Source organism: Lithobates pipiens, unplaced genomic scaffold (assembly GCF_037356315.1).
Source record: "Lithobates pipiens isolate NorthernLeopardFrog02 unplaced genomic scaffold, aLitPip1_a1.2 Scaffold_18, whole genome shotgun sequence".
Taxonomy (NCBI): domain Eukaryota; kingdom Metazoa; phylum Chordata; class Amphibia; order Anura; family Ranidae; genus Lithobates; species Lithobates pipiens.
In genome coordinates, this window is record NW_027507758.1 from 338970829 (window position 1) to 339455943 (window position 485115).

The 485115-nt window shown below is 42.5% G+C and overlaps 2 protein-coding genes and 1 pseudogene across 3 annotated transcripts; all 3 read right to left on the minus strand.

Moving 5' to 3' along the window:
• Nucleotides 1–15405: 15405 nt before the first annotated feature.
• On the minus strand, nt 15406–264596 carry LOC143988096 (CD109 antigen-like). Of its 2 annotated transcripts, XM_077487378.1 has the most exons (34): nt 264389–264596; nt 264055–264211; nt 224255–224415; nt 202408–202436; nt 199508–199738; nt 190936–191061; nt 184264–184303; nt 177575–177659; nt 176356–176449; nt 172929–173070; nt 155780–155889; nt 153347–153583; nt 140303–140404; nt 136353–136415; nt 132194–132370; nt 130678–130830; nt 120632–120703; nt 119228–119288; nt 117806–117926; nt 114900–115017; nt 105876–105989; nt 102798–103010; nt 98291–98435; nt 93194–93367; nt 84507–84588; nt 78329–78557; nt 54399–54564; nt 44164–44354; nt 43637–43789; nt 41667–41732; nt 39834–39973; nt 25261–25420; nt 24086–24188; nt 15406–20956 (listed from the first exon to the last, which is right to left on the minus strand). In XM_077487378.1, exons 2-34 carry the CDS (start codon nt 264120–264122, stop codon nt 20787–20789), a joined length of 4296 nt encoding a protein of 1431 aa, XP_077343504.1. In that variant the 5' UTR covers nt 264123–264211; nt 264389–264596; the 3' UTR covers nt 15406–20786. The 2 variants fall into 2 exon arrangements, with proteins under 2 accessions (XP_077343504.1, XP_077343505.1); XM_077487379.1 differs by lacking the exon at nt 264389–264596 and having other exon boundaries at nt 264055–264311.
• LOC143989953 (14-3-3 protein theta pseudogene) lies at nt 87471–88559 on the minus strand (annotated as a pseudogene).
• Nucleotides 264597–285007: 20411 nt separating the features above from the next.
• LOC143988097 (CD109 antigen-like) lies at nt 285008–454858 on the minus strand. The gene is made up of 33 exons (XM_077487380.1): nt 454708–454858; nt 453928–454094; nt 443556–443584; nt 441408–441650; nt 434362–434487; nt 433943–433982; nt 431840–431927; nt 428944–429040; nt 413919–414021; nt 379983–380092; nt 378146–378355; nt 373960–374055; nt 373814–373879; nt 372174–372356; nt 368396–368548; nt 368200–368229; nt 365879–365939; nt 361515–361617; nt 345909–346026; nt 343188–343301; nt 341874–342089; nt 334537–334687; nt 328769–328945; nt 328451–328532; nt 327216–327447; nt 319966–320137; nt 315067–315257; nt 313860–314015; nt 313160–313225; nt 310036–310169; nt 308467–308617; nt 306762–306864; nt 285008–285441 (listed from the first exon to the last, which is right to left on the minus strand). The coding sequence occupies exons 1-33, from the start codon at nt 454770–454772 to the stop codon at nt 285260–285262; spliced, it is 4215 nt and encodes a 1404-aa protein (XP_077343506.1). The 5' UTR covers nt 454773–454858; the 3' UTR covers nt 285008–285259.
• Nucleotides 454859–485115: the final 30257 nt, after the last annotated feature.

Below are 485115 nucleotides of genomic sequence, written 5' to 3' on the forward strand. Positions count from 1 at the left end.
GCTCCTGCCGAGCCTGTACTTGTACCAGGGCCTGCTGGGCCTCCTGATGGCGGGCCTGCACTTGTATATTAGCCAGTACCAGCTGCTTAACCACGTCCTCCATGGCTTGTTCAGAAGATTTCACTGTCTGTACAGCTTTAACCCAGGACATGGGATTGGACTGGACCCCTCAAACTGCCTAATGCATTCTCCAGCAATTGCAGGGGATCAGAGGGGTGAAAAATAAACATAAGACCAGACAGACTTGTCTTGTCACACGGATGTGCACACAGGTACAACTCACAGTTCAGTCGCACACAGGTTTACAGGTAAAAGTTTATGGCTCCAATCAAAGCTACAGTTTTTATGTGGTTAAGCTCACCCAGCAGGTACACGATCCAGCAATGGACCTTTTCACACAGACTCAGCAATGGACCTTTTCACACAGCGTGCTGCTGTCTCTCTCTCTCCTACTCAAACAGCTCCACACTGCCACTTTCAGCCCAGCTGACAATTAGCAGGTCTGAAGGGGAAATACCTGCCCTCTTCAATTAACCCATTCTTAACCCTGCCTCAGGTGGACCCTCTACACAACATATAAATAAAAGATGCTTAAACTAGCCCTCCTAAAAAATCACTGTTCAGCGCTTAGGATCTGAAAAACATAGATCTCTATGTAGTGAAAGTTGCGCATATGAAAATACAATGTTAATCGTGCAATCAAATACTGTACAGTAGCTGCTAAAGAATCAATACAATGTAAAAGACAATGCTAAAAATACACCCTACTAAAAGAGTTCTTAGTAATATTGTAGCAGCACTCTTGTCAGATCATAAAATGGCAAGCTTCCATATAATGTTCATATGTGGGAAAATGGTGCAGAGGAGATCAATAGTGACTTGTGTTGTAATTGATTATAAATCAGGCTACATCCACCAGACACTTCACCACATGAGGGAATCTGCCCTTTGTGGGTACACTCACCACATAGACAAATGTATCGCACCTTTAATTAAAATTGAATCATCACCGCTCCACCTGAACTTACACCAAGTTTTAGTCACGCTGTGTAAGGCTCCAGTAAATCATGTGAAAAAATGAATTGTCTGCATAGCGTGATACAGTATACAGATTTTAATATAGATAGATAGATGGCAAAATAGATTTCAATGATGGGGTAGAGGATGGGTGACACTCAATGACAGGGTAGAGGATGGGTGACACACAATGATGCGGTGGAGGATGGGTAACATGCTATGACATTGTGGGGGATGGGTGACACACAATGATGGGGTGGAGGATGACTGACACGCTATGACTTTGTGGGAGATAGGTGACACACATAGAGGGGGTGGAGGAAGGGTTACACACAATGACGGGGTGGAGGATGGGTGACACGCTATGACATTGTGGGGGATGGGTGACACACATAGAGGAGGTGAAGGATGGGTGACACACAATGATGGGGTGGAGGATGGGTGACACACAATAATGGGGTGGAGGATAGGTGACACACAATGACAGGGTGGAGGATGGGTGACACACAATGACTGGGTGGCGGATGAGTGACACGCTATGACATTGTGGGAGATGGGTGACACACATAGAGGAGCTGGAGGATGGGTGACACATAATAACAGGATGGAGGATAGGTGACACACAATGATGGGGTGGAGGATGGGTGACACACAATAACGAGGTGGAGAATAGGTGACACACAATGACCGGGAGGAGGATGGGTGACACACAATATCGGGGTGGAGGATGGGAGACACACAGTGATGGGGTGGAGCATGGGTGACACACAATGACTGGGTGGAGGATGGGTGACACATAATATCGGGGTGGAGGATGGGAGACACATAATATCGGGGTGGAGGATGGGAGACACACAGTGATGGGGTGGAGCATGGGTGACACACAATGACAGAGTGGAGGATGGGTGAAACGCTATGACATGGTGGGGGATGACAGGGATGGATGAGTCAGAAACTGGATGGATGGGATGGATGAGCCAGAAATGAGATGCATGAGCCAGAAATGGGATGGAGGAGTCAGAAATGGGATGGAGGAATGGATAAGCCATAAATGGGATGGATGAGCCAGAAATTAGATGGAGGGGTGCATGGCCAGAAATGGGACGGAGGAATGGATGAGCCATAAATGGGATGGATGAGCCAGAAATTGGATTGAGGAATGGATGAGCCATAAATGGGATTAATGAGTCATAAATGGGATGGATGAGCCAGCAATGAGATGGATGACCCCTCATAGGGATGTAGTTCCAGTGCTGGGAGCGCGCATGTACGGGACAACCCTTCACAACGACTTTGCAGACGGGACACCCACCTGGGAGAAGGACAGGAAGTAGGCAATACGGATCCAAAAAACACTTCTAAATGAAAAGAATGGAAAGGTGAGTGAACACATTATACACTACATTAAATGAGTTCTTTGCCTAGCACGTTCTTCGGGAGATAACTTAGTCCAGCCCAACTGCATAGGTTCCTCAGTAGGCAGGGGGTGCTCCTCGGATTGAAGATAAGGGACTGGGGGCTCGGGCTGCCTAAAGAACGGGGAGTGCTGGCGTCTTTTTTCCAGGGCCCTCTCCTGAAAGCGAATATCGATCTGGTTACACAAGGTGATGACACTGTCCACATCAGCAGGAAGGGATCTTCCTGCTAATTCCTCCTTCACTCTATCAGAGAGGCCATGTAAAAAGGTTGCAACTAGGGCCTCATTATTCCAGCTCAATTCAGCTGTGAGGATACGGAACTGAAGAGCATACTGTCCCACAGACGCGGACTCTTGACGGAGACGTAAAAGAGCGCTAGCCGCTGAGGAAACACGACCCGGTTCCTCGAAGATATTCCGAAAAAGTTTCAAGAAATCAGACAGGCTAGAAACCACTGGATCATTCAGTTCCCACAGAGGGGCAGCCCAAGCTAACACCTCGCCGGACAGGAGGGATATGATATATGCAACTTTTGCCCAATCGGACAGGAAGTTTTGGGGCTGAAGTTCAAAATGAATTGTGCACTGGCTAAGGAACCCCCTGCAAGCCTTGGAGTCCCCAGAGAAACGGGACGGAGCTGGTAGTTGTAATGAATGTGTGGCTGCGACTGATGCGATAGGTGCAGCGGCAGATAGCGGTTGAGGTTGTTGAACCAGGGGTCCTAATGAGGCCTGAACCTGTTCAACACGGGATGCCAAATCCTGAAGGAATCGCATCACCTGGGTCTGATGCGATTCTTGGGTCTCAAGTCTGCGAACTAAGCTCTGCAATGGATCATCTGCAGGAAGCGGCACGTCAGCCGGGTCCATGGCTGATCAAACTGTCAGGTCACCTTGAGGCGAGGTGACAGATGCACACCGTAGGGTTCAGGAGTGCACTGCAAGGTTGTGGACCCTACGGCTGACTGCTGTGGATGGGAGACAGGTCCCTCCAGGGTTAGAGCGTAAGATTCCCTGGGGCGCGGAGTCTAAGAGCCAGCAGGTGTTCACCAGAGCCTCGAGTGGTGAGGATGGACTTGGCTGCAACTGGCTCCAGGTCGCGACCTCCAGGGTCCCCCAGCTCACACCCACAGTAGGCAACAGAAGGATAGGGATGGTGAGGGACAAAGCCAAGGTCGCTGCTACAAGCAGACAGGAATAGTCAGGAACACGGCAAAAGGTCAGGATCACAGGCAAACAGGGATAGTCAAAGACACGCCAAAGTCGGTAACGGAACAACAGAAGAGCACACGGCAGGTAACAGGAAGCTAAACACACAAAGGAATACACAATGGTTGATCAGCACTCTTGCCTTGCAGTGCACAGGTTAATATAAGGTTTCCTGATAGGGCCTGGGGTGGAGCCATGCTTACAGGAGAGTTTATAAAAACCACCAGGTGGAAGTGGCTGGCCTCTTAGTCAGAACACATGAGGGAAGGTAAGCAAACAGGAAGATCACTGCATAACCATGACAGTAGCCCTCCAATGTCATTGATTTCTCCTACCACACCCTTCCAGAATTCCTGTATCAGAGGACAAGTCCAGACCACATGGATGAAGGTCCCTACGTCATTTAGACATTTGGGGCAGCGGTCCGAATGTGTAGGGTATATCCTAGCTAGTCTCTAAGGGGTATAGTAAGCTTTATGCAGAAATTTAAGCTGAATATATCTGTCTCTGGCAAAGATCATCAGTGGTATGTACTGTTGGATCCCCTCATCCCAATCTTCTGAGTCCAGGGTAGGAATATGACCCTGCCAGCTGTGAAAGAGTTGTGCATTTTTATCTGTATCCCTGGAGGAGAGTCTAAGGTATAGGGACAAGAGAATCCTATCTGCGCTGTGAGACACCAAGGAGGATTCTACCATGTCGGAGGCAACATTTGGGGTCTGGGGGAATTGTGATTGGAGTGCATGTCAGAGCTGGAGGAATCTAAAGAACATCCAGGAGGGCAGCTGGAACGTGGTATTGAGGGTAGTGTATGGTTGTAAATTACCATACGGCATCACATGCTGTATCTTAGTAATTTCAAATCTAGCCCATACACTGGGATCAGGGATTGTGCGTAGGTGTTGGAAACCTAGAGTTGCCCCAAAGTGGGGCATGGGGGGAGATCATCTGTGAGGGACATATGAACTTGGTCATCTGATCCCATACCTTAACCGTGGTTGTCAGTGTTATAGTCATAGTGTCATGCTCCTTCCCTCTAAACACCAGGTTACTTAGTGCCGCGTAGGACCCCAGTATGGCTGCCTCTAAATTGACTGCGCAACCTGTGCAAACCACCAGCGCACAGTCACCAAGACCGCCACCCAATATTATTGACGGAAGCAGGGTAGGAATAGACCCCCCAGTGTTAATGGAATCTGTAGAGTAGATTTGGCTATTCTAGGACTACAGCCCGCCCAAATGAAATTGCTAATAATTTGGTCTAGTTTGACAAAAAAAAAAAAAGCATTGGGAATAGGGACCAGGGTATTCCTATACACATATAAAAATTTGGGGAGAAAGGTCATCTTTATGAGGTTGATTCTGCCTACAAGGGAGAAGGGTAGTCACTTCCAGGTCTGACACTTAAGAATCAATTGATGTAGCACTGGGTATACATTGTCATCAAGATAGGAGAGAAGGTTAGGCTGCACCTCTATTCCTAAATAGCTGAATTTAGAGACCCAAGAGAGCTCCAACATTCCAACATTAAGGGATTTGTAAAGACAGAAAGTTTTTTTATCTTAATGCATTCTATGCATTAAGATAAAAACCTTCTGTGTGTAGCAGCCTCCCCAGCACCCCCTAATTACTTACCTGAGCCTCACCTCTATCCAGTGATGTCCGCTGGCTCCCACGGCTGTCAATCAAAGTCAGTTAGCCAATCAGGGGAGAGAGGGGAGGGGCCGGGTTGGGGCTCTGTCTCTGAGTGGACACACAGAGCTGTGACTCGGCTCAGGTGCCCCCATAGAAAGCTGCTTGCTTTGGGGTTACTCGACAGGAGGGAGGGGCCCGGAGCAGCGAAACGGGACCAGAGAAGAGGAAGATTCAGGCTGCTCTGTACAAAGTTTTGTGTTGTCGGTTTTTGAATATTCAACTTAAAGTGTAACTAAAGTGAAAACTTTTTGTTTAGTTTTAGACTGGAAGAGGGTTAGAACACCTGTCATGTTTTTATTGCTTTCTGCCCTGGTTATTATCAATCATTAAAAGTAAACGAATATCCCAAATTTTGGGTTGTCGCCAGAATAGAAATAGATGGGAAATCTTCCAATGGGAACACAAGTTCTGGTGACAACAAGAACATCAGCATGTAGGATGGATTTCCTCTTACTTCCTGTTTTGACACTGGGGCAGGAAATGAAGGAACATCTCCCCAATGGAACACAGAAGGCCAAAAAAAAGAAGCTGAAAGGGGTTATAACCCTCCCTTACTCTATTTAAAATGACAAATAAGCTTTGTCTTTAGTTCTGCTTTAAGCTGGAAAGTATATTTTTCCCCACTTCAGAGCCTTCTTTATCTCAACAGCGTTTTATTAGTTTGCTGTGAGGCATTCTTCTAGTTGAAAATGCATGGAACAGCTCCAATGAAAGTCTTCCAGGCAGGATCTATATAATGTGTCAAATTCAAAAAAGCTGCCTCCTCTCAGTATGAAGGAGCAGCCTTTCTACCCTGGGGAGTGAACCAAAATATAAAATCATCCATCATTTAGGCATTTTACGCATCTCAGTAAAATATAGGATTTGCTAAATATGAAAACTAAAGACCTAGCACATTTGTGTTTTGGTTTCCAGGGCATTACATTCTTACAATGTCTAAATTTTAAGCCATTTTCTTTTAAATATATTATCCAAGATATATACAACAATTACGTGTTAATACATACAGATGACTTCATTACCCACTTTCAATTAAACTTCAGCCTATTTATTAAAATAAATAATGTATGGGGAATACATTTCATGTATTACTAATGTTATATTCTTAAGAACATTCCTAGCCAATGGGAAATTTACAAATGGTTTCTCAGTATGTATTTAATATTTGAAGGAAAAAATTATCCACAAAGCAGTCTGCTAGTGTCAAAAAAGTGCAGAACATTTGAGGGTTCCTAATCCTTTGCTGGGGAGATGCCATGTCAATGGAAACCTGTCGTATGCAGAATAATATTAGGCTACAAGTGGGAAATGTATTGTAGATTCACATTTAAAGTAATTGTACAGTAATTGTACAGTACAGCTCTAAGAATTTGGGAATAAATAGGGTCAAATACAAACTATCCACACAAATGCATATCTACAAGTACACATTCAAGGATGTGTAATGAAGATTTGTCAGACAATGATCAACCTATGGACATTATCAAATTCTTCAATGTATCATATGTTAGATGTTGCTTTTTCGCTGTGCCATACTTTCTGAAGTAAACAAGAACAACCTGTATGTTGAGAGTAAAGTTGATCCTGAATATAAGATATTGCTAAATGGGAAGAATAGCTAAAGCTTTTTGGCTGTACTTCTATGGATCACAGGGGTGCAGTGCGTTCTGTACTCCTGTGACCCGTTTTCAGCTTACATAACACATAAAGCCAGTCGAGGCTCTGTAAAGATCCCGACCGTATGGTCAGGATCCGCCCAGATCAGGACCACTCAAAGAGCTGCTGAGAGCCTGAGTCAGCCACTCCCGCTCCTGCCCTCTCCACAGTCCTGCGCTCCATTAAGCACTGGAGGGGCAGAGCAGAGAGAGTCGGTGACTGACAGTCACCAGCTCTATGCAGCCTGAAGACCAGGAGCTGAGTGATCAGTTCTTAGTCTAGAGCTGGTGAGGGGCAAATGCAGAATGAAATTATTGCTGCATCCAAATAGGTGATTTTTTTTTCCACACATCCCATAGTTCTTTTTAAATTTGAACAGCACTTTTTGCATTCAGATGGCCCAATCTGAATCTAGGTGTAATTTTTAGTTTGGATTGCAAAAAGATTTCTGGGTAAAAAGGACCAAATGCTGCTCCAAAGGCTATTTTTGCCTTGCCAGCTCCCACCCATAGTAAAATGTTTAAGGAAAGTGACCCAGACATTTTGTTCTCATCATTATCAGGCAGGGCTGGCAGGAGCCTGATTGAGAATGCCATTGACTTTATTGCACTTCCTGTTCAGTAGTTCCAAATTTCCAAAATGTGGACATTTTTTAAAAGTTCAGCTGAACCATGGCTGATAAGACTTCTTAGAAATGTGCTTATCTCCAGTTAAGAATGAGTTAAAGTCCCATAACCTGTTGGTCAATCATCCACTATGTTATATTAGGATTTTTAATGATATATTGATTTACATATTATCAATACCATTATGAAATCAGGAAACCCAGCTCCCATCATAGGTTAGATGTCTGTCAGGATATTACTCTTGTCTGGGTCTACCTCACTTTAAAAATGTTCCCTTGCTTTCTTTTATTGTGACACTCTTTGCACTTTACAGGAAATAAAGAAAAATTCTTCAACGGCAACACAAACAATGGTGAAAACTCGATAGAGGTAAACTTTTGGCATGGAGGCTCCCTGGGGGTCTTCAGCTGCCCTGGTGCTGTGTTGGGCTTCCAGTGTGCCTCTGCCTCTAGGCATACCTGTTTTTAAAAAAAAGTGTTAAATAGTGTTTTGTTTTTCATTGGCTCACTGGTAAGTGTGCTGGGAACATTTGTGTTGTATTTCCTGTGTAAAGCCCATTGATAAGCACCTTGCTTTAAAAAGCTAATTTTAATGTGAAGCCATTGCCATTTTTGTTTAGCTTGCTGGGTTTGGCGTAAGGACACACTGAAGGGCCTCAGCTGCCAATGTGCTGTGTTAAGCTTCTTGTGTGTCCCTACACCTTTAAGCCCCTGTACACACGGTCAGAGATTTCGACAACCAAATCCTTCGGATTTTCTCCATCGGATCTTGTCCGAAACTGTTGCATACACACGGTCCGACTAAGTTGTCGAAAAATCCAATCTTTCAGAACGTGATGACGTAATTTCGTTACAATGGGACTAGATTCAGGCTAGTAGCCAATAGCTTTGATGTAGGAATTTGATCTCAGCATGCGTGGCACTTGGTCCGATCAAAATACTCTACACATGATCGGATTACGTCCGACCGGCCCAGTTGGTCGGGAAATATTTCCAACATGTTGGAAAATTGGGTCCGACGGAGATTCGGATGGAATCAGTCCGATGCATACCACACACAGTCGGATTATCTGACGACACGGTCCAATAAGACGCATTCCGACGGATTCTGCGACCGTGTCTACGCGGCATAAGAGGTGTTGGGTATCTGCCCTCTATTTCTATATATGTTCCCATTTGGGGGCTCTCATGAAGACACAAAGGGGCCTTGATGAGATATAATGGCTTTCACATATATTTGCAAATGTTGTTCAACTAAAACCCCTCTTTATAAAGCAAACTGTTAAACGGTGTTTGTTCTGGAATTTAGAAATTTTGTGAACAGGCATGTTTTTTTAAAGCCGCAGACATACTATATCTGTGGTATTAACATTTCTTACCTGCCTATCTGTGCTACACACTGAGCTGCGCACATCATTTTGACCCTGGCCAAAGATTGGAACCCATAAGAAGCCATCCAAAGTTGTCAGCATCTGGTAGAGGAGCTCCGGGACACCCCAGGGGCTGGAGTGAAGTTCAGTTTTATGGAGGAATGGTCTACCTCCAGGCATCCCTAGCCTCAAAAATATTCATTGCTATATATGCTTCAAGTTGGAAGCTCTCAAAAATTAGAGTAAGGCCGCGTACACACGGGCGGACTGTTCGCCCAACTTTGTCCGCTGAACAGTGTTTCAGCGGACAGTCCGCTCGTTTGTGGGCTTCAGCGGGCAGTTTCAGCGGACAGTCTGACGAACAAAGTTTTTCGGAAATCCCGTAAAACTGTCCGCTGAAACTTGGTTTGAGCGGACAGTCCGCTCGTGTGTAGGCTTGTTCATCAAACTAAGTTCCACGCATGCTCAGAAAGGATTTACACGCCGAAGGTTGCATTGCAGTGTATAGGACGTCGTTTTTCTAGTCCCGTCGTACGTGCCGTTCACGTCATCGCGCACGGTTTCAGCGGACTGTTCGTTCATCGTGTGTGGTCAAGTCCGCTCATGCTAATTTTGAGCGGACTGTTTGTCAAACTGTTTGACGAACAAGGTTGGGCGAACAGTCCGCGCGTGTGTACGCGGCCTAAGGCTCCTTTCACACATGCAGGCCATTTGTCCGTTTTTCATCCATCAATTGAAAAATGAACATCAATGCATCGTTATGGAAAAATGTATGTAAATGGATAATCATCCATTTAAAACTGCATCCGTCAACATCTGTTTTTTTGGAACCTCTTTTTGTTCCATAAAAAAAACTAAACGGACGAAAAATGGATGTAAACAGACAAACGGTCTGTTTTTGCATTAGTTGTTAGGAGCCAGCACCTTCCGGCATCTTAACCAGTGACTTATTGCTGCTGTCAGTGGGGATTCTAACAGCCCAGGCTGAATACAGTTGGACGCAGTGTGTACAATAGACAAGGGAGGGGGTGGGCAGGGTTTGCAAAGAGGAGCAGGGTTTACAGTGAGGGGGCTATGTCACTTGCTTGCTCTGACTGTCATTGCCTCTGTCTGAATGTAATTACTGGCTCTTTGTTTACTTTATAGTGCTGGAGATGGAGCTGTCATTCTCTGAAGTAGAGAAAGGGGCAGGGGTCCCCCAGTGACCCTGACCCTTTGTTTACTTTAGTGGAGGGCCGGATGACAGCTCCTTCTAAATTCACTTTAACCACTTAACGACCGCCGCATGCCATTGTACGTCATCACAATGGCATGTACAGGCACAAGCACGTACATGTACGTGCTTGCCTTCCAGCGGGTGGGGGGTCAGATCGGACCCCCTCCCGCTGGATGCGGCGGTCCGTTTCGCTTCAGGAGCGATCCGGGATGAGGGAATGGCCATCGGTTTCTGGCCATCCCCTCTCGATCGCTCCTGGCGAATGAGAAGCTTCCTCCCACTGTGTATTGTATACACAGGCGGGAGGAAGTGATGTCATTCTCCTCGGGGCGGTCTTTTTGACCGGACTACGAGGAGAAGACTAAAAGTAAGTGTGCACCAACACTACACTGACATGTAGGTACACATAGGCACACAACCCCCCCCCCCCCCCCCGATCGCCCCCCCCCCTCCCCCTCCCAGTCACAGTGTCACTGATTGCAGTGATCATTTATTTACTGATCACTGCATTCAGTGTCAGTTGTAAAAGTAAAAACTGCCAGGGCAGTTAGTGTTAGGCCCAGGGTAGCCCCCTACCACCCCCCAACAAAGGTTTAACCCCCTGATTGCCCTTAGAGTTAACCCTTTCACCCCCTTTTGCCAGTGTCACTAAGCGATCATTTTTCTGATCGCTGCATTAGTGTCACTAGTGTCGCTAGGTAGCTAGTTATTTTTTTAGGTTCACCGCCAGGTTTTTATAGCGCTAGGTACCCCGATATACTACCCAATAATGGTTTTAACCCCCTGATTGCCCCTAGTTAACCCTTTCACCCCCTTTTGCCAGTGTCACTAAGCGATCGTTTTTCTGATCGCTGCATTAGTGTCACTGGTGCCGCTAAGTAGCTAGTTATTTTTTTAGGTTCACCGCCAGGTTTTTATAGCGCTAGGTACCAGATATACTACCCAATAATGGTTTTAACCCCCTGATTGCCCCTAGTTAACCCTTTCACCCCCTTTTGCCAGTGTCACTAAGCGATCATTTTTCTGATCGCTGCATTAGTGTCACTAGTGTCGCTAGGTAGCTAGTTATTTTTTTAGGTTCACCGCCAGGTTTTTATAGCGCTAGGTACCCCGATATACTACCCAATAATGGTTTTAACCCCCTGATTGCCCCTAGTTAACCCTTTCACCAGCGATCACCGTATAAGTGTCACTGGTGACGCTGGTTAGCCAGTTAGTTATTTAGGTTCCCCGTCAGGTTTTTATATAGTGCCAGGGACCCCCATATACTACCTAATAAAAATGTGAACCCCCTGATTGCCCCTAGTTAACCCTTTCACCAGTGATCACCGTATAAGTGTTACGGGTGACTCTGGTTAGTTAGTTTGCTTTTTATAGCATCAGGGCACCCACCATTTATTACCCAATAAAGGTTTAACCCCCTGATCACCCGGCAGGTGATATCAATTAGGTTTTAGGGTCAGGGTCTGCATCGCCCCAGGCAGCGCTAGGTTAGTGCCAGTACCGCTAACACCCACGCGCAAAGCATACACCTCCCGTAGTGATATAGAATCTGAACAGATCAATATCTGATCTGATCAGATCTATACTAGCGTCCCCAGCAGTTTAGGGTTCCAAAAAAACGCATTGTTAGCGGGATCAGCCCAGATACCTGCTAGCACCTGCGTTTTGCCCCTCCGCCCAGCCCACCCAAGTGCAGGATCGATCGATCACTGTCACTTACAAAACACTAAACACATAACTGCAGTGATCGCAGAGTCAGGCCTGATCCCTGCGATCGCTAACAGTTTTTTTTGGTAGCGTTTTATATTTAAATCCGGAAGGCAGTGCTTGGTTTTCGGGGTCCCGTACATGGCTGGGCTCCCAAAAAGTCCCCCACATGTGGTATCCCCATACTCGGGAGAAGCAGCAGAATTTATTTTGGGGTGTAATTTCACTTATGCCCCTAGCATGTGTGAGCAATATATCATTTAGTGACAACTTTGTGCAAAAATAAATTAATTGTAATATTCCTGCAACTTGTGGCAAAATATAAAATATTTCATGGACTCAACATGCCTCTCAGTAAATAGCTTGGGGTGTCTACTTTCCAAAATGGGGTCATTTGGGGGGGTTTGTGCTATTTTGGCATTTTATGGCCTTCGAAACCGTGATAGGTAGTGAGGAGTGAAATCAAAAATTTGCACCCTTAGAAACCCTGAAGGCAGTGATTGGATTTCGGGGTGCCGTACGCGGCTAGACTCCCAAAAAGTCCCACATATGTGGTATCCCCGTACTCAGGAGAAGCAGCAGAATATATTTTGGGGTGCAATTCCACATATATTTATGGCATGTGAGAGCAATATATCATTTAGTGACAACTTTTTGTAAACTTTTTTTTTTGTGTGTCATTATTCAATCACTTGGGACAAAAAAAAAATATTCAATGGGCTCAACATGCCCCTCAGCAATTTCCTTGGGGTGTCTACTTTCCAAAATTGGGTCATTTGAGGGGGGGGGGGGTTGTACTGCCCTGCCATTTTAGCACCTCAAGAAATGAGATAGGCAGTCATAAATTAAAAGCTGTGTAAATTCCAGAAAATGTACTCTAGTTTGTAGACGCTATAACTTTTGCGCAAACCAATAAATATACGCTTATTGACATTTTTTTTACTAAAGACATGTGGCTGAATAAATTTTGCCCTAAATCTATGACTAAAATCGAGTTCATTCGATTTTTCTTATAACAAAAAGTAGAAAATATCTTTTTTTCTCAAAATTTTCGGTCTTTTTCCATTTATATCGCAAAAAATAAAAATCGCAGAGGCAATCAAATACCATCAAAAGAAAGCTCTATTTGTGGGAAGAAAAGGACGCAAATTTTGTTTGGGTACAACATTGCATGACCGCGCAATTACCAGTTAAAGCAGTGCAGTGCAAAATTGTAAAAAAGACCTCTGGTCCTTAGGCTGAAAATTGGTCCGGGGCTAAAGTGGTTAAAATAAACAAAGGATCTCCAATTACATTCAGAACTGGCATTGACAAATTGGGTAATTTACTGCATTTGAGTGTCCTAAAATTAACTTTAGTGTATCGAATACTGAAATTTTGCATTTCATAAACCATTGAGCAAATATCATGCAACATATTTTTTTTTTAACTACCACAAATTAATTCTCTGTCTGCTTTCAGAAAATATATAATGTTCGGGAGTTTTAAGTAATGTTCAGTCCTAAAGGTATTTTGAATTGAATACAAGAGGGTTAGGAGGGCCCTGCTCCTGTGAGCTTACAGTCTAAAAGGGAGGAGCTGGTGGAACAAAAGGTAATAACTGTGAGGAATGAACTGATTGGAGAAATAGAAGATTCAGCTATTAGCTAAAGGTAGGATAGGGTGCCCTTAGGAGATGAGTTTTCAGGGATCACCTCAAAGTGGACAGAGTAGGAGATAGCCAAACAGATTGGGGTAGTGAGTTCCAGAGGATGGGAGAGGCTCTGGAGAAGTCCTGGAAACAATCATGGGAGGAGGAGACAAGGGAGCTAGAGAGCAGAAGGTCATGGAAGGAGCAGAGAGGACGGTTTGCGTGATATTTAGAGACAACATTGGTGATGTAGCTCGGGGCAGTGTTGTAAATGGCTTTGTATATTATAGGTAGTGTTTTGATTATTTTTTTGTTTGGCAATGGCAAGCCAGTGGAGGGATTGACAGAGAGAGGTGGTGGACACTAAACGGTTGGTAAGGTGGTTCAGTCTGGCAGTGATAGACTGAAGAGGGGATATCCTGCAGAAAGGCCAATGAGGAGTTACAATTTGAGAAATAACATGTGAGTGAATAAGTTGCTTAGTGGTTTCAACAGTTAAAAAGGGGCATATTTTGAAGATGTTACAGAGATGAAGTCTGCAAGATTTGGACAGCGATTGGATTTAGGGCTGAAAGGACTGGTCAGAGTCCAGGAGTACACCTAGCACCCTGGCATGAGGGGAGGGACTGATGGCCGTATTATTGATCTTGATGGAAAAGTCATGGGAGGGGGCACGGGCAGGGGGGAATATTATGAGCTCAGTTTTAAAAAGATTGAGCTTGAGGAAGTGGTGTGACATTCATGCTGATATGTCTGTTAGTATGTTTGTAATGTGAGAGGAGACTGAAGGACTGAGGTGAGGAGTAGGCAGCTAGATGTGTGTGTCATCAGCATAGAGAGGGTCCTGGGAGTATAAAGGTACTATAAGAATATAGGACTGGGGCGTTTGCCCGCTAGATTAGAACTAACAAATATAATTGGGCTGGGGGTCCAGTGTGTAGATACTTCTCCATTCAGACACTGATCAGAGAGGAATCTGCAGTAAGTAACACACGGTAGGCATTATATAGCTATCTGTACGTCATTCTAGCATATGGGCACAGCAGTTGGTAGGGGTAAAGTAGAGTTAGGCTCGGTTCACACAGGGGCGACTTGTCCAGGCGACTTCGCCGCCTGACAAGTCGCCCCCGTTCTGTACTACGGAACTGTTCTAATAGGAGCGACTCGAGTCGCTCCGACTTAGAAAAAAGGTTCCTGTACTACTTTTGCGGCGACTTCGGGCGACTTGCATTGACTTCTATACAGAAGTCGTTTTGCAAGTCGCCGCTGAGGTCGCGGCAGGTCGGGGCGCTGCAAGTCGTGCCGCGTCCTGTGTGAACCAAGCCTTAGTAGAGTAGCAATTGGTGAAGTTGACTTCCTTTTGTAAAGTATCATATAACTAAATGCTGACAGCTGCAAAAGAGACTGATGCTAACCAGTCACTGTGACACCAAGGCACACTTTGCAAGGCACACTTTCTTTATCCCACAGAAATTTGTCCTTACCATGAAAAGGAACATTGATTGTGTTTTCCCTTCAAGGCTAAATGTTTCCAGTCCTCCTATGAAAAATACTGACAAATTAACCATTAACTAAATGCAGGTGCCAGCTCCACTTTACTGTGGTCAAGTGAGAATTTCAAAGTTGAACTCACATAGGGTAGCTATCTCTTGCATGTTACTGTACAAGGCTACAGGTTTTTTTCTGTGCTGGAACAAATGTTTCCACATAGACCTTTTACCCTACTCATAGTAAGAAACCTGCTTAGGAAAAATCAGGCCCCTTAGTTTTATGTGTTTATAGTAAGTAGACATGCTTTACCATGCCTTGAAATGGTAAAAATCATAAATGAATACACAAAAAATAAAACACAGAAACTAGTTAAAAAAATGAATTTTAATGAGGCAAAGCAAGCAGTGCAAAATAACCTTAACTTAAAAGCTCAAATTACTATTTTCAATGTAAAATGATTGTATAAAAAGAATGAAAAGCTCTAATTAATATTTTCAGTGTAAAATGATTGTATAAAAAGAATCAATTTTTTAAATAAAATTGACAAGTACAGTACAGTATTCAACATATTTTAGGCCAATAATATCAACCTCCTTGGCATACCTGTCCCAGATTCATATAGAAGTCTTCTTGTCTTTTTCAAAGAAGCCTTTCCATTTGCCTGGTAACAGGTTTTATATGCTGTACACAGTCATCTACCTATACTATCATGGTCTACTTTGGAACATACTGTAGCTTTCTTTTTATTTTGGCAGAATATTTCAACAGGCTTCAAGCAAGCAGTAGGAACTCTATCTTGCCAACTGATTCTACACTATCCAAACTATTAGTTGTAAACATGTACTCCAGGTAGGTATAAATCAGTATACTCTCCATTATATATGCCAGATTGCCATCTTGTTCTATATTAGTAAACTCAACTGATCTCCAAATCAATTTTACAAGCTAAAGAAGCACCCACTTTTTTAGAAAAAAATCAAGCAAACAATTTCCACATCTAAACATGTTTCATCAGGAGTGTCTAAAATAAAAAGTGGCATGTTCTCAGTCCCCCCCCCCCCCTCAAAAAAAAATGTAATCAAAACAAATAAATAATGTATATATGTATTCATAGGGATTAAATTAAAGTTTATTGAGACTCTACTGGGATATGACATGCATAAAGGGATGTATGTCAGACCTTATATGCTAAAGCCTAAAATATAACCCTAGATAGGGGTTTTCTTTTGTGAAAAACACATCTCCTCTTTAATACACATGGGTCAAGGTGAATGTATTGTGACACTGCTCTAAATGTAACACCTCTACAGGCCACATTTTATATATTTATTTCTCCCTGAAGCTTGTTTTTTTGTGCTTAGGACTACGCAGAAGAGCACCAATCACCCATGTATTCAAGCCAAATTTTTCATTGCAGGGAGCACCTAAACATTTGTTTGCCTAAATTATACCTTTCAACCATGTAGAAAAGCAGTTCTGAAGAACTTCCCCAGAATATCAAGGGATGCAATGTGAAGCACCTCTCAGTAAATTTAGATGATATGTTGCCATGTGGAAGTTACCAAGGGTATCTGAATGGGCCCAGAATGTAAGATCTTCTATGTTACCATGCAGTGATGGTTCAAGTTGCTAGAAACACAACTGCCATGTGGTGGTTCTATTATGTGTATGTTTCGGTCTGTCATCTGTGCTAACAACTTTCACTCACAATCATGCACAGCTTAAACAGACTTAAGTTGGCCATATATGGCTGCTTCAGCAGTGACTGAATTTTGATCCAGGCACCCTGGATTTACAGAAGTCAATTCATCTTCTGTGCAATCTCCCTGTTTTTTCAAATGATATATGGTATAGCTAGCAACACTAATCATTGTGTTCTGAGAGCAGGGGAGGCTCCCCACCATCAATACACAGTAGCACAGTGGCAGGGATTCTCCCATCTACCTTGAAAGTGTGAATGGGGAAGTTGGTACATTTTTATTTTCAGTTTTATCTGCTGGTTGAATGAAATAAAATATATAATGTATGTCCTGCATTAGGCCGGCCATAGACAGAGCAATTTTCTTTCCTGCAACCATGGGTTGCATAAAAGAAAATTGCTTGATTAACCCAGAAAAACAGCCATTGTGTTCTCCCAATGGTAGTTTCATAGTTACATAGTAGGTGAGGTTGAAAAAAGACACAAGTCCATCAAGTCCAACCTATATATGTGATTATATGTCAGTATTACATTGTATGTTGCGGTCATTCAGGTGCTTATCTAATAGTTTTTTGAAACTATCAATGCCCCCTGCTGAGAACACTGCCTGTGGAAGGGAATTCCACATCCTTGCCACTCTTAGAGTAAAGAACCCTCTACGTAGTTTAAGGTTAAACCTCTTTTCTTCTAATTTTTATGAGTGGCCACGTGTCTTGTTAAACTCCCTTCTGCAAAAAAGTGTTATCCCTATTGTGCAGTCATCAGTATGGTATTTATAAATTGAAATCATATCCCCTCTCGAGCGTCTCTTCTCTAGAGAGAAGTTCAGTGCTCGCAACCTTTCCTCACTAATATCCTCCAGACCCTTTATTAGCTTTGTTTCCCTTCTTTGTACTCGCTTCATTTCAAGTACATCCTTCCTGAGGACTGAAGCCCAGAACTGGACAGCATACTCTAGGTGTGGCCGGACCAGAGTCTTTTAGAGAGCGAGAATTATCATTTTATCCCTGGAGTTGATCCCCTTTTTAATGCATGCCAATATACTGTGTCCAAGTTGATCGATCAATTAACTTAAGTGTATTCAGCCTGCCCATACATGGTTTGAATCTCGGCCAGTCCCTGTTAAACTGTCCATGGCTGGCTTTACTGTACCTATTTGCATCTTCCTCAAAATCAGACTTGGCCAATGTGTCATGTTAAAGTGTATGTAAACCCTAACAATGAACCTTCTCTAATTTGCTCCCTTTTGTTTTGCTAACTATACCATTGAAAGCATTTTATTCTATTTGTGCAAAAAAAAAATACATAAAAAATAATAAAAAGATAAAAATAAAAAAACGAATTCTTATCAGAAATTCAGACCCAAATGTCTCCTGTGTAAACTTTCTGTGTTATCTCAAGGAGCTTAATCAGCCCGCTAGTTCTTATTTGAACTACAGCTCAAATAGTGTTCATGATGTGTGTGAATTAGTATTGCATTTATGCTGTGTGGTCAGCACATAATACGAATTAGTAGCTAAAAGCTACTCTGACGAAGTGATGGTGAAACGCGTCATGGCATCACCACGCAGCAACTCACATCGTCGGATCCTCTGTTCACCTTACCCAGGAACACCGCTGTATGAGAGATCAGTCGAGCGGTGAAAGGTAGACAGGAGATAACGACAAGATTCTTTGATGTACATATTACCTGATATATGTCTTTTTACTTTTTAAAAATTGTAAGTGCACATTTGTAAGGGGATTATTTTTAATAAAAATTACAAGTTACTGGATTACGCTATGAGCACTCTTTTCTTTTGCTTGTGATGAGCAACAACTTAGATGGAGAGATGCAGTACTTGCTTACAGTGATTGCCTAAACACAAGCGTATGACCTAGTGCCATCTGGTAAGTTCATTACCTTGGGATAGTGTTGCACACACGGTGCGGTGAAGGTGATCGACTGGAGTTAACCCTGCACGAACTTTCCTTGTTGGATAATTTACTACCCACATTTTATCTATAAAGTGGACTTTTTATCATAATCTTTAAAAAAGTGTGATTGATTAGCATTACTAATGTTTTGGTATTTACAGTAACATATTTCTGTTTCATTGTTTTATCATTATAGTAGCTGCTTATGTTATTTGAAATAGTATTTTTCTATGAGCGCTGAGGGAGAAGTATAATCTGTTTGATTATTTCTCATTTTCTGGATAGTAGCTAAAATCACTTCTGCCTAATCAACTGGTATCTTTCTGCACTTGCTTTAATAGGATAAAACATGAGGAAATGTGCATTTAGTGTAGAAATGTACTACATAAATGTTTTTTCCTGACATAAAATGTAAGTACTGTATATACACACTATGCTATCTCAGAGAAACCTGCCATCTTCCTGTCTCCCTAGAAGAATGATGTCATCTTTGATCAGGCATCATTCAGCATCATCATCTACATCTTGGACTAAGATTCTGATCAGTATACAACATTACATTGTAAGCGGTGGTGTAATTTGTAATCTTTATGCCTTTCATTTTTGTTTGTTTTTACAGATTTTATTACTTCCTGTAATAAAATCTGTACAGATACAAATCTGTACAATACAGATTGAGATTATCTCCTGTTTAAGTGAAAGATGACAGGGTAAACACTTTTCTTTCTGCCTGCAGAAGACCAATTGCATTATTCTTCTAAAAATGCTCTACACAGGCCTTGGCTATATCACTTGGCTGTAATTCAGGGACTGCTTTCATTGAAGGTATAGTTTATTTAAAAAAATTATACTGTATGCTACAATGTATATATCATAGCACAACTCTTATTTTTTCATGTACACTTATACATTTACCCATAGGTTCACTTGTAAGTACCCCCTAACATTTAACATTAGAAAGAAAAATGCTGATGCTAGGCCTGTGACATACATTTACATTTACCTTTTAACATTAAAATAGCTTACAGTTTTAAAAAAGTCCTCATTACAGATGAAATGTCCACTATAAAGAACTATATAGCGTTTTCTGTCAAGATTTTGGAAATATATGCCAATATCATAAACGTATTCTATTTTAATGAGCCAGTCTGTGCAAAACTGGTATTTTAGTTTTTTGGTAGATGCTGAAGACCTAAATCTCATCTCAAAATCTAATTTTGTAAATTCGAGGCATGAGATCTGATCTTTGATGTTAAGTTCCTATACATGCATACCTGCAAGAACAATTACTGTTCGAGTCCCACCTTCCTTGTCAGATTTTATTGTGATTTATTGTAAGCAGTGGAAAGGTATGGTGCAAGAGCTTGAATCTGGAGTTCTAAAAGATTTAAGGAAGCTGAAAGCTTTCTGTGGCTGAAAGCATCAGACCCCAATTGTGGTTAAATTTCACGTTTGGGTGGACTGGCCCTTTAAATGTATTTTATGCTTTTACTGCATTAATTATTCTGAAGCCATCTACAAATTTATTTCATGCAAGTAAAGGAAAAAAAGCACATCGTGCTCTTGAGAATTTTGTAATACTGCTGTTTTTGTTTGCCTTTATTTTTTTTTTATCCTCAGCTTGTGGCACATAGTACCATATGTGGTTCTCAGATGCCTCTTGGCTGCACCTGCTGCATTATATACTTTGTAATAACATAAATCCAATAATAATTTATTCAATCTAAATAATTTAAAATGGTCTAAACTTAAGAAACAACTTCAGAGTGCAATCTTTGTCTAGTTGGTATAGTTTACCTCACCAGTACTTGTAATTTGGCTTCTAAGAAGTAAACACTGAATTGGGAGAAATGTTTTATTCACCTGGATATTTACATGTTGACCTGTTTGGTCTGAAGAGACACATATAATTAATACCAAACATCATGATTGTATAATTGTATGATTTTTCCACAGATTGGACTAAGCTGTGTGCCTATATTCAGATAAATCCAATTATTTGCAGATTTTGACAGTTCCTCAGCTTTACCAATTGATTCACACAAATTACCCTGTAATACAAGGTGAAAAATTCCAAGACTTGCTATAAAGTCAACACCTGTAGATTGCAAAACATAATGCCCTCCAGATTTCTTTAGAGCAGTAAACAATATAAAATCAGCATCAGTGTTGAAAGAAATTTGGCTGTTGATAGATGGAAAGCGTGATTATTATTTTTACATGATTTGCAGTCATCTTTGCAGAATGTACATGGGGATAGATTTTGCATCACCTCTGAATTGTAGCTCTTTACTGCTCTTCTTCCTAGAGAAAATCAAAAAGACAAAAAGCATTAGAATATACAAACAGTAGCACATTTTGTTTCATTGTTTCATTAAAGGCTAACTCCACATTTAGCACCATGTTACATATTTAGTGTGTAATATAGTGCAAAGCCCCCCCCCCCCCCCCCCCATGACAGTGTGCTGGGGGTCTCTCTCCTGTAGGCGTTGTCACTTTTGAACTTGCTGTAATTGTGTGGGGCCCCTTAGTAGCTTTGGTTCTTTGGGCTGAACTACATTAGAGATAATCTGTCGGGGGAAACATCTCTTCCTCAATTAATAAAACTTTTGAGATTCGGATTAATGACAGGATTCCCTCCACCAGAGGTCATGTTATATAGCCAGTGTAAATAATAAAGATATTTTCTCAATAGGGGAGGAGAGGAATGGTCCCAGTAGGACTCTAATACAGTTTAGCCCCTAGACCAAAGCTATTAACTTTCACAAGATCAGAAGTTCATCACCAGGAAGCGGACTGGGCACGCGGCTGAGAAGATTTATACAAGACCCAGCTACCTGCATGTCATTAGAAATACTTATTATGATTGCAGATAAGTTAATTCACTAAAGCTGTAGAAAAAAGAAAATTGCTGAACTTCAGTTTAAGTCTACAGTGACAAGAATAATATGCATTATGTATCTTAGGCTATGGCACTTCTTTCTGATGCTCCAGGTTGTAGCTGAGCCCTAACCTTCTGGTAGAGTGGCCTTCACTAATAGAAGGTGTCTACATCCCACAGGCAGTCATGTGAACACCTGAAGAAGAATCACCCAAAGTAAACAGTAGAAGAGATAAGGATTGTCATGTGAACATGGCTTCAGGTAATTTAAACTGACATTTGGATAGGTTTCTTTTTTTTCCCAGTATTTAGAAAGCAGTGGAAAGAAGGCATCGTAGGAGGGTTGGCTAATATCTTGGAGCTGGTCTTTTAACCACTTCACCTTATTGTGATTAGCAGGTGTCGGTGGATGTCGGGTCCACGGGACCAACTGATCAGCGCCCGCTGTTTAAAATCACAGTGGGAGCAAGCCGCTGGCAGTGCGCAGTCATGCCCCTAACCCGGATGTGCAGAATCATGAATATATACACAGCTGCCTTGTAGCAGTAAATGTGCTATGGGGTGCCAAACTGCCTTTCACTGTAAATAGTACCATGTGTCCATGGTCACAGTGGGAGAGATTTACTAAAACTGGAGCACTCAGAACATGGTGCAGATGCGCATGGTAGCCAATGAGTTTCTAACTTCAGCTTGTTTAATTAAGCTTTGACAATAAAACCTGGAAACTGATGGTTTCTATGCAGAGCTGCACCAAATTATGTAGTTTTAGTAAATATCACTCCCGTGCCTCAAACGCATTACTTTACAATATATATATAAAAATTAAATACATTTTTTTTTATTTTGTCTAGTTTGCTAAAATGTGGCGAAGTTGCACCTTAAAATAATTCTGGCAGTTTTTTCTTTTTACTTTTTAACTGTGCCGCCTCAACCTCCACATCTCTAAAATACACCCCTTTCTAACCAATGACACCATAAAGCTCTTAGTTCACTTCCTGGTCATCTCTCTCCTCAACTACTGCAGATCCCTCCTCATTGGCCTACCTTTCCCTCCCCCTTCAGTGCATTATGAATGCTGCCACCAGAGTCATCCACCTTACCAATCGCTCAGTGTCTTCTACTCCTCTCTGCTGATCCCTTCTCTTTCGCTCCCCCAACGAATTCAATTCAAATTACTAACAACAACTTACAAAGCCATACACATATCTGCCACCAGCCAACCAAACCACTCTCTTCGCTCCCCCCAAGACCTCCTGCTCTCTAGCTCCCTTGTCACCTCTCCTATGCTCACCTCCAGGACTTCTCCAGAGCCTCTCCCATCCTCTGGAACTCCCTACCCCAATCTGTCCAACTATGTCCTACTCTGTCCACCTTTAGATGATCCCTGAAAGCCCTTTCTCTTCAGAAAGGCTTACCCTGCCCCCACCTAACAACTGTACTTTTATTTTCTCCATCAGCTCACCCCCCACAGTTATTACCTTTTGTATCTCTTGGCCTTCCCTCTTAGAGTGTAAGCTTTAATTAGCAAGGTCCTCTGATTCTTACTGTTTTAAACTGTATTGTAACTGTACTGTCTGCCCTTATGTTGTAAATCACTGCATAAACAGTTGGCACTATATAAATCCTGTATAATAATAATACTAATCTACATTTTTTGTCATAATACAATGGGTGAAGCCCTTAAAACAGTGGCATTTTCACAAACATTAAAGAAAAAAATGAAAGAAAGAGTTACCCAGATGATGTTTGTATCACTAGGAAAGGCAAAACAACTTGTAACAGTAAGATATCATATTTTATTGCCTGAGGAGTAAGTTTTGACTTCCAAAGATTCAAGATAATTGCATGCATATTTTTGTACTTTTTTTGGTGAGAAAGTAACAGGGAAAAGTGAAGAGTTTGTCGATTTATGGAAAGAAATATTTTCCCACAAAAAGACAGTTAGGTGAATTTCCTTAATGACCTTATAACTTTCTAAAAGCACCCTCTACTGACTGGGAACAACTTGTTCAAATAAAAGGAGTATGTGAATACAGAGCTGAGAGACTGTAGGCCTGTAGACCTTCATAAATCACTATCCACATACTCAAGGACTGGTATTATGAGGCCATAGTGAAGCCATATTAGTGAGGCCATATTCTTGTGACCATATTGCTGTAGGTTTACAAGCTAATATACCTGTCAAATCATACTAGCTTTCATAAGATGTTGTTTTGTTTAAAGAAAAGTAGAAAACAAAAGGTATATAGAATCTGTCAGGTATTGCTTGTGAATATCAGTTGGCAGAGAATAAGTTAAAACTGCCTTTGATCTTTAACCTGACAAATCAGTTTACTAATTTCTACGCACATTATTTTGCTATTAAATATGTATGAATTTAGTTTTTTTTCTTTTTTCCCTTTGTCCTAGGAAAGAACACTAGTAATATGGGTCGCATTGACAAGGACAAACCTGACTTAATATTACACATATTATTTTAGTAATGCATATAGTTTGTATATACTCACAAATAAACACAGACACATACAAAAATGTACTGTTTTTTTTTTTACCTGGCTCATAATAATCAATAACAGAAACAAAAGCATCCTGAGTGTAGCCAACCTTTGAATTACGGGTAGCAGGTATATCCACGCAAACTTCTGTTTGATTAATCTAAGATCCAAAGACATAATTAATGATGAAATAGTTAATGATGTAAATACTAACACAGTGAAACTAACTAACTCGGAAAAAGCACATAGTAAGTGAATGTAAATAGTAAAGTCAGAGCTCCTCTCTCTCTCTCTCTCTCTCTATCTATCTCTCTCTCTCTCTCTCTCTATCTATCTCTCTATCTATCTATCTCTCTATCTAAATATATATATTTTTTTATAAAACAGAAAATAACTATTACCTGTCATATTAAAAATAGTTTGCAAGGTTTAGGTTAATCTTAGATGTGGATACAAAAAACGTCATGGTTATATTCATTTTTTTGGCTATAGGTACGCAGCATATGACAGTCAACCCCCCCTGGAGAATCTCGTTACTGAAGTTGGTAAAAATTCATCAACTATGGCTATAGCTAATAAATATATTAAACAAAAAATACAGCATACATTGATTGATTAAGAACAATACCCAAAAACTGTTGTTGATGAAGCCAGCTATGGATCCATGGATATTTTATACGCAGTAGAATCATAAAAGTTATTGCAGTCAAACTGTACAGACTGTGTATGGATGGCTCATATCATCAAGGAATATTATCCCAAATTCAGCACAAACAACAAATTACTGGCAATGGTAAAGACTCATGCGGATACGTAAAGATGAAACATGTACTGTATATGCACTCATTTTTAAAAGGATTACCAATAATGTACAACATGGGTACTAGTTTCTCCATACATATATGGATATATATCATAGATTGATATGGTACATGATCCAAGTCCATTGGAAAAAAAATAATAACTGGCAATATACTGTATCTGGTATCTCCTTCAGTTTTGTGTCTATATGGTGTCAGATATAGTTCATACAGTCCACAATGGTGCAGCCCAACCAGAAGAATAGGAACAAGCTTGCCAACATGGTAGATAAATTAGTGTTGTGCCTGAAACAATTGTATCCATTTTTTTTTTCTTGCATAGAATTCTTTTTTCAAAAAAACTTGTGTGTTATACAACTGTTTAAATATCCAATTACACGCTGTATATATAGTAATAGTCATTCCACTTACATTATCAAAATAAATATTGACTTTGCCATCCATAGTTTCTTCTATTTTCTTAATGGGATATCTCAGTGATACACCTTCTGAAGCTAGTTTAAAGCCACTTAGCAAATCCACTTGCATAATAGCCATTCCAGTTTGAGCTGAGGTCTCTGTTTCAAGGTAGCTATTATAGTGGATTAAAAATAAACAAATGAGGTTATTCACATTTGCGGGAACAAATAAGCATCATATTGTACTTCTTAGTTATAATGTAAGCAACATGTATTAAGTTGATACAAAAAAACACTACGGCACAGGTTAACCTCACAATATTTCATACACCACCCCTGCTGCTCTTCCCACTATCCTGTGCAATATACACAATGATGATACATCAAATAAACAAAACATGGATGAGCACTTGGTGTCATTAATTATGCATCACACAAATATCAAAATAAATTAACTACAAAAATAAAATATCTATATCGTGCCACCATATTTTAAGTGCAATGTTATAAAAGTCCATTAGTGTCCAAAATGAAATCATCAGTATGCTTGAATATCCTATAAAGCGTGCTCCGCACACCCTTCATGCAAGTATAAAGTGCTTTCAGAACCCATGCTCCTCTGTCTCCACACCACAGCCCCCTCTCGGGCGATAACTCACCATACCCTTAGACCCAGGTTTCCAATCTAGGATAGTGATGTGGCCAGCTCCCCTTAGGTCCCCTTCAATGTCTCTCCAATAGACCTTTGAACCCAGGTTTTAAGTGTGTCTAACAGCGCTTTTCTAATTTCCAATCAACGTCTCTCCAACTCAGAGCCTCCATGCAGGTATTAAGTGCTTTGTGAACCCATGCTCCTCCATGTCTCCACATCACAGCCCCCTCTCGGGCTATAACTCTTGGATCTTTAGACACAGGTTTTTAAGTGGGTCTAACAACGCTTTTTAATTTCCGGTCTAGAATAGCAATGTGGCCAGCTCCCTTTAGGTCCCCTTCAATGTCTCTCCAACTTACAGATTTCTCTCATTGCTGGAAGGAGCAGGCCAAAGCTGGAAATGTTCACTATACAGTTTTAAAGTGGAGCTTTCAGAAACTCTGCAAATCAAGTTTCATTAGTCACAACTCCCAGCACACTATCCCACAAGACATACCACATAGGACATTGAAGGGCACTTTTGGCAAAGTGGTAAAGCACCCACCCCTAGGTATCCAATCTAAATTATTAATGGTGTGGGTGAGCCGCTGCTATCTATGCTATCCCCTCAGGTAAGCCAATGTAAATGAATAAAAATAGAGACAGCGCTTGCTCCACCTTAAAATAGTGTATGGTACCACTTCTATTATGATATATACTATAGAAATATTACTGCACCAATCTATACAGTAAATTCATCTATAGTAACAATGGCAAAAACATAAACCAAAATATATTGTGTACAAAAAATCAAGCATAAAGTGATTTTTGTGAAAAGCAAAGTCTCTTTTCTGTAAAATCAAGTGCTGTCATGCTCTATTCCCATGATAACTGTGCATCCACCACGTGGAAGACTGTAAACACTCTGCGCTCACCATGTAAAATTGACTCCCCTACCATATAGTAAAGAAAGTCTGCTGTGCTTGTAGGTCTGTTTATGGGAGGCCTATCCCACTGCTGTGTCCTCTGGTGGCTCCCAATGGTACAGATTACCTCCAATGATGGATCCGGAGCTCCAAAACCGGATCATACAGGCGTGCAATGAATGGAGAGAAAGCACCTCATAGTGTAAAATCCTTCTGTGATTTTATTCAATATAAGACAATTTACAAGATAAAAAAACTACTGGAAACAAAACCTCACTATTAAAATTGGCCTCTATAGATTGAGAGTAATGGTCGCTGCCAGTTACCTGGCATGCATTCCACTCTCTAGGCCAGGAGTGACGCACAGGAGAGTTATCAGGGGTCCACCAGAAGCCCCTAGTGGTGGGGATAGATTTAGCTGGTCTGGTCAGGACCCCTAGGGCCTCCCAGCTCATGCTCACGGTAGACTACAGGGAGGTAGAGAGGAAGCAGCAGACTGCGACAACAAAGGATAGTCGGGAGATAGCCAGGAGATAGCCAAAAGTCGGGGCAACAAGCAGGTAAGGGTAGTCAGGGGATAGCCAAAGGCTGGGGCAACAAGCAGGTAAGGATAGTCGAGAACAAGCCAAGATCGGTAACTGGAATCAGACTAGAACACAGAAAGTAGCACATGGAAGACAGACATACAATATTGATCAGCAGGGCTAGCTTGCAGTGCACAAGTTAAGATAAAGTTCCCAGATAGGGGCTGGGGGGAGCCATGCTTTGAGGAGAGATTAATTAAGCAGCCAGGTGAGAGTGGCTGGCCTCTTAAGCTGAACACATGGAGAAGTAAGCTGAAAGACAAACATTACTGCATATCCATGACAGTACCCCCCCCCCTTATGAGGCCTCCCCCACCCCCTGGGCCCAAGCTTAGAGGGAAACTTCAGATGAAACCTCCTCAACAGATGAGGTGCTCAGATGCAGTGATCCAAGACCTCTCCTCAGGACCAAACCCTTTCCAATGCACGAGGTATAGAAGAATGCCTCTACAGAGCCGGGAATCCAGAATTTGACTAATCTCATACTCCTGATTATCCTCAGAGACTGAGGCCATGATAGGGAGAGGACAAGAGAACGTATTGAGGACTAAAGGCTTCAGAAGGTCAACATGGAAGGAGTTTAAGATTTTGAGGCTTTTATGAATCTGGAGTGTGAAGCAAACTGGATTCAGTTTAGAGGTTATAGTGTATGGACCAATGAATCTTGGGGCAAAGAAGGAACTCGGAGCTTGATATTCCTGGTGGAGAGCCAGACTGTGTCCCCTGGCTTTAGAGAAGGTGGTTTATGCCTGTGGCGGTCAGCAAAGCCTTTGAATTTGTCAGCAGCTGCCCGGATGGAATCATGAATTTCACCCCAAATAGAATTGAAAGACTCCTGAGCTGCAGCCAAAGCTAGAATATCTGGAGAACAGGTCATGAGAAGAGGGAGTTGAAGGTGTTTTCCATAAACTGTGAAAAAGAGTGTCTTTTGAAAACTGGTATTTACATGATTGTTGTGAGAGAATTCTGCCCACGGGAGTAGAGAGGACCAATTGTCATGATGAGCAGAGACTAAGGTGCGAAGAAAGACCTCTAACTCCCGATTAACCCTCTAAGTCTGTCCATTGGATTGAGGGTGGTAAAAAGAGAAAAAAATCCAAGAAAATATTGAGGGATTTGCAAAAGGCTCTCCAAAAACGAGCTGTAAAACCCCTGTCGGAAACAATATGAGAAGGGACCACATGGAGGCGGAACATTTCTTGAACAAAACTGGGAACCAAGGCAGAGGAACAAAATGAGCCATCTTGGAGAACCAATCGATTACCACCCAAATTACCATATTATTCTCTCACAGTGGGAGATCGGTGATAAAATCCATGGCAATGTGAGACCAGGGCTCCTTAAGCATGGGCAAAGGCATGAGAAGACCAGCAGGGGCTTGTGTGAAGGCTTTAGACAGAGCACAGACATGATAAACCTTAACATAGTCTTTGATATCTGAGTGGAGATTAGGCCACTAGTAGTGATGACTGATGAGCAGGAAGGATCGAAGGAACCCAGCATGACCTGCCACCTTGGAATCAGTTCCCCAACCAAGGATCTTAGCTCTTACCTCAGTGGGGAGGAAGGTTTTGCCAGGAGGAATTTTTTACTCCAGGGTGGTAGAGTGGGAAACAATGCATGAGTCAGAACAAACTGGCTCAGATTCAGGAGTGGACTACTCGTTCAAAGTGTCAAATGACAGTGCATCAGTCTAACCATTGCAGGGACCAGGTTTGTACGTGATTGTGAAATTAAAATGGGAAAAGAAAAGACTCCACCTGGCCTGGGATTTAGCATTCTGTAGGTACTGTAGATTCTTGCAATCAGTAAAAATCTTTAAGGAGTGAGGGGAACCCTCCAAGAGATGACGCCACTCCTCTAACGCTAATTTAATTTGCAAGAAGTTCCCGATCACCGATAGCATAATTTCTCTCTGGCAAGAACACACATGGTTGACATCTCTTCACAAAGGATTGAAGAAGCACAGCTCCCATACCCATTGAAGAAGCATCCACTTCAATAAAAAATGGGTCCCCAGGATTAGGTCTCCTCAAGAGAGGTCCAGAAACAAAGGCTTGTTTAAGGTCGTGAAATGCAGAGACAGCTTCAGAAGGCCAGTCCTTGGCATTTGCACCCTTCTTGGTCAAAGCAATAATAGACGCAGCAATAGAAGAGTAAATCATTATGAACTGCCTATAATAATGTGTGAACCCAAGAAAGTGCAGTATGCCCTTGAGGCTAGCAGGAAGAGGCCAGTTGGTAATGGCCAAAATCTTTTCAGGATCCATACGAAGACCCAAACTTGAGATAAAGCATCCCAGAAACAGGAACTCAGAACATTCAAAGGAACATTACTCCAGCTTGGAGAACAGATCATTCTCTCTAAGGTGCTGAAGTACAGTGCAGACATGGTTTCTGTGGACAAGAAGATTTTCTGAAAAGATAAGAATGTCATCCAGATAGATGACAACAAACTGGTTCAGCAGATCCCTGAAGATTTAATTGACAAAGTTTTGGAACACAGCTGGGGCATTACAGGAGGGATCGCATCACCCGAGTCTGATTTGATTCCTGAGTCCCAAGTCTGCGGTCTATGCCCTGCGATGGATCATCTGCAGGTAGTGGCACGTCAGCTGGGTCCATGGCTGGTCAAACTGTCAGGTAACCTGAGTCCAAGTGACAGGCGCAGCCAATTTTTAAACAAGGCTGCACTGTAATCTCACAATATCTTGTGAGATCACAGGCAGCCCTTCCCCTTCTGCTCAGATCTCTGCCGTTCTCAGAGGAAAAACATCTCTTTTTTCTCTGAGAACAAATATTCTGGGCATCATAAAAGGTGTCAGATGAGATGTTTTTTCTCTGAAAACTGCCAAGAACTGAAGTGAGGTAAATTATCTAAGTTTAATAAACATACACTTTAGTGTATTAGAGGTAAGCACAATTTCAAATATTATTTAACAAAAGAAAAGGCAAAACAATGCTGAAAAATATTTATAGAAGAACAAATTACATCAGAAAAGAGGAAATAACATAACAATAAAAACAAAAAGGGTTAAGAATGAAAATTACAAAATAATTCCAGGTTTCCTGGTACTTTAACCACTTGACCACTGGGCACTTAAACACCCTTAATAACCAGACCAATTTTCAGCTTTCGGTGCTCTCACATTTTGAATGACAATTACTCAGTCATGCAACACTGGACCTATATGAAATTTTTGTCCTTTTTTTCACACAAATAGAGCTTTCTTTTGGTGGTATTTAATCACTGCTCGTTTTTTTATTTTTTGTGCTATAAAAGAAAAAATACCAAAAATTCTGTAAAAAATGTATTTTTCTTTGTTTCTGTTATAAAATTTAGCAGATTAGTAATTTTTTCTTTTTTTTTTCTTTTTTTTTTTTTTCTTTTGGCCAAAATGTATACTACTACATATCTTTGGTAAAAATAAGTACAAATTGGTGGATATTATTTGGTCTTTGTGAAAGTTATAGAGTTCACAAGCTATGGTGCCAATATCTGAAGATTGATCACACCTGAAGTACTGACGGCCTATTTCAATTCTTGAGACCCGAACATGCCAGAAAAGTAGAAATACCCCCCAAATGACCCCTTTTTGGAAAGAAGACATTCCAATGTATTTATTAAGAGGCATGATGAGTTTTTTGAAGTTGTAATTTTTTCCCACAATTCTTTGCAAAATCAAGATTTTTTTTTACTTTTTTTTTTTCACAAAATTGTCATATTATCAGTTTATTTCTCACACACAGCATATGCATACCACAAATTACACCTCAAAACACATTCTGCTATTACTCTCGAGTATGGCAATACCACATGTGTGAGACTTTTACACAGCGTGGTCACATACAGAGGCCCAACATGCAGGGAGCGCCATCAGGCATTCTGGAGCACCCAGGACAATTCTGACATTTCTCTCCTACATGTAAAAATCATCATTTATTTGCTAGAAAATTACATAGAATCCCAAAACATTATATATGTTTTTTTAGCAAACACCCTGGAGAATACAATGGTGGTCGTTGCAACTTTTTATCTCACACGGTATTTGCGCAGCAATTTTTCGAATGCTTTTTTTGGGAAAAAAAACAGTTTTGTGGTTAAAGAAAAACCACAGTAAAGTTAGCCCAATTTTTGCATAATGTGAAAGATGAAGTTACGCTGAGTAAATAGATACCTAACATGTCACACTTCAAAATTGCACACGCTCGTGGAATGGCGCCAAACATTGCTACTTAAAAATCCCCATAGGCGACGTTTCAATTTTTTTTTACTGGTTATATGTTTTGAGTTACAGAGGAGGTCTAGTGCTAGAATTATTGCTCTCGCTCTAACGTTCGCAGCGATACCTCACATGTGTGGTTTGAACACCGTTTTCATATGTGGGCGGAACTTACGTATGCGTTCGCTTCTGCATGCGAGCAAATGGGGACAGGGGCGCTTTAAAAAAAAAAAAAATTATTGTTCATTTTACTTTACTTTATTTTAGTTTGACATTTTTTTCCCCAAAAATAATTTTTTTGATCACTTTTATTCCTATTACAAGGAATGTAAACATCCCTTGTAATAGGAATATGGCATGACAGGTCCTCTTTACAGTGAGATATGGGGTCAATAAGACCCTACATCTCACCTCTAGACTGGAAAGCCTGAAATAAAAAAAATAAAAAAGATTCTGGCTTTGATCGGATTGGCGAGTCGGTAGAAGCCCTGGAGGGCGGCGGGAGGGGGGGATGTCTATGGCTGGGTATTGCAGAGTATCATCGACTATGGCTGGGTATTGCAGGGTATCTCCAAGTATGGCTGGGTATCTCCGAGTATGGCAATTTATGGCAGGGTATTGCAGAGTATTGGCAGGGTATTGCAGAGTATTGGCTGGAATTTTACTGCAGAGTATTGGCGGGTACTGCAGAGTATTGGAGGGTAGTGCAGAGTATTAGCTGGTATTGCAGAGTATTAGCTGGTATTGCAGAGTATTGGCGGGTGTTGCAGAGTATTGGCGGGTGTTGCAGAGTATTGGCGGGTATTTGCAGAGTATTTGCAGAGTAATTGCAGAGTAATTGCAGAGTATTTGCAGAGTATTTGCAAGGTACTGCAGGGTATTGCAGAGTAATGGCAGGGAATTGGGGGGCTCAATTTCGGTGAGCAGCGATGTGGGCACTGCAGATGCAGCCCACAGCGCTGCTGACACCGATCTCTTCCCCCTCCGCTGTACCGATCGGTACAGAGAGGGGGAGGGAGGAATCGGCATCATAACATGACGCCGGTTTGTTTACAAGTGATCACTCCGTCATTTGACGGAGCTATCACGTGGTAAATGGCCGCGATGAGCGGCCGTTTACCGTGATGCGCCGGGTCCACAGGATGCTCTCGAGTGCGCGCCCCAGGGGGCGCGCGAGAGCGGAATTCTGGGAGGACGTCATATGACGGCCTCCCAGAGTTAAACAACCGCCCTGTAGCCGTCATTCGGCTATGGGCCGGTTATTAAGTGGTTAAATAAATAATTTGGACCAGTCTGGAAAAAAACGATTTGCAAGGCTTCCTCTGATTGGCTGAATTGCATATCACCCACCTCTCTAGCTCAACCAATCAGAGGAAGCCTTGAATTCAATTAAAAAATAAAAGACTTCTCCTAAATTATGGAGACGTGATTCAACTGACTCTATCTATATTCTACAGCAGAGAAGTGTCACATACTGCTACTGGAACCCATTGCCACTTATTACAGCAAAAGCTATTACAGTATATAATAGCCATTAGCAACAGAAAGTCTTCACTGAAATGCAATTAATTAATTGGCTGCAAGCTTGTGGCCAGGGCCCAGTATTGGATATCTAGAAGGGAGGAAAGACACACAGAGATCTCAGATTGCAATGTAGTGTATTAACGTGAGTGTTTCAACAACACAATATAGAGTCTATGAGGAATAAAACAAACTGGTAATAACACACACAATGAGCTATGCACCCCTTACAGAGGGTAACACTCGAATGCCAACAGCACCTGGCAGAGGAGGCAGCTTGCAGGCAGTGAGGCAAGGAGGAGTTGTAGTGGAAAGGCTCCACACTCATGAACTGGCAACCAGTTTATATTCTGTCCCTGGAGCATCTCATGCTAGGCACACTCTCCCTGACCAGCAAGTTCCTGTCCTTGTCCTAACCACACGCAAGATGTGCACCAACTGCAGGCCATGGGGCATCCAATCGGAAAGCTGCCCACTAGTGGAGGCTCATCCACAGGGGCTCCTGGGGCAGCGACCCACCAGTTTGCAGGGAAAAATATAAATAAATAAATAAATAAAAACAATATAATTATTTTTTTCTGTTGAGTTTTTAACATTCTGTAAATCTGTATATTTTAAAATCTCTCTTTCTCTCTCTCTGCTGTTGCTAGGTAGATTAGAAAAAAAAAAGTCTAATCGTGATTTTTTTCTAATCTGCCTAGCAAAAGACAGTCCATCCAAAAAATCATTACAACTGTAATGTAGAAACACTGAGTAACAGTTTCTCCATGCTTACTGGCTGCCTAGCAGTCTCCAATTGTGTTTAAATAGCGCTCATTGAGGCAGGCCGAAATACCGACCTGGTCCACCTATTGAGCTCCATTATTTGCTCCCTGCACTAGGGGGTAGAGAGCTGACAGGTCCAGCCCCCAGGATAGGAGTCACAAGCCTGTGTCATCATCAACCTGGAGTATGGGGAACCCAGCCCCCCAAGTGACAACGGCCCCACCCCTGACCACAGTGCTGAGAAGACAAGGACAAGGCGGTACAGCTCCTCCCCACCATCAATGCATGGCTGGCTCCCCCCAGGGATGAGCTGACTTGTCATCCGGGCTGGCAAACAGAAGCACAAAGTGTGAGAAGTCAGAGCACGCAGCCCATCTGACAGTGGTCACCGGTGACAGGAGGGGGCAAAGACTTGTAGACTCCCCATTCTGTTTGCGGGAACTTGTACATGATGGGGGATGATGATGATGGGGGGAGGGGTGTTGGAGTTAGTTTAGTTTCACTTTAATGTATCTAAGATAGTTATAGAATTATTCAGAGAGTACTCTCTGTTAAATACATGTGCTAGGCTGTAATCCAGTGTTAGCCACAATCCATGAAAATGAGAATGTACAGAAGGAATCAAGGCATTAAACCCAAAATTCTTGCAAACTCTAACACACCCCTCTTAGCTATTCTTTTACATAAATGAGGACTTGTTCCAAAATATTGCTGAGCTACACTCAATTCATATTCTAAGATTACCTTAGATGTCAAAAGAACAGCTAAAAGAACAGAATTTGACCTTACAAGCAAGTGTTAATTTATTATTTTAAAAAGATGTTGTAAATGTTATATTAATCTTGGGATGTAAAAAAAAAAAAAATCCCAAGAAATAGCTTAAAAGAGTTAATGTCTTTCATTGCTATAGCTTTATATTTGTCCTGGAAATAATTTAATACTTAAATGCCAAATGGATTTATGCGGGCTTTTATTCTATAGAGGCTTCCATTGTCTTACAATTTAAAGTAGGAGAGCAATACGTAAGTCTGGAAATAAGGGAAATAAAGTGGTAGACGAGGAATGTTTGGACTAAATATTACAGCTTTCTCTAAAATGATTCCACATTCTATTTAATACAGAGTAGGACTTGTACCAAAGGGTCACAACCACTTTGGTAGCCATAAAAAATATGTAAGCACAGCATTACCTGTTTTCACATGACTTCATTTTTATCCATTCTAAACCTTTGACCATGCTGGTTTCATTTTAAATGCCCAGTGCCAAATTGGATCTCGTCACAAAGTACAACAAAATAAACAGCTATTTTAAAGCATAGCACCATGCTGCTTTTGTAAGACCTGAACAAATCACAGTTGGAAGTTGATATTAATGAATTCTTTACTGTAGCATTCAATGAATTAGATTATCTAATATATATTTTGTTTCTTCAGTTACATTTTTTGTAAGCTATACAACGGATGAAAAGTACACATATCAAGTGTATAAACCTAAAAAAAAATCAAGTATGAACCCAAAATAATTTCTCAAACTCAAACCTTTCTTTTCTGGAAACAAAGAGCAAATTCTGACTTAACTTGGCTTTCAGATTAGAGGTAACTCAAACCATATGTCATACTATGAACTAAGAGAGGAATGAAAAAATATGAAGAGGGAACTAGATACAGTGATTAGTTCCTACTACTTAGTAACACACAGCAGCTTAAAACTTGCCAAAAGCAAGGATCAAAATATGGTTTGGGGCCACTGAAAAGCTAGATAAGTCACCGGAGTAGACAGCAAAACATTAGACACTAAATGTAATTATATGTTGTAGTGTAATGAGAGCTCCTTTAGGAAAAAAAATGTTTTTGTTTAAAAATGTAAGGGCTATAATGTATCTATAAGAGGTCACAGTACATTAGGACAAAGTATAATACTTTTATATATAGGCAGTGTTACCCTGTGATTTTTCTTTAATGACAAACAATCATGTGTATTTCTACAGTGGGTGCTTGGTGGCACACCACTTCTGTCGCCAGATGACCTACAGTTGTGTCACTACTGCCACTTTACCATAAAGGACATAAAGGAATTTAGTTAGGCATAGTATTGATTCTTTTATTCAGTTCTCACCCCAGTGCTTTCCCAGTTCTACAAAATATTATTAATATTAACTTTTTTTTTTTTTGTTAGATAGAGAAAAGAGTGCCTGGCTTGCAAAAAAAAAAAAATGTACATTGGCATTAAATGTTTTTTTAAATGGTTTCCTGACATTTTTTGCATTGAATATGCAGCGAATTAATCATTCAACTTACTGAATAAATTAATGACCTCATTCTCAATTTTTCAGATTAGTAGGTCTAACATTAGTTCCATCATTAGTTCCATGAGGAGTTGTAATTTGTTTCAAAAACTTTTTACCCTCACGCACTGAATATGGTTCTTGTTCCAATGAATTTACATTTTTTTCTAATGGTTCCAAAAGCTAACCTATACTTTTTTGTAATGTTGCTATAGATGTGGTTCTACTTCTAACACAGTTCTTTCCCAAGGGTAAAACAAATAGCTTGCCATCATCATCAGCATTATTATCATCTATGTAATCATTGCTATCATTATCTCAAGGATCACTGGTTAAGTTCAAGTATTTCCGCATGACAAACATCAATGATATATAGATATGGTTCAGGGTTTTAGGAAATAATGAAACACGTGCTTACAGTCACCATAAAGTAACAGGCTGAACAGTTTTCTTTCTAGTTGGCTCTTTGTAAGGAAAACACATTGAAGGCATATTAAGAGGTTGGTAACCATGTGAATGGCACCAATCAATACAAGTAGAGGTGCATTTTTTTTTTTTTTACCTGTATGAGCCCTCCCACCTTTCTATTACACAGACAGACAGAGGTCAGATCCAGCATGTACCAGATTTACAGTACTCATTTCCCCCCAGCAATGTTTACATAAATCTGTGCTTACAATATGCACGTAGGCAGATGCAGTCTATTTTCTCCACTGAGGTGGGCGCTCAACCACAGTGACATCGTAGAGGGATAGGAAGTCAAGAGGAATCTAGTTCCTCTGTGATTTCCCAGTCTTGGCACACATTTCACTTGTGGCTAGTGTAGGGACATACTGCATCTGTGGTCTTATTTTGGGTATAAAAGACAAGGAAGGGGTAGGGGAACCTAAACACCTATTTAAGTACTACCTTTGTTCGAAGTAGAACTGAAGTTAAACCTTTTTTTTTTCCCATTTTGAATAGAGTAAGGAGGGGTAACCCGTCAGGTTTTTTTTTACTGTCTGTGCCCTATTCAGGAGCTTTTCCTTTACTTCACTTCCCATAGCTACAATAGGAAGTGAGTGGAAGTTCCTCTAAAATTAGAGAAATCCCTGGTAGACACCAGGGTCACCAGAATTACTATCTCCATTGAAAGATGTCCCCTCAACTTTTATTCTACTTTAAAATTCAACTTTAGAATTTGAAATGTACTTTTACTTTCAGTTCACCAGGACAAATAGAGGGGATGACACTCCCTAACTGGGACACTGACAGTGATAAGAACCTGACGTGTTCAAATCCCTCTCCACTCTCTAAAACAAAAAAAAAATTTTTGCCTTCAGTTACACTTTATTTGGGAAATTCTGTATTTCTAAGTTTAACAGCCTAGAAAAAATATCTATTTGGATTTTGCAGGGACCACATGGGGATCTTTCATCTAAAATCATGTAATGTGTATTCATTGTCATATTGTCATAAAAAAAAAACTAGTTTATGACAAAGCATAAAAAACAGGTACATTGCCTAACACAATTTTCTAGGTAAGTATTTATTTGAACCCTTTTATCATAGATAAAGTATCAAAACTTAAACTTCATAATATCATAATGGATGCAGAGGCATCAATTTTTCAATGCGTTTCACTGACTTAGTCAACTTATTACTCTGGAATTTCTCTGGAAATTATACAATAAAGCACAATTTTTTTGAATGCATTACTTTAATATATAAATATTACATATGAGTATTGATAAATACATCAATGATTTATTGTGGTGTCTGTCTTGTGTGTGTGCCAGATTACCTTTACAACCACTCAGGACCTCTGCTCCTCAGGGTTTTTGCTGCTGAGCTTGCCCCTGTTGTTCTTGCTCTGCTCCTAGCCATCTTCATCTCCCTGGTCTGCTCTAAGACCCCCAGCCAATCAGGTCTCAGGACCTACTTTCTGATTTGCCGGGACAAGAAACAGGAAGACAATAGCGAATATTAATTCAATATTGTCACACAACTGGGTGGACTCAGGGCACAGTGCTCTGCATCCCAAGCCCACCCTTTTTTTAAGCCAATTAGAGCCTCAGGCTCTAATCATGTTCCTAAAAAAAAAAACAATTGAAATCAATGTATCCAGTGCCCTGCATGTACATTAGGGGCCAGGGCAAGGATTGGGAGGGGCAGCACCCCTGCACCGTGTGTGGACGGGCTGTCACTGGTAAGGTAGCCTCCACAGAAACCCCCATTTCCCAGTGGGAAAGTGTTTTTTTTGTTTTTTCAGTGTTTTAACCATAAACTGATGGTGGATAGAATGCATACAGACAATGGATAAAAAAAGTCCACTAGATAGCAGCCAACCCTCCTGCCGCCCTCAAAAAGCCATATCATTGTTTCTTTAATATTTGCCCATTATTTCTAAGCAGGATTGAAAGCAGACTTCCTGGGGGACAATCAGACCAATCATCTGCAATGCTGAATCAGCAAATATACAGTATATCATACATCATTGATGTATGAATTGATACTCTTTGTTATACATATATTTTGCAAACTCTCTGGGTTGATGTAATGTGTTCTAAAACTTTTGCTTTATTGTATGATTTACAGAGCAATTTCACCATTCTATCCTAAAAGTGGACTGTAAAACATGTTGAGAAATGGATGCCTCTGAATCATGTTATGATGTTACAAAGTTTAAAGTATATTTCATAATGATATTTTATCTATGATGAAAGGGTTCAGATAAATACTTACCTAGAAAATTGGGTCAAGCATGTCATTAGGAACTGGGTCCTGTGTGTAAAACTATGGTTATCCTGTACTTATTTGCAGTTTTTGAATGTTTTGTCTTAAAAGATTTTTTGAAATAGAATAAAAATTACACGATTTTAGATAGGACTTCCTATGTTTGGTACCTGTAAACTCCATGTGAATGTGGATGTTATACTGATTTTGGACCTCACATTGTTTATGCATTTTCTTAAAGTTTAATCAGCTCAAAAATAAGCTCAAAAATGTATATGGCCTGATGTTGTGTATCTTCCACTTACAAATAAAAAAAGTTCTGGTGATTACCCCCACCTATCTGTGAAACCTTATATTACAGCTTCACATCTTTGGCTGACTGACTTATATTTTTGAATTCTTAACTAAACCAGTCTCGGCATTTTGTGCTCATTGGCTTTAGACAAGGATGCTCCAAGACTTGCCCAACACCATTTTATAATATGTTGTACAGCCAAGAAATGTATAATAGAATAATTCTTCTGGACATAAATGGATCAAACATGTGTATTGCATGCAAGAGACAACAAGCTGGAACAAACATCATCAAATTCAATCACCAGAGCAAGTATAATTAAAAATTTGCATTGCACATTTGGTTACCTTGTTTACTAAGAATGTTATTGTATAGTGATCAATCCTTTTCAAATACCGCAGAGAAACCTGGGAGAGTTTTTAAAAACTGACCTAATCACTGAATAATAAAATATCTTCTTGAAACTTTTCTTGAAGGTGGGTTCCTTGGTTTAGGTTTGGATAGAAGTTTTACGTAATTCCTGTTGCTCATGCTTCTAGGTATAACTATTAGTTATTGCATTAGCAGCAACCCTTTGCTATTCTTAATCATTGAACAACAGTAGAAAAGCGTAACTGCAACATTTTTGAAATAGCTACATACCTTGTGCATACATTCAGTGTTACAGTATTAAGGTTTTCTTTGTTATCGTGTACTATGATTCCTAAACTAAAAGGATCTTTAATATCTGCAGATCTACGAGTCCTGGAGGAAACGCGGTGTACGTTATATATGACATGAAGCTAAAATGAAGGAAAATATAATTATGAGTATAAAGCACTTTGTTATGATATTTATACTTTAATCAACAATCTATACTTTAAGCAACAGCAGAAATATAATATACAATAACTAAATTAAACCGAAAATCAAACTGGTCTTTTCTTAGCAATGTTCATTTGTCTTTCCTTTTTAATTTGTGCTGATGACTTATTACTTATCTCAACTTTTATTCTATAATCTTAGCATAGGTGTCCTAATAAATACTAGTGGTTGAATTGATTTTGAGCACCCTTCTATTCCATGGACTTCAGCGTCTACAAGTAGAACTCTTTGGGGATAAGTTGTTTGAGAAAGTAATATGCAGTTGTTAGATAATGACAAGATATGCCTTCCTTAATAGATGAGTTTTCAGAGATCGCCTAACGGCAGACAGAGTAGGAGGCAGCCATATGGGTTGGGGTAGGGAACGGTATTTACAGTTGCTCTAACCCTTGGAAGCAATATGGCATTGAATGACTAGGTGGTTTAGCCTGCAAGCTCTGCTGGCTTTGTTCTTGAACAATAACTCTCATATGATAAAGGGTTCTGCTATGCATTTAATTATTCAATTTGCCTGCTCTTTCTGGCACTGATTTCCCCTTTATCTATAAGCAGCACTAACCCTGATCTCATTGTTGCATTCACCGCCTATTAGCATTTGTACTCTTTTGCTTTGCTGGGTTATATTGACCTTTTTGTGTGTTAATCTTTCCTTTTTTTGTGTGTGTGCAAGTATTACTACAGTATTACTGTTCTGCTGCATTATATATTTTTATTTGTTGCTGCCCTCTGTGGCAGCTCCAAGAATGACAGGTGCTTTGTTCTTTTATGGCATCTGACTATGCTTTTACAACTCAGTTGTGTACTGATAAAGCATCCTATTTAATAATTAATTATGTTTGGACAGATTTTACTGCGGGCTCCAGGAGGAGGATTTCTATGGTGGCCATGATACCGATGGCTCCATGTGGGCCCAGCATTTTCTTATATTTTGTTTTTGTTTTCCTTTGATGCATTAGCTGACTCTAATTCAACTGTAATTGTTGTATTATGTTAGCTTTTTTTCATTGGGCTTCTATGACTCTTTTGCTGTTTAGACAAATATTTGGAACTTTTTATGGTTGCCACCGGTTACCCCCTAATTTCACTGGGGATGGTGCTATGAGAGGTAGGTGGATGGGGTGAAGTTTGTATGTATGTTTGCTCAATTCATGTAGATGTTGCCTTGATAAACATGGGCTGAGACCCATCATAAAATCAGACACAATTAAAACCTGTGTTTTTAAATATCTACTGCTGCAAGACTTGTGAGTGCCTCAACCTCATCCTGTTTAACTAAAATTGTGCATGTAGCATTCTATAGTAATCATATTTTATCCATCATCAAAGCAAATGATATCTGGTTGGCTGCTACTGGTTCCTAACCTTTTATATGTTGATTTTTTATTTTCATAAATAAGCTCGGATGCATTCTATTCATATATAATTCCAAACATTCAACTTAGAAATGAATGATAATTGTTTACATGAAGTTCAGTAATCACCAAACCTATATATAATACTGTATTATTCAAATATATATATTTAAAAAAAATATTGAGACTGCAAGAAATACGTTTCTATCTTAGTTTATCTAAAGAATAGTGCTTAGTAATATTTATGAGAAAAAAGTACCTGCAACAAGGCAAAGCCAATACCCTTTGCATTAATGGCAAGTTTGATATTTTCTCCAGCAGTTATCTGAAAAGAAACATTTGGTGTGAAAACATAATAACAGTTCATACCAGCCATGGCAGTTACTAGGTTATTATGTACTTTAAAGCTCACTCTGTATGACTTCCTGTATCACCAATAAAAAACGATTGTTGTTGGGAGTTCACTTTGGAACTGCGTAACCTCCAAGCTGAGAGCATCACATATTCATAACAATAAACCCTACATCTGTAATATCCTTATTTTACATACACTGCCTCATACCTTTCTGGTACATAAAGCGCCTCTATTAGATGCAAGGTCTGTTACTGCTATATCATACATGTAGTATCTTACAGTTCTTGTTACACATAGGGGTTGATTTATCAAAGGCAATAAAGACTGCACATTGCAAGCGCAGTTGCACTCTGTAAATGCAGTTGCTCCAGAGCTTAGTAAATGAGATTGAATGAGATAAGCTTAACTTTCCAAAGATTACCCAATCGCATGTAAGGAAAATAAAAAACGGTATTTTTGCTTGCACATGATTGGGTGATGGAAAGCAGCAGAGCCCCTCATTTACTAAGGTTTGGTGCAGCTGCACTTGCAAAGTGCACAGTTTATTTGCCTTTAGTAAATCAACCCCAAAGTTTCACCTTCCCCCTTTATTACATGCAGTGCCTCTATTTTCAATATCACCTTCAGTGCCTTGTCGTTCTCTATTATATACACTGCCCTATAATGTTATATTACATTCAATTCCTCATATCTTATATCACATGCAGTACCTTATATGGCATGTTCCCTTTAGAATACATGTAAGCATCCTATTCTTGCACACTGATAAGTTGTGGACTGACTCCTTGGTGTTCTTGTTGGTGTGTGTGTAAGCAATGTGGGACTGATAACCACTTGGATTCTAAGGACATAAACCATACATCCTGACTTTAAAGAGTTAAAACAAGCTCACAGCAGCATCAGAAGATGTGAGATTAGTTCTATATTTTTTCAGGAGGCTCAGAGCTATTTAGTAAAAGGTGATCTGAGCAGCTGTACAGCTATCCAATACCTCTTACAAGACTCACAGGATGGCACCCACACCCTGCCAGACCCACCTCTCCCATGATTCCTAGGCTCTCCTGCTGCTCCTGGGTGCACTGGGCTGTGGAGGGGCGAGAGCAGTTGGCTCAGGCTCTAAGAGGATCTCTGAGAAGCTGAGCAAGATGCCATATGGTTGGGATCCTTTCAGAGTCTGGACCGGCTCTGTGTCACCAGCTGACAGCAGGCTTCAGCCCACTGTCAGCTGAAAATGATCACAGGAGCCCAGAACGAACTGCACTCCTGTGATCCATAGGAGAAGTAATGCCAAAATAGCTTTGACAATACTTCTCCTTTAACACGTAGGTGAAAAATAAAAAAGTGCTTTGGTAAGAAAAGGGTTAAACATTGATTTTATGCTTTTATATTCCATCACACACAAATGCCTGAAAAGGATGAACCAGGGGATAAATGTTCCTATATGCCAGGGATATGCAATTAGCGGACCTCCGGCTGTTGACAGAAATGATTTTACATTTTGTATATGGGACTACCCAGGTGGTGTGTAAAATCTATTCATACATTTTAACAGCAATATATCTTTCTAAAAGATGTGTTTAATATCAACAGTCATCTCTACAAACTATAAGGCCATTTTATCAGTTATCAGTCAAGCCAAGTATCCATGGTATTTAATTTATGCTTTTATTTTCCAGTAACTCAAAACGGCTAATACATCTAAAAGACAAGCATGACCACAACATCAATAACTTATGGTTACATACTGTAGGCTATTAAATGCAGAGATCCATTTGATATTTTTTAAACATGACCCATGGGCCTGCCAACGTGCAGCTTGATCTACCAACAACAATTACCAATAATGAATAAATACCAAGAATATCGAACGTTACCGGTTTTGTTTGAAGCAACATGCGTTTTCCTGAATTGACTGTGAAACTTATAGAAGCCATCTGGTCTCCCTCCACTGATATGAATAAATCTGGTTTACTTACGGAGTACCTAGATGCAAACAGTGACATTGCTTGCAAAGCTACTATGGTATCCTGTTTGAGAATACAATGCAAGAAAAGTAAGCATTAATTGTGTATTTTTCAAAATCTTCCAAACTGCATTTGTAAATATACGTAAAAAACAATCTATTGATATTTGTGCTAGATTTTTTTTCTTAAAAGTACAATAAAAACACAATTGCTTTTAAAATGATAATTTACACTAAAATATGTGCTTCAATTATATGGCTGTTAATAAATATACAGTAGTAAAGTAATTTAAATAAAGGTCAATAAAGATATTTTGACTGCTGTCAAGCATTTATTGCCCCTTCCAGGCAACAAAAATCTGTTTTAAAGTATTTAATCCAATTTAAAAAATAATAAGAAAAAGGAAAGGGCACCGAGTTTAGGTGACAGTAACAAACCTGAGTGGAAGAGAATCCTCCTAGGGAGTTCCTCTGCTGGCTTAACCATTTCATTACTGCTATCCCCTCAGACACACGATTTTGAATCACATGGGACATTAGAATATAAGAGGCTATTTCTATATCTTTAGAGCTTGGCTGCCACCATCCAGAAACTGTTTGGACATCCGATTTCCAAAACCTTGAATCACCTGTAGGTAAACAATATGTTCAATGTTAACATTCAATATAAGGGATATAATACAAAATGTATCATTCTGTAGACTGTCAGCCATAGTCTGAGCGATTGTTCACACCTAAGGGACCTGTAGCATTTTTTAATCAACCTTTTAGCCCATTTAAAAAAAAAACTACAAGGGAACAGCAATGTATTGTGTCTAGCCCAGACCTTTGCTGACATTGTAAGTTTACTTAGAAAGTATGGCCGGATCATCTGCATGGAAACCTAGACAGGAATCTAGGGCCTGGGGAGTATTCAGGTCATGTGTAAGGAGGAAAATGTAGAAGGCCCACTGCAGAGGTAAGTACTAATTCTTTCTGTTACCCAGAGACCAGCTTTAAAATGTAAATCTGAATTCCGCTTTCCTTTTTGTAAAAAAAAATCTCTTATGCCCAAAAAAAATTCCCCATACTTCTAGAATTTTTTCTCTTATGCCGCGTACACATGATCGGAATTCCGGCCAGAAAAAGACCGTTGAGAGCTTTTTATCGGAATATGCGACCGTGTGTATGCTCCATCGGAATTTAGCTGCCCGAATTCCCGCCAGCCAAAAAGTGATAACATGTTCTCAGTTTTCCTGACGGAAAAACTTTCTATCGGTAATTCCGATCGTGTGTATGCAATTTTCGACATTCCAAAAATCACGCATGCTCAGATTCAACTACAAGACAGAATCTATTGGCTACTGGCTATTGAACTTCCTTTTTCTAGTCGCGTCGTAGGTGTTGTACATCACCGCGTTATAAACGATCGGAATTTGGTGTGACCGTGTGTAGGCAAGACAGCTTGAGCTGAATTCTGTCGGAATTAATTCGGGAAAACCATCAGAGCTTTTTCCGACGAGAATTCAGATCGTGTGTACGCGGCATTAGAATGCATACTGCACAGCATGCTGAGAATAGATTTGGGTCCCTGAAATGAAGTAACTCCTGTGTGCATGTTCAAGAGTTACATTGCCAGTGGCTGAATAACAGGGTTTCCTGACAGGCTCCATGGCAGCATACGTGTGGGTTAGCCCCGCCTCCATAATTACCCAATAGGACCTCTACTTCCATAAATCTTTGCTCCAAGCTGCTATCCGTGTTCCTTTTTTGTCCTCCTCCATAGGACAGGTGTTTCCTATCTGAAGAGATCTTCACTAGGATCAAGTCGGCCGACTATCAAGCTATTTTCCTCCGATAGGCCCTGTCTGTTAAGCATGGGTATGGAGTGTATGGCAGAGTAGCGCTGAAGGCTTGGTTTGTCTGAAGATAAGTGCGCACGGCTTAATACCTGCTATGTAAGGTGACCATTATCTGCCCGGTGGATCGGTGGTGTGTGCTTGAACCTGTTTGGCCAGATGATCGTTGGTGGAGTGGTGAGCTGTAAAAATTCAGTTTTTCATGGCAGCAGTGTTTATGTGTTTTTTTTTTCTACCTGTGTCTTTCTCATATGCCAGCTGGTTCTTGTGCATAGGCGCTGATGCTTCCGCGTTCCAGCAGCCTTTCTCCTCCTGTTTTCCGGGTCCAGCGCTGCGTTCTGCGCATGCGCGGACCCAAATTCAAAGCAAATCTTGGTTCCCACGCATGCGCGCGGGCATCTCGCGTCTGACGCCGCTGATGACGTCATGAGCGCCACATTTAAAACACAGTGAGAGATGTCAGAATTTGGGAATGATTGCAGGAAATTCAACTTCCCGGGGCCATTCTCTGGTTGGTGTAAGGTAGGTTATGATCTGCTCTGATGTATTGTTGCTCCTGTGTTTTGTATGGCTGCTTATGAGGGTCTATTGTTGTTACAGCCAGCGATCTTTAGTCATGGATGCCTCACTGCCTACTAGTGACCTGCCCGCTTGTAACAGGTATGTGCATGGCTGGATTGCTGTGTATATGTGGAGTATTCCTTAGCATTTGATACCAGCCTGGTCTGTGTCTCTCTCTCTCTTTTGTATATTTCCTTATAGCCCTTCTAGGTCCGAACCGCATTACAGTGCGCATAGTCACAGTGGATCGTCAAAATCGCACCACCGTAAATCATCATCAAAGTCTGGTTACCATAGGTCTTCCAGATCTGAACAACGCAGTGGTCACTCGCACTCAAGCAGAGGACCAGATAATTCATGTTGGGGCTGTAAGATGCCCATCCCATCAGACAAATCGCTCCGTGATCATTGCTTCTCTAAAGTCGCAGATGAAAGAGATGGTGCGGATCAACGCTTGGAATCTATGGTGAGAAGGGTGGTAAAGGAATCCCTGCAGCAGAGGGAAGCTCATCACTCTATGGAATCCACTTCAGACCCATTATGTCCTTCAGGAGGTGAAGCGCTCTTACAACAGACTGGGGAATCTTTTCAACCAAGCCACCACTCTGTTCTCTTGTCTGACAGCGATTCGGATCCAGAGGATCCAGGAGTAGGATTTGATTACGCTTTAGTACCTGCTCTAGTCAAGGCAGTGAAAGAAGCTTTAAAATGGGAAGAACCCACTACTTCCCCCCTCCCCAAACAAAGAAAGTTTTTCAAACAACTCAAAAAGGAACGGCAATATTTTCCTTTCCTATCTGAATTGGGATAAATCATTACTGAAGAGTGGAGCAAGATTGATAGGAAGAGCTCCATGCAATCAAAAGTGTCTAAACTGTACCCCTTTAAGGAGGATGATGTGAAGCACCTTGAATCAGCTCCTCTGGTAGACGCAGCACTTATGCGTTTAGTCAAATACGTGACTCTCCCTTTGGAAGACACGGTATCTTTCAAAGATCCATTGGAGAGAAGAATTGACTCAGATCTGAAAAGAATTTATCTAACTTCAGGGATGGCTTGTAAACCAACTTTGGCTTTAGCCGCAGTCTCAAAGGCTATTGAAACATGGGCCGACAATGTTGAGGAGTTCTTCAGAGGTATCTCGGTGAATACGGCTAAAGACTCTCCCATTCAGGAGATCAGAATGGCATCAGCCTTTTTGGGGGAGGCATCTATTGACATTACCCGCCTTCTGTCTCGGGCTATGTTGGCAGCAGTCTCGGCATGCCGTGCTTTGTGGCTCCGTCCCTGGTTGGCGGATCCAACATCTAAGCAGGCATGGTGTCGTATACCATTTGAGGGAACCTCCTTATTTGGTAATAAACTAGATAGCGCCATATCCCGGGCCACGGGTGGGAGGTCTGGGTTCCTCCCTCAAGACAGACGTCTTCAAAACCAAAAACGTATTTTTCCAAGAAGGCAGACCTCGGATCGCGCTAGAGAAGCGCGCAGTTATAGACCCGGCAGGGAGTTCTCTAGATCTTGGAGGTCCAGACAATCCTCCCTTAAGAAAACTTCAAAAGGGGCTTCCGCAGGTAACCAAGATTCTACTAAATCTTTTTGAAATTGGGCCCGCTCAAACATGTCAGGTGGGGGCTCGCCTTCTTCACTACCGACATGTTTGGGCGGCATCAATTCAAGATTATTGGACCGTCAAGACGGTTTCCTCAGGTCACAAGTGGACTTTCATCAACACTCCGAGGTTAAGGTTCGTTCCCACAACAATTCCAGGTTCAGAGGAAAAGAAACAGGTCCTATTGACCTACGTAAGTTGTTTACTGGATCAAGGCGCAGCCGTGCCCATGCCGGAAGACGAACGTGGCGACGGCATGTATTCTCCTCTGTTTATGGTTCAGAAAAGAAATGGCGCATGGAGGCCGGTGATAGATTTGACCCACCTCAATTCCTTCATTTGCAAGGAAAAGTTCAAGATGGAATCTCTTCTTACAATCCAACAGTCGGTGCAGCTAGGGGATTGGTTAATCTCAATCGATTTGAAGGACGCATACTTTCACGTGCCAGTAGCAAGGGATTTCCAGCAATTTCTCAGTTTCGCAGTTGGCGAGCAACACCTCCAGTTTACCTGTCCCCCATTCGGGTTGACAACATCTCCTCGGGTCTTCTCCAAGGTACTCCTAGCGATAGTAGCTCTTTTACGAGTCAAAGGAGTTCGTCTCCATCATTATCTGGACGATTTGCTCCTATTATCTCAGGACAGAGATCAAATTCTGGAACACAAGAGTCTAGTCATCTCCACTCTGCAGACGTTTGGTTGGCTCCTGAACCTGGAGAAGAGCCATCTGGTTCCAACTCAAGTTATCGTGTTTCTAGGGGCTCAGTTCGACACATTAAAAGGCACTATCTCCCTACCGGAGGAGAAAATCAGTGTGATCCGAGACAGGATTCACAAGGCTTGGGAATCATCTCATCTTTCGGCTCTACAATGTTTGAAGGTGATTGGCACAATGGCGGCCACCATACCTATGGTGAAGTGGGCCCAGTGGCACACTCGTCCCTTCCAGAAAGGGTTTCTGCAACAGTGGGACTCGTCCAGTCAAACACAACGCATACTCCTTACACCAGCGATGAGGATGTCTCTCCTCTGGTGGCTTCAAGGGAAGAATCTACGCAACCATCATTCGATAGTCCCCATTTCCTGGGTAATAGTATCTTCAGATGCCAGCAACAAAGGTTGGGGCGCTCATTGCCTTACGGAAGTAGCTCAAGGAAGGTGGTCGTTCCCGTCGCTGTGTGTGGTCCCCAACATCCTGGAGTTGAGAGCAGCCTTTCAAGCGCTCATAGCATTTCGCCATCTGGTGGCAGGGTTGTCAGTAATGTTAAGATTGGACAACACAACTGCGGTGGCCTATATAAAGAAACAAGGAGGGACTCGCAGTTGGTCTCTATTACGAGAAGTAGATCCGATAATGAGCTGGGCTCAGAAGAATTTGGTCAACATTTCTGCTGTATACATCCCAGGGGTCCAGAATGTTCAAGCAGATTTTCTGTCACAGGTCAGAATAGACAACGAGTGGTCCCTTCACAGGGATGTCTTCGAGTGGCTTCTGACTCTGGGAGTATCTCCAGAGGTCGATCTGTTCGCTTCGCCGTACAATCGCAAGATGCACAGATACTACTCGAGGTTCAGGGATCCTCAGGCGTTCGGGACAGATGCTCTCACGGATTGTTGGAAGTTCCAGAGAGCCTATGCCTTCCCTCCAGTTCCTGTAATCCTACAGTTTCTTCGGAGGCTCAGAGGGGAGAAGGTGGAGATCATTGCAATAATACCATTCTGGCCCAACAGGCCTTGGTTTCCTCTGCTGTTGCTCCTCAGCTATCAAGATCCAGTTCCCCTGCCTCTCAGGCCAGATCTACTGTCCCAGGGCACACTATTACAACCGTGCCCATCCTGTCTACACCTCAGGGCATGGTTCTTGAGAGGGGAAGGCTAGAAGCTCTGGGTTGCCCAGAAGAAGTGATTCCAACCCTTCTTAGTGCCAGACGGAAGAGTACCAATAAAGTATACGAACGTATATGGGCCAGGTTTATGGTCCACATGTCTTCTAGGTCAAATTCATATAATTCTCCGGCAGTTCAAGATATCTTGTCTTTCCTTCAGTCAGGGTTAGACTTGTCTCTGGCAGTTAGTTCTCTAAGAGTACAAGTTTCAGCCATTTCAGCCTTTACAGGAGTTTCGTGGTCGAATCATACCTTAATACAACAATTCTTTAAAGGAGCCATCAGGCTTAGGCCTCAAAAAAGGCCAAGGTTTCCCAAATGGGACCTTCCGTTAGTACTGGACTTTCTTTCTGATCTTGGAAAAGGTTTGGACGCTCCCCTGTCTTTAGGAGATCTCACTATCAAGACGGTGTTTTTGGTGGCAATAACTTCAGTCAAAAGAGTGTCGGAAATTAGGAATCTTGGGTCTGTGGAACCATTTCTAACCTTCTTTCCGGACAGAGTGGTCCTGATCCCTATGCTTGGGTCAAATCCAAAAGTTACATCAATATTTCATGAAAATCAGGAGATCGTGCTACCTACGTTTAGAATGTCAGACAACCAAGAGATTCACCCCTTGGATGTTGGTCGCACCTTGAAGCAATATTTGGACGCTACAGCCTCGTTCAGACGAACAGACTTTCTTTTTGTCCTTCTCCATGGCAAAAATAAAGGGATGCGAGCATCAGTAAGATCAATCTCATCTTGGGTGGTTCAAACGATTCAAAGGGCATACAAGGCAAAGGGCATGGTTCTTCCTGAGGCAGTGACGGCTCATTCAACTCAAGGCATCTCGACCTCTTGGGCAGCAGTTCGACATGTCGCACCAGAAGTTATCTGTAGAGCAGCTTCCTGGTCTTCAATTAATACTTTTGTTTCCCATTATTGTGTAGAGCCAGCTGCGCTTTCTTCTGTTAATTTTGGTTTACAAGTATTGTCAGTGGACAATGAAAAATAAAATTCTAGTTTCTTTGCTCAACATTTTTAGCCCACTCGGGTGTGTTTGGTGAGTTATTTCCCACACGTATGCTGCCATGGAGCCTGTCAGGAAAATTGAAAATTTATATCAAATACTTACTGTAATTTTCCTTTCCTGATGGGCTCCATGGCAGCAGGAGTTCCCTCCCAAATGTTGGAGTAGGCTAGTTACGGAACACGGATAGCAGCTTGGATCAAAGATTTATGGGAGTAGAGGTCCTATTGGGTAATTATGGAGGCGGGGCTAACCCACACGTATGCTGCCATGGAGCCCATCAGGAAAGGAAAATTACGGTAAGTATTTGATATAAATTTTCCATTTTCTGAACCTAGAAGAAACTGCAGGGAAATGGCAATTGAGATTAAGGCACTGTGTCAGTTAAAGTGGAAGTAAACCCATCGATTTAAACAGTTAAAAAAAAGGCATGCCGGCAATGCTAACTGCACATTGGCTGTGCTCTCAGCCAAACTATCAAACCATCCAATGGCTGGTGTCATAACAAATCACATGTGCAGCACCATAGCAGTTGAAGATTAAACAGAGGCTGAAAACAATAGGGGAGTTTACTTCCACTTTAAGGTTGCCTTAATGTTAATGTAATTATGGTGGGAGCTAACCAAATGAATCTAGTTCTTCTTTACTGTAATACAGCTGGATTTATAATTGCTATTACCCCCTTTGGTCAAAGTGTTTTATTTAACCCTTTCGCTGCCAGGTCCTGTGCTCCATTTTGTGCACTCAGGTGGCCAGACCATTTTTGCAATTTTTCCTTTGCTTTTTTATTTTCCAGAGTTCAAACCATATATTTTCTGAAAGCACATGACCAGTAGAATAAAAAGAAGGTGCTACTGATTTGTAAGGTCCCAAGATATTTGCGCAAATGTTTATCAAAACAATATTTTTGATAAAAATCGACTAAAATCGTTATTCGCAGATAAAAAGAAAGCAAATTTTACAAAATTCCCACTAAATATAAAAGCTTAACTTGTATTGAGTTAATAAATAACAAATATTTGTATCTTTTACATTTTGCCTTTTTGCCAAATGGTGAAAATCGAACAGACGCAAAAGTGTAAATATCCAAATTCCTCTAAAAATCTGAAGGTTTTTCATTGTTTACTTACAACTTTAAGAATTTGTAAAAGACCCCCCAAAGCATATTTTTTCTGAAAGCACATGACTTGTAGAATAAAAATAAGGTGCTACTGATTTTTTAGACCCTGCGGTATATGCGCAAATGTTTATCAAGACAATATATTAAAAAAAATACACTAAAATCATTATTAGCAGATAAAAACACAGTAAATTTGAAAAAAATCCTGCTAAATACCTTCTAAATATAAAAGCTTAACCTGCATGAAGTTAATAAATAACAAACAATTCAATGCGCCTTTTTTTGCAAAATGATGAAAATCAAACATACGCAAAAATGTAAATATCCAAATTTCTCAAAAAATCTGAATGTTTTAATTTTTCCCTTACAGCTTTCAGAATTTGTGAAAGACTCAACTAAATATAAAAGATGAACCTGTATGGAGTTAATAAATAACAAATATTTGTAATTTTTACATTTTTAAATTTTGCCTTTTTGCAAAATAGTAAAATCGAACGTATGTAAAAATGTAAATATTCAAATTTTTCTAAAAATCTGAAGGTTTTCATTTTACCCTTACAGCATCAGAATTTGTGAAATTTCTGGCCGCAGAGGAATGGATGGCGAGGTGTAGGGATAGGTACGACAAGTGGTATAGCATATGGGCTGCATGGATTCAGTATACCATAGCAGGCACTACAGACCCATGTTCAATGGACCGGTCTCCAGCAGGGGGGGAGTGTAGCTAGTATAATGAGTATTGATCAAGAATAATAATAAAATTATGTGATGTGGATATACCTATGAGCACGCCCTCCGACCTGATGATATCATTCCGTAATCACCCTGTATACACAATGGAGTGATTGCGGGCACCTTAACAATGTTTGGACTTGTATGTTTTTTTCTGACCAAGCAATAGACACCTCCGTCTCTTAGATCCTCTTTGTTGGATGGCCAATCGGGCCTAGTATTTTGTACACTATATGGATACCAGGCTGGACGTTTTTTTATGTGTTTGCCAAACCTGTTTGTTTTGTCATAATGAAAACTTTCTATAAATAAAGATTATATAAAAAAAGAAAACGAGGAAAGGAAATACACAGCCCACTGTGCAAGCACAAAAAGTCAAAATGTATTATATCAAAAACACATAAATGGAATAGCCAATGATAAAAACGGAATCATTCACAACGTGTCAATCATACTGTGATAAAAACTCTATGTCCACCATTCCTGCCCCTATCCAGTGACTGTTATATATATATATAGCGAGGAATGTGAAAATACAATATCTTCAATCATGAGCAGCAATAATAAATTGAAACATGGAAAATTGCATACATGTGTATAGGATGTGGATCTACTTTGGCTCCCAATGGGAAATGGATCCTAGGAAGATCAGATCTGGATCCTGGGAAAGAGGCACGCTGGCATATTGTGGTGAGTGTTGTGAATTCCTTGATGTATCCTAAATGGGGGAATTGCTGAGATATTAAAGGGGAAGGGTCAATAGTGGTCTAGAGGAGGTACCGTATTTATCGGTGTATAACATGTACTTTTCCCCCCATAAAATCAGGGGGTGCGTGTTTTAAGCCGATCTCCTGCCGATTGTGAGTCTCTCGGTGGCTTTCAGATGCTTTGGCCACTCTCTGCGGCTTTCGGGTGCTTTTGGCCTCTCTCGACGGCTTTCAGCCACTCTCGCAGGCCCGCGTGAGCCGACGAAAGTCGCCGAGAGCGGCCGACAGCCGCCAAGAATGGCCGAGTGCGGACGAAAGCCGCCGAGAGCTACCGAGCGACGCCGAGATACACAGAACATTTCCGCTCTTTATCTCGGCTGTGCCATTTTTAAACGGCAAGGCTGCAATGCAAGTCTGCAAATGACACTGACAAGGCTGCAATGCAAGGCTGCAAATGACACTGACAAGGCTGCAATACAAGGCTGCAAATGACGCTGACAAGGCTGCAGATGGACACTGACAAAGCTGCAAATGTAAGTTTTTTTCCTTAAACTTCCCTCCTAAAAGTTTTTTCCTTAAAATTCCCTCCTAAACTTGGGGTGCGTGTTATACGCTGATAAGTATGGTATATAGAATTAAAAGATACAGTCACAGTATGTATGTGGCATGAAATTCCAGAGATTTCAATGCAAAAGAATGTCCTGTAACCTCCCTCTCACTGTTGCAAACCATAATTTGATATCCAGAGTATGCATGCAAGTTGACAATCCTGGTCCATGGGAGACCATACATGGATCAAAGCATATAGACCCAAGTAGAAGGAGAGTAAATATATACTTATCAGGTAGTGATGGAATGACAAACTTCAGTGCCAGTGCCATTGTCGAGGCCCATCAAGCATGAGCAAGTGTTGCATGGATAGTTTTGATAGTTATGGTGAGACCACAGAGAGCTGCCTTAGGCCCTTTACCATGGGGCAGACTCCATTTCAGATCAGACATCTATTCATTAACACCTTTGATATTTGGCCCATGTTGTTTAAAAAAAAAACAACATTCCCTAAAATTGTTATTGCAATTATTTATATAACAGTATCAGTTGACAGGGGTCAGATCATCTTTACTGATGCTTCTTAGTTCAAATAATTGCCAGTACAAGGCGACATCAATTCTTGACCAACACTGGCAATGCAACAGTGGGGTTACCTTCACTCTCTGCTCGATTGTTAAGAATGTCTAGTCCTTCTTTAGCTTTGTTCCTTCCAACCAGGGATAATGCATATGTCACAAGACTTAGGGTGTAGTTATCAGAAATGACTTCATTCAGTTGAGACTCCATGTAACTTGTAGCAGCTGTCATTTGAGTAGAATTCTGGGGGGAAAACATTTGTTTTGTATCAAACAATACAAACAAAGTCACATTTCTCTGGAAAAGCATACAGACATTTTATTTATACAAAGACATTTCATATGTTGTGTTTTTACAATGGTACTTCTTAAACTCAGTTCTTGGTATGATATTTATATTTTGTCTAATACACATTCGAAATGGGCATAGAAAATTAATCATTCACAGCACACACATGTAGATAGACCTGTAATGATACAGAGTTTCACTTTTAACATTAGCATATTTAATTTTTAGAAGATCAAAGAAGAAAATATAATAAACACATACATGTTTCTTCTTTGATAAAGCAACCAAATGAATTTACAAGATACATAAAAAATTATTGTGTCCGTTAGTGTGCAAAAAGAAAAAAAAGAAGCCCTGTGAATATCTATTATATAACAAATAATAACAAAAACAAGCAGGAGAAACAAGAGACAGTTGAGTTAATCACTATATATAACAGCCAACAAAAAGAAATTAGGAAAACTAACCAATACATTTTTTTTTTTTTACTAAGAACAGAACCATAAATGAACCATAAATGTCCACATTTGTCAAGGAGTTCCCATAGATTGTATATAGAAGAGCCACGTTTATTAGCGATCAGTTAGTCCACAGTCAGTTTATATGGAATGTTGGTACCCTCTTAAATGGAATAGACAAATCTTCTCTACACATCCATATACTTTTATTATTATAAAAGAAAAATCATATACAGGTGCTGATACATCAAAAAGCCTTCACACGGTTGTGAATTTGTTATATAACTTTCTGAAACTCAGGAAAACAGGAAGTGAAAGGAAATCCCCCCAAAATAAACAAATCCCAGTGTGTCACCAGAGTCACCAGAATTAGTATCCCCATTGGAAGATTTCCCCTGTATAATGCCCTGTACACACGGTCGGAAATTCAGGCGGAAAAGGTCCGATTGGATTATATTGTCGGAAAATCCGATCGTGTGTGGGCTCTATCGGACTTTTTCCGTTGGAATTTCAGAGCAGGATCTAAAATTTTCCGACAAAAAAATCCGATCAGACTTTTTCCAATCATTTGTCATTTTTTTCCCGATCATTTTGGACAAAGTGCCACACATGCTAAAATCAAATTACGAGAACAAAGCTATTGGCTACTAGCCTCTATGTAATCCAGACATATGCAAAGAACGTCACCACATTCCGAACAATTGGATTTTCCAACAACTGACCGTGTGTATGCAACACAAGTTTTGGACAAAATCTGTCAGAAAAAATCCAACGGATTTTGTGGTCGGAATGTTCGACCGTGTGTACAGGGCATTAGTGTTTTGATTTGGGATTTTCTTTCACTTTAAATGATAACAGTAAACTGGACAAATAGAGAGGGTGACTCTCTCTAACGGGGGGGGGGGGGGGGGGCACAGACAGCAATAAAAACTGACAGGTGTACTAATCCCTTTCTATTCCATCCAAAACCAAAAAAGTGTTTGCCTTTAGTTATATTTTAACTGCTTCCCATCTGGCCATAGTACATAAATGGCCTGACAGGAGAAGAGCTGATGCATGTGGATTTACCCATACATCCTTCCACATTACTTGCTCATAGGCGCTCCCCAGAGCATGCAGCAGCAGGATCACCAATCGTTGTACTGGGCCACTGTGTGTGGCCCTGGTACCATGATTACAGCGAGCACATGAACAGTAGTAAATAATGATGTCATTAATTACCACTGTGTGAGCTCTGTTATTGGTCACAGCGATCACATGGTACCAGGGCCAATCACAGTGGCATTTTAACGTGATAGCTGTGACCAATCACAGCATCACATTAATACACAAAATTTCATGAATGAAACTTTAACAAAGCCTTTGAAAAATTTGCAATTACAGTGTAAAAAAAAAAAATCCTGACTCCCCCCCAAGTAGTACAGTATTACTATAGTAACATTGCAGTGTTCTGGTGACAGGATGTTAAAAAAAAAAATTGAAAACAAAAATTGAAATTTTTATAAAAATGTTAATTTGTTTTTTACATACTCTCTCTAGTCAGTGTCCTTAACTGGTTCCCGACCGCCTCACGCAGATATACTGCGGCAGAATGGCTCTCCTGAGCAAAACCCTGTATGAGTATGTCCTCCTTTTCGGCCACCACAGAGGGGGACCCGATGCACATGGCCACCAGTTGCGGTCACCACTGGCCACGCGTGATAGCATGGGGATTTGTGTGTGTAAAAACACAAATCCCTGTGCTGTCAGAGGAGAGGAGACATGTGGTTTGTTCCTAGTAAGTAGGAACAGTGATATGTCTCCTCTCTTACATAGTCCTATCCTCCCACAGTTAGAACACACTTGTGTTAACCCCTAGTGTTAACCCCTTCGCTGACAGTGACATTTACACAGTAATTAGTGCATTTTTATAGCACTGATCGTTGTATAATTGTCAATGGTCCCAAAAATTTGTCAAAAGTATCTGATTTGTGCGTCGCAATACTGCTAAAAATCGCAGCTCACCGCCATTACTAGTAAAAAAAAAGCCATTAAAATGCCATAAATCTTTCACATAGTTTGTAGACACTATAACTTTTGCTAAAACCAATCAATTTACACTTATTGCGATTTTGACCAAAAATATGTAGAAGAATACATATTGGCCTAAACTGATGAAGACATTTCTTAATTTTTTTTTAATTATGGGGATATTTATTATAGCAATAAGTAAAAAATATATATATATTTATTTTTAAATTGTCAATCTTTTTTTGTTTATAGCGCAAAAAATAAAAACCGCAGAGGTGATCAAATACCCCCCTATTTGTGGGGAAAAAAGGGTATACATTTAGTTTGGGTACATGATTGCATGACCGCGCAATTGTTAGTTAAAGCAACGTAGTGCCAAATTGGAAAAAGTCCTCTGGTCAGGAAGGGGTTAAAATCTTCCGGGGCTGAAGTGGTTAATGTCACTAATTACTGCCGCACCAGTCTTGGTGTCCCTGATCAATGCCTCACCAGTTACAGTGTCCCTGATCAATGCCTCACCAGTTACAGTGTCCCTAATCACATCCATACCAGTTTCAGTATCCCTCATCACTGCCAAACCAGTCATATTGTCCTTAATCACCGGCCAGGGGCGGACTGACCATTGGGCCACTCGGGCACTGCCCGAGGGCCCCATGCTACTAGGGGACCCCATGAGGGTTGCCAGCCTCAGTAAAACCAGGGACAGTATGTAAAAATGTGTTTTTTTTTTACATCTGTCTCTGAAATGTCCCTTGCCGACACCCTTTTGGTCTAAAAATCCAGAGATTATAGCTGCTCCACCTCTCCAGTACCTTCTCAGCCAATAGAAACATGACTGTGTGATTGTATATTGTGTGTGTGTGTGTGTTTGTGTATACTGTGTGGCCCCATAATCTCTGATTGCCTGGGGGCCCCATAATCTCCTATTGCCTGGGGGCCCCATGAGTTGTCAGTCCACCCCTGTCACCGCCACACTAGTTACAGCGCGAGGAGAAAAAAAAAAAGCCGATCACCGGCGGCCGTGATTGGGACATTAGTCCCGATCACGGCCATCAATACAAGGGACCACCTGCCACCTGCCAGTGCCCACCTGCCTCCCGCAGTGCCATCCTGAAGTAAAATAAAACGCAAAAGTAAGTGCCCCCGTCAGTGCCCCGCGTCAGTGCCCATAGTGCCCACAGTGCCACCCACAGTGCCACCCACAGTGCCACCCCACAGTGCCACCCACAGTGCCACCCACAGTGCCACCCAATCTGCCTCAAAGGTGCTGCACCCCAGTGCCGCCCATCAGTGCCCAGCAGTGCCGCCCATCAGTGCCCAGCAGTGCCGCCCATCAGTGCCCAGCAGTGCCACCTATCAGAGCCACCTATCAGTGCCACCTATCAGTGCCCATCAGTCCCATCTATCTGTGGTACCTATCAGTGCCCATCCGTGCCACCCATCCGTGCCACCCATCTGTGCCACCCATCCATGCCATCTTATGTGCCCATCTTTGCCCATCAGTGCCGCCTTATCTGTGCCCATCGGTGCCGCCTTATCTGTGCCTATTAGTGCCGCCTTAACTATGCCTATCAGTGCCCACCAGTGCAGCCCATCAGTGCCCACCAATGCAGCCCATCAGTGCCCACCAATGCAGCCCATCAGTGCCCACCAATGCAGCCATCAGTGCCGCCTAATCAGCGCACTTCAATGAAGGAGAAAAATGACCCGTTTGCAAAATTGTATAACAAACTATTAAAACATGATTTTTTTTTTTTTTTTTTTTTTGCATCTTTTTTTGTTTGTTTAGCAAAAAATAAAACTCCGAGCTGTAACTAAATACCACCAAAAGAAAGCTCTATTTGTGGGAAAAAAATGATAAAAATTTCATTTGGGTACAGTGTTGTATGCCCGCGCAATTGTCATTCAAAGTGCATCAGCGCTGAAAGCTGAAAATTGGTCTGGGACTGAGGGGGGTTTAAGTGCCCAGTAAGCAAGTGGTTAATCACCACCACACCAGTTACAGTGTCCTTGATCATTATTAGATTTTTTTGAAGAAAATATTTTGTAATTTTTTTACATTTTTTTTCAATGGATCAAAAGCGTTAAAAAACGTTTATCAGTGTTTACCAGCATTAGAGCGTTTATACAGCTGAAAAACGTCTCTCAGAACCTACTAGTTTTGGGGGTTTTTTTACTGCTCAAAAGCACCACTGCCCAAAACTGCTGATAACAGCCTATGGGGATTATTTACTAAAGGATAATCCACTTTGCACTGCAAGTGCACTTGGGAGTAAAGTTGCTGTAGATCTGAGGGGGATATGCAAGGAAAATTAAAAACAGCATTTTAGCTTGCGCATGATAAAATCAGCAGAGCTTCCCCTCATTTCAGATCTACTCCTTAGATTTAGAGCGCTTGCACTCCCAAGAGCACTTGCAGTGCAAAGTGGATTTGCCTTTCGCCATGATGGAGAGTTTAATGACTGTATAAAAAAAAAACGTCTACAGCCAAAATACAGCTGCTATAAAAAGTGGCCAGTGTGCATGACATTAGATAACATTAAAATGAAAATGAATCTTTACAGCCACTGATTTCATGTATAAACAAAGTGCTATAATATCAGCAGTATCAGGCTCAGTTTACACTGCCATGACTTGGGATCCAACATATGAGACCCCAAGTCGCATGACATATGAAATCCCATGTTAGTCAGTGAGCGTTGTCGGAGGGCCACCCTAATGCCACATACACACGAGCGGACTGTATGGCGTACTTAGTTCGTCATACAATCCGACGGACAGTCCGTCGTACTTTCGACTGAACGGACTTGACCACACACAGATGCACAAACAGTCAGTCGAAAGCTTGCGCGATGACGTGTACAGCACGTATGACGGGACTAGAAATAAGAAGTCCAAGACACAGCAAAGCACCCTTCCGCCGTGTAAATCCTTTCTGGGCATGCGCCATTCTTAGTCCGTCGAACTAGCATACTGACGAGCGGATTGTCTGCTGAAACCAAAGTACGACGGACAGAATTTCGAAAAATCCGAAATTCTTAGTACGCCGGACTGCACGCTGAAAAAGTCCGCTGAAGCCCACACACGAGCGGATTGTCCACTGAAATGTGTTTCGACAGACTAAGTACGCCATACAGTCCGCTCGTGTGTACACGGCATAAGAAAAAAAATTGCATTAAAATGCTCCTAAAAATATAAAAAAAAATTTTTTTTACTTACCAGAAATGGCTGTTGCTAGGCAGATTGTCCTAATCTGCCACTTCCTACACGGCAGTGATCGTCAGTCTTCTCCTCCTCACGTTGTCTTCTGGGGAAGGTGGCGCGGTGTGTTCTGGGAACTGTTTGTCCCAGAACAAAGCCGGCCATTCACAAAGCACTGCGCGACTCGAGCATGTGCAGTAGGAAATGGGCAGTGAAGCTGCAAGGCTCCACTGCCTGCTTCCCTTAGTTTGAATGGCGGCACCGGGACCCGAGCCGAAGGACGGGTCGACCTCAGGCGGCCAACATCGCGGGCACCCTGGACAGGTAAGTGTTCTTATTAAAAGTCAGCAGCTACAGTGTTTGTAGCTACTGACTTTTAAAAACGTTTCAGCTGGCCCACCACTTTAACTAGCACTACTGAAGTCGCTCCGACTTTAGAAAAGGTTCCTGTACTACTTCAAGGTCACTTTTATCCACTTAAATGGAAGTCACCTCCAAGTTGGATCCTCATCTGGAATGCCCGCTCCATCTGTAACAAACTAACATCTGTACATGACCTCTTCGTCTCTCGTGGCTTTAACATACTCGCCATAACTAAATTTGGACTCAGCTTCTCCTGCTGCCCTCTCCCATGGTGGTCTCCATTGGACTCACTCCCCCAGACCCAATGGATAGAAAGGAGGTGGAGTTGGATTCCTTCTATCCCCACAATACACCTTCCAAGTCCTTCCCACCCCTCCCTCTCTTTCCCTCTCTTCTTTCGAGATGCACTGTATTCGTCTGTTTTCTCCTATTTCTCTGAGGATTGCAGCAATTAATCGGCCTCCTGGACCGGTGTCGCGCTTTCTTGATTACTTTGCTGCCTGGCTACCATACTTTCTCTCCTCTGAAATACCCACCATCATTCTTGGTGACTTCAACATTCCTGTCAACGTTAACAACCCAACTACAGCTAAACTTCTTGACTTAACCTCATCTTTTGACCTAACCCAATGGACACATACTTCCACTCACTCTAATGGTAATACCCTTGACCTTGTATTCTCCCATCTCTGCAACCCTGGCAACCTCACAAACACCCCCTTTCCTCTCTCTGATCACAACCTCATTAGTTTCACTGTATCTTTGTATCCAACCACCCATCCTTTCAAGCAGCAAACTATCACTTGTAGAAACATTCGCCACCTTAAGCCTTCTCTTCTCTATTCTGCTACTGACCACCTATATGATATAATCTCTCCCCTGTCCTGACCTTGCCATCTCTGTCTACAACAGTTCACTCTCTTCATCACTAGATGCACTTGCTCCTCTAACCACACGCAGAATCAGGCCCCGACCATTACAACCCTGGTAAACTGACAACACTAGAAATCTCAAGAGACGTTGCCGTGCTCTTGAAAGGCTGTGGCGTAAAACCAAATGCCTCCAAGACTTCACCATATATAAATTTGCCCTTCTAAAATACAATTCCTGCCTCTATGCTGCCAAACAAGCCTACTTTGTATCTCTTATTAATACTTTGTCATCCAATCCCCGTCAACTCTTCTCAACTTTTAACTCTCTGCTTCGTCCCCCACCCCCTCTACCCACTAACTCACTCACTGCCCAAGAGATTGCCAATCACTTCAAAGACAAGATTGATGCAATTCGTGAGGACAACTCTGCTGTGCATACATTCTCCCCACCCAACATACCTGGCCTAATAGCACATTCAACACTCTCCTCTTTTGAAATGGCTACTACTGAAGAAGTTGCAAAACTTTTCTCAGATGCTCACCTAACCAATTGTCCCTTGGACCCTGTTCCCTCACAACTATTAAGGTCACCCTCTAATTCTATCCTATGCTCCCTCACTCACATCTTCAATCTCTCCCTCTCAAGTGGCACCTTCCCCTCCCCTCTAAAACATGCACAGATCACCCCCACACTTAAAAAACCCTCACTGGACCCCACCAACCTGAACAACTTAAGACCTATCTCATTGCTCCCATTCACCTCTAAACTTCTAGAACGCTCAGTCTACAACCGCCTTAGCTCCTACCTCAGTGAAAATAACCTTCTTGACCCATTACAGTCTGGCTTTCACTCTCAGCACTCCACGGAAACTGCCTTACTAAAACTCACTAACGATCTACTAACTGCTAAAACCAACAGCCAGTACTCCATACTCCTACTACTTGACCTCTCTGCTGCCTTTGATACTGTTGACCACCCGCTCCTCCTCAATAAACGACATTCCCTTGGCCTCCGAGATTCTGCGCTTTCCTGGTTCTCTGCCTATCTATCACAGCGCTCCTTCAGTGTCACCTACAACTCTGTATCCTCCTCTCCATTGCCTCTTTCTGTGGGGGTCCCCCAATGCTCTATTCTTGGACCCCTTCTCTTCTCTATTTATACCTCCTCCCTTGGTCACTTGATAACCGCCCATGGCTTCCAATACCACTTATATGCCGATGACACCAAAATCTATCTGTCTACTCCTCACCTCACTCCTTCAGTCTCCTCTCGCATTACTAACCTGCTAACTGACATATCAGCATGGATGTCACACCATTTCCTTAAACTAAACCTCTCTAAAACTGAGCTATTAATAATCCCCCCTGCACATGCCCCCCTCCATGACTTTTCCATCAAAATCAACAATGCAACCATCAGGCCCTCCCCTCACGCCAGGGTACTAGGTGTAACCCTAGACTCTGACTTGTCATTTCAGCCCCAAGTCCAATCGTTGTCAAAAGTTTGTAGATTTCACCTCCGTAACATCTCTAAAATTCGCCCCTTTTTAACAAATGAAACCACCAAGCTCCTCATTCACTCCCTTGTTATCTCTCGCCTTGACTATTGCAACTCCCTTCTCATTGACCTGCCTCTCCATAGGCTATCTCCTCTTCAGTCTATCATGAATGCTGCTGCCAGACTTATCCACCTTACCAACCGCTCAGTGTCTGCCAACCCTCTCCTCCAATCCCTACACTGGCTCCCAATCACCCAGCGAATTAAATTCAAAATACTAAACACCACATACAAAGCCATTCACAACTCCGTCCCGAGCTACATCACCAATCTTGTCTCCAAATATCACCCAAACCGTCCCCTCCGTTCTTCTCAAGACCTCCTACTCTCAAGCTCTCTCGTCTCCTCCTCCCACACTCATCTCCAAGATTTCTCCAGAGCCTCTCCAATCCTCTGGAACTCGCTACCTCCACCGGTCCGGCTATCCCCTACTCTTGCTACCTTCAGGCGATCCCTGAAAACTCATCTATTCAGGGAAGCCTATCACGTCTCAAACTAATCTCCTACCACTTCCATCAACTCATTCCAGACAGTTATAACCTTCTGCACCACCTGCCCCACCCTTTAAGATTGTAAGCTCTTCTGAGCAGGGCCCTCTTAATCCTCTTGTATTTAATTGTATTGTAACTATATTGTCTCCCTTTTATATTGTAAAGCGCTGCGTAAATTGCTGGCGCTATATAAATCCTGAATAATAACAATAATAATAATAATGAGCTTTGGATCCAACGTTACAGGAAGATTACCCAGGCATTCCCTGAAAGGCGCTTCAAAGTCGCATCAAGTTATACTCGAGTCACTAGCAAATTGCCAGGAAGTCGCCTGGCAAAGTCGCACCATAAGTCACACAACTTTCAGGTTGCGGCAGTGTGAACCCAGCCTTAGAGATAACTAAAGGATTCTTCTGTTTATGGCAATAGTAAAGGATTTATACTTATTTCATCTGTAGATTCATAGCAAACATGACAGATCACTGAACTACCTATCTACAATAAGTGGCTCATATAAGGGTATCATATGTGACAAAAAAAAGATTGCAAAACTTTATTAGGACACAGAACAATTGCATTTTAGGTGTGTGTTTATTTTTTGGAATGGCTTATGTTCAGAATAGTACCTGCACATGCTGCTTAAAGGGGTTGTAAAGCTTTGTTTTTTATTTTCTAAATAGGTCCCTTTAAGCTAGTGCATTGTTGGTTCACTTACCTTTTCCTTTGATTTCCCTTCTAAATGTTTTTTTTTCTTAGTCTGAATTTCTGACTTCCTGTTTCTCCTCAGTAAACTTCACACCATCATCCGAGCGGTGTTTAGTCAGCCAGAACAGCTTACTGAACAGCTTACTGAGGAGGAACAGGAAGTGAGAAATTCAGACAAAGAAAACAAAGAGAAAAAATATTTAGAAGGGAAATCGAAGGAAAAGGTAAGTGAACCAACAATGCACTAGCTTAAAGGAATCTATTTAGAAAATAAAAAACAAACCTTTACAACCCCTTTAAGCATGCATTTAAATTACTCCAGTTGAAATAAAAATATGAAATGATCACTTCTGACATATTTTGGAAGGTGCATGACCCAAGGTTACCATCCAATCCTTCTTTAATTATGATAATCCTGTCAGCAAAGTCAGCTTTATATATCTGTCCTGACAGGTTTACATTATTGATTTAGGAAGTCAGGGACATCAAGAGTTCATTATCTTCTCTGTTCAAAAATGATCACATATGTTTCTGTGCAGATGAATGTTAAGAACCTATAGTGGTGGTAGTGCTTTCTAGTCACAATGTATATTTGTAAAATTCCATGTCTTATAAGGCTACATGTTCTAGAGTTATAGATGTATCTTCTGACATGTTTTAACAGTGTTTTGTTTTTTCCAGTAGCAGAACTAACTGCAAAAAATACCATTTACTTAACGTAAAGCTGCTGACAACTCTGATCCTCTTTGCATACTGATGTCATAGCATACCACATTTTTATCTAAACTTGGATAAAATATTTGTTGCTTTGAGCACATTTTGATCATGATGAAATGTTACTAGGAAACATTAGAAAGTCAGCTGAATCGTTAAGCTTGTATGATGTTGTAGTATTGACATTTATTGTTATTTTCCAGCATTTGTATTGGCTTTGTAATGTCTCCAAAAATCACGACTTGTCTAAAACAATGGGAAAGTCTTTCTCAACTCTACTCAGGCAAGACATTACAAAGTGAACTATATTTTCCAAGTCACCATTTTAATAAGCAATGTTTTCAATTTAAATTTCATTTTTTTGTACTGAAACTATTATAAACTTGCATCACATAAATTATGCTATTTTGACCTTTTCGTCATAGTGTGAAGCAGATGATTTCATTACATTTTGATGGTCTTAAGTAGAGGAAGGAATCCCCAGTATCAAAGGAAGAAATATTTTTATAGGACCTAAGAGATAGTCACTGCGAGGCTTTCTAGTCACAATGAACAGAAAGGCTATTAAATCATTTATGAGATACATAAGTGCTGGAAAACTGTGGGGTTTCCTAAGAGCTACTTTTTTCTTCAGCACACACAATTTGGCTCAGAATCTAAAAATGCATTAGTAAAACAGAATGCCTTTTTACAGGTTTTTGAATCAGCCTGAAAATATGTGATGGGAGCAAAGGAAAAAAATAACTTTAGTTTGGAATATATTTGAATCAATTGACCTCCAGAAGATTTAGCCCCCTTTCTGACCAGGCCATTTTTTGTGATAGGACCTTGCGTTACTTTAACTGACAATAGCGTGGGTTTGTGTGGTACTGTAAAAATATATGTCACTTTTTTTACCCACAGATAGGGATTTCTTTTGGTGGTCTACAAACTATGGGATATATTTATAGAATTTTCTTTTTTTTTTATACTAGTAATGGCAGTAATCTGTGACTTATAGCAGGACTGCAATAATAATCGGACAGTTTGTCATTTTACAGGAACGAGTAACGCTAATACAGTGATCAGTGCTAGTGTGTTTGAGTATACAGTGTGCTGCTTTTACTAGGGGAAGAGCCTGATTCTAATCTCTGCTTTGCAAAGACACAGAATCATCCCTGTCAGAACTGATTAAAACAACCAGGATGACTGGAGGTTGGGACTTTGAATGAAGCAAGCAGGTGTAAAACATTTAAATTTATTGGAAAATCAGTGGTAAGTTGCATGAGGGTAATCATGAGTACACCAATAAAACCAATATATTCCATTAAATGGATAAACATACAGCAATAACAATTGACCACTAAAAATACAAAACACATATTACAAGTGATCATTGAGTAAGTAAAACATATAGTTGGCATAAAACATGGTATATAGTATCTCTATGCATTTCGTGGATTCATCCACTCTTCAGGAGCATGCACGTGGAAAACTGAATGCTGTAGTATAGTAGTAACAAGAATATCAGTAAGGTCTGACCATTATCTGTATCTATGAAGTAGCAATATGCCAACATGAATCAGAATAACTCCATAGGGGTATCACTGGTGGGAGCTGAGGTGGTTAAGGCAGACCAGGACTGGACAAAGATGGTTTCCAAGAAAGGAAATTCCAAAAAGTAATAATGGTCAACAATGACCATACATGCTAGAAATAAAAGTGAGAAAATAATAGGTATTTAATGTGGGAAGAGGAGAGGGGAGATATCCCCAATTTACCATGACTATTTACAGGAATGCCAATGAGACAAATTAATTATATGATTCAATACTTATAGACATCTACCCCATACTTTCCCCTGAAGAGTGGCAGTCGCTACGAAATGCGTCGAGCCAATAGATGCCTTTTCGCTCATATTTTGCCACATCATCAATTACCATACTTACCAATTAGATTGTACCAATGAACTAGAGATACAGTTTTTTACCAGGGAGACACGCTTTTATTAAAATGATTCTATATAAAATGTGTACATTATGTTACTAGTATATTATGTCATTATTATCATTGTCATATTTTATATATCCCAGTGAACTTTGTTCTATATGATGTTTACATTATGAACTATGTCAATATTTTATCATGGTATTACTATTATTGTTATATTTTTATATCAATAAACCAATGACTGTCAATTGTTGTATTGCAATGCTGTCATGGAATGTCCATAGTTCTAATATATGTAGTACCGCCCATCTTCATCTATATCGTGACACCTCCAAGGGTGTATGCTTCATATAAAGTCTCACCTTCCTTCCTTTTTATCAAATGAATAGGGATGGAGGCTCTTGGCGGCGTTAGCCTTGCGTTCTCATATAAAGTCCCAACTGCTTGCTTTTGTTTTTTATCAGAATAAGCAGAGAAAATGCTGAGATCGCTTCTCCATCCCCTTCCACATACTAGTCTCCAACTATTAAGTATAGGAGGATGCAGTAAGAATAGATTTGTGTAAATCTGAATTCAAAAGCCATATACACTATCAGTGTAATAACTAAAGATATTTGGAAGCTGAAAGAATATCTGTTGGAGGTAAAAGTGACACAAATGAGTGGAAGGGAATTCAAAATTTTTAGTCCTATTGAATAACATGAAGTGCATTTAAATCCCAGTGATGAACTTTTCTTATATGTTCTATAATATAACATCTGTTAAATATGCGATTGAAAGAGCTTTGTTATATCTGTTTGTTAAGTGCAAATATCTATCTCTGGTTGATCCTCCTATTGTCCTTGGTCCTGTGCACTCTGCTTACTTATCTTAAAAAAATATATCAACCCTGTCTAGCTCAATTCTGTGCATCAACCCCCCCCCCCCTTCCCTTTTTGGTATGGAGAAAAGGAGAGTGGAAGATGGTCTGTAGTTAAAACGTCAACGTGTTCAAACTTGTTAAATATGCAGCTAGTAGATGCATACAGTGCCCAACATCAACTAATTTTGAGAGAGAACTTGTCCCTTTTTAGGACTGTTGTGGCTAGGCAGACTGCTAAGAATTCCTTTGTAAACTCAGATTCATTCAGGGTCATCTTTAATATTGATTGGACCCTGGGCAAATATTTTCTTGCCCCCCCCCCCCCCCCCATTTCACTTTCCACCTGCTCTCAGACATACATACAATGAATAGCAAGTAAACTCAAAATCACTTTACTACAGAAGATCAGGCAATGATTATAATTGGTTGCTAGAAGTTACAGCACACATTACTGCTCACTGGTTGCTAGAAGTTTCTGAACATCCTTACCGCTCACTGATCGGCTGATAGAGGTTACTGCACATAATTAGCACTCAACTCACCCATTGGTTGCTGGGGCTGAGGTGGATGATCATTGGCAGTGCTAGAGGGGGGTGGGGGGGTGGGATATGTGGCAGTGCTAGGGGGGTGGGATGAGTGTCAGTGCTGGTGGGGGGATGGGATGAGTGACAGTGCTGGTGGGCGGGATGGGATCAGTAACAGTGCTTGGGCTGGATGGAAGGCGTGGCAGTGCTGGTAGGGGAATGGGATCAGTGGAAGTGCTCGGGCTGGATGAAAGGCGTGGCAGTGCTGGTAGGGGGATGGGATCAGTGGAAGTGCTCGGGCTGGATGAAAGGAGTGGCAGTGCTGGTAGGGGGATGGGATCAGTGGCAGTGCTTGGGGTGCTTGGGGTGGATGGGAGAAGTGGCAGTGCTTTGGGTGGATGGGAGGAGTGGCAGTGGTGGTGGGGGGATGGGATCAGTGACACTCATTTGCTGACACCTGTCAATCAGTTTCCATTCCGTTCCCACCTCTCAGCTCCCTCCACGTTTCTCCCTCATTCCCCAAGATGGATCTCCTCACACAATGGAGATCTTCTTCAGCTCTCCTTCTTCACTGTACTGGCCCGGGTCATCTGACTCCAGTTTCTGCTCCCTGATGGCATGTCCCATCTGCCTGCAGCTGCAAATTAAATAGTCAGAGAGAATGGGTGGGCAGTCTCCTGTGCAGGTACTATGGTGAGTGTGTACTATCTCCTGAGTCCTGACCCAAGCTAAACTAGTTCTTCTCTTGAGTCAGCAGCACCCCCCCCCCCCTTTCAGTGGCAGGAACACAAGGGCCCAGGTGAAAGTGCTTACTTTGCCACCATGGTAGTCAGTGGTGAAGCTAGACATTCTTTCACATGGGGCAAAGACTCAGTTTGGGGCCCCTCCATCTGAGAGAAAAGTTCTCCATTCAAACACCTCTAGCCCCCTGCCCAGAGAGAGAAGTTCAAGTAAGTAAGTAAGTTCTAATAAATAAATAAACCACATAATTAGGGAATACTGGCTGTGGGGGGTTTTCAAGAAAACTTTTGGAGCTGCAGCTGTGCTCTTGTGATGGCTCTAAAAGCCTGCCTGAAAAACTCCCATAGCCAGAATTGTCCAAGTCTGTTGATAGGACATATGGCGCTCCAGCCATTGATGCTTACCATCACCATCACAAGAACATACTAGGATTCATGCAACACATGTACCGACTAACCAGGTGCCTCAGCGCTAAGCTCCGCTTCATGACAACAGGGAGAAAATTTGCAGTGTTTGAATTTGAGAGTGCCCGCTCTTGCGATGGCAGAGGGTATCAATGCAAGACCAACATCCTAGCAACAGGATGGGGGAACACGTGCTGTGGGAGTTTTTTGGGCAGGCTTATGGAGCTCAGAATGCTGGTGCTTACCTGTGCCATTACAAGAGAACACTCTCCCTGATTCAAACACCCTTAATGCATTCTCTTCAGTTTTTACAGTGGCCAGTTCAATGCCATGACAATAAGGTAGATAGCGCACCGTGATGCCCATCACAAGCTCTTGGATTCAAATGCCACACAAGTGCTGAGCTCCTCACCATGGCAACATCGAAGAAAGTGCATGTGCAGTGTTTAAATCTGAGGGAGCGGACATCATGTGATGAGAGAGGTGAGCAAAAAAGGCTAGTGTTCCATAGCAATGTCCTAGCAACAGGGCAGGCCAGGGAACTCACCAATGGGAGTTTTTTTTGGACAGGCTTCTGGAGGAGTACATGATTCAACATTGTTCATAAGTGCACAGTTCCTTTTTATCTACAGCAGCAGATTTTTGGTAAATTAGACTGACCCTTTTAGTAAACGCACACCCCGTCCCCACTAGTCCTGTGTTTGCAAGGTGAGCTGAGGAGACCTGACAGATAACTGTGCCATGCATACATATTTAGCTGTCTGTTTGGAGTCTGGAGTAAATTCTCTTCCTTCCCCTCACCCTGACCCATCCCGCTCCCGACTAACATGTGCAAGGCTCTCCTCCACATACCAGTGATAGCATATCATCTTGCCAAGTTGTGTATCGCCTCCGAAGAAAGAGTTTCCCAAGTACTGGGGGCATGTCCCCAGCGGGAGTGGCCAGTGTAAGCAGTGATGGCATTGGTGGGTGTGATTAGACGAGCAGAGAAAGTGATACAGTGGAAGAGGCCAGTGTAAGCGGTGATGCCATGGGTGGGTATGGTTAGAAGGGCAGAGGGAGTGATACAGTGTGTTGTGGTGCCCGCCATCTCCTCCACGCTCAATTCCGGAATTGTGCTGTGTGCGGCTCCGCACCCTCCATTGGGGATGACCCTCTAAATGTTCCGGTGGTAGTTGTGCCTCTGGTGTGGGCTCAAGGGGCAGCTGCTTTGGGCCCCACAACAATGACTGGGCCAGTTTGCCTTACGTTAAAGATGGCCCTGGATTTATTAAACCCTTTTGGATGACTTTGGATGAAGTATTCATTCGCATTTCTATCTCCATTTCAAACATAGTAAAATTTATTTTAACCCTCTTCCTGCCAAAGGCCAATTTTCAGCTTTCAGCGCTGTCAAATTTTAAATGACAATTGCACAGTCATGCAACGCTGTACCCAAATTACATTTTTATCATTTTCCCACAAATATAGCTTTTTTATGGTATTTGCAAAAAAAAATACTAAAAGCCCGAAAATGAAAAAAAATAAGTTTTCTTATTTTTTGTAAGTAAATTTTGTAAATAAGTAATTTTTTTCCTTCACTGCTGTGTGCTAATGAGGCGGCACTGATGGACACTAATAGGTTGCACTGATAGGGTGGCACTTATGAGCACTGATTAGGTGGCACTGATGAGGAGGCATTAATATGCCACACTCATGGGTACAGCTAGATAGCACTGATATGCGGCACTGATGAGCACTGATAGGTGGCACTGGTGGGCACTGATAGGGGGCACTGGTGGGTACTGGTAGGCAGCATTTATGGGCAATTATAGTTGGCACAGATAGGCGGCACTGATGAGTACTGTAGGGCAGCATTGATGGGCACTGATAGGTGGCACTGATGAGCAGACACTAATGGGCACTGAAAGGCAGCACTGACTGGCATCGCTGATGGGCATTGATTGGTGTTACTGATGGGCATTGATTGGTGTCACTTTGATGGGCACTGCGAGGCCACATTGATAATCAGGGCACTGATGATCAATGCTCTGATTATCTGTACAGTTTCTGCTGCAAAGAGATGCCCCTGATCGGCTCTCCTCGTCTCACACTCTGTCAGCGTGAGGCGAGGAGATCCGAAAAATGGCACTTCCGTGTTTACATGTGGTTGGCTGTGATTGGAGACAGCCAATCAGATAGACCAAAATTTAGCTTTTTGGTATTAACTCGACTCGCTATGTTTGGTGGAAGAAAAAATTCTGACTATGACTCATAGAATACCATCCCTATAGTCAAACACAAAGGTGGAAACATTATGCTTTAGGGCTGTTTCTCTGCTAAAAGTACAGGCTGACTTTGTCGCATTGAGGGGCCAATGGACAGGGCCATGTATTTTAAAATATTGGATGAGAACCTTCTTCCCTCAGCCAGAACACCGAAGATGGGTCGTGGATGGGTCTTCCAGCATGACAATGACCCAAAATATACCACCAAGGAGTGGCTCAAGAAGAAGCACATTAAAGTCATGGAGTGGCCAGGCCAGTCTCCAACCTTAATCCTATAGAACATTTATGGAGGGAGCTGAAACTTCAAGTTACCAAGATACAGCCAGGAAACCTTATGGATTTAGAGAAGATCTGTGAAAAAAAAAGTGGACCAAAATCCCTCCTGAGATGTGTGCAAACCTGGTCACTAACTACAAGAAACGTCTTACATCTGTGCTTGCCAACAAGGGTTTCTCCACCAAGTACTACGTTTTTTCTTTGGGATCAAATACTTATTTTACTCACTGAACTGCATCCTAATTTATAGCATTTGTTCTATGTGTTTATTTTTCTAGATTTTTGATATTCTGTCTGTATCATTTAAAATACACCTATGATAAAAATGATAGACCTTTCATTTCTTTGTAAGGGAGCAAATCTGCAGGGGATAACATCATTATTTTCCCCACTGTATACACAAACATTTTGCCTTTCCTTTCTATTTTAAACTGAATGGGTTGTTTAACAAGGTACATATACCGTATTTATCGACGTATAACGCGAGCCGGCGTATAACACGCACCCCAATTTAAGAGGGAAGTTTCAGGGAAAAAAATAAACCACTTTGAAGCAAAATAATGGTCAGTGAGCATTAGTGTAGCCTGATCTGTGCCCATCTGCAGCTTCAGTACAGCCTGATCTGTGCCCACCTGCAGTCTAATCATTGCCTATCTGCAGCCTAATAAGTGCCCATGTGCAGTCTAATCAGTGCCCATCTGCAGTCTAATCAGTGCCCATTTTCAGCCTTGCTCCTCACAGCAGCCTGATTAGTGCCAATCTGCAGCATTGCTCCTCACTGCAGCCTGATTAGTGCCCACCTGCAGCGTTGCTCCTCACTGCAGCCTGATCAGTGTCCATCTGCAGCCTTGCCCAAATATAGGCTGCCACCGAGGGGAAGGAGGGGACGAGTACTGCCGATCTCCTGTGTACTCGGCTCGGTGTCACGCCCAGTCCCGCCCCTTTGCCTGGAGCCTATGATGGACATAAGGTCCAATGCTGGGATGTCAATGCTAGGAGATGTCCAGGGGGTGGGACTGAGCGTGACTGCAAACCGAGCCGAGTACACAGGAGATCCGGCTCTATTTCGGCAGTGCTCGTCCCCTCCTTCCCCTCGGTGGCAGCCTATATTGGCATATAACACGCACACACAATTTTCCCCCTATTTTAAGGGGGGAAAAGTGTGTGTTATACGCTGATAAATACGGTACTTTAAGGCCAGAGGTACCTGGATAACAAAACTAGCAGCAAAGAATTTCAAATCCCTTAAAAGCTAAACAGTTCCATTAAGCTAAATAGTGCCTAATGTTCATTATTAGCAAAACACATCATGACACAAGCTTGTGAACCCAGAAAATGTTAAGCAAACTCATTCAATACAGTATGAGAGGCTTTGTATGTATACTGTATATACAAAAGAGTGCTAGCTAGTTGTTATTTTAATACATTCCATCCAATTAGCAAACATGGCTATATATATATATACTGTATATATACATACATACACACACAATGCTGTGAAAAAGAATTAGCCCCTTTCTGATTTTTTATGTTTTGCATATTTGTCACATTTAAATGACTCAGATCATCAAATAAATTTTATTATTACACAAAGATAATCTGAGTAAATACAAAATGCAGTTTTCAAATGATGGTTTAATTTATTAAGGCAAAAAAGCTATCCAAACCTGCCTGGCTTTATGCGAAAAAGTAATTGCCCCTAAACCTAATAACTGGTTGTGCCACCCGGCAACAACTGCAATCAAGCGTTTGTGATAACTGGCAATGAGTCTTTCACATTGCTGTGGAGTAATTTTGGCCCACTCTTCTTTGCAGAATTTTTTAATTCAGCCAAATTGGAGGGTTTTCCAGTTTGAACGGCCTGTGTAAGGTCATTAAACAGCATCCCAATTGGATTTAAGTCTGGGCTTTGACTAGGCCACTCCAAAACCTACATTTTGGTTTGTTTGAACCATTTGGAGGTAGACTTGCTATTGTGTTTCAGATCATTGTCCTGCTGCATAACCCAAGTGCACTTGAGCTTGAGGTCACAAACTGGTGGCCGGACATTCTCCTTTAGGATTTTTCTGGTAGAGCTCAGAATTCATGGTTCCATCAATTATGGTAAGTCGTCTAAGTCCTGCAGCTGGAAAGCAGGCCCAGAACATCACACTACCACCACCATGTCTGACTGTTGATATGATATTCTTGTTATGAAATGCTGTATTCGTTTTATGCCAGATGAAACGGGATGCAACATCTTCCAAAAAGTAAAATTTTTGTCTCATCAATCCACAGAATATTTGTCTAAAAGTCTTTGGGATAATAAAGATGTTTTTTGGTGAATGTGAGATGGGCCTTTGTGTTCTTTTTGGTCAGCAGTGGCTTTGGCCTTGGAACTCTCCCATGGATGCCCTTTTTGCCCAGTCTCTTTCTTATTGTTGAATCATGAACACTGATCTTACCTGAGGCAAGGGAAGCCTGCAGTTCTTTAGATGTTGTTCTGGGTTCTTTTATGACTTCCTGGATGAGTCATTGTCATGCTCTTGGAGTAATTTTTGTGGGCCGGCCACTCCTGGGAAGGTTCACCACTGTTCCAAGTTATCTCCTTTTGTGGATAATGGCTCTCCCCATGGTTCACTGAAGTTCCAAATCCTTAGAAATGGATTTGAAACCTTTTCTAGACCGATACATGTGCATTACTTTGTTTCTAATCTGTTCTTGAATTTTTTTAGATTGTGGCATGATGTGTGGCTTTTTGTGATCTGTTAGCGTGCTTCACTTTGTCAGACATCTTCTATGTATGTGATTTCTTGATTCAACAGGTCTGACAGTAATCAGGCCTGGGTGTGGCAAGTGAAATTTAACTCAGCTTTCAAAAAAATTGTGGTTATTCACAGTTCATTCATGATTCAGCATGGGAGGGGGCAATTACTTTTTCACATAGGGCCAGGCAGGTTTGAACAGTTGTTTTCCCTTAATAATTGAAATAATAATTTAAAAACTGCATCTTGGATTTACTCTGGTTACTTTGTATAATATTAAAATTTGTTTGATGATCTGAATCATTTAAATGTGAGAAATATGCAAACAAATGTAAAATCAGGAAGGGTGCAAATAAATTTTCACAGCACAATATATATATAAAATGGACCTCCAGAGGAACTAAAGTTGCAGATATAAACAACCAAAAGAATGTGTCAATCATTGAATATTTGTAATCAATGTATAGGGTGGGGAATTCTAAAGCACAATACGCATGACTAACTTAAGCATACCTTTATGGTTTGAGGCAAAGTCCCTTATAGAATAATTCAAGGCATGGCTATATTATACAGTTATATTATTATACAGTTACATTGATCCAGCTTGGACCAATGTAACTATGTATATTCTATACCTGGCTCATGCGACTGGAAGCTGAAAATCACTGAAGAAGACACTGATACATTCAGAGGATGGTTTAATTTTTAAACAAATGCAAAATGTTCTTTGATTGGAAAAGGCAGATAACATGAGGTCACTGCCTCACTTCTCTGTCTTGTCCAATCACAGAACGCTTTACATTCATTGCGAAAATGAACGCCTGTGGCCAACCCCCCTGTGTTAAGTAAACAGGAGTACAGCTGCCCAACAGTGGAGTCTAAAACAAGTGGAGATCACTGAAGAAGAAGTGTCCAGCTTCCAAGGGTATCAGCCAGGTATAGGGTAATTATTTACATTGGTCCAAGCTGGACACATGAACAATTGTATGGCATGCATCTTCCTATTTTACCTAATTTACAGTAAGAATGTTTACAATGTTGCTGTAAAAGGAAAAAGTGATGCCCAGAGCCTAGCTACAGTTTCACTTAAAACTTTGCCCACTAATCAGCCCCTCCTCAATCTAAGCCTCTTGACTACTGAAACACAATTGGAAATGCATTTTACCATGCCTCGGAGCTCATGTGGATCAAGTACTATGTTGAGTATTATAAACAAGTATTACATAAACATAAATAATGTAAGTAACATTATAATCAGTTGGGGGATGGTTCAACCCGAGCATGAATTCGGGCTGAACATTGGCTGTTCACCCGTTTGGCGAACATCTGAATTGTCAGGGCATTTGACCAATTGTTTGCACAGTGCATTGGAAGCCCTGATTGGCTGAAGCAATAAAGGATTTGCCCAATCAGGGCACAGAACACTGTCAGAGCCATGATTGGAGAAAGTAATAATGACTGTGCCCAATCATGGCTTATTTCTCATAGACCCACTATAAAAGGCTCCTTCCCAGAGCAGCCATTTGCAGTGTGATATTGAAGTGGAGATAGATAGAACAGGGCTCTGTTCATTGCTACTAGAAAGTTAGTGTGCTATAATGTGCTATTGTGATTCTATTGTATAGAGTGTAGAGTGTAGGTGAAGTGTAAATATAGTGATAGTGCAGCGTGAGTGTAGTGTGACCATTCATATTTACTTTAGAGTCAGTTTAGTGTGAATATAGTGATAGTGCAGTGTGAGTGTAGTGTGACCATTCATTTTTACTTTAGTGTCAGTTTAGTGTTTTGGGCCAGGTTTACTGCAGTATATTGAGGTGCGTTAGTGCACGTTTACTGCAGTACATTGACGTACGTTAGTGTATATTTACTGCAGTATTTTGAACTACATTAGTTCACGTTTACTGCAGTATATTGAGGTGTATCAGTGCACGTTTACTGCAGTATATTGATGTGCATTAGTGCACACTTACTGCAGTATATTGAGGTGTATCAGTGCATGTTTACTGCAGTATATTGATGTGCATTAGTGCACACTTACTGCAGTATATTGACGTGCATTAGTGCACATTTACTGACTGCAGTATATTGAACTGCATTGGTGCATGTTCACTGCAGTATATTGAATTGCGCAGTGCACATTTACTGCAGTACATTGAACTGCATCAGTGGACATTTACTGCCGTACATTGAACTGCATCAGTGCACGTTTACTGCAGTACATTGAACTGCATCAATGCATGTTTACTGTAGTATATTGATGTGTGTTAGTGCGCGTTTACTGCAGTATATTGGACTGCGTTAGCGTTATTTGGCTCCAAACTTTCTCGATGTTTGAGAGTTATGGCTCGAACCCAACAGGGGGCCATTCGGACCATCTCCAATTCCAATGTATTGACAAAATTCAGGGCCTCCCTCTTCTGCCTTAGGAGAAGGAGATTGTGCTGCATCCAGCAGCCCATTATATTGTGGTTTATTGTTATGATTTGTGTCTTGGTACATACCACCCCACCTCCCCATGTCATGCACTAATTAGACTAGCTCTTATTTGCCACTCCTTGCTATGAATCCCCATACAATTAGAAGGCTTATGGTTTGATAGTGCTCTTTCACCTGCAAGACAACAAGTCTGCAATAAACTACACTGGAGTCTTCTAAGCCCTTGTACACACGATCGGACATTCCGACAACAAAATCCGTCGGCTTTTGTCCAACAATTTTGTCCGAAACTGGTGTTGCATACACACGGTCGGACAAAGTTGTCGGAAAATCCGATCGTTCGTAACGTGATGGCGTTTTTTAGTTACGTCAGGACTACGTTCAGGCTAGTAGCCAATAGCTTTGGTCTAGGAATTTGATCTGAGCATGCGTGGCACTTTGTCCGATCGTAATTCTCTACAAACGAGATGGAAAATTTTTATATCCAGCTCTCAAACTTTGTTGGTCGGACATTCCGACAGAAAAAGTCAGATGAAGCCCACACACGGTCAGATTATCCGACAACACGGTTCACACCGTGTGTACAAGGGCTTAGAGAGCTGATGCAGTTTGTGGATTCTACCATCTCAGCAAGATGCCATACTATCTGCAAAGACTGTGTCTCAGGAAGTATGTTCAATTGCATAAAGCAGTTTTTGAAGCAGAACATAGCAAATGCAAAGTTTCTCTCTCTTTCAGTGTAAATCCGTCAACTATTCTGCTCCTTTCTGTGAAGGGAAGTGTACTCTACACAGTATAATACCAAAAGATCTACCGATTATAGAGGATAAATACACAATAGGCAAACATCCTGTATCTGTATCTGTATCTCAACTATTATGGACATGAGAGCTGCTACGTTGGTCCAGTGCTTTCTGCTTTTTGCAGGGGTAGGTTTTTATACATAGTACAAACAGTGGAGCTTTCAAGTGGGTCATAGAGGTCATGTGACCAGCTGCTACTTAGGTTAAGGCCTACTGTTCCCAAAGACAGTGTTTCTATTTGGAGGTCCATGTATACCACATGTTGGTGGATACCTTTATTGGTGGATATAAAGTAAGGTTGAAATATTTCTAAATGGAACATTTTTTTTGTTTGACAGTTATATAGAAATTGATCTCTTACCAGGAGCCCAGGGTATTCAATAAGAGCTGCCATTATATATGCAGTTAAAGTAACTGGACTATATTGACCTCCTTGAAGCTGAGTATTTATTACTCTGCCAGGTTCCCAAAATTCTCCATTTTTTTTCTGATGCTTCAGTAGCCATGTCAGCGTATCATGTAATACTACAGGATCAACCAGTATAAATTGACGAGCTTTTAAAAAGCATCGTAAGACAAATGCAGATAACCTAAAAAAAATAAAAAAAAATAACTTGTCACACACAAAACTTACAAAACCACAGTTAGTACAAAAAAGCTAATCTGGTTCTATACAATTAGTCTCCTAAAAGAACAATACCTAAATAAGTGACTAATTATAGAAAAACCGACATCTGCTGAATCATATAAACAAAAGTTAATTTGTAACTGTGCTATTTTAACACCAAAATACAGACTCTTAAGAATTTATATTCATTTTACTACCCTGTTTCCCCGATAGTAAGACACCCCCGATTGTAAGACGTATCAGGAGTTTCAGAGGGGTTGGCTAATATAAGCCGTACCCCGAAAGTAAGACATATGTCTTACTTTCGGGGAAACACGGGGGTATTGCCGCCTCCCTCTCATCTAGCTGCGCGCCGCCTCCTGCCCACGTCCGCACCGTCCCCCTCTCCATACGTCGCCACGTCTGCCATTTCCCTCTGATCTTAATGAGCGCCGCCTCCTACCCACGCCTGAGCCGCCCCCCTCTCCATACGTCACCGCGCCGTCCCCTGCACTTGTCACTGCCGCCTCCTGCTTAAAATACGGTAATGCACACAGTATTAATCATACATCAGTAAAACATACACACTGGCATACTGGGGTATCATCTGCTGTATGTAACCCAGTGGGTATCAGCAGGTGTTACACTGGATTAAATACAGCAGGTGGTACTGTATCACACATAAATCTGTTTTATCTTCCAGTATTCCACTGTTCGTTCTTACCATTTTTCATTGTTTTACATGTTATGCAATGTTGTAACAAGACATTCTTGGCACTTCCTTTTATAAAACTGTTTTGTGGTGAATACAATACTGTTCAGGTTGTTAATAAATGTTAATTTTATGGTTAAAACAAAAAATTCAACAATTTTTTTCCAATATAAGACATCCCCCGAAAGTAAGACATAGTGGGGCTTTTGGGGATAAAAAGAAAGTAAGACACTGTCTTACTTTCGGGGAAACACGGTATCAACAGTATCTACATATAAATCCAGCTTTCATGAGCGACTTGAACTGTAATGTTAACTAGAAATTGTGCATAAAAAAAATCCACTGGCTGTATTATTTCCAACAAAGGTTGGAAATCACAGATTATTTCAATGGTGATCCCAGTGTAGGAAAGAATTATTCAATCTCAGGGAGTGTAAGAAGACACAAGGCCACACAATGAGATTGGAGGAGAAGCGGTTTAACCTTAAGCTGCATAAGGGGTTTTCACTATCAGAGTGATAAGGATGTGGAACTCTCTTCCATAATTGGTTGTGTCAGCCAGGAGTATTGATATTTCGAACCACCTGCCGAGCGGCTCACGTCGATATACACCAACAGAATGGCACAACTGGGCAAAACAACGTATGGGTACGTTGTTCCCTTTAAGAGCCTAACGGAGGCACGCTTCCGTTGGCCACCTGCCATCGTGGGCACGAGAGATAGCACGGGAATTTGTTTGTGTGAACACACAAATCCCTGTTCTGTCAGGGGTGAGGAGACATATTGTTTGATCATAGTATGTATGAACAGCGATATGTCTCTTTCCCCAAGTCAGTCCTATCCCCATACAGTTATAACACACACTAGGGAACACATTTAAGCCCTTGATTACCTCCTAGTGTTAACCCCTTCCATGCCAGTGACATTTACACAGTAATCAGTGCATTTTTATAGCACTGATCGCTGTATAGATGTTAATGGTCCCAAAAATGTGTGAAAAGTGTCCGATCTGTCTGCCGCAATGTCGCAGTACCACTAAAAATCGCTGATCACCGCCATTACTAGTAAAAGGGAAAAAAATCTATAAATGCTTATTGCGTTTTGTTTTTTTTTACCAAAAATATGTAGAAGAATATATATTGGCCTAAACTGATGAAGAAATTTGTTTTTTAAAAACATTTTTGGGGATATTTATTATGGCAAAAAGTCAAAAATATTGTTGTTTTATTTTTCAAAATTTAAGCTTTTTTTGTTTATAGTGCAAAATATAAGATAACACAGATACCACCAAAAGAAAGCTATATTTTTGTATGCAAATTTAGTTTATGTACAGCATTGCATGACTGCATAATTGTTATACCATGCAGTCTGTACAGCAGAGCTTAGAATGGGATTGAGAGAAGGACCAAATCTGCTCTGTGTCAGTGCAAGACCAGACAGTGCTGTGCTGTAAGGCAGAACTAAGTACCGTATTTTTCGGACGATAAGGCGCACCGGATTATAAGGCGCACTAGCAACGACCGGCTAATATAATGGATATTTCCATATATAAGGCGCATCGGACTATAAGGCGCACTGGATTATAAGGCGCATTTAATGAAACACAACTCGGATGCGGTACTGTAAGTCAAATTTTATTCAACTCTTTAGCAATAACCATAAAATGGTCTATAACAATAACTCTTAACACTGTTCAATTAAATACAAAACCAGACACTCACTTTTTCACTTTATTCTTCAATAACTCTTAACACTGTTCAGTTACCGGTGAATACCGTACAAAACCAGACACTCACTTTTTCACTTTATTCTTCTCCCGCAAATCCATCAAATTCTTCATCTTCAGTGTCTGAGTTTAACAATTGGGCGATTTCGGCATCAAGCACGCCCGTATCCCTCTCATCATTCTCATCAGTATCCGAGTCAGGCTCGTTGCTGTCATCGGTACCGGTACTTAGCTGTTCAGTGATAATTCCGGACTTCTTGAAAGCTCGGATTACACTGGTGACTGATACCTTCGCCCAGGCATCCACGATCCACTGGCAGATAGTGGCGTAACTCGCCCGGCATTGCCTCCCTGTGTTGGTGAATGTGTGTTCGCCTTCTGTCATCCAATGCTCCCACGCAGCTCGCAGTTTAACTTTAAACGACCTGTTGACACCTATATCTAGTGGCTGCAGTTCTTTGGTTAATCCACCCGGAATGATGGCAAGCACCGAATTAGTTTTCTTCACTTGGGCTTTGACAGTATCTGTCAGATGGGCGCGCATGGAGTCACAGACCAATAGGGATGGAGATTCGTGGAAAAAGACACCCGGTCTCTTGACGTAAACCTCTCTCAGCCACTCACTCATCTTCTCCTCGTCCATCCAGCCCTTCGGGTTAGCCTTGATGATGATGCCAACCGGAAACTTTTCTTTTGGCAGAGTCTTCCTCTTGAAAATTACCATGGGTGGTAGTTTCTGGCCATTAGCCTGGCAACCGAGAACTACAGTGAAGGATGACTTTTCGTTTCCTGTAGTGCGTATAGATACCGTACTGGTCCCTGTTCTCTCGACAGTACGGTTTACAGGGATATCAAAGGTAAGGGGGACCTCGTCCATGTTGGTGATGTGCTCTGGTCGGATTTTCTGTTCATTGATCTTGTTCTTGCAGTAGGTATGGAAAATGGCCAGCTTTTCTTCGTAATCCTTTGGCAGTTGCTGTGACATAGTGGTTCTTGTGCGGATAGAGAGATTCCGCCTTTTCATGAAACGGAAGCACCAAGAGGGACCTCCTCAAAAGTCGTTGATCTCCATGTCGCGTGCGATCGCTGTTGCTTTGAGTCGAATAGAGACAGTAGAGACGCTTCTACCTGCGGTTCTCTGTTCAATAACCCACTGTTCAATTTTGTCCTCCAACCGTGGCCATCTTGCTTTGTTTCCTCGGAAACTCAGTTTGGTCTTCTTTACCTGGCGCAGGGCATCTTCTTGCTTCCTCCACTTTCGTACCATTGATTCATTAATGTTGAATTCTCTCCCAGCTACTCTATTTCCATGCTCTACTGCATGACTGATAGCCTTCAGTTTGAAATCCGCTTCGTAAGCATGTCTCTTAACAGGAGCCATTTTTGGGGCAGCGGGTATACCGTAGAAAATGAACGAATGAATGCGCACACCTCCTGACTAAGATGGCCGTAATGCCCAATCCAAGCAGTGCAGCTTCGTGAGCATTACGGCCATCTTAGTCAGGAGGTGTGCGCATTCATTCGTTCATTTTCTACGGTATACCCGCTGCCCCAAAAATGGCTCCTGTTAAGAGACATGCTTACGAAGCGGATTTCAAACTCATCGCTATCAGTCACGCAGTAGAACAACCTGAGAGAGGTTTACGGTACGTCAGTTTACGGTAAGAGACCGGGTGGCTTTTTCCACGAATCTCCATCCCTATTGATCTGTGACTCCATGCGCGCCCATCTGACAGATACTGTTAAAGCCCAAGTGAAGAAAACGAATTCGGTGCTTGCCATCATGTCAACAGGTCATATATAAGGCGCACCGGATTATAAGGCGCACGGTCGATTTTGTGAGAAAATTTAGGCTTTTACGTGCGCCTTATAGTCCGAAAAATACGGTAAATCTCATAACTGGATGGACAGAAATAAGAAATGTTTTGTCATGTTAACCGCTTCAGCCCCGGAAGATTTTACCCCTTTCCTGACCAGATCACTTTTTGCGATTTGGCACTGTGTCTCTTTAACTGACAATTGCGCGGTCGTGCAACGTTGTACCCAAACAAAATTGACATCCAAAATTGACATAGAGTTTTGTTTTGGTGGTATTTGATCATCTCTGCGGTTTTTAGTTTTTTGCACTATAAACAAAAAAAGAGCATCAATTTTGAAAAAAAAAAAAACACAATATTTTGTACTTTTTGCTATAAAAAATATCCCCATTTAAAAAAAAGAAATAAATTTTTTTTCTCAGTTTAGGCGGATATGTATTCTTCTACATATTTTTTGGTAATAAAAACCGCAATACGCGTATATTGATTGGTTTGTGCAAAAGTTATAGTGTCTACAAAATAGGGGATAGATTTATAGCATTTTTATTATAAATTGTTTTACTAGTAATGGCGGCAATGTGCAATTTTTATCGTGACTGAAACATTATGGCGTACACATCGGACAATTTTGACATATTTTTGGGATCATTGGCATTAATACAGCGATCAATGCTATAAAAATTCATTAATTACTCTGAAAATGGCACTGGCAGTGAACGGGTTAACACTAGGGGTGATCAAGGGGTTAATTGTGTTCCCTAGTGTGTGTTCTAACTGAAGGGGGGATGGGACTGACAAGGGGAGATGACAGATCAGATGATCTGTCAATTCTCCCCTCAGAAAACCGGCAGAGATCCTGTTTCTCGCCATGTTAAGAGCGATCACAGGAGTCCGGCGGTCATCAAGACCTCCGGGCACTCGCATTGGCTCCGGGGGCGAGCTGTGGGCACACGCCCCTACTGGCCACCAGAGGGAGCGACGTAACATAACTGCGATTTGCGCAGCTGAGACATGTTGCTGCAGTACAACTGCGGCGGCTGGTTGGCAAGAGCTCCCATGTATGCATGTCTTCCTCTTTATATATTTAGCTGTTTGTCTGCAGTTCAGCATTAAAATAGATTGGCAATAAGAAAAACATTAAGGCAGTCTAAAACTAGTAAAGGTGATCCTGACAACGAAATAACACAAACTAGAATATACAAAGCATTATCTTCCATTCATTGAATTAACTACAAAGATAATAAATACATTGTTCAACAGTGAATAATAATTTTATTATAACAAATAAAATCAGCTAATCATTGTATTCACTGGATGTATTCTACTGCACTTTGACCAATACACTGTTGAAATTTAATAAGCATTTTTTACTGACAATAGTCAGTTATTACCATGAATCTATCTATGTACAGGAGACCTGGAAATGACATTTTTAATATGGTCTGACTGTTCAGATATGAAGCTATATAGAGATTTATCATTAATTTGGACCAATGATGTAAAAAAAAATATATATATATTTTACAGTCTCGTGCTTCTAAATGCATTACATTTAAGGTGATCTTTTGTAACTTGCTGAACTAAGTGCTTAAAAGCTGAAGAAAACACCCCACATCAATTAATCTGTATGATGTTTTTCATCATAGATCATCGATTTTTTATTAACATCCAACATACCATGTGCTTCCAGAAGGGTCGTCATTTCCAAATGCACTAAAAGATCCATCTTCTCTTTGATAGACAAGTTCTCTCTGGTATCCTGAAATAAATTCATTGCTGCATATAGTCAAATTTTATGAGGATCATAATTACAAATATTGAGAAGTATATGAAGTGTTAGAATATAGAATGCTTGAGCAGAAGGAAGTGGTTACCATCAATCAAATCTGAACAGTTTGGGGGCTATTTATTAATCTTGAGGCTGCTGTGGACCTTCTACTATGCAGAGACATTCATCATTGTTTTCCCATTGTGTGTATTGGAGGATTGACATAATAATAAGTAGGAGCAGCATTGTAAATATTTAAAGTATATATTTAAAGTGAAATTGTATTTTTACTAAACACTATGCATTTGTTGTTAGTTATGGGTAAAAGCCCACTATACATTTCATGGTCGGGCTGGGTGGGGGATTTTTGGTTTTGTTTATGTTGTTTTGTTTTTACCAGAGCATACTTATATGCCTATATACATGCTCCGGGTGTCACCCTTATTTTTTACTTTATACTGCCATGGGTGACATTACTCAGGAAGTTTTTGTATAGCCTGGACTTTTCTTTAAATTGTGCGTGTCTACTATGGCTTTCCTGATTGAGAAGAAAATCAGTAGACATATGTTCAAACACTCAGGTTTGTTTACTGTTGTTTCTTTTTCATTGCCAGCCTGATAATTATTGCCAGATGCATGAATATGTACATTTGCCAGTTCATTTCCACAAATGTTGCTGTTGTATTTGCTCTGATTGTTATAACTAGGGATGAGCCTGTGGTTTGAGTCGAACATAAGTTCAACTCGAACACCGAGTGTTCGTTTGCTCACAAACAAACCAAACATATGGGGTGTTTGTAGGAAATTAGAGCGCCGCAGAACGCCCCATAATGTACTGCAAGATCGCAGTGCATTGACGGCTGATGATTGGCCAAAGCATGCACCAGACCTGCATTTTTTTGGCCAATCACAGCGCGTTCTCCTGCGAGAGCCATAATTGACAAAAGGCATGGCTCAGGGGGACTAAGGCCGTGTACACACGGGCGGATTGTCTGTCCAACTTAGTCCGCTGAACCGTGTTTCAGCGGACAATCGGCTCGTGTGTGGGCTTCAGCTGACTTTTTCAGCGGACAGTCTGGCGGACTAAGTCTTTCGGAATTTCCTTAATTTTGTCCGTCCAAACTTGGTTTTGTCCGTCCAAACTTGGTTTCAGCGGACAGTCCGCTCGTGTGTAGGCAAGTTGGACGGACTAAGTATGGCGCATGCTCAGAAAGGATTTACACGGCCGAAGGTTGCATTGCAGTGTATTGGACGTCGTTTTTCTAGTCCCGTCGTACGGGCTGTACACGTCATCGCGCAAGCTTTCAGCAGACTGTCTGTTCATCGTGTGTGGTCAAGTCCGTTCATTCAAAATTTGGACGGACTGTCTGTCGGATTGTCTGACGAACTTAGTTGGCCAGACAATCCGCCCGTGTGTACGCGGCCTAAGTCCCTGCTCCATGCTATATAAAGCTGCTTTACATAGCGGCCGTGTATAGTGTGTGGATGGAGATAGATTGAGCTAGATTAGGCAGGCAGGTTAGTTAATAGCGTGCAAGCAGTGTATTTAAAAAAATCTCTCTCTCTCTCTCTCTCCCCCCCTCTCTCTCTCTCTCTCTGTATATATATATATATATATATATATATATACAGATACATATATATATATATATATATATATATATATATATATATATATACATACTCTGCATTTAGTGTAGACTCTATATTCTCTATATTCAGTCAGTGCAGGCAGTGTAGTATATATAACACAGTGTATTGAAGTGGTTAAGGGGAACTCTGCATCAAACCAGACCCCTATCAGAGCATGCAAACTGGCAGGTCAGGATGGGGGGGATGAGCAAGCACCCCCCCCTCCTGAACCATTCCAGGCCACTTGCCCTCAACATGATTAGGATTCTTTAGGGTCCCCCCAAAGCACCTTGTCCCCATGTTTATGGGGACAAAGGCCTCATCCCCACAACCCTTGCCTGGTGGTTGTGGGGGTCTGTGGGCAGTGGGCTTATCAGAATATGGAAGACCCCTTTAACAAGGGGGGCCCCCCAAATACCACCCCCTATGTGAATGGGTATGGGGTACATTGATGGGAGGCATACTGAAATGATTAAACCACCACCGCACTGTGTGCATAACATGCATATGTTACATGCTATGTGAACACCAGGATAACAAGAGCAGGAGTGTAATGATGGGTTTATTGGAATAGGCACAGGTTTGTCAACTGAACAGCAGCAAGAAGAGAAAAAAGAGAGGAGGGGAATAAAAAAAGTTTTCCACACTTGCTAATAGCAATTGAATTTAAATTAAATAGCCATACCCAATATTTATTAACTACCTTCATTACCCCAGAATGTACAACTTTGGGTTTGTATAGGGTGGGAAAATGGGGGAAAAAGTATTGTGGGCCCAACCAATAAAAGAGGGAGGGTAATCACTGCAACCAGAATTGGTTGCAGCAGTTTTCAACATTGTACATTATAATACACAACATATCAGTTGCACAAACTGGTGGTTCCAATTTTTCTATTTAATTATCAGAATATCAGAAAAATATCAAGTTCTTGACATAAGTGGCCTGTAATTACTTGTGTGCATTATATATATATATATATATATATATATATATATATATATATATATATATATATATATATATATATATAATTATTATTATTTTTTTATTTTAACATGAAATGAAACCGTTAATACTTCTCTACAGCGTGAAGAAACGTAAAACTTTATTTCCGTTACACATGCTATAGAAAATCCATGTGGAGGGATTAGGAATGGAGACGTGTAAAAGGGGTTGTTCAGGAAAGAAGTGTCTGCTGCACCAGTTAGTTGTTCTCTTCTGGTTCCCCGCTCTTGCCACCTTAATCGGTGTCCGATGTCCATAATGTTAAGTTGTCTCTATGTAGCTGCATGATAAGAGTGCTATCTTTGTAGGAGTCTTTATTGAGGGTGTCTAGTTCTGTGATGGCTTCATCTATTGCAGTCTTTGCCAGTGAACAAGCCTTTTCTGGGCTATTATGAATTTCATAATAGAATATGGAAAAATGTAGGGCTAAGCCCAAGAGGATGGGGTGGGTTGGCTGCATTTTTTGCTTGCTGATGTCAAATGCTTCTTGATAAGCTGCTTGTAAGGCCGCGTACACACGCGGGGACTGTTCGCTCAACTTTGTTCATCAAACAGTTTCAGCGGACAGTCCACTCAAAATTAGCATGGACGGACATGGCCACACACGACGAACGAACAGTCCGCTGAAACCGTGCGCGATGACGTGAACGGCACGTACGACGGGACTAGAAAACAACGTCCTATACACTGCAATGCAACCTTCGGCGTATAAATTCTTTCTGAGCATGCGCGGAACTTTGTTTGACGAACAAGCCTACACACGAGCGGACTGTCCGCTCAAACCAAGTTTCAGCGGACAGTTTTTCGGGATTTCCGAAAAACTTTGTTTGTCAAACTGTCCGCTGAAACTGTCCGCTGAAGCCCACACACGAGCGGACTGTCCGCTGAAACACTGTTCAGCGGACAAAGTTGAGCGAACAGTCCCCGCGTGTGTACGCGGCCTCAGTCTTCTATCATCTGGGGTCTCTCAGCATCCTTTGCCGCTTCTGAAAGTTATCGGTAATAGTCCCCTTTCATCTTCATCTAAAATACAGTGTCACAAACACTCTTGAGGCTCGCTCTTTATTTTCTCCAGTTATTCTTTAGTAAATTGCAACTTCTTTTCCGATTCACCTGACTTCTGCTCAGTGCTGGAAATGACCCTCCAAGAAGACCTCTTTGCTACAACCACATTCTTGTAAGCAACAGAACAAAGGTCCCTTTCTTCATTGCACAGCCCCTCTCCGCATCCCGTTACAGCCTTCATGTTGGCTGCCGTATAATTGTATTGTTCTGCCTGCTCTGTCAGCTTGGCCCTCTGGATCAGATGGGTTCTTTCTGCCATGGCTTTTGTATGATTTGGTATACACAGGAGATGGAAATAAAATTAGGAATATCAAAGATTTGAAGGACTCAAGTAATGAGCTGTGGCTGGAAATGGACTACAAGCAGGGAGCCAAACCCGGCGGGCATTCCTCGCTTGTGAGCTGCTGGGCGGCGCAGTGATGAAAAGACAGAATGAGCCCTTCTTATTTTAATGGAAAACAGTAGCATGGAGACATGAACATAAATCATAACTATGTAGCGCTACAAGACAAAACAATACATACACTATCAACTAGAGACAGAACTACAAATCACAATATAATACAATATAATACAAGAATGATTGTTACCCCTGTCTGTATAAATAGCATACCAAGAAGTGGTAGCCCAACAGATAACCACCAAGAAAGCAGTAGAAAAGGACCATATTATCACTTTTTTCCACTTTAGAAATAGACTCCCAGGAATTTTCAGATCATTGTGTGGGCCTGCTCACCAAGAAAAACCTATTTTCTCTCCATAAGACAGTCATGGCCAGTGCTTAGGACCACAAGGTAATAGAAGGCAGCATCTAGACTTTTGAAGGTAAATCCCACAACAGAAATATGATGCAGGGTCTTCTAACAAGGAGGCACTCAACTCTGTAGTTCTGATTACCTACAAATCTATTTTATTTCCCTTAAACAGTATTCTATCCCTATTATCACATATTGATTCCATTACTAATTATTGGCAATCCCATGGACCAAAATATATTTTATTTTAATTTTGAGGTGATCAAGCAAGTTTTTCCCACAGCTTTGGGTTACAAATATCAGCAATAGACACAGCTTTTTTGCATTAGTCAGCAAGCTGAAATTAAATCTTTCTGATTTGTTCTGCATAATTTAGCATTATTTACAAGGTAACACAAGCCTCTTGAATGTGAAACACAACAAATGCTTAAGGAGTGGTTTGTATGGCATGTGAAATTAGAATTAGAATTGAAACCATGCATATTGTAGACTGAAAAAACCTTATTAATGCACTGTATACCAGGGATATGCAATTAGAGGACCTCCAGCTGTTGCAGAACTACAAGTCCCATGAGGCATAGCAAAACTCTCACAGCAACATGCATGAAACCCAGAGGCAGAGGCATCATGAGACTTGTAGTCTTGCAACAGCTGGAGGTCCACTAAATGCATATCCTTGCTGTATACTGTACATCTTCATTCTAGCTAATGTATCTGAAGGGCCAGAATAAGAGGCTGTATTTTCACATGTGTGACTAGCTAAAGGCCTAATATTTGTATCTGAATTCTTGGATTACAGTTCATGCAGCCCCTGTACATTTGATTTTGAATAGTATATAACTAAGTGCTTTAATTTTCTACTACAGCTTTAGCCAATATCAGCTTTTTCTCATGCTTATACTCAGGTCCTGCCTATACTAGATCAAATCATTTTTAGTCTGAGAATGATTTGTAGGTTCATGTCATTTTTGCCTTCCCGAGAGGATATGCCCATAACCCCCTCTTTCTCCAAAGATGAAAATATTTGGCCATGTTTTAGGGAAGCTCTTAGCCCTTGTACACACAGTCGGACATTCCAACAACAAAATCCGTCTGATTTTTTCCGACGGATTTTGTCCGAAACTGGTGTTGCATACACACGGTCGGACAAAGTTGTTGTGAAGTCCGATCGTTCGTAACGTGATGACGTTTGTTCATTGCGATAGGACTACATTGTGGCTAGTAGCCAATAGCTTTGGTCTTGTAGTTTTATCTGAGCATGCGTGGCACTTTGTCCAATCGGAATTCTCTACAAACGATCAGACAAAGTCAGATCGGATCATGTTGTCGGAAAATTTTATATCCAGCTCTCAAACTTTGTTGGCCGGACATTCCGACAGAAAGAGTCAGAAGGAGCCCACACACAGACGGATTATCCGACAACACGGTCCGATCGGACATTTTACGTTGGAATGTGTGTACAAGGGCTTAGAGGTGATAGGCAAAGTAAGAAGCACTGGCACTGGTTAGAGCTTGTATAAATGTTGCATAGTGTTGAATTGTCTTTACATGACCTACCTGCCCTTCCACCATTTCAAGTAGAAGATGTAATGAAAGTTATTAATTGATTGTGCCACTTCAGGCAATACATGTGATTATCAGCAGCAAAAGCCTACTCATCATTCTCAGAGAAGCAGATTCCTGGTAGCTCATATTGTGGTAGTATTGGAAAATAATAGGATTATCTTTAAGGTAGACAGAAAGGCCTTTAATCATCAACATATTTACCCATACCCTTCTCCCTGCTCCCGTTTGCCTCCAAGCTCATTGAACGCCTTGTCCATGACCAAATGAGTCGCTACCTCATGGACAGCAACCTTCTTGACCCCTTACAGTCTGGCTTCCGCCCACAACATTCTACTGAAACTGCCCTACTAAAACTCCCCAATGACCTATTAACTGCTAAAACCAACGGCCACTACTCCATACTCATACTTTTAGACCTCTCTGCTGCCTTTGACACAGTTGACCACCTGCTCCTCCTCAGCAAATTACGCTCCCTTGGCCTCTGCGATTCTGCTTTATCCTGGTTTTCCTCCTACCTATCTCAGTGCACTTTCAGTGTCGCTTACAACTCAATCTCCTCTGCTCCCCTTCCTCTTTCTGTTGGGGTACCCCAAGGTTCTGTCCTTGGGCCCCTCCTATTCTCACTCTCTACCTCTTCCCTGGGCCAGTTGATAACCTCCCATGATTTCCAATACCACCTCTATGCCAACAACACCCAGATCTATCTCTCCACTCCTCAACTCACCCCCTCAATCTCCTCACAGATCTCCAACTTAATGAATGACATATCAGTATGGATGTCACACCACTTCCTTAAACTCAATCTTTCTAAAACTGAGCTTGTTATATTTCCTCCTTCATAATCCCCCCCCCATGACTTCACCATTAATATCAACAACACAACCATTGGTCCCTCCACTCATACCAGAGTCCTGAGTGTAATCCTTGACTCTGACCTCTCCTTCAGCTCCCATATCCAATCACTGGCTAAATCCTGCCACCTTCACCTCCACAACATCTCCAGAATTCGACCCTTCCTGACTAATGACACCACAAAGAAACTCGTTCACTCCTCGATTATTTCCTGCCTTGATTACTGCAACTCTCTCCTTAATGGCCTACCCTTAAGCTGGCTATCCCCCCTTCAGTCTATTATGAATGCCGCTGCTAGACTAATACACCTCCCTAATCGTTCCGTGACTGCTGCCCCTCTCTGCCAATCCCTTCACTGGCTTCCCCTACCCCACCGTGTAAAATTCAAAATGCTAACCATAACATACAAAGCAATCCACAACCTCGCCCCCATCTACATCACCAACCTCATCTGCAGATATTGCCAAAATCGTCCCCTCCACTCCTCCGACGACCTCCTGCTTTCTAGCTCCCTTGTTATCTCCTCTCATGCTCGCCTTCAAGACTTCTCCAGAGCCTCTCCCATCCTCTGGAACTCCCTGCCCCAGTCTGTCTGCTCAGCCCCTACCCTGTCCACCTTTAAGAGTTCCCTGAAAACTCATTTATTCAGGGAAACCTATCCCATACCCACCTAACTGTCCCCGAGCCGCTCCCATCAAATCATTCTCTGAAGCTATTACCTTTTGTACCACCACCCCCTCCCTTTAGAATGTAAGCTCTATGAGCAGGGCCCTCCTGTACCTTTTGTATTGTACTGTAATTGTGTTGTCTCCCCTATACATTGTAAAGCGCTGCGTAAACTGTTGGCACTATATAAATCGTTAATAAAAAATAATATAGAAAGAAGAAAAATGTGCTGTCTATGTATATGTGCCTCCTCCCATTTTTTGCTAATGATAGATGCTATTCATAAATAAGTGCAGTGCTTCAGTAACATGTGCAAAAATTGGTTCATGAGCGATAAACACTCTGTCTGAATAAAGCAAACAGTTTATATGAAAGCCGATTACACCAACAGTATGATCTTTCAGTAAATCAAAAAATGCAAATCTCCAATGAGACCCTCGTAAGAGAAGTCAAACACAGCACTAGTAGAGTTGAATATTCCTCAGCTCAGCAGCCCATTTAATGATTTCTTCTATCTCTCCTATCAGAGCGGTTCCCCCTTATAATACTCTCTTAACACTTCTCATAGTTTAAATCGGGTTAAAAATGTATTAGGCTCGGTTAAAACCACTTATAAAATGCTGCACTTGAAATCATCATTGAAAAACTACATATCCCAGAATATTCTGCGATGAGGGTGCATGCATAGTGACTTCATGGTTTACGGCTCTTTCCAACACATTTCATCAGAAAAGACATCATCAGGGGCACCTGATACCTCTGATGCCATTGTGCCCCTGATGACCCAGCATTAACCAGCATGGGATGACAATACTGTTGCACATGCACAGGAGAGCAGTCATGCTAGCATACAAGATCTGTGCCAAAATGTAAACAGTGTACATTCTGAAGAAGACTGCAAGCAGACAGGTAGGTTTATTTTATGTCAGAAGAGGTATTGCACGTCTCTTCTGCAATAAAGAGCTTGTGTGCTAGTAGTTTTTCTGTTTTAAAGCTTCATATCTCAACGGTGTATTCAAAGTTTTCTCATTTCAAATAACCTGACTTTTCTTACCTTCTTTCATATATGAAATCAGTTTGGGAGCATGGTCATTTGTCTGCTTTGTATTTGTAATATATTCCATTATAAAAATGATAGGGGCAAATCTGATCATGTTCTGTTCGCCACAACCACAGGGAAGTTGAATTAGTGACTGTAGACTGCTGGCTGAAGGTCCTAGAAAATCACCTATGGAACAAGGAGTTGTTCTTATCAACAAGTTAAGATAAAATATGGCTAAAAGCATGCTTTTTTTAAAAATAATTTGTATTGATTTATAATGTTATTGTTACACACATAACAAGAAAAATATTTTTTTCTTTTATAAATAGAAAAAAAAAAGAAAAAAAGAAAGAAGAAGAAAAAAAATATGGAGAATTTTACAGTATTATGTGATACCATGTAATAGCTTATAGTGCATACTATCTTTGTTACCATATCTGCCCACACGCACCCATCCAACCGCCACCCAACCCTCACACCGAATTATACCTATGTTTACCTTTTATTGATAGAAAAAGCCATCAAGGAGCATGGAAGAGTGGGCACGGACATTACAGAAAATCATTAGAATGTGCCAGAGTCGGAGACCGGCAACACATTTCAAGGCGGGGGCTGGGAGCGACAGATAGAAGTTGATTGGTTGCCATGCACAGTTATTCCAGATTCTGTCTGTTCCAGTTTTGATAAATTCTTCTCATGGGGGGGGGGGGGATTTACTAAAACTGGAACAGGCAAAATCTGGAGCTGCTTTGCATATTAATCTATTTGGGTCTGACTTGATTGGTTGATTTGGTTAAGCTTTGAAATTGAAAGCTAGAAGCTGATTGGTTGCCATCCTCATATTCCCGGAATTCATAAAGACTAGTGCAGCATGCACCAAATTCATATACCTGTCTAAAACTTTTACTTGAATTTGGTTAATTCTGCGCCACTTTTAGAATGCACCCAAGACACTTTGACAAAATCTGTCTGTGCCAGTTTATCTCTATATGCCAAAAAAGTTGCTCTTTATTAGCTCCACTTTTGTATGATACGGACTGTCCGTTTTTTTATTTTGAAGTTGTCGCATTGAATGTGCCAAAATAGATTTTGCAACATGGCGCATTTAGGAATTTGATGCATGAGTTGCTGTCAAAGCCAAAAGTTTCTCATATGCTTCATGAATTTGGCTCAATACCTTAACAATAGGGATTAATGCCAGAAAAGTGGAGCAACGGGTTTATTGAGTTCCTCACATTATATTTAAATATGATCAATTATATGATCAGTTAACTGTATGTCTACTGATAGGAAAACAGGTGTGGCAACAAACAGAGAAATGTCACCTCTTTACGCCCACCTGCCTGCCTATAGACATATGCCTACTACTGTGCCTAATGGTAAATTCAGATCTGACCATGCTAACAGAACATGTGTGAACATGTAACATTATTTCAGTAGTTTCCTTTCACAAACAAATTGCCACAGAAATCAGGCAATGTATTTTCACTTTACTTCAACTTTACTTTAACTCCAAAGTAGGCAAGAATCTTTTTACTTTATACAGTGGCATGTCTGTTTTAATCCCCATTACTGTCATCTCCTGTTGTATGCAATGTTTGCAATCACAATTATTCTTGTACTGAAGGCAAAATCAAAAATGGCATATATAATGTCACTAGTCTTTAAGATAACCCCCCTCTTCCCCCTTGTAAAGTTTTTTAAACTGGTAATCATGTTTTTCAACTTTCTTTAACAGATCAAGTTGTGCAGCAAAAGAGGGAGTTAGAGGGTTTAGACAATTTATTTAATAGGGGTGTTTACAATGGTTAGATAGTACTTATCTGATTAAAACCTTTATCCCTAAAGTAAACGGTTTCATTAACTGCTTAAAGAGTATATAAAACCAACAATTCATATCCCTGATATGTGCCTGCTGTACATGTATTAAAATGTATCCTGTTCTCTTTGTATTGCTTCCTTTCTGTGAAATCCCTGGTGTTCCTGCCAGTTCCTCTGCTTTTCTATTAACTCCTTCCCGATCGCCGTGCGACGATATACATCGGCAGAATGGCACAGGTGAGCAAAAGGGTGTACAGGTACGTCCCCTTTAAGATACAGCATTGTGAGTGTGCACGCGTGCTCTGTGACCATAACTGCGGGTCCCGCAGACTCGATGTCGGCCGGGTGCCTGCGATCATGTCATGGAGTGGAAGAACGGGGAGATGCCTTTGTAAACAAGGCATTTCCCCATTCTGCCTAGTGATATGACAGATCACTGCTCCCTGTCATCGGGAGCAGTGATAGCTTTCATGTGTATAGTAGGTCCACCCCCACAGTTAGAATCACTCCCTAGGACACACTTAAAGTGGTTGTAGGGCCGTAGGGCGGCACAGTGGTGTAGTGGGTAGCACTCTCACCTAGCAGTAAAAAGGGTCGCTGGTTTAAATCCCAACCACAACACTACCTGCCTGGAGTTTGCATGTTCTCCCTGTGTCTGCGTGGGTTTCCTCGGTTTCCTCCAGGTACTCCAGTTTCCTCCCACACTCCAAAGACATGCAGGTAGGTTAATTGTCTTCTGTCTCAAATTTGCCCTAGTATATGAATGGGGACCTTGCATTGTGGGCTCCTTGAGGGTAGGGACCAATGTGAGTGTGCAATGTACAGGGATAGGGACAATTGTAGACACTCACTCAGGTTGAATTGGATGGACTGGTGTCTTTATTCAACCTTACTAGCTATGTAACTTTAACCTACAGGTAAACTTAGATTAAGGTTTACCTGTAGGTGCTTGAAATATCTCCCAGACCTGCACAGTCTAGGAGATATTTGCAAATTGCCGTACAGTGATTTCTTCTGCGCATGCGCTGGTGTTAGAAAGGGCATGCTGTGCCGTTTCTAGCACGGGTCATGCCATTAAAGGTGGCTCCCGCACACAAGCGCGGGAGTGACGTAACACGACTCCGGCCAGTCACAGAGTTCTCAGACCCAGAAGGAAGAGGCATGAAGAATGGATGCTCGCTACTAGCGAGGAAGACAGGGACATTGTGTGTTTCTCCTGCAGGTAAGTGTCCTATATTGGGCTACTATATGATGCATAGTAGCCCATTATGCTTTACCTTTGCAGGGGAACAAAGAGGAAGTAACACCCATCAGGGTTTACTTCCTCTTTAACCCCTTGATCGCCCCCCAGTGGTTAACACCTTCCCTGCCAGTGTCATTTACACAGTAATCAGTGTATTTTCTTAGCACTGATCGTTGCATAAATGACAATGATCCCAAAATGGTGTCAAAAGTGTCCAATAATATAATGTTGCAGTCCCGATAAAAATCGCAGATTGCCGCCATTACTAATAAAAAAATGAATAATAAAAATGCCATAAAATTATCCCCATTATAACTTTTGCGCAAACCAATTAATATACGCTTATTGTGATTTTTTTTAACAAAAAATAGGTAGAAGAATACCTATCAGCCTAAACTGAGGAAAACATTTTTTTTTTATAGATTTTTGAGGGATATTTATTATAGCAAAAAGTAAAAAATATTGCTTTTTCAAAATCGTTGCTCTTTTTTGTTTATAGCGCAAAAAATAAAAAACGCAGAGGTGATCAAATACCCCCAAAAGAAATCTCTATTTGTGGGGAAAAAAGGACATGAATTTTGTTTGGATGCAACATCGCACGGCCCTGCAATTGTCAGTTAAAGCGGCACAGTGCCGAATCACAAAAAGTGCTCTGGTCAGGAAGGGGGTAAATCCTACCGGGGCTGAAGGGGTCATAAACTGACCACACTAAGCAGGAGAGACCACAATGTGGTGGGTTCTCTAGCTCTGCTGGTAACTCAGTGTACTCTCCTCCAATGATCAGACTTGTCCTGACACCCCTCCTACTCTGCAAAGCCTTTCACTGGGAAGATCAGAGTTCTCCTCTCCTAGCTATTATGCAGCTGAGAACAGAGGGAATATGACATCTTATAAAAAAGGGAAAACTGAATGGGTTGTTTTACAATGTAAGGGTTAGCTGGAGTTAGGCTTTAAAATGTTAGTCACGGTAAAATCCATCTAATCTGCTAACTAACCCATCTAATGCTGCTTTTTCTAGGCTATGTTGCTGTCCAAGGTTGACTCCAGCACTCCATGGATAGAGAAGTCACCTTAAGACAGTAAATGTGTCCTGACTGGGTCACCTCTAGCCTCTAACGCCTGAAAACCGCCCACCGATTCATTTCAGTGTGGCTTTTCACACTGGGTGGTGCTCATGCGGGATGTTCTTAAACGTCTTGTAAACAGCATCTTTGGGGCTCTTTGGGAACTGTGTATACACCGCTCCCAAAACACCCTGCTCATTAAAATGGATGGGCAGGGCTGCCGAAGCTCCTGCAAAGCGCTTCAGAAACGCTGCAACCCTTTCTTTGTCCGCTAGTGGGGGTTAAATGCATGCCGCTAGCAGTCGAAAAAGCACTGCTAAAATGATGGTAAAGCGCCGCAAAAACTAGCCAATGTCTGGCGCTTTCAGTGTGAAAGTAGCCTCAGTGTAGCCTGTGAATCCAGGAAGTCAGTGGAGCAGTGCTGCAGATGGGGACAGTGCTGCACTGTGGGCAGGGTCAGGTAAATCTTTAGGGTTGGGGGCACCAGACAGTGGAACATTTTTTTTCCTTAATGCAGGGTGTGTGTAAATGTGAAAAATGTTTTGCCTTTAGAACTGCTTTAAGTGTACTGCAATTGCTGTTTTTAAAAGGAGAAGGAGAGTGATGACTTAATCAGTCTATTGCTAATCCATTATCATCCAGTCAGAGGCTGAGGGCAGGCATGTGACCAGGATGCATTGCATAACTGTAGTGGAGTAAATAGGGGGCCCCGGGCCTGGCAGTGCTGTGTAAATTTCAGCACTATATTATTGATAGCAATACAAATGTTTTGGAAGGTACAAGAGCCCTTGTGTTTATTTTAAGCATTGCATTTAGCTGTTGGCTTGGAGTTTATCTTTGAGGTCAAACTGAGGAAAAGTAACTTTGTACATTTAAAAGAGATACATAGAACAGATAAAACATATTCTTTTGAATGAACAAATGAAATGTTTGCTACTGCCTCATTGCAATAGTGTTTAAAAATGTTAATGTTATCCTTACCAACAACAGTGATAAATGCCTTCTCACTGCCACTTACTACATCAGGAGGGAATGTAAAGTTCAAAGCTTTGGAGATATTTTGTGGTTTATTGTTCATCATTTCCAAAAGTAAAGTTTGTGAATACGAGTGTTCTATTCCTTCAGCCTGTCAAAATAAAGCAGTACACAATTAACTCTAACCCCTGCAATTAGCTGAAAGCATCATGCCTGCTAGCATTCCACATTTAGTGATCCAACTATTAAGTTATTCCCAGAGTTATGTCACACAACAATGTACTTCTGATGACCTGTGCTCATTGTCATAGAAAACAACATGTATGTCTGTATTTCTATCTAATTATATAACATACAGTAGTAATATGAAGCTACACTGACAATGTATTAAAGTGTAGTTATAAGCAAAACTTTTTTTTGTTTCAGATGGAGTTGGAAAGGATAAACACCTTTGTCAATTTACATAGTTGTCAGTGTCCATTGTAGTTAGATTCACCCTCTATATGAGTGATTCTCAACCAGGGTTCCGTGGAACCCTAGGGTTCCTCCAGAGGTTGCTAGGGGTTCCTTCAGCATTGGGCAATGTCTGCCTCTCAGATAAGTTCCCACTGTACCCAAGATCCCATTAGCTATCTGTAAGGAGGTAATTATTCCCAATGACCACAAGTGTAAGGACCATTCTTCCCACTGACCATCACACTAATGTATGAATGAATGAATGAAATACTTGTATAGCGCACAATGCGAACTGAATCGCCTCATGTATCATGAATTGTAGATTTCTGATTTTTAGCAGGGGTTCCCCGAGACCGGAGAACTATTTCAAGGGTTCCTCTGTGTTGAAAAGGTTGAGAAAGGCTGCTCTATATTGTCCTGGTGACCTGGGTCACTGAGACAAAAAGTGATGTTATATACAACATTTTTCAGTTGCCATCAAATGAAAAGGTAATAGTAAATCTTCCTATGTGGAAACCCATAACAATAACATTTACTTAAAACAGGAGTTCTTTATCCTCATATACAGTGTTGTATAAAAATATTTTGCAACAGTTTTATTGATACAAAAACATATTAAAATGTAACACATCCTAAAATGTACAGAAGCCCTGGTATGGAAACAATTCCAATATACTACATACTAAAAGCCCTATATATAATGGGCAAACACTTTAAGTAATAGTTTACAATAGAATTTCTCAAATAGTGTATCCTGACAGATGATGTTATCATCAGAATGGTGAATGAAAATCCAGCATACAGGCATATACCAAACTCAGGTTCTCAGAGATTATCAGAGGGACTCTAGTGAACCAAGATTCAACTCAGCCCAAACCTATGTATGTGGTCTCCAGACAGTCCAAGAGTACAAACCCTTGAAAAAAGGTATTGCATCCTCGGACTGGCTAGACACCTTTACATATTTTGGGCTGTGTTTAAAAGTGGTTCACTAAAGTCCTCCTGACTAGGGATAAGCCAGCGATTTAAGTCAAACGTAAGATACAACAAACGAACAGCCGATGTCAGAGTCTAAAACAAACCAAACATATGGGGCATTCATGGGAAATTTGAGCACCGCGGAACACCCCATAAGGCCCCTTTTACACTGGGGTGGTGCGGGCAGCGGCGCTATTTTTAGCACTGCTTTACCGTAGTTTTAGTGGCGATATTCGGACACTAGTGGGTGCTTTGCCGGCGGTATAGCCGTGCTGCCCCATTGATTTCAATGGGTAGGAGCGGTTTAGGAGCAGTGAATACACTGCTCCTTCACCGCTGCAAAGATGCTTCTAGCAGGACTTTTTTCACCGGAGTGAAAGGGGCCGTTTTTTTTCAGGCGCTATACAGGCGCTATTTATAGTGCTGTAGCGCCTGAAAAATGCCTCAGTGTGAAAGGGGCCTAATGCACTGCGAGATCGCAGTGCATTGCTGAATGATGATTGGCCGAAGCATGCACCTGACCTGCATACTTTGGTCAATCACAGCACACTCTGCTGGCTCATGGGGATTAAGTCCACGCCCCACACTATATAAGGCTGCTTGCATAGCGGCCATGTGTAGTGTTGTTGGTGTGGACAGAGAGATAGCTTGAGTTATATTAAGCAGGCAGGTTATTCAGTTAGTGGCAGTTTATTTGATATATATATATATATATATATATATATATATATATATATATATATATATACACACATATATACACACACACTTAAGGACCCCCTCATGTACATATACATGTACTTTGAAGAGGGATATCTCGGTAACGGCAGCAGCTGCTGCCACAACTGAGATATCCCTCTTTACAGGAGGTGGTCCTGTGTGCGATAACGGTGGTCTCCATGGCGGGTTCGCCGCAAGATCACCGTTATCGGCAGCGGGAGAGGTGCCAACCCCCCTCCAGCCGCTTACCGGAGCCGTCTGAGGTGATCGGGGTCCTTTCCACTGCTGGGTATGGAGACGAGTGAGGCTAAGATGGCCCCCACTCGTCTCTATACCATAGGAGGGCGGAAGCAACGTCAAAACGTCACTTCCGCCCATACCTCTTAAAGGTACATTTTTTTCAATGACTTTTTTTTTTATTGCATTTAAGTCCAAATATGAGATCTAAGGACTTTTTGACCCCAGATCTCATATTTAAGAGGACCTGTCATACTTTTTTCTATTACAAGGGATGTTTACATCCCTTGTAATAGGAATAAAAGTGATCCATTTTTTTTAAGTGTAAAAATAAATAAAATCAAGTAAAATAAATAAGATTTTTTTTTTTTTTAAAACACCCCGTCCCGAAGAGCTCGCGCACAGAAGGGAACGCATACGTAAGTAGCACCCGCATATGAAAACGGTAGTCAAACCACACATGTGAGGTATTACCACAATCGGTAGAGCGAGAGCAATAATTCTAGCCCTAGACCTCCTCTGTAATGCAAAGCATGCAACCTGTAGAATTTTTTAAATGTCACTTATGGATATTTTTGAGGCTAAAAGTTTGACACCATTCCATGAGCGATTGCAATTTTGAAGCATGACATGTTGGGTATCAATTTACTCAGCGTAACATTATCTTTCACAATATAAAAAAAATGGGCTAATTTTACCGCTGTCTTATTATTTTATTCAAAAAAAGTGCGCTTGTAAGACCGCTGCGCAAATACGGTGTGAAAAAAAGTATTGCAATGACCACCATTTTATTCTCTAGGGTGTTAGAAAAAAAACAATATATAATATTTGGGGGTTCTAAGTAGTTTTCTAGCAAAAAATATATTACATATATATACACTGCCTGCACTGACTGAATATAGAGTAAACACTGAACATATAGTCTATGCTAAATGCGGACTATATATGTATATATGACTGTAGAAGGATCACATATGGCGTTTGATGAGGATAAGTATTCGTATGGAGTATGCATGTCCTCCCTGTGCTTTTGTGGGCAATCCAGTTTCTTCCCAGGTTAACTGACTCCTGTCTAAATTGTCCCTAATTGGCACTAATATGTATATGCATGGGTGTGATATAGAGACCCTACATTTTAAGCTTCTTGAGGGCAGAAACTACTGTTAATTTATATTATGTAACACACTACATAAATTGTCAGCACTATATAAATGCATCTAATAAATAAATAAAATTCAAGTAGGTACTCAGTCCCAAACATCATTAAGATAACCAAATAGTATATTCAGAAATAAATGCTGACACCTTGTGGTCCTGAGAAGTTAAGATAAAAAATTTTTTTTTATTAACATCAATGTACATTTTTCGCATCCTTTCCTGAACTCTGTTTATGGAGTTCAGGCAAGGAGTTCCTATGGAACCCCACAAGAAAACTGCTGGCAAACAACAAGAATGGAAACATACTAGAAGGCCACAGATGTGTGGTGTTAGGACATGTCTTCTAGCCATCCATTACACTTGCTGTATGAATAATTCATTATTGCCACTCAATGGATAATTGTGATCTTTTCCACATGGAGTTTAGTGTACATCAAGCTGAACTCCATTAACCCTGAGGTGTATGGATCCTGGCTCAGACACAACTTCAGTGCCAACAGATCGGTCACTTGCCATGCACATAAAAGCATTGGCTTGTTCTATGCTAAATTTTAATTTCCTGCTATATATAGGGGGAAATAAGTATCAACAATTTACAATTTCCTCTGTCTAATTTAAACTGGAACAATGTCCAACAGTATCACAATCATTTGGTCTGGGTCTCAGTTCCAAGTTTTGGAGCATTATTAAAAGTTTTTTTTTTTCTCTTGTAAGTTTTGGGTTGTTGTTACTTGCTTACCTCATTGTCACAGCTGTATATACCATATACTTGGTCAAAAACGTTTTTTCAGTCTGACATAATTTCGTTTTTTTTGGTAGTCTGAAATCAATCTAGATGTTATTTAAAAATGACCGTGACAAGGAGCCTTTGAATCATTGCATTCAAGGCAAGCAAGGATGTGACTTTTACCCTTTTTATTCTACTAGGACATCGATCCAAATGTTATTTTAAAAAAAAAATTACCTTGACGAGGAGCCTTTGAATCACTGCATCTGAAGCAAGGGAGGATATGGCTTTCACCATAATTGGAATCTCGCCCAGCTGAATCGGTCTAATTGGAAAGAAAATCATTTTTCCTTCTCGACTTGGGACAGATACGGTTTGTTGGCTTCCAGTTGCATTTATAAATTCTATGTGGATTTCATATGCATCACTTTGTTCAAGGGTCACAGAAACCTATGAAAGGAAATTATGGTTAAAGGCAAATTGAGTTTGATGAAAACTGGCCAGTGGTATGTGTAATACATTGGGGTGTTTTAAGCAACAGCATATGATGTTTGTTTTGTTTATTTCTTATTGCAATGTCTGGTCTTAACAGTATACATCTATATAAAATAACAACTTGGTCTGATCTGCATTTAGCTATATGTACTTATTGGTTGTCATATTGATAAGTTCATGTTGTAATTGTATTAATAATAATAATACCACTACAAAGAAACACTAATAGAATCTTTAGAAGGTTCAGGAGGAGTTGTAGACAATTGTTTGGGAGAACTCCTTTGCCAACATGTAATGGCCTGCGTCCTGACCTCAACCCGATAGAACCTTTGGGATGAATTAGAGCGGAGACTGTGAGCCAGGCCTTCTCGTCCCCATCAGCGCCTGGCCTCACAAATGTGTTCCTGGAACAATGGTCAAATATTCCCATAGACACACTCCGAAACCTTGTGGACAGTCTTTCCAGAAGAGTTGAAGCTGTTATCGCTGCAAATGATGGACCAACACAATAATAAACCCCAAGGACTAAGACTGGGATGCCAATTAAGTTCATGTGCGTGTAAAGGCAGGTTTCCCAATACTTTTGGTAATATAGTGTATGTTTATAATACTCTGTATCGACTAGCACATCTGTTTTTCCCAATAATTCTTTGAAATGTGTATATTTATTCTCAGTATCTTCTAAAAAAATGATTTACTATTTCAACAAAGGTTTTATTTAGTTTATTTTGGCAAGCATAAAAATTAATTGAACCAGTCAGCAGCACACATGGGGGTAAGCATATACATTTGTTACAACTTTGGCTACAGGGATATAATGTGACTCACACTAAGCACAGCATGCTGGAAAATCCCTATGACCAATCATTGAGTCGCTCCCATAACCATGAAGAAGAGCTAGCCCGAAGGAAGCAACTCTTAATTTTTCAGAAACATTGAATAGTAATTTGGTACTAGGCGATTATCACTACAATTATTTATGTCTATGGTTCAAGAAAGGACACTCAGACAAAGGTTTTAATTCAAAGTTAATTCTTTGGGCTTATTTGCAGGACGTTGCAAGTTACATGGTAAAAAAATAATTTCACTAGTGTGTGGTAAGGACGAGTTTTGTCTTCACTATTGGAATTGAATGTGTGTGCATGCACACAAGATCTACCCAGGGCCATCTTTAATATTGATTGGACCCTGGGCGACAATTTTCTTTGGGCATCCCCGCATGAAATTTCGCTCTTCACCTGCTTTGAGACTTACATTAAATAGCAGCTAAACTCAGTTTAGTTTAGCAGATAAGGCAGCAATTGTGATAGATTGCTATAGGTTACAGAATAACATTACCACTCACTGATTAGTTGCTAGATGTTACTGCACATCATCACAGCTCACCCATTGATTACTGGGGCTCGGAGCAGTGAGATCAGTGGCAGATGTGGTGGTGGGAGGGGGGTGGAATGGTATTAAATGAAAGTGCAGGGGGGGAGGTGTGATCATTGGCAGTGCTGGGGGATACCGCCCACATCAGGTTTGCTGCTCCTCACCTCTATGGTGGTCAGGGAGCTCTTCTCCCTCCTGGGCTCTTGCTTCACCCTGCTCCAGCCGCTACTGGTCCAGGGATCCCCATGACAAGGGGCAGCTGCTTTGGGCCCCTTAACAATGACTGGGTCCTGAGCAGCTGCCCCTTTTGCTCTGTGTTAAAGACAGCCCTGGATCTACCTCAAACACCATCTTCTTTAAAACCTAATTTTAGTTCATTTGTTTTTAGTTTTGAATAGAGTGAGAAGAGCTAAAATTACTGTTGGGTTTTTAGCTCTGTTCTCTCACTACCTATTCTGGTAATATCTGTACAACAAACTGGAGATGCAGCCATCACCAGGACTGGAAGTTGTAGATATCAAGAAAAACATTGGCTTCTCCAAAAAATGTTTGTCTGTTTTCTGCTTCCGAAATATGTTTTATGATCTACAAACCTCCTCTTTCTTATGTAATGGAGATGAGGCGGGGGGGGGGGGGACATTTGTAGTCTACATCAGGATAGAAACCCAGGGTGACAATACAACTCCTCCATGGATACAGTACAGTAAGTGTTGTCACTCTAGTAAAATAAATGTGTTTCTGGCAGGATCCCCAGGTAAAAATAAAGAAAAAAGCCAAGGAAAAAAAAACAAACAAATGCTGCCTCCTCACCAAGGGACTGGTAAACTGTAATATTTCCATATTTGGCTTTTGGGTTTAGATATGTTTCCCAAATATTTGTAGTTATAGTGTGAGGTGCCTATGAGAATTTAGTTTTATTTCTCTCACGATATAAAAGAGCTTTGGGACCTGAACTTCTAAAGTGTGAATAGGCACTACAGTGAAGTACAGTGAGCTTTTTTTGCTTTATAGCAGAAAGTAAACTAAAGTGTATGTGTTAATTTCAGACATCCAATCAAGCAAAAAAAAAAAAGTATTTTTTTTTTTTTCTTCAAATTCCCTTGTTCAATGAAAATGTTGGATGTTTGAACACAGATTCACTTCAACTCACTTTCCATTAAAGCAAATAAAGATCACTCAACTTCACTGCAATTCATACTATAAGAAACCTATTCTTCAGAACCAAAGGACAGGTTACTAATGTATTGTATGATATGTTGTCACAATGTGGTTACTAAGAAAAACCGGGGTTGCAGCACTAAATAACTGAGGTAATGATATGCCCCCTGTTACAATATGTTTACATGTATAAATAAAATTTTTAAAAAACAAACTGGCCTGAACACAACTGGTTATTGTTTTCAACTGCATGTCTGCACATGGAACTAAACCATTTCTACTGTTTACCTCGGTATCTTCTTCCAAATAGTTGAAGACAACAACTTCCAAAACAAATTGTTCTCCTCTGGTGACATAACTGGGAAGATTCAGGGAAACAAAAAATGGCTGAAAGGATTCCAGCTGAAAATACAACAATTCAAGTGTAAGTAAAAGTGTGCAGTTGTGCACATGAGTTAATAAAGAAATGTCAAAAACAGTTTTACTGATATGTTTAAAACTGGCTTAATTGGCTTCTCCCTTAACCTAGTTTAATTTGTAGATCTTGCTTCGCGATGTCTGATGTGGAAACAGTGAATTCTGGAATTGACACATGAAAGCAATGTACAAAACACAGACAAATGCTGGACCCATCTAAAACATTTTTGTTGTTAGGTCATCTATGAAAACCGGTAATAAATCCTGAACTGTTAAACGCACTTTAACATGTTTACACTGTCTGAAAACAGTGCTTAACTAGAACATGTACAAATGAGCTTTAAAATAAATAGAATTTAAAGGAGTTTTCTAGAGAAATAAACTTGACCCCTTCTGGAGATTGCTTGACATTGAGACCTTCATCATACTGGATTAAAGATGGTTATACAGAGGAGCAGACTGTCACACAGTGTGGACAATTTTGCAACTATTTTTGTTGAATACATGTTTGTATGAAGAAAGAAACATAGTAGAAAATTCAGAAGGGCTGAACTAATTTAATCCACCATTCTGTCCTACTACAATATAGAATAAAAAACTGTCATGTGTGTAGCACCCTCCCAGAGTAGAATGCTAGGTAAATCTTGTTTTTGGCTCCTTCTGTAATCAAGGGAGTAGAAATTACTTGCTTTGGTCTGCTCATGGTTTCACAGGCTGGGAGTGTGATTGTTCCCCCCTGTTTCTGGAAGAAGTTTCCAGAGTTTAGGGTGAAAAATTCAAATAACTGATCTAAATAGTTATCATGCCTTGGCCAATTCCTGGGGAGGTGTTCTCAGAAGGTGTTCTGGGAGGTGGTAAAGAGTCTGGAGCTCTGGGGAGACTGCTTTTTTCCCCTATCAGGGAAGGTTCAAAGAGCGTCAGGGAACTGCTTACCCCTAAGACATCCTATGAACTGAGTTGGTGTTCTACAGTGTCCCAGCTGTGGCAGGGCTAGAGACATGGGAATAATCTCAAGCTGAATCCAGGATTCTCTACAAGGGTATTGGGTCTGGACAGGGAGCGTCTTAATCAGTGGACCATTTCTGGAGTAAAGACCCTAACTCACCTACTTTTGACTGTGCAGCTCCTTACTTGCCTCATGGTCTTCAGCTGTGAGCCTTATGCCGCGTACACACGATCGAATTGTCTGGCGGACTTGGTCCGGCAAATGCCTAAGAGACTTGCCTCATGGTCTTCAGCTGTGAGCCTTATGCCGCGTACACACGATCGAATTGTCTGGCGGACTTGGTCCGGCAAATAATCCGGCAAACAATCTGACGGACTTTATAATGAACAGACTTGGCCACACACGGACACTCCAAAAGTCCGGCGATTTCTAATGCGATGACATACAGCACGTACGACAGGACTAGAAAAAGGAAGTTCAATAGGCAGTAGCCAATAGCTTCCTTCTCGTACTTGCTTCAGAGCATGCGTCATTCTTAGTCCGCCGGACTAGCACACTGACGAACGGATTGTCAAGTTTTGAGTCAAAACTACTTTCTGAGTTCGCCGGACTTTTACGATGAAAAAGTCCGCTGGAGCTCACACATGATCGAATTGTCCGGTGTACTGTGGTCCGGCGGACCAAGTCCGCCGGACAATTCGATCATGTGTACGCGGCATTAGAGTGTCCCCATATCCACAAAGAGAAGAGTGTCCTCTGATCAATGTTACTGAGCATTCTGGAGTATCCCATACCCCAACCCCTCTCCTGTTACAAGTTCTACAAGCAATTAAATATAAATAATAATATAAAAATGTGTTATAATAATAATAATAATCATAATACATTACAAAAAGCCAACTCTTAGACTGTTTATTGGAACAGGATTGAATGAACTGTTGCTTGGGGGACCTGTGGCTTTTGTACTGTTTGGGGAAAAAAACTGTCAATATCAGCGGCCCATAGCACTACATGTGGTATTCTCCCAAAGACAACAATGCATGATTGCCAGACTGGCATTGAGCAGTGGATGTGAAAGTCAGAAAAATAGGGGCTAATGTTAGGGTTTGATACTCTTTAAACAATTCAATTCTGGCCCAAAAGTTAAAACATAATGACACGTTAAAGCTAATTAAGGTTGAGTAACTGGGGTAAGCCTAGTCACTTTGCTAAGTGAATTCTCACTGTGCCAAGGAATTTTCATACTTTGTAAATGAGGTAATACTGACGTCTATTATCCGATCATGTGCAAGCAAAATTTCTGTTATTCCTTTTTTTTTATGATTGTGTGTTTGTTGCAAAGTGAATTTTTATCACATTTACTAAAGTGAAAATTATCTTACAAAGTAAAAATTCACTTTGTAACGTGAACAGGATCTACTCCTTTAGTAAATCAGCACAATGAAGGAGCCACAATTCAACATTTCACCATGAATGGTTCAAAATACAAGCTTTCATCTGCAGGTGCTTATAGTGAATTGAAAGCTGCAATGACAGCAATAACTTGCTCCATAGTTGAAGGGCCATTCTAGCACACTAAACTGCAATACACAGAGGGCCAAAAGGAAATGTGTGCTAAATCTCAAAGTATTAAGACAGCCATTCCAATCTAACAAATACATAAGTTGCTATTATGCTCCCCCATGTTTATTCTAGCTTCTCTTTACCAGGGTTCCAGGTGTAGACAATGAGCATGCACTAATGATCTGTACATGAAAATAGATGTAGGATTATGATCATCTTTACATATGGATGAATTGGTGCACAGAAAAACTGACTAGGGGTTTTTCGCTATCCAGCTTGCTGATTGCAATATTTAATTCTGCTCCCAAAGTTAGAAGTTGTTTATTTTTGGGCACAGAGCCCTGGTCTTTCCAATACTGTGCTTGTTAATATTGTAAACTCTCAAGTGGGGTCCATCTTAAGTTCACAGTGCATAAGACAGTGCTGTTAAATGTCTGTATTTAGAGGGATGATGAGGCTTGCAGAATAACTTTTACAAACGTGATATTCTGCTGTCATTCACAAATAGGGATAAGCTTCAAGTTGCCAAACATAAGTTTGAAACTCAGCCATGACCATATTTGGCCAATGATATTACCTAGAAGCCAAATTGTTTACATAGAGAAGCTGGTAAAGATCTATCATTTGTGACGGAATTAGTGCCAGAGTCAACATCGCCACACATCACTCATTATGATTGATTTGGAAATATATCACTGAAAGATAAGATCAATGTTGGATTTACCTCACTGTAATTTCATTGAAAAAAAAAAATCACAGTATGATTATTTTTATTTACTTATTTTTTTGTGAATGATTAACAAGGTGTACTATGTTCCCTATGCTCATTTGTGTGGAGTGGGGAGGGGGTATCTGGCATGCCCTTTCTTCTAAAAGGGGCTTTCAGATTTCCATAAGTCCTTTTAGGGGAAAGGATATGGGCATGAGGACCATGTCCTTTCACCATGAGGAAAGGTACTTTCCAAGAGGGGAAAAAGGAAGCTTCACTGCCCCTCCCTTGCACGGTACCCTTCCAGTGTTTAAGCCATGTGGCCTGGTAAGGCTTGAGGGGACCTAAATAGGGATCCTTTATACATTTTTGGGGGGGGACCTAGCCATCAATCGAGATGATTGTTACCCAATTATATTGACCCTCTGAGTAGCCATGTGGCCCCCTGTTACCACTTACAGCGCTAAGGTGCTCTGGTAGATCCGATGTCTTACAGCAATATAAGGGTGCAGGCTGTCTTATGCTTAATCCAGAAATCAGTGGAGAAGGTGGGAATGAGAGATGCCAAAAACCACTAGCTCTACAGGTGAAGAGAAATGTAAATGTCCTCAGCCAAAGGCTCCTCCTGAGCCCAGGCTCTCAAGCATTTTGCCCCACCCAACAGGGCTTAATCATATGATTAAGCCCTGATCGGAGGGGCAAAATGTATCAGGGGCTGGGCTCAGGAGGAGCTTGTGACTGTTTGCATTTCTCTTCACCTGTTGAGCTAATAGTGTGTGATGTCTCTCATTCCCTCATACCCCTGGTATCCCTGTTGCAAAAGACAGATCTCCACCAGCTTCTGTATGTAAACTAGCTGGTGGGGATTCTACGTAACATAACGTGACGTAATTGACTATGTTCACAACCATATTTGATCAATGATGTTACCCAACATCCCCGACAGCTTGCTTACAAATGGAAGCTGGTGAGAATGTCATTTAGCGACAGTAGTGTTATTGATACTAAATGACAGATCCATGGCCGCTGTTTGTAAACAAATAATATATATTGTGCTGCATTTAAAACTTTGTGTACAGATTTAGGCTCGGTTCACACAGGGGGCGACACGACTTGCCGCGCCGCGACCGGACAAGTCGCCCCCGTTCTGTACTACGGAACCGTTCTAAGAGGAGCGACTGGAGTCGCTCCGACTTAGAAAAAAGGTTCCTGTACTACTTTTGGGCGACCTCGGGCGACTTGCATTGACTTCTATACAGAAGTCGTTTGCAAGTCGCCGCTGAGGTCGCGGCAGGTCGCGGCGCGGCAAGTCGTGTCGCCCCCTGTGTGAACCGAGCCTTAGGGATTCCACAGACAGGTTCATTTTTGCATCCATTAAAATGCACATTTTAGGTCTAAAGATTACGGTATTTAAAACCTCCAAACCATTATACATTATTTGAAAGCAGTGAAACTTGAGAATAAAATAGCAGTAGTTGCATTTTCACAATGTCACATAAAAATAGCTCAGCTGTGTATTAAAACCATATTTTTTGTAAAAAAAATACAGTAAAAATGATTTAGTGCACAAAAATACAATATATTACCACATTTTTGGTAAAATATTAAAAAAACAAGGTTGCATCAAGTAGACAGATACCAAGCCTTAACATTTCATGTGACTGATGTGGCAACAATCTACAGTCCCCAAAATGATATATAGGTAACACTTTCAAAGCCTTTACAGCTTTTCAATTACATTTTAACAGAAAATGATGGCTCTGTAATTATTGCTATTAACCTGGCATGAGCAGCGATATCTAATATGTGTATATAGCAATTCTTGTTGCTGCTAGAATCTGTGCTTCATCTTGTGTGTTACAAGGCGCTACAGTCTTTAATATAATGCAGCATATGATGTCAGAACTTTAAGGGCACCATTACACGGGTATTAAATGCTCCATAGCCGAAACGTGTCAACATATAGCCTATACCTGTGTACCCATGTAACAAATAAAGTATTGTTTATTTAAGGGCATCTGAGTTTGCCAGCCTTCCTGATTCAAGAATTTTACATGGGTGTGCATATCTAAGATATTTGTGCCTCCCACACACCAACCTTGACAGCCATCAACATGCATTTGTATATATGTTTGGCCTGTTGATACACAGACCTGAACTGCCATACGATTTGCCCCACAGTAACCTCCTTTCACCATAGTGACAATCATCAGTGAGCGATTGATAATTTGTCAGCCCTGTCACCCACTCAGGTACCAAGATCTGCCAGGTGCTCATGTGAGTCTCTTGAGTTTCCAGAACAGCAGAAAACAGGTATTGTTTAATTCTGGAGGTTCAGAAGGAGAGCCAGAACTTTTGCCTCCACATACCTTGCAATCTTGTGCTTCCCACTTTAAGCTACCCTTATGAGGGAGCTCACCTACTTCACACCCTAACTGTCAGTGAGAGTATACTGTGCACTTTATTTGGACTCTTTTTATAAACACTTGAGCTCCTTTCTGACCAGGGCAATTTTGCTATTTGGCACAGCACTACTTCAACTGGTAATTGCGTGGTCATGCAAAGCTGTACCCAAACAAAATGTATATCTTTTTTTACACAAGCATTCTTTTGGTGGTATTTGATCACCCCTGGGTTTTTTATTTTTTGCCACAAGTTTTTGGAAAATTAAAAAAAATTTTTTTACAGAAAGTTGTCACCTAAATAATATATTTCTCACACGTGCCATGGGTATATGTGGACTAACACCCCAGAACACATCCTGCTACTTCTCCCAAGTATGGGGATACCACATGTGAGAGACCTAGCCATGTACAGGCCCCCAAAATTCAATGACCACCTTCAGGCTTTCAATGGGCGTACAAATACTTCCCCCCCCCCAAAAAAAAATTCTCTTTTTATAAAGTAGACTACCCAATGAATTTGCATTTTTTTGTGACAAGGTTTTGAAAAGGAAAAAAAATATGTTTTTGTTTTCTTTCTTCATTTTCCAAAAACTGGTGGCAAAAAATAAAATCTTCCATGCCTCTCAGCAACTACCTATGGGTGTCTACTTTCCAAAAAGGGTTAATTTTGGGGGTGTTTTAACTGTCCTGGCATTTTATGCCCAACATTAGGAGCTTATGCCACACTCACTCCTCTAACCACTTAAAGACCAAGCCTTTTCTGACACTTTTTGTTTACACGATGGATGCTGCAATTTTTTATGTCACGCAGTATTTGCACAGCGGTTTTCAAATGCACCTACATTTGATAAAATTCGTAGATTATACTAGCATGTCCATGATGCAGCACGTGCAAAACATAGTGGTTTAGTTCTGTTCCTGGACATATTAAAAGCCTTTGACACTGTGAGCTGGCCTTTCCTATGGGAAGCTATAGCACGGATGGGTATCGGCCCATACTTTATTCAATGGGTTTGATTACTATACGCAGACCCGAGGGCCAGAGTCCTCACAAATAATGATATCTCTGCACCCTTTTCTTTTAAGAGGGGTACTCGGCAGGGGTGCCCTCTCTCTCCACTTCTGTTCGCAGTGGACATTGAGCAACTGACTCTGGCGGTGCGGCAGACGTCTGAGATCGGGGCATCCGATCTGGCCCACTGAAATAGAAGATCTCACTACGCGGATGATGCCTGGTATACTTGGATGGTAAGGAGAGCTCTTTTACTAAATTATTACAGGTTGTGGAGGAGTTTGGTGTGGTCTCGGGGCTTCGGTGGGCTGGGACAAATCCCAGGCCTTTGCTATTGGTCCCCCCTCTCCTTATGAATATTTACAGAGGTCAAATATCCAACTAACATCCTCCTTTAAGTACTTCGGTATTCAAATACATACTGACCTCTCTAGATATGAAGAACTCAATGTCGCCCCTATAGCTAATCAGATGACGGATACATTCCGTACCTAGTTGTCATTGCCCGTTAATCTAATTGGTCGCATAAATATATTTTAAATGGTTTTTTAACCAAAATTCCTTTATTGTTTTAGGGCTTCCCCGTTTTTTTTTCACAAATATGGTTGCCAACCTCTTATAGCCAGGTCCTACTCTACCTGCAAGCAGCAAAGGCAGTGGGCGTCCTAGCTTGCCCAAACTTAAGATATTATTTCCTCATCTCCCAGCTCACCTATATCCATGACTGGCTGCACTCTGACCCCCAAATTCCCACCACTGCCTTCCTTTTGACCTTATTTGAACCTCCTACTTCATTGAGGGATGAATTGCATAGATCAAGGAGGTCTGGAGGCTCCAGATTCTCCCCTGTTGATATTTGCTTTATGGCTTGGAGGGAGGGGGTAAAACGCTGACACTGTCCTCACCAGATATCTCGCCACATGCTCCCCTGTGGTGGAATCCAAATATTCCTGAGCTCTTTGGCCACCCGGACTCGACGTGGTGGGCCCTTTCTGGCATTACACACCTTTTTCATATAATTGAGGAGAATACCCTACTATCTTTTGAAACACAGCCCTTGTACACACAGTTGGACATTCCGATGGAAAATGTCCGATCAGACCTTGTTGTCGGATAATCCGACCGTGTGTGGGCTCCATTGGACTGTTTCCGTCGGAATATCCGACCGACAAAGTTTGAGAGCTTGGCTATAAAATTTTCTGACAACATGATCTGATCGGACCTGTGATGTTAGAACCATATGGTACCATCATCATATGGTAGAAACCATAAAATGCCCATAAAATTACCACATTTTAGAAAGAAAACACCCCAAAGTATTTTCTAAGAGCCATGGGGAGTCTTTTGAAGATTTCATTTTTTTTGCCACAAGTTTTTGGATGCAGAATGAAAGTGAAAAAAAAATGTTTACACAATGTTGGCATATTCCTCAAATACAGCTTGGACATAGAATTACAAACTCAAACACATTCTGCTACTTTTTCTGAGTATGGTGATACCACATGTTTGAGACTTTTTTATTGTGTTGAGAATTATAGACATTTTATCTTGTGTACCACACAAATAAACCAATTGTATCAAAACCAATGTACTATATGAGTGCCCTGGGAATATACCTTAGTGTAGCATCACTGTTTCCAAAAGCCAACCAAGCCTAGCCTACTGGTATGTGCCTGCCCCCAGGAATGCCATTTTCAATGAACAGGAAAGACAAGAGTCAAAAGAAAGGACAAGCAAAAGCGTACTTGTTGTTCCAGGAGTGTAGTTGCCCATGGGGGGTGGTTGGGGCTATCAACAAGAAATGTGGTGAATAAACAGGCCAATCAGGAACACTCTTTCTAGCTACACTGTTCTGGTAACACTGTGGTTGGTGCGGTGGTGACTGGTGAACTGTGCCTGGCTGTACTATTAGGACTTATTTACACTTTGTGGTTGAGCTGAAGTTTTACCACCCTTCAATCACTACCCCCTTTAGCTGCAGAGGCAGTGGCTGGGGGTGTACATATGCCATGGCTGTGATATTTTGCCTCGCAACTGTGGCAAAAATGATACCCCCTTTACGCTCGCCGATCATGACCCATTCAAGTGAATAGGGTTGCTTGCACAGGGTTTAAGGGGTTAAAGCAGGTGTTGAGGAGGGCAATCCAATACCATTATGCAGAAATTGTGGTATGAGCTGGCCCTCAATTAAATGCTAAACACCCTGACATATTGTAGTTGCCACACAGACATGACCATTTCCTGTGGAGAAGGAGAATACCTGCACAGGAGACTCTAAAATTCCAAACCCCAAATTCTCAGAAATCACAAATGCATTTGTTATCCAAGTAGTGATGGTATCGGGTAGGACAGTACTTATTTCCAGTTCTGTGTCACTCCTGAAAAAGAAAAATAATGCTACACTGTTCTATCTTTGAAAAAAAGCATGATCATTTTATAACATTCCTATACATTCCTCATGTTGCACCCCTTATTTCAAATGCCATGCTGTATATTCCTTATGACAGCCAGTTTTTTCTGCCATGCTGTACATTCTCTTTTTCTCACTGCCCCATTCCAAATACCATTCTATGCCCTTGAACACACGGTCGGACATTCCGATGGAAATTGTCTGATCGGACCGTGTTGTCGAATAATCCGACCGTGTGTGGGCTGCATCTGACTTTTTCCATCGGAATGTCCGACCAACAAAGTTTGAGAGCTGGATATAAAATATTCCGACAACATGATCCGATCGGACTTTGTCTTATTGTTTGTAGAGAATTCCGATCGGGAAAAGTGCCACGCATGCTCAGATCAAATTACGAGACCAAAGCTATTGGCTACTAGCCGCAAAGTAGTCCCATCGCAACGAATGAACGTCATCACGTTCCAAACGAGCGGATTTTCCGACAACTTTGTCCGACCGTGTGTATGCAACACCAGTTTTGGACAAAATCCGTCGGAAAAAATCTGAGGGATTTTGTTGTCAGAATGTCCGACCGTGTGTTCAAGGGCTAAATCTTAATGCCTCAATCCATATGCCATACTGTACATTCCCTATGCCACAATGCATCATACCATTTTTCATGCACATTCCTTATTCTACAACACATCATTCCATATAGTATGCTGTACTTTTCAGATTTTGCAATGCCTCATTCTGTATAACTTTCTGTACATTCCTTATTCTTCACCACCTCATTCTATTTGCCATGCTTCATGCTCCCCCTTCCTCAATGTCTCATTCAATGTGCTATGCTGTATTGTCCCTATTTCTACTGTATCCACCTATATACCATTAATATGTTCTGCAATGTCTCATTTCATATACCAAGCTGAACATTCCCAATTCCATAAGCTATGTTGTATGTTCTATATACTACAATATCTCACTCTATATGCCATGCTATTCCGCAACACCTCATTCCACAATGGCTCATTTAAAGTGATTGTAAAGTCTAGTTTTTTTGTATGAAAATAACAAACATGTTATACTTACCTGCTCTGTGAAATGGTTTTGCACAGAGCAGCCCAAATCCTCCTCTTCTTGGGTCCCTTTTCAGTGCTCCTGGCTTCTCCTTCCTGTCGAGTGCCCCCACAGCAAGCAGCTTGCTATGGAGGGCACCCGAGCCAAGCTGCAGCTCAGTGTGTCCATTCTGACACAGAGCCACAGTTTAGCCCCGCCCTTCTCCCTCCTGATTGGCTAACTGACTTGGATTGACAGTAGCAGGAGCCAATGGTGCCGCTGCTGTGTCTCAGCCAAACAGAAGATAGTCTGAATGGCCAAGGCACTCGTGCAACATCTGGAAAGAGATGGGATTTAGGTAAGTATTTGGGGGGCTGAGGGGGTCTGCTGCACACATGTTTCTTATCTTAATGCATATAATGCATAAAGATAAAAAAAAAAGACTTTCTGCCTTTACAACCACTTTAAGATTAGTTGTATATTTTATATGTGTGGCATGCTATACATTCCCTGTTTTACAATGTCGTATTCTGTATTCTGTGTTGTACACAATCATATCCTTTTCAATCCTTCATCACCTGCCATGGCAATTAGAGTCTTGTACAATTTTTTGGGGTTTTTTTTTGTTCAGGGGCCCATTCATTTTTTTTGTTTTGGTGTCCTATGATTTCTCGTTACTGAAGCTCAATTTTAACAACAATGCATTCTAACATGTAGGACATGTTCAGTTTTCATTGTATGCCGATTCCTTATATTGTTTCTTTTTCATGTGCTGCTAACATCAAACTCTATAAAGACTATTGAAAATTCCCTCTTTCCCCCAGCACAACTGTAGCATTTACCAATCTTTTGTCATATGCATGGAAATTGCTGAAAGACAAAAATGATTTTGCATATGTACACTTGCCATTGTGTGAGCAGGTTGTGGGTTTAACCGGTTTTAACCAGTTTTCCCGAGTGTGGTTCGGGGTTAAATTTCAGTATCCTTAGCGGTAACCCCCGAGCAACACTCGGGATTGCATCTCAGGATCTTGGTGCAGTGTATTTACCTTGCCCCCAGGATCCTGTGGGCTGTGTCCTCCAGCCTGATGCCTCTGTGTGCCAGGCTCCGTTCCCTGTGAGCGTTGAGATGCCCAGTGGCAATTTAAAAAAATAGAAAAATCATAATACATACAGTACACTGTAATCTTACAGATTACATTACTGTATGAAATAATTTTACCTCTTGTCCCTAGTGGTTTGTCCAGTGCACTGTAGTACATATACTGTTCTTTCTGCCTAGAAACTGGAGATTGTCCATAGCAACTAAAAAGTGTATCTTTATGTCAAAAGTGGTTTTAGACCAGCTAAAAAACAGTGATAGTAAATTAGAACACTTGCAGAATTGTGCAAGAGTGAATTGTGGGGAAATGTATTTTATTATTATTATATTATTATTTTTTATAATTATTTATAGTTATTTATTATATTATAATTTATGATTTTTTGTTTAAAACTTTATCATACCTGGAATATCTACTAGACTCTTATTTGGACAGATTTAAGTGTGTTATTGCTAAGAATTACAGGCCTGCAATATAAAACGCCAAACTTCTGTGCAAAACAATTGTACCGCTTTGAGATGCAAAAATCTGACATAAACATACTGCCAGGGTGGCTACTACATATATAAGTTTGATAATATGTAATATAGCAAGATCAGTGTCACATTATATTACCCCATATTAATATTCTTCCAGATCCATGTCTCAGGAAAATAAGATCTGACACGTGGTCCACCAAAATCAGAATGCCACGCTGGCAGGAAGTCCTCTGTTGGATCATAATTTACTTTAACCACTGCAACAAGAAATGAATGCCTTTTACAGATAAGCAAACCACTTCAAAATGCTAGTGTTAGTGGGAATGGTATTGTGTTTACTACACCTGGAGATGTGTTGCAGAGATTTTCCATTTTTATGCAATAAAGAAACATTCAAATGAAACCATACAAACTGACAACGATTCTTATAATACAATTGGGCATGCGAGCAGTTTTAGAAATACACGTTTTTTTTTTATCTGTGTTGCTTATTTTATTACTTGTGATAATTTTTAGTGTATATGTAATTACTGAAATATCCTGTTTCTCATGAATCTGTAAAGCCTCGTATACACAATGAGAATATCAGACAAATTATAGTCTTTTTTTTTTTGCATGTTAGTCTCATATCGACAATTAAGAGGTTACTTAAGTTATAAAAATTCTCGTATGACAGAGCACAACTTCAGAAGTGATGTAATGTGTTGCAGTGGCGTCGCTAGGGGGTGGCTTTTGGGGCTATAGCCCTGAATCTGGGGCCCAGAGTCTCTGCAGGGGTCCCCAAGGGGAGGGGAGGCTCTTTGGGGACCCTTATGTAAGTGGGGGGCTCTCTGGGGACCCTTATGTAAGTGGGGGGCTCTCTGGGGATATATACACACACACACATGTATATTACTGTATATGCATGTGTATGCCCACCCAAGCGTATGACTTTCTTTACTACGCTGCTATGGGCTCTAGCCCCAGATCTTTTGTAGACCTAGCAACGCCCCTGATGTGCTGTATTGTATTGTAATGTATCATGTAGTTTATGAGCATGCGTGGGCTTGTTCTTCCGATTTTTTTTTTCAGACGAATACTGCACTGATTAAATGAAAATCGTAGGATCTGGTATCGTAAGAGAACAATATTTCTGTCTGTCAGATAATTTTGCATGCACTGTCATGATCGGCTCTCGAAAGCTGTGTACTAATGATCAGATTATCAGAGAATTGCTTTGAAAGTGGTATTTTTCTTCAGAATTTTCTGATCGCATGTACTAGGCTCAGATCTTTTTTTTACCACTACCAGGTTTCTTAAGGTTAGGCAATGGTTATAGTAAATGCATCATCCCCATTGCTTTCGTTGCTCTCATCAGATGCAGGGAACCCAAGGGACCCTTTCTCAAGTTTACTTAACGGAAGAAGGAAGTCAGATGAAGCAGCAATGTCAAAGATATGAATTTGTATAATTGTTAATTATAGTCCTAAAATAAATAATTAGCAAATTGTACATTTCTAAGGAAAAATGTAGAACTACATTTATCAACTGTCAGTATTATTTGAACAAATGTACTTACATATATCATATGCATCTTCCATTTCAAGGATGGCGTCAGTGAGTACACCAATATTGCATCTCTATGATATGAAAAAGTTCTGAAGAGGTTATCTTTAAATCATATATATATATATATATATATATATATATATCTCTTACAAAGCATTAAAGCTTAACTGTAGGTTAGAATGAATGCAAGGACACAAGCAGACAAATTGCACATAACATGTGGTGCTTTTCTCAGTTTTGAATGATATGGAGAAGAATTTACATGGTTGTAAAGGCAGGAGGTTTTTTACTTTAATGCAATCTCTGCATTAGGTTAAAAAAAAAACTTGTGTGTTCAGCCCCCCTCTGCCCATACTTACCTAAGCCCGACCTTAATTCAGCACTCTCTCTTTCCTCAATGGACAAGGAGGAAGCAGCAGAATCCATTGGCCTGTGAGGAGAGAGCGGGGGGTGGGGCCAAACTTTCCCCTGTGTGTGTAAATAGATACACAGAGCCAGCTCAGGATTACACATACATAAGTTTCCCCATAGCTAGTGACTTGCTATGGGGGTACTCAGAAAATGGGAGGAGCCCGGAGCACCAGCTGGGGACCCCAGCAGAAGAGGATTGGGCTGTTATGTGCAAAAGACATTACATGGAGCAGGTAAGTATAACATGTTTGTTATTTGAGGGAAAAAATACCTTTACAATAATTTTACCATTAGCTAGATTTTAACTTGAAAAGAACAAAGAAAAGCTAACTTTTTTCCACATTACTAAAAGTATATTTTTGTTTTGTTTTTGTCAATGCCCCCTATAGAGAGTTTTCCCATAACTTAGGAAAATACCCCCAATAAACACACATACACCAGTAAAAAACTATTCTATTCAAATCGAAGTAAAAAACAAAAAAATTTAGGCTGGAATAGGGTTTTAAATCCTGTTTTTCAGCGTGATTGGTTCCATTCACTATTACTATATATCTATGATCAAACGTTAAATAAACATAAGTAAGCAACAACTGTAGTGCCCATAAAAAGTAGGAGCATGTACTTTCTCAAAGGCTGGTATGGATTTTATTACACAGAAAGGTCTGATATTGCTCCACTTCACAGTTGGGAACCTTCTACAACTGATCATGGGTTTTTGCTATGCTATATGGGTTTCTGTGACCTACAATAGTTACAAATAACTGTTTCAATGTGTGATTATTAGTTTGTTAATTTATTAAATACATGTTTATATAAGCAGTTCATATTTAACCCTGAGTATTAAAGCCACACATGAGGCTACAAACAATATATCTCATTAAAACCGTCACAAAAACATGAGAAATAGTCTCATAGTATAATTTAGATTCTCTGTGATTAATTTGACCTAGGATCTCTCTCCCTCACAGACTATTGAGCAACACCTAAATGATTTAATAATTACCTCAAAGACTTGGTGTGGATTAGTGATACGGCTTGGATGAATGGTGCTGTAATGTCTCAAATCTTCTGATATCTGGGAGAGAATAAAAAGAAGAAATTAACGCATTTAACCACTTGCTTACAGAGGCATTCCAAAGGTCTCCAGCGCCCTTGGCGAGAATCTTCATTAAAGGGGTTGTAAAGGTAAAAGTTTTTTTCACCTTGATGCATTCTATGCATTAAGTTGACAAAACATCTGACAATACCTGCCCCCCCAGCCCCCCCGTTTTACTTACCTGACTCCTCGAAAGTCCCGTGCTTGCCCCCAACATCCTCAGCCTGGCCGTTGATTGGTTACAGTGGATGGATTGAAAGCAGCTCTACTGTCAAATCACATCCAATGCCCGCAAGCACTCCACACCATGCCAGGGAGCTCGCATGAAGGTGAGAAGCCGAGACAGCCGCCGAGGGACCCCAGAAGACCAGATTCAGGGCTACTCTGTGCAAAACGAGCTGCACAATGGAGGTCAGTATAACATGTTTGTTATTTAAAAAAAAAAAAAATAATTACCTTTACAACTAGTTAGAATATCAGTTTGTTTTTTTACATCAATTTACTTTCATTTTTAATTGTCTGGATATCCATTAAAGATTCTTCACCATATTTTTGGTAAAAAAAATCCAAATAAGTGTATTTTTATAGGTTTGCGCAAAAGTTATTGAGTCTACAAACTATGGGAAAGATTTAGGTCATTTTTTTTACTGCAATTTTTAGCGGGACTGCGACATTGCGATGGACAGATCGGACACCTAACTGACATTTTTGACACTTGGGGGGGACCAGTGACATTACTGCAGTAATCAGTGCTAAAAATATGCACTGTTACTGTAATACTGACACTGGCAGGGAAGGGGTTTAACACCAGGGGCGATCAAAGGGTTAAATGTGTGGGGGTGTCAATAGAAAGTTAACTACACCGAGATCAGTTTGCATATCGCAGTGCGATCTGTCAGTTTGGACAGGAATCGGATCGAATAGCCCAGCAGCAAGCAGCAGTGCCTGTGCTGAAGACAGTGACTGAAGATTAAAGAACACTGCCTATTGGCCTGCGCACCTGGCAGGCACTGGTTTTGCCAACCGCTTGATATGCCCCTGCTTGCTTATTGGGCACCTAAACCCCCCTCCTGCCCAGACCAATTTTCAGCTTTTAGTGCTGTCACTATTTGAATGACAATTGCGCGGTCATAAAACACTGTACCCAAATTAAATTTTTATAATTTTTTTCCCACAAATAGAGCTTTCTTTTGGTGGTATTTCATCACCTCTGGGTTTTTTTTTTTTTGTTGAAAAAAATTAAAAAAGATATAAAAAAAAAATACAAAACCATTTTATATTGTGTTAATAAATTTTGCAAACAGGTAATTTTTCTCCTTCATTGATGTATGCCGATGAGGCTGCACAGATGAGCACTGATAGGCGGCACTGATGAGGCGGCACTGGTGGGCACTGAGAGGTGGCACTGATAGGCATTGATAGGTGGCACTAAAGGGCACTAATAGGTGGCACTGATAGGTGGCAGTGATGGGCACTGATCAGCACTGGTAGGTGACACTGGTAAGCAGCACTGCTAGGTGGCACTGATTGGCACCACTGGTGGGCATTGATAGGTGCCACTAATGTACTAGTAGGCACTGATTGGTGGGCACTGATTGGGCACATATGAGGCAGCTTCGCCTCTGCCTCTTTGGGACCAATGTCCCTTCAACAGAAGCCGGTGATCTGCTTTTTTTCTCCTCATGCTGTCAGCGTGAGAAGAAAAAAAAATGATTACCAATCTTCTGTTTACATCACGTGATCAGCTGTCATTGACTGACAGCTAATCATGTTGTAAGGGTCGTGATCTCCGATCCTCCGATCTGTTTTCATCCAAGACTCATTGACTCACAGGGGGTGTGGTCAGCTTGCAAAGAGGAGGACATCTATTAACGCCCTCCTGGCAAAGCAGATCCGCGGTCTAGCCGTCATTGGGCTATAGCGTGAATCTGAAGGAGTTAATGCTATTTAAGTGATATTAACCCCAAAACCAAAAGATTTAATATATTGCAGATTAGCAAGCATTAGATGTGGTGACTGCATTTGCGTTCCTTTTTTCGGCTCCCCCCCCCCTGCTTTCATCTGGAGATCTGGCCAGTAACATCCACCCTGTCTTAGGGTGCCTACACTCTGGATGCAGGAGCAACAGAGACACCTTTGGACAGCAGCATTGTCAGTCTTTGGGGTGGGTAGTGTTAGCTGTACTAGCAAATTTAGATACACTAACACACTCAAGCCAAACTCCAGCTAACACTTTTTAAGCAGTTACAGCAACAGTTTTGTGTTACTCCCTCTCTCTGTAGCTAGGAGATACTCTTTGTAGCTAGTCCCCTCCTCTTTTCAGCGTATCTTTAGTTTCTGAGCATGCATAATTGCTGGAGCTACACATACTATGATTTTCTTTACGTTTATCTGTGTACCCTTTATGAAGAAGAGAGACATCAACATGTTCTGCTGTATATGTAAAGTAAAACTTTATATCTTTTTAATTTGATTTTAAATGGATACTTGATAATAAAGTCCTTAAAAAGGTTTTTTTGCTTATCTAGCACTGTAAAAACCCTGTATACGTTGAAATTTGATTATATAATTAAAGGGATGTGGGTGCCATTTCTTAGCCCTTGTACACACGGTCGGAGATTCCGACAACCAAATCTGTCGGATTTTGTCTGACGGATTTTGTCCGAAACTGTTGCATACACACGGTCGGACAAAGTTGACGGAAAATCCGACGTGATGACGTTATTTCGTTACGACGGGACTACGTTCATGCTAGTAGCCAATAGCTTTGGTGTAGGAATTTGATCTGAGCATGCGTGGCACTTTGTCCAATCGGAATTCTCTACACATGATCGGAGTATGTCTGATCGGAGCATTTTGACGGAAAAGTTTACCAACAAGTTGGAAAACTTGGTCCGTCGGATACTCCGACAGAAACAGTCCGATGTAGACCACACACAGTCGGAAAATATCCGACAAAACGGTCCGATCGGACACATTCTGTCTGAATCTCCGACCATGTGTACAAGGGCTTAGACAGGAAAGAAAGCGGCGCCTTCTAAGCGTAGTAAGTAAAAAGTTCTTTAATGGGTTCAGTGTATAAAAGTGGCAAATACACTCACAAACATATGATGGAACCGAGCATATAACATAGGAATCATCCGCGCTTGTCCGGGAGGAGCAGGCTATGACCGGTGTATGCCATGAGACAATCCTCTCTAGCGACTGCAGAGATGAATGCTGTGGTATCCAGGGAAGAGGATCTGTGGACACCGGAACGTATCGCTGTGATGTCGTCACTTCCGGGTGCAAGGTCATCAGGAGTGTGCGTGCGTTTGAAGCATGCATGCTTCTTCCTCAAGCTCTAATAGGGCCATCTTAGAAAAAGGTATGTATTATACTAGACTGAGTGTCACCTGATTGGCTGGGAGATAACACAGGACTTAGCTAAAAAACGAACCGTGCATTTTGCTGGAAATCAGACCATAAATATCCCAATAAAAACTGACATTAAAGTGGTTGTAAACCCTCCCCCACAACTTTGTCCCATGTAGCTCAGCATATAAAACCCTAATGCACACTGCTTTTAGATATCTCCTTACTTGCTTAGTATTGTTGTAATCCTTGTTGTTCTGTAGAATGAAGTCACTGAGCATGCCCAGATCTCCCCTGATTTAAGGCACACTCTCTATGTCTTATCTATCTGTTATCAGGACTTCCTACAGCACAATGCTGAACTCTGCTAATCACTCAGAGCTTCCTCCTACACACCACGTGACCATGTGACCTCACATACAGTCTAAACTTGGCCATTACTGCAGTCTTATTAGCTGAAGCTGATAAGTCTGACAAAGGGAAACATTAGACATCGGCACAAGTAAATACTATGAAATAAACAAGTAAGCTATGAACAGGGAAGCAGGGTTGCCATAGAAACATTGGATTGAGAAGGAGGCTTGGTTAACAGTACAGGAAGTGCTCAATGTAAGGGCGGAAATACACTCTACTCTTTACTCAGAAAACAATACTTAAGATGGCGCTGCCTAACCCCTGGAAACAAGATTTTTAAAGTTTCTTATAATGGACTAAATAAAAAGAAGCATCAGAGTGGGAGAGTTTACTTCCTCTTTAACACACTGATATGAGTGTTAAAAGGACAATTATTACACACAAGTAACTAAAAATGGATCTAAAATATCATAAAAGAAGGAGGAGAAGATGGGGCTGCTAAAATACTGGGGAGGAAGCAGTAAGTATTCTCACGGGCCACTCTATCCATGGCCATGAACATATACAGGACAGGGAAAAATGTGAAAATAACCAAAAGTTAATATAACTGAACAGAAAATTTAAAAAAATTTGTAAAATGAAGGGATAGTGCATACAGACTGGTACTTACACAAAAATGGGACGGCTAGATCAAATACACAAATCCATTAGATTGGCAATTATGCCTTGGTCAGCTCACACACACGTGCACACACGTGTATATGCACGTGCATGCACACTGTGGTGCATGCGCACCTACGCAGACATGCCAATAGAAAAATTAACCATGCATAAGCTTATTGTTAAGAAAACAATTGAGATGAGTTGATTGACAAAAAAATCAATCTATCATCGATTACTGTATTATAAGGATAGGGGGAGGATATAAAGGTTTAACCATTATATTAAATATATGTGTATACACCTTATGGTTAAGAGCAGTGAACTGGAGTTATAATAAAATATTAATTTCTATGCCTTCCTTCAAGGCCCCCAGGCGAAAGACTGTCCAGAGTGAAAATCCAATAATTTTCCCTTTCGCCTAACCTCTTGCACCATTCTGCTTTAGGGAGCTGCTTGGGGGTGGCCTCTATGACCCATACACGCAGTCCTTCGGAGGACTGTTGGTGAAATTCCTTAAAGTGCCTTGCGACACTATATTTGTCCAACCCTTTTTCTACAAAGTTTCGGTGCTCACCGAACCCTTTGCGGAGGGTCCGAATAGTGCGGCCTACATAGAATAGGCCGCAGGGGTATGTTAGGCAATACATGACGTACTCGGAAGAGCAGGTGCACCCCACCCAGAGTGCGCTTAATTCACCCTATTCGGGTACCATTTCTTGCCTTTGTGCATTATCTCCTGATCCAGTAATAAATCATGTTTTAAACATAGGAGCACTTGCCTAGTAATCCCTGTATGCACTGTATGGTCTGCGTTCAGGAACAACTCTCCCATGAGCAGAACATGTGTCTTAGACTTTCTCCCTTTCTCCTCTTTCCTTCTTCTGGGGTTTTCAACATAACAACCCAGAGACAGGAAGTGCATATGTACTATATTTACAGCATTCACAAATACAGAGAGTAGATGGCAGCAGAGCCATGTTGATAAACTATGTAATTCACATCTCTCATTTTAGTAAAAATCTCAAAATGGCCTTGCCATCTGGCAGGAACTTACTTTCCACTATGGGAATCAGCACCGCCACTTGATTACCCATTTGGAAGTTCTTTACTTTAGCAGACCTATTTTAAACCCAACATTGTGCCTCTCAGACCTTTTCCAGATGTTCTCTGTCCAGTGTCATTAGATTTGCTATTCTGTCTTGCATTTGGGAGACATCTAACACACTCTTGTGCAGGTAGGGTTGCCACTTTTTCTTCAAGCTAAATCCAAACACTTTAGCAGTGCATGGCATTTTTTTTGTAGTATACACTATAGAATTTTAAAAGACCTGGGACAGCTTTTGATGCCCCAAGGAGCATGTGGCATTGAACAGTAGGTGTAGCCAAATTAACAGGGGGAGGGGCTTAAAGGGGCATTGTTAAAAAAACAAAAGCATTATTGTACTCAAAAAAATATGCTTAGATTAACAAAAAAAACTATTTTTTTGCAGATCTCTCACTGTATCTGTGTGCCTGTACTTCCTACGGGCAAGCATATACAACCTGACAAGAAGCATGAATGAACTACCACAGCGCTCCACAGCTCCATTTTTTTATCTGATCCAGTAGCAATATTGTGCACCGACCCTGGGGATAGCCTGAGAAAGGAGCACGCATGCTCCAAAAGCGTTCCACGCCCGATGGTCCTGACAGTGATGTCACCCGTGCTTCTGAGTATCCGTGAGCACCGTTGTGTCCTCTGGGAGCCACCAGTGAGGCCGGATCCAAGGCAGCCCCTAAAACTAGAGATACAAAGTGCTCTACCTGGGACAGAGCGGAAGATCTCATTATACACATGCCGGTTTTAATCACTCTTGTGAGTGTTATTCTAATGTTTCTAATAATAACATTTGTTTCTGCTACACTTGGATGGCACTGCTTTTTGTCTTTCTCCACATTCCAGAATCCCTTCTAGCTGCTCTTCAAGCCAGCAGCCACTAAGGATAGTTTTATGTTTCTCCCCACATGGATTCACTATTTCAGTAGACTAAATATATACATATATATACTAAGTCACAATAATTATTTATCTTTTTTATAATTTATATAAGCCCCATCTGAAGTGCCCCATGTAATTCTGTTAGTCTTTTGGTTCTTACTGCGCTGTATAACATGCTTTAAGGGAACAGGATCCATTTTTTTTTTAGGTTAACAAACACTGGCATGGGTACTCACAAAGGGCAGCTTTTACTCATTTAATTAACCTGTCTGCCAAAAGAGTAAAAAACTGTTTTTGTAACTGCTTAACCACTTCAGCCCCAAAAGGATTTACCCCCTTCCCGACCAGAGCATTTTTTGTGATTCGGCACAGCATCGATTTAGCTGACAATTGCGCAATCGTGCGATGTTGTACCCAAGCGAAATTGATCTCCTTTTTTCCCACAAATAGAGCTTTCTTTTGGTGGTATTTGATCACCTCTGCGGTTTTTATTTTTTTGCGATATAAACAAAAAAGTGCAACAATTTTGGAAAAAGGCAATATCTTTAACTTTTTGCTATAATAAATACCCCCAAAAAATATATTAAAAAAAATTTCTTCCACAGTTTAGGCCAATATGTATTCTTCTACATATTTTGGTAAAAAAAAAAAAAACGCTATAATTCTATATGAATTGGTTTGCGCAAAAGTTATAGTGTTTACAAAATAGGGGATATATTTATGGCATTTTTATTATTATTATTTTTTTTTACTAGTAATGGCGGCGATCTGAAATTTTTATCGTGACTGCCACATTGCTGGACATCGGACACTTTTGACACTATTTTGGGACCAGTGACATTTACCGTATATACTCGAGTATAGGCCGACCCGAATATAAGCCGAGGTCCCCAATTTACCCCCAAAAAACTGGAAAAAATTATTGACTCGTGTATAAGCCGAGGGTGAGACATGCCTGTCCATCCCTGTGTGTCGTCCATCCCTGTGTGTGTCCATGCATCCGTGTGTGTGTGTGTCCATGCATCCGTGTGTGTGTGTGTGTGTCCATGCATCCGTGTGTGTGTCCATGCATCCGTGTGTGTGTGTGTCCATCCATCCCTGTGTGTGTGCATGCATCCGTGTGTGTGTGTGTGTGTGTGTGTGTGTGTCCATGCATCCGTGTGTGTCCATCCATCCCTGTGTGTGCATGCATCCGTGTGTGTGTGTGTGTGTGTGTGTGTGTGTGTGTGTGTGTGTCCGTGCAGCCTACCTGTGTCCAGCCTGCCTGTGTCCGTCCAGCCTGTGTCCGTCCAGCCTGTGTCCGTCCCGGCCTGCGTCCCGTCCCGGCCTGCGTCCCGTCCCGGCCTGCGTCCCGTCCCGGCCTGCGTCCCGGCCTGCGTCCCGTCCCGGCCTGCGTCCCGGCCCGTCCCGCAGCTCTTCGTCGGTGGCCATTCTAGGATTCAAAAGCCGCGCCTCCGTCGGTGATAGGCGGAACACTCAATTTCCCACTGACTGCTGGGAAATTGAGTGTTCCGCCTATCGGATGTCCGTGATAGGCGGAACACTCAATTTCCCAGCAGTCAGTGGTCCGCCTATCATGGACGTCCGCTCATCCTCATACTACGGACGAGGATGAGAGGACGTCCGTGATAGGCGGAACACAGACTGCTGGGAAATTCAGTGTTCCGCCTATCACAGGCGAAGGCGGAGACGGAGGCGCGGCCTTTGAATCCTAGAATGGCCGCTGTCTGTCTGCTCGACACGCTGATCGGGCAGACAGACAGCGATGACTCGAGTATAAGCCGAGGGGGGCACTTTCAGCCTCAAAAAAGAGGCTGAAAATCTCGGCTTATACTCGAGTATATACGGTATACAATGATCAGAGCTAAAAATAGCCACTGATTTCTGTATAAATGACACTGGCAGGGAAGGGGTTAAACACTAGGGGGCGATCAAGAGGTTAAGTGTGTTCCCTCAGTATATTCTATCTGTGGGGGGGGGGGGGGCTCACTACAACATGACAGAGATCACTACTCCCGATGAGAGAGTGCAGTAGATCCCTGTTATGTTGCTAATCAGAACAGGGAAATGCGTAGTTTACATAGGCATCTTCTCATTCTGTCTCTCCTCAGAGATATTGCTGGTTGCCGGCAAACATTGTTTGCGGGACCTGCGCCCGCTAGGTGAAAATCTTAAAGGGACGTGCGGGTACGCCCCTTTTGCCTGCCCGTGCCATTCTGCAGATGTAAATCGGCGTGCGGCAGTTGGCATGTGGTTAAAAAGTGTTATCTGAGTTTGGCTTTTAATTGTTACTCCAGCTAAATTTACTAACGCATCTAACACAACCCTCTCTAGACAGTGCTGCTCCGTTGCTCCTTCACAAATATAGGACAGGATAGGAAGTGTGTTACTGACTGGATCACAAGGTGAAACAAAAGCAATAAAAGCAAAAACCTAAATAAAAAAGGAATGCAGTCATCACAACTATGGATGTGTTAAGGTAAATTTTTGTTTTAGGGTTTATATATATATATATATATATATATACTATATTACAAAAAACTCCACACCATAATCCCCCCCTCCACCAAATGATTTGGATCAGTGCACAAAGCAAGGTCCATATAGATATGGATGATCAAGTTTGGGGTGGAGGAGCTTGACTGGCCTGTATCCGAAAGAATACCATTGGGATTAATTAGAGCGGAGACTGCGAGCCGAGCTTTCTCATCCAACATCAGTGCCTGACCTCACAAATGTGCTTCTGGAAGAATGGTCAAACATTCCCATAACATTTCTAAACCTTGAGGACAGCCTTCCCAGAAGAGTTGAAGTTGTTATAGCTGCAAAGGGTGGGCCAACTCAATATTGAATCCTACAGACTAAGCCCTTGTACACACGGTCGGACATTCCGACCACAAAATCCGTCTGATTTTTTCCAACGGATTTTGTCTGAAACTGGTGTTGCATACACACGTTCGGACAAAGTTGTCGGAAAATCCAGTAGTTCGGAATGTGATGACGTTCGTTTGTTACGACGGGACTACGTTCAGGCTAGTAGCCAATAGCTTTGGTCTGATAATTTGATCTGAGCATGCGTGGCACTTTGTCCGATCAGAATTCTCTACAAAGTCCGATCGGATCATGTTTTCGGAAATTTTATATCTAGCTCTCAAACTTTGTTGGTCGGACATTCTGACGGAAAAAGTCCGATGGAGCCCACACACGGTTGGATTATCCAACAACATGGTCCGATCGGACATTTTCCGTCGGAATTTCCAACCGTGTGTACAAGGGCTAAGACTGGGCGGGATGCCATTAAAGTTCTTGTGCGTGTAAAGGCAGGCAGCCCAATACTTTTGGTAATATAGTGTATATATGTTTTCATTGTTAACGAACAAATGGTGGTAAATTGATGTAAATGTGCAGATCTAAACAGTATGCCTTAATTAAAAACCGCTGGTAGCTGATATTCAAATCAAAAAGTTAAAATGATAGAACCATCTCATGTTCAGTACTTACTGCTTATTTTTCTCTAAGAATGTTCTATAGGCTTGAGCAATGATATCTTTGTAAAAAAAAAAAACAATCTATGTTTTATAAATGAAAACCAATGTGAACTCACACATTTTGTAGTAATTTCTTGTCTGTCCCCAAGTAACTTCACGCTTTTGTCCACAACTGAAAGCCCAACCAATGAATTAGGCTCAGTCACGTTGATCTTTAGTGATACACTGTCTGATGGGCTTGCTTTCTCCTTGTTCCAAGAAACAAAAATCTGAAAGCAATATGGTTATTTTAGAAAAGTTGAAATAGGAGGCATGTAAAGATAGTTTACATAAAGATATTACCATTCATTAAAAAAAAAAAACAGAAACATGGTATTCTAATGTGACATAATGTACTGGTGCATTTCTAACTTTACTAGTGCAAATTTGATCCTTAGCTTGACAGCTATGAAAAATTTGAAATTTTGAGTTTAATTTACTAAAGATAAATGGGCTGTTCATTTTGTTAGGGTATTTTTTTCCTTAGGTTAGTGAATGAGGGGAAGCACTGGTAATGAGGGGAAACACTGGTAATGAGGGGAAACACTGGTAATGAGGGGAAGCAATGCTAATGAGGGGAAGCACTGCTAACTTCGATCTTCCAGTTTTGTGCAAGCAGAAAGATATAGATATATATATATATTTTTCTTTTATATGATTGTATATTCTTTGCAAAGGGCATCTTCATCACATCAGTAAGCTAAGGTAAACTTCATTGCAAATTGAACAGCCTATTTGCCTTTACTAAATCAATCACTTATTTTCCTTTTTCGTCTAGTCTGCTTGTAACTGGGCAAATCATAGCCTCCAATTCACTTTGTAGGTTGCATTATCTGCTCTAGGTCTAACGTAATAAGCAGGCTAGTCAAGGGGTCACTTGGATGTCTATAGTGGCAATGTCAGTGTGAAGGTATTTATGTCAAGAAGCCCAGTCACATCAATAAAGCCATGATTTGCATGACTTTACTAGATAGCAAAAGGGGTACTTGCCAGCTGGCCAATTCCAGAAAGGATCTGCTACTCTGCAAAGAGGAAAGACCCTCTTACCAGTTCACCTTGTGGAATGTTTTACCAAGAATAGTCAATAATCAATCCCCAACAAATGTTTGAAATCTCTCCAAAGTGAGGAAAATACTCTCTTAGGCTGGAGTCACATCTATGCATTTTTAGTGCTTTTTGCATTTTGCTGATTTGCACTACAGAACGTGTTCCATAGGAAACCATGTTAAATGGACTGTAGTGCAAATCTGCAAAATGCAAAAAGCACTAAAAATGCATAGATGTGTATCAGGCCTTAGATAGTTGTCACCAAATCAAGTGAACCATTGGAAGATTCAAACCACATTTCTGTTTCAGTGATAACGCAAAATGTTGGATTTTCTCCATGCTTTCAGTGCCAGCGATAATGGTTACTAGGACATATAGAGAGTGAATTTTCCAAGTGAGGACACAGAGAGCAAAAAAAAAACACGATGGTGATAATACTTACTGGATTCAACATTACAAAAAAACATTTTGGCTGTAGATACACCTTAATGTAATAATAAATAATAAATGGTACACATGGTGACTTACAACAGAAAAAAATATCACCTTATTTTCAAAGTTGGGATGTACAGAGAGAGTGGTAACATCATTAACAACTGCCCCGTCATCCATCGTCGTATAAACAACTAAACATGCCTCCGGAGTCCATGAGCTTTGGGGATTCAATGTTAGTGACATAGCATTCTCCTTACCAACATGTACTATCTGACCCCGGGAAATGACCTGAAACACAGAAACAACTGTAAAAGGAAAGCCTTGCTTAAAGCTTGCCTTGGTCAAGGTCAACATTGCATTACTTTTCTAGTTACACTGGTAAGAAAAAAAAAGGGAAAATCTGCTTAGAGCAGTTAAAAGAAGCAACCTCATACAATTGGAGCTTTCATCTTATTTCTAACATAATAAAAAAGTGAAAACAGAAATATGGCCTTACTGTGGGCATATCACTGCTTTAAAATGTGCCTAGCCCCCCCTTTTTTTTTAAAGCAAGCAGAGTGTAATTAAAAAATAATAATAATAAGAGGAAAGACCAGTCATGTGACCTGTCAAAGCCATGTGACCAGCCTAAACTCCAATCACAGAGTTCTCTCTGAAGCATTAGGCAAAGAAAACTCTGTGACACATTGCAGATTCCTTACTATGACCTGCATTTTCTAAATGCAATAAACATTTCAGTCCAAAATTAGCTGTATCTGCTTTCCCCTTTAACCACGTCAGGCTCAGAAGATTTGGCTGCTCAATGACCAGGCCATTTTTTTTTGTGATTCAACACTGCGTCGATTTAACTGACAATTGCGCAGTCGTGTGACCCTGTACCCAAACAAAATTTACATCCTTTTTTCCCCACAAATAAAGATTTATTTTGGTGGTATTTGATCGCCTCTGCAGTTTTTATTTTGTGCGCTATAAAAAATATAATAAATATCCCACATTTTGTATAAAAAAAATATTTTTTTCCTCAGTTTAGGCCCATATATATATATATATATATATATATATATATATATATATATATATATATATATATATATATATATATATAAAATATAAATAAATATATAAATATATATATATATATATTTTGGTAAAAAGAAACGCAATAAGCGTATATTGATTGGTTTGCACAAAATGTATAGCGTCTACAAAATAGGGGATAGATTTATAGCATTTTTATTATAATTTTTTTTACTAGTAATGGGAGCGATCTGCAATTTTTATCGGGTTTGTGACATTATGGCAGACTCATCGGACACTTTTGACACATTTTTTAAACCATTGACAATTATACAGCGATCAGTGCTACATAAATGCACTGGTTACTGTGTAAATGTCACTGGCAGCGTGCGCACCCCTAGTGGCCAAAAGGCGAAGCGATGTAAGGTAACGTCTTTTCGCCCAGCCGTGCCATTCTGCCGCAGTAAAACTGCGGTGGTTGGCCGGCAAGCCGTTTAGTACAATAAGTAGCTAATGCTCCAACTCATTAAAAGTGGTGCCATGACAGACTTTTAGAACATTACTTTTACTACATTACTATGTAAGTATCAGCCTTGAATATTCCTTTATCACTAGGTCTCCTTTCAGTTTTCAGTTTCTATTGCTGTGGCAGTTTGATGGACAGTTACTCTGTCAATACTGTACCTAAACTTATAGAAACATAGAAAAGTGATGGCAGAAAAAAAAGCCCAAGTGGTCCAATGAATCTGCCTGTTTTTTTTTGTTTTTTATTATTACATGTTTTAGTTTTCTTTTTGTTCACTTTTTTGTATAGATCTATGTTTGTTCCAAGCATGTTTGAAGCCATCTACTGTTAACCTCCACTAGATGTAATTAGAATCTTCAGGGCCCCGATACAAGAAATCACAATGGGCACCCTGACCCCTGGCCAGCCCCCCCCCCCCCCCCCCCCCCCCACAGTGACTTGTTAGTTCCGCCACTATTGACAGTATGACAGTATTTTTTTTTTTGTTCTTTTATTTCTTTTTTAATTTTTGTTACCATTTTATGTATTTTTATTTTTTACCATTTTATTATTATTACCATTATTATTTTTTTAAACATCAGGGGTCGAAACAGACCTCTTATGTTTTACCCTTAATACAGAGAAAGCAGATTAAGGACACAGCTCTCAATCTCCTTCCCTGCAGCCTCAGCAGCCTCAGATAGCCTCAGCAGCACAGAATGAATGGATGGGAATAGCTCTGTACATAGCTTCCAGTTCATTCATAAACCTGAAGCATAGTAAACACAGTTTGCTATGCCTCAGTTATGAATGAACAGAGTCATTGATCAGTAGGAATCATTAAATCAAGGAAGGGACAGGAGCCTGATGACAGTAGGAGGTAATAAAGAGGGATGGCATGTAGAAGAACCAATCCTTTCCATTTAACTTTAATCTAGAGAATTAGTTCCTGTATATGCCACTCCTCGTATCTAAGTGTACAGGGGGCCACACAGGCATCTGTATCATGGGGCTGGGTTGCAATTTTGATCCCTGTATGTATGCCCCTGATTTGAACTTCCCTCCAGTTACGTTGAGGTCATGTCCCATATTCTTAATTTTGGTTTCATATTGAAAATACTGCCCTTTTGAACCTTTTTTGCCTCCTTGGTATATTCATGTCTCCTCTTTCCATTTTTTCTTCTACACTGTACATTTTAAGTTCCTAAAGTCTCTCTTGATATGTTTTATCCCCCAGACCTTTCTCCATTTTTGTTAGCCATCTCTGTACTTGTTCTATTTTAGCAATATCTTTTGTAAATTAGGTCTCCAAAAATGGACACAGTATTCTAAATGAGGTCTCACTGGATATCTCTTTAGTGGAATGAGAATCTTCTTCCTTCTGCTGGTAAATTATTTCATATATAATATATTAACCACTTAAGGATGGGAAGGATTTGCCCCCTTAATGACCAGGCCATTTTTTGCGATACGGCACTGCGTCTCTCTAACTGACAACTGTGCGGTCATGCGAAGCTGTACACAAATGTATGTCCTTTTTTCCCCACAAATAGAGCTTTCTTTTGGTGGTATTTGACCACCTTTGCGTTTTTTTTTTTCTTTTTTTGTGCTATAATCAAAAAAAGCCAACAACTAAAAAAAAAAAAAAAAAAATATTATATATATATATATATATATATATATATATATATATATATATATATATATATATGTATATATTGTACTTTCTGCTATAATAAATATATAAAAAAAATGATTTCTTCATCAGTTTAGGCTGATATGTATTCTTCTACATATTTTTGGTTAAAAAAAAACAGGGGATAGATTTATGCCATTTTTTTTTTTTTTTTTATTACTAGTAATGGCGGTGTTTAGCGATTTATTAGCAGAACTGTGACATTGCAGCGGACAGATCGGACACTTTTGACACATTTTTGGGACCAGTGACATTTATACAGGGATCAGTGCTGTATCTGTATCATTTTGATAAAAAGGGAACTTATCTAGCCTTAATTTTACCATTTGTGTGTTATATTAATACAATGCCATAATCTGCTTCTTTATTTTACGTGTAACTACTAAAATACCTTTAATTGATACATTATACTTGATAACATATGTTGGTCTTTCAATAAAAACCTTTGAACAAGAGGAACTATTGTGTTTGAGTGCTGTCATACATAGTCTGTGTTGAACTAGGAACATGCAGTATATGTTTTTTCTTGTTTTAATACTTAAAAAATTTCAAATGGCACTTTACTATTCTGTGAGAATTCTATGTCTTTACTACATTACATAAACTAGCCTGTAAAATCAAGATAAGCAGAAATAAAGAAGGAGTTGGAATTTCTTGATGTCATGGAGAAATACCATCAGACACATAATTTGGAGGTCGGTAATATATCATAAGTGACATTTTATGAGGTGGTGGCTCTTTGGAAGGGATTTCTTTTAGTGATATCTGTGGTGGTGATTGGGGAAAGAGATAACAATTAATAAACCTATAACACATTCATTTTCATGTATTTACACATAATGTTAAAGTGTTTCCTTGACTTTTTTATGTCTATGCCTGCATATCATATTATATAAGGGAACAGCTGTCTCTCATACACTTTGTTATTTTTTGCTTGCTCTGTGTTTACTTATTTTTCCATTTTAAGTTGTAGTGTCATTTTTTTTTTTTATTACATTTCTCGTGGAATTTGGCTTTAATGAATTCATTTCACGCAGATCATGCTAAATTACCAGATATTTTATTTCATCCAAATGGATGTTGCTCTGTACATCCAGATTAAATGGAATGCCGACCTAGATAAAAAATAAATACATAAAGAATAATTACATTTAAATTGACACATTTAAATACATTTAAAGTAATTGCTAGTCTGAAGAGTAACTGTAACATAGGGCTATATGATAAAGCCTGAATAATACTGTAGGTCCTATACTGTATATAAGGTTAATACATGTTACAAAGATACATTTTCTTTAAACAATTAAAGCGAAGTTCCACTTAAAAAAAAATTAAGTCAGCAGCTACAAATACAGCAGCTGCTGACTTTTAATAATCGAACACTTACCTGTCCCAGGGTCCAGCAATGCGGGGGGGGGGGGGGGGAAGAAAGCCCCCTCCTCTCTGCGATGCCAGCATTGTAACAGCCAAGCACCCACTGCACATGCGTGAGCAGCGCCGCGCGCTGTGACTGGCCAGGCAATCATTTGGGACCTGCGACGTGTCCCAGATGATTGCGAGAGGGAGGGGGGAGAAGTGATCTCCATTCCGGTGCCACGGTGCGGCAGGAGGAGTTGGGAGCTGGATCCCTCTAAGAAGAGGGTATCCGCTCCCCACCCAAAATATGACATGCCAAATGTGGCACGTCAGAGAGTCACCTTTCCTTAAAGCAGAAGTTTCATTTTTGGGTGGAACTCCATTTTTAATTTGCTGTTTGAAATCGGTTAATCTCACAATAAAAATAAATTAAATAAAAAACAAATATCAACATGTTTAAGCTGTGAATAAAAATGTACTACAGTCATAGTATGGGATAGTGTTCGTTTAATGGTGTAGAATGTTTAAAATGAACATTTACTGTTACACTGTAATCTCTTCGTAATTGTCGCGAATGTCACGTCTACCTCAATGCAGGTGGTCAGACACGTTAACTAGCTACTGTGTGCTTCCCCTATATCAGCCCCCCTTCCTTAAGGCAAGCAGGCCTACCGGTACTTATACACAATGCTATAGTGCCTGGCCACCACACTAGGGCAAACGCGAACAGGGCAAACAACAGACTACTTGCAGTTTGGCAGACAGATAGTGTGGTTCAAAGACCAGGTAAGGCAGGCTGAGTTCAGGAAATAGTCCAATATCTGATCCAAAGACAGTCTAGGTGAAAGGCAGGCTGAGTTCAGGGAATAGTCCACTATCCGATCGGGGTCATACACAGGTAAATCCAACAGCAAAGCAAGGCAGACAAACGGGAGACTTGATTGGGAACAATGCAGGTAACTCTGTCTCTATAACAAGCAAGGGATAGAGTGTTCGGTTTGCTTATATCAGGTGACCGATCAGATCAATCACCTTGCAGGTGAACACAGACAGGGGAAAAGCAACAGCCAACACCCAGGTGCTGGAATGAGGAACAGGGGCACAAAGTAATCATGACATTACCCTCCCTCTGATGAGGGGCCCCTGGACCCTCAAAGACTAGTTGGACACAGCGCTCTCAATATTTGTATATGTTGATTGTTGTGTGAACTGCCTTAGGTTTTTTATGGTAGCAGCTTGAGCCATCACTAGGCTATAGGATACCCTCATTAAGGGATATATATTTTTGCTTTTTTGCCTAATCCATAAGCGCTTGCATGAGAGGAATTAGGCATATTTTCCTACTGTTTTTGGGAGTTCAGGGAATAGTCCAATATTCGAAAAGGGTCATACACAGGGAAATTCAACAGCAAACCAAGGCAGATAAACGGGAAGCTTGATCGAGAACAATGCAGGTAACTCTGTCTATATCACAAGCAGGGGATAGAGTGTTCAGTGTGTTTCTATCAGGTGACTGATCAATCACCTTGAAGGTGAACACAGACAGGGGAAAAGCAACAGCCAACACCCGAGTACTGAAATGAGGAACAGGGACACTAAGTGATCATGACCAGTGGTGTCACTAGGGTTGGCGGCACCTGGTTCGGTAAAACATCTTCTCACCCCGCCCCCCCCCATTGTCTAAAGAACTATGGGCAGAGTGCCCCTCACCCCTATATACCCCCTCCTAGCATAATTACTCTTCCTCCTTCCCTCATCCCCTCTCATCACAAATCCCCCCCAATATTCCCTCTCTTAACAAAAATCCTCACCCCCATATACCCTCTTTCCCTTTCAGCACAAATCCCCCCTCTCAACACAAGTCATCACGCTCATATACCCCCTTTCAGCACAAATCCCCCTTCTCAGCATAAAATGCCCCCCATATCCTTCTTCCCAGTATAAATCCTCCAAACCAATCCTTCTTATACACATTTTTTACCCCCCCCCCCCAATCCCCCCTCTCAGCACAAATCACCCCCATCTCCCCCTCCCTACACAGATCTCTCCCCCCTCTCAGCACAGATCTCTCCTTTTAGCATAAATCCCTCCCAAACCCCTCATTTAAACACAAATAATCCTATGAACCCCCCTCCCCAGATCTCCCCTCTGATTACAAATCCCCACCCTAATATACCACTTTCAGTATTAAATCCTTGTTCTTGCATAAATTCTTATTCCCCCACCCAAGCCACCCTTAGCACAAATCCTCTTATTTAATCCCTCCCTTCCAATCCTCCCCTGTAAGCACAACCCCCCAGCCCAATACAAATTCACTCGCCTCCCGATTTTCCCATAAAAAGAAAACTCTTAATCCCTCTCAGCATAAATCCTTCCTCTTATTGCTCAAATCCTCACATCCCTGCCCCCAGCACAGACTTATTGGTTATCAGTTACTGGGACCTCAGCGCCGGGAGATCTCCTTCCCAGGCTCATCCTTCTGTCCTCTCAGAAGACACGCCAAAAGCAGAGGAGGAACCTGCAGGAACTTCCCTCTGCGCTCTGATACTGCTAACATGCAACTGGCTGGGACAGATACCAGCTGCTAAAGTGTCGCCAATCACTGAGCTGGAGACCCGGGACACCGCGCAAGAGATGTCGGCAAATGCTCCGTGCTAGTGATCGTTGATACTGTAGCAGCCCACTGGCACCCCCCTCGATGCTTGCACAATGTGCCTGAGAATGGAGCCCTCCCACCCCCACATAGCCCCAGCCCCTGCTGTCACCCCTCTGGCAGGTGTCACCCATGTGTACCCTGCACCCCCTGCACCCCCATAGCAATGCCACTGATCATGACAGTAATATTCCACATGTGTTAGAATTAATGCAAGTTCCCAAGCACAGCAAGTATTAATTTAATATTTTTAAAGTAGGCCAATGCTATTACTACAAAGACTAGCTTGAAGAGAATTTATACGTTTTTTTCGATAATATCTTTTCTTTATCATTTCAGAACTGAAAAAATATCATTGTAAAAATATTTTACTTTTAAATTGGTTAAGAAATATTACATATGAATTTTTTATATTTATTTTTCCACAAAGCAGGTGGGGCTGTAAGTTAGTTTTCACATTTACCAGGGACTCATCCACCTCCATCTGCTCTATATGGGTCTGTTCAAATTTTCAGTTGGAGAGAAACGCAAATGCAAACTGCTTTTTCTGTACTCTCCCTATAAAAAAAAATCCCTATTTATCTGTGACAACAGGGTACGTCCTGTACTAAATGATTATTTGTAATAGAAATATTTTAAATAACTACAAACATAACCCAGTTTACACACTAATACATGTTTAAGAACTACAAAATCAATCCTAAACCTTTAGAGTTTCCTTTTAAAGATTTACTCATAAGGAATAAGCTAGGACCAGGTGCGGTTGACTTTAGTAATGACAGTTAAGCAGTGTTCACATGATCTAAGCTTGATGGACTTTTATGACTGATTTTGAGACAATCAAGTGGTTCTACCTGAAGAGTGTGCCTCCCCTTTGGTGAAGATTACTGAATAATGCCTCATCATAAATAAAATTATAGATGGGAAAAAGAACTAGAACTCACCAACATGTTCTCATTTTTTTTTTAAATAAACAAGTCCCATATGGCTTACCTTTACATCCTGGTTTTCATTTTGGACCTGCAGATATACTTTATTTGGTGAATTAAATAAATCATCAACATCAATTGAATTCACACTGTCCATAAATACTGCCTGAAAAAAAAATATGCAATATAAACACACACACATTATATATAATTTATTTTTAATCCCTTAATCCCATAATTATGGTACATTATTATAGCATTAAAAAAATTCTAACTTATATCATTTTTTAAACTAACAGTAAAAAGACTGGATGGATCTGGGACACATTTGTACTGCTATCAGCGGCCTTTCACAAGTTACAGTGGTCTTACAGTGGTGCAATGAGGTCGACTTACTAAATGTAGCCAGTCATGTGCTACCAAATAAGATATACATTGATTTCCGATTATTTTAATTATACCGTAAATTCAGTGTGAAAAGGCTGACTTTTTTTTGTTCCAGAAAAGTACTAAGTCTAAGTAGTACTCAGTAACAATTAAAAATCGTAAAAGGGACATACAGTGGTGTGAAAAAGTGTTTGCCCCCTTCCTCATTTCCTGTTCCTTTGCATGTTTGTCACACTAAAGTGTTTCGGAACATCAAACCAATTTAAACAATAGTCAAGGACAACACAAGTAAACACAAAATGCAATTTGTAAATGAAGGTGTTTATTATTAAAGGTGAAAAAAAATCCAAACCATCATGGCCCTGTGTGAAAAAGTGATTGCCCCCCTTGTTAAAACATACTATAACTGTGGTTGTCCACACCTGAGTTCAATTTCTCTAGCCACACCCAGGCCTGATTATTGCCACACCTGTTCACAATCAAGGCATCACTTAAATAGGAGCTGCTTGACACAGTAAGGTCCACCAGAAGATCCTTAAAAGCTACACATCATGCCGAGACCCAAATAAATTCAGGAACAATTGAGAAAGAAAGTAATTGAGATCTATCAGTCTGGAAAGGGTTATAAAGCCATTTCCAAAGCTTTGGGAATCCAGCGAACCACAGTGAGAGCCATTATTCACAAATGGCGAAGACATGGAACAGTGGTGAACCTTCCCAGGAGTGGCCGGCCGCCCAAAATTACCCCAAGAGCGCAGCGACGACTCATCCAAGAGGTCACAAAAGACCCCACAACAACGTCCAAGGAACTGCAGGCCTCACTTGCCTCAGTTAAGGTCAGCGTTCATGCCTCCACCATCAGGAAAAGACTGGGCAAAAATGGCCTGCATGGCAGAGTTCCAAGGAGAAAACCACTGCTGAGCAAAAAGAACATCAAAGCTCGTCTCAATTTCTCTACAACACATCTTGATGATCCCCAAGACTTTTGGAACAACATTCTGTGGACCGATGAGACAAAAGTGGAACTCTTTGGAAGGTGTGTGTCTAAGTATATCTGGCGTAGAAGGAACACTGCATTTCATAAAAAGAACATTATACCAACAGTAAAATATGGTGGTGGTAGTGTGATGGTCTGGGGCTGTTTTGCTGCTTCAGGACCTGGAAGACTTCCTGTGATAAAAGGAACTATGAATTCTGCTGTCTACCAAGAGATCCTGAAGGAGAATGTCCGACCATCTGTTCGTGTACTCAAGCTGAAACGAACTTGGGTTCTGCAGCAGGACAATGATCCTAAACACACCAGCAAGTCCACCACCGAATGGCTGAAGAAAAACAAAATGAAGACTTTGGAGTGGCCTAGCCAAAGTCCTGACCTGAATCCTATTGAGATGTTGTGGTATGACCTTAAAAAGGCCGTTCATGCTCGAAAACCCTCTAATGTAACTGAATTAGGACAATTCTGCAAAGATGAGTGGGCCAAAATTCCTCCAGGACGCTGTAAAAGCCTCATTGCACGTTATCGCAAACGCTTGGTTGCAGTTGTTGCTGCTAAGGGTGGCCCAACCAGTTATTAGGTTTAGGGGGCAATCACTTTTTCACACAGGGCCATGATGGTTTGGATTTTTTTTCACCTTTAATAATAAACACCTTCATTTACAAATTGCATTTTGTGTTTACTTGTGTTGTCCTTGACTATTGTTTAAATTGGTTTGATGTTCCGAAACACTTAAGTGTGACAAACATGCAAAGGAACAGGAAATGAGGAAGGGGGCAAACACTTTTTCACACCACTGTAGAAGGATAAATAGGGAAAAAAAAATGAAAGAAAAGGAGGATATAGAGAATGTGCCTGGAATGATAAAGGCATGTATTTATAGTCATATAGGGCTGAGCTTCAAAGGCAAGCAGGAATTAGTTAAACATATATATATATATATATATCTAGGTTGAGAACAAGGGTAGAAAGGTTCAGTTAGAAGAAGGGTACTATTCCATAACTAGGTCCAAAAATCCTATTTATTGTGGAAAGCTGGCCTTAAGTAAATGCATGGTATAGTAAATGCTCTCCATAAGATTCAGAGATTCCATCTTAGAAAAAACGTATGAACTTGGAGCAACTTGTGACCACCAATTTAAACTAGAGTTCTGCTGTTACAAGCTGTGAACAGGGAGGCTCTTATTACAGAAGAGACATACAATGTCTCTTCTGAAACAAAATACACCTGCCTGTCTGCTTGCATGGCATTGTCCCTGTGTATGGGGATGGCATCACTCCTGTGCATCCCACACTGGCCAAAGCAGACGGCTGCAGACCAGCACCCAGAAGGAGCTCACAGTGCCAGTGAGGGACAGGGACCATTGAAGGAAAGCTTAGCTCCATGTTAAGGCTATAAACCACTGAAAGGCACTAAAAAAAAGTATGTAGACCCCTTCCAAAAGTTGAGCTATCACATTTGGAATAGTATCCAATTATAAACACATTGGCAATGATAAAGAGAAAGTTTAGCCAGATATCTGGGCAGGTTTAGTCACCCCTTTCTGCCAGAGAGCACTGAGAACCGTATAGCTTCAGAATATAAAAAAAGGTTTTATACTTTTAAATTATTTAAAGTGAACACCTTCTATTTCTTTAGTAAATCAAACCTAATTAGTTTGTTCTAAAATGTACTTTAATGACATGATATTGAACTTTTAATAAGAGCATCAAGGGTGAAAGGTGCATACATCTACAAAACATATTAGCTCTTTTAAAGGTTTCATTTTCTAGGGAAAATTACATTGGAAACATCAGTTACATTTAAGACTTTATCACACACAAATGCATCTGTGAAAGCCAGTACAGCCAGTAGATGATAAGAGAGTTCTCCTAAATGTATTTAAAGAATCTTGCTACCGTGTTTCCCTGAAAAATAAGACCGGATCCTATATTAATTTTGGCTACAAAAAACTGTCAGAAACCATGAAATCAGACCGAGACAGAAGTACAGTTAAATCACGCTTGTTTAATTATAAAAGTAAAAAGAACAAACATAGCCAAAGTTCAGTAACCGGAACGAATAGTCAGCCAAGCCAGAAGTCAGGGATCAATGTAGTGGAACAGCGACAGGATCGCAGGAGATAATTTCTGTGATTTTGACCAAGGCGAAGGCAGAGCTCCTCTGGACTGGACGGCTTAAGTAGGCAGGACTGACGACCAGGATATCATTAACAACTGAATTACTATGGAGAGATAGGAGCTGGCAATTAGCCGACATCTGAGTGGCCATCTCAGAGAAGGAAGGGCTGAGGCCCAGCCCTGACAGTACCCCCCCCCCCCCCCCCCCCAATGATCCTTCCCTCTCGGAAGACCACCAGGATTGAGGGGAAAACATCTATGGAAATCACAGAGGAGGACAGGGGCATGTACGTCCAAGGATGAGACCCAAGAACGTTCCTCCGGACCTTACCCTTTCCAATGCACCAGGTACTGTATGCGCCCATGGAACCTATGGGAGTCAACAATGGACTGTACTTAATACTCGTCATGGTTCTCAACCTGTACAAGGTGAGGACGTGGCACGAGGTGGTAAAGCGGTTGCAGACCAAAGGTTTTATTAAGGAGACATGAAATACATACGAAATATCCATATTAGAAAGAAGGTCTAATGCATAAGCCACTGAGTTAATCCTGCAAAAAAAATAAGGAAAGGCCTAATAAACCGAGGTGTGAACTTCAGTGATGGAACACAAAGTCGGAGGTTGTGAGATGACAGCCAGACCCTGTCCACAACCTGATAGGAAGGCGCAGGCAGGCATCTGCGGTCAACATGGAGCCTGTATCTATTATTAGCATGTCGCAAAGCCTCCTGGACTTGTGCCCAAGTGGAACGAAGACCACAGAGATACTCCTCTAACGCAGGAATGTTCTGCAGAACAAACGAGACAGGCAACATAGAAGGTTGGAAACCATAATTCTCCATAAACAGGGACAATCTGGAAGCAGAATTCAAGGCACTATTGTGATCAAACTCTGCCCACGGTAATAGGTCTGACCAGCAACGTAGGAATTGCTCCAAGGACTGATTGGCTCATTCTGCGGCCCCATTAGACTGCGGGTGATAAGCGGAGGAGAAAGCAAGCTGAATTCCCAACTGTGCACAAAAGGCTTGCGAGAACCGGGACACGAACTGACTACTCCCGTTCAAGACAATCACCTTGGGCAAAAATGGAAGCCAGTTCCTTAGAAGTGGGCAACCTCTTAAGTGAAATACAATGACACATTGTTGAGAAGCGGTAAACCACCATAAGGATAACTGTGCTGCCCTGGGAGTTGGGTAACTCCACAATGAAATTCATAGACGGGTGGGTCCAGGGCCTCTCTCCATTGGGTATAGGTTGTAGGAGGCCAACTGGAAGGTATCGTGGAGTCTTACTCTGCGCACACACGGAACAGGCAGCTACGAAGGCAGCAACATCAAAACATAGCCAAAGTTCAGTAACGGAATGGATAGTCAGCCAAGCCATAAGTCAGGATCAATGTAGTCAGCAAGCAGGATCTGGAGCCAGAAGAGATTTCAGCAAATCAAGTCTTCAACAGGATCGCATGAGATAATTTCTGTGATGTTGACCAAGGGCGAAGGTAGAGCTCCTCTGGATTGTATGGCTTAAGTAGGCAGGACTGACGAGCGGGATATCATCAACAGCCGAGAAACTGTGGAGAGATAGGAGCTGGCAATTAGCCGACAGCTGAGCAGTCAGCTCAGGGAAGGAAGGGCTAAGTCCAGTCACTGATGCATGCACTGTCACTGTCATTTAAGGAGGCCATCCTCGTGGCCTTCTTAAATGGTGGCAGGACAGTGCATGCATCCCTGATCACGGCCCACTGGTGTGTGGAAAAAAAAAGAGCTCCCCTGACCCTGTCCTGGTGCCGTAGTCACACAGGTACTCATTGATGGCCCCCTGCTGCGTGTGCAGCCACTGCAGCATGGCTAACGTTGAGTTCCACTTGGTGGGCATGTCACAGATAAGGCGGTTCTTGGGCAGGTTCAAGTCCGAGCACTGGCATTATATGACCGGCGGAAATGAACACAGACTTTCCTGGCCTGCCTCAGGACATCCTGTAAGCCCGGGTACCTGCCCAAGAACCGTCTCTGCAAAGCTGACAGAATATCTGCCCCAGTGTGGCTCCTGTCCCCTGAACACCAGCGCAAGCACGGCGTGGCATCTTTTTGCCTGCGTACTTGCGTAGCCCCTTGAATGCCTACGGAGCACCGCTGGTTCCGAGGACAAAGCACAGGAAAAGGCCAAGGAGGAAGAAGAAGTGGAGGGGGTGGAGGAGAGAGGTGTGTCACAACCAGTAGTAGCATTTTGGAGGCGTGGTGGTGGAACAACCTCCAACACTACTGCACCTTGTCCTGCATCCTTCCCAGCTGCCAGAAGAGTGACCCAATGCGCCGTGAAAGATAGGTAACGTCCCTGTCCATGCCTGCTGGACCATGAGTCAGCGGTAATATGCACCTTACCGCTGACCGCCCTGTCCAGCGAGGCATGGACATTGCCTTCCACATGCCGGTAGAGAGCCGGAATCGCCTTCCGTGAGAAAAAGTGGCGTTTGGGGACCTGCCACTGAGGAACCGCACATTGCACAAAAAGGGGGCCGAGTCTACCAACTGAAAAGGCAGCAGTGCTAGCAATTTAGCCAGCTGCTTTGCCAGTACCTTTAGCCTGAGTGAGAGAGGATGAGGAGGATGAGGAGGGCTTGGTCATCCATTCTACCAAGTCTTCGGCATGTTGCGGCTCAACACGTCCAGCTGCCAAAAATAAGGACAAGCATGTCCCATGGCCACGTGCTGATGATGATGCATCACATCCACGACCAGCACTGTTGCATCTAGAAACAGAGCCTACTTGCCCTCGTTTAATGGCTCGTGACTATCTGCCTCTTCTTGTTGGCCTTCCAGACATACTAATGGCCTGCAGGGAGATGAGAACACCAGCAATTGGGGTAGCTTTAGGTGCACACTGAGCAGATGACACAGTACACCGACTGTAATTTCTGCAGCTGCCTCTGGTATAGGATCTGCAGAACACTGTGCAGGTGGCACAATACACCAACTGTAACTGCTGCAGCTGCCTGTGGTATAGGACTAGAACAACACCAGCAATTGGGGGTAGCTTCAGGTGTAAACTGTGCAGGTGGCACAATACACCGACTGTAACTGCTGCAGCTGTCTGTGGTATAGCACCAGAACAACACCAGTAATAGGAGTAGCTTCAGGTAAACACTGTGCAGGGGGCACACTACACTGACTGTAACTGCTGCAGCTGCCTCTGGTATAGGACCAGAACAACACCAGCAATTGGGGGTAGCTTCAGGTGTAATACTGTGCAGGTGGCACAATACATTGACTGTAACTGCTGCAGCTGCCTGTGGTATAGGACTAGAACAACACCAGCAATTGGGGTAGCTTCAGGTGTACACTGTGCAGGGGGCACAATACACCGACTGTAACTGCTGCAGCTGCCTGTGGTATGGCACCAGAACAACACCAGTAATTGGAGTAGTTTCAGGTAAACACTGTGCAGGGAGCACAATACACCGACTGTATTACTGTAGCTACATGTGGTATAAGACCAGAATAACACCAGCAATTGGGGTAGCTTCAGGTGTACAGTGTGCAGGGGGCACAATACACCGACTGTAATTGTGCTAGGTTCACAAGAAATGAAGACACTGTCCCTGCCTATCTGTCTCTCTATGAACACCGCAACACACTACACAAGGCCGCCATGCAGGTGGCCTTATATAGTGTGGGACATGTACTAAACCCCCTGAGCTATAATTGGCTACAGGCATCCTGCCTGTGGCCAATTATGGATCTCCTCGCTGCCGGCACTGTGATTGGCCAAGCATGTGGGTCACAGTGCATACTTGGCCAAACATCAGCCAGCAATGCACTGCGATGCCGCAGTGCATTGTGGGCCGTGAGCGCCAAACGAATATGGCACAAACGGCCCACAAAGTCCTGGCTTCGCCGAACGGGCGAACACCGGTGTTCGAGTCAAACATGCATTTGACTCGAACACCGAGCTCGCCCTTAACAAGGACCTTGACAATGACTTATTTTCGGGGTAGGGCGTATATTGCAGCCATCTCAGAAATGCATACTAGGTCTTTTCCAGGGTACATCTTATCTTCAAAATTCTGAAAAATAGTTTAAAGTTAAAAATTAAGCCACCTAATTTACTTTATTTAACATCAGTTCATAATTCCTACATGTAATAAGCCCCATTAACCAATCAGAATTTATCTTATGTGACAGTGGGGTGCCCAGTATTAAAAGGCAGTCTGGGTCAGGTTTGTTAGACAACAGGCAGGGCCAGGGTAAGGGGTGGGCAGGAGGGACGGTTGCCCTGGGAAAGGTGGCATCATGTAAAGTGGGGGGACTCTGCAGGGGGGTTGAGGAAGGAGATTTGGGTTGGGAGGCAAAATTTGGGGGGGGCAGAGGGTAAGAATTGTTCTAGGAGGAGAAATTTGGGCTGAAGTGCTGGGAGTGGTGATTTAGGGGGATTTGTGTTGGGATGGGAGTTGAAAGAAGAGGATTGGTGCTAGGAGGGGGGATTTGGGGATTTGTGCTACAAGAAGTGACATGGTAAGGCTGGGATTTTTTTTGGGGGGGGGGATTTGTGCTTGTGAGGATGATTGAAAAGTATTTGTGCTAGGAAGGGAAATGTACTGTATGTGTGTGTGTGTGGGGGGGGGGGATTTGTGCTAAGATGATGTGTTGGGGGGGGATGTGTGCTGGGAGGGGGCTTTTTTTGTTTGGGGGGTTTGGGGAGACTTACACTGGGAGTGGGGATTTTATCAGGGGGGGGCAGATTTGTACTGGAGGATTTTTTTGCTTAGGGGTTAAGCATGCAGTGCTCAATATTTTGGGGACATTTTTACTGACATATAATGCTCATACATCTTGGGGGGTGGGCGCAGTTTAGCATGTTTGCCCTGGGCTCTAGATGACCTTGTCCCTGCACTGACAACAGGCACACTGATGATGGAGGTGTGTGCTGGGATCCTAGGGTTCTTAGGGTAATCAGAACTTGGATTCCACTCTCCCGAGCAGTCTATGCCGTTGCAAGAGAGCAGAGAGAGGTGTACATGTCTGCACAGTGCTGTCTGGGCCAGGACAGAGAAAGGCCCAAGCCTGAGAGTCAGAGCAGCAGGGCTACCAAAGAAAACCAAAAGGTTGAATATTATTATGTTTGTATTGATAGTGGAACCCCCCTGCAAGGGAATCTGTTTGCTGTGAACATTTCTGTTTTAAATAAAAGTGGGCCTACAAACCCTGGAAAGACATATCTGGCATGGACTGAACTCTCTGGTGAGTGCTTCATTTGAGCTAAACAACCCCCAAGTTCTCATTGGGTACTGATCCTGCCTAGCGTGGTCAGTTCTTAATAGGAAAGCAGAGGGACTGGCAGGATGACTGGTTATGTGACACAAAGGAAGCAATCCAAAGACAACAGTATACTTTTTCATACAAATACAGTGCCTTGAAAAATTGTTCATACCCCTTGCAATTTTCCACATTTTTTCATGTTACAACCAAAAAAAAAAAAAAAGTATTTTATTGGGATTTTATGTGATAGACCAACACAATTTGTGAACTCAAAGGAAAATGATAAATGTTTTTCAAAATTTTTTACAAATAAATATCTGAAAAGTGTAGCGTGCATTTGTATTCAGCCCCCTTTACTCTGATACCCCTAACTAAAATTTAGTGGAACCAATTGCCTTCAAAAGTCACCTCATAAGTAAATAGAGTCCATCTGTGTGTAATCACCTGTGTGTAATTTAATCTCAGTATAAATACAGCTGTTCTGTGAAGCCCTCGGAGGTTAGTTAGAGAACTTTAGTAAACAAACAGTATCACGAAGGCCAAGGAGCCCACCAGACAGGCCAGAGATAATGTTGTGGAGAAGTTTAAAGCAGGGTTAGGTTATAAAAAATTATCCCAAGCTTTGAACATCTCTCGGAGCACTGTTCAATCCATCATCCGAAAATGTATGGCACAACTGCAAACCTACCCAGACATGGCTGTTCACCTAAACTGTTGGGCAAGGAGAACATTAATTAGAGAAGCAGCCAAGAGGCCCATGGTAACTCTGGAGGAACTGCAGAGAGGGAAGAAAATCTGTCCACAGGACAACTATTAGCCGTGCACTCCACAAATCTGGCCTTTGTGGAAAAGTGGCAAGAAGAAAGCCATTGTTGAAAGAAATCCAATAGAAGTCAGATTTGCAGTTTGCGAGAAACCATGTGGGGGACAAAGCAAACACGTGGAAGAAGGTGCTCTGGTCAAATGAGACCGGAAATTAACTTTCTGGCCTAAAGGCGGAAAACAAACACTGCACATCACCCTGAACACACCATCCCCACCATGAAACATGGTGGTGGCAGCATCATGTAGTGGGGATCCTTTTTTTCAGCAGGGACAGGGAAGCTGGTCAGAGTTTATAGGAAGATGGATGGAGCCAAATACAGGGCAATCTTAGAAGAAAATCTGTTAGAGTCTGCAAAAGACTTGAGACTGGGGGTGGAGGTTTACCTTCCAGCAGGACAATGACCCTAAACATACAGCCAGAGCTACAATGGAGTGATTTAGATCAAAGCATATTCATGTGTTAAAATGGCCCAGGCAAAGTCCAGACCTAAATCAAATTGAGAATCTGTGGCAAGACTTTAAAATTGCTGTTCACAGATGCTCTCTATCCAATCTGACAGAGCTTGAGCTATTTTGCAAAGGAGAATGGGCAAAAAATTCACCCTCTAGAATAGATGTTCAAAGCTAGTAAAGACATACCCAGAAAGACTTGCAGCTATAATTGCAGTGAACAATGGTTCTACAAAGTATTGACTCAGGGGGGCTAAATAAAAATTCATGCCACACTTTTCAGATATTTATTTTGTAAAAAATGTTGAAATCCATTTATCATTTTCCTTTCACTTCACAATTATATGCCACTTTGTGTTGGTTTATCACATAAAATCCCAATAAAATAAATTTACATTTTTGGTTGTAACATGACAAAATGTGAAAAATTTCAAGGGGTATAAATACTTTTTCAAGGCACTGTACATGGTACTGCAGGCACATATCAGGATATGATATGTTGAGTTTACATACTCTTTGACTGTACCATAGGAAAGCTGACTGGAGAAAAAATACAGAGATTACTTGGGAGAAGCATCAGCCAGCATGGGCGATTTTTTTCACTTTCATGTTGAGAGCCTTCTAAAAGCTTTTTTTTTTTGCAGTTGAATAAGAATTTTGCATGGGAATACTGTACTGAGACTATTAGCCTAGCATTTGCCTTGGGGTTGTGGCATAGCATCATGTACTTGAATGTATGGCATTTGGCATTGGTACTGCCCACTAAATGCAACATAGAGTATAATTGTAACCCGTCTGGCCACCATTACACATTAAGAGAGTCAGTCAGCACAACCCCAGCTCAACCTCCTATGTGAGCGAGCCCCAAAAAAAATTTCTTGAACACAATTTGGAAATTGTATTGTTGTTTTTAATATGCTACCAAATGCTACCCATACTCCCAGGCTCTCTTTTTCTAAAGGAAATTGTATGGATGATGGTATCTACCCCTATCTTAACATTACCCTAATTGAGGCATATCTTTAAACCGTAATCTAAATCTCGAAATATCTGATGAAATTGGTAATATTGGTAAAATTCAGGTGATAAAAAGAATGCTTGTTGTATTACAGCAGGCACCCTTATCAGAGGAAGAGTCTTTTGGAAGTTGTATTTTTAAGTTGATAGTCTATTGTTAGAATATTGGTGTATGTCTGTAAAATCATAGAATTTGTAGGATAAGCACAGTACATTTGTATACAAGTCTGTAAGTTCACACACTGTTATCAATTCTGCACAACCATCCTAACTTTAGCAATGCACCACCTGATTTTCTAAAGTGAAGTGAACAATCCATGCACTAATTGCAATAAATGGTCATATATGATTTAGCATCCAAGAAATCAGGGAACTGGGGTTTGTTCAAAGTGCTTGCTATTATTAACAGAGATTTTCCAATATGTTGAAAAAAATACGTGGTCAACAAAGGATTATTCCTTTTTCCCAATAGAAAAGCGAGATTTACATGTAAAGTAAATCCTATATCATCCACATACAGTATAATGATACTGCAGGACCAGGAATCTGGCATACAGGATCAAAGAAATGCCATACTAATTAGTAGGAATATTAACAGTTGACACAAATATCTACATATTGCACAATTCTACTAACACTCTGCCAATAACTTTGTAATACAGAAACACTTAAGTAAGTTGGCCGCAAACATGCCAGAAGTATTATCCAACTGGCCACATACTACTGTGTGCGTCATCAAAAAGTCTCACTGAATTTAAATGGATCACTATCAGGCATGTTCCTAATGGGGCCTGACCACACCAATGTCTGAATGCAGTCATTTTCTGGCTACATGTACAGTCAGTTATGTATGTTTACTTGTTCTCAACCTCAAGTCTGCTAACTACTTAGTCATCCCTATGGGCAGATATCAAAATGCACATTGTTAAACACATTGCATATACAACTGTTTTGAATAATTGAAAAAAAAAAATAGTAACACTGCACATTGCACTTAAAATGAGCTAAAAAAAAAACGTTTTTCACATTTTATAACATTCATGCATTAATGTATTTCTTCCAATTGCTTTCTTCCTCTGATCATCCAGCTGCTTGAAAATGAAATTATCATAGGGTAGATCGTAAGAGGGATATTATAAAGCTAGCAATAATGCATGCCTTTTCTATTCTACAAATGCAGTTAGTCTGCAAATCTGATCCATGAGCAACGGGAACATTGTATTAAGAAATAGAAATAGCTAGTTGTTAAAAACAGCAAAGTTTCCACAAAGTTCAGTACAGTATACTATCCAGCAGTACTTTGAGGGTTGAATCTCAATTGTGTGTAAAAGTACTCCAAAATTACATGAATGCAATAAAAAACGCTTACCAAAAGCAAAAGACCACTTTTGTACAAAAAAGATCAAACTGTGTTTAAGAGGAAGAGTAGATAAAAACAATGTGCAGAATTGCAATAAATATATCTTTCAGTGTTGATTTTTCTGTGACATCTGCACTTCATATTTCCATTTATTGTTGGGGCGGAATCTCTATGCTATAACATCATAGAACTAATATGGCTGGATACTTCATTTTTATTTTCTGGGCATTTTAAGTAACTTTTATATGTGGTTTCAAATGGAATTAGAGTCTCAGCCATACTACCTTATTTGGAATATTTTCTCTCTATGTTGAATCTGTTGACGGAAATCCACATGGAATTTGTTATCTTATAATAGTAGGTCAGTGTCTGCAAGTGAGTGATGACAATCCAAGAGAAATTCTTCCTCTTTTGAAGGAGATCCTCACTGCCCACCAAAACTTGATAGAAGGTGCGGGTAACTAAGAGAGATTTTACTATTTCACTTACAGTCAATCAACGGATACATGAGTACAGTTTTCACAATTTTAAGGGAAGGGATGTTGGACTGTAGAGGTAGGAGACAGCCATATTGGTTTTATGACTTCCGTATATTTTCTCCCTCCAGGTGAGATATGCAAGTGATAAAGCCAACATCCAACATTTGAAGTTACACAATTCAGAAATTTCACATTAGAACTAAAATAATCCTCACCTTGATCCTTAAATGAACTGTGTCAGCATTTATAGGCACTTCAATGTGAAGTATTCCATTTTCAGGAAGATTGTAAGTTATAACCTGTTGAATTTCAATATTACCTTCTTCCTCTGGGGACATTTTTGTAAAAGTCCCTTCAGTGAAAAACATTTTTGACTGAATTATTGTTACAGAAACATTATTCATTCTATCATCTGCAGTCAGGTTTCTTCCATCGTATCTCTTCATTTTAAGCTGAGGGAAAAATAAATAAATAAAAAGGAAACACTATTTCATATTTGTTTCTAAAAACAAAAAAAAAAATACATAAGTATTCTATTGTTACTAAAATTGTTACAGAAAGTTTTCTGTTCTAGATATTGGACATAATGTAAAAAAAACATAAACTGTCCTAAATTAAGGAAACAACTAATGTCTGTGAAAAAATATTACAATAAAAGTCAATTGTCAACATAAACAGTAATAGATACTTTAAAAGCATGACCATAAACTAGTATATACAGTATCTTCCCAAAAATAAAAATAAACATGATTTAATTTTATAGTTTATTTTTACTCCCTAACCGTTCACAGGGAGAAACATTTTTCAATAAATGTGAAAACTGTTTCTTGCTAATTAGTGCTCTCACACAATCAGTCTACCAACCAACCAAAATTCTGAAAATATTAACAGACTGATAATTACATACACTATATTACCAAAAGTATTGGGAAGCCTGCTTTTACATTCACATGAACTTTAATGGCATCCCATTCTTAGTTCGTAGGGTTCAATATTGAGTTGGCCCACCCTTTGCAGCTATAAAAGCTTCAACTCTTCTGGGAAGGTTGTCCACAAGGTTTAGGAGTGTGTCTATTGGAATGCTTGATCAGTCTTCCACAAGCACATTTATGAGGTCAGGCACTGATGTTGGACAAGAAGGCCTGGCTCTCAGTCTCCGCTCTAATTCATCCCAAACGTGTTCTATTGGGTTGAGGTCAGGATTCTGTGCATGCCAGTCGAGTTCTTCCACCCCAAAGTCACTCATCCAAGTCTTTATGGACCTTTGCTTTGTGCGCTGGTCCAAATCATTTAGTGGAGGGGGGATTATGGTATGGGGTTGGACTTGGCCCCTTAGCTTAGTGAATAGAATGCTTAAGGTGTCAGCATACCAAGACATTTTGGACAATTTCATGCTCCCACATTTGTGGGAACAGTTTGAGGATGGCCCCTTCCCGTTCCAACATGACTGTGCACCAGTGCACAAAGCAAGGTCTATAAAGACATGGATGAGCGAGTAAAGGCAGTTCCAATACTTTTGGTAATAGAGTGTACTACTAAGAATATAATCCCAGATCTGACCAATTTGAGTATGCCTTAATAAATGTTTGAACACAATAGCAGGAAACACATCTGAGAGTATATCATCATAGCAAAGCTAGGCTAAATAACCTACAAAAGCTATGACATGCTATCACTATAATTCTATTCTTGTTTGTAGAACATAGAGTGGTGTGGTTGTCTGAAGGGCCATCATTAACAGGGGTACTGCATGCAGTGATATATTTGGTATTTGCAATTAATAATGGGAGCAGTGCCTAGCAAAGATGGAGGGGGACCTCAGCACCTACACTACCATACTTACATGAGTAAGCAGTAGTACACAGCATAATGTGACTTAGACATTTATCCAAGTAATGTAAGTATTTTTTGTGGCTTTACCATCAGCACAGTGCCTGAAAATTTGCTACTATTGGTATTTTGGTCCTTTGTTTTCTGGTGAAAATATTCCTCCCACTGGCACCAACTATGGGGTTCTATTCCGCCCACTAATATCAACAATGATCAGGGCACAATTTCATCTACTGACACCATTGATGGGACACTAATCCTCTCACTGGCACCAACAATGGGGCAATGTTCCTCCAATTAACACTAATAAGGGGACATTATTCCTCCCTTTGATACCAATAATGGAACACCATTACTTCCACTAACACCAACAATGGTACATTATTCCTTCTCCTTCAGATACTGTTATATTTTTTAAAATCCAACTGACAACCAGCCCTGGTGCATAATATATTACCGCTGACACTGGTGCGTTTCTTTTAGTCCCATTGGCAGCAATCAGCACCCTAAAAGGTCTGAGGGACAGTGAAGTGACCCTTTCTTGAGAAAGTTGAAGGACCATTAGTGTTATATGTGCTGTATTCTAACAGTTCCATGTCTCCATATGAGAAATCTCGGAAGGGAGGTATCTTCCCAGAGCTTCTGCCACCAATCGTCCAAACCTCATGCATTTTATATACACATCAGGCAAGTGAGATAAAGAGGAATCTTGTTATTTCATTCTAATAAATACTTTCATAAAAGTACTTCTAGGTTAAAACGTTGTGTGCAAATGCAGATATTACATAAAAAAAGTGTCACGGGGAATGTTAACTTACATATGTAGTGAAGTTAAGCATTGGTTTGAGAACTGTGGGATAGTTGTAAAATTCACTGTAGTAATCTTTATCAATAACATATATGTTGGAAGTTTGGTTCTGTGAAATACCTAAGGAAACAGAGCATGCAGAATATTATTATTATTATTATTATTAATATTTGTCATGCAGGTACAATGCTAGTCAATTATCACAAGTAGTAAGAGAAATGTCACACAAGAGTCAGTAACTCCCCATGAATGCATTTTAATTCTCACTGCAATTGTACTATTAATTTAAAAATACCAGCCCATCCTAAAGTGTAGTAGTGCTGAGCCCATGTTAGCTTCATGTGCTTATCCACTTACACCTTTTGGGCATAAGTTATTATGTGTAGCTGGCAATAGAAATAGCAGGTTTATAGGATGCCAAATTCTAAAACATAATACCAGCTGGTAGAACAAATGGTATTTTATTATTATTAGTGATTAGTATTAGCTAATCATCCGGAACCTAATACAGTATGTGAAAGCATAGCAATCCCTGGGATGATGTATTCAAACATAACTGAACTTTGAACGTTATGCAGTGAAATCTTGACCACGAACCAGTCCTCTTTTAGGGTATACCTCATGAGAGTTTATATTTTCTGCAGAATCTGAGGACTTTGTTGAACAAATGTGTACAGTCACATGCATCTGCCTATTTTTATTTTATTTTTATCATATAAAAACAATGCTTAAAGTAAACCTGTCATGGTAGAATATTGGGAGTTGCCTTTGCTAACTTTTGTTTTTTAGAGGTTGCTAGCTCCTTGGCTGTCATTCTCTTTCTATAGTTTTAGAGCTTACTGAGTGGTCATGGGCTTTATGCTTGTTCCAGGTGAGTAACTAAATACTGAAGGCATAGATCAATGAGATCTATGAAAATAGCATATTTTATAAGGTGAACAATGGCAGATAATTTTTTTTTCTTTTACTGTAATTTTGAACGGATGATTATTGATTACTTTGGGTTAGTGTGATAAGCACACAAAAACATTTATTTCAATATTTCAAGTAATGCCCCATACACACGGTCGGAAATTCTGATGGAAAAAGTCAGATCGGATTATGTTATCAGAAAATCCGATCATGTGTGGGCTCTATCAGACTTTTTTTAATTTAGAGCTGGATCTAAAATTTTCCAACAATAAAATCCGATCAGACTTTTTCCGATCGTGTGCAGAGAATTCCGATGCACAAAGTGCCACGCATTCTCAGAAAAAAATTGGAGACGAAAGCTATTGGCTACTGGCTTCTACGTAGTCCCGTCATATGTTTTGTACGTCACTTCATTCCAAACTATCGGATTTTCCGACAACTTTGTGCGACCGTGTGTATGCAACACAAGTTGCACACAAAAAATGTTGTGGTCGGAATGTCCGACCGTGTGTATGGGGCATTATTGTAAAGGCAGACGTTTTTTTTATCTTAATGCATTCTACGCATTAATATAAAAAACCTTCTGTGTGCAGCAGCCCCCCTAACACTTACCTGAGTCCCCTCTAGATCCAGCGATGTTGTAGGATTCTCTCAGCTGCCTGGGACTCTTCTCTTCATTTGCTGAGACAGCAGCATGGTGCCATTGGCTCCCACTGCTGTCAATCAAAGTCAGTCAGCCAATGAGGAGAGAAGGGGGCAGGGCAGGGTCACAGCTCAGTTTCTGAATAGACACATGGAGCTGCTGCTCGGATCGGGTGCGCCTATATCAAGCTGCTTGCTATGGGGCCACTCAGCAGGAGGGAGGGTCCAGGAGCACCAAAGGGGGACCCAAAAAGAGGCGGATCGGGCTGCTCTGTGCAAATCCACTACACAAGGCAGGTAAGTATAACATGTTCATTATTTTTAACTAAAAAAAACAAGACTTTACAACCACCAGAATATGTCTTAGGGTCCTTTCACATGGGGCGGATCAGTGGTGATCCTCCCCGTGGATATCCGCTTGCTCAGCGGGGATCGCTCCGCCGATCCCCGCTGAGCAGGAAGATGACAGGTCCGTCTCTGCACACTGTCACAGAGCGCTCTCCCCTATGGGAGATCGGGTAACGACGGACCGATGACGGATGGAAAAATAGCTTTTTCCTCCGTCACACTTTTTCGGATCGGAGCGGGTCGGATGTCAGCAGACATGTCACCGCTGACGTCCGCCTGAAAAACTGGCAGACAGGCCTGAACGGAACGGTAGTGTGAAAGGGGCCTTAAAATAAAAATAAAAAATGATGCTGGTATAAAGTGCAAGTACCTATAGGTCCCAGCACAGACCTGCAGCAATCTCTGCTTTTACAGCAAATATCAGGCCATTCAGACAGACAATGCTAATAAATGTCCCAATGCCAAAGCTTGCCTGCACCTTCCTATCTCCTGTACATTACTCTTGGCCAGTGAGATATCCCATCATATTGATGAGCCAATAGGGAAATGAGAACCCAAAAGTGCCTGAGGTTTGCCTTTAAGAATGGCTTGACATTCATCTGAAAACCACATGTCTGAGCTTTACACCTAGACGATTGTATTTATTTATTTTTATGAGTTGTTTTTTTTTTTTAATGAGCCATGTTGCTACTTAAAAAATGTTATTGTTTTTTCTAAACTAGATAGTGCGTTCATAGACACCTTTCATCTTTTAATGGTAAGGTGACCTTAAAGTATTAAACCCAAAAGCAAACATTTATTCTATTGCAGCTTACTATTTCTTAGTTTGATAACGCTATTCTTTTTATTTTTTTTTAGGCTTTCTTTCTTCTATTTTGTATCTGGTAATCTGGCCAGTAAATCTGTTGTTTTTCAAAAGAACAAGCTCTCTTCCAGAGTTATCACTTTCAGGGATGAGATGAACCATTTAACACTGCCAGGGATGCTTACAATGATCAGCTATGTTTTATTCATGTAAAACCTTTGTCCCAAAAAGACAAAACTATATGCTGTAACTGCAAATAAAGAATTAGCTGGAGTTTTGCTTCAATTTGGTGGTGTATTTAAATCTGCTAGTCCATTTTACTCTTCCCTCCCCTCAGTCTGACAATGCTGCTATCCAAATGTGCCTCCTGTGCTCTTTCATCCAGATTGGGGTCACTCTATTACAGGAGGTGTATTACTAGCCAGATTACTAGGTGAAAACAGGGAAAGAAGGCTAACAAAAGAAAACGAATGCAGCCTAATGATTTGTAAGCTGCAATATATTACATTATTGGTTTTGGGTTTAATAATACTTTAGGATTATAGGGGATCACATTTTTAAGTGTTTTTTTTCTGGACTCAGCAATTTAGGTATATAAATTATCTAAAATGTTGCATCAATTTACGCAATGAACATAAAAAGCCCCCGTTTTCTTATTTTGCTGAGCTGCACTGCACAATAAACAATAAACAATAAACAATAAAAAAAATCACATTATTCTCTATTGTGGCCATTCACATCACATCAATTTGCAGCTGCAGTGTATTTGTTTTGAAAAGGTGTGTGCGCTACTTTGGTGAAGTTGCAGTGTGATTTTAGCCCCATAGGCTTCAATAGAAATGCACTAAAAATGCATGTAAAATGTGTGCATATGTGTGTGTTTTGGCAGAGTTTTGTGTATAAAATGCAGTCTCCTACAAAAAAAATGCATTAAGCACGAATAGCCTGTCAAAGATGCACCAAAGACGCACTACAAAAATACACTGAAAAAAAACAGCTGCACTAGTGTGAACCAAGGCTTGGAAATAGTTTATAAAGTAATAAATCAGTCATATATCTAGTCTGCTGTATTCTTTATAAGAATTTAAATTGAATTCCAAATACTAAATATGGCAAAAATGGAAGGAAAATTCATTTTTCAAATATCTGAGTAATTTATGGCATTACTCTGAGATGAGCTGCTCTGTTATGAAATTACTAGTTAAATAACTCTCTATGACTAAATTAAAATGAGACTTGTGTGACTTTTCCAAGTATATGTCTCAAAGGAACACATTTTGTTTTCTCTCTGAATGTGTAGTAACTTAATAGGGAAATATCAGGTCACCGTTCTAAGTAAATACTTGGCCACTGACTATTTTGACATTTTTGCTGTTCTGCTGTTGCACTTACTGTAGAGGTTAAAGAGTGAAATTCCAGCATTTTAATAATGGCAACAATAAGATATACAGTATATGGTTTAAGGCTATTTTTTAGATTGAGAAATTTGCTTATATAATGTATCCTAACTGCCTAGGAACTAGAGACATGAGTAAGCATAAAAATAATCATTGCTATGCATTGTTATGTGACATTAGTTAAAAGACAGATAGGCTGAATATTGGAAATGTCCATAAAATGAATTGGTTCACGTTGAGTTAATTAAAACTTAGGGACTAAGCAACAGGATGGATATATACATTCACAAACGTGAATATATTTCATAATTTTTTCGAAAAATGACTATTACAACTTTATATAATTGTCTAGTCATGCAGTTAAATATAGTGCATGCTATGACTAGGGGTATACTGCAGGCCAGGATCTAGCTTGAGCAGTAAAAAATGTCAGAGGGGCAGAGAATGGGAGGTTGGCATGGCAGTGTACAGGGGGTCAGCAGGGGAAGACAGAGCTCAGCAGGGGAAAGACAGGGGTCAGCAGAGCTAAGGACAGGGGTCAGCATAATGGAGAAAAGGGGTCAGCAGGGTGGAGAACATGGGCCAGCAGATCTGAGGATAGGGGACAACAGAGCTGAGGACAGGGGTCAGCAGGGTGGAGAAAATGGGTCAGCAGAGATGAGGACAGGGGTCAGCAGAGCTGAGGATAGGGGACAGCAGAACTGAGGACAGGGGTCAGCAGAGCTGAGGATAGGGGACAGCAGAGGGGACAGGGGTCATCAGAGCTGAGGACAGGGGTCAGCAGAGCTGAGGATAGGGGTCAGCAGGGTGGAGAAAAGGAGTCAGCAGAGCTGAGGACAGGGGTCAGCAGAGCTGAGGACAGTGGTCAGCAGGGTGGAGAAAAAGGGTCAGCAGGGCAGAGGACAGGGGTCACTATTGGAAGGGCAGGGGACAGAGGTCAGAGGACAGAGGTCACTGCTGGCAAGGCAGAAGACAAGAATCCCTGCTGGCAAGGCAAAGGACAGGAGTCACTTCTGGCAGAGCAGAGGATAGGGGGTCACTGCTGGCAGGTCAGAGGACCGGGGTCACTATTAACAGGGCACTCAACAGAAATCAGGAGTTACTGCTGGCAGGGCACTCAGCAGAGCTCCTTCTCTCATCCTTGCACTGCACACAGCATGGGCACACAGCCGGGGCATGCAGCCTGGGCACAGGCAGCAGAGCTTCTCCTCCCCACACAATGCATAGCTGGGACACAGTCCTCTGGGACTGTGCCATCATAAGGGGCGTGGTCACCATGTGACATCACCCAGTGACCCCGTCCCTTGTCCCTATATAAGTCGCCACACAACGCATCCCTGCCATTAAGGCTGAAGAGAGCATCAGAAGAAGAAACAAGAAGCAGAAGCGGCGGCCCGGCAAGAAGAACCAAAGAGCGGGACAAGACCACCAAAGAGCGGGACAAGACCACCGAAGAGCGGGATAAGACCCCCAAAGTCGGAAGAAGACCCGCTAACGGCATCGGCGACAAAGGAGAAAGCCGGGCGCAACCGCTAGTAAAAGAGCTAGCAGAAGATAGCGGAGGAGTCCGGCGAGAAGACCCCCGGAGACGGAAGAAGAAAAGACCCCCGGAGCTGTCCAATAAAGTATTTTAAAAACCTGTGTTGTGTTTTTTTATGTACACTTTTTCCCCCAGGTGAATGGGAAGGGGTACAACGTGCAGCAGCCTCTGTAAAAGGAAGTCCCATCTCCTGGGCTGCCATTGGACGACTGTTCTGTCTATCATAGGAGGCGGGACTTTGTATTAAAGAGGCCGCCGAGAAAACAGATTCTGCTGTATGTAATCTGTTGGTGCTCGTCCCGCCCCCCTCCCTGCCCCCTTTGAGGCTACAGAGGGGCATGGATCAGGCTGCACTATTGGCAATGGTGAGTCTGCATTCATGGCAATGGTGAGTCTGCATTCATGGCAATGGGGGTGCTGCATTCATGCCAATGAGGGTGCTGCATTCATGGCAATGGTGGGGCTGCATTCCTGGCAATGGTGGGGCTGCATTCATAGCAATGGTGGGGCTGCATTCATGGCAATTGGGTGCTGCATTCATGCCAATGGGGGTGCTGCATTCATGGCAATGGAGGTGCTGCATTCATGGCAATGGAGGTGCTGCATTCATGGCAATGGTGAGTCTCCATTCATGGCAATGGTGGTGCTGCATTCATGGCAATGAGGGTGCTGAATTCATGGCAATGGGGGTGCTGCATTCACGTCAATGGGAGTGCTGCATTCATGGCAATGGTGGGGCTGCATTCATGGCACTTGTGAGACTGCAGGTGGGCACTGATTGGGCTGCATTATTGGGCACTGACCCTTATTTTGCTTCACAGTTCTTTATTTAATTTTTTTTTTCCTGAAACTTCCTTTTTAAAGTGAAGGTATATGGTATATCCAAATAACACACCCGAGCTCATCCTTAGACTCCTTAGCCCTTGTACACACGATCGGAGATTCCGACGACCAAATCCGTCGGAGTTATTCCGATGGATTAATTCCGGACCAGGTACAGAAGTGATGTTGCATACACACGGTCGGACCAAGTTGTCGGAAATTCCGGTTGCCAAGAACGCGGTGACGTAATCCGTGTACGGCGGGCCTACAAAAGGGAAGTTCAGCACCACGTCTGGCACCCTTTGGGCTCCTTCTGCTGATCTCGTGTCTATCGCGTGTTAGTAGAAGTTTGGTGAGAGGCGATTGGCGCTTTTCAGATTTGTGATTCAGATCGCTACTGCTCTTCAGTTTGTGCTTGTCTTTGCGTACCTGATAATCAGTGCGTGCAGTCAGTAAGTATTTGTTTCTCATTGTGGACTATATCTTGGTATAATACGCTTTGATTTGCATTTCTTATTGTCTGCTTGCTTCTGCTATTCAGTTCGTTCTTTCAGGCATTGCTGTTTTTCGGGGCTTTCTGTTGTCCATTCTGACAAGCCGACCGTTTTGAAACCTTTTTTCGTCTACGTACTCTTCGTAGAGTTTGTGCCGTGCAGGGGCTTCGTGTTGGGGTTGTTACTTTGACACACGCCCGGTCCATGAACAGGGAGGGGAGGCGTTTGTGGACCAAGAATTGGTTGCGCCAGTGTGACCAGTTCTCGCACATGCCTTTGCTCCGTGAGATCCGGGAGAATAATCCTGATGATTTCAGGAATTATCTTCGGATGACAGACCCCGTTTTTCACTGTCTGCTGGCTTTGCTGACCCCTTATATCACCAGGCAGGATACCTGCATGCAGCAAGCCATCACTCCGGAGCAGAGGCTCATCGCCACGTTGCGCTACTTGGCGACAGGGAGAAGCCTTCAGGACCTCAAGTTTTCTACAGGCATCTCCCCCCCAGGGGATCATTATTCCAGAGACCTGTTCTGCCATCATTCAGGTCCTGCAGAAGGACTATATGAAGGTAAGTTTTCCCCTTTAACATCACATTCTATGTATTTAATGATTGCTAATGTCTTGCATTTCTTTCCTCCTTCCCTAATTAACATCATTGCAATATGCTCTAATTCATATACTCTGCCCCTATGACTCCCATAAGGGGACCTTATACTTTAGGCTTTAAATACTCAGTTCCCAAAGTGTTATACTAATCTTCGCCAAAAATGTTGGTGTCTAATCTGCTTGCAATGTTGATTATTTAAATTACTAATTTTGGTTCTTGTTTCACTCCACAGTATCCTTCAACGCCACAGGAATGGCAGACTGTGGCCTCCCACTTTGCCAGTCATTGGGACTTTCCCAATTGTGGAGGAGCAATAGATGGGAAGCACGTCCACATTGTCCCACCACCCAACTCAGGGTCGTACTATTATAATTATAAGGGGTTTCATAGTATCGTGATGTTGGCGGTGGTATCTGCGACATATGAGTTTTTGTATGTGGATGTGGGGCAAAATGGACGGATGTCGGATGGTGGAGTGTTCGCCCGGACGGAGTTCTACTGGTGTCTCCAGAGTGGCAGTCTGGGATTGCCACCCGCAGAGGAGAATCAGGAAGGACTCCCATTCGTCTTCGTTGCGGATGAGGCGTTTGCCCTGGCGAACCATCTGATGCGGCCTTTCCTGATGAGGACCCTCACCCCAGACCAGAGGATTTTTAATTTCCGCCTGTCCAGAGCCCGAAGAGTGGTGGAGAACACCTTTGGTATACTGGCCAGCCGGTTCCGCCTTTTTCTTACGCCTATCCACATGGCGGAATACAAACTGAATCACATAGTGCTGGCGTGTTGTGTTCTTCACAATTTTCTTTAAAAAGTTTCGGTGAACTATGCGGTCTCAGTTGGCGAAAAAGAAGCAGACTTGCTTGAAAATGATGATAACCTTACAGGCCTTGAACCTGCTCATCCTGGCTTGCCCCCCCAAAGCGCCCGTGAGGTTAGAACCCAATACATGGACTACTTTGTGGGTAGGGGGGCCATTGATATGCCAGACAATGTCTGAGAGGCATTTTCAAAATACATTTTTCTTTGAAACTCCTTCATTTACTGCTTGGCTTGCTTTTAGGTATCTCCTAGGTAAATTTAGTTTTTTTCTTGTTGTGCCTTTTTCACCAACAGTGCAAACCCAAGTTCAGAGCAAGATGAGATAAGCTTATTATGTTGTGGGTCTGCTAAACACACACCTTGTTTTTGGTAACTAATATATGTAGTACATTACTGACCAAAATCGTGCTCATTTTCAGCACCATGGCAGGAAAATGGCATGATTGTCTAAATTAACACATCACTGTGGGTGTTTTTTACTAAAGGCACATCCACTATGCACTAAAAGTGCACTACAAAAGTACACCTGAAACTGCACTTGGAGTGCAAAGTGGAGTTTCCTTTAGTAAATAACACCCATTCTCACCGCAATCTAAAATTTAACTCCAAATACATCTTTGGCGCAATGAAAAAGGAAGCCACACATTGATGATAATTTAACTTTTTAATCCAAGCACATTCATATGTGCGTTTAGAAAAGGTTTTTCCAACAAACCAAGAATATGTGTGTATCAAAAACAGTCTTTCAGCTAATTTTTGTGTACTTGTTGTTTTTGTGTAAACAGGCATGTATCAAAGCGTAACATACAGAACACAGGAACTTACAAAGTTCAACTTTGAAAAGTGAAGACAATATCAGACATGAGTATGTACAAACTGGGCTGATATTGCCTTCATCACATGGAGTGTCACCCCTGGAAAATCCAAATTTGGAAGATGCACACAGTGTGTCAACATGTGCTATCTCCCATCATGGGGATCAATGTACATGTTTTGGGGCTGCAACCCCTTCATCTCAGCCACTTTACGCTTACATTGATCCCCCATGTTTACACACTCTGTGCATTTCTTTTAAAAATACAAAAGTTGTGGTTTAAAATACAAAAAATAAAACCCTAGCTAGTTTGGGCTGTTTCACACTCTCCCCAAAACATCAATGATGTTCTTTATTTTTAACATCATTGATGTTTTGCTGTATATTTTCCAAATCCCGATTGCACCCCATTATCTCCCCAATCAGGATCTGGGCACTTTCACTGGTAAAATGGGATTCTTCTTCCACATCACCTACAAAACAAATCAAAAAAACACACCATGTATTAAAAATATGGTGATATACATTGATGAGCTTACCGGAAGCTGTGTTCTCCGACACTCACCTGTTGTGGTGACAAACTGTCCAACTTCAATGATCTCTCCTTCCTCCTCCTCCTCCTGCTCCTCTGCTTCTTGTTTTGGAATTTCGCCTTCTTTGGGAGGGGTGTGGTCCCTGGTGTCCTCATACTTGCCGAGTCTTCTCTCCCCTATGAGAATGTAAAAAAATAATAATTAGCATACAGAGGGCAGAATTAGGAATTTGAAACATTGCTTGGAAGTGTTGTACAATTGTGTTTTTTGGCCGAGTTCAACGGTGAGAACATTATTGTGGACACTTTGTGAAGCTGAAATACTTACCTGCAGAACGATGTTTCTTACAAACGAATGAAACCATGAACTTGAAAGTGGCCATTTTAAACTGCACAACATGAAATCAAAGCACATGGAGCCGTATGCAAGCAAGAATAATGATATGAACACACGACAACTACTTACTTTTTTGAAGAACACGCTTGATCCTTCTGTACTGATGGTGCTCCCTCAGTTTCAGGTCTGACCAGTGTTTTCTCAGTTGATCCTTAGATCGGCGTACCCCAAAATTCTTATGAAGACTCTTCACAACTTTAGTCAAGATCTTGGCCTTTCTGATATTTGGGTTTGGGTAAGGTCCATACTTCCCATCATAGTCGGTCCTGTTCAATATGTCCACCATCTCCAACATCTCTCCAAAAGACATATTTGAGGCCTTAAATCTTCTCTTCCTGGATCGGGACGTTTCAGGCTCCGGGCTTTTCTCACCCTCCTCCTTGTTAGTGGAACTGTGATTGCGCACCTGCGTTCTCTCCGCCATGTGCTCTCCCCACTGCGCCGAAAGCGAAGGGGCAGGGAATAGTCTAGAAAGAACGTCAGGGGCGGGCGGAGTTTCATGCATGCGCACTGTATATAAAACGCAACACGTGTGTGTCGTCCGTACGATCTGGGAACAGAGTGAGGCGCGGACACGACGATCGTGCAAACGAAGGTAACATTTTTTACTTGGTGCATCACTAGACTAGACTGCTTCTATCTAGGCCGATGCTGGGACAAGATTAGGAGGGTTTTTCATGGCATTATTAGTATTTTAGGGTTTGTCTTGTGTTGTGTCTTGCAGACAAGATGGATCCATTCGTCAAGATGTAATACATGCAACCTCGGGGGATGACGTAGAGACGCTCAACGTGGAGGGAGGGGCGATGTGGAGGCCTGGCCGGAGAGGACGTGTCAGTAGTGAAATCCTTAGGGAAAATTAAAGAAAACAAGGCTAAAATAGAAAATATGGAGAATAAAATGAATGAGTTAAATTTTTTGTCCTATAACGTCAAGGGCCTCAATACAGTAAAAAAGAGGCACAAAATTTTGAACTGAAATATCTGGGAATAAAATTGGCGTGTACTTTGGATAAGATCTACCACTTAAATTACATCCCATTACTAAATGAAATCAAAACTGAACTTAGAAGGGCAAACAATAGATCTATATCCTGGTTGGGCCGAATAAACGTGTTTAAAATGTTCATCCTTCCCAAAATTCTATATAAATTCCAGATGTTGCCGATCGGAATACCCTCCAGTTACTTTTTAAAATTAAAATCACTAATGAGTAAATACATATGGAATAATAAAAAACCTAGGATCTCTCACAGCATACTAAAACAAGAGAAAAGGAGGACTGGCAGTCCCAGACTTGCGATATTACTATTATGCCCCGTACACACGAGAGGACTTATGTCCGACAGACCTCCAAAGGAGTTCCGCCGGAGTTCCGCCGGAGTTCTGGCGGACTTTTCGACCGAACGGACTTGGACACACACCATCACACCAAACTCCGACGGAGTCGAACGTGATGACGTACGACTGGATTAGAATAAGGAAGTTCATAGCCAGTAGCCAATAGCTGCCCTAGCGTCGGTTTTAGTCCGTCGGAGTAGCATACACACGAGCGGATTTTTCGAAGGGGACCGGGTCCGGCGGAGTTCCATCAGGAAAATTTGAAGCATGCTTCATTTCTAAAGTCCGTCAGACTTTAGCGAAGCTAAAGTCCGTTGCAGCCCACACACGATCGAATAGTCTGACGGACTCAGTCCGTCGGACTTTGGATGTCGAAAAGTCCGCTCGTGTGTACGGGGCTTTAGGCAGTTGTGCTGTCGAGAATTGTTGAATGGGGGAGGGAGAAAAGAGATGAAAAAAGGTGGGTGAGTTTAGAATATATTTATAGTAAGGCACAACTTAGTAAAATAATGTGGAACCCCCCAAAATATAGAGCGTTAGATATAGACACAAATGAGTTGACACGGATAGTATTTAAGGTTTGGGATAGGGTATATAAAAGATTAAACGGGCACTATAATTCACCGTTGATAGTTTTGAAAGATAACGAGTATTTTCCACCGGGGAGAAGGGAGATAGGAGGGAATTGGATAAAAAAGTTAGGGCTACAAATAAAGGATATAACTAAAAAAGGGAAACTTATTTCACATGAAGATTTAGCACATAGGGGATCTATGGTGATTGATAGGTGGCGCTATCTCCAGCTTGCGCATTTCATAGAGAAGCTGCCCCAACCGATTAGGTCCGGGGAAGAGCTGACCAGGCTGGAGCGGCTCTGTACAGCAGATAATGTTAAAGGTACAATTTCAAGGTTGTATGGGTTGCTGATATCGGTCAGCCAGCTGGAGAAACCGTCATATATAAATAAGTGGGAAAAGGAATTAGGGTCACAAAAAGATAAAGAAACTATAAACAAAATATTGAAAATAACACATTGTTCAGCAATAGACAACAAAACAGCCGAGATACAAACTTATATCCAGATGGTATAATACCCCAGACAAGATTGCTAAATACCAACAGGGAAGGACAGCCGAGTGCTGGCGTGGTTGCAAAGCGATAGGTACCATGACACATTTATGGTGGGGGTGTCCTAAAATTAAGATCTATTGGGATAAGATTTTACAAATGATAAAGGAAATAACTCAAATAACTGAAAACGGATCCATGGTTAGTACTTTTTCATGGTATAGAGGGAGGGGTCAGACAATATCAGGATACAATTATCCCACATCTTTTAAACGCAGCAAAAAGCTGATCCCTAGAAAATGGTTAGTGGCTAAATGCCCAACGATATGGGAGTGGGTGGACGCTGTAGAGGAAATATTTAGTTTGGAAAGCTTAAGTATAGGAGATGAAGATGAAAGGGCTGTATTTTAAAAAAAATGGTGTGGTTGGAAAGAGTTCAAGTGAGAATGGAGCTATACAGCACAATTAAGACCACAAAGACCTTGATAAGAGGAAGATATATAGTAAGGAACACTACTGACATGTCGGGTTTTGGGGGGGGGGGGGGGGTAGGGATTAAAAGTTATTATAATGGGAATTGGAGGAATTAATGTAAAAATTTTGTAATGAAAACGTAAAAAAGTTGTATACATAAAGGGGAAAAAAAAAATGGGAGAAATAAATAAAAGACTTAGCTACAATGATGTGAAGACTAATAACAAGAGACAGTAATGAACGTAAAGTTGATATAAGTCTCTCTTGAAGGTTCGCTGATGTGGCTAGATAAAAAAGAAAACAAAAAAAAAAAAAAAAAAAAAAGATGGATCCATTCGTAAACCCCAATTTTATGGGGCTATTCCTCCAACTGTACAGGGAGATGCCCTGCCTGTGGCAGATCAACAACCAGTTTTATTACGACAGAAGAAAGAGGAAGGCAGCGCTAGAGAAACTTCTTTCTTTGGTGCGGATCATGGTCCCCACGGCAGACATGGCCTATCTGAATAGGAAAATCGGGGCCATGAAGATTACATATCTCAGGGAGAGAAAGAAGCACCTGGAGTCCTTGAGCTCAGGAGATCCAGATGCCGTTTATTACCCCAGGATGGTTTACTTCCCGAGGCTGCATTTTCTGGTAGACCAGGGAGTACCCAGGCCACCACTCAACCGTCTTCCTTCAAGGCATCCTTCACCCCCAGCTGAGGCTTCCAACGTCCAACCTGGGCCTTCCAGGCAGCAACATGTGGTGGGGCCCAGCTTGAGACAGGTATTGCATTGTTGAACATATTTGAACATATGATGTTAACTAGATGTTATTATTGATCAGTAAGTTGTGATTTCACAAAGTGATTTACATCTCAATAGACAGTAGTGACCAAAAATGATTGGGTCGGGAATGAAAAATGTTGGACTCAGAATGATAGTCTGTTCTATTTGGTAACATTCTATTTGCAAAAGTCATGAGCTCCAAATGGTGTGATTGATGAGCAAACTAAAACTATGTCCCATTTTCATACACAGGAAGACCTCAGTCGGGGGGAGGCTGTGGCAAGTGGCAGCCAGGAGGTCGATCAACGCCCTCCTTCTCCTCCTCCTGCCCCAACTACAGGAGCCCAGCCACAGCCTCGAAGGATGCCTGGTGGGAAGTGCCTAAGGAAGATGAGAGAGTGATGGCCTGGGTTCAGTTTGGTCTGCCAGAAGATGCAGCCTCTTAAAGAGCCACATCCTGGGGACATAGATGGCATCTGATTTTCCTGATCTCTAGGACTTCTGGACCAAACTTCTCTCCCTGAGATATGTACTCCTCAGGCCACCAATTTTTCTTATTCTAATTTGTTCATGTCTGCCCTGGGGGGCAAAGGCTGCACCAAAGTAACAAGTTTCTCCAGCGCTGCCTTCCTCTTTTTATTTTATTGCAACCAAAATAAAGGTTTTTTTTGTTTGATAAAATACTTGCGTATGTGTTTTCCTTCCAAAAGGCCAGTTTATTTGTGAGCAGGCAGGTACATTTCCCCCAAAAAAGTGACATGAATAACAAGGGGTACCAACACTAAACAACCTCCTGTAGATTAAAAAAGAAAAAGAAAATATTGTTGTTGTGGTAAGTTTACACACAAAAACACCCCAAAAAATGGAAAAATTAGCAAACTGTCAAAAAAGGAGATGTTTAAAAAAAAAAAAAAAATGTGTAGATGTGACGAAATCAAAAATTGTATTGCCGAAATGGTTAAAAAAGAGTCAGGAAATACGTTCGGGAGAAGTGTGTGTGACTATGAGCATCAAAAGAAGTTGCTTTGTAAAGAACAAGAGAATGCGCTTCATGAAGGAATTTTTAATATTGCAGCGTGACGAATGTGCCATATCGATTACGATCAGTAGTTTTACCTGAACGAGCGCTTCCGTGTCGGAATTTGAATGTGAGCATGCGTGGCACCTTGTCCGTCAGAGTAGGCTACACATGATCGGAGTATGTCCGGTCGGAGGAAGTTTGTCGGAAAATATTTCCGGCAAGTTGGAAAATTTGGTCTGACGGATATTCCGACGGAAACAGTCCGATGCATACCACACACAGTCGGAATATCCGTCAAAACGATCGGACACATTCCGACGGAATCTCCGACCGTGTGTACAAGGGCTTAGACTCTTCACCACACACAGCCACAAAGGCAGGAGAATTCTTGTTGGGCAGTGTATTAGTGCTTGGACGAACACATGTAGACCAAATTTTAATGGTTCAAAGAATGTCAGGCAAAATGCCTCACACATGTTCACTCCATTAAATCTGGCCTTCTTTGAAAAAGTTTGGACACCCCTACCTTAAGGGGACAGAGAGATTTATGCTGGCTCATATATTATATATGTAATGTCTGTGCACAATGTGTTTATTGCATTCGGTTATTAGCTAATAAAAATAATACACTTTTGTTTTTTGGTCTGTTATGGTTGGCAAGCGGTGAGGCATTGGATCTAATGTTAAGGCTGGAGTAAACCCATTAATGAGAAAATACAACCTATTATCCTGGAAGCATTGTGGAGTACTATATAATGCTTATGTGGATCCACTTATTAAATTAAGGGGTCTGCACATTTGGTGAGCATATTCACTTTTGGGGTGCAAGCACTGGTGAAAAGGTTGAAGGTGTATTATAGTTTTTTTTTTAATAAATCACCACAGTGAAGGCACAATTAAAGAAGACACATACAATATCACAAGTTGAGAACTGTTTGAGATCTATAGCAATATTACAGACTTTGATGTTATGTAAATTGTTGTTCTTTTATGTGAAGTGTGTTTTTGGAGATAGAGAAACCCATTATTTTGTTTATATAGTTGTGCAGGAAAATACACTATATTGCCAAACGTATTGGGACTACTGCCTTTACACACACAAGAACTTTAATAGCATCCCAGTCTTAGTCCTTAGGGTGCAATATTGAGTTGGCCCACCCTTTGCAGATATAACATCCTATGCATTAAGGTGAAAAAACTTCTGTCACTGAGCAACCCCCCCCCCCCCCCTTTTTACTCACCTGAGCCCATTCGTTCCCACGGCAGAGGTGCACTTTACCTCTCTACCCAGCGTTCTCGGCTCTTGATTCGATAGATTGATAGCAGCGCAGCCATTGGCTCCCGCTGCTGTGAATTAAATCCAATGATGCAGGCGCTGGGGGGGCAGGGCTGAGTCCAGCATTCTGTGTCTATGGATGCAAATGCTGGGTTCAGGAGCGCCACCAGCACAGTAACCCCCAGGGAGAGTAGTTAACCAATGTGGGGAGGAGCCGCAAGCACTGTTGGGGGGCCCCAGAAGACGATGATCAGGGCCACTCTGTGCAAAATGAACTGCACAGTGGAGGTAAGTATGATATGTATGTTATTTATAAAATAAAAACAAAAAAAAACAAGGGTTTACAACCCCTTTAAGAGTTCCCTTCACTGGAACTAAGAGGCCAAGCCCAACCCCTGAAAAACAACCGCACACCATAATCCCCCTCCACCAAATGATTTGGACCAGTGCACAAATCAAGGTCCATAAAGACATGGATGAATGAGTTTGGGGTGGACTGCACAGAGTCCTAACCTCAACTCGAACCATTGTGTTGAATTAGAGCAGAGACTGAGAGCCAGGCCTTCTCGTCCACATCAGCACAAATAAGCTTCTGGAAGAATGGTCAGATATTCCCATAGACACACTCCTAAATCTTGTGGACAGCATTTTCAGAAGAGTTGAAGCTGTTATAGCTGCAAAGGGTGGGCCAACTCAATATTGGACTAAGACTGGGATGCCATGTGCGTGTAAAGGCAGGTGTGACACTGTCCTTTTGGTTTGTGTACACGGTCGGTGTGTTTAGCGCTTGAGTGTTAATTCATTTCAATGGCCAGAATAAATTATTATTCTGGCCAATGAAATGAATTAAAGCCCAAGTTCTTGACACACCTAAACTCATTTAAACAAGTTAAGCATTTTTTCTGCCAAAACTCAGCTGCCAGGAGGAAAGGAGTCTGGATGGCCAAAACGTCTGTTTGCATGAGGCCTAAGAAGTGCAGAATAAGATGGCGTTTAGCTGCCCATTAAAAAGCATACACTACAGTATATGTCTAATGGCAAACATGTAGCATGTAAGTAAAAAAAGATTTGCCTTACCTGTCAGCTCCTCTGTGACTTTGGCAATCACGTCCAATGGACCGGCAAAAGTTGAAGTTCTGGCATCAGATGGTGTTTCTTCATATCGCAGAAAATTTCTCAGCTCTGTATTACTAAAACTAAATTTCGAATTGCCATTTATCTACAGATGCATTAAAATGGAAAAGTTTAGAAAATATTCTAATGATCATAAAAAAATGAAATGAATCTAAAATTAGTTTAATATCATTTTGTAAAGGTAGCAATTCAGGGGCTTAGTAGTGCAGTTCAATTCCTGGTTTTATTATATATCTCTTTTTATATAGTAATTTACATTATCAAGATGTATAACAATACATTTTAAAGCAATCTGCCTCAATGGGGGCATTACCTCCAACTGAATAAGTCTCATGGCATGCATATCTTATATCTAACACCTTTAACCTGAATTAATCTACAGCTATGGTAACTTATTAAATAATCAGTTAGACCCCTTTCACACTGAGGCATTTTACAGATGTTCATAAGTGCCTGTAGACTGTCCTTTCTGCAGCCCCAGTGTGAAAGCCCAAGTGCTTTCACACTGGAGCGGTGCGCTTGCAGGGCAGGAAAAAAAAGTCCTGCAACCAGCATCTTTGGGTCGGTGTGGGAGCAGCGTATACACCGCTTCTACGCCGCCCCTGCCTATTGAAATGAATGGGTACTGCTGCCAAAGCGCAGTGCTTTTCTGCACTATTAACCCATTCCTTGGCCGCCAGCGGTGGTTAAAAGCACCCCTCTCAAGACCAAATAGCGCTCTATAACAGCGGTAAAGTGACGCTAAAACTTACCGCTAATGCCCCCCCCCCCCCCGCCCCAGTGTGAAAAGGGGTCTTAAGGGAATCTTCAACACTGGAAGCTGCTGCTCTGTGGCCAGCTATTACATCTTTTTTTTTTAATATAACCGCTTTTAATACTTACTACCCAACCTGATCTCAATGCGGTTTATCATTATTATGTGTTATTTGGTACAGTGTATATGTCACCAAAAATGTGTCCGCATTCTATCGAATGATAAGGAAATATGAAGAAAGACAAAAATGGGGTGGCAAAGTATAAAAGAACACAGAATAAGGTTGCCCCAGCAAGAGAGGATGAGTGTCTGATAAAGCCCTTTTCTAAATTCTCATCAAGCTGCTCCTTGAGCACCTTCAATTCAGGCTCTGATAGAGAATAGAGGCGACTGAGGGTATTTCTGCCCCTGGAAGCAATTCAATGGGACAGGCATATGGGCGATGAGGAGGTAACTGATCAGCATTCATTCTTTCACAAACGTTCTAGAACTCATGATACTGTGGAGACAGCTTGTCATATGACAAGTCACCACAACCACTCATGAATCCCCGGTCAGTGGATGACTTGCTTGGTAAGATCCTTTAAAATGCTCTTTTCAATTGTCAGACCTAAGATTTATAGTACATCCTGTCCCCCAGTTGAGGGAGGGATTCTGAACAGAGAAACAATGAATGCCCAGAATGATGGGAAATGTGGGTGTTGTGAAACCTAAAGGTCTCATGATAGTCGGCCTTTAGTGGAGCCTTTTTATGGGTAACAAGTCCCGAGGAGAACAGTGAACCATCATCTGTCTCCATATCAATAGTGGTTTATTTCTCATTTTAATATTATAACTTTGAGAGAATTCTTGTTTATAAAGTCCCCCTCCCCCCAACCCGGAGTACAATATAGCTGAGCATGTAATTTCATGGCCCTCAGTGATAAGTTTAATGTGGTTGACAAAATGTGATAGTAGAGAATTAACTTTATTCTTTTCAATGGGGAGATAGACTTGGTAATGGAATTTATTTGTTCAGGCACTATAACATCAGTCACAGCAATAGCCCTTTTAACTTTGTTGCGACAATCGGGTGCATAATGTCCATAGACCCTACAAGCATAGGTTTTTTTAATGTTTTCTCTCCTTCTTCTGAGAAGAAATAGATTTTCTAGTAGCATAAACTTGCATAGGTTCAGAAGCAATCCAGAAGAACTTTTCAACACTTCTGAACTAACTGACTGGTAGAAAATGCATACTTCCAGTGTTATGCTGCTGGATTATGCTGCTGGATTGGGCTGTCTCTTTACTGGGTTGGGCTGTCTCTTTGCTAGATTGGGATGTCTCTTTGCTATATAGGATGTCTCTTTGCTGGATTGGGATGTCTCTTTGCTACATAAGGCTGTCTCTTTGTTGGATTGTGCTGTCTCTTTGCTGGCATGAATTTCTGATGGCTGTCCTGTGTGTTTCCTCTCCTGTCTCTGCCCCACCAACAATGTCATCCTATCAGCAAAGCAGGGGGTGGGAAGAGCTGGAGATCTGCAGAGTGGGAGTGTTTTCATATTAACAAGCATGTAATCGCCACAGCTCCTCATACCCCCTGCCCTGGAGAGGACACACCAACTCAATCCTGCCTCAACCCTGCCTAAGGTAGGTCTGTGCAAGGGAGGCAGAGAGTAAAAGGGAGCACTGTGATTAGAGAGAAAAGGGGAAAGGAGGGCATGACTGCAAGTGGCGCCGTGATAGGGGGGGGCTGTGATTGCTAGGGGCACTGTAATGTAAAGGGGCACTGTGATATAAAGGGGACTGCACTGTAAAGAGGAACTGTAATTATTTCTCCTTTACCCATTTACCCTCTTGTAATCAGTGGCCCTTTACAGTGCAGTCCCCTTTATATTACAGTGCCCATTTACATTACAGTGTGGAGGACCTACTCTGTGAACATGCCATTACCAGCTGTCCTTTGAATGTCTGCCCCCCTTCCCCCCATGGACCTTGTTTGTGCACTGCTGCACAGTCATGTTGGAACAGAAAGGGGCTATCCACAAACTGTTCCCACAAAGTTGGGAGCATGAAATTGGCCAAAATGTCTTGGTATGCTGACCCATTACTGGAACTAAGGGGTCAAGCTCAACCCCTGAAAAACAATCCCACACCATATTCCCCCCCACCACCAAATGATTTAGACCAGTGCACAAACTCCTTAACACACTCCTTAACCTTGAGGACAGCCTTCCCAGAAGAGTCTAAGCTGTTATAGAGGCAAAGGATGGGCTAATGCAATATTGAACCCTACGGACTAAGACTGGGGTGCCATTAAAATGTGTGCGTTTAAAGACACGTGTGCCAATACTTTTGGTAACATAATGTATCTCTACATTTCAGCTGTAGCTGCACTTCCATTGTCAGACTGATCTGAAATTGTATTGCTGTGCAGTAGATGCTGTAAAATGTAAATGTAGAAAATACATACACAGTATAGTGACTATAAAAATTGGTTTTAGCATCTTCTTTTCACGGCAGAAATGCAAATACATCCTTATTAGTTCCTTGCCTCCTGTACAAAGATTTATGTTTTTGAATAGATTCTCCCCCTGACATCATTTATTATATGTGAAAAGTTTATAGTCTACTTACCTCAAAGGTTTTGGTGACATTTCTTTTATGAGAAATTGTTGCATATGATAAGGTAACATTTAGCTTTCCTTTCACAGACATGCCATAGGTATACCTACAATTAATCATAAATACCATAGTGACAACGAACCCATGTTCAATATTGCAGTAGTTTATAATTGTGTAATTAAAATGTGGGTATGTATTAAATTGTTCATAGCTGGATTGGTGTAATATAACCCTATAACTTCAATAGACCTAGTTCCTATGTTCACTTCACAGTACAACACTATTATCAGAGGAAAATTCAGTTTCATGATTACAGTACTGAATGCAAGTTCTATTATCAGAATAGACTCTAGTCCAGAAAACACAATATTTTATAGTAATATATATTATAATAGAATGCTCATTCAACAAAACAATGTAGTATGGGCTTTACATTTTTAATCAGTATACGGAATATCATACTTCCACACATAATAATCATCAATGTATTGAAAAAAATCATAGCTAATAACACATAACAACAGGGGTCTCCAAACTTTCTAAACAAAAGGGCCAGTTTATTGTCCTTCAGACTTTAGGGGGGCCAGACTGTGGACAGTGGGAGTAGAAACGTTTCTGAAATCAGGGGGGTAAACATTGCCACATTTAGTATAAGGTGAAGGAATAGTGCCCCATCGTTGGTATCATTGCGAGGAATAGTGCCCCATCATTGGTATCATTGCGAGGAATAGTGTCTTATCAATGGTAATATTGCAAGGAATAGTGCCCCATCATTGGTATCGTTGTGAGGAATAGTGGCCTATCGTTGGTATCATTGCGAGGAATAGTGTCCCGTCATTGGTATCATTGCAACGAATAGTGTCTCATTGTTGGTTATCTTCCCAGGAAAAGTGCCCCATCATTGGTGTCATTACGATGAATAGTGCCCCCTTGTTGGTATCATTGTGAGGAATAGTGTCCCATGGTTGGTGTTAATGGAAGAAATGGTGCCCCATTGTTGATGACAGTTGACAGTATAGTGTCTTGTATCATTGGGGAGAATAATGCCCCAAGGCTCGGATAAGGGCAAGCAAAGGGCTGTATCTGGCCCCTGGGCTGCAGTTTGGAGACCACTGCATAATAACATATTGTGAATATTTATTCTTTACAATATACAGTATATTGTGTCAAAATCTGTATTGTTTATTGTTAAATTTTTTTATAGACAGATTTAAAGAAAAAATGCACTTACTTGGCTGTAACTGTTCCTTCTAATGATCCACTTTTTATTGACTGATATGAGGGAATGGACAGGAGAACTTCAAACTTGGGCAAAACTAGAAGATAGGAAATATTTGAATAATACTAATAGGTAATGCAGACATTGAAGAAAAAATGAAAAGTAGCACATAATATGTATTATTCAGCAATGTACAGCCAAAATTACAGTGTGTTCAAGTATTAGAATTGTGCTCATTCCAGTTTGTAAGGTAGCAGAAGAATTAAACAGACCTCAAAATGTTATTTGCCAATAAAACTGCAGGAAGGGAAATACCATTGGTCTGTCATTAATTTATCAATTACAAGTACAATAATCTGCAACGAGTATTACTAAGTATTCTGTGCTACAAAAAAGGACGTTTTAAAGAGGAAGTAAGGCCCAAAAAAATAAAAATATTCCCTGCAAGGCAAAGGCATAATGAGCTAGTATGCATAGCATACTAGCTCATTATGAATAACTTACCTGAGATGAAAGCCACCTCGTTCTCCTCCTCTGACGCCGCCATCTATCCCAGAGTGACTTCTGTGTATCGCGGCTCCAGTGCTGTGACTGCTGTGATCTGCTGTGAACTGCTGTGATCGTCATTAGCAGCGGCATGCTCAGTGCGCCTGTGGGCCGCTGTCTATGGCGCATGTGCCGTAGACAGTGGTGCCTGTCTTTTGCAAATGTACGTTTAGGAGATATTTTTTACAGGTAAGCTTTAATCTGGGCTTACCTGTACGTAAAAGTGGTCTGTAAGGGTTTACAACCACTTTAAGGCTCCATTCAATAAGATTTTACCAGAGACTCATGCAGCCTTCATCCAAGATTCAAACATAGTTCAAATGAATGTGCCACAGAAAATGTATAAATCTTGGGTGAAAGTTGTACCAATCTTTGGTGAAAACACTGATAAACAGAAGGAAAAGAACAGTGATGCTAAGACACTGGTGTCCATAGTCCACCCCTTCCATAGTGGAATTGGAATGGAGGTAGCTTTTCTAAAATAGAGAGATTGGTGGCTGAAGATAATGACAGAAAATATCTTCTTATATCTTCCTTCACCTCTATTTTTATAATTTATATAAAACACATCTTTTTATGTCTCACCTTTTCCCCCTGCCCCCCCCCCTTCCTAAAATGTAACCCAATTTATTGAATAGAATATATACGTTTTCATGCTTTAGAACTACTATGCTATCTATAACTGTATTGTGAAAAATCCAATAAATATAAAAAAAAAAAAAAAACATCTTTCTGTCTCTTCTTTTTGTTCTTTTTTTTTTCTTTCTTCTACTATAATGACACTTGCTGATGTAAACAAGCACATCTGGCACATTTTTGTTTAAAAACTGTGTGGCATATTATTATTCCTTAGGCCTCATTCCCACGAGGCGGATCCGCTTCCACGAAGTCTGCCTCTGTCTGCCAGCTCAGTGGGAGATCTCTCCATTGATCCCCGCTGAGCCGCCGGATGACAGGTCCCTCTCTGCTCACTGAGCGCCGCTGGTTTCTATGGAGAGATCAGATGAAAACAGACAGCATGCATCTCACCCGATCCGCCAGCGATGGATCCGGACGTAGGGTCATCCGTCTGCTTTTGGCATACCAGCATGGAGCGCCCGTTCAGATACGCCATCAAAACTGACAGGCGACCTGAACGGTCCAACAAAAGACAGAATCAGATCCCAGCCACTGCCACAAGTGGTGCTCCTAGGTGCATGCTTAGTGCCATGCAAACAGCTAAAGACTGCAGAGCATATACAGTATGTGAACAAGCCACATAGGAAGGAATGCCATTTCTACTTTACAAGCATTTCTATGTAGCAAAATGCAAGACTTTTGCTGCATCAAAACAGACAAGCGTTAAAATGAATTATGTTGTTAATAAATATATTGCATTTATTGGTGTTTTTTTTTTTTTATCTATCTGGCTTTAATGAGAGTATTGGCATTATTAGCTTTAAATGTGCTATTTATCCAGAAGAATATTTTTTCTTTTTATCAGTTTCCAATTGAATTTGTTAATAAAACTGTAATCCCTGGTTCACATTGGAGCGATTTGCTGACAATGGCACCGTACGTATCGGTGCGACACTGCATTTGCGGGGCTGCACCGATTCCCAAAAGTAGTTTATGTACTACTGTTGGCAACTTAAGGGTGCGATTTCCATAGACATCTGTGCAGCAACCCACACAGATGTCTCTGAAATTCCCCCCAAAGTCAGGACTGACATGCGGGAATTAAATCGTGTGAGTTCAGCTGAACTCGCATAATTTCATTCCCGCTGTCAGTGTGAACCTAGGTTAACAGTTTCAGTTGTTAACAATTAACCACTTCAGCTCCAGAAGGTTTACCCCCCTTTATGAAGAGGCCATCTTTTGTGGCCTCGCTAATTTAACTGACAATTACGCAGTCGTGCGACACGGTACATAAATAAAATGTCTGCCATTTTTTTCCCACAAATAGAGCTTTCTTTTGGTGCCATTTGATCACCACTGTGGTTTAAATTTTTTGTGCAAACAAAAAAAAGAATGACAATTTTGAAGTAAAAAACGATATTTTTACTTTCTATCCAATACAAAAAAAAAAAAGTAAAATGTAAAAAATCTAATTTCTTCATCAGTTTAGGCCAATATGTATTCTGCTACATAGTTTTGGTAAAAAAATCTGAATAAGCGTATATTGATTGGTTTATGCAAAAGTTATAGTGTCTACAAACTATGGGATATTTTTCTTCCTTTCTTTCTCTTTTTACAAGTAATGGTGGGGATCAGCGAATTATAGTGGGACTGCGATATTGTGGTGGACAAATTGGACACTAAGTGAAGCTTTTGACACTTTGTGGGAACCAGTGACACCAATACAGTGATCAGTGCTAAAAATATGCACTGTAATTGTGCTAATGACAATGGCAGGGAAAGGGTTAACATCAGGGGTGATCAAAGGGTTAAATGTGTTCTAGGGAGTGCTTACTGACTGTGGGGGAGGTAAAAATCGTGTTCCTGCTTAGCAGAAACACAGGATCAATACATCCCCCTCTCATTAAATGGTAATCTGTCTTGTTTACATAGGCAGACCACTGTTCTGCCTATCTCCCGAACAATTGGCGTGTCCAATCACAGCGGGAGTGGGTCGCTTGACGGTGCACACGCGCCACAGACCCAGAGATGTCAGGACATGTACTACAATATATGCAAGTAGTTAAAATGGAATTAAACTCTCAAAAAAAGAAAGCATAGTTTTGTAGAGCAACATTATACAATGACAGTTTTCACCTTACCTTCATTGGGTTTCATCTGCATGTGCTGTGCACATCATGTAGACTGTTCATAGGAGATTTTTGTGAATGTTTTTGTGCTCCAGTTGAACCTGAATGTCACAATTTTAGTGTGTTGGCATGGCTGCTTTCAGCCCAAGTCTGGGATGTGCAGGAAAGGGTGATAACACTGCAGCTAAACTGTAGTAAGTGTTACCACCCTAGGACAGGAATTGTCTATGGATACGCCCTGCTTGTATGATTTAATTTAAAACAGGACACAATAAAGTAAAAGAAATACCGTATTTATCTGCGTATAACACTCACAGGTGTATAACATGCACTCCAAATTTAGGAGGGAAGTTTAGGGAAAAAAACTTACATTTTAAATGCCCATCAATGCAACCTTATTAGTGTTCATCTGCAGCCTTGCCCATCATTGCAGCATGATCAGTGTCCATCTGCAGCCTTGCCCATCATTGCAGCATGATCAGTGTCCATCAGCAGCCTTGCACATCATTGGAGCATGATTTGTGCCCATCTGCTTTAATTTGGCCCTGTTTGCAGCATGATTAGTGGCCAGCTGCACATCAGACTTTCCCTTGCTGAGGAGGGAACGAGCGCCACCGAAATAGACAGAGCTGTATGTCCTGTGTACTCGGCTCCTCACGTCTCATCTCACAATCCTGCCCCTTGGCCCGGCTCCTGTGATGGACATAACACTGGTCCAATGGTGGGAGATGGGACTGGGCACGACTGCAAGTGGTGCTGAGAGAAGCCAAGTACATGGGTGATTCGACTGTCTAATTCGGCGGCACTCATTCCCTCCTTCCCCTCCGAAGCAGCCATTCTGCGTATAACACGCACCCACGATTTTCCCACGATTTTAAGGGAAAAAAATTGTGTGTTATGCACCAATAAATACAGTAAACTTTTTGGCATTACAGGAGCATGTGAAACCACATAATGATTTAGACATATTTTAGGTTAATGACTGTTGTGTTTTTATCTGGTTTTTCTAAATATATAATTTTTCACAGATTAGAAATCTGTATGTGCATCAGGGCCTCTTGGGGCCATTTTTAAAGTCTTATCTATGCAACTTAAAAGATTTTACATCCAATGTAAGACAAGTCAGAAGGTATAAAATCTACCCTGACCTGCTCATATACTTACCTCCCTTACAGTCCTCCTCAAACCTGGAACTTACATAGGGCTGAGGATCCTCTTGCTACCCCCATATGACAGTCTTGGCTGCCTAAGGGTCGGTTCACACCGGGGCAACACGATTTTCAACACGACTTTTGGAGGCAACTTGGACACGACTTCAACACAACTTGGGGCGACTTACAACATGACTTTAAGTCGCCCCAGGCCAGGCGACCCCCGAAGACGGAAGAAGACCCCCGGAGCTGTGCAATAAACTATTTTAACCCTTGTGTGTCGTGTTTTTCTTTACATTTTTTTCACAAGTGAATGGGTAGGGGTACATTGTACCCCATACTCATTCACACAGGGTGGGGGGCCGGGATCCGGGGGCCCCCTTATTAAAGGGGGCTCATGGAATCTGATAAGCCCCCCGCCCGCAGACCCCGACAACCAACGGCCAGGGTTGTCAGGAAGAGGCCCTTGTCCTCATCAACATGGGGACAAGGTGCTTTGGGGTGGGGGGGTGCGCGGCCCCCCTTCCCCAAGGCACCCCCCATGTTGAGGGCGCGCGGCCTGGTATGGCTCAGGAGGGGGGGCGCTCGCTCGTCCCCATCCCCTTTCCTGGCCAGCCGGGTAGCTCGGATAAGGGTCTGGTATGGATCTGGGGGGGACCCCCACACCAGTTTTTCGGTGTAGGGGGTTCCCCTTAAAATCAATACCAGACCTAAGGGCCTGGTATGCTCTCGGAGGGGGAACCCATGCCAATTTTTTTTAATAAATGTATAAAAGAGTTCCCTCTTGAGAGCTGATAATTCTGTCAGAGTCGCCTCCATATAGTCGGAGATCCGACTTGGAGGCAACCTCCATTGAAATCAATGGGTACCAGTCGTCTACAAGTCAGATTGAAGTAGTACAGGAACCTTGTTGTCTGACCTGAGGCGACTAGGGGCGACCTGAAGTCGGATCTGAGTCGCCCCTGTGTGAACCGGCTCTAAATGACTAGTCATCAAACGCCAGCACTGTCATGTGGGAAGAAGGGTAGTAAAGTTGACCATACACTGTTTTGTTTTTTTGTGTGTGTTTTTTCGTTCAGCTTGAAGTCCAAACAAAGATAATAAAGCAGATTTCAGCCAGTAGTAACTTTTAGACTATCCACATAGTGGCTGCATCTGATTGCATGGCGCCACCGTTTGAGCAAAATTCCAGCAGGCTCCTTCAACAAAAGTTAATTTAAAAAATATAATTTTGTTGAACAGAGCAGGATCAGTTACTGAGCAAAAATTGTCTGGTTCATCAAAAATTGGCTGACATTTGCTCAGTGTATAGATAGCTTGAGCCATATACTCCCCATAGATGAAAGGGTCGCTAATGAAATGTGAGCTTGGCCCGCTGAAGAGAGTGGCAGTTAAATGAACCTGTTCCTTTAACGTTCATGATTCACTTTAAAGTTCTTAGAAACATTTTCATAACTTTTATACTTCGGATTCTTGAGAGAGACCCCGTTTTAACAGATTAAAGCCAGCTTAGCTACACAGTGTTGTCACACTGTTACATATGCACTATGTTTAGTCTACAAATGGCTGGGCTGACATACATTGTGCAAGTATGGTCCACAATTGTCACTATTATGAAACTTTCTGGCAGAAAAGGTTTGACGTTCTTCCTGACGGAGTTCTGACTGAATGGACTTGCCCACACATGAACTGACCAAAGTCCATTCGTTTGGAACGTGATGACTTATGACAGGACTAGAAAAGGAAGTTCAATAGCCAGTAGCCAATAGCTGCCCTTGCATCATATTTGGTCCATCGGAGTAGCATACAGACGAACGGTTTTCCTGATAGAAATTGATTCAGTCGGACAGATTTGAAACATGTTCTATTTCTAGGTCCGTCTGAATTTTTGAAGAAAAAAGTCTGATGAAGCCCACACACGATCGTAAAATCCGACGGAATGATTCCGTCTGACCTTTTCTGCCGGAAAGTCCGTGTGTACGTGGCATTAGGCATCCTGTGCAATAATGTGCAGCCAATGTTGGAGCGAGTGCATGTAGGCAGAAAGCAGCTGAAGGAGGCTGGAGAAGATCTGAGCACCAAGATTCAAAAAAGGAAGATCAAAATAAGAAAACAGTATTTTATGAAATTTAAAAAAAAAATGGCTATTGTTTATCAAAAAATAATATTTTCACCAAAATTAATAGGGACATACATGAATTACTCGATGTAACTCACTCATATAACACTATATATTTTATATTACAAATATGCTTACCATACTGGGTTACAGTAAATGTTTGATAATAAAGTTGAGTCTGAAAAAACAAAATAAAAACAAGTCAGATTTGTATAACTTACTTGTCAGAGTTTTATACTGTGCTATATCTGATGAAAGTAATTTTTAGTAATAGATCAACTTAAAAAAAAGATTATCAATTTTTCCACCATGTTTTACTGATCGAGCAGTAGTAGGAACATTTGAACTAGAACAAATAGAAAAAGCAATTAAAAGTAAAGCTATTTAGACTTTTTTTCATTCTCTGGTCATTATTCCTTGTTATCTGCTGAAGGGAAGTATTATTAGCTTCTACTTAAAAGCTTTATCCTCATTTTACATGAATGTGGGTAAGAGTAATAAGCTCCACAAAATGCTGCATTTATCAAAAAATGTAGAGTCAAAAAAGAAAGACTCTAGAAATGCAAGATCTCTCGATTAGGGAGAGGAGAATGTAATAGCATGCTTTATTACTACCCCAATGCCATCATGTCAGAGATATTCTGTTGCAAAGTTCAGCACTAAGCACTGTTCCACTCTTTGAGCACCACCACTCTACAGCTATTTAACCAGAAGTTCCCACTGACATATACTGGGCCAGGTACTAATTCTGGACAGCTGCAGAGCAGAAAGCCAGGCCTTGAAATTTGCAACTGATTCCTAAACTGGGGGGGCACAGATGTATGTTTAAAGTATATGATTCTACTAAACTCACTTTTGTCCAGAAAACTAACATTATTCCCTGTAAGGCATTGGCTGGCAGTCAGTCAAGCAATGGTCCATAGTGTAACGCTATATATGAAAAGTATTTTCTTGTTACTCTACGCAGCATAAAAAGTGCATCATGAGATATACTGTTATTTATAAACTAAGCTGAAAGTGTAATAAATACTTAAAAAAATTTAATATATTTAAACTGTCTCTCTGTAAACCTCACATCTGCTACCAATTTTGAACATTTTGGAAAAAGGTGTGCAGGATCACATCTTCTATCCAGCTGTGACTTTTGCCAGTTATTATAACCTAACTTTAACCTTATCCATGAAGCAAAGGCAGATGGACTTGGTTGATTGTTTTGCTCTGGTGTCTTTTGATGTACACTATGAACCATAGCTAAAGAAATGTTCCATATTGTTTCAAAACTATCCATTTCACTCAAAATTCGATCAGCTGTTAAGAATGTTAAATATCTTTTCTACTCACTTCCTTATCGCTACCACATGCATTTGTACCGCCATAGTTGGCTTTTCTCTGAGCTCTACTCATGAAAAAAGAAATGCATCTTCATTTTTTGGTTAGCTTGTTTCACTATTTTTATAGGTTAAAACATTGCACAGAATGTGATATCATAAATGATTAAGGAAGTTCAGTTGCAGCGCTAAATTAAAAAAACATATGCACACAGCTATACTACCCCCTCCCTGCTTTCTATTGAGTTCTAAAATGTAATAGGCTAGAAGAAGCAGACCCTGGACCTTCATATTCACACAGCCTCTGCCAATTCCTGGGGGGAAAAATAGCCAGTAGGGGGCTGAGGTGTGTATAAATAGGTTGGAGCCTGGAACAGCCGGGGGCCTTTTGTTAGAAGAGAAGAACCAGCGTGGAGAAGTTCACAGGAGTTCATCAAGGTCCCAGCTCAGGGAGAGCTTGGAGGCCTATCTCTAAATGTATTGAGAACAGTTTGGAGGAAGTCCACTGAGGATCTGTCCTGGAGGCTCATAATCTAGCTGGTACTGGAGAAAGGCATCCAAAGGCATCCAAATACACAGGGGCACAGTGTGTAGAGGCCAGAAGGAGAGAGAGAGATACTAGTGGCTGCTGTTTAACCCTTGTAGAGAATGTTCCAGAGTTTCTGGCTTAGGACTGCTTCTATAACTAGAGTTTCCTGAGCTGTGTGTACACCAGCACCCAGTACTAATGGGGATTCACCCTGAAGAGTCTAGTGATAGCCAGAGAGTGTCCAGCAGAGCATCATTCCTAGTCGGAGCCTCAATAAACTAGACTATAAAATTGTCTTGTAATAGGTTTATAAATGTTTGCCACTTAACTGTTCCAGCAGCGCCGTTACTCCAGTCAATTTCTGGGTAGCTAAAAACCCCCATTATTATGACTGTCCCAGCCCTTGCAGCCATTTATATTTGTGCACTTAGGTTAGAACAGTTGCTCAGAGTGAGGTCCAACACAAGCTCATAAAAAGATGAACCTCCTAGGTTTTCCAGGCTACAGCAGATTGTACAAAGTAAAGTAGCCCTGGGACTTGGGTACAAGTACCCATATTTGCCCCCCAGCAGTGATGGAAGATTTATCTACTTCTGTATATGCTCCAACTTGGAGAATTTCACAAATTGTAAGTTAGGACCACAGTACACAAATGAGCCTTGACGAAGACACTGTAGCTTCCGCATTCTGTAAATTTGCAAATGTGTGCAACTAAAACCTTTGTTTTTAACGTGAATTATTGCACAGGGTCAATTTGTTATTGTTTTTTTGCAGACTTGCTGGTAAGTGTGCTGAAAATTTTGTCTGTTTTGTGTCAAAGGTAATATCTAGCAAAGACAGAACAGTAAATATAGAATAGAGAAATACAGTATACTGGTACATACAGAGTGGATGAGAGAGAGAGATATGAAATATCAGGTTAGCTGAGATGCTAAAGCTTGTTGCATTGTTAAGCATAATGTTTTTTTTCAGCTGCACTTGATAGTTGTCAAGTTTGCATATATCTTTATCAAGCAAATCAACAGTGGATTTGTTTGTATGGGTTTACCCATTCGTGCGTATTAGCCACAAGATATCATATGCTGCCATCTGGTGGACATTCATGTCTTAACATATACTTCATTGAAATGCTGTATTTAGCTAGTAGAATATAAAAACTCAGTAACCTAAGCTAACAATACATCTCTTTACCCACCTCTGTGAATTAACAAAGGCATAAAATGATAGTAATTTTCCACAAATAAGTTAGATTTGCCTGTTCCTTCGCTCTGCAAATGCATATTTCCTCTGCTCTACATTCAGACAGCAGCTAAAAGCAAACTTCCATCAGATATGGTCTAACCCAATTGACAAATTACAGATTTCACATGGTCTACCTGTTGTTTTCTTCCTTTGGCAATGTTAATTAAAAAAAAAACAAAAAAAAAACTGTCTATTAACAAAATGATGTACTTTGTAGCATGTCATGACTCCTTCAAGTGATTTGTTATTTTTTTTTGTTTGGCCCTGATCCTTGACTTCTAGGGTCCCTTGGCGGCTCCCAAGGCTCCTTCCCGCATCATATAACCCCCTAGGAGAAGCGCTCTCCCGGGGTTATCTTGTGGGTGCGCTCTCGAGTTCAGCATTCGGCGTCCATAGACTCCCCCACCCCCCCTCCCCCCGATACCTGCATCATTGGATTAGATTGACAGCAGTGGAAGTCAATGGCTGCGCTGCTATCACTCTATACAATCAAGAGCCAAGAACTCCAGGCAGAGGAAGAGCGTGTCTCCGCCGTGGGAAATTCCAGGGTTCAGGTGATAAAAATGGGGGGGGGGGGGGGCTGGAGGGCCAGTCACTTCCAGGTGTTTTTTCACCTTAATGTATAGGATGCATTAAGGTAAAAAAACACAAGGGTTTACAACCCCTTTAGCTATATACCCTTTCTTCAAAAATGCTATTGATAATGCATGTCTGTTTACTAGAGGTAGCCTTTTAGGGCACAATTAAGATTTACTGCTGTTTATTTATGTAACACTACGCATTGTTACTGAGAATGCAGAACTTTATTCATCCACAAGTTTGCAGCATTCAGCAATTGTACTTGTCAAAGCCTTAATACAGGTGTTCAGAGACTTCTGGGAATTGTAGGGTGAAAGCAGAACTTTCCTCACAGTAAAGGTGAAGTTAAACCACAGAGCTCGTGAGCAATCACCAAGAGGTGGGAGGATATGAAAGGAAAAGCAGAAACACAGCAAAAGAGTAAGGGGACCTAACAATGTATACCCAAAGAAGTATATTAATTGTAGTCATCCTTGGACCACTCACCACAGTCGGGTGTTTTCAACATAGCCAAGCCAATCTAAGCATATAGAAGGGACCCTGGTAAAAACTGCCCGGGAAGAAAACGGCTACTATGGCAACAAAAGGACTAATTATAAAGATACAACATTTATTGAGTTAAATAATTGACAGCTAAACATATGTGCAGTATGGAAAGAAATATTCTTGCAACTTCATATATAATAGATCAAGAATTAAAACACTACAATGGTGAAGTGTGGGAATAGACAAAAAACAAAATGGACGCACAAAACATGACACAAACAAAAAGTGCGGATGCCAAATACTATTAACATAGAGATTGTCATGAGAAAAATATTGATTGATGGATATGATCAAAACAGATATTTCCTGATAATCGATATGTGTATGGTCCTCAGGGAAATGGAGTCACTCATTGACCTAACCGATGCTGGTTTGGTGTAAGCTGACTGGTACTAGTTAATTTCTGTGGGAGAGTCAGTGATTGTGAAATCATGCAGTAATGGTAATATCCTTATGTGATGACTTGTTTGAGTACTGCATCCAGATTTGAGTCTAATAGGTGAAAATGATGTTCTTATCTTAGGGACTCTTAAAAACCCTGGGTCTAAGATGAAATCACTGCAGGTGTGTGGATCAAAAAAAGGCTTGGCGGTGGTTGGTCGAATATTGGAGAGAGACCAATGTGGACTGACAGAGATTGTCATATATCATAATATCAGCAGTGATCCTACAAAGTTGATAGCCAGTCTACTAACAAAGTGCTTCCCAATGCACAGGCTAAATATCCTCTTCAGCTATGTATTGGTGGCCTGGATACAGGGTAATCAATGCATTGATACACTCACTGACAATATGAACACATCCTTCTGTGGCCAATCAAACAATGACCAAGGCTAGCTGCTGAGTGGGGAGGTGTGCATGTGAAAAATGCTGTTATGTGTGGATTGCAAAACTGGCAGCCCATATAGCACACACAAGGGTGGCTGCTTAAGGGAAGCAGCTCAGCTCGGCTGTTCCTGTGACTAACATTTGAAAATAGAAGTTCGTACGTTGCCACATCCTAGTGTATTCAGATATTCCGTGACCTCTGCTGTGCTAGTGCTAGGCAAGTACTGTATGTCTGTTGCACTCTGGGTCAAGCAGTCTCCAAGGGATGATGGCTGATGGAGCACGGTAATCCACGTGCAACGCTGTTTAGGTCAGCAGGGACACTAACGGATCACATTTTGGACAGCAAATTGAATCCACATATAGCCTGCCACCTTTAGTCATTGATAATTTTCCAAGTATTAAACTAATCTCAAGACAGTGGCTTCCCCTCATATGTGACTCTAGCAACTAGTCCACACCATGCAGTTTTAAGATTCTCTGGTCTGCGTTTGGCAGCATAACTGTTACAGAAGTCACGTCGGCTAAGCACACCAGTGATCCAAATGACTTACAAATTGTTCCAATGAGGCAAACATACACAAATTACTGAAATGTGCATGTGGTTTCAGGAGAAATGGTTTAAAGGAAATGCCAGCCAAAACGTGTTGCCAGCCAAAACTTTGAATTTTGTTTTGGATACAGTGAAGAAAGTTAATTTGTAACCTCTGTCAGATATTTATTGCTGTTCCTGTGCCATTGTGAAGGATATCCCTGACTCCCTACCTGTCCAAGCGGCAGAAAGGTAATCACCTGACAAAGAACAAGACAGTAGTAAAAACTTAGCAGAGGTTTTACTCTTCTCCAATCTATACAGAAAAATAGCAAAAGGCATTTTGTTTTGTATTTGGTCGCTGGCAATGCATTTGGTGACAGTTTGGGGGAAGGCTGGCACACTTCGAATGGCTGGTTTGCACCCTCTAACAGAATTCAAAATCAACAGAGTACTTCTACTTAATAACTTGCATACTAGCTATCAGTCCTCCTTGAAGGGGATCCTGCTAAAGGGCTTAACATACATACATTTTATAGGAAAAATTCAATGCCCCACTGTGATTTGGTCTTTTTCAACATGCATGTTCTCAGCAGTACTCCATTGCTTAACGCAGCTAGGCAGGAAAGACTATGCACCATGGTTTCCAGTCCATGTAACCCAATAAGAGTACACATCTTATCCAAGGCTAGAGAGATGCCTTTCCTTTGGATGGACATTTCCTCAATAATTTCTTAACACTCCACCTGTCACATGGGAGTGTGGTATCATTCATAGTAATTGTAATTAGAGTTCAAAGCTTACAAAAGAAGACAAAAATCTTTGCAGTTGACCAGAGTGGTAGAGGGTGAAAGGAACATAAGCGTATATTACTTAACTTCCATTATACTTTTCCCACTATGTGCAAAATCTAGGATCAATTTAACAGAGGAGTTTAATGGCTCCTTTACACTCGTGTTAACCATAGGGAAGATATCCTGCCTGAAGTGTTGGTTTACATTCTTCAATGCAGCTTAGGTTTGGTTATGTTGTAACCCATCTCCTACTGCTATTGACTATAACAGGGAAACTACAGCCACGTTTCCATACAAATATTATTTATTTTCAGTAGGTACTTTTTTAATGCACTTTTTTAGCAAGTACTTGTTATGTAAATCCCAGCACACAACTCATATTTGCACAGATCAGTTGAAGAAGTATTTTGAATTTATCTGTACTATACTCACTTGTAATTTTACTTTTATTGACCAATCTCCAAGTGGCGGGTTGTCACTTAACTGAAAACTCTTTAATGAAACTCCTAATTCAGCTTCCTCTTCCATCCACTGCTCAAGTAAGTTTCCATGTGGGTCCTTTAAAAGTAATATTATTATTACAATGAGAAATATGATTATCTTCTTTATCCTTTATTATCTAAGTAAACATTTGGCCATAGTAAGATACAGGAAAACTCTTGTTGCAACCCTGAAATGGGTTTAGTATGAGAATTTATTATTTGAAAGTAGAGCAGTATTAATATTTTTTAATGCAAATATAAAAAAAAAAAAAAAAAGAACACACACTAATTTAAATGTAATATACTGCGCATAGTATTAAACAATTAATTAGATGATGCACAATCTTCCTGACTAAGGATGCATTTGTGTAAATACATATTTATGTTCCAATACATTTTAGTGTGTATTTATCCTGTAGCAATATAGATCTGTATGTCTATACTTATATCAGGAGAGTTTTTGCTTAACAATGAACCATAGCTCCCGTTTATTGTTAGTAAGAAATGTAGCACATTTATTTACTCTTCTACTATATTATGGCAGGGAAACAGTCTACTCCTATTAGGCCTCATGTACACAGGGCAGTTGAAAACCTCTGGAAACTGACAGCTGATAAACGACAGTGAAAAACATCCATTTACCAGCTTTTACATACTGCAGTTAAATATCAGCAGTTAAAAGCTTTTTTTAAAGTTAACCTCAGGAGACCCTCCCAAATGTGCACAATGTCGGAAAAACATGTAAATTATTAACAATTTCAGCCATTCTCTGAGAGAAGAGAGTGCAGTGTGCTTTAACTATGTATTCTCTCTCTGCCTGTCTCTCTCTGCCAGTCTCTCTATCTCGCTCTGTGCCTCTCTCTTTCTCTCTCTCTCTACCTCTCTCTCTCTGTGCTTGTCTCTTTCTCTCTCTCTGCCTTCCTTTCTCTCTGTCTCTGTCTGCCTCTCTCTCTGCCTGTCTCTATCTGCCAGTCTCTCTCTCTGTGTCTGTCTCTCTCTCTCTCTACCATCTCTCTTTCTCTCTGCCAGTCTCTCTCTCTCCCTCTCTCTCTCTGCCAGTCTCTCGCTCTCTCTGCCAGTCTCTCTCTCTCTCTCTCTCTCTCTCTCTCTGCCTGTCTCTATCTGCCAGTCTCTCTCTGCCTGTGCCTCTCTCTCTCTCTCTCTCTCTCTCTCTAGCAGTCTCTCTTTCTCGCTCTCTGACAGTCTCTCTCTCTCTCTCTCTCTCTCTCTCTCTCTCTCGCTCTCTGCTAGTCTCTCTGTGTGCCTGTGCCTGTATCTCTCTCTCTTTCTCTGCCTGTCTCTATCTGCCAGTCTCTCTCTCTGTCTGTCCCTGTCTCTCTCACTCTCTCTACCAGTCTCTCTTTCTCTCTCTCTCTGCCAGTCTCTCTCTCTTTCTCTGCCTGTCTCTGCCAGTCTCCCTCTGTCTGTGCCTGTCTCTCTCTCTCTACCAGTCTCTCTTTCTCTCTCTGTGCCAGTCCCTTTATCTCTCTCTGACATTCTCTCTCTCTCTGCTAGTCTCTCTCTGTGTCTGTGCCTGTATCTCTCTCACTCTCTCTCTGCCTGTCTCTATCTGCCAGTCTCTCTCTCTGTCTGTTCCTGTCTCTCTCTCTCTACCAGTCTCTCTGCCAGTCTCTCTCTCTCTGCCTGTCTCTATTTGCCAGTCTCTCTGTGTCTGTGCCTGTCTCTCACTCTCCATCAGTCTCTCTCTCTCTCTCTGACAGTCCCTCTCTCTCTCTGCCAGTGTCTCTCTCTGCTAGTCTCTCTCTATGTCTGTGCGTGTATCTCTCTCTCTCTTTCTCTCTCTCTCTGCCTGTCTCTCTCTGACTCTCTCTCTACCAGTCTCTCTTTCTCTCTCTCTCTCTCTCTTTATCTGCCAGTCTCTCCCTCTGCCAGTCTCTCCCTCTCTCCCTCTCTCTCTCTGCCAGTCTCTCTCGCTCTCTCTCTCTCTCTGCTAGTCTTGAGTCTGTGCCTGTCTCTTTCTCTCTCTATTTGCCTTTCTCTCGCTATCACTCTATTCTTGTCTCTCTCAGCCTGCCTCTCTCTCCCTCTCTCTGCCCCCCCCCTTTGCAGGCAGCAGAATGTGGTGAAAATTCTGTTTCTCCCATATCTTAAATGTTCCTTAGGAATGCTTATAAACGAAAAACGTGCCTAAAATCAGGTTGCAGCTTTTACATTAGTTTACAAGCAGTTACAAGCATTTGGCATTTCAAATGCCTAACATCCATCCTGAACCCATTTTTATGCATTGCAAGGCTTCTAAATTCAACTGCCCAGAAACAACTATAAATGACCCTGTGTACATGTACTGATAAGATAACATAGAAGAGAGTTCAGGGGCAGCGGAAAGAAATGCCCAACTTCTGCTAAATGTCCGTTTACCAGCAGCAGTGTACATCAGGCCTGAGTTAATCAGATTAAAAAGACTGGGATTCATGGGAGTTGTAGTTTGAAATCACAACCATATAATGGGGTTAATAGATACTACAAATCTCAATAGGTACTGTAAAGTAGGAGGATTGGAGAGATTACTTTTATTTAAAGTGATTGTTAAGCCACTCTAACCTGTATACACCATCAACACTGCCTCCTATTTTAGTATCCCCCTCTGTGTATGATTTATAAAAATACATGCTGCAAATATCTAATTTCACTGTCTAGATTGCGATCACATGACTGGCCAGATTTCTCCTTTTCTCCTCTGAGAGATGCAGCGGGTGGGGCTGAGATTTCCCTGCTTATGTCAGTGTGGAGGGCAGGAGGAGGAGGAGAGGAGGCGAGAGCTGACTGGTCATGTGATCGCAATCTCGGCTCTTAAATTAGGTTTTTACAGCATTTATATTTATAAATCATTCTTTTACAAAAACTTTATTGGCAGGTAATTCAACTTACAACAACATATTTCCTCAGAGGGTTACATTGCATAATAGGCAAACAAGGCAAAAAAAAGAAAACAAAATAAAAATGCATTGCAATATGTAGAGGCATGTATCGTACACTCAAACGTATAACAAACCCAATGTCCCCTAAAATTAAATGGAGAAACGGATGACCAAAGCTTGCCCTTCAAAGTGACCCTGGTAGCGCAGGGTGACTATGGTCTGAATGTTCCAGTTATATTGCCTGGATATATTTTAACAAAGTTTCATGGCCAGGGGTTTCCCCACCAGACAAAGTATGTTGTTTAAAGCTAACAAAAATAGAAGGTAACGTGAAAGATATGTTTCAATAATAACCATCTCGGCCTGGTCCATACCTGGAGGCCTAAGAAAAATATGGATTAAATGGGTATATCATAGTAAAAGAAAGAAGAAATGTTGAAAAGGAAAAAAGGGAAAGTCCAGTATAAAGAAGAAAGGTGAGGAGAGAAGATGAGAGAAAGGTGGGAGGGGGGAGAGTCCATGGGGGATTTCAGATCAGAAGAAGTGTGCCGTCAAATCGAGAGGGTTGAGAGTACATGATCCATGGCTGCCAGACTCTTAGAAACTTGTCATGTGTATCCAAGAGGATGGCAGTCAATTTTTTATTTACCATGACCTAATTCATAGGGTTCTTTACTGCTTCAAAACGAAGTGAAGGGAATTTACAGGCCTTTGCGATAGTCAATTTAGTTGCAGTAAAGAGATGTTGGGCCAATTGTCGCTCCGGACGTAACAGTTCTGCAATTGGCTTCCCGAGGAGGGCTTCATAGGGGTCCTTTTAAGGTTTATGTGGAACATGTTATGAAGAATAGTATAGACTCTGACCCATATCCTGCACACCCTCGGGCATTACCACCATATATGTGCCATAGCGCCTTCCTGCAAGCATCCTCAAATGTAAAGTGGAAAATAGGTTGGAATGAATCTGGCCAATCTAGCCGGTGTATAGTACCACCGATATAATACTTTATAGACATTCTTCAATATAAGAACATTTCTAAATCATTCACAGAGGGGGACACTGTAATTTGGGCATTGCTGATGTAGTATACAGGTTAGTGTTATGAAAGCAGCAGGAGGATGGAGGGGCGGCTCACACACAGAAAGAGAGGGGAGAGGGGAAAAGGACACAGGAGCAGAAAGAAGAGCAGATAGTGAGCTGCTGATGACAGAGGCATGTAAACTGACCATCATGTCTCTCAGCAGCCATGATACACCGTAGTCAGTTTATATCAGGGTGGGGAGAAACTGGCAGGATCAGACAGTTTTTTTTAGGAGTTACAGGGGGCCAAATGACACTGGACAAGCACTGTGTCATATAACATGCTTTAAGCACTTCAATAAAGGGCAGTTTCAGCCCCTTCCTGCCCAGGCCAATTTTCAGTTTTTAGTGCTGTAACATTTTGAATGACAATTGCGTAGTCATGCAATTGCCAAATGCCAAAGAAGAGCGACAAGTTTGAAAAAAACACAATATTTTTTACTTTTTTCTATAATAAATATTCCAAATTGAAAAAAAAAAAAAAATGTCTCAGTTTAGGCCCATATGTATTCTTCCACATATTTTTGGTAAAACAAAAATCGCAATAAGCGAATATTGATTGGTTAGTGCAAAAGTTATGGCAAGTATAAAATAGGGGATACATTTATGGCATTTTTATTAGTAATATTTTTTTTTACTAGTAATGATCTTGATTTTTATCATGACTATGACATTGCGGCGGACAAATCGGACAGTTTTGACACTTTTTCGGGACCATTGATAGTTATACAGCGATCAGAGAAAAAAATATGCACTGATTACTGTATAAATGTCACTGGCAGGGAAGGAGTTAACATTAGGGGGCAATCAAGGGGTTAAATGTGTTAACTAGGGAGTGATTCTAACTGTAGGGGTAGGGTAATGACTAGGGGAGGAGACTGATAGGTGTTCATATTTAGTATGATCCCACAATCTTTCTCCTCTCCCCTGACAGCATGTGGATCTGTGTGTCCTGCTCTGTAATGAGCGATCGCGAGTGCCCGAAGGTTCTTTCGGCCACCGGGCACACGAATCGGCTCCTCTGTGACGTGCCAGTGCACCGCATCACCTATCCCGCCGAGGATGTCATATGACGCCCGCCCAGGATGGGAGATCCCATCTGCGGATGTCATATGACAATGGGCGTGGAAGGAAGTGGTTAAAGGAGCAGGATCCATTTAAATTTTTGTTGAGTTAACAAATGCTTTAACTGCCTGGAAAAGTTCTTCCTCTTAGGACCGAGGGAGTGAGATAAAGAGTACCTCTGCCATTGGGAAACCATACCAGCAGAGATCCAAGCCTGAGACTGGGAGTGAAGACATCCGGGGGGCAGCGCAGCACCACCCGCATTACAACACCTGCACCAATGCCTCAGGAAGACTGGAGCATCCACTTACCCTCTGCTTCCCACCGCTGATCACCAAAGGCTCTTGGGGAGAGACTGGGGGCCCCCCTTCTGCAGCAGCATCCCAGGGATTGGTAAGAAGGTTACTCCCCCATTGCTGATACTGCTAGCAGGGCCTGAGCCACTAAAAGCAGGACACCAAATGTACCCAATCCACACCACACCAATATTGCACCTATACCAACCCTATACCACATTATACCAAACCTTTACGGCATCAGAACCACATCTACCCTGCACCTGTGCTGAGATTATACCTTACCTATATTATACCTATACTGCATGCAGGGTGACTGTGACTGTCGTTAAGTGCGCTAATGCTCTTAAATTGCCCCAATGATAGCCAGCAGAAGAAAATCTCAAAGGACTGCCACTCCCATAGTAATTATTCTGCAAGCTTCCTTTGTTCCCCTGTCCCTCCACTAACATCTTCCTTTTCTTTTGGACAGTGCATATCCAGTCGGTCTAATGCCCTATACACATGGTCGGAAATTCCGACAGAAACGGTCTGATTGGATTATGTTTTTGGAAAATCCGATCATGTGGGGTCTCTATCGGACTTTTTCCGTCGGAAATTCCGATGGAAAAAGTTTGAGAGCTGGATCTAAAATTTTCTGACAACAAAATCTGATCTGACTTTTTCCGATTGTTTGTAGAGAATTCTGACGGCCAAAGTGCCACGTATGCTCAGAACAAATTACGAGACGAAAGCTATTGTCTACGGGCCTCTACGTAGTCCCGTCATACGCAAAGATCGTCACCGCGCTCAGAACGATCGGATTTTCCGACAACTTTGTCCGACCGTGTGTATGCAATACAAGTTTTGGGCAAAATCCGTTGGAAAAAAATCAGAAGGATTTTGTGGTCGGAATGTCCAACCGTGTGTACAAGGCATAAGACTAGCTAAATGTGCTCTGGCAGTACAGTTCCATCGCTCGATAGATTAAACGTTACTACTGCTCACCGCTGCACTTGAGGTGGCCTTGCTACTGTTTATGCTGATCTGGATGCCAAATGTGATTTTATGCCTAGTTCCTACTGTTAATCACTTTGTATGTTAAGTTGGGTTATTACCATTGTTAATCCTTTTTAAGCTTACCCAGTTATCAGCCATATTGAGTGACAATATTTTAAGTTTGCCTTTACTACCATGTTTGGTACCTGTTTTCTTTGATATTGAACTATGATTGGATATTAAGTATTCCTTTCAATGAATTCCTGTGATATTGTATGTTTGTACACTCTATTTGGTGTGTCAGAGGGGCTGAGGTTCTTGAGAAGGTTGAGGTAAAAAAACAGAGGGCTTGTTCTATGTACAGGGGTAGCACTGCATACATTAGCAGCAAACATTGCTGGCATTCTGAAAAGCAGCTTATGGTAGATCACTTTTCAGAGATGAGGGTGTGGCAGATAATTTTGTCTGGCATGTGTACAACTCCATTTGGCTGCCTTTGCAGCTTAAGGGGATGGTCAGGGTCAGTAAAAATGCAGCTCAACCACCTGTTACTGCTGCCCAACCGCATGTGTAAACGGGCCCTTACAGTGCTGCAGTGTAATCTCTGGTGGAGAGGAGACTGAGCCAATGATTCCTTCTGCCTAAACTAGACTGATTTCAACATCTACCTATGTTATATTGCTTGCCTAGAGCTCAAGGGCTGCCTTTTAATGATAAAACATATAGTTTTTTTATTATATAGTCTCTTTATATCTTGAATTTATTCAAGCAGACTTTTAAAGTTACTGAAAGGTCCATTTTCATGGGCTGATATGGCATGGCATATAGTATAGCATTAACATATGCAGTGTGCCCACTCCTCATTTTTACTCCCAGCTCCTGTATTTAAATCTCACGCTGATATTTTTAACCACCTGTGTACTGTTCAGTATTTCCCCAAAGAATGTATCTTATACATAGCATATGAACCTAATCCCTATAAGGTACAGAACATTAGGTAGGGCAAAAAAATACATTTAAAGTGTATCAAATCATGAAACGCTCATTAAAATGTGCAACATACACTATATTACCAAAAGTATTGGGAGGCCTGCCTTTACAGGCACATGAACTTTAATGGCTTCCCAATCTTAGTCTGTAGGGTTTAATATTGAGTTGGCCCACCCTTTGCAGCTATAACAGCTTCAACTCCTCTGGGAAGGCTGCCCACAAGGTTTAGGAGTGTGTTTATGGGAATGTTGGATCATTCTTCCAGAAGGGCATTTGTAAGGTCAGCCATTGATAAGAACGAGAAGGCCTGGCTCGCAGTCTGCGCTCTAATTCATCCCAAAGGTGTTCTATCAGATTGAGGTCATGACTCTGTGCAGGCCAGTCAAGTTCCTCCACCCCAAACTCACTTATCCATGTCTTTATGGACCTTGCTTTGTGCACTGGTCCAAATCATTTGGTGGAGGGGGAATTATGGAGTGGGGTTGTTTTTTTAGGGGTTGGGTTCGGCCCCTTAGTTCCAGTAAAGGGAACTCTTAAGGCATCAGCATACTAAGACATTTTGGATAATTTCATTCTCTCAACTTTGTAGAAATGGTTTGAGGATGGGCATTTCCTGTTCCAACATGAGCAAGGTCCATTAATCGTGGATAAGCGTGGTTGGGGCTGAGGAACTTGACTGGCCTGAGCCAGAGTCCTGACCTCAACCTGATACAACAGCTTTGAAATGAATTACAGCAGAGACTGTAAGCCAGGCCTTCTCATCCAACATCAGTGCCTGACCTCACAAATGTGCTTCTGGGACAATGGTCAAACATGAATGGTCAACCATTTCCATAGACACACTCCTAAACCTTGTAGACAGCCTTCCCAGAAGACATAAAGCTGTTATAGCTGCAAAGAGTGCGCCAATTTTGCCATTATAGTTCATGTGCATATAAAGGCAGGTGCAAATAGCAATTATTTTGTGCAAGTCCAACTAAAAGATTAGCATAAGCATTGTGTAGACACTAACTCTACCTGCTGTCTCTACTATGCGCAAACTGGGTGTCCTGTGTGGAGTGACGTCACAAGCCTAGACCCATGCCCTACGCATTTTGTCAATAAACATCATCAGAAGTGGTGGCGTTGAGTAATGAAATGCACAGGGTGGGGTCTAGACTCCAGTTCGCACTAAACTTGTAAGCATGGGGTTATGTTAAGTGATAGTTAGAGAAATCCACATAATTAACTTACCATAATGTGTATGTCAATGGTAGATATGTAAGGCTTCAGATCAGGAGAGAAGGCCAAAATTCGTATTTTTACTTCTTGACCCGGCTTATAAAAGTTGCTGTTTGTTTCAATAAAAACAGAATAGCTTTTGGATCTAAAATCTAATTTAGTTGTATTGAAAAATATTTGTTTATCCTCAGAGAATCCTCTGACATGAAGTTCATATGCCCCATTAAAACTATTTAGTGGAAGCTGAAAAAAAAAAACATGGGTAGAAAGTGAAAAGCAAAGGTGACAAAAAGTCAATATACATAAAGAAATACATATGCAATTATTACTCCAAAAAAAGTACTATTATTGATATTGTATTTGTTTAGCTTCAATAGTCATCTACAAATACTCATTGGCATTATCTACTCACAATGGATTTTATATTCAAATACAGTCATTTATATTGGGCTCCATTCACAAAGCGGTTTCTTATCGCATCGTATGTGATAGGCCGCGTACACACGGGCGGATTGTCTGCCCAACTAAGTTCGTCAGACAATCCGACAGACAGTCCGTTCAACTTTTGAATGAACGGACTTGACCACACACGATGAGCAGACAGTCCGCCGAAAGTTTGTGCGATGACGTGTACGGCACGTACGACGGGACTAGAAATTCGACGTCCAATACACTGCAATGCAACCTTCGGCGTGTAAATCCTTTCTGCGCATGCGCCATACTTAGTCCGTCCAACTTGCCTACACACGAGCGGACTGTCCGCTGAAACCAAGTTTGGACGGACAAAACCAAGTTTGGACGGACAAAATTACGGAAATTCCGAAAGACTTAGTCCGTCAGACTGTCCGCTGAAAAAGTCCGCTGAAGCCCACACACGAGTGGATTGTCCGCTGAAACGCGGTTCAGCGGACTAAGTTGGGCAGACAATCCGCCCGTGTGTACGCGGCCGTAGGATACTGCACAGTGTTTTTTTGGCATTCACTAAAAAACACTACTAAAATACTGCATACACTATTTTATGAAGTCCTGCAATATTTTAGTAGTGAAAGCCTGGAGTTTTTTACCACCGGCGGTAGTCAGTGTCCTTAAAGCCCCGTACACACTATCAGATTGTCTGCTGAGTTTTTCCTTCAGATTTACCAAAACCATGTAGTAGAAGGGCCTGCCTGATTGCATACACATTGAAACTCCTAAGGTTTGACCTCATATTATATGGTTTTGGTAAATCTGAAGGAAAAACTCAGCAGACAATCTGATAGTGTGTACGGGGCTATACAAACACTGTAAATAACTGGTTGTTAACCACTTCCCGACCAGCGCACGACGATGTACGTCGACAGCATGGCACGGGCAGGCATATTGGCGTACATGTACGTCCAATATTCGTTGCCGCCGTGCCATCGGGAGCGCGCCGCCGCGCTGGTCGGGACCCCCGTGAGTCCGGTCGCGGGACCCGCAGACTCGATCACCGCGGGCATCCCCGCGATCGTCTCACGGAACGGCCGAATGGAGGAAATGCTGTATAAACAACATTTTCCCTTTCTGCCTAGCAACTAGTGACGCTGATCTCTGCTCCATGTGATTGGAGCAGAGATCAGTGTACACTAAATGAAAGCCCAACCCCCCCACAGTTAGTAACACACCCCTAGGAACACTTAACCCCTACACTGCCACCCACTGGTTAACCCTTTCACTGCCAGTGTCATTTACACAGGAATCACTGCATTTATATAGCAGTGATTACTGTATAAATGACAATGGTCCCAAAAATGTGTCAAAAATGTCCGATGGGCCCCCGACAATGTCGCAGTCACAATAAAAATCGCAGATCGCCGCCATTACTAGTAAAAAAAAAAATAATAAAAAATTATTAATAAAAATGCTATATAACTATCCCTATTTTGTAAACGCTATAACTTTTGCGCAAACCAATCAATAATCGCTTATTGCGATTTTTTTACCAAAAATATGTAGAAGAATACGTATCGGCCTAAACTGAGGGAAAAAATGTTTTTTTATATATTTTTGGGGGATATTTATTATAACAAAAAGTAAAAAATAATGCGTTTTTTTCTAAATTGTCGCTCTATTTTTGTTTATAGCGCAAAAAATAAAAACCGCAGGGGTGATCAAATACCACCAAAAGAAAGCTCTATTTGTGGGAAAAAAAGTACGTCAATTTTGTTTGGGAGCCACGTCGCACGACCGCGCAATTGTCAGTTAAAGCGACGCAGTGCCGAATCGCAAAAAGTGGTCTGGTCTTTGACCAGCAAATTGGTCCGGTCTGAAAGTGGTTAAAGAACGGGTGGATGCCAGAGTCCTTAACAAGCAGTAGACAATATAGTTGTTAAAAAATGGTGCCCTTAACAACCAATGAATCACAAGCTGTCAGTGGGAATGCCTGCTGGCAGCTGAATGTAAAAAAAAAAAAATATGCTGGTAATAAAAAATTAAGAAAAAAAAACACCTTGGGATGCCCCCAATCCACGGCAGGCCCTTCAGATCTCGTATGGACTTTGAGGGGGACCCCCATGCCATTTTTTTTTTAAATGACATGAGCCGCCCCCCAAATCCATACCAGACACTTATCCAAGCATGCAGCCTGGCAGGTCAGGAAAGGTGGGGATTAGCAAGCACCCCCCCAACCCCGAACCATACCAGGTCACATGCCCTCAATATGGGGGGTGCTTTGGGGTGGGGGGGCTTAAATATTGCATGCAGGGACCAATACTTATTTACCCCATGCACTTATTTATTTATTTTCCTTTTGTGAATTTACTTTAACTCCTGTTTTATCTGGCATATACTGAGCATTTTTGATTTATACAGTAAATACCTCATAAAGCAAAAGTGAATTGACATTTTCATGCTTGCATGCGGTATTTTTTTTTCTTATTTATATATATTCTTACTTTTGGAAGAACCAATGTTCCAATGACTCCTGTTAAAAATGAATGGAATAAATTAAAAAAGGAAGTGAACACAATTCATTAATGCTACATAATTACATTTTAAAACATTTTTGGTAACATACAGTGGTGTGAAAAAGTGTTTGCCCCCTTCCTCATTTCCTGTTCCTTTGCATGTTTGTCACACTTAAGTGTTTCGGAACATCAAACCAATTTAAACAATAGTCAAGGACAACACAAGTAAACACAAAATGCAATTTGTAAATGAAGGTGTTTATTATTAAAGGTGAAAAAAAATCCAAACCATCATGGCCCTGTGTGAAAAAGTGATTGCCCCCCTTGTTAAAACATACTATAACTGTGGTTGTCCACACCTGAGTTCAATTTCTCTAGCCACACCCAGGCCTGATTATTGCCACACCTGTTCACAATCAAGGCATCACTTAAATAGGAGCTGCTTGACACAGTAAGGTCCACCAGAAGATCCTTAAAAGCTACACATCATGCCGAGACCCAAAGAAATTCAGGAACAATTGAGAAAGAAAGTAATTGAGATCTATCAGTCTGGAAAGGGTTATAAAGCCATTTCCAAAGCTTTGGGAATCCAGCGAACCACAGTGAGAGCCATTATCCACAAATGGCGAAGACATGGAACAGTGGTGAACCTTCCCAGGAGTGGCCGGCCGCCCAAAATTACCCCAAGAGCGCAGCGACGACTCATCCAAGAGGTCACAAAAGACCCCACAACAACGTCCAAGGAACTGCAGGCCTCACTTGCCTCAGTTAAGGTCAGCGTTCATGCCTCCACCATCAGGAAAAGACTGGGCAAAAATGGCCTGCATGGCAGAGTTCCAAGGAGAAAACCACTGCTGAGCAAAAAGAACATCAAAGCTCGTCTCAATTTCTCCACAACACATCTTGATGATCCCCAAGACTTTTGGGACAACATTCTGTGGACCGATGAGACAAAAGTGGAACTCTTTGGAAGGTGTGTGTCCAAGTATATCTGGCGTAGAAGGAACACTGCATTTCATAAAAAGAACATTATACCAACAGTAAAATATGGTGGTGGTAGTGTGATGGTCTGGGGCTGTTTTGCTGCTTCAGGACCTGGAAGACTTGCCGTGATAAAAGGAACTATGAATTCTGCTGTCTACCAAGAGCTCCTGAAGGAGAATGTCCGACCATCTGTTCGTGTACTCAAGCTGAAACGAACTTGGGTTCTGCAGCAGGACAATGATCCTAAACACACCAGCAAGTCCACCACCGAATGGCTGAAGAAAAACAAAATGAAGACTTTGGAGTGGCCTAGCCAAAGTCCTGACCTGAATCCTATTGAGATGTTGTGGTATGACCTTAAAAAGGCCGTTCATGCTCGAAAACCCTCTAATGTAACTGAATTAGGACAATTCTGCAAAGATGAGTGGGCCAAAATTCCTCCAGGACGCTGTAAAAGCCTCATTGCACGTTATCGCAAACGCTTGGTTGCAGTTGTTGCTGCTAAGGGTGGCCCAACCAGTTATTAGGTTTAGGGGGCAATCACTTTTTCACACAGGGCCATGATGGTTTGGATTTTTTTTCACCTTTAATAATAAACACCTTCATTTACAAATTGCATTTTGTGTTTACTTGTGTTGTCCTTGACTATTGTTTAAATTGGTTTGATGTTCCGAAACACTTAAGTGTGACAAACATGCAAAGGAACAGGAAATGAGGAAGGGGGCAAACACTTTTTCACACCACTGTATTTTGAAATCAAATTTTAAGCTAAAGAATAATTACAATGAGTCCAATATAAGAACTTAAAAAGGTCTGTGGCTATCTAACCATTCCCCTAGTCGTGTCCACATTTTAGTCAGGCCCATATTTTTCAGCAGCACTCCATGTACTCCAGCAACTCCCTTCCTCCTGGTGCCCTGCAAACCAAATATAACCCTAGTATTATGGATTAATGAATACTTGTCTTATCACCCATCGCCCATAATATATATGATGTAGTACATAAAATTTGTATAATCCAAACCTATATCATATACAATATATATATATATATATATATATATATATATATATATATATATATATATATATATATATATATATATATATATATAGTTCAATGTGAGGCAAGAATAAAACAGGCTGCTTTTTCAGCAAATGTGACAGAAAACAAAATGGGGCGTCCAGCTGCAAAATAAATGCGTGAAACACAAAGCAAAACTTCTGCTCAACTTACTTAGACCATGTGCGTCTCTTATTCCAGGTAATGTTCCATCTTTTGGAACAATGGTATACCAAAACCGGGCTTCTGTCGCAACTACCTAGAATTAGTGCAACAGTCTGAGCTTTACAGCCCAGCATGCCTCACTCTGAATACACATACACTACCTTCACAGCTTGGTCCAGCTTACAGTATCTGATCAATAAACCAGTTGGGGGGGAAAACCAAAACATGGTCCATGGGTTTGGGAATCCATTCCACCCACATCTCTACTAAGGATGGGCCAAATTAACCCTTCGGTTTGCACTAGAACTTTCAACCACTGCGAAAGTTCGGACACAAATAACAAACCCCATTAAAGTCAATTGGACCCGAACATCAAAAATCAAAAGTAGGTTTCAAAAGGGAGAGACACAGGAAGCGCCACCTGTGTGTAGTATATCAAATACAATTTATTGGCAAGGTAAGTAATTCACTTACAGGAGACTTCCTGGTGGCCACAGTATGGATTGTGGCTCTCCTAGATATTAACCATATCCATGGACGCTCGCTTTGGATGCCGGACTACACCTGCAACATCACTCTATACAGATGAGCCTCTTTTTTACTGATCTCCTGTAAGTGCATTATGTCAGGTCACCTGAGACCAGGTGACAGATGAACTCCGTAGGAGTCGGGAGTGCACCGCCAGGTAGTGGACCTAGCTGACTGACTGCTGCGGATAGTACCCAGGTAGATTCAGGACACAGGTCTACTGGATCACTAACACAGATCTCAGTAGGAGCTAGAGCATAGATTCCCCAGGGCGCGGAGTCTAAGAGCCAACAGGTGTTCACCAGAGCCTCCAGTGGTGAGGAAGGACTTGGCTGCAGTCTGGCTCTAGGTCGCGGCCCCTAGGGTCTCACAGCTCACACTCACAGTAGACTACAGGAGAAGGAAGCAGCAGGCTGGAACAACAAGAATAGTAAGGTGATAAGGCAGAGGTCAGGGCAACTAGCAGACATGAACAACAGAGTACACGCCAAAGGTTCAGGGTCACAGGCAGACAGGGATGGTCGGGGACATGACAAAAAGGTCAAGGTCACAAGCAGACTGGAATCGTAGAACACGCCAAGGTCGGTAACAGAGACAAACGAAGAGCACACGGCAAGCAGGAACCAGGAAGCCAAACACATAATGAATACACAATGGTTGATCAGCCTGATGGCTTGCAGTGCACAGGATAATATAGGGTTCCCTGATAGGGCCTGGGGTGTAGCCATGCTTAGAGGAGAGGTTATAAAAACCACCAGGTGGAAGTGGCCTCTTAGTCTGAACACATGAGGGGAGGTAAGCAAACACAGGAAGATCACTGCATAACCATGACACATTACTTACCTTACCAATAAATTGTATTTGATATACTACACTTAGGTGGCGCTTCCCATGTCTCTCCCTTTTCAAATCTATTTACAGAGCTGGATTTTCTCTGAGGACAGCTTCTGCCTGTCATCCTGTCCTAAGAACTATTGCTATAGACTGATGAGCGCTTAGTGCTTACATATTGACTGTTGTATTCTTACATATACACAAGTGTCTGCGCTTACAGTTTTTTTTCTTTATCAAAAGTTCCCATTTTGAATGCTTACAGTATATGCAAGTAATTGGGCATACAATGGTTATAGGGGTCCGGGTCCTGCCCTGGGGGACATGTATCAATAAAAAAAAAAGTTTGTGAAAAAACGTAATTTTGAAATGAGCAATCATTTTTTGATTTTTAAAGTGAAAGCCTAAAAATGAAAAATTCCTTCCAATATAGTGCCTGGGGGGGGGGGGGGTCCCCTTAGTGTACCTGTAAAGTAGCAGATCTGTACCATGTCTAGAATCTGCTGCACCATTAATTGCATTTATAAAGCCAAAAAAAAGATACTTTCCCTCCAAGCTGCCTTTATTTTGCTCAACAATAGCTGGGGAGCGAGTGTGTATGATGAGGCCAAAATGTAGTGCACTGGGATCAAGATTAGAGATTTTTTGGATACATTCTGGTGTCACTTTGACTTTGGATAGAAGTAAAAGGTGCTCAAAAATTGGTATTTGGGTGTTGGTGGCGCCTTCCCACCGTAACCCTATAGAGGTAATCTTGATGAAAGCAAGAATTGACCCTGCTGTAAAAAATTGCAATGATATGCAGCTGTCAAACAGGTGCTGAAAAGTTGGTCTTTGGGTGTCCGTGGCGCCTTCCCACGGTAACCCTATAGAGGTAATCTTGATGAAAGCAAGAATTGGCCTTGCTGTAAAATATGCACCTGTCAAACAAGTGCAGAAAAATGACTCTTTGGGCATTAGGGCACCTTCCAACCGTAACTCTATAGAGGTGTTCTTGATGACGGCAAACAAATTGCAATCATATGCACTTGTCAAACAGGTGCTGAAAAATTGGTCTTTGGGTGGTAATTGTGCCCATGAAACCAATACCAAAAACATTCTTCCAGATGAAATGATTGAACACCCTCAAAGCTAGGCAGCCTCGAAGTCCTGCAGAAATTCCACACCCAAAAAGACCTAATCAGTGACATTGACATCAGGGGCTTCATAGCTAGTAATCCAGAACTGATTCATTTTTATAAAAGCCAAATGGTTCACGGAGTCTGTGGACAGACGTGTTCTATGATCAGTATCCAAACCTCCTGCAGCACTGAATGCCCATTCTGAAAGCACGCTGGATGCAGGGCAGCCCAACAACTCAATAGCATACTGGGAAAGTTCTGGCCAATGGTCTGTTCTCATGACCCAGTAAGTCAGTGGGCAGGCACGGACTGGGACAAAAAATAGGCCTGGCATATAAGACTGAGCAGCCAATTTTTTCAGGAACCGGGGGTGGATTTGTTTTCAGTAGGCATTCACGGGGGTGGCTGGTGTCAGTGTCCTCCACACTGTAATATATAGGGGACACTGTGATATAATGGGAACAGCACTGTAAAGTGGCACTGTAAATATTACAGTGCCCCTTTACAGATAGTGCCCCCTTTTACTCTATGCTCACTGTGCAGTTCTCCAGCTCCTCCTGCCCCCTTACATCAGAGTCCGCACAGACCCCCATTACATCAGAGTATGCACAGACCCCCCCTTACATCAGAGTCCGCACAGACCCCCCTTACATTAGAGTCCGCACAGACCCCCCTTACATCAGAGTTCCACACAGACCCCCCCTTACATCAGAGTCCGCACAGAACCCCCTCTTACATCAGAGTCTGCACAGACCCCCCCCTTACATCAGAGTCCGCACAGACCCCCCCTTACATCAGAGTCTTCACAGACCCCCCCCCTTACATCAGAGTCCGCACAGACCCCACCCTTACATCAGAGTCCGCACAGATCCCCCCCTACATCAGAGTTCGCACAAATCCCCCCCTTACATCAGAGTCCGCACAGACCCCCCCCTTACATCAGAGTTCGCACAGAGCCCCCTAACAGAGTGCAAGCTGAAATGGGGGCGTCGTTAATGTAGTATGACACTCCGCAATCAAGCAATAATACAAAACAGCCAATAAGTTCCTAGAGAATGCCTCTCACATTTTTGCCCACAATAAGGGCCGGTTCACACAGCGAGGCGCGGCGAGGCGTCTCCGACTTACCTCGCCGCGACCTGCGGGGAGCTCAGCGGCGACTTGCAGAGGACTTCTGTATAGAAGTCAATGCAAGTCGCCCCCGAAGTCGCCCCGAAGTAGTACAGGAAGTAGACTCGAGTCGCTCCTCTCAGAACGGTTCCATTGTACAGAACGGGGGCGACTTGCGGGAGCGAGGCGAGGCGAGCCGTGTCGCCTCGCCTCGCCTCGCTGTGTGAACCGGCCCTAAGCCAACTTTCAGCATGACCCAACGACTTCCTAGCAGCTACTGAAAGCTTCTATTTGTGAGTCCTCCTGTCTTTAATAGGCTGGTTTGGAGGAGTACCTGCCCTCCCAAATTAACTCCTTATTAGCCATGTTACAGGCTGACTCTCTGCTGTAAGCATCCAATTCTTTTTGTGACAGTGCCCCACAGAGATCATTTATTAATGTCATTAATATCAGGATGTGATATTAAGCAGACCCAAATCTAACATGTTGGGAGGCATGTCTCATTCTCTAACCAATGAACAATTTTTGTGAGCACTAGAGATAAGCAAACCTGTCAGGATTCACTTTAAGCCAGGTTTAAGTGAACTCAGTGGGAAGTCAGCAAAGCCCGAGCTTAGTGCCAAACCCCAGTGAAGTCTATAGGAAGAGAAAATACCTGTTTTCTTTCTGGCCTGTTTTAAGATGTTGTTGAAAAAAAAAAGACATGGGTAGCCGGGCACTGAAATGAAGCAGATGTACCAATGGAAAGCTGACAAAAAAATTTCTCTCAGCAGAGAGCAGTTTTTTTAATGTGGCACAAATGGCAACATTAGAAATGCACACATTCTTTAAATAACATGCCTTGGGGTATATTAAATTACTACAAAATTCACAGTGGGAGGCAGGATAGAGGGTGATCTTACTCACCCCAGGAATGCAGGCTCAGACACAGGCTGTCTGCTTCCTTCACATCTCCCTGAGTGTGTGGGCGTGGCAGACACAGAACTGGGGCAGGAAGAGGAGGAGCTATCCGAGTGGAGAGCGGAGGCTGAGCTGTGTGTGAGAGATACACAGCTCAGCCCATGCGCCGGAGAAGACACAGGCACGGCCGCCGCATAGCGGCAGGTGAGCGGCAGCCGCAGGCCTGTGTTAACTCTGTCCATGCCACGGTCGCCCCTTACCTCCCACTGTGCAGCCTGGACATCAACAGGCCACGGAGCGGGTGGCCCCAGCCCACATGTTCCCGGCACACCGGGCAAATGCCCTATGGCCAGTACGGGCCTATCAGTGGATCATCAGCTGGAAAGCTCTCCATTTCTGTTTTGGCCCAGAGGTAATCGTCCACCATGTGATGCAGACGCTGCCAATGGCATGTGGAAGCTGACAGCCCTGGGCGGTGGGAACTAAAAAAAAATCTGAAGTGCCTCACTTAGACAGACACCTTTTCCAATGGCCCTCTCTTGACCAGTAGAAGACTCAAAACAACGTTTTCCACGACACTGTAAGCTATTGGAGTCAGGAAAAACGTTCAATAAAATCCTCTTAACGTGTCCTCAAGAGAGTTTAACTTCTGCACTCTCTGTGGGGATGGGATGAGTCCTGAAACCTACCCCCTATAACTGTGGTCAAGGAGGGTTGTCAACCAATAATTATCCTTCTCCTATATGCCACGTATTCTTTGGTCCTTTCGCAGGCTTTGTAATATGAGGTTGCTCATGCGCTTCAAATTTGCCGACTCTTGAGAAGGAGACTCCTCTGGGTCACTCAAGATGACAGTATCTGGAACTTCCTCCTCCCAGCAACGTATTACTCCCAAGGGTCCTGGGTTTGGAAAGCCATCGCTTACAGATTTATGCATGTCTTCCTCTTCTTGGAAGCCTAAGAAAGTGCCAGAATCCCCCTCCTCATCCTCCTCCCCTCTCTCCTCCTATGTGTTCTGTGACATAGGAATGATGGTGTCTGGATAAAGTGGGCCTTGAGTGAAAAGGAAGTCCTCCTCTTCCTCCTGCTGCTCTGCCTCTAGTGCCCTGTCCATAATGCCATGCAGAGTCTGCTCCAGCAGGAACACTACAGGGATTGTTTTAATTTAGGCTCCTGCGCTATGTATGGAATAAGGAGTGGTAATTTTGCCTGATTAGCTGGATGCTGCAAACACTTCCATGAGACACGTACTCATGTAAAGAATAGGTATAGAAAAAACAATGGTGCTGGGCTTCCAAAGTGAAGTTAATCTAAAAAGTAAACACTGTATCGCACACTAAAAGAAACTTATTGCTAAATAAATATGTGTGACCTAATAGTGCGTGATCACCTCAGATACCCTTGGGACCAGCCCAAGAAATACTAAGTTAAAATTAAAAGAAATCCACATATATAAGTGAAATGGACAAACACAACGTGATGTAATCAAGAGGAATAACCCCAACTAAAGTGCTTATATAAATCTAATGTGTATACACATAAAACAAAAACTTCATAAACAATAAAGTGTCATGCACAACAGAGTGTAAATAGTGATCAAAGTTGCATCAAAAGTGCTGAGTGCATATAATAACGTAGAACAGATTAAAACACACCTCGACTACCACTGCAGGTTTCTTTCTATCACTGGATGCGGAGAAGGCGTTTGACAGGATAGCCTGGGATTATATGTCAGCAGTTCTGAGATGTATGGGACTAGGAAACCGTTTCTTAAGCTACATAATGGCCCTATATTCTGGTCCCACTGCGAAGGTAAGGGTTAACGGCTTCCTGTCAGACGCCTTCCCCATCCGTAATGGCACGAGGCAGGGGTGCCCCCTCTCCCCAGTGCTCTTTGTACTCACCCTGGAACCCTTTTTACGCTGCCTAAAAAACAACCCAGATATTAGAGGGGTTCGGACAACCGATAAGGAATATAAACTAGCGGCTTTCGCCGACGATATTCTATTATTCCTCACAGACCCACATATTTCTCTCCCCAACATTTTAAAGGAATTCCACCAATTTAAGTTGATCTCCAATCTTAAGATAAATTTCCCGAAGTCCTACGCCCTAAATGTCTCCCTCCCCGACAGTCTAGTAGTCCAATGCCAGAACAACTTTCCATTCAGATGGAAGGAGGATCACATAACCTATCTAGGAATCCAGCTCCCCCGACATCTGAAAGACTTGTATAGTAAAAATTACCTCCCTATCTTACAAAGCCTTACAGACGACTTCAAGAGATGGAACAAATCCATTTTTCCTTGGTTTGGCAGGGCAGCCATTTTAAAAATGAACGCCTTGCCTCGCCTGCTGTACATAATGCAAGCCGCACCAATCCACATACCGATTGCCTTCTTTAGGAACTATAAAAGCCTATGTACCCGCTTCCTTTGGGGAGATCGTAAATCCAGAGCTAGCTTCCAGCTTCTTTCGTTACCTAAAACTAAGGGAGGGATCGGATTACCCGACTTAAGAAATTACTTCTACGCTTGCCAACTTACCAGAGTAGCAGACTGGAACATCCACTGCAGCACGAAAGAATGGGTTCACCTTGAGGCTTCATTCTCCACACTTCCACTACATTCACTGCCTTGGATAACTCACAAACATGTACCAAGGGACGTTCTGTCCCACCCCCTTATTGGCCCTACCCTCAAAGCTTTCCGAAGTGCATGCAAGACGTCACTCCTTTCATCCACTCCAGGTCCCCTCACGCCAGTTTGCCGAAATCCCGACTTCCCACACGGACTACGCAGTAACTTCTTAAACAATTCCTGGCCACATAAAGATGCGTTAATATATCACTTTTACTCGCAAGGCAAACTCTTACCACGTGACAAGCTACCTTCTAACGATGGACGCCCCCCCATTTCCCAGTGGGACTACTTACTGATGGCCCATTACTTGAACAAGCTCGACAGGGAATACAAAACCTCTAGACACCTATCACCATTTGAATCTATATGTTCTACGGGCACCCCTCAATGCCACCTTCTATCGTCTACACATTCCTTTCTCTTCTCCAATACCCCACCAAACACAGGAAAAGCGTGCCTGGCCTGGGAGAGAGACCTTGACCTCTCACTTTCTCCAGAAGATTGGGTCCGAATCTTTCAGACCATACACAAAGGTTCTGTGAATGTCACAACTCAAGAAAACGGATATAAAATTCTAACACGTTGGTACCGTACCCCTACATTGATCCACAAATATAAACCAGACCTCCCAGATACATGCTGGAGATGTCTAAAAGAGAGAGGCTCGATTCTCCATATTTTTTGGAGCTGTCCAAAAATCCGGCCATTCTGGGCCGAGATCCACCGAATTATTGAGAGAGTTACCACTCTCACCTTGGAATTCTCACCAGCTCAATTCCTTCTCCATCATTCACCTCACGTAAACAGACTCTATTTCAAGTCTCTGGCCATGCATATGGTCAACGCGGCCAAGCAGTGCATCCCAATCCACTGGGGATCCACTCACACCCCCTCATCCAAAGAATGGCTCCTTAGAATAGCTAACATATCGGAAATGGAACGACTTATCTCCCAGACAAATGACACACCCACAAAATTTGCATCAAAATGGGCCTGCTGGACCCACTACATCACAACGACAGAATACCGTAACTTAACAGCCCCTAAGGCGCGACAGCCCAACCCTCTAGAAGAAGCCCCACTCTAAGAGGACAGCCCCTTCCATCTAACCTCTCTGAATTGTAACATGCAACCCAGAATTGATACCTCCTGATCTCCGAACCCTCCAACCCGTGTCTGCCCCAGGCACTTTTTGAGCCTGGGGGGGGGGGAGAGATGGCACCCATTCAATCCCCCCCTGCCCCTATTCGCCCCCATTCCCTTACCCACCCCCTGTCCATTCATTTCTCTATCCCTACCCTTACCGACACCCACAACTCCATTACAGAAGTACGACATCCAATCCAGAACCACCCTAGATAGAATAAAATGCTCCCACGGGTGTTAAATTTAAATTTAAAGAACCTTCTTCTAGTCCGCCCCTCGATACTTTGCAGACATATGAGCATATAGGCAAATGAATATGATACATTAGGCCCAATACAGGAGCTAATCTATTCAGACCGTGAAGGATGATAATTCACATACAAACGACTCTACAGTATACCCTATTTCTTCTGTCATGTTAATATTTCATTACACCTCTGGTTGCGTTCTTCCGCCACAATGATGTTTTATTACACTAAAACGTCCTGTCTTGGATATATGTTATGACTGTATCCTCTGTAAAGCTGCTTACTTCTGTGATGTTACTCATTAAGCTGTTATTTCCCTTTCTTTATTTTCTTCAATAAAATATTCATGAAAAAAAAAAAAAACACACAATAATCAAAGTTGCATCAAAAGTGCTGAGTGCATAAAATAAACATAGAACACATTGAAACACACAATAATCCAGCTAAGTGTAGTCCAGTGAAAATATCAAGTGCAATTGTAAAGTGGCTCAGTGCTTGTAAAGTGCATGAAGACTCTTCCTCCACTCCGGTGATTCCACGTGTTAGTGCGTACACTAGATAATTACCTCACTGCTGTAAAGTATACAGCGTATCTGCAGCCTTCTCAGAGGTACACAGGGAATCAAAGGGGGGGGGGGACTTCCAGTAGTCACTCTTTAATCACCGTCCATGTAACCGCTCCATAGGTAAATTTCAATATGGCTCAAAAAATAAGTGTAAGGGCGACCATAGTGTAGTAAATTTAAAATCACAAAATTTATTACAACTTAAAATTACTCACAAACAGTCGAGGTGAGTCAGGCAGTAACAACAACAAAGCTACGAGCGAACCGCTCGGGTGCAGGCGTCACTTCCGGTCTCTGTATCCTACGCGCTACGTCACTTCCCGTGACTTCAACTGGGATGCAAGAGCCGTAGACGGAAGCGCAGTTAAGAGGACTAGGCGGGAGTTGCCACCACCAGAATTGGATATTTAATATCCCAAAGGGCCAGTTTATGAGACTGAGCAGGAACTGCAGCAAGCAGGATGAATTTTTAGAACAAGCTAGACTTATGGGACAAAGATTTCAGGATAAAGGCTATGAGGCTATGAGAAGGATTTCATTGATGAAAAGATATCAGAAGTTGAGGATATAAACCGCCAAGACCTGATCAAAGATACGACCAGACAAGATAAAAGATGCACAAGAGCCAATGAGGGGGCCATGATTTTTAGATTTTAACGTTCAATATAAAAACGTAGAAAAGATTATTAAAAAACATTGGCATATCCTGTTAAAAGACAAGGATTTACAGAATGTATTGCAAAAAACACCAAAGTTTATATATAGACGTGCCCCAACACTGAGGGATAGGTTAGTTAAAAGTATCCCAGATCCACCCATGAAGAATTACACGTTCTTTACAGGAAAAGTTTTTTTTCCCTGTAAGCGGCATTTCGCTTGCACGAGGACAAGCAAACCCAATAAAGTCTTCCAGTTTACATCTACCAGCACAGACAACACACATGAGGTCAGGGATTTTATTTGTTGCAATACACAAGGAGCCGTATATGTGCTGCAGTGTAGTTGCAGCCTACAGTATGTGGGTCGAACAAAAAGACCTTTGAGTGTAAGAATCAAGGAGCGTGTGCAGAACATTATTAAGGGTTTTGACAAACACAGCGTTTCTAAACATTTCACGTTACATCATAAGAAGGCCCCCGTGACTTAAAATTTTGGGGGATTGTACCGTACACTAAACATTGGAGGGGGGGGGGCACAAGGTGAGGACGCTGAGCCAGATCGAATCTAAATGGATATTTTCTCTGGATACTTTTACTCCTAGGGGACTTAATGTAGAATTCGATCTGAATTGCTTTATCAATAATTTTTAAATGCCCTCCCCTTTGTTCCCCTCTTCCATGGCGTTTTCAGTTCTTACCCTGTTTTTTTCCTTATTTCTTCCCCTCCCCCCTTTTTTCTTCCCCCCCATCCCACTCCTTCCTCTCCTTTGCCTTTTATTCTCCTTCTCCCCCTCTTTATTTCCCTTACTTTTCTATTTTATATTCCAGCCTTGGAAGATGTTGCTTTTACTCTGGGAATCCTGTAATGCATGCGTCACCTCCGAGATCCGAGTTGTAGATCCTACGCATCAAAAACAGATATTTCAAAGAAAGTTATTTTAACCACTTCAATACAGGGCACTTAAACACCTTCCTGCCCAGACCAATTTTGAGCTTTCAGCGCTGTCGCACTTTGAATGACAATTGCGCGGTCATGCTACACTGTACCCAAATGAAATTTTTATCATTTTTTCCCCACAAATAGAGCTTTCTTTTCGTGGTATTTGATCACCTCTATGGTTTTTATTTTTTGCGCTACAAATAAAAAAATACAGAAAATTTTGAAAAAAAAATGTTTTTTTTTTGTTTCAGTTTCAAAACTTTGTAAATAAGTACGTTTTCTCCTTCACTGATGGGCACTGATGGGGCTACACTGATGGGCACTGATAAGGCGGCACTGATGGGCACCAATGTGGCACCAATGAAGTGGCACTGATAGGCGGCACGGATGGGCGACACGGATGGGCGACACGGATGGGCGACACGGACGGACACTGATAGGTGGCACAAATTGGCACTGATAGCTGGCACGGATGGGCGGCACGGATGGGCGGCACAGATGGGCGGCACAGATGGGCATGGATAGGCGGCACAAATGGGCATGGATGGGCATGGATAGGCGGCACAGGTGGGCACTGATAGGCGGCACAGGTGGGCACTGATAGGCAGCACAGGTGGGCACTCATAGGCGGCACAGGTGGGCACTCATAGGCGGCACAGGTGGGCACTCATAGGCGGCATTGGTGTTATACTATAGTAATGGATGCCAATCAGTGCCAAACAATAATGCATGCCAATCAGTGATGCCCATTGTGGGCACTGATTGGCATCCATTATGGGCACTGATTGGCACTCATTGTGCTGACTGGCATCCCTGGTGGTCTAGGGAGGATTACCTTTTCCCTGGTGGTCTGGTGGCATCCTTGGTGGTCCAGTGTGAGCATCCTCGGGGGGGCTGTGCTGATAATCGATCAGCACAGACCCCCCTGTCAGAGAAGCAGCCGATCGGCTCTCCTCTACTCGCGTCTGACAGACGCGAGTGAGGGAAAGCCGATCACCGGCTCTTCCCATTTACACTGTTATCAGCCGTGATTGGACACGGCTGATCACGTGGTAAAGAGTCTCCGTCGGAGACTCTTTACCGAGATCGTAGTTGCCGGGTGTCAGACTGACACCCCGCAACAACGATCGCAGCGGTGCGCGCCCCCGGGGGCGCGCAGGGGCTCATAATCCTGATCACGTCATATGACGTCCGGTCAGGATTATGCAACCACTTTGCAGCCGTCAATTGCCTATAGGGCGGGCGGCAAGTGGTTAAATTAATTTAAAACTTGTTTTAATTTGAGTTTTTAAAATTAACACATTTAATATAGTTTACATGGATAGCGGTTTTTATATTGATTTAGTTTTTTTATATAAAAGAATGCCTTTCCTAGTTCCTCTCCGGTGGTCTAACATACGTTGCGGACACCACCATGGCAGCTGGGTAACCTCCAAAAAAATGGCTGCCATGTGTGGAGGAGACAATAGTATGATCTCTAAAAAAATGGCCGCAGTATGTGCCCTATAACACGGTCAATTAAACATAGGATGATGCCGATTGAATGATATATATGTTTCATAGGGCTCCCTTAATATGCCTTCGGGGTTGTGTTTTTTTCCTGTTAGAGGTTAACTATATCTTTCTGTGACCCATATATAGCATGTCTGGCTTTTTTTTCCCTAGTATTTTGCCCTGGCGCTCTGCTGTGTAGATTAGACAGGGAGTGTGCGCATTTGAATACAGAGCGGAGCCGCTCCCGCCTAGTCCTCTTAACTGCGCTTCCGTCTACGGCTCTCGCATCCCAGTTGAAGTCACGGCAAGTGACGTAACGCGTAGGATACGGAGACCGGAAGTGATGCCTGCACCCGAGCGGTTCGCTCGTAGCTTTGTTGTTGTTACTGCCTGAATCACCTCGACTGTTTGTGAGTAATTTTAAGTTGTAATAAATTTTGTGATTTTAAATTTACTACACTATGGTGGCCCTTACACTTATTTTCTGAGCCATATTGGAATTTACCTATGGAGCGGTTACATGGACGGTGATTAAAGAGTGACTACTGGAAGTCCCCCCCCCCCCTTTGATTCCCTGTGTACCTCTGAGAAGGCTGCAGATACGCTGCATACTTTACAGCGGTGAAGTAATTATCTAGTGAAAAGCACTAACACGTGGAATCACCGGAGTGGAGGAAGAGTCTTCATGCACTTTACAAGCACTGAGCCACTTTACAATTGCATTTGATATTTTCACTGGACTTCGTTCACTTAGCTGGATTATTGTGTGTTTCAATGTGTTCTATGTTTATTTTATGCACTCAACAATTTGATGCAACTTTGATTATTGTGTGTTTTAATCTGTTCTACGTTTATTATATGCACTCAGCACTTTTAATGCAACTTTGATCACTATTTACACTCTGTTGTGCATGACACTTTGTTGTTTATGAAGTTTTTGTTTTATGTATATACACATTAGATTTATATAAGCACTTTAGTTGGGGTTATTCCTCTTGATTACATCACGTTGTGTTTGTCCATTTCACTTATATATGTGGATTTCTTTTCATTTTAACTTAGTATTTCTTGGGCTGGTCCCAAGGGTATCTGAGGTGATCACGCACTATTAGGTCACACATATTTATTTAGCAATACGTTTCTTTTAGTGTGTGATACAGTGTTTACTTTTTAGATTAACTTCACTTTGGAAGCGCAGCACCATAGTTTTTTCTATACTACAGGGATTGTGTCACTGACGCATGCACTGTCACGGCTAACCATCCTTGTGGCCTACTCAAATGGTTACAATACAGTGCATGCATCCTTAATGATCCGCCAATTTGCGCAGGGGAAAAAAGCCAAGGCGGCCTGAGCCTGTCGTTGTGCCATATTCGCACAGGTACTCGTTGATGGCCCGCTGCTGTATGTATAGCCGACCGCTGCAGCATTGACAAAATTGAGTTCCACCTGGTGGGCATGTCACAAATCAGGCGGTTTATAGGCAGGTGGATTTCCCGCTGAATTTCAGCCAACCGAGCACTGGCTGTGCATGACCGTCTGAAATGGCTACAGATTCTTCTGGCCAGCTTTAGCACTTCTTCCAACACTGGGTACGCATTTAGGAAACACTACTCCACCAAATTGAGGACATGTGCCAGGCATGGCACATGTGTCAACTTTCCCTGTCTAAGGGCGGGCAGGAGGTTTGAGCCATTATCACACACCACCATTCCTGGCTCCCGCTGGCGTGGCATGAACCACCTCTGGGCCTGTCCCTGAAAATCTGCAAGAATCACTGCTCTGGTGTGGTTCCTGTCCACAAAACACACTAGCTGAAGCACTGCATGGCACCTTTTAGCCTGACTCTGGGAATAGCCCTTTGAACGGTTAGGGGGTACCTGCAGGGCTCAAGTCCTGCGGGAACTACTTTTTCCACAACAGGAACTCAGTTCCCGTTAGCAGCCGTGTCCTGCAAGACTTTGAAGTATGCGAGCTGTGTGACAGGTGCTACACCAGAAGCTGCCGACACAGCTCGCAATAGTAAGTGCTGCATACCTGACCATTCAGGCATTGCCAGTAGGGGCCCCATGACAGCTTATGCTTCAATCTACCTGTCAATCACAGCTAGCTGACGGGTAGATCAGGTCTAGGTCAAGCTGATGAGTAGATCAGCTATTCTGCTCACAGGACATGCAGGGAGAGAGGTGAGCTGAGGGAGAAACATCAGTTTGGGGTGGTAAGCTGAGCACAATACCTGGCAATGTTTAATGCCAGGAGGGAAGTTTATGTGGAAATATGTGAAGGGTTGGAATAGCAGCGAGTGTGTGTTGGAGCCCTGGAGAGTTTGCAGCCCCCCAAGCTAACATCACTATCTCCCCAAGCATTCTGTCCAGATAATGTGCAGTTAATTTATGACCTTTCCGTTTAACCCTGTGTTATCCACACTCTGTTCAATGAAAAGTGTAAACTCGCCATATAAACACTCTATATACAAAATAACATCCCCCAATAAAGATCAGAACATGATGTTCACAATTGCATGGAAGCACAATTGAATGAATGCTGATTATTCAGAGAATTATCGTATTTATGTTTATTGAGGATTGTTTTTTTTGTATGGACTAACAGTTAAGCTTCATACAGACAATTCGAAAATTGGATGAAAAAAAACACTTTTGAAGCGTTCGTGCATATGAGCGTATCATTTCTTTTTTTTGGTGGGGGAGTGGATCTTGGGTGCGAGTTTCCACACTTTTTTCCCCAGGACTTGACCCCTGGCAAAGTGGATTTGCCTCGTAAATGACCCCCACTCTCTCTACAGAATGGCATGTTCCCCAGGGTCAGCTTTCTGCTAAGAAAGGCCACAAGGTATTCCTTCTCATTTACCACCTGTGACAAAACTGCTTCCAAACTCACTTTTGATGCATTCATTTTTGCTACAAATTTCTGTTTAAAGTTGGTGGTAATCAGTATTGGATGTTTACAAAGGGCTGTTTTATGGTCCTGAAAGGTTCTCTATTGGATCCAGGTGATCATGGTAAAAACAGGTATACTGTAGATCTTCTGCATTAACCAACTATCCCCAGGAAAGCTCTCGTCCATTTGGCGCCTGGGTCAATTTGCATGACACCAACTTTGGTAATTTGAGGCTTTATTACCCCCACCCTCCCAATGATGTACCTCAGACAACAGAATTCCTGTAAGCCAATTGCACACTTTTGGAGATTGACAGTCAGACCAGCATTATGAATGGCATTAGGTCAGCCTGTATCTTGAGTAAGCGACTCTCTCTGTCTGTGGTGAAAATAACCACGTCATTTAAATAGCAGGGGCATAGTTTCTATGGGGCGTAACAATATGGTTCATCATTTGCTGTAAGGAATCTGAAGCCCAATGCAAGCCAGGTGGCAAACTCTTATAATAATAGTTCCATTCTACTATACAAAAAGCAATTATTGTTGGACTGGTCTGTTAGGGGTACTTTCCAATATCCTTCAGTGGGGTATAGTATTGTTTACAGTATATCACAGGACCCAGTCACTGAGTTAAATCATCTACCCTGGGTATAAGTCAAGCATCTAATTTGGAGACGTCATCTAATTCATTAGGGCTCCATTCGCACCAAAAACAAATGCCTGCTTTTAAGCTCCTTTTCATGTGTTCCCGCATGCCATAGTTAGGGCAGTCCATTATTTCAATTGGCTGCCCTATGGCTTGACAAACATGCAAAAAAAAAATAATAGTACCAATGCGCTTTGGACTGGCTTCCTCTGCTTCCCCTGCCAAAACCTCTAGTGGAAAACTCTTTACCTCGCTAGGGATAACCACTTCTATGTCCATCTGAGAATTACCTTTCAAGGGTTCAATGGTGCAGGGATTAGACACAGGTTTAGGACCCATTATCCCTTCCCCATAAGTCTCAAAACAAAAGGTAATCACAACTCTACTTTAGCTTTTTAGATCCAATTACCGACCACTCACACTTCATGGTCTCCCCTTCTTACTGTATGCTGTAATACAACTAATTAAAGGACATCTAAACTCAAGAGCAAAAATTTTATATATTGCAATTTACCAGTCCTTTGATGTGGTGGCTGCATTAGCTCTATTTTTTCAGGATAGGAAGCATTTTCAACACGTTCAGAAAATATCTGTTGATCTTGCCAGAAATATAGTATCCTAATACCCATGCAACTTGAAATAAAATCACAAACAATGTTCCCTTTAGGCTATTTTACGCACTGTACATACAAATCCCCCCATCCCTAAATACTGTAATACATAGGAATAGAGTAAGATGTGTTTGGAGTTCAGATTGAGAGCATCCTAGTGTGACAGCAATGGCTTTCTCCTTAGGTGCAGTGGAAGGAGTGAGCATAGCCACCCTGGCACAGAAAGTGTGTTATTTGCAGGATTACGCAATGAATATAAAGGGGAAAAGTTTGAAAAAATGAAGTGGATGCAGAAATTAACTGCATCTACATCTAACACAGAGGGGATGTTTTTTCAGCATGATTTCTGCGGTATCTTTCCTGTCTCTTCTTGCCTATAACTTCAAGCTAATTTGCTCTTAGTGCCAACAAGCACGCTTCTGTTCATTTTAGAATAAAGTATTGCAGTATGATTGGCAGAGGTGGTAGTAGACAGCTGTAGTATGGAGAGTTTCAAAGCAGCAAGGTAATAGAAAATAATGGTAGTTCAAGCCAATGAAAACAGGATGGAAGGAGCATTGAAGTTAGGAAAGAAAGTTACTTGATTCCCACATCAGCATAATAAGTGTTGATGGGGGAATCCCTCCCACATCGCTATTGTATTATGCCGGTGGGGAGCTTTCCGCTGTAGCCACCGGCAGTGATTGTGCGAAAATAACCCAAATGGCTGGTTGTACTGAAGTCGATTGAGAAACGACTTTACTACAACCAGTCTGCCCATAAACAGATCACAGTTAGTTTGGTTCCTACTAAACAAGGCAAATCTGTATTTAGTCAGCTTAAGTATAATGCATTTTTGCACAGAGATTCACATCTTTTATCTAAGGTTTGCTAGAGAGTTGTGATAGAAGAGAGAACAATTGTGCTTACACTAGTCTTTATGCACAGGTATTGCTAAATAGGATTGCAAGCAGAAAGACTTGGTTTGCTGGAAAGCTGACCATAGATGGGTAGAATTTGAGAAACTTTTGAGTGAAAAATCTTAGGAAAAGCAGTTCTAAGAAAGTTTGTTTGTTTTTTCTAATCATTAGTGGGGACAAATCAACATTCATTTTTGAATGCAGTGACAAGAAAATTCAAAGGAGCGGGATGGAAAATTTTTCTAACAGTGTATGTTGTTTTCATTTGATGAAGTATTCAAATGTTAGAAGCAGACAAAATCTTTTAAATGACAATTGGCTGTCCTGGGAATTTATGTATAAATTTTCCTAAGACTTTTCCTAAGAATTTTCATTAAAAATTCTAGCCATCTATGGTCAGCTTTAGGCTGGGTTCACACTGGTACGATATAGAAAAAATGTAGCAGCGCTGTCACGACAGTCGTACCTCTTTGGATCTGACTTTGCCCTGCGACTTGAAGTCTGACATGCATCCGTCTTCAATGAACAGGGATACGACTTTGATCCCCGACAATACCAGACACTGTCTGGTAAGAATCTTTAGGGGAAACTCCACACACCCCATTGGGTTCCCCCTTGGGGATCATACTAGGCCTGGTATGGATTTTCAGGGGAACCTCACGCCGAAAAAACGATATTGGGCCCCCCCAAAATCCATACCAGACCCTTATCCGAGCACACAGCCTGGCAGGTCAGGAAAGGGGGTAGGGACGAACGAGCACCACCCACCTGAACCGTACCAGGCCACATGCCCTCAACATGGGGGGGTGGGTGCTTTTGGGCAGGGGGTGCTTTGGGGTGTTGTTGAGGACATAGGCCCCCAGATCCTGACCCCCCAACCTGTGTGAATGAGTATGAGGTACATTGTACCCCTACCCATTCACCTAAGAAAAATGTTAAAAATAAAACACATTACACATGTCTCTTCCGATCTCTTCTCCCCTCTCCGGCTCTTCTATCTGCTCTGCTGACGTCTTCTGCCTCTGCTGGTTCTTTACCCCTCTCCAGGTTTTCTCTGCTGCTATCTTCTAGCTCTCTCCAGCTCTTCTCCCTCTGTCTGCTACTTCTGCCTCTGCTGGGTCTTCTCCGCTATCTTCTCGCTCTTTTGCTGGGTCTCCTCTGCTGTCTTCTCCCTCTGTTCTTCTTCCAATGTTGACTCGACGAGCTCTCCCACTCTAATGCTGTGTGCGGGGTGTTCCACTACTTATATTGGCATGGGGCGGGATCACCGGGTGATGTCATCCATAGGCCCCACCCCTTATGACTTCACCACCCGGGGCATGATGGAGTGGTGACGTCATGAGGGAAGGACCTCCGGTGACCCCGCCCCATGACAATATAAGTAAATAATATAAGTAAGCATTAGAGAGGGAGAAAGCGCTGAGTCAACATCGGAAGAAGAATAGAGGGAGAAGACAGCTGAGAAGACCCAGCAAAAGAACAAGAAGATAGAGGAGAAGAACCAGCAGAGGCAGATGACAGTGGACAGAGGGAAAAGAACAGGAGAGGGCTAGAAGACAACAGTGGAGAAGACCCAGAGAGGGGAGAGAGAAGAGATCATAAGAGCTGATGGAGCAGCCTTAATAAATTACCTTAAAAATATGTGTAATGTGTTTTATTTTTGAAATTTTTTTTAGGTTAATGGGTAGGAGTACAATGTACACCATATTTATTCACATAGGGTGAATGCCCCCTTATTAAAGTGGGCTTCTAGATTCTGATAAGCCCCCCTCCCCACAGACCCTGACAACCAATGGCCATGGTTGTCAGAAAGAGGCCCTTGTCTTCATCAACATGGGGACAAGGTGCTTTGGGGTGGGGGCTCAGGGGCCCCCCTGCCCCAAAGCACCCCCCCCAGCCCCAGCATGCGGCCTGGTACGATTCAGGAGGGGGGGTGCTTGCTTGTCCCAAGCCCCTTTCCTGACCTGCCGGGCTGTGTGCTCGGATAAGAGTCTGGTATGGATTTTGGGGGGACCCCAATGCTGTTTTTTTGGCGTGGGAGTTCCCCTGAACATCCCTACCAGATCGAAGGGTCTGGTATGCTCTTGGAGGGGGAACCCGTGCCATTTTTTTTACTTGCCTTGGAGTTCCCGTTCAAGATCCTCAGAGCACATGTTGTATGCCAGTAGGATCAAAGTTGGAACAAAGTAATACAGGGTAGTATTGTAGTACAAGTAGTATTGATTGTCACACGTCATGCGACATGAGCTCCCAATGTCGCAGAGTTTTTCCTAACAGTGTGAACCTGGTCTTAGTGCCAAGATTCTGTTTACCATTAGACCATCCAAACAACAAAGCCCAAAACATTTTCTTTGTCTGTTATTTTTCAATTATTTGGTCACTTACCTCTTTGAAACATTCCTTCTCCTTTAAGAAGAGTAATATTATCTTTTTGAATTTCAGCTTCAACTTTTACTAAAGGTGGGCTATCTTCTAATATATCAATTCCTAAAATAACATTTGATCCAGGACGGATATCTAAAGGAGTGGTAAGCAGGTATGTTGGCCTAATAAAGGAAAAAAATTTGTCAACTTGGATTGAGTCAGCATAACATTAAAATTGTACATTTATTGCAGCCAACAAATTTATATCACAGACTAAAGAAGAACGAACATACATAATACAGTACAAAAATGCTATGTATCTGCAGGCCAGATGGAATCAAGATGACTTGGATATAAATACAGATATAAGATAAATGGCTGTGTACTAAAGATTGGTCAGACAAAAAACAATGTTATGTCTTCTAACACTTTGGAACATTTGAGTTATATCAATAAGTCCTAGCAACACTTTTCTGGAGTTATAGCCAGATTAAAACATCCCTGCTGCCCATTGCAGGAGCTTTACCAACACATACTGCAAATTGAGGTAGTTCTTAATAGCGACATTTTACAAATTGAAGGTACTATTGCACCAAATTCAGAAATAATAACCTCTATGTCATAGATAGCAAAACTGAAGATAATTAGGACCAACTCTAACTTGCCGTACATAGACAGGCAGAGTGCCTGCCTATCCAGATAGCAAGCAATTGTGCTGCAAGTTTGAAAATGACTTGCTAAGCTATTGTTAGACATGCCAGGCTTCACAAGTTTTATGAACAATTGCAGCAAGTCCATATTACATGATTCTTTTTTTTTTTTTAACTCAAAACGGATTTTATTGGTACAAAGATACACAAAGATCATCACGGAATCAGCACAATATACATATTCAAGCAGCATACATATAAAGGCACATTTCACTTAGCAATGTCATACACCACAATCGATATAAGTCATCTCCCTATTCTAACATCACACCACATGTACAAATCAGGACGGTCCATTCGGGCCGCAGCCCCAGTGCCCCCTTGCCTGCCCTCTAAAACACCACATTCCCCATTATAACTTCTCTTATACTCCCTAAATAAACAACCTACCCATAACCAGCTCCAAGGGTGACAGCCCGGGGGTATCAAGCCAGGGACCCCACAGTCGTTCAAATCGTCCCGCCCGGCCCCTGTGTTGGTAAATATACTTTTCATATTACATGATTCCAGATCAACTTTCTTAGCAAAGATTCTGAAGCTAGTTCTGGTTCAGTTATGCTGTGCAATAGTCATTTCACCACAGGGGTCACTGTGGCTGAATTTTCATGCTGTAGACTTGCAGAAATCTTGCTGTAGACTCAAGACTGCAACTTTGCTCTTGCTAGAGACTTGCCATGTAAATTTTCTACAACTTGTAAAAGTGTCAACTAGAACTTGTGCTTCAAGTGCTCTGCAAGTGTCAATGAAAATGTGCAGCAAGTTAACAAGACTTACAATTCAAAACTGCCACAAATGTATGGTATGTAATCCTTGCTATCTGGGTATGTATTGTTGTGGAGCAAGAGGTATATTTGCTGCCTCTACCTCCTCCCCACCTGTCATTGGTGTAATTGAGTACGCCTTCAGTTTTACAAAAACAGCCTCCTAGCAACCAGTGACACTAATGCCGCGTACACACGATCAGACATTCTAACAAACTGTGGATTTTTTTCCGACGGATGCTGACTCAAACTTGTCTTGCATACACACGGTCGCACAAATGTTGTCGGAACTTCCGATTGCCAAGAACACGCTTACGTACAACGCGTACGACAGCACTAGAAAAGGGAAGTTCAGTAGCCAGTGCGCCACCCTTTGGGTTCCTTCTGCTAATCTCGTGTTAGTAGAAGTTTGGTGAGAGACGATTCACGCTTTTCAGCCTCATGCTTTTTAGATCATTACTGCTCTTCTGTTTTTGCTTGTGGGTTTGTATCTGTTCGTATCTGTATGTAGTCAGTTCGTATCTGTTTTTCAGTGCGTTCTTGTCTGCTCGTTTCTGATTTTCAGCTCGCTCTTCTCAGGCCTTTCTGATTTTCAGTGCGTCCTGTTAGTTTGTTCTGACCAGCCGACCATTTTGAAGCCATGTTGCGGTTACGTACTCGCCATAGAGTTTGTGCTATGCAGGGGCTTGGTGTTGGGGTTCTTACTTTGATCCAATCCCAGTCCATGAACAGGGGGAGGAGGAGTTCATGGGCGAAAAATTGGTTGCTCCAGTGTGACCAATTCTTGCATATGCCAGGAGAATATTCCTGATTATTTCAGGAATTATCTCCGGATGATGGACCCCATTTTTCAAGACAGGCAGAGTACTAATGCGCTATCTAGAAAGTGCTTGACAATCAATAAACTAAAAATATATAAAAAATGTGAAAAAATTGTGAAAAAATAGTATCCTCATATAAAGTGCTTGGTATAAAGTGGAAAGCTGCTAAACTTCTATACTGTTACCGACACCAATAGATCTGTGTATAAATAATGAAGTAGCTCTAACAACTCAAGAAAAAAAAAATTGTGCAAATGTGCTTTAAAATATACTGATTCCTCCTGAAATTGTGTCTTGGCACAAAACAGTTATTAGCAAACAATTAAAGTGATAAATAAAACATTCAAAATACAAATAAATCTGATCCAGTGAATAACGTGCAATAAAGTCCAGTGTATAAAGTGCATCACTTCTTCTTATTATTATTCAATTAATTCAATTAAAATAACCATATTTCAATAATTAAAGTGCATCAATAATCAGTCTAGAAAAATGTTCCCATCAAAAAGTGCATCCAAAAAGTAATTTGATGATTCAAGGAAATGTTTAGTCTCTTAATTCTATATAAGCAAGCAGAGATGAGGGATCCTTTGCCCTGGAGCCGTCAAGGAGGAGAATGTGACTGCACGGTTGTCCATTGATGCACCATTTGACCTGTAGGGGTCTTCCTTGAAGGTGAGAGGCTGATACAACTGGGGGAGGATTCTGAATATATTCATAGTAGTATTTTAGATTGGACTCCCTTATCCGTTCCTGCCCTCCTCATCTCTGCTTGCTTATATAGAATTAAGAGACTGAACATATATTTTTTTGATTTGCTAGCATTACTTCAGTATTTATACACAGACCCCATTTTTCACCATCATTTGGCTTGGCTTACCCCTTATATTATGAAGCAGGACACCTGCATGCGGCAAGCCATCACTCCTGAGCAAAGGCTCGTCACCACTTTGCGGTACTTGTCGATGGGGAGAAGTCTGAAGGACATCAAGTTCTCAACAGGCATCCCCCCCCCCCAGGCTCCGGGGATCATTATTCCAGAGACCTGTTCTGCCATCATTCAGGTCCTGCAGAAGGACTATATTAAGGTAAGTTTTATCCTTTAACATCACATTCTATGTATTTAATGTTTGCTAAGGTATTGTATTTATTTCATCATTCCATAATTACCATGATTGTAATATGCTGTGAATGTCCTCTTTGTCCTCATGCATCCTGGAAGCTTTTAATGCTCCTTTTTTTTCCTTCATGCATAGTTGCCTTCACTAACCTCCCCAGCATGGTATCCAGGGCCCATATACACCTAGCCTAGTCACTTAACAATGTATTTTGTCAGCTCTATAGTAGTGTTTTACCCCAAACACCCACTAAAATGTGTACAAATGTTATTGTTGTCCTTAACCACTTTCAGACCGGACCAATTTGCTGGTCAAAGACCAGACCACTTTTTGCGATTCGGCACTGCGTCGCTTTAACTGACAATTGCGCGGTCGTGCGACGTGGCTCCCAAACAAAATTGACGTCCTTTTTTTCCCACAAATAAAGCTTTCTTTTGGTGGTATTTGATCACCCCTCCGGTTTTTATTTTTTGCGCTATAAACAAAAATAGAGCGACAATTTTGAAAAAAACGCATTATTTTTTACTTTTTGTTATAATAAATATCCCCCAAAAATATATAAAAAAACATTTTTTCCCTCAGTTTAGGCCGATACGTATTCTTCTACATATTTTTGGTAAAAAAAATCGCAATAAGCGATTATTGATTGGTTTACGCAAAAGTTATAGCGTTTACAAAATAGGGATAGTTTTATAGCATTTTTATTAATAATTTTTTATTATTTTTTTTTACTAGTAATGGCGGCGATCAGCGATTTTTATTGTGACTGCGACATTGTGGGGGACCCATCGGACATTTTTGACACATTTTTGGGACCATTGTCATTTATATAAATTCAGTGATTCCTGTGTAAATGACACTGGCAGTGAAGGGGTTAACCAGTGGGTGGCAGTGTAGGGGTTAAGTGTTCCTAGGGGTGTGTTACTAACTGTGGGGGGGTTGGGCTTTCATTTAGTGAACACTGATCTCTGCTCCAATCACATGGAGCAGAGATCAGCGTCACTAGTTGCTAGGCAGAATGGAGAAATGTTGTTTACAACGGCACTTCTCCATTCGGCCGCTCCGTGAGACGATCGCGGCGATGCCCGCAGCGATCGAGTCCGCGGGTCCCGCGACCGGACTCACGGGGCTCCCGATGGCAGGGCGGCAAATTTAAAGGGACGTACATGTACGCCCATTTGCCTGCCCGTGCCATTCTGTCGACGTACATCGTCGTGCGCTGGTCGGCAAGTGGTTAAATTCAAGCAGAGTGCAAGAGGCTTTTTTTGGGGGGGCCCAAACTCATTTCGAACCCTCCCTCCCCCCCCAACCGCTAAGTCAACCGGTACCAGTCCTCTATCTGCTGACTTAGCCAAATCCATACACACTACACCTACCTCTTTTGTGGTCATATTTATGGATGAATTCACCAAAGCATGTAGTGCAAGGGCCTGCCTTAATACTTTCAAATGCTACTGTTTAAAGTTTTGTTCCCCTATTATCGTGATAGGTAATTGCAGAATGTAAAAATGTGCTTCAATTTGTACAGTGTGTGTTCATATTCTTGTAGTATGACACTTCTTACCTGCCCAGTGGGCTGCCAATAGTGTAAGTAAGGAGGGGCTGTAAAACACATTATTTATGCTTTCAGCTCTCAATGAAGTGGAGAGGGTTACCTGTCCAAAACATCTCCCCCTCCCCTAAAATTTTTACAATGGGCCATCAGATGGGGTGAGGAATCTAATAAGTGCAGCTTATACTTTTGTCTTTAAATACTCATTTCAATAAATGTTATAATTATGTTGGCCAAGATTGTTTGTCTAATCTGATTGCAATGTTATATGTAAAAGTAATATATTGTTTTATTGTTTGACTCCACAGTTTCCTTCAAATCCAGAGGAATTGCAGACTGTGGCCTCCCAGTTTGCCGTGGGACTTTCCAAACTGTGGAGGGGCAATCGATGGGAAGCACGTCCAAATAGTCCCACACTTAACTCGGGGTCATACTTTTATAATTACAAGGGGTTTAATAGTATTTTGATGTTGGCGGTGGTGTCGGTGACATACGAGTTTTTGTATGTGGATGTGGGGAAGAATGGCTGGATGTCGGATGGTGGAGTCATCACCCAGACGGAGTTCTACAGAGGGCTCCAGAATGGCAGCTTGGTCTTGCCACCTGCGGAAAACAATGTGGCTGGTCTTCCATTTGTTTTCCTTGCTGATGAAGCATTTGGGCTAGGAGAACATCTGATGAGGCCATTTTCCATGAGGACCCTCACCCCGGACCAGAAGGTTTTTAACTGCCGACTGGCCAGAGCTAGAAGAGTGGTGGAGAATGATTTTTGACATAATGGCCAGCCGGTTCCATCTATTTCTAACACCAATCCACATGTGCTTTCTGCACAATTTATGTAAAAATGCTACAAACTATGTGGCCTCAGTTGGGCCTGAGGCTGGATTTCCTGATCAATCAAACCTGACTTGAAGCTGGACATCCTGGCTTGCCCCCCCAAAGCACCCATGAAGTCAGACAAAAATATCTGGAGTACTTTGCGGGTAGGGGGACCATTGATATGCCAGCAAATGTGTGAAATTCTTTTTAAATAAATGTTTATTTTAAAATGAACTAATATTTCATTTTATTTACTGCTTGCGTTTCTTTTATCTGTCTCCTAGTTTCTACAATGGGCTTTTCTTTTTGCCCATTTTCTTCAATAGTGCAAACGTAATTTATTTGATACATGAGGTGATAATCTCTTCTTCAGCTAACTATTATGTTGTGGGTCTGCTACACAGACACCTTGTTTTACTTTTAATGTATGTAATGCTTTAATGATAAAAATATTCATCCTTTTCAGCACCATGAATTAATTGTTTTGAGTCCATAAAATGTCCTGATTAGGGCCAATTTTAGAGCACTGTGGGGGCTATTTACTAAAGGCAAATCCACTTTGCACTACAAGTGCACTGCAATTGCACTTGAAACTGCACTGAAAGTGAAAAAGTGAACTTGTAGTGCAAAGTAGATTTGCCTTTAGTAAATAACCCCCATTGTCACTGTAAACTACAACAACGTACTTGAAAAACTGGTATTGAGCATTGAAATAAGAAGCCACACATTGAGTATAAAACATTTTACTCCGTGCACATTCACATGTGCATTAGAAAAGCGTTTTTGAACAAACCAACATCTTTAGTGTATAGCATTTTTATGGTTGACATTAGAAATTGCATTTTTTAGGTTAAACAGGCATGTTTAAAACCATAATAGCATACACAACTCAGGAACTTACAAAGTTCAACTTTGAAAAATTTAAGGTAATATCAGACATTAGTATGTCCAAACTGTGTTGATCTTGCCTTCATCAGATGGGGTGATGTCACCCTTGTAAAAGGCAAATTTTGAAGAGGCACACAAATTGGGAGACAAAATGTGGATTTTTCTTCCGATCCCATGTTTAATCTCAACATGTGCTAGCTCCCATCATGGGGGAATCAATGGATGTGTTTCGGGGGGTGCTACCCCTTCCTCTCACCTACTTGAGTTGCGAGAAAGGGGTTGCACCCACAAAACACGTACACTGATATCCTGTGATAGCAGATAGCACATGTTGACACACTGTGTGCATCTTCAAAATTTGGCTTTTGTAATACTTTAAAACTTGATTTAGAAGAAAAAATTAAAAAAAGGTACAATGTTTGTGTGTTTCAGATTCTGCCTAAAACATCAATGATGTTTTTCATTTTTTTTTTACATCATTGATGTTTTCCTTTATCTTTTCTCAATCATGATTGCACACCATGATGAGGACGTGTGCACTTGCACTGGTGAAATTCGTTTCTTCTTCCACAACATCCACATCACCTAAAATAAAAAAACACTCCATGTATTATAAATATGCAGACATACATCTATTACCTGAAGCTGTGGTCTCAGACACTCACCTGTTGTGGTCACCATTTCACCCAATTCATGTACCTCGGAATCCACATCCTCAGTTTGTGGTGTGGTGACTTCCCCTTCTTTAGGAGGTTGGGGGTCCCGAGTCTTTTCTCCCCTATGTGAATAATAAAATAGATATACTTAGAACACAGATATTTGAGGCACGAAATAGGAATATGAAATATTGCTTGAAAGTGTCATACAAATGTCTGTTTTGGCAGAGTTCCAAGCTGAATACATGTTTTTTTTCCCTTTCTTCAAGCTGGAATACTTACCTTTTTTGGTAAAGTTTCCCACATGGAGACACCCCTAGTATCCATTGGAGCACCTGTGTGGGACACCCTAAAAAGGGTGTTCTGGTGTCCCACACTAGTGCTCCTGCATCCAGATGTGTAAACAGCTGCTAAGTGTCCTCTCCTTACACTGAATCAAGTTTGCATTTCATTCTAGTTACAAACCCATCTAGACAACAATGTAATAAACGTATTTTACTACAAATAGGCCTGAACAAATGTAGTTAACCTGCATCTGCCAAAAACATTGTATTAGTGGGCGAACTAACGATGTTTACTACAAATTATTACTTACGAACCTGAAACTTGCCATTTTAAACTGTACAGCAGTAAATAAAAGCACATGGAGCAACACAAACTTAATAATAATAATAGGATCACACGACAAAATACTTACTTTTTTGCAACACTCTCTTGATTCTTCCGTACTGATCCTGCTCCCTCTATTTGAGGTCTGACCATCGTTTCCTCAGATGACCCTTGGATTGTTGTACCCCAAAATTCTTCTGCAGACTTTTTACAACTTTAGTCATGATTTTGGCCTTTCTCACATTTGGGTTTCTGTACGGCCCATATTTCCCGTCATAGTCGGCCCTCTTCAAGATGTCCACCATCTCCACCATCTCAACAAAGGACATATTTGAGGCCTTAAATCTCCTGGATCGGGACATTTGTGGCTCCAGGCTTTCCTCGTCGTGGCTGCTATCCTCTGCACACACCTGCTCTGTCTCCGCCATGCGCTCTCCCACTGTGCCCAAAGAGAAGGGGCGGGGACTATACTAGAAAGAAGGTCAGAAGTGGGTGGGGTTTCATGCATGCGCAGTGTATATAAAGTGTAACACATGCATCATACGTACGATCTGTGATCGGAGGATGGAGTAGCGGAAGCACCGATCGTGCTAACGAAGGTACAATTTTAACTTGGGGCATCAGTGGCCTATACTGCTTAGAGATTGAGGCCTATATTGGGACAAGATTAGGAGAGATTAGCCTGACATTAAGGGTTGTCTTTTGTTGTGTTTTTCAGATAAAATGGATAGATTCAATGACCACGACTTCCTCCCTAGCTTCATTGATAAATACAGGGAGCTGCCCTTTCTGTGGCAGGTGAAACACCCATTTTATAATAATAAAATAAAGATAAAGGCAGTGCTGGATCAATTGCTGGAATTGATGAAGCTGGTGATTCCCACAGCAACCATCCCCTATTTGAAGTGCAAAATCGGTGGCCTGAGGAGCACATATAACAGGGAGCACAAAAAGGTCCAGGATTCAATGAGATCAGGAGCAGCAGCAGATGACGTTTATGTCCCCAGGCTGTGGTACTACGACAGACTGCATTTTTTCACATCCTTCCACTCTCCCTTCCAACTCAGATGAGGCTTCTGATGTACAATCTGGGCCTTCCACCCAGGAAGAAGTGAAGGAGTCCAGCTTGAGCCAGGTATAGCATTGTTCAACTTATTTCTTGTCAAAAATTGAATGATGTTAACAAGATGTTATTATTGATCACTAATTTCTGATTTAACAAAGTGGTTTACATATCAATAGATACTAGTAGCCAAAAATGTTTGGGAAAAGAATGAAAAACGCTGGTGTCAGAAGGATAGTCTTTTTGATTTGTTAACATCGAATTTGCAACAGTCATGAGCTCTAAATTGTTTGTGATTGATGACCAAAAAACTAAAACTATGTCCAATTTTCATACAAAGAAAAGTCTCAGCCAGGAGGAAGCCATGGAAAATGGCAGCTAGGAGGTGGCGGGGGAAAGTGCAGCCAGGAGATGGAGGGGAAAGTTGCAGCCAGGAGGTGGCGGAGGAAAGCGGCAGGTTTCTCCCCTTCACATTTCAACAAAAAGGCCCAGGAAGGGGAGTAACGTGGAGGAGTTAGGGCTTTCTTTGATTCGGCAGGCTACTGCGGCCATCAGAACCACCCCCAATCTTCAAGAGGCCTATGCCTGCATGGCAGCCAGAAAAATGCAGGAAATGGAGGTGGGCCAACATCTCATTTGTGAAGAAGATCTCATTGATCAGGCCCTAACTAAGGGGGTGATGGGTGAACTCACACAAAAAGGTCACGTATGTGAGTTGAATCATACTCCACCTCCTGCCACAACTCCAACACCACAGCCATAGTCTGGAAGGAAGCGTGCAAAGAAGTCTTGAGAGTGATGGCCTGGGTTTGGTCTGGTCTGGCAAAAGACGCAGGCTAAGTCCAGAAAATGTAATACGAAAAAAAGAGATCTCACGGCTCCAGGGACACACATGCAGGTAGTGAACACCTCTCTTGGCCCAGAGGCCACAGGTGCAGGCAATTGCCAATAGCAACAAGCGAAGATAGACTCTGGACTGCCGCATGCTTGGGAAAAACTCCTTTCTTTATTTAAAAAAATCACATAAAAAAACACAGCGAACACAGCAGACAAAAAGAGGGCTGACGGTTCGCACTAGCAGTAGTGCTTACTCATAGCTGAGTCCAGAGTCTATCTTCGCTTGTTGTTAAAAGACGCAGGCTGTTGTAAGACCACAGCCTGGGGACATATATGTCATCTGGTATGGAAAAAATATGGAAAAAATAAACCACGCTAGAGAAAATTCGAATTAATTAATTAGCTAATCAATTAATTGAACAGTCAATGGATTAGCCAGAGAATCCCTAAAAGCTCTATAGGCCGCAGCTCTGGTGGGATACACACACAGGCAATAGGAAAGACAATTTGAAGAGCTGCGCCAATCAATTAAAAATATTTAAAAAAATACAAATAAAATATAATAAACATAAAATAATTATCACTTAAGAAATGGTTAAAATATTTGACCATGTTTAATTAGGTTTTTGTCTAGATCTTTGTTCTTCTAGATTACCCTTGTATATGCAAAAGTGGATTTTACTTGCTTATTATAAGGAATGTTCATCTATTTTGCTTTGTTCTGCTGAAAATCTTCAATAAAAATTATTGAAATAAAAATATTTGACCATGTTTAAACACATGGAGAAGTCTCTTTTCTTTTTGAACAACTTATGGAGTATATGCCCTGTGGAGTATTTGAGTACCGATTTCAGTGCAAGGTTCTGATCCAGTATGCTGTATAGTCCATGAATATATGCTTTAGGCTACTGATGGGTCAGTTTATATGCTCACTACGCTTTGCCATCTGGTAAGCGCATTAATATCCTGGTAGTCGTTCATGTTTCTTCACTCTGCAAAGTATATGTGAAGTCACTGTGGTGTTTAAATCAGGACTGTTGTTTCTTCACTCTGCAAAGCATATATGTCATCTGCTGCTGCTCCCAATCTCTCTGAGTCCTGAACCAGATTGTGCTCCCTATTAAATTAACTCCTCCGGCTACCAATTTTGCCTTCCAAATAATTGATGTCTGCCCTGGGGTACAAAGGCTTTGCCAATTTCAACAGTTTATGCAGCATTTCCTTCCTCTTTATTTTGTTATGACCCCTAATAAATGTCAATTTTTTTAAACAAATACTTGGCTATGTGTTTTAGTTTAAAAAGGACAGTTTGTTTGTGAGTAGGCAGGTACATTTCAAAGTACAATGTCAAATTAACAAGGGACAACAGCACCAACCAACCTCCTTGAGGTAAAAAAAATATAAGATAATAATGGTGTTATGGTAATTTGACACAGAAAACGACAACAAATATTATGGAAATCACTAGAAAAAAACATTAAAAAAAAATCGGGAAATCTTAATAAAAAAAAAAGAGATCACTATAAAAAAAATCAAAACATTATTCTGGAGATCTGGCAAAAAAATATATATATATATTATTCAGGAGATCACGAGAAATAATAAAGAAATCAGTTTGTCAGAACTCTGTGTGAACATCAGCAGCAAAACAACTTCATTATTCTAGCATTATAAAGAAGAAGAGAATGCGCTGCATTAAAACAGCTATCTCCTTTACGAACGCTAGTTTTATCAGACCGAGCACTTCCGTATTGTACTTGATTCAGAGAATGCGTGGAATTTGGTGCGTCGGAATTGTCTACACACGCTCGGAATTTACGACAACGGATTTTGTTGTCGGAAAATTTGAGATCCAGCTCTCAAACATCAAATTCCGACAGCAAATGTCCAATGGAGCCTACACACGGTCAGAATTTCCAACAACAAGCTCACATTGAACATTTGTTATCGGAAATCCCAATCGTATGTGCACGGCCTATCAGTGTAAAGAGCCTGATAGAAATGCTGAGACACTAGTTCTCCATAAGGAACACCCTCTTCTTGTGAATCACAGGCGGCAGTAGGCAGATATTATAGCCAAAAGCAGGCTGTCTATTGACTATGGATCTGTCCACTGACCATTGTCAAGAACACAGGGTAGAGCAGACTGTATGGGGAACTAGTGTCTGTGATTCCCTATCAGGTTTTGCCCAACCCAGTGGATGCCCGTCCATAGGGGGCGCCCGGGCGCTGCCCCCCCCATGTAGTAAAAAAAAGTAAATAAATATATATATATATATATATATATATATAAATATATATATATATATATATATATATATATATATATATATATATATATATATATATATATATATATATATATATATATATTTTTTAAACATGTCCCTCCCTATGTGCACTGGCGCCGGGCACAGTGCAATATAGGAAGTGCCACGTCTATGTAATCACAAGATTGCAGACGAGGAGCTTCATTTGCCCAAAAAAACAGCGCTCTGTGGCGCAGCCGATCACGCCACAGCTTCCGGCGCAATCGACTGGCCGAGCAAGTGCATAGACTTGCACTTGAGTGAGCGGTGGGCGGTGCTTCCATCGTCACTCAAGGAAGTGACGTTGGCACGGCACTTCTCTATTCTGCCCGCCTGAGAGGATCAGGTAAGGGGCTGCCGCATGGCAGCTTAACCCCTTCCCGCCGAGCGCACGCAGATGTATGTACTCGGCTTCCGGGGGGTATACCGGGATGATGCCCGCACCTGCAGGCATTATCCCGGTACTGTTTTTTTCAGCAGGCAATTGGCTATCCAGCCATAACAATCGATGCAGCTAAAAGCCGCTCGGCTGTTATGCCGGAGGAGCGGGAGGGGACGTCCCCCCCTCCCGCCGCCTCCCGCCGCTGTTACCGGTGCTCCCGCTCGATCGGGAGCACCGATTCCTGGTGCGATGCCTCCGGCCGCTGGGGAGGAACTGGAACGAAGCTGTAATCGGCTTCGTTTAAGTTTCCTCATAGTAAACACGGAAGCGACGTCATGACGTCACTTCCCGTTTACTCGGCTGCCAATGGCGCCGGTTTAAAAAAAATATCCGGTATTCAGAATCGCCGTTTTCGGCGATCTGAAAACATTGAAGTGTAAAGGAGGGGTGGGGGGTCTTTTAGACCCCCGATCCCTCCATAAAGAGTACCTGTCACCGCCTATTACTGTCACAAGGGATGTTTACATTCCTTGTGACAGCAATAAAAGTGATCAAATTTATTTATTTTTTTTTCAAAACAATTTAGTCATTTTAAAATAAATAAAAAAATAAAAACATTTTTTTAAGGCGCCCGCCGCCCCCGCGAGCTCGCGAAGCAAAGAAAACACATACGGAAGTCGCGCCCGCGTATGTAAACGGTGTTCAAATCACACATGTGAGGTATCGCCGCGATCGTCAGAGCGAAAGCAATAATTCTAGCACTAGACCTCCTCTGTAACACTAACCTGGTAACCGTAAAAAATGTTTAAAGCGTTGCCTATTGAGATTTTTAGGTACTGTACTTTGTCGTCAATCCACAAGTGCGTGCAATTATAAAGTGTGACATGTTTGGTATCTATTTACTCAGCGTAACATTATCTTTCACATTATGCAAAAAAAATAATTTTACTGTTTTGTTTTTTTAATTCATGAAAGTGTCCCTTTTCCCAAAAAGTTGCATTTAAAACACCGCTGCGCAAATACCGTGTGACATAAAATATTGCAACAATCGCCATTTTATTCTCTAGAGTCTCTGTTAAAAAAATATATATAATGTTTGGGGGTTCCAAGTAATTTTCTAGCAAAAATATATGGATTTTAACTTGTAAACACCAAATGTCAAAAATAGGCTTAGTCATGAAAGGGTTAAACAATCTTGATCGTTTATTCCGCCCAGCCACCGGTACCCCCTCCACATCGATCTATCTTATGGTGGTCGCACTCTGCAGCATACCCCAACCACCCCCCACCCCCTGCTAAACAAGATTTAAAGAAATAGTGTTATCAGTGACCGGCAGCATACACCCCCCCAAAGAAGCTTTAAAAAAAGGGTTATTAATAATAAGGGGGGGTATGCTGCCGACCACCGATAATAACCCTTTTTTTAAAATCTTGTTTGGGGGGGTATGCTGCCGACCACCGCAGCATACCCCAAACAAGATTTAAAAAAAAAGGGTTATTATCGGTGGTCGGCAGCATTAACCCCCATACCTGCCCCCCCAAAACAAGATTTACAGGTTGTAGATATGTGCGATTTGCATGTTGTAGATATGTGCAATTTACAGGTTGTAGATATGTGCGATTTGCATGTTGTAGATATGTGCAATTTACAGGTTGTTGATATGTGCAATTTATAGGTTGTAGATATGTGCGATTTGCGGGTTGTAGATATGTGCGATTTGCATGTTGTAGATATGTGCGATTTGCATGTTGTAGATATGTGCAATTTACAGGTTGTAGATATGTGCGATTTGCATGTTGTAGATATGTGCAATTTACAGGTTGTAGATATGTGCGATTTATAGGTTGTAGATATGTGCAATTTACAGGTTGTAGACGTGTGCGATTTATAGGTTGTAGATATGTGCGATTTGCATGTTGTAGATATGTGCAATCTACAGGTTGTAGATATGTGCGATTTGCAGGTTGCAGATATGTGCGATTTGAATGTTGTAGATATGTGCAATTTACAGGTTGTTGATATGTGCGATTTATAGGTTGTAGATATGTGTGATTTATAGGTTGTAGATATGTGCGATTTATAGGTTGTAGATATATGCGATTTGCAGGTTGTAGATATGTGCAATTTACAGGTTGTAGATATGTGCGATTTACATGTTGTAGATATGTACGATTTGCATGTTGTAGATATGTGCGATTTGCATGTTGTAGACATGAGTGATTTACATGTTGTAGATATGTGCGATTTACAGGTTGTAGATATGGGCAATTTACAGGTTGTAGATATGTGCGATTTACAGAATGCGATTTACAGAATGCAGATTTGTGCTATTCACAGGTTGTAGATATGTGTGATTTATAGGTTGTAGATATGTGCGATTTGCAGGTTGTAGATATGTGCGATTTATAGGTTGTAGATATGTGCAATTTACAGGTTGTAGATATGTGCGATTTACATGTTGTAGATATGTGCAATTTACAGGTTGTAGATATGTGCGATTTGCATGTTGTAGATATGTGCGATTTACATGTTGTAGATATGTGCGATTTGCATGTTGTAGATATGTACGATTTACAAGTTGTAGATATGTGCGATTTGCATGTTGTAGATATGTGCAATTTACAGGTGGTAGATATGTGCGATTTACAGAATGTGATTTACTAGACATGTGCAAAAGGAAAAAATGTGCTTAGTTTCGTTTCGTTTTAATTCGTTAATTAATTAATTTCGTTTAGTTATATTAGTTAAATTATTACATTTGTTTTCGGATTTCGTTTCGTTTTCTACTGAATTAAAAAAATCAGTCGCATTCGAAAATATTTCAACCAAATTCGAAAATATTTCTACCGGATTCAAAATGATTTCGACATGATTCGAAATTATTTCAACTGCATTGGAAACTATTTCAACCGGATTCGAAAATATTTTGCGACCCGAATTTAGGGCCATGTATCTCGGGGTCACTTGGTGCTAGAAGATGTTGTAGTGCTAGGTCTACTGTGTTTGCATACCTAATTTGGGGTTTTTAGCTATAAGTGGCCCCGAGATACGTGGCCCCAAAGTTGGGTCACAAAATGTCATTCTCTGCTGCAGAAAAGTGCTTGACATTTTGAGACCTGACTTTGGGGCCCCGTAACTCGGGGTCACTTAGAGCTAGAAACCCCAAATTTGGTATACAAACACAATAGAACTAGTACTACAACATCTCCAAGTTTCTAGCACCAACTGACCCCGAGATACATGGCCCTAAAGTCGGGTCGCAAAATATTTTCAAATCCGGTTGAAATAGTTTCCAATGCAGTTGAAATAATTTCGAATCATGTCGAAATCATTTCGAAAATATTTCAACCAAATTCGAAAATATTTCTACCGGATTTGAAATGATTCCAACATGATTCGAAATTATTTCAACTGCATTGGAAACTATTTCAACCATATTCGAAAATATTTTACGACCTGACTTTAGGGCCATGTATACGATTTGCAGGTTGTAGATATGTGCAATTTATAGGTTGTAGATATGTGCGATTTGCATGTTGTAGATATGTGCAATTTACAGGTTGTAGATATGTATGATTTACAGGTTGTAGATATGTGCAATTTAAAGAATGCGATTTACAGAATGCAGATATGTGCTATTTACAGGTTGTAGATATATGCGATTTGCATGTTGTAGATATGTGCGATTTGCATGTTGTAGATATGTGCAATTTACAGAATGCAGATGTGTGATTTACAGAATGCAGATATGTGCGATTTACATGTTGCAGAATGCAGATATGGGCGATTTACAGGTTGCAGAATGAAGATATGTGTGATTTACAGGATGTAGATATGTGCTATTTACAGGTTGTAGATATATGCTATTTACAGAATGCAGATATGTGCGATTTACAGAATGCGATTTACAGAATGCAGATATGTACTATTTACAGAATGCAGATATGTGCAATTTACAGGTTGCAGAATGCAGTTATGTGTGATTTACAGAATGCAGATATGTGCAATTTACAGGTTGCAGAACGCAGTTATGTGCGATTTACAGAATGCAGTTATGTGTGATTTACAAGTTGCAGAAAAGGTGCCTGATGTGGTTATACACACGATAGGCATGATTCATCTGCTTTAGTAGAGCCCTGTGTATAATGTGCAGCCTGGTATATGATGTTGATTCGATAAGGGGTGTGGCTTGTGAGAAGTGGGATGGGCCACATCGGAGGGGGCGTGGCCTTGCACCCCCCATCCTAAAACTTCACCAGCCACCACTGGCCCAACCCAGCTTCAATGCTCCTCTGCGTTGTGCTTGTCTGAGGGTTAAAGTGGAACTTTAGTCCCCCTTTGAGTAGCTCTGCAGCACATCAGCGCACATGCAGAATCTGGGCAGAGGCACAAACGTCATTCTCACCTAGCCAAGAACTGCTGCTTTAGACAAGAATAACTTTTAAGGGGCATCAAACCTCCTCTTTTCGGGTCCCCTGCCAACAATCTGGGCTCCTCTTCTTCTATGTCTGCCACCATAGTAAAGCCACTTACTATGGGGGCAGACGTGCAAACTCATTCCTGAGCCAGACTGTGTCTCCTTTCTCCTAAGCCAGGCCCTGTCTCCCTTCTCACTCCTCACACGATCTCAGTGAGGACTGTGAGAGCACGTAGAGGGGGCTGCTGCGGATGGGACAGTGCTGGATAGAGAATGGAACCATGGAAGGTTTTAAGGGGAGGCTGGGGGAGCTGCTATTGAAAGTTTTTTTTAGTTTAATGCAGAGAATGCATTAAGGTAAAAAAAAAAAAAAGAAAAGAAAAAAACTTTTTACCTTTATGTTAAACTGTATTAGTTACTGTGGGAAAATGCTCCAGGTTACTCTAACTGTCTTTATTCTAGGGTATGCAAATTAGATTCTGGTTCAGAATACAATGCCACTAAAAGCAGTGAACAGAGAGCACTTCAAGACACAATAATGTAATAATTATTTGTTTAAATATTTTATGCACATACTATGCATTCTGAAAATGATGCTGTTAATTTACAAGCACTTAGAAACAAATGCACAATTACTGGGAAAATCTAACAGTTATTGTGTGCATTCAAACAGCATTACTGATAAGTGTACTGATCCACAGGTTTTAAGCCCGATTCCAGCTTGGACCAAATACAGTAAAAAAGAACCCCCAGCAGCTCTTTAAAATAAACAAGCAGCGCTGGTATACCCAATCTCTAGCACTCTACTTAGCAGACTCAATGACCTAGGGATGCCATACCAGTGTTAAATGACACCCATCATCATTTAATTTAATTTTGTTGAACTCAAGGCATCAAAGCTCCCCCACCCTTGAACTTACAAGAGAATGCCGAAGGGAGTGGCAACAAACCTTTCCTCCCATCAGTGAAGACAAAGAGGACCATCAGAAAACAAAACAGGTATGTATATTTTTTTTCCTTTTTTCTTTCTACAGGCATTCTTCAAGGAAAGGGAGGAAAACAGAAGGTGTAGACTAAGCCCAGAGTTAGGCTTTATTATTAAACCTGTGTTGAGAGTTATATGTAGGCTTCCATTGCGGAACTTTCCTTCTCCTACTGTGCTAGTATCCTCTGTTGGTTCACAGGCTTTAATTACTTTTTGAATATCTGACTAAAAAGCGCACAGACACATTGCTCTGAATGGACTAGCTGCTTACAAGTCATTGATTAGTAGTTCAGAAATTTTTAAACACCAAGGCAGGAACAGAGTTCAGCAATAACTACCTCATATCTCTTACCACATGCTTAAAGAAGAATTCCAGGCATTGATCTTATATACATAATTACATGGATCCAGCTTAGATCCATGTATACTATACCTGGCTGGTGCCCTTGGAAGCTGGCAATCACTGGAGTATACACCACTACTACAGTGATCTCCACTAGCTTCCAGTACTGTGTGGAGCACCTGCACTGCTACATTCTGAATAGAGGAGGTCTGCTGCTGGACACAGGTGCCATTTGTAGAATGCTTTGAATTTCCTGAATGAATGCAAAGCATTTTATGATTGGACAAGGTAGACAAGGTAGACAGTCTGGTAGTGACGTCACACTCTCTACCTTGTCAAGTCAAAGAATGCTTTGCCCATGCCAAGTGGCCAACCTCCTGTGTTCACAATGTTTCAAGCTAACCCAGAAGCAAGTGGATATCTCTTAATTCCAGCTTACATGGGGTATAAGCCAGGTAGAATATATGCATACAAATAAAATAGTGCAGCGCTAATAACACCTAATACAAAAATGTATATACCACAGGCAATATAAGTGACTCACCTCACTGAATGGACCCTCTGAACCAACAGACAGGTCAAACAAGCCTTCCCTAATGGGGTTAAGAAATGATTAGTGTCTCTGCAGGGATTCCACAGCTGCAAGACTCCAAATCGCCAGCCAGATCTCACAATCAGTGGGGGATCGGATAAACTCGTTGTATCATGTAAGATCAATAAAACATGGACAGTGCTCTCTGTATAGTTCAGTGCATTTTATTATATATAAAAGTTTACTCACAAGAAAAGTGCTTTTAGACCAGTGCTAGGCAAAGAAAAATTTCAATGGCATGTTTGTAATAAAAAGTGAGTCCTATTATACCTAATTTCACCACCGACACAGCCATAATAAAAAATCAATATTGCATAAGACAAAACATCAGAGCAACCACCCCCACTCTACATAATTCATATACTAAAAACAATACATATAGACACATTAATACTATAGGCACAGCTACCTTCGTTTCATTCACCCAGTATGATTCACGATGACTAAGTTGTCAAATAAAATTTCCCCCCCCTCCAATGTTTTTTAACTCTCTTAACCCCCAAAAATTTGAGGTGTCTAGGGTCACGGTTGTGGAACAATCTAAAATGTTTGGAAACATTATGGGTTATGAGTCCTTTTTTAATATTGTTAACATGTTCACCAATTCTTTTATGTAATGGTCTAGAGGTCCTCCCTATGTATTGCAAGCCACACCCGCATTCCAACATGTATACAACCCCAGTGGTAGAACATGTAATCAATTAGTTAATTTTGTGGGTTTTATTGGTGCCAGTTGTCACAAATTCCTTCCTTTTCTTAACGTTGCCTCCAGCTTGCCTACAGGCAGGGCATCGACCACACGTGTAAAAAACGGTCAGAAAAGAGAAAAGCCTATTCTCAACTTGAGTTGGAGGATCTATTACTCCCGATGCCAATTTATCTCTAAGCGATGGTGCCTTTCTGTAAATAAATTGTGGCCTTTCAGGAAGTGCTGGACCCAAAACCCTATCCTGCTTCAGTATTGGCCAATGTTTCTGAATCATTTTTTCACATTTTTTATGCTGGACATTAAAATCTAAAATCATCCTCATATTAGTGGAAGTATTCACATTCTTGTTTGGAATATTGGAAACCAATGCGTTCCTATCCATTTTTCTCAGTTTTTTCATCTCCCTGTCTAAAACAGATCTGTCATAGCCCTTCTGCTGAAATCGGGTTGACAAGACCTGAGACTCTATGGTTAATAACGCCAGGAAGAGGATGACTGCATATGTTCTGCTAATGAGGTGGTGTTTAAAAAGGGCTGATGTGTGTATATCCTCTGTATATCACTGAGGAAGTCCCGCCCACTGGGACGATAGGCGTGCGGGAGGACCCAATCATATCAGCCGCTGCCACCTTCCACTCGCTGTCTCACCGAGACGTGCTATTGAAATGCTTCTATGCCTAGCACTGGGCTAAAAGTGCTTTTCTTGTGAGTAAACTTTTATATATAATAAAATGCACTGAACTATACAGAGAGCACTATCCATGTTTTATTGATCTTACATGATATGAGTTTATCCAATACCCCACTGATTGTGATATCTGCCTGGCAATTTGGAGCGGTGGAGTCTTCTACCTGTGGAATCCCTGCAGAGGCACTAATTATCTCTTAACCCCTGTTAGGGGAAGGCTTGTTTGACCTGTCTGTTGGTTCAGAGGGTCCATTCAGTGATGTAAGCAGCTTATATTGCCTGTGGTAGAGGTCTTATCACAAATATGCACAGCTGAGAATCCTTTTCAAGCACAGTAATCACAGCTTAGTATTTTTTCCCTTTATACTCCCTGGTCCTGCTTTTTCATTTCTACATTTGTACATGGATTTCTCTCTCAGAGTTTGGACTATTATCTTTTTTATATATATGAATTTTGGCATTGGGTGTTATTAGCGCTGCACTATTTTATTTGTAAACTTTAATCCAGGATTTGGATTTGGATTTGGACAGCTGCTTTAAAGGTTAGGATTTATGCTTGCGATGATTGATTTTCTGTTTTTATTTTTAAAATATATGCATAGTTACGGAATATGCATATGCATAGTTAGTTATGGAAAGGAAAGTATGGGAAGCCTAGAACTGTAAAGCCGCGTACACACGTAGCCGTCTGTCCGACGGACTTAGTCTGGCGGACTTACCGCCAGACTGTCCGTCGGACTTTCCGAACGGGCTACTTACCCACACACGGCACTTTTTCAGCGGACTAATACGGCGTACTAAGTCCGCCGTACTATCCGCCGTACTTTTGAAATTAACGGACTCGCCCACACACGCGGGGTCACATGGTGACCCCGCCCCCTTACGATGTCACAGTCACGGAGGATGCTGGGACTGTCGCCATGTGACATCAACCCATGGGACATCAACCCATGTGACATCAACCGATGACCCTGCCCCTTGTCACTATATAAGTCGCCGCGCAGCGCGTCCCTGTCATTGCGGCCCGAGAGAGCGTTGAGTCAACATCTCCGGGAGAAGAAGAAGAAGAACGGAAGGCGGCGGCTGCGGTGACAGAAGACCGGGCCACCGCCTGTAAAAGAGCTATAAGAAGGCGCGGTGTCCCGGTAGAAGAACCAAAGAGGGGGACAAGACCCCCGAAGTCTGAAGAAGAGATGGCGGCGAGGAAGAAAGCCGGGCTCCTCCGCTAGCAAAAGAGCTAGAAGAAGATAGCGGAGGAGTCCGGCGAGAAGACCCCCGAAGACGGAAGACCCCCGGTGCTGTGCAATAAATTATTTTATCTTGTGTGTTGTGTTTTTTTTTTGTACTTTATTTTACAGGTGCGGCCCCCCCTTCCCCAAGGCCTCCCCCATGTTGAGGGCACGCGGCCTGGTACGGCTCAGGAGGGTGGGGTCGCTCGCTCGTCCCCCCTTTCCTGGCTGGCCGGGTAGCGTGCTCGGACAAGGGTCTGATGTGGACCTGGGGGCGTTGGGGTTCCCCTTTAAGTCCATACCAGGCGGCGGGGCCAGCGATGTATCCTTCGCGGGCCTAGCCTACCTGGAGACGCTCTCAAAATGAGCGGACTTTTAAAAAAAGTATGCCGGAGGCTACACACGGGGGGATTGTCCGGCGGACTTGAGTTTGCCGGACTTTTCCACCCGCTTGTTTGATCGTGTGTACGCGGCATTACTTAAATGCAAATTAAGGACTTGAAACTACTGAAAATCACAGTGCTATCCTCCCAAAGAATCAGCTCAACTGTAAGCAGACTACTACTGCACCTGGCCTTAGATCCCCAAGCAAGAGATGTAGGTTGGCTTTACAGGCTTGAATTGGCACAAAGCTGTCCCTTTCTAGTGAGCAAGCAGGGTATTGCACCTTGCTGCTTCTCCTTCTGCAAGCAACTGGGCCCAGAACTCTGCTCCCACATGGCCAGGCTCCAGAATATGTATGCCCTTGGAGCTTTGTCAGCCTACAAAGGAGCCCAAATATATTTTCCTACACTTACACAGAGGGTGCTACACTCCATATGCTGATCCATATAAACCCTTTACAAGTTTCATAGTATTATTTATAAACAATGAATATTGTCAGTAGAGACTTCTAGTGGTTATATAATTTACTGTAGCTGAATAAATACAAAAACAAGTTATCGCTAATAAAATCAGACAATTAATACATAAAAAGTTTACATTAATTCCAACATCAACATGCTCTTATAATGGAGACCTGACAGTATTTCAGGGCTCCACCCTTCCTTGGAGTCTGTGTGGTTGCATGGGAGTAGCCAGAGGTGTACATGTCTGCACCAGACAGATGATGTCTGTGAGAGAACAGACACAGGCCCTAAGCCTGTGGGCCAGAGCAAGCTTCAAAAGAGAGTCTACAGAGCTGAGAAAGCTGACAGAGGTACAGTGGCTGTATATGAACATAGGGGTGTGCGTGCTGTGTTAGTTGGTCTGGAGGACCAAGGCGCAAAGCCTGAGCAGCGGTGCTGCTAGAGAGAGACAGGAGGCAGAATATTATTTATTTTGTGTTGATGATGGAAAACCCTTCGAGAAAAGCTGTTTGTATGGTTGGACTTTTTTTCTGTTTCTGAGGGGGCCAACAAGCCCTAAAATAGCATATCTGGCATGGACTGTACTCACTGGTGAGCACTGCACTTGAGCTAAAAATCCTGAATATCACTATATATAAATACAAGTATAGATCCCTAATTTAAACTACAGGCAATTAAAAGTGTCTAAAGAAGCAACGTATATCAATCCCTCTGATTTCAATTGTTGAATAACGCACAGCCGGTAAGCTTATGTGAGTGTTTGTGTTTATTTTCCAGCAAAACTTTAATAAAAAAAATTATAATTATAATGATTAAAAAAAAATAAAAAAAACATAATCAATTCATGAGTGTTCCTTCTTAGATATCTTCCCAGTGAGATCTGAGTCCATCTGTTTCAGAAATACATAATCTATACCCAAGAACCCGAGATCCCTTGGATCCCTATTGTGATGCAGTGTAAAGTGCAAAGATAAGCTGTGTGTTTTCATACTTTTCTTTTATATTATTGAGATATTCCCCTAAGTAAATCTTCAATTGCCTTGTAACATGACCCATGTTCTGGTAGCCAAAGGGCATTCCGGTAGATAAATAGTGTTGGCCAACTCACATGAGAATAATTGTTTAACACAATATCCCTGTCCATGACTGTTAGATTTCTACAAGTAAAAATATTGCCTTGTCTAGGAGAGTGGACAGATTTCTTACTGTATCCAGAATATTAGGTGCAAAGTAGTAAACTACGGTATTAATCTTTCTAAAAATGCATTTCGGTTGTTCTGATAAATTCTTCTCTAATATTAGATCTTTTAATAATATATGCCAGAATTTTGTATAATTCATTGCACTTAAAAAACAAGTTATATAACCAGATATAAACACATTTTCAAAACTAGAGTTGTCCTCAGCATTTTTCTATTTTTTCTATATATATCCATACATGCAAATTCTTAAATCTCCTTATCAATACCCCCCTCAACATACCCTCCTTTAAAATACTGGCCTGTTCAAAAAAGCTCAGCAAGTACGTTACAAGTAAATCGCATTCTAATGTGTTGGCCCCTTTGAACTCCTTTTGGGTGTAGTTCAAAATTGGAAGAACTTGAGTACAGGTGTCCATAATCACAGGGATCCCGATTAGGCAGTGCTTCAATGCTGGACCACAGGTTCCAGCAAGCTTCTGCAAGGTTCCCGTTCTTGTGCCCACTTTCTAGCCCCTCCCCCAGGACCTGAACCCCTTCCCCTTTTATATCACATTAGAGAGAAGACTGGATCTCAGAAAAAGCCCACAAACATGATTAGGGAAGGCGGCAAGAAATATGAACCCCTTCCCCTTGGCAGCCAAGTAACTAACTAAACACATGGTACAGCAGCAACCTGCCTACATGTATATAATTCAGGGTCCATTCACTCCTGGTTCAGTGGGAATGAGTTGGTTGGCTATTCCAGCACAGTCCTACCACAGGACAAGGTAAAATGCCTTGTCTTCCATTTGCCTGGTTCACACTATGCATTGTAGTGAAGTGCGGGAAGTGTGCGCTAATAAAAAGTATGGCACGCTGTACTTTTTTCACTGCAGTGCAATGTGAGCCAATTCACTGGCTCGCACCTTGATTTGGCAAATCAAACTTAATGAAATGTCCGTGAGTGACATTTCAGTAAAAATCATTAAAAAAAAAAGTAAATAGCGTAATGTGTCAGGATCAGTGCGTTATAATGCATTGGCTGGTGTTAATTAGCCCCTAAAAGTGCAACATTAAGTTATTCTTATAATTTTTTGTTACAGTATATAGTATAGTATAGTATAGTATATATATATATATATATATATATATATATATATATATATATATATATATATAGTATATAGTATATACAGTATAGTTTATTTAAATGTAAGCCATGACAACCATTGATTATTTGTATACCTGCGAGCCCAAAGTGGATGAATGGGTTTGCTGTGGTGTAATGAACTTCAATTAATGGTTTGTTACACCTACACCTGATTAAGAGCAGGAATGCTCAAAACTGTTGTTATACTAGATAGATAGATAGATAGATAGATAGATAGATAGATAGATAGATAGATAGATAGATAGATAGATAGATAGATAGATAGATAGATAGATAGATAGATAGATAGAAAGATAGATAGATATAGAGATTATATGTTTGTAATGTTTATGACCTTTATGTATTAATTGTGTGATTTTATTAGCCATAAAAAGTTTTAAATATATATTCACCTGCAATATATCATATGACCACTAGATGTCTCTACTGGCAAAATTGATTGTACTGAAAAGGATATTTTAAAACTTGTAAAAGGTTTTTGCGAATCAACATTTAGAGCGTGCTGAGAATGTTGGTGCCCATGATCCAGATGAAGTTAAAGTGATGAAATATATAGGGCAGAACTAATACATGTCATTATGTTACATCTTTGGTAGTGCTGGGACAAGGTCATCCAGTGCCAATGGAGAAGATGACATTTAAGAAAAAAACAGGGAGGGGAAAGCGCCGACCAGAGTGTAGCATTAACATGATGACTTTAATGGGATAAGATTAAAAATACTTACAAGATGATAGAAGATGCATGCTCTTCAAAGTAAAGTGCAGTCCTGGCATTCCACATGGCTCTGTGGGTCCCACCGCTGTTTTCCGGATAGCTGGAAAGGATTGAGCAGCTGGCTGGAATAGATCACAGTGTTTCTCCAGCAGCAAGGAACCAGGAAGCTCCACACTGACCAGCATGGACCGTGGAACAGGAAGTGATGTCACCAGCATCTGATTGGACCAAAGCAGGGCTGCAGTGGTGAAACGCTCAGAGCTGGCTGTCTTGGTCCAATCAGATGTCGGTGACATCACTTCCTGTTCCACGGTCCATGCTGGTCAGTGTGGAGCTTCCTGGTTCCTTGCTCCTGGAGAAACACTGTGATCCATTCTAGCCAGCTGCCCAATCCTTTCCAGCTATCCCGAACAGCCGTGGGACCCACAGAGCCATGTGGAATGCCAGGACTGCACTTTACTTTGAAGAGCATGCATCATCTATCATCTTTTAAGTGTTTTTAATCTTTTCCTATTAAAGTCATAATGTTAATACTACACTCAGGTCAGCGCCTCCCCCTCCCTGTTTTTTCCTTACATGTCTTGCAGAGTTCTGAACACACTCTAAAGGATAGCTGCCTTCCTTTTTAACCCATAACACCCTTTCTTTTCCAACCCCTCAACCTATGGATACATCACTATCCAGCTATTACAGCCAAAGACTATACTTATAAGGATTACTCCATTTGGAGCGCTAGATAAACACTGACTATATTGCTCAGGAAGAAGATAACAAACTGTTCTCCAACTTTCAGAGTTCAAGCTGATTGGTTACTATGCACAGTTTCTCCAGATTTTGACTGCTCCAGTTTTAGTAGTTGTAGTAGGATTGATTTACTAAAACTGGAGAGTGAAATCTGGTGGAGCTGTGTATGTTAGCCAATCAGCTCCTAACTTCAGTTTGTTCAGTTAAGCTTTGACAAAAAAAAAAAAACTGGAAGCTGATTTCCTGCCTCTACTATAAAAAACAAAAAAAACAAATGATGCACACATATATATTGTATTACCAAGCACATAAGGCGTGGGAGAATTTATATTGTCATTTTTTTTCGTTTTTTTTTTTTTTTGGGGGGGGGGGACTTTTGGTGGTGGGTTGTGGTAATGGCATTAAAATATAAAGCTAATGAAAAAAATTAAATTATTTTTGGACACGTTTTACAGCATAAAGCCCATTCATAAAATGCAGGCCACAATATGGGGCCTATATAGTCTTACAGAGTCTGCTTAACATAGTGGAGAAAATTCTGTAATTAAAGTAAAACCAGCAGGGCATGGCCTGTGTGTTCCTCCAGGCTTTTTTTTTATTAAAATAGTTTAAATTATTTATATTAAAAGTGCAAGCTTTTTAAATTTACTTTTTAACCAGCAGTATCACCATGCTAAGTCATACTCTGCCTTTTTCAAAACAATCCCTAAAATGGAAGGCTGAAGGAGATTATTCAGTAACACCTCTGTATTTATCCACCAGTGATCTTAAAACTGGCAATTATCCCTGTCTAGTATTATATTAGGTGGCCTGGTAGACTATGCCATGGTTACCATATTTCATCTGGAGTCTGCATTACATTACAATGCGAAACCACATGTAGGCACTGAATACTTATTATTATTATTATTATTATTATAATACAACAATTTGCACAGCGCTTTACAATATGGGGCAAACAGTACAGTTACAATACAATTCAATACAGGAGGGATTAGAGGGCCCTGTTCGTTACAGCTTATTATAATTCTTAGTTATGTAAAGGTTAAAAAAATTGGTTTTATAATGTTTATTTTCTTACCGTTTTTTTATTTGTGTAAAGCATGTGACAGAGATCTACTGTACTAATTACCAGGGTCTACCATAGAATCCCGTGTGTGAGCCCATTGCCACATAGAACAGTAGACTTGCCACAGATGTGTTTAGACTGCATTGTCAAAGATGCTGTCATTGCAAGTTATGTGTAGAGCAGCTACAGACTGTCATCCTGAAATAAAACAGAGTGCATCTACCACCGCTGTAATCTGTGCACAGTTGTTGGCACAATCACTTGAGCAGCAAAATGTTTATTGGCGTGTTGTGAATGTTTCAAATGTACTTTGGAGTTATTCAGCATTGTCCTTGTCCTAACTATTAAAGTAACATGTACTACTATTATATACTGTTATATATATCATATATTTACTATTATTATACATTGTTATATATATCATATGTTCACTATTACTATATATTGTTAATGGCTCTCATTGTTTTACAAAAATTGATAGGAGAGGAGTATGATTGTTCCTGCCTTACAGAACCTGATATGACATACAGTACACATTTGGAGAGGTAGGACATGAAGATGCATTGATAGAGCCACTGTGTCAGCAACATTGCGCCAGCTGTCAGGTCGATGCACGTGTGAGATTTCCAGTATTAATTTCGTCAACAAAAACTTTTTCGTCAAAACTTTCCTCAGCGGACTTTGTGCGGTGACAAAAACTAAATGAAAAGTACACCATGTTTTCGTCCACTGACGAAAACTATGACAAAAATCTATTACGTTTTTGTTAACAAAGGAAAGAAAATTTGAGGCAGGGGCGTTTACACTCAAGAACTTCGGATGGGAAAGAAGCCGTGCCAATCTAAGTGCAGCATGTGAAGCAAAAAGGAACATTTATTAGGTATTGCACTTACAGGATAAGACCAAGTGCATGGCATGTAAAGGAGACCAAGCAGTGAAGTCCCTCTGGATGGAGAGCTGGCTTCTGCGGTGTCCTACGTTGTTGGCCACACCGGTGGTTTTCATTTCTCCGGGGCAGTGGGTGGAAGAGCAAGTGAGCATCACCAGGGAGACAGAAAGACTGGGGTCAGCGTTGGCGTGGCATGCTTCCAGAGTATGCATGCTCCTTGCTCAGGCTTTCCGAGCAGGCATTTCAGCTGAGGTTAAAGTGCTAGTGAAGAGCAAGGCTCAGTGCACCGCTTCCAGCTACAACCCCACAGAAACAGCACAGCAAGTGGCAGCCACAAGGATATGCCAGTGGTGTGATATATAAAATAAACTGTGGTTTATTCATGACACAAACAGCAAGAAATATTAGTATAAAAACATAAGATCAAAAAGTGAAAAAAATATAGAAGTAAAAGATAATGTCATAAAATTATCTGTCCAAAATAAAAGGAAGTCAAAAAATAGAATAAAAAAAAAATTATAAAAATAATACAAAATAAAAAACAATGGATGTTTTCTAAAAGTTAGGCTCTCCATCCACAGGGACTTCACTGCTTGGTCTCTTTTATATGCCATTTACTTGGTCTTATCCTGTAAGTGCAATGCCTAATAAATGTTCCTTTTTGCTTCACATAGTGCACTTAACCACTTGACCACTGGGCACTTAAACACCCTTAATAACCAGACCAATTTTCAGCTTTCGGTGCTCTCGCATTTTGAATGACAATTACTCAGTCATGCAACACTGGACCTATATGAAATTTTTGTCCTTTTTTTCACACAAATAGAGCTTTCTTTTGGTGGTATTTAATCACCGCTGGGTTTTTTTTTTTTTGTGCTATAAAAGAAAAAATACCGAAAATTCTGTAAAAAAACGAATTTTTCTTTGTTTCTGTTAGAAAATTTAGCAGATTAGTAATTTTTTCTTCATAAATTTTGGCCAAAATGTATACTACTACATATCTTTGGTAAAAATAAGTACAAATTGGTGGATATTATTTGGTCTTTGTGAAAGTTATAGAGTCCACAAGCTATGGTGCCAATATCTGAAAATTGATCACACCTGAAGGACTGACGGCCTATTTCAATTCTTGAGACCCTAACATGCCAGAAAAGTACAAATACCCCCCAAATGACCCCTTTTTGGAAAGAAGACATTCCAAGGTATTTAGTAAGAGGCATGATGAGTTTTTTGAAGTTGTCATTTTTTCCCACAATTCTTTGCAAAATCAAGATTCTTTTTACTTTTTTTTTTTTTTTTCACAAAATTGTCATATTATCAGGTTATTTCTCACACACAGCATATGCATACCACAAATTACACCCCAAAACACATTCTTCTATTACTCCCGAGTATGGTGATACCACATGTGTGAGACTTTTACACAGCGTGGCCACATACAGAGGCCCAACATGCATGGAGCGCCATCAGGTGTTCTGGAGCACCCAGGACAATTCTGACATTTCTCTCCTACATGTAAAAATCATAATTTATTTGCTAGAAAATTACATAGAACTCCAAAACATTATATATGTTTTTTTAGCAAACACCCTGGAGAATACAATGGTGGTCTTTGCAACTTTTTATCTCGCACAGTATTTGCGCAGTAATTTTTCGAATGCTTTTTTTTGGAAAAAAAACTGTTTTGTGCTTAAAAAAAAAAAAAACACAGTAAAGTTAGCCCAATTTTTGCATAATGTGAAAGATGAAGTTACGCTGAGTAAATAGATACCTAATATGTCACTCTTCAAAATTGCACACGCTCGTGGAATGGCGGCAAACGTCGCTACTTAAAAATCCCCATAGGCGGCGATTTACATTTTTTTTACTGGTTATATGTTTTGAGTTACAGAGGAGGTCTAGGGCTAGAATTATTTCTCTCGCTCTAACGTTCGCAGCGATACCTCACATGTGTGGTTTGAACACCGTTTTCATATGTGGGCGGGACTTACGCATGCGTTCGCTTCTGCATGCGAGCACATGGGGACAGGGGCGCTTTAAAAAAAACATTTTTTTTTATTGTTCATTTTACTTTATTTATTTTAGTTTGACATTTTTTTCCCCAAAAATAATTTTTTTGATCACTTTTATTCCTATTACAAGGAATGTAAACATCCCTTGTAATAGGAATATGGCATGACAGGTCCTCTTTACAGTGAGATGTGGGGTCAATAAGACCCACATCTCACCTCTAAGCTGGGAAGCCTGAAAAAAAAAAAGATTCTGGCTTTGATCGTATTAGCGATTCGGTAGAAGCACCGGAGGGCGGAGGGCGGCGGGAGATGTCTATGGCTGGGTATTGCAGGGTATCACCGACTATGGCTGGGTATCTCAGAGCATGGTGTTGCAGAGTACTGCGTTGCAGAGCATTGCAGGGTATTGGCGGGTGTTGCAGAGCATTGCAGAGTGTTGCAGGGTATTGGCGGGTGTTGCAGAGCATTGCAGAGTGTTGCAGGGTATCGGCGGGGGTTGCAGAGCATTGCAGAGTGTTGCAGGGTATCGGCGGGGGTTGCAGAGCATTGCAGAGTGTTGCAGGGTATCGGCGGGGGTTGCAGAGCATTGCAGAGTGTTGCAGGGTATTGGCGGGTGTTGCAGAGTGTTGCAGGGTATTGCAGAGCGTTGCGGAGTGTTGCAGGGCATTGCGGAGTGTTGCAGGGCATTGCGGAGTGTTGCAGGGCATTGCGGAGTTTTGCAGGGCAATGCAGAGTGTTGCAGGGCAATGCAGAGTGTTGCAGGGCAATGCAGAGTGTTGCAGGGCAATGCAGAGTGTTGCAGGACATTGCAGAGTGTTGCAGGGCATTGCAGAGTATTTGCAGGGAATTGCAGAGTAATGCAGAGTATTTGCAGGGAATTGCAGAGTAATGCAGAGTATTTGCAGGGAATTGCAGAGTAATGCAGAGTATTTGCAGGGAATTGCAGAGTAATGCAGAGTATTTGCAGGGAATTGCAGAGTAATGCAGAGTATTTGCAGGGATTTGAGGGGTTAATTTTCGGTGAGCAGCGATGTGGGCACTGCAGATGCAGCCCACATCGCTGCTGACACCGATCTCTTCCCCCTCCGCTGTACCGATCGGTACAGAGAGGGGGAGGGAGGAACCGGCGTCATAACATGACGCCGGCTTGTTTACAAGTGATCACTCCGTCATTTGACGGAGCGATCACGTGGTAAACGGCCGCGATGAGCGGCCGTTTACCGTGATTCGTGATGCGCCGGGTCCACTGGACCCAGCGGTCACGGATGCTCTCGTGTGCGCGCCCCAGGGGGCGCGCGAGAGCAGAATTCTGGGAGGCCGTTAATTAACGGCCTCTAATGCCCCGTACACACGAGCGGACTTTTCGACATCCAAACTCCGACGGACTGAGTCCGGCGGACTATCCGATCGTGTGTGGGCTGCAACGGACTTTAGCTAAGCTAAAGTCTGACGGACTTTAGAAATGAAGCATGCTTTAAATTTTCCCGACGGAACTCCGCCGGACCCGGTCCCCTTTGAAAAATCCGCTCGTGTGTGTGCTACTCCGACGGACTAAAACCGACGCTAGGGCAGCTATTGGCTACTGTCTAGGAACTTCCTACGTCGAATCCAGTCGTACGTCATCACGTTCGACTCCGTCGGAGTTTGGTGTGATGGTGTGTGGTCAAGTCCGTTCGGTCGAAAAGTCCGCCAGAACTCCGTCGGAACTCCGGCGGAACTCCTTTGGAGGTCTGTCAGACTTAATCCCTCTCGTGTGTACGGGGCATTAGAGTTAAACAACCGCCCTGATGCCGTTAATCGGCAATGGGCGGTTGTTAAGTGGTTAAATTGGCTCTGCTTCTCTCCCATCCTCTTTACGTACAGAGTCACTTCTTACTCTGACGGCTGGCTGCCCACTAAACACATATGATTTTAGTTTTCTGAAATGTACTGGAGATTTTAGTTGACTCAAATATGACTAAAACTAAAACAATTGGCAATGACTAAAATAGAACTAAAACTAAAATGGCAAAAACTAAAATGGGACTAAAACGGCATTGTGCACATGCTTGCACACCAGCATGTGCACATTACAGTGCATGCACAAGCACATACTGGTGCCAGGTAGGGATGAGCCGAACCCCCCCCCCCCCCCGGTTCGCACCACAACTTTTGAACGGACCGAAAATTTGTGCGAACTTTAGAACCCCATTGAAGTCTATGGGGATCGAACGTTCAAAATAAAAAGTGCTCATTTTAATGGCTAATATGCAAGATATTGTCCTAAAAAGGGTTTGGGGACCAGGCTCCTTCCCCAGGGGACATGGGTCAATGCCTTAAATGTTTTTAAAAACGGCTGTTTTTTCAGGAGCACTGATTTTAATGACGATTAACGTGAAAAAAAAGTGAAATATTCCTTTAAATATCGTGCCTGGGGGGTGTCTATAGTATGCATGTGAAGTGGCACATGTCTCCCGTGTTTAGAACAGTCCCTGCACAAAATGACATTTAACAGAAAAAAAGTCATTTAAAACTGCTTGTGGTTTTAATGTAATATCTGGTTCCGGCAATTCGGATGAAAATCATTGAGAAAAATGGCATGGGTAGCCCCCCCCCTGCCCATTACCAGCCCCTTTGTAAGGATATTAGGGGAACGCCATACCCCCAAAAAAAAGGAAAGGTGTGGGGCCCCCAGGCCCTATATACTCGGAACAGCAGTATACAGGCGGTGCAAACAAGACAGGGACTGTGTAGGTTTGTTGTGTTAAGTAGAATCTGTTTGTAATTTTGAACTGGTACATTTTTAAAGTGTAGATCCAGTCAAAAAATCTATTTTTGGCCATCCGTCTTTTTTCATCTCACTTCCTGTTGTCTCCTTCTGTTTGCAAGTAGGAGACGTTTTTAAGTTGGATGTTTGAAAGTAGGAGCCTGCCCTATATGCTCTGCAGAAATGGGGGCCTAAGGTGTTGGTGTTGTCACAACACTGTAAGCCCTCAAAGTGACTCTTGGTGGGCGCTGGAACGCCCTGCTATGAACGATTTTATTTTAAGAATTGTAATTACATGCCATTGTTGAACAGTGGTAGAAAAATTGGGCCTTTGGTGTTACTGGTTGTGGTGGTGGTACTGGTCCTCACAGTTACTCTTGGTGGGCGCAGGAATGGGCCCTGCTGTGAAATATTGTATCAAGAATTGTAATTACATGCCCCTGTTAAACAGGGGCTAAACAATTGGGCCTTAGGCACTGCTTGCTGGTGCCACAACACTGCAACCTCTCCCAGATACTCTAGTTGGAGTGCAGGAATGAGCCCTGCTGCAAAACATTGCATCAAAAATTGTATTACATGCCCCTGTTAAACAGGGGCTGAAAAATTGGGCCTATAAACTGAAACCTCTACCATATACTCTAGTTGTAGTGCAGGAATGAGCCCGGCTGCAAAGCATTGCATCAAAAATTGTATTACATGCCCCTGTTAAACAGGGGCTGAAAAATTCGGCCTTAGGCACTGGTGCTGGTGCCACGACACTGCAACTTCTACCATACACTCTAGGATTGCAGAAATGAGCCCTGCTGCAAAGCATTGCATCAAAAATTGTAATTACATGCCCCTGTTAAACAGGGGCCCAACAATTGGGCTGGTGGCATCACTCAGAACCAAAAATGTTCTTATAAGATATCAGCGGGATCATTGAGGAGGAAGAGGATAGTCAGTCATCATAACAGAACAGTCACTCAGCATCAGCATAGGCAGTCTTGAAGGGATGTGACATTCAAAATAAATTATTCGGTTACATCAGCTTCAGGTGCTTGGTAGCTGGTGGTGATCCAAGACTGAATCATCTTTATGAAGATTAGTCGATCAACCGAGTCGGTGGACAGGCGCACCCTGTGATCGGTTACAAAGCCACCAGCAGCACTGAAGGTGCGTTCTGAAAGAACGCTGGATGAAGGACAGGCCAGTAGCTCAATTGCATACTGTGCAAGCTCTGGCCAGTGATCCATCCTCAAGACCCAGTAAGCAAGAGGATTTTCGGTGGGAAAGGTGTCCAAGTCTGACCTTGCCCCTAGTTATTCCTGCACCATGTAAATCAGACACTGGCAATGGTTGCTGGAACCGATCATACCTTGAGGCTGCGGACTAAAAAAAATTCTGAACGCATTGGTCAGACGGCCACCTTCTCCACTGCTCCTTCTGTGACTGACCGAAGCCTCAGCAACACGTTGTCCAGGACCAGGAGTTTGTAACCTCCCAGTCTCTGGGAACGCGTTGCACAGACCTTTCTGCAAAGCCCCCCGGAGATGTCTCATCCTCTGCTCCCTCTGCGATGGCAAGATAAGGTCCGCAACCTTACCCTTGTACCGTGGATCAAGGAGAGTGGCCAGCCAGTAATGGTCCCTCTCCTTTATCCAAAGAATATGAGGATCCATCCGCAGGCTTTGCAGGATCAGGGAGGCCGTGCAGCGTAGGTTAGCTGAGGCATTCGGTCCGGAGTCCTCTGGGTCACTAAGGACAACATGATCCGCAACCACCTCCTCCCAGCCATGTATAAGTCCACGTGTTTGTTGGGACTGTAAATCATCCCTAAAAGACTGCTGCTGCTGATGCTGAATGCCAGGCTCCACCTCCATGCTGACACAAGCCTCATCCTCCTCCTCCTCCTCTTCCTGTGTGATGGGTGATGGGTGGGACAGCAGGAACACTGTCTGGATAAAGGGGGCCTTGAGAGGCAAGGAAGTCCTGTTCTGTTCTGCCTCAAGTGCCCTGTCCATTATTCCACGCAACGTATGCTCCAACAGGTGGACAAGAGGTACAGTGTCACTGACACATTCACTGTCACTGCTCACCATCCTCGTGGCCTCCTCAAATGGTGACAGGAGAGTGCATGCATCCCTGATCATGCTCCACTGGTGTGTGGAAAAAAAACGAGCTCCCCTGACCCTGTCCTGGTGCCGTAGTCGCACAGGTACTCATTGATGGCCCCCTGCTGCGTGTGCAGCCGCTGCAGCATGGCCAACTTTGAGTTCCACCTGGTGGGCATGTCACAGATAAGGCGGCTCTTGGGCAGGTTCAACTCCTTTTGGAGCTCAGCCAGCCGAGCACTGGCATTATATGACCGGCGGAAATTAACACAGACTTTCCTGGCCTGCCTCAGGACATCTTGTAAGTTCGGGTACCTGCCCAAGAACCACTGCACCACCAAGTTAAGCATGTGAGCCACAAAGGGGACATGGGTCAGTTGTCCTTGTCGGAGGGTGGAGAGGAGGTTGGTGCCATTGTCACAAACCACCATTCCTGGCTTAAGCTGGTGTGGCGTCAACCACATCTCAGCCTGCCCCTGCAGAACTAACAGAATATCTGCCCCAGTTTGGCTCCTGTCCCCCAAGCACACCAGCGCAAGCACAGCATGGCATCTTTTTGCCTGCGTACTTGCCTAGCCCCTTGAACGCCTACGGAGCACTGCTGGTTCCGAGGACAAAGTACTGGAAGAGGCCATGAAGGAAGAAGAAGAGGAGGGGGTGGAGGAGAGAGGTGTGTCACAACCAGTAGTAGCATTTTGGAGGCGTGGTGGCAGATCAACTTTCAACACTACTGCACTTTGTCCTGCATCCTTCCCAGCTGCCAGAAGAGGGACCCAATGGGCCGTGAAAGATAGGTAATGTCCCTGTCCATGCATGCTGGACCATGAGTCAGCAGTAATATGCACCTTACCGCTGACTGCAGTGTCCAGAGAAGCAAGGACATTGCCTTCCACATGCCAGTAGAGAGCCGGAATCACTTTCCGTGAGAAAAAGTGGCGTTTGGGGACCTGCCACTGAGGAACCGCACATTGCACAAACTCACGGAAGGGGGCCGAGTCTACCAACTGAAAAGGCAGCAGTTGAACTGCTAGCAATTTAGCCAAGCTAGCATTGAACAGCTGGGCATGTGGATGGCTGAGAGTGAACTTCTTTCGACGGTCCAGCAGCTGGGGCAGGGACATTTGCCTGCTACAATCAGACATGGGTGTACTGCTAGCAGAGTGCCCGCAAGTACTTGGCTGTGACACACCTAATTCTACACCTTCATTCCTCTCAGTGCAGGTTTCAGAGAGGACTGAAGGTCTAGTGGGGTTGGAGAGCCCAGCTGATGAGGTGCAAGGAGAGGTGCACAGGCGGAGCTCTGCGGTGTGATTCAGTCGGTATACTGCCCCTAAGCTGGCCCCCGGAGGGCATCCTGCCTCGTTGGAGATGTGCCTCCTCCTCCTCTCTCCTATCAGGCACCCATGTGGAGTCAGTGACCTCATCATCATCTCCCTCTTCATCACTGGAGCAAACCTGGAAGTATGCTGCAGCTGGTGGAACATGACTGCCAGATTGCTGTCCTTCTTGAGCATCCCCTCTCTCTGCGCACACGCTACTGCCTTCCTCTAGCTGGGTATCATCATCAGAGCCTTCAAAACGCTGGGCATCCTCCTGGAGCATGTACCCAACACTGTGCTCAAACAGTACAGGGGACTCCTCAGGAGGACATGGTGGATCTGGGGAAGGAGTGGCTGATGATGACATTGAGACGAGGGAAGAGGACGCGCTGGCAGCTGCTTTGCTAGTACCCTGAGCCTAGGTGAGAGAGAATGAGGAGGATGAAGAGGACTTGGTCCAAGCCTTCGGCATGATGCGGCCCAACACGTTCAGCTGAAGAAAATAAGGACAAGCGTGTCCCATGGCCACGTGCTGATGACGATGCACCACGTCCATGACCAGCACTGTTGTCTCTAGACACAGAGCCTGCTTGTCCTCTTTTATTGGCTCGTGACTGCCTCTCCTTGTTGGCCTTCCAGACATAGTAATGGCCTGCAGGGAGATGGGAAAACCAGCAATTGGGTAGTGTATATTGTGCTGGAGGCACACAACACCCACTAACTACTGCAGATGCCTGTATGAGAGAACACCAGCAATAAAGGGTAGATACAGGTGTATACTGTGCTGTGCTGTAGGCACACAACACTCACTAACTCCTGCAGATGCCTGTATGAGAGAACACCAGCAATAAAGGGTAGATACAGGTGTATACTGTGCTGTGCTGTAGGCACACAACACCCACTAACTACTGCAGATGCCTGTATGGGAGAACACCAGCAATAAAGGGTAGATACAGGTGTATACTGTGCTGTGCTGTAGGCACACAACACCCACTAACTCCTGCAGATGCCTGTATGATAGAACACCAGCAATAAAGGGTAGATACAGGTGTATACTGTGCTGTGCTGTAGGCACACAACAGCCACTAACTACTGCAGATGCCTGTATGAGAGAACACCAGCAATAAAGGGTAGATACAGGTATATCCTGTGCTGTGCTGTAGGCACACAACACCCACTAACTCCTGCAGATGTCTGTATGATAGAACACCAGCAATAAAGGGTAGATACAGGTGTATACTGTGCTGGAGGCACACAACACCCACTAACTCCTGCAGATGCCTGTATGAGAGAACACACTGTCCCTGCCTATCTAGCTCTTTCCCTGCATGCCGGAACACACTACACAAGGCCGCCGCGCTGGCGGCCTTATATAGTGTGGGGCATGTACTAACCCCCCTGAGCTATAATTGGCCACAGGAATCTTGCCTGTGGCCAATTATTGCTCTCTCTGCTGCCGGTGCTGTGATTGGCCAAGCATGCGGGGTCACAGTGCATGCTTGGCCAATCATGAGCCAGCAATGCACTGCGATGGTGCAGTGCATTGTGGGCCACGAGCACCACACGAAATTGGCACGAACGGCCCATAATGTTCGGTATTCGCCGAACGTGCGAACAGCCGATGTTCGAGTCGAACATACATTTCACTCGAACACCAAGCTCATCCCTAGTGTCAGGCAGATACTGGTGCCTGAGCTCTGCATACCCTATTTACCCTGCACATGCTTGCACACCAGCATGTGCACATTACAGTGTATGCACAAGCACAGGCAGATACTGGTGCCTGAGCTCTGCATGGGGTTCATGCTGAATGATCTTTTAGTCTGCACTCCCATAATTCTTGATCCTGAAACTTATATTGACTTTGTTATTTACTCTACTTCCACTTGACACACTTTGGATGACCCCATTTTGCCTATGATTGATTGCCACTTCTTGGCCACTTCTTACTCTGAGGCTGGCTGCCTATTCACCAAACACATTTGATTTTAGTTTTCTAAAATGTACTGGAGATTTTAGTCAACTAAAACTAAAACAATTGCAGATGACTAAAATAGGACTAAAACTAAAATGGCAAAAACTAAAATGGGACTAAAACTGTAATGTGCACATGCACACCAGCATGTGCACATTACAGTGTATGCACAAGCACATACTGGTACCAGGCAGATACTGGTGCATAGGATTCATGCTGGATGGTCTTTTAGTCTGTACTCCCATTATTCTTGATCCTGAAACTTATATTGACCTTGTTATTTACCCTATTTCCGCTTGACACACTTTGGATCACCCCATTTGACTATAATTGATTGCTGCTTATATCCATTATTGACCTTGGCCTGAACTTCAAACCAAGATTCTGCCTATAAACTTGGGACCTCACTGCCTGCATGTTGCCAGCCTCTGCCTCTTTCTGACTCTGATCCTGCCCACAATTTGTTGCCCTTTGCTTTGTTGTTACTGGACCTTGTTGCTCAACTCTGCTCATAACTGAACTTAGTTGTACCCCTGCTCATCTGATACCAGCGCTCCCAAGTTCCAGTCTTCAGTGTCTGCACCCTGTACCCTTCCATCGCCCTTGCAGACCCTGTCTTATCTTCCAGGGGTGCTTGGACGTAAACTGTGCAATAGGCCATCCTTGCAATTTCAGAAGCTTTATACAGGTCCATAACACACAGTGAAAATATCACCTGTCTTTCCAAAGAGGTGGAACTTGAGATAACTCTGCAGATAGAGCTGCAGGGAATACATTTCGTACCAACACAATGCTAATGTCATTCAGCAGCTTGGGCCTAGAGTTAAAAAGTAGTAACAATGTGCTCTGAGTTTTAAAAATAATTCCAAATAGTTTTTGCAATTGCAATGAACCTAAAAGAGACATTTTAACGTAATCCTTCTTTGGAAGCAATAACTGTCAATGCAAGGGTTACTTATACATAGCTGACATGCTATGTTTTGGACACACTTATTCCAAAATGATGGTAGGACATCTGCAGCGTTTGTGTCTCCTTTTCAGCCAAACAGATGGACTTCACTATTTTATTTTTGCAAGGCTTGCAAAACTTCTAGAAAGCTTAGGAAAGTTGTTAAATCCTTGTGCAAGCAACGTCGGCCAGATTAGGAAGAAATCACGTTATGCAAAGCAACTTTCACTTCAAGTACAATCGTAAAACAAGGTATAAAAATCTTATAAACATCAAGATAGATTAAGCGATATTCCAGACCTTCCCAAAACCCCTTGCAGTTACCAAGCAGAAACTTTCCTTTTTTAACTAAAGATATAAAACAAACATTGCTCGCTCGTCGTACATGTTCTTGGTGAATTCCCCTGTTGTTAAACCCAATAAAAATAGTTATTACATGGAAAACAAATAATGTGTAAGTTGTGACAGAACCCCCCCCCCCCCCTCCAGTATTCCCTGTTACTGTGTAAGCGACTTATCGGACTGTTCTTCATTAACACAGCAACCGACTTAGAATATGGTTACTTTTTCCATCCATGTAACAGTTCTTATTGTGAGAAAAAAAAATATTAGGATTCCTACCCTGCTGCAGCATATGATGCCAAGAGGCAAAGAATGGGAGGAAAAATGAGAAGGCCCTTCAGCAGCATCTTGTTCAGTCAGTTTCAAGTTCTCCGCAGGCTGCTTTATTCTCTCGTGTCTCCAGAGGCTTTTATTTTTATTTAATCTTCAGGAAGTTCTTATTGGAGCAAAGAAGTAAATCGTGTTAATATGCACAGCAGTCAGTGATTCATGCAGTCAGCCCAGAACCATCCCCACCCCTTTCCCCTTCGCTGCCGACACTGTACATGGCTGCCGAGCTCTTGTAACGAGCACACTGTTTAATTCCCATGCTGACGATGAATACAGTACATACCTGTGCTGATCACAACAGATGAACGAGACACATTTCGAGAAGCGTGTGTGAGTGTGGGAAGAGTCTGTGAAGTGCAAAGTATGTACCACACCCTCATTGATGAGTTTAGACGTGAAGTAAGCTAATGATAATGTGGAAAATATGCCCTAGCCACAAAGTGAGTCAGTAGTAGAAGGGTACACTGTATAAGATTACTTCCCACAGCCTCCCGACAGAATCTCCTTACACTGCTGTTTTCTTTATGAGGTATATGGAAGCTTACTGCTGTGCAGAGAGAACGACAAAATACGCTTTATACTGATGTGTGGGCCGTAATAATGACTTTCACATGAACACAGGAAATCTGTATTAAAGCTGTATTAAACTCAAAAATAGAAAAATGTATTACATTGCAGCTTACCAATTCTTACACGTGATGTCTACGTTATTTTTATTGTTTTTTTTCTTTTTTTTTCATCTGGTAATCCAGCCTATAATGCCTCGTACACAAAATCAGATAATCATATGACTTATCGTTTACATTTTGTTGCATAATGCCCTGTACACACGGTCGGACATTCCGACAACAAAATCCATCGGATTTTTTCAGACGGATTTTGTCCTAAACTGGTGTTGCATACACACGGTCGGACAAAGTTGTCGGAAAATCTGATCATTCGGAACATGATGACGTTCATTCGTTACGACGGGACTACGTTGAGGCTAGTAGCCAATAGCTTTGGTCTCGTAATTTGATCTGAGCAGGCGTGGCACTTTGACTGATCTGAATTCTCTACAAATGATCGGAAGCGTTTTTTGTCGGAAAATTTGAGATCCTGCTCTCAATTTTTTTTCCGTCAGAATTTCCGACGCAAAAAGTCCAATAGAGCCCACACACGATCGGATTTTCTGACAATATAATCCGATCGGACCTTTTCCGTCCGAATTTCCGACCATGTGTACAAGGCATAATACTAAAAATCATATCCAACAGTGCATTTTTCATACGATTCTGGAAAACCTTCCTGTTTGCGTAGCCACGTATCAGAAATTATGTCAAATATGTGTGACCTCTGTGTCTGCCACGCCTTTTGGCTATTTATGTTCGTATTGTTCTCCCATCTCCTTCCAGGTTATTTTCGCGTTTCCGCTCATGCATAGTGCTTGTTTATTGTTTTTTTTAGCTGACGCATACTGTACTGATTAACCACTTCATGCTAATCTCCATACCCGTACGTTGGTACTTTGATGTTAAATATCGTTGTTATGGCAACCGCTTGCTACCAAAACCCCGGTATCTTCAGGAACGTTTCTCTTTAAGATAGAAGTGGTCTCTGTGGCGGATTCACCACAAGATCACTTTTATCGGTGGTGGGAGAGAGTCACCCCCCTCCCGCCATGCTCCGGTCATCTCTCACTGGTAGCGACAAAGACGATCGTGTCCACTCCCCTCACTGCCTGTATGCCAAGTGAGGGAAAGATGTCCCCCACTCAGCTCCATAGAATTGGAGGGCCAAAGCAAGGTCAAACGTCACTTCCGCCCAATTCTCTTAAAGGGGACTTTTTTTAATGACATTTTTTTTTTTTACTGCATCTTAGTGTAAATTTAAGATTTTAGGTCTTTTTGACCCCAGATCTCACATTTAAGAGGTCCTGTCATACTTGTCATCAGATGCATTTTGTCCCTTGCCACGTCACCTGCCACCAGATGATTTTTGTCCCTTGCCACGTCACCTGCCACCAGATGTGGATTGTCACTTGCCATGTTACCTGCCTTCAGATGCAGCTTGTCACTTGCCACGTCGCTTGTCACCAGATGCAATTTGTTCCTTGCCACGTCACCTGCCACCAGATGCGGATTGTGACTTGCCACGTCACCTGCCTTCATATGCAGCTTGTCACTTGCCATGTCGCCTGTCACCAGATGCATTTTGTCCCTTGCCACGTCACCTGCCACCAGATTTGGATTGTCATTTGCCACATCACCTGCCATCAGATGCAGCTTGTCATTTTCCACATCACCTGCCACCAGATATAGATTGTCACCTGCCATCACATGAAGGTTGTTACTGCAGTGGTGGCAGCACAGGTGTGCACATTAGTTCAGAGGCAAGCCTGAAGTAGTGGGTAGTAAGGGAGAACAGCGGTAATGGGGGGGGGGGGGGGGGCGCCAGTATTGAGAGATGATCTTATCTCTCTGCTCCCCTGCCTCACCTCCAGCAGTGTATCAGTGTTCTGCCGCACTGTGTCGGCAGAGAAGCAGCGACGCGGGTGGGCAGTGAGAGATGATCTCATCTCTCTGCTCCCCTGGCTCACCTCCAGCATTATAGCAGCCCCGCTGTGAGCATGGAAGAGTGGCGATGCAGGCGGGCGGTGAGAGATGATCTCATCTCTCTGCTTGCTCGCCTCAGTATAGCGGCCCCGCTGTTAGCACGGAACAGCAGTGATGGGGGCTGGCGGTGAGAGATGTCATCTCTCTGCTCTCTCCGCCACCGCTCATCAGACAGTGCAGCCTTCGTGGCCTGGCTGCAAACAGGCTACGGCCCGGCAGTGGGCCATGGCCCGGGGGTTGATGACCCCTGCTCTAGGTTGTCTGAAAAAAAAAAAATATATATATATATATATATATATATATATATATATGTAAATAACGTTTGGGGATTATGATATAATTTTCTAGCAAAAAAAATAATAATTATTTTAACTTGTAAACAGGTGTCAAAAAGAGGCTCGGTCTTTAAGTGGTTAAACGATTGTCATTTGCTAGCCTATCTTCTGAGCAACGTTTTCGTGTTTGTCCCTTCGGATATTGTTGGATGAACTGTCATGTTTAGCTGTCGAAAGCTGTGTACTAATGATCAGACTATCGTGCGATCAATCCAAAAGTGTTTTTTATCTGTTATTGTTTTATGTTCCTTTAACAGACCAAGCTGTCCTGCAAAAGTAGCAGTTAGAGGGTTGAGATAAACCATTTACCAATGACAAGGGTGCTTACAATGATCAGCTTTTATTATTTATGTGGAACGTTTATCACAAAAGAATAAAACTGTTGTAACTGCTTAACCACTTCCTGACTGCCTACCGTACATATACTGCGGCACGGATGGCTCTATTGAGCACAATCCAGTACCAGTATGTGATTTTATCAATACTGGGGGACTCACACCACCGGAGCTGCGATTACGCACTGATTGGCCACAGGGGATGCCAATCAACGGGCCCGGGTGATGTGATCGCTCCCCGCAGAGTCAGAATAGCGTCATGCCAATTTAAACAAGCAGACAGCTTTGCTGCCAGGCATGGACACTGTGATCCAGTGTTTCTGCTAATCAGGAACACGGATCAGAGTGTCCCTGCAGTGAGCCCATCCCCCCACACAGTTAGAAACACACTGAGGCCTGGTTCACACCTATACATTTTTTCATGTTTTCAGTTTTGCAGAAACACAATACAGTCCATTTAACACGGTTTCCTATGGATGTAGTTCACATCTGTGCATTTTATGGAAAGGGCCAGAGACTTTTTTTCTGGTTTTATAGACTTCAGTGGATCAAAAGCGTGTATTGAAAAACTCAAAATGCACCTGGAATATATAAACTGCAACCTGCATAGGTGTGAATCAGGCCTTAGGGAACACAGTTAACTCTTTGATCAGTGCATATTTTTAGCACTGATCACTGTAATAATGTCACTGGTTCCCAAAAAAAGTGTCAAAAGTGTCAGCTAGGTGTCCGATTTGTCTGCCGCAATGTGTGTTTTTGTTGTGTTTCCCAATGCTTTTCCTGATGCATTCCAGATGATTTTTTTTTTCTTATTTTTCCTGTTTTTTTTTGTTCACTGTACCAGTGTTTGGTGTGTTTGGTGTGTTTTTTAATGCGTGCATTCCGTAGACGTCGCTGGCCCCGCCACCTGTTATGGACTTAAAGGGGAACCCCAACGCCGAAAAAAATCGTCGTGGGCATGGGCGTCCGCAGAACTTTTTCCAAGGGGGGGCATCATTTCAAGGCCACTCATGCTCCACCCCTTTTCGACAATCTCATGAAAATCTTTACACTGGTAATACATATGTGTTATATAACAGATAATTCATCTTCACTTTGTATTGGAAGTTACTCTGGCGGCTGTGTTCTATGCCCATATAGCCTAGAGAATGTACATCTTTTTACATTGCAATACAACTGTTGTGGCCATATTTTGATCTCATACTGTCACTGTATAGGCTGTTTTCATCAAGATAAAAATATGGCCACAACAGATGTATTGCAATGTAAAAAGATGTACATTCTCTAGGCTATATGGGCATGGTACGCAGCCACCTGAGTAACCTTGCGGACGCCCATGCTTTCAAAAACCAGCCCTGGAAAAAATTTCATACCAGCCTCACAGCATTATTATACCAGCCCAACAGCATAACGTCATTATTTTCTTGTTCATGAAAGGGAAAAAACCATGCATTTTAAAGCACATTTGATGAAGAGAGTATTAGATATAGATATGAAATCACATAGGGCTTTATATATATATATATATATATATATATATATATATATATATATATATATATATATATATATATATTCAAATTCCAGTTAATAGTGGTAAGTGATCAATCATCAAGGGGGACCCCAGAAACTCTGAACGTGGGGGGGGGGGGGGGAACCACCTTCTGCAGAAAGAATACTCTAAGGTAAGGGGGGTGGGTTACTAATATAAGGAGGAAACCCTTTATATCAGTGCCCCTTACATTATCGTATTCACTCCCCCCTTACATCAGTGATCCCCGACTGGCCTGGCGGTGCTTTCACTTACCTCCTCTCAGGTGCACTGTGCAGGGCTCAGTCAGTCGGCTCCAGCTTGGAGGTCTTATCCTATAGTCTCCTATCCACAGTCCACACAAATCTGACTTCTCCCATGACCCCCATCCCGGCGGTGCTCCCACTTTCGACTCCTCTCCAGACTCCCTCAGAGACTTCAGACATGCTACAGGAGATGGACAGAGACTGCAGACTTGATGCAAGAGCTCAATGCAGCCTCACCAGTGCCCATCAAATTCAGCCTCACTGTGCCCATCAAATGCAGCCTCACTGTGCCCATCAAATGCAGCCTCACTGTGCCCATCAAATGCAGCCTCACTGTGCCCATCAAATGCAGCCTCACTGTGCCCATCAAATGCAGCCTCACTGTGTCCATCAAATGCAGCCTCACTGTGTCCATCAAATGCAGCCTCACCGTGTCTATAAAATGCAGCTTTACTGTGCCGTGAATGCAGTCTCACTGTGCACATCATTGCAGCCCCTCCTGTGCCCCATGGCCCAGTCTGCAGTCCCTGTCTGTGGGAAGGTGTGTTGTTTATGCTCGGTACAGTACCTTGCATGCCAGCAGGATATCCATGACGGCCAGCAGGGTCTGTTCTCGTTTTGGATGGGGACGGTGCTCCTTCCAGAGGATCTGTCTGCTGTGAGATGGAGTGGTCCCTGGCCACCTGCACCTTCAGCCGTCCTCATTTTCTGGCCCCAGTCTGCCTGCCCTCTGGTCCTGGGGAAGTGGAGTGAAGTGGAGAGCACTGAGTGGGAGTTGGAGAGAAGGGGGAGCAAAGAGTTGGAGAGAAGGGGGAGCAAAGAGTACTGGCAGGGTTGGAGAACACATGGGTGGGGGCAAAGAGTGAGGGGGAGTGGAGATCACAGGGGTGGGGAGCGGAGAGCGCTTGGGGGGGAACTTGAGAGCACTGGGGGGGCCAACAAGAACAGGGGTAGAGAGCACGGTAGGCTGAGAGCACTGGGGGGGCTAAGAGTGTGGGGTGGTGAAGAGCACTGGGGGGGGAACAAAGAGCAGGGGTGAGTGGAGAGCAATGGGGGGGAGCTTGAGAGCACCAGTGGGGGCCAGAAAGAACAGGGGTGGAAGGCACGGGGGACTGGAGAGCACTATGGGGGGTGGAGAGCACATGGGTGGGCGCAAAATGCAGGGGGAGAGGAGAGTACAGGGGTGGGGAGTGGAGGGTGCTAAGGGGGAGCCAAAAAGGACGGGGGACTGGAGAGCACGGAGGGTAGAGAGCACTGGGGGGGGGGCTGGAGAGCACCAGGGGGGCAGATAGAACAGGGGTGGGGAGTAAGGAGGGCTGGAGAGCACTGGGGTGGGGGCTAGAGAGTGATGGAGAGAGCTGAAGAGCACTGGGGGGGGGGAAAGAACAGGGGGGGAGCATTGGGGGGAGGGGAGAGCACTGGAGGGGAAAGAACAGGGGGAGAGAGGAGAGCACTGCGGGAGAGCACTGGGGGGAGTGGAGGGCACGGGGGGGGGAGAGCACTGGGGGGAACAGGGGCGGAGAGCACTGGGGATGGTGGCTAGAGAAGGATGGGGAGAGCTGGAGAGCAGCAAGAACAGGGGAGGAGAAAACTGGGGGGGCAGGAGAGTGTGGTGGTGGTGGAGGAGAGCACTGTGGGGGGGGGGCAGGAGAGTGTGGTGGTGGAGGAGAGCACTGGAGGGGGTGGCAGGAGAGTGTGGTGGTGATGGAGACCACTGGGGGGGGCAGGAGAGCGTGGCGGTGGAGAAGAGCACTGGGGGGAGGCAGGAGAGTGTGGTGGTAGAGGAGAGCACTGGAGGGGGTGGCAGGAGAGTGTGGTGGTGGAGGAGAGCACTGGAGGGGGTGGCAGGAGAGTGTGGTGGTGGAGGAGGTGGCAGGAGAGTGTGGTGGTAGAGGAGACCACGGGGGGGGGGGGAGGAGAGTGCGGTGGTGGAAGAGAGCACAGTGGTGGAAGAGAGCATGGGGGGCAGGAGAGTGCGGTGGTGGAGGAGAGCACTGGGGGGGGGGCAGGAGAGTGCGGTGGTGGAGGAGAGCACTGGGGGGGCAGGAGAGTGCGGTGGTGGAAGAGAAGAGCACTGGGGGGGGCAGGAGAGTGTGGTGGTGGAGGAGAGCATGGGGGGGAGGAGAGTGCAGTGGTGGAGGAGAGCACTGGGGGGGCAGGAGAGTGCAGTGGTGGAAGAGAAGAGCACTGGGGGGGGGCAGGAGAGTGCGGTGGTGGAGGAGAGCACTGGGGGGGCAGGAGATTGCGGTGGTGGAAGAGAGCACTGGGGGGGGCAGAAGAGTGTGGTGGTGGAGGAGAGCACGGGGGGCAGGAGAGTGCGGTGGTGGAGGAGAGCACTGGGGGGGGCAGGAGAGTGTGGTGGTGGAGGAGAGCACGGGGGGCAGGAGAGTGCAGTGGTGGAGGAGAGCACTGGGGGGGTCAGGAGAGTGCGGTGGTGGAGGAGAGCACAGGGGGGCAGGAGAGTGCGGTGGTGGAAGAGAAGAGCACTGGGGGGCAGGAGAGTGTGGTGGTGGAGGAGAGCACTGGGGGGGCAGGAGAGTGCAGTGGTGGAGGAGAGCACTGGGGGGGGGGCAGGAGAGTGCGGTGGTGGAAGAGAAGAGCACTGGGGGGGGGGCAGGAGAGTGCGGTGGTGGAAGAGAGCACTGGGGGGGGGGGGCAGGAGAGTGTAGTGGTGGAGGAGAGCACGGGGGGCAGGAGAGTGCGGTGGTGGAGGAGAGGAGCACTGGGGGGGGCAGGAGAGTGCGGTGGTGGATGAGAGGAGGACTGGGGGGGCAGGAGAGTGCGGTGGTGGAGGAGAGGAGCACTGGGGGGGTCAGGAGAGTGCGGTGGTGGAAGAGAAGAGCGGGGGGGCAGGAGAGTGCGGTGGTGGAAGAGAGCACGGGGGGGCAGGAGAGTGTGGTGGTGGAGGAGAGCACGGGGGGCAGGAGAGTGCGGTGGTGGAGGAGAGGAGCACTGGGGGGGGCAGGAGAGTGCGGTGGTGGAGGAGAGGAGCACTGGGGGGGGGCAGGAGAGTGCGGTGGTGGAGGAGAGGAGCACTTGGGGGGGGCAGGAGAGTGCAGTGGTGGAAGAGAGCACGGGGGGGGTCAGGAGAGTGTGGTGGTGGAGGAGAGCACGGGGGTCAGGAGAGTGCGGTGGTGGAAGAGAAGAGCAGGGGGGGGCAGGAGAGTGCGGTGGTGGAGGAGAGCACTGGGGGGGGGGGTCAGGAGAGTGTGGTGGTGGAGGAGAGCACGGGGGTCAGGAGAGTGCGGTGGTGGAAGAGAAGAGCACTGGGGGGGGGGGCAGGAGAGTGCGGTGGTGGAAGAGAGCACGGGGGGCAGGAGAGTGTGGTGGTGGAGGAGAGCACGGGGGGCAGGAGAGTGCGGTGGTGGAGGAGAGGAGCACTGGGGGGGGGGGGGCAGGAGAGTGCAGTGGTGGAGGAGCGCACTGGGGGGGGTCAGGAGAGTGTGGTGGTGGAGGAGAGCACGGGGGTCAGGAGAGTGCGGTGGTGGAAGAGAAGAGCAGCGGGGGGCAGGAGAGTGCGGTGGTGGAGGAGAGCACTGGGGGGGGTCAGGAGAGTGTGGTGGTGGAGGAGAGCACGGGGTCAGGAGAGTGCGGTGGTGGAAGAGAAGAGCAGGGGGGGGCAGGAGAGTGCGGTGGTGGAGGAGAGCACTGCAGCCCCCCTCCCCCCCTCGATCCTCCTATCCAGGCACTGTAGCACGGATCATGGGCATCTACTCCTGTGTATCACAGCGCTGGATGGCTGTGTTCGGCGGCCGCTCTGTAACACAGTCCCGCCCCCCCCAGACCGGCTCATGTGATAGGTGGAGCGTTGAGTCTCTCTACTATCACACAAGATGGTCTGGGGGGGCGGGACTGTGTTACAGAGCGGCCGCCAAACCCAGCCATCCAGCACTGTGATACACAGGAGAGAGCGGACTCTTGACCCCCCTTGCCCCCTGCTGTGGACGCCCATGGTCGTGGGGGTGCCCCCCAAGTCCACAACAGACCCTTGTCCGAGCACGCTACCCGGCCGGCCAGGAAAGGGGGGCGAGAGAGCGCCCCCCCTCCTGAGCCGTGCCGGGCCACGTGCCCTCAACATGAGGGGTGCCTTGGGGAAGGGGGGGCCTCGCGGCCCCCCCACCTCAAAGCACCTTGTCCCCATGTTGATGAGGACAAGGGCCTCTTCCCGACAACCCTGGCCGTTGGTTGTCGGGGTCTGCGGGCGGGGGGCTTATCGGAATCCGGGAGCCCCCTTTAATAAGGGGGCCCCCGGATACCGGCCACCCACCCTATGTGAATGAGTATGGGGTACAATGTACCCCTACCCATTCACCTGTGAAAAAAAGTACAAAAAAAAACACAACACAGGGTTAAAATATTTTATTGCACAGCTCCAGGGGTCTTCCGTCTTCGGGGTCTTCTCGCCGGACTCCTCCGCTATCTTCTTGTAGCTCTTTTGCTAGCGGAGGAGTCCGGCTTTCTTCCTCCCCGCCGCCGGCCTCTTCTCCCGACTTCGGGGGTCTTGTCCCCCTCTTCGGTTCTTCTGCCGGGCCACCGCGCCTTCTTATAGCTCTTTTACAGGCAGTGGCCCGGTCTTCTGTCGCCGCTGTCGCCGCCGCCTTCCGTTCTTCTTCTTCTTCTTCTTCTTCTCCAGGAGATGTTGCCTCGACGATCTCTCCGGCCGGAATGCCAGAGCCGCGCTGCGCGGCCACTTATATAGTGACAATGGGGCGGTGTCACATGGTATATGTCACATGGGTTGGTCACATGGGTTGATGTCACATGGAGACTATGACATCGTAAGGGGGCGGGGTCACCATGTGACACCAACCCATGTGACATATACCATGTGACACCGCCCCATTGTCACTATATAAGTGGCCGCGCAGCGCGGCTCTGGCATTCCGGCCGGAGAGATCGTCGAGGTAACATCTCCTGGAGAAGAAGAAGAAGAAGAAGAAGAACGGAAGGCGGCGGCGACAGCTGCAACAGAAGACCGGGCCACCGCCTGTAAAAAGAGCTATAAGAAGGCGCGGTGGCCCGGCAGAAGAACCGAAGAGGGGGACAAGACCCCCGAAGTCGGGAGAAGAGGCCGGCGGCGGGGAGGAAGAAAGCCGGACTCCTCCGCTAGCAAAAGAGCTACAAGAAGATAGCGGAGGAGTCCGGCGAGAAGACCCCGAAGACGGGAGACCCCCGGAGCTGTGCAATAAAATATTTTAACCCTGTGTTGTGTTTTTTTTTTGTACTTTTTTTCACAGGTCAATGGGTAGGGGTACATTGTACCCCATACTCATTCACATAGGGTGGGGGGCCGGTATCCGGGGGCCCCCTTATTAAAGGGGGCTCCCGGATTCCGATAAGCCCCCCGCCCGCAGACCCCGACAACCAACGGCCAGGGTTGTCGGGAAGAGGCCCTTGTCCTCATCAACATGGGGACAAGGTGCTTTGGGGAGGGGGGGCCGCGAGGCCCCCCTTCCCCAAGGCACCCCTCATGTTGAGGGCACGCGGCCTGGTACGGCTCAGGAGGGGGGGCGCTCGCTCGCCCCCTTTTCCTGGCCGGCCGGGTAGCGTGCTCGGACAAGGGTCTGTTGTGGACTTGGGGGGCACCCCCACGCCGATTTTTTTCGGCGTTGGGGTTCCCCTTTAAGTCCATACCAGGCGGCGGGCCAGCGACGTCTCATTCGCGGGCCCCGCCTACCTGGAGACGCGCTCGAAATGAGCGGACTTTCCTCCGCGTGTGTGGGCGAGTCCGTTCATTTCAAAAGTAGAGCGGATTGTATGGCGAACTTAGTCCGCCGTATTAGTCCGCTCAAAAAGTGCCGTGTGTGGGCAAGTCCGTTCATTCAAAAGTTTGGACGGACTGTCTGTCGGATTGTCTGACGAACTTAGTTGGGCAGACAATCCGCCCGTGTGTACGCGGCCTAAGGGATCATATAGACACATTTGACCAGCAGCATTGTCAGTCTGAGGGGAGGGGAGTGTTAGATGTACTAGCAGGTTTAGATGCGCTAACACATTGAAGCCAAACTCCAGCTAACATTTTATAATCAGTTACAGCAGTTTTTTCTTTCCTTTTAAAATAAAGGTTTACATAAATAAAAGCTGATCATTGTAATCACCCCTGTCAGTGTTAAATGGTTTGTCTCAGCCCCCTAACTGCTACATATACAGGAGAGCTTGTTCTTTTAAAAAACAACAAACTTACTGGCTGGATCACCAGGTGAAAATACAAGAAAGAAAGCCTAAAAGAGAAATCTAATGCAGCCATCACATCTAAGAATTTGTAATCTGTAATATAATAAATGTTTTATTTTGGGATTAATACAGTTTTAAGATTACAGATTACCGGGATGGAGGCACATACTTGTGCTTTATTTAAAGTCCCAAAATTCCCCTCCTTTTTTGCAATACAGTTTTAACTAACCACACAGAGGTCTTTGCTCTATTATTGAATTGGATCTGCAGCCATAGCCCAGCTGTTTGAAGCATCTGGGTATTATCATCCAAGGCTTGATACCTTCATTGTCTACCCTTCTATTCATCTGGAGTTTCCAGAATCCATTGATGAATTTGATCCACTATCACAGCTCAGCTTGTCGGAGTACGTTGGGAGTATTATCCAGTGCTTGATGTCTTTTACTGTCTGGTAAGATGTGAATTCATGTGGTGATGGCATAATCACGGTTAATGTCATTTGCCATTTGAGGAACATTGAAGTTTTAATTTGGTTCACCATAATTCCCTTTTTTATAAGGGTCTTCTAGTTGGACACTAAGGATGAGCTGAACACCTCCCCGTTCGGTTCGCACCAGAACCTGCGAACAGACCTAAACTTCGTGTGAACTTTAGAACCCTATTAAAGTCTATGGGACTCGAACGTTCAAAATCAAAAGGGCTAATTTTAAAGGCTAATATGCAAGTTATTGTCATAAAAAGTGTTTGGGGGCCTTGGTCCTGCCCCAGGGGACATGTATCAATGCAAAAAACTGTTTTTTCGGGAGCAGTGATTTTAATAATGCTTAACCACTTCCCGACCGGGTACTCGATCGCCGTGGGCATACCCGCGATCGTCTCACGGGGTAGCCGAACGAGGAGATGCCATTGTAAACAGCCTCTCCCCGTTCTGCCTAGCAACAAGTGACACTGATCTCTGCTCCATGTGATTGGAGCAGAGATCAGTGTTCACTAAAACAAAGCCCAGCCCCCCACAGTTAGTAACACACCCCTAGGAACACTTAACCCCTACAATGCCACCCACAGGTTAACCCCTTCACTGCCAGTGTCATTTACACAGGAATCACTGCATTTGTATAGCAGTGATTGCTGTATAAATGACAATGGTCCCAAAAATGTGTCAAAAATGTCTGATGGGTCCCCCACAATGTCGCAGTCACAATAAAAATCGCTGATCGCCTTCATTACTAGTAAAAAAAAGCTATTAATAAAAATGCCATTAAACTATCCCCTATTTTGTAAACGCTATAACTTTTGTGCAAACCAATCAATAATCGCTTATTGTGATTTTTTTTACCAAAAATATGAGGAATACGTATCGACCTAAACTGAGGGAAAAAATATTTTTTTAATATATTTTTGGGGGATATTTATTATAACAAAAAGTAAAAAATAATGCGCTTTTTTCAAAATTGTCAGTCTATTTTTGTTTATAGCGCAAAAAATAAAAAACGCAGGGGTGATCAAATACCACCAAAAAGAAAGCTCTATTTGTGGGGAAAAAAGGACATCAATTTTGTTTGGGAGCCACGTTGCACGACCGCGCAATTGTCAGTTAAAGCGACGCAGTGCCGAATCGCAAAAAGTGGTCTGGTCTTTAGCCAGCAAAATGGTCTGGTCTTTTTTTTTTATCAATGACTGTTCTCTGTATAATGGGGAGCCGATAATTCATCATAGCCGCGAGTGATTTTAAATGACTTTTTTTCCTGCAGAAATGACACTGTGCAGGGACAGTTCTAAGCACGGGAAACATGCGCCCCTTCACAGGCATACTATAGATACCCCCCAGGTACGAAATTTAAAGGAATATTACACTTTTATTGTTTCACTTTAAGCATTATTAAAATCACTGCTCCCGAAAAAACTGCAGTTTTTAAAACTTTATTTGCATTGATACATGTCGCCTGGGGCAGGACCCAAATCGCCAAACACTTTTAATGACAATGACTTGCATATAAGCCTTTTAAAATTAGCACTTCAGATTTCTCCCATAGACTTGTACGAGGTGTTCCGTGGCTTTTCGAATTTTCCGCGAACTCGAAGCTCATCCCTATTGAACACGCACTATTTAGGACTGAATCATTTATATATTTTTTTTTCATTTTATTGGTATACACTTATATATTTTTTTTTTTGACATGTGTATGTCATTTTTATATTCAGTCACTGGTCACTTCACATATTTGTCATTAATTTTCTCATTCATTAATGTTCTGTGGGGACCATGTTTTTTTGCATTGTGAAATTACAGATTAGCGCACATTTTTTCTTATTTCATATGTTTGTGTCAGGGGTTCGAACCTTTTTGGTTGCAGCTTTTCATTATTTATTTATCTAGTTTTACTTCAAATAATCAATAGTTTTAATCATTTGCCTCAACCAGGAGGGTAGGATAAGCACAGGATTTCTACTTTTTTGAACAGACTAACTTGCAGTGTGGAACACAAATATGTGGCTGCTCAGCGCCAAAGCCCACCCGCCGAGAGGCTTCATATTTATGTACTGTCGGTGTGAAGTGGTTGAATTTCTATATACACTGGGAGGCAACTTACTCACCCCAGGATGGAGGGTCAGGCATAGGATGCCATCAGCTTTCCTCTTCTGGCTGGTGGCCTCTGGCTTTAAACTTCCCGCACACACATTCCCGGGGAGTGTGGGCGGGAGAGACACAGGAGGAGAGGGGCGAGAGGAGGAGCAGATTAGTTCTCTATACTCCTGTACATTAGGGTGACCAGATGTCCCCGGTTTCAGGGGACAGTCCCCGGATTCAGGACACTGCCCCCGGACCAATTCTGTCCCCGGTTTTGTCCCTGGATTTGACTTCAATTTTCAAAGACGGTCAGTGCAGAATAAAAAAAATAATCTGAATTACACACCCCCGCTCCTACTAGCTAAGGGGGGTGTATTTTTTCCATTATCTGTGTCCTTTCTGATGATGATGTGCTGGATCGGAGCGGATGGACTATTTCTTCAGTTTCCGGGACATGCCCATTCAGCTCCGCTCACATGTTCTTCTGCCTTGGCTCAAATCCTGGCCAGTCATCTGCCCTATTATCTTCTTGCCTTCCCGGCAGAGTCAATTTCCTCCGCTCCCCACCCAGTAGTAGCCGGGGCCCGGAGAGTGAGACCTGAGAGGCTGTGAGGCCAGTGGAGGTGGCAACGGGCAGAGAGAGGCAGCTGAGCTCAGCTGACGATGTCCAGCAGCAGGAATAGAGGGAAAGCAGATCCAATCATGGGGCTGCCAGTGCCTTCAAGCCTTCAACACGGGTGTGCTTTGGGGGTGTCTGTGAATAGACCACATTGCACTGTGCCTCATAAGTGGTCATAAGTTAACAAAATCAGCACCCAGCAGCCATGTTATGTGGCACACTGTGACAGAGCCATGATAGAGTGCCTGCTGCCTGTGAGTTATCATAATGCTGATGATCTTAACCAGTTTCCAATCGCCTGATAGCAGATTTACTGCTATAGGTTGGTCGTGCTGCGCAGGATCACTTATATACGTGATCCTGCATTTCTGGGTATCAGAGCCAATCAGCAGATCCAGTGGACTCGCCTAGTGGTCTGCCTATGTAAACAAGGCAGTTTGCCAGTCTGTCAGTATGGAAGACATTGATCCTGTGTTCCTGCAAAGCAGGTTCAGGAATCTATGTCTTCTCTTAGTAAAGGCACCCCCCCACAGTGAGAAAATATTTGTTAGGCCCACATTTAACCCATTGATTGCCCTAGTTGTTATCCCCTTCTGAGCCAGTGTCATTAGTACAGTGACGGTACATATTTTTAGCACTGATCACTGTATTAGTGTCACTGGTTCCCACAAAGTGTCAAAAGTGTCACTAATGCCGCGTACACACGAGCGGAATGTCAGACAGAAAAAGTCCGACAGAGTCTTTTCATCGGATATTCCGATCGTGTGTGGCCCTCATCTGACTTTTTTTTTTTTCGAAAATTCTGACGGACCTAGAAATAGAACATGTTCTAAATATTTCCAATGGAATCAGTTCCTATCAGGAGAACTGATCGTCTGTATGCTGTTACAACGGACCAAAAACAACGCATGCTCTGAAGCAAGTATGAGACTGGAGCTATTGGCTACTGGCTATTGAACTTCCTTTTTCTAGTCCTGCCATATGTGTTGTACGTCACCGCATTCTAGACGGTCGGACTTTGGTGTGATCACGTGTAGGCAAGACAGTTTCAGTGGAACTTCATCGGAACTCTGTCGGAAAAACCTTCGGAGTTTATTCCAACGGGAAAACCGGTCGTGTGTATGCAGAACTAGTGTCAGATTTGTCCATAGCAATATCGCAGTCCCGCTATGAGTTGCTGATTGCTGCCATTACTAGTAAAAAAAAAAGTATGTCCCCGGATTTCATTTTAAAAATATGGTCACCTTACTGTACGTGTGGAGGGAGGAAGAGGAACTGTCATCAATGGCTCTGAGGCTGAGCTGTGTGTGAGAGAGACACTTAGCTCAGCCCTGCAGCTAAGACACAGGCACTACTGTATAGTTGGAGGTGAGCATTGGGCATGATCTGTGTTAGTCCTGTCCGGACTGCAATCGCCGCTTACCTCCTTCTGTGTGGCCCAGTGCGCGCAGCCCTGGCCCACCAGGCAAATTCCTGGTCTGCTCTATGGCCAGTCTGGGCCTGCTCGTGTGTTAGCAAACCTAATTTATATGGAATAAAAAAGGCAAGAACATAGTGTTCTTAATTTCTAAAAGGTTTTATTGAGATAAGCAGGTTTTTCACCTGGTTGGTGGAGGTGCACAGGTCATGTGAACAAGTGAAGGTAGTGGAGCACTAATTATGCTTTTTTGGTTCTTCACTGTATTTCTTTAGCTTTTTTGTAATAATTTTTTTAAATAATAATTAAAGTAGGCGTTCACCCTAAAACCAAAATCTCGAAATCTACTTGCATCTTCAATCTAAGACTAACCTACCAAGCCCTGTAAAGAAAAAATATATACATACCTTTTCTGCAGCCGCTCCAGACTGAGCTGTCAGTGGCCGCTTTAGTGTGTGAGAATGTGCAGAGGAGGCAGCCAAATGCAGAAACCCCATAGTAACTCTAGCACCCTCTAGTCTGCTAGAGTAGGTAATTTTAGGATTTTTGTTAGTGTAGGCAAAAAGTTTTGGCTTGGCTGGCAGCCAAGTCTGTGTTTGAATCTGGGTCGGATGTGTGATCCAGAGAGACTAGTATGACTCAGCAGGCAGCATCTCTTGTACCTCCCCCTACTTCTTGAACTTGTGAGAAACTTCCAGAAGAATGGGAGGGAGGTTAGGAGGAGCTGCCTGGAGTATTCATGAGGGCTCTGACCAATCCCCAATGGATGGGTTGGCGGGGGGGGATGATCTCAGGCCTGAAGGGATCCTCTGACTACCCAAAGAAGAATCCTTTCCAGTGGGAAGGGAGCAGGTTTGAGGACAGCAGGAGCCAGTGAGTACATCTGGGAGATCTCCAGGGAGAAGACAACCAGAAGGACTGAGATGACTGGGGAGAGCAGTCTGATATGGTTGCAGAGTCAGTCTGGGTGGACTGTGGAAGATTATCCAGGAGGGCTAGTAAAAGGGGCAGCTGCAGCCAAGTGGGCTGGCAGTGTCTGAAGAGGTGGCTGCTGTGCGGCCCAGTCATCGACAGACCATGGACTGGCCCACCAGGCAAATGCCCAGTCCCTTGAATTTACATTAAAAATGTTTTTGCCATATTTTTATGTATTTTATCCAGTGTACTGAACATATTTTCCTCTTTTCCTGCCATAGCGGCCACTAAAGAGCCACTAAATGCATTGATGGTGTTTTAACCTGTTTTTGTGATCAATAAATACTGACTTTCCTGAAGAAACTTGAAACTTGATTTGGAAGTACCTTTATATTGAATGGGCAAAGGGAAGAGCTTGATAGGCTAATAGAGACCAGTAAATCTGTCAACATCCCAAATACTGTAGCTATTATTAAGAAACTTAACCCCAAGAGGTACTTTAAAGACAGATAGGGGAAGGGTAGGAGAAAAAAGCATAATATTAGTAAAAAAATATAACAAAAGTTTATAGGTTACAATGAATAAAATGTTCCCAAAATGGGGGATGTATGTACTAGAAAAAGATCCCAACATAATTTGACAAATGCAACAAAGCACTCTGATCAAGAGGTATGATGGAGCACCAAACCGGCCTACTGGGAGTGAGAGGCCACCAGGATTGCCAAGGTGTTCACAGCTTGACCCGAACTCAATGCGTTTCGGAAATATTATATAATTTTCCTTCCTCAGGGGAGAGGATGAGGTGCAATTTGTCTACAAAAGTAATCATCATGGGTATGAATAGCAAATGTATTTTAGTAGTGTGTTCCAGTAGCATATCCAGACAGGCTAAACATATCAAAGGTAGGTGCGTCCAAAAGAGACCAGCTCCATGCAACTTACGAGGACCGTAACAAGTAGGATATGAGTATGTTACCTCTACTGCATAGGGAGGGTGGGCAAATTGGGGAGAGATGTCTAATTGCCTGGTCTGGAGCTGATGGGTGCTTTGTTGTATATATGTCAAATTATGTTGTGATATTTTTTGTACATATGTCCCCATTTTGAGTACATTTTATTCATTGGAACCAATAAACTTTTGTTATATTTTTTACTAATATTATGCTTCTTACTCCTACCCTTCCCCTATCTGTCTTTAAAGTCCCTCTTGAGGTTAAATGTCTTTATAGTTTATATTGAATGGGTGCCTCTGCTGTCCTTGGTTGACCTTGACATTGGTTTACAAGGGCTACATCCTTTTTAACATTGTTCATTAGATCTGATTGTAACCTAGCGCAGTGCAAGAATGTCCAGAAAACACTGGAATGCTTCGAGTGCGACCATCCACACTCTGCGTAGAGAAAGTCATAGACTCCTTATGTGCTAGCATATATTTCTTAACTTTAGGATGGGCATCTAGCAATCTTATGAAAATTAGTATTTGCTTACTACACATTTTGCCATCCTGAATTCTGGCCTTAGAAGGATCTCTGACTTTGTATCCCTCTTTTTCTCTTTGTCTCTGCTCATCGTGAGCACCACTGGCTCATCCAGTAATGTTAATTGTGCCTAAACAGTCCCCGGGAAAATATTCTGCCTTGAATTCATCCTTGGAAATAGCAATGTGCTTACTAGAATGTAACTGTGTCCAAAGCCTCATAGCTGTATATCTGCAGTGTGAAATAATTGAATATTATTTTATAATTTAATAAAATGACTGCTAGTCTCACCAGATTTGGTAAGGTCACTACTGTACTACTCACTCTTCTTCCTGGAGAGCAAGTCTTACCAGAAGACCTGCAGTGTAAGGATGTCCCCGCTTTTTCTTCACTCATTCTGTGGATCTGTGCTTTCTGAATCTATCCTGCTGATTCTTAAATATTATACCACCAGTTATCAGATCATCGGTCATGAGCGGGTGGCCAGCTTGTAGCATGGTGCAGTCTATTTCCTCCACTGCAGGAGGAGCTCATCTGCAGCGGCAATGCAGGTGGAGGAGGAAGTAAAGAGGAACCTAGTTGCTCTATGATGTCCTTGGTCACAAAGAGGCAATATCCAATTAAATGCTGATGTCCGATATGACTTTGATGGTCATCTTGGGTCAAGCAGAGTCTATTTAAGACCCTGGCTCCTGGGTTTGGCAAGCATTTCACATGTGGCTAGAGTATGGACAGGTCACCTATCTATCAGAGACAGTGCTTGGTGTTGGGGAGTGGTTCCAAACCAGTAGGGAAAGTTCAGGGACATGGCATCCTTTCTGGAAAACAGATGCTGTCTGCATACCTGATACCTACTGCTACTAATCAACGCTGTGCATCCTGTGAGTATCCTGTGAGTACCCCTGTTTGGGTTGTCTTCCTGTTGGGCTTGTACATTACTGAACTTCAATTTCAGTACAGTTCTGTTTTTTGCAAGCGGAATCTGCGTGTTTACTGCCGCTGCACTATTCTGCACCTACCCACAAGCTTTGAGATAAGTAAGAAAATCACTACTCTATGACCAGGATGACCACCTCCTTACAAAGATACAGCACACAAAAAAAACGCTAGGTAAATCAGTAATAGGGGAAACAATTTTCTGAAGTGAGTATATAGGAAATACTGCTGGATAGGGATAAGATTTGGATTCACCTGAACATATATTTAAAGGATTGGAATTTGATATGACAAAGTGCAATGAGAGAAAAATGTGTTTGCCCATGGGAACATACATTGTACTTCACCCTAGTTGCAATTCTCCTTCTTTTCTCAATATAGAATATGGGATTGATTAAATAGTGTCCACTTAGGAAATATCAAGAACTTGTATTTATTTCAATCAACTAAGCATGTGCTCACAAAAAGCCTGTTTTTTTTTTGTTTTTATAATGCTTGCCCATGATTGGATATTTTGAGTGAACACAGTTTCTCATTATTTATTATCATTTATCATTTATTTTTTCCAAGTGAACAGCTTCTTCTCCTCTAGTAAATCAACCCTTATATGTGCTCTGGTGTATGGTCAAGTGCACAAAATTAAAAGTAATTTAAAGACAACCCTTTCATCAGATTTAGAACCAGAGAAAATGCATAAGAACGCACGTATTTATTAATGAAGTTCAAAAACAATATGCTTCTCTAAGATAAGCCATTATCTATACAAGTGTGCATGTAAACCAAAATAAAAGAGCAGCACACCACAGTAACTAAAGAAGAAAAGATAGTTTGAAGAAGAACTCCAGGCAGTTAAAACATACCCCATTTAGCCAATGTATGCGTTCATTAAAATGTAAAATGCTATATAATCAGATTTTTTTTACAATAATTTTCAACATAGTAGACATCAAACTGAGTCTGGGTGGATATATTTTATGAGCCAATCAGACAGAGTGCATGGCACTGAGAGCTGTAAGGAAATTTAGATATAGGAAAAGTACACAGAGAGGATATTAACAGCGTGATGAAGTTGAGTAATTGTGTGAAGTTTTGGGATAAAAACATTTAGCTGTATGCTTGGAGTTCTGAATTAAAGTAGAACTCCAGCACAGACTGTCTTTTTTAAGTTTTGGCTGAAGTGTGGGTGAGTTCCATCACACTATTGTTGTTGTTTCTGCACTGGGGAGATTTATCCGAATTTCCTGTTCTGGACAACAACACAGCCTAGACACAAATGAGGGGAAACTGCATCAAAAGGACACAGTTATCAAAAAGGACATAACCAAGGTTTTACCCATTCCCCACTCTGTAAAAATTAGTAGCCTGGTAAAAAATAAAAACAGTTTTTGCTGCATTATATACCGTCAATCTAGAGATTTAGCCTACAGTACATTTTTTTTCATTCTAATAAATATCCTCATACTTTATATGAGCCCATGTTGTCCTCGACCCACCACAGCCGGTGACAGTGCAATGAAAGGAGAAGTCGCACAGTTGTAAAGTACAGGCATACCCCACTTTTAAGTACACAATGGTGTTTATTTACTAAAGCTGGAAAGTGCAAAATCATGCTCACTTCTGCATAGAAACCAATGAGCTTCCAGGTTTTATTGCCAAAGCTTACTTGAACAAGCCAAGGTTAGAAGCTCATTGGTTTCTATGCAGAAGTGAGCCTGATTTTGCACTTTTCAGCTTTAGTAAATAAACCCCATTGTGTACTTAAAAGTGGGGTATGCCTGTAATCTCTCTGTCACTCTGCTTTCTCTTCCTACCAACATGCTTCTTGTCAGCACATGAACAGCTTGGCCCCTTGTCCTGATACTTCCTGCAATCTTTTTTTGTCTTTTATACCTGCCTAAAGTTCAGCTTTAGGTTTATTTTAGGGTAACTAACGCATAAATTATACATGAATAAGAACATTTTTGTGGAGCATGTAAACATTACTGTTAAAAAATAACCAACAATAGAACACTGCAAAACCAGAAAAAGGACAATCCAGGTGAAGTGGCACTGTTAAATTCTTCGTGATCATCCCAAGAATCATCAGTCTTACAAAAAACACATTCTGTACCACATACATCGCATATGTCAGCTGACTTCAAATTATATGTTCTTGAGGCAGAGCTACCTAAAAAGAAAAGAAACAATAGCAATACAATGACATTTATAGGGAACAGGATAGTTGCTAATGTTTTTATGTTCTTATAGTATGATTTTCAATTTATATTACGCAAAAAATTAATTGTGTGGTGAAACTTCACAGTTTCCTGCGAATGTTACATTTAACTTTTGTCAAACTGGTCAAATTTGGGGGAAATCCAAGATCGAAACCAAATGTGTGTCACTTCAATTTAAATAAAAATACAGTATTCAATAATAGCTTTATTACTTACCTAATGCTAACCTTTGATAAAAGTTTAATAAATCACAATGCTATACACTTTAGTAAAATCTTAAAATCAAGAAAAACTCAGCCATTTTAGGGCCCAATTTTCACTCCAAAACCTCAATACATTCCAGATTCGTACAAACAAAAGCTGTGCGAGTTCTAACAGTTAAAGAGATACTAAAGTCTCAATTTTTTTTCTTTAAAAATAACAAACATGTTATACTTGCCTGCTCTGTGTAGTTGGTTTTGCACAGGGAAGCCCAGATTCTCCTCTTCTCGGATCTCTTTCTGGAGTTACTTGCTTACTATGGGGGCACCCGAGCTGAGCTGCTGCTCTGTGTGTCCATTTAGACACAGAGCTGCGGTTCAGCCCTGCCCTCCTCTCTCCTTATTGGCTCACTGGCTTTGATTGACAGCAGCTGGAGCCAATAGTGTCGTGCTGCCATCTCAGCCAATGAGGAGGGAGTCCCAGGCAGATGGGCTCAGGTAAGTTTTAGGGGAGCTGAGGGGGGCTGCTGCACACAGAAGGTCTTTTTCATCTTAATGCATAGAATGCACTAGGATAAAAAACCTTCTGACTTTAGAACCGCATTAATTTTCTTAAAATGGAAGTCTGGTCAAAATCAAGTCTTCAATCTGCTTCCGTCCTCAATCTAATCCCTATACTAACTATCCTGTTAAAGGAAAGATGTGTATACTTATCCAATCTAAGGCCGCTCCAGTTACGTGATTTCCTGTAGTGGCCAACTTTAGGGGAGAGGAAAAAGCTGCAGAACCTGGGCGGTGACGTCACCAGAGACTTACTATAGGGCATTTGTTGTCTGTTTTCCCTCGTCTCCCCTGAAGCCTGCTCTGGGACCCGATCACATGACTGCACCGGAGCACCCTAAGATTAGGTAAGCATACACATCTTTCTTTTACAGAGTAGTTAGTAAAAGACTTAGAATGGGGGAGGGGGCCTATTTAAGCTTAGTTAAGCTGCTTGTTTTTTTGCTGGTAGTTGTGAGGACTTTGTAACCGCCTGTTACCCATTAATAAAGCCGTTTTAACATCTGTGAGATTTAAAATGGGGAGTTTTTGAAGGACTCATTCCACTCAGCAGAATGTGTTTTAGGGCTTTTTGCCCACTTTTATTCATCCAAACATCAAAGTTACAGAGTTTTGCCTGCACAGAGGTTGTTTAGCATAACAATAAACATCTGTCATCCTCCTTACAAATTTTTTTGCACAACTATAAAGGATAGAGCTGCCTCACCCTCATCTATTCAGTATATATAAAAAGAGAAAGCACGCACGCACAAGTCCTTGAAAACAGGAAGTCATTCTTACTCATGATAAATACAAAATACAAAAAAATAAATACAAAAATAAATAACTAATAACATATACACTCACTGGCCACTTTATTAGGTACACCTGTTCAATTGCTTGGTAATACTCTTGGGGGAACGGTTCGGCCTGAGCATGAGTTTGGGCCAAATATCTGCCTGTTCAGCAGTTTACTGAACACCCAAATTTGCAGGGTATTCGCTGGATGTTCGTCCCAGAAGCGCAGCAGAGTGCATTCTGTGCCCTGATTGGGCAAAACGTTGCTTAATCAAGGCACAATGTAAGCTGGCTGTTAAGGAGCAGGGATGGGAAGCTGAGCGCTGCATCCTTAACCACATGCCAACCAGCTCCTGTAGGTATACATTGGCAGAATAGCACGGCTGGGCAAAGTGACGTACCCGTACGTTACCTTGAATTTCCCATCGTGCATGCGCACACCAGCCGCAAGTTCCGTCACCGTGCCTGTGGGACCCAATGTCTGCGGAGATACCTGCGATCATGTCACAGAGCTGAAGAATGGGGAGATGCCAATGTAAACAAAGCATCTCCCTGTTCTGCCTAGTGACAGGACACCGATCGTCTGCTCCCTGTCACCGGGAGCAGTGATCAGTGTTGTGTCACTGCTAGCCCATCCCCCAGACAGTTAGAAACATGCCCCAGGACACACTTAATCCCTCCCCGCCCCCTAGTGGTTAACCCCTTCACTGCCAGTGACATATTTACAGTAATCAATGCAATTTTATAGCATTGATCACTGTATTAATGCCAATGGTCCCAAAAATGTGTTAAAAAGTGTGTCCGCCATAATGTCGCCATAATGTCGCAGTCACAATAAAAATCGCTGATCGTCACCATTACTAGTAAAAAAAAAAATTATTAATAAAAATGCCATAAATATATCCCCTATTTTGTAGACGCTATAACTTTTGCGCAAACCAATCAATAAACGCTTATTGCGATTTTTTTTTACCAAAAATATGTCGAAGAATACATATCGGCCTAAACTGAGGGAAAAAATGTTTTTTAATATATTTTTTGGGGATATTTATTATAGCAAAAAAATAAATAAAAATAATAATGAATAATGCATTTTATTTTTTATATTGCTCTTTTTTTGTTTATAGTGCAAAAAATAAAAACTGCAGAGATGATCAAATACCACCAAAAGAAAGCTCTATTTGTGGGAAAAAAAGGATGTCAAATCGCAAAAAGTGCTCTGGTAAGAAAGGGGGTAAATCCTTCCGGGGCTGAAGTGGTTAATAACCAAGTGGGGTTTCCCCACTGACAGCTAAATAAAAAAATTTAAAAAACCGCAGCGAGCCCCCCCCCCCTCGCCAAATGTCTACAACCTGGGGGGTGGGGGGAAATTTTCAGAAACTTGTCTCCTGTCACTTTTTGGTGAATGGGTAGGGGTACAGTGTACCCGACACTCATTCACATAGGGGAGCTGGGATCCTCCTTGTTAAAGGGGACTTCTGGGTTCTAATAAGTCCCCCACCCACAGACCACCATAACCACCAGCCACGGTTGTGGGGATGATGCCCATGTCACTCGTCCCCCCCTTTCCTGACCTGCCAGGCTGCATGCCCGGATATGGGTCTGGTGTCTGGTATGGATTTTGGAGGGGGACCTCACGTCATTTTTTTAAGCCCTCAGTTTAGGGAACAAATACAGCAAAAGATACAGAGAGCAAACTACATTACAAAACTACAAAACTGGCCTAAGCTGGGACAATCAACGCCAAACACTCGGATACCATATCTTGGGTCCTGAAGGTTATCACAATTATTGAATTTCCTCCATTCATTGCTACTGCAACTTAATTTTCTAAACCACTCACACAATTTGAAAAGGAATGTGAACAACAGGAACCACTCAGGCCTACAGCCTCTATTATGTAACTTAATAATCCAACCCACAATTTTATTCCTCCTTACCTCGAAAAGTGTGAAGCAGATCTTCAGCACCAACTGACTTCTGAACAAGATGCTTTATTATGCTCACAAAACATCCATGTGCACAAAATATCAGGAACCGAGTTTCAAGATACTTACCCAGTGATATAGGACACCACAAACGTTACATGCTATGTTTCCAGTAAACTCTGACTTATGTTGGACTTACAACAAGGCGCCAGGCACTTCCTTACATACCTTTTGGACCTGCCCCTCCCTCCAATCCTCCAAAACATACAAGAGATCTGTTCTTCCACACTTAATTAATGCAAAATATGAGTTGTATCCCACAACATTGGAACAATCACCTGTCCATTCAATAGCTGTGCCTCAGGTAAATGAAACTGAGTTTATGGAAAGCCTCACTGCTTTAGAGGTACACCTGGTAAGTTTCAAAGAACGTGGTTCTACTGGAATGAGTTCTCATCCACTCCTGAGAGTCCTGAATATAAATCCTTTCTATGCAATGACTCCAGAAGGGACGCGACAGATCCCTTCCAGGTATTTTTATACTTTTCTTAATGAGAACTAATTGGTGTACTAATGCCATATCAATACTGTGATGTGACCTCTTATTAAAGAGGTTATTCATTGAGGTTTGTTCATTGTCTGTTAGCAGGTATGGTGAATTGTAAGCTGAATGTTTGGGTTTTGACATGTTCCACCACAAAGCAGAGGCAACATAGTCAAGGGTACAAGGCCAGGCTTTGAATAAATTATGAACCAGCTGCTAATAACAGGAAAAGATTCAGGTGACCGAAGATGACCAGGTATCTGTGTGCAGGCAGCAGAGACAAACTAAATATAAAGCCACATGTCGCTAACAGTCAGGAACAGCAGCAGGAATGTGCTCTATCTATGCTAAATGGTAAAAAAGAGAACATGGAGTTGGCCCAAATGCTTCAGGTCTGAAAAGCGACACAATTCTGCTTACAAATCCTTAAATGTGGTGACTACATCAGGTTTTTTTTTTACTTTTTTCTTTATCTTCACCTAGTGATCTGGCTAGTAAACACACTTTCTTTTCTAGCATAACGCCATTTTATTGAGGAGCAATAGCGATATCTTGGACAAGGGCAGTATCAACCTGTGGACAGGGTAGCGTTATGTCCCGTACACACGATTGGACTATCCGGTGGACTTGGTCCGCTCGTGTGTGGGCTCTGGCAGACTTTTTTTCCCCCAAAGGTCCTGCAAACTTAGAAAGAAGTTTTGACTCAAAATTGTCCGCCGGACTCGGCAGTCCGGCGGACAATCCGCCCGTCTGTGTGCTAGTCCGCCGGACTTTTGAAATGAATGGACTTGGACTTGCCCACACACGGAGAAAGTCCGTTCATTTTGAACGCGGCTCCAGGTAGACGGGACTAGTGAAGGAAGTCAATGTCGCCGCCTCCATCGGCGAGATTGACACGTCACCTGGTATGGACTTAAAGGGGAAGCCCTACGCCAAAAAAATGGCGTGGGGGTCCCCCCAAAGTCCATAGCAGACCCTTATCCGAGCATGCAGCTCGGCCAGTCAGGAAAGGGGGCCCCCCTCCTGAGCCATACCAGGCCGCGTGCTCTCAATATGGGGGGTGCTTTGGGGAAGGGTGGCCCTGGGGCCCCCCCACCCCAAAACACCTTGTCCCCATGTTGATGAGGACAAGGGCCTCTTCCTGACAACCCCTGGTTGTCAAGGTCTGCGGGGGGCTTGTCGGAATCCGGGAGCCCCCTTTAATAAGGGGGCCCCCAGATAATGGCCCCCCACCCTATGTGAATGAGTATGGAGTACGATGTGAAAAAAAGTTTAAATAAAAAAACACAACACAAGTTTTTAAATTCATTTATTGGACAGCTCCGGTGGTCTTCTCTTCTTCCATCTTGGGGGGTCTTCTTGCCGGACTCCTCCGTTATCTTCTGCTAGCTCTTTTACTAGCGGAGGAGCCCGGCTTTCTTCTTCATCGCCGCCTTCCGACTTCAGGGTCATGTCCCACTCTTCGGGGGTCTTGTCCCACTCTTCGGGGGTCTTCTGTCGGGCCTCCGCTATCTTCTGTTAGCTCTTTTACTAGCGTTGGCCCGGTCTTCTGTCGCTGTTGCCACCGCCTTCTTCTCTTCTTCCTTGCGATGTTGACACGACTCTCTAGCCACAATGGCATGGACGCGTTGTACAGCGACTTATATAGAGAGAAGGGGCAGGGTCTGTGACATAATAAGGTGGCGGGGTCACCATGTGACATCACCTGGTGATCCCGCCCTTTGTCCCTATATAAGTCGCCGCACAACGTGTCCCTGCCTTTGCGGCCAGAGAGAGCATCGTGCCAACATCGCAAGGAAGAAGAAAAGAAGGTGGCGGCGACAGCGACAGAAGACCGGGCCAATGCTAGTAAAAGAGCTAGCAGAAGATAGAGAGCGGGACAAGACCCCGAAGTGGGAAGAAGAACCCCAGACAGCGGCGACGAGGATGAAGAAGAAAGCCGGGCTCCTCCACTAGTAAAAGAGCTAGCAAAAGATAGCGGAGGAGTCCGGCGAGAAGACCCCCCAAGACAGAAGAAGAGAAGACCACCGGAGCTGTCCAATAAATTAATTAAACGTATTAAAGGGTGCTCCCGGATTCAGACAAGCCCCCCGCAGACCCTGACAACCAATGGCCAGGGTTGTCGGGAAGAGACCCTTGTCCTCATCAACATGGGGACAAGGTGCTTTGGGGTGGGGGGCCGCAGGGCCCCCCTTCCCCAAAGCCCCCTCATGTTGAGGGCACGTGGCCTGGTACGGCTTAGAAAGGGGGGGTGCTCGCTCGCCCCCACCCCCTTTCCTGACCGGACGGGCTGCGTGCTCAGATAAGGGTCTGCTATGGACTTTGGGGGAACCCCCACACCATTTTTTCGGAGTAGGGCTTCCCCTTTAAGTCCATACCAAGTGACGGGGCTAGCGACGTGTCAATCTTGCCGATGGAGGCGGCAACATTGACTTCCTTCGCTAGTCCTGTCTACCTGGAGCCGCGTTAAAAATGAACAGACTTTTCTCGGTGTGTGGGCAAGTCCGTTCATTTCAAAAGTCCAGCGGACTCCCTCCATAGTCCAGCGGATTGTCCGCTGGACTAAGTCCGCCGGATAGTACAATCATGTGTACGCAGCATTAGATGCACTAGAAAACTTAGTTTGTACAAATTCAAAGAATTAAAGACTAATTTCATCTAACCCTTTTTAAGAAGTTTTCATAAATTAATAAAAACTAACCACTGTAACCTGTCAGCCCTCTAACCACCACTTTTGCTTGACAGCTTAGTGTCTTAAAATAAATAATAAAAAAAAAAAGACCAGATAACCAGATGAAGATTAGGGGAAAAAGCCTAAAAAAGAAAACGAATGCAGCCACTGCAATTAAAGTGGAACTAAACCCATTGATTTAATTGTTTCAAAAACAGTTATATTCAAGGCATGCCAGAAATGCTAACTGTCATATTTGCTAGTGCTTTCAACCAAACTTCCAAACCATCAAAATGATTGTGTCATAAATAATCACATGTGCAGCACTATGGTAGGTGCCGATTAAACAGAGGCAAAAATGACAGCTTCCTTGGCTGTAATGGATAGTAGTGTTTAATTGTTCTTTAAAGATTGTTAACCTGCGATATATATATATTTTTTTTCTTTTAAGTCTGTCATGCATTTTGCTGCTGTGACCAAACTTCCTGTTAGAGAGTGGCTACATTTTTACTCCATGGTCCCGCTGTATGAATGAAGGTACACACCCAACAAGGGTCAGCAGGGCTGAGGACAGGGGTCAACAGGGTGGAGGATAAGAGGTCAGCAGGGGAGTGTGCAGGTATCATAAAGGCAGTCAGTAGGGGGTCAGTAGGGCAAAGGACTGAGGTCCGCAGGGAGAAGGACAGGGATCCACAAGCGGAGGAGAGGGGTCATCAGGGTGGAGGACAGGGATCAGCAGAGCCAAGGATAGGGGTCAACTAAGCCAAGCACAGGGGTCAGCAGGGCAGAAGACAGGGGTCAACACTGACAGGGCTCTGGGCGGAGTACTTTCTCCCATCCCTGCATGGTACACAGCCTGAGCATGGGCACTAAGATCTTCTTCTCCCTACATAGCACACACTGTAGCAGAAATCTGATTCCCTTACACATAGCTATGATCTGCATAGCACATAGCTGGCTACTGTATTGCAGTTCAGACTTGTGAAAATCCATGGTTGGAAAGGCAGCTCAGCTGCAGTAGCCAGCAATACATTGTGCAATTCATAGCTATGAATGAGGGAATCAGATTTCAGATACAACGTGTGCTATGTAGGGAGGAGGAGATCTAAGTGCCTGTGCTCAGGTACACCCCATGTGCACACCTATGCTGCTTGTTCCAAACAAATGGAGGCGAAAGAAAAAAATCAGGATGCAGGTGTGGTGCAGCATGGTGTGAAGGCAATGATTCCCACAGGTAGTTGCCAAAGAAGACTTGAATTGAGGGAATGCAGTAACAATTCACAACAAACCCGATGGGAGGGTTACCCAGCCGGGTGCACTCACTGTTGCCAGCCACGTGGAAGAAGCAAGTTCTAGCTGGACTGACAGCGTCTGTTGAGAGGGGAAAGAATGCAGCCTGGCCATCTAGTGTCCATTCAGGAAGGTGTCCAGAAAAGAAGGGACCCTATGTTTTCCCTCCTCATCAGGAACCTCTCCCTAATGCTACTACTGTCTCAAACAAATGGAGCACTTTTTTCTACTCCAAGCCAGGGTCTTAAATAGGCTCTGCCTGGCCCAAGATGTCTGATCGAGTTACATGGGGTGGCAGCATCCAATTGGATCACTTTCCCAGTGACCCAGGAAATCATAAAGGAACCATGTCCCTCCTGACTTCCTCTCCAGTTGCAGTGCCGGTGCAGAATAAAGCGTTACTGGATCTACTGATTACCAACAATACAGAATATTGGCATGCATTAAAAAGGGGATCAACTCCAGAGATAAAACGATAATTCTCCCACTCTACAAGACTCTGGGCTGGCCGCACCTAGAGTACACTGTCCAGTTCTGGGCACCAGTCCTCAGGAAGGATGTACTGGAAATGGAGCGAGTACGGAGAAGGGCAACTAAGCTAATAAAGGGTCTGAGGGACATTAGTTATGAGGAAAGGTTGCGAGCACTGAACTTATTCTCTCTGGAGAAGAGACGCTTGAGAGGAGATATGATTTAAATTTACAAACCTACTGGTGACCCCGTAATAGGGATACACATTTTGTGGAAGGGAGTTTGACAAGACACCTGGCCACGAGGTTTAACCTTACACGACATAGAGGGTTCTTTACTGTTAGCCCTTGTACACACGGTCGGACATTCCGATGGACAATGTCCGATAGGACCGTGTTGTCGGATAATTCCAGTGTGTGGGCTCCATTGGACTGTTTCCGTCGGAGTATCCGACGGACCAAGTTTTCCAGCTGGGCTATAAAATTTTCCGACAACATGATCCGATCGGACATTGTCCGATTGTGTGTACAGAATTCCGATCGGACAAAGTGCCACGCATGCTCAGATCAAATTCCTAGACCAAAGCTATTGGCTACTAGCCTGAACGTAGTCCCGTCATAACGAAATAACCTCATCACGTTACGTACGATTGGATTTTCCGACAACACCAGTATGCAACACCAGTTTCGGACAAAATCCGTCGGACAAAATCCGACGGATTTTGTTGTCGGAATGTCCGACCGTGTGTACAAGGGCTAAGAGTGGCAAGGATGTAGAATTCCCTTCCACAGGCAGTGATCTCAGTGGGGAGCCTTGATAGTTTCAAAAAACTATTAGATAAGCACGTGAACTACTGCAACATACAGGGATATACAATGTAATACTGGCATATAATCACACACATAGGTTGGACTTGATGGACTTGTGTCTTTTTTCAACCTCACCTACTATGGAAAAGTGCCACCTGCAGGGGAGAAAGTAGTCTGTACCTGTCCACAAGAAGGTTCATGGAAGACATTACAAGGAGGCAGATAAACACAGTAGGTAGTGATTTCATGAAAAATCATTTACTGGGCCATTAAGTAGTGAAGGTGTTAGAATTATTTTTGAAAAAAAAGGATATTGTTTACTGTCACTTTAACCTAAATAACGTTTAACCGCTTCCCGACCAGCGCACGACGATGTACGTTGACAGAATGGCACGGGCAGGCATATTGGCGTACAGGTACGTCCAATATTCAATGGCGCCCTGCCGCGGGCATCCCCGCGATCGTCTCACGGAGCGGCCGAATGGAGGAAATGCCGTGTAAACAGCATTTCTCCATTCTGCCTAGCAACTAGTGATGGACGAACTTCCGACGGGACGTTTCGCGAACGCGAAACGCGAACGGACACAAACGTTCGCGAAAACGACCGTTCGCCGCGGGCTCCATTGACTTCAATGGGAGGCGAATTTCGCAAACCTTTAGGTCGAATTTGCGGCCACGGGGTAATTATTAGGGGGTAGCACGTAGTCCCACCACCTGGACAATAGCATAATACATGTATGAGGTGAATTTGGGATCGATAACTACAAGCATTTTTTTTTTATTTGGGAAATTGTTCTGACAATTCAGGACTATGGAGCTAATGAAGGCAATGGAGGAGAGGGAAGGTCAGGGACCAGGGTAGGCAAACAAGAGGGTGCAGGAGATACAGAGCACTGACAGCAGCACCGTAATACAGAGCACTGACATCAGCACCGTGACATACAGCGCTGACAGCAGCTCCGTGACATACAGCGCTGACAGCAGCTCCGTGACATACAGCGCTGACAGCAGCTCCGTGACATACAGCGCTGACAGCAGCTCCGTGACATACAGCGCTGACAGCAGCTCCGTGACATACAGCGCTGACAGCAGCACCGTGACATACAGCGCTGACAGCAGCTCCGTGACATACAGCGCTGACAGCAGCTCCGTGACATACAGCGCTGACAGCAGCTCCGTGACATACAGCGCTGACAGCAGCTCCGTGACATACAGCGCTGACAGCAGCTCCGTGACATACAGCGCTGACAGCAGCACCGTGACATACAGCGCTGACAGCAGCTCCGTGACATACAGCGCTGACAGCAGCTCCGTGACATACAGCGCTGACAGCAGCTCCGTGACATACAGCGCTGACAGCAGCTCCGTGACATACAGCGCTGACAGCAGCTCCGTGACATACAGCGCTGACAGCAGCTCCGTGACATACAGCGCTGACAGCAGCTCCGTGACATACAGCGCTGACAGCAGCTCCGTGACATACAGCGCTGACAGCAGCTCCGTGACATACAGCGCTGACAGCAGCTCCGTGACATACAGCGCTGACAGCAGCTCCGTGACATACAGCGCTGACAGCAGCTCCGTGACATACAGCGCTGACAGCAGCTCCGTGACATACAGCGCTGACAGCAGCACCGTAAGCAGCCCCAGGAGGAAGTCAGCACAGCACAGGGATGGTGTGATCCCCTCATAATAAGAACCCCCAGGAGGAAGTCAGCACAGCACAGGGATGGTGGGAGCCCCTCATAATAAGAACACCCAGGAGGAAGTCAGCACAGCACAGGGATGGTGGGAACCCCTCATAATAAGCAGCCCCAGTAGAAATATGACACCGCTCAACCTCTTCAAAGAGGAGGGTAGGGGCATATAGTACGGTGTGCTTTTTTGGGTCAGGGAAGTGAGCCAAATGAATTAAGAAGGTCTGTGTGCTTGATTCCAAAAATTGTTTATAGACATATACATGGTCTACTGATCACATGTGTTGAATTCCTCCGAGATCCATGCCTCATTCATTTTTAGAAATGTGAGGTAGTTAACACTGTGGTGAGCTAGGCGAGTACGCTTATCGGTCACAATCCCCCCTGCTGCGCTGAACGTCCTTTCGGACAGGACACTGGATGAGGGGCAAGCCAACAGTTCGATTGCAAATTGGGCAAGCTCTGGCCAGAGGTCAAGCCTGCCCACCCAGTAGTCTAGGGGTTCATCACTCCTCAGAGCGTCCACATCGGCCGTTAACCCAATGTAGTCGGACACCTGACGGTCTAGGCGTTCCCTGATGCTGGATCCGGATGACACCTGTCGATGGGTCGGCTGAAAGAATGACCTCATATCCGAAGTCACCAACACATCTTCAAACCGGCCTCTTCTTGCAGGCGCTGTTGGATTGGTACCCGCAAATCCTTCTCTGGGAGTGGGAATTGCTCCTCTGCCAGCGCACGCAAAAGCAGAATGCAGCATTTCTCGAAGCAAGGCCTGGAAGTGCTGCATTCTGACAGCCCTCTGCGACGGCGGTAACATTTCCGCCATTTTGTGTTTGTACCGGGGGTCTAAGTACGTTGCCACCCAGTACTGGTCCTTGACCCTCATGCTTTTTATACGGGGGTCCCTATTAAAACACTGGAGCATGAAGGCCCCCATTTGCACTAAAGTGGAAGCGGTGTGGTGGCCTGGCTCCTGCTCATCATCCAGGATAATGTCGTCCTCTTCATTCTCCTCTCCCCATCCTCGCACAACAGGGATCCCAGAAAGGTTTAAAGCATGCTCTTCTTGCTCCTGCTCATCCGCCCCGGCACCATCCTCCTCTGACTCCTCATCAGACTCCTGTTGTTGACTTGTCTCAGATAGAGTAGCCCCCCCTGGGAATTCATCCAGCATTGCGACTTCCTCATCTTCCCGCTCCTGCTCCTCCACAGCCTGATCAATGACACGACGCAATGCACGCTCCAGAAAGAAGGCATAAGGTACCATGTCACTGATGGCGCCATGGCTGCGACTGACCAGTTTGGTGATCTCCTCAAATGGCCGCAGAAGTCTGCATGTGTCGCGCATGAGCAGCCACTGGCGCGGTGAAAAAAAACCCAGCTCCCCAGAACCGTTTCTTTCGCAGAGTTCATACAGGTAGACGTTAACTGCACGTTTCTGCTGGAGCAGCCTATCAAGCATATAGAAGGTTGAGTTCCATCGCGTCGGGCAATCGCAAATAAGACGTCTGACCGGCAGATGGTGTCGCCGCTGAATGTCAGCAAGGCGAGCCATGGCCGTGTAAGATCTTCTGAAATGGGCCGAGATTTTCCTTGCCTGCCGCAAGATGTCCTGGACCCCAGGGTATTTGACAAGGAATCGCTGCACGACCAAGTTTAAGACGTGTGCCATGCACGGCACGTGCGTGATTTTGCCCTGTTTCAATGCGCTAAGCAGATTGGCACCGTTGTCACACACCACTTTACCAACTGTCAAATTGAGCGGTGTTAGCCACTCATCTGCCTGTGAACGCAAAGCTGAAAGGAGTGCCGGGCCAGTGTGGCTCTTTGCTTCCAGGCACAACAGACGCAGCACGGCATGGCAACGTCTCACCTGGCATGTGGAATAGGTTCTGGGGAGCTTGGGCGGTGCAGTGGAAGAGACGCTAGCAGCGGAAAAGGAGGAGGCAGCTGAGGAGGAGAGGGAGGAGGATGGAGTAGGAGGAGGAGAAGAAGAGTCAGGCCTGCATGCAATCCGTGGCGGTAAAACCAAATCTACACGGGTGCCACGGGTTACATGCTTGACGGCCGTCAGAAGGTTCACCCAGTGGGCAGTAAAACTGATATACCTTCCCTGCCCGTGTTTGCTAGACCACGTGTCTGTGGTCAGATGTATCTTGGCACCGACACTGTGTGCCAGAGATACATTCACTTGCCGCTGAACATGGCCATATAGCTCTGGGATGCCCTTCTCTGAGAAATACTTCCTTCCTGGGACCTTCCATTGTGGTGTTCCAATGGCCACAAATTTGCGAAAGGCCTCCGAGTCCACCAGTTTATATGGCAGTAGTTGGCGGGCTATGAGTTCTGACAAGCCAGCCGCCAACCGTTGGGCAAGAGGGTTATCCGGCGTCATCATTTTTTTACGCTCAAACATTAGGCCCACGGAAGCCTGCCTTTTTGCAGAAAAATGTGAGCTTGGCGTGATGGAAGGTGGAGTGGAGGACAATTGTGAGGAGAGAGGAGAAGGAGAAGTAGAAGACGAGGCTGGACGGTGAGAGCCTGCAGTGTGGCTTTGTGTGTTCCGTTGCTCCCACTGGGCTCGGTGATGGCTGCTCATGTGCCTTCTTAAGGCGGTCGTCCCTAGGTGAGTATTGGGCTTACCGCGACTAACGCGTTGACTGCAAAGATTGCAGATGGCAACGCTATTGTCAGCAGCGGACACGTTAAAAAAAGCCCACACTGCGGAGCCATGTGCCGGTGTCCTGGGAGCGCCAGATGTGACCGTACATGGTCGATGACTCGCTCCTGATACATTTGCAGTCTGCTTTGTCCCTGCTGTGCAATGTAAGTCATTGCTGCTTCTCCTCCCTATCTGCTGGTCCATATCTCCCTCTGAACTCCCCTCCTCTTCCTCTCTTGTGGGCACCCACGTGACATCACTAGACACGTCATCATCAACGTCACCTTCCCCACCGCTATAAGTAGAGTAGGCAGCAACACCGGGGACCAACCTCCTCCTTGGGCTGATCTGGGTACTGGCGTCAGACTGCTGAGTAGCGCTTGTTGCTACCTCCTCTTCCTGATCCAATACCAAGAGTGGCTGCGCATCAGAAATGTCCTCTTGATATGGATCGGAAAATAATTCCAGTGACTCAAGCGGAAGGTATGTGGTGGTGGTGGTGGTGGTCGTGTTGTTGGTGGTAGTGTCTTTGGGGGTGCACATAGCAGAGAGTGAAGAAGAGGGTGCAGATCGAGAGGATGAGGAGGGTGCAGAAGAGTAAGGCTGAGCGAGCCACTCAACCAAGTCTGGTGCATCCTTTAAAGTAATTGAACGCACCTTCTGCAACTTCCCACTTTGGCTCAAGCCTGTTGCTCCTGCCCTACCCCTACCACCCCTGCGGAAGGGCCTGCCTCTTCCTCTGCATGTCATTTTTTAAATGACCCTGTGACAAAACTCTTAGTCCCTATACCGCTGAAGGACTGCTGCAGTATAGGTGAGCGGTCAGCAGTGGTGCACGTCAACCCTATCTATTGTGGACCTATAGCGGTCCTTACAGAACAGCAGACTGTACCGCACTCAAGCCTATGTACCGTAGCACCCTATACCAAGTTACCAGTCCTTATAAGAACTTTTGTGGACCAAGCAGGTTGTGTATTAGTGTTTAGCAGACTGTACGTCAGTCCCTATACCGCTGAAGGACTGCTGCAGTATAGGGCAGCGGTCAGCAGTAGTGCACGGCAACCCTATGTATTGTGGACCGATAGCGGTCCTTACAGAACAGCAGACTGTAACGCACTCAGGCCTATGTACCGTAGCACCCTATACCAAGTTACCAGTCCTTATAAGAACTTTTGTGGACCAAGCAGGTTGTGTGTTAGTGATTAGCAGACTGTACGTCAGTCCCTATACCAATGAAGGACTGCTGCAGTATAGGGCAGCGGTCAGCAGTAGTGCACGGCAACCCTATGTATTGTGGACCGATAGCGGTCCTTACAGAACAGCAGACTGTAACGCACTCAGGCCTATGTACCGTAGCACCCTATACCAAGTTACCAGTCCTTATAAGAACTTTTGTGGACCAAGCAGGTTGTGTGTTAGTGATTAGCAGACTGTACGTCAGTCCCTATACCAATGAAGGACTGCTGCAGTATAGGGCAGCGGTCAGCAGTAGTGCACGGCAACCCTATGTATTGTGGACCGATAGCGGTCCTTACAGAACAGCAGACTGTAACGCACTCAGGCCTATGTACCGTAGCACCCTATACCAAGTTACCAGTCCTTATAAGAACTTTTGTGGAACAAGCAGGTTGTGTGTTAGTGATTAGCAGACTGTACGTCAGTCCCTATACCGCTGAAGGACTGCTGCAGTATAGGTGAGCGGTCAGCAGTGGTGCACGTCAACCCTATCTATTGTGGACCGATAGCGGTCCTTACAGAACAGCAGACTGTACCGCACTCAAGCCTATGTACCGTAGCACCCTATACCAAGTTACCAGTCCTTATAAGAACTTTTGTGGACCAAGCAGGTTGTGTATTAGTGTTTAGCAGACTGTACGTCAGTCCCTATACCGCTGAAGGACTGCTGCAGTATAGGGCAGCGGTCAGCAGTAGTGCACGGCAACCCTATGTATTGTGGACCGATAGCGGTCCTTACAGAACAGCAGACTGTAACGCACTCAGGCCTATGTACCGTAGCACCCTATACCAAGTTACCAGTCCTTATAAGAACTTTTGTGGACCAAGCAGGTTGTGTGTTAGTGATTAGCAGACTGTACGTCAGTCCCTATACCAATGAAGGACTGCTGCAGTATAGGGCAGCGGTCAGCAGTAGTGCACGGCAACCCTATGTATTGTGGACCGATAGCGGTCCTTACAGAACAGCAGACTGTACTGCACTCAGGCCTATGTACCGTAGCACCCTATACCAAGTTACCAGTCCTTATAAAAACTTTTGTGGACCAAGCAGGTTGTGTGTTAGTGTTTAGCAGACTGTGCGTCAGTCCCTATACCGCTGAAGGACTGCTGCAGTATAGGGCAGCGGTCAGCAGTAGTGCACGGCAACCCTATGTATTGTGGACCGATAGCGGTCCTTACAGAACAGCAGACTGTAACGCACTCAGGCCTATGTACCGTAGCACCCTATACCAAGTTACCAGTCCTTATAAGAACTTTTGTGGACCAAGCAGGTTGTGTGTTAGTGATTAGCAGACTGTACGTCAGTCCCTATACCAATGAAGGACTGCTGCAGTATAGGGCAGCGGTCAGCAGTAGTGCACGGCAACCCTATGTATTGTGGACCGATAGCGGTCCTTACAGAACAGCAGACTGTAACGCACTCAGGCCTATGTACCGTAGCACCCTATACCAAGTTACCAGTCCTTATAAGAACTTTTGTGGAACAAGCAGGTTGTGTGTTAGTGATTAGCAGACTGTACGTCAGTCCCTATACCGCTGAAGGACTGCTGCAGTATAGGTGAGCGGTCAGCAGTGGTGCACGTCAACCCTATCTATTGTGGACCGATAGCGGTCCTTACAGAACAGCAGACTGTACCGCACTCAAGCCTATGTACCGTAGCACCCTATACCAAGTTACCAGTCCTTATAAGAACTTTTGTGGACCAAGCAGGTTGTGTATTAGTGTTTAGCAGACTGTACGTCAGTCCCTATACCGCTGAAGGACTGCTGCAGTATAGGGCAGCGGTCAGCAGTAGTGCACGGCAACCCTATGTATTGTGGACCGATAGCGGTCCTTACAGAACAGCAGACTGTAACGCACTCAGGCCTATGTACCGTAGCACCCTATACCAAGTTACCAGTCCTTATAAGAACTTTTGTGGACCAAGCAGGTTGTGTGTTAGTGATTAGCAGACTGTACGTCAGTCCCTATACCAATGAAGGACTGCTGCAGTATAGGGCAGCGGTCAGCAGTAGTGCACGGCAACCCTATGTATTGTGGACCGATAGCGGTCCTTACAGAACAGCAGACTGTACTGCACTCAGGCCTATGTACCGTAGCACCCTATACCAAGTTACCAGTCCTTATAAAAACTTTTGTGGACCAAGCAGGTTGTGTGTTAGTGTTTAGCAGACTGTGCGTCAGTCCCTATACCGCTGAAGGACTGCTGCAGTATAGGGCAGCGGTCAGCAGTAGTGCACGGCAACCCTATGTATTGTGGACCGATAGCGGTCCTTACAGAACAGCAGACTGTAACGCACTCAGGCCTATGTACCGTAGCACCCTATACCAAGTTACCAGTCCTTATAAGAACTTTTGTGGACCAAGCAGGTTGTGTGTTAGTGATTAGCAGACTGTACGTCAGTCCCTATACCAATGAAGGACTGCTGCAGTATAGGGCAGCGGTCAGCAGTAGTGCACGGCAACCCTATGTATTGTGGACCGATAGCGGTCCTTACAGAACAGCAGACTGTAACGCACTCAGGCCTATGTACCGTAGCACCCTATACCAAGTTACCAGTCCTTATAAGAACTTTTGTGGAACAAGCAGGTTGTGTGTTAGTGATTAGCAGACTGTACGTCAGTCCCTATACCGCTGAAGGACTGCTGCAGTATAGGTGAGCGGTCAGCAGTGGTGCACGTCAACCCTATCTATTGTGGACCGATAGCGGTCCTTACAGAACAGCAGACTGTACCGCACTCAAGCCTATGTACCGTAGCACCCTATACCAAGTTACCAGTCCTTATAAGAACTTTTGTGGACCAAGCAGGTTGTGTATTAGTGTTTAGCAGACTGTACGTCAGTCCCTATACCGCTGAAGGACTGCTGCAGTATAGGGCAGCGGTCAGCAGTAGTGCACGGCAACCCTATGTATTGTGGACCGATAGCGGTCCTTACAGAACAGCAGACTGTAACGCACTCAGGCCTATGTACCGTAGCACCCTATACCAAGTTACCAGTCCTTATAAGAACTTTTGTGGACCAAGCAGGTTGTGTGTTAGTGATTAGCAGACTGTACGTCAGTCCCTATACCAATGAAGGACTGCTGCAGTATAGGGCAGCGGTCAGCAGTAGTGCACGGCAACCCTATGTATTGTGGACCGATAGCGGTCCTTACAGAACAGCAGACTGTACTGCACTCAGGCCTATGTACCGTAGCACCCTATACCAAGTTACCAGTCCTTATAAAAACTTTTGTGGACCAAGCAGGTTGTGTGTTAGTGTTTAGCAGACTGTGCGTCAGTCCCTATACCGCTGAAGGACTGCTGCAGTATAGGGCAGCGGTCAGCAGTAGTGCACGGCAACCCTATGTATTGTGGACCGATAGCGGTCCTTACAGAACAGCAGACTGTAACGCACTCAGGCCTATGTACCGTAGCACCCTATACCAAGTTACCAGTCCTTATAAGAACTTTTGTGGACCAAGCAGGTTGTGTGTTAGTGATTAGCAGACTGTACGTCAGTCCCTATACCAATGAAGGACTGCTGCAGTATAGGGCAGCGGTCAGCAGTAGTGCACGGCAACCCTATGTATTGTGGACCGATAGCGGTCCTTACAGAACAGCAGACTGTAACGCACTCAGGCCTATGTACCGTAGCACCCTATACCAAGTTACCAGTCCTTATAAGAACTTTTGTGGACCAAGCAGGTTGTGTGTTAGTGATTAGCAGACTGTACGTCAGTCCCTATACCAATGAAGGACTGCTGCAGTATAGGGCAGCGGTCAGCAGTAGTGCACGGCAACCCTATGTATTGTGGACCGATAGCGGTCCTTACAGAACAGCAGACTGTACTGCACTCAGGCCTATGTACCGTAGCACCCTATACCAAGTTACCAGTCCTTATAAAAACTTTTGTGGACCAAGCAGGTTGTGTGTTAGTGTTTAGCAGACTGTGCGTCAGTCCCTATACCGCTGAAGGACTGCTGCAGTATAGGGCAGCGGTCAGCAGTAGTGCACGGCAACCCTATGTATTGTGGACCGATAGCGGTCCTTACAGAACAGCAGACTGTAACGCACTCAGGCCTATGTACCGTAGCACCCTATACCAAGTTACCAGTCCTTATAAGAACTTTTGTGGACCAAGCAGGTTGTGTGTTAGTGATTAGCAGACTGTACGTCAGTCCCTATACCAATGAAGGACTGCTGCAGTATAGGGCAGCGGTCAGCAGTAGTGCACGGCAACCCTATGTATTGTGGACCGATAGCGGTCCTTACAGAACAGCAGACTGTACTGCACTCAGGCCTATGTACCGTAGCACCCTATACCAAGTTACCAGTCCTTATAAGAACTTTTGTGGACCAAGCAGGTTGTGTGTTAGTGATTAGCAGACTGTACGTCAGTCCCTATACCAATGAAGGACTGCTGCAGTATAGGGCAGCGGTCAGCAGTAGTGCACGGCAACCCTATGTATTGTGGACCGATAGCGGTCCTTACAGAACAGCAGACTGTACTGCACTCAGGCCTATGTACCGTAGCACCCTATACCAAGTTACCAGTCCTTATAAGAACTTTTGTGGACCAAGCAGGTTGTGTATTAGTGTTTAGCAGACTGTGCGTCAGTCCCTATACCGCTGAAGGACTGCTGCAGTATAGGGCAGCGGTCAGCAGTAGTGCACGGCAACCCTATGTATTGTGGACCGATAGCGGTCCTTACAGAACAGCAGACTGTACCGCACCCAAGCCTATGTACCGTAGCACCCTAGACAGACCAAGTTACCAGTCCTGATAAAGAGCTTTGTGGAACAAGTGAGTTGTGAATGATTAGCAGACTGCAGCAGAAGGGCAGCAGTCAAGTATAATATTCTTTCTATATTTGGAAGAAAGAATATTATACGTGTACAAGCCTATTACCGTACCACTGATACCAGTCCTGAAAAGAACCTTTGTGGAACTAATAGTAACAGCAAGTCTTTAAAATTATCCTCACTGCCTGACACACTGCTTCCTGCCTGTCCCTATACAAATTGGCAAAAAAGAGTAGGCTGGAACGATTAGCTGGAACAGCTCTTTTGTGGACCTGATAGTAACAGCTAATGATGATGATGATGATGATGATGAAGAAAGACTAATCTGGCTGAGCTGTCCCTAAAATAGCAGCATACAGCGCTCTGTCCCTTTATCTAAACTGACAAAAGAAACTCAGGCTGCTGACCTAACACCTATACCAGTCCTGAAAAGAACTTTTGTGTACCAAATAGCTAGCGTTTTCTCTGTCCCTACTCCACACAGGATCCTTTCCCTACAGTGACAGAAGAAAGAATGTAAAATGGCCACCGGATCGGGTGTATTTATAGGTTAGGGGGAATGTCCAAGTGTCCATGAGCTGTCATGTCTCAATTGGTTGTCCTGTAACACATGATAAACGTGTCACGAAAGGTTAAAGTTCTTGTATACATTAAACACGTAAGTCCGCCGGGGCGAACGACGGAAAAAGGCGTTCGAACCCGCGGACGGCGAAAGTCGGAAATTCGCCGCGAAACGACCGCCGGGCGAACCGTTCGGCCATCACTACTAGCAACTAGTGATGCTGATCTCTGCAATTGGAGCAGAGATCAGTGTTCACTAAATGAAAGCCCAACCCCCCCACAGTTAGTAACACACCCCTAGGAACACTTAATCCCTACACTGCCACCCCCTGGTTAACCCCTTCACTGCCAGTGTCATTTACACAGGAATCACTGCATTTATATAGCAGTGATTACTGTATAAATGACAATGGTCCCAAAAATGTGTCAAAAATGTCCGATGGGTCCCCCACAATGTCGCAGTCACAATAAAACTCGCTGATCGCCGCCATTACTAGTAAAAAAAAAAATAATAAAAAATTATTAATAAAGCTATCCCTATTTTGTAAACGCTATAACTTTTGCGCAAACCAATCAATAATCGCTTATTGCGATTTTTTTACCAAAAATATGTAGAAGAATACGTATCGGCCTAAACTGAGGGGAAAAAATGTTTTTTTATATATTTTTGGGGGATATTTATTATAACAAAAAGTAAAAAATAATACGTTTTTTTTCAAAATTGTCGCTCTATTTTTGTTTATAGCGCAAAAAATAAAAACCGCAGAGGTGATCAAATACCACCAAAAGAAAGCTCTATTTGTGGGAAAAAAAGGACGTCAATTTTGTTTGGGAGCCACGTCGCACGTCCGCGCAATTGTCAGTTAAAGCGACGCAGTGTCAAATCGCAAAAAGTGGTCTGGTCTTTGACCAGCAAAATGGTCCGGTCTGCAAGTGGTTAAAGAACGAGAATGGTAATGTAAATATTAATATTACTGTTATTTTTTATTTATATCAATAGGATAATGTGTCCATTCCTTTAAATAAATGCTTATTGAATTCAACTACAATTAAAAAAAAATGGTTACTTACTTGGGTTGTAATAATCATATATTTTGACCAATGCATCTTGGGAGCTGGCTACTTTTGAAGAGCGTATCATTGAGACAGGAACACATACTTGCTTTGCTGTCACCTAAAATGTAATCATGTTAAGTACATCATCCCAGTTTTGCCTTACATTTATCCAGGCATCTAGCATTTTTAGAAGAAAGCCAGCAATGGCAGGAGTATAGATAGATAAGCAAATGAGCACGCATACACAATAGGCCGAATTTAATAAAACCAGAGTAGATAGAATCTGGAGCCATTGTGCACAGTAACCAATCAGCATATATCTTCAATTTGTTCAAATGCTGTAGCTGCTGACTTTTATTATTAGGACACTTACCTGCCAACGAATCCAGCGGTGTCTTCACCTGAGCCGACTTTTCAATCCGCTCTCAGGTACAGCCTCCATCATCTTGGTTAAGTGAACACCAACAGTGAAGCCTTGTGTTTCCACAGCCAGTTTCCTACAGGGCATGTGTGAATAGCCCAGCAGTGGGGGAAGGAGGAGGGGGGCCAAGCTTCCAGGTGAGTTCGCCGCAGTGAGATCACCTGGAAATGGGAGTGGGCACCTGTCAAAACCAGGTACACGCTTTCCTCTCCCCTCGAAAGGTGCCATAAGTGGCAGCGGAAGAGGGGGAGGCAAGCAAGCAGAGCTTCCCCTTTTGGGTGGAGCTTGACTTTAAGGGTGTCCAAACAATATTTTTATTATACTTGATGTCTTTACTCTTTCATGTTTGAAGGTAAAACAAATCTCATTGCAACTTTAACATGTGTTATTAAAACTGTAAATATCATTGCAACTACTTAGTGTATGATTATATATTGTTTTTTTTCCAGGACAAAATTAGGCCTTTATTTGGTGATAAATAGAAGTGTATATCCTGATGTTTTTATTATTAAATTAAAACTGGCCTAATATAGTAAAAAAAAATGCTAAAATACACTGAGCATAAACTTTGGCCCTAATCCTGCACTTTAACCCTATCCATGAGCTTTGCCCTTGACCTTAACAATGACCTTTGACCTTGATCCTGACACCCAGGCTTCAATATATCCATTTATCTTTATGTATTTAAAAAAAAAAAAACATTAAACACAGGTTTTATTGAGTGATCACAGTGATGTCAAATCATAGGGCATCACAGTGATGATGTAATTGAGAATCGGTCCACCATCTCCCAATCATTAGTAGGAGACCCAAACTGACAGAGTCTCCATGCTGAGAATGCGCTGTCAAGTGCACTTCAAGCTCAACTATCAAGTGCATATATACAATGCTCTGGAAGAAGGCCCACCTCTGCAATGCCACATATACCTGTGAGCTGGGCAAAAACAGGTAAAGTAATAAAATGACATAGTTCCATTGACTTACAACATTTTAAGAGAAATGCTATTCTTTTATACAGCAAGGTAGGATTCCATATTGTTTCTGATTATGTTTTTTAAGAAAAGTGTTATTGCCCACCCCCCCCCTTCAAAACAAAATGGTAAACTGAGAGTCAAGAGTCCCTGAAAATGTTACAGGGACATATGTATAGAGGCATAACAAAGAAGACTAAGCACCTCTGCCCTAAAACATCATCAGATCGAAATATGTGCTCTTTGCTAAAGTTGCTAGTCTGTTAGCGGGCTCATGGCACATATCCATTTTCTACCTTTACCTTTTTAACTGAAAAAGAACACTCACCGAATCAAGGTAAATGTGAACTCCCTCATTATGGGTCTCAACTCTCTTAATTAATTCATTGACAGGGATTCCTTCTGGGCTCATGGTAAATCCACTTACAAATCCAACTTCTAGGATGGCCATGCCACTTTGATTATATTTTCCCAGATAGCTGAAAAGAACAAAAAAAAAAAATGGTGTTATGTATGTGCATATCTCTTGCTTGTCATGTGCTCAATGTATTTTCAAATCAGCAAAAATTTCTCCTTGAAGACAGCCAATCCAATATTATTTCTCTTGTTTAAAAGCTAAGTTCCTCTTTTACATGAAATAGCTTATGTAGTCTAGGGGACCCCAGATAGCCTACATGTATGACAATACATTTAAAAAAAACATTTTACAAAGCTGCAGAAGCCTAGCCAAAAAACTCCTAGTAAGCAATCCTCACACCCTGCCTTGTCACTAGAATGAGAATAACCATTGGTCTTTCTAGCACCAAGGCAGGATGTGGGGATTTCTAACTAGGATTTTTCATCTGGGCTTCTAGGGTTGGCCCAAATGGCCTACAGGTATGAAAATAAAATGAATAACTATTTTACAAAGCTGCATAGTTTTCTAATATCTACTGGGACCCCTTGACTGCATAGGCTATTTTCTGGAAAATGTGAACTTAGCCTTTAACTCTGGTAAAATATAAAAACCTCAATTATTGCTGGTATGTGATCAATAAAATCTGCCAAGATGTATTTTTAGGGTCCATTCATACCAGCCACTATATTGTATCGCAAAGGCTGGTGTGCGGTGTTGGCCAGCAGGATCATCGCACAAACTTTATTGAAATATCGCACAGGGGGTGCGAGTTGATGCCTCAAACTGTGCTGAAAGAAGGTACTGAAAGTATGATTTTTTTTCAGCTCACACTGCCCGCAAACCACTGCAACGCAATGCCGGGAACCCGGACACTGCACTGAAATCTCGCCCAATCACATCTGGTGTGAATCAGCCCCTAAATCCGTGTGCTTCTTCTAACAGCATGTGCACCCCATCAGCATTGCCCACCTGTATTCTAAATGAATGGCACCATACTGCATACATTATAGTAATGTGTTGTAAAATTGTAAATGCGTTGGCAAAAAGGAAATGTATTTGGTTGAAAGCAGCAAAAAACAATGCACATTTTTTACCAATTTAACACAATGCACAGTGAGTGTAATATTTTGGGCCCCATTCATTAAAACGGCAGAAAAAAAAACTAACATGAGTTGAGGAGTTGTTGCCTAAAGCAATGAATTAGATTTGCCCTTCTACTCATTTACTGCATAAATTAAAGAGTAATTCTGATTAATACTATTAGCATCTAGCATCAACTCTATTAACATTTATTTTATTTTATACAGCTTTAAGAAATCACTTCCTTTATATGTTTATTTGTATGTGTTTATTTTCATTAGGGTCAGAACTACTTAAAGGACTTTTTCTTTCATCCTTAAAACTACATGTAATGACAGCTATTAAATTACTGAAGGTGGGTAAAAATAAAAGGAAAAACAATCCTGTAATCCTGCCTTTGAGGATGTTTAATTGACATACCGTGTGCATATTTCTGCAGAAAGACGATCATTGCTCTGTGTGTCTTCTTCCACTGAGACTTTTAACGAGAAAGCTTCTGATATGGCAGCACTCCTATGCCTGGAGGTTGCTTTTAGGTTATATATTACATTGAGCTGCAATATGAAATTAATAAAAAAAACATGTCAGTGCAGAGGTTTGGGTTTAGCTGTCCTGAAATATAAGATTCCTAGCAAATAATTAGATTGCTTTTCTTTACCGCTTAATATACTAAAATATGAAATGCTTAACTGATTTTTTTTCTTAGATATATTGATTTATGTTGTTCAATTTAAGTACCGTAGATTAATACGTTGAAGGAGATGTATTTGTTTTGTGTATATTCTATTTATTCTAGTCAGGTATATAAAAATTTTACCTATTATTATTTAAAAGCTAAAGCCAGGCAGTGGATATTTTAGGCTGCTGTTAATGTGCTTACTGCTTTGCTAAAAAAAAGGCTTTTTTACAGAACTACACGGGCAAAGCACAGGGAATTTTTTTTTATATAATAACATACTTTACACTGCAGATTTTCCAGATGACCAATATTTCAAACTCTGGGGAGTTTTCAAATACTTGTATACTGTGTACTGTTATAAAACATTTTACAAAATGTAAGTCATTGCCGCTGACATTATTATTAAAGCAGTAGTAAACCCCAGTGCAAAAACAAAAAGGGCACCCTGCAGGTTAATGCAATAATGTTCTAGTATGCATATCATACTAGCACATTATGACAGATGTACCTACTAAACGGAGCCCTCCAGTGGCACTCTCTCATGTTCTATCCTCACCTAGTCTTCTTTCCGGGTTCGCGCTCTCTGGCCATTTAAATGGCTAGGCCTTGATGACATCACTCCTGTGCCTGCACAGGGGAGTCACAACCGGGGCTCAGCACTATCTGCATTAACACCCTGAATGCAGACACACGCACATGTGTGAGTGAAGTCATTGGCTGCTGCCACTGTGAATATCTTCTAGTGCATGTTTAGGAAATATAAACTGTACCTACAGGTAAGCCTCATTATAAGCTTACCTGTAAGTACAAATTTAAAAAAATAAACTAATGCTTTAAAATACTCAAATGTTGCTGCATTTTCAAATTGCGGATAATTAAATTATTTTATTTATTAGGGTCTGATCTTCCAACAGGAAAGTTAGAAGTGTGACTACAGGCACCACTACTGAAAAGGTACTAGTTCTAAGGACCCTCTAACCCATCAAACGGTCCGTAAAAAAAAAAATGTACAAATTAGTAAAACTTTAGAAAAATCTGTTGTTTTTAACAAACTGTAGAAATATTGCCCTCTTATCAGACCTCAGATGCTGCAGCGACTAACTGGAATTAGAAGAGAAGCACCCCAACAGTTCAGAAAGCGAGATTGCTGCCCCTGTATGACTGCAGGTTCTCTAGTCCAGGCAATTCACTTCTTCCAAGATTTTGTAAAGACTATGTTAGTCATCAACGAACTAGCAATTTTACATTATTCATTTATTAGAAAAATAGTAGGTCCATGAAGTATGTGTCTACCAAACTCAATAGTTAAGCAACATGAAGGCGTTTATGTGCATATTAACAGGCAGACTCTATGGACTACTCAGTCTTTTTTCTGCCTTCACTCTTCTACATTTCTACTTTTCTATGTATTTGAGCACAGCATTCAGGGGCATCAAAAAAAAAGCTATGTTCGGGGAGCATAAATATGTGCGTGAGGGTGACTTTATTATACGGACTAGAATAAATTAAAATTGCCAACAGAATAGGGAAAAAAGGGGGAAGCATTTTTAGGCCACACTTTACCTCATGGGACTGCAGAGTCTGCATTTTTATGATTTTATAGAGATTTTGATTAGGGCTTATTCTAATTGGGCAGTTAGGGTCATGTGACAAAGAAGATCCTGCAACGCCAGTAGGTCACATAGGGATTGGTCAATTAGGGTCAGATGACCTTTCATGACTTTTTGGAAGGCTTTTTAGGCCTATTTAAGGAGCTGTCTTCCAGGGTTTTCTGCCAGTCGCTAGAGAAGCTCCCCTCCCAACCCCCCCCCCCATCCCCCCATCCCCCCATCCGACCTGGCCAGTTTATGTGGTGGCTCCCTTTGGTGTGGTAAATCAAAGGGGAGATGTAAGAAAATGGTTAAAGATAAATGCTGAGTCAGCTTGAGTCTTAGTGGCTGGGTTGAGTTTGGTTTATTTCTGGGTAATTTCAGTTGAGAAAAATTAATTAATGTGAATAAGTTATAAATAAAAAATTTGTTTAAACCAAAAAACCAGGCCGTGGCCAATTTTAATCCGAAAAATTTGGGCGTTTGTTTTTATTCTAGTATGTGCATGTTTGCTGGTCATTGCCTGACACCTGCGGTCCCATGACTTTACATTCATGTGCCTATAAACGTCATATGCAAATAAATGCTGTAAAGACATTACATTAGAGACATTTATTTGCCAAATTCTTGCAGAATAAATGCAGCAAAAATTCATACGCCCATGTGCATGAAGCCTAAGACTATAAGCCTCTCTTGTCAAGACAGAATTGAAAATATCTAAACCACATGTCATTGTCAGAAGAAAAAAAAAATGATTTCCAACTCCAGTAAGAGACATATACATAGTATGAGGCTATTATTCAGTCTGGTTTTGGTACATTGTTCTGGTATATTATGTTATATTTTTTATATATAATATGTGATATTATTGGTTTATATTTTTGTGTAGCTTTCATGCTTTTACGACCAAGAGACTGTATTTGGTTGATGTTTTGTAAATATAAGAATTACATTTTTTTAATTATATTTATTTCAGCATATGTTTGTCTCAGAGTTTTTATTAGCACACAAAAAGGCAAGATTTTGAGTATGATGTGTGTTGATGTATGGTATGTAAGGCACCAGATTTTGTGAGATGTTAATTTGAACCTGTTTGTGGCCTTATTGGTACCTATCCTGTTATTTTAATGTTTGTACTATGTTCACTTACTACAGGTCAAATAAAACTCTGCCTGAAACAAGAAGGCAGTATGCCTGAGAAGAGCCAATGTCCTTTACCAAAAATATGGATTGATTCCTATTTTTTTACATGTAACCATTTGTTTTAGTTAGGTACCTGTACAACAGCCAGTCCTCTTCCAGTAGCAGTAACATTGATTGAAAGTGGTTGGGAAACTTCAATCTGACATAAAAAAAAAAACATAAGTTGGCATTTATGCATTAAACCCAAAGTGTATTTGTGTTTTTTTTTTTTGCCATTGTGCTTATCATGTTACACATGCATTTTCTGTTTGTTTGGCTTTAATAATTTTTTCCCTACCTCACACCGTAGCTAGGGGATACTCTATGTCAGCCTTTCTCAACCTTTTTAACACAGAGGAACCCTTGAAATAGTTCTCTGGTCTCGAGGAACCCCTGCTTAAAATTAGAAGTCTACAACTCATGATACATTAGTGTGATGGTGAGTGAGAGGGATGGTCCTTACACTTGTGGTCATTGGGAAGAATTACCTCCTTACGGAACCCTGGTTGAGAATCCCTGCTCTATGTAGTTAGTCCCACCTTTCTACTTCATGCTTTAGCATCCATACAACAACACATACACTGTATTCTGTTGGGGTTGGACACGCTTTGACTGATGTTCATCTTTTATGATCTGCACAAATTTTTGGATTAAAGCTTTCTACAGTCTGTAATATATAATTCAGATTGAGTCACTGTCTGCGAAGCTATGGTGACTGTCTATCTCACCACAACTGAAGAACATTTACTTTATGTGTAATCTGATTAGTGATGTTACTTTACAGAATAAGTTACCTGCTTGCTTTGTAAAACCATGAGATTTTCACTGTTGACGTGAAATACTTCTGGCTTCCTTGCAGTTAACCCAGTAACAGAGAGAGTGAGTGATGTTTCATTAGCTGGTGCAAGAAGCATAAATTTGGACAGAGCCTGTAAAGCCATAATTGTGTCCTTAAGGAAAAAACAGACATTAAATGTTAGTCACATGTCACTTATACAGGTATATTTTTCACAGGTTAGTTCTCTTTTTTTCCTTTCTTTTCATTTTTTTTATCACATTTAAGGAATCATTTATTCATATTAATGAATGTTGTACATAAACCCATCCACATGCAGCCCTGTCCAATTTCTCTTTTAAGGAGACGTTGCAGCCATTTTTCTACATACCTCAGGAGAACTGTACTCATGAGAAAGTAAGGACAGTGTTGTGTTGCAGAGTGTGAGGTCCCTAATAGGTATTAGATCAGGGTTGCCAACCATCCATATTTTCACAGTTTAAAAAAAAAAAAACCCTGATTTCTCCCACTTTTAAAAGTCTAGGATAGGAGAAACTGTCCATGAAAATACAGTGGTTGAAAGCAATCGTCACTTCAAAATGTCAGTTCTCCTTTTTGGGAGCTGATTACAGTGCTCTGCAGGAATATGACTTTATATTTTGGTGGTTAATAACATGTTGATCCCACTATTATGAAACATGTTTACCTAGTTGCTTCCACACAGGGGTCATTGCTATTTTAATAAAGACCATTTATCACCCCAGGCAAGTAAAGGGGTAGTGCAACTCATATTGCTGCACCACTGCTTGGGGCACCAGTCAAGAAGAGACTCATGCTAGTTGTTTGCGAGGACATTTCTATTGTTTTTAGAGAACATCTCTACTTGTTGTTGAGGGGCATAAAGGATGGTATTAACTATGCATAGACCTACTTACTGTAGGCCATTCATCCTTTCAGATATCAGTCTGTATCCCCAGTGTACTCAACATATTCCAGAGTCCAGACATATGGCAGTTTTAATTACTAGTGGATTGGCAAGCTTGATCCAGCAGATTTAAAAGCAGGAGTGGATGTGGGCATTTTTTTTTGCTATTCACTCATCATTCCAGCACAGGGCAGTGGTACTGTAAGGGTAGGCTAGTGTTAGTGACACTAATCTGAAACCTTTGTCAATCTTTGAGAACAAGACAAGGGTACTACAGACATTCATAGAAAGCATGCCTTACTTGTGTGGATATAAAACCACCGAGGTGGTTCCTTTGCTGGCCCAGCCATTTCATGACAAGAATTCCATCTTCAATCCTATTTTGATGATAGTAGGAGAGCAAGGCATAGGCTGCAGTTTCAATATCTGATGTCTGTGGCATCCAGTAGTAGAATGTGTGTTCAATAGGTGAGGCCCAGTACTTAGATGATCCTGTATAATAAAACAGCTTTATTTATTCATGTGAAAGTCGTAGAGTCTGGATAGTTATTTTACTGAAAAACACAATAGTTAGTACACTCCTCACATTTTTTTAAATATGTTATTATATCTTTTCATGTGACAACACTGAAGAAATTACATTTTGCTACAATTTAAAGCAGTGAGTGTACAGCTTATATAACCTGTAAGTGAAAGTGTCCACATTGGGGCCATAGTGCCAATATAACCCTCTTGGGCATGGAATTCACCAGAGCTTCACAGGTTGCCATTGGAGTCCTCTTCCACTTCATGATGACATCATGGAGCTGGTGGATCTTAGAGACCTTGTCCTCCTCCACCTACTATTTGAGGATTCCCCACAGATGCTCAGTAGGGTTTAGGTCTGGAGACATGCTTGGCCAGTTCATCACCTTTACCCTCAGTTTCTTTAGCAAGACAGTGGTCATCTTGGAGGTGTGTTTGGGGTTATTATCATGTTGGACTACTGCCCTGTGGCCCAGTCTCCAAAGGGAGGAGATCATGTTCTGCTTCAGTATTTCACAGTGCATGTTGGCATTCATGTCCCTCAGTTAACTGTAGCTTCCTAGTGCCAGCAGCACTCATGCAGCCCCAGACCATGACACTCCCGCCACCATGCTTGACTTTAGGCAAGACATACTTGTCTATGTACTCCTCAGCTGGTTGCCACCACACACGCTTGACACCATCTGAACCAAATAAGTTTATCGTGGTCTCATCAGACCACAGAACATGGTTCCAATAATTCATGTCCTTAGTCTGCTTGTCTTCAGCAAACTGTTTGCGGGCTTTCTTGTGCATCATCTTTAGAAGAGGTTTCCTTCTGGGACGACAGCCATGCAGACAATTTCTATGCAGTGTGCGGAGTATGGTCTGAGCACTGACAGGCTGACCCCCCACCCCTTCAACCTCTGCAGCAATGCTGCAACCGCTCATACATCTATTTTCCAGAGGCAACCTCTGAATATGATGTTGAGTACATACACTCAACTTCTTTAGTCGAACAATAGCGAGGCCTGTTCTAAGTAGAACCTGTCCTGTAAAACCACTGTATGGTCTTGGCCACCATGCTGCAGCTCAGTTTTTCTTCTTCTTCTTATAGCCTAGACTATCTTTATGTAGAGCAACAATTCTTTTTTTCATATCCTCAGAGAGTTCATGATGTGCCATGTTGAATTTCTAGTGACCAATTTGAGATAGTGAGAGCAATAACACCAAATTTAATACACTTGCTCCCCATTCACACCTGAGACCTTGTAACACTAAGAGTCACATGACACCGGGGAGGGAAAATGGCTAATTGGGCCCAATTTGGACATTTTCACTTAGGGCTGTACTCACTTTTGTTGCCAGCGGTCTAGACATTAATGGCTGTGTTTTGAGTTATTTTGAAGGCACAAAAAATTGACACTGTTATGCAAGCTGTACACTCACTACTTTACATTGTAGCAAAGTGTCATTTCTTCAGTGTTATCACAAAAAGATATAATAAAATATTTACAAAAATGTGAGGGGCATACTCACTTTTGTGAGGAACCATATATATATATTATGTACAGGAAAATAGAAAATCATTTTATATACCTTAACCACTTCAATACCAGGCACTTTTGCCACTTCCTGCCCAGGACAATTTTGAGCTTTCGGTGCTGTTGCACTTTGATTGACAATTGCATGGTCATACAACACTGTACCCAAACTAAATTCTTATAATTTTCTTACCACAAATAGAGCTTTCTTTTGGTGGTATTTGATCACCTCTGCGTTTTTTTGTTTTTTTTTTTACAAAAAAAAATGTTTTCTTCGTTTCTGTAAAAAAAATTGTTTTCTCCTTCACTAACTGGCACCGATGAGTCGGCACTGATGGGCACTGATGAGGAGGTACCAATAGGACCTGATGAGTTGGCACTGATAAGGTGGCAATGATGGGCACTGATATGTATAATTGTTGAGCACTGATAGGCGGCACTGATATGCAGCACTGATGGGCACCAATAGGTGATACTGATATGCAGCACTGATGGGCACTGACAGGCAGCACTGATGAGCATTGACTGGCAGCACTGATGAGCACTGACCAGCAGCACTGATGGGCACTGACCAGCCACACTGATGGGCACTGATGGGCACCACTGATTGGGCAGGTATTGACAGCTGTTAATACTGGGCACTGATTGGCACTGTGATGGACACTGATTGGCACTATGGTAGGCACTAATTTGCACTGTGATGAGCACTGATTGCCACTTTACTGGGCACTGGCAGGGGGTTATGATGGGGACTGACTGGGCATCGATTGGCAGCTTATGGGTACATTTGATGGGGGCTGTGCTGATAATGAGTTTGCTGATTATCAGCACAGACCCCCCCCCCCCCCCCCCCGACAGGGAGAGACACCGATCGGCTCTTCCTGTCAGCACAAATTGAGGAATGCCCATTTACCAGCACTTCCTGGTTCAGGCGATGATCAGTTGTGATTGCTCACAGCTGATCACGTGGTAAGAAGCCTCTGTCAGAGGCTTATCACGACCGGAGATGCGGCATGCCTATCACACAATGTTTCTCCTTGTTGACCAGCTGCCAGTCACTAAAATATGTAATTAGTCCATTGTGTTTGTATTTAAAGGAAAGTACTTTATAAATGTAACCTGGAATATGGCTGATAACTGCTGTGGAACTTCTCCCCTTGTTGCTGCTGTATTATCCTTCTGCAGTGTGGGTTAAACCAAATATTCATAAATGCAGAAGGACTGCACCCATCTTTAAGGAGACCACTTAGTAATGCTCATCAAGGAAAGTCTCCAGTGCAGGGGGCAATCATTTTGGATGGGTCCAGGGGACTGCGATTGGCTGATGCAACAGAGCAAGGGGATATTGCCCTAAGCTGCTGGAGAAAGGGAGATTTGTTGTGCCACCAGCCTGCAGAATGGAGGGAGGAAGTCACTGTGGGGAACATGTGTTGCTGCTGAGCAGCTGACAGAGAGCATCATAACATTGCAGTGAAGGAGTAATAGTGGAGTGTGGCCAGAGTTTGCTGGAGCTGTGCTGCTCAGAAGAAGAGGTCTGATCAGAGACTGCTGCTACTGCTGGATGAATGGATCCCTACCATAGCTGACCACAATCTGGTTAGAACTCAGTGAAGCAAGACTGAGAACCTTCTCCCTATGTGGGTATGATTTGGATGCCTAGTGTCATCTGACTGTACGAGAGATCACTCCCACTGCTAAGGAAGGAAAAGAGTGCCTGTCTCACCAGGATCGAAAGAGAGATCATCAGCAATCTATGTCCTTGTCTGACTTGAACAAAGCACATGTCCAAGGACAGAGAAGAGGGTGTCCTGGGACTGGTAGGAGATCAACATCATACAAGTTAATCTGTTGTCTGCTGGGAACTGTTGTGCTTTCTTCAAGGGCCCCATTTTTGCTGGCCACAATTTTTTCCCCACCAATCACTGGCCAGTGGGCTAAAAATGGGACTGTTATATCAAGTTAGGACTGTCTTTATACACTGTTCCTAGTTAAATGCACTTTAGTTCTGTCAGACAACTAGTCAGATAACTACAAGTGTTTAACCATGCTGTTGCTTTATTGATTGTTTGTATAAGTACACTTACTAAACTTCTCTTCTTTTAGACTATGCATGGCCTAATCATTTCTTTGAAACACATCAGAGTGTGTCAGTTAGTGCGACATCCATAATATACAGTATATGAGATGTGAACGTCAAGCAGTCTGTTACCTAATTAACTGGTCCCTAATTTTCCACTTATTTTTCCTTTTTTATTTTTATTTGATTGCTTTCCATGCAAATGATTTGTATACGATGTTGGCTGGTCTGAATGACTCAAATGTAATCTTGTAGTCACAGATTTTTTGTAGAGGAACTTTTTATATTTTTTTATATACTGCTTATATGTGTCAATAGGTTCTTACTGAAAACTGGACTCATTTCACCACTGTCACCAATCAGATTTAAACATTCTACATAGTTTTGAAACTGACGGTGTGTGACTAGAATGACAGGGAGACATTCTACTTGCACTTAAGGTATACTCAGTGTGACCATCATTTTTTTAAACGTCTCAGCATAAACATGTGGTTTTGATCAATTTAGTTTCATGGTTGGTATTGGCACTAGTGACCATTGTCTCTAATTCAGAAAGTAATGGAAAATATTACATTTTAGAGTTGTTACAGAAATTGACTGGAAATCTTCCAGTGTTCCGGAGACAGCAGTCTAACAGAGGATATCCCCTCACATTAGAGAGATCTGCTGTGTCCAAGATAGAAAGTAAAAGGAAAACTACCAACAAAAAAACCTGACAGAGGTCTTAACCATTTGCTTCTCAATTACAAAATAAGGTGTAGCTTAGAGCGTTTTTACACAGCTGAAAAACTCCTCTCAGAATCTACTAGTTTTGAGTTTTTTTTACAGCCAAAAACTGCCCCAGCTAAAAACAGTTGATACGATAATAGTTGTGTGCCTGGACACAGGATAACATGCTGGAGAGTTTATTGAATGTAGAAAAAAAAGTCTAAAGCCAAAAACAGCAGCTGTAAAAACGTCCAAAAACCTCCAGTGTGCATGAGGCCTAAAGTGTAATTCCAGCCTACATTTTCTTAACATTATGGAAAGGAATAGAAGCTCTACTTTTATTGATTTTTATGACCAGTATGCTTACCTGTAATTGTAGCTCTTGAACTGAGCTGATCCAGGGCAGCATTTGCTTTGGTGCTGTTAGCCAATGTTAATGCATATGCAACAACTGATAAGGTATAATTGCTAGAAATCCCTTCATCAAACTTTTTCTCAAGATATTGGACAGCTTTTTGAATGTTTGACTGATAATGATACTAAAAAAATATACATATTTCGTGTTAACATCAACAAAAGAAGGACATATTGTAAATAACCTGTTAAATTATTTTTAATACAGTCATTATTTTACTATATTTCATATACAGTTGTGCTCAAAAGTTTGCATATATAATGATAATATACAGTACACATTGTTTTTATTTATATGAATTGCTTTTATTGGTTCTTAACCACTTGCTTACTGGGCACTTAAACACCCTTCCTGCCCAGACCAATTTTCAGCTTTCGGTGCTCTCACACTTTGAATGACAATTACTCAGTCATGCAACACTGTACAAAAATGAATTTTTTGTCCTTTTTTCCCACAAATAGAGCTTTCTTTTGGGGGTATTTGATCACCTCTGGGGTTTTTATTTTTTGCGCTATAAATGAAAAAAGAATTATGCAAATTATTAATTTTTCTTCATAAATTTTGACCACAATTTATACTGCTACATATCTTTAGTAAAAATAACCCAAATGAGTGGATATTATTTGGTCTTTGTGAAAGTTAGAGAGTCTACAAGCTATGGTGCGAATCGCACAAAATTGATCACATCTGATGTACTGGGGGCCTATCTCACTTCTTGTGACCCGAACAAGTCAGGAAAGTACAAATACCCCCAAATGACCCCTTTTTGGAAAGTAGACATTCCAAGGTATTTAGTAAGAGGCATGGTGAGCTTTTTGATTTTGTCATTTTTTCCCACAATTCTTTGCAAAATTAAGATTTTTCATTTTTATTATTTTTTTCCACAAAATTGTAATTGTAATAGGTTATTTCACTCACGTGGCATGTGTATACCACAAATAACACCCCAAAAAATTCTGCTACTCCTCCTGAGTATTACAATACCACATGTGTGGGACTTTTTCACAGCCTGGCCACATAGAGAGGCCCAACATGCAGGGAGCGCCATCACGTGTTCTAGGAGCATAAATTACACATCTAACTTGTTGACTACCTATTACACTTTTGAAGGCCCTGGAGCACCAGGACAATGACATGTGACACTGATGACAGATGGCACTGATACATGGCAATGATGACACTTATACGTGGCATTGATGACACATGGCACTGATGAAAGATGGCACTAATATGTGGCACTGATGACAGATGGCACTTATACGTGGCACTGATGACACGTGGCACTAATACGTGGCACTGAAGACACGTGGCACTAATACGTGGCACTGATGACAGATGCACTAATACGTGGCACTAATACGTGGCACCGATGACAGATGGCACTAATACGTGGCACCGATGACGCATGACACTGATGACAGATGGCACTGATAAGTGGCATTGATGACTTGTGACACTGACAACAGATGGCACATGACACTGACAGGTGGCACTGATGTTAAATGGCACTGATACGTGGCACTGACAGATGGCACTAATATGTGGCACTGATGACAGATGACACTATGTGGCACTGATGACACGTGGCACTGATGACAGATGGCACTTATAAATGGCACTGATGACAGATGGCACTTATACGTGGCACTGATGACAGATGGCACTGGGGACAAATGGCACTAACAGGTGGCACTGGGGACAGATAGCACTAACAGGTGGCACTGGGGGCAGGTAGCACTGGGGCGGATGGCACTGGGGCAGGATAGCACTGGGGTGGATGGCACTGGGGTGGATGGCACTGGGGCGGATTGCACTGGGGAGGATGGCACTTTTTTTAACTTTTTTTACACTCGCGGCCGCTGCAGCCGTTCATCTCTCCCCTCTCACACGCTGTCTGTGTGAGGAGGGAGAGCGGCACTGAGAGATGATCTCATATGTTTACATATGAGATCATCTCCCATTGGACACGCCGATCGCTCTGTAAACGGCCGCTGTGATTGGCCGTTTACAGCGATCTGTGTTTGCCTGTCTCCGGGGGACACGGCAAACACAGAACTTCCCCGATGTGCGCTCGCGGCAGAACGCATTGCGGAAGTAAATAACAGGTCGTCCAGGGACGGCCTCCCGGACGAAAGCGCCTGCTCTACGGCCGTCATTCGGCTATAGGGCGGGCGCGAGGTGGTTAATACTGTGTATTGCCAACTTTGGCATCAATGACAGCGTGCAGTCTTTTAGAATAGTTGTCTATGAGGACCCAAATTCTTGTAGGTGGTACAGCTGCCCATACATCTTGGCAAAATTCTGCCAGGTCATGCAAAGTCTTTGTTCGTCTTGCATGAACTGCATGTTTGAGATCTCCCTAGAGTGGCTCACTGATTTTAAGGTCAGGAGACTGTGATGCCCACTTCAGAACCTTCACCTTTTTCTGCTGTAACTACTGGAGGATCAACTTGTGCTTAGGGTCATTGTCATGCTGGAAAGTTCAATAGCATCCCATGCTCAGTCTTCATACAGAAGAATGCAAATTGTCTGCCAGTATTTTCTGATAACATGCTGCATTCATCTTGCTATAAAATTTCACAAGATTCCCTGTGCCTTTAGCTCACACACCCCCAAATCATCAGTGAGCCACCACCATGTTTCACAGTGGGGATGGTATTCTTGTCGCTATAGGCCTTGACTCCTCTCCAAACATAGAGCTTATGATTAGGACCATAAAGCTCAATTTTCATTTCATTTCTCCAGATTACAATGTGAGGCGTGTCAAGATGTTGTTGGGCATATTGTAACTCTGCTTTTTTGTGGCATTAGTGCTCTAAAGGCTTCTTTCTGGCAACTCAACCATGCAGCTCATTTTTGTTCAAGTATCATCATATTGTGTTCCTTGAAACAACCACATCATCTTTTTCCAGACCATGCTGTATTTCTCCTGAGGTTACCTGTGGGTTTTTATTTTTTTCTCTATAAATGATTCTCACAGTCATGGCTGCAATCTTTTTTGGTCTACCTGACCATGGCTTATTATCAAGAAATCCCCAAATTTACCACTTCTTAATAAGCGATTGAACAATACTAACTGGCATATTCAAGGCATTGGATATCTTTTTATATCCTTTTACATCTTTATAAAGTTCCATTACCTTGTTACGCAGGTCTTTTGACAGCTCTTTTCTGCTCCCCATTGCTCAGTATCTAGCCTACTCAGTGCATCCACATGAAAGCTAACAAACTCATTGACTATTTATACACAGGCCTTAATTGCAATTTAACCACTTGCCGACCGCCGCACGACGATATACGTCGGCAGAATGGCACGGGCAGGCATATGGGCGTATATGTAAGTCCCTGCCTTCCCGCGGGTGGGGGGTCCGATCGGCCCCCCCCCCCGGTGCCTGCGGCGGTTGGCATTCGTTCGGGAGCGATCCGGGATGAGGGGGCAGCCATTCATTCATGGCCACCCCCTCGCGATCGCTCCCGACGAATAGAAATGCTCCACGACATCACTTCCTCTCCTCACAGGAGAGGAAGTGATGTAATCTCTCCTCCGTGTCGGTATTTTTCGTTCCGGCACCGAGGAGAGAGGATCGGTGAGTTGCACAAACACTACACAATACAGTAGAACATGCCAGGCACACTCACACCCCCCCTTTACCCCCCGATCACCCCGATTGCATTGGTGTCATTTGTGACTGTAATAACTGTTAGGGCAGTTAGGGTTAGCCCCCTTTAGTTCTAATGTGCCCCCCTAACCCCCCCAATAAAGGTTTAACCCCGTCGCCAGTGTCACTAAGGCTGGGTTCACATTGCAGCGGTTTATGGTAACGAATGTGATTCGCACCGCACTGCAGTGCAAATCACATCCGATCTCTGTGCGATTCGAGTTCAGCCATACAGATAGTATGGCTGAATTCGCGCCGCACCCGCCGCACCCGCCGCAAATTCGCACGGGACCCTTTTTTTGGTCCGCAGCAGAATCGGATCGCATGGGTGTTCACACCATGCGATCCGAGTTTGCAGATCGCACTGCGATATGCGAACTGATCTGGGGGTGTCATTAACATTTCACTGACACTCCCAGCAGTTCGCATAGGGCAGTGTGAACTGCCGCCGGGAGGCATGCGATGCGGGAACCCGCCGCGGATTCGTGGCATTCCCGCATCGCTCCAGTGTGAACCCAGCCTAATAAGCGATCATTTTTCTGATCGCTGTATTAGTGTCACAGGTGACGCTAGTTAGGCAGGTAGGTATTTAGGTCCGCCGCAACTTTTTATAGCGCCAGGGACCCCCATATACTACCGCATAAAGCCCCCTGATTGCCCCCTAGTTAACCCTTTCACCAGTGATCACCATATAACTGTTACAGGTGACGCTGGTTGGTTAGTTATTTTTTTATAGTTTCAGGGCACCCGCCATTTATTACCTAATAATAAAGGTTTAACCCCCTGATCACCCGGCGGGTGTCATTTGTGACTGTAATAACTGTTAGGGCAGTTAGGGTTAGCCCCCTTTAGTTCTAAGGTACCCCCCTAACCCCCCCAATAAAGGTTTAACCCCGTGATCACCCCCCGTCGCCAGTGTCACTAAGGCTGGGTTCACATTGCAGCGGTTTATGAGAACGGATGTGATTCGCACCGCACTGCAGTGCAAATCACATCCGATCTCTGTGCGATTCGAGTTCAGCCATACAGATAGTATGGCTGAATTCGCGTTGCACCCGCCGCACCCGCCGCAAACTCGCACGGGACCCTTTTTTTGGTCCGCAGCAGAATCGGATCGCATGGGTGTTCACACCATGCGATCCGAGTTTGCAGATCGCACTGCGATATGCGAACTGATCTGGGGGTGTCATGAACATTTCACTGACACTCCCAGCAGTTTGCATAGGGCAGTGTGAACTGCCGCCGGGAGGCATGCGATGCGGGAACCCGCCGCGGATTTGTGGCGTTCCCGCATCGCTCCAGTGTGAACCCAGCCTAATAAGCGATCGTTTTTCTGATCGCTGTATTAGTGTCACAGGTGACGCTAGTTAGGCAGGTAGGTATTTAGGTTCGCCGCAGCTTTTTATAGCGCCAGGGACCCCCATATACTACCGCATAAAGCCCCCTGATTGCCCCCTAGTTAACCCTTTCACCAGTGATCACCATATAACTGTTACAGGTGACGCTGGTTGGTTAGTTATTTTTTTATAGTTTCAGGGCACCCGCCATTTATTACCTAGTCTCACTAGTGTACCCCTAAATTTAGGGGTGTCTACTTTCCAAAATGGGGTCATTTGGGGGGGTTTGTGCCATCTTGGCATTTTATGGCCTTCAAAACTGTAACGCCCTTAGAAAGCCTGAAGGCGGTGCTTGGTTTTCGGGGCCCCGTACGCGGCTAGGCTCCCAAAAAGTCCCACATATGTGGTATCCCCGTACTCAGGAGAAGCAGCAGAATTTATTTTGGGGTGTCATTTCACATATGCCCATGGCATGCGTGAGCAATATATCATTTAGTGACAACTTTGTGGGAAAAAAAAAAAAGTTTGTAATTTTCCCGCAACTTGTGGCAAAATATAAAATATTCCATGGACTCAACATGCCTCTCAGCAAATATCTTGGGGTGTCTACTTTCTAAAATGGGGTCATTTGTGGGGATTTTGTGCCATCTTGGCATTTTATGGCCTTCAAAACTGTAATAGGTAGTGAGAAGTGAAATCAAAAATTTACGCCCTTAGAAAGCCTGAAGGCGGTTCTTGGCTTTCGGGGCCCCGTACGCGGCTAGGCTCCCAAAAAGTCCCACATATGTGGTATCCCCGTACTCAGGAGAAGCAGCAGAATTTATGTTGGGGTGTCATTTCACATATGCCCATAGCATGTGTGAGCAATATATCATTTAGTGACAACTTTGTGTAAAAAAAAAAAAAAAAAAAAATTTTTGTCATTATTCAATCGCTTGAGGCAAAAAAATAAAATATTCAATGGGCTCAACATGCCACTTATCAATTTCCTTAGGGGGTCTACTTTCCAATATGGGGTCATTTGGGGGGGTTTTGTACTGCCCTGCCATTTTAGCACCTCAAGAAATGAGATAGGCAGTCGTAAACTAAAAGCTGCGTAAATTCCAGAAAACATACCTTAGTTTGTAGATGTGACAACTTTTGCGCAAACCAATAAATATACAGTTATTGACTTTTTTTTTACCAAAGACATGTGGCTGAATACATTTTGGCCTAAATGTATGACTAAAATTGAGTTTATTGGATTTTTCTAATAACAAAAACTAGAAAATATCATTTTTTTTCAAAATTTGCGGTCTTTTTACGTTTATATCGCAAAAAATAAAAATCGCAGAGTCAGTCAAATACCTTTAAAAGAAAGCTCTATTTGTGGGAAGAAAAGGACGCAAATTTCGTTTGGGTACAACATTGCATGACCGCGCAATTACCAGTTAAAGCAGCGCAGTGCCAAAGTGTAAAAAGACCTCTGGTCATTTACCAGCAAAATGGTCCGGTCTGAAAGTGGTTAAAAAGCCACAGATGTGGGAAATTAACTTTTAAGTGCTATTTTAACCTGTACTGTATGTGTGTCACCTTTTGTGTCTGTACCAAGGCCAAACATTCTAGGGTATGTGAACTTTTGATCAGGGCCATTTCAGTGATTTCTGTTATAATTATGATTTAAAAGGAGCCAAACAACTTTGTGGTAATAAATGGCTTCATATGATCACCATCCTTATATAAAAGACAGTTTGTTGGCATGATCAGTCATATTTTCAATACCAATGCCAAAATTTCACAATTTCTGTCAGGGTATGCAAACTTTTGAGCACAACAGTATAAGGGCTATAGGACATGAACAAGAAAAACATTCAAAAATACTTCTTGTAATGAAATTACATAACTTAAACTTTTACTGCATTTTTTACAACTGTATTGCAATTCTCTAGAATTAGGGCAATGGTGAGTAATGTTTAAACTGCCACCACCATTTCACCTATTAGGAGATTAGTATAAAGATAACTTTCATATGCTGAGTTACACGCTATATAAGTAGGGTGTAACTGCTTGTAAATAAGTTACAGCTATAATACTACAAAAATGTTGTTTGGTTATGACATGAATCCATCTGCAACCTGGTCATTTTGGTGTTTCTGTCCAGAAGTGATGTACCTAAGTAATCTGTTTATGAGTTCATAAGTATTTAAAATCATAATTTCATACTTACACTGTAATATTCATCTTCTAACAGTGAGGTTAGAATATAAGCAGTGAGGGTGATAGGACCATTCATCCCACCCTGGAGTTCATAATGAATAACACGCCCAGGCTCAGAGAATATACCCGTGTTCATATCCTGGTACTGAATTAGCCAAGCCACTGTTTGATTCAAAACATCAGGATTGACATATATAAATGGCCGAGCCTGAAGGAAACATCTAAATACAAAAGCTGAGAGCCTGCAAAAACAGAAGTGTTATTAAAAGATTTTGAAAAGAAACACCTATATAAAAAAGATTTTTGATCTCACCACTAAAGCCAATCAATTGCATATTATTATGTGCACCTTGAACCTATAAAGTCATACAAATTATAAGAAGTCTAAAAGGGCCTACTGACTATGAAGAAACTGCTGCTCTGGGATTCCAGTCATTTTTCAGCCAACGGTTTGACCATATGTCAAGGCATCTGGTGGTACTACCAGCCATAATGGTTTCTGCACCTTACACAAGTGTTTAGGAGGTTCTGATTACTTATATGACCAGCAGGAGCAGGCAAAGTAGTGGGAGATGATGGGTGCACTTTGGTGCCAATGTATGCACACTCTTTTCATAAGTCAGAGAAAAAAGAAACAGAGCATCTCCAAGTTATCATAGCTATGACAGTACTGGTGTAATATATTTTGACAATCTAGCCAGCATTGAAGGAGGTAGTAGCCTTAACTTTACATTATAAATCATGGGGGGGGGGGTGTCAAAATAGAGAGCCATACTACTGAGTAGTGAATCCTCTTAAATGTTGCACTGAATCAGCTACATTTATTTAACAGACGCAGTAAAATAGCATTGACAGTAAGGGGGCCTGGAACAATTACCATTACCTATCCCTATTTGATGGTACCTGGGGCATAGCACAAAAGCAGCTTTCAGTAACACATTTATTAATCCTTACAATGGTTGTAAAGACTAACTTTTTTTTTACCTTAATGCATTCTCTGCATTAAGGTGAAAGCAGTCTATATTCAGTCATAGGTATGCTCTTAGAGGGGTCAAGAAACGTCCTCATAATTGTACATGAGAAGATTTCTGCTAATTTCAGCAAGCAGGAAAAAGTCACATTCATGTGATTATTTAACAAACAAGTCCTATTAAAAAAAATATAATATATATATATATATATATATATATATATATATATATATATATATATATATATATATAAAATGGTGTAGAATATGCTTACCATGTACTTCCAGAAGAATCAGAGTTTCCAAATGCACTAAATGAACCATCACTTCTCCTATAATTTAATTCATTTTGATAGCCTGGGTATACAAAAACAAACAGACAAAATAAAACTAATGTCATATATTGCTAAAATGCAGAGGACTGTATTTAATTTAAATATCAAAAGTGTTTAATAAAAACAAAAAAAAAAAAAATATGTTTCCCATTCTTTTGTACCAGCTGGTGTGCATGGCCTTTCTGGAATCAGTACACTAAAAGCCCCTTTGGGATGTTAGAAGAGTTATTAATTACTATAAAACAGCTAGTAGTATACCTTGTTGCATATTCTGTATGGTTCTTGCTCTTATGTACTCCGTTGCTTGGTTAGTAGCTTCTAAGTACTGAAGAACATAGATGTCTGGGGCAAGGTAAATCATGTTTTGTTCACCGCAACCACATGGCATTTGTATCAGAGACTCCAGGCCATCAATTGAAGGTATAAGAAGATTTCCTGTTTTAAAAGAGTGTTTTTAAAGCATATATAAACATATTAAAAAATTCTAGTTTGCATAAATCTGAGTTCTCTAATATGCTTAGAGATACTGTTTATCAATCAAAGACACTAACTAATAACAATTAATAAATAAATAAATTAAAATAAACTGCAGCTGCCCCTTTAAGTGTGAAGCACACTTACTCTTTCCCTAAAATCTATATATCTACAATATCAATAGTGTGTAAGTATAGTATTCAAATTATATACTGTATCCACAATATAAATAGTGCTCAAATCATATATTCACAGTCTCACAACTGTAATACTGCATAGTAACAATTCCCAAATCACATATACACATCCTCAAGTCCATAGGAGTATAAGTTTTCAAAGCTTTATTGAAATATTTATTTATGGTACACTTAATCACATAAAAAAATCTAACATCAGGAACTTTCATTTGGCTTCATAAGCAAACACAACAGCTCAATTTAAGCCTATTTGTCATTACATTTTTTATGTGTGCATAGACCCTTGAATCTCCATACCCCCAACCATTAAAATAAATACCAAAAAAAAAAAAATAGAAAGAAGAAAGAAAAAAAAAAACAACAGAAAAAGGAAGGGGGGGGGGGGGGGTGGACCCCTTTCATACAGGCTTCCTTCACTGTTCCTTGTATTAATATGTGGTGAGAAGCTAGATCACAGGTACAGTCTCAAAATATCTGAGGTGCTGCAATCTTTCCAAGCCCCCACTTTATCTATGAATTTGGGGTATTTCTCCTGTAGGATCGCTGTCAATTCCCCACGCATATACTGTACGCATAATACAGTATAATTTAGTTCAGACCCCCATTCTTAATACTGGAAATGACACTAGAATGTCAATGTCTGGGTATAATATCCCTGGCTGCAGCAAAGATAAAGTATATTAGACTCTTATTGGCCATCTGTAGTGATCCTGGAAAGATAGAAAGTAAGGCCAGTTCTGGTAGTCCAGGTGGCCTATTACCTGTAACATGCTGTAAGTTTAAATACAACCTTCCACTATGGTCTCAAGTATGGACACAACCACTACAGATGCAACATTGCACCAAGTTCCTTGCCACAGCACCAGCAACTAGATGAATAGTTAGATAACATCTTTTGTACTTTGCCTGGACATTGATACCACCTAGATAAGATTTTATAACTCCTCTCTTGTATCTGAAATGAGAGGCTTGATTTATATTTAAAAAAAAAAAAGATTTTTCCCAATCCTCTGATGAAAGCGGGTGGCCTAATTCTCACTCCCAGTCCCTGATATACAAGACTGTGGATATTTGATTTCAGCACTATTATTGTTGTGGATATATGATGTGGACACTTAATATTATACACTATTGATATTGTGGATAGATAGATTTTAGATAAGGAGTAGCACTGTGAAGAAGCCTATCTGTACATGGAGGTTAAACCTCTTTCCCTCTAGATGTAATGAGTACCCATTTGTCCTGAAAGTGAATAACTCAACACCAAGTTAATTATATGGACCACTTACTGTATGTATAACATTGTGATCATATCACCTCCATATTCACCTCTTCTCAAAAGGCAATACATTCAGTTCCAGATGAGGTCTTACTAATAATTTGTACAAGGGCAAAATTATGTATTTCTCTCTTGAGTCTATACCTCTTTTAACCTCCCTGGCAGTATGATTATTTCGGATTTTAGGTGCTAAAAGTGGTACAATTATTTTGCATGAAAATTTGGCATTTTATATTGTAGTCCTGTAATTCTTAGGAATAACTCTCTTAAATCTGTTCAAACCAGAGTCTAGCAGACATCCCGGGTATGATAAAGTTTGAAAAATTAAATCATAAATTATAATATAATAAATAACTATAAATAATTATACCAAATAATAATATAACAATAGTAAAAATGATTCAATAATGTAATCAAATCAAAAACACAGAAATTTGCTCAGTTGCAGAATTATCACTGTCATTACTTTTCAGTATTTGATGACAGATCTCCCCACAAATCGCTATCACTCAATTCTGCGAGTGATTCCAATTTATTATCGTTGTTTTCTAGCTGGTCTAAAATAATTTTTGATGTAAAGGGACAGTTTTGGTTGCTATGGACAATCTCCAGTTTCCAGGCATAAAGAACAGTTTTTATAATATAAAACGGCATGCAGGACACTGGGCAGAACACTAGGGACAAAGGGGATGTGAAATAATTACATACAGCAATGTAATCTGTAAGATTACATTATACTGTATGTATACTGTGTGTTTTACTTTTTGAATTTGGCGCCGATCTCCGTCACCGTGCGTCGCAAGGCTCGCAGGGAACGGAGATCGGCTCCGTGATAGATCCGGCAGAGGACGAGCCGCTCCTACAGCGGGGGGACATCGCTGGATCCAGGGGAGAAGGTAATTAATCTCCTCCTGCATACAGCGATGCGGTCCCGAGTCTGGCTCGGGGTTACCGCTTTTGGTACAAAATCTCCACCCCGAGCCAGACTCGCGAATATCGCCAGGGGGGTTAATACAAGAAAACATGTTGCTTGCTTTAGAAACTGCAGCTTGGCATTGTATGTTATTAGTAAGTCTACAATCTACCAGGACACCCAGATCCCTCTCAACCATTGACTCCCCTAGCTGTTCTCCTCCTAAAATGTATGCTGCATGAATGTTTTTTGCCCCCAAGTCCATAACTTTACATTTATCAAAATTAAGGCTTATTTGCCACATAGTTGAACAATTGAATAGTACATTGAGGTTGGCTTGTAAGTCAAGACATCTTGTAAAGATGTTATTCTACTGAATAGCTTGGTGTCCTCTGCAAACATCAAACACCAATTATTACATAGTCTCTAAACATTTGAGACAATGGCTTTTTGAATATAACGGAGCTCAACTCTTTGAGGACATGTGGGTTTAAGCCAATTGGTCCAGGTGCTTTATTCACCTTTATTTTGTCTAAATGCTTCTGAACTACATCAGTTTATACAAAGCTGAAGAAAGTATTTATTTTTTATGTATTTATTTTTGAAGAAGGTATTTAATAAATGTGCCTTCTTTTTAATGATCTTGTAAAGGGCATGAACTTTTTACTATCAAGATATTTGAAGAATCTTTTGGGGTTTGTCCTAGTTTCTTTGGCAACCTGTCATTTGTTTTGAATTATTGCAGCCTTGATTATCTTTTTACATATTCTGTTATATTCTTTCTAACTTTTAAATTATGATTTCTTTCATTTGTTTTCATTATTATTTTTTCTTATTATTTATAAAGTACCTATCCTTGAACATTTCAATATTTGCCCAGGAAATTAAAACATTTGTAAATTCTCCTTCCTATGTGTGTGCTTTTTTGTCTTTTGGTCTGTTATAGTCCTGATCTTCAGTTGCTGAATTTGATGTATGCAAGCTGTGTTGGATATTTCCAGAGAAGAATAAAATGTGCTAGGCTTAGATCCAGCGAGAGGATGGATTAGGGGGCAAGGGGAGGGCATTGTATGTGTGCCAATAACAGCAAGGGTAGGACGGATACTCCCTATAAAGACTAAGACAGACAAAAAAATGTTCCTTACTTTGTACAGATTTTCACTTTATGTACTAGTCTGTTTAACAAAATGGGGAAAATATTAAAATACAGAAACCTGTAGCAACCAGATTTAATTTTTCTTCTTCTGAAGCTAATTTTTCAAGCTCATTTTTGATATGTCGCTACTGGTTACTTAACACTAAACTCCCTCCAAAAACAATGTTTGAACAATTGCACTGTAAAAATGTATTACCACTAATGAAATGGATGACGTGTGTAGCTGCTGCTGCATTTGGGAAAACCTTTACTTTCATGCAGCTCATACAGTGCAATAAGTGCCAAGCTTCCACAGATCATAGGGGGGTTCACCTTTTCCAATCAGAAAAGGTAATAGACATGTGCAGTTCATTTTGTTCTGAATTAAAATTTGAACAAATCTTTTTTTTGTATCAGAACTTCCGAATGACAATAGAATCCAAAATAACAAAAACTCATTTTGGACACAATTCGAATTTTGAATAGTTTTCAAATTCTAATTCAAAAAGTTGTTGGAATAGTTTTCCAATTTCCTAACATAACAAAATAGAATAGAAAATAAAAGAATGGAACAGACTAGAATATAGACTAGAATATATTAGAAACAGAATACCAGATAGAAACCATCTTCTGAAATTTTAATTTCAAATAGAATTAATTTGAATTTGTATACATAAGAAAAGAATAAAATAGAAAAAAAGAATAGAATAGAATTGACTATAATAGAATAGAAAAGAATATAATAAAAAAATAGAATAGAAAGAATATAACCATTTCTCAAAATTCAAATAGAATCAATTTTTAATTTGAATAGAATAGAAAAGAATAGATTAGAATAGGAAGATGGTTATATTCATTCTATTCTGTTCTGTTGTTTTTTTCATATATATACTATTGTGTTATTTTCTATTATAGTCTACTTGTTTCTGTTCTATTCATATTTGGATTGATTCTATTTGCATATTGGAAAATGGTTATATTATTATTATTTTTATTCTATTATTTTCTATTCTATTCGAATTTCAGAAGATGGTTAGAATCTTTCTATTTTAATACTTTTTTTATTATATTCTATTCTTTTCTATTCTATTTTATTCCATTCTATTCTGCTCTTTTATTTTCTATCCTATTTTGTTCTGTTTTACTCTATATTTCTTTATATTATAGTCTTTTATTTCCTGTTGTATTCTTTTCTATTCTATTCAATTTTATTCATTCTATTCCTTTATTTTCTATTATATTTTATTCTCTTTGGAAATTGGAGAACTATTTGAATTCATAAACTTTTCGAATTCGAAAGCCTTTCGAATTTGAAAACGATTTGAAAGCTATTCAACTTTTGAATTCGAATTTAAAAAAATTTGAATAGATTTGAAAACGAATAAATGAAACAAATTCCAAAAACAAATTAAACAAATGAAACAAAGTTAACTAAACAAATGTATGTAAAAACTAAACAAATGTTTTCGTTTTGTACATGTCTAAAATGTAATGCACTCTGTTCACAGAATGTAGGGCGTTCTGTAATTGGAGGACGGGAGACTGTCCATCCACATCCTCTCCATTCAGAGAATGTTTTGCATTCTGTAAAAGAATGCAGGATGTTTTCTGAATAGAAAAGTTACACACGAGTGACCCGCTAATATCTGTGTACTTCAGCCAGATGTGTAAGTTTCAGCACTTACGGTACTGTATGAATTAAATGTATGTACTAAATTAACTAAATGAAAGTGACATTTCTTTCCCTAACACAGAAGCAGCTGCATATGTTCCATATATCATTAGTGGTAATTTAATTGTACAGTGCACATGTTCAAAAATTGTTTTTGGAGGGAGTTTAGCTTTAAGTAACCAGTAGCAACAAATTAAAAATGAGTGTGTACTTTCCTAGTAATGGTAACATAAAGAAGGATGAAATATGATGACAAAGATGAAAATCTTGGATGGTGCTAAGTCCTTATTTAGGTCTCTAATACTTGAGATATTCTGAATACAATAACTTCAATTTTCAAAAAAAGGGTGTCTTACCAATGACATTTATATATGCCTCCTCACTTCCTTCCACCACATCAGGGGGGAAAGTAAATGATAATATTTTTGTAAGGGGGAAATTGGGACCAGTAGTGGTTTTTAAGTCCAAAATGGCCGACTGTGAATGATACATCTTCACTCCTTCAGCCTAAAGACAGATAGACAAAAAACGGTAAAGGATTTTGCATTGTTAGTATCTGTCTTATATCTTTAAAGGGAAAGATAAAACCAGTGAGCATGCTAGTATCTTACTATACTAAAGCTTATATTAGGGCCAGTTCACACCAGATGCAGTTCTGTGCACTTTTTTTCCTGCATAATGAATGCACAGTGTTTTCAGTGTATTCCAATGTCTCTAGTTCACACCGTGCAGTCAGTTTCCAGTGCAGAAACTGAACGGAAACTGATTGCATGGTGTGAACTAGAGGCATTGAAATACATGGAAAGCACTGTGCATGCATTTTGTGCAGAAAAAAAGTGCACAGAACTGCATCTGGTGTGAACGGGCCCTTAATGATAGACAATGACAACACAGCTTTTAACAATGAATACAAATTTCAATACAGACTTTTTTTTATAAATTAGTTATTAAAATCTCAGATATTTTACAGCATCTGAAAAAATAATAATGTCACCGAAGTAGGAAGGAACAAATTGCACAAGAGATAATACAAGTAATTTAACCATTTCAATACCCGCATATTGTCATATGACCTCCGCAGGTGGGATCTCCCATCCTGGGCGGGCATCATATGACGTCCTCGCCTTCTCAGCGGGTTGGGGGAGCCAATGCGTGTGCCCGGCAGCCGCAATGTCCACCAGGCACCCGCGATTGCTGATGAAAGGAATGTGGATCTGTGTGTGTAAACACACAGATTCACGTCCTGTCAGGGGAGAGGAGACAGATCGTGTGTCCCTAGTATATAGGAATACTGATCGGTCTCCTCCCCTAGTTAGTCCCATCTCAACACTGTTAGAATCACTCCCTAGGTAACACATTTAACCCCTTGATCGCCCCCTAGTCTTAACTCCTTCCCTGCCAGTGACAGTTTCAGTGATCAGTGCATATTTAGTACTATAGTACTAGTATAGTACTATATACATAGTACTGATCACTGTATAAATGTCAATGGTCCCAAAATAGTGTCAAAAATGTCCGATCTGTTCTCCGCAGATAACCGGCATTAGTAGTAAAAAAATAAATAATAATCAAAATGCCATGAATCTATCCCCTATTTTGTAAGTGCTATAAATTTTGCGCAAATCAATCAATATACATGTATTGCAATTTTTTTTAACAAAAATATGTAGAAGAATACATATCAACCTAAACTGAGGATTTTTTTTTTTAATTGGGATATTTATTATAGCAAAAAGTAAAAAATATTGTGTTTTTTTTTTCAAAATTGTCGCTCATTTTTTGTTTATAGTGCAAAAAAAAAAAAAGGAGGTGATCACATACCTTCAAAAGAAAGTTCTATTTGTGGGGGGAAAAATTATAAAAATGTCTTTTCGGTACAGTGTTGCATGACCACGCAATTGCCATTCAAAATGTTACAGCGCTAAAAGCTGAAAATTGGCCTGGGCAGGAAGAGGGTGAAAATGCCCTGTATTGAAGTGGTTAATGACTTTTTTATGATTTTTGACAGAAGACTAAAAATGTCTTCTCATAGGAAACCTGAACAGAGCGAAATATGGAGGCTGCCATTGCTGACCTCCTTCTGACTCTGGTGTTAATGTTTTTATTGACCTAGAAGAAGCATGCCTGGTCGAAATCAAAGTAAAGTAAGCACTCCTGATCAGCATATCAGCTCCAGGTCAATGAATTAGAAACCACTTAAGCCATTGAATCGGCATGATAGCCAAGCAATTAGGATTTTCACAAAGAAAAGATAATCAGTGGTAGTCTACGCATTTTCTCCAATACTGGTTTCTTTTAAAGTGACTGTGGTGCTAAACTGAAAGTCTAAATAAAAGCTTTCCCTATAAAGAAGATAGTTATCCCAATGACCCAAGTCATGAAACACCGCTCTTATGAAAAGTCTTTTCAGAAACGGCCATTTTTGTGAGTGTTGATGTCTTGGTCCCTTGCTGTGCATAATGAGTTCTCCCACCCACTAACCCCTACATCACTACAGGGCCCATCGGTGATCTTGAGGTAGGCAAGAGGAACCAGTGAGTGCGAAAGGTGACCAAGAGATCATTACTCCCAGTAGCGTCAGTTTTTGAAGAGCCTTCAAGGTGCAATCCCTCTTTCATAGAGCAACATTAACATTGTGAGAGAATGCAAATCTTTATTATAGAGAACTTTAGAAAGCCTTACAATTCCCCTGGTCTTGATGAGTGAGAGGCCAATTACCAGTCCTGAGTGTTGTCACATGGAGGCCACCTAGCAGTGTTTTGAAAAGCTAGTATTTTTCAAAGGCCCTTTCAGGGGTTTCAGTGTGAAACAGGGAGGCCACGTGCTATTATCAGATTTTCTAACTACCTCCCTGATATGCACTGCAGCAATATTTAAAAGAGAAGGACATCTGGGTATGAGTCATAAATGTTTGCTCCCCCTGGCCTCCTCAAATGTGGTGCTAGGTCAATATTTGCATAGGATTTGCATAAGCAGTTTATTAACCACTTTCAGACCGGACCATTTTGCTGGTAAATGACCAGAGGTCTTTTTACACTTTGGCACTGCGCTGCTTTAACTGGTAATTGCGCGGTCATGCAATGTTGTACCCAAACAAAATTTGCGTCCTTTTCTTCCCACAAATAGAGCTTTCTTTTGATGGTATTTGATTGCCTCTGCGATTTTTATTTTTTGCGATATAAACGTAAAAAGACCGCAAATTTTGAAAAAAAATGATATTTTCTACTTTTTGTTATTAGAAAAATCCAATAAACTCAATTTTAGTCATACATTTAGGACAAAATGTATTCAGCCACATGTCTTTGGTAAAAAAAAAGTCAATAATTGTATATTTATTGGTTTGCGCAAAAGTTGTCACATCTACAAACTAAGGTACGTTTTCTGGAATTTACGCAGCTTTTAGTTTACGACTGCCTATCTCATTTCTTGAGGTGCTAAAATGACAGGGCAGTACAAAACCCCCCCAAATGACCCCATTTTGGAAAGTAGACCCCCTAAGGAAATTGATAAGAGGCATGTTGAGCCCATTGAATATTTTATTTTTTTGCCTCAAGCGATTGAATAATGACAAAAAAAAATTTTTTTTTTTTTTTTTACACAAAGTTGTCACTAAATGATATATTGCTCACACATGCTATGGGCGTATGTGAAATGACACCCCAAAATAAATTCTGCTGCTTCTCCTGAGTACGGGGATACCACATATGTGGGACTTTTTGGGAGCCTAGCCGCGTACAGGGCCCCGAAAACCAAGCACCGCCTTCAGGCTTTCTAAGGGCGTAAATTTTTGATTTCACGCCTCACTACCTATTACAGTTTTGAAGGCCATAAAAGGCCAAGATGGCACAAAACCCCCACAAATGACCCCATTTTAGAAAGTAGACACCCCAAGCTATTTGCTGAGAGGCATGTTGAGTCCATGGAATATTTTATATTTTGCCACAAGTTGCGGGAAAATTACAAACTTTTTTTTTTTTTTTTTTTTTTTCACAAAGTTGTCACTAAATGATATATTGCTCATGCATGCCATGGGCATATGTGAAATGACACCCCAAAATAAATTCTGCTGCTTCTCCTGAGTACGGGGATACCACATATGTGGGACTTTTTGGGAGCCTAGCCGCGTACGGGGCCCCGAAAACCAAGCACCGCCTTCAGGCTTTCTAAGGGCGTAATTTTTTGAGTTCACTTCTCACTACCTATTACAGTTTTGAAGGCCATAAAATGCCAAGATGGCACAAAACCCCCACAAATGACCCCATTTTAGAAAGTAGACACCCCAAGCTATTTGCTGAGAGGCATGTTGAGTCCATGGAATATTTTATATTTTGCCACAAGTTGCGGGAAAATTACAAACTTTTTTTTTTTTTCACAAAGTTGTCACTAAATGATATATTGCTCACGCATGCCATGGGCATATGTGAAATGACACCCCAAAATAAATTCTGCTGCTTCTCCTGAGTACGGGGATACCACATATGTGGGACTTTTTGGGAGCCTAGCCGCGTACGGGGCCCCAAAAACCAAGCACCGCCTTCAGGCTTTCTAAGGGCGTTACAGTTTTGAAGGCCATAAAATGCCAAGATGGCACAAACCCCCCCCCCCAAATGACCCCATTTTAGAAAGTAGACACCCCTAAATTTAGGGGTACACTAGTGAGACTAGGTAATAAATGGCGGGTGCCCTGAAACTATAAAAAAATAACTAACCAACCAGCGTCACCTGTAACAGTTATATGGTGATCACTGGTGAAAGGGTTAACTAGGGGGCAATCAGGGGGCTTTATGCGGTAGTATATGGGGGTCCCTGGCGCTATAAAAAGCTGCGGCGAACCTAAATACCTACCTGCCTAACTAGCGTCACCTGTGACACTAATACAGCGATCAGAAAAACGATCGCTTATTAGGCTGGGTTCACACTGGAGCGATGCGGGAACGCCACGAATGCGCGGCGGGTTCCCGCATCGCATGCCTCCCGGCGGCAGTTCACACTGCCCTATGCGAACTGCTGGGAGTGTCAGTGAAATGTTAATGACACCCCCAGATCAGTTCGCATATCGCAGTGCGATCTGCAAACTTGGATCGCATGGTGTGAACACCCATGCGATCCGATTCTGCTGCGGACCAAAAAAAGGGTCCCGTGCGAGTTTGCGGCGGGTGCGGCGGGTGCGACACGAATTCAGCCATACTATCTGTATAGCTGAACTCGAATCGCACAGAGATCGGATGTGATTTGCACTGCAGTGCGGTGCGAATCACATCCGTTCTCATAAACCGCTGCAATGTGAACCCAGCCTTAGTGACACTGGCGACGGGGGGTGATCACGGGGTTAAACCTTTATTGGGGGGGTTAGGGGGGTACCTTAGAACTAAAGGGGGCTAACCCTAACTGCCCTAACAGTTATTAGTCACAAATGACACCTGCCGGGTGATCAGGGGGTTAAACCTTTATTAGGTAATAAATGGCGGGTGCCCTGAAACTATAAAAAAATAACTAACCAACCAGCGTCACCTGTAACAGTTATATGGTGATCACTGGTGAAAGGGTTAACTAGGGGGCAATCAGGGGGCTTTATGCGGTAGTATATGGGGGTCCCTAGCGCTATAAAAAGCTGCGGCGAACCTAAATACCTACCTGCCTAACTAGCGTCACCTGTGACACTAATACGGCGATCAGAAAAATGATCGCTTATTAGGCTGGGTTCACACTGGAGCGATGCGGAAACGCCGCGAATCCGCGGCGGGTTCCCGCATCGCATGCCTCCCGGCGGCAGTTCACACTGCCCTATGCGAACTGCTGGGAGTGTCAGTGAAATGTTACTGACACCCCCAGATCAGTTCGCATATCGCAGTGCGATCTGCAAACTCGGATCGCATGGTGTGAACACCCATGCGATCCGATTCTGCTGCGGGCCAAAAAAAGGGTCCCGTGCGAATTTGCGGCGGGTGCGGCGGGTGTGGCGGGTGCGGCGGGTGCGGCGAATGGCTGAACTCGAATCGCACAGAGTTCGGATGTGATTTGCACTGCAGTGCGGTGCGAATCACATTCGTTCTCATAAACCGCTGCAATGTGAACCCAGCCTTAGTGACACTGGCGACGGGGGGTGATCACGGGGTTAAACCTTTATTGGGGGGGTTAGGGGGGTACATTAGAACTAAAGGGGGCTAACCCTAACTGCCCTAACAGTTATTACAGTCACAAATGACACCAATGCAAAAAAAAAAAAAAAAAAAAAAAAAATGACATTGGTGTCACTGTGACTGGGGGGCAGGGGTAATTGGGGGGGTGATCGGGGGGTAAAGGGGGGGTGTGAGTGTGCCTGGCATGTTCTACTGTGTGTGGGATGTGTTGGTGCAACTCACTGATCCGCTCTCCTCCGTGTCGGAACGAAAAATACCGACACGGAGGAGAGAATACATCACTTCCTCTCCTGTGTTTACATTACAGGAGAGGAAGTGATGTCACCGGGGATTTCCATTCGTCGGGAGCGATCGCGAGGGGGTGGCCATGAATGAATGGCCGTCCCCTCGTCCGGGATCGCTCCCGAACGAAAACCGACCGCCGCAGGCACCGGGCGGGGGCCCGATCGGGCCCCCGACCCGCGGGAGGCAAATCACGTACATGTACGTGCTTATGCCTGCCCGTGCCATTCTGCCGACGTACATCGGCGTGCGGCGGTCGGCAAGTGGTTAATAGCTTAGATTTCTGCTTACATTCAGTACACATGTCCACAAGTACTGTGTCTATTAGCGTATAACATACGTTGATGTAACGCGAACCCCAAGTTTAGGAGGGAATTTTAAGGAAAAGTTTTTTTAGGAGGGAAAATTAAGGAAAAAAACTCACATTTAAATGCCCATCAATGCAGCCTTGTCAGTGTCCATCTGCAGTCTTGTCAGTGTCATTTTCAGCCTTGTCAGTGTCATTTGCAGCCTTGTCAGTGTCATTTGCAGCCTTGTCATTGCAGCCTTGTTAGTGTCATTTGCAGACTTGTCAGTGTAGCCTTGCCGTTTAAAAATGGCGCTGCCAAGATACAGAGCCGGATGTCCTGTGTATCTCGGCTGCACTCGGTAGCTCTCGGCCGGTCTCGGCGACTTTCGGCCGCACTCGGCCGCTCTCGGCAGCTTTCGAGAATGGCCGAAAGGGGCCGAAAGCCCCCAAGAATGGCCGAGAGGCTCACAATCGGCAGGGGATCGGCGTATAACCTGCACCCACAATTTTAACCTGATTTTAGGGGGAAAAAAGTGTGTGCTATACGCCGATAAATACAGTAATTCATTTTATGTTATGCATTAACAGACATTAACCTTGATTCACTAAAGGAGTACGGAGTTTTCACTTTTAAAGTGAAATTTAACTGTGCAAAGTGATTTTTTTCTAACCTTAGTGAATGAGGTAAAACAAAGTGCAAACTTTCTTTGCAAGAAATACTCCACGTTCAAAGAAAATGTAAAAAAAAATTCTTGCATGATTGATGGTTGAAGTCAGCACATCAGAAACAAAATGAAAATTCACGTTGCAAAGAGAAAATTAATTTAGCTTGATGAATGGGGTAAAGTAATTTTTTTTTTTTGCACACAATTAGGTATTCTTTTCTAAGTGAATTTTTACTTTTTTCACCTCATTCACTAGGATAAATGAAAAATTAGTAAATCAACCCCATAAATGATATTCTAGCAATTTATGTATTTACCTTTACTATTACTTTCCCAGTAACAATGTCAGAAGCTGCTCCTTTGGAAATTGTTTTAACTGTTACTAGGATCTCTCCCAGTATTTTTGGTCTGATTGGAAACAGGCAAGTTTTTCCTTCCATATTGGGAATATCCAGAGTCTGATGGCTTACTGTACTTGCATTATTGGACACTACAACTTCAAATGTGTCACTTGGCTGCACAGAAACAAGAACCTGCAAATGTAGATACATTTTTTATTAAATGTGTTTTCTATTTTAACAAATTATGTCTGCAATACCTATTTTTACATATGCTAAAAATATATTTTTGATACATCTCTTCTGAACCTGCCAGAAACCTTGATATTACTAATGCTACTTTAACACTGGGGGGGGCGTTAGTGGTAAAGTGCTGCTAATTTTAGTGGCGCTTTACTGCTGTTTTAACCCACACTAGCGGCCGAATAAAGGGTTAAAAGTGCCCGCAAAACACTGCTGCTGAAGCGCTTTGCAGGTGCTTTGGCAGCAGTGCCCATTGATTTCAATGGCAGGGGGGTTGTATACACTGCTCCCGCACTACCCAAAAGATGCTGTTTACAGGACTTTTTCTAACGTCCTGCAAGTGCACCGCTCCAGTGTGAAAGCATTCGGACTCTCACACTGGGGCTGCAGGGAAGGTGTTTTTCAGGCGCTTTAGAGGTTACGCTATTTTTAGCCTAAAAGCGTCTGAAAAACGCCTCAGTGTGAAAGGGGTCTACCATGGTGAAAACTGCGTAAATACTACATTAAATTCATTGTTTTACAGAAAAGGAATAGAATTTCTTTGACAACTAAGAGAGGATTTTCTTCACTTTGGCAGGATTTCTTCTCACTTCCTGTTGTATCAGCAGAATAAGAACTGAAAGGAACTGCAGGGAAATCTCTCAAATGGGACATAGATGGCAAATAAACTTAACAGGGATTTTAATAAATACTTACTATATCCAAAACGGGTGAAACGATATCTGGTTTTAAATATGTTTTAATGAATACTTTCTAAAGATAACCCATAGTGGTGGGCATCTTTCCATTTCAATTCCTGTTCTAAAATACCTGCAGCCTATTTATTTTAACGAGATTCCAAAAGCAGCACAACAGACTAAAGATCTAATGCAGTACACTACACTGTAGTGTGTTGCCATACATTGCAGTGCATTGCAATAACCATTTAATGTGAATTAAATGAAATGTGAAAGTTTCAATAAAAAGTGACCAAGGAAGACTAAAATTACTAAAGTAAAATTATCTTGCATTATTATAACATACACAGACCAAATTCATTATTTACAATACCTCTATTGTTTTGTTCAAATGGTTGAATAAAATAACTTCCAGAATGAATATTTCACCTCTAATTACTGAATAAGGGAGATTCAGAGTGAGAGACATATTCTGATATACTTGGAGCTGTGTGAAAAAATAAAACAATAAAGTTGTAATAAACCAGACAATATTAATCTATAATTTTTTCAAATATTATGAACAAACAATAAGTAGTCCTGTTTGTTCAGGAACATCAGATCCAGAGTGTGTTGTTAAAACTTTGTATATGCTTATAAGCAAAGCAATATCTTCCCATTAACTGTTTTCATATCGTTTTCAGAACTGTTCGCTGAAACCTTAAAATTATACAAAAAAACAATTGTTGGATAGGACAACTCCAACTGTTTCAAGTAGCTAGCTGATCAGAAGAAATTGTATGCCAACATGTTGTTTATATGTGCGACTGACTGTAAAGAAATCTGTAGATTTTCAGTATATAGTATGATAGGAGTACAGTCTGCTTTAGCAAACATAGGGTGCCTGAAAGCTCAGGACACATGAGATCTGAGAAAGCTCAGGACACAAATGAGCTATCCAAGTACAGGTGGATTCTGCCCACACTTAGGACCCATTCATAACTTTGTGTTTTGCTAATGCATGTTACTAAAATGCATAGTAATGCATGTTACATGTGTTGGTTTGCTGTGGTGCCATTCATTCACCTTCACAATTGATGTGCATTGCACAATGGGGGTTATTTACGAAACGCAAATCCACTTTGCACTACAAGTGCACTTGGAAGTGCAGTCGCTCTGAATCTAAGGGGTAGATCTGAAATGAGGGGAAGCTCTGCTGATTTTATCATCCAATCATGTGCAAGCTAAAATGCTGTTTTTTATTTTCCTTGCATGTCCCCCTCGGATCTACAGCAACTTTACTTCCAAATGCCTTTTCAGTGCACGTTCAAGTGCACTTGTAGTGCAAAGAGGATTTTCCTTTAGTAAATAACCCCCAATGTGTGCAGTGCAGTGCTCTGAAAAAAAATTGCAGCCTGTGCAATTTCTTCACGCATTAAGGTGCATCAAACCCCTTCATTTTAAAAGAGTCTGCCTAATGCAGTGTGCCACAACCCACCATAATGAATAAAAATATGTGCATTACAGCACACGCATTGTAAAGTGAATGAGCCCTTAGGCAGGATTCACACCTATGCATTTTTAGTGCTTTTTGCATTTTGCAGATTTGCACTGCAGTCCATTTAACATGGTTTCCTATGGAACACGTTCTGTAGTGCAAATCTGCAAAATGTAAAAAGCACTAAAAATGCATAGGTGTGAATCCAGCCTCAAGGAGGACACCTTATGAGTGAGTATTCAGGCTAGTTTCCCTATTTAAACAATTGTGTAGAAAAACAACCAAAAACCGAAGTCACTTATGCAGTAGTACCTCATAAAGACAGTGGTAAAAAGGATGGGCAAAAAAGTGGTGCTTGAACTATTATTCAGCAAAGTTGCTCTTTGAAATTTATGCCTGACACTGCTTAGCAGTAAGTATAGCTAAGTCAGGGCCTTGAGGATTGTGCATTTTAGGGTTCATCATTTCAAAGTTACTCGTGGTCTACCATTTTTTCTTTCACCCACATTCTTTTTGTTTCAGTGAAATCAGGATTAGAGTGTGAAATAGTAGCCCTAAATACAATAGTTTCAAATTAAAGTGGAACTAAACCTGACAAAATAGATTCTATTGGTATTTTCTATCATAAGTACTAATGTTCCCTGAGCCGTGTTTACATTTATAGCAGAGCTCTGTGCCATGATGATGGATCTCCTGTGCTCATGTGTGGGAGTGACGTCAGCATGGCTCAGTCAAGCCAACCATCCCAGCCCAGAAGCAAGACCAGCAGAAGATGGAAGCAACCTTGACCAGTGGGAACACTGACAGCACAGCGCTAGAGGAGATCGTTTGTCATTCTGTCATAATGTGGTAATATGTGGGGTATACTAGCACATTATGGCTAGGGCCCATAAAAGAAAATAAAAAAATTGCAGAATTTGATTTTGCACACAAGAAGACAAAATTTGTCCTTTTATAAATGCTTTCACACAGCTTTCACTCAAAATTCACACATTTTTCTAAATTAATTGATCTAGAAGATTAAATTGTGTGAAATCTGTGTAAAATATTTATAAATAGATCCTAGAGTATTCATTTTAACCTGTTAAAAAAACATATTCAGTCTTATAAAGTAAGTTTGTCAGGTTCCACATATAACCTTAGGCCGCGTACACACGGGCGGATTGTCTGCCCAACTTAGTCCGCTGAAACGCTCGTGTGTGGGCTTCAGCGGACTTTTTCAGCGGACAGTCTGACGGACTAAGTCTTTCGGAATTTCCGTAATTTTGTCCGTCCAAACTTGGTTTCAGCGGACAGTCCGCTCGTGTGTAGGCAAGTTGGACGGACTAAGTATGGCGCATGCTCAGAAAGGATTTACACGCCGAAGGTTGCATTGCAGTGTATTGGACATCGTATTTCTAGTCCCGTCGTACGTACTGTACACGTCATCGCGCAAGCTTTCAGCGGACTGTCTGTTCATCGTGTGTGGTCAAGTCCGTTCATTTAAAAGTTGGACGGACTGTCTGTCGGATTGTCTGACGAACTTAGTTGGGCAGACAATCCGCCCGTGTGTACGCGGCCTTACTGTGAAATCTGATACCTTTTTACATTATAAAATCTTTCTATAATCTATATCACCTCAGCTGGTTGATCTGTAAATCCCAATCCAAGTGTGTTGGAAATAACAAATGCACTGGCCACCCATGATGTCATTGGGTCAGGAACAGATAGTGGTAGTTTAAAAGTATTCCCAGAGCTGTAGAATAAACAAAATAAATTAATAAAAGGAACTGTTTTAAAAAATAAAGTATTTACTTTTGTTGACAAAATGTATAAGGCAGGATTAGCGGTGATTCATCACGCTATGTAGCTGGGTAGTGTAAGATCTTTAAGAGAGTCCATCACGTATTAACTAGGTCTGAGGACTGGTGTCACTATACAAACCTGACATATTCCTGCATTGCACTCATCGGATGAGAGTAATCGTTCACAAAAAGCTCCTGATACATGTACGTACTTACATGGATAATCTACATGGATACAAGAATAATATACAAAAAGCTTCTCAGTATAATAACTTAAAACAACATCCCCCTTTTTACAGCTTTATTAAAAGCTGCATTATCTTTGTTTGTTTAGAAGCAAAACAAAATAGATGTTAAACTTGACCAATATGGCATACGTAATACAAGTAATGCCCTAACCTGATCCCAGTAAGAAATTCATTTGAGTGTGAGGATTACTTTTTTCAAAATGAAGATATTTTAGAACCATACAGCACAGTGTCCATAGAAAAAAGAACCGCTGCTCCAGGTGTATAAAGATAAGGCAGATTGGAGTATCTTGCAGAGTGCTAGCCCCAGCCTGCCTCCGTGGGAAACTTGGAAAGAAAATAGAAATGGCTGCACATCCAGAACTTCCGATTGCCTTTTATTTTGCTTCACAAAGATAAAGCCAAAGACACCAAACTGTGGTCAGGTAGACGTGTTTCACACATACATCTTGTGCTTAATCATTATCATTTGGTAATGATTAAGCACAGAGTGTATGTGTGAAACATGTCTACATGACCACAGTTTGGTGTCTCTGTGAAACAAAATAAAAGGCAATTGGAAGTTCTGGATTTGCAGCCATTTCTTTCCTCTTTCCAAGCACAGTGTCTATATTAGGATACACCTTCATATATTTCTCACTATTCCTCCAAAACTCTGGCCCACTCCCTTAAAATTAATGTAGTCTTTTTCTGGCCCGGAGACAAATTGTTATGCTGAAAGGCAGGTACCTTATGTGCTATTATTATTATTGCAAAGTGCAGTCTATTGTGGCTAAATAATTTATTTCCATGCAAGTGTCCTTATTCGATGATATTCGATTACACTTTGTTTTATGTTGTAAGGTAGGTAATTTCATGTGAATAGCACATGACATTAGGTATAATTAGTAAGGGGACCACTGTACTTTTATAAATAGTGTGAGAGCTATTTAATGGATTTATTTGACTTGCTTGATTTTTTTCCAGACTTTGCTCAATTCTTCTTCAAACGATGGTCCGCTACTAAATGTGGTCACTTGTTAGTTGTCCTCTTCACATATTCTCCTTTATCCTTGTCTACTTTTCAGTCACTTGACAGGCATCCTGTTTTTCAGTCACTTATCGAACAGCCATACTTCAGAACTCCTTTGGTCATTATCCTCCTTAGAATTCTCTTTTATCTTTCTTTTCCTTCTTCCTCCTTACTTGTCCTTTAAACTCTGTTTTCCTTCCCCCCAAATATCAACCTCAGGTGTAATCCTTACTCATTTCAGCTCACATCCTTTCCTTCCCAGCTCTTTTAGACTCCTTTCTTCCATAACACCCAACATCTTCAATATTAATCCTTAGTTTTCATACTCATTAGTGTGTAATCTTAGCATAGCATGCTGGCAGATTTAACTTTTGGCTCCTTCTGTAGACAAGAGAACAGTGATTGTTTGCTCTGGTCTATTGAGGGTTTGCAGGGTGAAAGCTAGACTGCTTCCTCCTGCTTCTGGAAGACGTTTCCAGAATTTAGGCTGGAGAGTCAAATGACCAACCTGGAATTTTATCAAGCAATAAATATCAAAAAGACATTCTCTAGACTGAGTTATTGGAGCCAGTATGTGTGGACTGTTGCTTGTAGGGACATGCAGCCTCTATACTATTTGGGAAGAACCAAGTATTACCAGCAGCCCCTGTGGGGGTAGCACTACATTAGTCAGTCTCACTCATCATTCTTACTAGCCACTCTCAGTAAGCAGAAGTAATCATTATCCTTAATCATCAACTTCAGTCATCATCCCCATTCAGCTGCTTTGTTCATTGCCAAATGCCAGGGCAATTCTAAATGGTCAAAGCTCCAATTCTTCCAGGTAGTGCGGGGGCAGGAAAAACTCCCTTTAGAAGCTAAAATTATCTTGAGTGACTGGGATTTAGACGATGACCGAGGACAACCACAAGTGAGTGAGGTTTGGAGAATGACTATAGCAACCCGTAAAGGAGTCTTTTTCTTTTTGTTCAATCAGAGGGTTAAACACATTTTTTTTTTATTGTATTCTGACTAGTGATGGCCGAACGGTTCGCCCGGCGGTCGTTTCGCGGCGAATTTCCGACTTTCGCCGTCCGCGGGTTCGAACGCCTTTTTCCGTCGTTCGCCCCGGCGGACTTACGTGTTTAATGTATACAAGAACTTTAACCTTTCGTGACACGTTTATCATGTGTTACAGGACAACCAATTGAGACATGACAGCTCATGGACACTTGGACATTCCCCCTAACCTATAAATACACCCGATCCGGTGGCCATTTTACATTCTTTCTTCTGTCACTGTAGGGAAAGGATCCTGTGTGGAGTAGGGACAGAGAAAACGCTAGCTATTTGGTACACAAAAGTTCTTTTCAGGACTGGTATAGGTGTTAGGTCAGCAGCCTGAGTTTCTTTTGTCAGTTTAGATAAAGGGACAGAGCGCTGTATGCTGCTATTTTAGGGACAGCTCAGCCAGATTAGTCTTTCTTCATCATCATCATCATCATCATCATTAGCTGTTACTATCAGGTCCACAAAAGAGCTGTTCCAGCTAATCGTTCCAGCCTACTCTTTTTTGCCAATTTGTATAGGGACAGGCAGGAAGCAGTGTGTCAGGCAGTGAGGATAATTTTAAAGACTTGCTGTTACTATTAGTTCCACAAAGGTTCTTTTCAGGACTGGTATCAGTGGTACGGTAATAGGCTTGTACACGTATAATATTCTTTCTTCCAAATATAGAAAGAATATTATACTTGACTGCTGCCCTTCTGCTGCAGTCTGCTAATCATTCACAACTCACTTGTTCCACAAAGCTCTTTATCAGGACTGGTAACTTGGTCTGTCTAGGGTGCTACGGTACATAGGCTTGGGTGCGGTACAGTCTGCTGTTCTGTAAGGACCGCTATCGGTCCACAATACATAGGGTTGCCGTGCACTACTGCTGACCGCTGCCCTATACTGCAGCAGTCCTTCATTGGTATAGGGACTGACGTACAGTCTGCTAATCACTAACACACAACCTGCTTGGTCCACAAAAGTTCTTATAAGGACTGGTAACTTGGTATAGGGTGCTACGGTACATAGGCCTGAGTGCGTTACAGTCTGCTGTTCTGTAAGGACCGCTATCGGTCCACAATACATAGGGTTGCCGTGCACTACTGCTGACCGCTGCCCTATACTGCAGCAGTCCTTCAGCGGTATAGGGACTGACGCACAGTCTGCTAAACACTAACACACAACCTGCTTGGTCCACAAAAGTTTTTATAAGGACTGGTAACTTGGTATAGGGTGCTACGGTACATAGGCCTGAGTGCAGTACAGTCTGCTGTTCTGTAAGGACCGCTATCGGTCCACAATACATAGGGTTGCCGTGCACTACTGCTGACCGCTGCCCTATACTGCAGCAGTCCTTCATTGGTATAGGGACTGACGTACAGTCTGCTAATCACTAACACACAACCTGCTTGGTCCACAAAAGTTCTTATAAGGACTGGTAACTTGGTATAGGGTGCTACGGTACATAGGCCTGAGTGCGTTACAGTCTGCTGTTCTGTAAGGACCGCTATCGGTCCACAATACATAGGGTTGACGTGCACCACTGCTGACCGCTGCCCTATACTGCAGCAGTCCTTCAGCGGTATAGGGACTGACGTACAGTCTGCTAAACACTAATACACAACCTGCTTGGTCCACAAAAGTTCTTATAAGGACTGGTAACTTGGTATAGGGTGCTACGGTACATAGGCTTGAGTGCGGTACAGTCTGCTGTTCTGTAAGGACCGCTATCGGTCCACAATAGATAGGGTTGACGTGCACCACTGCTGACCGCTGCCCTATACTGCAGCAGTCCTTCAGCGGTATAGGGACTGACGCACAGTCTGCTAAACACTAACACACAACCTGCTTGGTCCACAAAAGTTTTTATAAGGACTGGTAACTTGGTATAGGGTGCTACGGTACATAGGCCTGAGTGCGTTACAGTCTGCTGTTCTGTAAGGACCGCTATCGGTCCACAATACATAGGGTTGCCGTGCACTACTGCTGACCGCTGCCCTATACTGCAGCAGTCCTTCATTGGTATAGGGACTGACGTACAGTCTGCTAATCACTAACACACAACCTGCTTGGTCCACAAAAGTTCTTATAAGGACTGGTAACTTGGTATAGGGTGCTACGGTACATAGGCCTGAGTGCGTTACAGTCTGCTGTTCTGTAAGGACCGCTATCGGTCCACAATACATAGGGTTGCCGTGCACTACTGCTGACCGCTGCCCTATACTGCAGCAGTCCTTCAGCGGTATAGGGACTGACGCACAGTCTGCTAAACACTAACACACAACCTGCTTGGTCCACAAAAGTTCTTATAAGGACTGGTAACTTGGTATAGGGTGCTACGGTACATAGGCCTGAGTGCAGTACAGTCTGCTGTTCTGTAAGGACCGCTATCGGTCCACAATACATAGGGTTGCCGTGCACTACTGCTGACCGCTGCCCTATACTGCAGCAGTCCTTCATTGGTATAGGGACTGACGTACAGTCTGCTAATCACTAACACACAACCTGCTTGTTCCACAAAAGTTCTTATAAGGACTGGTAACTTGGTATAGGGTGCTACGGTACATAGGCTTGAGTGCGGTACAGTCTGCTGTTCTGTAAGGACCGCTATCGGTCCACAATAGATAGGGTTGACGTGCACCACTGCTGACCGCTGCCCTATACTGCAGCAGTCCTTCAGCGGTATAGGGACTGACGTACAGTCTGCTAAACACTAATACACAACCTGCTTGGTCCACAAAAGTTCTTATAAGGACTGGTAACTTGGTATAGGGTGCTACGGTACATAGGCTTGAGTGCGGTACAGTCTGCTGTTCTGTAAGGACCGCTATCGGTCCACAATAGATAGGGTTGACGTGCACCACTGCTGACCGCTGCCCTATACTGCAGCAGTCCTTCAGCGGTATAGGGACTGACGTACAGTCTGCTAAACACTAATACACAACCTGCTTGGTCCACAAAAGTTCTTATAAGGACTGGTAACTTGGTATAGGGTGCTACGGTACATAGGCTTGAGTGCGGTACAGTCTGCTGTTCTGTAAGGACCGCTATAGGTCCACAATAGATAGGGTTGACGTGCACCACTGCTGACCGCTCACCTATACTGCAGCAGTCCTTCAGCGGTATAGGGACTAAGAGTTTTGTCACAGGGTCATTTAAAAAATGACATGCAGAGGAAGAGGCAGGCCCTTCCGCAGGGGTGGTAGGGGTAGGGCAGGAGCAACAGGCTTGAGCCAAAGTGGGAAGTTGCAGAAGGTGCGTTCAATTACTTTAAAGGATGCACCAGACTTGGTTGAGTGGCTCGCTCAGCCTTACTCTTCTGCACCCTCCTCATCCTCTCGATCTGCACCCTCTTCTTCACTCTCTGCTATGTGCACCCCCAAAGACACTACCACCAACAACACGACCACCACCACCACCACCACATACCTTCCGCTTGAGTCACTGGAATTATTTTCCGATCCATATCAAGAGGACATTTCTGATGCGCAGCCACTCTTGGTATTGGATCAGGAAGAGGAGGTAGCAACAAGCGCTACTCAGCAGTCTGACGCCAGTACCCAGATCAGCCCAAGGAGGAGGTTGGTCCCCGGTGTTGCTGCCTACTCTACTTATAGCGGTGGGGAAGGTGACGTTGATGATGACGTGTCTAGTGATGTCACGTGGGTGCCCACAAGAGAGGAAGAGGAGGGGAGTTCAGAGGGAGATATGGACCAGCAGATAGGGAGGAGAAGCAGCAATGACTTACATTGCACAGCAGGGACAAAGCAGACTGCAAATGTATCAGGAGCGAGTCATCGACCATGTACGGTCACATCTGGCGCTCCCAGGACACCGGCACATGGCTCCGCAGTGTGGGCTTTTTTTAACGTGTCCGCTGCTGACAATAGCGTTGCCATCTGCAATCTTTGCAGTCAACGCGTTAGTCGCGGTAAGCCCAATACTCACCTAGGGACGACCGCCTTAAGAAGGCACATGAGCAGCCATCACCGAGCCCAGTGGGAGCAACGGAACACACAAAGCCACACTGCAGGCTCTCACCGTCCAGCCTCGTCTTCTACTTCTCCTTCTCCTCTCTCCTCACAATTGTCCTCCACTCCACCTTCCATCACGCCAAGCTCACATTTTTCTGCAAAAAGGCAGGCTTCCGTGGGCCTAATGTTTGAGCGTAAAAAAATGATGACGCCGGATAACCCTCTTGCCCAACGGTTGGCGGCTGGCTTGTCAGAACTCATAGCCCGCCAACTACTGCCATATAAACTGGTGGACTCGGAGGCCTTTCGCAAATTTGTGGCCATTGGAACACCACAATGGAAGGTCCCAGGAAGGAAGTATTTCTCAGAGAAGGGCATCCCAGAGCTATATGGCCATGTTCAGCGGCAAGTGAATGTATCTCTGGCACACAGTGTCGTGCCAAGATACATCTGACCACAGACACGTGGTCTAGCAAACACGGGCAGGGAAGGTATATCAGTTTTACTGCCCACTGGGTGAACCTTCTGACGGCCGTCAAGCATGTAACCCGTGGCACCCGTGTAGATTTGGTTTTACCGCCACGGATTGCATGCAGGCCTGACTCTTCTTCTCCTCCTCCTACTCCATCCTCCTCCCTCTCCTCCTCAGCTGCCTCCTCCTTTTCCGCTGCTAGCGTCTCTTCCACTGCACCGCCCAAGCTCCCCAGAACCTATTCCACATGCCAGGTGAGACGTTGCCATGCCGTGCTGCGTCTGTTGTGCCTGGAAGCAAAGAGCCACACTGGCCCGGCACTCCTTTCAGCTTTGCGTTCACAGGCAGATGAGTGGCTAACACCGCTCAATTTGACAGTTGGTAAAGTGGTGTGTGACAACGGTGCCAATCTGCTTAGCGCATTGAAACAGGGCAAAATCACGCACGTGCCGTGCATGGCACACGTCTTAAACTTGGTCGTGCAGCGATTCCTTGTCAAATACCCTGGGGTCCAGGACATCTTGCGGCAGGCAAGGAAAATCTCGGCCCATTTCAGAAGATCTTACACGGCCATGGCTCGCCTTGCTGACATTCAGCGGCGACACCATCTGCCGGTCAGACGTCTTATTTGCGATTGCCCGACGCGATGGAACTCAACCTTCTATATGCTTGATAGGCTGCTCCAGCAGAAACGTGCAGTTAACGTCTACCTGTATGAACTCTGCGAAAGAAACGGTTCTGGGGAGCTGGGTTTTTTTTCACCGCGCCAGTGGCTGCTCATGCGCGACACATGCAGACTTCTGCGGCCATTTGAGGAGATCACCAAACTGGTCAGTCGCAGCCATGGCGCCATCAGTGACATGGTACCTTATGCCTTCTTTCTGGAGCGTGCATTGCGTCGTGTCATTGATCAGGCTGTGGAGGAGCAGGAGCGGGAAGATGAGGAAGTCGCAATGCTGGATGAATTCCCAGGGGGGGCTACTCTATCTGAGACAAGTCAACAACAGGAGTCTGATGAGGAGTCAGAGGAGGATGGTGCCGGGGCGGATGAGCAGGAGCAAGAAGAGCATGCTTTAAACCTTTCTGGGATCCCTGTTGTGCGAGGATGGGGAGAGGAGAATGAAGAGGACGACATTATCCTGGATGATGAGCAGGAGCCAGGCCACCACACCGCTTCCACTTTAGTGCAAATGGGGGCCTTCATGCTCCAGTGTTTTAATAGGGACCCCCGTATAAAAAGCATGAGGGTCAAGGACCAGTACTGGGTGGCAACGTACTTAGACCCCCGGTACAAACACAAAATGGCGGAAATGTTACCGCCGTCGCAGAGGGCTGTCAGAATGCAGCACTTCCAGGCCTTGCTTCGAGAAATGCTGCATTCTGCTTTTGCGTGCGCTGGCAGAGGAGCAATTCCCACTCCCAGAGAAGGATTTGCGGGTACCAATCCAACAGCGCCTGCAAGAAGAGGCCGGTTTGAAGATGTGTTGGTGACTTCGGATATGAGGTCATTCTTTCAGCCGACCCATCGACAGGTGTCATCCGGATCCAGCATCAGGGAACGCCTAGACCGTCAGGTGTCCGACTACATTGGGTTAACGGCCGATGTGGACGCTCTGAGGAGTGATGAACCCCTAGACTACTGGGTGGGCAGGCTTGACCTCTGGCCAGAGCTTGCCCAATTTGCAATCGAACTGTTGGCTTGCCCCTCATCCAGTGTCCTGTCCGAAAGGACGTTCAGCGCAGCAGGGGGGATTGTGACCGATAAGCGTACTCGCCTAGCTCACCACAGTGTTAACTACCTCACATTTCTAAAAATGAATGAGGCATGGATCTCGGAGGAATTCAACACATGTGATCAGTAGACCATGTATATGTCTATAAACAATTTTTGGAATCAAGCACACAGACCTTCTTAATTCATTTGGCTCACTTCCCTGACCCAAAAAAGCACACCGTACTATATGCCCCTACCCTCCTCTTTGAAGAGGTTGAGCGGTGTCATATTTCTACTGGGGCTGCTTATTATGAGGGGTTCCCACCATCCCTGTGCTGTGCTGACTTCCTCCTGGGTGTTCTTATTATGAGGGGCTCCCACCATCCCTGTGCTGTGCTGACTTCCTCCTGGGGGTTCTTATTATGAGGGGATCACACCATCCCTGTGCTGTGCTGACTTCCTCCTGGGGCTGCTTACGGTGCTGCTGTCAGCGCTGTATGTCACGGAGCTGCTGTCAGCGCTGTATGTCACGGAGCTGCTGTCAGCGCTGTATGTCACGGAGCTGCTGTCAGCGCTGTATGTCACGGAGCTGCTGTCAGCGCTGTATGTCACGGAGCTGCTGTCAGCGCTGTATGTCACGGAGCTGCTGTCAGCGCTGTATGTCACGGAGCTGCTGTCAGCGCTGTATGTCACGGAGCTGCTGTCAGCGCTGTATGTCACGGAGCTGCTGTCAGCGCTGTATGTCACGGAGCTGCTGTCAGCGCTGTATGTCACGGAGCTGCTGTCAGCGCTGTATGTCACGGAGCTGCTGTCAGCGCTGTATGTCACGGAGCTGCTGTCAGCGCTGTATGTCACGGAGCTGCTGTCAGCGCTGTATGTCACGGAGCTGCTGTCAGCGCTGTATGTCACGGAGCTGCTGTCAGCGCTGTATGTCACGGTGCTGCTGTCAGCGCTGTATGTCACGGAGCTGCTGTCAGCGCTGTATGTCACGGAGCTGCTGTCAGTGCTGTATGTCACGGAGCTGCTGTCAGCGCTGTATGTCACGGAGCTGCTGTCAGCGCTGTATGTCACGGAGCTGCTGTCAGCGCTGTATGTCACGGTGCTGCTGTCAGCGCTGTATGTCACGGAGCTGCTGTCAGCGCTGTATGTCACGGAGCTGCTGTCAGCGCTGTATGTCACGGAGCTGCTGTCAGCGCTGTATGTCACGGAGCTGCTGTCAGCGCTGTATGTCACGGAGCTGCTGTCAGCGCTGTATGTCACGGTGCTGATGTCAGCGCTGTATGTCACGGAGCTGCTGTCAGCGCTGTATGTCACGGAGCTGCTGTCAGCGCTGTATGTCACGGAGCTGCTGTCAGCGCTGTATGTCACGGAGCTGCTGTCAGCGCTGTATGTCACGGAGCTGCTGTCAGCGCTGTATGTCACGGAGCTGCTGTCAGCGCTGTATGTCACGGAGCTGCTGTCAGCGCTGTATGTCACGGTGCTGCTGTCAGCGCTGTATGTCACGGAGCTGCTGTCAGCGCTGTATGTCACGGAGCTGCTGTCAGCGCTGTATGTCACGGAGCTGCTGTCAGCGCTGTATGTCACGGAGCTGCTGTCAGCGCTGTATGTCACGGAGCTGCTGTCAGCGCTGTATGTCACGGAGCTGCTGTCAGCGCTGTATGTCACGGAGCTGCTGTCAGCGCTGTATGTCACGGTGCTGCTGTCAGCGCTGTATGTCACGGAGCTGCTGTCAGCGCTGTATGTCACGGAGCTGCTGTCAGTGCTGTATGTCACGGAGCTGCTGTCAGCGCTGTATGTCACGGAGCTGCTGTCAGCGCTGTATGTCACGGAGCTGCTGTCAGCGCTGTATGTCACGGTGCTGCTGTCAGCGCTGTATGTCACGGAGCTGCTGTCAGCGCTGTATGTCACGGAGCTGCTGTCAGCGCTGTATGTCACGGAGCTGCTGTCAGCGCTGTATGTCACGGAGCTGCTGTCAGCGCTGTATGTCACGGAGCTGCTGTCAGCGCTGTATGTCACGGTGCTGCTGTCAGCGCTGTATGTCACGGAGCTGCTGTCAGCGCTGTATGTCACGGAGCTGCTGTCAGTGCTGTATGTCACGGAGCTGCTGTCAGCGCTGTATGTCACGGAGCTGCTGTCAGCGCTGTATGTCACGGAGCTGCTGTCAGCGCTGTATGTCACGGTGCTGCTGTCAGCGCTGTATGTCACGGAGCTGCTGTCAGCGCTGTATGTCACGGAGCTGCTGTCAGCGCTGTATGTCACGGAGCTGCTGTCAGCGCTGTATGTCACGGAGCTGCTGTCAGCGCTGTATGTCACGGAGCTGCTGTCAGCGCTGTATGTCACGGTGCTGATGTCAGTGCTCTGTATTACGGTGCTGCTGTCAGTGCTCTGTATCTCCTGCACCCTCTTGTTTGCCTACCCTGGTCCCTGACCTTCCCTCTCCTCCATTGCCTTCATTAGCTCCATAGTCCTGAATTGTCAGAACAATTTCCCAAATAAAAAAAAAATGCTTGTAGTTATCGATCCCAAATTCACCTCATACATGTATTATGCTATTGTCCAGGTGGTGGGACTACGTGCTACCCCCTAATAATTACCCCGTGGCCGCAAATTCGACCTAAAGGTTTGCGAAATTCGCCTCCCATTGAAGTCAATGGAGCCCGCGGCGAACGGTCGTTTTCGCGAACGTTTGTGTCCGTTCGCGTTTCGCGTTCGCGAAACGTCCCGTCGGAAGTTCGTCCATCACTAATTCTGACAGCAGGTGGACTATAAGTGACGACACTGATTGAGGAGGGGAAAATCCATCAGGCTGGATGTGCAGAAGTCAATCAGTAGATTGGCTTCCGTACAACCAGCCTGCCCATATATGGATTCAAATAGTCCCTGCTGAACCAGACACATTTTAAATTAATATATGGCCACCTTAAGATTAAGAGAACTATTGACAAGTAACCAGAGTTTGGTGGAAAAATAAAGAGAACCAGTGACAACTGACTGAGGTTTGGAGGAGTTGCCAAGTTTTAGAGTAAAGCTGGCCATAGTTGAATAGAATTTTGAACGAAAATTCTTAGGAAAAGTCATAGGAAAATTTGTACGAAAAATACCAGAACATTCTAACAAAATTTGTTTGTCATTTGAAAGATTTTGGTTGCTTTCAACATTTGATTTTGAATAATAAGGTATTACTAAATGAAAACATGCACCATAATTATTTTGTTCAAGAACAATTTGTTTGTATGAGAATAGCCACCTATGTATGGGCTAACACAGCTGTCACTAATCACTTAAGCAGAAGAGATGGGATTGAAGAACAACCAATATGGAATAAGGAATGATCTATTAACTATATACTATATATGTAGAGCGGGTAAAATAAGTATTGAACACATCATCATTTTTCTAGGTAAATATATTTCTAAAGGTGCTATTCACATAACATTTTCATAACATATTGGTAACCACTCATACAATTCATACATACAAAGAAATCAAAACAAATAGGTTCAGAAATTACTTTTGGGTAATAAAATAGAATGAAACAGGGAAAAGGTATTGAACACGCTAACTAAAATTTATTTAACACTTCTTACAAAATCCTTTGTTGGTAATGACAGCTTCAAGTTGCATCCTGTATGAAGAAACTAGTCTCATGTATTGCCTGGGTCTGATTTTGGCCCATTCTTTCACACAAACAGTCTTCAAATCTTGAAGGTTCTATGGGCTTCTTCTATGAACTCTGATCGTTAGTTCTTTCCATAGATTTTCATGAGATGCTTCCTATGTGACACCTTGGTAATAAGACCCCCTTTTATAGACCAATTATTGAAACATAACCAGCTGATATTAATTTGTACTGACAAGGGGCAGGATTGCTTTTTAATTACTGATAGATTTCAGCTGGTGTCTTGGCTTTCCATGCCTTTTTGCACCTCTTTCGGCATGTTTTCAATACTTCTCCCCTGTGTCATTCCATTTTATTACACATAACTTCATTTCTGAACGTATTTGATATGTGGTGAAAAGTTCAGGTCAATAGCACCTTTATATTTACCTAGTAAAATGTTGATGTGAGCAATACTTATTTTACCTGCTGTGTACAGTATCTCACAAAAGTGAGTACACCCCTCCCATTTTTAGTAAATATTTTATTATATCGTTTCATGTGACAACACTGAAGAAATTACACTTTGCTTCAATGTACAGTAGTGAGTGTACAGCTTGTATAACAGTGTAAATTTGCTGACCCCTCAAAATAACTCAACACACAGCCATTAATGTCTACACCACTGGCAACAAAAGTGAATACACCCCTAAGTGAAAATGTCAAAATTGGGCCCAAAGTTTCAATATTTTGTGTGGCCACCATTATTTTCTAGCACTGCCTTAACCCTCTTGGGCATGGAGTTCACCAGAGCTTCACAGGTTGCCACTGGAGTCCTCTTCCACTCCTCCATCATGACCTCACTGAGTTGCTGGATGTTAGAGACCTTGCTCTCCTCCACCTTCCGTTTGAGGATGCCCCACAGATGCTCAATAGGGTTTAGGTATAGAGACATGCTTGGCCAGTCCATCATTTACCTTCAGCTTCTTTAGCAAGGCAGTGGTCATCTTAGAGGTGTGTTTGGGGTCATTATCATGTTGGAATACTGCCCTGTGGCCCAGTCTCCGAAGGGAGGGGATTATCCTCTGCTTCAGTATGTCACAGTACATGTTGGCTTTCATGATTCCCTCAATGAACTTTAGCTCCCCAGTTCTGGCAGCACTCATGCAGCCCCAGACCATGATACTCCCACCACCATGCTTGACTGTAGGCAAGACACACTTGTCTTTATACCCCTCACCTGGTTGCCGCCACACATGCTTGACACCATCTGAACCAAATAAGTTTATCTTGGTCTCATCAGAACACAGGACATGGTTCCAGTAATCCATGCCCTTAGTTTGTTTGTCTTCAGCAAACAGTTTGAGGGCTTTCTTGTGCATCATCTTTAGAAGAGGCTTCTTTCTAGCACGACAGCTATGCAGACCAATTTGATGCAGTGTGTGGCGTATGGGTTGAGCACTGACAGGCTGACCCCCTACCCCTTCAACGTCTGCAGCAATGCTGGCAGCACTCATACGTCTATTTCCCAAAGACAACCTCTGGATATTACGCTGAGTACGTGCACTTAACTTCTTTGGTTGACCATGGCGAGGCCTGTTCTGAGAGGACCCTGTCCAGTTATAATGCTGTATGGTCTTGGCCACCATGCTGCAGCTTAGTTTCAGGGTCTTGGCAATCTTCTTATAGCCTATGCCATCTTTATGTAGAGCAACAATTCTTTTTTTCAGATCCTCAGAGTTCTTTGCCATGAGGTGTCATTTTGAACTTCCAGTGACCAGTATGAGAGTGATGCCGTGTACACACGATCGGAATTCCGGCCAGAAAAAGACAGATGAGAGCTTTTCATTGGAAAACGTGACCGTGTGTATGCTCCATCAGAATTTAGCTGTCCGAATTTCCGCCAGCCAAAAGTTGATAGCATGTTTTCGATTTTCCTGATGGAAAAACGTTCTATCGGAAATTCCGATCGTGTGTATGCAATTCTGACATGCCAAAAATCATGCATTCCCCAGATTCAACTACGAGACAGAAGCTATTGGCTACTAGCTATTGAACTTCCTTTTTCTATTCCCGTCGTACGCATTGTACATCACCACATTCTAAACTATCGGAATTTGGTGTGACCATGTGTAGGCAAGACAGCTTGAGCGGAATACCACCGGAAAAACCATCAGAGCTTTTTTCTATGAGAATTCCGATCGTGTGTACATGGTATGAGAGCGATAACACCAAATTTTACATACCTGCTCCCCATTCACACTTGAGACCTTGTAACACTAACGAGTCACATGACATCGGGGAGGGAAAATGGCCCTCCCCCAGAGGAAGGTGTCCACACACAGACACTTAAGACCGATACTGGGGGGGAGCCCAGGGTGGACTGCACCCAGGCGCCGCAAGCTGCTGCAAAGGGGGCTCCGAAGCTGTGCAGTCACTTACTGTTACATTCATCAGCAGCGGTGCCACCCCGACTCCCTAGAATCTCTTATTGCATGGTCTGCTGGCCTCTCTGCTGCCCACCGCACTGGTTTCTAGACTCATCTGCTGCCTGGCATCTAGCAAACAGTGACCTCAGGTCATGAGGCTGAGGCGAGGCCCCAGCATTCAGCGCAGAGGAGGAACTTCTTCCTCCTTCTCGCCTGGTCCATTTTGGCTCCACCCACCTCCTCCATCTATTCCAGGCAGTGCGGCTCAGAGCCTAAGGGGAAGGAAGGGAGCATGTCTGCAGAGCTGCCCACCTGCACCAGCACCTGCCTGAGGTGAGGCAGCTTGTGTCCATGTTCTAGAGCTCATCTAACAGCACTACTTGTATAGTAGTGTTAAATCAATTATTTTGTGATAGATATGCGGGAGATATCATTGCTAACCTTCTAATTATGCTCTTTACCTGGCTGTAATGTGGACCCATGGGTCTGAATGCTTTCTAAGCCAGAGCCTGTATGCACATCAGAAAAGTTTAAGGAAAAAAAAAATATCTTATCTGCATACCTCCTCCAGGTTAATGAATATAAATATTGGAACAACATAGCCATGGTTCTGGCATTTTCAGAAAAAAAAAGTCAGTAAACCTCTGAAACCTCTGCGAACATAAAAACAGATTAGAAATTGCTAATCAGACAATGGAAGCTTGAACCTTCTATTAAGCTTTTGCATCGGGTTTCTCAAACCTTTCTATGCCTGCGCTTTATGTGATAATGACTAAAGGGGTGGGGCATAGGGGACCTTAAATTGATGCCCCCACCCATGACAGGAGCCTGTTTTGTACTGCCATATCTTTGTAATAAAGTGAATTAGCTTTAAGACCTCTGGGTGAATGTACTATGGTTCTGCATAGTACAGCAACCCCATATCTCAAAACACGTTTTATAAAGAAAGTAGGTTTATACCTGATGTTTGCTTCTAGCCATATCCAGGTTTTATCAAACAGTGCCCCAAGATTTGGATTTGATGGTGATGATGATTGTATGCTGAAATCTGTTGGCTGAAAATCTGAAGAAGAAAAAAATATAATTAAAATATGCTACACTCCTATCAGTTCACGAGTAACCAGAATCCAGAATATAATAAGTCTGTAGTGAGGTGCTACAAGCAGTACATATAAGAGGGCAACATAAGTTGTGAAAATGATCTAATTCTTTTATGGATATAAGGGTTGATTTACTAAAACTGGAGCATGCAAAATCTTGCGCAGCTCTGCATAGAAACCAATCAGCTTCCAGGTTTTTTTTGTCAAACTTCATTGAATAAGCTGAAGTTAGAAGCTGATTGGCTACCATGAACCAGATTTTGCACTCTCTAGTTTTAGTAAATCAGTGTATTGTAAAAATCAATCAACTGAATCCACATCACATCATTCAACAAAGAACTGCAATTGATTACTGTGAGTTCTTCTATTTTGTGCATTTTTCTTCATAGTCCTAAATAAACCTGATACATGCTATGTTAATGTAACTGCTGTTATATGTTAGCAGCACCATTTACATGTGATTAGAGGGACTTCATATTTTCTGTGCAGACAACCTACAACCTAGCACATACTGTATGTATGTAATGTAATGTAGTACCTGTTGTATTTTTTGGTAAGTCTGGCTGCATAGTACTAGTAGCACTTCTAAACTGCTTCCAATCATATTTTGTTTTTTAAATATTCAATGCATTACATAGTGGTGAAATGATTTCAGACATACTGTACCTGTACCTATTTCTGTGTGGTCATTTTATACAATCTAATGGGACAGAATTTTGTAGAAATGCTTGCGTTTATTTTCACAAAATAATACCGTGGAAATGTAAACTGCATGCATTGCAAGAACCAAAGTTGTGTTTTCTTTTATCAAATTACACGTGAAAAGACTGTTTATGTGAAATAATTTTTGGTAATGAACTATAATAAAGTTCATCAGTATTTTGTACACAAATAAGAGTAGTGGTACGGTAAGTTATTTGTTTTCTAGCGTAGTCTTTGACGACAAACAGCAATATTTTTGCAGGCTACCAGAGATCTGCAAATTGCATGAATTATAATCCTGAATCAGCATCCCTCCAAATTGTTGAAATGTGTACTCATTTACATATAAAAGCATGTGTCTAACAAGTATACCTTGGATTAGATCACCCTTTTCCAAGTTTCTAATATCTCATATACATTCTAGAATAGGTAAAAGGGGAAGTGACATGGCTCCATGGGATGCCTAAGCCCCGCTTGATTTGCACATCCTAATTCAAAAGAAATTGTGGACTGTATAGTAAAAAGTTGACTAACAAATAAAAGTATAAAAGTACAAATGTTTGTGGTGTCTGCCACAGTTATAAAGCTGTCATAATACTTACATTTGATGTATTAAGGGGTTTTAAACATTAGATGCATGTTTTGGATATAGTAGGGAAGGTTTAAAAGGTTAGATTACCTTTATAAAAAAAAAATCTGCCTATGCAGGTAAATAAAAAGAAACTGTGCAGCTTTGACTAAAGTTGGATAATGCCTCTACTATAGGGGTAGGCCATTTATGTACCTCTGGATGCCTGACTGAAAAACTCCCAGAGATGGTGTCATCATGTCCTGCCTTGTTGCTAGGATGTTGCTAAGACACTCCCAGCTATTACTGCTCACTCCCATCATCACAGGAGTGAGCTCTCAAACACCCACGCACGTGTGGTCCACTATCCAGTCCATCTCAGCATTGCTGACTTCAGAGCTACTGCGACAGGGGAGAGATAATGCAGCCCATTTTGAGCTGCTGTCACCCAGCACCAAGACCTAGTTGTAAAATCTTTTACAGGGCCTTTTATCTATCATCCTTTGGGCCTTGGTTCTGCAGTTGCTGACAGATCCTACCTGTGATTTTACTGCCTATGTGAGTATAATAAGCTGATAACAGTGGTGTACCAAGTGGGGAGAAGGGAAGGCGGGCCTCCCCAGGTGCCACACACTGGAGGGGTGTCAGGCTGGCTCCGCCCCTCTGAAACTGGAGTGGTGACAGCACTGCGGGCCAGTTTTAGGCAGCGGCATGGTGACAGGCAGGTAAGAGCAGGGAGAGGCGAGCTGCAGTGGCATTGCAGTAGGGTGGGGGTGCAGGGTGACACCACTGCACTAACCATCCCTTTCTCTCATGGCCACGGGCTGTCTGAGAGGCACAGCTGAGTGAAGCCACCTCCCCTCCTCTCTGTTTATCTGTACACAGGGGGAGGGGACCCGCTGTGCATGTGTCGCGCTGATCTGAGGTACTGAATGGGGGGTCTGCACTGAAGGGAGGGGGTCTGCACTAAAGGGGGGTCTGCATGGAAGGGAGGGAGTCTGCACTGAAGGGGTCTGCACTGAAGGGAGGGGGTCTGCACTGAAGCGGGTCTGCACTGAAGGGGCCTGCACTGAAGAGGGGTCTGCACTTAAGGGGGTCTGCACTGAAGGGAGGGAGTATGCACTGAAGGGAGGGGGTCTGCACTGAAGAGGGGTCTGCACTGAAAGGGGGTCTGCACTGAATGGGGGGTCTGTACTGAATGGGGGTCTGCACTGGCAGAAGGGGGTCTGCACTGAAGGGGTGTCTGTGTAACATGCAGGGGGTCCAGAGCTGTGGGGGGCTGTATAATTTAAAGGGGTCCAGAGGTGCAGGGTGCTGTGTAATGTAAAGGGGTGCAGGGGGCTGTGTGATGTAAACGGATCCAGAGATTCAGGGTGCTGTTTAATATAATGGGGCCCAGTGATGTGGGGTGCTGTGTAATGTAAAGGGGTCCAGAGGTGCAGGGGGCTGTGTAAAGTAAAGGGGTCCAGAGGTGCAGGAGGATGTGTAATGTAAAGGGATCCAGAGGTGCAGGGTGCTGTGTAATGTAAAGGGGGCCAGAGGTATGTATGTAATTTATTAGGCGGACAATTTTGATGTAATCTGGTGAATGACTCACTACCTTGTATATCATTTGCCCCTTTAGGTTTACTGTACAAGGGACGTTTTTACAACCTCTCCTGAACGATTTAACTAAACAGATAGTAATCCACGTTTAAGGCCTCTTTCACACGAGCGGATAGAATTCAGCTTTTAGCTGCGGATAGATCCAGTTATCTACCGCAGCTGAACTCCCACAATGCTTTCTTATGGCACCATTCACACACTGCATTTAGAAAACCTCATGCATTTAGCATGAGGTTTGGTGAAGTTAGAAAAAATAAATTTGACGTCCAGGACCGATTTATTGCAGCTATCGGCACATAACTTCAGATAATCGCAGTGTACTATTTCACCTGCAGATAGCAGCGGCAACAAGGAAAGAAAAACAACAGGAAGCGCATCAAAAATGGCAAGAATGTTCCAACGTAGCTAAACGCAGCCACATATAAATGCAAGTAAATGCAGTTAATCGCAATGTACAACTGCAAGTCAACGCTGTGCCGGGATTCTCTGAATTTCAAAGTAACAGAACAGCTGCCCATGTGAAAGGGACCTTAAACATGTCGTGTTTAGCGGTGTTTTGCCGTGTTTTGCGTTTAGATGCATTTGCAAAAAATATATAATTTTTTTTCCAAAATAGCCAAGAATTAAAGACGCCTGTAAACAAAATGCGGCTAAACGCGAGTTACCGCGTTTAGCCACAATTAGAAGCGATTGGCTCTTGAAATGCCTTTAAACTCATCGTCTGAACTAATTTTTTGGCTTTCCAGAAAAGGCCTCTAAACTCAACTGCCTAGAAACAACTATAAACGACCCTGTGTGCATGTACTGATAAGATAACATAGAGGAGAGTTCAGGAGCAGTTGAAAAAAATGCCCAACTGTGGGCAGTGTACATGAGACCTTATAAGTAGAGATGTTTATGTTACCTTTTTATATACGTTTTGTCAAATTCTAGTTAAAAAATTGTATTTTTATGAATTATTTTTGTCGCACTTGTGTATGAGCATCACTCTCATTAAAGCGCCAGGTTGAAATATATGGAGGCTTCTTTTTCTTACAATACAAACCACTGTCAGGCTTTAATGGCCAATGTTTTAACTTGTTTACCGGTTTCCTCAACTTTTCCAAGTTTATAAAATGTTTTTATTGCTGTCTGTGATCCTTTCCCCTGATTTCCTTTCCCAGGCTATGCCAATCTCCAGGACAGGAAGGGATAGGAAACTTCCAAATATGGACACCATTTAGCCACCCTCCGAAACTTAGCAGAAAGTGTTTGGCTTTTATTTCAATGGCTTTGACTGCTTTCCTTTCAGTGTGGCATTACGTGGATGTTGCAAATCTGTTTTATATATTAAAATCAAGTAAACATACCTTCATGTGAAAGATAGTAGGTGCTTATCCTTGCATCAGTCATTGTATTGTATCCCCAAGGCTAAGGGTAAAAAGTGAAATTGTTATTTTTTTTTTAAAGACTGGAGATGCATGCTTCATACAATTATTCATGGATCGATTTTAAGGTATATGACATAGACCAGGAAAAGCAATTAGCAATATTAAATGTGTACAAAGAAACCTTTATTCGGTAAAGTGCAGTAAAGCAAACTGCAAAGTTCATAAACCTTCCCCAACCAACCAGAAATCGATTTTTTTCCTAATTTTTATTATTCGAAACCATTGAAAATTTAAATCCTTAATAAAATTACCCCCCCCCCCCCCCCCCCGACCATCTGTACTGGTAACCATTGTCTTCAGGAAAGAAAGTGAGGGGAAATCCAAAATTTTCGAATTGACCCCAGAACAAGAAGTGAGGGAACATCTTCTAGTTGTCACCTATTCCAGGAACATCTTTCTAAGAGAATTCACCTCGCTTAGGGAGATTTCCTCTAACTTTCTTAGGGTTCACACAATGTCATATGCATGACAACCTATCACTCACCTGTTGGGACTAACAGATAAATGGGTCATTGACACTTGAAATTTAGTTTAACAAAAAAGGTAAGAACTAATACTATATCCACAAATTATATTTCACCCACTGGCTTCTCACATGTCTTGGAGGCACCATTGTTCAATGCTATGGATTATATAACACAAAATAAATGACAAATCCAATAGGGATATTAGGTGACAATCTTAAAAGACACATTTGGTGTGCAGGACCAAGAACAAATGCACAAAGGACTCACTAATGGAGTCCCTGAGGATTATAGAAACCACTAAATGGTTTGCCTCCCTGACACCTGAAGATGAAATATCAGTTTTAAATGGACTGACCTTTGAAGGTTATGCAAAGGCAAAGCAAAGGGAAGCTTCAAATATAGGACAGAATCCAGTGGAAGTGGTACAAAACTCAGTGCTCAGGTCATTTATTTAGTGCTCGCTTTCATCAAGGGGTGTGAGACACAGAGGGATGAAAAATGCAATTTTTCTAATTTTATGACTCATGTGTTCAAATTCTGTGATAAAGGTGCAAATGTTACAGGATTTTGGATGCAGTTACATTATTACATCACCATTTCTATGGTTATGACTAAAAATGTGGACTCAGCATTGGAACAGGTTCTTCTTCATGTGGGTTTAAAAAGATGTGTATTGCACCCCCTAAGAAAATGTATTAAAAAAAACCTGAAGCACCAATAAGGTAAGCATCTGATTCTTTCGACATACTGAGTAGGACATATAGGGGTAGATTTACTAAAACTGGAGAGTGCAAATTCGGATGCAGTTTTGCATGGTAGCCAATCAACTTCTTACTTCTGCTTGCTCAATTAAGTTTTGACAATAATTTGCACCCACCAGTTTTAGTATATCAACCCAACACTGTTCCTAATGTACCCTTGTCTCACCTTGATACAAAGGTGCACATACACATTAAATTAGGCCTGTTGTGAGAGTAATTTGGGACTGCCATTGTTGACCTCCTAATAATGCTAGTTGACTGACCGTTTTGCTCATCTATAGTCTGTAATACTTTGCCCTTATACACACGGTCGGACATTCCGACAGAAAATGTCCGATCGGACCATGTTGTCGGATAATCCGACCGTGTGTGGGCTCCATCGGACTGTTTCCGTCGGAATATCCGACCGACAACGTTTTAGATCTGGGCTATAAAATTTTCCGACAACATGGTCCAATCGGACTCTGTCCGATTGTTAGTAGAGAATGCCGATCGGACAAAGTGCCACGCATGCTCAGATCAGATTACAAGACCAAAGCTATTGGCTACTAGCCGCAACGTAGTCCCGTTGTAAGGAAATAACATCATCACGTTCTGAACAAACAGATTTTCCAAAAACTTTGTCCGACCGTGTGTATGCAACACCAGTTTCGGACAAAATCCGTCAGACAAAATCCGACGGATTTTGTTGTTGGAATGTCTGACCGTGTGTACAAGGGCTTTCTGCATTAGTAACCTTAAACAGGCATAGAGATCAGAGACTTGGAAACAAGTCAATAGTCCCTGTATATGTCAGCTGACTCAAAGTTTTGCAGCCAGTGTAACAGCAAGTCAGCTCACAGGTTTCATGTAAATACTGTACTTACTTAGTGAAGGTTGACATCATATTTTAATTGCCTCTTTGTGTACCAGAGAGGTTAGCCTAGCTACAATTATGCAATTTCCAACTGGTTGTTTATTACACATTTTACCAATTACATTTTATATAGGTACATGTAAAATCTTGACATACCTGAGTGTAGCTCATATAGGATTTTTCCAACTAGGGAAAAGACAAAAATATTTTATATGTGTGTACAACAACATTTTATTATTCTATGAGAATTTCAAACAATACAGAATAAAATAGAAACAATTGCAAATAAGAAATAACACTATACTATAAAAATATAAACATTTTTTTGAGTGACGTATTGGATTATACTCACTGTGTTTGGAGAAAAGTTGCTTCCATCATCAAAAAGATTGGCTCGTTTATCAATTATCTGCAGCCCCACCAAAGCATGGCTTTCTTTCACATTAATGGATAAAGACACATTTTGTGATGGCTTTGTAATGCTTTCATTCCAGGATAGAGTAACCTTTGAAATAAAAATAAATACTTCTGTTGTACACGTTTCTGGCTGAAAAGCTGTAGCTAGGAGCTGGCAAAAGTCAGTAATACCCTTAGGCTTAGTCAAAAACAAACGTAAAGTAGTTCTAAAGTCAAAAGTTTTTTTAACTCAATGCCTTACCTATGTTAAGATTAAAAAACCTTCCACTGGCTGTTCCTTGGCCCCAACACCACCTCCACCAAATACTTACCTGAGTTTTCTCTCGATGCAGTGCTGTGCCTGTCTGCAGCAGCACTGGTCTCTTTTCCTGCTGTGTGTGTTTATGGATGCACAAAGCCCAGCTCAGCAGAGAGTCTGCAGGTGTGCCCCCATAGCACACAGCTTGCTATGAGTGTACATGCAGGGGAGGAGGAGTGGACAGCATTGGTGGGGGACTCCAGAAGGGGAGGTAAGGGATTGCTCTGTGCAATACAAAAGCACAGAGCAGGTAAGTATAAAACTTTTTTTTTATTTGAGGGAAATGAATAGGAGCCTTTCATATCACTTAACTGGATCTTGGTGAGTGATAGGTTGTCTAGCATTTTGAAAAGCTAACAGACTAAATCTGAAGCTGTCTGTGACCTATGGATTGGTTCAGTGGTGGCTGGTGGTATTTTTTTTGGGGGGGTGGCAAACACTCCAACCCGCCGCCCCCCACCCAATCGGTAGGTCGGGTCACAGGCACCCCCAAAAAAAACACTGGAATGCATGCATCCAGCACCCTTCATGTAGATTAGGGGCCCCTGCACCCTGTATGGATGGGCAGCCACTGGATTGGTTTCATCTCACTTCAATGAGAAGTATTTACTGTCTGTTTTTACAGATTCTTTTTTCTCCCTTTCCATTCCCCTCTACCTTCTTTCAAATGTTGTTTGTTGGAGTTTATATTGATATGTCTTCACAACATACTGTATATTTCTGTTGAAAAGATACTTTGGCTTTATATATGGAGGCTAAAAAGTTGGTTTTATTGTCTCCTGTATGCTTTTGTAAAACATAACATGTACGTTCTTCCTATTGCTGAAAGAACTACCTACAAGCATACCCCACTTTTAAGTAGAAATGGGGTTTATTTAATAAAGCTTGAAAGTGCTCACTTCTGCATAGAAACCAATGAGCTTCTAATATCAGCTTATTCAATTAAGCTTTGGTAATAAAACCTGGAAGCTCATTGGTTTTTATGCAGAAGTGAGCCTGATTTTTCACTTTCCAGCTTTAGTAAATAAACCACATTGTGTACTTAAAAGTGGGGTATGACTGTATGTGTAAACATGAGTTTTTAAACCTTAAGGCCCCTTTGACATGGGGCAGATCCACTCAACGGACTCCGCTAGCTCAGCGGTAGATTGATCCATTGATCCCCGCTGAGCCAGCGGATGACATGTCCGTCTCTGCTCACTGTGCAGGGATGGACCTGTCAGAGCCCTGCTCTCCTCTACGGGAAGGTCAGATTAAAACGAACGCATGTCCATTTCATCCGATCCCATTCGATCCACTGTTTTGAGTGGATCTTGTCTGATCGGATGGCAGGTGACACATCTCTGCTGAAATCTGCCTGCCCATATAAGTCAATGGGTCTCCTGCTCGGATCTGCCTTTCTGATTTTCTATTGTGTGAAAGGGGCCCAATAAAAAATGTGCAAAATAAATAACAATAAATAAATTCAGCTATTTGTACATTGGAGATTAAGTAATCATTGAGCATCACTAACATACTGATGAAAAAATAAGTGTCTGTTTTGATCATGGCTAAAAATCTGATTCAGATTCCAATTGTCAACAGGAATTTGAGAATCTGAACCTAAAAGGTGTTTTTGGTTAGCAATATGATGCAATTGATGGTACCAGCATATTCCACGTACTGATACATATCTCCTATTTGGACAATGAAGCTTCAAGATGCTACATGATGCCCTAAAATTCAGGGTGCCAGCAGTATGCCAATGCTGACTTTTTTTGGTGTTTAAGCTCCACCCACATCCCACAGTGCAATGTGATCCCTGCATTTTATTTTGGGATAGAAGAAACATTTTATTAACTTTTAATCAGTGAGCCATTGACCTAAACTGGCACTAATTTGCATGTCATTTTATTGTTAAAAATCTGATGAAAATTGCATAAGTGTTGCTTTAAATGCCAGCTGTCTAATGCTTGCCTGCAGCTGGTTATTACAATATGATTATGGAGTCTCTGTAGAATTTCCCTTAGACTCATCAACAAATATGTAAGTAAAACAGTTCCCACCTGTCCACACTCCCAAAAACAAGAGGAGGGGGAGCCTGGATACATTTTCATAAGCGTGTCCAGTACTAAATTTCACCTGGAGTAGACTTTATATCCGGCTTCTATCAAAGTCACATCCATGACACCTTTATAGACATGTATTCCAGGCTCACCAATCCTGTTCCCCAATTTCCACATTGAGATTTGTTTCCCAAGCTATATATTAAGACAATTTGGAGGGTGGAGTCTCAAATTGCCTATACAACGTCGATATGTCCCTATGATCAATGAAGTGTCCGATACTATGTCCTTTATCAGTCCATTACTGGAACTGTTAATATTGGGGGCCTGGTGGGAATGTAGGGTTATTGAAGAGAGGAGCCCCTGGGGTTTGATGGGAGCGAAGTGGCTATCTCCTACAGAAAGAGTACCGTAAATTTAGAGAATGGGAAATAGTAGGGCTTAGAATTGCTTTAGAGCAGGGATGTGCAATTAGTGGACCTCCAGCTGTTGCAGCACTACAAGTCCCACAAAGCATAGCAAGACTCTGACAGCCACAAGCATGACACCCAGAGGCAGAGGCATGAAGGGACTTGTAGTTTTGCAACAGCTGGAGGTCCGCTAATTGCATATCCCTGCTTTCGAGTATTTCTAGGAGACTCACAGGACTAAGTCAATTATTAAGGGGAGAAAAGCCTGATTCTCAAAAAAGACCCAATCAAGTCGATAATGGGTGGAGTAGAGTGGATTAGTTAAATTAACTAAGCTGCAATATAATACTTCTGGAAGTCAGGAACTCCCTAACCCCCTAAGTCTTTAGGGGAATACATTGTTGCCTCTGGTTCCCTATATAAATGTAAAAATTCTAACTTTAAAGATATGACGTGCAGACACCAGCACCAGAACAAAGAGTATTGAGATTTGAGTCCTCTAGATTGATATTTATCACTTCTGACTTATCCAATTGACTGGTAACCCTGAGATCTTTCTAAACCAGGTTAAGAGATAAAACAATCAGCTCCTAATTTCAGCTTGTTCAATTAGGCTTTGTCAAAAAAAACTAGAAACTGAGTGATTACTAAGCACAGCCACACCAGATTCTGTGTGCACCAGTTTTAGTAAATCTTGCCCATATTGTTCTTGCTGTCATACACTTTACATATGGTGAGTTTTATGGTTGAAATTTATTTTGCTCATGAGAGCAGATCATGATACATTTCAAAGTGTATATTCAACAATCCATATGAGCTAAAATACAGGAGAAAATGTATATTATAAAGAGACTAAATCAGAGAAATATTAACTTTTTGTAAAATGAAAATGAAAGTTGACAGCTGTAACATATTAGTTTGTTCATGTACCAATAGGTAAATTAAAATGACAGCAATTACCTTATTCTGAAACAAGCCTTTTACAGGAAACATGTAAGAGGTTTGTACAATATCACCATATTCATTATTATTGTAAAAGTAAAGGATGAGATTGGCATTAGGAGCCCAGGAGTGCTCTGGAGTGAGGCTGAATGAGGTCCTGTTTTGCCTCCCAGCAGACACAATCAGATCTTTAGCCATAACCTGCAATATAAAAAAAAAATGTTTGGCAAAATAGAGAAGTTAGTAATACCATAATTGTTTTAAATAGTGTTAAGACGGGTACCAACTCCAGGAGCAGTGTGGGCCTACCATAAATCTACTTATAGGCAGGGCCAGTTGATTGGGCCCTGAGATGGAGTAAAGGTACACAAAGACCAAGGTAGGCGGCACCATTATTATTTGGTAAAGCAAAGGTAACAACACATGTCAGATGTTGGCAAAGAGCTCACTTACAGTTCTAAAAACTATGGCATGGAGATTCAATATTACAACAGCTCTCAACACTGTTGGTGGTAACTTAACACAGTCTTTGTATTTGAGAAGGAGATTTTGGTAGGTAATGTTACCATAAGGCTCGGTTCACACAGTAGGCGGCACAACTTGCAGCGCCGCGACCTGCCGCGACCTGCACACAATCAGCGGTGACTTGCAAAACGACTTCTGTATAGAAGTCAATGCAAGTCGCCCGAAGTCGCCGCAAAAGTAGTACAGGAACCTTTTTTCTAAGTCGGAGCGACTTGAGTCGCTCCTATTAGAACGGTTCCGTAGTACAGAACGGGGCGCGACTTGTCAGGCGGCGAGGTCGTCTGGACAAGTCGCCCCTGTGTGAACCGAGCCTAACAGCATCTGATGAAAGAGGTGACTGACAGGCAGTACAGTTTGTGCAGGCACCTTTAGTAACCAGGTAGGTGGGTCCCAACTCTCTAGGGTTTCCAGATAGCAGAGCCAAGCATAGCATCCCTGCACTGTCCCTTCTCGACTGGAACCTCTCCCTAGCGTTAAGTGCACTGTTCCTAGCCAGTGGGAATCCTGTCTCTACACTACTCACTTCACAAATGTGTGCCAGCAACAGTGGGACAGTGCTATTTATTATCATTGATCCCACTTAAGATGGACGTGGAGGTCAGCCAGTGCAGCAGGGCCCAATCGGACTGCTGCTCTCCTGATGACACCTATGGAGCCTTCAGAGGAACAAAGCTCCTCTCAACCTCCATTATTCTGTGTACAGCAGCCAGCTGAACAGTGTCACCTACAGTAGAGAGGATACCTGCCTACATGCTGTTTACTAGAAATATGTACACTGATTGTGTGGGCAGTACAGTAGCTATGTTGTTAGCACTTCTGCCTAGCAACACTAGGGTCATTGGTTCAAAACCCAACCACAACCCAACCACAACACTACCTACCTGGAATTTGCATGTTCTCCCTGTGCCTGTGTAGGTTTCTTCCCACACTCCAATGACATGCAAGTAGGTAATTGGCTCCTGTCAAAATTATCCCTGGTATGTGTATGTGCTGTATAAATGTGAGTTAGGGATGTTCGACTGTAAGCTTCTTGAGGTCAGGGACTAGTGTTGTATGTAAAGCACTGTGTAAACGGTGCTATATAAGTACTTGTAATAAATATATTCTGCATGTTCAAATTTCATACAACATACCACATAAAAGAGCTCTTCCACTTCTGTAGGGTAGGCATCAATCTCAAATTGAAAGGGAGTTCCGACCTGATATTAAAATGATACAAGTGAGTATCCTTTACACTGGCATCCAGAAGTTAAAAAAAATGTTCATTCATTTAAATTACCGTTATGGGTGAATGTGGATCTTTAATCTGGATGTATGTGTTTATTCCATATGATTTGTACAAGTACAAGGTTTGAGTGTTATTCCGATACTCAACCTGAAAATGAAAAAAAAAATAATGCTAGGAAAATGCAGACGATTTATATTACCTGAAAACAACTACTACTAAATTTATAGTAATAATAAATCTAAAATAGCCCATAGGAGGTGCAACTGACATGTGGTACTTGCTTTTTGCTGCCTACCTACAGTGACCTGATCGTCTTCAGCTGTCAAAACTGCTCCTGCTGCCATCTGCTGCTTTTATGAGTATTTAAGGCCTAGCCTTGCATGCAAAGCTACATTTGTTCTACGTTGTAGTATAACTTGCGGTATTCCAAACACATGGGTTAAGCTGTCTGGGTGCCTCTAATTCAGTGTCCACTAACAGTTCTGGTGCTGACTGCTGTGCACCTTCTGAAGGACTTGACATTGACAGATTATTGTTGTCTGGTTGTATCCCTGCAAATTTTACAGTCTGCCTTATACCTGTCAAGTGTGGCCCCCTGCTCAGCTCTATACCTGGAGGATTTCACAAAACTAATGCATCTACGATATTGTCTCTATGGCCTCTGAGCTTGCAGCTGCTGAGACCTTGTCTGATACTTTCAATTCCCTTGTTCAATGTGTTTTTATTGGTTTAGTAGGTTACAATGGTAATAAGGCACATGGGTTATAGTTATAGTAATTGAACATTTGGCCAAGTAGACCAGGTTAACATCATATAGCAAAACAGAAGAGGTTACAATAAGTCAAAAAGTGGTCACCTAACATTGTTATTGTCAGGATAACTTTTATTAACATAAACAATGCTTTAGAAGGGGCCTGCCAGAGTTTATAGTGATGTAACCAAGGGAGGCGGGTGTAGATAGGCGATCAGATATAGCCAAATGTCATTAGCATTGTTGAGTGACAAGCTGGGCATCCCAAACTGCCTACAGTTTTGGAGAGGGGAAGAAGTGGGGAAAGGGGAAAAGAAAGGTGGTGAAAGGAAAAGGGGTCAAGGTTGGGGATCCTAGGGGTCTGCTGGGTGAAAGCACCTGAAAACGATGTATCGTTCAAAGGAATAGTAGATCAGCTCGGAAGCAGTAGTGCAGTGTCAAAGTGTGGAGGAAGGTCTACCCTTGGCTGCCAGGTCTTTCACTATTTTGTGATATTATATTTTAGCACTGCCTCAATTTTGACATAAACCATTGCTTGTGTCACCCTATTTTTAGTTTCAACCAAGTTGAATGAGGAAGATTTCCATGCTTTCACTATGGTTTGCTTGGCAGCCATGGTCTCTCACTATAATAATTTAAATTGGGTCTTTATAATATCATCTGGCTGACAGTTCAAAATGATCATTTGCAAAAAGTGGGTATGGAGAACCTGGAAGACATCCATCCAAAACAAGCAAATTGTGGGACAGGTCCACCACAAATGGAAATGGGTGTCATGCCTCCGCATCCACAGGAGAGGACATATGTGTATACTCTGGCTGGGATCAGGTACCTTCTGATCATAACCTTATAGTTTGTCTTATGCCGCGTACACATGATCGAATTGTCCGGCGTACTTAGTCTGGCAAACAATCCGGCGGATAGTCCGGTGGACTTTCTACCGAATGGACTTGGCCACACAGAAAGTTTGGCGTTTGCTAGCGCGATGACGTACAGCAGGTACGACGGGACTAGAAAAAGGAAGTTCAATAGCCAGTAGCCAATAGCTTCCTTTTCATACTTGCTTCTGAGCATGCATCATTCTTAGTCCGCTGGACTAGCATACTCATGAACGTATTGTCCGCTGAAACCCAAGTCCAGCGGAAAGATTGGACTGCAAAAATACTTTATAAGTCCGCTGGATTTTACGCTGAGAAAGTCCGCTGAAGCCCACACACGATTGGATTGTCCGGTGAAATGCGTTTCGGCGGACTATGTACGCCGGACAATTTGATTGTGTGTATTCGGCATTAGTGTCTGTGTTAGTCCATATTGCATTTCCAGTCATCTGATGTTAAAGCGACTCCAAGGTCCATTTCCCATTTACGTGGATAATCTTGAAGGGTACAACCAGGTTTATCTAGCAGTTGTAAGTAAAATTTGGTGATTACCTCAAGAGCTTGGGGGTCTGGTTTACAAAAGTGTTTAAACTGGCTCCTGCCCTATCCCCAAACCTTCCAAGGCATCCAAGTCCCCCAAACTCTTCCATAATGGGGAGGCACTCATACTTGCAAAGTGGAGGGATGTCTGTGTGCAGGCATGTAGGATGCCCATATGTCAGCTACATGCATGCAAGAGGACTCACCAGAGGCTACATGCTAGAATTTGCCTGCTCTGTAGCTCAGTAAGTCCTTACTTACAGTCTTATGGAAGATCCTCATGACAGATGCCAGCCTGTTGGGCTGGTGAGGAGTCATGGACACTTTGTTGGTGCAGTGGATTTGGATACTAGAGATATCTCATCTCTGTTGGTGTATGGCCCTTCAGGCAGCTCCTTGTTTTGTAGACAATTCCTAGTTAAGTTATATGGAGCCTGTTAGTGTTTTGTTTCTTTTGCCCACCCCTTAGTTATACCGCTTTTGGATGTCCCATGTCAATGAATCTCAGTGTCCATCAATAAAGAGAAAGCAAACTGGATTTTTGTACTTACTATAAAATCCATTTCTTGATGTTCATTGAAAGACAGAGGTTCCACTGTTATTCTGATCATGCTTTTGGCACTGCATTTGTACACAACTGTCATTTTATTTTATAATGTGAGTATAACACTTTTTCAAATAATAAATATTGTGGAGACAGAATTATACAATGTGAGTCTCTCCTTTTGTGACCCCATACACCCGGGGGTCTGGTAGAGCTGTGAAAGAAAGCAGTTGAGGAGGATTACTGCTACTTCTGATGCCTTGTTGGTGGATTACTCTAACCAGGAGAGATTAAGGCAAGCCATAGTTAATTCTAATTTCTTTCCTTCCAGCACGGGTGGAAGAAAAGAAAATCGCTTGATTCCCCCATCAACACGGTCAGTTAGGGTCACAGTCAGTGTTGATGGGGGAATCCTTCTCACAGCACTATTGTATTCTTCAGGTAGGGAGTACTCCCTGCTGGCTGAACACAGTGATTACTGCTAGTGGCTAATGCCACTGGCAGCAATCGCATGCAACAAATCTGACAGGCTGGTTGTACCCAAGTCGATCGATGGATCAACTCAGGTACAACCAGCCTTCCTATAGATAGATCGAATTTCAGCCAGTCCCTGCTGAATCAGTTGACATTCAATCTATGTACAACCAGCTAAACTCAAGCCTGTTATGAAATAAGATAAGCTGACATTTCTGGTGAGTGAGCTTCCAATTGACTGGTGAAAGATCACGAAAATCACTATAAATTGAAGATTCACTGGGTGCTTTCTGGGATCAGTGATTGCACTTGAACTTTGTTTTCTGCAATCTTTCAAGCCTTTGACTACTAAATAAATGTGGAAGGGAATTTATTTTGTTTTTTTTTTATTCATGAACACATATCTTTCACTACAAGAGTGTATTTTAAAGTATTGATTATTTGTAACACATTGCTTATCTTTTGTGTTTGCTATACTGCAACATTTCACATTTTTGTGAAAAACATTGTTTATATTTTATATTGGTGTGTGTTTGGGATACTATTTAGCACTGTACTTGTGGAAGATTATTTTTTTCACTATCCTCATTTATTGAGGCCTTCACAAAAACAAACTGAATAGAGAGAACCAGCAGGACAATGTAATCTGACAGCTACACCCACCATTGTTGGAATACACTAATCAAGGAAAATGTTACATGTCTCTTTAACAGAAGTTGATCAAACAATCGACTTCTGTTGAACAGGGATTGCCACAGACTGAACAAAATTCTAATAGTCCCTGCTGAGCTGGCCAAATTATGTTCGTTGTATGGCCACCTTTACATTAGAGCTATAGAGTTCTATCAACAATAGGGTTTGTACAGCAACAGAAATATTGAAAACCAAAGGAAAACCAGCCTAAAACTTCAACTGCTGTATAAAATAAAATTAAAATGCAAAATTTCATATTTACCTGACTGAGAAAGGGGTTTTCCAGTGGTTATCACTTACCGTACATCAAATGTTTTTTTTTATTATAAAGTGAAAAGAAAAAAAACATGTCCATACCTCAAGCATAATCATTACAGTATTTGGAAGCACTTCAAGCTCTATTCTGCAAAAGCCATTCTGTGGTTTGATTTCTTGCTGAAGAACGAAGGAATCAGGAAAGTTGTAACCGTACCACCAGTAATATGAAGATTGGGTTATATTCACAGAAATGTTGCTTTCTTTTTCTTCAGCTGACAATGGCTCCTGATCCGCTCTTATGACTTTCATCTGTGAGTGTAATGGCAGTTATTAGGCTCACTTATTATTAGTAATACTGTGTGATATGATGCTAACTCCAAAGACATGCTGGTAGGTTAATTGGATCCTGTCTAAATTGTCCCTAGTATGTATGAATGTAAGTTAGGGACCTTAGATTGTAAACTGACAATAGCAATCTGTGTCCATCGAACCTGTGGTTGAATGTGCCTAACCTTATCTCTATTAGTCCAAGATTATTCTACATAAAGAGAAAATATTCGACATAGAGAGAAAAGATTTAACATTATAGAGACAATAGCAAAAAAGTTTGAATGTGCCTAACCTAACTCTATTAGTCCAAGATTATTCGACATAGAAAAACTTTGCAATGAATATTCAGCGAAGGAGATGCCACGAGCGGACATTTATGGTCAAATGCTCCGCCCATAGGCTATAGAGGAATTCTAATGTTGGTTGACTAATAATAATAATTAATAAATATAATTATTGCTAGTGTCATACAACATTAGAATTATACTATAGCTTGTAGGTGGAACATTCGACCAGAAATGTACGATTGCTGCGTTGTACGGTTTAGCTGCTCTGTCAAATCTTCTTAGAACATTCGACAGACACCATTTAACCAGAAGAGTTAAAAAACATTCAATCAGCATTGTAGAAAATATCTGAGACATATACTGCAGAATGTGGCACCACATCCAGTAATAATTAAGCAATAACAGGGGAAAAAAAGAGGAAAAAGGACATTTAAGGTTGCCACTGAAATCCCAAAATAAGAAAAAATGATTAAGGTCTCATATTATAGTAAAAATATTGAATTTATTATAATCACATTAAAACACATGATATAGGAAAAAACATGAACACGTCTGAAAGGTATACTGTCCCAAACATATAGACACATCAAGAAGCTGAAACCAGAATATCACATGGATAGCTTAGGGCAGGGGTAGGCAACCTGGGGCCCTCTAGCTGCTGCAGAACTACAAGTCCCATCATGCCTCTGGGAGTAATTGTAACTGCCAGCCTTGCAATGCCTCATGGGAAATGTAGTTCTACAACAGTTGGAGCACCCCGGGTTGCCTACCCCTGGCCTAGTAGACGTTTACAAGGTTGTCCTAGAAGGTCCCTTCCGGCTGAGAGCCAAACAAACCAAATTGCAGTGTCAGTGCCAATGGATTGCAATGCGAAGGAGAAAGAGACCTCTGCACTGCAAAATAAAGTTGGGAGGCTTATAGGGCTCCCTAAAACGAATTTGCTTACCAAAAAAGCCTACTTGCTTGAATTGAAGTGCAATGTAAAGCGGAGGTTGAGCTCTTGGGCTTTGGCACCAGGCTGGTCCACAAGATTGACGCTCGGTTTACACCTTAGCATTTTTTGCAGCCTGCGTTTGCACAGGCACAAAGCCCATTCAAATGAATGGGCTGCCATGCCCGTGTTTCCACAAAAAAGTGCATGCACCTTTTCATAAATGCAGCCTGTTTTACCTTTCAAATCTTTTTAAAACTGAATGGGTTGTTTTACAAGCTGAGGGTTAACATATACTTTAAAGGAGGCACTGTATGTCAATTAAACATATGTGATGAGGGTCTGTATTTTTAAAGCATTGTTATTCAAGACATTATTTTATACTGACCTTTGAAGTGAAATTTGTGCCAGGAATAAACTGTCCATTGTTGTTACGTAGCATAAATATGTACTCAGAAAACACTCTTGTAATATTTGAGGATGAACTGATTGTGATACCTATAAATATAACACGTGGCATTTTTTCAAAATAATGCAATATTGCAATTACACATAACATGTCCAACGCTGTGGGATTGATTTACAAACTCAAATACAAACTGTTCAATTAGCAAAGGGCATGATAACTGACCATAGTAAATAGGTTGGAGTTGTGTTCACCTTGAATTCTCAATCATATATAAAAAAAGTTTTTACAAAACCTAGATTACTGAAGTAATTTGAAAAGATAAAGGAAGGAATGGACTTTAAAGGCACATATAAAAAATATATAACAAATTGTAATAGTTCACAATTATTATATAAAAGTGCACATTGCATTATACAGATTAAATAGATAATATAAAGAAAGATCAATGGTTCCCTTTTTTCTTTGTATTATCTAATTATTCTGTATAATTAAATGTGCACTTGTATATAATAATTGTGAACTATTAAAATTTATTATAATTTTTTTATGTGTGTAGCGCTGATATTTTTGCCTATTAACCTCCCTGGCGGTACCATTATTTCGGATTTTAGGTGCTAAAAGCGGTACCATTATTTTGCATGAAAATTTGGCGTTTTATATTGTAGTCCTGCAATTCTTAGGAATAACTCTCTTAAATCTGTCCAAACCAGAGTCTAGCAGACATCCCGGGTATGATAAAGTTTGAAAAATTAAATCATAAATTATAATATAAGAAATAATTATAAATAATTGTACCAAATAATAATATAACAATAATAAAAATTATTCAATAATGTAATCACATCAAAAACACTGAAATTTGCTCAGTTGCAGAATTGTCACTGTCATTACTTTTCAGTATTTGATGACGAATCTCCCCACAAATCGCTATCGCTCAATTCTGCGAGTGATTCTAATTTATTATCGCTGTTTTCTAGCTGCTCTAAAATCATTTTTGATGTACAGTGACAGTTTTGGTTGCTATGGACAATCTCCAGTTTCCAGGTATAAAGAACAGCTTTTATTATATAAAACTACATGCAGGACACTGGGCAGACCACTAGGGACAACGGGGATGTGAAATGTTTACATACAGCAATGTAATCTGTAAGATTACATTATACTGTATGTATACTGTGTGTTTCACTTTTTGAATTTGGCGCCGATCTCCGTGCCCGTGCGTCGCAACGCTCGCAGGGCACGGAGATCGCCGATGTGATAGATCGAGCGAGACACGGCTCGCTCGTACAGCGGGGAGACGACGCTGGATCCGAGGGAGAAGGTGAGTATTCCTCCTCCTGGATCCAGCGATGCAGTCCCGAGTCTGACTCGGGGATACCGCTAATGGTATAAAAAATCCACCCCGAGTCAGACTCGGGAAAACCGTCAGGGGGGTTAATACTTTACAATGTAAGTCTATGAACAATATTATAGCTTAGTATTTGGTGCCATCCAGTGGCCAATGCAAGGAAATAGTCTTGAATTAATTTCCTTTTCTATAGTGTTGGAAAGATAACAGGAAGTGACTGTTGTTTACATTTTTGCTGTGACCTATCTACCCAGAATGCCAGGTGACCTACCCATGATCACCCTGTACTGAACTGCATGCTGGGTAGGCTATAAAAGGGCCGGTGCGGCCATTTTCTTACACTTCTGGACGCATGGTTTGCCTGTAAGGACCTGTGAGGAGGTCTCCAGAGAGGACAGCCTACAGTCACTGCGGAGCGGAATGAATATAGACTTTGCCATCCACCTGATTGCTGGAGAGACTGAGTGACCGAATCAGGAAGGATCCAGAGACACCTGTCGGAAGCCATCAGAGGGACCCGGTTCATCTTGCAGAGTGGTGTGACAGAATCGGCCGGCTAGAAGCAAGAGTGCAGAGTACAGTGCACCAGAGCATAGTTGTTACATTCCTCAGATCCAGTTGGAGAGAGGGCTGTTGCCCACCGTTTATTATGCACTTCCACACATTTAGACTTCTATACAGTGTTGCTGGGACCTCTAGTTCCACGGAGGGACATCTAATAAAGACTGAGCTTAGGCAGGCCTAAAGCCTACCCTTTACCACACTTTAACACTGTGTTATACCAGAGGCAATTACAAGTGGATTACCTCACAGGAATCGTTCCAGTATTCCTTTCAAGTTAACCCTTAGTATTCCACTGTTGGATTACAAATTGTTACAAACACTAATAGCTAGCAGAAGAAAGAAGATCAAAGACTGCATCTTATATTGCAAGGCCTTGCACCTTTATTAAAGTAGGGGGAGCTCCCTTGTATTTGTATTGTGCCATATTTATCTATTGTCTAAACATTCTGTACTGTCATGTTATGTTGATGTGACAGTGCAACTGCTGTAATTATTACTTTAAACCTAACCATAGTAAAGATATGTTTTTGGTTAAGTACTTTGGTGTGGAGTATTGTTCCTTTTCCAGCAGGTGGAGCCATTGGATACCCAGGTAATAACAAACGTATACTGTTATTATATTGTATATTGTGGGGTTATCCTTCACCATTAGCTCCACACCAACATTGCACCACAGCTGTGTCAAGGGGACTGAGCCAAGTCAGTGGGGGTTCACTAGCAGAGTGCAGGCTCAAACAAATTCAGCAGCTCCTTCGGGGGTCAGTGCTACATGTGCCTTTAAAGTCCATTCCTTCCTTTATCTTTTCAAATTACTATTAGGATGGGACACCTTTTGGGTGCTCTGATTGCCACCCTAGGGCTTAGCAATAAATCTCTTTTCTAGATTACTGAAGTAAACACCGCTTTGCCTTATTTACTAAACTCTGTGAATATTCATTTTTTCAGAGTGAACAGTCTTAGCAGAGAAACGTTTTCAAAAGCCAGAAATACTTATAAACAAAGTAGTCATACTTCTGCACTATACATATACACTTGTACCATGTTATATCACTGTAATCCCTTGCTATACTGCCATTATAAAAATATCAGGATGTTTTCCATGTATACCAAAGTTAGCCTCAAATAGTTATAAAGGGAAAAGTACAGAATACACATTGTACATATTTATAATATTGGCCACAACATCAGAATGCAGTATCAGTTTTCAGCTGCCCTGCTACAGCCAAATAAATTATTTCCAGAAGAATGTGTCACATTTTTGGAACTTAGGACATTAAGGCCTCTTGTATGTGATACTCCTGTTTGAACATCAATTTTTTCAGCTGTTTTTATTTAGTATGTATTTTCACGCATATGCAGTTGAGCAATTTCAAAACATATTCTCGCATTCACAATATAGCAATGGACATTTGCACACAAATGTGTGCAATCGCTTGCAAATGTTTGCATATTTAAGCGTATTTGTGCGCATGAGGCATAAATTACTGACCAAAAATGCAGATTTTTTTTACTGAAGAATACATGGCGCTTGTTTATGCATCTGTGTGCATAGGCACATTACAATTAATGGGCTGTATTTTAGCTCAGTAAAAAAATAAACTATACTGAGCTTTTTCAAGCTGTAGTGTACAAAAGGCCTTATAAGCAAACTCTGTTATCTTACTTGAGGTGGAATTTCATGTATCTTTGACTTAATAGAAGAGGGCAGGGAAAGAATTACTGCATTTCAGCCCATGATTGCAGTCCCACAGCCCTGTTCATTTATAAGTAAACAATATTACCCGTCTTGAGGTGGAAATTCATGTGCCTTTGACTTACTGGATGGAAGCAGGGATGGGACTACCATCATAGCAGCCCATGATGGCAGTATTGCAGCCCTGTTCATTTAAAAGCAAACACTATTATCTCAGTGAAAATCCATGTACCTTCGGCTTATTGGATGGAAGCAGGGATGGAATTACTGCAATAGCAGCCCATGATGAGAGTATTACAGTCCGGTTCAAGCTACACCTGTAGTATAGCATAGGCAGTACTAGGGATGAGCCGAACACCCCCCGGTTCGGTTCGCACCAGAACTTGCGAACGACCCCCGCGTTCGAAACGAACGTTAGAACCCCATTGAAGTCTATGGGACTCGAACGTTCGAAATGGAAAGTGCTAATTTTAACGGCTAATATGCAAGATAGTGTCCTAAAAAGGGTTTGGGGACCTGCCTCCTGCCTCAGGGGACATGGGTCACTGCAAAAAAAAGTTTTAAAAATTGCCGTTTTGGTGGGAGCACTGATTTTAATGACGATTAAAAAAAAAAAGGTGAAATATTCCTTTAAATATGGTGCCTGGGGGGTGTCTGTAGTATGCCTGTGAAGTGCCACGTGTTTCCCGTGTTTGGAACAGTCCCTGCACAAAATGACATTAAACGGAAATAACACCATTTAAAACTGCTTGCGGTTTTAATGTTATATCTGGTTCCTGCAATATGGTTGAAAATCATTCAGAAAAATGGCATGGGTAGCCCTCCCTGCCCATTACCAGCCTATTTGGGTCTTGTACGCATATTAAGGGGAACCCCGTACCCATATTAAAAAAAGAAAATGCATGTGGCCCCCAGGCCCTATATACTCAGAACAGCAGTATACAGGCGGTGCAAACAAGACAGGGACTGTGTAGGTTTGTTGTGTTAAGTTGAATCTGTTTGTAATTTTCAACCGGTACATTTTTAAAGTGTAACTCCAGTCAAACAAACATGTAGCTCCAGTCAAACAAACAAGTGTAGCTCCAGTCAAACATTTTTAAGCTTTTTGGAAAACATAGGGAAGGGTTATCACCCCTGTATAATTTGTTTTGTCGTCCATCTTTTTTCATCTCACTTGCTGCTGTCTCCTTGCGTTTGCAAGTAGGAGATGTTTGTAAGTTGGATGTTTGAAAGTAGGGGCCTGCCCTATATTATAGCGGTATGTACTGGGTACAGAGCACGCAGACAGCACGCACTATCTCCTAACACTACTGACTGCAAGCTCTATTATTAACCACTTGACCACTGGGCACTTAAACACCCTTAATAACCAGACCAATTTTCAGCTTTCGGTGCCCTCACATTTTGAATGACAATTACTCAGTCATGCAACACTGGACCTATAGGAAATGTTTGTCCTTTTTTTCACACAAATAGAGCTTTCTTTTGGTGTTATTTAATCACCTCTCAGTTTTTTATTTTTTGTGCTATAAAAGAAAAAAGACCAAAAATTCTGCGAAAAAATGAATTTTTCTTCGTTTCTGTTATAAAATTTAGCAGATTAGTAATTTTTTCTTCATAAATTTTGGCCAAAATTCATACTACTACATATCTTTGGTAAGTCCACAAGCTATGGTGCCAATATCTGAAAATTGATCACACCTGAAGTACTGACGTCCTATTTCCTTTTTTTTTTTATTTTTCCACAAAATTGTCATATTATCAGGTTATTTCACACACACAGCATATGCATACCAAAAGACCCTGGAGAATACAATGGTGGTCGTTGCAAATTTTTATCTCACACGGTATTTGCACAGCAATTTTTCAAACGCGTTTTTGGGGGGGAAAAAACTGTTTTGTGCTTAAAAAACAAACAAAAAAAACAGTAAAGTTAGCCCAATGTTTGCATAAAGTGAAAGATGAAGTTATGCTGAGTAAATAGATATCAAACATGTCACTCTTCAAAATTGCACATGCCCGTGGAATGGCGGCAAACGTCGCTACTTAAAAAATCCCCATAGGCGACGCTTAAATTTTTTTTTACTGGTTACATGTTTTGAGTTGCAGAGGAGGTCTAGGACTAGAATTATTGCTCTCGCTCTAACGTTCTCGGCGATACCTCACATGTGTGGTTTGAACACCGTTTTCATATGTGGGCTTACGCATGCGTTCGCTTCTGCATGCGAGCACATGGGGACATGGGCGCTTTAAAAAATTTTTTTTTTTTTTATTGTTCATTTTACTTTATTTATTTTAGTTTGACATTTTTTTCCCCAAAAATATATTTTTGATCACTTTTATTCCTATTACAAGGAATGTAAACATCCCTTGTAATAGGAATATGGGGTGACAGGTCCTCTTTACAGTGAAATCTGGGGGCCAATATGACCCCACATCTCACCTCTAGGCTGGGAAGCCTGAAATAAAAAATAAAAAAAAGATTCTGGCTTTGATCGTACTGGCGAGTTGGTAGAAGCACCGGAGGGCGGTGAGGGGTGGGGGGCGTCTATGGCTGGGTATTTCAGGGTATCACCGAGTATGGCTGGGTATCTCCGAGTATGGCTGGGTATGGCAATTTATGGCAGGGTATTGCAGAGTATTGGGGGGTACTGCAGAGTATTGGGGGGTACTGCAGAGTAATGGGGGGTACTGCAGAGTAATGGCAGGGTACTGCAGAGTAATGGCAGGGTACTGCACTGCAGAGTAATGGCGGGGTACTGCAGAGTAATGGCGGGATACTGCAGAGTAATGGCAGGGTACTGCAGAGTATGCACTGGTATTGCAGAGTATTGGCAGGGAATTGAGGGGTTAAATTCGGTGAGCAGCGATGTGGGCACTGCAGATGCAGCCCACATCGCTGCTGACACCGATCTCTTTCCCCTCCGCTGTACCGATCGGTACAGAGAGGGGAGGGAGGAACCGGCGTCATGTTGTTTACAAGTGATCACTCCGTCATTTGACGGAGCGATCACGTGGTAAACGGCCGCGACGAGCGGCCGTTTACCGTGATCCGTGATGCGCCGGGTCCTGTGGACCCGGCGGTCACGGATGCTCTCGAGTGCGCGCCCCAGGGGGCGCGCGAGAGCAGAATTCTGGGAGGCCGTTAATTAACGGCCTCTCAGAGTTAAACAACCGCCCTGAAGCCGTTAATCGGCAATGGGCAGTTGTTAAGTGGTTAAAGCTAGATCACTAGCTATATAGGTGAGGTGAATATAGTGGTGTATACTGCGGTCAGGGCACAGACAACAACCACTACACAGCAGCAAGATAGGAAATCAGCCAAAAACGATCGGTGTGTACTGTGTTGAAGGTACACAGAACACCCACTGCTTCAGATGCTAACACACTACACGAGGCCGCCTCAAAGGCGGCCTTATATAGTGTGGGGCGTGCACTACACAGCCTGAGCTATGATTGGCCACAGGCAGGATGACTGTGGCCAATCATGGCTCTCCTCGCTGCTGGCGCTACGATTGGCCAAGCATGCGGGGTCACAGTGCATGCTTGGCCAATCATGAGCCAGCAATGCACTGCGCCACCGCAGTGCATTGTGGTCCGCGTGCGCCACTCGAATTTTGACGCAAACGGCCCAAACGTTCGGAATTCGCCGAACGGCCGAACAGCCAATGTTCGAGTCGAACGTACGTTCGACTCGAACACGAAGCTCATCCCTAGGCAGTACTATCTAACACTGTGCCGAGTTGAGGTCAGTACAAAGACTATAAATACAAAATATAGTTGCACTGCTTCTTTAAAACTGCGTTCTCCCCTTGGGAATGTCCTATTGGATGAAACACGTCGGAGCAGAGCCTGTGCAGACATCATCACGCCTACTGGAGTTAGTGGCGGTGCTGGAATCATTTCATGCTATTATGAAGCCAATTTATTTGAGTAGATGCACAGTACATCAGGTTAGTAAAATCAACAGGTTGCACTATGGATTGCTGTTTATTTATTTTGCCAGATTGATATGCATGGTGGAGGAAAGGCGTTATTACTGGATCCCTGCTGATGTGCCCTGTGGTTTCCAAGTGCTTCTGAAACATTTTCCTGCTGTGATGCTTGCCGGTGTGCCATGTGGTTCCCATGTTTAGTATGTGAGACCCCTGATCCAGAGCACTATTCAGGCTACCTATTCTGTAATTGGGGTATAATTAATTAGTAAGACGCTGCATTTTTTCGGTGGTGGTATAGCCCACATAATGTTCACGTGGATGGTTTATTGCCAATTGCAGTATTGGAGTGGTGTTGGAACTCACCCGAACATATACGTTTCGCTTGCTTGAACTTTATTTCATTGTTTTATTGCATCATTGGAGTGGTGGTGGAGTTCACCTAATATGGTTGTAAACAATCACTTTGTAAAACCCACTTAGTTTGAAGTAGAAATGAAAGGCAAACATTTGTGTATAGATAAAAAAATAATTATTATAAATACCTTTTTTCCCTATTTTTATAAAGGATCACTTGTCTCTGTTCGCACAAGCTGGGAGGAGGAGAAGCAGCAGCACACTGAGCTATGACAGGGAACAGACGACCAGTGATAAGCTCATTAGGAAGCAGGGGGAGAGGTTTGTTTACACTTACCTCTCCCCATTCTTCAGCTCTGTGACTCGATCTCGGGACACCGGCGGCGATCGGGTCCACGGGTCCCGCGGCAGCGGTCATGGAGCTCAGGACCAGGTCGCGAGTGCGCCTGCAGCTGGGCTCTTAAAGGGCAATGTACCTGTACATGCTTGTGCCCAGTTGTGCCATTCTGCCGATGTATATATCGGCGTGAGACAGTCCTTAAGTGGTTAAGGGGAACCCTGCACACAAATTAAAAAAAAGGAAAGGCTTGGGGCTCCCAGGCCCTATATACTCTGAACAGCAGTATACAGACGGTGCAAACAAGACAGGGACTGTGGGTTTGTTGTTAAGTAGAATCTGTATGTAATTTTGAACTGGTACATTTTTAAAGTGTAGCCCCAGCCAAAAAATAAATATTTAAGCTTTTTGGAAAACATAGGGAAGGGTTATCACCCCTGTAAGATTTGTTTTGCTGTCTGTGCACCTCTTCAGAAGATTTCACCTCACTTTCTGTCACAATGACAAATGCTTTTTGAGTGGAGAGGAGACACGTTTTTCCCATATTAACTCTTACAGGAGAGAATTTCCCTTGCTAGGGGTAGATGTCATCTCACTTTCTGTTGTCTCCTTCTGTTTGTAAGTAGGAGTTGTTTGTAGTTTGGATGTTAAATATTAGAGGCCTGCCCTATATGCTCTCCAGAAATTTGGGCCTAAGGTGTTGGTGTTGCCACAACACTGTAAGCCCTCACAGTTAGGCCGCGTACACACGCGGGGACTGTTCGCTCAACTTTGTCCGTCAAACAGTTTCAGCGGACAGTCCGCTCAAAATTAGCATGGACGGACTTGCCCACACACGACGAACAAACAGTCCGCTGAAACCGTGCGCGATGACGTGAACGGCACGTACGACGGGACTAGAAAACGACATCCTATACACTGCAATGCAAACTTTGGCGTGTAAATCCTTTCTGAGCATGCGCGGAACTTAGTTTGACGAACAAGCCTACACACGAGGGGACTGTTCGCTGAAACAAAGTTTCAGCGGACAGTTTTTCGGAATTTCCGAAAAACTTTGTTCAGCAGACTGTCCGCTGAAACTGTCCGCTGAAAGCCCACACACGAGCGGACTGTCCGCCGAAACACTGTTCAGCGGACAAAGTTGAGCGAACAGTCCCCGCGTGTGTACGCGGCCTTACTCTTGGTGGGAGCTGAAATGCCCTGCTGTGAACTATTATAATCAAGAATTGTAATTACATATTATTGTTGAACAGTGGTAGAAAAATTGGGCCTTTGGTGGTGGTGGTCCTGGTGCCACAACACTGTAAGTCCTCACAGTTACTCTTGGTGGGCACTGGAATGGGCCCTGCTGTGAAATATTATATCAAGAATTGTAATTACATGCACCTGTTGAACAGGGGCAGAAAAATTGGGCCTTAGGCACTGGTGCCACAACACTGCAACCCCTCACAGATACTCTAGTTGGAGCACAGGAATGAGCCCTGCTGCAAAGTATTGCACCAAAAATTGTAATTACACACCCCTGTTAACCACTTCAGGACCGCCGTATTGCCAATGTACGTCAACACAATGGCACAGGCAGGCACAATCACATAGATGTACGTGCCTGCCTTCCAGCGGGTGGGGGGTCCGATCGGACCCCCTCCCGCTGGTTACGGCGGTCCGGTTCGCTCCAGGAGCGCTCCGTGATGAGGGGATGGCCGTTGGTTTTCGGCCACCCCCTCTGGATCGCTCCTGGCCAATGAGAAGCTTCCTCCCACTGTGTATTGTTTACACAGGAAGGAGGAAGTGATGTCATTCCTCCTCGGGGCGGTCTTTTTGACCGGACTACGAGGAGAAGACTAATAGTAAGTGTGCACCAACACTACACTGACATGTAGGTACACACAGGCACACAAATCCCCCCCCCCGATCCCCCCCCGATCCCCCCCGGATCGCCCCCCGATCCCCCCCCGCCCCCCCTCCCCCCCCCCAGTCACAGTGTCACTGATTGCATTGATCATTTCTTTACTGATCAATGCATTCAGTGTCAGTTGTGACAGTAAAAACTGTCAGGACAGTTAGTGTTAGGTCCAGGGTAGCCCCCTATCACCCCCCAATAAAGATTTAACCCCCTGATTGCCCCTAGAGTTAACCCTTTCACCCCCTTTTGCCAGTGTCACTAAGCGATCATTTTTCTGATCGCTGCATGTGTCGCTAGGTAGCTAGTTATTTTTTTAGGTTCACCGCCAGGTTTTTATATCGCTAGGTACCCCGATATACTACCCAATAATGGTTTTAACCCCCTGATTGCCGCTAGTTAACCCTTTCACCCCCTTTTGCCAGTGTCACTAAGCGATCGTTTTTCTGATCGCTGCATTAGTGTCGCTACAGTCGCTAGGTAGCTAGTTATTTTTTTAGGTTCACGCCAGGTTTTTATAGCGCTAGGTACCCCGATATACTACCCAATAATGGTTTTAACCCCCTGATTGCCGCTAGTTAACCCTTTCACCCCCTTTTGCCAGTGTCACTAAGCGATCATTCTTCTGATCGCTGCATGTGTCGCTAGGTAGCTAGTTATTTTTTTAGGTTCACCGCCAGGTTTTTATATCGCTAGGTACCCCGATATACTACCCAATAATGGTTTTAACCCCCTGATTGCCGCTAGTTAACCCTTTCACCCCCTTTTGCCAGTGTCACTAAAGCGATCGTTTTTCTGATCGCTGCATTAGTGTCGCTACAGTCGCTAGGTAGCTAGTTATTTTTTTAGGTTCACCGCCAGGTTTTTATAGCGCTAGGTACCCCGATATACTACCCAATAATGGTTTTAACCCCCTGATTTCCGCTAGTTAACCCTTTCACCCCCTTTTGCCAGTGTCACTAAGCGATAATTTTTCTGAACGCTGCATCAGTGTCGCTAGTGTCGCTAGGTAGCTAGTTATTTTTTTAGGTTTACCGCCAGGTTATTATAGCGCTAGGTACCCCGATATACTACCCAATAATGGTTTTAACCCCCTGATTGCTGCTAGTTAACCCTTTCACCCCCTTTCACCAGCGATCACAGTATAAGTGTCACTGGTGACGCTGGTTAGCCAGTTAGTTATTTAGGTTCCCCGTCAGGTTTTTATATAGCGCCAGGGACCCCCATATACTACCTAATAAAAATTTGAACCCCCTGATTGCCCCTAGTTAACCCTTTCACCACTGATCACCGTATAAGTGTTACGGGTGACTCTGGTTAGTTTGTTTTTTATAGCATCAGGGCACCCACCATTTATTACCCAATAAAGGTTTAACCCCCTGATCACCCGGCGGGTGATATCAATTAGGTTTTAGGGTCAGGGTCTGCGTCGCCCCAGGCAGCGCTAGGTTAGTGCCAGTACCGCTAACACCCACACGCAAAGCATACACCTCCCGTAGTGGTATAGAATCTGAACAGATCAATATCTGATCTGATCAGATCTATACTAGCGTCCCCAGCAGTTTAGGGTTCCAAAAAAACGCATTGTTAGCGGGATCAGCCCAAATACCTGCTAGCACCTGCGTTTTGCCCCTCTGCCCAGCCCACCCAAGTGCAGTATCGATCGATCACTGTCACTTACAAAACACTAAACACATAACTGCAGCGATCGCAGAGTCAGGCCTGATCCCTGCCATCGCTAACAGGTTTTTTGGTAGCATTTTATATTCAAATCCGGAAGGCAGTGCTTGGTTTTCGGGGTCCCGTACGTGGCTAGGCTCCCAAAAAGTCCCCCACATGTGGTATCCCCGTACTCGGGAGAAGCAGCAGAATTTATTTTGGGGTGTAATTTGACTTCTGCCCATAGCATGTGTGAGCAATATATCATTTAGTGACAACTTTGTGCAAAAAAAAAAAAAGTTTGTAATATTCCCGCAACTTTTGGCAAAATATAAAATATTCCATGGACTCAACATGCCTCTCAGTAAATAGCTTGGGGTGTCTACTTTCCAAAATGGGGTCATTTGGGGGGGTTTTGTGCTATTTTGGCATTTTATGGCCTTCGAAACTGTGATAGGTAGTGAGGAGTTAAATCAAAAATTTGCACCCTTAGAAATCCTGAAGGTGGTGATTGGTTTTCGGGGTGCCGTGCGCGACTAGACTCCCAAAAAGTCCCACACATGTGGTATCCCCGTACTCAGGAGAAGCAGCAGAATGTATTTTGGGGTGTCATTTCACATATGCCCATAGCATGTGTGAGCAATATATCATTTAGTGACAACTTGGTGCAAAAAAAAAAAAGTTTGTAATATTCCCGCAACTTGTGGCAAAATATAAAATATTCCATGGACTCAACATGCCTCTCAGTAAATAGCTTGCGGTGTCTACTTTCCAAAATAGGTCATTTTGGGGGGTTTTGTGCTATTTTGGCATTTTATGGCCTTCGAAACTGTGATAGGTAGTGAGGAGTGAAATCAAAAATTTGCACCCTTAGAAATCCTGAAGGTGGTGATTGGTTTTCGGGGTGCCGTGCACGACTAGACTCCCAAAAAGTCCCACACATGTGGTATCCCCATACTCGGGAGAAGTAGCGGAATATATTTTGGGGTGCAATTCCACATATAACCATGGCATGTGTGAGCAATATATCATTTAGTGACAACTTTTTTTTTTTTTTGTCATTATTCAATCCCTTAGGACAAAAAAAATAAATATTCAATGGGCTCAACATACCCATCAGCAATTTCCTTGGGGTGTCTACTTTCCAAAATGGGGTCATTTGGGGGGGATTTGTACTGCCCTGCCATTTTAGCACCTCAAGAAATGAGATCGGCAGTCATAAATTAAAAGCTGTGTAAACTCCAGAAAATGTACTCTAGTTTTTAGACGCTATAACTTTTGCGCAAACCAAAAAATATACGCTTATTGACATTTTTTTTACTAAAGACATGTGGCTGAATAAATTTTGCCCTCAATGTATGACTAAAATTTAGTTTATTCGATTTTTCTTATAACAAAAAGAAGAAAATATCTTTTTTTTTCAAAATTTTCGCTCTTTTTCCATTTATATCGCAAAAAAAAAAAATCGCAGAGGCAATCAAATACCATCAAAAGAAAGCTCTATTTGTGGGAAGAAAAGGACGCAAATTTCGTTTGGGTGCAAAATTGCATGACCGCGCAATTACCAGTCAAAGCAGCGCAGTGCGAAATTGCAAAAAGACCTCTGGTCCTTAAGGTGTTTATTGGTCCAGGGCTGAAGTGGTTAAACAGGGGCAGAAAAATGGGGCCTTAGGCACTGGTGCTGGTGCCACAACACTGCAACCCCTCACAGATACTCTATTTGGAGCGCAGGAATGAGCCCTGCTGCAAAGTATTGTATACAAATTTTTAATTACATGCCCCTATTAAACAGGGGCAGAAAAATTGTGCCTTAGCCACTGGTAGCTGTGCCCAGAACCAAAAATGTTCTTACAAGATATCAGAATGATCAATGAGGAGGAAGAGGACAGTCACTCAGCATAGCAGGATAGTCACTTAGCATCAGCATAGGCAGTCTGAAGGGATCTGACATTTCCAAAAAATTCTTTGGTTACATCAGCATCAGGTGCTTGGTAGCTGGTGGTGAACCAAGACTGATTCATTTTTATGAAGGTCAGTCGATCAACCTGGTGGACAGGTGCACCCTGTGATCGGTTACAAAGCCTCCAGCAGCACTAAATGTCCAGAGAGAATTGTGTTCTTGCTTTAACTCCTTCTTTTGCCAATAAACTGTTGCTATACGGAAGTCACTTTCTGCATATGTTATTATATGGACATTATATTTAAATTATCGATTATAATTTTTTGATTATATGAAATCATTGTCTATAATTGTAAATTTTTTTCAATTATTGCTTTTTGACGCAGCTTTTTTCCCTTTTACTGAATGTGCGTTCTGAAAGAACGCTGGATGCAGGACAGGCCAGTAGCTCAATTGCATACTGTGCAAGCTCTGGTCAGTGATCCATCCTCAAGACCCAGTAACCCTGAGGATTTTCGGTGGGAAAGGTGTCCAAGTCTGATCTTGCCCCTAGGTATTCCTGCACCATGTAAATCAGACGCTTGCGATGGTTGCTGAAACCAATCATACCTTGGGGCTGCGGATTAAAAAATTGTCTGAACGCATCGGTCAGATGGCCACCTTCTCCACCGCTCCTTCTGTGACTGACCGGAGGCTCAGCAACATGTTGTCCAGGACCAGGAATTTGTACCCTCCCAGTCTCTGGCAACCCGTTGCACAGAACTTTCTGCAAGGCCTCCCGAAGATGTTTCATCCTCTGCTCCCTCTGCAACCTTACCCTTGTACCGTGGATCAAGGAGGGTTGCCAGCCAGTAATGATCCCTCTCCTTGATCCAACGAATATGAGGATCCTTCCGCAGGCTTTGCAGGATCAGGGAGGCTATGCAGCATAGGTTAGCTAAGGCATTCGGTCCGGAGTCCTCTGGGTCACCAAGGACGACATGATCCGCAGCCACCTCCTCCCAGCCACGTACAAGTCCATGGGTTTCTTGGGACTGTAAATGATCCCTTAAAGACTGCTGCTGATGCTGAGTGCTAGGCTCCACCTCCATGCTGACACAATCCTCCTCCTCCTCCTCATCCTCTTCCTGTGTGATCGGTGGGCCAGCAGGAACACTGTCTGGATAAAGGGGGCCTTGAGAGGTAAGGAAGTCCTCCTCTTTCTGCCTCTGTTCTGCCTCAAGTGCCCTGTCCATTATTCCTTGTGTGTGCTCCAATAGGTGGACAAGAGGCACAGTGTCACTGATGCATGCACTGTCACTGCACACCATCCTCGTGGCCTCCTCAAATGGTGACAGGACAGTGCATGCATCCCTGATCATGGCCCACTGGCGTGGGGGAAAAAAAAAAGCTCCCCTGACCCTGTCCTGGTGCCATAGTCGCACAGGTGTAAGGGTAGGGAGAGTCCCCCTTTAAGTTCAAGCAGAGTCTAAATGTAATAAGACAAGTTTAAACAGATATTTACTGAAGTTTAGTGAAACACCATGCTTTGCAAGTTACTTCTGATGTCTGCAAGAAACAGGATGCATTTGTGGTCAGAGCTAGCTGTTAGAATTTATAGGAAGTAGGAAATATTCATAAGGTGAAATGAAGCTATGTGGTTTAATTATAGATGATTTCTTAAGGTCATTTATATAAATATATGTCTGTATGTCTGGAGACTTTTGATCAGAATTCCCCTAAAAAAGTCCATTAACTGTATGACGCACTAGATGTTAATGTTTCATGATTGGTCAAATGTCTTGAATGTCTTGTCTAAATCTGATTGGCTGACAATGCAATTTGAAGCACATAAAAAGTAGTATACAGGAAATAAAGAACTCGTAGTCACGATAATCCTCAACTCGTGTGATTGTCTGATTTTACCCAATCGATTGAAAGGGCTTTCCAGTGGTCACTAAAGTCCAGCCCGGGCTAATTCAAGAACAGGGGCGCGCCTTACAAGTGGTACCAGAAGTGGGGTGCAGTCATTTGAACGGGTAGGTTTTCTTTGAAATTACTTTTTATAAGTCTTTTTGAGAAACTTGCCTGTTTTAATGCTGTACCTAGAACACTTGATGTACTTGATTGTGGTTTTCAAGACAATGATATAATTTGTCTCTGTCTTTGAAAGAAGGCAGCTCGCTCAGTTAAAGAGTTATAAGTGTTGAGACCCTCGCTAGGCGGGCCGGGGTCAGGAATAAGATAAAGAAAAAATCCTCGCTAGGATGGCTGGGATGAAACATAAGAATATAGACAAATAATTGAAAATTTAAGTTTTCAATTACAAAGGACTGGTCACTGGAAACCTCTAGAATTAATGTCAGGACATTTTCCTGGGTATTTGTTGGCAGGACGCTGCCCTGAGTGTTTAACAGGCTTATTATTTGTATACAAATAATCTCAAACCTATTTGGTTGCTAATGTTGATGATGGTTATTATCACAAGGTGGGAAAAGGGTCTTATGTTCCGTGAAGGTGCACCACGGATACAAACATTAAGGTTTAATATATATAATAATGTTGTGTTTCAAGAAGGTTTAACTGTTAAAGGTGTCAGGAATATTATTGAATTCAGAACAAGTGAACAATTTATAGTCTGTCCAAAATCATTGAGAGTGTGTTCTGCAAATAATGTATATAAATAGAAGTCATATTATAAGTTAAAGTATAAGAACTGAATATGGGAAATCAGCTGGGTAAGGGAGGTCCAGGAGGTAAGCTGGAACAGCCCACCCCATTTGATTTCGTGTTGGGAAATTATGGAAAACATTGTACTGAACCCTTTTGGGCAAACATAGTATCCAGAGCTCATATTCTTCAAGTTTCAGGTTTAACTGCTGACGGCCCTTGTTGCCAAGAGAATTGGGAGGAGGTTACTAAATTTTGTGAGCAACACAAACAGTACAATTATCCACCATTTCCCCATAATAATGATTACATGATTGAATGTTATAAAGCATGGTCTAAAACATTGAAGGAATATAGAGAACGGTTTCCTCATCCCCTAGATGCATGCCCCCTGTCCCTTATGTAATGACCCCCATTATATCACTGAGAACTATACCGAGGGCTGCTCTATGGGAATAAATGGGACAGATGTTACAGAAATACATACATGCATAGTTCTAGAAGTCGTTCTCGCTCTCTTGTCAGAGAGCAAGGAAGAAGAAATAGAGGAGTCACAAGATGATGACCTCTCTTTAAAAATGAGTCACCTTAAAATGCCTCTCCAAAAGTCTGTAAATGAAACAGAATTAGTGTCAGAAGATGTAACAGGGGAAGATTTTTATTCCTTTGTGTCACAATTGTTTAAAATTTACACATCCTGTGAAATTGGTAGCCCACTATTGTTTGTCAGTACAGCCATGAATAATGGAGACCCTAAAGTCACACAAATTATAAAATATGTTAATTCTGATTGGGCTACACAGAGTCCTAAATATTTTATGGAGGACGTTAAAAAACGAGCATCCTCCGGGGTTTTTCATACAAAAGGGGGATTATTCACACAAACCACACTTGAAATCTCCCCTGGTATTTCTGCCATGTTTCCTGCTCTCAATGACAAACACCCCGTAGAACCACTTCAGGTGTCAGACTTGCAGGATAGACCCTTAGCCAAGCAAAGTTTTGCCATCCTCACTGATTGCCTGTTATGTCTAATGGGGCGGGACCTTATGTCCTCATTGAGGATTGCAATAGCCATTAAATTTGACTTACAAGGGGGTATGACAGCTAAAGCAGTTAACTGTGACTTAACTATGCCTAAGCGAAGGGACCTGACATTTTACTTCATGTCCATACCAGCCCCCCCCCGGAGACTCACCCAATTTGGGCGTAGTCCAAGACAGATGTAGGACATATCAAATGCACTCCATATGTCCCTACTTTCAAGCCCGGCACCTCTTGCATCTTTCAGAAACAATACACACTACACACTAAAAACTACAGAGTATACAGCCACAAATTGTATTTACAAAGGGGAATCCTTAAACCCATCATTAGTCCCTGGAATACCCCCATAAATCCTGTCAGAAAGGCCAGTGGGGAGTGGAGGATGGTGCAGGACCTGCGGGGATTAAACAAATAGTTTCAGACATTACCGGGATCTTAAAAATTTCTGCCACATCCACCACTTACACGGTACTAGACTTATCCAATGTTTTTTCTTTAGCATTGATGTACATGAGGATTTTCAGGAAATCTTCCCTTTTTACCTGGGGCCCCTGGCCAACAGCTGACCTGGACACGTTGTCTCCCTCAGGGATGTGTGGACAGTCTGGCAGCCTTTTCAATGGTTTTGAAAGTCACCTTGGATGGGTATCACCCCAGGGATCTGTCCTACTACAATATGTAGATGACCTACTGCTGTGTAGTGTGAGCGGGATGCAGTGTGCAGCAGACTTTGAAAAGCCTGATGAATCACCTGTTTCTCAAGGACCACTTGGCGTCTTGCAAAAAGATCCAGTGGTGCAGGGACAAGGTGGAATACCTAGGATGTATTATCTCAGGCGTGACACGACAGGTGTCACCTGAACAAGTCACAACCCTGACCTGTCTCAGTCCCCTGAAGGATAAGGCAGCGTTCTTTTCCTTCTTCAGCTTTATCATCTACTATAGGCAATGGATCCCAGACTGTTCTTTTTATGACTCAGTCATACGCCCTGCCACTGCATTGACTGCCCCAAAACAGGTCACATATACTGAGGAAATGACACAAGCTTTTAACTCTTTGTTTCAGTCCTTGGCCAGTGCCCCAGCACTGGGCTTGCCAGATTACAGAAAATCCTTTGTAGTCAGGGACCCTGCATTCGCTGCGGTTCTAGCGCAAATGCCCGGTACTCACTACCGCCCCGTGGCCTACCTTTCAAATAAATAAATAAATAAATAAATAAATAAATAAAACTACCAATTCAAGTCCAGGGCCTGCCTGCCTGTCTACAAGCTGTGGCTGCTTTGCAATGACTGTAAAGGAGGCATGTAAAATTACTCTCGCCACTGACACAACTCTGTATACCACACACACTGTAGTGCATCTTCTACAAAACATGTCAACTCAACACATGACAGCTCAGAGATCCAGTGCAATCACTCCCACCCATGACTGTTCTAAAGAATTGACTAATACAACTTCACCAAGACTGACACTCTCAACCCTGAATTTTAAGACATTTTTGTTGACGGAAGTTGTTCCAGGCCCTCAGATAGCACGTACAAAACAGGGTATGCAGTAGTTACTTTGCCTGACCAGTTAAGCACAACAAGCTGAGCTACATGCCTTAACTAGAGCATGTCAGTTATTTCAGGGACAGGAAGTGAACATTTACACATTTACACTGACAGCAAATACGATTTCAACGTGGCCCATGATTATGGAATGATCTGGACTAATCGGGGTTAAAACTGCAGACAACAAACAAATTGCCAACCAAAAATGGGTGGAAAACCTCCTGAAAGCACTGCATTTACCATCCAAGGTTAATATTATAAGAGTGAAAGGCAATTCTTTTGACAAAACAGAAACTACTAAAGGTAACAATTTAGCTGACAGAGCAGCCAACAAGATACCTTGTACAAAGAAAAGCACAACCCAAAGACATGGATTGCTGGGTTCATGCAGGTTTGACACGCAATCCGGATGGATTGTGGTCAAACAAGGAGGGAGTCAGTAGGTTTGGTTTACCTGCTACCATATACTCTGACCAGGGGCCCGCTTTCACAGCAAAACTCACCCAACAGTTAGTGAAAGTTTTGGGGATATGGAAGTTCCACATTCCTTACCATTCACAGAGTGCAGGAGTAGTGGAAAGGATGAACAGGAACATTAAGGACAAGCTAAGGAAAGCCACACAGGGTACTATGAAGAACTGGCTTCATTTCTTGCCAGGGGTACTCTTCCAGATAAGGACCACCCCTCATGCCAGGACAGGTCTCTCTCCCTTTGAAAACCTAATGGGTAGGCCAGCACAAAAGCCCTAAAATAGGTGAGGAGTCTAACTTATTTTCCTTACAGGAAGAGCACGTGAAACATTTGGTAGGTAGCCTTACTGAAAACTATGATAAGGTTGCTGGCACTTTCTCTCCTATTTTCACAGAGCTCAAGCATCCCTTCATACCAGGAGACAAAGTGTTGATCAAACAACTTGCAGTCCGCAAGCAACCAGGTCCCGCCTTCCAAGGTCCATTTGAAGTCCTCAAGGTCTCCAGGACAGCAATTCTGACCGAGCAAAGCCCGCAATGGATCCACGCATCAAGGATAAAGAAAGTGCCACAGCAGCAAGAACCAGAGATGGTCCCAGAACCAGAGGAAAGCCAGGACCAAACGGATCCGAAGAGACACTGACCCAACCACTCCCTGCCACCCTCTCCCTCGTATTCGAAGAGACTCTGATCCCATCGCTCCCTGCCCCTCTCCCCTACAGCCCCTTTGTCCCACAGCCAAGCTGCCTTCCTTCTAGGGTCCCCCAAGCCCCAATTCACAAAGCCCAGAAGGTGCAATGTTAAAATTATTCTTATTTTGTCAATTGCATTAACCATGAAGGTATTCTTATTAACTGTTTTTGGGTGCTGGCTTACATCTTCATGCGGAATGAGTAGGCATAACAGTAAAGGGGTCAGGGGTAGAGCAACATTTACAGAAATGATTTATAATTATCCCTTCTGTATACAGACAGGAGATATAATGTCAAAAGCACAAATTGCAGCAACAACTGAGTATCACATCCAGAGGAGGGATGGGACATGTAATATAGCAGCAATCATATTGTTAGCAACATATAAAGGGACACAATGATGAAAGGGCGAAATTGCAGGACCGAATGAGACGTCTGGGAGACTCCTGGAATCCATTCTCTGGTGTGGGAGGTTGGTTTGATTCGTTCTGGGATAGTATCATGAATTTCTTTAAGAAAGTAGGAATGATCCTCATCATCATACTTATCCTGGGAATTGCAATTTAAGCCACCATTAAGATTGTATTTTGTCTAAATGGGTAGAATTACCAAAATCAAACCTTCCACTTCAGACCCATACACAGCCATGGCTAGATTCTACACAGAACATAGGTGGTTCTGAGAATGATCAAGAGAGGACTTCGTCCTTCATGATCAAAGGAGGGATTGTAAGGGTAGGGAGAGTCCCCCTTTAAGTTCAAGCAGAGTCTAAATGTAATAAGACAAGTTTAAACAGATATTTACTGAAGTTTAGTGAAACACCATGCTTTGCAAGTTACTTCTGATGTCTGCAAGAAACAGGATGCATTTGTGGTCAGAGCTAGCTGTTAGAATTTATAGGAAGTAGGAAATATTCATAAGGTGAAATGAAGCTATGTGGTTTAATTATAGATGATTTCTTAAGGTCATTTATATAAATATATGTCTGTATGTCTGGAGACTTTTGATCAGAATTCCCCTAAAAAAGTCCATTAACTGTATGACGCACTAGATGTTAATGTTTCATGATTGGTCAAATGTCTTGAATGTCTTGTCTAAATCTGATTGGCTGACAATGCAATTTGAAGCACATAAAAAGTAGTATACAGGAAATAAAGAACTCGTAGTCACGATAATCCTCAACTCGTGTGATTGTCTGATTTTACCCAATCGATTGAAAGGGCTTTCCAGTGGTCACTAAAGTCCAGCCCGGGCTAATTCAAGAACAGGGGCGCGCCTTACAATTGATGGCCCTCTGCCACATGTGCAGCTGCTGCAGCATGGCCAACGTTGAGTTCCACCTGGTGGGCATGTCACAGATTAGGCGGTTCTTGGGCAGGTTACATTCCTTTTTGAGGTCAGCCAGCAGAGCACTGGCATTATATGACCAGCAGAAATGCACACAGACTTCCCTGGCATGCCTCAGGACATCCTGTAAGCCCGAGTACCTGCACCACCAAGTTAAGGACGTGAGCCAAACAAGGCACATGGGTCAGTTGTCCCTGTCGGAGGGCGAAGAGGAGGTTGGTGCCATTGTCGCACACCACCATTCCTGGCTTAAACTGGCATGGCGTCAACCACCTCTCAGCCTGCCCCTGCAGAATGCTGGATGCAGGACAGGCCAGTAGCTCCTGTCCCCCAAGCACACCAGCACAAGTACCACATGGCATTTGTTTTGTCTGCATACTTGCATAGCCCCTTGTTCGACTACGAAGCACCGCTGGTTCCGAGGACAAAGCACAGGAAGAGGCTATGGAGGAAGAAGAAGAGGAGGGGTGAAGGAGAAAGGTGTGTCAGAATCGCCAGTAGTAGCATTTTGGAGGTGTGGTGGCGGAACAACCTCCAACACTACTGCACCTTGCCCTGCGTCCTTCCGAGCTGCCAGCAGAGTCACCCAATGCACAGTGAAAGATAGGTCTTTCATGCCTGCTGGACCATGAGTCAGCGGTAATATGCACCTTACCGCTGACTGTGCTGTCCAGCGAGGCCAAGACATTGCCTTCCACATGCCAGTAGAGAACCGGAATTGCCTTCTGTGTGAAAAAAGTGCAGTTTGGGAACCTGCCACTGAGGAACTGCACATTCCACAAACTCACGGAAGGGGGCAGAGTCTCCCAACTGAAAATGCAGCAGTTGAAGTGCTAGCAATTTAACCAAGCCAGCATTCAACCGCTGGGCATGTGGATGGCTGGGAGTGAACTTCTTTCGGCGGTGCAGCAGCTGGGGCAGGGAAATTTGCCTGGTACAATCTGACGTCAGTGTACTGATAGCAGATTGCCCACAAGTACTTGGCTGTGACACACCTAATTCTACACCTTCATTCCTCTCAGTGCAGGTTTCAGAGAGAACTGAAGGTATAGTGGGGTTGGAGATCTAAGCTGATGAGGAGTAAGGAGAGGTCCGCTTTGTATTTGGTGTGGGTATTTTAGGTACGCTTGCCAACGAACTGCATGGCAGGTCGACATATTTCTGGTCAAGCATGTGGTGCCCAAGCGGCTGATGTTTTGGCCACGCAAGATATGCTTGAGACATATGTGGCAAATATCAGCGGTTCGATCTGATGCACTCGTCTCAAAAAAGGTCCACACCAAAGAACTTTTGGAATAACACGCAGAGACAGCAGCACCCTGCACACACGGAGCTCTGCGGTGTGATGCAGTCGGCGTGTTGCCCTTAAGCTGGCCCCTGGAGGGCACCCTGCCTTGTTGGAGATGTGCCTCCTCCTCCTCTCTCCTATCAGGCACCCACATGGAGTCAGTGACCTCATCATCCCCTCCCTCCTCATCACTGGAGCAAACCTGGGAATATGCTGCAGCTAGAGGAACATGACTGCCAGATTGCTGTCCTTCTTGGGCACCCCCTTTCTCTGGGCTCACATTACTGCCTTCCTCTAGCTGGGTACCATCATCGGAGCCTTCAAAATGCTGGGCATCCTCCTGGAGCATGTACCGAACACTGTGCTCAAACAGTTCAGGGGACTCCTCAGGAAGACATGGTGGGTCTAGGGAATGAGTGACTGATGCCATTGAGACGAGGGCAGAGGCCGCATTGGCAGCTGCTTTGCCAGTACCCTGAGCCTGGGTGAGAGAGGATGAGGAGGACGAGGAGGGCTTGGTCATCCATTCCACCAAGTCTTCGGCATGTTGCGGCTCAACACGTCCAGCTTCCAAAAATAAGGACAAGCGTGCCCCATGGCCACGTGCTTATGAGGGTGCACCGTGTCCACGACCAGCACTGTTGCCTCTAGACACAGAGCCTGCTTGCCCTCTTTTCTTGGCTCGTGACTGTCTGCCTCTCCTTGTTGGGCTTCCAGACATACTAATGGCCTGCAGGGAGATGTAGCTGCACAAATCTGGGACGTATATATATACTGATTATACTGCAGCTAGCAGAATCAACTGCCTGCCTGTAGTATTATTAGTATGAGAACACTGGCAATTGTATTCAGGTAAGCTTTAGGTGCACACTGTGCAAAGGACACTAAAACAAAATACTGCAGCTCCCTGCCTGTATTTGTATGAGAACACCGGCAATTGTATTCAGGTAAAGATTTAGGTGCATATTGTGCAAAGGACACAGTACACTAAGTGAAATACTGCAGCTCCCTGCCTGTCAGTATATTATGAAGAGAATAATAGGAACAGATCTAGCTAAACTGAATACAGTGTATAAATATATATACAACACACCTGGGATGCATAAATATCCTTTACACACTGTAACTGAAGCTAACTGACTCACCTGCCTACTCTATCTAACTCAAATTAAATGACACTGTCTCTCTCTCTCTCTGTCTTTTACCACCGCTGCAACACACTACACAAGGACACCACGCAGGCAGTCTTATATAGTGTGGGGCGTGTACTAAACCCCCTGAGACATAATTGCCCAAAGCCACTCCGTTTTTTCTGCGCTGTGATTGGCCAAAGGATATGGGTCATAGTGCATTCTTGGCCATTCAGCAGCCAGCAATGCACTGCGATGCCGCAGGGAATTATAATCCGTGACACGCCACTAGAATTTGGTGCGAACGCCCCATAATGTTTGGAACATGGGTTTGACTCGAACTCGAAGCTCATCCTTAATAGAGACCTTCCTCCATGCCTTTTCATCATCTGTCCTGTTACTGTATATAAAGCTGTATACAGGACATATGATGTATATCTGCAGTCAGTGATGATGGAGGAAGGTCTCTATATACAGGAAGGATGGTGGGTGCACATAGATAGTGGTATAGAGGACAGATGATGTATACTTGCATACCCTATTCTGTGAGGCCGAGCTATATACCCTGATCTGTAAAGCTGAGCTATATACCCTGTCCTGTAATGCTGAGCTGTATACCCTGATGTGTAATGCTGAGCTATATGCCCTAATCTGTGAGGCTGAGCTGTATACCCTGATCTGTAATGCTGATAATGCTGAGCTATATACCCTGATCTGTAATGCTGAGCTATATACTCTGATCTCTGAGGCTGAGCTGTATACCCTGATCTGTAATGCTGAGCTTTATAACCTGATCTGTGAGGCTGAACTCTATACACTGTCCTTTGATGCTGGGGCTGTATACTCCTGACATTATGGGTGGAAGCAAGTGAAATACAGGGGACAAAGTGGGTGGTTTTTATAAGGGTGAGGCTAATGAGAAGTGGGAGGGGTCAAAAAGGAAGGTCGGGGTCTGGCACCCCCACATCCTAAAACTTCAGTAGCCACCACTAAAAGGAACTGACAGGAACACCAGGGATTTCACACAAAGGAAGCACTACAAAGAGAACAGAATACTTTTTCATGCAAATGGTACAGATAAGGTTTTATGTAACAGTATTATTTACTGAGTCACAAAAGTGTTAACATTTCAGTGGATTTATATAATTTTTATTGATTTACACTGTTTACAAGACACAGCGCAACTATATTTGTATTTTTTAACACCAAGATTTAGGTGTTTTGGAGTGCAGCCATAACCGATTTTTATTTGAATTTCACTCAAGCGCTAAGCACTATTTTTTATTTTTTATTTCAGTACAAAGACTATCATTGGTTCAGTTATAAATAAAGAATAGAAATAAAGTGTTACTAGATCTACTGATTACCAACAATTCAGACCTGTTCACGGATGTGGAAATACAGGGCAATTTAGGAAACAGCGATCACAGGTCAATTGGCTTCAGTATAAATCACACAAATAGGAAACATAAGGGGAATACAAAGACACTGAATTTCAAAAGAACCAACTTCCCTAAACTACGAACCTTGCTAGAAGGCATAAATTGGGAAAAAATCTTAGGAACAAAGAACACAGAGGAGAGATGGGTTCGCTTTAAGAGCATATTAAATAAGGGCATTAGCCGGTGCATCCCATTGGGTAATAAATTTAAAAGAGTAAACAAAAGTACTGGGTGGCTTAACTCCAATGTAAAAATTCATATAAAAGCAAAAAAGAAGGCTTTCAAAAAATACAAGGTTGAGGGATCATCATCAGCATTTAGACTTTATAAAGAATGCAACAAGAAATGTAAGGGTGCAATTAGAACGGCTAAGATAGAACATGAAAGACACATAGCGGAGGAGAGCAAAAAAAATCCCCAAAAATTCTTTAGGTATGTAAACAGTAAAAAAGGGAGGACAAACCATATTGGCCCCATAAAGAAAGATGAAGGACATCTGGTTACAAAGTATAGGGAGATGGCGAAGGTATTGAATTTATTCTTCTCCTCAGTCTTCATGAGGAATTTGGAGGGCTTCCGTAACCAAAACTGCAGTGTTTAGCCCCCTCATGGCTAACAGAGGACAGAATTAGAATTCGATTTGGGAAACTTAACATTAACCACTTCAGCCCCGGAAGATTTGGCTGCTAAATGACCATGCCATTTTTTGCAATTCGCTTTTACTGACAATAGTGTGGTAGTACAACGCTGTGCCCAAGCAAAATTGGCAACCTTTTTTCCCACAAATAGAGCTTTCTTTTGGTGGTATTTGATCGCCTCTGCAGTTTTATTTTTTGCTCTATAAACAAAAAAAGAGCGACAATTTTGAAGAAAACACAATATTTTGTACTTTTTGCTATAATAAATATTCTCATTTAAAAAAAAAAGAAAAATATTTTTTTCTCAGTATAGGGCTGATATGTATTCATCTACATATTTTTGTTTAAAAAAAATCACAATAAGCATTTATTAACTGGTTTGCCCACAAGTTATAGCATCTACAAAATAGGGGATAGATTTTAGCATTTTTATTATTATTTTTTTTTTTTACTAGTAATGGTGACGATCTGCGATTTTTATCGTGACTGCAACATTATGGTGGACACATCAGACAACTCTGACACATTTTTGGGACCATTGGCATTTATACAGCGATCAGTGCTATAAAAATGCATGATTACTGTAAAAATGTCACTGGCAGTGAAGGGGTTAACACTAGGGGGCAATCAAGGGGTTAACTGTGATCCCTGAGAGGTGATTCTAACTGGAGGGGGAGAGGACTGACTAGAGGAAGTGACGGATCGTGGTTCCTAGCTAATAGGAACACACGAACTGTCACTCATACAGAACAGGGATTTGTGTGTTTAAACACACATTTCCCTGTTCTGTCTCTCGTGGTCACGATCGCTCACCCCTGCAGTTCAGCGGGTGCATGCATGCACCTGCTATCCTGATCCCGCAAGCCGACATATAGCTACGATGGTTCGCAGGATTGTGTCAACCTACAGCAGTAAAATGACAGCGCCTGGTCGGCAAGCGGTTAATAAACCACTGAGACCGGATGGCTTGCACCCGAGGGTACTTAGGGAGCTCAGTCCATTGTTCCCAATTTTAACTGACAGTCTACTGGTACCAGCGGATTGGAGAAAAGCCAATGGAGCACCAATATTTAACCACTTAAAGCGGTTTTGTACAGAAAATTGCAAGTTCATCTTATTCAAATGGCTTTGGAACATAGATGCAGTTATGACCATTGAAATAAAATAATATGCAGTATTTACCTTTTATTTTTAATGTTTATGCCGACTTCCGGGCTCTCCTCCCGTGGGAGTAGGCGTGTTTATCGGCTTCGCAATGGTCCCTGGGAACTTTTTTAGATTTCCCAGGAATCAGTGGGGGACACAGTCATGCCGAAATCTCATGAGATTTCAGAAGGAGGACGCCGGTCACGTGACGAGGGCATGTCTGAAATTGCCATTTTGAAAGTGGGCAGGCAGCTCTATCTGCCATTACCACTATAGCACAGGAGGCAAGAGGAAGGAAAACAAAGAGGACACTCAATGAGCATGTGCGAGATGGAGCGGTGGATGCTGGGAGCTCAGTGTCATCGCATCCAGGAAGTAAATGCCTGTGGGCTTCAAACGCCCACAGTGAAAATGGAAACCGCCGGACTGCTTTTTTAAAAGTTTTCCTTAGCAATGAAATCGTCACGCCGGGGGTTAAAAAGACGCCGATCGTGACTGCAAAGACACCATAGGAATCGCCCACCAGTAACACAGGTTAAAAAAAAAACGGCAGCGGAATCCCGCTTTAAGCCTCTTTCTGAGATTTGTTATTTACAAGTTAAAAACAGGTTCTTTTGCTAGAAAATTACTTAGAATCCCCAAACATTATACATTTTTTTTCTAACACCCTAGAGAATATAATGGTGGTTGTTGCAATACTTTCTGTCACACCGTATTTGCACAGCGGTCTTACAAGTGCACTTTTTTTGGAAAAAATATGACAACAGGAAAGTTAGCCCAATATTTGTTATAGTGTGAAAGATAATGTTAAGTCGAGTAAATTGATACCCAACATGTCATGCTTCAAAATTGTGCCCACTCGTGGAATGGCGACAAACTTTTACCCTTAAAAATCTCCATAGGCGACGTTTAAAAAGTTCTAAAGGTTGCATGTTTTGAGTTACAGAAGAGTTCTGGAGCTAGAATTATTGCTCTTGCTCTACTAATTGTGGTGATATCTTACATGTGTGGTTTGAATACCGTTTTCATATGCGGGTGCTACTCAAGTATGCGTTCGATTCTGCACGTGAGCTCGGTGGGATGGGGCATGTTTAACAAATTTTTTTTTTTCCTTATTTCTTTTACCTTTTATTTTTTATTTTTACACTGTTCTTTTTAAAAAAAAAATGTTGTGTCACTTTTATTCCTATTACAAGGAATGTAAACATCCCTTGTAATAGAAAAAAAGGATGACAGGACCTCTTAAATATGAGATCTGGGGTAAAAAAAACCTCAGATCTTATATTTACACTGAAATGCAATAAAAATATATTTTTTTTAAATTGTCATTTGAAAAAAAAAAAATAGTCCTTTAAGAGCTATGGGTGGAAGGGATGTATTGACATCGCTTCCGCCCTGCAATACTGAGATGGGTGGGCCCTCTTCCCCTCACTCGTCTCCATGCCCATCAAGGACAGCATGCGATCGCCTCCGCCACTACCGACAGCTCCTGTAAGCGTCGGAGGGCACCAGAGAGTGGCAGGAGGGGGGGCTGCTCTCCTGCCGCCAATAAAAGTGATCTTGCGGCGAATCTGCCGCAGAAACCCCTATTATCGGAAACTGGACTGCCTGCCGAAGAAGAGGATACTGGGGTTATTGCAGTTAGCTGCTGCCATAACAAAGACATCTCTCTTCAAAGTTAGGACGTATATCAGCGTGCGGCAGTCCAGAAGTGGTTAAAAAGGGCCCAAAATACATCCCTGGGAATTACAGGCCGGTTAGCCTAACATCAATAGTATGCAATGCAACCTCTTGGAGGGGATGATAAAGGACTATATACAAGATTTTAGTAGTGAAAATGGTATCATTAGCGGTAATCAGCATGGATTCTTGAAGAATCGTTCTTGCCAAACCTTCTATGAGGAGGTGAGTTGCCATCTAGATAAAGGAAGGCCTGTAGACGTGGTGTATCTGAATTTTGCAAAAGCATTTGACACAGTTCCCCATAAACGTTAATAAGGTCCGTTGGCATGGACCATAGGGTGAGTACATGGATTGAAAACTGGCTACAAGGGCGAGTTCAGAGGTTGGTGATAAATGGGGAATACTTGGAATGGTCATAGGTGGGTAGTGGGGTCCCACAGGTTTCTGTGCTGGGACCAATCCTATTTAATTTGTTCATAAACGACCTGGAGGATAGAGTAAACAGTGACGATAGTAAGCTAAGCAGGGCAATAACTTCTCTGCAGGATGTGGAAACCTTGCAAGAAGATCTGAACAAATTAATGGGATGGGCAACTACATGGCAAATTGCGCGGTCATGCGACGTGGCTCCCAAACAAAATTGCCATCCTTTATTTCCCACAAATGGAGTTTTCTTTTGGTGGTATTTGATCACCTCAGCGTTTTTTATTTTTTGCGCTATAAACAAAAAAAGAGCGATAATTTTGAAAAAAAGCTATATTTTTTACTTTTTGCTATTATAAATATCCCCAAAAATATATAAAAAAAAAATTTCCTCAATTTAGGCCGATACGTATTCTTTTACATATTTTTGGTAAAAAAAATGCAATAAGCGTTTATTGATTGGTTTGCGCAAAGGTTGTCGCGTCTAAAAAATAGGGGATAGTTTTATGGCATTTTAATTTTTATTAATATTTTTTTTTTACTAGTAATGGCAGCGATCTGTGATTTTTATCGTGACTGCGACGTTATAGCGGACAGGATTAAACTAAGGATGGGGTCAGTGGCGCTACCTTTTATATAATATATATATATTTTCATATGGGCTACATAAGGCTATTATGCCTATTGCAGGGAGAATTGGGGGTATTAGAAGTGCAGTGCTAATATATGAAAGAAAAAGAAGAAATAATAACTATATACGCCAACAGTGAGTGTGCCTATTACAAAGAAATTTAGAAAAGATCACGCCTGCAGTGATATAAATAAAACAAAGGTACACTCTATGTACACAAGAAGTACCTGTGCTATACTATGTGTTAGTGCCTATATTAGATCATATGCTGACTAATTGTCCTCAAAACTGTATGGTATTAAATACCGGTTAGGGTGATCAAATAATCATGGGGTCAGTTAGTCATCAGATAAGAAAAGTACTTAGTCCTTATCAGGGCGTACTATATATAACATATAAATAATATCCAGTGCAATATAGTGCTATATAGCCAAACAATACAGTGACTGACGTGCAGATGCATGTAAAAACGTATTATGAAAAAATGCACTGTTGGCATATATAGTTATTATTTCTTCTTTTTCTTTCATATATTAGCACTGCACGTCTAATACCCCCAATTCTCCCTGCAATAGGCATAATAGCCTTATGTAGCCCATATGAAAATATTCAGGGTACAATAGTAGTATATGCCCATATAAATAGTAGCGCCACTGACCCCATCCTTAGTATAATCCTTTTATGTAAGGCTCTAGTAGAGGAGCTTTACCTTTAGGGGAGGCTGCAACGGAGATTGCTTACCTAAGCGCGGCTTTCTGTAATAATTAAAAAATCTATTATGGCGGACAGATCAGACAATTTTTACACATTTTTGGGACCATTCACATTTATACAGCGATCAGTACAATTAAAATTGCATTGATTACTGTGTAAATGTGACTGGCAGTGAAGGGGTTAACACTAGGTGGCGCTGTAGGGGTTAACTGCGTCCTAGGGAGTGATGCTAACTGTGGGAGGGAGGGGCTGTGTGTGACAAATCACTGATCATGCTCCCAATTACAGGGAGCGCTGAGCAGTGACAGTGTCACTAGGCAGAGCAGGGAGATGCTTGTTTACATTAGTATCTCCCCATTCTTCCCCTCCATCAAACGACCGCGGGTATCCCCGCGGACATCGATACCGCAAGACCCGCCATCTGACTCACAAAGTTTGCGGAAGCCGTGCGCCTGCTATGCAAGCCTCGTGAGATCACGTAGTATAACCTGATTTCGCGCAGCGGAGCCAACCTGTTGCAGTAAAACTGCAGCGGCTGGTCCAAAAGCGGTTAATGTAGAAAAATGTAAAATAATGCATTTGGGTGGCAAAAATATGAATGCAATCTATACACTAGGGAGGAGAGCATCTGGGGGAATCTAGGATAGAAAAGGACCTGGGGGTCCTAGTAGATGATAGGCTCAAGCTGCTTATAACAAAGCAAACAGAATATTGGCATACATTAAAAAAGGGATGAACTCCTGGGATAAAGGGATAATTCTCCCACTCTACAAGACTCTGGTCTGGCCGCACCTAGAGTATGCTGTCCAGTTCTGGGCACCAGTCCTCAGGAAGGATCTCCTGGAAATGGAGTGAATACAAAGAATGGAAACAAAGATAATATAGGGTCAGGAGGATATCAGTTATGAGGAAAGGTTGCGAGCACTGACCTTGTTCTCTCCGGAGAAGAGACGCTTGAGAGGGGATATGATTTCAAATTACAATACCTTACTGGTGACCCCACATAGGGATAAAACTTTTTCATGGAAGGGAGTTTAACAAGACACGTGGCCACTCATTAAAATTAGAAGAAAAGAGGTTTAACCTTAAACTACATAGAGGGTTCTTTACTGTATGTGTACAAGGATGTGGAATTCCCTTCCACAGGAGGTGGTCTCAGCAGGGGGCATTGATAGTTTAAAAAAACGATTAGATAAGCACCTGAATGACTGGAACATACAAGGATATACAATGTAATCCTGATATATAATCACACGCATAGGTTGGACTTGATGGACTTGTGTCTTTTTTCAACCTCACCTACTAAGTTATGGGTAGATTAGCAACGGGATGCTTTCAGTAAATACTAACAAACTAACCTGTCAATCTGTAGTGTTACATAGGCAGTACTATCTAACACTGATTCTAGTTGACGGCAGTACAAAACTATACAGTGTATGGTTCATTTATGGATAGACTGGCAATGGGCTGTCAAAAATGGCATGGAGGCCCCCCAAAGTCCATAGCAGACCCTTATCTGACCACGCAGCCTGGCCAATCAGGAAAGGGGGTGGGGACGAGCGAGCACCCCCCCTCCTGAGCCGTACCAGGCCAAGCGCCCTCATGATGAGGACAAGGGCCTCTTCCCGACAACCCTGTCCGTTGGTTGTCGGGGTCTGCGGGCAGGGGGGCCTATCAGAATGTGGGATCCCCCTTTAATAAGGGGGCCCCCAGATTCTGGCCCCCTACCCTATGTGAATGAGTATGTACCCCTACCCATTCACCTGGGGAAAAAAGTGTACATAAAAAAACACAACACAGGTTTTTAAAATACTCTTGCCACTGTCACCGCCGCCTTCTGCTACTTCTGCTTCTTCTTCTTCTCTTCTTCCTTCCGATGTTGGCACGATGCTCTCTCCAGCCTTAATGGGCGGGACACGTTGTGCGGTGACTTATATAGGGATAAGGGGTGGGATCACGGGTGATGTCACATGCCCCTTATGATGTCACAGTCCCAGAGGATGCTGGGACTGTGACATCATAAGGGGCGGGGTTACCATGTGACATCACCCGGTGACCCCGCCCCATATCCCTATATAAGTCGCCGCACAACACGTCCCTGCCATTAAGGCTGGAGAGAGCGTCGTGTCAACATCTGAAGGAAGAAGAGAAGAAGAATAGAAGAAGAAGCAGAAGAAGCAGTATTTGGCTGCGACAGAGAAAAGACTGGTCAACGCTGGTAAAAGAGCTGGAAGACGAAAGCGGAGGCCCAGCAAGAAGAAACGAAGAGCGGGACAAGACCCCCAAAGTCCCCCGAAGTAGGAAGAAGACCCCCGGACGGCAGTGACAAAGGAGAAAGCCAGGCTCCTCCGCTAGTAAAAAAGCTAGCAAAAGAGCAGAAGATAGCAGAGGAGTCTGGCGAGAAGACCCCCGACAACGGAAGAAGACCCCTGGAGCTGTCTAATAAAGTATTTTAAAAACCTGTGTTGTGGGGTTTTTTTTATGTACACTTTTTTTCCCCAGGTGAATGGGTAGGGGTATATCGTACCCCATACTCATTCACATAGGGCAGGGGGCCGGAATCTGGGGGCCCCTTTATTAAAGGGGTTCCCATATTCTGATAAGTTCCCTGCCCGCAGACCCCGACAACCAACGGCCAGGGTTGTTGGGAAGAGGCTCTTGTCCTCATCAACATGGGGACAAGGTGCTTTGGGGTGGGGGGGCCGCAGGGCCCCTCCTTCCCAAAAGCACCCCCCCCCATGTTGAGGGCATGTGGCCTGCTACGACTCAGTAAGGGGGGTGTTCGCTTGTCCTGACCCCCTTTCCTGACCGGCCAGGCTGCGTGCTCAAATAAGGGTCTGCTATGGACTTTGGGGGGACCCCCACACTGTTTTTTCGGTGTAGGGGTTCCCCTTTAAGTCCATACCAGGTGACTGGGCTAGCGAGGTGTCAATCTTACTGATGGAGGCAGTGACATTGACCTTCTTTGCTAGTTCCATCTACCTGGAGCCACGTTCAAAAAGAACGGACTTTACTCTGTGTGTGGGCAAGTCCGTTCATTTCCATAGTCTGGCGGATTGTCCGCCGGACCTAGTCTGCCGGAAAAGTCTGGTTGTGTGTGGGCAGGTCTGCTCGTTCGGAAAGTCCGGTGGACCTCTGCTGCAAAGTCAGGCGGATTGTCCGCCGGATAGTCTGATCATGTGTACGTGGCATTAGTGTGGAGGACTGCAGTAACCAACTATTACCAAGCATCCCCTCGGTTTAATTACTCTGGGGAATTATTATGTGAACATGTTCAACCATATAAGGCGTCCAACATATACATAGGTTGTTTCAATAAAATAGTATAAATTATCAGAATTATTTTAGCGGTACATTAAAGGGATACCTGTCAACTCCTCTGTAACTGAGACTGTTAAATTTACTTCGCCCCACATCAGTATGTTCAGCAATTCCATGTGTGGTATGCTGAAATTTGCCGATCCAAAAATCTGTAATCAAAACATGAACAAATGTTAATGTGTTTTATCAGAAAGCATTGTTAATTATGTACACATCCAAACACATTTGTGTTTATGTAAGGGCCCATTCACACTAGGAGCAATGTGCAGTGCCAACGTATGGACAATTGTAGTAAAGTAAAGTAAATTGCTTTATGTTCTGTTTTTTTTTAGTTCAGGCCAATTTGTTGCTTTGGTGCTGTAAAAAAAGTAAGACATGCAGTACTTGTGGCAACACCCTACACTCCATCACAACACACTGTGGTGAATAAACATAAATGGAGTGTCATTTTGTGGCATACCATAAAGTTGGAAAAAAAAGCAAACAGCGCAATGTGTTGTAATCAGTGAATCAGCACTCTATACTTAGCACAGCAGCAGTCGCATTACTGCACAGATGCTGGTATGTATAAGCCCCTATTCTAAAAACAATCCAACATATTTTCTTAAATGTTTGTATTAAACTGCCTATACACAGTCAGTACTTGCATCACAAAAGAAATTTTAGAACTTGTATTGGAAAAGTGTTTTATTTACAACATTGCTGAATGTGCAGTGTTTCATGCACTAGTCATCATCGCTGACTCACTGACACACACCCTGCCATGTTATTTCAAGAGAAGTGTTGTTCTTTTTTAAAGAGTGCGCACGGGGTGTGCCTGGGCACACCCTAATCACCCCGAGAGCAACACGCACAGCGGCAGTTGGGTGGCCAGTGCTGGAACTCTCTGTGTTCCAACAGCCAGCACAGAAAGGAGATGCAAGCAGAGTGACAGTGGAAGCTGGGCGCTGGAACTCTCTCTGTGTATCATCACCTGGCACAGGAAGGAGTACACTGTCGGCAGCTGGGTCTTTTACTTCGAAACCTCCAGTGCTGGTCTCTAGTGCCTGCACACACAAATCCCTCCCTGTTCTCCCTATACAACAGAGGGGCGGGGCAGAGTATCCACTTGGCCGCTCTAGCCTCACACCAGTAATGATGGGAAGTCCGGATCTTTAAAGTGAATCGGTTCATTTCGAACTACTCACTGAAATGAACCGATTCAATGAATCGATTCTTCGGTTCACTTGCTGAGTCTACTGACAAGCAAGTGAACCGAAGCTCTGATTCAACCTTCTTAAATGATTAGAATCAGAAGACTGATTCACACAGAAGGTTGGCAGGTCCTGGGGACGTTTACTTTGATTTTGTTCATCGGTGCAGAGCACAATTGTTGTCAATTGACAATTGTTCTATTGTCAGATTAGCGCAGTGTCATGAATTTTGGTGATACACAAACAGCTGTGTTAGGCTGGGTTCACACTTGTGCGATGCGGGAACCCTGCGATTCCACTATGGGTTCCTGCATCGCACCCGACTCGCACGACAGTTCACAACAACATATGCGAACTGCTGGGGAGTGTCATACAATGTTAATGACACCCCCATTTCAGCTCGCATGTCGCACTGCAAAGTGTCAGTTTAGACATGAATTGGATCGCATGGGTGCTATGCGATCCGATTCTGGTGCGGACCAAAAAAAGGGTCCTGTTGCAAGTTTAGTCCGAATGCGATACGATTTCAGCCATACTATCTGTATGGCTGAAATCGCATTGCACGGACATCGCCTGTGATTTGCACTGCAGTGCAAATCGCATGCGATTTTGCACTATGCAGCAGTGTGAACTGGCCCTGAGCCTAGGTTTCCGCAAATTTGATGGATAGCAATGTTAACTGTGAAGTTGCCCCAGAATGCAGTTCACATGCACACAAACCCCGCTTTTCATTTAGGCTCTGTTTCCACTTGTGCAACTTGTCCTGCAACTTGGGATTGCAAAGTTGCATGACAAGAAGTACCCGATTTCCAATGAGTACCATTCATATCTGTGCGACTTCAAGTCACAGTGACTTCAAAGTAGTCCCTGCACTACTTTGGTCCCATTGTAATGTGACTTGAGGTCCATAAACCTCCAGAATACACAGGCATGGCTTCAAGTTGTGGCAGAATTGTGCAACTTTCAGGCTTTTAAGGCTAACGCAGCCTGAAAGTTGCACAATTCTGCCGCAATTTTGATGCGACTTTAAAGCAATGCCTATGTATTCCGGAGGTCTATGGATCTCAAGTTGCATCAAAGTGGGACCAAAGTAGTGCAGGGACTACTTTGAAGTCGCACAGATACGAATAATACTCATTGGAAATCATAGAGTACAAAGTCGCAGGACAAGTTGCACAAGTGGAAATGGAGCCTAAATGAAAAGTGGGTTTTTGTGCATGTGAACTTCATTCTGATGGGCCAACTTCCCAGTTAACATTGCTAGCCATCAGATTTTCCTATAGTCTTTACAGCGCATGTGCAGGAATGATGATCAGATTTTACTACCACTACCATGGGCGAAGTACCCCTGGTAGTAAAATTCAATCGTTAAGGCTATTTTCACACTTGTGCGACTTGAAAGTCAAGTGCTTTTGCCATGATTTTTGCCACGACTTGAAGCAATGTCTGTGTAATCTTGAGGTCTCTGCCACAAGTTGCATCAAAGTCAGACAAAAGTAGTACAAAAACTACTTTGAAGTCGCACAGATATGAACTGAACTCGTTGGAAATCATGGGGTGTGACTTGTCATGTGACTTTGCAGTCTCAAGTCGAAGGACAAGTCGCACGAGTGTGAAAGGGCCTTAGGCTGTCATTACCACCTTATCACTGCTGCTACCTCATTGGTTTAGTGTATTGTTTTACTGGTGGTGACTCGTGGTTCTTTCAGTGTACTGTGTTCTAAAAGCTGATCTGATTCTTTAACTCGGTAACTTGTACGATTCTTTAACTCGGTGTACTGTGAACTCCTGGCTCTTGTTTTAAGTTTGTATCCAGTTCCTGAGTGTCACTGTGCTTTGAGTCAGCTGATTGGTTGCAGGGAGGGGCGGAGCTCTCTCACTCTAGGATCATATTACCACTGCCAGCTCTGCTGCTCTGCTATGTACTGAGTGCAGAGTGAACTGTTTCAAACGAATCAGTTCACTGAAAAGAATCGATTCATCCAGTTCACTAAAAAGAATCGATTCAAAAGAACGATTCGTTCATGAACTGGACATCACTACACACCAGCAGCATCAAGAGAAACCCATGGCAGCAGCCTGTCCAGCCATAGTAAGTTTAAGATTCTGTTCTGCAAGGAAGAGGAGAGCTGATGTGGGTATAAGACAGGGAAGGTTGAAGAGCAGTAACTCCAGCTGCACTGAAAGGACAGGAGAGCTTTCGCTTGGTGAGGTATTGTAGGGGAGAGCTCTGTACTGGGGGGAGGGGTCTTTAAACTGGCGTAGCATCCCTTGAACTTTGTACAATAGCACATGTCTGAACTCTGCACCCTGTGCATAGTGCACTTCTGAACTCTGCAGCCTCTGAGCAGCTCACTCTTGAACTCTGTACATAGCACACACATGATTTTCGTACCCTGTACCTAGCTCACTCATGAACTGTGCACTATTTGTTTAGTACATGCCTGAACTCTGTACCCTTTGCATAGTGCATACCTGAAATTTGCATTCTGTGCATAGCGCACTCCTGAACTCTGCACTCTACATAGCACACTTCTGAACACCTGCACCTTGCACATAGCTCACGTCTGAACTCTCTACATAGCACATGCATGATCTCTGCACCCTGTGCACAGCTCAATCCTCAACTGTCCACCCTGTATGTAGCGCACACCTGAACTCTGCACTCTGTGCATAGCGCCCTCTTGAACTCTGCACCCTGCATGTAGCTCATGTCTGAACTCTGTACATAGCACACGCATGATCTCTGCTCCCTCCTGAACTGTGCACTCTGTGCCTAGCTCACTGAACTCTTCACAATGCGTGTAGCTCACATCTGAACTCTATACATAGCACACGCATGATCTCTGCTCACTCCTAAACTCTGCACCCTGTGTATAGCGCACACCTGAACTCTCCACTCTACATAGCGCACTTCTGAACGACGGATCTTTGTACATAGCACACACAAACTCTGCACCCTGTACCTAGCTTACTCCTGAACGCTTTACTATGTACATAGTGCATTTCTGAACTCTGCACCCTGTGCATAGCGCAAGAATGAAGTCTGCAATCTGTGCTGGTGCACTCCCGAACAGTACACTCTGTATGTAGCATTCTCCTGAACCCTGCACACTCCTGGGCCCTGCACTCTCTAGGAAGCAAAAGTTAACCCCCCTCACCCTGCCACACACACTTTATGTTGCCATCTCCCTGGTAGGGGCCCCAGTGCATCACTTTGCCCAGGGGCCCATGATACTTTTAAGACCACCCTGGCTCTGTGTGTAGATGGGGAAGATCTCCCACTGATGGCTTGGCTTTTAATATACACACACACACACACACGCACGCACACATGTGCATGCGCGCGTGCGTTTGAGCTTTGAGGTGCACACCCTAATGCAATAGGCTGCGCACACCTATGTTCTTTCTTATTGCCTGTAAACATCACACAGTCTATTGCTAACATTACACAGCACAAAGCAAAAATATTCTGTCATTGTAAGTATTATTTTTTTCATTAAATTACATGGTTTTCCTAATATGGCAGTTCAGGCTCATATTTCACTGTAAATACTCCAATAAAGCACAATAAACACATTTGGACAACATAGCCAAGATTTTACTGTAACATGATATGTAAATTTTTCCTTTAGGTGTGATAATATAAGCAGGTGCTAGTTGTTGCTGTTACTTTTGGGTTATTATTCCATGTTACTGTATTTATGGTGTAACATTTCTTTAATTATTATATGGCTAATTGCTGCAGGGGTCCAGTCGCATGTGACTTCTTCCTCTTCTTGTCAGTTCTGGGATATATATATATATATATATATATATATATATATATATATATTATATATACACATCTGCAGACAGTGGCATGTATCTTCAGGGACTCCGGAAGACTATGGACTTTTTGATATGGACCTTACCCATTACAGGTATAGGCCGCACTATGTTCCTTATGCACCATATCTTTTGGGAAAACCATTAGGAACAGTGTTATGTTCAGCAGCACAGCCAGTTATACCTCTCCTAAATTATGTGAACGACACACACATGTATGAGAAGATTGGCGAAAGATGTATCTGTATTTCCCACGTGCCTCAGTAAAAGAAACTTTAAAGAAGCAAAAAAGTTAGTCAGTGTCTGTCTACCTTGCATAGATGCCTAATACAGGATACGTGTAACCTAATGCCACGCACACCAACCGGATTTTCCGGCAGTAAAGGTCCGATGGGATAATTTCGGCGGATATTCTGATCGTGTGTGGGATAATCCTATCGTTTTTCTTAAAAAAATATTCAGATGAACATAGAAATAGAGCATGCTTTAAATCTTTCCGACGGAATCAATTTCTATCGGGAAAACCATTCGTCTGTATGCTGGTCGGACCAAACGGACCAAATACGATGCAAGGGTAGCTATTGGCTACTGGCTATTGAACTTTTCTAGTCCTGTCGTACACCATCGCATTGGAAAGGAACAGACTTTGGTGCGATCGTGTGTGGGCATGTCCGTTCGGTCGGAACTCTGTCGGGAAGACTGTTTGAGTTTATTCTGACGGAAAGTCAGGTCATGTGTACGTGGCATTAGTGTACCTGAAGAACCTTACATTGGGAGTTAAAGCTATTTGTACATGAAGATATTGCAGCCCTGGGCTGCCATAAGAACAGTTTTACCAGGTAACCCCTGAGTTTGAGTACATTTGCGGAACACACGCTTGCCGCCCACCCACAGTAATTTTACTGCGAGTGGGCAGCAGCTCCAGGCACTGCAATGTACTGGTACGCTGTGGCGCACATGCACATGCTACCTGCCACCCTGTACCATGTTATTGGCTATAGCCAATCACAGTATCACAATAGTAAGCAAGCTGTCATGAATGAAAGCCATTCGTGACAGTTAAAACTATTGCTTATAACAGTGATCATCAAGCAATAATAGTGTAAATAATCCCTGATCAACTCTCCCCAGAGTAGTACAGTGACACTGTGGTGATACTGAACTACACTGATAAATGTATGTGTAGCACTACCCCCGTAGAAGTTGCTGAGATAGGGTTTCCCACTGCTGCCCAGCCGATCCCCTTACCATTTCCTTAATTCACTCCAACACAGAAATATAATTTTTTATCTTGTCTTTTTTTTTTTTATATATTAGGGGATGATAACTTGGATGGGATAGGGAATTTATTGGATACCCAACTTGAAAAAATGACCGAAACACAAACAAACGGACAACTTCCTCCCTATTTACACAGATCTTGTTCTTCCTTCCTCCTGCACAAACTTGGTTCTTCTGTACAGGACCTGCTGCTCACTCCTGGTGGAACTAACAGCATATGTCTAGTAAAGGCCCATTACAGGCAGGAACTCTCAGTCCCTTGACAAAAGTAGCACAAATGGAGTGAACAGCATGACACATCTCTCCTTCTGCTTCCCTGTGGCCCACAATCCCAGTTCCACTTGCCTGCAGAATGCTAGCCCACCTGGCTGCCATGACTGGCTGTTCTTCCTCCCAGTCCTCCCGACTGACTCTCTGCAACAGCCCTGCCCAACATGCCCACACACACATGGAGATTTTCCAGGGCCAGGTTAGATACAGGTACACCACAGTCTTTAAGAGAGCACTGTACAGCTGACAGTCTCTCCCCTTGTCTTGTCCCTGCACTGTGCTGATCTACTCACTATTTCTGCTGGCTCCTTCCTGCTGCCTCTCTAGCTTAAAACCCTCCAACTCCCTCTGTGGTGGGACTATTCCAGGCCAGCTTTCCTGAGCTCCCAGCCCGAAGTAAAACACCTCACCAGCAGATGCCCCTCAAGGGCCACCGGCAGCCTCCCTCAGCACTGCTTCTACATCTTCCACACAGACACCCTTGCTGGTATGGCCCATGTCTATTTATAGGTTTCCTAGTTCCCTGCTAGGCTCACTCCTGGAGATTGGTTGAGAGCCCATACATATTCAGGGCAGCTCCTCCTCCCCTCTGTAACACCTTGACCAGGAATTGATCCTGGTACCTGGTGTTTTGGGGTCAGTTCACTTATGCCTGAGCCACTGGGAAACTTCTTTTGGAGTAGAGCCCTTGTTACTTGATGCTGCTTGCTTATAGATTCTGGCTCCATCCTGTGGCCAGCTGTAGGCAGTCACCCAATCTTGTGACCTATAAATAGTCACTTCCCCTTCCTGTTGTTGCCCTAGTATAGGTTCCATTTCCTGCTTGTTGGTGTTTGATATATTGTAGTTCTGGTTGCTGATGTTTGCTGGTTCCTGACTTCGCCTTCTGGTTTACCCCCATGGACTTCTGCCTTGGTCTGCTGAATTGGATCGTTTTGGATAGCCCTTTCTTCTGCCTGGTTCCTGACTTTGGCCACTACTAACAGGGAGTTACTTGATGGTTGTTCCATCATATAGTCTGTTTGCACTTCCCATTGTGTTCCCTTATTTCTGGTTGCAGGTTCTCAACCGTCCCTCCACCTGATACTGGGATAAGAAGACTACCGATCAGGAAACTGGAGTGATGGTTGGAGTCTCCTGGCAGGCCTGACACCCTCAACCCACTAGTTCTAGAATGTTCTCCAAATTTTCAGATATTAGGGGGAGGCATCAGAGAGCTGCCAGGAGGAGTCACCTAGGCCGAGCCACTAATAGTGAGGATATGGCATGGAATTGAATTATCTCATGGTGAAGAGCTCCTATTGCCATGGTCAATGGAACAGTCTCATGAGTCATATGGGCAGGCTGTAGAGGTCTCCCATCAATAGCCTCAATGGCAAGTGGAGTGGCACAAAGCTTCAGTGGAATTAAGTGCTTAGACACAAAGGCACTATCTATAAACAGGCATGCAGCCCCAAAGTCATTTAGAGCCTGTGTCTCGATGGACAACTTGGATCAAGAAAGGGTAACCAGAACTAAACGCTTCAGGATAACTAGGGATGTAATATCGCCACCTAAGGTCTGTCCCCTACAGGACCTCAGGTGCAATGCGTTTCCTGGACTGGTAGGACAAGGCCTCAAAAAGTGACCTGCCTGGCCACAATAAAGGCACAATCTCTCCCTCCTCTTAAAGGCCCTCTCATCCGCAGAGAGACATATGAAGCCCAACTGAATGGGTTCTACTTCACTGGCGGACTCTTTACCAGGAGGCATGGGAGGTGAGGGAGGCAAGGGTGGGACTGCAAATCTTGGAGCAAATGTACAGGAGGCTTCCACAAGCACTCCTTAACCACTTAAGGACCGCCGTATTGCCATTGTACGTCATCACAATGGCACAGGCAGGCACAAGCACGTACATGTACGTGCCTGCCTTCCAGCAGGTGGGGGGTCCGATCGGACCCCCTCCTGCTGGATACGGCGGTCCGGTTCGCTCCAGGAGCGATCCGTGATGAGGGGATGGCCGTTGGTTTCTGGCCACCCCCTCTGGATCGCTCCTGGCCAATGAGAAGCTTCCTCCCACTGTGTAATGTTTACACAGGAAGGAGGAAGTGATGTCATTCTCCTCGGGGCGGTCTTTTTGACCGGACTACGAGGAGAAGACTAAAAGTAAGTGTGCACCAACACTACACTGACAAGTAGGTACACACAGGCACACAAACCCGCCCCCCCTCCCCCCCCCCCCCCAGTCACAGTATCACTGATTGCATTGATCATTTCTTTACTGATCACTGCATTCAGTGTCAGTTGTAACAGTTAAAACTGTCAGGGCAGTTAGTGTTAGGTCCAGGGTAGCCCCCTATCACCCCCCAATAAAGATTTAACCCCCTGATTGCCCCTAGAGTTAACCCTTTCACCCCCTTTTGCCAGTGTCACTAAGCGGTCATTTTTCTGATTACTGCATTAGTGTCGCTACTGTCGCTAGGTAGCTAGTTATTTTTTTAGGTTCACCGCCAGGTTTTTATATCGCTAGGTACTCCGATATACTACCCAATAATGATTTTAACCCCCTGATTGCCCCTAGTTAACCCTTTCACCCCCTTTTGCCAGTGTCACTAAGCGATCATTTTTCTGATCGCTGCATTAGTGTCGCTACTGTCGCTAGGTAGCTAGTTATTTTTTTAGGTTCACCGCCTGGTTTTTATAGCGCTAGGTACCCCGATATACTACCCAATAATGGTTTTAACCCCCTGATTGCCCCTAGTTAACCCTTTCACCCCCCTTTTGCCAGTGTCACTAAGCGATCATTTTTCTGATCGCTGCATTAATGTCGCTAGTGTCGCTAGGTAGCTAGTTATTTTTTTAGGTTCACCGCCAGGTTTTTATAGCGCTAGGTACCCCGATATACTACCCAATAATGGTTTTAACCCCCTGATTGCCCCTAGTTAACCATTTCACCCCCTTTTGCCAGTGTCACTAAGCGATAATTTTTCTGATCGCTGCATTAGTGTCGCTAGTGTCGCTAGGTAGCTAGTGTTTTTTTTAGGTTCACCGCCAGGTTTTTATAGCGCTAGGTACCCAATAATGGTTTTAACCCCCTGATTGCCCCTAGTTAACCCTTTCATCCCCTTTTGCCAGTGTCACTAAGCGATCATTTTTCTGATCGCTGCATTAGTGTCACTAGTGCCGCTAGGTAGCTAGTTATTTTTTTAGGTTCACCGCCAGGTTTTTATAGCGTTAGGTACCCCCATATACTACCCAATAATGGTTTTAACCCCCTGATTGCCCCTAGTTAACCCTTTCACCAGCGATCACAGTATAAGTGTCACTGGTGACGCTGGTTAGCCAGTTCGTTATTTAGGTTCCCCGTCAGGTTTTTATATAGCCCCAGGGACCCCCATATACTGCCTAATACAAATTTGAACCCCCTGATTGACCCTAGTTAACCCTTTCACCACTGATCACCGTATAAGTGTTACGGGTGACTCTGGTTAGTTTGCTTTTTATAGCATCAGGGCACCCACCATTTATTACCCAATAAAGGTTTAACCCCCTGATCACCCGGTGGGTGATATTAATTAGGTTTTAGGGTCAGGGTCTGCGTCGCCCCAGGCAGCGCTAGGTTAGTGCCAGTACCACTAACACCCACACGCAAAGCATAAACCTCCCGTAGTGGTATAGAATCTGAACAGATCAATATCTGATCTGATCAGATCTATACTAGTGTCCCCAGCAGTTCAGGGTTCCAAAAAAACGCATTGTTAGCGGGATCAGCCCAGATACCTGCTAACACCTGCGTTTTGCCCCTCTGCCCAGCCCACCAAAGTGCAGGATCGATCAATCACTGTCACTTACAAAACACTAAACACATAACTGCAGCGATCGCAGGGATCAGGCCTAACAGTTTTTTTGGTAGCATTTTATATTTAAATCCGGAAGGCAGTGCTTGGTTTTCGGGGTCCCGTACGTTGCTAGGCTCCCAAAAAGTCCCCCACATGTGGTATCCCCGTACTCGGGAGAAGCCGCAGAATTTATTTTGGGGTGTAATTTGACTTATGCCCATAGCATGTGTGAGCAATATATCATTTAGTGACAACTTTGTGCAAAAAAGAAAAAGGTTGTAATATTCCCGCAACTTGTGGCAAAATATAAAATATTCCATGGACTCAACATGCCTCTCAGTAAATAGCTTGGGGTGTCTACTTTCCAAAATAGGTCATTTTGGGGGGTTTTGTGCTATTTTGGCATTTTATGGCCTTCGAAACTGTGATAGGTAGTGAGGAGTGAAATCAAAAATTTGCACCCTTAGAAATCCTGAAGGTGGTGATTGGTTTTCGGGGTGCCGTGCACGACTAGACTCCCAAAAAGTCCCACACATGTGGTATCCCCATACTCGGGAGAAGTAGCGGAATATATTTTGGGGTGCAATTCCACATATAACCATGGCATGTGTGAGCAATATATCATTTAGTGACAACTTTTTTTTTTTTTTTGTCATTATTCAATCCCTTAGGACAAAAAAAAAAAATATTCAATGGGCTCAACATACCCATCAGCAATTTCCTTGGGGTGTCTACTTTACAAAATGGGGTCATTTGAGGGGGGTTTGTACTGCCCTGCCATTTTAGCACCTCAAGAAATGAGATAGGCAGTCATAAATTAAAAGCTGTGTAAATTCCAGAAAATGTACTCTAGTTTGTAGACGCTATAACTTTTGCGCAAACCAAAAAATATATGCTTATTGACATTTTTTTTACTAAAGACATGTGGCTGAATAAATTTTGCCCCCAATGTATGACTAAAATTTAGTTTATTCGATTTTTCTTATAACAAAAAGAAGAAAATATCTTTTTTTTTCCAAAATTTTCGCTCTTTTTCCATTTATATCGCAAAAAATAAAAATCGCAGAGGCAATCAAATACCATCAAAAGAAAGCTCTATTTGTGGGAAGAAAAGGATGCAAATTTCGTTTGGGTGCAATATTGCATGACCGCGCAATTACCAGTTAAAGCAGCGCAGTGCGAAATTGGAAAAAGGCCTCTGGTCCTTAAGGTGTTTATTGGTCCGGGGCTGTAGTGGTTAAAGGAAAGTCTCGGAGTCTGGAGTCAATGAGAATGGCAAACGTGATCAACTTCTCCAGATCCGTAGGTATGTCTCGGGCTGCTATCTCATCTTTGATGTCATCAGTGAGACCATGAGAAAAAGCAGCCACAAGGGACACATGGTTCCAAGCGACCTCTGCTGCCAGACTACGGAATTCAATGGCATAATCTGCAACAGTTCTCGTACTCTGTTTGCTGGACATGAGGCTCTTTGCAGCAGAAGAGGAGCATGCAGGAACATCAAATACCCTTTTAAAGGAAGCCACAAACTCAAGGTAAGTCAGGACAATTTGCATCTCCCATAGAGGGTTTTTCCAGGCTCTATCATAAAGCAAAGAAATAATAAAACCTACTTTGCTTCTGTCCACGGGGAACGCCTAGGGCAGCATCCCAAAGTATATCCCAACCTGGTTGAGAAACCCTCTGCATTGAACTGGTTTGCCCCATGATTGATAGGGAAGCAGAGGGGAACCAGACATACCTTTTACAGAGGTAATATTTGAGGTGGTTGCCTGCACAGAGACTGGAGCAGCAGCAGGGATGGCCTGTAACACAGGTTGTAACAGAAAAGCCACAGTGGGAGGATCCAGATGAGCAGTGTGAATCAGAAGCATCTGTAACAGTATGGCAAACTGATCCATGTGGTGGCCCTGCTCATTCAATCTGGAAAAAATATGACAACTAGAGGGATTCAAATTCACCCATCTTCTGAATTCATGGCCTTCATGGCCTTCGCCTACTTCATGGCCTGAATTCATGGCCTTCGCCTACTGTCAGGAATCATGAATCAGATGGAGACAGAAAATGCAGTAAAATCACACCTTTTAAAGGGGTGGGCCAGCGAAAAAAAAAAAATTTAAAAGTCAGCAGCTACAAACACTGTAGCTGCTGACTTTTAATAAGCACTTACCTTTCTAGGGTGCCCGCGATGTCGGCTGCCTGAGTCTGACCCGTCCCTCGGCTCTTGGGTCCCGTCGCCGCCATTCAAAGCAAGGAAAACAGGCAGTGGAGCCTTGTGGCTTCACTGCCCATTTCTTACTGCGCATGCGCGAGTCACGCAGTGCTTTGTGAATGGGACGCGGTGTGTTGTGGGACACACAGATCCCACAACACACCGCTCCCAATTCCCCAGAAGACAACGCGAGGAGCAGAAGACAGAAGATCACCACGGAATAGGAAGAGGCAGATTAGGACAATCTGCCTAGCAACAGCCATTTCTGGTAAGTGAAAAAAATATTTATTTAATTTTTTATTTTTTTGCAGCCTTTTTATGCATTTTTTTTTACGGTGGACCTCCCCTTTAATATAATGGTAAAAAATTTGTACAAAACAGTAATGTAGTCAAAACATAGCCAGGGTTTGGTAGCCAAAGTGGATAGTCAGAACAAACCAGCAAATCAAGAAGCCAGAGATCAGCATAGTTGCAGGCAGCAGACCTCTAGGCCTAGACCTCCTCTGTAACGCAAAACATGCAACTGGTAGAATTTTTTAAATGAGGCCTATGGAGATTTTTAAGGGTAAATGTTTGTCGCCATTCCACGCGCGGGCGCAATTTAGAAGCGTGACATGTTGGATATCAATTTACTCAGCGTAACATTATCTTTCACAGTATAGAAAAAATTGGGCTAACTTTACTGCTGTTTTATTTTTTAATTCAAAAAAGTGTATTTTTTTTAAAAAAAAGTGCTCTTGTAAGACCACTGCGCAAATACGGTGTGACAGAAAGTATTGCAACAACCGCCATTTTATTCTCTAGGATGTTAGAAAAAAAATGTTTAAGGTTTGGGGTTCTAAGTCATTTTCTAGCAAAAAAAAATGTTTTAACTTGTAAACACCACATCTAAAAAAGAGGCCTGGCCTTAAAGTGGTTAAAAAAAATAAAATACAGTGCCATCATCAACATACAGAAAGAGAAGGGACAATGTAAATTAAAAAGTGCGTGTTTAGTATCACTTTAAGCCCACTCTGTTAGGAGGTGCTTACATTAAAATGTACAGTTTTTCCAGTGGGAACAAAGCAGTAATATGAGTCTTGCAAGTTAATCTCAATTGTAAGATGCACATGGTGTGCATTGCATATATGACCCCCTTCTTCTCTGCTAGCAATTGAAATATTTTCACTTAAATGTGATATCTGTTCAGCAAATCAGTGATTAAAGTGTGTATATATAGCCAAAATGGATAGAGTAGGGAATGGTTAGGAATTGTTCCTTACTCTTAACATTAAAAGACTATTGATATACTTTAAGGACTCCTTTACACTAGCAAGGAACGCTGTGCCTCTGAAGGCATTTGACAGGCGATGAAATGATATGTTGCCACACTACCGTGCTGCAACCATGTACAATACACGTGGCTGCTAAGTAGGTTGCAGCATTGCACTACCGCTGGCCAAACGCGATAGGGGGTTTAATTCCTGCCATGGCCACAAAGGAAAGGGCTGTGGAATGTGCAGCATAAGGGAAGGCAGTAAAAATTTGGTTCAGCAAAGTGATTTTACTGCTCCCTCCTCTACAAGTTTGAATAAGCCCTAAGTAAGGGGTATATTTATAAAGCGGCGAATCTGCCATTCGTCAGACATTCAGGTGAATCTTTGATACACATGTGTTTTAAATGATAGTGATTGATTCACTACTCCGCGGTATTCCCAATGTATGCCCCTACATATCAGAGCATGTAGACATGCCTTACAGTGTTTCAAAAATCAGATCAGGACAATTGAATCCACCCCCTTCAATCCACATTCTACCAATACATCAAAATGTACATATGGCGGAATAAACAGAGAGAGAGTGGAAGAGAGACACCCTAGGCATCTATAGTCAGGGCTTTTTTTTCTCAGAGAATAGGTGCAGGAACTCAACCATGCCCGCCACACTCGCATACCTGCCAAATGGCATCAAATAGTAACTGTTCCCTCTGCATACAATCCCATCCCTCCACTGCCCTCATTTTCTCCCCCCTCATTAAAAGCTCCACCATCTGTCATATGTCTTACCTTTGTTGCAATATTAAGCTGAAACACCTATCCGGCCGTAGTACCTTCCAGCATACTATACTAGACCACAGCAGGTGCAACCTACCACGCCCCCTCTCCTGCCCATGACTGCACTAAACCCTGGGCACCTGTTCTTTATCTCCCTTGTCCCTGTGTGGCACTCAGTGGGATCTGCACAGGAGATCTGACCTGTGGGAGCTACTTGGAGATAAGCTATCACTTGTAAATGCAGAATCTGGACTTCAGTGTTACCAAGTGATAGTGGTGAGCAGGAAGCAGAAAACCTGAGTCAGAGGTGGTGGAACTGAGTTCCTCCTAGTTCCTGCTAAAAAAAGCCCTGTCTATAGTTATCAGTGCGAAAGTTAGCTACGTGGAGTTTTAAATATACAGTATGTTTAATTTAAGTTTTCTAAATGGCACTTACCTCAAAAGTTTTGTTAACCTCATATGAAGACCCATAATAATATTTTGGTACTAAAGATACTGTTACATTGCCTGCCACTGGCTTTCCATATGCATACCTAGTATAAAAACAGAAGTAGTCACATTAAACCTTGTATTTCATGTGCTGTGCTTACATGTTTACCTAGTAAGACTGTAAAAAGCAGTCAAAAAGACAAAACTGAACTTAGATGTTTGGTTGAACTCCAGGCATGATCTTTATTGCATAGTTACTGTACATTGGTCCAGTTCTGACCTGTAGAATTTACCCTCCTATGTTGAACCATCCATTTGGGGAGGAAAAACAACCACTCAACAATGTTTCAGTCTTTACATTCCTTGCTACATTGGACTGCATATACCAGGTTATTTTTCTTGTTTTTGGGCGCTGGGTCTTTTGGATGTACAAACTTCTGTATCCATTTCTAGACTTTTTTTTGTTGATGCATTCTGTCTGTGTGATTGGATGTGCTCCCCTCCATTCATTGACCTTCCAGCTCACTAAAATAATTGCCCATGCTTGACAAAGTGTAAGGCAGCTCAAACTGTCAGCTTGTTTTGCAGTAGACTCCAGTTTATGAAATTGTATGCAAGCTCATGTAACAAGTGCAACCAATCTTTAAAAGTGAAACTTCCATTCATTTGTGTCTTCTCCCCCTCTGGTGCCAGAAGGCTACACTTTTTTTTTTGAGCGGAACACTGCTTTAAAGTAGACCTTCAGTATTGTTTTCAACTTTCCATCTATTAAATCTATTGCCCTTATTGTTTTACCTTTGGAAAGAAAAACATTTTTTTTCTGCCAGTGAAAACCTTATACAGCCCACTTCCTGTTTCTTGTCTGGTAAAAAGCCTAGGCTTCTGACATCATGCACACGTCTGTCTCTCAGTCTCATGAGAGTTTGCCAGGAAGGGAGGGGGGATAAGTCATAAGAGGGCCAATGAGAGCTGCAGGGCTGCAGGTGTGCCTCTGTATGTCTGTGTAAATCCAGGAAGTGAACAGGCAGCAGCTTCAGCTGCCCACAGTTAAAATGGATGCAGCTAGACCTAGTAGCGGAGATTTCTGCAGCATATTGTGCATGTACAGAATCACAGTATATATAAAATAATATGCACAGTGGTTGGAGGGAAGCTTCAGAATGGAAAAGATGTTTTTATTACAAATTACAGTCAGGTCCATAATTATTGAGACATTGACACAATTCCAATGTTTTTGGCTCTATACACCGCCACAATGGATTTGAAATGAAACGAATAAGATGTGCTTTAACTGCAGACTTTCAGCTTTAATTTGAGGGTATTTACATCCAAATCAGGTGAACATTGTAGGAAATACAACAGTTTGTATATGAGTCTCCCACTTTTTAAGGGACCAAAAGTAATGGGACAGATTAACAATCATCCATGAAACTTTCATTTTTAATACTTGGTTGCAAATCCTTTGCAGTCAATTACAGCCTGAAGTCTAGAACGCATAGACATCACCAGATGCTGGGTTTCATCCCTGGTGATGCTTTGCTAGGCCTCTGCTGCAACTGTCTTCAGTTCCTGCTTGTTCTTGGGCCATTTTCCCTTCAATTTTGTCTTCAGCAAGTGAAATGCATGCTCAGTCGGATTCAGGTCAGGTGATTGGCCATTGCATAACATACTACTTCTTTCCCTTAAAAATCTCTTTGGTTGCTTTCACAGTATGCTTTGGGTCATTATCCATCTGCACTGTGAAGCGCCGTTCAATGAGTTCTGAAGCATATTGCTGAATATGAGCAGATAATATTGCTCGAAAAACACTTCGGAATTCATCCTGCTGCTTTTGTCAGCAGTCGCATCAATTAATACAAGAGAACCAGTTCCATTGGCAGCCATACATGCCCACGCCATGACACTACCACCACCATGCTTCACTGATGAAGTGGTATGCTTTGGATCATGAGCAATTCCTTTCCTTCTCCATACTCTTCTCTTCCCATCACTCTGGTACAAGTTGATCTTGGTCTCATCTGTCCATAGGATGTTGTTCCAGAACTGTGAAGGCTTTTTTAGATGTTTTTTGGCAAACTCTAATCTGGCCTTCCTGCTTTTGAGGCTCTTCAATGGTTTACATCTTGTGGTGAACCCTCTATATTCACTCTGTTGAAGTTTTTTTCTTGATTTTTGACTTTGACACACATACGCCTACCTCCTGGAGAGTGTTCTTAATCTGGCCAACTGTTGTGAAGGGTGTTTTCTTCACCAGGGAAAGAATTCTTCGGTCATCCACAACAGTTGTTTTCCGTGGTCTTCCGGGTCTTTTGGTGTTGCTGAGCTCACCGGTGCGTTCTTTCTTTTTAAGGATGTTTCAAACAGTTGATTTGGCCACCCCTAATGTTTTTGCTATCTCTCTGATGGGTTTATTTTGTTTTTTTCAGCCTAATGATGCTTGCTTCACTGATAGTGACAGCTCTTTGGATCTCATATTGAGAGTTGACAGCAACAGATTCCAAATGCAAATAGTACACTTGACCTTTTATCTGCTCCTTGTAAATGGGATAATGAGGAAATAACACACACTTGGCCATGGAACAGCTGAGCAGCCAATTGTCCCATTACTTTTGGTCCCTTAAAAAGTGGGAGGCATATATACAGACTGTTGTAATTCCTACACCATTCACCTGATTTGGATGTAAATACCCTCAAATTAAAGCTGAAAGCCTGCAGTTAAAGCACATCTTGTTCGTTTCATTTCATATCCATTGTGGTGGTGTATAGAGCCAAAAAGATTAGAATTGTGTCGATGTCCCAATATGTATGGACCTGACTGTATGTGAGCAGACTGCAGTTCCTCTTTAAAGAAACAGAAGCCACTGAATATAAAGTAATGTATTTGCATAGCTGTAATTACTTACTTTGCCGTAACTGTTCCTGAAATACCTGGCTGTTTTGGTTCAATATAAACAGAAGGAACCTTCACTGTGACATCAAATTTTGGCAAAACTGAAGAACAAAAATAGAAATGAAATTCTTATTTATAATTGAAAATCATTTAATATAGGTAAAAAAACAAGAAAGTGGGTATCCTCTAGAAGTCTCTAGTCATCTTAAAGTACATCTGCATTAGAGAAGTAGGGGGCTGCAATTGCTAGCCTGCTCAAAAATTCTAGCTGCCTGGCAGTCTTTGGCTTTAATATATTTAAGTCAGAGACCAGGATAAAGCATGCTGTAAAGATTGCCAAAAATGGTAGACATATGTATCCCTATACATGCTGCACATTAACCACTTAGAAAGAAGCCAAAGGATCATCATGACAGCCAGAATGAACATTCTCAAAAGCGAGCATCTGCAGTAGCAATGTCTATAATTCTTTTAGGACTGGCATTTATTTATTTTTTTTACATACTATTAATGAAACATTGACAGCAACACTATCTATTTCCACCTAGAATATCTTCACTAGACCATTAGTATCTTCTCCCCTCTTTTCCCCTGTATTTAAAAAAACATTTAAAACGCATAGAACACTATAAACAAAATACAGATTTCCTTGTGTAAGGTAATGGCAATGTCATTTCTGGTGAGACACTAATAAAGCAATAATAAACCAAAGGTGGACACATAGGCTAAGATGATATTATTTTGTGAAACAATGACTATGTGGGGTTAAGGAATTCTATGGGAGTTTTTTGTGGGTGACATTGGCTGCTAATGTTTGAGTTTTTCATTGTAGTAGAGTCCCCATTTACTGACCATGCTCCTTGATACACCCATGGAAGATACGTTTCCCAGCTTAACTCCCCTGCATCTCAGAAGGGCCACACCTGATAAGGCAGTGGTAGCTGGGCAGGTAATTTGCAGACAGATGAGAGGCTCTCCAATGTCAGATTGGCGTGCAGTCAGCTGGGCAGCAGCCTAATGTTATACAGCTTCTCTAAATGACCCAGCTACTGCGGGGGACTGCTGTTCCAGTGGAATGGCATTTTGCCCTCAGCCTTGGATCCCTCAAACTGTCTGCGTTACCAGATCTACCCTGGACTATGAGGGACAATGTCTACGAGGATGATTGTCAATAGCTGTTTTATGAGCTGTTTTACTTATATAGTAAGTATGAGTCTGAACTGTTTTAGAGTCTTATAGCGATTATGTTATGAAACCACATGTTCCCCAGATTGACACTGATGTGAAAAGTCTATGTTTGCAGAGATTTCAAACATTTCTATGCATGAAGGTAAAAAACCTTCTGCATGCAGCTTCCCCTACCAGCACCCACCCCCCCCCCCCATATTTACCTGACCCCGATCTCGATCTAGCTACATGCAGAAGAGCAGAGCCTATCTTGGCTCTCTCCCTTCTCAATGGCACAGACACAGCAGGGGGAGCCAATAGCAGGGCCTCGTATACACAGAGGCAGCTCAGGATTGAGCATGCCGATGTGCCACAATAGGAAGCGGCTTCCTACGTTGGCACACCAAGAAGAGGAGGAGCCAGGAGCACCAGTGGGGGACCCAAGAAGAGGAGGAATTTTGCAATTGCCCATTTTGCTTTATTGCATCTAACTTTGCACTTGTTTAGTAAACTGCAATTTACTTTTGCCCTTTGCCTGATCATTCGGATGATTACCCATTCTGTTAAACTTTTCTTTCCTTCCTCTGGTGCCTCAGCACTAAGATGCCTTAAAAGCTAATAGAAATGTGCTGGCAGCAGGTAGGGGCAAGCAGGTTTCATCATTTTTTTTTCTGTGTTTCCTTCAGCACCCATTGGTTTCTCCTACCATCCCTTACATCACTACAGACACAATAATGATGTGGAGGTCGGCAGAAAGAAACACAGCAAGCTGCAAGGGACACAGGAGAATGGCATTCCTACATTGTTCTTTTCAAGGAGACCTTTATGGAACCTATTTTTGACACGACAAGATAATAACTTCTTCATTCAGTTGATAAAAACGGGATCTTAAATTGTATTACTAATACCGTGTAAACTAAAGATACAATTGGCAGAATAATTAACCCACCTCGTTCATCAACAACAAAGTACTCAATATTTGAAGAGGTCTAAAAAAAAGAATACAAATGTTAAATTTTAGATGATTACTACTCACTGATATAATCGTACAAATGTCAAAAGTAGCAGAATTTGATCCGCCTACTTAAATTAATTCTATAATTTTCCTGGCCTCACTGTTAACAGTGCACGTCATGAATTTTAATCTGAATATGATTGGTACTGAACAACATTTACAGGAATTATAATCTCCATAGGCTAGGACTGCAATTATATTATACATCCAGAAACATTCAGATCCCTGAGCAGTTCTGCATTTCCATCTATTACATAAATCCAGACTTTGTCCTAACTTTTTATTTATTTTATTTTTTTAAATTTTCTGTTTTTTTTTTTTTTACGCATTATACATTTGAACAGTTTCCATACCTTTGTTTCTACTTTAATTTTCCAGGAGCCAAGTGTAGAAAATTTACCAAGCCCTAGCTCTAAAGACACTACTCCCAAGTAAAGCCGGAGATTCAACCACTGATGAATAATATTTTCATGTGAATCCTGCAGAAAAATATAAATACCACTCTATGAAATAACATAAGGAGTGCATCCATAACAGTTATCAAAGGTTTATGTTTCCTACATTATAAAATTAACAGCAGCTAAATCAACGAATAAAGTTTCCACCTGTAATCATTAAAGCACACCAGAGTGTCCATTTACCTACCGTTTCCAGCAGCAGAAGTCAGACTCTTTAACTCCATTACCCAAAACCCCCTGGGCTCCCACTATTCCATGGGCTCCCATTATCCTCTGGACTGCTGGACAAGCTCAGGGGATAAAAATTGCACATCTGTCCACCTTCCATTGCTCATTGAGTGTGTGTCAGATAGAGCAGCCATGACTGAGCTAGTTAGCTGCAACCAGGTAAGGCTCTCTCTTTATCGGAGTAGGTGGGCATGCCACTGAAATGGCATAAGAACATGCAGCACTACCCTAAAACCCAATCACATTGGTGGGCATTGTCTGGACAAATTCCTCAGCACAGCAATTCAAGTGGGGTGTCATTGCTCACAGTCTCCTTTCTAATTTACCAGAGACTTGTGAAGCCATACAGCAACTGTGTGGTATCTGCTGTGGGGTTCAAGTCCTCAACCACTGCTATCTTCCGCAATCAACCTCCTAATAAAGGAGAGAGACTTTGTTTTGTCTCAGGGCACCACAAACATTTGTCTTTAATACAACATTTTTTGCCATTGTCTCTTTTCCTGTACCATACACTTAGTTATGCTGTACAGCCACCCAATGTGAAAATGGAGGAGTTGCTGCTGGTAATCTCATTACATCTGTTTGGATACCTTCTTTGTCAATAGGGCAGAGGACGGGGTTAATAGAGAAGTGGATTGTGTAAGTATGGCAGTGGTCAGTGTCTGCAATGGACAGTTTCAGTAGTTTTTTTTTTTTTACAATTTTATTTATTATTATTTAAAACATTTTTTTAGGAGTCCCATGTGGGGGGGGGGGGGGGGGGGGGGGTTGGTGAAATACCAGGAGTCTAAACAGACCCCTGATGTTTCACTTTTGAGACAGAGAAATTAGATTGAGGACACAGCTCTCAATCTCCATCTCTGCAGCCTCAGCTGCACAAAAATGAATGAACAGGAATAGTACAGAGCGTTGTTTATTCAGAAACTGAAGCATAGTGAACATAGTTTATTATTCTTCAGTTATGAATAAACACAGTGAGTAATCAGTACCCTTCACTCACTGTGTTCACTGAGAAAAAGAAGGGGCCAGTAAATAATATATTTACCAGTCACTTCCCTGCTTTCTATCCTGAAGATCCTCAGCAGCAACCGATGGGATAGGCAGCATAAATAAAAAATAAAGGAAGGGTGGCGGTTTATACAGGTACTGATCCTCTCCATTTTCCTCCTGCAACCACTGAATCCTGGCAAGAGAAGAAGAGAAGAATTTCAGCGGTTGCAGGACTGGAAAATGCAGGGAATTGGTTCCTGTATATGACACCCCAGCTGACCCTCCTGTCCAGGTGTAAAACCGAATGTGACAGGAAGACCACATGGGCCCCCCTAGGGCATGGGTGGGGTCACCCCTGTGACCCCTGATGCTACGCCAGTGCATAACTCCCAACTGTCCCTGATTTTGAGGGACTGTGCCTTCTTTGGAACAAAGTCCATCTGTTGCTCTTTCCTCCTTAATTGTCCCTCATGTTGGTCTGATCTATATATTTGTACGGTATATAAAATGCAATATTTATCTTTCAAAAAGTATTTACCAGTGCTAAACCTTTCATTCAGTTTCTCAATGTCTGCATTGGTACATTTTAGAAGTCAGTATAAAGGATTAGTAGTGGTTAAAAAACACTTGTGGGTTTAACTATTCTTTTTTTTTTGTATAATTCCGCTTTAAGGGGACGTGGTAGGGTGTGCCTTATGCATACTTTTGCTAATAGGTGTCCCTCATACCCATCTAAAAAAGTTGGAAGGTATGTGTGCATCTCAAACCATTAAAAGGAATGTAAAGTCAGTACTTTACTAAAGCACTGACTTCTAACGGGTCCAAATAAATACTTTTATCTATGAATAGTACTGGACTTGGAGGCAACCATAATCAACCATAATCACATATGTATTTATATACCACAAAAGATGATGGATCGATAAAATTCAACAATAGTAATACTAATGGTAATACAGGAGATATCCTGATATTATCCCACAAATAGCTGAGTACAGACAGACTGTCTCTGTAGCTAAAACCTGCTTCTTCTATTACCAGAGTACTCTGAAAGCACTAGAGGAGTTCACTAGTATTTTTTAGCAAAAGGAAGTAATAAAAAAAAAAAACTATAAGCCTGCTTCCATAGATTCTGAGATCTGGATCTGCCCCTGGGTGAGATGTCAATGTTGGAGATCATAGTAACATACTCACTAAAGTTTATGTTCAGCCCAAACTTTTCCTTAGTTTTGCATACACTATGTAAGGTAATAAACCATGTCAGATTTTAACTGCTATCCATTAAACAGCTTTCCTCTCACTACCATTTGAGTTGGGAAAGGCTAGAACCCCTGCCTTTTTGTCTTTGTCCCTGTATCAAATGTTCCCTTAAAAATGACTTGGCTATATACAACATTTTGTTTGTACATTATTGTACATCCCATTTAGTGTCCAAGATTTTCACCTCTCCTATTTTTTCAGAAACATACTACAACAGAATATTAACTGTAATTATAATAATAATATTAATAACCTGCATTGAGTCTCTCATGTAGTGAATCACTTCAATTTGTGACAAGTGAGAATTTCCTTCTAATTCCTGCTTTCAAGGAATAGAACTCGTCTTTCTTCTTTTTATCCACAAGATGGCAACATTCACAAATTATTTTCATTTATGAAGTTTTCTAAAATTTCAAACCGTAAACCCAGTCTCCCAAAGGATTTTGATATTTAAATGAAATAACTAGGAATATCCAATGTCAATGGGAATATAATATTCCTTGTGACAATGTTACCATTGCCAGGCTTTCTAGAATGAGTTCATTCAATGTAATTACATTTTTTATTTGGTATTTAATGTTAGCTGCGGCCTTTGATGAGTATTTTGATTTTAATGAGTTTGTGTATTTTTTAATTTTTAGATTTTTTTTTTCTGCAAGTTGTGCTTGTAAGCTGATGTTTGATTGTGTATGCATCCTTTTTAAAGTATAAAAGCAAAACAGTTTATTTCATTTTAAATAGAGTGGAGAAGAAATAGAACACCTGTCAGCTTTTATTGATGCCTGTGTCCCCATTACGGAGATTCACCCAATCCAGGGCCAGATTAAGAACATCATGGGCCTGGTGCTGAGGATTTTGGTGGGGCCTTTTATAAACAATAAATAAATAAAAATGCAAACTATTTTTTGTTATAACAAATTAAATTAAAGAGAGAGAGAGAGAGAGAGAGAAAGGGGGTGAAAGAGGTGAGAGGGGTAAGGGAGGGAGGATGAGAGAGAAAGGATGCACATGAGCATGTGTGGGAATGACATCAACGCAGTCTGGCCAAGGCAAGTGACCAAAGGCACAGAACCCAGAAGGAAGACCGGGTGAATATGGAAGTGCCCGGGCCCTGCCGGATTGATCACAGCACAGCACTGGAGGGCTCAGTCTGACAATTTAAGTGTACCCTAATGTGCTAATATGCTGTGCATACTTGTACATTATGGCATAACCTACTCCAGGGCCTCTAAAAAGTAGTAATGTTAGAAAAGTTTACTACCGCTTTGAGCAATATGTACAGGAGCATGGAGGGTATGACAGTGGGCACTATGTACAGGAGAGTGTGTGGAGAGTAGGACAGTAAGCAGTAATTACAGGAGAGGAGTGTGGAGGGAGGGTATAATGGTGGGCACTATGTACAGGAGAGGAGTATGGAGGGTATGACAATGAGTAGTATCTATAGGAGAGGAGTGTGGAGGGTATGACAGTGAGCACTATGTATAGAAGAGAAATGTGTTGGGTATGACAGTGGGCACTATGTATAGGAGAGAAGTGTGGAGGGTATGGCAGTGGGCACTATGTATAGGAGAGGAGTATGCAGGGTATGACAGTGAGTAGTATGTACAGGAGAGGAGTATGCAGGGTATGACAGTGAATAGTATGTACAGGAGAGGAGTGTGGAGGGTATGACAGTGGGCACTATGTACAGGAGAGAAGTGTTGGAGGTATGACAGTGGGCACTATATATAGGAGAGGAGTGTGGAGGGTATGACAGTGAGTAGTATGTACAGGAAAGGAGTGTGGAGGGTAGGACAGTGGGCACTATTTACAGGAAAGAAGTGTATGACAGTGGGCACTATGTACAGGAGAGGAGTGTGTAGGATACGGCAGCGGGCGTTATGTATAGGAGAGAAGTGTGGAGGGTATGACAGTGGGCACTATGTATAGGAGAGAAGTGTGGAGAGTATGACAGTGGGCACTATGTACATGAGAGGAGGATGAAGTAATCTGGGAAGGAAAAATGTAAAGGTTTGTGGAAGGATGTTTAGGGACTGCGTAGTGGTTAAGCCGGCCATACATGGATTGAAATTACACCAATTAAGCAGAGACCAGCCATAGTCGATCTATGTATGGGCTAGCTGGTTTTACACAAGTCAACCTATTAACCAACTTGAGTACAACCCGCCTGTCAGGTTTTCCCCAAAACAATCAGTGCTGCCAGCTATAGTTAGCAACACTAATTATTGTATTCACTGGCAGAACACAATAACACTGGGGGAGTGATTGCCCCATTCACAGATCAGCAGGTGAGAGGGTGTGTGGGGACAGGCTGGGGAGAGATACTAGTCAGTCCCTGGGTAGGCACTGGTTAGTATCAGAGCCAGATACACACAGGTTACATACGCCATGATCGTTAAAGCAAGAGCAATAATTCTAGCACTAGACCTCCTCTGTAAGTCTAAACATGTAACCTGTAAAAAAAATTAAATGCACCGCTTAGTACACAACAAAACATTGTGCTAACTTTAGTGTTTTTTTTTTTATGAATGAAATAGTTTCTTTCCAAAAACAAAGTTTGAAAAATTGCTGCACAAATATCGTGTAACATAAAAAGTTGCAAAGACCACCATTTTATTCCACAGGGTGTCTGCTAAAACAATATATAATGCTGGAGGGTTCTGAGTAATTTTCTAGCATAAAAAAAAGATGATTTTTACATGTAGGAGAGAAGTCTCAGAATGGGCCTGGGTGGCAAGGGGTTAATTATCATAAGTAATATACAAATTATTATAAGCACTGTGAGTTCATCCTCTAGTCCAGCCTGTATTTAAACTGGTCACTCTGTATATAGCTTCGCACAGGCTGCGCAAGGAGCCCCGTATCTCCGGAACCATAGATGATAGCAGCTCCATATTTTAACCAATGCTGGAGTGGGTCTTTAGCTACATACCCCCCAATGTGGGGTCTCTGTGACTCCTGATCGCCGAGCTACAATCCTCAAAGTCGATCTTTATTATTTATTTATTTATTTTGGGCAAATGGGCCTATCTTGAGAAAGGGGCTTGGAGCTGCAGCTCCAATAGCCCCTATGTTAATCCGGCCCTGACCCAATCTACCCTCTATGTTTAGCATTACCACTGAGAGTGAAAGAAAATCTAAAACTTTGGGTTGCCCCCAGAAGAGTAATATAAGGGAAATCTTACAATGGGAACACTAGTTCTGGTGACTCGGGTGACAACAAGGGATTCCCTTGCTTTGGGGGATCTCTCACTTCATGTTTTAGCTGTGGGATAGAAAGTGAAGGGAAATTTCACCAGTGGGAGACAGATGGCAAAAAACTGACAGGCGTTTTAACCCTCCCTTACAAAAATGAAAAAAAGCTTAGTCTTTAGTACTTTAGTATTTTTTTCATTATTAGAATAACACTACACTACACTGCCAGTGATGGACTGGTTTGACAGGACAACTGACTATATTGTGTATACTGCGACCACTTTACTTCGTTAAGCTGTTTGTAACATTATCATATTAATGGTGATTATCTTTGCATTGCTTTCTACTGTACATTTCTGTACCTTACCATCCACAAAATATTTTGTGAGTATACTTTTGTTCATCTTAATCACAACTTTATTAAACTGTGGTTGGTGTGCCAACTTAAATTCATTTTTTTTAGATTTAGAGTCAAATGTAGGGATGAACAAATGTTCCTAGGTTCACTTCATCTAACCCACTCTGAAATCTGAAAATTGCAAACTTACATCCGAACCCTATTGAAGTCTTTGGGGCAAATTTTAACAATAGTCTTCATACTGTAGCTGCCAACTTATAACAAAGACATTTACTTGTTCAGAGATCCATCGTTGTCTTCACCGGGGCCAGTTGTTCACCTGTCTTCGGGTCCCCAGTGCCACCATGATTACTTTAAGGCTGTGTTAACACTATCATTGCATGCAGCTCACAGCAGGGGTCCGATGTGTCTCCATTCACCATTTGAGGTCCGATTTCAGGCCACATTTTTTGGTGAATTCGGACCTGAAACAGACCAAAAGACGCACAGGGCTCCTGTGCAATTCGCACTAGAGCCGCAGCGAGATATGTGAAATGGCTCCATAGAAAGCAGGTCAAAATCTCCTGCTATTGCAAATTGGATGCAAAGAACAGCAATAGTGTGAACCCAGCCTAAGAAGGTGGGAAGGTGGTTGGGCTCCCAACCCAAATCTCTACTCTTCTCCCTCTTCTTTCTGCAGCACTTCCAGGACAGGTCAGAGTGATGCTCTGTGCCAGCACAGACCAATCAGAATCATTCTGATCCATGCCAGAAGTGGTGATTGAAAGAAATATTCTAAAAATAGCAATTGCATGAAATGTACAGTTTCTACATACGCTAATAAAAAGTTTATCTTTGCAGTTAAAATATTTATTTTAACATATCTATATAATCTGACTTGAAAGAGGGTCATCTGGAAATTAAAACTTACCATTATAATGATATCAACTTGTCCATTATATGGCCGTAAGTCATAATCAACTGCCACAACACGGAATTTAACTGTTTCTCCTGGGCTGTAAGTCCTTTTGTCTGTCTGTGTGAAGACAGAAATGCTCCTCCTTATCAACTCCAACATATTTTCATAGTGGAAAAGCAGCTGATACTCCTGTGTTCCTTGCACAATCAGGCTATAATAATGTGATGCTGTTTGATTTGGTAGCTGATCTGGTAGCTGAAAAAATAAACAGAATATGATTCCCTTATAAAGAGTAAAAATATCCTTTCAACAATTCCCATTGTAATGTGATAAATCGAAAAGCCTGCATATTATATATATATATATATATATATATATATATATACTGTATATTATATTAAAAACATTCTGCCAACTGTGATCTGCGAAATTCCTGATTATGTATGTATATGTTCCTTAGACCAACCTGTCATCCACAATAAAGAATGTCAGTAAATTCAGCAATGTCAGCCCCCGTATTTCACTCACCCCACATGCATTTGTGTATGGTGTATGCATGTGCACAGGTAAAGACCAATGCAATCAAGGATCTGCATTAACAGTACAGCCACATACTGCCATTTACTTGTGTGGCAAGCTATAGGCTGCAGCTGCAGCCAGGGTCGCAGATAGGACAGTAGAACCAGCTGCTCCTCTCTCAACTCTGCAAACCTACCACTGACCTCTAAACTCTACAATACCTACTACTGACCTCCAAACTCTACAATACCTAGTACTGACCTTTGAACTCTGCATTGTTACTACTGACCACTATACTGTGTGTTATTTACCGCTGGCTCCTGTACTGTGCATTACTTACTACTGACCACCAAAGTCTGCATTGCTTTATATGACCACCAAACTCTACTTTACATACTAAGTACGTTTGAACTCTGCTACTTGTTCCTGACCATTGTACTGTGTGTTACTTACTACGGACCCCTGTACTGTGCATTATTTATTACTGACCTCCAAACTCTGCAATACCTACTACTGACCTCCAAACTCTGCAATACCTACTAACGACCTCCAAACTCTGCAATACCTACTACTGGCCTCCAAACTCTCCATTACTTACTACTGACCTCTGAACCCTGCATTATTACTACTGACCACTATACTGTGTGTTACTTACCACTGGCTCCTGTACTGTGCATTACTTACTACTGACCACCAAAGTCTGCATTGCTTACTTATGACTACCAAACTCTGCGTTGCATACTAAGTACTTTTGAACTCTGCTACTTGTTCCTGACCATTGTACTGTGCATTACTTTCTACTGACCCCTATACTGAGCATTATTTACTACTGACCTCCGAACTCTGCATTACTTACTACTGACCCCTATACTAAGCATTATTTACTACTGACCTCCAAACTCTGCATTACTTCTGAGCTCTGCATTACATACTAAATACTTCTGAACTGTTACTTGTTCCTGACCTTTTTACTGTGCATTATTTTCTACTGACCTTGGAACTCTGCACTACTTACTACTGACCTACTGAACTGAACAATCGCACTGCACGCAAACTGCAGGGCACCTCTGTGAACTCAGCCTTTCGCACATAAACATGTTCAAATACGCACCAGATTGAGCAGTTTTAAGCTGCATTTTTTTGCCAGCTCCCAGCAGAAAGATCTAGTATAAGTATTTTAATATGCTGTGTGCATGTAGCCTTACAGATCTGGAACCTGCAATATACCATGCATAAAGGGAATAATGTGAGACCAACAAGGCCAAGGAGATTCCTGATACCTGAACATTACACACACCTGTCCAGTGACCACTGCAATCTGTACATTGCATTCTTCCAGTCCCTGTACCCTGTATGCTGCCTCATGTTTTTAAGCCTCTCTGACATTTAGCATTTGTTTGCCAAATCCACATTTCCTTGCAGTATGTCACCTCATTCTTCTCCTCTGGGTGGCCAATGAGGGAGAGGGGGCACCACCAGGTAGGCTTTAATGGGCACCCTAATGGATGCCTTGACTGCAGCTCCAAAGGAGTGGGATTTTTACCCCCAGCATTTTTTTATGCTTCTCACTGTCCATGTGCATGAGGACTCAATGAACATAAAATATAGTTTCTTTCTTTATTTTAGGAAGCATCTACTTACTTTAGGAAGTGTCAGTATTCCAATAGAATCTGAAAAAAGAATGAAAGCACAAAAGTGTATATCAAGTATATATGAAGGGTAGAATAATAATACAGGTAATTCTTATGTATAATATTGTAAGCCTTTCTTTTCTATGGAATACATCATTGTCACACTCCGCAATAAATTTCAAGCTCACTGCTCAGTCTTTTTTTTAGTTTTTTTGTTGCAAGATCAGATGGTATTATGGACTTATTTTAAAAGTTGTGGGGTTTATTAAAAAAAAAAAAAATTCTGATTGTTGAAACAAAAAATAATAATACATAGAATCATTATAGTAGATTTTAATGTGGACACATCAAAGTATAATAAATTGTGAATTGGTACACATAAACTTCATAATGAAGAATGAGCACAAGTAGATATCCTGGCTTACAAAAAGATGCTATATATTAAATGATTATTTATATAATTTGGTCATTACCTTTATATTGGTACAACATTTTTTTAAATGTCACATCAACATTCATGTCATTTTGATAATTGAACCTGTAAGTGTTCCCTTTTATTTTGTAACATTTTGTGGGAAAATGAAGTATAGACTCTGATTAGTTGGGACAATGGTCAGGTTTGCCACTACCATGGATTTGTGGCAAATCCTGTGGGTTAGAAATCAGGTTACAGTCCTGGCAACTTTATGTGCGGGTTTCAGGGGTGGATCCAGGGGGGGGGGTAACAGGGCAATTGCCCCCTCCGAGAATACAAGTGAGTGGGTGGACGGGTGAGAGAGCCGGTGGGCGGCTCCACGGCTGAGAGCACGGGTGGCTCTGTCGGTGAGAGACAGCGGGTGGCTCCGCGGGTGGCCCGGCTCAGTGACAGTCTGTGAGCAGCTGCTGGCCAATCAGGGAGCCGTGGGGGAGCAGAGAGATTACATCATCTCTCACTGCCCGGTGTCTGCCCTGCATCCCTGCAGTTCCACCCTCACTGTGCAGTGTGCAGGCAGCCGTGGCAGCAGAGAGATTACTTCATCTCTCTGCTGCTTGACTGGTAATCTGCTGCCTGAGACAGAGCAAGAGACAATTATAGCAGGCAAGTGACAATCTGCATCATGTGGCATGGGATGTGACAAGTGACAATCTGCACAGTGCGGCATGGGACGTGGCAAGTGACAATCTGCATTGTGGGCATGGGACGTGGCAAGTGACAATCTGCATCGCGTGGCATGGGACGTGGCAAGTGACAATCTGCATCGTGTGGCATGGGACGTGGCAAGTGACAATCTGCATCGTGTGGCATGGGACGTGGCAAGTGACAATCTGCATCTGGTGACAGGTGACGTGGCAAGTGACAATCTGCAACGTGTGGCATTGAACGTGGTAGGTGACAATCTGCATCTGGTGACAGGCGACGTGTCAAGTGACAATCCGCAACGTGTGGCAGGTGACACGCTCGGGGCTCCCACTGATTGTGCATTATGGTGAGTTGAACCATTTCATTTTTTATAACAATGTAATAATAGTAATGCGCTTCAATCATCCTGACACCATAACAACCATGGCGCCATGATGATTGAAGCGCTAACACCAGCCATTTCCCTGATAAATTTACCCCCAAAAAAGATTTCTGGCAGCGCCCCTCCCGAGACTAGACTCTGGATCCGCCCCTGGCGGGTTTACACATGAAATTTGTTTTCAACCATGATGCACTACACTGATTTTTAACTATGGCGATAAGAGGTTTTCTGGATAAGCTAACTCCCTCACTGTGTAATGGGGGCACAGGGCCCTCATGTCCATGAATTGGAAGCTGCTGTAGAAAAATGATAGGTAAAGCTAATAAACTGCATAGAGAGATATTAGGACAGTTAGCTCGCTTATTAGACAATCAACCCCTTTGCTGTCTTTTTTTTTGGGGTCGTATTGTCCTTAGCTCTGTCACGATCACTTTAGCTCCGTCCCATCCCAATTTTTTATTTTTTTTTGTTTCAAGGTTTTTTTTATTATTATTTTTTTGTTGATAGATTATTTTAGGTTAACCTGCTTTTTTTTTTAAGTGGGCTTTAGTTTCAGGGGTGTTATTTTGGAAATTGTATTGTCTGTTGATAGGGCCTTTTTTAAGTTTGGATTGTTCAAAGTGCAATAGTCACTTGTTTATTTACAAGCAGCCTTTTGTTTACAATGCGATACTGTGCCATTTAAAAGAAAAAAGAAACAAAGTGCAAGAACAATGTGCACCTAAACCAAACACTTAGACTGTTAGCAATCCCTTGAAAACAAGGAGAAAATAAATGTTCTTCACAAACTCAAATCATCTGTCATTTGTGCACAGTATCTGATCCAAAAGGAACACTCTGCAGCACCTTACCAGATTTCAATGACCATTGTAATTACAAATGTTCATTCAGTGCATAATGGGTTAAAACCTCCCGCTGGCAGTTATATATCCTCCAGGACGTCACATGTGATAAAGCCCATAGGGCGGGGCCTTCGACAGTGATGTGATATTTTTAATATTTTTTTATTTTATCATATCATTGGTTTAGATCTAATAAGGGGCGATCTAGCGTCTCTCACTTCATTGTTATTCACTTTATTGCTAAGTGTATGATATGGGTCATAAGATTAACGGTTGATCCCTATGGTTCACGCACATGTGATTTATATGGTGGTATATCTATTTAGGTCACTATTGTGATGGTGTAGTGTGGTTTGTATACGGATTGTGCCACATACGATTCTTGGATATTTCACACTACTAATATACATGATTTGGTTATATTTATAGGATAGCGCAATTCTTTTATTTTCCATGTAATTTTTAAGGTATGGGATGCAGCTAAGAAAATTATAGGGATCTCTTGCCCTGCTAGATACACTCCTATCTGGGGAAATTATAGGTTCCCTAAGTTATTTACTCTGCAGGGCTGTGAGAGATGGGAGAAAGTCAAGGTGGTTCTATCAGTTTCTTCAGCTGCCCCACAAAACTACATGCCCAATTTTCCTTGGTTGAAGTGTTCTTTTCCCCTTCTCCTGTTTTGGATAGAATAGTACAAGCAAAGTCAACTAAGGGGCTTATTTCTGTAACATACATGGTTCTATTAAATATGTTTTTTACTAAGGTTTCCTATTCGTTCCAAGGCAGGATGGAAACAGGATATTGGTCCTACCTCTGCGGTCCCTCTCTCTTGCCTCTCTCAGCCCATCACATAGACTTGAATTTATGCATTCTATAGGCCTGAAATCTGACCCAGCCTGTGCCAGATGTGTCAAACCAGGTACTCCTATACATCTTCTCTGGTGGTGTCCCAAGCTCCCGATATACTGGGAGGAGGTGGATGGCACACTAAACGGTCTTCTGGATGTGATTATTCCTGTTGAGCTACTTACATGCCTATTGGGTTATCTTGATTCTTCTTTTTATATACCCCCTATTCTAAATACTATATTGCGTGCTCTTTAATGGCCCAAAGACAAATTACCCTTTGGTGGACCTTTCCATATCCTCCTACTGTATCTGATTGGATTTTTGATCTTAAGAATATTTCTTTTGAACAACACATATTTTTTAAGAAATTCAATGAGGAAATTTGATGAAATCTGGTCACAATGGATTGAGTCTATGTCCCCGTTATTGAAGTAAGCCAATTTGAATTCTAAATATTCTTTTCTATATAAGATATTTCATAAGTGGGGATCCCCCCCCCCCTTATTTTTTGTATGTAATGTCTGTATTTTTCAAGATGGAAAAAAATTTTAATTAAATAAAATCTGATATAAAAAAATGATATACATGTGATTTCTAAAGTAGTTTTAGCGCTGAATTTATTTTTTATATGTACAATGGGAGTTTGGAATCATTCATTTTTAGTGCTGGCAGCTTTTTCATTTAAATAGCCCGAGCGCAGTGAGTTTTTTTTTCTTATCTATAACAATCACTTATACTCATTGCACCCTCTATTCCCATATTAAAAGTAAAACTTAGGTGAACACCGATTACGCTTGTATTTAAAACTTTGCTGAAAACTGGCCAATTTTTGCGATGCTGCATTCTCTGCAGTATTTTAATCCTTGTATTAAAACATCTGCCTGTGCTCTTTGTCTATGGACAATTTGGACCTAGCTTTTCTTATTAAAATTGGCCTGCTGTTTGTCAATTTTACACTTTTGTATCTGCCGTCTTTTACTCCTTAAAGTGGTTGTAAACCCTTACAAACCACTTTGACCTACAGGTAAGCCTAGATTAAGGCTTACCTGTAGGTCCAAGCAATATCTCCTAAACCTATATGGTTTAGGAGATATTTGCCCGAAAACGGGCACCGCTGTCTACGGCGCATGCGCCATAGACAGCGGCGCGCAGGCGCACTGAACGCGGCAGTTCCAAAAATGGAGCTGCCGCATTTGTCGACTCCCGTGCGCATGCGCGGGAGTGACGTCATCGACGCCACAAGCAAGATGGATGCGGCGTACTACAGGGGACAGCGCGACTTCGCTGGCTCCTGTGTCAGGTAAGTGACACATAATGGGCTACTATGCGATGCATAGTAGTCCATTATGCTTTACCTTTGCAGGGAAAAAAAGAGGAAGTAAACTCATCAGGGTTTACTTCCTCTTTAAGCTTCATGTACACTGGCCTACATTTACTGCAGCCACAAGAAAATGCAAAACACGGCAAAATTGAGACGTGATTTTTGCTGTAATTTTGCTGCGTTTTGGGTTTTCCCACGGCAGTCGGTCAAAACGTTCTTCTCCTGAACGTGATTCGTCTGCATTCAGGAGAGGGAGGTTAAAGCTCACCTAAACGCACCAGCTCCTAAACTCTGCTAAAAGCCTGGCCTTTATGGACTTAAGTTTAGGATCTTTGGCCACTTCAGCTCTGGAAGGATTCACCCCTAAATGACCAGGCCATTTTTTGCGATACGGCACTCTGTTGCTTTACCTGACAATTGTGCGGACATGCGACGCTGTACCCAAATAAAATTGATGTCCTTTTTTCCCCACAAATAGAGCTTTCTTTTGGTGGTATTTGATCACCTCTACATTTATATTTTTTGCGCTAAAAACAAAAATATACCGACAATTTTTTTGACTTTTTGCTATACTACATATCCAATAAAAAAAAGTAGAGAAAACTCATTTATTCATCAGTTTTGCCAATATGTATTCTTCTACATATTTTTGGTAACAAAAAACACATTAAGTGTATATTGATTGGTTTGCGCAAAAGTTATAGTATCTACAAAATAGGGGATAGATGTATGGCATTTTTATAATTATTATTTTTTTTACTAGTAATGGCAGTGATCAGCATTTTTTAGTGGGACTGCAACATTGTGGCGAACAAATTGGACACTTTTGACACTTTTTGGGACCAGTGACATTATTACAGTGATCAGAGCAAAAAATATCCACTGATTACTGTATAAATGACACTGGCAGGGAAGGGGTTAACACTAGGGGCGATCAAGGGATTAAGTGTGTCCTAGGGAGGTGTTTCTAATTGTGGGGGGATCGGACTGACTGGAAGTACAGAGAGATTGCTGTTCCTGATCACTAGGAACAGACAATCTCAAAGTACTCTCCTGTCAGAATGCTTTGTTTACATTGGCAGATCCCCATTCTGCCTCTCTGAAGAGTGAACGCGGGTGGGCAGTGGACATCATGGCTGCTGGACCAATGAGTCACCCACTGTGCATCGGGCGTGAGCGCCCGCTGTGTCTCTTGCACGAAACTACATACAGGTACATAATTTTTCATGCAATGGGGTCAACGTGCCGCAGTATATATGTGGTGGGCGGTCCTTAATTTTTGCTATACTACATATCCAATAAAAAAATGTAAAGAAAACTAATTTATTCATCAGTTTAGGCCAATATGTATTCTTCTACATATTTTTTGTAAAAAAATTGCAATAAGCGTGTATTGATTGGTTCAAGCAAAGGTTATGGCGTCTACAAAATAGAGGATAGATTTATGGCATTTTTATAATTTTTTTTTTACTACTAGTAATGGCGGTGATCAGCGTTTTTCAGTAGGACTACGAAATTTAGGCGGACAGATTGGGCACTTTTGACACTTTTTGGGACCAGTGACATTATTACAGTGATCAGTGCTAAAAATAGCCATTGATCACTCTATAACTTACATTGGCAGGGAAGGGGTTGACACTAGGGGACTATCATGGGGTTAAGTGTTCCCTATGGAGGTGTTTCTAACTGTGGGGGGAGTGGACTGACTGGAAGAACAGAGAGACTGCTGTTCCTGATCACTAGAAACAGACAATCTCACAGTACTCTCCTGTCAGAACGGGATCTGCTTTGTTTACATTAGTTCATCATTTTGCCTCTCTGAGGAGCAATCGGGAGTGGCCAGCGGACATCACGGTCTCCGGACCCGCTCATTGGCTCCCCCGCTGTGCAGCGGGTGCCCACAGTGTCTTTGCGCATTTAAGTCCGCCCTGTCGCAGTATATATGCGGTGGGCAGTCCTTAAGTGGTTAAAACAAAACGTGTTCCTGCTACATAAAAAAGCCTTTTGCCCAAACTTAAATGGGTCAGATTGGGATGCTGGTGCTGTGTGTAAGCCATGCTAAATGTAAAAGAAAAAATCTATTACATAGCCAAATATGTGCTGCCAGTGTACACTGTGGGTAAGAATGTTCATGAAAATGGTCCTGTGCTGTAACATGATGTACAAGGCACCCTTCAAGCATATTATTCAAAGGCTCTGTGCATTTTATATATCGCCTTTGAAGCCACTTTAAAAGATCCTCTCCCCAATGTACAATATTACATTTTATTTTCACTATTACACGTTCCCCATGGCAGAAGCCAGCTTCCTATGCATTTTTTGAAAGTTGCTTGCCTTTTAGCCCTAAAAATAGCAGGAATATTTGAATCCCCATAGACTTCAATGTGATTTGCGGTCAAGTTTACATTTGCCGAACTTCAAAACGGATATTCCAGAACCCTTAGTAAATCAAGCTTGGCAGATTCATTCATCCCCACTGCTTGGTTTATATAAAGCCTCATACACACGATAGGACTTTGTACAAACTTTCCCTTAGATTTTTGTACAAAGGGCGTCGGCCCTGAACTTGTATTGCATACACACAGCAGGACTTTTTCAGCCAACTTTCACCATTCACGTGGTTTTTCTGCTCTTTACCGCCACCTTTGGTCAACTTCTGTATTGTTGTCTGATCTTTTGCATTGGTTCTGAGCCTGCCTGTTTGTACTTTGTACAAAAGTCCTATGGTTTTCTGTACACACGATCAGACTTTGCTCCATCGGACTTTTGTTGCCAGAAAGTTTGTCCGTTCGCACAACCGACAAAAGTCAGATGAAAACCAAAAAAGTTTGTCCGATGGAGCGTACACACGCTCGGATGTTGCTCCAAAACAGCTAATTTGCATGTTTGTTGTCAAAAAGTCTGATCATGTGTATGGGCCTTAAGCCACAGCTTTGTCTTTTAGAATTCACCAAATCATATCACAGTTTAGGATCCAGTGATTGTACTCAGTGCAAAAGTATGAGTAAAGGCCCATACACACGATCAGACTTTTTGACAACAAACATGCAAATTAGCTGTTTTGGAGCAACATCCGAGCGTGTGTACGCTCCATCGGACAAACTTTTTTGGCTTTCATCGGACTTTTGTTGGCTGTGTGAACGGACAAACTTTCTGGCAACAAAAGTCCGATGGAGCAAAGTCTGATCGTGTGTACAGAATACCATAGGACTTTTGTACAAAGTACAAACAGGCATGCTCAGAACCAATGCAAAAGATCAGACAACAATACAGAAGTTGACCAAAGGTGGCAGTAAAGAGCAGAAAAACCACGTAGTTTGGTGAAAGTTGGCTGAAAAAGTCCTGCTGTGTGTATGCAATACAAGTTCAGGGCCGACGCCCTTTGTACAAAAATCCAAGGGAAAGTTTGTACAAAGTCCTATCGTGTGTATGAGGCTTAAGATGTAAATGGAGAAAAATCCATGCATTTCGTAAATGCTTTGGTGAATTTTTTTAATTGTTAGGGTTTCTATTTTAGTGGCTGTACCAAATGCAACAATATCATTTTTCCTAACTTGTTAACTCAATGGTAGCTATATTCACTAAAATTAATATTGTTTGATAGGTTACTTTTTTAGATATGACTAAATACATACGTAGTTAAATGTTCATGTCTGGGATGCTGTATTTACTATCAAAGAGTTCCTTTCCCCAACCACCAGACAAATGAACATACATTTTTTCAAACCTTACTTATTTTTGATGTAATTGCTTCTATAAAAAGCTGTGATATCTCTATCACAGGAGCTAGGTCCATCTGCAGGGAGGAAGGATTATTGAGGCTGGCAACATCACATCCTTTGCATTCTGTGGGCATGTCTTTGTAAATGACACGTTCCATGATGTATCAGGACAGTAGTGATGCCAGTGGGTTGGTGGGTGTAATTGGCATGGTGACATTGCTTTCATGTCTTCACCCACTCTGCACATTCTCACCTAGACATGTGCAGAATGAAAAGATTTGTTTCGTTATGATTCATTACATGCATAAATTTGTTGCGTTAAATTTGTTTAATTCATTTAGTTTGTTTTTGGAATTCATTTAATTTATTCGAATTTGAAAATGATTTGAATTTTCCTAATTCGGTCAAATTGAACTCAATTCAAAAGAATTCCAAAAATTTGATTGACTCAAATTCTATTCGAATTGCATTCGAATTTGAATTGAATTCCATTCGAATTGCATTTGAATTTAATTCCATTCTAAATCAAATTTCGATTTTTGGAAGATGGTTATATTCTTTCTATTCTATTGTTTTTTTTTTATTCTATTCTTTTCTTATCTATTCTATTCTTTTCTTTTCCATTTTATTATGTTCATTTCTATTATGTTCAAATTTGAGTCTATTCTATTTGAAATTCAAATTTCAGAAAATGGCTATATTGTTATATCCTTTCTATTCTATTCAAATTTGTATTTATTCTATTTGAAATTCAAATTTCAGGAGAAGGTTATTTTTTTTCTATTTTATTCTATTCAATTCTATTCTTTATTCTATTACATTCTATTCTCTTTTTTTTATTCTATTCTATTCTTTTCTTTTCTATTATTTCCTATTGTATTCAAATTTATTCTACTTGAAATGTAAAAAAATAATTCTTTCGGATCCGTTTAAATTAGTTTCTATTGTCATTTGGAAATTCAGATACATATAGGCTGAGAAAAGATGGACAGGATGATGCTGTAATTATAAGAGTATCATCCACTGTTCAATTCCAGCTGATGTGATGACATTAGCACAGTTGTCACTTAAAACACAATGGGGCAATAAAAGGGACTAGACACCTGGTTGTACCTAAGGCAGGCAGAAGTGTACATTCCTTTGCACAGGAAATAACAAAAAAGAATGACTTTTTAGGATGATATAATGAGAATGCTGCTGCTAAGGGAGCACACAAGATAAAAAGATATATATTTGCCTAGAAGACTGTTGAATTTTGATTTTGCACAAGATGAGCTTTAAAAACATTAGTGTCAACAAGCATAATGCCACGTACACACGACTGGACTTTCCGTCAGAATAGGTCCAACGGAATCATTCTGATATTCGGAGCGTGTGTGGGATAATCCGATTGTTTTTCTTAAAAAAATTCTGACGGACCTAGAAATAGAACATGTTTCAAATCTGTCCGAAGGACTCAATTCCTATTGGGAAAACCGTTTGTCTGTATGCTGGTCCGTCGGACCAAATCTGACGCTAGGGCAGCTATTTGCTACTGGCTATTGAACTTCCTTTTCTAGTCCTGTCATACGTCATTACGTTCAAAATGAACAGACTTTTGAATGGACTTTAGTCTCCGACCGTGTGTACAAGGGCTTATACCAATAACAATATGGAAATTTATGTGTGCTTTAGTTCCCTTTAACCCATTTCAAGGCGAACATATTTTCACAATTCTATTTTGATATGTTCTACCTTAGTAATGGCTTTTTTTTTGGCAGATGTTGGTTTTCTGCATTTGATGTACATTTTAAAAGCTTAACAAATACAGATCATCAGGTTACCATTATCTTAAATGATGTAATATGGATGATATTTTTGATGCTGCCTTTGACTTTAGTTACTTTATGTTACATTTCTTTGGATGCAGCAAGTCCGATTGAGATGCAGTTGCACTGCAGGCAATAGCAGATCAAATGCAGCCTTTTGCCATGTTTTGTGTGCTAGCTAACTACTTTTGAAAGTAAAAGGCAACATTTCATAATAAAGCCCACCTACACAAGCCTAGAACAAATGCTATACTATATATACATGTATAACATAATACAAATTAACTTCTAATTGCCTTTATTGCCACTGAAATTAAATTCTTCAAAAAATTTCTTACCATTAAAAAATAGTTCACTTTCCCTAACTAAAACATCTTCTCTGTTATCTGCAGGTGTAATTGAAGCAGTCACATTAATTTCCCAGTGTTCACCAAACCAGTGAACGGCAAGTGTTGTGTCCATGCCAGCAATTATATTGCTTGGGGTAATAATGTGGAATGAAGGTCTGTTGAAAAAAAAAAGGACAATTCTCAGTGTGTATAATTTGCCAACACAAACCTAACACTTTATGAGCTGGCACATGAAAATAATACTGGAATAAGCTTTTTCACATAGCCAGTAGGTATCCCATGCATCCTATACTTATTTTTTCGAAAAACCTGAAAGTAGGGACTTTGCTAAAGTTTACAAACAAAAAAACAACCAGTAGAAATGGAGTCTTAATTTCAAGGGATTTTAAGAATCTGAGCAATCCATTTTGACATTAAAGCTGGGGGTTCAAGTAGGTAACAATTATCTTGCATAACCCTTGGCTAAACCAATTAGAGTAAAAGCTATACTAGATTTTCTAATTTCCAATATATCTAATGTGTAGGATTTTACCCCTCCATTCATTTGCCTCATGGCATATTTGTGGGAAATCATGACAGTTTTCTGAAAAAATTAAATTTTAAAAATAATACATGCAAACAAAAAGGGACAAACAAGTATGTTACTCGAACAGAACCTTGTAGATCAAATAGGACAGGATTGTATGAACCTCAAGTGGAGCAAATTTCCTTGTTTATTGGCTACAAACAAGATCACAAAAAAACAAAAAATTGTATAAGGTAACCTACCCAGCATGACCAATGCTTAAGATGAGTGATATCGGTATAATTCCTTTGAGAAGGGGTGTCCACATCTTGTTTCTCTGAGGTGTGGAGAAGGCAGCACAAAGTATGGCCAAGCTGGTGCTTTATAGCTTCTAACTTGTATAAATAAGATCTGTTGTCCTAGAAATAGTCTTTTCAAGTATCCATAAACTTGAGCTCCAGAGAATTATTCTTCAAACACACCTTTACAATTCATACATGTATATTTGCATAAAGAAATGGGAAAATCCCTTTTACAACCTATAGTAATCCAAATTAAGATTTTATTTCCTTTTCTTTTGATGCCAAAGATGAATAATATGAAACATTGTCACGTCTAGTATCAGCATTACCAGAGAGATAAAAGGATTATATTTTAGTTTTCACAATGGGACAATGGATTGCTGCACATGAGCATGCAGCAGGGAATGAAAGACTCCTAGTCCTCCCTCTTCTTTTCATGGTCCTGCTGTATTGGCAATTGCATTAGGCTAACATTAATGCAGATTAATTTACTTATGCTAGCTGTGCTTAAAAATAGATGTTGTTTTTTTTAACATGTTTATATTATATGGAATTCAGGTTTTACTTCCAAATGTTCTAGGCAGGTATGCTAAAGATAAATACAATGTTCTTTATTTTTTATGGAGGGTAAGAGAGAAAGAGATTATCTACAGTAGCAACACTTAAAAGCATTGCCATTTACTTTTTCATCATCAATCCTAGGGCCTATGGATAAAAAAAAATTATTTTCTTTTAAAGGGAATTTTTTGCAAGTATGTGGTAAGACCACATAAAGGCATAGAGGCCAAGAAAGCGCATTCTCTATAATAAATATAATGTAGTATTTGAGGCTGTCATAACACCGCAACAAAGGATCATTATTGACTCTGGTCCAACAACTTGTAATGTAAAGCCTAGAGATGGGCCGAACAGCCCCCCCCCCCCCAGTTCGATTTGACTCTCAAAACTTTAGAACATTGCAAAAGTTTGGAGCAACGAACCCCATTGTAGTCTATGGGACCCAAACTGTAAAAATCAAAAGTTCCCATTTTGAAGGGTTATATCCAAGTTATTGGGCATACAAAGGATATGGGGGGGGGGGGGGGGGTACTGTCCTAGGGGACATGTATCAACTAAAAAAGTTTGTAAAAAAGATCATTTTTAGACATGGAACCATTCTGCATTAAATTGGATATTGCATTGGTAGAGATTCCTGGGTGGTGGGAAGCACAGGAGAAAACATCAATGGCTTCCGACAGATAAAAAGAAGAGAGCCACTAAGAAGAAACCAGACAAAGGCTGGAAGGGGGCACTGCAGGCACTGCAGGAGGGGAGGAGGTGGGACGGGGTGAGGTTCCCCAACTGAGGAGGCAGAGGCTTGACGTGGGCACCATAGATGAAGCTCAACCTTCTGGGGGGATCCGGAGAGTGGGAAGGCGTGGGGAGACTCCGGGTCCCAAGGCCTTTCTCAAGGCAAATTCCCCCACAGGACATGGGGCTGGGGGGAAGGGTAAGCGGGGGGTTGGGTTGAGGGAGGGGGTTGGGGGGGTCTCTCCAATATGTGGCATAATACAGTCAGCTGGGTTTATGGGTTACTGGGAAAGGTTGAAACTAGGGCAGATAGCATACGTCAGGAGAAGCTTAGGATGGGTGGTTGGATGGATGAACCTATAGGAAGATTGGGGGTGGGGGGTGGCTCTAATACAGAGGCCTACATTAAAGGTTGTGTCTTAAAATGTTCGGGGGCTAAACACACCCTGCAAAAGAGCCAACATCCTAAGAGAAATTAAACATCTAAACGCAGATGTAGTTCTATTCCAGGAAACCCATATTGCGCAGGATTCTAGCTTGAAGATATGGTCCAGTGACTATCAGCTGCGGTTCTATGGGGAATCCCCAACCAAAGATGCTAGGGGAGTCGCTATAGGATTTTTGAGATATACAAGATTTGACCCCGAGGAAAGTAGGGTGGACCCGGAAGCGTGTTACTTGTTTCTAAGGGGTAGAATAAATGAAATAAGATATTCAATAGCAAATATCTATGGACCTAATAGAAACCCAATAAAGTTTTTTCTGGGGGTGGTGGAAAAATTCTTGGAGTTCATAAGGGGCTGGGCCATGATGGCTGGAGATTTCAACTTTAGCATGGACCCGGGAGTAGACAATATGTCTCATGCACAGAGGACTGAGAATGAGCAGCGGAAATTACTTAAAAAGAAGTTGCACCAACATCAACTGATGGATGTTTGGAGAACACAACATGTAAAAATAAGGGACTACTCATTCCACTCTCCTGTGCACAGGACGTACTCGAGGATTGATTTAATTCTGGTAGAACACAGGATGTTGAACTCCGTGAAGAGTTCAAACATAGAAACTGGGGTTTCTCAGACCATGCCCCAGTGTCAATAAAATTAAAGTTGGAGGGGGAACACAAGGGGGCTAATAGGTGGAGACTAAACGAAGTACTGTTGCAAGACACAGAGGTTGTAAGGAGGTTAAAAAGAGAACTAGAATGGAACTTTGCATCAAACAACACGAGCTCCATTTCAGAAGCTATGGTATGGTAGGCACATGAGGCCTACATTAGGGGGGTTTTGATTGCAAAAGAAACTGAAAAAAAAAGGGCAAATAGACAGAAAAGAGATGGCCTATATAAAGAAATTCACGCCCCTCGAACATAGCCAGGAAAACATAGGTGAGAAAAGGGCAGACCAGGAAATTATTTTAAAGCGAGAGCAACTAAAAACTTATCGAACAAGAATATAGCGCCCTTTACTATCGGCTTAAAAATGAAAGATGCCAATGGGGGGATATGTCAAGCAAATATCTTGCCAAAATTTTAAAAATTAAAAATAAAGTTAATTTTATTGAAAGTATTCAATCGGGGAAAGGGGGAAAGGTATTTTCAACCCCAGGGATTGCTTGGCCTTTCAAGAATATTACGAGATCTTATACTCAATAACCCAAAAAGACCCCCCGGACATCGTTAAAAAGAGACAAGACAATACCAGAGGCTTCTTGAACAAATGCAGTCTTAACAAGATCCCTCTAGATAAAGTTGGCCCCCTGGAGGACCCCATAACAGAAACACATAGTTAAAATGTTAAGAGTCAGCGGCTGGAAAAAGCCCTGGACCATATGTGTATACGATTGCTTATTATAAAAAATTTAGAGACATCTTGGTTCCTAAAATGGTTTCTTATATGAACGGGATAGGTGTAGATTGGGGAATACGTCGGGAAGCGACCGAGGTGGAGATTGCCATTGTTCTTAAGGAAGGAAAGGACCCAGCTCTTGTTATCGGCCCATTTCCCTACTGAACTCCGATGTGAAGTTGTTTGCTAAGATTTTAGCTAATCTATTGAAGATGGTAATGAATGAACTGGTGCACACATACCATGTGGGATTTGTTCCTGGGAGGGAGAGTAGGGACAATGGCATCAAAACCCTTTTGGCAATACATAGGCTGAAAGAGAGTGGATCCCCAGGGCTACTACTGTCAATAGATGCTCAGAAAGCATTCGACAGAGTAGACTGGGGATTTATACAAAATTCCCTGGAGGCATTTGGAGTCAGCCTTAAGATGACAAGGTGGATAATTGCCTTATATAAGCAACCCACAGCATGGGTCAAAATAAATGGGACTCTTTTGCGGCCATTTGAAATGTTTAACGGGACTCGGCAGGGTTGTCCCCTGTCCCCTTTATTTATTTTATCATTGGAACCGTTGTTGGCTAGGATAAGACTGAACCCCAACATCATGGGAATACAGATTGATAATGTAGTTCATAAAATAGCGGCATATGCCGCTGATTTTTTTTTTTTATGTCACCAGCCCTAGGATAAGCCTTCCCAACCTACTGAACACCTTAAAAAGGTTCGGTGAAGTTTCAAACTTTAAAATGAATCCTTCAAAATCAGAAATCTTAAACATAAATGTCGCCCCACAGGAAGCACAAACGCTTAAATATTCCATTCATATGGAGGGACAAAAAAATTAAGTACTAAGGAGTTAAAATAACACCCACATTTGATACCATGTACCAACAAAATTCTATTCCGCTAATAAACTAAATTAAAACTTAGTTAAATACCATAGCTTCTAGACAAAGATCCTGGATTAATAGGATAAACTGCCTGAAGATGATAATACTTCCTAAGATCTTATATAAAATACAAATGATACCAATCCCAATTCCAGAAATATATTTCAAAAAATTAAACCTGCTATTCTGCAAGTTTATCTGGAGGCATAAAAGGCCAAGAATAAGCCTGGGGATACTCGTCAGCGATAAGACACATGGGGGATTGGGGGTTCCCGATATTAAAACCTATTATAATTCGATTTTATTGGCACGGGTGGTTGAATGGGTAAGAGATAACAAAGAAAAAAGTTGGGTTAAATTAGAAGGAGGTTAGTGCCATTATTGCACACCACCATTCCTGGCCCAAGCTGGTGTGGTGTGAACCACCTCTGGGCCTGCCCCTGCTGAGCTTAAATAATCTCTTCTCCAGTGTGGCTTCTGTCCCCTAGACAGACCAGCTGAAACACTGCATGACATCTTTTAGCCTGACTCATTGAATAGTCCCTTGAACGCTTAAGGGGTACTGGTGGTTCATAGGACAATTCAGCAGGGTAGGGCATGGAGGAAGAGGGCTGGAGCTGACAAATCTTGCTGTATGGAGTCATGGCGGCAAAACAAGCTGCAGCACTGAGCTACATCCTTACAAGTTGCAAGCAGAGTTACCCAGTGTGCTGGGAACTAAATATATCACCTCTGACCATGCTTGCTGGAACACATGTCAGCAGTAATGAAGACCTTGCGGCTGACTGCCTTGCCCAACGAGGCCACAATATTACCTTCCATGTGATGGTACAGAACTGGAATGGCCTTACATAAAAAGAAATAATGACTGGGAACCTACCATTGTGGTACAGCACATTCTGCTAATTCACGGAAGGGGCGGAATCCACCAAATGGAAAGGCAGGAACTGTAAAGCCAGCAGCTTTAACAAGCTGGAATTTAGATGCTGAGCATGTGGGTGGCAGTGACTGTATTTTTTTTTTCACTGCAGCAGCTGGAACAGAGAAATTTGCCTGCTATACTCTACAGTGGGTGGTGTGCTGCTGGCAGATGTGCTGCAAGGACCTGTGACACTCTTCGCTATACCATTATCCCTGTCAGTGGGTGCTGCTGAGAGGTCTTGAGATATAACAGAGGTAGACCTGAAACGTGAGGAGGAGTGAGGGGGAGCAGAATTGCATCCCTTTTGTGTGGCTTTCAGGTGCTCTACTCTTCCATGATGTCTGCCTCGTTGGGGTTGTGCCTCACCCTCACTTTCCTTCTCTGCTCTATCTGGCACTCAAGTCGTCATCATCCCCTCCATCCTCATCATCACTGGAGCCAACTTGGCAATACGATGCAGTTGGGGGAACATGACTGCCAATTTGTTGTTTACCAGTGTTCTTCCCTCTCTGTAGGCTCATGTTCCCACCTTCCTCAACCTCAGAGCCAACATAAGAATCACGTAATGCCTTTGCATCATCAAGAAATATACTACAGTAAAAGTGCACTAATGCACTTCAATATACTGCAGTAAAAGTGCACTAATGCACTTCAGTATATTGCAGTAAAAGTGCACTGATGCACTTCAATATACTGCAGTAAAAGTGCACTAATGCACTTCAATATACTGCAGTAAAAGTGCACTGACGCACTTCAATATATTGCAGTAAAAGTGCACTGACGCACTTCAATATGCTGCATTAAAAGTGCATTAACCACTTTAACCCCATACCATTTGGCTGGCCAAAGACCAGGGCACTTTTTGCGATTCGGCACTGCATCGCTTTAACTAACAATTGTGCGGTTGTGCGATGTGGCTCCCAAGCAAAACTGACGTCCTTTTTTTCCCACAAATAGAGCTTTCTTTTGGTGGTATTTGATCACCTCAGCGTTTTTTTTTATGCACTATAAATAAAAAAAAGCGACAATTTTGAAAGAAACACATTATTTTTTACTTTTTGCTATAATAAATATCCCCAAAAAATATATATAACAAAAAATGTTTCCCTCAGTTTAGGCCAAAACATATTCTTCTATATATTTTTGGTAAAAACAATCGCAATAAGCCTTTATTGATTGGTTGGCGCAAAAGTTATAGCGTCTACAAAATAGGGGATAGTTTTATGGCATTTTTATTAATATTTTTTTTTTACTAGTAATGGGGGCGATCAGAGATTTTTATCATGACTGCGACATTATGGTGGACATATCGGACAATTTTGACACATTTTTGGGACCATTCACATTTATGCAGTGATCAGTGTGATTAAAAATGCATTGATTACTGTGTAAATGTGACTGGCAGTGAAGGGGCTAACACTAGGTGGCATTGATGGGGTTAAGTGTGCCCTAGGGAGTGATTCTAACTGAGGGGGAAGGGCTGTGACACAACACTGATCACTGCTCCCGATAACAGATAACTGTGATCAGTGACAGTTTCACTAGGCAGAATGGGGAAATGCTTGTTTACAATAGCATTTCCCAGTTCTTCCTCTCTGTGAGAATATCACAGGTATCCCCGTGGACATTGAGCCGCAATCCTGTTCACGGTGTATTTGCACAGCCGTGCCATTCTGGCAACGTAAATCTACATGCGGTGGTCGGCAATCGGTTAATGCACTTCAATATATTGCGGTAAAAGTGCACTGACACACTTAAATATGCTGCAGTAAAACTGCATTAATGCGCTTCAATATATTGCAGGAAAAGTGCACTAACACACTTCAATATACTGCAGTAATAGTGCCCTGACACTCTACACTAATACACGTCAGTATAGTGCAGTAAACCTTCTCTGACACACTAAACTGATACACTTCAATATATTGCAGTAACCACTTGCTGACCGCTGTCAGCATATATACGTTGGCAGAATGGCATGGCTGGACATATTAACGTACCCGTACATTACTTTGAAATTCCCGCTGTGCATGCGCGCGCGTGGCACCGCCTGCTCCGCAAGCTCCGCGAGCTCCGTGACCGTGCCTGTGCGACCCACGGACTCGATCGCAGCTGGGATACCCGCGATCATGTCACAGAGCTGAAGAACGCGGAGATGCCAATGTAAACAATATCTCCCCGTTCTGCCTAGTGACAGCACACTGAGCATCTGCTCCCTGTCATCAGGAGCAGCAATCAGTGTCATATCACTGCTAACCTATCCCCCAGACAGTTAGAACACTCCCCCAGGACACACTTAACCCCTCCCCACCCCCTAGTGGTTAACCCCTTCACTGCCAGTGACATTTTTACAGTAATCAATGCAATTTTATAGCATTGATTGCTGTATTAATGCCAATGGTCCAAAAAATGTGTCAAAATTGTCCGATGTGTCGCAATAATGTTGCAGTCACGATAAAAATCGCTCATCGCCACTATTACTAGTAAACAAAAAAATTATTAATAAAAATGCCATAAAACTATCCCCTATTTTGTAGACGCTATAACTTTTGCGCAAACCAATCAAAAAATGATTATTGCGATTTATTTTTTACCAAAAATATGTAGAAGAATACATACCGGCCTAAACTGAGGAAAAAAATGTTTTTTTTATATATTTTTGGGGGATATTTATATATTTTTGGGGGATATTTATTATAGCAAAAAGTAAAAAAAATGTGTTTTTTTTCAAAATTGTCGCTCTTTTTTTTGTTTATAGAGTAAAAAATAAAAACCGCAGAGGTGATCAAATACCACCAAAAAAAAGCTCTATTTGTGGGGAAAAAAACACATCAATTTTGTTTGGGTACAATGTCGCATGGCCGCACAATTGTCAATTAAAGTGACACAGTGCCAAATCGCTAAAAGTGCTCTGGTCAGAAAGGAGGTAAATCCTTCTGGGGCTGAACCTGCCATGACACACTAAACTGACACTAAAGTAAGAATGGAAGGTCGCACTACACTCACGCTGCACTATCATTATATTCACACTACATTGACACTGTACACACACAATAGAATCACAATAGGACACTACAGCACACTAACTTGCTATTAGCAATGAACAGAGCCCTGTTCTATCGATCTCCACTCATATATCACACTTCAAATGGCTGCTCTGGAAAGGAATCTTTTATAGTGTACGGTGGGTCTACGAGCAATGAGCCATGATTGGACACAGTCATCATTACTTTCTCCAATCATGGCTCTGGCAGTGTTCTGTGCCCTGATTGGGCAAAGACTGTATTGCTTCAGCCAATCAGGGCTTTCAATGCACTGTGTGGCATGCAACTGACAATTCGGGTTTTCTCCAAACAGGGGAACAGCCAATGTTCGGCCTAAACCAACATTAGTAAAAACTGTTAAATTGTGAACTGTAGCCCACTTATCATAAAAAATGTTCCCAACTATCGGATCATAGAAGCGATTAAAGTGATTGTAAAGGATTTTTTTTTGTTAAATCACAAACGTCATACTTACCTGCTCTGTGCAATGGTTTTGCACAGAGCAGCCCTAATCCTCTTTTTTTGGGGTCCTGTTAGCCCCCCCCCCCCACCCTCCGAGTGTCACCATACCAAGTGACTTGCTATGGGGCACTTTTTCGAGCCAGTTCCTAAGCCAGGCTTTGTGTGTCTGTGTGCTTGTGCTGCCTTCATGTCTAGTGAGGAAAGAGCCATTGGTCTTGGGCACAGAGCTGAATCGAGATTGGGCTCAGATAAGTATTTGGGTGTCTGGGGTAAAGCAGAACACATAAGGTTTTTTACTGTAATGAATAGCTTGCTTTGGTGGCAGACACAGAAGAGGAGAAGCACTGGAAGGGGAACCCAGAAGAAGTTGGGGGCGCTCTGGTAAATACCATTGCAACATTATTTAGAAAAGCCTTTATAACCACTTTAACAATTACAAAGGTGTGGAACAGGTCAAAATAGTCAACAGGCAGGCAGCACCAATACTAGGCAAGAGACAAGGTTGAAGTCAAGAATAACCTAAAGTCATCAACAGGTGTGCAGCAACAGTACCACGCAGAAGACAGGTGCAGGGCCAGGAACACACATAGACAGAAGTAGTACTGTAGTGGATTGCACCATTTTAGTAAACTGCAAGTTAGTTACTCCATGTCTTATCATTTGGTCAATTTGCTATGAATTTGCACTTGGTTTTAGACTAGAATACCCGGCTGCCAGGAGTCAAGAACTGAAGGTGTGGATTAAGAAGCTGAAGAGATGAAACCCCTGACTTGACTGAAGGAAGGCCTAAGAGTAAGCCTCAGGTGAACCTCCTCTAAATACTGGAAGATTATAACTGGACATAGACACAAAGAAAGGATCCAGTGGTTGTGCTCCAAATAGAGGCAATACAGTTATAACAGCAGTCCTAAAAAAAAAAAATGGAACTGTACCACAGAATAATGCTCCTCCATGATGCTCCAGTAACCTGGCAGGTTTTCCTGTCAAGGGCCCGGACACTGGGATGTCCAGAAAAAGTTCACCTGCTTCAAGAGACAAGCCATGTTTTTGCGTCTGTTTAAGTCTGTTAAACAAGTCTGCAACACTGTGTGGTCTGTTCAGTGACATAGGATGTAGAGGCCTGAATTCCACCTCTGACTTGGCACACATCTGCCCCACTGGAAATACTGACCATCGATATTTTATACTCTAAATCTCAAAAATGTATACCATTGCTTTTTAGTCATGGTGGACCATTTTACTATGTTTGTGGTAGGAGTACCTACCTTTTACACGACTACCAAGGCTGCTGCCCAGATGATGTGAAAGCACTTCTGCCTTCCTTATGGCTGTCCACAGAAGATACATTCAGACCAGCTACCCTGCTTCTAAAGAGAGTTCTTCCAAGAATGGTGCCACTTACTAGGCATTAAAAAGTTACACATTTCCCTTTACCACCCACAGTTCAATGGGACATGTTACAACTGCTTAGTCCTTGAGTAATGGAAGAAATTGACCCATTACTTTGCCAAAGTGGTCTGGAAATATTACCATACAGTACATTCTTCAACAGGCCACTCACCCTACCATGTTTGGCTGTTCTCTTGGGGGGCTCACTGACCTAAGAACCATGGTGCCTACAGAATACCTTGAACTCACTCTGACTGGTCATGGGGAAACAAGAGAGTTGGAGGCATCGGGTTTCGACTTTAAACCAGTTGCTTCTAACTTTTCACCTCCTTAGCAAACTGCATGTTAGTTACTCCCACTGTCTTCATTTGGTCGATTACCCATCCTGGTACAGTATCATACAGGAGCAGAGTCAGGAACGCAGATGGACAGTAGCATTACCTGGCAGTGAACATGTGCAGAGTCTTTGACAGAAAGCAGATGAAGGGAGTCGGGATTGGACACAGAAATTGCTGGACAAAACTAGATCTTGGAATTTTACTGACCATGGCCATGATCATTTGGCTGACTGTGGCCATATTCTGGATCCTGGAAATTCCCTGACAAATTCTTTACAGCGTGACTTCTTCCATTTGTTAGACTCAACATGGTAAAATTGTCTTCCACAGGTTTGTTACCTTATCTTGACACTTTCCAGTACTCATAAGAGATCTGATTGATAAAAGAGATAAATTAAACAGTTAAGTCAACAACAGCAAGAAAAGGTCTTAAGCTGACTATGCACTGTAGAATCCGATTGTCCATTTTTTCTTGATAAACCAAAGACTATGTGGTGCAAGGGCCTGCCTGATTGGATACAATTTTAATGGATTGTTTAGGTTTGTCCACATATTACACAGTTTCAAAAAACCCAAAGGCAATTGCATTGACATTGTGTAATCAGATTTTAATGTACATGGCTACCCATAAACAAAAACCTGACAGAAGTCCTAACTCATCTCCACATTTGTAAAATATGCGTAACTCTTTTCTTTTCTTTGTATCATAGATATGAGAATTAATGGGAAACATCAATAAAACGTAAGATTCTTGTTGTCTTTGCCTTTTAAATACGTGCATAAAAGGCATTTTACATTTGTAGTGTTAATACACCTGCTTAACCACTTAAGTATTAGCATGTATATACCCCTTCATTACCAGGACATTCAGCACTGTCATAGTTTGAATGGTAATTACTCATTCATGGAGCACTGTTGCCAAATGAATTTTATATAATTTCTTTGAGACATTTAGGCCCCCTTCACACTGGGGCACTTTGCAGGCGCTACAGTGCTAAAAATGGCGCCTGCAAAGCGCCCTGAAAGAGCCTCTCCTGTCTCTCTAATGTGAAAGCCCGAGGGCTTTCACACTGGAGCGGTGCACTGGCAGGATGCTAAAAAAAGTCCTGCTAGCAGCATCTTTGGAGCGGTGAAGGAGCGCTGTGTATACTGCTCCTCCACCGCTCCTGCCCATTGAAATCTATGGGCAACACGGCTATACTGCCGTCAAAGCACTGATGCAGCAGAGAGGTGGTTTTAACCCTTTCTCCACCGCTAGCAGGGGGTAAAAGCACCCCGCTGGCGGCCAAATAGCACCACAAAATTAGCGCGCGCTTTACCACAAACGCACCAACCACCCCAGTGTGAAGGGGCCTTAGAGCTTTCTTTTGTTGGTGTTTAATAACCACTGGCTAAACATTTTGGAAAAAACAGCTCCCTTTACTTTTTGTTATAGCAAATAAAAATGCTAGGACAGTACAAAAGAAAAAAATATTTTGGAAATTAGATGCTTTAAGGTGGTATTGAAGAAGTTAAACTATAGGCAAGGGTTGGAGAGAGTAAGGGAGGGTTATTACCTCTGTCAGATTTTTTTTTTTTTGCCATCCGTGTCCCATTTCAGAGATTTCCCTTTTCGCCATCTGTGTCCCATTTCGAAGATTTCCCTTCACTTCCTGTCCCATAGCCAAACAAGAAGTGGAAGGAAATCCCTACAAATTAAGAGAATCCATTGGGGACCCCCAGGTCATCAGAACTATGTCCCCATTGGAAGATTTCCCCACTATTACTTTTCTGGAGACAACCCAACATTTGTTATTTACTTTCACTTTCAATGATAATGGTAAACAGGATAAATAGAGGGGGGGGGGGTCTCCTAATAGGGGTGAAGACGGCAAGAGAAACTGACAGGAGTTCTAATGCCTCTCCACTGTATCCAAAACAAAAAAAAAAAGTTTAGACCTTATACTTTAAACATGGAGCTTGGTAATAGTACAATAGAAACACTAAGGCTGCTTTCACACTGGGGCGGTATTCAGGCGTTACAGCGCTAAAAATAGCGCCTGTGTAACGCCTGAAAAAAACCGGCCCCTTTAACTCCAGTGTGAAAGCCGGAGGGCTTTCACACTGGAGCGATGCGCTGGCAGGACGGTGAAAAAAGTCCTGCCAGCCGCATCTTTGCAGCGGTGAAGGAGCGGTGTATTCACCGCTCCTATACCGCTCCTACCCATTGAAATCAATGGGACACCGCGGCAATACCGCCGGCAAAGCGACGCTGCAGCGGCGCTTTGCGGGCGGGTTTAACCCCTTTTCGGCCGCTAGCGGGGGTTAAAACCACCCCACTAGCGCCCGCACACCGCCGCTAAAACGACGGTAAAGCGCCGCTAAAAATAGCGGCACTTTACCGCCGACGCCGCTCCCGCTGCAGTGTGAAAGCAGCCTAAATGTACAGGTCATACACAGAGGGAGAAGAAGGTGAAGGAGTTAATGTACAGATTACATACATTGTGAGGAAGGAGATGCAGGGGTTAAAGTATGCATTTGCATAATAAGAGGGCAAAATGGTTTACTTTACATGTCACTGGCACTGCAAAGACAGCACAGAAATGATACATACAGAGAGGAGAGGAAGTGAAAGGGTTAAAAACAATCCACTACTGCTGCTACAGCCACTGATCTAGCACTAATGAATGAATGAATGAATGATTAATTATAAGTTCCTTTTTCCTCCTCTTCTATCATAGTGAGGGGCAGGCCTATCCAAGTCAAAACTATTCAGTATACAGTTTTGATTGCTGTGATTGGTCATCAATGCAATCACATGGTACAGAGCGACTCAGATGAATTCTGCACACAGTGTTTGTGCACCAAGCTGTCTGAGAAGAACCATTCAATTCTAAGTCATTAACAGACACTTTACAAAGTGCGCTCCCATAATAGACGTCCGCCAGTTCACTTTTTTTTATACAAAATGACAATAGTAAGGTGATTAAAGGGGATCTCAACCGAAATCAATGTATTTCATAAAACATTAACATCTTACTTATTACTTAAAAAGGGTCAATGACATGACAATACACAAACAGACACAATTTTCCCAGCACACTTACCAGCTAGCCTTCCAAAAAGAAAACAAATTGACCTTGTCTTACAATTCACGTTAAAAACAGATGTTTTAGTTGCACGCATTTGCAAATATATGTGGAAGCTACAGTACCTATGTCATAGCTCCTCTGTGTACTGCAGTCCTAACTATTTTTGAGAGTCTCCAAGTTAGAGTATACACTATGTTACTAAAAGTATTGGGACACCTGCCTTTACACACACGTGAACTTTAATGGCATGCCATCTAATTCATCTAGTTCCTCCACCCCAAACTCGCTCATCCATTTCTTTATGAACCTTGCTTTGTGCACTGGTGTGGAGTCATGTTGGAACAGGAAGGGGCCACACCCAAACTATTCCCACAAAGTTGGGAGCATGAAATTGTCCAAAATGTCTTGGTATGCTGATACCTTAATGCCGCATACACACGATTGGACTATCCAGTGGACAAACCACCGGACTTTGCAGCGGAGGTCCACCAGACTTTCCGAACGTGCTTACCTGCCCACACACGACCGGACTTTTCCGGCGGACTAGGTACAGCGGACAATCCGCCGGACTATGGCGGGAGTCCACCGGACTTTTGAAATTAATGGACTTGCCCACACACGGAGAAAGGTACGTTCATTTTGAACGCGGCTCCAGGTAGACGGGACTAGCCTCCATCGGCAAGATTGACATGTCGAGAGCCCCGTCACCTGGTATGAACTTAAAGGGGAAGCCCTATGCCAAAAAAACAGCGTGGGGGTCCCCCCAAAGTCCATATCAGACCCTTATCTGAGCACGCTGCCTGGCCAGTCAGGAAAGGGGGTGGGGACGAGCGAGTGCCTCCCTTCCGAAGCCGCACCAGGCCACGTGTCCTCAACTTGGGGGGGATGCTTTGGGGAAGGGGGACTCTGCGGCTTATCGGAATCCGGGAGGCCCCATTAATAAGGGGGCCCACAGATTTCGGCCCCCCATCCTATGTGAATGAATATGGGGTACAATGTACCCCTACCCATTCACCTGGTGAAAAAAGTCCAAGACCAAGTCCACCGGATAGTCCGATCGTGTGTACGCGGCATTAGAGTTCCCTTCACTGGAACTAAGGAGCCAAGCCCAACCCCTGAAAAACAACCCCACACCATAATCCATGCTCCACCAAATTATTTGGACCAGTGCACAAACCAAGGTCCATAAAGACATGGATGAGTGAGTTTGGGGTGGAGGAACTTGACTGGCCTGCACAGAGTCCTGACCTAAACCTGATTAAACACCTTTGGGATGAATTAGAATAGAGACTGCAAGCCAGGCCTTCTCATCCACATCAGTGCCGAACCCCACGAATGTGCTTCTGGAAGATTGGTCAAACATTCCCATAGACACACTCCTAAACCTTGTGGACAGCCATCACAGAAGAGTTGAAGACGTTATAGCTGCAAAGGGTGGGCCAATTCTATCATGACACGATAGCTCCCTGGGATACCATATTGGTGTATAAGCAGGCTTTGACTCTGCCTCCTCTGTGGGATAGATGCAGTTGGAACTGCTGAGAATATGCTAATATACTCTCTACATAATTCCTCTGTTAAAATTAGACAATAACGCTATTACCATTATGATCTGGCTGCTGCTGTTTATGCAGTTATCCTATTAATACTATTACTTATGATGTCCGCTCCATATGGCTTTCTTTTTCCCCTAAAATAGAAATTTGCTAAAGAAGCTGAGGGTAAAGGTGATGCACTGGCCAAGCATGTCTCTAGACCTAAACCCTACTGAGCATCTGTGGGACATCCTCAAACGGAAGGTGGAGGAGTGCAAGGTCTCCAACATCCACCAGCTCCGTGATGTCATCATGGAGGAGTGGAAGAGGACTCCAGTGGCAACTGTGAAGCTCTGGTGAACTCCATGCCCAAGAGGGTTAAGACAGTGCTGGAAAATGATGGTGGCCACACAAAATATTGAAACTTTGGTCCCAATTTGGACATTTTCACTTAGGGTGTACTCACTTTTGTTGGCAGCAGTTTAGACATTAATGGCTGTGTGTTGAGTTATTTTAAGGGGAAATTAAATTTACACTGTTATACAAGATGTACATCCACTACTTTATATTGTAGCAAAGTGTAATTTTTTCAGTGTTGTCACATCAAACGATATAATAACATATTTACAAAAATGTAATGAGTGTATTCACTCTTGTGAGATACTGTATACACAATATATATGCCTTTTTTAGCACTTAATATATTGTGTATCTTTGTATGTTTTTTTTCTACACTGTATTTGTAAATAAAATCTGCTTTTTTTAAACAAATATCGCTGGTCCAATCTGCCTTCAAAGTCCGACCTAGAGGTTCCTTTATTCTTTTGTTCAAACCACCTCAATTTATAACTAGCCTTTGCAGCAAAATGCACATGGAAGGGCAATGCACAACACAAACAGACAAAAATTTACAATGACATAATGACATACAGGTAACATGTCTGGTTTTTGCATTGTTGTAGACCTATCTTGCCCTCTTGTCATTTAGGATAATGGACCATTCCTGTCTACTCAACTAGTACATACTAATTCTGGTATTTGAACGTACCTGTCTAATGCTATGTTTGTTTGTCTTTTATTTGCATTCTATCAATGGACAAGGGGTGAGGCGGTAGATAAAGTATGCCAGTTCTTCTAGTTACTTTGAGTATAAAAGAAAATATGAACTTTACACTATACAGCAGTCATCTAGACCTGGCATAATTAGAGGGAACTTTTTACACACCAGAAATGAAAAAAACCTGGAGTTCCACTTTTATTAAGTTTGCAATGAATGTGAAACACAAAACCTGCCTTGAGGATATAAAAAAAAAGTTATACCACAGATGTACAAATATACTAAAGATGATACAACTGATCAGATTGACTGAGTGAATCTAGGACAAAAAAACATTTGTTAAGCAGTAAAATAATACGCTGCTTGCAATAATAGAATGGTGTTCCCCGGTGTGTGACAACTGAGTAGGTACATTTTCACAAAGCCTACTTTTGTAAAAATGTAAACAGGTGTAAACTGAGAACAAGAAACTGTCCACTGCAAACATTACGAAATTAATGTACAACTAAAAAAAAAAAAATAAAAAAAGATAAAAAAGCATTGGTACAACAGATATAATGTAAATATCAAGAAATAAAATTCAAAGGAGGAAATGCTAAGTGGCTAATTACCACATTAATAGATGCTCTTGCTCAGGGATGGGTCCAGGGAAAATATTAAAATGGGGGCCCATTATGCTTAAATTCTGTACTAGGTGACGCAAGTGTCTCAACAGAACAAGAGGTAAACACAGAACGCAAAATATATGTGTGTTTTAAGAGGTACAATAGTGCTATACCTTTCAGCCTCTACATGCACATAACAAACCTATCAAAGCAGTAGTATAACACCTCCTGTAATCCGCAGTAATGTATTGGATGGAGAGGAAGGAGAGTGGTTTACTAAAAGCGGGCTTCAGAACTCAGTAGCATATGTCCCCCTTACAATAAGCAATAAGCAATAAGTTTGGGACTGTAGGGCAATGGTGGGAAAAGTCTAATGCAACGTACACACAATCAGAATTTCTGACAATAAAACCGTGGATTTTTTTCCGAAGGATGTTGGCTCAAACTTGTCTTGTATACAAACATTCACACAAATGTTGTCGCAAATTCCAAACGTCCAGAACGCAGTGAAGTACAAAACATACAACAGGGCTATAAAAAGGAAGTCCAATAGTCAGTGCACCACCCTTTGGATTCCTTCTGCTAATCTTGTGTTTATCTTGTGTAAGTAGAAGTTTGGTGAGAGATGATTCGTGCTTATCAGCCTTGTGCTTTTCAGTTCCTTACTGTTTGTCAGTTTGTGTTGTTCTTCAGGGGCTGTTGTCAGTTCATTCCTGTCTTTCATTGCATTCTATTTAATAGTTTAAAATGAAGCACTTGGATAGTGGAGGTAATTTTAACCATGTTTAAATTTCACCATGGAATATTTATTAATTGTAAAAATATACAGACAATAAAAAGTATTCATTTCATATGCAAGTAAAGGCGCACAAATGGCATAGACATAGTAAAAGAGTACGCATAAAGCAGCACATGATTCTCTTTTATTATGTCTATGCCATGTGTGTGCCTTTACTTGCATATGAAATGAATACTTTTTATTGTCTGTATATTTTTACAATTAATAAATATTCCATGGTGAAATTTAAACATGGTTAAAATTATCTCCACTATCCAAGTGCTTCATTTTAAAGTCCCAATTTCCCTTTTGTACCTACCTATTACCGGGATGGAGGCACTTAACTGTGCTTCATTTAAAGTGGTTGTAAACCCTTACAACCAACTTTGACCTACAGGTAAGCCTAGATTAAGGCTTACCTGTAGGTCCAAGAAATATCTCCTAAACCTACACGGTTTAGGAGATATTTGCCGAAAGACAGGCACTGCTGTCTACGGCGCATGCGCCATAGACAGCGGCACGCAGGCGCACTGAGCGCGCCACTGTCATCGCGGATATGCCGCGAGTGGCGGCTCCCATGCGCACGCATCGCGGCTTCGCCGAATGACAGCGGTGGAGCAGCGAGACCCACCGAGAAGATGGATGCTCTGGACTACAGGGGACAGCGATGACTTCGCTGGCTCCTGTGTCAGGTAAGTGACACATAATGGATTACTATGCGATGCATAGTAGTCCATTATGCTTTACCTTTGCAGTGAATCAAAGAGGAAGTAAACCCAACATATTTTAAATAAAAATAAAATTTTATAAAGTGAACTCATATTTCATTTGATTTACTGCTTGTGCTTCTTTTAGCTGTCTCCTCGGTTCTCCAATGTCCCTTTATTTTAGGCCATTTTCTTCAATATCGCAAACGTAATTTATTTGATACATGAGGTGACAATCGCTTCTTCAGCTAACTATTATAGTGTGGGTCTGCTACACACACACAATGCTTTTGTTGTTAATGTATGTAATGCATTGATGATAAAAATAATCATCCTTTTCTGCTCCATGAATGAATTGCTTGGCGTCCCTAAAATGGCCTGATAGGGGCAAATTTTAGAGCACTGTAGGGGTTATTTACTAAAGGAAAATCCACTTTGCACTACAAGTGCACTTGAAAGTGCACTGAGACTGCACTAGTAAATACTCCCATTGTCACTATAACTACACCAACTTACTCCAAAAACTGGTATTGAGCATTGAAAGAAGAGGCCACACATTGTTGAGTATAAAACATTTTACTTCGTGCACATTCACATGTGCGTTAAAAAAGTTTTTTTTTTAACAAACCAACATTTTTGGTGTATAACATGTATGTGTGACAGTATATAGCCTTTTTTTTGATTAAACAGGCATGTTAATTAAAGGCCAAATTTTGAAGATGCACACAAATTTGGAGTCAAAATGTGCATTTCCCTCCTGATCCCATGCCTAATGTCAATATGTGCTAGCTCCCATCATGGGGGATCAATGGACATGTGTTGGGGGTGCAACCCCTTACTCTCATCTACTTTAGTTGCGAGGAAGGGGTTGCACCCACAAAACGCGTACATTGATATCCCATGATGGCAGATAGCAGATTTTGACACACTGGGGTTTATTTACTAAAGGCAAATCCACTTTGCACTACAATTGCACTTGGAAGTGCAGTCACTGTAGATTGCTGCAGATCTGAGGGAAAGCTCTGAAATGAGGGGAAGCTCTGCTGATTTTATCAACCAATCGTGTGCAAGCAAAAATGCTGTTTTTTATTTTCCTTGCATGCTCCTCTCAGATCTACAGCCATTGCACTTTCAAGTGCACTTGCAGTGCACTTCTAAGTAGTGCAAAGTGGATTAAATAACCCCCACTGTGTGCAGCTTCAAAATATGGCTTTCAAATTACTTTAAAACTTTAGTAAAAATAAAAAATATAATGACAATCTGTTACATTTTTGTGTCTTTTAGATTCTGCCTAAAACATTGATGATGTTGTTGAGTCTTTTTTCAACAACATTGATGTGTTGCTTGACCTTCTCTAATTCCCGATTGCACACCATGATCACACCGATGAGGATCTGAGCTCTTCCACTGTTAAAATTAGTTTCTTCTTCCACAACATCCACATCACCTAAAAATACAAAAACACACCATTTATTATAAATATGCAGGCATACATCTATTACCTGAAGCTGTGGTCTCAGACACTGACCTGTTGTGGTAACTATTTTGCCCAATTCATGACCTCTCCTCCCTCCACAGCTTCTTCAGGGTGTGTGGGGATTTCCCCTTCTTCTGGAGTAGTGGGATTCCTGGTGTCCCCAGATGTCCTGAATCTTTTCTCCCCTATGTGAATAACAAAAAAGGTATACTTAGCACACAGATATTTGAGGCAAGAAATAGGAATATGAAACATTGCTTGGAAGTATCGTACAATTGTCTGTTTTGGCAGAGTTCCAAGCTCAAGACATGATTTTTTTCCCTTTCTTAAAGCTGGAATACGTACCTTTTTTTGTAAAGTATCTCACATGGAGATACCCCTAGTATCCACTGGAGCGCATGTTGGACACTATAAAAAGGGTGTTCTGGTGTCCCAAACTAGTGACCCTGCGTCCAGATGTGTAAACAGCTGCTGAGTGTCCTCTCCTTACACTGAATCAAGTTTGCATTTCATTCTAGTTACAAACCCATCTAGACAACAATGCAGTAAACGTATTTTAATACAAATAGGCATGAACAAATGTAGTTAACTTGCATCTGCCAAAAACATCATATTAGCGGGCAAACTAACGATGTTTACTACGAACGATTACTGTGCCCACAAACCTGAAACTTGCCATTTTAAACTGTACAACAGTAAAGAAAAGCACATGGAGCAGCACAAAAGCAATAATAATGATAGGAGCACAGACAAATAGTTACTTTTTTTCAGCACTCTCTTGATCCTTCTGTATTGATCCTGCTCCCTCAATTTAAAGCGGGATTCCGCTGCCGTTTTTTTATTTTTTTTACCTGTATCACTGGTGGGCGATTCCTACGGTGTCTTTGCAGTCACGATCAGCGTCTTTTTAACCCCCGGCGTGACGATTTCATTGCTAAGGAAAACTTTTAAAAAAGCAGTCCGGCGGTTTCCATTTTCACTGTGGGCGTTTGAAGCCCACAGGCATTTACTTCCTGGATGCGATGACGCTGAGCTCCCAGCATCCACCGCTCCATCTCGCACATGCTCATTGAGTGTCCTCTTTGTTTTCCTTCCTCTTGCCTCATGTGCTATAGTGGTAATGGCAGATAGGGCTGCCTGCCCACTTTCAAAATGGCAATTTCGGACACGCCCTCGTCACGTGACCGGCGTCCTCCTTCCGCAATCTCACGAGATTTCAGCATGACTGTGTCCCCCACGGATTCCTGGGAAATAGCTAAAAAAGTTCCCAGGGACCATTGCGAAGCCGATAAACACACCTACTCCCACGGGAGGAGAGCCCGGAAGTCGGCATAAACATTAAAAATAAAAGGTAAATGCTACATATTATTTTATTTCAATGGTCATAACTGCATCTATGTTCCAAAGTCATTTGAATAAGATGAACTTGCAATTTTCTGTACAAAACCGCTTTAAGGTCTGACCAGCATTTCCTCAATTGCTCCTTGGATCGTTGTACCCAAAAATTCCTCTGCAGACTTCTCACAACTTTAGTCATGATCTTGGCCTTTCTAACATTTGGGTTTCTGTATGGTCCATACTTCCCATCATGGTCGGCCCTCTTCAAAATGTCCACCATCTCCACAATCTCTACAAAGGACTTATTTGAGGCCTTAAATCTCCTTCTGGATCAGGATATTTATGTCTCAGGGCTTTCGTAATCATTGCTGCTATTCTAACGCACCTGTTCTCTCTCCGCCATGTGCTCTACCACTGTGCCGAAAGAGAAGGGGCGGGGAATACACTAGAAATAAGGTCAGGGGTGAAGTTTCACGCATGCGCAGTGTATATAAAGCATAACACGCATTCCTCATACGTACGAACTGTGAGCGGAGGACGGTGTGAGCGGAGGACGGTGTAATGTAAGCGCCGATCGTTCAAACTAGGGTAAAATTTTAACTTGGGGCATCAGTGGTTAGTGGTCTATACTGCTTTCATAGATTGAGGCCTATATTGGGACAAGATTAGGAGAGTTTAGCCTGACATTAGGGTTTGTCTTGTGTTGTGTCTTGCAGAGAAAATGGATACTGGATAATGACCATGACTTCCTCCCCAACTTCATTGATAAGTGCAGGGAGCTGCCCTGTCTGTGGCAAGTGAAACACCAATTTTATAACAATAAACTAAAGAGGAAGGCAGCGCTGGATCAACTGTTGGAATTGGTGAAGCCGGTGATTTCCACGGCAGACATCCCCTATTTGAAGTGCAAAATTGGTGGCCTGAGGAGCACTTATAATAGGGTGTGCAAGAAGGTCCAGGATTCCATGAGATCAGGAGCAGCAGCAGATGACGTTTATGTCCTCAGCCTCTGGTACTATGACAGACTGTGGTTTTTGTCAGACCAATGTGAACCCAGGCCATCACTCTCAACCCTTCCTTCCACACTTCCACCTCAGATGAGGCTTCCAACGTACAACCTGGGCCTTCCACCGAGGAAGAAGATGTGGAGGAGCCCAGCTAGAGCCAGGTATAGCATTGTTCAACATATTTCTTGTCAAAAAATGAATGATGTTAACTAGATGTTATTATTGATCACTAATTTCTGATCTAACAAAGTGATTTACATATCAATAGACAGTAGTAGCCAAAAATGATTGGGACAAGAATAAAAAATGCTGGGGTCAGAATGATAGTCTTTTCTATTTGTTAACATTAAATTTGCAACAGTCATGAGCTCAAAATTGTGTGTGATTGATGACCAAAAAACTAAAATTATGTCCCATTTTCATACACAGGAAAGTCTCAGCCAGGAGGAGGCCGTGGAAAGTGGCAGCCAGGAGGTGGCCGTGCCCAGCAGCCTGGCCGAATCCCAGGTTCCTCCACTCCACCTTCCAACAAAAAGAATCAGGAAGGCGAGGAATCTGGAGGAGTCAGCAACTAATTTGATTCAGCAGGCTACTGTGATACTCACAACCACCCCTAGTGTCCAGGAGTCCTTTGCATGTATGTGAAATAATGGAAAAGGGCCATCGCGCTACTATATAAAAAATATAGATAAAAACTGGGTAAAAATACCTCTCCAACTAATCAGTGTGAATAAATATAGAAAATATGCATAAATGATCAAAAAGTGCACGTGCAAATATAAGGTGCGAAAAATGCAGCAAAACCTGATAGTATACACAAACTACCCAAAAAAGTGACAAAAGTAAGAAGGTCCTGCGCAAATATGCCAAAAAATAGTCCTTGGAACAGCTAAGTGCAAAATCAATAAACGAATAAATATATATATATAAATAAAACAAAAAACTATATTAAAAGTCCATATAATGTAGATCACGAGCACCAATGGTGAAAATAAGTGGATGAAAACAGTGGTGTTAAATCCCAGGATTAAGGGCTCTCGGAACTCTCACCTCAAAAAGAAGAAAAACAAGCACATCAGAGAAAAGCTAGCCCACTCCACTCCTCGTCTCCAACCACCAGGGGGGTCCTTTACTGTGGCAGACTACAAGGCGATGGTCTCCATACCGGGCCACTAGGGGGCCATATACTGCATGTACACACTACTGTGGTAACCAGGAAGATAATCTCCGTAATATGCAGCTCAAATGAGAATAAAAGATAAGGAGAGAGAAGGGAGGCTCCAATAGTGTAGTAATTAGAATAAATGATGGTTTAATAAAAGAAAAGCAAATTGGACTCTCACATTAAAAAAGTAAACAACAGCACAAGAAGTAAAAATGGTGGTATGGCGTCTTCCGCCAGTCCTACTTCACTTCCGGTATGTCATACGGCCACTCCCTACACGTTGCGTCAATCACGTGACTTCTTCAGGGGAACTGATCCGTACAAGGGCTTAGACTGAACAGGTATTTATTTGGAAATGGTTTTACTCCTTTTTAAATAAAAACAGTATTATGCTATGTGAGCTTTCTGTTTTTTAGCTTCCATATACATTGAGGAATATACTATGACATTAGAGGTGGATCATGTGATTGCCATTTTACCTGCTTGGGTACAATGCTCTTTTGACCTACCTATAGCTGCAGGGGTTGGGGGTTGAATGCACAGTGCAATATTTGATTCTGTTTTATTATGGTATATAAATTGACCTATTCTGAAATGTCAAGTTAAAGGTTGACTACAAGAGATGATCAAGTTCAAATTGGTTGATCTCTTCCTTCAGTGGAGATCATTTTGCCAAATGGTTAGGTTTATTCATCCCAGAAACACCCTAAAGTTATGTTTCAGCTGGTGGCAGAGTCTAGTGGGCAAGGTCAGTCACTGGTTTATAATATATCTTGAGATACCCAGTGAAGATATTTCGATTTCATAGTATCCACCACTGTTTCAACCATAAGTTTTGAATGTTCATTTTTTAAAGACCTGGGAACCTAAATCAAATGTGTGCCAGCGTCACAGTCTTCAGATACCCTTTTGTTCCCTTGCTCTGCCTGCTAATTTAATTGGTGTTTCTGGATATATAACCCCTCATTTCTGTAGATGGTTTCTAGTATCTTTTTGTATTTAGGACATTACCTAACAATGCCCAAGCTAGATTCTCTTTTGCCTCTTCCTGCACTACAGGCAAGTCATCTTAGGCTATAGAATATTTGTATATATTCTAAAGACAAAACAAAATGTAAAAAATACTTTTTTTTTTCTAGTGGCTCCATTCACACTTGTGCAATTTGTGCTCCAAAATCGCACTGGAAATCCCAGAGACACACTAATGTGAAGGAGCCAGTGTTTATTTTTAAAGAACTTACTGTAGATAAAATATATGTATTTTATTCCGGAACACAAGGAAGAGTAAAAACAAAAAACAAAATATCAAAGAGAAAAAAGTTAGGATTAACTAAATTGATTAAAATGTTTTCTTTTTTTTTATACTTGCGAGTGTTCAAGGATCAGTTTTGTTACAATGAAGCTGATTTACTAAAGGATTTCAGAATGCTCACACAATCATTTATGTGAATATTCACTTTAATTATCCTGTGCAGATGAAATAGGCAAACAGGGATTTTCTTTTGTTGTGGATTTCTTTGGAAATACAGGTACAGGTACCTGTCCCCAGTTTGCAAGTGAGGGCTAACTGAAAAACACATACTGTAGAATGGGAGATCAGAAAACAGACACCAAACGTATGCTGAAGCTGTCTCCATTTATTATTTGACATGAGTAGTTATAGCAGAAAAGGTGCAAGTCATTATAGTATTTGGTCATCGGTCAAATGTTTGTAACGATTGATCAAACGCTGATGATAATAATTAGGAGTCGATGATAATTTTAGATAGCTGCTGGGTTATTTTCTGAAATTTCCCACTGTCTGGATATATTTTATTTTTACATTTATGATTTAATACAAGGCTGCTGATAAGGCAGTATATACACGGCCTCCCTGTACTGCCAAGCAGGGGGGCAGCTGTACTGCCTTGTTGCTGATACTGATCCTCTTATGGCTCCCCCTGCAGCGGTGCTGGCTTTTTCTCCTCTCCCTCCTTCCTGCTGTGCTTCAGGGCGATTGATTCTAGTGTCTGTGCCCCCCCATTGCTCTGATCACCCCCTGCTGTCCAGGCCCCCCTGTGTGCCCTTTCCCTCGCAGCTTCTCTCCTCTCCCTCCTACCAGCAGCTGCTGAGGGCAAACGGGGATCATTTCAGGATGGTGAGCTCACTGTGTCTATTCATCACTGAAGCATATTGAACTTTGTTTATATGCTTACGTTTGTGAATAAACGGTAAGACTCTGAATGCTTCCTATTCATTCATCTGAGCAGCTGAGGCTGCATAGAAAGGAACTGAGGAATCTATATCTGCATTCTGTTTCTCTGTCTCAAAAGGGAGACATCAAGGGTCTGTTTTTACAACTGATATTTAACCAAAGCCCCTCAACATTGCAGATAAAAATTTTATAAAATAAATAAATAGATACAATAAAATTCTAAAACAAATAAAAAAAAAAGTTCTAAAAAATAATTAAAACAAATAAAAAAAATTCTAAAAAAGAAATTAAAAACAGAAAGGCTTGTTCACATGTGCTTTGCTCTCAGCATTTGTATCACTCTTCAGGGAGCATTTGACAGCCAGTGAGGAGGCATATCACCTTCTCCCCACCTGCTTTAACCCCACTTTAGTGCACTGCAACCACGTGCTTTGCACGCTGTTGCGGGGGACTTGCAGAGCAATGCTATTACCTAGAATGGGTCTTGTTTGACAGGGCTATAATTGCTGCCATGGCTGTGAAGCATAACATTGTAGCTGTGGCATGTGTACACCCAGTTGGTGGGCAATAGCTACTGTGGTATTTTACCATCCCCCAAGCTTATGTATGAATGAGCCCTAAGGACTCATTCACACAGGAACTGTGGTTGTGTGAATCAGTAATTTTTTCAGGTGGCTGGAGTCATATGTTACTCTAAGGCAGGGGTAGGCAACCCCCAGCATGGGTGCCACAAGTGGCAAGCAAAGCCTCTTTTGCCAACACTCGACTCCCTCCCCATCAGCAGAGCAGAGCAGGAAAGTGTCATTGAGACAATAATGCATTTTAATTTCATGATTCCCTACGCTGCGCCTGCACTGAAGGGGAGGCACTGTGCACCCACACATTGTAAAAGATGGGAAACATTTAGTTCTCTAACTTTGCTGTAGCTGCAATCATTAGCTTTTGTGATGGGGAAGAGATTGGTTGCAGTTCTGCTAGGGGGGGCGGTCCCTGTTTCCAGGAGGAGGAGGTCTGTGACTGGCCACTACTAAAGCCAGTCATAGTCTAGCTAGCCCCATCCACCATCAGGAGGAAGATGACTCACTTGGTTGCCACTACCAATCACAGAAAGAAGGGAGCAGAAGAACAGGAGGGTACAGAGGTGGGGCAGATGTGCAGGGGGGTGCAGAGTTGGAAGAGATGAGAAGGGAGTTTAGCAGTGGGACAGAAGAGCAGGGGGTACAGTGATGGGGCAGATGGACAGGGGGTTACAGTGGTAGGGAAGATGAGCAAGGGGGTTCAGTGTTGGGCCAGATGAGAAGGGGGTTACCGTGGTGGGACAGATGAGAAGGGGGTTACAGTGGTGGGACAGATGAGCAGTGGGGTCCAGTTTTGGGGCTGATGAGAAGGGGATTTAGTGATCGAACAGAAAAGTATGGGGGTATAACAGTGGGGCAGATGTGAAATTAGGTGTATTGGTGGGACAGATGAGAAAGAGGTTACAGTGGTGGGCAGATGAGAAGGGGGTTACAGTAGTGGGACAGATGAGCAGGGGGGGTTCAGTGTTGGGCAGATAAAAAGGGGATTCAGTGGGGATGGAAAAGCAGAGGGGTAGAACAAAGGGGCAAATGTGAAAGGAGGTGTATTGGTGGGACAGATGAGCAGGGGGTTACAGTGGTGGGGCAGGGGAGCAGGGGAAACAGAGGTGGGGCAGAAGAGCAGGGGGTACAGAGATGAGACAGATGTGAAGGAGGTACATTGGTGGGGCAGATGATAAAGCAGGTTACAGTGGTGGGGCAGATGAGCAGATGGGTTCAGTGTTAGGACAGATGAGAAGGTGATTCAGCAGTGAAACAGAAGATCATGGGGATACGGCGTTGGAGCAGATTAGAAAAGTGGTACATTGATGGGGCAGATGAGCAGGGGGGTTACAGTGGTGGGGCAGATGTGCAGGAGGTACAGTGGTGGAATGGATGGGAAGGGGGTTCAGTGGTGGAATAGAAAAGAAGGAGGGTACAGTGATGGGGCAGATGAGCAGTGGGTTACAGTGGTGGGACTGTCAGGGCTGGCTTAGCCCTTCCTTCTCTGGGCTGGCCGCTCAGCTGTCAGCTAATTGCCAGCTCTCTTCTCTCTCCACAGTTACCAGCTGTTCCCGATGATGCTCATCTGACCTGCCTACTTAAAGCCTTCCAGCTCACTTCACCTCTGACTTCGCCTTGGTCACATCACAAGAAACCATCTCCTGCGGTTTGTTTAAAGACTGGCTTGCTGACATCCCTTCTGGCTCCTTATCCTGCTTGCTGTTGCTCTACTTGGATCCCTGACTTCTGGCCTGGCTGATTACCCGATCTGGTTATTGAACTTTGGACTGGCTGACTACCCGATCTGGTTACTGGACTCTGGCTATGCTTGACTACGCTTTTTCTATTTACCTTTTTATTTTTATTAATAAACAAGTGTGATTTAATTGTACTTCTGTCTCAGTCTGATTCATGGTTTCTGACAGGGACAGATGAGCGGGGGGGTTCAGTGTTGGGGCAGAAAAGAAGGGGGTTCAGTGGTGGGACAGAAGAGCGGGTGGGTACAGTGGTGGGGCAGATGTGAAAGGGGGTGCATTGGTGGGACAGATGAGCAGGGGGTTACAGTGGTTAGGCAGAAGAGCAGGTGGTACAGAGGTGAGGCAGATGTGGGGGGGGGGGGGGGGGGGACAGTGGCAGGGCAGAGGAGAAAAGAGGTACATTGGTGGGACAGATGAGCAGGGGGTTACAGCGGTGGGACAGAGGAGCAGGGGGATACAGAGGTGGGGCAGAGGAGAAAGGAGGTACATCAGTGGAACACATGTGCAGGGGGTTACAGTGGTGGATCAGAAGAGCAGAGGGAACAGATGTCGGACAGATGTGCAGGAGATACACTGGTGGGGAAGATAAGAAAGGGGATTACAGTGGTGGGGCAGATGAGCAGACAAGTTCAGTGTTAGGACAGATAAGAAGAGGGTTGAACGGTGAGACAGAAGAGCAGGGGAGAACAGAAGTGGGGCAGATGTGCAGGGTAGTACAGTGGTGGGGCAGATGTGCAGGGGCTTAGAGTGGTGGGGCAGATGTGCAGGGGGTTACAGTGATGGGACAGATGTTACAGTGGTGGGAGAGATTTGCAGGGGGGACAGTGATCTGAGGTGTGAATGGGCAGGAATTGAGGCTGACCTAAAGACGGGAGGTTCAGCAATTGGTTCTGATCTGAGGCGTGAGAGTGCAGGACGTTAAATTCTTACTAATACTCAAGTAGTTTACAGCATTCACTTTATAAAAAATCCTTTTCATGATTGAGAGTGTGAAGTTGACATTTTTTTGTTATAAAATCGTCACGCTCAATTTCTTTGAAAACATTTTTTGGCACACTGCTCTAAGGGAAGGCAGCAGCTATAGAAACACAGCCAGAGGTTCTAATTTGACATTTGTGCAGGTGTGGATAATGCCGCGTACACACGTAGCAGACTATCTGACGGACTTCCCACCGGACTGTCTGCCGGACTTTCCGAACGGGCTACTTGCCCACACACGGCACTTTTTCAGTGGACTAATACGGCGTACTAAGTCCGCCGGACTATCCGCCGTACTTTTGAAATGAACGGACTAGCCCACACGCGCGGAGGAAAGTCCGCTCATTTTGAGCACGTCTCCAGGTAGGCGGGGCCCACGAAGGATGCGTTGCTGGCCACCTGGTATGGACTTAAAGGGGGGGTCCCCCCAGGTCCACATCAGACCCTTGTCCGAGCACGCTACCCGGCCGGCCAGGAAAGGGGGGGACGAGCGAGCGCCCCTCCTCCTGAGCCGTACCAGGCCAGGTGCCCTCAACATGGGGGGTGCCTTGGGGAAGGGGGGCCGCGCAGCCCCCCCCACCCCAAAGCACCTTGTCCTCATGTTGATGAGGACAAGGGCCTCTTCCCGACAACTCTGGCCGTTGGTTGTCTGGGTCTGTGGGCGGGGGGCTTATCGAAATCCGGGAGCCCCCTTTAATAAGGGGGCCCCTGGATACCGGCCCCCCACCCTATGTGAATGAGTATGGGGTACAATGTACCCCTACCCATTCACCTGTAAAATAAAGTAAAAAAAAACACAACACACAAGGGTTAAAATAGTTTATTGCACTGCTCCGGGGGTCTTCTCTAGTAAAAGGGCTAGCAGAAGATAGCGGAGAAGTCCGGCGAGAAGATCCCCAAAGACGGACAGAAGACCCCCTTAGCTGTGCAATAAACTATTTTAACCCTTGTGTGTTGTGTTTTTTTTTTACTTTATTTTACAGGTGAATGGGTAGGGGTACATTGTACCCCATACTCATTCACATAGGGTGGGGGGCCGGTATCCGGGGGCCCCCTTATTGAAGGGAGCTGCCGGATTCCGATAAGCCCCCGCCCGCAGACCCCGACAACCAACGGCCAGGGTTGTCGGGAAGAGGCCCTTGTCCTCATCAACATGGGGACAAGGTGCTTTGCACCCCATGTTGAGGGCACGCGGCCTGGTACGGCTCAGGAGGGGGGGCGCTCGCTCGTCCCCCCCTTTCCTGGCTGGCCGGGTAGCGTGCTCAGACAAGGGTCTGATGTGGACCTGGGGGGGGGACCCACGCCGATTTTTTCGGTGTTGGGGTTCCCCTTTAAGTCAATACCAGGTGGTGGGGCCAGCGACGCATCCTTCGGGGGCCCCGCCTACCTGGAGATGTGCTCAAAATGAGCGACCTTTCCTCCGCGTGTGTGGGCTAGTCCGTTCATTTCAAAAGTACGGCGGATAGTCCGGCGGACTTTTCTCCGGGCGGGAAAAGTCCGTTCATTTCAAAAGTACGGCGGACTGGCATACGCACGGCCGGATTGTCCACCGAAATGCAAGTTCGGCGGGAAGATTGCAGTGCAAACACTACTTTCTAAGTCCGCCGTACTTTTGGGGTAAAAAAAGTCAGTCGGAGGTTACACATGGGGGATTGTCCGGCGGACTTGAGTTTGCCGAACTTTTCCACCCGATTGTTTGATCGTGTGTACGCGGCATAGGAGGCCATACACCTACTGTACACACACATGCCTGTCAAACTAGGACCTGTGGCTGTGTTTTTACAATTGCTGTGTCCCCATAGCATAACATCTGCACACAGCTCCAGGCGGCTCTAGCAACATAAACAAAGCAATGATTCACACTGTGCATGCCATAGCACCCTTGTGAAAGAGCTCCAAGAACTCATTCACACACATAGCTCTATTTATTAACTCAATATGCTTTTATCTTTTAGAT

Coding starts and splice junctions, on each gene's coding strand:
- LOC143988097 (XM_077487380.1), bottom strand. CDS start 454,772: ATGTGGACACCCCTTCTCAAAGGAATTATACCGATATCACTCATCTTA. Junction 441,651..443,555: donor GAATACTGACACTTCCTAAA/GTAAGTAGATGC, acceptor TTATTTTTTCAG/CTACCAGATCAGCTACCAAA. Junction 373,880..373,959: donor ATCCACATTCACCCATAACG/GTAATTTAAATG, acceptor TTTTAATATCAG/GTCGGAACTCCCTTTCAATT.
- LOC143988096 (XM_077487378.1), bottom strand. CDS start 264,122: ATGCTGCTGAAGGGCCTTCTCATTTTTCCTCCCATTCTTTGCCTCTTG. Junction 119,289..120,631: donor ATCCACACCAAGTCTTTGAG/GTAATTATTAAA, acceptor TTCATATCATAG/AGATGCAATATTGGTGTACT. Junction 117,927..119,227: donor GGAAGATGCATATGATATAT/GTAAGTACATTT, acceptor TTCTTGTTGCAG/TGGTTAAAGTAAATTATGAT.